Source organism: Barbus barbus (genome assembly GCF_936440315.1).
Source record: "Barbus barbus genome assembly, chromosome: 50".
Lineage (NCBI taxonomy): Eukaryota > Metazoa > Chordata > Actinopteri > Cypriniformes > Cyprinidae > Barbus > Barbus barbus.
The window spans coordinates 11,473,748-12,047,696 of NC_136728.1; the positions used below are offsets into that span (position 1 = coordinate 11,473,748).

The window sequence follows — 573,949 nt, forward strand, 5'->3', positions numbered from 1 at the left end:
TTAAAAATTAGGTTACACAAGTTTTCTTTTAAACATTCAACTCTAACCCACAGGAAAATGTTGTTTTATTTTAGTTTAGTTACTCACGCTTAATAATTTTGATTTACTCTATGTCAGTTAAAATACACATGTGCGAGAACAAACTGAAACGAAAGCAAATGTTTTGGGTTTTCAGTCATAATTAGACGGGTAAACTTTTCTACAACATCTTACGAAATGTAAATATTTTGTCTCAGGCAGAGCGACCAAATGAGAAAGGACACTGTGCGTCTGGCCGCATGACCACTGAAACGTTCTTATCTGATCAACAGACTCGTTGTAAAATATCTAAAGTTCCCTATCAGTCAGTCACGTTCGACGTAACGTCAGTGTGACTGACTAATGGGATCTCGCTCGAGAGCCCAATCATCTTCGAGTGTAAACAAAACAAGCCAATGACAGTTGGCGTGCGTGTTTCGCCACCCCGCCCCGCAGCGCGGGTATAAAAGGAGAGCGCGTGCAAACGCACATCAGCTTTTCGCTTCGGAGCCAAGCCTTTCGGTGCGAGTCTCTGAGAGTGTCTACAGACAGCTACAGTGTTGGTGTTACAGCACGTCAGCGGAGGTTGCGATCCAGTGCTGCTGCTTCTCTGTAGGCGTGCTGCAGCTCTCCAACTGCGGTCACGCCGCTACCTTCCCTGTGCGCTTCAGCACTTTTCTGAAAGAGCAAATTCTAAAAGAGCTCCACGGGCGTCTTTTTAAAGATGGCTTCCCGCTCGTGTGTTTCTGGATGTGGTTGTTTCCTGGCTTCATCTGATGGTCATGATCGCTGTGTCTCGTGCTTGGGCTTTCAGCATGCTGACGCAGTGCTCGTGGATGACTCATGTTCTCATTGCGGGAACATGACCATTGCAACGCTGCGCTCCAGATACCTCCTCGTCAAGCGGGGGGTATCCCCCTTGCCGTGCCCCGTTCTAGCTCCTCTGGTTCTCGGAGGGCTACTTCGGCTCATGGTCAGGGTGACTTGAGGATCACAGTGAGAGCTTCCCCGTCGAGTGCGTCTCCGCGGGCCTCTCACTCCTCTAGCGCATCACACCGTCTGGGGTTTCCGGAGCTCCAGCAGATGACAGGATGTCGGTCACTGCATCGGGGGATGAGCTTGGTTCTGGAGATGATGATTCGGCTGCGCTGCCTCCATCAGGAAGAGTGGCGTTGTCCGAGTCAGATCCAGAACTGACTGCTATGCTTTCCCAGGCCGCTGAGTGCATCGGTCTGCACTGGAGGCCTCCTCCTTCTCCCGAACGCTCAAGGCTGGACGATTGGTTCCTGGGGGAGCGGGCCGATCACAGGCTAACGCCTCCGGTTCCATTCTTCCCGGAAGTGCATGAGGAGGTGACTAGGTCTTGGAGGGCACCTTTTTCTGCCCGAAACAGGCCTAGTGCTTTCTTTCCTGCAAGATGGGTTGGAGCGAAGGCTGTCTCCATCCACCCTCAAAGTGTATGTCGCCGCTATTGCCGCACATCACGATGCAGTAGACGGTAAGTCTGTGGGGAAGCACGACTTGGTCGTCAGGTTCCTCAGAGGTACTCTCTTGGGATCTCTCCTCGGTCCTGTTGGCCTTGAAGGAGGAGCCCTTTGAGCCTCTGCAGTTAGTAGAGCTTAAGTTTCTGTCATTGAAGACAGCGCTCCTCACTGCATTGGCCTCGGTCAAGAGGGTAGGGGACCTGCAGGCATTTTCGGTCGGCGATTCGTGCCTAGAATTCGGGCCGGATGACTCTCACGTTGTCCTGAGACCCCAGCCTGGTTATGTGCCCAAAGTTCCCACCACACCCTTCAGGGATCAGGTGGTGAACTTGCAAGCGCTGCCCCGGGAGGAGACAGACCCAGCCATTGCTCTGCTTTGTCCCGTCCGCGCTTTGCGCACTTACGTGGACCGCACGCAGAGCTTCAGGACCTCAGACCAGCTCTTCGGCTGCTTCGGAGGACAGCAGAAGGGGAAGGCTGTCTCCAAACAAAGACTTGCCCACTGGATGGCCGAGGCTATAGTCTTGGCCTATCAGGCCCGGCGCTTACCGTGCCCCCTCGGTGTGAGAGCACACTCTACAAGAGGCATTGCTTCCTCTTGGGCGTTGGTGCGGGGTGCCTCGATAGCAGACATTTGTAGAGCTGCCAGCTGGGCGGCACCTAACACGTTTGTGAGATTTTATAATCTCTGTGTAGAGCCCGTGTCCTCCCGTGTACTTGGCTCAGACGGCCAGTAAAACTGGGACACTGCTCGGTGTCAATCACGCTTGCTGCGCCATTCCACTCTACGGACCGGATACGTGCGCTTTGTTGCTTCTCAGTTCAGTTCCCCGCGGCGAACCCTGTTGAAGTTCCTCCCGCACCCTCGTCCAGCACTCGTGTGTTTGCCCAAGGTCAGCCCTTGTGCTGGGCTAGGTGCCCGTGTGTAGTGATTCCCCTTCGGGTGATCCCACATGTGTATTCTTCCACGGTACGGCTCTCCTCACGGTGAGCCCGTGTCTTCCCTGGCAAAGACCTTCTGCCGTCTCTGCTGTGTGTTGATCTCACCCCAGGCTGGCTGAGTCTACCTCAGGGACTTCCATATGTAGTACTGCCCTTGGCCAGTCCATATGTGTAATTTCCACGTGGTACCTCGTTTACGCAGGATGTGGCTTCCGTAGCGTTCCCCTACTTGTGGTACGCTTTCCCAGTGTTATCCTTACCCACTGTACGGAACAGCAGTGGCTGTCATCTCTGCCTAAGCCCTGTCCTATCTTCCATCCCAACTGGTGTGGGGGGACTTGCCGGCTTCCGCAGGGCACTGGAGGGGGTCAGCAATAGTGGCGTTTTCCATGGGATCCCATTAGTCAGTCACACTGACGTTACGTCGAACGTGACTGACTGATAGGGAACGTCTCGGTTACGTAGTTAACCCTCGTTCCCTGAAGGAGGGAACGGAGACGTAACGTCCCGTCGCCATAGTTGCTGTACCACCGCTGTACGGCCGGGGCACACAGTCTCGGCTCCTCAGCGAAAAACTGATGTGCGTTTGCACGCGCTCTCCTTTTATACCCGCGCTGCGGGGCGGGGTGCGCGTGGCGAAACACGCACGCCAACTGTCATTGGCTTGTTTTGTTTACACTCGAAGATGATTGGGCTCTCAAGCGAGATCCCATTAGTCAGTCACACTGACGTTACGTCTCCGTTCCCTCCTTCAGGGAACGAGGGTTACCTACGTAACCGAGACATTTCTGGGGGTTCAACTCATTTGCAGTCTAATGAGTTTTTGAGGGGATCTGGTGTCGTAAACTTTGTTAGAAGGTGGTTCATTGATCAAAACAGATCATATTCAGATGTTCAACGATCAAAGGACATCCGTGTTAACCATTTTATGACGTGCACCTGCGCGTGTGAACTCTGTCAAAGGTTTAAGCAGAAGTTCACTAACTGGTCAAAGGATGTGTGCCCTATTGAACCTTTTTAGACACATATCTGGTGAAGTTAGGTACAGTTGAGAATTGAGCATTTATAATGTATTTATAATCTATTCGAAAGTGTGGCTTTAAACTGATGTTCAGGATGAGATGAGATGGACAAAGAAGTCAATAACCGCTGTTGGAAAATCTTCTTTAATTTACTTCATTTTACCTAGTTTTGTTATTTCTTTTTTCACTCACATATTTTCAACCCTCAACACAAACATAAACATACACACACACACACACACACACACAAACACTCAACAAATGCACAAAAATAAACATCCACATAAACAACCATACAGTTAAATATTTAGACTTTTATGATGTCTCATACAAACCTTTTTTAAAAACTTTTAGAATCACACTGGGTATCTTTACAAGGCGATGAAAAGCAGCATGATTAAACAATGATTTAACTTTTGCTGTAACAAATAAGTTTTTAGATCTTACAAACCTAAACCATGATCCTCTAGAGCAAGGATTAGAAGCAGTCAAACGATCCTCTGAGTAACGCAAGACACTTACAGAGATTTTTCTTTAGGAATTGGACCTAAATTAGATAGATAAAGAAGGTTGGAATTAGATAGATAAAGAAAACACACACACACAAATCTGATTCTTATCAAATTCTTATTTAAGAAATATTTTCATTTTAATCTAGACTGTAGATAGTATGTGTACTGTAAAAGAACAAATATACATTTCACTTAAAACTTCTCCGTAAATAATTACACCTACAGTTTTAAACATGTTTTAAAAGTTTTAAACACTTTGTGTGTCACTAAAGTAAGTCATGATGTCTATTGTCTTTAAATTAAACTTTAGTTTTATTCTTCAATTTCTTTAAAATAGCCTGATGATAATGCGCCCAAGTGGTTTTCTCACATGAGTAGATAACTCTTTGGATGTCTTTGTGACAAACACATAATTTTTTCCTTCAGAAAAGTTTCGAAACGTATGACTAAACTTTTCCTAATTTGACAGACCTACGTTTCAAATTATTTACCCGAGGCGTTTAACAGCCATGTTGTTTTCTAATGTTCATGGGAACCTTTATTGGTGTAAATTTCTCACCTAGAACACAAAACTTGTACATTTTTTGGATTGTGTATGTTTTTAGTTGAAGACAGCTCTTTGTGATCTGTCATCATAATAGGAATAAATGAAGATCATGAAATTAAGTAACAGTCTTTTCTCTTTGAGATATTTATTTTAGTGCAGCTTTGTGTCTGTCCACGATGTGCAAACAAGTGAAGCATCAACGCAAAAATTAAGTCTTGCTGTTTTAACCTTAAAACATTACAACGGAAACAAATCAAACTATTGCACTGAAAGCTGCACATTCATTCAAGTTTGAACATGTTCAAATTTCCACACTCTTGTAAAAAGCATAGATAAATTTCATCCATAACCTTTCGTACAATCAAGATTCAAATTCACTAAGAAAGAGTATAGCAAGACAAGAAAATGTTTATAATGCAGATAGAATTCAGAAAATCTGTTTCATAAATAATTGTGAAAGTTTGTTAAACAGGGATTTGTAAATGATATTTTTATTACTCCACTGGATTTAGTCATCTTGCTCAGATAGCAGATTACACAATTCACATTTTTTTATTCAAACTCTCTCACGCACACCCACACACATATATAGTATAATAAAACATAAGCACTCACAGATGTTAAGTATGTGTAAAACATATGCAAAGTTCAATATTACTGTTAAAAATAGTAAAATAAAACACAAACACTCACATAAAAACAAACAAACACACACACACACACACTAAAACAAACCCTATACAATTAAACATTTAGACTATTATGATGTGTATTTATGTTTTCATCTCTGCAAGATGATGAAAAGCAGCATGATTAAACAATGATATAACTTTTGCTTTAACAAATAAGTTTTTAGATCTTACAAACCTAAAGCCATGATCCTCTAGAGCAAGGATTAGAAGCAAGCAAACAATCCTCTGAGTAACGCAAGACACTTACAGAGATTTTTCTTTAGGAATTGGACCTAAATTAGACTGAAAATTACTTGTCATAAGGTTGTCTGCAACAAAAGTATAAGGTGCCACAAATGCTTCTCAGAATCTTTACAACAGATTAGACTTTCTTTCTCACTTTAAAAATGGTATTATTAACTGCAGAGTTTAAATGTAATATGGTATTAATATGAAATACATCATCACAAAAACAATACCACTTAGGATATATCTGAGGATGTATAAGTTTGAAATGTTTTTGAATTTTTCATTTGGCAATGAATGTAATTACTGCTTACTGTCACAGAACTGCAACTGATTGAGGCACATTCTATTGAGGCACATGCATCCAAAATGCATGCCATCCACACAGAGCCAAGTGAAGTACCACTGATCTGATTTGGCCTCAAACAGATAATAGCTACATCTTACATGGAATTTTTATTTAAGTGAATATGATTTTGTAGTATTCTTTTTTTCTGTGAACACAATCCCTCCTTTTTTTGTCTATGATGAACTAGGGGACAATGCTGACAAAAATGAAACAACCAAGTCAATATGGACCAAATTATTATTTTTTATTTTCAATAAATCACAATGTAATAGGACAGTTATGTACTGTAGTGGCTATGGCATTTATGCTTTTAGTTATTTAACCACAAAAATAATCTACTCCGTTAAAAGCTTGGAAACAAATAACTAAGTGAGCAGTATGGAAAAAACTGTTCTGAAAAAATGAAGTGTTCTGAATTAGATTACTATCAAGGTTAATAGCCATTTTTAAAAGGATTTCTTCCAAGAATATATATATATATATATATATAGTGTGTGTGTGTGTGTGTGTGTAATATATATATATATATTTTGTTTATTTTTTTTACGGGAGACATACAGTACATAATGTACAGTGCTGGGGGGCCACCAGGAGAAGTTTGAAAATTCAGTCAGTAGATCCCTCAAATAAAATCACTAAATGCTTCATGAGCAGCAGTCAGACGTTCCAGGCGAGACTGTAGGTCTCTGCGCCTTGTACCGACTTCAGAGTCCTCGAACAGGAGCTCGCTCACATTTGCCCCATCCAGTAAACTAAGCATGTCAATAGACAGAAGCTGAGCAGTTTCCTTCAGCAAGAAAAATGTGATCATCATGGGCAGTTGGTCAGATATCCGCTGCGCCACAATCTGAAAGAAAATAAATAAGAGCGTCCACACTTGCAGTTACTCCAGTTCATAGTCTCTGAACAAACATTGATATTTTTTACTGAAAACCCTACCTCATAATACGCCTGCATCATTTCACTGTACTTGCTTTTTATGTCAAAGAAAGGTAACAGATTTTCTGAAAATGTCTCATCGCTAATCTCATTCAAGAACTTCACGTAGATGGGATCTTGAGTGTAGATCATGTTTTCCATTTCAAATTGCTCTGAGATCCTCTGCTCTGCCTTGGCTTGTTGGCTTGACTGAATGTTGTTGAATTTGTTCTATGGAGTAAAAAATTAAAGATGTACACAAGAAAGGGAACTTGCTAAAGGAATATTCTGGGTTTAGTACAAATGAAGTTGAGTCAAAAGCATTTGTGGCATAATGCTGATCACCATGAAAATTAATTCTGACTCATCCGTCCTCATCTTTTTGAAATAATTAGTTTATAGTTGTCTAATTTGTAAGTTGCAGTGGGGAAAAAAACATCCCCTATTTTTCAAATTTTTATGAATAATAATAGTAATTTAGAATTTAACTCACCACAGAAAAACCTAAACTGATTAACTTTTTGTTAGTAGGCCTATATTGTTCTTTTAATTGATTTTTATTTTCAATCAAACCATAACTAAACATTGAAATTGGGCCTATAAAATGTAGGTAACACTATAGTTTAGGGACCAATTCTCACTATTGACTAGTTACTTATTAGCATGCATATTAAAAGCATACTGGCTGTTTATAAGCACATGTTTATACCTTATTCTGCATGACCATATTTTAGATCCCTTAATCCTACCCCATAACTGACTTTTTTTTCTTTTTTCTTTTTTTTTATTATGGATATTTACCTCAGTGATATTTTGAAGTACATGGTAGTTCCGGAAACATTTATAGGACACATCTTTGAATTGCTTCAGGATGATATCTTTAGGAGAAATACATAAATAAAAAAAGACAATTATCACAAGCATCGAAATTCAGATTAACTAACTAATTACTATTATAACTCTTATATACTATATTTAACTTATTACTATTATACTGTTAATAACTATTAAACTGTCATTCAGTTGTGGTCCAGTCATTTGATTTTATAATGGACACCAGAAATATGTGTGATGGTACCTTTTATGATACTGAGTAAATCAATTGCTGGGTGCTTAAGTCTGGCCACATGGCCCTGCAGAACTGATTCAAATCCTCTGTAGTTGCTGAAGCCGAGCAGTTCTCTCCCTCTGTAATTCTGGGCAAACTCTTTCAAACTGTAGACTTGTTTAGGGAAAAAAAAAATGGATTTCTTCTTAAATTAACCGATTTACTGCATTCATATGAGAACTTGGAAAATAACAGTGATATCAAATTTATAGCATGTTTATAATGTTGAAAAATACACTGACAGGATGGCTTTGTATCGTTAAGATGATCGTTCCACTTCTTGAATTCCTCTCGAAGCTGGGCAAACAAATTTTCTGTATTAACTAGCTCCCCTGATGATAAGGACGTGATATTCCCATTGAATCTTGTTAAAATCTGTGATTTAAAAAATTACATGAGCATATTATTGTACATTATAATTATGTAGCATAAGTTTTGTCTCTTAAAAAATACATTTGGATGAGAAAATAACTGACAAAACAGCAACAATACAAGGGAAAAAAATAGATGTGTGCTTGAAAAATGGATGAGATTTGGGACCATCTCTGACACCAAGATATTTTTACGGAAGAAAAATAAGTAAGAATGAGAAAATCAAAACAATCACAGTAGGGTCAACAATTAATCCAGCAGCTTGGACCCCTAATGATAATTCTCAGACGCAAGAAGATGTGATGTCTTGGAGTCCTACTTTAATGAGGAATTGTTTGGCTCCCTTAGGGTCCTGTGGTGGTCCATCCTCAAACTCCTTGAGCTTATTCCTCACATCCCACAATTGCTTTTTTATCTCCTCATCAAGCTGTGGCAGTGATTTCTGACAAAGACAGGTAAAAAAAAAAAAACAGGATTTACTTACAGTCTCTCAATCCATTAAAATGCAGTATATTGAACAACAGGACTGATGTTTAGTGTGAACAGGCCTTTAGTGTGAAATATTTAGAAACTTACTTTAATATGATCAACAAGATTCTGAGTCAGTTTGACAGCAAGACATTTAATAGTTGCTTTATTCTCAATCAAGAGGCCTCTGTAGAAATAAAGAAGGGACTCTTGCAAGGTGATTTAGTATAGCTCGTTAACCAGTATTGATAAGAGTAACTTTTACGGATGTACTCTTCTGAAATACTGATATGATTGAAAACTGGTTTAAATTCAAAACAAATCAACTTGATCCAAACAGCACAATTTTATCTAAACAACAACATTTTTGGGAACAAATATATAAATTATATTCTCTTCAGATTTTAACCTGAAATAGTCATGGTTTTGGAAGAAATCTCTCTCTATTTCTGTTGCCTCCTCCAGGGGAATTTCATCATCAATCTGCTGTTGTCCTCTACACTTCACCACAATGTAACCTTTGCGGAGAGGAATCACTTTGTTGTGGACAATGGCCAGAATGCTCTTCTCTGTTCCCTTGTCTACGAGGTCTGGCTTTGTCAAAATTGCTGTGAGAATGAAAAATAGTTAAATGTTAGAAATATACATACACTCTTAAAAATAAAGGTGCTTAAAAGGTTCTTCAGAGTGATGCCATAGAAGAACCATATTTGGTTCCATAGACAACCATTCAGTCAATGGTTCTTTGAAGAACCATCTCTTTCTTTACTTATATAATCTGAAGAACCTTCTTTGGCCACAAAGAATCTTTTGTGAAACAGAAAGGTTCTTCAGATGTTAAAGGCATCATTATTTTTAAGACTGTAGAGGGGAAAAAAGTGCATTTACTGACACAGGTGCTCATACGGTAATAGCTGTTGTACATTACCAACAGTTCTTTTGCCCTCAGGATCTACTTCTTGTGCCATTTTTAATGCTTCTGTTGTTGCAATGTCAGTGTTACAAGGGACCACTACCATGTTTATAGTCTCTTGCGTCGCAATAAATTTCATGATCAGCTGTTTGATCTACAAGACATGAAGACGTTTTAAAACTGGATAAGTATCAAGCTGTGCATGCAAAATCAGATTAAATGACCCACCTGGTTGCCAATATCCTCTGGTTGTCCTTTTACTGGGACGCGGGCAATTCCAGGTAGATCGATCAGTGTTAGGTCACACACATCTGATGACATGACCTCTAAAGTGATGAGCTCATCACATATTCCTACCCCTTTTCCTGCCAGCTCATTCTGGGCTGTAATAGACATACATTGCATAATTAACTTTGTTTCACATTGTAGTATACTAACTGATGAAAAACGTCCTTTAAAAAGTGCTGACACCTGATGTTAATGACAGTTTTTGGACTTTGAGATCATATGAAAACATGGCAATTATGTTTTACTTAACTGAATTGCAAGAACACAATTGTTTTTATAGCACAAATGACATTACAAGGCACAAAGAGAGAAAATAGAGTGCAAAAAAGTGAATTTCACAATTGCTTTCAAGTCTCAATATAGTGATTATTAGATAGCCCATACCCAGATAGGATGCAGATGTGGGCCACTTAAGGCAATGATACGGCACTGCTGGCCTTCTTATAGCCAGTACAAAATGGATGTAATGGATGCCTGAAGTGGGCCACATGTAAAATAGCAAAAATTACCCAAATGTATCAAATCACCTGTGGTCCTCTGTAGGCAAAGATGTGGTGTTCACGGCAATGTGTAATCTGAATGTGATCCTAAAGTGGCGATGTGGTAAATAGTGAATATGGCCCAAATAGTGCTCACCAAATGTGGGCCACCTTTGGCAAAAATGTGGCGCAATCGACAAAGGCTAATCAGGGTGTAAAGCAAATGTGGTCAACATATGTATCAGCAAATGTGGCCCAGTTATCCTAAACCGTATTTGGGCCAGTTTTGGCACAGTAAGCACTGGTTAATGTGGCTGTGAGCCTAATGTGGCCCAGCTATCCTAAAACATATCTGGGGCAGTTTTGGAAAAGTTATAGCACAGTGAGCACTGGCTAATGTGACTGTGAGCCTAAAGTGGCCCGCATATAAAATGACAAATATTGGCCAAATAATTCATATCAATTTGGGCCACTTTTGGCAAATATAAGGCACAGTCAGCATTGGCTAATCAGTGTGTAAGCCTAACTTGTCCCGCATTTGACATGACAAATATGCCCTATATATTATAAAACAGATGAGGACCACTTCTGGTTTGGATTAAGCACTTGACACTGGCTGATTGAAATGGAAGTTTGAAATTGTAAATATGGCCTAATGGAATTTGGCTACTTTTAGTAGGATGCAACACAGTTAACTGATGCATGGTGATCTGGAGTCTTAAGAAGGCTACATACCCAGAAATGTATTTTTGAAACATGCTTTTAATGGCAGTTTTTTATATGTGTGTACTGTGCAGCATAAAATCAGAAGTGCACTATACTGATAGCTCTTACTGTCATGGTTTCTGTTAATTTGGACTTTGTTTTCCTTTTGCACCATTTCCCTTGTTGTGTTGATTGTATTATTCTATTCAGGTGGGACTAGTGTTACAGAATCAGACTTAAACAGAGAATAAGGTTAATGATAATGGTTTATTTAAGAACGGCAGGGCAAGGTTGACGGAATACAGTGAGTAGAATATCCGATAGGTTGGTGATCGATGAGAGGATGATTCGGTATCTTTCTCTTGACAGAAATACTAGGAGCTTGGAACAGAACACACACCTCACACAGACTGAATAGCAGACTTCTGGAGCAGATCACTGTAGCAGACAGACTGGGGAACACTGGAGAGACAACGCTGGAGAGAACACTGGAGGTAAGTACACAAGGAGGTAAGTAGCAGGAAAATCGCTGTGATATCATAAGCAGTCCACTTCATATGAATGAACAAAAGTTGAAACGACTTCATTGAAACGCCTTCGTAGAAATGAGACCGGACAATGAGGTGTTGTGAGGTGTGTGCTTATGTAGTGGATGGTGATGAGGATCCAATCACGTGCAGGTATGTTCAATCAATGGTTAAGTGAAACCAGGTGAGGGCGTGCGTTGTGATTGGAGAGGGAGAAGGATAAACAGACTCGTAACATTACCTCCCCCTCCCGGAAGGCACTTCCCGTGCTGTAATAGTAACACCGGGGAGGGAGGGTGGGCACCCTGGAGGCTGGTGCAGGGCAGGGACACTGGGGAAGCCTCCAGGGCGGGTCAGGGAAGTCCGGCGGCCATGGTGGATCAGGGGAATCCGGCGACCGTGGCGGATCAGGGGAGTCTGGTAGCCATGGCGGGTTAGGGGACTCCAGCGGCCATGGCGGATCGGGGAGTCTGGTAGCCATGGCGGGTTAGGGGACTCGGGAGGCCACGGCGGGACTGGAGACTCTGGGAGCCATGGTGGGACTATTTTTTTGGGTGATCTGGACCGGGGAACCTTGACACTTGAGGGCGCTCGGGAGGCACGGACACTTGAGGGCGCTCTGGAAGCACGGACTCTTAGGGAACTGGTCCTGGAGAGGAGGGCACTGGAGGGAGCAGATAAGGAGCAGGTACAGGAGAACGCTGACGAGGAGCATGCACAGGAGGAAACAGTTACTGGAGGAACAGTTACTGGAGGAAAAGGAATAGGACTCCACGACATCCCCTCATACTCAACCAATAACCCTAGGGGTACTTGTGAGACAGCCGGCAGGCTTGAGTGTGCCGCGAACAATGGCCTTGGCTTCTCTGCTGAAGGCGGTGGCATAGACTTGTGGACGAGGGAGAGCCATGGATGGCGGCGGACATGAGGGAATCACGGAAGGTGGAGGGCTTGAATGAGACGGATTTGAATGAGGAGCGTCTGATGGGCTGGAATCTGGAGCTGGTGGGTCTTCCCTTTCTCCTACTAGGTATGAGGATCCGGCAATCCATAGAGCGAAGTTCAGATACTGAGACAAACACCAACTGGGATCACCTGACGGCATCATCATCTCCTTTCTACGAATAAACATGCATCCCAGGACATTGTGTGTATGATTTTAACTGTCTTGTATAGTCTCTTGCATTGTATTTTGTTTTATGCATGCTTTATGAGTGAAGTACTAGTTAAATGTAACCCTACCTATATCGTGTCTCCTACCAAATTAATGCTCATTTGATGACGCACACTTTGGTGTACACCAGCTCCTCATAGAATGCCATGTGTGTTTGTAATTTAATCAAAGTATAGACTGCCAGAGCGATTCGAACCATGCTCTCATTAATGGTGCGCGGTGACTTTCTGAAAAGCCCTGCATGGATTAAGGCACGTTAACGAGGATCACAAAACCCAGATGGTCTCTATTAAGCAGGTTAAAGTCTCTTTCTAATTTTATTGTTGTTTGTATTGTCATGATTTAGTGTTTTACATGCTGATGATATTCACACATTGCACATCACACTTCTGTGAACAGAGTAAAAACAATAAAACTACCCATAAATAAAAAGTAATATTTAGGCCTATACATGAAATATATTTAACTTAAATTTTACAGATTAAAAATATGAAAGAAAATGTAAGAAAACTAAAATTAAATAATCCTATGAATTTAATAACACAATATAAGCGCAACAATAATGTTCAGATGCCCATGACAAGCAAAAATTAATAATTCATATTTTATTTCTTTCAGCTGTACATAAACAATTATATGCTACTTAAAAATGTGGTTCTCACATGTTTATGAGCTCTATTGCTGAGAAAGGCCGCAACGTGTTGCCCCGTAACACATTCATTACACATATTATTGGCTTCGGTACATGCTATAACTGAGAATAAAACACGACTGCCCCCTACTGGTAATGTACTTCATGTGCCAGAGAACTTCATTACAGGTCGCATCTTGCCGCGGCAGGTCGTGGGATCCCTTTCCCGTGATGCGCATTTTTTATGGCCACATCTGTTCATATACTTTATGATAGGGTACTGCACCAGTGATAGATTTTGTACCTTTTGAGAGTTTAGTTATTATACTGAGAGTTAGTTATTATCTCAGTTATTATACGGAGAGTTTAGTTATTATAAATATTTTTAAACATTTAGTTTTATATTGGCCTACCACTATTTTACATTATTTCTGAATGTAATGACAAAATGTGATTTACACACTGATGAAATTTATCAGTGTTTATTGGGGTTTTGTCAGACCAGTGTGTTACTCCTGTTGCTGTTGGTTGGTGCTTATTTAGTTTTGTCTGAGAAGTGATGCGATGTAATCTGATGATTATCGGCGTTGGTCAGTGTCTGTCGGTGCAATGTGAATTAGCGTTGGATGTGGCTTATTTTCCAGAAAATACAGTAAAACTGATTTAACTCTATAAACTTATGTGACAGTTTCTTTTGTTAGTGCTAATTTTGTGTTTGTTACATTAATATCACACTTTATTTAGTAGTGTAGATTATTAAACTTTACACATAGTTCCTCAGTCTGTCATGGGTCTCAACCATGTTCATGCATATTAGGCTTCAGTATTTTAACAAGTTTTGAACACTTTCTTCCTACATTTAAAAACCAAAACTGTCTGCAAGCATTTTTACTAACCTGTTTCAACGTGTTTTTGAACTAATGATGAATGCACAAATTCAATTCTCTTATCACGGTAAGATAGAACACCCTTCCAGTCGATGTCTGGTACCTTCTTTATCCTCAGCTCTAGTGGACATCTGGTGACAATTCCTATAGAAAACACAGTTAAGTTAACAATATGAAGAAAATGGCAGAAAAGTATGTGACAAGAACATTATAGTATGCAGGAGCTGGCAAAAGAAATCTAACATTCTATATGAATGAATTGAATTTAAGTGTAAAAACAGTCCACTCTGAGCACTAGATTTTCTCAGTAGTAAATTGGTAGAATTACTATTACTAGTTTTTAGTAGCTAAGCTATTTGATTGAGTAGCAGGTCACTGTGAAACTCTAAAACGTTACACTTTTTTTCTTTTCAGAAAAAGTGAGGTCAATTTCAGGAATAAATTAATTTATTAAATCAATTATTTTCAGCTGGTTTAAATAATTGAAGTCACAAGTTATCACTTTGAGTTTGAATCAGTTCCAGAGTATATCAGTTACGCGGTTCCTCCACACCATGGGCTTTCAGACAAAGCTGTGCTGTAAACTAACTGTGACTTTGCACACTGGACAGTGTGCAGCACCTGACTATAGCTCACCTTCACACTTCAGCATGTCTGTCTATCTGAGATACCTTTTTTTCCTTAAAAACTGCTTTATATTTTTATATCTCTTTTTGGAACGTGCTTACATACATATGCATGTGAACAGCTACAATTTTAATATATTACACATACAAATATGAAGTATATTCAGTAAAGTAAGTTGTTGTTTTTCCCATGTACCACTTTCCTCTGAAGCTTTTCTATAGAGTAGTTTGTAGCTTAATTAGCTAGATTTTTTTAATAGCTTTCTCAACGCTGCTCACCGCTCCCTCTTGGTAATGCAACTCCAGACAGCGCTTCCAACACAGAGCTTTTTCCAGAACTCTGGTCTCCAATCACTACAATAGTCGGCAATGCCAAGTCCTTATGGATGCCAACTGACCGCAGAGTATCAATCAGATCAATGTATGGACGAATGCTCTCATCTAAATGACTGTGAACCTCTCCCTTCATTTCCTGACTGTAAAGATACAAATGTTTATTAAAAAAAACTCACCGATAAGTTATTCACTTTATGTATTTCATTCATACTTTGCCTTTTGTTTGTTTTTATTAAACATTTTTTTTTCTGATTTGTTTTATAAATAATTTTTTGTTTGAATATAAATGACTAACTTTTAAACAAAGAGAAAAAATGTATACTAACCTTCCGCTTTGAGAGCTGTCACTGTATTCATCATCACTTCTTTGATCTGGAGAAGAGAATAAAGAAAATAACCCTGGCCTGGGCATTTTCTGGAAAAAAAGAGGAAAAAATTAAGACAAAGTTAATTCTAAGAATGGACAATGTCCTTATTTTTTATGTCTCTTAAAAATAATAATTTAGTTTTCACAGTGTATGTGTTGATGCCAAAGAGAAATCAAAGAGAGTTGAAAATTGTGTATCACATTGAATTTATAGTGTATCACACCCATGATAATAATGAAATTGAAAGTAGGCACATAATAAGGGTTTTTTTTTTTTTTTTGCATATACTTTACATATACATTTACATTTACAAATAATAACGCAACTTTATAGGAAGTTTGACGAACAGAAAATTTATTTGCATATATGTGGGTTTACCTGATATGCCTGCAGAGCAAGGTCAGTGGCCAGATGCATAAACACAGCCACTATGTTAAAACTGTGCCTTAAAAAGTCTGACCAACTAGTAGCTAAAGAAAATCAGTCTTACTTTTCTCACTCAAATTAGACAAGTCTCTGATTTTATGGAACTGACTGTTTTCGCCCCTCGTTAAAAGCCCAAATTTAACATCCAAATCATGACTGTTCTAATATGCAGTCTACCAGCTTGATAACAGGGCTTCCTTCACACTGTTAGTTTTTGGGATTTACAGGTGTGAGTCTCGAAATGTCCCATTCATTCACACAGCAGTTTATAGTAGCGTCTCGAATAACTGTCTGTATTAGATTAGATTAGATTAGATTCAACTTTATTGTCATTGCACATGTAAGGTACAGGGCAACGAAATGCAGTTAGCATCTATCCAGAAGTGCAATAAGCAGAGGTACAGGATATACAGTGCCTACAATATGTTACATATGTACAGAATATACAGATAAGGCAGTAGTACTATGGACATAATTTACAAGTTTTTAAATACTATCAGTATGATATACAGATGGGTGATATGAACATACTATACAGATGGATTGTGCAGTAAATGTATGTACACTATGAGCAAAAACTATGAAAATAATTACAAATGGATATGAATAAGCTATAAATTAAGATATATAAACACTAGTGCAATGAACATTGAAAGTGCATAGAAATAAAAATGTACAGTACATAGTACTCAGTGTGTAGATTGGTTGTTTTTTTTGTTTAGTTTTTTTAATCGATTTAATGATGGGGAGGGGTGAAGAGTTTGTAGTGGTGTGTGAGGGGGGTATCATTGGGCAGAGTTTAGTAGGGAAACAGCTGTAGGGAAAAAGCTGTTCCTGAGTCTGCTTGTCCTTGTTCGGAGGCTCCTGAAGCGCCTCCCAGAGGGCAGTAAGTTAAACAGTCTATGGTCAGGGTGAGAGGAGTCCTTAAGAATGCCGCGAGCTCGACGTAAACAGCGTTTTCTCTGGACATCCTCAATGGCAGGAAGTGGTGTCCCTGTGATGCGTTGGGCGGTTTTCACCACCCTCTGTAGTGCCTTGCGGTCAGCAGCTGAGCAGTTCCCATTTAATGTTACTTACTCACTTTCCCAGGAAAGCTGTGCTAACTAGTATTTTCCTCCCGCAGGGTGCTGGCAGAGCGGCGGGGAGACTCGTGAAGACGTAAGAGTAGGTTAAACTGTAAATTGTAACTTGTAACACACATAATAATAATAATCCTTATTTGTTTTATAACAATGTTATCTCTAAGGTAAAAATACGTTTGATTTAGTAAATGTCTGTAAGAATATCGGGTGGACTATATTTGTGTCATTTGGTGGTTAATGCTTCATCTAGAGATGATGTGTGTTGGGCAGCTGCGGCAACTTGTTGAATTGTGTTAATTAGGTTTCTTGCTTTAGTAATAGCACTAATTCTCGCTACATGAGATACCCGTCTTTGAGACAATGCCCTGTTATACTGCATTTCTGTGTAATATTTATGGCTTCTATAGCCGTGGCATCATTATAATGGTATTAAGAGGTGGATTAATTCATGTAGGACCCACTCAAGGCCTAGGTGTGAAATGCATGGCCCGCAACTGGTTGGAGCTGAAGTTTGTGGGAAGGCAGATCTCCAGAACCAGGATACAGCACCTCTTGCCTAAGGTTACATTTCATTGTTTTACAAGTTTTACTGTGCAATGCTCAAACGTTTAATAACATACTGCATAAGTGAAGTGTGTCTTCATTCAGCTTGTCGTATTCAAGCGCTTTAAATGTCGGAAAGAATAAAATATCCCATTGGCTGACAATCATATAAACATTCACTGCGCTATACATGCAGTTTGCTGACAATTCTGGAATTTCAGTCAAATATATGCTTATTTCACTGCTTATAAAACATACAATATGCTTTGAATGATCGTTCATATCTAGCCTATGAATACACTACTTTAGCGACAAGACAAAGGGATGTAATTGGTTGTCCCCTCCACCATGTTTAAAGGTTATGCCCCTGACCAACTCTGAAACTCTGGTATCAAAATTATTTCCGAATTTCCCAGTAGTAAATACGACATGAGGGGCCGTTCACGTCCAATTTCCGATTAGGAAACTTGTATTTACGATAATTCCGATAGCATGTGAAGGCAGCATTAGACCAAGGACTAGACAAGGACTAACAAGAGGGTGTGGTAAAGAGGAGGTACTAGAGGAGCACATGGCTGACAAAACAACAACAAAGCCAACATGTGCTGACACACAAGACAAAGACATGAGAAACAAAAGACAAGACAAACGGAGTGTCAGGACAGAACCCTGACAATAAAATGTATACTAGCCTTTTGTTTTGAGAATTATCATTGTCTTCAAAATTTTGATTTCAAGATTGAAAAGAAACCGCATCCTAAAACTGTCCATTTGCTGAAAAAAAAAAAAAACAGATATGTCCTTATTTTAGGTTTCACCTCAACACAGTGTTTGTGGGGATGCTGAAGAGAAATCACAGAGAATGTTTGTCAAGCGCAATTTATAATATATCACACCCATTAAGAGAATGAAAGTAGACAGATTGAACAATTTTGTGGGGTATTGTTATTTGAGCCTGACAATGTTCTGAGGGGAATTGATTTGCATTGAAATTAGCTTACATTTGTGTATGTGGGTGTGCCTAGTACCTCCAGGGTAGGATTGTAAATATCTTTTGTATGAATGACATTTCCTTCAGCAGACAGGAAATTGTGACCAGTCACGCACAGAGGTGTTGCTAGGGATTCTGGGATCTTTGGACAGGTAATTTCTTCAGGTCCCCATGGTTGAAATTGTGTTCTTGTTTTATACACCATATTTACTAAAACTAATATAAAAATAATGCAGTCAGCAGCTAACTGTATTGAATCACACAATGGCCTACCTTTCAGGAAGACTGTATTTGCATCAGTTTATGGGTTAAGGCTTGTGGGTTAGTTCTGCTTCACAAAATATGCTACTCGTGGTAGCACATCCTGGTATTTCCTGGTAGACTAAACATACTACAAGATGTTTGTCCATGTTGCAATTTTCCAACACAACAGTTTTAAATACTGATTGTTTATCTAGTTGAACCAGCTGGCAATTTGTACAAAGTGCATTATTTGTGATTGATCAGAGCGGAGTTCTGATCAATTTAACTTGATAAAATTCATTTAAAAGTAATCTCTGCATCAATATTCGTAGAACTCTTTTTAACCAAAACAAAATCAAGGACCATAACTAACTGTTACATAGTTAAATATAATAATTAAATGAAAATAAAAATGGTTGATTTTTAAAATAATAATTTAATTCATCACAAGTTAAATAATCAGATAGCCCTCTGAAAAATCAACTTTCTTTGTATTATAAATTGATTTGTATTTATTTAGATATTTGCGTGAAGAAGTGAAAATAAGGTATAATGTATGTGTGAAGAGGAAAATAGTTCATGAATTATTTAATGATGAATCAGAACACTTAAGTTTGTTTTGTTATAAGGCTGTAGTCAAGTGCACCTTTGTCGAGTCCAAGACAAGTCCAAGTCAAGTTCGAGTCCAAAGATGTTGGAGTCCAAGTCCAAATAAGAGTCAAAACAGAGAAAGAAAAAAAATTATCTTCAAGACCATTTACTTAATTATTGATAACTTATGTGATGTGAGAGACCATATACAGTATCTTCTATTCTAAGATAATCATTTTGCATTATTATTTGTAATAATAAAAAAGCATGTGCTGAGTAACAACACTGTATGATCAAATTAGGCTATTTTATTTACTTTAGGTATAGCAAGCAAAGTCACATAAGCTGAAGTGCAACTTCACATATTCAGTATTTTTTTATATAGTGTAACAATCACATTCTGGGCTGCCAATGGAAAATGTTACAAATAACAAGCAAGTATTACTCAAAATTTACATGTTCTTATTCTTGAACTTATTACTTGTTCTAAAGCAGGGTGTCCAAACTCAGTTCCAACTTGCCTTTAGCTATTTGTTTTTTTGTTTGTGGACCCGCATGCTTTTGTTTGCTGTTTGCCATATGCCCTGTCCAAATACCCACACTTGCGGTCTTGGCCACTTGAGAATGCATGTATGTAAAAGGAAGTATGTGCGAAAGACTCTCCCAGGTCTTAAAAATGCCATGGTGCAGTGCCCTTAATGCACACTAATGCCTCGTTTCCACTGAGTGGTACGGTACAGTACAGTTCAGTACAGTATGATTCGGTACGGGTAACCCTGATCAGGCTTGCGTTTCCACTGCCAACAGTAGCCTTTACTTGATAGGCGTGGTGTATGCCGGCAAGTAGTGATCGACAATAAAGCGCCACAACAAGCACAACTCTGCCTCTTTTATGTCCGTTTTAATGAACAACAATAGCCATTATAAAAGAATAAGTACAAAGTACAAGAGGCTTATATAAGAGGAAATAAAGACAAAAGCAAACAATTCACAGTCAAACTTTGCTACAAAGTCAGCGCTAAGTTACTACGGTAAAGTTCAAAATAAAGTTAAACTTTGTGTTCAGTCAAAACGATATGACCAGGAACAAATAATAGATTCATGAGACCATGAATGCCTGTTAAATATACCCAAAACGTATTGATTCTCGTTTAATCACTCCAGAGACATCAGAGCCAGCGGCAAATGTCGGAAGGACTAGCCGAGCTTAAGGCTGCTCGAGACGGATACATGAGCACTGAGCGCCCGGTGATCGCCTGGAGCTCCGAAATCGGTATAGCAAATTTTCAAATAGGCGCTATATCTTTATAAATAAACGGGAGATTTGAGTTTTAAACAACTACATTCTCGCCTGAAAAACTCTTAAAACTACATTTCATGACACAATAACAGTAATATTTTGAGCATAACGCGGGTTTTGAGGCAATGACAAAGTCCACAAGAACAGACAAGAACACATATTGAGAAACGGTTAATATCTGTGTGAAAATATTAAAGTATAAAATACACAGTTATACACTGATGTAATAAGCAGAACACAGCAGAGCAAAACAAGTGAAGGAGAAGCTTATCCCCTTATATCAAGCAAAAGTGACGATTCTGGTAAACCAATCAACTTCTGCAGTGAGTTTAGCTCCACCCTTTCGGTACCCTTTGCTGTGCTAGGTACCCCAACAAAAGGGTACCAAAAAAGTGTTACGGTATGGTTCGCTTTTGGTACCATTCACAACTTCTGACAATGGAAACGGACATAATTGCGTACCGTACCGTACCGAAATGAACCGCTCAGTGAAAACGAGCCATAAATCCACACTACCTTGAATACGGCTCTAGAGTGCTGTTTGAGGCTTAGTGTATCCCATCATGCATCATGTTCTGGAAATAAATTGTGGGATTTCTGCTGAGATTTCGCAAGAGGTCACGGAAACCTTTCCAATATAAATTAAATATTAACATAATAATTAGATATTACATATAATTTGGTAGAAAAAAAAGTGTTGCACATTTTATTGGTGCAAAGATGAGTTCAGGCAGGACCACTTTTGCAAGTTACGTTGAGTTTATTGAACACAAGTTATCTTTGGCAGTATGATTCCTTATGGGGGTTCTCGCTACATAATTAGATGCACATATGAGAGGTTTAGCATTAACCCCCCAGAACCATCAGCTTGAGTGATATACAGATGATTAACCTTTTCACAAGTGTGACTGCTCTGTACCGTGTCCAGTGGGGTTCGTTTAACTATGCCCTGGCCCACTTGAAGAGGTGGCTCGTGTGCTGTACGCATGTAGTGTAATCTCTAACCACGGTGGAGCATGGAACAATTAATTTACTATTTTTGTATGCGCTATTGTTATCATTATGACAGCAAAAATCTTTATAACTACTTGGATATCACACTTTTCAATTCATTTAATTTGAGTACATTTAGATTTATAATGGGTCTGGTTCTCATCTTATTGATGAACAGGTAGTGAAGCTGCAAATTCCACCATTAACTTCAGCTGCCTCTAATAATCCTGTGATATCTGTCTGTTAGCGAAAGGACAACCACGCTTGGGCTGTAGTACAAGGCAGCTGTGTCTAGTGTGAGTATGCCCTTAGAACAATTTCATTTTTTTTTCTTTATTATTAGCATTATAGCATTATAGTTATCTTTGTCTTGGGGTAAACACACACATAGAGCTGGTTATTACTCATTTATCCGTGTTTCTTTATATCTCTGATGTGTCAATAGCTCCTGCCCACTAGAAGCTCCACAGATATATTTGCATACCTTGTACCCAAAAGGTTTTGTGTAGCTTTTGAACCTTTTTTCTGAGAGTGAAGACTAATTTTATCAATTAATAGACATCGAATGGAACAAGCAACTGCCTTTGAGTGATTCACTCAAATGATTCCTTCCAAGATACTAATTAATTTAAATTTGGTCTCATAACCATTTTCAACAATTCACGTCATGTTACATTTCTTGTTTGATTTGCAATCTACTCCAATCACTAAAAGTACAACAAATGCAAAAAGAAAAAAAAAAGCCAAGTAAAATAAAAAAATAAAAATAAAAATAATAAGAAGAAATATTAACAGCAGTAATGGCTGCCGAAAAATCAGCTTTGTGATAACAGGAATACATTTTAAAATATATTAAAACAGAAAACCGTTGTTTTTATTGTAATATTTCACTATATTTCTGTTTCTACTGTATTTTTGATAAAAGAAATCATCCTTGCTACGCATAAGAGAATTCAAAATCGTTAACAATTCTTACTTTATTGTTTAAATTGTTTATTGTTTATTCTTACATAGTGTTTAAAATGTACACACTGTGGTCACTGTGGTTTAAACTGATCTTTCAGCTAGTGCCAAAACCGTTGTTGTTGTTATTTTTATTATTATTATTATTATTATTATTATAATTACTTTAAGTTTAAAGTAGAGGGAAATGTTTTACAGGCCTGTAGATTTTAAATAAATCTCTAATGAAACAAGTTATGACAGCCACGGTGTAAATGAATTTCAATATTTCAACGACAAATAGATTTTTTTAATATAGAAGTTTATTTAAAAACTGCATTATGTGCAATGTACATGTCTGCCTACATTTTTTTAAGCTGAGTGTTGATTATTTAATTAAAAATTAACAGTAATTAAATTTAAGTTTGGGCTCTGTTGTTAATTAATGTAAAAAAAGGACTCCCTATTTACAACATAAGCTACAGTAGATTTTCATCCCTAAGAAATGTGTAATTATAGCTAATTTATTTAAAGAAAGAGCTATTTGTTAAGTAAACCACTATTTTTTGTTTTTGTTTGTTTTAAAAAAAAAAAGCAATTTTCTGTTTAGTTTTTCCCCCTGCAGTACCAAATACTGAACCGTGACGGCAAAACCGAACCATCATGTTTGTGTACCATTATTACACCCCTTGTTAATGGTCATATAAAACCATATATGAAAGTAAACAAATTCAAATTGTCTAAACAAAGTTGTGGTAATGAGGATTTTTACTCAAAAATTCATAATGATCATAATTAAGATAATAATTATGATGAGAGAATCAGTTGTAATATTAATCTTCCTTCATGACACTTTATTTTTACAAAAAGTAGACATGTTAGGTCATGACTGAACAACAAATACCAATAAATCACAAATAGAGTCAACTTTACATATTTTCTGATTGCACAACACTCAGAAAAAAAAGGTACAAAAGCTGTCACTGGGGCAGTACCTCTTCAAAAGCTACACATTTGTACCTAAAGAGTCCATATATATTAGTACCCAAAAGGTTTTGTGTAGCTTTTGAATCTTTTTTCTGAGAGTGAATACTAATTTTATAAATTTATTAATAGACATGGAATGAAACAAGCAGCTGTCTTTGAGTGATTCACTCAAATAATTATTTCGAAGGGACTGAATTTGGTCTCATAACCATTTTCAGCAATTCACGTCATGATACATTTCATGTATGATTTGCAATCTACTCTAGTCACTAAAAGTACAACAAATCCAATAAATAAATAGGAAAGGACGTGATGTGTGGCGACCCCTACTCAGAATTTGTGCTTTGTATTTAACCCATCCAAGTGCACACACACAGCAGTGAACAAACACACACACCGTGAACACACACCCGGAGCAGTGGGCAGCCATTTATGCTGCGGCACCCAGGGAGCAGTTGGGGGTTCGGTGCCTTGCTCAAGGGTCTCACCTCAGTCGTGGTAGTGAGGGTGGAGAGAGCGCTGGACATTCACTCCCCCCACCTACAATCCCTGTCGAACCCGTGACCTTTGGTTTATAAGTCAGACTCTCTATCCATTAGGCCACGACTGCCGAATGAAAGAATGAATGAATTAATTTATTAAATTTTGATTAAATAAATTAATCATTGGTAAGCATAAGAGACTTCATTAACAGTGGTCACTGTTGTTTAAACTGGTCTTTCAGCTAGTGCAGAACCCTTCTAAAACCAACCAAAACTTGTCTAACTGTAACACTGAATATGTAACATAATTTTAAAAATAAATAAATAAATAAAATTATAATTATTTAATAATTTAAAAAGTTACAAGTTTAATAACATTGGTTGTGTTTATTATTGTTATTGTTATTATTGTTGTTGTTGTTGTTTTAAGTTAGGAAGTTTCAGTTAGTTGTTGTTGTTGTTGTTATTTTTGTTAGGAAATAGCCAGTATTTAATACGGTGCCACTATTGTTGATGTATTTAGTGTTTCTCTCCTGAGCTGCTCATATAGTTCTGAGTTCTCAGGGTTCAGCTCACTGTTGTGACATCATAATGAAGATTCCGTTCTGGCAGCTCTAAACTGCTGTTCTGACTAATTGTCTTCTGTTGGTGTGTTAGGAGTGAAAAGATCGAAAGCTACTTTCGTGACTTTCTGCAAATATTGACGACGAATACTGAATTCACTTGCAGCATCCAGTGTCCACAATGGCACTGTTTAGCAGTGTATTTAGACACATTTTTGAGCGTTTTGCTCACTTCTTGCGCAGAAGGGAAACACCTTTGAGGGCACAGCAGTGTGCAGCGCAAGAACAGGTGGCACTAGAGAAACTTCCAGAGGCATCGTTGACGAAGGCGGGTGAGAGTGAGGCCTTCGACTTCACTGCCAAAAATAGGAAGTGCAGGAGGAGACGCCGGCAGGTAACTTACCTGAGAAGTACCAGTTTGCACTGAAAAAAAGAAATCAGTTTAGAACCAATTTTCACTATGTAATTACTAGTAAATTTCACAATTAATTACAAACAAACATCAACACATTGAACTAAATGTGAAATTTTGAAAACAGAAAGACTGAAATACTATTATCTTGTATAATGTACTACAATAATCTTTATTCACAAACTTGAAACATCATTTTTACAGTATGGAGAGAAAAAGAAGGTAAATCAGGTGAAGAGAAAGGTGAGAGAGATGAATGAGGGAGGAAGTCATAAAGACAAGGCAGAAAAAAAAAGAGAGACACTTAGCCTTGAAAAGATAAAGGATAGAGGACATGTGCTGCAGAAAAAAAGAGAGTCTGCCAAATTAAGAGAGATGCAGAGTCTAGAAAATTTGATGGAGGGGGGAAGTGAGTATAGAGAGGCTGGAGAAAAGAAAAAGAAGAAAAGAAAACTGAAGGAACGAAAGACCACTGAGCCAACTCCACTTCTTGTGGAGGTCAAACCTCAGCAAACTCTAATCAGTTCTCCAGTGAGATCTTCCTTCTTGATGCCAATAGAAGGAGAACTTCCAGTGTTTCTAAGTGTCTCTGAAGACCTTCCTCTACCAGCTGCTCGCTTCAAGCCCCTGCCACCAGTGACCAAACCACCCATGCATCCTCAAAAGCCAGCTCCTGCACCAGAGGAAGTGTCCCTGCCATGTTCTCCTCTTCAAGTGGATCCTCCCAAACCGTTGGCAGTTCCTCCACGTCCCACAGCAGCACCTGATGAACTGTTTTCCCTCCGACGCTCCCAAGTAAGTCCTCCCAAACAACTGGTGGTTCCTCCGAGCCCCACTCCTGAATTTGATGAAGTTGTTGATCTGCAATGTCCTTCAACTCAAGTATGTCCTCCCAGCCCAGTGAAGCCTCAGCAGTTCACTTCTTCCCTGTTTGAGCCGCCTCCACAACTCATGCTCATCGACATAGAGGATGAGGAGACTGAGTATGTGGAGTACACAGGGAAGACCATTCGGGCCTGTGACTTACCCAAGTCTGAACGCCCCCAACCGCTGGAGGCTGAAATGAAACCGAGAAAGATGATTGCTTGGTTGGAGAGTGACAGCGAGGTGCTGGAGGAAGTGTGGGCGAGTGAAGTGGTGGAGGTCCAGGGATGTGAGGAAGAGAAAGATAACCCTGATGAAATGGGAGACTCCGAGGCCAGAGAAGGGCATTTGGAGGACACCTCTCAGAAAAAGAAGGAGTTGGATAAGCACATGATGAATCTGTTCTGTGTAACCTCTCCTGAAGGTCCCAAAAATGAGACGCAGCACAAAGTGAATGTCCAGGAAGAGCCGAAGAGCAAAAGAAAAGTGCCGCTTTTTCTGCTCATCTGGGCAGAAAAGAAGGCCAAGAAAAAGGAGGAGAAGAAAATAAGGAAGGATAAGGAGCAAAGAGAAAAAGAGTTGCTGCTTGAACGCTACAGGAACGATCCAAAACTGAAGCACTTATTGATCAACAAGCACAACCGCCAGTACTGCTCCTCTGAATGAGGATCATTGTCCCTTCCCAAAACATCCTCTTCACCTTTAACCTACTGCACAATTCTGTGTACAAATAAAAAAAAACTGTGCAAAGATCCATGCAAGTTTCCTGACTATTAACACATAAAAACACATGTTTAGTTTTCAAATATTTAATATGAAAACACGTTTGAAGTGATTTTCAACCATTTTGAATAACCATTTAACTAACCCTATGATGAGAAATATGATGAGAAAAACCTTTGTAATGTTACTCTTCCTTCGTGACACTTTATTGCTCATCTTATTATGTTAGGTCATGACTGAAAAAAAATTCTACTAAATCACAAACACTAGAGTCAACTTTACATACTTTTACAACACTCAGAAAAAAAGACAAAAGCTGTCACTGGTGCAGTACCTCTTTAAAAGCTACACATTTGTACCTAAAGAGTCCATACATATTACGACGATATATAAATGATATAGAAAAGGTTCAATCGATTTACACTTTATATCATCGTCGACATATTGTCATATTGCCATAACAAGCAGTAATGATTAAAGTTTAATGAACACATTTGACTAGTTGATAACCAAAATCTGACCAAAAAAAAACTAACAAGACTGACTACTGCTAATGCTATGTTCCCCTTGCTATGTTTTATTTTTTTTACCTGCTGAGACAGGTATGCTTTTTTCCCACTAAAGCAAGATCACTTTGTGTTAAAGTCATGCACATAGTAGTGCAATAACCATTTCAAGCATTTTGTATAGTTTATACACAGCAAAACAGAGTGTATTTAACTGAAAATCCAGAATCATCAACAAGCTAACTGTAAAAATAGCACTGTGAATGATGATATAGTTGTCAACAAATAGGATGCTACATGTTTTTCAAAATTAAATATCTTAAATATCTACGATTTTGGCTTTAAGATTTTCCCAGGAAACCTGGCGACCTCCACGATTCCTATTCTTTCCAACAGCAAAGCACATACGACATGCTTGTAATCAGGACTTCTGAAACTGGAAATAGGAACGAAGCAGACGAAGGCAGCATTATTCCTTGTTTCCTTACAGGAATCCAGAAAATGTCATTACCCAATTCTAGATGGAGTCATACAGCTGCAGCTCACATGTATGAAAGTGGCATGTTTGAACTAGTTGATACAGGAAATCAGCAGTCTAATAAAAAGGTTGATTGGCAAAAAGTATTCTATGTATTTAAATACAAAATACATATGATTTTTTTTCAAAGGTATTTAAATACAAAATAGTATTTTGTATTTCAAATACGTATTTGAAATACATGTATTTGAAATACTGCCCATCCCTGGTCAGGGGATTCAGAAAAAAAGCAGCATACAAATGTTAAAAAGATTTTACCTTTTAGTAAGTCAAATAAGTATTTGACAATTAGTATTTACAGAAAAACAATAACATTAATTAAAAGAGCTAAAACCTACCCTTATATATGTAAAGGAAAAAAAAGAATTCATGAATTATATTGTTTTATTAAAATGTGCATTGTAGTTGGTGGAGAAGACACTGTAACAAGCTGAAACTTTTATTTTATTTTATTTTTTTTATTCAAAAGCACTTTTGGTACAAGTAAACTATCACTGATGCTTTGTCATTTACAAAATACACTTAGTTCGCACTTATGTTTAAGGGTTTATTATTTCAAATAATTATTCATGATCAAACTGAACCTTAACCTTGAACCTTAAAAAATCTATATGATTCCTCAAGCCCCTCAAACTACACTTTTATTCTTTGATTTTGGTATTTATTTTGCTGCTGACTTTAAAATGCTTTTAGTGATCAAGCATGAGACAAAAATAGAGGCAAATATCTGTCTCAGAGGTATATACTGATGCGTTCTTGTGCCAGGCGCAGTCTCTCCATGCGCTGGTGTAAGTCTGCTCTCTTCCGTCCAGCATCTGTGTCCTCCACGAGCAGCTTCACAACATCAGCTCCATCCCGCAGGTCCATAGAATGAGCCCGCAGCATCACGGCAGCTTCCTTCAGTATGAACAGCAGGATCACCATGGGAATATAGTCGGCCAAACGCTGATACACTATCTGATGGATTGAGAGAACATGTGGGGCATTTTCAGTGCATTCAATACCAAAAACAAAAGCATTTCACATTGAAATCTAGAACGGCGTTAAACCTCGTAGTAGATTATCAGTTTATCAGGTGTCAAGCTCCTGGTGTCAAAAACAGCACAGTTGTGGGGTGAGGTTGCATTCTCTCCCGTATCCAAACTAATGGACTCGAACTCCTGTCGCTTTTCCACAAACTTAAAGTCTACAATTTTCTGGGTAAAAATGGGATCCTGCGTGTACACAAGTTTCTCCATGTTAATGTACTCATGGATTCTCTTCTCCACCTTGCTTTCTTGCTTTGATTGAATGTCGTCAATATGGTTCTAAAGGAATGTACACCAGAAATAATACAATTTTAAATAAAATGTAGACTTTTATTGTCTATTTAATGTAATCAGCAATTGTCAATTTAACCTACCAGTATTATGTTTCTCAGATGAGGGTAGTTTGGGAAACTCAGCTCACACATGACCCTGAACTCCTTCTGCACAATACCTAAGATATTAAATGAAAGCTGTAATTATTATGTAACCCACGTATAATTTAAATGCAAGTTAAAGTCCAAATAGCAACCTCGGATGAGCTTCAAAGTATCCAAAGCAGGTTGTTTAAGGTCTCCAACATGTTTCTTCACCATTGATTCATACACACAGTAGTCACTGAAGGTCACCAGTTCTCTCCCACGATGGGCCTCGTCATATTTTTCTGTCATCTGTTTTACGGACTCTCTGACTAAAGGTTACAAGAGAATAGTGATTTTTTTAATGTAAAAATAAAGCAGTTATCACCCCACTTGACGTTCTAGAAAACCTGTATGTCTTTGTATTAGTGAAGGAGAATTTCTAGCGACTCTTTCTGCAGGTACAACATTACTCCAGTAGGTGGCGACAAGCGAAAACTCTTTATGAGATTATCAACTCAACAGATTCAAAATTAATAATTCTGGAACGAACATAACTGTGTGTTGCTAGTAGCGGTTATGCATTGCAGGAGGTACGATTGGACAGTAATTGGCAATATTAGGCTATACTATTAGGCAATACTCTAAATGTAGCAGAGCAGTCTATACTTTGCGCTTAATTATGCAGGTGTGAAAGGATATGAAGGTAAGTAAATGATGACAGAATGTCATATTTGGGTGAACTGTACCTTTGTCGTGTATAGTACCTTGTGTCCGATCATACCAAGATTATTATGTATCTATATGACTTACATGATGCTTTGGAGCTACTCAGATGACATTCCCATTGCTTGAACACTGGTCGAAGGTACGAATAGAGGTTCCCATCGTCTGAGTCTCCTGTTCTACACAACTCGCTTATCTGGTCACTGAACTCCAAGATTTTCTACACATACAGAGAAACAAAAGTAGGTTCAAGTGTGTACATTTCAGTCAGGCTAGTTTCAGATATTGGGCAATATAAGTAATGAATTACCTTGCTGAGATAAGGCCCCATTCTCTCAAGTTCTAAAGGAGGACCATCAGCATAATTCTTAAGCTCAACTTTCACTTCAGACAAGTGGATATGAATTTGATCTCTTAGAGATGGAAGGGAAGACTGTAAAATAAGGAATAGCTCATGAGTTTAGTGTTTAGGGTAAGTTGCAGAATATTTCATCATGTTTACACTTGCCTTGATATGTGCGACCAGCTCTTTTGTGAGTCTGGTGGAAAGGCAGGGTATTGTGGCCCTCTGCTCTTCAAGAAGATAACTGGTGGAGACAGAAGCACTCTTAAATGTCTTTGAGCATTACATAAAATAGCAAATAATTGAATATGTATAATTTCTACTAGTAATTCACACACCTGAAGTGTGTGTTTTTGGCGAAAAACTCTCTTTCCTGTCTTGTGGCTTCAACCAGAGAAACGTTTTCATTGATGTCACTCTGGCCTCTGCATCGGACAATAGTGTAGCCCTTCTTGAGAGGAACCACTTTACCCTGCAGTACTTGTAAGATGTCGGCCTCTGCTCCTTTATCTACCAGGTCTGGCTTTGTCAATATTGCTGAAGCAGTAAAGAAGTTTTTGAATAGATATGAATGAAATTGCTCTGCACACTCTAATGTGAAAATTAAGATGAAAAGTTATACCTAAAGTCCTTAAGCCATCAGGATCGACACCCTGAGCCATTCTAAGTGCTTCCGTGGTTGCGATGTCGACATTGCAGGGAACAACAACCAAATTAATGGTTTCTTTTTTGGAAATGAATTTCAATATCAAGCGTCGAATCTGCAATTAAGCACACATTATAAACTGTAGCATGCTACATTATTATGCACGTGACATCATGTAGCAGGTGAGTATAAATGTATTATTTTATATTCCATTTTATTAAATGCTTTCATTAAATGTTATTTTAAAATTTCAAATTGAATTACATAATTATTTTGCATTTTTAATTCAGTTTTGTGTAAACAATTTATTTTGCTTTTGCAGAATTTGCACAGAAAGGAACTGAATGCATAAATATATGGGATTATTCACAGTTACCAATTAATCAGGATTTTCTTCTCACCTGGTCTCCAATGTCTTCGGGTTGTCCTTTCACAGGTACTCTTGTTATCCCAGGCAGATCAATCAGCGTGAGGTCACACACATCAGGCGATGAGATCTCCAAACTGATAAGATCATCGCAGATTCCTACTCCATCTCCAGCAAGCATATTCTGTGCTGTAAAAGACAAACACTACACACTTACTCAACCTTCATTTATCATTTAAGTTGCATTTTAACTAATGAGAACTAATAGAACTGTCATTGTTTATCCTGTTATGTATTATAATTATTAGTAATGATATTTAGCTTTATATACAGCCTCACCCCTTCTGACGTAACTTTCAACTTGTTTGGGATCATGAAACGTCTCACGCACTTCATTGTAGGAGATTACAGCAGTCCAGCCGCTCCCATTATTAAGTTTTCTGAGTTTAAGCTCCAGTGGACAGCGGGTTACAATACCTGAATGGACCATATTAAAACATATATATACGTATATATAAATAAATGAATAATGTATTGTAGGTGTACAACGTACCACTCCCACGAGGTAAAGAAACTCCTGATAGTGCCTCTAAAACAGAGCTTTTCCCTGAGCTCTGGTCTCCCACCACTGCAATGGCCGGCAGTGCAAGTTCCTTCTCAATGCCGATCCGCCTCATGAAGTCAATCATCTCAATATAGGGCCGAACCTGTGCTTCCCACTGCTGCAGAAATATTCCAGCAGTCTCGGGACTTAAAAAACACACATTCAGCTGTTAGACTGCATTTCTATAAAATGAGAAGCGTTGATGATTTGTAGGTACATTTTTATCTGATTTGTCAGTTTAAGTGCAGAATATATATTTAAAATTTTAAATTAATAAATCATGGTTTTCCTTACCCATTTTCATCTGAAGAATCGAAATCCAGTATTTCTGGTGAGCTGTCCATGACTGAAATGAAATAAATCTCACAGAATGATCCTAAATTGCTTATTATGTATATAAAAAGTTGATGTATATAAAGTGCTGTCTTTTAGAATGTTTAGATTATAACTCAAGAATTGCGTAAAATATATCGGAATCAATTAAAGCTTGCTCTGAAATCCTCAGACGACAGAATTTCTGGCAAATAAGTGTCAAATGCATACCATGAACCTTAAATAGGTTTTATAATGCTTGTGGTTTTTGGGGGGGGGGGGGGGGGGGGGGGGGTCAGACAACAATACTTAACCATAAGCAGAAATTAGCTTTACAAAAAGGAAGTAGTCAGCACTTGAACTGACCATGAGTTCAGAAAAAAACAAGGGAAGCACAGAATGCAAATATACTGTGATTTTGTCAAAACTTTTATGGGAAGTAGCCGATTTGTATGACCCCTGCATATGTGCGTTTCAATTAGTTTTTCTTTCTTTATTTATTTTTTTATAGCACTTATATCACACTTGGAAAACATTTGTTCTCTTAAAGTCCATTTTTAACAGAACCAGATACCACCATGAGTAAATTAATTAAATATAATCGTTGTGCTGTATATTTACTCTACGATAATATTTAAGAGACCTGAATGAGGAAACAGTGACCATAAAGCTGACTTGAAAAGTCTAAAAAAATATATTATCATTTGTTTAATACAATCATGCAATGCAGTTTCGGTAAATCATTTGCATAAAGAAAAAAAACTCTCCTTTGGTTTATGGGTTGCAGCACAAGTTATTATATAATGTATAATTTATAATAAAAAATACTGTAGATCTACAACCTCAACATATTATATAAAAAGTTTTTTTTTTCTCCATTGTATGACTATCTGTGATTTTAACTTAAGCACCGTATGTTTAGAACACTGTCAGCAAAAAACATGCACAACAAAAATTTCTTTTTTGTTGTTGTTTGTTTTTTTGTTAATAGTGTAAAAATATATAAAGCACAGCTCACACAGACGTCATTTTCAAAACAAGCAGCTTTCTATTGGTCAGTTCTCCGAATCTGCATGACAAACTTGAAGCCTTAGGCAAAATCTGCATAAGGAAATCTTTCACAATCATATGGATTCCTATTGAAACGACCATATTTCGCAGAAAAGCAGTAAATGTGACTGCACCTTTACATTTCTATGTTCAAAATGAGCCTCTCCATGAGCCTTCTGCATTTATAGTTAACCCATTTCATAGTTCTTATGTATTATTTGATTATTTGAATTCATTAAATATATTATGGTAATGTTAATACAATATGGTGTTAAGCAGACTACTCTAGAGAGTGGAATTATTGTAAATTGGGTATTCAATTTGTCACAATTTGTTTCCAATTTTAAAACAAAAGCAATTGTCTGCGAATAAAAGAACTTGAAAAAAAAAACATTTTCCATTAACTCTTGGTCATCCATAAAAAGAAACAAGGGTGAGTTTAAAAATTTTAAGGCACTAAATAAATATGAAAGACAAAAGACTGAAACAATAACTTTAATCTCAATGCATCCAAGGACCTGAAAATAAGGGGGAATAAACTTAACATGAATTATCCATTATGTATTGTACTGAACAACAATGAACTCTAGAACTACAGCACTGAACACATTTCCTCTCCTCAGAAATGTGTCTTGAGATGGGCAACTTAACCTTGAAATGCTTTAATTTAAGTACGTTATTATTTTAAATACCCTCAGAACAAGTAACGCTGACAGTTTTCAGAGATTTCAAAATCTCTCGATTAGTTTTTCGAACAAAAATATTAATCTTTTTCTGTCCTCGGCATATGGGGAGTCTGGTTCAGTGTATCCTGTGCCGTTTGTCCCAAGAGCCTCTCTGTCTCTTTCAAGGGACGCTCTGTCCCGCTCCAATCTCGCTCTGTCCTGTTCCAGCGAGGCTCTTTCCCGGTCAATCGCAGCTCGGTCCTTTTCCAACTGCGCTCTGTCTCTCTCCAGTGCGGTCTTCTCCCTTTCTGCGACGGCCTTCTCGCGCTCCAGCAACACTCGCTCTCTGTCCAGGTCTGCGTGCTCCTTCTCCAGCAGCTGTCGCTCTCGTTTGAGTTTGGCTCTTTCGAAGTGCAGCTCATCTTGAGTCTCTGGAGGGCTTTTTTCCATGGGTCTCCCTCTCACGCTTTCTGATTTGTCCGATGAGGGTCCTCCATCAGCTACCGTCGTTTGAGTATTGACCTCGATTACTGAATGTGTCAGTAATTCTAGAATATCACTCCCCATTTCTACTTGATACATCTTCTTGCTTGGCTGGGCTGCACATTCGGGCTCATCAGCCAGGTTGATCGGTAAGGTCGGTTTAGGAGGGTCGGTGTCAGTGGGATCGCCATCTACGGCCTTCTCCATGAGTCTGAACCACCGCCAGAATTCTGGTTTAACTGTTTCAACGTCCTTCGCGAGAGCTTTTAAAACCTAGGGGTGAAAGGTAGAGAAAACTACATCAGAGGAATTGCAAGTATACATGTTTAATTTCTAAGTAGATTTTTATATTTTCTGAAGAACATAAAGCATGGTGTGCAGCTAAACAAGTAAATAATTATAACTGAAAATAAAGACACAATTCTGTGCCCATCTTACCTTGTATTTGCATTTTAAATTCTCCCACTTTCGTTTTGCTCTTTGAGAAGTAATATTTCCATCCAGGTTGGGTTTTGTTTCTTGTATGAATAGCCTACAAAAACAAAACACACACACACACTTTGTGACTTTCTCTTTGAAAACTGCTCATAAAAAAGGAAATCCTTGGGTTTAAAATGTATCACCCCTAGGGGGCTACATAAAAGTTTGGTTGACACCCATGTCAGTGAAAATTTGAGATGTATTTATTTTACAAAACTCTCATAATGTGCTTCCTTAAGATATTTATTAAATGTTTTCTATTTTTATATTATTAAGTTTATAATTTTAGCTGTATATTTTTATATTATTTTGGAATTAATATTTTAAAACATTAATTTCTAAACACTACTTGGAAATAATTAATTAATTCTACCATTATTTGGCTGTTTATTTCTAATGAGTTTCTCCTTGCCATTGCAACCTTTATCTTACTTGATGGATGCTGTAGTGAAATATTCTCTTTACATCTGCGATATATATATATATATATATATATATATACACAAATTTTTTTTATTTAATTTTTTAATTATTTATTTAATTAAAGTTTTTAAGTGGGGTATAAAATACAGAATTAAATATAACTAAATAGTAACCAAATATTTCAAAATAATATTTTAATAATAAAATAATTTTATACAAACATATACATTTTTATATAAATATATAAATGATAATAAAGCCAGTAATTAAAATAATAATATAATTAGATACCACCATATTTATTGCTAATTTTACATAGTATAAATGGATTATCATATATGAATAATCTGTCATTATATATTAGAAAGGGGGTCAGCATAAATGGGGGTCCCTGGTATTAAAAGTTTGAAATCCCTTGCATTATGAGTTCTAAATGGTAAAACAATAGCAACAACAAAACAATTACCCTTATATAATTGGATACAAACAACATGTAGTGCAGATGTAAAATGAATCACAATGAGTACATACTCCCAGCCATTTCTGCATGTGTTCCTCCAGCCTGAGAATAAATAGCCATGGGCCATGCGCCACCTGATCAGTGTCTCGGTGTCCTTGTGGGACCCTGAAACGGACAGTCCGGCATGAATTCACTGCAGCTTTGGTGCTGATGTAACATGTGATTTTATATATGCAACAAAAAAAACACACCATAAACACTGACAACCGTCAGTCTGAAATAATAGTGACAACTCCTTATTTATTAACCGAAAGCAGCTGCACATCTCAAGTGCATTAAATCCACCGTGAATTATATATAAACTCATAAAAGCGAGAGCGAAAGTTTTGCATGCGTGCTCACAGTGCAGCTTTACACAATGACACTCACACTGTTGCGATGGTTGCGCCATTTCTTAAAGGGAGAGAGGCAGCCAAACTCCTCTTATGAGATATACAGTAATACCATGAATATTATTATCTTTCACTTCTTCAACAACCGTTTGCGTCTCTATTGCAGACAGCACTTCTTCACAGCTTTTCTAGTTTCTAACCAATGATATTAGATCATTTCCCTCTAGCGGTCAGGAGAAAAACAACTCTCAGCTATACTGCATGAAAATGATCTCACTAAAATAAGCATCAATTCATTTTCATTATTATATATCTACAAGTTTTATAAGAAATCGAGTCATTGGAAATGCTGAATCCTCTGAGCCACAACAGGGTTATTATTGTCAACGAAAACAAACAAAAGTATTTTGAAATAAAGCTGAAAAAAAAATACAACACAAACATTAGATTAAAAATATAAACTAAATAAAAATAAAATTACTGGAAATAAATTTAACCTAAATAGTATTTTTTTTTTATATAACTAATAAAAACCACACAAAAGCACATAACACCATTACTAAAAATCTAATTAAAAACTGAAATTAAAAGATCATTCAAAATATGAATAAAAACTAATATAGCATATGAATAATACTAAAATAACAATGATCAAAACATTTCTCCTTTTTTGAATTACACCCATTTAAAAATAGATTTCATTACAAATTTGTATCTGCAATATTTATTGCTTATTTATTATTCAAATATATGATAATAATATACATTTTGTTTGTTTTGTAAACAAAAGTGAAGTTAAGTTTCTCTGGTGCATATTTTTCAGGGTTCATTTGTGAAAGGCACAAATCTAAAACATATATAGACATAACCCATAAAGTCTTGACTACAAAAAGAAGCAAGATTAATAACTACGAGAAAGATACTGTTTGTTGAACACACATTACCTTTTGTGACTCTATATGGGGTAAGCGGTCTCTACAATAGAACCTGTCATTAAACAGCATTTTACTTTTCGGAAAAGTTTAAGTTTCTGAATGACAAAAAGGTGGACCATGAATCTTGTTTTGACATTGTGTGGCACAAATGGTATACTTTACTTACAGACACTGTTATGGTACATCATTTCAGTAATAAAGCAACACACTCCATGTTTCTTTCACCATTTACAAATCAGATTTTTAGTTTAGGGGCCCTTGTGCACTCTCTTAATGTATGTGGAATCCATTATAGACTGTGTGCATTCCACAAATGCATTCGATTTTGGTTTGAAAGGTACAAAATTTCCATTTAAATATATCTTCAGACAATAACCCAAGGATTGTTCAGACAATCCCATTAACTCATCGCAGTATCTGTTTTTCCCTGAGGTTTGCCCTCTTCTCAGACCTGCTTCAGATTTTTTCAATCACCCTTTCTAGTAAGAATATTAATCTTTCTCTGTTCTTTTCGTGTGGACAGTCCAGCCCGTTGCATCCTGAGCTGCTTTTCACGTGATTCGTGATATGCGCCGACCTTCTGGCTCTTTCGAGGGCCACTCTGTCCCTCCCCAAAGCTTCTCTGTCTTTCTGCAGTCGGGCTCTGTCCTGTTCCAAAGACGCTTTGTCTCTGTTAACTGCAGCTTTGTCCTTCTTTACCTGGGCTCTGTCCCGCTGAAGGGCCGCTCTTTCCCGATCGACAAGGGCCCTTTCCCGCTCTAGAAGGGCTTTTTCTCTGTCTAGGCCTCCGAGCTCCTTTTCTAGAAGCTGTCTTTCTCTTTGAAGTTTGGTTCTCATGATGTCCAACGAGTGACTTTCTGTCGTCTGCTTGCCTTTTTGTCTTGCCCTCTTAGCCAGATGTGGTCTGGAGGCCGGCGGCACATTCACCGAAGTTCCTTCCTCTTCCAGGAATTCCAATATTTCCCCTCCGACTTTAATCTGGCGTAGCCTCTTACTAGGATGAGGTGCATTATCATTGTTAGTTTCTGATGTGATCACTTGCTGGCTGATCTTTTCATCAAACTCTTCGCTCAGAGCATCGTCCATGAGATTAAACCATTTCCAGCAGGTGGGGTTCTTCTCCACACCAGTGGGAGGATATTTTGCATCCTTGTAATGAAGTGTGACATGCATTAAACTGTTGAATATGTTCTGTGAAAGTTGCCATTTGAAATACACAATTAGCCGTGAGACCAACCTTATATCTTGCCTTCAGGTTTTCCCACTTTTTGGCAATCTGCTCAGTTGTCATTTTTTCCTCAAGCCCCATTTCTCTGAGTATTGCACTAAAAAAATAAGCAAAATAATAACTTTGAATCTGAACACAGGTTGTGAGAAATCAAGGCAAATTTTAAAATGTCAAGTCTCACCTCCAGGCTGTTTTAGACGAATTTTTCCTCCCGTCAAAAAGCGCTGAGTTGCTCGACCGCAGCTGTATCAGTTTTGTGATATCCTCAGTAGACACTAGTGCACATAAAACAGCCAGTTAGTTAGCTTAACGCTCACATTACTAATTAGTTTCGCGCAAAAACGAACGACTTACTTTTATAGATGAGTTTAGAGCTGGTTGACGCCGAATCCATATTTTATATCACTTCGTAAAACAGATTTCTAGGGCCCTTAATAGTGCACGTTGGGAGTGTGATTCTGTTATCATACCCTCCCAGGGAAAATAGCGCCGTACGAGCACAAGCCTGGACAGGCTGCCTACTAAGTGCCCTTATTTTGAAGGAGTGAATTTGCGTCCTTAAAATGCATATCAAATATTTCTTAAAATACAAATTTGTTTTTTACTTAAACAGAATTATTACGTTTGACTGGAACATTAAACTCAAACGCATTAACGAGATCTTTTAATGGCTACTGACTAGGCTAAAAGACCAAACCAAAGACCAAAGAAAGGTAATTAGCTTTAACTGGGGGCGTGGCTTATTAGACCGAAAGGTGTCGTTAATAAGTACAATAATAATTTTTTGCTCTTCTGTATGTATTATTAAAGGGTCTGAGTGTCATTATTATTTTTGAATTATTGTCCAGATCTAGATTAAAGAATTATATTATTCAAAAACATCTGTAGTTGGTCTATCCCGAACAGCGCTGAGAAAAATAACAGGCTCCGCGAGACAATACGATCACGTGACACGCGTTACTTTTCTCATCGCTTATCAGAACTGAACAATCAGAGTCGTTTTTGATTACTAGATGAGGATTTTAATAATCGTTTAAAAGCTAGATCGCGGCCAAGTTGTTAATAAATTTAGATATTTAAACAGTTATTTTTAGTGTACAAATGTATCACATTAAAACGTCCTGAAATTTGAATACATTCGCGCTTTTCTAAGCAGCAATGCGCCACCTGGAGGAAGACAACTTTGTTTCATTGAAATCATTGAAGCAAACATTGAAACAAACTAACCCATCGGTAACGGTGAAGTCTAAGCCGACAAACATAGAGTATATATATTATAGGTATAAGTTAAATATCCTGGTGTATGAAAAGAATATGCCCAATAAAAACACATACTTGTCACAACTTAGAGGCAGTTCTTGACTACTTGATTTACTAAGGCCTATATGCATAAAATAAATACAACACTCTTAGATAAAATAAACAGCTGCTTTTATCCTACCCAGATCTTCATGCCGCATGTTTGAAATCTCAACTAATTCTTTTGACCTTTACAAGCCTCTGCTAAACTATTAATAATAGAGGGGGCTCCTTCCCTAATGAAGAAACAGTCAACAAGTCCTGTCAGGATGAAGTGTCAATATACAATTCAGCAACTAACTGGATGACAGCGAGGTGGCCCAGTTAATGTTCAGGGCTGCGTTTCTCAAAACATTGTGAGATTTACGTAAGCTTACGATTCTTTTGGGAAACGCAGACCAAGTCTGCCAAGCAGTTATTGCATAAAACTGTCAGATGTATTTAAAAAGCTGGAAAGTGTGGGGGAAGAATGGCAGTCCCTCTGTGTCAAAAAAAAGTGTTGACTGCTTTATACAATACATTTGTCTGTGTCTACTATTATCGTCTTTTTTTTATTAAGTGAAAGTGAACGTGACGTGTGGCCAAGTATAGTGTCCCAAACTCGGAATTTGTGCTCTACATTTAACCCATCCAAGTGCACACAAACACACACACAGCAGTGAGTAGTGAACACGCACCCAGGCAGCCATTTTTGCTGCGGTGCCCAAGGAGCAGTTGGAGGTTTGGTGCCTTGCTCAAGGGTCTCACCTCAGTCATGGTATTGAAGATGGAAGAGAGCGCTGGTCATTCACTCCCCCCACTGACAATCTTTTGGGTTACAAAGCCAACTCTCTAACCATTAGGCCATGACTACCACATTATCGACTGTTTGTGGTCATCCTCCCATCGTCCATACAGCTCGGTATATTCTTCATAAATTGCTTCTCTTTGAGAACTTTCTGCAACACGTTTTACAGTTTACTATTGTAGAAATATTTGTCATTTTAAAAGACTGTAAAATGCAAGAGTAAAAAAGTGTATATTGGTAAAATGGTAAACACCTCTTAATAATTTCCTTACTATACTGTATATGTTGAAAAACTGTAATAAATCTACCAGGGCATGACTTTATTATTTTCTATACTAATATATAAATTAATAATATATCTTAAATTTAAGTTCAGTTCTGTAAAACCATTTATTTATTTATTTTTATTATTATTGTTATTATTTTTTTGCAGTGCAGGCAAACAAATAGAACATTTTGATTTTTCTTTTTCAATAATTAGTTTCCTAAAACTTTTAAAACATCTTTAACATCTGTTCTATAAACTTAAATTAATCTATAGTACATGTTTCATCTATGTGCTTTGTCATAAATTTAGAAACAAACATTGTGGATTTTGCACAAACAGAATGCCATCATTGTTGCAAACAGCCTTCCAAAAATGACAGAACAAGATGACATCAACAATGAACACACACATCAGCATATTTTAATTAATCTTAAAAGGATAGTTCAACAAAAAATAAAAATAAATTACATTTATTCAACCTCATGTCATACCAAACCTGTACAACTTTCTTTCTTATGCTGAACACAAAAGAAGATGTTTTGAAGAATGGTGGTAGTAAAACTGATTCGGGTCCGTTCGACTCCCTTTGTATGATATGTTTGGTTATCATTATTATTCTAAATATCTTCTTTTGTGTTCAGCAGAAGAAAGAAAGTCATACAGGTTTGGAACAAGATGAGGTTGCATATTATGACAGAATTTCATTTCATTTGAGCAATGATTGTTTGGACATATGTATTGTGCAAAGCAATCATCTCCTTTTTTCCACAAATAGACCCTCACACAGAACAACTCTGTTCCATCGGCCGATCTGCTTTATCATATTGATATCCAAATGCATTTTGCATCATCAGTTCAGTCATGCGAAAGGGTATCCTTTGTTGTCCAATGTGGAGCAAGGGGGCTAATCTCTGTGCATATGTCCTTAAAAGCACTGATGCTGTTTGCCTCTTAAATTATTAAGCTTCTTCAGCGGCTTTAAACCATTGAGGGAAGATTAGTGAGGTTATTCTGTGACGGTGTGTTTGTGCTTGTGCGTGTGTGCACATGAAGTGGGTAATGTTGATGTGTGTGTGTGTGTCTTCTCCTTTCTGTTCATGCAAGGATGCTATTTGGTATCTAAATGAGAGCAGTCCAACAGAGGCTGATCGATCCATCTGTGCCAATCAAACCTCTTTCCCGTGTCTTTCAGAATCACATTGGCTGTCACGTCACATTGCATCTGTCACTCAAGCAACCAAACTGACCATTTTGTACCTAAAATCAGCATCTGGATCAGATACAAAAGTGTATTTATCATGTTTGGCTATATAATTAAGATCTTATTAGTGCATGCATGTATTTTTATCCTCAACAGAGAGTTTTTGTCATTTTTGACTGTGTTGTAATTTCCTTATATGTGAATCTGTGTCTCTCTCTAATCCAGCAGTCTGTATCCTGTGTTGGGGAAGAAGAGGGGGTTGTATGTGTCTCTGTAATCTTGCTATGTCTGTGTGGAACTGTGTTGGTTGGTAATCCTGCTGTGTGTGTGTGTGTGCGCTGAAGTGTGTTTCTCCAATGTAATCCTATGACAGCGAGCATTTGTGCACATGAATGGTCGTCAATGTTAAAGCATACATGCCTTGAGCATTTAGCATCATTTTACGTTGTATGGCCGGCTGCACGGGCACACGCTCGACTCCTCATGTGGGCAGGGTTTGACGTCATCAGGCGTCATTGTCGTGCTGAGGTGATATGGGAGGGCAGGATCAGCAAAGACATTTGGCTTGATCTCTAACTTTCCAGAGGCGTGGCTGGGGGAAGGGAACGACTGGTTCGGAATGACGAACTTGATTAGGATAAAGATAGGAAGTTGTCTCAGATCAGCTGTTCCAAATTTTAACCATTATGGAAAAATCCACAAATCTGGTCTCATAGTGTAGATATCTTGGGTTTAATACAAAACAGGTGTTGACAGTGACAGTGTTGTAATCCAGGTTTTAGAAGAGGTCAGTAGTGGGTCCTCTGTTGTGAAATAATTAATTTATTTTGGAATAATTAATAATTTAATAGAATATGTTTATAAGCAATAATTTAAGACACTTAATTGCATGCTATTTACAATTAAATTAAAATGTATTATAGTTTAAATTGATATAAAATGCAATTAGTGCTTTTTGACCCACTAATGTCTAACATTTATTGTCTTTGAAATAAGGTTAAAGTTGTGTGCACTGATAAGCATTGATGGTATGCTTAAATGTCACTTCTATTGAAACTTTTATGTCATGTAAATACACATTTGTAGTGATGAAGTTGCAATTAAGGACATTGAAAGTTTATTTACTTTAAATGTAATATCAAATAACACACTAGTTAAAATTATGATCAAGTACTTTACATGTTCTTTAGTATATTATTAGATTATTAAAACAAAGATTTAAAACTTTACAAAACAACTGTAAAATGTTCAATTTGAAGTGCTGCTTAAGTGTGTTTTAGTCATAAAAGTGTGCTCTCTTGGAAAATAAAAATATTTTAAAGAATTTACTTCCATTTTACAGGCATAAAATAAAATAGAAGTCAAAAATTCTTCAAAATATCTTCTTTTGGGTTCCACAGAACAAGAAAATCAGTTTTGGAACTACAGGAGGATGAGTAAACGATGACAGAATTTTCATTTTTGGGTCGACTATCCCTTTAAGTGGCCTTTTATTTCATTACTAACATTATTTGCAAGTACAGTTTTTACAAATATACTTTTAAGATTTGAAGTGAACTACAAGTGCACATTAAATACAAATAAGCACACTTATTTTTAACAAAGGTTGACATAGCAAATTGGAGGAAGGAGCGGATGCTCAATCGACTCTGGGCTGGAGCAGCAGGTTTAGCGATGGAGCTCGCGTCGCGAGAACGGATAGGCAGCACTATTTATAGCTAATCCTGTTTAAGCGAGGTCATGCTCTCTACCGTCCCTGAGACAGCAGTGGAGTTAAACGCTCGCGTGCCAGCATACGAGAAGCACCGCGTGCGCTTTTAGCTCATCGTACCAAATCAAAAAACACAACACATACACAAATCGCATCCAGGATTTTCTATGCTTATTTTGCCAGTAGTTTCTCTATAAGAGGCAGTAACCACCATAGACTCTGAAGGGGGCGATTATAATATTATAATAACCCATAATTACAGATACCAATTGTCAAACAGTACAGGCCAGGCTGTTCTTTTCCTCACGCTTGTTTTTGGTGTAAGAGTGGTAAAATGAACCATGTTACCAGTATTGACAGTATGCAACAGAATTGACAGTTATGTATGTTTGTGTGTGTTTCTCTGTGTATAACTGACTATTCTGTTATGTGCTGCCAACACAGTTACTCTTAACAGAGATTGACAGTAACAGAATTGACTGACAACTAGAAATCAGCCACAATGATTTTCAGCTATAAGACACATTTACAAAAAAATAAAAAAAATATATATATAGGCCCTATATATTGATATGGCCTGTAACATTCTGTGATCCATGACAATGAATAACATATAATATATATGTAATATATAGCCTATATATAGGCTATTTACACACTCATATAGGCTATATGCATTTCGGTAGCGTCTATCCTGAATCCATAGTTGTTTTTATCTATCTTCATTCAGTCATATATTAGATGTGGCTGTATTAATTTGTGGAGCTAAAGCCTTCAATAAGATAATAATTTGTAAATCTCTATGGCCCTCCTCTTGTTGCTAATAATAATACATCAAGTTTAGCATGGCCCGCTTGTCCATCACACCGACGTATCTTTGCTGGTTGCTGGTGATGACAGCTGTTTCACCTGTACCTGGGACAAGCGCTGGCCAATGGGAGTCTGAGTTAAATCCCGAGCCGTGCCTCTGACGTACACACTCCTAGCGCGCGGTGGGCGGGTCGTTCCGGATCGAGTTGTAGATCCACGGCGCGAGACTATTGATGCCAAGTGGAACTGACGCGCACCGACTCAAAGTGAGTACACATGTATGCAAAGGAAATGTGTTATTATACACTATATAGTGTATAGATTTTATATAGATTTTAATCAAATGGCAAGTCAATACAGATCGAAATTGTTAGGTTTAGTAGCGGAAGCATGCTGTTTAAAGTTATTGTAATAATTTGACATGGGAATCGCGTGATTAAGACTCGTTTTTCAGTTTTCTTTCTTCCTTACATAGTCCTAAATGTTTTACTGTATATTCTTAATGCAAATGAATTATTATTCTTTCCCTTTCCAAATTTCCCCAGACTTTACGCTACGTAGAAAAAAAATGTTTCAGATGAATCTCCGTAGAATATAATATTTTAACTGCGTGCGTCAGTCGAATCTAGTGATTGAGAGTTTTTAGTTTTTCTTGGTAACAAAGCAAGACAGAGATCACATTACTGCACGCAATGCTGTTTGTGTCGTCAAGAGGATTTTGCATTGATGGCACAATACTTCATAACTGCCTTGTAACATGCTTTATGCTTAATTTGTGCTGATTAAATAGACCAGTAGAATGGCATTATGTAGCAACATTGTAGTCAGGGTGCGAATTGAGGAGTTAGTCAAAACAAGAGGTTGATAGGGTCTAAAAACATGTTTCATATATACCTTACTACGTGTATACAAGTTTTTATTTAGATAACCACGAAGTTTAATTACAAGCTAGTCATAGATGCTAATAAGAGCAGAAGCTGCGTTCGGCCAAGAGGTGGTAACCATAGCAACAGTTCGCTGTACAAGCCGTTCTTTATGATTAAACGATGAAATGTATTATTATTTATCTTATAGGTTTACACACACACACACACACATATATATATATATATATATATATATATATATGAGTTGCGCGACAAACATAGACTGTTTAAACATTACTTAAGGTAAATCCTTAAAAACTACTTAAAGACTTTGAATCATTTATTTTGTGAGCTTTTAAAGCACTAATTATTCTTTATTTTGTCCATAAACATGAAGTACACTTCAAGCCAACTGAGACTTTCTATAGCTACAAAGTGCATTATGATAGAGTTAGGCCTGTGTGAAAAAAAAACAGTCTATATTGGTAAGGTGTTACGTAATGTTTGTCATATAACAAAATATAAAACACTAGACATATTAGTGAAAGTCCTAGATATATTTATTTTGTTCTCTAATTATTCCTGCCAAATGTTCACTCATTATCGTTTCTCACTTATACGCTTTATTTAGACAGTCAGTTTCCATATTTGACTTCCAGAGCATCATGCAGCATCACAATGTGACTCGCACTCCTGGTTCACAGCACGAGTAAATATAGATTTTCAGCAACGTTCACAAATTCTTTCTGTTCAGTTTATTTTTGAGAGCATTTACTGTGGCACATTAATGAAAAAGGTGCTGTTTGTAGATATTCTTCTTTGTTCCTCACATAAATGATTGTGTTCATAAAACATCTATAATAGTGACATTCAGGCTGGTCTTTCAGCCTTATTCTTGCGTTTTTTTATAAAATTCCTCTTTTACTGGTACATGTCCATTTGTGATTCAAATAAACGTACCAAATAAAAGCTTTTATATACAGAAGATCAACTCTTGTGCCTCAGGCTTTATCCAGCTGCACTTAGTTCCCTCAGAAGTCTGAATGAACTGAGGGTACTATCTAGGAATGAGTAAATATGTTTGTCTGTGTTCAACGGCGCATACTCTTCCCTACAGCAGCAGTGGCTGTGTGTCTCACTACTGCCACAGATTGACTAATTAGATTAAGCAAGAAGCTTTCCTGAGATAATCATTCAGCAAGCTATTTCCTCTAATGGAGACTGTGCTCCTCAAGACCGTCCACTGAAGGTCAAATCATTTTATGTAGTAAAGGAGAATTTTTGGCATGACGCTTTGTAGTACATACTTTGTGTTGTTTGGAGTAATTGTACGTGATGGCGAGTCGCTCAGGCTCTGAAAGCAGCACCTGACTCTGCTGTTCGAAGGGTTGCGTTTGTCTCGTTGTTCCAGGAATGGACATGTAAAACAAATCTGTAAGTACTTTTCTATCTGTTTTACGATAATGAATTGAGGTAGGTCGACTATTATGGTGTGTTTTAGTTTAGTGCTTCTGTAAAATCATTATTTCAGTCATTTGTTTAGCTCAGAAGTTTTCATCTGTAATGCAGATAACAAGGTAAAGGTAAAACTCCAATAGTTTTGTGAGCAAACATTTAATGATCAAAGAAATAAGAGGTGATTTAGTCATAAAAATGCAAATTTATTCAACATGACACAAACAAAAAATATTTTGTTGTCCATGACTTTGAGAGGGCTCTAGATGTCACTGCCTTTAAATCTAAACATAATATACAATTATAAAAATCCTAGATTTCATTCCTGATTGTGGTGAAAATTATATTTGTGGGGTAATTATAAAACTAAAACTTAAACTAAATGACCATTAGAAATTCTGCCTTTACTGAATAAATGTAAGATGTAGCACTGAAATTACTAGAAATAAACTAAAACTGAAAAAAACCCCCCGAAATACTAATATTTAAAAAAACAAAAGTAAAAAGAACAAATGATCATTTAACTGATAATATATTTAATAACTATTATAAAATATATAAATAATACTAATATAACATTTGCCCATTCAATTACACTTTCTTTTGAATACCCTCTAAAACCTTATTTTCCACTGTTTTTCGAGCACAACTTTCGAGTCATGTCTGTTGACTTTGGCAGGTTTCTCTTCTTGATGAGATGCTGCTTTTATGTAACAGAACTAATTTTATCATGCCGTTCTTTAAGCAGACGTAACGGATCTTTCCACTCAAAGGCCATTACAAAAGCCAACTGTCACTTTGCATACCTGTCAACATCATCTTTAACCAGTGGCATACGGTTTGATGCGACTTCCTTTGTTGATTGACAGTGGTATCACTTGATCTGGCAGTTGTGACAGTACACGAATAATCACATTTTATTTGGCTTCATGTGCTAAAGGATCATATAAGCTGACATGGGAATGATAGAGCATGTAATGAACTTGCTTTTGTTTTGTTTTAGATGTTACTTGGTGCAACCCCGAAGATTTGACCTTCTGTGACTCCAGTCAACCCAAGATGAGAGAAGATACATCAGAAAATCAAATGGAAATGGCATTTGAATTACATCTGGTGTGTCATCAGAAGAACTGCTTTTTGCATCCCTGAGGAATTAAGTCTGGATATTGTCACTGCTTACCTCAGGGGAAGCCACTTCTCCTCCATTTTTTAGTGCACTTCAGCGGAACTATGGCCAAAAACTCATTCCGTGGGTCGAAGTACAAGGCAGACGCCAATCATGATGGAGATTTTGGCTGCACACTCAAAGAACTTCGATCACTCATGGAAATCAGAGGGACAGATGGATTACAAAGGATTCAGGAGTGCTATGGAGATGTTCAGGGACTCTGTTCCAGGTTAAAATCGTCACCAATAGATGGTAAATCATTCATTTGCTACCAATGTTAATGTTAATGCATTAAAAGTCACTTATACTATGCACTGTTCTTTTATCACCAAACTTGGTAAAAGTGGATTTTGCCTGATAGGTCGATAATTTTTCAGATTAGAACCAGTATTAACCAATAAATGGTCAATTTTAAATTTAAATAAATTAAAAATAAAACTAACATTTTAATTGTTAAAAGTGAATTTAGGCACCACAACATTAAAATATACAGTTTAAAAATGTATATTCATTTTAAGATTTTCTTAAGATTACATTTAACAGTGTATAAAATTGTGTGCTTTTAAACATTACCCATAGGTGAGCTTTAGATGACAATAAAGGTAATCTAAATGTAAAAATGGAGGAAATAAGCATGCCCAATTGAATATCCAATATTAAATGATACCAATAAATTACAAAAATCTCTAATATCGGCCAAATACCAAGATGGTACCGATATATTGTGCGTTCCTAGAAAAAAAACATCACTTTCAGTTTTGCTGAGCCTCTGGTCTTATTTAACCAAACGGTTTAGTGACGCTGAGACTGGTTTAGCCTGGTGGTTATAGATCTGAGCTGAGCAAAGGTTGTATGTTCAAACTTCACAGGGGTTGATCCATGACTTGTCAGCATTTCAGCCTTGATCAAGCACTAAACCTCAGGCTCTTCCTGGAAGACTGTCTCTGTAACAAGTGAAGTGTAATCGCTTCAGATAAATGCGTGAGCTAAATTACTAATTAGCAATTAGATGTTTCAGACATCTTTTTCCATGTGCTTTTTCCTTTAGCCATTAGCACTGTAGCTTTCATCAAGGACAATACTTTAGCTTTAAAACACTCTCTCAGAATCTCCCTTTGACAGTGGAGCAATAATGGAGCATATAATGAGGTACATAGTTTGTCTCCATGATCCATTTGAAAGGCCATGTCTTTATGAGAAAGTTTTTCCACTTCATACAATCAGTTGCCAAACTGATAGCATGTCTATTTTTGACCATATTATGAAGGATTTTCATCAAGCAAATATAGTTTACCTGGATATATGTTTTTAATTTTTCAAGTCTAACTCATGTCTTACAGTATATCATTTTGCATTTTCATTAAAGTCACTTTTAAATAAGTTCCATTTGTTTACAATAGTTAACAAAGTAAAAAATACTTCTAAAGAAAAATACTTCTAAAACATTTATTAATCTTAGTCAGTGGTTATTTTAACTAATGCATTATTAAAGTCAAAGCATTAATTCTTTAACTACCGTTAACTAATGGGACCTTTTATTATGAATTGTTAAAGTTATTTTAAACTATTGACATCCCTAATCATTTTAGTTATTATTTCTGTTGTATATGTTTTTCTGAATCATACCAAGTGCCCTGGTTAAGAATGAAAGCTACAATGAATAATATGACCAGTATATTAAAAGGTTTATTACAGTACATCATTTGTTATGTGTCAGTCAGCAGACAAAAGATGTTTAACCACTGGACATTTTTGCCTTTCTTGTCCAGATAATCAAAGTGAGGTCTTGGAATTTACAGTCCATCTTTTTGCTCATTTTACCTATTTATTAATCTCCTACTGTGCTTCTAGTTTAGACCAATCTGTCTTCATATTATTTCAGCAAGCTAAACTCAAGCTCAATCATTTGTCTAACACCATGATCAGCTTATGTTTCCCTTGATAATTCCAGCGAAATATGTTTACACTCTCCACTTGTGATTCTTTCATTTAAGATTTTTATGTGTGTTATAAATACACAATCCATCTGTTATGAAAGAGTCATATCTCTTGTTAAAATCTGACCTTGATTATTGTTTTTCTGTTAAGTCCTATTTACCTTGTCATCCATCTATATTTTCCAGTTTGATATGCATTGGCATATTTAGCTCTGTCATGAGTCATAACAGTCAGTTGTAGTTGTGACAGGTGGGACCAGATCAGTTTACCTCATGTAATCCCACTCACCTTAAACCGAGGCAGGCTCTTCATTGCTCCGCTTCACGCTAATCTCACTGGCCGCTGCTCTGCTGCATGGGGTTTACATTCATTTTTGCCCTTGCAAAAATGAGAAGGAAAAGAGGGATTACACTGTGTTAGTGTTCAGGCTGTGCTCTTGCTTGCATAGGGAGTGGAAATCTTGGTGTTTTTTGGAATCCATTATATTTAAAATGAAAAACAAAACAAAGTACAAACCATCTCCAAATCCAATTCTCAGGCATTTTAAAATATAGCTAGAACAAGTTTGAGGATTGACTTTTTCGCTCAACTTGATCCATCTGTAATTTTTTGAATATGTTAAATCATCAGTATGTTTTCTCTGTACTATTTCAAAATGTGTTTTTAAGTTGCAAACTCAGGTGCAAACTACCTATAGATATGCCTTAAGGATGTTTAGCTCATCTAAACGTCATATGTAATTAAAACATCATCATAGATAATTATTTTAAGAGACCCATCAGAAATCTTTGTACAATCCTGAGGTGTTAAATTATGCTATTAGATATCTTTAATGTAATGGTACATCTTATTTTTCTATGGGGTAATAAAAATGGTATAATATTTTTACAACTAGAACGACAAGGTATTTTGAAATGGGAAAAATGCAAAAAGGCAGTTTTATGACAGTAATCTTCATATTTTTATAATCTATGCCATAATATTTTATGTAATTGTAATGCGATAACTGAAAAATAAATCAAAGTTGTAAATTAAACTAGATAGATTATTGGAGTAATGTTCAAAGAGTTACTTGCTGTTTGTGAAATTTACTAGCAGTTTCTGAGTGAAAATTGTTTCTACACCAAATATTTAAATGTTCATTCTGCTCTTTCTCTCTGTTTAGGGTTAAGTGGTCATTCTGATGACATTGCAAGAAGAAAAGAAGAATTTGGAAAGAATTTTATACCTCCTAAAAAGCCAAAAACATTCCTTCAGCTAGTGTGGGAAGCATTGCAGGATGTGACTCTAATTATTTTGGAAGTTGCAGCCATAATATCCTTAGGCCTTTCCTTCTATAGACCTCCTAATGCCGAGAGAGAACGTGAGTATCATAGGGCTTTTAAGCTCACTATGAATAATATGCCTCTGTTTCTCTTGCTCAGTGGTGCTGCTGAATAACAATGAATTTGAAATTGCAAAATGTCCTGATGGTGACGTAGTGCTACTATGTATTCAGCTCACCCAGGGCCTGAAAAAATATTTTCAGAAATACTTTTACCTGAGCCCTGCTGTGCATTTAGCAGTAAAATCATGTTATTTTGTGTTTGAAATTGCACAGTCCTTCACTTCCTTCCTAAATTTATACCCTGCTTATAATGTACCTCAAATAACCTATTAAGACTTTAGACTCATGCATATTGTTCAAATGTTTGGGGTTGGAAAGATTTTTTTATATCTTTGAAGAAAGTCTCATATGCTCACCAAGGCTGCATTTATTTGATTTGAAAGCGATACTATTGTAAAATGTTATTACCATTTAAAATAACTGTTTTGTATGTAATTTATTCATGTGATGTTAAAGCTGAATTTTTAGCATCATTACTCCGGTCTTCAGTGTCACGTGATCATTCAGAAATCATTCTTATATGCTGATTTGCTGCTCAAAAACATTTCTGATTATTATCAATGTTGACAACAGTTCTGCTGCTTAATATTTTTGTGGAAACCTTTTCAGAATTCTTTGTTGAATGAAAAGTTTAAAAGAATCTTACTGACCCCAAACTTTTAAACAGTAGTGTATGTGTGTGTGTGTGTGTGTGTATATATATATATATATATATATATATATATATATATATATACATATAATTGTATGTATAGTATAAAACGTATACACACAAGTTGCCGTAGTAGCTATTTCTTACAGTGACTTTCTCATGCAGACTGTGGAAGGGCGGCTGGAGGAGTTGAGGACGAGGGTGAGGCAGATGCGGGCTGGATTGAGGGTGCTGCCATCCTCTTGTCTGTCGTCTGCGTGGTTTTTGTCACAGCCTTTAATGACTGGAGCAAAGAAAAGCAATTCCGTGGGCTGCAGAGCCGCATTGAACAAGAGCAGAAGTTCACTGTGCTCCGAGCTGGTCAAGTCATTCAGATTCCTGTGGCCGAAATTGTGGTTGGAGACATTGCACAAGTAAAATATGGTAAAATGATCTCCCTTCTCCCTTAAGATGTACTGATTTTAATATATTAGTCAATTAAAAAAATGCTTACATATTGCTTTAAACTCTATAGAAATCTTTAAAGAATTCTTATGCAGCTTTTGCCATTGAGTGACAGTTTATGAAGACCTCATCTGTCAAGCTTCAAAAATGGACAAAAAAAGGTGCAGGATTTACTTTTTCACTTTTTAAATTTTCAGTTTTCAAAATAATTACAAAGAAAGCAAGTAACACATCACATTAAACATGACATTTTAAAGTAGAAAGACTTACTCAAATAATCTTTTTATTTACAACCAAGTTTTTAATTCTGCATGTGAATGTGTGAGATTAAAGATTCATGGCAAGTCAAGAAATTTACTTTTTTTTAGTCCTTTTAGTTTTTTTTTTTTCCTTTTTGGAGCTTGACAGCCATGGAATGAACTGTTTTTGTATGGAAAAGAGCTGTGCGAAGATAAGAAAAAAATTTATGGGAAAATACAGCGTACAGGTTTGGAAAGACCTCAAAGTGAGTGAATGACAAAATTATCTTTTTTGGCCTAGCTATTCTTTTAAAAAAAAAATGTTAAAATACAATAAAATACAGTTTCTATTTTCATTAGTCTGTTTCTTGTTATTTTGCTTGGCATTTACCAATCGAGCATTTACCGTGCTCGATTAAAAACCTCTCTTTTGGCTTGCGATGCAAACATCTGTCGGTTGTGTCTCAGACGACACCATCTGTCCTTTGCTTTGTACTTGCAGGTGACCTCCTTCCTGCTGACGGTGTACTAATCCAAAGCAACGATCTAAAAATTGACGAGAGCTCCCTCACTGGAGAGTCGGACCATGTCAAAAAAACTGTGGACAAAGACCCCATGCTTCTTTCAGGTTTTGCTCTGCTTTTTTAAGTAACAATAATGGTAACAATCAAAATTTCAAGACTGATACAGTTTTGCGGTTTCAGCATTTACATACAATACCTGGTTACATGCCCATTTTTGTCCTGTTTACTCAGGCACGCATGTGATGGAGGGCTCCGGAAAAATGCTGGTCACAGCAGTGGGGGTGAACTCTCAGACGGGAATCATTTTCACTCTCCTCGGACGCGGAGATGATGATGATGATGAGGATGATGATGACAATGAGGAGAAAAAAGAAGAGAGGGAGAGGAAAAAGAGGGAGAAGGAGGAGAAAAGGCGGGAGAAAGAAGAGAAAAAGAAAGAAAAAGAGAGGAAGAAGAAGGAGAAAAAAGAAAAAAAGAAAAGTATGTTCCTTAAGATGGGTTTCTGAAATGCATTTCCAAAATAACAACTTAAAGGGGACCTATTATGCTCCTTTTTACAAGATGTAAAATAAGTCTCTGATGTCCCCAGAGTGTGTATGTGAAGTTTTAGCTCAAAATACCCGACAGATAATTTTTTATAGCTTGTTAAATTTGCCAATTTTTGGGTAAGAGCCAAAACGCTCTGATTTTCAGTATGTTGCTTTAATACAAATGAGCTGGTGCTCCCGGAGAAGAGAGTGGAGCTTCAAGAGCTCAGAGCTCCCGCATTAGCAGTGCTAGCCTTTGCAAATAAACATTCCACGATTAGTACAAGCCTGTTATCTTTACAGAAAACATACCCTGTTTCAAAGTCAGTTATCTGATTATACTGTGCATAATAAATTCGCGTTTATGAATTACACAGACGGGGAGCACAGCGCGATAAAAATAACAACATAGCTGGTCTCATGGTGCATGGCATGCTATCACAAACTTTATAAGACTCACTCGTGATTATGAGCTCAACAAATTCATGCAATCGACTCACACTGCTTTCATATGCAACTTTTAACTACCACATTCCTATTCACAATCATTCATGAAGACAGCACCAGTGTAAACAGACAGAGACAATGGTAGCTTTAACATCATTAGCCTTACAGAGTGCCAAGAAGCGCTTCCAGAAAGCCAATTTGGAAAACAAACACGTGCTACTTATTTTGTCTGGAGCTAACGTTCGCGCACAAAGTGTTGGTATTGATTCCTATATGTATTGGGGACTTTATCAATTTTTTTCCGGGACATTTCCTTAGACAATGAAACTTGACCACAGTGTCCTCAGCGGCTCAGATGGAGGGAGTTTATGGAGACTCCTATGTTCGTTAGTGCATACCCAAAATACAACACTTGAAAAGCTTCTTTGGCGCTGACATTGTATATCTCTAGCAGCTACAGCAAGTAATCAGTAACGTTAATGGCGGAGGCGGACCGCAGCTTCTCACTCAGGGCTGTGTCTATGCTTATAGGGCAGCGTCACAAATGGACGGGACTTTTTCCCCTCTGTGACGTGAACAGAGGGAGAATCGGAAAATGCTCGTTCTGAGAGCCTGTTTATGATTTTTTTAGATTATAAATAAATTAGTGGGTGGATTTTTACCATTATAGGCTGGTTGTTTTCACACACTGAAGCCACACAACTGTGTTCAAACACCTTATAAAAGTGATTTAAATTTTTTAAGTAACTATTCTGTTCTAACCAAGTTTAGTCCCCCCCTCCAAAATTAAAGTATTAATAAGCAAACTACTTGAAATGCTTTAGCCAGGGACTACATGCATCATTTTAAACCTACATGACTAGAATGCCATAAGAGTCACATCATTTCCAAATTACTTGTCTCTATAGATATCACAAATATCTCATTGATCCATCTCAATTTTCAGCAGCCAAAAAGCCAGATGCAACAGATAAAAAGAAAGGTTTGTATTAGCACACATGCTGTATATGCTGTAACTGTATGTCATAGCATTTCCTTTAGATCGGTGGTTCTCAACTGGGTCAAAAATGGGTCACGTGTCTGTTCTGATGGGTAAAAACCATGCTAATTGCAAATAATAAAATGTAGCTAACCATATAATTGGGCATTGCCTCAAAAGAGACTTGGACCAATACAGTGTTTTGGTGGTAAATCATCTGTCAATTGGATAAATCTATCCAATTGGGGTAGATTTCTTAATTGGGGGGGGTTGTGGTAAATTATTGTTTTCAAGAAAACCATCTAAATTCAACCAAATTTTACATTTTCCCTGTTCAGCCTATGCAGTTTTGTACATTGATGGGTCTATGGAGTTTATTGTTAACAAATTTCAATGATTGATATTAAGGTAATTTTTGGTACTTTTGGTATGACAAAACTAGTTGAGAACCACTGCAGGAACATCACAGGAAATAGCAGTCAGTGACATAGTTCAATCAGTAGTTGCTCTTTTGGCACACATTGTGTGCCTTTCTTTCCTTATGTATTGAGTGTACACGTTGTGAGAATGTCCTGTGAACATATGCTAACTGTGCTCTTCACTCTTTTCATGCTGATTAGCAGTAATGAGATTAGGGCCTTTGGCCTTACAGCTCTGCTTTTTCCTCTTGTCCACATACAAACACACACAGGCAAACACATATTGGCAAATATTGGGCTGTCAGAAATGTTGCAAGCAGAATTCAAATTCATATTGCCCAAATGAACATCAGAATGTAATACACTCCTGTTCAAAAGTATGGGGTCAGTAAGTTGTTTTTTAAATGTTTTTGAAAGTCTCTTATGCTCACAAAGCCTGCATTCATTTGATCAAAAAAATACAGTAAGAACAGTAATATTGTGAAATATTATTACAATTTAAATAAATGTTATATTTTAATATATTTTTAAATGATTTATTTCTATGATGGAAAGCTGAATTTTTAGCAGCCATTACTCTAGTCTTCAATGTCCATGACCCAAAAAGCATTATTATCAATGTTGAAAAACTTAATATTGAACTTTAAAAAATGAACATGCAGTAGTTACCAATGTTGGGGAAAGTTACTTTTAAAAGTAATGCATTCCAATATTGCGTTACTCCCTAAAAAAGTAACGTCTTGGTTACATATGTAACCCTCGTTCCCTGAAGGAGGGAACGGAGACGTCACGTCGGTGACCGACGAATTGGGACCTCGCTTAGAGAGACCAATCCACTTCGAGTGTAACTAAACGAGCCAATGCACATTGGCATGCGATTATTGCATCCAGCTGCTGTTGCTCACAGCGTGAGTATAAGTAGGCAGCAGGTGCAGTGAATATACAGGTTTTTGCTGAGGAGCCGAGCCGGTGACCCGGCCGCTCAGCAGTGGTACAGCAGCCATGGCGACGGGACGTGACGTCTCCGTTCCCTCCTTCAGGCAACGAGGGTTACATACGTAACCGAGACGTTTCCTATCAGTCGGTCACTCAGAGTCACGTCAGTGACCGACGAATTGGGATCCCTACCAAAGGGCCACGGATACTGCCCCTTCCAGTGTCCTGAGGAAGCCTCCTGCGCCCCTATTTTTTGGCACAGGTCAGGGCTTAGCACAGAAGACCAGTTACTGGTTCCTATGGCACTACCCACTCAGTAAGACTGGATAACACTGGGAAACATACCCGTTCCACTTGGAACGGGACGCTGCGGAAGCCCATCCTTCCCGAATGAGGTTCAGAAGCACTTACGCATATGAACAACCGTTTAGGTGCATATGGAAGATTAGAGGATATTGTAGCCTCTTGGACAATGGCAGAACATCTGCCGGGGAAACACGGGCTGTAAGGCTATACCGTGGACTTCACACATATGGGACCCAATTAGGTCTCACATATGGAACCCAGCCCTCTACCGGTTCTCACGGATTCATCGAGTGAGGGCCTGGCATCAGACGCTCCGCCACGTCTGACTGCCGAGGGTATGGAGGACCTTGGGCACATAGCCAGGCCGGGGGCTCAGGATTACCTAGGAGTCAGCCGGCCCAAACTCTAGGCACAAATCGTCGACCGAAAATGCGTGCAGGTCCCCTACCCTCTTGATGGAGGCCAATGCAAGCAGGAGCAGAGTTCATTGAAAGAAACTTCAGCTCAACTGTCTGCAAAGGCTCAAATGGGCCCAGCTGTAGTGCTCTGAGCACTAAAGACAGGTCCCAAGAAGGTATAGAGGGGGGCAGTGGATGATTTAACCTTCTTGCCCTCCTAAGGAACCTGATGACTAAGTCATGCTTACCCACCGACTTCCTTCCAAGGGGTCGTGGTTGGCAGCAATCGCAGCCACATAGACTTTAAGGGTGGAGGGAGACAGCCTTCGCTCCAACCCCTGCTGCAAAAAGGACAGCATGACTCCAATTGGGCACTTCCGGGGGTCTTCTCGGTGAGAAGAACACCACTCGACGAACAGGTTCCACTTCAAGGTGTAAACATGTCTCGTAGACAGTGCTCTCGCTGAAGTGTTGGTGTCAACTACCTCTTGGGGTAGGTCACCTAGAACCTCCGCGTCCCATCCAGATACCAGACATGAAGTTTCCAGAGGTCTGAACGTGGGTGCCACAAGGTGCCCCATCTCTGAGTCAGTAGATCCTTCCTCAGAGGAATCTGCCAAGGAGGTGCCACGAGCAGCACTTGCTCCTCGTCCTCCCTGATCTTGCACAGTGTCTATGCGAGAAGGCTCACAGGGAGTAAAACAACTGGCAATGAGAGGTCCCTAGAGGCGCAAACAGGTCTACCTGAGCGAGTTTGAAACGTCTCCAGATCAGCTGGACCATCTGGGGATGGAGTCTCCACTCTCCGGGGAGCGCAGCTCGTGACAGCTCGTTGGCTGCCCGGTTGAGCAAGCCCGGAATGTGAATGGCACGAAGCGACCTCAGATGCTTCTGAATCCAGAGGAGGAGGTGGCGGGCGAGTTGCGACGGGAGCATAGACCACCTTGTCGGTTGATGTACGCAACGGTCGCAGTGTTGTCCGTGTGGACCAGTATGTGCTTGCCTCGTAAGTGCCTCCATCCGTGTAAACCACAGCATGCCTAGAGACCTTTTCCAGGGGCACCCTCGCCCGAAGAAACGAGAGGTCTGACCAAGGGGTGAGGATTCGGCGGCAGGCCGGTGTGACTTGGACCAGTGCCGCGTTGCCACGCCCACCTAGGGACTCGGCCATGGAGCCAGTGTTGAAGCGGTCTCATATGAAGCAGCCCCAGTGGCGTGACTGCTGCCGCAGCTGCCATATGCCCCAGGAGCCTCTGAAATTGTTTCAGTGGGACCGCTGTCCTGTTCTTGAACGTATTCAAGCAGTTCAACACCGACTGAGCACGTTCCTGCGTGAGGCGTGCTGTCTGATTGACCGAATCCAACTCCATACCGAGAAAAGAGATCCTCTGCGTCGGGGAGAGTTTGCTCGTTGGAGCCAGTGTTGAAGCGGTCTCATATGAAGCAGCCCCAGCGGCGTGACTGCTGCTGCAGCTGCCATATGCCCCAAGAGCCTCTGAAATTGTTTCAGTGGGACCGCTGTCCTGTTCTTGAACGTATTCAAGCAGTTCAACACCGACTGAGCACGTTCCTGCGTGAGGCGTGCTGTCTGATTGACCGAATCCTACTCCATACCGAGAAAAGAGATCCTCTGCGTCGGGGAGAGTTTGCTCTTTTCCCAGTTGACCCGAAGGCCCAACTGGCTGAGGTGTGAGAGCACCAAGTCCCTGTATTCGCACAACTGGTCCTGAGACTGAGCCAATCGTCGAGGTAGTTGAGAATGCAAACGCCCTGTTCTCTCATGGGAACAAGGGCTGCTTCCGCCACTTTCGTGAAGACACGGGGCGACAGGGACAGCCCGAAGCGCAGGACCTTGTACTGATATGCCCGTCCCTCGAACGCAAACCGCAAAAATGGCCTGTGGCGCGGAAGGATCGACACATGGAAGTACGCGTCCTTCAGGTCTATCACTGCAAACCAATCTCGGGGACGGATGCACCCGAAGATGCGTTTCTGCGTGAGCATATTGAATGGAGGCTTGTTTGAAAGGCCCGGTTCAAGATGCGCAGATCCAAGATTGGTCGATCCAAGGACGGGCGGGGCATCCTGCCTACACCCAGCTCATCGGCACCGCTTCTGGAGGCTGCTGCAGATGCGGTGCGGCAGTGGGGATGGACGCAGAGAGCCGCCCTCGGCGACGAGCAGGCTGGGGCGCTGCAGCCGGCGGACGGGTGCAGGCAGCAGCTGCCCGCTGGGGCAGGCAGTGTTGGAACACCTCAGTCTGCTCCTGAGCAGCCGAGAACTGCTGGGCCATGTTCTTGACTGTGTCGCCGAAGAGGCCAGTCTGGGACACAGGGCCCTTGAGAAGCCGAACTTTGTCGGCATCCCCGTGTCGACCAGACACAGCCAGAGGTGACGGTCCTGGACCACAAGTGTGGACATCGCATGACCCAGAGGCCTCGCAATGACCTTCGTCGCTCGTAGCACGAGGGCAGAAGCGGTACAAAGCTCTCAGAACTTCCGGGTCATGACCACCCTCGTGCATGTCCCTCAGTGCTTTTAGCCCGAAGAACCTGCAGTAACGCCTTAGCGTAAGGTGGAGACAGCTTCTCCACAGGCCACATTAGGACAGACCAGACGAGTACCTACAGGCCCAGAAGAATAGGCACGGTTTGCCCTGCTGGGTGGAGACGGTATTAGGACACAACTGCATCGCAACTGACCACTCCACCCGGGGGGACCCCCGTATACCCCCTAGCTACACCACCACCGAGGGTGGTGAGGGGGGAGGAGCTAGCAGGGCAGTTTCTGGCAGTAAAAGTTGCCGTCCACAACCTGGTAAGCTCCCCATGCACCTCCGGAAAGAGAGGCACTGAGGCAGGTTGCTGCGAACCAGCGCAAGCTACCCCCGAGAAACTAGTCGTCCAACCTCGAGGGCTCGGGACACGGTGGAGATCTCCACTCGAGCCCTACCCTCTCAGTAGCCCGGGAAAGCATAGCCGTGATTTCTGGATTCAACTCCAGGATGATCATCTTCCTGCCATGAGAAGATTCCTCATCCACGAACGCCACCTCAACATGTTTACTGCCCAGACACACGAGGCAGCGATCATGACCATCACCTGGCAACCGCATCCAGAAACGCACGGGTGACACGTTGTCTGTAGCAAGACCCAACTCGTCTTTACAGAGACGTAACGTCGAGTTTGCCAGATGCAACGTCGTCTTTAAAAAGACGCACACGTGAATGCTCTTTTAGGGAAAAGCTCTTTTAGCATACTGAAGCTCACAGGGGAGATGGTCGCCTGCAACACAAACAGGGGGTAGTGCAACCTGATGTGTACAATCCACTCGACACAGGAAGAACCACCACCGCTGAAGCGCCGTACCGCCAGCACGAGAGTCTTCCGAAGAGTGTGCTCAACTCGTTGAATTCACTCGTCAGCAGAAGTCAGGAGCAGAACGATGTAACCGCTCGGCTCCGAAGCGAAAAGCTGAATATGTGCTGCACCTGCTGCCTACTTATACTCACGCTGTTATCAGCGGCAGCTGGATACAATAATAGCATGTTTAGTTACACTCGAAGTGGATATGTCTCTCTAAGCGAGATCCCAATTTGATGTGACTCGGAGTGACCGACTGATAGGGAACTAATTACGTTACTTAGCTATTTTTTATGGAAAGTAATGCGTTACGTTACTTTTGCTTTACTTTTTAAATATGAGCAGGGCTTGATTGTTTTTAATACAAGAAGTTCTAATTATAGCAAATGTAAAAGCCCTTTCACACCAAAAAGTGTAATGAATAAACCTCAGGCTGAAGGAAAAGTATATTCACGTCTGTAAAGTAGAACACAGGAGAAGAAGGTTCAACACTCTTCAGCAATAAAAAACAATGAAGCACAATTGTTAGTTTATCTAAAGTAATGATAACTTTAGAACTTTAGAAAAAAACTTTTGCTTATTATTATGGTTGAACTGGATCATCAAAGGTCAGCAGCAAAGATATTGGTTAATAAAATGGGATTAGATACATTTGTGTTGTTTAACATATTTCATTATTGCAGGTTTGCGTCATATTATGAGTTTGCATTTCACTGTTTTAATTCATTTAGATGAATATTAAATCTGTTTTTTGCGAGTGAGATGAATTAATGCACATTCACATTTAGTATAGGACTACAGTATATCAGTCAATAAATGGGGAAAAAAGTAACTGCCGTTACTTTTTTGAAAAAGTAACTCAGATATTTTCTTGTAAGTTAAAAAGTAATAATAATAATAATAATAATAATTCGTTACATTTATATAGCGCTTTTCAAGGCACTCAAAGCGCTTTACATAGTAAGGGGGGTATCTCCTCATCCACCACCAATTTAATTCATAATGCGTTACTTTACTAGTTACTTGAAAAAAGTAATATTATTACGTAACTCGCGTTACTTGTAATGCGTTACCCCCAACACTGGTAGTTACATTAAGAAGATATATTGTAATTTTTATATATCATAATGTAATGAAATTGGGTTGATTTGGTAGTATTAAATCATATTTTGTTGTAAATAAAACCAGCTTTAAAAGCATTTTATGTTACACAGCAAACCATTTTTGGTAGTTTGATAGATGCACAGCCATTGTACAGTACAACATTTATAAAACAGATTATAAGTACATTTAAATTAGATTTATTTTAACGTCACTCTCATTCAGAGAAGGATGGAGGCACAGTGGAGATGGAGCCCCTTAACAGTGATGATGGAACAGAAGAAGAACCGAAAAAAAAAAAGATTCCAAAGAAAGAGAAATCAGTACTTCAAGGGAAGCTCACCAAACTAGCTGTACAAATTGGAAAAGCAGGTAAAAAAATAAAATAAGACATTTTACAGTGTGCAGAACCGATTCATATGTTTGTCCTTGTATCAAAACTCAAAGACAGGCTTTTAAGTGGTTATGTGATGTTCGTGTGTATTTTTTTCCCCAGGGCTCTTCATGTCAGCCCTCACAGTTCTCATTCTTGTAGTGCTCTTTTTGGTGGACACTTTCTGGATCCAGGGGCTTCCCTGGATTAAAGACTGCACTCCTGTCTACATCCAGTTCTTTGTCAAGTTCTTCATCATCGGCGTCACCGTGCTGGTTGTTGCCGTGCCTGAGGGTTTACCGCTTGCTGTCACCATCTCATTGGCCTATTCTGTGAAAGTATGTGGTCTGTCCTTTGCAGAAGTCTCATTATACATTTGTACATACAAAAGTTACAACTGTAGTAAAATCATCAATGTCATTCTCTGTAGAAAATGATGAAGGACAATAACCTGGTGAGACATCTGGACGCTTGCGAGACGATGGGAAATGCCACTGCAATTTGCTCTGATAAAACAGGCACCCTAACCATGAACAGAATGACAGTGGTTCAGGTGTATATTGAAGACAGACACTACAAGAAGGTTCCGGAACCTGATCAGATTCCTGGCAACATCATGAATCTTCTCATCACAGGCATTAGTGTTAACAGTGCATATACTTCAAAAATAATGGTAAGAAAATATATTTTGCATGTACCTTAAAATATACACAGGGTCCAAAAACTGTTACCACAAGAGAAAATGCTTCTAATTTGCATATTTGTTAAATGACAAATTATATTATCAGAATAGAAATTTGAGGGAAGAATTAATATGAATTAACTTGTCCTCATTTAATAGCATCAACACGAGCACCCACAAGTTTCTGTAAAATATGTCACATCACAAATTAGTATAACAGATTAAATATAATACGGTGTCTGTATTTAAAAAAAATCATTTTGTATATATTATGCTATATTTAATTTATTCAATTTATGTTATAACTTGTCTTTATTTCAAATTTAAATTCATGTCTGTTTAAAAAAATAAATAAGATATTATTTATTTAAAGAAATCAATGTGGTTTCAGACATTTGGGCCACACTGCATTTTGGGCCACACTGCATTAAAAATGTATTTATTTATGTGATTTTTGCTCTCTTTTTTGTAATATTAGACTTAGTTCCATGATTTTTATAAATGCCTTTTTCCTGTCTAGCCTGCTGAGAAAGAGGGCGGTCTGCCCCGTCAAGTTGGGAACAAAACTGAATGTGCCTTGCTAGGGTTTACCACTGATTTACGAAAAGATTACCAAGCCATTCGCAATGAATATCCTGAGGAAAAACTGTACAAAGTATACACCTTCAACTCAGTGAGGAAATCCATGAGCACAGTCCTTAAAAATCCAGATGGAAGTTACCGTATGTTCAGCAAAGGAGCGTCAGAAATCCTCCTGAAGAAGTAAGTGCATATTTATTATTTCAGATGATAATGATTTTCTGGTGATTTGCTATTTGCTAGATAATAATCCAGGTGGTATTATTATGATGAGGGATGTTCTCATTCAATTAGTATTTAATTGGTCAAAAACATCTTTATAGTTCAGGTTGAGTCATTTTAGTGCAGTTTTCCTGGAAAAATAGACCATTTAAAAGTTTGAAAACACTAAAGATGCCGTTACATTAGCAAAATGTTGCTGACAAAGAATTCCACTCTCAATAATAATAGTGATGCATGAATCACCATTCACACAGAAGTCACTTTAAAACCAAACTCCTTTCTGTTGGTCATGTGGCAAATTGACATGAAAACTTGAACCCAATGTGAAATGTGCATGGTTCAAAGTTTAAATATGAAGTAAGATTACATACATGTATCATTAATTTTCCAAAAAGTTATAATACTTTCATAATATTTAATATTTCCCCAGGTGCTGTAAAGTCCTTTCAGCCAATGGTGAAGCCAAAGTCTTCAGGCCCATTGATTGGGATGACATAGTGAAGAAGGTGATTGAGCCTATGGCCTCTGAGGGTTTGAGGACCATCTGCCTTGCCTATAGGGACTTCCCTGTTTCAGACGGGGAGCCTGATTGGGATGATGAGGCAGATATATTGACTGGACTTACCTGCATTTGTGTGGTGGGCATTGAGGATCCTGTTCGGCCAGAGGTAACTGCTCACTTGACCGTTAATAACCCTACTATTCCCTCCACTTTACATGGAAAATATGCATTTGACAGTGAAAACAAAGCAAAGACATGCTGAGGTGCTCATTACTGTAAGTCAGCATGTGTTGTTGACACCTAACCCCGGGTGGTATAATCGCCACAGGTCCCCGATGCTATTAAGAAGTGCCAGCAAGCAGGCATCACTGTGCGCATGGTCACAGGGGATAACATTAACACCGCTCGAGCTATTGCAACCAAGTGCGGCATTCTCCATATGGGTGATGACTTCCTGTGCCTTGAAGGCAAAGAGTTCAACAGACGGATACACAATGAACTTGGAGAGGTGAGGGGGTCAAAATAAAAAAATCAGTTTTAATAATTGATCAGTTTTTATTCCTATGAGAGGTTGATATTAAGGCCTCGTCATATTTTCAGATTGAGCAAGAGCGCCTGGACAAGATCTGGCCCAAATTGCGTGTACTTGCGAGATCGTCTCCAACTGATAAGCATACGTTGGTCAAAGGTAATGAGATTTAAACTGGACTGTTGTTAAAATTGTGGTGAATGATGCAGTCTGGCTGCAAATAAAATGTTTTGCTGTCTCTTTAAGGTATAATTGATAGCACCATCGTAGAACAGAGACAAGTAGTTGCTGTCACTGGAGACGGAACCAATGATGGCCCTGCGCTAAAAAAAGCTGACGTTGGATTTGCAATGGTAAGACTTTTTTTTCAGAATTGAAAAACTTACTAGCACATCAGTATAACAGACCTAACAAATCCAAATGAATACTGAATACTGAACAAATTAAAGAAGAAAGAATCTTGCAATCCAAGTTGAAAATTTTATCTGAATAGATCTTGGTCAGTGTAGAGGCATATTTAAATTTTGACTGGAATGAAAATGAGGATGTGATGGATAAAAGCACAGTGATTTCAGTGGATTTGTAATGTACTGTTTATTACTCACCCTCATGTCGTTCCAAACCCGTAAGACCTTTGTTCATCTTCGAAAACACAAATTAAGATATATTTATGAGAATACTTCTTGTGCGCAAAGAGTCAAAAAGTCTTTGTTGCGCGTTCACGAGAGTACCATGATGACGCAATGCATCATGGTACTCTCTTGAACATGCATCAAAAACTGACACGGAAGGGAAGAAATTGTTAAATAAGATCGTTATTTTTGTTTTCTTAGCACAGAAAAAATATTCTCATAGCTTCATAAAAATTAAGCGTATAGCGTTAGTTCTGATATAGTGTTAGAGTCAAGCTTGCATCGGCTGACTCTCAGCTGATCACATCTACCTATAGGAATACGACGCCTATCACGGCATTCCTATATAAGCTCTATTCAGTATTATTCAGCAGCTCAGGAGCAAAATACCCTCCTCCATCCCCAGCTCCTCCTTTTGCCACACTCAGGACTTGGCTTTCTGATATTCCTTGTTGAATCAATCTCCTTTTATCTTGAATAATGTGTTACATTTAAATATCATTAAGTACATTAATGATATCTGCTTTGTTCTGTTTACCCTTGAGGGTTGTTATTGCTGCTCTCCCTGCTCATTCATGGCAGGGTCTTGACAGAATTACGGTTGAACCACTGATGTCACATGGACTATTTTAACAATGTCCTTAGTACCTTTCTGGGCCTTGAACATATCAGTTGCATTGCTGTCTATGCACGGTCAGAAGCTCTTGGATGTCATCAAAAATATCTTAATTTGAGTTCTGGAGATGAATGAAGGTCTTACTGGTTTGTAATGACATGAGGGTGAGTAATTAGTGACAGATTTTTCATTTTTGGACAAACTAACCCTTTAACAACATACTGATAGCATATCGTCTTTAAGAAGAAACGTTCATTAGAATAAAACAGTTTTAAAAGTTGTGAGTTTTGAAATGTACAGTCTAGTACTTGCTGAATCTCTCAACGCCTTGTTTTTAATTGCATAAAATTCAATATGGCATCTATCCTGTAGTTTTCCAAACTAAGCTTTAACATGTTTGGAAAATGAAAGTTAATGAAATTTGACAGTGACATGTCTTGACCTGTTTTTTTAGGGCATTGCTGGTACAGATGTGGCCAAAGAGGCATCAGACATTATCCTGACAGACGATAACTTCAGCAGCATTGTGAAGGCAGTGATGTGGGGGAGGAACGTCTATGACAGTATCTCAAAGTTCCTCCAGTTTCAGCTGACAGTCAATGTAGTGGCTGTCATTGTGGCGTTTACTGGAGCATGTATCACACAGGTCAGACTTCTGCTTCCACTTTCTCCTGTCCTCTTTGCCACTTTGTTCATTCTATTAAACTTTTTGATTTGTCCAATTCTTCACACAGGATTCCCCTCTCAAAGCTGTACAGATGCTGTGGGTGAATTTAATTATGGACACATTTGCATCACTAGCACTGGCAACGGAGCCTCCCACTGAGTCTTTACTGTTGCGCAAACCGTACGGCCGTAACAAGCCTCTCATTTCCCGCACTATGATGAAGAACATCCTCGGACATGCTGTTTATCAGCTTACCATCATCTTCACACTGTTGTTTGCCGGTAAGTACCACCCAAAATATCTAGAGCAGGGTTTACCAAATGGTGGTTTTCGAACCCCTGTGGGTTTGTGAGGGAATTGCAAGTTGATAAACGGAACATGCGCTAGGTTCACTTTATTTACACATTTGCCTAATTTCCAATATTTTTGTGGGTTTTAGCAGTATTCTGCCAAAATTAAAACTCAAGGATTTAAACTGTTTAAAGCATTAAGTTTTGAATGTTTGAAAGTGAAGAATTTGATATAGAAATATTAGTATTGTAACTTGTTGTGTAACCCAGATTTAGAGCATCCAGTCAGAGTACACAGACTATAATTTCTCTGATCTCATTTTTTTCACAGGTGAGCAGATCTTTGACATTGACAGCGGCAGGAACGCTCCTCTTCACGCCCCTCCTTCAGAGCACTACACCATCGTCTTTAACACATTTGTGATGATGCAACTCTTTAACGAAATTAACGCTCGAAAGATCCACGGTGAGAGAAATGTTTTTGAGGGCATCTTCAATAACATGATCTTCTGCTCCATCGTATTCGGGACCTTTGTAATCCAGGTACATCACATTGTAATCTTTATAAACCTGTGTAAATTATCAACAATTGTTCTGAATCCCAACGTGGTTTGGTTTTTTAGATTGTAATCGTGCAGTTTGGAGGGAAGCCTTTCAGCTGTGTAGGTCTCTCTGTTGAGCAGTGGCTGTGGTGTGTCTTCCTTGGCTTTGGCTCTCTTCTCTGGGGGCAGGTAGGCCTTGAAAAGCATTTTAACTGCTGATTACTTTTGAAATTATGCACTGGGTGATGTATTGTTTTCCTCACCTCCGACCCACAGTTGATTTCCACCGTTCCCACAAGTCGCCTGAAGTTCCTGATGACAGCAGGCCATGGCACTCAGAAGGAGGAGATCACTGAAGATGAGCTGGAGGAGATGGAAGACCTGGATGAAATCGACCACGCTGAAATGGAGCTGAGAAGGGGGCAGGTTCTGTGGTGCAGGGGTCTCAACAGAATTCAGACACAGGTACTAAATGAGGTTTCTTTCATTTCATGCCTTAAAGGGTTAGTTCACCCAAAAATGTTGTTCCAAACCCATAAGACCTTCGTTCATTTTCGGAACACAAATTAAGATATTTTTGATGGAATCTGAGAGCTCTCTGACCCTCCAAAGCTAGGATAGTTACACGCTAGACAGCTAGGATATTACCACAATCAATGTACAGAAAGGTAGCAAGGACATCGGTAAAATAGTCTATGTGACATCAGGGGTTCAAATGTAATTTTACAAAGCTACGAGAAAACTTTTTGTGTGCAAAGAAAACAACCCTGTTAAAAAATCCAGCATATGCTGGTTAGGTATGTTTTGAAGCATGGCTTCTGGTTTGAGCTGGTTTAAAGGAACACTCCACTTTTTTGGAAATAGGCTCATTTTACAACTCCCCTTGAGATATACAGTTGAGTTTTACCATTTTTTAATCCATTCAGCCGATCTCTGTGTCTGGCGGTAGCACTTTTAGCTTAGCATAGATCATTGAATCGGATTAGACCATTAGTATTTGGTCATCAAAAATGACTAAAGAGTTTCGATAATTTTCCTATTTAAAACTTGACTCTTCTGTAGTTACATCGTGCACTAAGACCGACGGAAAATGAAAAGTTGTGATTTTCTAGGCTGATATGGCTAGGAACTATATTCTCATTCCGGCGTAATAATCAAGGAAATTTGCTGCCGTACCATGAGTGCAGCAGGTGTAATGATATTACGCAGCGCCTGAAAGTAGTCACCAGCTAGGTAACTAGTTATGATATAGTTGGGGACTGCTTTCAGGTGCTGCGTAATATCATTGTGCCTGCTGCACTCATGGTACGGCAGCAAATTTCCTTGATTATTACGCCGGAATGAGAATATAGTTCCTAGCCATATCAGCCTATAAAATTGCAACTTTTAATTTTCCGTTGGTCTTAGTACACGATGTAACTGCAGAAGACTCAAGCTTTAAATAGGAAAATTATCGAAACTCTTTAGTCATTTTTTGAGGGAGATGCTAATGGTCTAATCCGATTCAACGATCTATGCTAAGCTAAGCTAAAAGTGCTACCGCCAGACCCGGAGATCGGCTGAATGGATTCAAAAACGGTAAAACTCAAATGTTTCACTCTTGAGGAGTTGGAAAATGAGCCTATTTTCAAAAAAAGTGGAGTGTTCCTTTAAGCTGGTCGTGTGCTGGTCCTAAGCTGGTCTTGAGCAGGAGCTAGTGTGGTGGCTTCCGCCTTTTCTATGAAGAATCACTCTTGAAGTCTTGGGGTTTTGATGCCAGAAGAGAGAATTTATTATCATTAGACAATAACGCCGAGAAAACTCTGCAGAGAGATCTCCTGAATATCTGTTTGTATCCTCTTTAAATAGTTTTTCCTCTAGGCGTGTTCAATACATTTCATATGCGTTTTACCTTTTTTGGCTGTGTTTCTAGTCTGCTACTAAGATGCAGACAGGAGACATTAATTTTATGTTCCGTGAAAGTAAGGGCCCCCTCATATATTTTGTGTAATGTCAAAACAGGAAATACAGCCTCACCATATGTCCGCATGCATATACAAGATTATATTAGTAGAATATCTTGATACATAAATAGTTATATTCACTTTGATTATACTTGAACAATTCATATTTTTATCAATAAAACTCTTTGTCACTAGTTGCTTAGGACGAGCTTAGGACTAGCACATGACCAGCTAAGGTGACATTAAAAGTGTCTTTTTGTCTTACCTTTTGCTATTTTTTAAATGTATAGATTTTGTCCCAGACCCAGTTTGTCAATCTTAAAATAAAATATGAATTATAAAAATATGAATGAGTGCATGTTAAACTATAATTTGAACAAAAATTCTAAATGGTAGAATGCCACTGACCTCTGATTTCCATTTGGGTTTGGTGCTTTTTCTTCAGATCCGTGTGGTTAATGCTTTCCGGGAATCCATGTCTCCTTACGAAGGCCTGGAGACGCCAGAGTCTCGCAGTTCAATTCACAATTTCATGAGCCACCCTGAGTTCCGTATTGAGGATTCAGAACCAGCCATCCCTCTCATCGATGACACAGACCCTGAGGAGGACGCACCTACTAAACGAAACAAGACTCCTTCCCCACTGCCTCCAGTTTTATCCCCTAATCAGAACAACAATGCATCTGACAACAGGGGCTTCCATCAGCACAAAGATATAGCCAAAACTATCCTTCCTCCGACTCCTGGAAGCCCACTGCACAGTCTGGAAACCTCTCTATAATCCACTACCACCCTACATCAGATCACGTCAACAACCGTGGACACGTTAAGTACAAAGTCAGGGCTTTTGGGCCTCTGATAGTGAACTGGAAAAGGAGCAAAACTTGTTTTTTTGTTTGTTTGTTTATTTCATTCTTTTCACATTTGGCCTGCACACCTTGAAAGTGTATGGTTTGGGAATGAACGGTGTTGCTCAAATGTTCAAATTCTTTCCTCTTTTATTTTGTTCATTCAAATATTTTGATATAAGGTCTTTTGGCTGTTCATATAGATAAAAATAATGTGGAGTTTTTGGACAAATTATTGTTTTGGATGAAAAAGGTTCACGTAGTTGCTGCTCTGTTTAATTGTGAGCAAACACTTTTTGATGGTGCACTATTTGCCTCTAAATCAGTTTTGATTTAGATTTTTTAGAAAGCTAGAAATCCTTAGATGATGTAAATTAAATGGCAAAAGACATAACACATCAAGATTTTTAAAGAAGTACGGCTGGACGGTAAAAGTCATTGATTACAGGCCTCATATTTTATGAAAAGTAGCTTAACTGCACTCGCAAAAATGACAAGATGTATTAAGGGAATGAAATATTAACTGGTTTACAGTGGTACATTGTGCTCATTTTTGTATTTTTTTCATTTTAAATCAACCAATGATGAAGGCTATGGTAAAATGTTACAGTGTATTTTCTGTTTAGAGTGTTTTATCAGTTTTGATCCACCCCACCTCCTTAAACCACAGGCAAGGACTCAAACACAACACACAAGTCCCCTGAGTTTGTCAAGATGCTGTTTTATGAATTATTGTGATGGTAATATGAAGTATGTTTTATTATTTACAGATATTACTCATTGTGGGGACGTTAATGGTTTTAACAGAATGTTATAGGATTTGTTACAGAAATTTATATGAAATAAACAATACAAGATTAGAAAAAGCAAGTAGGAAAGCAACAGAGAGAATTTGTGGGTAAATGTTATTTCACTGTAGTTTCATTCCCATTTTGGGAATGAATATTTTTTCCAAGAGTTTTTTTTAATTTTTTTTAAAGATTTATTTGTGGCGTTTTATTTAAGGCAATTATTATGATAGGACAGTGAGTAGACAGGAAGCAAAGTGAGAGAGAGGGGGACGGGACAGATGTTTATGGAAAATAATTTTGTAAATATAAATGGTTATTGTGGTTTAATTTACATTTGGAAGTCTTTAAGTTATGTGTATGGTTTTTGACAATAAAATATTCATATTTAGCTTAACTTAATAATTGGTTTTAATTTGAACCTGACCGCGTATATATTCGACAATCTTATTAGATTATAAAATAGAGTACTTAACCATTCATGTGCATTAAAATGATCAGAAATGCTATTTTTTTTATTTTTATTATTATTATTTTTTCTGCGCAACGTCAACACGACGACTGCTGCGTTCCGGAAACGTGCTCCACCAATCCCGTCGCAGCATTCGTGTCACGTGATCTTCGAAATCAGCCTGGCCACTAAATTTGAAATGTAGAAACAGATCGCAAGTTCCAGTTATTTATTGTGAACTGTCAACACTACGATTAATAAATATAACCCAACAGCTCTATCAAACAAACAGTAAGTGTTTTAGGTGGTATTAAATATTTATAGTGTTTTAAGATCAAATTAGAATACAACCGCTCCATGACTTGTATTACGTTTATGTGTTGGTTATTAGACTAAAATGCTCTTTTTATTGAGTATAGTTAGCTTAATTTCGAGTATTTTGAGTTGGGTTAAAAGTACTTGTTGATGTCTCAAATGTGTAATATAAAAACGGAACCACATTAAGTGTAAACTGATGTTAGCAGGACTTTGTTTGTTTTCCTGGCTGAAGATGGCATCTCACACTCACCGTGGTAATCATCTTTTTATTTAATTACATTATCTCTAAACTACCTTTACAAAAAGTACTTCAGTAGTACAATGGTATAGTGATACTAGCAGATTGTAATGCAGTGGTTAACCATGGTAAAAACACTAATATGGTTCATGTCCAAAAGACCAACAACAGTATTGTTTTTTTGGAAGTCTGATTTGGCATATTTAAACATACTTTAATATATTAATTTCATCAGTGTTTTTCTTTGAATTAATTAGTGTCTTTTTACTTCTAGATTTTGTTTCACTGGCTGAGGAGAAATTTGACTTTGATGTTTCATTGTCACCTGCAAGGTTTGTTTTCAGTGTTCAATATGTTCAAGGCAGTGAACATACTAAATTAAAAACATTTTTGTTGAATAACTAAACTTGAAATACAAAAAATTAACTGAAATGACAATGCATGCTTTATTTTACTAAAACTATAATAGAAATCAAGCTAAATAGAACAGAAAACAAAACTAATAAAAATGACAAAAGCGCATAATATTACTAAGACTTGACTTTGATATGATGAACAGATTTAATTTGGTTAAATGGTTTGGTTTGGAATGACATGAGAATGAGTAGATTATGAAAGAATTAAAATTTTAGGCTGAGTATTCCTTTAATGTGTGATATAATGAAAATGTTTTTAATATTTTATGATGATCATGTGGAAATGCTTTCTAATAGCTCTAAAGGGGAGTACGATGTTGAGGATGAGGTTTTTGTGGGTCCGATCCCGATCAGTCATAAAGAGAAATGCATTTCTCATGGAGTGGAGATTCACGGGACGGACAGTATAAGCAGCGGCCCGTCTCTGGGAGAAGAGCCCAGCTGGAGTCCACTTACAGGAGAGAAGTTTGATGAAATCTGCAAAGAAGCTCAGCTACTCGCCAGCCACCTCGAGCAAACCGTCACAGATTCTGTATCTGAGAGCAGCATCGTCTCCTCGAGCCAAGCCGAGGAGACGGAGACGTTTGAGGAGGACTCGACAGCCAAACTGAACATGTTTACCAAGCCAGCTGATGTTCTGAGTCCCATCAAAAGAGAGACCTTTCTTGTGCAGGACAGCCCGATGAAGCAGCTTCCACCTGCCATTAAGAAGCGTATGCTGAAGGCTAACGGGACAGCCGGGTTTGGCAAGCCACTTCTCAGTACATCGAGTCCAGTCAGGCCCACTGTGACACAGTCTAAGATGGCTAATAGAGGCAAAGCCCTTGTGGCTAGTAGTGGGGTGTTACCCAGCAAAGCCACAGCACAAGGGAACTCTCGACTTTCCTCCAGCACAAAACTGCCACCGGCTGCTAAAACTAGGCTTCCTCCTCCCAGCAATGTATGAGAAATTCCCTCTATTTATTTATATAATTGTTAGTGCTTAACATTAAGATTTACTTTGAATGTATCTATGTTTTTCAGGGTACTTTTGGGCTAAAGCGCAGTCCCAGCAGTAGAAACACTAGTAGAGCTGGTTCTTCTGAAGACCTTCTGTCCGATAACACCAGTGTTGCTTCTGATGTCAGTGATTCCTCCTTTAACACTAGTTTACCAGGAAGAAGCAGTATTCCGGCCCGGAGCAAGGTAATAGGAGCTGCCACTGTTGTATCTTATTTTCTTCAAGAACTTTTGATTTACGAAAATAACTGTTGATATATACTGTTATAACTCTTGATAATACAAAAATGCAGTAAAAACAGTAATATTGTGAAATATTACAATTGAGAAAAAACTTTTTCTGATATATTATAAAATGTATTTTATTCCTGTGATGCAAAGCTGAATTTTCAGCAGTCATTATTCCAGTTTTCAGTTTCACATGATCCTTCAGAAGTCATTTCAATTGACTGATTTGGTACTAAAGAAACATTTATTATTATTATATAATAATAAAAAATTAATAATTTATTTGAAAACTTTAAATCTTTTGATCAATTTAAGACATTCTTGTTGAATAAAATTAATTATTTTATTAATTACTGACCCCAAACTGTAGTGTAGGTTGTTATTAAAATGTACAGTAGGATTTTGTCATTTAGTGTAATTTACTACCAAAATAAGAGGATGTACAATATTGTTAATTGATTGATATTATCTTAAAAACTTATATATATATTTATTTTAACATTTTTCTATATCATTCAGACAGAATTACGAGGTCCATCTGGTCTTAAAGCTCCTTCACTTCAGAACTCAAGAGTTGTAGACAGGAGGAGAAACACTTCATCCTCTTCCTCATCTGTGTCCAGCATCAACTCTATCTCTCCAGGAAGTAAAGGTGACCTTTCAGACCTTTGGCATCATAAAATGCTACTTATATTTCATATTTAATACCAGTAATATTTTAATAGCCTTGAAATTTTAGTCTTTAACAAATTTCAAAATGAATATCCGTTTTTCATTTTGTACCTTACATATATTTTTTTTCAAAAGATCTATTATTAGTTGTTTACAAGATCATAAATATGTATTTAAAAAGTTAAATGGTGTTGATTTAGATTTTATTTTGACTTTAAAATGTGTGTGATGTACCTCATAGCTTCTTGGGTATCTTCTGCCATCTGCTGGTAATGTTAACATATCTCAACTCCTCTCACCAGCCAAACTCAATTCCTCCCTGAACTCCAGCACTAACAGCATCGGCGCTCGTTCACACAGCAGCGTGAGCAGGATGCCAAGCTCTGGTCGCAAATCCTCTGTTGTCACCAGAAACCCAGAGCCCCCTGTCAGCAGACGGACCTCCATCTCTACACAGGGGAGGAGGGCGTCTGAACTCCTTCCCAGACCTGTTAAAGCTACACCCCTTAAGAAAACAGGTCCATTACTGCCTCCACAGCTTCAGACCCCTGCGAAAAATACAGTTGAAAAGACCACCTCTACATCCAGCATCCCTGCATCTGCTGCTAAGATGGGAAGTGCTCTCAGAGGAAACCCCAAACTCAAGGTCGCAGTGGTGCCAACACCCACAAACTCCCTGAAGAGAGTTCACAAATCAGAGGGTGAGAAAAACAGTCATGTTAATGAATAGGAACCACTAGGATGAGTGTCTCTAAATCTGTCAAGAAAAAATATACATAGTTAGCATATGGAAAATGAAGCCTCTAAAGATGTTTTGCTTTGAGATTGATTTTTTTTTTCATGATAAAGACATTTTTGTAAACAATTGATCTTTATCATAATAAAAGAAACTTATATAAACTAAGGAAAAATATTTTTAAAAGAAAAAATGTAGAAAAATGAAAACAGTTGTCTAAACTGTCGTCATTTTTATTTCGTTCTTAATACCTCTGTGATGAATTCTTAATTATTTTACTTATGTAATACAGTATTTAAAATTAATGTTTTATACACTTAGTTACGTTAATACTTAAATTACAATTACATGTCATATATAGCATAATATTTATGTTTTTTATTTCTATATTTAGCATAATTATTGTAACATTATTTTAAATATCGTATGGTAGTATTTGTTGCAACACCTTATTTATTCTAATTTGAATGACTACTACAATAATAAAAAAAATAAAAGAAATAAACAATAATTTCATGAAAATAATCTCATGATTAAAAAAATTGTCTAAATGGTTCCATAAAGAGGAATAACTTTTTAAAGCTGACTTGAACGCACTTCTTTTATTTTAATTTTGGAGTGAAATATGATTTAGATTTTTATATATATATATATATATTATATATTAGATTTAATATATTTATATATAAATCTAATATATATATTTATTTATATATATATTATATTTTAGATTTAACCAGGACGTTACTGCATTAAGCCATATTAACTTTTATCGATTTTATAGTATCCTCCTCGCCTGACATCCCTCGTATCATGAAGCCAAAGAAGTTATTGACTGCATGCAGTGTGGAGAGGTAATATTGTAATATATTCTCATAACTTTTCATTTCTTTCGAAGGATTCTCTTAATTTTGACATGTCTTTGCAGTATTCCTGATCATCTAGTCGGTCCTCCATTGGGCCTCCTGACGCCCTCAGCTATGGGCAGCAAACTGCGGAGACCATCAGCTCTTCCCACCCCAGTCAACCGCCGTATCTCTGGCATCCCTTCACTCACTCCCAAGAGTGTGTCACGTCTGAGTAAACCTTCCCAGGTCACAGACCGCTCCTTGAGCTCCAGCCAAGCGGCCACTCATTCAAGGTGGTACTTTTGGCCCTTAAACCGCATCTTAATCTAAACCTAAATCTCTGTTATTCCACAGCTTGTCACAATCTCTTTATGTGTATAAAGTCAAGCTTTGCTTTTACAGCCCTGAAAACATGAAGGAAAGTGAGAGTCAGGAAGAAAAGCAAACTTCAGTGTCCAATGAGGAGACCTGCCCTCCAGCTGACCTCCAACCCTGCTCCCTGGTCTTTAATATGGAGATTGAGCCTGAGGAACCTCCTGCCTGTGAGCCAGCAGTTGTGGAGAATCCCTCTGAGCCACCTTCATGTGCTCCAGAGCCTCCTCAAGTTGGCATCAAACCCCCAGCACTTCCAAGCTCAGTGGACACCCAAAAATACCTGCAGAACTCAGAGAAAAAGGAAGCTAAAGAGGTGAAATAAACTATTTTAATTGATTTTTTATTCCCATGTGTTACAAGAAAGCTGAAAATGTTACAATTGTAGGTTTTGCTTGTGGACGCACCTGCACCAGCACCTCAGCCATCAGAAAAGCTGCTAATTGATCTCTCCAATACCCCAGACCTGATCAAGACTTCCTCTGGAAAGCCTTGGGGAGGACAGGTGACGATATTATATATATATATATATATATAAAAGCTCTACCATTCAAAAGTCTCCAATGCTCACCAAGGCTGCATTTATTTGATCAAAAATACAGGAAAAACGAAAATATTGTAAAATATTGCATTTTAATTTATTTTAATGTTATTAATTTCAGCAGTCATTACAGTCTTCACACAATCCTTCAGAAATCATTCTAAAATGCTTATTTAATGCTCAAGAAACATTAGTTATTATCAGTATTGAACAGTTGTGCAGATTTATATTTTTTGCAAACCATGATACATGTTTTTTCAGGATCTATAGATGAAGGAAGTTAAAAAACAGCACTTATTTGAAATATACAAATATGTTAGAACATTATAAATCACATTTAATCAATCTAATGTGTCCTAAGTGAATATAAATAGTAAAATCTTTTTTAAAATTTTTGACCTCCAACTTTTAAATGGGTAGTGTGCATTCTTATATTGTTTTTATTCTTCAGGTACTTAATGTTTATTTAAATTAATTTGTGCTTGCTGACTTCTTTTCCTCTAGTTAATTGATCTGAGCTCCCCTCTAATAAAGTGGAGTCCAGAGGACAAGAAAGAAAATGATGAGAATGCGGCTCCACTGATCGACTTGTCTTTTTAGAGGACCTGCAAAATTCGCTGTGAGCTGTGGCAAGAAAAAAAATAACTGGAGCATTTCATACTGTTTATTACTGTTGAAATGAATTTAAGAGGGAGCATGGATGCTGCTGTGCTTTAATAGCCTTTGTTTTTATTTGTGTTGTCTGTCTTACATGATTGTATGTAATTATGGTGATCTGCAGTATTTTAGAAATCAAAGTTGTTGTATTTCCCCCAGAAGGTACAAATAAATGTTAAATTCACAACGTCTGCCATTGCTTTTGTTTTTTGGTCACATTTCAGTAAATTTATCTCGCACACACATCCTCCCATACGGTAGGGGCGGTATACATGCACTGTTTTCAGACTTAGCATCTGAAGCATAGAAGAAGACGGCGCCAATAGAGCGGCATGTTCATTTACCAAATTCAATGTTTACTTAGAATTCTAAATTAAAAATGCAGTTTGCGTCATAATTTACCTTGATACATTTGTACATCTCAGCTTGTGATGTAAAAATGTCAACGCTTGTCTTGGACAACGGTGCGTACTTCGCTAAAATCGGGTACAGTAATGAGAAAGTCAGGTACAGTGTTTTTATTATTGTTTAAAACACATTCTGTTATGTGATTTAAGGTCGTTATATTGAGCAATACACTGATTTATTATTATTTTCATTAGTGTTATCCCAAATTGCCAATTCCGTTCGAAGACCTCCAGACTGAAAACGTTCACTGCTAATCAGCTGGATGAAATCAAAGACCCGTCTGGACTCTTCTACATCCTTCCGTTTCAAAAGGTATGGTCTTGATATGAATTATAAACTTCTCTGCAAGCTATGTAAAGCGAATTGTGTCCTAGGTTATCTCTTCTGCATCTATATCAGGGGTATCTTGTAAACTGGGATGTGCAACGCAAAGTCTGGGATCATCTGTTTGGAAAAGAGATGTTTAAGGTAACTTACTTGAATGATTACAAACATACGTTTTCTGTTTCATAAATGTGCAATATGAGATATTGAGTCTGTGCACAATATGTTTGCAGGTGGACTTTGCAGATACCAACATTGTGATAACAGAACCGTACTTCAACTTCAGCTCAATTCAAGAATCCATGAATGAGATTTTATTTGAAGAATATCAGTTCCAGTCAGCACTCAGAATTAATTGTAAGTTTATTGTTTGAAAATTAGTTTCGAACACTACCAGATGATTCTATAAATCTGATGAAATGTCATTTTTCAGCTGGATCCTTGAGTGCTCATCGATACTTCCATGAGAATAACTCTGAGCTGTGTTGTATTGTGGTGGACAGCGGCTTCTCCTTCACGCACATTGTTCCTTATTGCAGAGGAAGAAAGATGAAAGAGGGCATTTGCAGGTGAGTGCTAATTAGCCTAATATAATTCTATACGCACTGAAGATCTTTTTATGAATCTCTTTGCACTTCCTAGGGTAAATGTAGGAGGAAAACTGCTCACCAACCATTTGAAGGAGATCATTTCATACAGGTACGCTTTGCTCCTATTTTAATAAGTAAATTATTTGTCAGTTATAGTAGATTGCTCCTTGAGCTTGTCACAATTTTGTATTAAAGGCAGCTGCATGTGATGGATGAGACTTATGTGATCAATCAGGTCAAGGAAGATGTGTGTTATGTGTCACAAGATTTCTTCAAGGACATGGAGATTGCACAGTAAGTTTGGATAAACTGGATTGCTGTGCATATATACTGTAAATATACATACATGCATCTAAACACAAAATAAATACTTTTATTCAGCCAAGATGCATTAAACTGGTCAAAATTGGCAGTAAAAACATTTATCATTTTACAAAACATTTGTATTTCAAATAAATGCTGTTCTTTTGAACTTTGTATTCATCAAAGAGTTCTGAAAAACATGCATCACAGTTTCCAGTAAAATATTAAGCAGCAGAACTGTTTTCAACATTGATATTAAGAAATGTTTCTTGAACTGCATATTAGAATGATATCTGAAGGACCATATGACACTGAAGATTGGAGTAATGTCTGCTAAAAACAATCACCTTTGCCATCACAGGAATAAATGACATTTTATAATATATTCAAATAAAAACACTTATTTTAAATTGTAATAATATTTCACAATATTACTGTTTTAGTGTATTTTTGAGCAAATAAATGCAGCCTTGTTTAACAAGTTAACTTTTGTTTTGTTCTTAATCTAAGTATAATTAATTCTGGTGATTTCACAGATTGAAAGGAGAAGATAATACAGTTATGAGAGACTATGTGCTGCCGGATTTCAGCTCTATCAAAAAGGGATTTTGCAAGGTAATCAATTGTATAACAGTTTGTAAATGCTGCACCCTATTCTTGTGACTCTCAGAATTATATCATGGTTTGATAATGGCGTAATATGCTTTCGTACTTATCCAGCAATTTTTATTCTTTATGTGCTGTAGCCTAGAGAGGAGATGAATTTTACTGGCAAATATAAATCTGGGGAGCAGATTTTGCGGCTCACCAATGAGAGGTTTGCAGTACCAGAGATGCTCTTTCATCCCTCTGACATTGGCATTCAGGAGATGGGCATACCTGAGGCTTTGGTCTACTCCATTAACAACATGCCGGAAGGTAGGTTGCATCTCATTTGATGTATGTGAAGTTTAAAATGTTAATGCATTAAAAGTACTCCAATATAAGGCTCTTTTTATGTCCAGAGATGCAGCCCCACTTCTACAAGAACATTGTTCTTACTGGCGGTAACACCTTGTTCCCTGGATACAGAGATCGGGTTTACAAAGAAGTCCGGGCACTCGCTCCTGTAGAATATGACGTTTCTGTCGTTCTGCCCCAAAAGTATGTTTTGAAAGAATGATTGACATTTAATATGTTTTTAACAATCTAGACTGAATATTTGTCTTTTGTTTTCAGTCCTATTTGTTACCCATGGGAAGGAGGAAAGTTATTGGCCGAAAACCCTGACTTTGAAGAGATGGTGGTCACACGAGAGGATTATGAGGAAAATGGACACTATGTATGCGAGGAGAAGTTTGATATTTGACCCGCACTGTCATTTTGCACAGAAAATTTGAACCCTGTATGTGTTGAATGAAAACTAAGCTGTACATTGGCATACTGTACAATACACTCAATATTACTCAAGTCAACATACCTTTTGACTTTAAATGTCATCCTTTTGTTTTCCTCCTTTTTTTTTAAATAACTTTTTGTAAATATATAAAATAATGTGAACTGGAGAAATAAAACTACTGTTTTTACTGGGGTTTTGTGTGTGTGTGTTTGTGTGTTTTTTATACTTGTTCTGAATCCAATTAATTAAATGATAAATAATTTAAGTTAAATAATTGATTAGCCTCTTTGGTCATTAATATGCAGCACGTGATCAGCTCACGCGGTGAGTCTCGCGCTCAAAAAAAAACAGCGGGAAACCGCTTCAGAGGCGCGATTTCAAACCGTCGGTCAAAAGTTGTTGGTTCTTGTTCTTAAATTACGATATTTGACCATTTCTCTATATACTTGAAAGTGAATAACATAGTGAAAGTCATTACATTTCGGATAGTTTTCTAGACTCGTGATTGGCCTCTCTATCCTCAGGTAAGTTAACCTACAGATGATTCCGTCCAGAACAAATAACCTTACCATAAAAGAAGAATATTTCTTTATGAAAGTATATATTTTATTTTTTTTAGCTTTTTTTCTGAATAAAAGACACATGGTATCTGGTTTCAATAATTTTTACACGTGTTTTAATTATTTAAAAATAATCTGAACGAAATCATGAGACTGATAAATTGTTGCTGTTTATATTTAAATAGACCAGACTGCAGCGAAACACTCATACAGCGAGATGGCAGCTTCCGGGAGAAAACAGAACAAGAAGCCCAAACACGCTGACGGCTCCACAGACCTGAATGCCTTTGACTTCGACACTCTGGAGGAAAAGAAAGGAAGTTTGTCCGACGATGATACCAGAGATGGTGCGTCTGTGTATTTTATCATGCCCATTACAAAAACGCATATTTGTTTGTACCATAGTAAAGTGATGGCATTAGAGACCATACCATGATATTTACATGGTATTCCAAGGTAATTAGAAATATGAATTTATTAACAGGGTGCTTAAAAATATTGAAGAATTATAGTGGAATTACATAAGTATATATCATTTGCAAATGATTATTTAATAATAATAGTCTATATAACAAGTGATGTAGCTGTGAGCTTGTTTGTATATTGTTCTCATTTTGTTACATTACATTAGAAATCGAAATTGTTTTTGTTGTGATTTGTTTTTTTTTAATTCTGTGTTTTTATTGTTGTGATTTTTTTTTAAATGACTATTTCACTTCCTTTTATGTAAAGCACTTTTTTGCTATATAAATAAACTTGCCTTGCCTAGAAACTCCAATCATTGACAAGCTGACCAAGAAAAGATCTGCAGATACGTTTGAAGATGATGATCTTAACGCAGGTGTGGGGTAAGTACTGAAATATATACTCCTGGCTGAATTTATGAAGTACTTTCTCTGAAAATAAAAATCATTTGTTGTCCTTTATTTCAGGAATGAGGTTCAATCTATGCTGGAAAGATTTGGTGGTAAGTGAAGTTCACCACTGACGCTTCAATAATAATATTAGCCCATGTTTATGAATAAATGTTTGCTAAATGAATATAACCGGCTTTGAAATACTGTTTGATACTCATAAACAATGACTGAATGGCTGTTTAGCGGACATCAGCAAGGCCATGCAGACCAAAAAGAAACGCTTGGAGGTTCTCACCAAAAACTCCTTAAAGGGCAGCACTCAGAAACTGGAGCAAATGTGGAAAACTCAGCAGAATCAGAGGTGAATGAATGCACCGTATGGAAAATGACACGTTTTTCCTTTGATGTTCAAACACATAAACATTTTATATTCTTTGCAGGCAGAAACTGACACAAGATTATTCTCAGCAAGTTGTCTCTGTGCTTCAGCAGTGGGAGACCGGCGTTCAGAAATCTGAGGAGCAGGAGGAGAAGTTGAATGTAAGTGACGGGCGTAGAAAAATGTAGTGAAAAGTTGTAAAAGTTGAAACATGTCATTTTGGGCCATGGCATCACACTAAGGGAGAGGAAATATTATAAGGATTAAGGGTCTCGTGAAAAATATAATGCAGCTTTTCAGGATATCTAGCAGCCATTTAAAGATATTTGATGTAAACGTCTCACATTTTGCCTTTGAACTCCCTAATTTCTGTTTTCACAGAATTTGTTTCGCCAGCAGCAGAAGCTCTTCCAGCAGGCGAGGGTTGTGCAAAACCAGAAAATGAAAACCATCAAAGACCTGTATGAGCAGTTTGTCAAGGTCACAGATGCCGTCACCACTTTAATGATTTGAAATTGAAGCGAGACCTTTTTTTCATCATTTGGCTGACCAACTTTAATTTGTGTGCAGAACATGGAGGAGATGGAGAAAAGCCATGAAGCCTTCCTGCAGGGCACCCAGATGGAGCTGAGAAAGGAGATGGCCCTGCTGCAGAAGAAGATAATGATGGACACGGTGAGTGCTTCAACAAAAAGAGTTCACACAGTTTAGACTCTGGATGTTACAAATAGCCTTTCAGTGTGAAATGTGACGTATGCTGCATTTTCAAGACAGGTTTGGGTTAGTTATTGGAGCCCATTTATGATAAAGTGAAGGAATTTCCGTAAATAGTTCTGAAAACAATTTTACACAAATTGCATATTCAGATCAATGTATGAATTGATGTAAGAATTGATTTATGATAATTGCGCATTTATTTTTACAGCAACAACAGGAGATGGCCACTGTTCGGAAGTCCCTCCAATCCATGCTGTTCTGAAAACATCTTTGTGTTCTCACGTCAACACTGAAGAAGACTTAACCTTATGTTCTAAAAGGAAGGTTTCTTTAATTAAAAAAAGAATGTAGAAGTTGTCTCTGTATTTTTATTCTCCATCAGTTTGTCCATTTTAATCCATAAATGTATAATAATAATAATATGTAAATAATTGTATTCCTGTGTCAAGATTAAAGATCCCATAAATAAATTTTTTTTTTGTGTGTTAAAATATGTCGTTGACCGTTTGGCAGGGACATACCAAAGGTCTGTTGTTGTTGTTGTTGTTATTATTTTGCATTCATTTAGTTTTTCTGTACTTTTGCTTGCTAGTTAATAGCGGATGGCATTAGAGGATGGGATTTAATCAATATAGAGAGCATTTGATCGGACAAAAACCTGTGTAGTACAAGATGGGTCATCAATATTTTTTATAACTTTTCCCAGAAAAGACAGATTGTATATTTAAAAGAAAAAAATAAGCCTTTAAGTCTGAGATTTTTTCTTTTAAATTAGTATTTTTTTAGAAGGCTCCTATGTTAGGTTTCAGTAATTTCACTTTAATGGCAAAGAAAAGGTTACTAATCAGTTATTGAATGCCTTATTTTCAAAAATGTCCAATGATATTTTTATAGGAGCCTGATAAAAATCATTTGAAAAAAATTTCAGACGGATTTAGAGTTTTTTTTGCATCTCTCTCTCTCTCTCTCTCTCTCTCTATATATATATATATATATATATATATATGACTTTAAAAACAAAGTATAAATAAAAAACCTTTGACAGAAGTAAACAAGGCTATTTCTTCACGTGAGAGTAAATAAAAATATGAAATGTCAGGGTCCTTTAAATGCAAACCTAACGATTCTTGTGCCGGAAGTGGCGTAACCGGAAGACAAACCGAAAGTTCTATGGCGGTGTTTTCCATTGTGACTTCGCTATTCGCTGATGCGGTATCCAAGCGAAGATTTTTGCTTTTCGCTGTGGTATGTTTCGTATAGATGGTGAGTAAAGTTAGCCTATTTCAGTTCCACAATAAAAACACTGAGTTTTTGTAAACTATGACCATTTAGGCGATCTTAATATAATGTGGCTTGCTAACCGTTCACCGACGTCTTCGTTTAAACGTCGAATCCAACCGATCAGTTTCACACCTCAGTACTGTTGTTATCTCAAACTTACGCGGAGGATCGCTAATAACATTAACATTGTTTCACTAGCAAAAACTGTGCGTTTTAACATCAATAAGATATGAAGTATAAAATATTTACATTTAAAGGGAGCGTAATTATGCAGCCTCACCGTCTTAATGCGTTTAAAGAGGCCGTTATGTATCTTCCTGCATTGTTTTTTCCTGTTCCCAGACTCATCTGCACACAACGTATCAGCTATAGCCAAAGTATATTCTCATAAAGCCATAATCGAAGAGATGGATGACATCCAGGAGAGCTCAGAGCCCGGCAGTCCTCTGTACAGTCCCTGTTTGGAGCCAGACACACCAGGTTCCCTGAATAATGCCTGTCTGTTGAATGACAGTGACCCCCTGTTTGAAGACCGTGGACACTTTCATGAATTCTCTTCCACTTTTGTTCCCGAAACCCCTAGGTACCATTTCTTTTGTAAATATTCATATGAATTATTTGAGTTTTTGCTTTGTAGTAGACCAGTGGTTCCCAACCACGTTCCTGGAGGCCCACACAACACTGCACATTTTGCATCTCTCCTTTGTCTGACGCATCCAATTCAGGTCTTGGAGTCTCTACTAATGAGCTGATGATCTATGGGGAAGTCGTGGCCTAATGGTTAGAGAGTCGGACTTGTAATCCGAAGGTTGCGGGTTCGAGTCTCCGGCCGGCAGGAATTGTAGGTGGGGGGAGTGAAAGTACAGCGCTCTCTCCACCCTCAATACCCCGACTGAGGTGCCCTTGAGCATGGCACCGAACCCCCAACTGCTCCCCGGGCGCTGCAGCATAAATCCGGGTGTATGTTCACGGTGTGTGTGTGTTCACTGCTGTGTGTGTGCACGTTGGATGGGTTAAATGCAGAGCACGAATTCCGAGTATGGGTCACCATACTTGGCTGAATGTCACTTCACTCACTCATCTGAATCAGGTGTGTTTGATTAAGGTGACATGGAAAACATGCAGTGTTTGGGCGTCCAGGAACGTGGTTGGGAACCACTGTATTCATAATAATGAGCAATGACAAGAATTTGTCCTCACTTTACAGCCCCCTGACTCACAGAAGAAAACGGCATTCCCAGAAAGATGTGGTAAGAGACAAAGGGCAGAGTGGCATAAAATAATACAACTCTATTTCTGTATTATGCATACAGTATTAGCCATATACACTCACCTAAAGGATTATAAGGAACACCATACTAATACTGGGTTTGACCCCCTTTCGCCTTCAGAACTGCCTTAATTCTACGTGGCATTGATTCAACAAGGTGCTGAAAGCATTCTTTAGAAATGTTGGCCCATATTGATAGGATAGCATCTTGCAGTTGATGGAGATTTGTGGGATGCACATCCAGGGCACGAAGCTCCCGTTCCACCACATCCCAAAAATGCTCTATTGGGTTGAGATCTGGTGACTGTGGGGGCCATTTTAGTACAGTGAACTCATTGTCATGTTCAAGAAACCAATTTGAAATGATTTGAGCTTTGTGACATGGTGCATTATCCTGCTGGAAGTAGCCATCAGAGGATGGGTACATGGCAGTCATAAAGGGATGGACATGGTCAGAAACAATGCTCAGGTAGGCCGTGGCATTTAAACGATGCCCAATTGGCACTAAGGGGCCTAAAGTGTGCCAAGAAAACATCCCCCACACCATTACACCACCACCACCAGCCTGCACAGTGGTAACAAGGCATGATGGATCCATGTTCTCATTCTGTTTACGCCAAATTCTGACTCTACCATCTGAATGTCTCAACAGAAATCGAGACTCATCAGACCAGGCAACATTTTTCCAGTCTTCAACCGTCCAATTTTGGTGAGCTCATGCAAATTGTAGCCTCTTTTTCCTATTTGTAGTGGAGATGAGTGGTACCCGGTGGGGTCTTCTGCTGTTGTAGCCCATCCGCCTCAAGGTTGTGCGTGTTGTGGCTTCACAAATGCTTTGCTGCATACCTCGGTTGTAACGAGTGATTATTTCAGTCAAAGTTGCTCTTCTATCAGCTTGAATCAGTCGGCCCATTCTCCTCTGACCTCTAGCATCAACAAGGCATTTTCGCCCACAGGACTGCCGCATACTGGATGTTTTTCCCTTTTCACACCATTCTTTGTAAACATTCTTTGTAAAAAAAATGGTTGTGCGTGAAAATCCCAGTAACTGAGCAGATTGTGAAATACTCAGACCGGCCGTCTGGCACCAACAACCATGCCACGCTCAAAATTGCTTAAATCACCTTTCTTTCCCATTCTGACATTCAGTTTGGAGTTCAGCAGATTGTCTTGACCAGGACCACACCCCTAAATGCATTGAAGCAACTGCCATGTGATTGGTTGATTAGATAATTGCATTAATGAGAAATTTAACTGGTGTTCCTAATAATCCTTTAGGTGAGTGTATGTATGGGTAGTTGACAAATAATTAAAAATAATCACACAGTTTCACAATTAAAAAAGCAAAATGATAATTGCATGTATTATATAAAAATACAAATTGCAATAAAAGAATGCAAAAGAACAAATTTGTTATGTAAAATACAAAACCATAAAGATGCAAAATAATAATTTTATGTTTTATTTAAAACATAATTAGTTGTTTATTAATGAAATAATATTTTACAATTATAAATGCAAAATAACAATTTTATTATATTTAAATGCAAAATAATCATTTGTATTATTATTTTTCATTATTTTATTCCTAATTACACATGTAATATGTAAACAATGTAATGACTGCAATCTGAAATTATGTAATTAGTAGTACATATTGCAGTATACTTTTTTTTTTTTCAATTAGTAGACAGTATGCTAACTGCACTCCATAGTATGCCTATTTTAGAAGATATTCAGTCTTTTTGGAATTGTATTCATAAATGTTTTTATGCTTGGTTTAGGCAACATCATCCTGTACAGATAGAGGAAAATGGGACAGACGTGAACACATTCCAGGTTACCTCAGCACCACTCCAAGCTCCCAGAGAACAATGAAGCGGCGCAGGCTGGAGGACTCAAGTGCAAGCATGCTGTGTGAACACACTACCGTTACACCGAGAGCACATGGATTTGTAACGGCCTCGTCTCTTTTACCATCTGATTTTACATGGTTGGAGTCTCCACGTCCAACAACCTCCTCTGCTTCTCATGTTTCTGCATTTTCCAAGCCCTCGTCCTCAGCTGGGTCTTCCACGCCTGCACTGGATCAAACTAGTCATCCAGCATATTTAAATGAGCTGCTAGTAATGGGTCACCCCTCTAAGCAAAAGACACTAAACACCAGCAATGGAAGGGAACAGAGGTCCAAAAAGACCATTTATAGCAAGACCAAATCTAAAGCCTCTAAAAGTACATCAGCACATTCTTCTTTACACGCTATAGAGCATGAAGCTTCACTGCTGGAAGCAGGTATGGATAACCAGGATCCACGAGTATATAGAAGTAGTTAATGAAAATGTACACACCTTCAGACCAGCCAAGGTCTAGATGAGTGAGTTTGTTCATCTGAACAGATTTGGAGAAATTTAGCATTCCATCACTTGCTAACCAATGGATCCTCTGCAGTGAATGGGTGCCGTCAGAATTAGTCCAAACAGCTAATTAAAACATCACGGTAATCCATCTTGTAAAGTTAATATCTGCGTATTTGTAATAAACAAATCCATCATTAAAGTTTTCATTTTAAACTGTCGGTTTTCACTTAGCTTTTAACTTTAAACCGTCATTTACGGCTAACTTACGACTGCTATCGATAAAATTTCTCCAAATCTGTTCTGATGAAGAAACAAGTTCATCTGCATCTTGGATGGCCTGAGAGTGAGTACATTTTTGGGTGAACGATGTCTTTAAATGTCAGAAGGATATTGCTCAATGTCTTTTCTATAATTGTTTTTTTTTTTTGCTTTTTTTTTTTTTTATAGCAAAGAGAATGCAAGAACCGGCCAGTTCACTTGTATGTCCGATACCAGAAGATATTGTCATCATAGAGGATGACGTTGATGATGTTGCGGTGGAGAGCATGGTTCGTTCAGTCCAGATGACTGAGGATGAAGCCTATGCCAGAAGCCTTCAGGTATGAAGCTTCACTCTCCTGATCCTTATCGAGAAACAATAGAGAAGTGACTAACTCTGATATGCTGGTGTTTGCAGGAACAGTTTGATATGGAAGAGCGAATGGAGCGGCAGAGGCTACAGAACAGATCGCCAAGCAGAAACAACCACAACCACATGGTCAGTTTGGGGCTTGGCTTTATTTGCATTGCTGTTTTTCTTTGGAGCACTGATTGATGGTGTAGTGATCATACTCAAACAAAACTTGATGGTTACTTGCAGGTTGATCCGTATGTTGGCTTGGGCTGGATTTCTCCTTGGGCCTCAATGATCAACTCTGCATCTTTCTCACACAGACCCTCTGAGCTTTCAGAGCTGCAGCAGGTCATCCTTGGAGAGCAACCCCGTAAGTCACCATACATGAGCCAATCTCTGTCTTGATGATTTAATTTGAGCAGGTTTTAAAATCATATTAGTATTAATTATGTGTATGAAATATTAATTATAATAAATATTAATTGGTTTGTAGATATTGTTTATCATTATAATATGCTATATATGTATATATACATTTTTAAAAGAATACTAGATATTATACAACATATTCTATAGTATAATTGAAATTACAATATGTAATTTTTATATATTATAAAATAATAATAATACATTTTATTTGTAGTGCGCCTTACACTCAAGGCACTACAACATGGTAAAAAACATAACAATAAAATAGAAATATAACACATTACTCCAAATCACAATAAATCACCAAAAAAAAAGAAAATATATATATATTATATAATAAAGAAGTATTTTATGCTCACCAAGACTGTATATATTTAATCAAAAGCTATAATATTGTGAAATATTATTTAAAATTATATTTTAATATGTAAATAATTAATGTGATGGAAAAGCTGAATTTTCAGCAGCCATTACTCCAGTCAATAGTGTAAGGTGATCCTTTCAAGAACCATGTCTTATTATTAATATGGTAGCACTTTATTTTAGTGCTGTTACGCATGTGCATACTATGTACTTATTATAGTAATTACAATAACTAGGTACTAACCCTGAACTTACCCCTAAACCTAACCCTACCACACATACTTACCTTATATTACCAGTATTTTCTTAGGTAGGTACACTGTAAGTACATGGAAGTACACGTACTGTAAAATAAAGTGCAACCATTAATATTGAAAACAGTTCTGCTGCTCATTATTTTTTGTGAAAACTGAAATGTTGTGAAATGAAAATGAAATGTATTGAAATTTGAATTGTTCTGTCATTGTGTATGTAAGCGAGACCAAAGACCAATTTTCAGCCAAGGCTGAACAATAAAGTAACTACAGTTGCATGCGAAAGTTTGGGAACCCCTTGCAGAATTTGTGAAAATGTGAATAATTTTAACTAAATGAGAGAGATCATACAAAATGCATGTTATTTTTATTTAGTGCTGTCCTGAGTAAGATATTTTCAATAAAAGATGTTTACATATAGTCCACAAGACAAAAAAAATAGCTGAAATTATTAAAATAACCACATTCAAAAGTTTGGGAACCCTTGGTTCTTAATACTGTGTGTGGTTACCTGGATGATCTACGATGATTTGTGATGGTTGTTCATGAGTCCCTTGTTTGTTGTGAACAGTTAAACTGAGCACTGTTCTTCAGAAAAATCCTCCAGGTCCTGCAGAATCTTCAGTTTTCCAGCATCTTTTGCATAATTGAACCCTTTCCAGCAGTAACTGTATGATTTTGAGATCCACCTTTTCATGCTGAGGATGATTGAGGGACTCAAACACAACAATTAAAAAAGGTTCAAACATCCACTGATGCTCCTGAAGGAAACACGATGCATTAAGAGCAGGGGGTGAAAACTTTTGAATTTGAAGATCAAGGTAAATTGTACTTCATTTGTCTTCCGTGAAACATGCAAGTAGCTTCTGTTGCTTCCGAAGGGCAGAACTAAATGGAAAAAAAAAATTATTTCTACAAAATAAGAAAAATTTGGACATATTCATTCTGTTCAAAAGTTTTCACCCCCGGCTCTTAATGCATCGTGTTTCCTTCTGGAGCATCAGTGAATGTTTGAACCTTTTTTAATTGTTGTGTTTGAGTCCCTCAATCATCCTCAGAGTGAAAAGGAAAACTGAAGATTCTGCAGGACCTGGAGGATTTTTCTGAAGAACAGTGCTCAGTTTAACTGTTCAGAACAAACAAGGGACTCATGAACAACCATCACAAAACAAAAACACAGTCGTAGATCATCCAGGTAACCACACACAGTATTAAGAACCAAGGGTTCCCAAACTTTTGAATGTGGTTATTTTAATAATTTCAGATATTTTTTTGTCTTGTGGACTATATGTAAACATCTTTTATCGAAAATATATTACTCAGGACAGTACTAAATAAAAAATAACATGCATTTTGTATGATCTCTCTTATTTTGTTAAAATTATTCACATTTTCACAGATTCTGCAAGGGTTTCCCAAACTTTCGCATGCAACTGTAACTAAATATTTTTTCTGGATGCTTGGCATAAAAAAAGCATTTATTTGAAATAAAAAGTCCTTTCTAACTATTAGAGATGCACCGATTGCAATTTTCTTGGCCGATTCCGATTTTTGCCGATTCCGATTTTCTTTCTAAGAACTATAATTGGCAGCATATACAAACAAAAATATATGCAAATTTCAACAAAAAATTATTTACATAATAAAATAAATTATTAATCATTACAATTCCCCCAATCTGGACTAATTTACAGTTTTTCTCTCACTTAAACAACTCTCAAAATAAAGTACTCTGTGACTGGAAAAAGGAAGAAATGGTTAACTTAAAATGAGTTGCTTTATGTAACAAAACAGATGTCATTTCCCACTGTTTATAAATGGTCATTTCTCTCCCCTAACCTTATTAAATGTCAGCTTTCACATCAAATTCTTACTTTGTTTCAGTTCATTCAGTTAGCATAATAAGAAACTGTAGAGTTGTTACCATTCAAATGAAATGAATATTAACAAACTCTCTTTCCACTGCTGAGGAAATAGAAGCTGCATCTGAAGTGGTATTAGATGTATTTACACAGACCGTTTGATGAAGCTGAGGTGCCATAAATGCATTTACACTGCAAAATTTCAAATGCATAAATAATTTTATAAGATTAATGTTTTACATATTTTTATACAAATAAATGTTGAAAAAATGCAATGATACTTTTAAATATGACTAAACCACCAGTAGATGGCGGCAAATGTCTGTTTTAATGAGGGAGTCATTTATTCATTCATTCAAACGGCTGATTCATTCAGATACGAGGCAATTGACTGTCCTTATGAATGGGTCACTGAATCATTGACTCGATTCGTTCAAAAACGTGGATTCATTCAGTAACGAAACACCGCTGTGTGTTGCTCGGAGACTATTGTATAAAATCAGTGTCACATTGCAATCGGGGTGATATTGTTATTCGGGGAAACATCATGGCCGGCTAATGTTGCTTACCTAAATCATATATTGTAAATTTTTTTTTTTTTTTTCTACCGCAATATGCATCTATAAATTTCTGTGAGTTACTTTGTGTGTGCTGTCTCTCTCACACACTCACTCAGGCTGTGCAAGCCTCATCTGGCACAACATAAATACATTATCAGTCGCTGTTTACACGGAATGCAATTAAAATTAGAATCATTCTCACGCAAAACTACGTGTTTACACGCGACTGTGAGTGTGCACGTGGCTGTGACGCCACTGGCAATAAAAGGATCGGCAAGACGTGAGACTGACCGGCCGGTCATGCGAAAAATCGTCCGAGTCCGATCACTCAATCGGTGCATCTCTACTAACTATATAAACGTCTTTGTCACGTTTGCATCCTTGCTTGAATACAAGTATTCATTTATTTAAAAAAAAAAAAAAACCTATACTGCATTAAAAAAAAAAACCTTACTTTAGAAAAATACTTTTTTCATATTTTGATCGAACAGGCAGACAACAGGGCCGCCGTCAAACCGGCAGAACTCGCAATTCCCGTCGCAGACAAGCTTCTCACTTGCAGATGGACATGTTTGATGACAGCCAGGGAAATAATTATGAGGTTTGAATTATGCTAATACACAGAAATCAAATTCTTGTCTACATTTATAAAATGTTGTCTTATCTCTGATCTCTTATCTCTGTTGTCTTATCTCTGATTTTGTTGCTTTGTCAGGCTCTCTTAGCATTCGAGGAGCAACAAGGTGCTGTAGTAGCCAAGAACACTCTGACAAAGGCCGAGATCGAACGGCTACCCATAAAAACGTACGATCCCGCACACGGCGAAGGAAAGACAGAGTAAGTCACAGAACTGGATGCAGCATAAAAGATTTCCCATAATGCAATAGTTTAATCATACTCTCTTTACAGTTGCCAGATCTGTTTCAGTGAATACAAAGCTGGTGAACGACTCAGGATCCTTCCATGTCTCCACGATTACCACGTCAAATGCATCGACCGCTGGCTAAAGGTCTAGCTTGTTCTAACAACATAATCCCATAATTCAGTTGCTTTTTACTAATCGTTTTCTGCGTTTGTTACAGGAGAACGCCACATGTCCCATCTGCAGAGCGGATATATCAGAGTGTGGTGGTTTTTCTTGAGCACACAACTTCAGGAATCAGTATCTACCTCACAGCTGGTTATGTTACACCATTTGACTTTTAAACAGTCTTACTTTGATTGTTATTAAATGCTTTTTAAATGCAAAATATTGTCTGATGTTTGAGCCAGCATAAAGCACTGCCATGCGCTGTTATATTTAGAAAGATCCTTCTAAAATATATCAGACACCACTGTATCACCAGTGGCAACAAAACTGGTAGCAATAGCGGAACTTTTTTTTTTGTTTGTTTGTTTCGTTTTTAAATTTCAAATAAAATCACTTTATATATATATATATATATATATATATATATATATATATATATATATATATATATATATACCCCCCCTTTTTATTATAATAAAGGTAAAACGTGTAATTAGGATAATATATGTGGCTGTTACAGTCATTCTATCGCTGTTGTTTATGTAAATATCAAGCAGCGTGTAGCATGTGATTTTTATTCACTCGGTTTCGTAATATCGCTTCTTCAAGGCTCTGTACTTCCGGAGGTAATAGAGCGCCTCGAGCTCTTTCACCACGAATTCTCCTCGGTTGATGAGCTCTTTGATCTTCTCAGGGTCGCTCACATCTTTATTCTTGGCAAACGCAGCCCTCAGTCTGTCTCTGAAATAGTCGGCTCCTTTCGGATACTCCCGTCCAAGAAACAGCAACTTCAAGCAGAAGAATCAGAAGAGTAGACAGGATTATGAATTTCTAATGCCTGGAGTCAAAAAAAAATTTTTCCGCCTCCATACTTTAATGTGTTTATCCTCTTAATATAAATGCAGACTGATTTAATATAGTTAGTTGATATTAGGCAGATTGTATTAAGGCTGTCAATTTTAAGTCCAATTAATACTTTTCGGTCTTGGTTTATTTATTTTTTACAAAAAAAAAAGAAAAGAGTAACATGCCTCAGCAGATCAAACCAATATTTTTGTCAACTGGCACTTGACATTTTTGTACAATAATTGGTACAATTAAGATATATATATATATATATATAATTAATTTGACATAACTCAAAACTTTGAAAATTACAAGAAGGGTTTGCTACAGTCAAGAAGAAAAAAGTAGATTAGTGAATATGTATAATTGTACATTTTGTTTTCATGGCATTGAAAAGCAGAAGGGGGCAGTGTACTACAGTTTTGTACAGCTGCACTACCTCTGCTCGGAGTGGGTTGGCCATTTCCGTGATTCCTCTGATCTCAGCCAAACACTTCAGACGACTTGTTACCTCAGCCAATGTTTTTCCAAAGCGGACGGCCATAAAAAAAACAGCTTGTTTCTAGGCTACATAATGATAAGCTTTAAGATGTATTGCCGAAAAACAAAAATGCAAGCTTTGTTTTTCTACTTACTTGCTAATGTCTCATATTGCCCTTTGGACGCAATGAAAACAATCAGGAGTATAACTTCTGTCGTCGAATGCACAAAGTCAAAATAAAAGTCCTCAACTGTTTAACTGAAAAAGTCGATACACTAGCTGGTTACAAATGCTATGTTATTGCCATTACATAAATATAATAAGTCTTCCAGGTGAAAACAGACTAAACGCAAATATCTTATGCCATGGTTGTAGTAAAACAGAAAGAAAACAAAACAGCTACATATGAATGCAGAAATAATTTATTGAGGCCAGTCCAGAGGAAGAAACCTTATAATCGCGGATTAGGAGCACAGTGTACATATTATGGTTTTGAGTTAGTCATTTGCTTTTTCTTGCCAAATGTGCTGCCAAGAACATATGAAACTTATTCAAAATGTATTAAATGTATTAAAGCACTTGCATTCAAATAATCTCCAATACACACCTTTTTAAGCTGCAAAATACATAAATCTACCTACTCTTACACATCATCACCGGTGTCCTTTCATTTTTGGCAAGTGGTTTGCAAAAATAATCTGGACAAAAGAGGAGCACAATCCATAGTGGCACAATTCACACTGAAATGTTTCTTCACTGCAACATTCATGCATTACACATCCTAAGTGCCAATACATGCGACTTTTCTGTAAACTAGTTAGGATATACAAAACATGTCTTGGAAAAAAAAAATACAAAGTGTGTTCTCTTCTTTGCTATTTGATTTTAAGGCATAGAAATCTTACAAAAACACTCTTTACAACCTGAAACAGATACAAAAGTGTGTGCCAATATGACAAATGGAGAAGCAGACAGTGAGCGGTGGTCTGCAGAGTGAAGGCACTTGTAGAAACGTGAGCTTCTCTCTGTCCTCTCTGATTCTGGGCAGTATTCCCGGACTGACACAATGGGAGACACAATCTATGGATGTCTTTAATAATGGGCTCGTAGTCGTTTGTTTTCCTCTCTCAGTCTTTCTATTTCCTCAATCAGGGAGTCGTTCACGGAGTATTTCTCAATCAGGCCGTGGATTTCATTCTGGAAAAGATGAGTGGCATGATTAAAAGGGCGTAATAATTGTTTTTTGTTTTGCTTTTTAATTCTGGATTTGGTCTGTAAAAGAGACAAATATACCAGCTGAATATAGAACTGTCGAACCATCTCCACCTGTAGATTGATAATGTCTCTATGACAAGTGTCCCTGAGGAAACAACAAAAACAGTCATTAATGACTAAATGACTCCAAAGAGTATCTAAATATGAATATCTAGTTTAATTAGTAACAATATATATGTGTATACACATACAAATATAGTGTTATTTAAGCATCATTGAGATAATACTGTAGATTTCATTAGTAATTTAAATTAGGTTTTTCACATTTTTTTAAGTTTTAATTTTTGCTGTGTTTTCATCATCTTTTGTCTTTTAATGTTTACTAATTTTTATTTCAGTTTAGGTGTTTTAGTTTAAGTTAAACTAAATGAAAACAAGAAATGATTCCTTGACATCTAACTGAAATACAATAACTTTTAAATGTGTTTTTGTTGTTAACTATAATAACCCTACTGTTTAATATATACACTACTGTTTAATAGTTAGGGGTCAGTCATTTTTCCTTTTAATAAATTACTAGTTGTATTCAGAAAGGAAGCATTAAATTGATCAAAAGTGACTAAGATATTTATCTTACAAAATATTTAGATTTCAAATAATTGCTGTTGTTTTGAACTTTCTAGTAGCACTGTTTCTACAAAAATTGTAAGCATCATAACTGTTTTAACATTGATAGTAATACAAAATGAGCATCAAATCAACATATTAGAGTGATCTCTGAAGGATCATGTGACACTGAAGATTGGAGTAATGATGCTGAAAATTCAGCTTTGCATCATGGGAATAAATTACATTTTAAAATATATAAAAATTCAAAACAGTTTAAATCAGTGATCTCTAGATTGCTCTTAATTGGTGTTAACTCACCTGAAGTCCTCCAGTGCCTCATGGATCATATTACGGACAAAGCTCATCTGAATGGAGGTGAGTGGAGCTCCACGGCCCTCGGCTCCAGATTCGACTGCCGCCGTTGGAGCTTTAGATCAAAACATCCGTCACTCACTGTGTCCCATTAAAGCGATTTATAATCTAATCGTGGCCCATTCAAACAAACCTGGTGCAGCTGCAGGAGGAGCTCTGTTGACCGGCGAATCATAGGTGAGCTGGGTGGGCAGATCTCTCCTCTGACCGGGCACAGGGGTGTTGTATGTGTTCACAGACTGAACACATGCGCTCTGAGCAGCAGGGGGTGTGCTTGTGACATCATACTCCTGCCGGAGGCCGTTATTCTTCTCCACCTGTTGATAATTAAAAAAATTAAATCTATAAATGCAAAAACATATCGGATGATAAATAAAGCGACCTTGTTTAGACCTTGTTGCCATTCTGTACATCAGTCTGTTGTGGTGGGATAGTGATGGGGTCCTCCTCTTTGATTGGTGGAGGAGTCTGGACCACAGACGGACTGTAGCAGCGACTGCCTGGAGTGCCCAATGGGGTCTTCCTCTGGCACGACCCACCAGGGAAATGAGGTAGATATTCAGAGTCTAGTAACACAGGAAATGCTAATGTTGGTAAAATTAAATGAAACCTTGTTTTGTTGTTCTTATTATGCTCATTACTTTTGATTAAAATACAGTTTGTACAAACTTGCCTTTTTTTCCACTTGATGCATCATCACTCAGTCTGTGCCCTTTGTAATCTAAAGAGATAATTAGCAAACAATTAGTGGATAGATAGATAGATAATTTATATTATAAATATATTTAATATATAAAAATAACAATTTTCTGAAACATATACATGCACGTGTGTGTGTGTGTATATATATATATATATATATATATATATATATATATATATATATATACACTGTATAAAATATACACAGTACACATACATATATTATGTAAACAAAAACATTTATTTTGGATGCAGTAGACAATAGCACATTAAATTGATCAAAAGGGACAGAGAAGATTTCTATAATGTTATAAAATACTTCTGTTTCAAATAAATGCTATTCTTTTGAAGGATCGTTGAAAATAGGTATCACAATTTTCACAAAAATATTACTCAACTGATTTCGACATTATAATATGTCATATATCATGTTTCTTGAGCAGCAAATCAGCATATTAGAATGATTTCTGAAGGATCATGTGACACTGAAGACTGGAGGAATGATGCTGAAAATTCAGCTTTAATCACATGAATAAAGTAAATTTTTTAATATATTCAAACAGAAAACAGTTATTTTAAACTAATAATATTTCACAATATTAATGTTTTTACTGTATTTTTAATTGGTGAGCATAAGAGACTTCAGAAACATTAAAAAATCCAAACTTTGGAAGAGTAGTTGTAGAGGGCAAAGCTGTGAAAGAGTGGTTGGAAATGTTTCCTCACCATCTCGTACAGGTGAAAAGATGTCCAAGCTGTTTCGGCCGACTCTGAAGCGGTCTGTGGTGTGCTGGCCTTCCCCTTCCCTCGAGAACACATCTATACTGCCTCCTAAAAACAAGAGAGGAATGCGAAGCAAACATTTAGCCATGTAATTAATATGCAACAATCATAATCTCTTGAACATAATGGAGCATAATAAAAAACTCACCATTTCTTGAAGTTGGAGTATCACCAAAACCATGTGTTTTGAAACCTGAAGAGAGGATGGAAAAGCCCAGAAAGGGACCATAAAAATGAGAAGACAGATGATGATAAAGAAAAAAATGGGCAATACAGTGATAAAAATGCAAAAGAAGCAACATCAGGGATTTCACCATCATTAAGAGGGGAGAAAATATCCAAGTTTAGGCTGTTCCGACCGATGTTGCTAAATTTCTCCATATTCGGCAGCTGGTCTTGGCTGTGCTGACCCTCCGCCTCACGGGTGAACACCTCTCCAGCAGCACCTACAAAAACAAAACATTCGCTACCTATAAAACCATTACGAAAGCTATAAACAGAGCTTTAAATGCTAACCAAATATGACTAAATAAGCAGTGTTGGGTGTAACGCGTTACTGTAATTAAATTACTTATCCACTGAAAAAGTAAAGTAAGGGATTACTGTTCATTTTTAGGTCATTTAATTACAGTTACTTATAAAGTACTTGCGTTACATACAGTAAATAATTTCTAAAATCAATATTGAATTTGAAATCTAAATTTACCATCTAAAGATAAAATTGAATGCAGCGGCTTTAATCCTCCGCGCGCCAGCGCGTTTACTTTCATATTTTCCTGATTCACAGAGAAACCTTAAATACTCAAGATACATAAGACTAAAATCAATAGAATCTAAAAAGCTTGAAGTGTCTACTTTTAAATGAAAGAATATGTAATCCCTATGAAAGTAACGCGAGACCAGTCTTTCCCGTATCTGAAAGCTTGAAGCTTCTACTTTTAAATGAACGAATTCAATTTGAAAACGAATGTTATCTGATTATGTCATCCGTATGAAACTGAGGTACAGTCTTTCCTGTATCTGAGCTCATTATATACAGTCACCTGTGCGCAAATGCCCTCACTAAGATAAAAAAAGAAAAAATCATGATTCATCTAATTTTCATCATTTTTGAAAGAAGATCTACTACGAGGAATTTACCTCATACAAACAGCGCAATCTGACATGGCTTTATTCAGCAGAGAAGAGGGGGGGCGAGGGTATTATGGGATGAGGGGATGAAATAATGGATGAAACGCATTTGTCCGTGGTTTGCTCTTGAATCGCGCCCGCGGAAAGTGCTCAAGAAACAGTATCTCTTCCGCGGCTCGGTAAGCTTTCAACTCGTTTTTTTTTTTTTTTTTTATTAAGTAAGAGCAAGAGACTACGACATTCACATTACATGATTTGGCTGATATTTACCTAGAGAGCGTGATTAGCACACCGCATTAAAATAAATGATTGTTCATGTTTTCATAACCGCTGGCCAAAATCAAAAACAAAACTAAAATTAAAACATTTTTGAGAGCAAAAGGGCCCCCTGGTGTTTCGGGGGCCCTATGCAGCTTGCGTATTCTGCGTATAGGGAGGATCGGCTCTGATTTCTGTAATTTATTCTTACTTACATTAGTTAACGTGTTATTGTTACATAAACCTGTAAGGATTTTACTATTTGATTTTACTATTTTCCTGAACATCTTGCCAAACTGAAATGTATTGTTTAACTTTTAAGCTTTTTTGTTATTCTTATATTTTGCAGAGTATTTCTATTTGTTAACCAAAGAAGCTTACATTTTTTATTAAAAAAACTAAGTATTACAGTTGTTTTAAAGCTAAAAGGCTAAACTATTCTATGTTTGACTCAAATTGAAAGAATAAAGAGTTTAATTTCTATTAAGATTTATATGGATTTTAAGATGTAGCCTAATTAGCTATTTGAATAATTAAGTTACTTGTTGAGTAACTAAGTTACTTTTCAGACAGAGTAATTAGTAAAGTAATTTAAATACAATATTGATGAAGTAATTAGTAACTGTAATTAATTACTTTTTAAAAGTAACTTGCCCAACACTGTAAATAAGGAATAAAACCTTCTATAGCTATAAAAAGGAAGGAGGACCTGTGACTTGGGCTTGTCCATCACCAGGAAATTCAGAGCCAGGCACACTGGGTGGGACTGTAGATGTTGGAGTGGAGGGTCCCGTCTGCTGACCGCCCAGTTTTACTGAGATCCTCTTATTTGATTGAGAAGACTTGCTGGATGTTTTAGTGGACTGTGGAAACAGGGCTGGCTTTTTTATATCAACGAAAACCAGAGTCAATTTCAATAATCTTGAATGGTTGAATGTAGGGGCAACATTTTTAAAACCATCAGATGTTACAAAAATGGTAAAATTAATAAATAAAAATAATAATATACAATAAAAAATAATAAATTGAATAAGAATCACAAAACATTAAAATTTATTTAATAATTTCATATAAAATGCATGTTGCTGCATCTTTAATCATAATTTAAATAATTATTCCTAGAACCTGTTTTTAAAACTATATCAGACATTACAAAACTTATAAATAAGTTAAATAAAATTATTAATAATAAAAAAAATAGAATAATTAAATATTAAAATATAAAATAATTTTACACTAATTAAAATAATAATTCAAAGTAATTACATAAAATAAAATATAAAACATACTGCATGTTACCAATCAATCAATTAAAATATATTCTTAATCTGAACATTTTGAATAATGAATAATTCCTAATAGATTTTTTAACTACATCAGATGTCACATTTACAATAAGTAAATAAATACATACAATTTAAGGAGATAATACAATTTAAAATAAAAAGAAAACAATTAAAATATAATTAATTAAAATGACATTTCTAATTTCATATAGAAGCACTGCATGTTACATGCTTTAATCAATTAAAATACATTCTGAATCTGAACAATTTGCAGCATTTCTAAGCAATCTCAAAGTTACCAAAACATTTTAAGAAATAAACAATAAAAATAAACAAATGTTTGTATGATTTTTTTATCCCCACATTTTGACTGATAAAGAAATGAGTCAGTTTAACAAAAAAACACTACCTCACATGAAACCGAGGGTGGTTCTGTAGAAATGTGCTCATGTACAAACAACACAGACAGCTGTACCTTTAACTTGGAGGTGGAGTTCTGGAAGCGAATGCAGGTCACTGACGTCTTGTGAGCTGTGGTGATTTTGACCGGTGCGTTGAGGTTTCTCAAATCGTACATATAAATTCTGCCCTGCGTTGAGCCCACAACCATTCCAGCTCCATCTGGAGTAAAATCAATGGCTGTGAGTGGAGACTCCACCTGCTTATTACGAAACACCCTGTGGGGACAAGCACACATATTAAACTGATTAACAAAACTGCTTCGAAATCAAACTCCAAACTGCATATTAAATGTGATGTTTTCTCTTACATTTTGCTGGAGGTGTCATAACAGACGATCTTCTTATCCAGGCCCACAGTGATGAAGAGCAAATCATTGGCTGGAGAGAAGGCCAGCCCTGAACACGGGGCTTTGTGCGTCCCCTCGAACAAATGCAGCTCCTTTTGAGTGTTAGCATCCCAGAGAGCCACAGAGCCACTGTCAGACACCGTTCCCAGCAGAGACCTCTTCACCAGCGAGTACCTCAGATCATGGATGGGCTGAAGAGACATCACATGTTATATTTTATATTAGGGCTACCTGATTCAGCAAAATGAAACAAAGTCTCTGTGCAGTTTTCCACCAAAATAAAATCTAGATGGTTAGATCTAGACTCAATTTCTTTATTTTACAGTGAAATATTACAATAGTAATATTTCCAATTTATAAAAAACTGAACTGTGGACAATTAAAATATACAGTTTAGTTCAGTTCACTCACTATATTTTGCAAGGCTAAAAAAAAATGTCAAACTCACCACATTTGGCCCATGACCGAAGGGTTTGCTGGACAGGTTGGTTGTGATACTGTGGAGGATGATTTCTCCACTAGTGGATCCAGATGCTATGTAGCTATCGCCTCCGTTAAAAGACACACATGTCACTTCCTCCTTGTGGTCCTACACAGAAAGAGACATTGATTAGGTTGCGGCTGTTTTGGGATATTTTTGTGGTTGTATTTTAGCTCCAAAGAAGAACATACTTCCAACAAACTTCCCACTGAATGTCCTGTCAAACAACTGTCAAATAAGCAATCTACATACATGAAAATAATTTTTAACCGTGTGCTACCTTAAGGCTTCGGTGCAACCTTTTTGTCTTTAGGTCCCAGATATTAACCGTGTTATCCAGTCCTCCGCTGACCATGAACTGTGATGTGGAGTTCAGACTGACACGGGTTTGCTTTTTCTACAAACAAAAGTCCATTATAAGGCATACATAACCTAGATATATTTAGATAGGATATAAGATATCCAGGTCCTCAGCTCACCCCTTCACCCAGCTCCATCACTGGAACTGGAGATGACTTGAGACTGGACACCACCAGCTTGTCTCCTATACTGCTGGCACTGACCAGGTACTGATCTGAACACTGTCAAGGAAAACACCTACAACAATAAATCAACTAAATCTGCGGTCCCACTTTATATCAGGTGGCCTTAACCACTACGTACTTGCATTTAAATTAATCATTTGATACAATGCACTTATTGTGTACACACGTTTTTACATTGTACTTAAATTAAAACAAATACCTGCATGTAATTACATCTGTTGGTTACAGTGTTTACTTCCTTTTTATTTATATATATTTTTAAATGTTTCTTTATGTGTGAAAATAGTGTAACAGGATTACAGAATCAAGTAGTTGTCATATAAAGTATAAGTAGGTTTATTTTACACATTTATCATTATCTATTTAAAAAATCTTAAATATCAGAACAAATAAAAATGATATATATCTGCTTTATATCGGCCTCCCTGCTCTCTAAAATATCAGCATCGGCTGTCAAAAAACAATATTGGTCGACCACTACTCATACCCCACCTCAATAGTGTTTTACAATAAAATACGAACACAATAAGTACATTGTACTTATTTTTAAATGTAAGTGCATAGTAGTTAAGGCCACTGAATATAAAGTGGGACGAAACCTGCTATAATTAATGTAAATAAATATGCACCAACTCAGGGGGTTTCCATCTTTTAGATGCCACAGACTCCTAAATATAATCTTCCTCACGAAAGGGACCCCATCCTACAATTTAAAAGGCAGCTAGATATTTTCATTTTTAATTTAGAATAATTTCAATTGGAATATAAGCGGATTTAAAAGATGCAGTTTCTATTAAGTAACATTATGTTTTCTGTTCTATTCACTATAATACTGTATTATGTCTTATTTATTTAGTATTTCTTTTCATCTAATTTATGTTATTTAATTCATTTAATATAAATGTATTTTATGTTTAAACCTAATTATCCATTTATTTCAATATAATTTTTATTCATTTACTTTTTAAACAATTACATTAATATTTTTTATTTTATTTTAATATAATATGTAATTTAAATCTTATTTATTTATATTTTATTCTTATTTATTTTAACACTGTTTTTCGACACTTTTCTCCAGAGTCAGAGAAACTGCACACTTCGCTTTGCTAAACATGGTGTCCATGGGAATATCTCTTCTAAAAGATGATACACACACACTATAAAGTCATATGTATATGCATATCATATATATGACCCTGGACCACAAAACCAGTCATAAGGGTAATTTTTTCAAAATAAATAAGCTTTCCATTGATGTATGGTTTGTTAGAATAGGACAATATTTAGCCGAGATACAACTATTTGAAAATCTGGAATCTAAGGGTGCAAAAAAAAGAAAATTGCCTTTAAACCTGTCCAAATGAAGTTCTTAGCAGTGCATATTACAAATCAAAAATTAGGTTTTGATATATTTACAGTAGGAAATTTACTAAATATCTTCATGGAACATCCTAATGATTTTTGGCATTAAAAAATCAATCATTTTGACCCATACAATGTATTTTTGGCTATTGCTACAAATATACCCCAGTGACTTAAGAGTGGTTTTGTGCTCCAGGGTCACATATATGCATACTGGCATCCCTGTGAGACATGTGAAAGATGCTCAGAATCCTAGTGGAAATGGGTTAGAATGATTTGACAGTGCTAGAGGATACTGCTGCTGCTCCAGCACACTTGAGCCACTGGGTGTGTGGTACTGTGAGGGTTGAACTGCTCCAGCACCGTCATGGAGGTCGAGTCCCAGATCTTCAGACAGTCACCTGACGACACCAGCCGCGTGACGTCCTCCATAGCAACGGCTGCCAGGAGACAAAAGATGGACAGCTGTCAGGCGCGCGACCCACTGTTTTCCACTGTTGACAAGAATCCTGAATGCTTGTACAGGAATAACAGTTACATATAATCGTATATTATTGCACTTTAAAGCATTATTATGTCACTTTTATGATTAGCAATTAATGAATCATTTCTTATAGCCACCAATTTATATTTACATGGTGTTATTCGTAGTCTGAATTTTTATTTACAGTCTGAATTATGCCTTTACAACTCTTAAAATATCCACTAAGTTACATGCAAGTTAGCCAACAAGCAATGCAGCTAATTCATGCAATCTTCTTTAACTTCAGAGCATAATCAAATTCTGTTACATAAAAGCTACTTTAACCGCTAATTCTGATCAATAGCATTTGGAATAAATCCGTAACCCTCGTTTAAAGACGTTTACACTCCAATTCGCACTTATTTGTTGCTGTTCGTGATGTTGTGCTAACAGTTTCTGCATTCATCAGCTGATTAGCAACAGCTAGCTACTTACCCTTGGTTTAGACTATAAAAGTGCGGAAAACTGAAGGATATACTGGTAAAAAGGTCACAATATATCCACGCTGGTTGAATAAATGAGTCCTTTTATTTGAAAGTAAAACTTTGTCATGTCAATAAAGTTTGAACATCCGTGGCTCCAGTAAAGAACCGCCACTACGGCGCGCCGCTGGGCTCAAAAACAGAAAGCGTTCGGAATTACAGCAACGCTAGTGTGGGGAGGGCAAATGCAAGTCATTGCCTTTATGTGTCAAAGTTTGCATTTATAAACACGTCTGATAAGGATTATGCGTTCAAACGCGTTTGTAGTGCTGTTAAAGTCAAGGAAATAAAAGGTATTTTGCAATAAGACCAACAGAACACTGGCTAGAAGATTTTAATGCAGTGCACGTTTGGATTTAAGGAAAGACAAATAAAAAACAAAATCACTCCTGAGAAGTAATTTAATGTTTTTGAGTGCCATTTAAAAAAAAGTAAAATAACCAATCAGTGTATGACTATATTGCATTAAAATTATCATGTGACCCTGGACCACAAAACCAGTCATAAGGGTAAATTTTTTAAAATTGAGATTTATACATATGAATATAACTAAATCAGCTTTCCATTGATGTATGGTTTGTTAGGATATGACAATATTTTTCAACTATTTGAAAATCTGAGGGTGCAAAAAAATCTAAATACTGAGAAAATCCCCTTTAAAATTGACCAAATTAAGGTCTTAATGCATTTTACGAATCAAAAATTAACTTTTGATATATTTACAGTAAGAAATGTACAAAATATCTTCATGGAACACGATCTTTACTTAATATCCTAATGATTTTTGGTAGAAAATAAAATTAGATGATTTTGACCCACACAATGTAATGTTGGCTATTGCTACAAATATACCTGTGCTACTTATGACTGGTTTTGTGGTTCAGGGTTACATTCATAGTGCACATATAAGATAAAGGATACTTAAGACTTTAATATAGCAGCATATTTATTTAAAATTATAAGATTCATAAAAAATAATCAGATAAGGAACACTAGGCAGGATACATGATTTTGCATAGTGATAATATAGATAAATATAAAGCAAGGGCTCAGAAGTCCTTCACATATTAACCTTTATCAAATTATCAAAGTTTCTGAATCCCCAAAATCTGGCACAGTTCATGTTGTCCAGCTCCAGGGCCTTCCCGCCGTCACTATGGCAGCGGTACAAGGACTTTGACGTAGTTCATGGGAAATAAGCCAGCCTCCCCTCTGATCATACCCTCACACCAGTTCTCGTCGATCTGGCTGGTCAGAATGATGATGTCTCCCTCTTTAAAGCCCAGCTCTCCCTGGTTTTCTGGCTGGAAACTGTAAAGTGCCTGACAGCAAGGCTGGTCCAAAGGGGGGCCGCTATCATCTAGCACACAAGAAGAAAAATACATTTTATTTATACAGCTTTTTTCCAAGGTTAAGGTCACTTTTAAGAAAAAAAATCTAAAAACTTACTGTTGCTGGTTGGCTTGTCTGTTGTTTGAACTTTAATGGTGACTTTGTCAGGAGGGTGAACCACAACCGGTGCATCTGGTAAAGAAAGATTGAAAGACATTAGTAGCAAAGCAAGCTGGGGTACTTCCAGCTACCTTATAAAATAGCTGAGAGTTTGTGCATCACATTTAAAATGACTTACATTTTTCACTCAAAGCTTCAGTAACCTCAGTATCTGTAGTGCATAATACAGCATTTCAGCTAGCAGAGAATTCAGAAACCTTTGTAAACAGTTTCTGTTTAATGTAATCAAATGACTTAATATCACACCTGATGACTGACCGGATGAGCATGTGGAAAATCCATAAATATCCGTGTAGCACAATGTGCTCGCAACTGATTTAGATGCAAATTCCCTTTTGGGTTGATTGCTTGCATCTGTTATCCTGCATAGAGTGAAAAATAAGCAGGCACATTAAATGAAACCAAGGTAAGTATAGAAAATAAGTACAGCTGAAATCATGATTCTAACCTGCTCTGCAAACTACTCCTGAGATTTTCTAGAATCTGGTGTGACTGGCGGTGATAGTCCATTACTGCTTCTAAAAGCCCTGAGAGGTGTTGCATCCGTTGTACCTAAAATGTCAAACAATCAAACAATTTATTTATGTCTGGAAAAATGTTAATTATATATATATGAATATACACACTAACTTACATCTCTCTCTAGGAGATTAAACATGCTTCTCTCAGCCAGGTCTTTGGATTCTTCAAATTTTTCGAATGCTTTCTTAATTTCAGAGTCTGCAATCTTTCCTTTACGTCTTTTCTTGTAATCAAAATCTAGACGGCGACCTTCAAGTTTTCTCAGATGATACTGATAACCAGAACAAGAAGAAAAGCTATGTTTGTCTTCATTCACAACAAAATGCATGCTATTTTCACTTTAAATGCTCAGAATACATTTAAAATCCTAAAATCACAACATTACACTAATGATTTCACGCTGAGTATTAAATGCAAAACGACAGATAATCTGAACATTAGTAAATCTGTTTTTATCATCAAAATCACAGTATATCAAACCCATTTACTCCATACAGACTGACCGCAATTTCCTTCAGCTCTTTGTGCTGCAGGGACTGCAGAGGATCAATGAAAGTTCGTTTCGCTCGGACATCCATGCAGTCTTTTGCCTGGGCTACTTGTTTTAACGCCTCTCCCATTTCAAGCAGTGCAAAACCTATAATTGCAGTAAACCTCAAAACTGGTATTTTGGCATTTTTAAAGCAGTAAAAAATAACCATTGTGTTTCATTTGTCTTAAACATACCAAAGCCAGACTCAACTCCAAGCTCATTGCCATAGTGCAGCATGCAATCTCCCAGAATGCCCTCTGTCTGAGGATATCCCACAGACTTCACCTGCCCACGGATTTTGGACACTGTACTGAGCATGCTGAGCTTTGCTCTGTATGCTTGAAGAAGAAAAAAGAAAAATATAATCAATGAAATATAACAACAATAAATTAAATATTGTAACACATTATAATATACACATTATAATATAAATAGCATATATTGTAAATCTTATAATAAGTAAATATTATTAAATATAATACCTGGGTTTGGCTGAAGATATCCTATAGTTTTTGGAACAAGGTCGAGAATCAGTTTGTGGGTAATATCAGTTTTCTACAATAAAACAATCAATAAAAAAAAACAAAAAATACTTTTTGATGCATTGAGATCTTTAAAATGTCTAATCTTTTTTCTTTATTTGGCTGAGATTGATATTTATACCCTCTCCATGTTGAGGAATTCCTCATCCAGTTTTGTTCCTTCAACTCCATTGATCTTTTCCTTTAGCAACTGGAGGATAGTCAAAGAGAAAGAAAATATCACCTATTGTTGAGTGGGCTTGACAAAAAAAAGTTTATGCAATAAGTTGATCTGATTCAATATACAGTTCAAATGAACATTTGACTATTTTGACCAGTTATATTCTTCATAAGATATACAATATTAACAGCAATACAAACAGTGATCATAATTACCTTAATTGTTTAATTGAAATCATACACAATGATATGATAATGAGTGGCTGAGCCGATCACAACACAATCCAATGTCTACAACATTTCCAAACAAAACCCGGAAATCCACAAGCCAAGCCGTTTTTAACACACTGTGATGACTGAGCATCTGTTTCCAGTGGTTCATAAGCCAAACTGTTTATGAAGGTCAGTCGTTTGGCCAATGCGTCCAAAACACTAAGAGGATTCAGACCGCCATGAATGAATCGAAAGAATGTGACCTTGAAAACTTTTTAATAAACATACTTTGGTGGCTTGGGGACCTAGAAACTTTCACTAATACAAAACCTCCAGGAGTCAATGACCAAGCTTTATTATAAATTCCAAGAGATTTTATTATCCACAATAAACTAGATTTGAAGAAAAACAATAGCAGATAGTAAGTGGACTTTGGATCCAAGAAACAGGCAACACCCATGTTTCCCATGTCCGTGTCTCACGTAGTTTTCATTTTGGCACAATCAGCCTTCAAACCTCTGCAGTAACTCAACACTTATTCAGAAACACAAGGTGAGAAGAAGGACACGTCTGATTACATAATTTGGGTGCTGAGAAGCACAGTTCTAGTGTGGATCTACAGCACTTAAACCTTTACTATTTAAACAATTTACACAATCTAATGCCCTGTAATTTTTTAGCTTGGCAATTCATCATTAACTGGGCCACCATATCAGGTCACACACGGTTGGCTGCAGTTGCTCTAGAAAAGTCTGATTAATGCCCGAGAATCGGTTCTTTTGAACACATTTCAAAGAATCGGTTCAAAGAAACAGATTCGGTTATTCTTTACATAATGAGGTAATTGTGTCATCGCGTGGTTCATGTCACGGCACATATCGCTAACACGATGAACGATATAATTTTAAGGGTGTTTATTAATTTAATTTAAAATATGTCCCAGTTTGTTGCTGCCATTCAGTTTGATTAATTTACAACGGAAATATAAATTTACTTTATAGTTTACATCTCTGAAAACGTTTTGTATTTTTTAATAAAATGCTCTTCTTTAAAACCAGCTGTTTTGTATGTGTCAAGTAGTAAAACAATATTTTGTACTTTTTATCTCTTCTCGATACAGTTCTTGGTTCAATGAATCGATGAATTGTACACTTGAGAACCACCCGGACCGATTCACCGATTGGTTCAACTGATTCACTGAAAGGATTCGACTCAAAAGAACCGTTCATTCCCGAATCCGCACATTGCCATTACATCCACGCAGCCAACAAACGCAGTATGTCATAAAAGTAAAACAACTCTTTAAAAGGGCGATTTAAAGCGCAGTTATGTTTATGTGCTGTTAGTAGGCTATCATTTTAGAGAAATGACTCGATCACTTGAAATAAATCTTGTTTGCATTGTCGCACAAAATCAAGCTTCGTATTACCTGACTTGCTTTGTGAAACTGTTTCTTCAGTCCGGCCACTGACATCCTTATCCGCGTTCGTCCTCAAAGGTTTCACGGGATGGTTGAGTCTGTGTACTATCTCCACATTGTTCTCCACCCTCTTCCGTCCGTCGCAATGTATACTGTTATTTTGCACATTGGGACATTGCCCAGATTTGATTGGTGGGGCTGTGCTGAGATCCTGCAGCTATGACGGTCCTGAGGTCATTCATCGGTGCAGGCGTGTGTCTACTGCAACAATGTGATGCAGAGAACAGGGTTTGAAGATGTAGGGCAGCCTACATAAAGACTTATATTCTGAAAGTTTCCATAAATAACAAGCCTATAGGAAGTTATCACGTTTTCTACTCCAGGATTGTTTTTTTTCTCTGGATGTTTTTTGAAAGTTAGTTCCTGTTTAGGCACATATGTTAAAGTCTTGATTACAAATTAGCTTCTGTACATTAAAGATACAGTTTATCGAATACAAAATGACGAATAGTGGGGCAAGTTGTCACAACTGGCATTAAACAGCACATTTTCAGCTAAATTTAAGCTGTAAAAAGTATGAAACAAAACGATATTTAAAAAGCACAAATGTAAATGATAATGTACAAAAATGAATAATGATAATGTTTTTCATCTAAAAAATATTGTAATTATTAAATTATTAAAAACACCAAGTCATTAAACATTTTTACATATTTTCAAAAAAGTCTCTTACGCTCACCAAGGTTGCATTTATTTAATAAAAAAACAACAACAACAACAGCTGAAACAGCAATATTGTGAAATTTACCGTTTACAATAAATCTTTTCTATTCAAATATATTTTAAAATGTAATTAATTCCTGTAATGGCAAAACGGAATTTAAAGCAGCCATCAACAAGGATGCATAAAATTGTGCAAAAGTGACAGTAAAGACGTTTATAATGTTACAAAAGATTTATATTTCAATGCTGTTCGTTTGAACTTTCTATTCGTCAAAGAATCCTGAAAAAAACCACAAATCCACAGTTTTCAACATCGATAAAACGTGACAACTTGCCCCACTCTGACATATATGACCCTGGACCACAAAACCAGTCTTAAGTCGCTGGGGTATATTTGTAGCAATAGCCAAACATACATTGTATGGGTCAAAATGATCGATTTTTCTTTTAATGCCAAAAATCATTAGGATATTAATTAAAGATCATGTTCCATGAAGATATTTAGTAAATTTCCTACCGTAAATATATTAAAACTTCATTTTTGATTAGCAGCATGCATTGCTAACTTAATTTGGATGGGTTTAAAGGCGATTTTCTCAGTATTTAGATTTGTTTGCACCCTCAGATTCCAGATTTTCAAATAGTTGTATCTCAGCCAAATATTCTACATGTGTAAATCTCAATTTGGAAAAATCTACACTTATGACTGGTTTTGTGGTCCAGGGTCACATTTATGAAAATATCCTTGTCCTGAAAACACAATTCAATTGCATTCAGTTGTTTACTCAACAACTACAGCAAAAATAAGATAGCATTGGATTTGAGCAGATTCATTCATAATGTTTGAGTGTTGAATCAGTAAACACATGCTGTTGAAGTATTTATTGAGAAAACAAGGTTTCAATCTCTTTCAGTAATTCTCAATAAGCAGTGAGTGGTTGTCTGGGACTGTTGCCAGCAGAATACAACTAATGTTTTAGAGACCTCCTCTTCATTCTAAATATAATCCATCTACTTGTATCTTGAATGCAAATATCAAATCTAAATTAATACACCAATGAGTTATTAGTATTTGATCATAAACTCTCTTCATAATCTGTGTATTTCCTCAGAAACTGGATGGCAGGGTCTTGATTGCATCTCATGGCCTCCTGTAAGGCCATGTTTCCCCACCTGCGAACATCAACATGGCACATTAGTCCTGTTGGCTGGTTTATACTGTAACTTGTGTAGTAATAGTCATATCATACATGACTCACCTGTCCTTGAGTGTGCAGTTTGCACCTGCGTTCTCCACCAGGAACTTGATGACATCCAGACGGCCCTCAGAGGCTGCGACGTGCAGCGCTGACCGTCCATCATAATCCACAGCATTCACATCTGCTCCTGACAGAAGGTACCTATAAAAGAGGAATTAACTCTAGTTTCACTGTTTTCAGTATAATTCACCATGCAGGTTCAGAGGTCATTTATACACAGATGGAAAACAAACTTAATTCAAATACTACAATGATATTTTGGCAATCAAAATCAATTATATTTTGCATAAAGAAAACTATAAATAATTGTCATTTCTGTGATATTTTTGTGTAAATTTAAATTAAACAAACTTTAAAGGCAGAGCAAGAAATATTACCATAATATCTAAATACTTTATACTGTTTGAATATAATTAAATATATTATTTAATACAAATTATAACTCTCTCACCCTCTCTTTCTATATATATATATATATATATATATATATATATATATATATATATTCTTATATTACTTAAATGTATAAGATTTGTTTTCATTATGTTAATACATAATATTTGTATATAATTGCATATAATGTTTTTATTTAATTATGTTTTAATATAAAAAATTTATATAGTATTTTTCAAATACAATACTTGTGTCTGAGGTCTATATGTTATTATAGACATCCTACCTGCGCAGAGATACTATGTCCCCTCTGTAAGCAGCCAAAAGTACATTCATAATTTGGTATCCCTGTAATTCAAGAAAGAAATAGCATCAGGAATTGTATATGCATTTAATATTATATATATATATATATATATATATATATATATATATATATATATATATATATATATATATATATATATATATATATATATATATATATATATATATATATATATATATATATATATATATATATATAAATAAATAAAAGATAAACCAGACCTCTGACTCCACTTTCCACTGCCTGTAACACAGCACCTGTCTGAATGGAGTCCTAATGTCAAAACTGTGCAGCTGGAAGGTTGAAACCAGCTCCTTTGACAAAACAGATAATTATTATATAATATAATTTTTAGGCTTCAGGTTTGTCAGCTTGCTAGCCAGAAGCAGGTGGTACCAGTGGGAGGGGCATTCTTCTACTAGAGACTATTTGATTGGACATAAACTTATAGTACAGGATAAGTCATTCATTTTTGGTCTGACAATGCAAATTTAAAATGCATTTGCTTTCTAAAAGTTAATATTTATCTAAATGAAAGAGTGCACTAGCATTTAGACAATATAAGCTAAGGAACCTGGACTAAAAGCCACAAAATTCCAATTTTGATTTAGCACTGAAGTATACTGATCCGTTTCCATACCTCACAGAAATGGACACCTCTCCATGAATTTCCATTGCAGTCCAGTCCAGGAGACCAGCACATGAGTCCCAGAACTCCAGGTACCACGATCAGCACGACACCAGACTGACTGGACTTACCAGGAACAGATGTCTGCATTGTAGAATGATATTGAAAACAATGATATTATCCAGCCTTAATTATTCTGCTTTAAATCCTCATGCACATTTAAAATGGGTACATCTGCATTATTATCCAGGAATTAAAGAGACAATAAAGCATTCTGGACTGTGTCCATTAGAGGGCAGTAGGGGAATACATAATTCTTTCAGACATTGTTAATTCATGGACACATCCACTGCTATTCATTACTGACAATTGTTACCATTATTGCGAATTAACGTTGCAGGGTAGAGGCCATTTTAATTAGTTACATGAAAGTGAGAGCAAATTTAATTGCTTCAAAAGTCCTGTTAGAGATGTGGGAGTGAATTTAAACTGAAGATATGTGGAAATTAAACACAACTGATGTTAAACCTAGCAATATATCTCACAAATATTATTCATTATTTACCAGCTTAGTCACAAACTCACCTTAAAATGAAACATTCTGGAATAATCATTCATTCCAGCCACCTGCATCACAGAAAGCGTGCTGCGGACAGCGTGGGGTGACATCACTTGGTCACCTGACAGGGGGCACAGTCCCCCGTTAGCTAGGGTTGCAGCCAGTGCAGCGCCAGACTCGCAGGTGACTTCTGTCGATAAACACTGAGACGTATGCAAAATTAAAATTCAATCATGCATTCTTTCTTATCAAGAATATAATACATAAAGCTGAATACCTGTAACAACAAATCCAGTGTAGAATTGATTCCCACACCTTCAGGAAAGCACTGGAATGATTTAGTTCAAAACAGATGAGTTTAAAAGACCCTTTGTGATGTGGAAACAAAATTGATCTTTAAGGGAATTATCTTGGACTTACTTTCTTCTCTTGTAAGTAAAATGAAAGCGCGTGGAGATGGATGATGTCTTTTCGCAGGTTTTGATAACTGCAATGGCAGTGCGACAGTTACAATTAACGCTAACAAATAAACACTGAATAGCACAAAAAAATCTATTTCTCATGAAAATACCTGGTGCAGTTTAGGTTTGCATGCTCCTTGTTACACAGTCTTCTGATGATATTCAAAACCTGTGTTAGAATGGTTTGCTTTAAGATTGCTTTTATGCCTTATTTTTTCATCAAATGTAGCTGGTTAATGTAAAATTTAAGCTTACAGACTCATACTTTTCTTCTTCATCAGTGACTGGTCTGGTTGCCAGCTGTTTTATGACAAAAACAGTCAATAAAAGTGCATTTTTGTTTTTACATTTTTAAACAAGACACATTGTTACCTGTAATAAAGAAGTGCAGATAATGGCTCCTGTCTCAACCAGCGGACTATGAGGCACACCTGCAAACAAGTTTGCTGTTTTTAAGCATTGCTAAGCCAAAAGTCTTTGGCTGTTCTTCAGTGCAAAACTGAACATAAATCAAAGAAATGGACTATATGAACTGACTGAACTTACCTTGCTTGGTCAGAGTAAACGGAGACTCGTATTTGGAATATTCCTCCACCCCTACAAATCTGTGCACATAGTTGGATCCTTGCTGGTCCACCGCTAAACCATATATGAGAGGCCAAGAAATCTCTCCCAGAATGCAAGGTTCAGCCCAGTCTCCAAAGGAAAGTCTAAAGCCCAAAAAACAACAGCATCTCATTAAAATTCAACAGGCAAAGTGAATTGATAATTTGGAAATAACACTAAATTTGAGTATTAAAATTGAATTACAGTTATAATTGTAGTACCTTTTTAAAAATTTGTACATAATATAATATAATAACAATCAAATATAGCTTAACATTTACTTTTAATTATAGCTTTGTTTAAGATAAATTCAACCAAGTTAAGATCTCAGTTACAGTAAAAACAGAAATATTGTGAAATATTATTACAATTTAAAAGAACTATTTTAATATATTTAAAAATGTAATTTAATCCTGTGATGGCGAAACTGAATAATCATTCTAATACGCTGTTTTAGTGCTCAAAAACATTTCTTAAAATTAAGAGGAAATAAGACAAATATATATATTTTTTTATTTACAAATATATAAATATATACATTTTTCTTAAATTTTTCTAATTCTTATTCAACATATGTCATCATGTTTTCACAAAAAAATGTTTGAGATTAAACAATAATTGCCAGACGCCCCGCAGTGCCACTCTGGACCCCCTAAGGGATGCAAAGACCCCCTGTTGAAGACCTCTTATCAAATCAATTGAATTGGACTGTTGTGTGGTACCTCTGTCCATCCACGGTACACACTGAAATGCCCCATTTTGTGGCGCTCTCTCTTACATCTTTCTCCTGTTCAGAAATGCACAGGAAATGAGTCATATTGTGATATTTTTCATGAAACAATCAATTAGAAAATAACCTGTGCTACTTTAAGGCTTCTTCGCATGTCTTTTTCACTAGACTGTTATATAAAAAGAACAACAACAGCAGCAGCAGCAGCGGAAACGGATTTGACGCACCTTCACAGAGGAGAGTTGTTTGCATTTAATAAACAGCTTTTGTGTTTCCTCTGTGAATGTAGAGAAATCTGGAATGACAAATCTTCCCTGCAATGCCTTCAGGATGAAAGACACAAAGCCAGTCACGCACCTGCAAGATGTTCACAAATTAAGCAAATTAGAAGCATAATAGATTAAGGTATTTAGTCTTTATATTTAAGTTGCTTTAAATTGGACTATTGGTATCAAGATTCTGTCTGGCCTATGAAAAGTGCTCCTGTCAACAGTTCCATCTGCTTCCTGTAATTTCTGCATCAGGCTGTAACAGTCTTTAATCCGTGGGTCTGTTCGGATGATTCCTGAGCTCCACAGGACCTGCCAAAATACAGACAGATATGGCATCCTGCACTACTGAATATTAGCCAATATTAAAGCAATAATTCACCCAAAAATTAAAAATTGCTGAAAATGTACTCACCCTCAGGCCATCCAAGATATAGATAATTTAGTTTCTTCACCGGAACAGATTTAGAGAAATGTATTATTACACTCACCAGTGAATTGCTCTGCAGTGAATAGGTGCCGTCAGAATGAGAGTCCAAACAGCTGATAAAAACATCACATTGATCCACAAGTAATCCACATGACCCCAGTCCATCAATTAACGTCTTGTGAAACAAAAAGCAGAATGTTTATAATAAACATCAAGACAATAAAGACATTTTGCTTCTGGCTAAAATACTATCTATCCATAACATTGTTTTCTCCAGTGAAAAAGTAATCTCGTCTGAATCAGGAGAGAAATATGCACAGATCAATCACCATTTACAAGCAAAAATAGTTCAAAACAGTTTTAAACAAATACGTCATTTGTGATGTGAGATGTCAACAGAGACAGAACTTTTAAAGCTGGAGGAAGTTCTGTTATGGATTATGGATATTTTGGCCAAAAGCAGTTTAAAGTTATAAAACACAGCTTGTCACTTCACAAGACGTGTTTTTATCAGCTGTTTGGACTCTCATTCTGACGGCACCCATTCACTGGTGAGCAAGTGATGTAATGCTACATTTCTCCAAATCTGTTCCGATGAAGAAACAAACTCATCTACTTCTCAGATGGCCTGAGGGTGAGTCAATTTTTGGCAAATTTGAATTTTCAGGTGAATTATTTCTTTAACGATGCTTTCTATGTACCTCAAAAAACTGATTGCAGTTGACTCTTCCTCCAGAGGCAAAACTATCAAAGAGCACATCAGCAGCCCTTTTAAAAAAACAATTTGTAGAGTATGTCAGTATACATATAGCTTGTAGCTCTTGAAGCAAGTTAAGCGAATGCTGCATTGTGCATTTGAGACTCACACTTTTTTCTTAAAATGACCTTGATTCGTCTCTGGGCGGCCCAAGTGTTGCCATGCTTGGCTGGCATAAAGTTTATTCTGCTCTGGTACTGTCTGTTTTGTGCCTCCATTGCTTATAAAAGATGGCATGCCTAGGGAAAAGAGTAGGAATTTCATTAGAGCAGAAAATGAAAACTAGACTAGCATTTCCTGAAGAGAAAAAAAAAAACAGTTCTTACTAGACAACTAAATTTTATACACTACCATTCAAATGTCTGGTGTCTGTTTTTGAAAGAAGTGTCACATGATCCTTCAGAAATCATTCTAATATGTTAATTTTGTGCTCAAGAAACATTATTATTATCAGTGTTGAGAACAGTTCTGCTGCTTAATATTTTTGTGGAAACCATGATAGATTTCTTTTTAATATTCTTTGATAAAAAAAGAGAGTCCAAAAGGACAGCATCTGTTTGAAATAGAAATATTTAGTAAAAAGAAAATCAACATCTTTACTGTCACTTTTGACCAAGTGAATGCTTTCTTTCTGAGTAAAAGTATTCATTTCTGCACTGCACTGCACTGACCCCAAACTTTTGAACATTAGTGTAGATCAAATATTCTATTAAAAAGGCGGGATCAAATTATATCATATGCTCATGTAATATAATGTCATATATATAATTTAAGGTACATTGACATAGTTACTTAATTAATAAGAGCTACACACACAAAATTAACACATACACACTGTACAGTGTTAAGGTAGCAATTAAATGCTTAAATACATGCAAGGCAGACAAGATCAATCACAATTTATTACGCTAACAGATGTATAAAAGTAGATCGATCACAATACTTTGCTGTAGAATCCCATAGTATTCCAATGTCAATTAAAAAGTGAATGAGAGATTTTCAGAGAGAAAAATGAAGCTGAAATGATCTGCAAATAACATTTGAATGGAGTTCATACACTAAGCCCAATTATTCTGCAGACATTTAGTACTTAAGGTTAGAGGTGTAAAACAAACCAACCAGAATGTTTGATGAATATTAATACACTGCTGCCTCGTGAGAGCCGTAATAATTCGAACAAAAGGAAGCAAGAGTACAAAGCTACATAAAAGCAAAAGAGAATTAATAGGAGGTACAAACATGTGCCGCTGGAGATAAGTGCGCATATTGTTTTATTTTGCTCTTTTACCTGTAGAGCCTGGAGAGACGTAATTGACTGGCCTCTGGGATGGAAAGGTATTTCTTGGCACAGGGTGAGGAATGTTCCCTGCAGCTTTTGTTTCCTAGTAACATTAAAAACATGTATTGAGAGCTTGGCTGTGCAAAATTAACTATATATAGACTATTATATTTTAATTATATATATCATCGAGCAAACAGTCTGTGCTTTATTTTTCGAGTGAGAACTCTTTTATGCAGACCTAGACATAATGATGCATGCTTAGCTTATCTAAGTGTTTTACACCTTTTGAAGCCTGATGAAATACAACATAATGCTGGTGCCAGACACATCTTTGAAGTCTAAATAATTGCAGGTGTTTAGGGCTGCGGGCAAACATATTGACATATTGCTCTCTCGTGTCAGCATGTTAGCCTCCAGCAGTAACAACGTCTGCAGGGCTGGGATTTTATTACAGGTGAAGTACATGCTAACTTATTGTCTTTGAACAGACATGCGACACTAAGCAGCAGAGACAATGTCTTTAATGTATTCAGGGTTTTATTTATTTTAAAGCAGAACAGCAGGGTAATGGAAGTGAATGGGGCTGATTTGTAACCTTTTTGTATTTCGGTGTACTTCAAATATTAAGAGTGTATATATTTTTTAAATATTTACTTGCAGATAATATGATATTAATGAAATAAAAGGCCATTTGCACCTTCATGAAAAGTGCACTTTCAAACAATATCAAATTTATTTTAAAGTACATTTGAACTCATATTTCAATCATTTTGGTTGTGCTTTAAAGAAGTACACTTATTTTGATTGACTAACAGAATAATGCACATGTAAAGTAAATTATCATTTTAATTGTGGAGTGTTATTTGATAATATATTCTAAATTGCATTACAAATTGATTTCAATACATGACATACAATTTTCAAATGAAATAACCATAAATGCTTCTCAGTTAACAATATTTCAAACACAGAATAACTAATAGTGAAATTACTTATTAAGATGTACTTATATCCTACTTAAGTGGGTTAAAAAAGCACCCAATTCAGCTAACTGAAGCTAAAAATCCAAATAAATGTACATTTTATAATTTAAATTTAAATTATAAATTCAATTAAATAAAGTAAACTATAATACGTTTTCAATTAGCATGCAATTAAGTGTCCAAAAACATCAGATTCCGTTTTTATTTCCGTAATAATAACTCTTTTTAAGAGTAAGCTTTGTTCTTTTTTTCCCCACAAGGGTTAGGATATGCATGTTAACTTTATTTAGTGTAAAATAAAATAGTTTTTCTGTACAAAGTTATTAAATTTTACATGACAATGCAACTGCATGAACTATCTGTAAAAATTCTATGAATAGTTTTACATCTCAAGAATAAGAATTAATAGTGTGTTTAAAAAAATGCTTTAAAAAGCCTTGGCCAAAAAGTACACCGTAAGTGTCTAACTGCCTTTTTTTAAAGAAAAGAAGAAAAAGAGATGAGTCACATCATTTTTTGGTGGTAATAAACAGTCTACCATTTCATTTGTATTGAACCTGGAATAATCCTTTAAATCACAACATCTCTTTTGCAAATGTCAGTTGAATGGCGAGTCTCATTTTAGACACATTAGCACAGGTGTATTGAAATGCCCCTCGCCTCAGTCTTTTTAATAATGCTGGTCATAGTTTTACGCCTCCAGGTTTGTTTTATATTTTATGCGTGGGTGTGGTTATGCAGGACTCAGCGTGTACCTTAGACGCAGTAAACTTCACAGGGTCTGCGTTCCTGTTGGTGAGGGCATCTGTCATCTCTCCATTCTCTGAATGAGTGGGGGCTAATGAATAAAACCCAAGATGAGAAAAATCCTCCTTTGCTGAATCTTGAGAGAGGTTTAAAGATTAAGATTAGTGCTTATTTGTGAGTGCAAGATTTAAAAAGGATTTTCGAAGTTGAAAACCACTAAGCATTGCCTCAGCAAAGAATGTATATGAGGCTATTTTAGAATCTAGGACACCGAGTTTCTTGCGAGTTTAAGACATTGTTTGTGTTGTGTTGTCTGCTCGGTCCAAAACCCAGGCAAATCCCACACAATAACATTTTCTGAAACCTAAAACATATGAAACCATGCTGCTGTGGATAAGGGACAGAATGTAATCTGTCTATTTTTACTCTTCATCTTCCATCCAAAAGAACAATAAATCTTAAAGGCATACAGTAGTTAACCAAAATGAAAATCATGTAATCCCAAACCTGTATGACTTTTATTCCACAGGACAAACACAAAAAGATATTTAGAAAATGTTGCTTTATTTTTTGGTCTATACAATGAAAGTCCATGTGTTGTTGTGGACCCCATTCAGTTTCATCGTATGGACAAAAACAGCTTATTTTGTATTCCATAGAAGAAAAATTCATACATGTTTGGAACTACACAAGGGTGAATTATTTTCATTTTTAGTTGAACATCCTCATCTCACGAAGTTGATTTTGTGCCCAGATATGGTGGTTCATGCCAGACGAAGTTATGCAGACTGTACTTCTATCCCTTGGGGTGAAACTTGAAAGTAAGTTAATTATGTTTCTTTTAAAGGAAACCCACATAACATAAATATGGTTTACAATACAATGTGAATGTGGTTTATAACAGTCTAAGCAGTTTTACTCTATGCCACAAGTCTTTGGGTTCCTCACTTGGGGAATAGTTCACCCAAACATTTGCTGATAATTTACTCATCCTCAAGCCATACAAGGTGTAGTTGAGTTTGTTTCTTCATGTGTACAGATTTGGTGAAATGTAGAACTACATCACTTGCTCACCAATGGATCCTCTGCAGTGAATGGGTGCCGTCAGAATGAGAATCCAAACAGCTGATAAAAACATCTCAGTAATCCACAAATAATCCACACATCTCCAGTACATCAATTAGCATCCCATCAATTAATCATATATATATATATATATGTGAAAATCTGGAATCTGAGGGTGCAAAAAAAAAAAAATCGAAATATTGAATCACCTTTAAAGTTGTCCAAATGTATGCATATTACTAATCAAAATGTAAGTTTTGATATATTTATGGTAGGAAATTTACAAAATATCTTTACTTAATATCCTAATGATTTTTGGCATAAAAGAAAAATCGATAATTTTGACCCATACAATGTATTGATGGCTATTGCTACAAGTATACCTGTGCGACTTGTGATTGGATCTGTGGTCCAGAGTCATATATAAAGACATTATTATGGATTATTGACTCATTTTGGCCAGAAGAGATGATTAAAAGTTAAAGCGCCTTTATGAATTTGTTTATTGCAACTTTTCACTTTAATTGATGTACTGGAGTTGAGTGGATTACTTGTGGATTATTGTGGTTTTTATCAGCTGTTTGGTCATTCTGATGGCACCCATTCACTGCAGAGGATCCATTAGTGAGCAAGTGATGGAATGCTACATTTCTCCAAATCTGTTCCCATAAAGAAACAAACTCATCTATATCTTGAATGGCCTGAGGGTGAGTACATTTTCAGCAAATTTTCATATTTGAGTGAACTATTCTTTTAAACTGCTGCTATGTAACTAATTTCAAAATAAATCTCTATATTATTATATATATATATATTTTTTTTTAATGTTTAAAACGTTTTAAAAATGGTTGTTAAATCAAATTTACATTCATGTCAGTGAAAGAGGAAGCTATAACAAAGATTCTAAAGCTTTATATAGCATTATATGTGTTTGTCAGCCACACTAAAACCAATATATGCCACATCACTCCTCCCCAGAACACACCCACTGCCTTTGCACATTTTTATGGCCCAGATGTTGACCACAAGCATGCTTAAATGAGAGCGTCTACAGATCTGCCCCATTCATTTGGCCTATTTAAGCAGCACTCTCACACCGATCTTGGAGTTTTCCTATAAAGCTGATGGGAATTTGGGATTTGGGCGGTGACCCATGATCAATGATCAGAATACCCACAGCTAATGCGACACTCACAGACGGGGTCACTGTTAATGGAAACACCAAGTTCACAGCCACACATCTACGACACTCTTGCAGTGTTTTGTTTTTGTACCTCTTGTGTCGTCCTCCTTATTTGGCTCCAGCAGTTTATTACCGTCTAGGCCTCCGTAGCGCTTTCTCCATTTACGTCTGAGAGAAGGTGTTCTCTGAAAACTAGAAAAACCTTTTTGTTTTTACTATCTGCTCATATGGGTTTCTTGAGAAAGCATGTATACGTTTAATTTCAAATATGCATTAAAAGAGATAGAAGTGCAAGTTTTTTGACAGCTTGCCATAATAGATACCAGTAAACAGTAAATAGATACCAGTATTGTTTTGTGTGTGTGTGATTTTGTGTATCCACTGCAATGAGACCTTGGGATCAAAGCAAGTGTATCGGTGTACAGACAAGTCTAGTCATGAAAAGCAGTTCAACTGTGAGAAACATCTGTGTGAGTTCTGACACAGCTATCAATTGTCAGCTCAACTCAAAGCTGTGCCCAAGTGCTTGATGAGAGAATATATTCTGCATTTTATTTTAGTTTAATTAGTTAAAGAGAGCAGTGTGCAGGGCTAAACTATCAGAAAAGACTGATTCAAGGTTTAGACTTTATGCATTTAAAACTGACTTTCCTTATGTTGGAGAGTTAAAACAGTTCTTACCACAGATAGGGATTTTCCTCTGCTTCTTGGCTTAAGTTGCTCTCCATGATGAAACTTCCCTTTATACTTTGGTAGTCAACTAGGCGTTTTAACAAATCCAAATGGTGTGTTTGTCTGGCATCTGGAGACAAAGATGAGTCTTTTTTTGCCAGCTGTGCACACAGTGAGACAAAGTTTTTGAGGCAGTCTCAGTGTGAACAACCAGTTTTTAGCTGGATGAAAATAGGAGGAATTTAACTGCATCTTGGAGGAGGGATCTCTATTCTGGAAAGGAATACCTTGTAAATAAAAGGAAACCAAATAGGCAAGAAAAAAATAGTAAGTACTAGACAACTACTGCTACTACTGGTGTTAATAATAATAATAATAATAATAATAATACAATCACTATTGCTAATAATAATTATTTATTTAAAAATATCTTTAAAACAATTATTTTAGTAAATAATAACAATTTCATTTTTAAAAATGCAACTAAAATAACAAATACTTTTCTTCTTTTTCTTCTTATTACTATTACTACTACTACAGTTACAAAAATATTAATATAATTAAATTCACCAACATTATTAATTATTATCATTATTATTATTAAAGTGTATAATACAACTAAATTCACTACTACCAAATTATTAATTAATTAATTAATGTGTTGTTTTTAATAATACTTGTAAATATTACATGTAATACATAATCATCTTCTAATAATTATTATTACAACTAAAATCACCACCAGCACTACTAGTTCTTTATTTATTATTTTATAATATTAAAATATTAATAATTTAAAATGCTATCTATCTATCTATCTATCTATCTATCTATCTATCTATCTATCTAATAATTAAACTACAATCCTACTAATAATAGTTTTTATTTTATTATTTTTAGGTTTAGGTTTATTATTATTTTTCATTATTATAATTATTAGGTCAGTTAAGTTAGTATTTAATAATTATATGATGATGATAACTTATGCGGAGTAATAATATACATGCCATCAAATGAAATATCAGATCAAACATTGCCACAAAAGGGGGGGGGGGGGGGGGGGGGGGGGTCAACATTAGCCTTATTCAAGCGTATTTTCCCCACTCGGTTTCTGTTCTGCGCATCTAGCGCGCATATTTGACGCTCTTAACGTGTTTACATTTGTTGTCCTGCGCGTGTCCGATGTAAACTGTTGTCACAAGTAACTCATGCTGCTCACTAAAGATACTTGAATAATGCTTATGTCTTCTAGCTAATGCATTCCCAAATTCTCAGTTTTGTACGATTATCTTTATTTCCACTCAGCATTGTGCAGTCGGTGGCGGAAAATCCCACTTTACAGCTCTGTCTCTAATAGTGTTTACTCACAATACAACAACATGCCTAAAAAGGACAAGACGGTAGGGCTCATTACATATTACAATGAATGTTTTATGAATATTGATATTTGTTAATGCATGTAGCCTATATAGCAGTAAGTCATAGCACCTAAATATGAGTCAAGTGTTAGCTTTAATTCTGGTAACGTTACACTGATGTTCTGAGTGGCATTAACCTGTAACAATGTGAAATCCTATTATCTTTTAGAGCAAAAGCAACCCAAAACCACCGGAGACACCGCCAGGCCCGGTTACTAAAGTTAAAGACGGGACAATTGCAATTGCAATCCATGCTAAACCCGGGGCCAAACAAAACGCAATCACTGGTTGAGTATTATAAATATATGAAGAAACAAACTTAGCTTTTATCTATGAGTCCGTGCACCATAAGCGCTGTTTTGTGACAGATGTGTCTGAGGAGGCGGTGGGGGTCGCCATTGCTGCACCGCCGACAGACGGAGAGGCCAACGCCGAGCTGCTGCGATACTTATCCAAAGTCCTGGAGCTGAAGAAGAGCGAAGTATCGTTAGATAAGGTCAGCAGCCATAAACGCCAGCTATGGTGTATTTAAATGTTTTCTGCCCACTACAATGATATAATAAACAGTATGGTTTCAATGGCTCCATAGGGCTCCAAATCCAGAGAAAAGGTTATCAGGGTGACTGCAGCTGTCAGCGAGGAAGAAATCTTGAAGAAACTGAGGACAGAAGCTAGTGGTTGATACTGAAGTAGATTGTTTGTTTTGAGCCACATGTTCCTGGATAACAAGGGGGAAAAAATCAACCATTTGCATCTTAAAACCATGCAATATTATATCTAGATTTTGTCAAATAAAAAGCAGTTTTATTTTTATGTATTACCAGTTTTTAATTATTTTGTGTTTAATGAAGATGTCATGAGGAACATTTTTGTAAGGATCTTTTAAATGCATCTTTTAAAGGATCTTTTAATATGGCTCAACGATTTTAACTATTTTTTTCCACTAGTTCAGATTTGACATGCCTTGCCAACACTGCACCATTTTTTTTCACATTTTATTTTTGACTACATACAAGATTTGTCACAAAATACATATTTAAAATTTTTGATAGTTTAAAGTTATCATATATTTATTAATTTATTTATTTGCGAAGGCACTGAATTCAAGATAATTATCCTGCTCCTGCCTTTTATTTAAAGAAGTGCCTGAGGTTCAGTGACAAATGTGTTCATTAGGAGAACCTAATGAGTATGGTTATCAGACATTGTCTATTAAGCTAAGAACCTATCAATGAATATTAAAGATTTTTAGAGTCTCAATATCAGCATTTGTATTCAGTTTAAAATCTTGGTATCACTGGGACATCAAGAATGTATCCCTAGTCATTTTTGAATCATGAATGATTTATATAACACAAAAGCATTTTACAATCACACATACATATTAGTGCAAACCAGACTCTTTGTGCATTTATATTAGCTGTGATTTTCACACCATGCATGAAAAGCAAGCAAAGAAAGTGTTTAAAAGTAATTGTAAAATTAGAAAGGATTAGAAATGAAACTTATTCTTTTGTTTTTGATGATTTACTTAAGTACATTACAAAGTAAAGATGCAAATACTATTTATTTCTTTTCCTTAAGTGACATTTTGAGGCACCCCTGCCATTAGGAGAGGAAAAGCCATGAGGACTGACACATGCTTACATTTAATCACGCAGCCGTAGCTCTGCATCCTCCTACGTTCATTATTCTAGCAATATAACCTTTCCATAAATGGAAACCTCTGGTTATTTGCCTGTTCCCAGAGCTCCTTCTGTAATAAACTGATATTGCATAGGCCTTGTGAAATGAAAACAAATGATTTTCATCTAAAAATGTATCGACTTGTTGAATTAAAAATTAGTTGTCAGAGATATCCAATTTTACTATACCTTACACTTGTTATACTATAAAACAACATTAGTAGGTCTTATTTTAAAATTAATTTGGAACTTCTGTTTTGTGAATTACCGGAAAGGGTTACTGAGACCTGAATGATCAAATTCTGCTCATCAGCTACTATCCATATTTTATATATGATATAATCTTATAAACTGGTTGAACTCCACAGGTTGTTTCGATTTAGATTTTTACATTTACTCCTACAAGTGGCTCAAGGATTTTTCTTTCTTGTACAACTATAAGCTTGATTAAACCAATTTATGTTGTCATTAGCGCAGTCATGAAGACATATCTTGTTATTACGGGACTGTGCAGATGATTTATGCCCTGTGGATGGTAAAATCCTACCAGTAATTGAGGACAAACGTCTCTTTTAGAGCTAAATGAAGATGAGTGGGAGGAGAAGACATGTTGGCCCTTCCTCTACTGAAGTCATATTTCACAAAGCTGCCTTTCTGAAAGCCATAGAGCCACACAATATGTCATGATTTAAACACTGTTCTGTTAATGGGATGAGTATCTATTAAAGTCATTGTGACACATGTTAATTGCAGGATTACTTCATTTAACAGCTGCCCTCAGCTATTAGCTGTGGCTTTTTCATGTAAATCTGTGGGAGTCATTGAAATTACGAATTTATATCACATTTTTTAATGCTACTGATCCGACGGCAAGCTCTCATCTTTGACTTCAAATGCGGCCCTCTGCTGGAAGTGCAGGAAATATATTCAAATATGCTCGTAAATAAACACCTTAGCTTAACAACACAATCTTTCGCTAGCAGCTACACTGTACTGCATAAATCTATGAATCAGATTTACATATAAATCAAAGTCTCAGTGTTTACCATGAATATTACTTTAATCTTTCTTTGCAGATATCAAAACTGGTGACTTATTACTCATGCTCAGCCAGATCCGTCTCTCCCGCTAGAGTTATGTTTACAGTATAACTGAGGCGAATGATATTTCAGATCAGCCTATAGCACATGAAACACCTCAAGCCTTTAAGACCAACTCATTGATGTATTGAACTGAGACCATTGTATATCTAGAAGATTAGTTTAATATTGAATGATGCATTTTTAATTACCCAAGAGGCCACAGTGACAACAACACATCTCCCTTCCGGGACGAGGCAACATCCTGCTTTTATTGTTAATAATGACACTACTCGGATATGAAGCGAATCCTAGAGGTCTCTGCATGCAGTAAAAAGGTATGATCTGCTAAGTTGCATTTTGAAGAAATGTTTACAGAATGAATATTTTGAGGATTCAGGGTCATCCCATGAACATTCATTTTATTTTTTACAATTTAGGCTATTTTTCATCCATCCTAATTTGTTCTATTGTTTGGTTGGTTGGTTATTTATTTATTTATTTTCGTTTTTCAAGCCACTTGTTCTACTGTTGGATTGTGGGTATATTTAAATACATAAATACACCCTGCAGATAGTGGGGCAAGTTTATTTATTTATTTGTTTTATTTATTAAATTATTTTATTTTTTATCAATCCATTTTCCAAACCGTTTGTCCTATAGTGTCGCAGGTTTATTTTATTTTATTTTATTATTTTCCAAACCACATGTCCTATGTATAGGATCGTGGGTTTATTTATCTATTTTATACCATTTTAAGACCAAATCCAGTATTTGTAACACCATATTATTTGTAATATTCCTTGTAACACCAAAGATTTAAATATAATCATAATATTATGTGGCATTTAATATTTAGAAACAAAATAGAATTGAACTTAATTCATACTGAATACTTAATAATTTCTAGAAATTAAGTAAATAATTAAACACAAATATGCCACAAATTTCAAAATAAAATAAAAATACTTAATATTTCAAACTTAATGAATGAAAATGCATAATTTGTGATGATAACATGAATGGTGATTAAAAAACACAAGGTTAATGCACTTAAACATAAATATACTTAAAATCTGAACATGAACAATTTGGGGATCCCTTGTTTTGTAAACAGAGAAGTACATGAAATATTCTCAAATTTCAACCCCAATCAAGCGGTTTTCCATGGTTGCTCTGTTGTCCTGTATTAGAGCAGATTCCCCTCCCTACAGATGCCATCAGCATTTTAATTGAGTATTGGGTTTTTTCTTCACACACCCACATAGAATATACCAACCAGCAGCTGTATACGGCCCATCTGAACATGTACATCCAGATCACGTGACATTATTCACTGGTGATATGGGAGTAGGGAATGAATCAAGAGGAGATAATGAGGCCTGGTCTCTCCCACACAGGAAAAGAGAGACCTCTACAGGGATTCATCTTCAAAGAATGGGTATGTGCTCTCATTTTCACACACACAAACTCATATCCTTGCATAGTTACTTGGGCCCTTGTAATTAAACACTTTCTTGCCTGGATGCACACCCATACGTATTAAATTAAGCTTAAACGGAAATAACAAACAGATTTTGAGCACACATTCCCACACAAACCCCTTCACGAGTTAAAAGTCGACGAATTAAATAAAGAGAAAGTGCGCTAGTTTATTACTCATAATATCTGCAGTATTTTGCCAGCTTTGCAGAGGCTGATGATGTCACATTGCGTCCAAGACCAGCACAAGAAGCTCAGGGATCATTAAAACATGGCCTTTGAAGAGTTTCTCTATGATCTCGTAAGCGTTATTTCTCGTTATTCGCTTCTTTAATCATGGCAATCCTCCAAACACAAATTCCTGCCAAAGTAAATGAGCGCCATTTATTAATGTCTGACAAAGCAGCTTATGAGAAAAACTTCACCGGCTGCTAAAATGATGCTCGCAAACATTCTACTGGCATGAAAAGTAACGCAAAACAAGATGACAGGTTAATTCCTGGGGCACCTATTAAATCGAATTTGCTACTGGCCGCTTGCATTGGGCTGATCTGCCTGTCAGAATGAGGAATTGGGCAGATGTAAGTGACATGGCCTTTAAATTCAGGGGTCTGTAAGCATCAAAGGCTGTTCTACCATCCTGTCTCCTCAGGCCTGAGACATGAGAAACAGCTCTACAGTGGCCAGTAAATACACACAACTGCTGATGGCTAGCAAGGGAATTCGAGAACCTTATGAGTGTTGCCTTGCGTCATTTGTCCTGACTGTTTACATCTGCAATCTAGCAATTCCATTGACATTTGTGTTAATGAGTTTGGCTGTGTGACACTTTTATACACACAGATATACAGCTACAAAGTTTGTTTATAATATAATACACAAGTATTTTGATTGATGACACTTTAAGCAAGTTACATTGTTACGCCAGTAGGTGGCGACACGTGACCATCTTTATGAAAGAGTCCTTTCACATATTGTGTCTTTTGTGCACTCAAGTTTGTTTTATTTCAAATATAGACGCATGGTGAGCGCACACAAATATACCCCTTTTCCACCTAGTTTCAAACCGGGGCTGGGGGCGTGGTTACTGTGACCAACAAGTCGAACAGAAACTTTGGACCGCCATATTTGAAATATAGCAGCTAAACACGAACACGCCGTGTTTGGATGACGATGTAGGGTCGCAAAGCCACGAACATCAATAGCAAAGCATGTCCGCCATTGTTGATAGTGTGTCTATGTTAGGCTTGTTTAGGATGGATCGGCACTGCGTGGACCGGTCGGAGAGAGAGCAACGTGGTTGTTTTTAGACTCAACATGTGAATGGCCCCTTAGGCTAGCATTAAATCTACACATTACCTTAATTCCAAAGTATGCTTCAGTTTTTTTTTACGCATGTGCTAGTGTATTCATACAGTTGAACGCGCAGCCTCGGTCAACACATGTGCTCTAGAAAGCTTCATCTTTGTCCAGCATCTGCTGTATTTATATCCAGACATTATGACCGCTAAAGATGTCTATGTAAATTTGCTCTCTCATAACCTTCTGACCTTCTTCCTTTTGCTATTTTGTTGCTACTTTCTTTAGTTTTTTTGTCCCAGCATAATGTTGCCACCTTGTGGAACAACTGATGCAAAACCAAGTCAATGCGCATGTGTGACCTGTGCATACAAAGTATGCGAGATTACAAAAATCGGATGGTGTGCTTACAGTACGCACATAGTATTCTGGTGACGAAATTTGCATCATTCGCACTGTACGCAGACCCTCATGTACGCGTAAAAACCTAAGTATACTTTGGCCTTAAAAGGGTCCGTGTACGTCATAAGAAGAGTTGGCCTTTACTGTTACTGTTGCCACAGATTTTTGCAACTGTGCATATACTTCGTAAGCTCAGGTCACACATGTGCATTGAATTTCTTTTGTACTAATCAGTTGTTCCACAAGGTGGCACCACTGGCCCGGGCCATAGTTTCATGGTAGAAAAAGAAACTAAGACGGAGACGGAGCGACAAAAGCAACAAATTACCAAAGACTGCAAGTTTGCAACAACAACAGACACCTGCACAAAGGCTGCTCGCATACTGAGTAGGTACTACATATGAATAAGAACTTTGCAAACATTAAAATTTACATTATATATGAATGTGTGAATAAAACAACATGTTGCCATGTTGTCATGTGACTTCAATCGCTTCACTGCCATTTGGACCCATGGCAGGGAGTGAATCATTAAATCATTCACTCAACGATTTGAGTGAATGAATTGAGTGAATGAAAACACTGATTCATTCACACAATGTTCTTCTGTCTTTGTTTGGAACTATTTTCATTTGAAGAACAAAAATAGACAAAAATAACTGGCAATTGTATCTAAAATGTAATTTACTCATTTTGTTAACATATATATTTTTAACTGCTAAATACAAGCAATATCACACTTTCAGATAGTCACCTAATGTTTGCTATCACTGACTGTTAGAAATTGGAGTCCAAGCATGTTGATACAGGAAGCTGAAAGTGCAAGTTTGGAAAAGACCAATTTGAGGTTAGTGACCTCTGAGAGGTTAATTTGATTCTCTCAAGCAGGATGTAATTAGATGTTTAACACTATCAGGATGTGCTCCACCTGATAAGTACCTTGTCTGACTCATTTCTGAGGCAAATTGTTTTGTGTTGTTCCCTTCTGATCAATGAGCAGATCAATGGACGATTTTTTTTCCACAGGGCTTAATTTTGACTGTCACTTTGATAAACGAAACAGTGGAAGTGGAATGCCTGAAGTCCGTGTTTAAAATGGACACAAAGACCAATCTGTGCCTGTCACTTTCTGATTATCTTACATGATTATGTTAAATGCACGATTAAGAAACCGTTTTGATCTACCTTTCTGCAACAGTGGATATGATGCACTAACGAATTAATAGCTTGTGAAACATTTAACATGCTTCGTTGAACTTCTGTATGACTGGGCTGATTCAAAACAAACTTGTAACCAGTTTAACAAAGTATAAAGTATAACAGCCAGTTGTTTATCAACAAGAAACAAATCATAAACGGAACAGCACTTGCTATACGAATGGAAAAAATCATTGAAAATGCGTTAATTGGAGTAAAGAGAAGGTCGTTTTTTATAGTTTTGCTTACGTTTGTTCAGGACAGACTGTTTGCTACAGGAATAGCCTATGCAATAAGCACAACTGATGTGCAAGAGTAAGACAAGTTGTTATTTAAATGGGATGCGTAATATCCTCTTCAAATCAGGGATACACCGAGAATATGCAAAACGGAATGCTTACAAATGGACAGTGTGATACAGATATAGATATAGACCTAGCCAGGGTAGCTCCATTTTGAATTTTTGACAGGAATGAAAACGAGCGTGTGACAGAGAATTAGACAGCGTTCAGTGGATCGTATTGTGTAACAACATATCGTAAGTTCAGGTAAATAAACGTCTTTCCCAAATGAAATAATAATAAGCAGTCAAAAACTCCACAACATTTTTTTACTCCATAATAGCTTTGAAAGTTGTGAGTTACTTCATCTAGGATCTTTACACAATGAGTGTCGTTTTTATCCACATTTATATCATTCGGTTAAAATCAATATGGCGTCTAACCTGAAAGGTCTATGGCTTAACCATTTAAGCGAGAAAAACCTAATTTTATCCTTTAAGTGTTGATGCTTGAACAATATTCTAAACAACCAATCGTTTCAATCATGTTGTGTGTCACCTGTTGAAGATAATAGGCTGTAACCATGAATTTAGCTGTCTTTAAGGCTACTGTTCTCAGTGCATGAAGTAGGCTACAGAGAGACTGATAGGTTAATTATGGGGAAAAGCATGGTATGTCAAACACTGCAGGGGTTATGGGACTGGGGATGAAGTTTGGGAGGTTGAGGAGGCACATGGGGTTTTTGGAAGACATGCAGACGTGGGCAGACATAAGCGGATCCCAACGAGACAAATGGGAAACAAATCATGCCCCATAGCGAAGACCGAATATGGCAGTGGAACAAGGGTAAGATTTTAAACCCCTTAACTCAACACTCACTGCAGTGCTAAAAATAGCTGAAGGTTTGTGCATTGCACTTGCTGTGAAAACACCCTGTTTCCAAGGCCTTAGGCAAATGTCACTGGCAGACTTCGATTTGTGTGATTTTAATCTGAATAGCTGGTTGATGGATGACGACCATCCTTATGATCATAAACTGGCGAGTTTAGAATGGTTTTCAGCTGTGATTTGTGAAAGATTTTGTCTTGTACCAGTGAGCTGGACAATTGCTACTTGTAGTTAAACCCAGTTAAATGCTTGCCGGCGTAGCTAAGAGAATGAGTGTATTTAGTAGACCATCCAAAAATGTTTTATATCAGCCACAAAGAATCATTTTGTACATTCAAATATCTGATTCTTCAATCTAAGCTTGTCTGGTGGATATATTTTTTCAATGGGGGTTCAGGAAGATTTACACACGAAAATGGTTTTCAATCACCCATAACCTCTATTTCCGATCCAGTCCTGTTTGGAAAGAAGAATGAGTTTGCTCACCACACTGTTTGATTTATGAAATCATTGACAGGGGTTATGGGCTACATCTTTCCAGTTAGTCTATTCCCACAGCATATTATTTGGTGCCATCCATTGTCATTTTGTGAATGGGAACTGTGCAACAAATAAAATATGGAAGTGAACATTTTTTCCCTGTTAACATACCTGAGTCTGTGTTTTTTAAGCCTTGTCAGAGTGGCATGGGCACAGGAGACTGGCTGAATTTTTCTAAAAACACTTGGTGTGTTTGCCATTGATCGGTTATGTTTTGATACAGATATGGACTAAAGAGAGTGAGTCATATGCCTCACGCCCATTGTTAAAGGGTCCTGTTGGGAAATTAAAAAACATCACCTTTGGATAGAACTCTTGTGCGAGTTAATCTCCGGGATATAGCTGACAGGGAATTTATTTTATTTCCACAACACCCTAACTGTGAGACATATTCTCCAAATTCATGGTTAATGTAAATGTTGTCAGGCAGAAATGGTTTGATCTGCTGATACACAAATAGCCTATCTAATTCAACCTCAAAATAATTTCCTCTACATATGACGTCACAGACGGGTAAAAATATTAGCCTATTACATCTACCCAAGAAAAAAAAAAAGTCTTCCAATGGAAAACTTTTTTTTAATTTTAAATAAAAAAATCCCTATTTACATTCCAGTGAGGCTTATATGAGTCTAGACGTGCTTAAGTAGTGAAGTGTCTACACTTTCAGAGTGCAGATGGCTCTTGGCCCCTTACAATTAAACACATAAATGAGAAAACGATTAACCATTTCCCAAAATCTCTAATAAGCAAACTTCCTCTTCACATTACCACTCTTAAAATATTAGAATGTTCAAGTGCTCGTTTGAAGTTTCTAGGAGCTTTAAGGATTGAAATGCAAAATAAATCAAATAATAGACATTTAATTTATGCAACCATATAATTTCCCCCACATTTTATGCACGAGGTTCAAATATAGTCAGATACATCTGGTATAATTACTGTAACACCAGGAGCCCCTTTCTATTATGTCCCTGCTGTGTATGTGAAGCATATTTAAAGTCAAGCATCTGTATTTATGTTCTGGTGTTTTAAAATTATTGCTGAACACTGTATATAGCACACACAATACAGACAGACAGACAAGATAGACAGACAAGATAGATAGATAGATAGATAGATAGATAGATAGATAGATAGATAGATAGATAGATAGATAGATAGATAGATAGATAGATAGATAGATAGATAGATAGATTATAAGAATTATATATATTTTAATAGACATATATTTACTAAGTCTTATGCAATCAGATTTAAGCAGCCATGCATGTTTTCCAAAGAGCTCCAAAATGTTCAAAAGCTTCTCTTATACAATCAACAGAGCCTGCAGTATTTGCTTCTCACAACTGAATCAAAACACATAGACGGATGTGTCCTTGTTGAAGTTAAAAAAATATATAACATTCCGGGGGCAACATTAACGCATTTGATGACTTCTCTCCAGCGCATTTACGCAATGAATGATCGCGCTTACGTGCGAACGAAATCAATGTTAAAGGCGGGGCGACACTCGATCACATAAATGAATGCAGTTTGGAGCACATATAAGGGTGCAAGGCTGTCGAGATGGTTATTTGAGCCAAAACTTTGCATAGAGACGTATAACAGCGTTGCGCGTTCAGGTGCCAAAGCTCCTTAAATTCAGGACCATGGAGAGCTCCAGTCTGAAGACGCGCATGGCTGTGTGCGCGCTGCTGCTCTGCTTGTTGACCGGAGCCAAAGCGAACGAGTCAGAGCCGGAGATAGAGGTGGAACTGGACACAAGAGCCATCAGAGACTTCTACCCCAAAGACCCAAACCTGACAAGTGAAAAACAGCTTGTGAGTAATGCATCTTTTGCTGCGCAATAGACATTAGGCTATACACAAAAGTCCCAGAACTTTTGAAAGTTTTTGCTTGATTTTTGTGTGAATTGTTCTGTTGCCTTATTTTGGAGTGATTTGGTTTGAAAAAGAGATTGAAAGGAAACATCTTTCCAAATGTTTTGTCAAACCAGCTCGGGGCTCTGCAAGAAGTTCTGGAAAAGCTGCAGACGAAACGAATTCCACCTTGGGAGAAGAAATTTGGTCAAGTTCCCATGGTATATATTTATATTATACATTTTAACTTTGCGTATAAGTGCGCGTTGCTTGTGCTGGCGACATTGACATTGCGCAATTGCATGGATATGTGTCTTGGCTTTTTTTTTTTTTTGCTTATCATTTACATGTAATAGTCAAATATCTCCTAATTTATTTATTTATTTATCAAGAAATAGTATTTGTTAGATGGAAATTCTTACTTGTTTAATGATCCATTACGTGTCTCCAACCATTAGCCTTAAACAAGTGCGCTTTTACGCACTAACGCATATGCTGCAATGGCAAAAGTAACACGATCTCTCCTGTTTTCTCTTTCCAGTGTGATTTGGGGGAGCAGTGCGCGATCAGAAAAGGCTCTCGAATCGGCAAGATGTGCGACTGTCCGCGCGGGGCTTTCTGCAACTTTTTCTTGTTAAAGTGTTTGTGATGGAAACACACAATTCTGAATGGATTGTAACGGGATTGAGTCCATATACATTATATATCACAGATAACTACAGTTTTATTTATATTAATATTTTTTTAAGTGAAGAGACTGAAGACACTGAAGCAAAGTTGTAAAGAAATTGTTCTTCAAATATTTCCGTTATTTAAACATGTGATACTGTCATATTTAATGTTAATCTGCTGTTTTGTGCATTAAAGTGCAATATAACTTGTTTTGTAAAGTTGTTTGTGTATCAGTTATTGTTATATTTGCATTATACGAATAATAGAATTGTGTTTTTGACAACAATTATTTTAAAGACTTTAAAATATAAAATTACTGATTAAGGATGATTCCAAATTAGTTGGAAAGTTTCCATGAAAGTAAAGCTAATTAATTAATGAAAAATAAGAATAAATAAACTCACAGCCTATCACTGAATGTGATCCATGCGCTCTGTATAATTAGTTAAATCATGAATTTTTGCATTGTTAAACTTCTGAACAGCTGTGTTTTATAGCTGGATAAAAATGTCCAGAATAAGACAGTTTATCACCCCTTTATAGCTGGATTTGCCTGCAGAACATTAATGACGTTACATGTTTATATTCTGTAAAATAAATAAATAAACAAACAAATAAACTAAAAAAATAACATCCCATCCCTCATTAGTCACTGTCAGTCCCCTAAATAAACTGTGAATTGCATTGTGCAAAAATCTATTTCCTCACCTTTTCTACAGCATTTATTACTGTATTATATTATATTATATTAGTGTTATTATATTATTTTATAGTAGTGGACCATGAAATTAATATTATATTATATTAGTATAGTAGTATATTATATTAGTATTTATAAATACTAATATAATACTATTATATTAGTATTTATTTATTCACCATATTTACCATAATTAAACGACACAAAATGCTGCAGGTCCACTGTAGAAACACAAAATTGTGTGGTAAAAAGAAAAAGTTAATAACATTCAATTCATCTATCCTTTGCCTGTAAGTGCTGTATTGATTTCCTCTTTCTCTTTTTGGAATCAATTACTTGCCACTAGCTTCAAACCAAAGCTAAACGAGGTTCTGACAAATGTGGCATATGTTGAGACGTCACTTTGTTACTTTGCTTTAGCGTAGAGCGCTCTTAGCCTTAACAGTCAGAATAAGATTGTTCTGATCACAGCCTTCAAAGTGAATCCAAAATATGAAGCAAAAAGGGGAACATAAGTTTGTTAAAAAGAGCAAAAAAGCTCAACTTCTGAATTCGATATTCTCTCTGACTGGTCAAATGATGCTAAAATTGCCTCTCTTACAGATGATATGTCAATGATCACAATTAACATAAGATGAATGGATGGCTTTACAGAAAAAAGCTGTAAATCTATCTTTGAAGCGTCTTTCTTTGGCTCAGCCACCAGGAACTGTTTCAGACAGACAATTTGGTGTTGATGGTTATTTGTTAAGATGTGTTATGCTCATCACTGGCTACATCCGTCCTCACCTTCCTTAAGGTGCTTATGTGTGCCTTTAGACTTATTGCTCGGCTTTGTCACTGATGCCACATATGTATGCTGCCCCTCAAAACCTCTTTTGCAGATCAATATTTCATCATTTGTTTGGACTAAAAAGGAGTGTGATGTTGCCCCCTAGAGACATAAAAGTAAAGTAGAGCCAGGCTTTATATGGCTGTGAAAAGCTGAAGGCCGGCAGTGCTGAATTACTTGGACCATGAATGGATTTCTGCTGCCGTCATTGTGGAGGATTGAAAATGTTCATAGCTGTAATCACTTGGTGATTGTGAGGTTGACTGAATGGCCACTTAATCAGGACAGTAACTGGTAGGAGATGATGCCTCTTGAGTTAAACTGACATTGGCAGAGCTTTAATTATTTGCTAAGTACTAATAAGGTTCTACTTCAGAAAGAGCAAATTTGATCTGAGAGCCAATATGGTTTGATAGCTCTGTGAAAGTTCAGTAAAACCTAATATATAGTAAGAACTTAACATAAATATATGTAAAATATATTCAAAAATATATTTAAAATTCTTTAGAAGTTTAAAAATACATTTGTATATATATATATATATATATATATATATATATATATATATATATATATATATATATTTGAAATTATATATTTTATATTTTTTATTTTAGAATATAATAAATATAATATAAAAATAATTACAATTATTTAAATGTTTAATTAAAAAATAAAGTAGAAAAAACAATATAAAATACATTTAAAACACTGTTTTAAAAAAATTAAATAAAATAATAAAATAAAATAGGATTCAGCAACATGTGCTACTGTATTTTGGGTGACACATTATTACCCATAATTTTATTAATTCTTAGGAACTTGTTTTTTATTTGGACCTCAAGCACAACCTTCACACTTTGCTAATTTCTTTCTGCTTCCGTTCTGTGTGAGCCTTTCTAGTGACTGATAATATAATATAGCTTGATATAAATTATATTAATCGCATCCAAATGTTTTTACACAATACATATGTCTACTGTGTACATTTACTTTGTATATATAAAAGACACACACATACAGTATATATTTTGAAAATATTTACATGTTTATATTTATATTAATATAAATTATATTATATAAAAATATATTTAATATATAAATATAACATATTTTACTTAAATATATACATGCATGTGTTTGTATTTATATATACATAATAAATATACACAGTACAAATACATATAATATGTTAAAAACTTTTATTTTTGATGCAATTAATCGTTTGACAGCACTACAATAAATATGATAAAAAAAGTAAAACAACAAATAAAATATGTAATAAAATGACCATTTATAATATAAATAATATAAAAATTACATGAAAATATATCAATAATATATGACAATTTATTATGTAAATAATTATATTTTTATACAAATTTCCTTCTGCTTGCATCGGTTGAAGCTTTCTATTGACTATACAATATTGCAGCTTGCAGCCCAAAATTTCAGAAATTTATATAAATATCTATAATATTATAATAAATATTGTAAAAAGTTAAAATAATCATTAATCATAAATATATTAAATAAATATTTATATTTTATTTGAAATAAATTAATACATTTGAACTTAATCATTATATGAAAATAAATATTCAAGAAATTAAATTATTATTAATATTTTACTCGTGTCGAGATTCAAGTTTTGACCTTAAGCACAACCTTCAGACGACTGACCTTGCTAATTCTTTTTGCTTGCATTCTGGGTGAGCCTTTCTCATGACTATCTAATATGGCAGCTTGCAGCTAAAAATACCAGCATCACCTGATGGATCAGAGACTAGGACTGCAATGTCATCCTACCTGCTGTCTGGATTTGTGAGGTATTTCCTATACAGCTTATGTGAAAATTTTCCAGATCCATTTCAGCTCCTCGGCTCAGCATTTAAGTTGGGCAGTTACTGGCCAAGCAGCAAAATTTTGACTTCTCAGTCAAAGTGTCTGTACTTTAAATCCCAAAGGTGCTGAGGATCTGAGGAATCAGACAACAATTAGAGAGTTTTTGAGGTTGCAATATTGTTCAGTAACTGCTTTGTCCAATGCATTTATACCTGATATCTGATATGTTGTGTTTAGTCCGTTCATTTTTAAGTGCTCTCTAAATGACAAACAACAAATACAATTACAATCGACCCTTTCGTTATTATTTGAAATATATATATATTCAGAAATGTTAGTACTGCACTTGTCCATAATGTCCAGCAGAGGGCAGTATGAGCTCATTTCTATGAGACTGACAGACTGCTGACTCACTGTAAAATCCAGCTCATGGCCAGAGGGTTGGACCTTCAGAGGGAAAGCCCAAGATTTATTTATTATTTTATTTATTTATTTTTATATCATCTCCCTCCTTTTTCTCTCTGTTTTAAATCTTTGGTTGCCTTACACTAACAAAATTTGTAAAATTTCTGATCTAGGCAGATTTAAGGATGTAGGAAAAATGCATATAGTATATTTTTTAACCATCTTAAAAATATATTTTTTATGTAATTTAATGCTTCTCATAATCTTACAGTATTATGAGATTGGATGCAGTCAGTCTATCTATCTGTCTATCTATCTGTCTGTCTGTCTGTCTGTCTGTCTGTCTATCTATCTATCTATCTATCTGTCTGTCTGTCTGTCTGTCTGTCTATCTATCATCTGTCTGTCTGTCTATCTATCTATCTATCTATCTATCTATCTATCTATCTATCTATCTATCTATCTATCTATCTATCTATCTATCGTCTGTCTGTCTATCTATCTATCGTCTGTCTGTCTATCATCGTCTGTCTGTCTATCTATCTATCGTCTATCTATCTATCTATCTATCTATCTATCTATCTATCTATCTATCTATCTATCTATCCATCTATCTATCTATCTATCGTCTGTCTGTCTGTCTGTCTGTCTGTCTGTCTGTCTGTCTGTCTATCTATCTATCGTCTATCTATCTATCTATCTATCTATCTATCTATCTATCTATCTATCTATCTATCTATCTATCTATCTATCTATCTATCTATCATCTGTCTGTCTGTCTGTCTATCTATCTATCTATCGTCTGTCTGTCTGTCTATCTATCGTCTGTCAATCTATCTATCTATCGTCTGTCTGTCTGTCTGTCTATCTATCTATCTATCGTCTGTCTGTCTATCTATCTATCTATCTATCTATCTATCTATCTATCTATCTATCTATCTATCTATTGTCTGTCTGTCTGTCTGTCTGTTTGTCAACCACCTATCGTAATGGACAGGAATACCAATAGAATCTTTTTAAATAGGCTAACTATTAATTATCATAAATTATTTGTTTACAACAGTTGAATTCCAGAGGAATATTCACGTGGCTACTTTTACTGCACATGTCGAGGTACTGTTGAAACCACAGCCCGTTACATTCGAGTTAATAATGTTGCGTCGTATTTGCATCGCGGCGCTATTTTTTTTTTTGGCGTCGAGCTGTGACATCACACAGCTGCATGGTCTTTTAGCCAATAAGACGCAGGTAAACAGCGCCTAATTTCGCATAGTTTGAGCAGAAGCCCTCGCTGTCTTAACTTTGCAGCAGGGCAGGTGGCAGCAGTTGTCATGGAGATAACTGCAGGCCCAGCGTCGACGCGCGGGGTTGTTTCCATGGAGATCCCGCTGAGAGGTGCGCTGGCAGCGGTGGAGGAGGACGAGGAGCGCGAGCAGACGAGCACCGAAGAGCGGCTCCAGTCGACCTCCCGCCAGGGAAACTTCTACATGCTCATCGTGATCGGAGAGATCGCGACAGAGCACCAGCTGCACACCGCCAGACAGCACATAGAGCGCGGTGAGCCTCATTTGACACGTTCAATAAATACAGCTTATGGTTTTATTTTATTTTATTTTTTTAAATCAAATTATTTTGTTGAATGAATGTTTATTATTCACAATGAATTGTGACAGATAACCTACCAAATTTATTCTTATACCTATTTAAATAAGGTGTGATGGTATTACATGGTATTATATTGTCAAAAAATCACAGAGATGTCTTGCATACTTCATCTTAACTTCATTCAACGCAAGTTAACACCTATTTAGGCTGCATACTGTGCTGCGGTGGGCGTGGTCATTTAATTTCTGACGTACTTCAGTCCTAAACAAACGACGTTGCTAATGTTAATTTCCAAATGATTACCAATGATATAATTTGCTTAATATACATTATTCGGTAACTTCTACACATCGTCTGTCATGTGTACTTCTTTGGAGCGTTATATGATCTGATCAGACCATTGCATACTAGCTCCAGCAGCAGCAGCACACTGCGGCGACCTCGCCTGACTGCACGGAGCACTGCGCCATGAATTGGGCATTTCTGGATGAAATTGATGAAGCTGCAGTTTTGATGGTCTGTAAGGACAGGGATCTTGAGATATTGTTGTTGAAAATGTTGTTTATTTACCACTATATTTTGGGCAGGTGTTTAAACTTACTATAGGCCGGTGATTAATTATGGCAGTAGGAGTGTCCCCAGTGTTTATTTTTCTTTCAAGCATAAAATAGTCAAGGAAAATGTGCACACAGTCTCAGAAAAAAAGGTACAAAGCTGTCAATGTACATATTTTTTACTCATAATACCAGTAATACATATTAGCACTTTAATTTGTACCCAAAGTGTATATATTTAGCTTTTGTGTCTACGGGTTACCTTTACCTGTTATTCAATAGAAGCATCAAAGCAGCATCTAACATTTAAGCCTATGTGTAATAAACAGTTAAAAAATGAGCCCTTTAGCCCTTAACTTATGCCACAAAATGTCTTAAAAATATATAAATCTTTCATAGACGTTGTTTGCAGAGTTGTTAATTAAAATGTCTTTGTATCTTTTTAGCTTGTTACAGTAATTCGATGAATTCTAATGTATTTTATGGTTTCAACAATATTGTATTTTATTTTAATAATTAAATTAAAAGTGGCAGGGAAGTTCAAATATAGTTATCACTTGTACTTTGGTTTAAAAGCAGTAAATAAATATAACATTTTAATTTAAGTGGTTTTTATTTTTTTTAAGTGCACAAATCAACTAGTTTACAGGAAAGCTTATTACATTTTCAAGTACAAAGTTAAGTGTTTTCATATTTCAGAAAAGAAAATAGTTCTGGTTCATTTTTATTGTAACTTCTTGGTTTAGTACTCTAAAACATGTTTGTTTTTTTGTTTTTTTATCTGCCAACTTTTTCTTCTCATAAAAGTTGGTTTGCTGAATGAACATTTCTACTGGCATTTTGTCTTTAACTGTAAAACATAATAAATCAGAGCTGCCAGCTGCACAAACCTGAGAAACAGCCAAATTAGAACATAATATTCAGGGTCTACTAAACTTGTTATGCTACTCACATTCAGTACATTTACAATCCTGACATGCTCACTCTGCAGCATTCTCTAATGTTTGAACGTCTAGAAATCTGAGGATTATCCCATTCCTCCTGACAGACTCTTAATCAGAAATTAGCATATCGATGAGAATAAAATCAATACTGTAAGGAATGTCTTGTGTTTCTATAGGCTGTGTAAGTCTTATTCTGAGAAAACAGAAGTATCGGCTCATCTCTGCGGTCATTACCTGTTTTAAATCCCAATGACACAGCATTTCTGAGTGCAGTGTTTGCTAGATTTACACTTCATCTACAAAGCAAAACAGAATCTGAGGAAAATAGGCCTTCATCTCTATCATCTCTTTCTATAAGAATAGAGGAGGAAGGACACAGCTGAGGAGAGTTAAGAGGCATAGAGATTTAATTTCATTCCCTAATTCTCCAATTTGGACTTTGAAGTTCAGCGCAGTAGGAGCTTAAAACACATCTAAAATTTTGGGACCTTATGTAACAGTTAATGAATATTCTGAGCACAACACACTAAAGCTCATGTTTAAAACTATATGGCAGATGTCTGAGACCAACCTAAAAACTGGGGTTGAAAAATTACAGTTTAAATATAAACTAAAGGTTTATTTAAAAAAAAAAAAAAAAAAACTTTGAGGCATTAATTAATGTAGATATTCTTCTTATTATTATCACAATTACGTTCTTACAATTATAGATCAAAATATTAATATGAATAAAGTAGCACATTTTTCAAAACGTTTTTACTCAAATTGTTATATTACATCATAATACTAAGTAATATAAAATATTAAGCAATATAATTGCAGTTAATAAAATGGTATGATATACGTACATTGATATACACTATATATGAAAAGAGGCAATTTGTGAAATTTTGAACTCAGCTTTTCACACAAATTGCTATCACATTTAAATACTAAGTAATAGTACAAAATTAAGTAATATAATTTGTAAATAATGAAATAGTATATGTTAATATATGCTATACATACAAAAAGAGGCCATTTTAAACTCAGCTTTACACAAATTTATACATTTTTATAATATAATATAAAATATAATATAATATAATGAAAAAACATGATATACAGTATATGAAAAAAGAGGAAATGAGCTAAAGCTCATTATGTGAAATGAGGGTGTGAATGAACATTGTGTACACATATAAAGTTCAGGTACTTTGCTCATATTGATCATATCACATGTCTCTCTGTACCTGCAGGTATTCGTTCCTGGGACATCAGTGTGTCCGAATGTGAGCTGGACCAACAACTACAGCTTTTCATAACCAGACATTCCGCCCAATTCTCAGCCGAGGTCAGAGGTCAGTCCGATTGAAAGGATGACATCTTGATCCTGCAGTAGAGTTGAATGCAAATGAAGTCAGAAGTTTAAATGAAAATATACTGTATAAAAAGATAAAGCTCAAGCTAAATGAACAATAAGACATAAAATTCCATTTATTTCCCAGTATGCCACACATAAATAAATAATTTCAGTTGGAGTCAAGCTGTTCATAAGGCCAGCCCAAGGTCACACTGCGGTGATCTTGCTTACAGCGAGCTCTCCCATAACACACACGATATGCAGCTAATGCAGCACTGAGAATCTCTCCACGGGGAGTCCAGCATGTGTGTTTGCATGGGTCCTGCTTCCTCTGTACTGCCTGGCACAGTGGTAATCAAAGAGCTGTGTCAGGAGGAGAGGAGCTGCAGAGCCAGTGCTTGACTGCTGCAGTGTGTGTGCTGGGCGGGACGGACCTTGATCTGTGTAGTGTGTTGAGCTGAGGCAGAATCATAAAGGCTCCAATGTGTCTCGGTGTAAGACAGGCCGTTTTATAAAAGTTATAAGCTGTTTTTCAAAGACTAGAATGCTATTTATTTCCTAACTGCTGAGAAAGTGCTTTACTACCCATTTTAAACCCTAATCTGCTGTCAGAAGAGGTGAATGATACAGTAGCTGGAGACACATTTCATGTAAATGGCAATGCAATTTAGCGTAGAGTGCTTTTGTTTTGAATATATATAGGCACGGGACTGCATATGATCACTGATTATGTTCAAACCAACAGTAACTGCGAATGTCATAATGCTTTCATATAACAACAGAGCACTGCAGAGATGATGTATTCCTGTAAGCCAAAACCCTTCAAAAGATCATTTTAGCATTTCTGGGTGCATCATTCTGAAGTCAGTGGGGTTTTTTGAACGTTTGTTTTTGTTAAATGAGTGAAATAAGGTTTGTGGTTAACACAATCTCAAAATATTTTCACATTTATTATATGACAAAATACATTACCTTGTCAATTTTACTTATCCTGAAAAAGGCGGTTGTTAACAAGTGGCTAAATGGGAAAACAGTTGGTATTGGGAAATATTAAACTTCAACACACCAAACAGGAAACCTCATCTACTCACTAGCTTTCACAGTCTCATTGTGTTTTTAATTGCTTTCATTAATTACTCACCCTCATGTCGTTCCAAACCCGTAAGACCTTCGTTCATCTTCGGAACACAAATTAAGATATTTTTGATGAAATCCGAGAGCTTTCTGACCTTTTGAACTTTTGTTGGTCACAGAGCTTATTTTCTACAATAATCCAAAAACCAATAGAAAAAATCCTTTTGAGTTTTTGTCAAGGATACCAGGATGATGCTAAAGTCCGGGTTGGCCTACAAAGATACATCGTCACTATAGTACTCTACTCTGAACAAGAAGTTAACATTGAGTGAATTACATTTTAGAGACAATATTGTCAGTTGCTTTATCTCTTTTTGTTTCGCCAACAAAAATACTTCAGAATGAAGCCATAAGAGAACTATTGCGTATCTTCTAGCAACAAACAACAGTAGTATTTTTTTAATGAAACAGCTGAGTGAACAATTCAGTGACTCATTCATAAAAACTAAGGCTGCAAATTGAAATCGCATGCTTCCCTATTAATATAGTAGGCGAAGTAACAGTATGTGAACAGAGTAGACTGTATTCAAACAATAGGCAGAAAGTCCCACTACTACTTTCAGCGAGATTCTTATGTGTGGATCCGATGAACACTTTACTGTCCTATTAAGCCACAGGAGAGAATTTGTAAATGGCAAAAAAGCAATGCAGCTGACGCTGGTAGGTCATATGACAATGACAACATGACCAATGTAGTATGTCTGGATTAAATTCATACTACATACAATAATAGAACAAACCTTTTATTGGCCACAAAGTAATTACTATTTAAAAAAATACTTTCGGATGCAGGCAATGCTTTGTTTTGTTCCTGAATGAATTAGTGTTTGAACAAACTGTTTAAAAATTCCGATTTTATGACTCACTCACAAAAAACAGTTCCTTATTGATTGGTGTCACAATGTAACCTGCACAAAGTTGCCAGTGTTTTGCGACAGTATGTGAGTTTTTTGTGTGTTAATATTATTGCAAGCCTGGCAGAAAAAAAACCCAAGTTCAAAAGCTTATAAAAGTAGCACATCTCTCCTACTTTACTTGAAATATCATACCTGTCTTTCAGTGCAGTTCACCCAAAAAATAAAATTCTGTCCACCCTCGTGTCATTCCAAACCCATAAGACCTTCGTTCATCTTCAGAACATAAATTTAAATATTTTTGATGAAATCCGAGAGCTCCATAGACAGCAACGCAACAGACAAAAGTATTGAAATGTAATTCTTGTACCTTCATAAAATTAAGGTTGAACCACTGATGTCACATGGACTATTTTAATGATATCCTTACTACCTTTCTTGGTCTTGAACGTGTCAGTTGCATTGCTGTCTATGCAGGGTCAGAAAACTCTCAGATTTCATCAAAAATACCTTAATTTGTGTTCAGAAGATGAATGAAGGTCTTACTGGTTTGGAATGACATGAGGGTGAGTAATTAATGAGAGAATTTTCATTTTTGTGGTGAACTATCCCTTTAACACGATATGGGCCTAGTAATACTAGGGTTAGAACAAAAGAGCACTAATAGACTGCAGTGACAGAAAATGGATGGAATAAAGCTTGGGAGGTGGAGTTATGCCCTCTGACCCTGCTGAAGGGCGTGATGTGTGCTTAGATCAGATTGTGATGACTGGTCTGTGGGGTGATACAAGGTTAACAACCACTAAAAGGTTGATGTCTCAGATTGTGCTTTTCTATGGCTCAAGGCCTGAGGCTCCCGGGCTGATGGTGCAAATGGGACCACAGTATCGATTCAACCGTATCATATTCCGCATGCACCTTAGCATAGATCAATGACATTCAAACTAAGAGGAATTCAGCAGTTGTCCTAGGGCACAAATAGATGTGTTTCTATTCTAATTGGAAACAAAATGATAAAGTATTGGCTAAAATAATTGATTTGTCTAGGACTGGTGGATGTTTTGTTACTTGTTTCAGCCATATAAGCACTTGAACTTGAATTCTTTTTTTATTAATAAGGATATACTGGAAGGGTTTTTATGGTGTTCTCGGTCCTTCCCTTACAAATCTCCTTTATCAATATAAAATGATGAACTGCTGCCATCTAATGGAGATTATGAGTAATGCAGAAAATGTAAAAAGAGGTAAAACAACAGATGGAAAGAGACAGATTTCTATCTATCTATCTATCTATCTATCTATCTATCTATCTATCTATCTATCTATCTATCTATCTATCTATCTATCTATCTATCTATCTATCTATCTATCTATCTATCTTTTAAATAATTCAATAATATTTCAACCGTTTTGTAATGGTAGACACTCCTTGCATCCACATCCTCTAACTTCTCATCTGTTTTGGTAAGTATCAGTTATAATACCTGATTATATCCTCACAGCTCTTGGGTGTGAACTAAACTGAGGGTTACTCAGCAGTTTGAAGCCCTTTGAGAACTGAGCTGCTCCTTTGTGCTTTTCCTGTTAACGAACTGCAAGTGGCTAAAAGATACAGCTGAGCCATTCCTATTATGCAGCACATTTTCATGTCCCCATCATATATATGTCAGAATATATTAGATAAAATATTAAACTCACTCATTTTAAAGATGGAAATCATATGTATCATTATATTAACTACAATTTTAAAAACCTGGGGTCAATAATATTTGTAGAAATTAATACTTGTTCACATTAAATTTAAGTGACAGTAAATTTTTTGCAATTTCTTTCAAATAAATGTTGTTCTTTTGAACTTTCTATTCATCTTCTTGGATAGAATCCTGAAAAAACAAGATAAGCAGCACAACTGTTTTCAACATTGATAATAATAGCAAATGTTTCTTAAGCATCAAATCAGCACATTTGAATGATCTCTAAAGTATCATGTGACATTGAAGACTGGAGTAATAATGCTTAAAATTCAGCTTTGCATCACAGGAATAAATTACATTTTAAAATATATTAATAGAGAAAACAGTTATTTTAAATTGTAAAAATATTTCACAATTTTACTGTATTTTTGATCAAATAAAAAAATCTTTGGTGAGTGTAAAAACAATGTCAATCCCTCCCATTGTGCTAACTTCATATATAGAAAGAGACAGCGAAATAGAAAGTTAGCCCATTAGTAGAGATTGTCATTGGTGTTAAGTTTCTCAGCTTGACCAGAGCATATTCATATCTTCAAAAGGTAAGTTCAAAAGTGCTGTGTAACAGGACTCATCCCTCCAGTGTCTGACAAACAAAGAAACAAGGCATGAACAATATCCCAGACGATCTAAAATCAAAAACATCAAGTGTATCACAACAGGAATGACCTCGATCAGTCAGCTTTAGCTGCAGCTGGTGGAGAGGAAACGGCATGATTAGTGTTTTCATTTTTACTGAGTCACTCAACCTCCTCTCTTCTTCTACTATGTTTCCATGGTGACCTGCATCTTGGCATGAGTCAAGGTGAGCGTCGATGTGAGGGGCTAATGAGTGCACTTTGTGAGGAGAGAAGTATATGTGCACATTGTAGCGACTGTTGTTACCCAATTAATATGACACTATATGGACTTAAGATATCTTAATGTATTTTAAGGAATGTCTTGAGCAGGAATAGCGGCCTGCAATAAAATGAATTGTTTGTACTTTGGTAATATCAGATACTGGCATAATTGGCTTTTTATTAAACTGTGACCACCACTGCATTAGCTGCTGACAGGCTTCATCCCCTCAAATATCCTATTAAGAGAGAGCGAATGAGACGTTTCGACCACCGTTCTGCTCTATGAGTCAGCGGTTGAGAAGACTGATTGTCTGCAGGCGGGAAGGTAATGGTCTGGAGGAAAATGTTCTGATATTTCCAGTCCCGTCTGAGTCACATGTTCCCCACAAGTCTACAAGAAAACTGTGCGCTAGCATTCCCATTCATCACTAAGGCAGTTTTTATCTGGCGTAGGTGAAATATGTGAAGTAACCAGTCAAACCATGCCCTCTTTACCTTGTCTATCACTTCTATGAATGTCCTAGCTAACAGCACCTTGCTAGCACTAACCAGAATCTGACCCAGACATTCCCTCTCATGGTGTCTGACACTATTATCAGTTAGAGACCCCAAACGTATTTTAAGAGTCTTATTTTGCTTACGTTGCTGATGTAAATTTAGAACACATAGACAAAATCTTTGCTTTAGCTGTTTAAAAGGAAGAAAAAGGAGTCATTTTCTTTAATGGGATCACTGGGAGTGCACAAGGGTCCTTATGTACAAGTTTATGCCAGCCATTTGACTCTTTCCTTTTTCTCTCAGGATGCACACAAAGGAAATTGGTACCCTAGAGATGAAGCCTCAAGCAGGACCTATTTATAATACAAGCACTGAGCCATAATTATGAATTTCCCTGATGCTGAGGGGGAAGTGAACGATCACATGATTTTCAGACAGACTGATAATTAAGGCCCAAAGCCAAAACTTCATACCTCTGAAAATTCATACATAAGTATAAGCTTATGTATGAAAGCCCCGTTTCTGCCACTGAATAAAAAATAAAAAAAAATATTGCGACTTTTGCAATTCTGATTTTTTTCTCTCACAATTGCGAGTTTATATCTCACAATTATGACTTTTTAACTCGCAATTGCGAGTTTGTATCATGCAATTATGAGAAAAAAAAATCAGAATTGTGAGAAAAAAAGTCGCAATTACCTTTTTAATTTTTTATTCAAACGGGCTTCCATACTTATGTGTGTATGTGTAAGATTTGTTTTTTAAATTTAGAAATGAATACTTTTTAGAGAAATTAATATGTTTATTCAGTAAGGATGCAATGAATTGATCACATGTGACTGTAAAGATAACAATGTTACAGAAGATGCCTCATGCCACACAAATGCTGAATTTTAGGTGATGAAATAAAGCAGAATACTAGCATTCACTGTAAAAAATGATCGTGATTTTAACGGTAAAAAACTGTGAAAATGCTACGGTAAAAACCTGTTACATGGTTAACGGAAAGTTCCTGTAAAATTTACAGGGAAAAACCGTAAACGGACGTTCCCAGAATTCCCTGCATTCCATTTCAAATTCTGTTTGAATTTGACGTTTTTTTCTTTGAAATAACTGTTTCTTCTTAGTTTTTTCTTATCGGTTATGTTTATTAGGGTTGTATGTTACATCTAATGTTGCTAAATTAATGTTTATAGCATATTTCAGTTTAATGAGTCTCACCATGATGGTGTTTAGTGCTTGTGTGAATGACACTGTGCACCTTCTGTATATTCTATTGTTTAAAAGTTGCTTGTGATGGGCTTTGGCTCATCATATGACTTTCTCATCACCACCTGCATTTGGTGGTTATCAGTGTATTTCAAAGGAACAAAACAGATTTCAGTACTTTAATAGGTTGGTATATTAAGACTATATCAGTTAAAGAAATTACGGTATTTAACTGTAAATTTAAGTTAAAACTGTAAAACCTAAAACGTTGCTACCGTATTTTTTATGGTAGAATTCTGGTAACCACAGCTGCCAGTTTTTTTCCGTAAATTTTACGGATTTTTTTTTACAGTGTTCAGTATAAAAAGTGCTCAGGAAAGGGCTGCTGCTCTTGACACCAGCAAAAGATAAAGTTCATACACATACATCGTTACTTTAAGGGAATAAGGTGGAATTCAAGAGGTAAATATATCCACTAAATATTATTCCTCTCTGAAAATTAATTTATCCAGTTCTGGGCTGTACAATATTTGTAAGCGCTGGAACAAACACAATAGCCTCAGTTGTTTGAGCATTCTTCTGCAGGCTTTTGTTTTCGACTGATACAAAAGGCCAGTGAGACGTTCATGGCTACGCACAGACACTGAAATGAGGAACAAAACAAACACTCAAGCTGATTAAACATTATCATTTGTGTTTTGACTTGGAAACGTTTTTGCAGTTTTATGCATTTTTTAATATTTGATTAAAGGTGATACAATTAACATTTTTTTGTGAAAATGTTTATGTGACCACAAACCATAAGTGAAGTGAGATACTGGTACAGTTTGGTAGCTAGCCTTGGCTTTGGAAACAATCACGGGTTTTGGTTAATATGGAAGAGTTTATATATTCAGATTATGTATCATAGTATATATCATTCATATATCATTCTACTACCTTTCAAAAGTTTGAGATCAGTAAGAATTTTTAAAGATATTAGTATTAGATATTATTCAGCAATGATGCATTAAACTGCTCAAAAGTGACAGAAAATGTTTATAATTTTACAAAAGATTTATGTTTCAAATTGAGTTAAGTTTTCAAAATTAAGTTTTCAACATTGAGAATAATAATAAGTGTTTCTTGAGTAGCAAATAAGCATATTAGAATGATTTCTGAAGGATCGTGTGACACTGGAGACTGAAAATTAAGCTTTTCCATGAGCAGAATAAATTATATCTTGAAATATTTTCAAATGATATCAAGTTGTTTTAAATTGTAATAATATTTCAAAATATTACTGTTTTACTATATTTTGAATATTCAAAAGTATATTTTCAAATAAATGCAGCATAAATTACCTCCAAAAACATGAAAAAATTTGCTGAAAGTTTTGAATGGTAGTATATATACTGTATTTAAATTACTGACCATATATATTTTTTGTGGTTCAAAAAATGTGGTTCATAAAGACATATTATAGTGTTTTAGAGCCATTCATTCATGCAATTTGTGCTGACATCCTGAACAGCGGCGGGAAGTCAGTCATGCATAATTGAGGCTGCTCAATAATTTATGATTTGTATATTGATAACACTGCAGATTCTGTTTGAGTCAAAGCACTAAACCGGAGCATAAAAAATACCTGGCACTGATTTTAGCATTACTTCATCTGTATGTTGTTTTTAATGAATCATTAGATGTATGCATTGGTAATGACAATACGTTTTCCAGGGCATTTTAACAGCATTTAATCATTAATTAAATTACATGAATGAATGAATTACTCAGAGGGAATGTGAGAGAGAATATCATTAGTTTGCTCTATTCATTTCACAATCACAACCCATATGAATGAGAAATAAAATGAAACATTGAATCTTCATAAATTGAGCCTTTGCTGATTATCTGTGCTGATCTGACTGTGAATTATGTCTGGAAAGCATATAAAAAAAATCAAGATTGCTCCACAGAGGGGGAAATTGAAAATATGGCCTGTCTGGCAGAATGGGCACAGCAGAAAAAAAACACTGAACCAAAATTCAATTCTCTCATCATGCCATAAAGCCATGCAGTGCCTGCAGCAACCTTATTCAGGTCAAGCACTCATTCAGTAAGGCTGTAATAAACTATAAAAAACAAGAAATTATATGACATTTCTGGGTGAAAAAGAGTCTAAATGTATGGCAGAACTTGACTGAATCCATTTTCGAATGTGATAGTAGTCTTATAACAGGTGGTTGAAATGGAGGGGCTGAAAATAAGAGGGCTTGGTAAAAGAGAGTAGGCTTCATTTGATTTCCTATTGACTTTTTGACAAATCTTCTTGACCTAAAAAGTGGCATTTATACAAATCGAAAACAGATCATTTTTAAAAGTTGAGTGTCACATTTTTTACAACGCTGTGTCATGAGACCCTTAAAAATGCCAACACAGGTCAAATATGTCTGTCTAGCTTTACACAAGTTAAGCAGTCTTTTAGGCACCTTTCGCACAGATGCTTGGCAGTGGAACAAAAAAAGTTTTAAAAGTTAAAGGGGTCATATGACAATGCTAAAATAACATTATTTTGTGTTTGTAATGCAGTGTTTACACCATTTAAAGTAAAAAAAATAACATTTTCCGCAGACCGTACATTATTGTTGCTCCTCTCGGCCCCGCCTTTCTGAAATGTGTCGATTTTTACAAAGCTCATCGTTCTGAACAGCGCGATGTGCTCTGATTGGCCAGCTATCCAGTGCGTTGTGATTGGCCGAATATCTCAAACATGTGACGGAAATGTTACGCCCCTTACCATATTTGGAAACACACAGCGTCTCCACGACATGGCGGCAGCGGAAACAATACTACAGTGAGAATAAAAGTTACGCTGCCTTTGTTTGTGTATACATTTGGGCGGTGTTATGCAAATTGTCCAACACAGTGACGTAGATTTGTGGGGGCGTGTTTGAATGAGGTGTTTTAGGAAGGCGTGGACAAGTCTTAACTTTTATATAGAATATCTCTTTGGGTTTGAGACTTAAGTCTTTGCAACTTTATGGATCTTATATATGCACAAACAGCTTTTAACACTCCAAAGACAAAGGAAAACCTGAAATTGCATCATATGACCCCTTTAAACTTCTTTTAACTTTAGTGTTGCAATTTTAGTATGCAATGTCATCATGCACCAAAAGACGCTAGCGCAGCAGTCAAATATGTCCGACTTGTGCATTTACATAGAAGAACAATGGGAATCTTTCTGTGTCAACACCCCCTTATTTTATATTGAGCGGGCTGTCTCTTAATGGATGGCACCATATTTACATCACATGACTGGGTGGAATGCGCAACGGACCAAATTTACATTATATAGCGCTTTCAGGCTTTATATAGTGCTTGAGGGAGGTCGGTGCAATGCAGCTGCATCACAAACTACCAATAAAACAGAAAAAAAAATCAGTGAGACTGAATCCAAGAATGTCGATTGTATGCATGAATTGATACAAAATACAAGACACACAGCTAAACTTAGTGATAAAGCATATAGCATAATAGAAAAAAAACACTGCTGTTGGAATGAATAGGTACCAGCTGCATTAAATGTATACTAAAAACTCACCTGTATCAGTGCATTACTCACCTATTTAGTTTAGTATAAGAATGGATGCCAGTTGTTTATAATGGGCCTGTAGGGGTAAATTGCATATAACATGCGATAGGCCTATATAATGTAATATAATATTAGACATGAAAGGGTTACTTGTGGTGCATTGAAAGTATCACTAACTCCCCCTCCTCCCCGCCTAACCCCTCTTCTTCAGACAGTAGCTGCATCTGTAGTTTAATTGGCGGGTGGCTGCAGCCAGAGTTGCTGCAACCATCCCGCTCTCCTCGAGAACCCGAATCTGCCAACCCACACACACTCTCCGGCCACTCCCACATACACACACAGCAGTGACTGCGCTCCAGAACACCCATCAGTCGCGAGACACACGACGCTCTGTTAAAGTGGCCCGCTTCTGCATACGGTATGTATCACTTTCTGTCATGCTGACTACAGAGACAGCGTTCTAGCGTGCGATGCGGTCTCTGGCGCGACTCTACGCAGTGTCGCAGTGGTCCGGACGAAGAGTCTTGCAATGCAAACAGTCAATGACACTTTGCTTTATGAGACTGACGTCGCGGAGGGTGCGTATCCTTATTTGACCGCATATTTGTCTTCTTGACGTTATTATTATTAATGACTTTGGTCGCGTAGCTACTCGTGGCTTATGGGGCGCGAGACATACGCATTATGATGAGTTTCAGTCGCGATACCTAAAGACGAAAGAATTAGGTAATTAAATGTCCAGACAGTCGTTTAAATCTACCTGTAATTGCGACATATGTCTGGGGGACAGTGTGTACGATCAACACCTTCCCGTGCTTTATCCAGACTAACCGGATTAATTTAGGTGATGGACTGACGTTGGCGGAGAGGTCGCGCGGACGGGCTAACTTTATATGTTGCCTTGAATTTTATTTTATTTATTTTTTATTATTTAACAGGTTGTGAAATTATTTGTGCGTTTGACAGTAGCTATTTGAAGTGGTCTTGTTATTTTATTATTTTGTGCTTGTGCTAAATGACCACGAGAAGTCATTATTTGCTGCATGACGCACTTTTACAGCGAGTTATTTTAGGGAGGCTGTCTTAAGATGCTAAACGTGTACGTCTTTGGAGAAATATATTATGCACAGAAGTTGTGAGGTATGATCTGAAGTTGGTGAAATTATTTGAACGATTTTGGTTCATTAACGATTCTTTTAGTAGCTACTTCTGTAAGAGAAAAATTTGGACAAAAGAGATTTAATTAGATTTACATCTCCACAAAATATTCTTATGAAAGATATTGAAACTTAGGTTTCGCAGATATTTTAGATGAATTAAACGCAATAAAATATATATTAAAAAAATTAAATGTGGTAACATTTCAGTTAATTCCAAAAAATATCACAAATGCCATTAAAACGTAGCCTAGGGGACAGACAGCAAATGCACTGTCTTATTATCCCTACTAAATATTACATAACACAGGTGCTCTCATTAGTTCATGATGACATTACATTTCTAGTTATAAAGTAAAACCTGCGGTTTATTAATGAGTCATTTGAATACAATAACCGCTCCGACTGACGTTTCTTTTTAATTTACCACTGTAGGTTTTGATTCATTAAAGTACCGTTTCAAATGATTCATTCGTTTGAGAATCAGAAAACAATGGTCGTCGCGCGATATGTTCACTAAAAAGAACCGACTCAAGATTTTCTGATTAATGAGTCATATAGTTCTTCAACAGTCTATGATTTACTTTAAAGAGCCAGGTCATAAGGACTGCTGTATGAATTGATTCAGTAAAAAGAGCCGACTCAAAAGAGGCATTCGTTTGAGAATCAGACTGCACTAGTCACACTGTTTTTTTTTTAAATTTACTAATAAGAACTGATTTGAGTCATTCGTTCTGGTAGGCCTATAGGACTACACTGTTCACACATCCATTCGGCAATCGGACTGCACTAGTCCTGCTGTCTGTTTTTGATTGACTAAAAAGAGCCGACTCAAAAGACTCATTCGTTCTACAATAAAATTACAACCAAAATAATGGAAAATATTGTCTCTGTCTCAAAATCTAGTAAGATGCCTTCCCCGACAGCATTCCACTAAACTTATAATGCTGCCCGAGTAAGCAGTTCAGTTCATATTTTAAAAAAAAAAACAGTTTTGAGTCATCTCTACCATTTTTTTATTTTTAAAAAGTAATTCCACTAAGTTCAGACTATTATTTGCTGTAATTCAACAATATACAATTGTACAAACTCTTGAGACATTTATAAACATTTAGCAATCAATTAAGATGCCCCAAAATGCTGTCTGGCTTGTCAGTGAGTTTTTACAGCCACTGATTCGTCTGCTGCTCCGTGACTCAGCGTTGCTGTCTGTGACTCCTTTTCTCTTTCCCCTTCTCTCTCTTTCTGTTTGCAATACGTTTTTGCATCTGGCTGCGAAGGACCATTCACGAAAAACAATGACTAAATGGATGACTCACTCCATGTTTGAATATCATTGTGGAGGCCAATTAAACCCACAAAACGACTCTTTTGCTTCATTCGGCACAGCTGACATTTGAGTCGTAAAACTGTTTTACTCTGAATTTATCGATATCATAGGAGTACAAAAACATCAATGAACCAAATAAGACCTGCTTGAACTAAATTATCTACGTACTCTAATTGATATCATAAATGATACATTGATATCATGTTAACTTTTAAGGAGATACTGGGGACTATTTTAAGTACATTTGTTTGTCATCTCAGTGCTGAAATGATTCAGTAGTTCCTTAGTTCTCGTTTCTGATGCAACTGTCTGGGTGGGATTTTTACATAGAGAAACACCCACTGACAGCATTAGCTGCTGAGTCATTGTCCCATTGGTACTGGTAGTAGCCTAAAGCAAAGTATGGTTTAGTAGACCTGCTTTACTTTGAGTGTCTTTATTATAATATGAGATGAAAGTTCCTTCAAAATACAGAATCTTATTTAATTGCCCTTGTTTTGTGGCAGTGTGCTTGGTTATAGGCTTTAGAGAGATTCTTTATTAAGCTTTCATGATATCATTGATGCAAGGCTCAATGTTAGGACACTGAAGGGCACGTCCATCTGCCACAGAGTAAAAATGGGCCATTGAAGACATTAACGACAAGGGCGACTAGGCTTTACCAAAGTGACTCATGCTTTGTTCCGTTTGATATTGGAAAATGCTGAGAATGGAACAGCCATTTTCGTCCCACAGTTTCCATGGACAACATAAATGAATGGTCCAACAAAATATTAGCAACTCAACTTTGGACTTATTGGATAATCCTTCCGGATTTAGGAACGGTCATTTGAGACAAACAACCTCTCATTGGTGGATTACTCAGCGGAAAGGGACACAATTTAAGTGGCAGGTGCCCGTTTATGGATTGTAGCACTTTTAATTACAAATGAATCTCTTAGACAGGCATGCAGGTTTGTCTGTCTGTGTCCTCAAACATTTGATCAGAATGATTGCTTTGCTGTGGTCAAAACAAACCGTTAAATTGTAATTTACTTGTTTACTCTGTCAGCTCATCAACCGATTTAAATGTATACCGGTAGAACTCTATATAACAGCTCATGGCAACTGCTCATTAAGTTTGTATTAAAGCAGCTTTCAATATTGGGAGAATTTGAGCGGTCTTGATGAAAGAGTGGTTGACCTGCACAAAAGCGCAGACTTGTTGTGATCGAGTTAAATGAGTTGAAAAAGAGATGTGATGTCACAAGCTCTTGGTGTGAACTGCTCACGGTCAATGCAAGGTGATATGATGTTATACTCTCACATTTGCTCCAAGCTCACCCTTTGGTGAGACATTTCAGTCTTTAATTCAGTGTTTTGAAGGCCGTTTGTGTTGGTGGGTATGTGGGTGAGTGCGCAAACGGCCATCATCCTTGGGAGCTTGCAAATTCATTGTGGGAGGATCACCCTCTCTATCCTTTGTAGTGTTGCAGTGAGAATTCCTCCACTGCTGTTGAATCACTTTGGTCAAATTTGGCCTGTGTAAATTGTGGCTTGTTCTGGTTTAAGATCTTTTACCTCATTGTATGTTAATCATACACTGTAAAAAGATTGCTGTAAATTTTACAGTAACTTACTGGCAGCTGGATGCCAGTAAGTTACTGTAAAAACGGTTACATTATTATTACTGTAATTGTGTTTACAGTATTATAATGGCTTTACTGTATTTTCAATTAGAGTATTATTACCATATTTTCATTTACAGTATTATTACCGTATTTTCATTTACAGTATCAGTGCTGTAGTGTTTATTTTCATGTAGTTTAAAAAAAAAATACCTGTAAAAAACAATCAAATTGTGGTACAGTACTGTAATCCACGATTTTTACCACCCCTACCCCATAAAAATCACAATAACTCATGAGCATTAGTTCTGATATTATTTTTAATTGTTGAAAAAATTAGACTCAGCTGTTTTCAACATAATAATAATAATAATAGTTTTTTGAGCAGCAAATCAGAATATTAGAATGATTTCTAAAGGATCAAGTGACACTGAAGACTGGAGTAATTAAAAAATTCAGCTTTGATGACAGGAATAAATAAAATTTTTAAAATAAATTTCATTATGCTTGTGTGTCCGTTAACTTCGGCTAACTGACATTATTAACTTACCAGTTGATGCTATCATTGATGGCATTCACAAGGAAAGGCTCCAAAATACACATTGCAGACGAAATCTAGGCTAGAAACTTGAAAAGAACAAACAAAAGAAGTTCATGAAAATACTGTTTAAAATCTCAACTGAAACAGCGTTGTTGACTACGCACTTTACCTCAGTAACGTTATTTAATTTTAGTTCGTTGTTAAGGTTAAGTAATGGCTTGCCAGATTAACTAACTTGCATTAAAGGGAAGCAGAACCTACAAGCGTGTTTCTCGGTTTAACTAAGGTTTATTTCGACTAATATAGGTGGCCTTAATTTACTCACCATGTTATCACCATTATGACTGCGTTACGTTAATCCGGCCGTCAGTCAGATAAAAAGGCCCCAACTCCAGAGTCCACTATTTATACTCTTTTCTACATGCTTTCATAAGCACTCCTCTATATTGCAGTTAAAACCTGTTATTAACATCTCAGCATGTGTATTTTTCCATCACTTGGTATGTACTCATGACATTTCTTTTATTTGAACTGCTTGCCCACTATTGTGCTATAGGTATATATTATATCTTTGCACAATTATCAGGATTAAAAGATGCACTTATCAAGCTTCTAGTTTCTTTGTTGTTCTTTTGTTTCTGCCTATTAAAATGCCAAATTTATGTGGCCATATTACGTATAGAATAAGAAGTCTTTGTGGCAGCTTCAGCAGTACGTTGTTGTGAAATGCTGCAGTGTTGTGGAGTCTCGTCACTGTTGGAAAAACATCCAGCCCTTATTCAGGACCACAAAGATGTGGTTTCAAATGCTAATGAATGGGCTGTGTGGTGGCATGATCTCATAGTTGGCTCAGGTTTAGGTTGGAGTTTTCTGGACCCCAAGGAAACCGTGGTACAGCACCAAAAATCTTCTCGTACCCTTTTTCTTGCTTTAAAACTTGCTTCCTCTGCAGCCCACATCTTGCCTAATGTGCTGGAGTAATGAGTACCGAAAATTCAGCTTGGGCATCAAATGAGTAAATTACATTTTAATATACATTTAAACAGAAAACAGTTATTTTAAATGATTAAAAACAACCTATTTTTGAAGTGCTTATTACACATTTTATATTGGTTTTGATTTTACTGATTGGCCCTAATTCTATATTTTATATGTACATAAATACTTATTAAATATTTCATTAGGCAAAATTGATTGCATAAGCAGCTTCACTTATGTCTTTTATCCATTTATAGACTGCCATCTGTAACGATTAACCGTGAGCCGGTTGAAAATCGATTCAAATGTGTGACGATTGAAATCGTTTGAGATGCTAAACAATTCGTGATTCAATTAGGGATAACATTAGGAGTTTATATGAATGTATGTATATGAGGGGAACTTACTGTCTTTAGAAAAGTTTAGATGGTATTTTTTCTTTTCATCTTGCCTCAGTATAATGCATATTAAAGTTCATAAGTGCAGCGCTGCTTTGTTTACAGCGGAAACCAAGGAACCGCTTTAAGCGCCACCTGCTGGCAGAGAGTGAATCTGGGTCTCATTCAGCTCGTCTGCCGTTTCTGTTTCATGCAGGTATTTTTTATGTATAGTTTTGCAAAACTGAAGTCAGACCATTCTGTTTTTGCTTCAAATTTCGAAATTATACAATCTAATTTTTTTTGTTTTAGATTAAAAACTGTTCATGTTGCATGTATGCAGCATCTTTGTTTGGATCATGATTAGAAATGCAGCGGTTGCCTCTAATTTTAAATGGAAAGAGCACAGAAAAAGCCTTATTTTGTTTATATGAAGAGATTTCTTTTATTTGTGTTATTTGATTTGGGGCTTGTTTTAAAATTTAAATTTAGTTTTGTTATTTACATTTACATTATATTTACATTTTATTTAGCAGATGCTTTTATCCAAATCGACTTACAAATATGGACAATAGAAGCAATCAAAACCAACAAAAGAGCAATAATATATTGTATATTATTATAGTGTTCTATTTTGGTTTCACTAAGAAACGTGCATCATTTTGTCCAAGCAACAATAAAAGGACACATTTAATTTATAATTTGTCTTAAATCTCATTGTTAAAAAAAAAAAATCGTGAGTTGAGTGAATCGTTACATCCCTATTATTAGACATTACTATTTTTGAGTTCTGTGAACCAGTATTGCCAGTATAATAATTGAAATCTGAAACGGTCCATGCAAATGAGGCATAACATAGGCACAACATGCACTCCTGCTGGGTCACTGTGCCACTGCCACACCCTTTACCCAGGTGGCTGTCTGAGATTCAGTGACACATCCGTGATAAAAGAGGCTTTAATATGCTTACCAGCAGAATCATTCAGCATTGCCAAATCACAGGACTAGGATTACCAGAAGAAACTAGGGCATTCGTTTCTTGTGTAGATGCAACAAGGAGCGTCAGACTCCAAAGAAATATTGGGCAGCTTGTGCTAGTCTTGTTTTAGGGCTGTATAGAGCACTTAAATCACATACAGTGGCAGAAATTGCTCATCTGCAGGAATGATGGTGCCTAGCAGTGTAATTTATAATAATTTCTGATTATTAATGGATTTTTCAAGTTTCCCATTATACTTCTCTCAACCACAGGACTGGACTAAGAATGGATTGATGACACATTTATGGGATTATAATATGCCCTTCAAAAGTAACATTAATTCCCTCCGTTCTGAAAAGCTAGTTAGCTACAGTAGTTAGATAACAACAAACACCCGTGGTGCTTTATGTTTAATGAAAGTACAGCAAGCTACAGCAAGACGTGCCGTTCACAAGGTTATTTGCTCCCAAAAGTGAACAAGACAGTGGCATGAGTGACAGTTTTAGATGCTCGGATGAGGCGATTCTGTTCCCAAACTTCCACGGGCCTCAATCTCTTGGGTGACCATATCTAGAGCAAAATATCTGGAGCAGCGCGAATGCTTGGTCTGTCTTCTACCATAGCACTGTTTGAGCTTATTTTAATGGAGTGCTCTCATTTTTAGAGTTCATGAGCAGATATTTATATCAATCGGGTCAGGTGAGGTAGGACTGAATCTCTACACCGAGACCTTCTTGAAAATGACAGTGTTTTATGATGCTAATGCGATTAAGATTTTTGGGCTATATAATTTATGTCATTAAGTAATAATCAGCAGTTATGAAGTTGTTCTTTAATGGATTCACTGGATACCTTGGACTTTTGGACTACTGTTACAATGCTACATTCTTTCCCATTCTTCAGTGACTATGGAAAAGTGCCAAAGGGAGTAGTGGAAACTGGAAGCTGGCTGAACACACCGCTCTGCAAAACCATCTGTTTATTTAAAATGGCAAAGTAGTGTGGTGGTGTTTAAATCCATTTGAGGTCATCAGTATGCTAATCTACTTCCAAATGTTAACAAATTTCACTTTTGGCAGATATAAACATTTTAAAAAATGTACAGTCTTTCTTTTCCAGAGAAAAAAAATGTATGACTCATCCTGCATACCCAGTCAAATACTCTCTAGAATGAGAATGTCCCACCCCCCCAATGCCATATGCGAGTAGCAAATCATGGTTCATGGTTCTGTTGTAGCTAAAGCCTAATTGTCTATTTTTTAAAAGTAATGAACCTTTTGGTACATCCTGCCAAAGATTCCTGTTTGAATACTAAACATGTCAATACAGGAATTAAATTGTGCTTTTGTTAAGATAATCCTAGTACAAACGCTACTGAATAAATCTATTGTTGTTAAAGGGTCTTCTGTAATTATTTTTTATTTATTTTAATAATTAAATCAATTTAACTTTTTTAATGAATTTATTTAAAATTGTAAATCAGGCCTATATTTTATCCCTGATTTTTTTTTGTCCAGCTAATTCTGTCAAATGTGTAATTTTTTATCACTTACATTTGTTTATCCTTTTCATCAGACAACAAAGAGCAAACAATGCATTCATTACAAGGCCAATAGACCCATGTAGCTCTGAGCATTGTGCCTAAGGCAGAGCAACTGCAGTGCCTGAGACTCTCATACCGCCCTCATTTCTTTGTACTTTGTCACTTGGCAAAGGGCAGCCGGGTCGGAGCTACTAGTTTCCGTGGCAGCCCGTATTATTTGCATTCAGTGCGTCCTGGTGAAATTTGTCTCACCATTCTTCACATATGCTGTACTTTCACTTCTGTACTTCCTTCTCATACCATCTGGCTGATAGAAGCAAGGCTGGGCTTAGGCCAGCTTGGTCCAAACCCCAGTCGTGCTGCGTTCAGCAGCTCTTTGCTTATCCCACTAATTCCTCAATGCACCCTGCTCTTATAACACTCTTTATACAACTGAAAACACAGGATAAATGTGTTTGGACTTTTGTGTCATGTGATTTTTCCTTATTAGCTTCGCATGGATATCCTCTTATTGTAATTTACACTTAAAACCCTAAACCCTTTACTTATGACTGTAATCCAAACGTCCATGATGTCTCATTAACAGGATTCTTGCAGGACTGTCCATGAAATACATTGCACTAAGGTTGACATTTAGCTGTGGATATGCTGCTCTGTACATCTTGGGAGTCCTTTTCTAAATGAATGAATATTGATGTGAGTGAAAGCTATGCCTTTCAGTGTTACTCCTGCTGCAGGGACATTCATTTTGATTAACATTAATCAATCACTCGACTGCTATGTTTGACTTTCAAATGAACAAATCAATACAGTGTTGTTAAGGAACATGCTTTAAAAGATTAAGCTCTGGCTGCTGTGTTGGGCTGCAAGTTATGATTTAGCCTTTAGCCCTATTCATGAATAAGTTTTCTGGCATATTGGCATATAGTTTTGGGGAGCAACTAACTAAACTTTCCTAGTAAAGTAGCAAACCTTTTCTAGTGAAGCTACTTCCAGTGAATATTGTATTTTGAATGTCATATTGAATTGCACATGCAAATTCATCACTAAGTGAGCTCTATCTCAAATGTAGTAATGGAAAGCCTGATTTGTTCTACAGAATCATTTCATCCTAAACAACTTTCTGGCATATGTAGCGCTGGAAGGTGTGGTATATTGTAATAAATTGGTTCGTCCTGAAGTGCGATTCATTTTAGTGAATCAGTTCATCTTAAAGTGATTTATTCAGGTGAAGCATTTTGTTCACACAGTAAATGAACAGAATCAAAAAAAGATTCTCTAAGTTAAGTTCCTTCATGGCATTTCAGACTTCTTTATAGCAGAATATTTAGTTTATTACTATGTTTTTGATTCAGTTATGTAACTAGGCAATATTCTTATTTTATGCATTAGGACCTGTATTTATTGTAAATTTATTAAATCAAATTTGATGTTATCACCCAATTATTTATCCATTCATTCAAACTTTCATTGTTTTGTGTGAGAAAAGAACAGCTGACACTGTACAAAAAAGTACAAATGACAATTGTTTATTTCATTTTATATCATTGTACAGTTATATATTTTTTAAAAAGATTTTACCCTCTGAAGTAGCTGTATTGAATTAGAAGTTTTGCAAACTACTATTAAAAAATAATAGCTTGAATATAGTTTAATTACTTCAAATTATTAATATTCAAATTACTAGTAGCTTAACACTTTTTGAAAAGCTAATAGAAAGCACAGATATTTCTCTTAAGGGATTTGTAGTAGATTAATATGTTTACAGTTTTTCTAATGCTTAAGCCTCAGATGCTCATTTCTTTTGCTTTCTTTTGAGTTTCTTTCGTTACAGGATGACCTTTAACTAGTGTGTATCTCCATGCTGCATCTGTTTTAGATGAGATTTTCAAATAATGAATAGGCTCAATGAGTCTAGTCACAATAATAACTTGTAACTTAATATCAACAAGAAAAAACGTATGTATCCCTTCCAGGTCAAAGGACTCTGCACCACAAAAGTGATGTTCTTGAAACGGTTGTATTAGTGAACCCATCAGAAGATACTGTTATCTCTGAGGTAAGTTATTTAAAGAAAATCTCTGGACAAGCTGCTATAGGTTTCTAATAAAGATAAATAATAGATTTGATGTTAGACTGAATAACCTTGTCTAAGTATATCCTTGCTGCAAACAGACCGACTCTAATAGTCTAATGTGTTTTAAATGTCCTCTTTGTCTCTTATTATGTCCTAGATCCATTGTCTTGTATCTGACCCAGCTGTGCACAAGCTGCTGGTCCTGAGTGGGCAGAGTTCTGACCAAGGTGACCTGGTTCTCCAAACTGGAGTGTTCAGTCATCAAACCTTCTCACGTGTGTTTGCTGATCCTGGGGTAGGTTTAGATAATATAATTGTATTCACATTGATATGAAATATTTATGCATATTGTGACTAATTTTGGACTTGTTTTTTCTCTTACGTAGGTCAGTAATTTGCTGGTTAAATCCGGCTCTGGACAGCGGGCATCACTGACTGTGTCTTGCCGTGGTGAGGCAGGCTGGAGCTCTGTGGGGCAACAGCAACGCATTAGGGAGTTGCTGAATTATAAGCTGAATCCAGAGCCCATACTCCCTAAGATGGAGGGGGTCACTGAGTTTACCGAATACATATCTGAGACTGTGGATGTACCATCCCCATTTGATCTTCTTGAGCCTCCAACCTCTGGAGGATTCCTAAAGCTGTCAAAGCCTTGCTGCTACATTTTTCCTGGTGGACGGGGGGATTCTGCGCTTTTTGCCGTCAATGGTTTTAACATTCTGATTGACGGTGGCTCTGACAGAAGGTCATGCTTCTGGAAGCTTGTCAGACATTTAGATCGTATTGATTCTATCCTTCTTACCCATATTGGTGCTGATAATCTTCCTGGGATCAATGGACTCCTTCAGAGGAAGGTTGCAGAACAGGAGGAAGAACAGTCTCAAGGCTCAACCACCTACAGTGATTGGATGAAAAACCTTATATCACCCGAGCTCGGAGTTGTGTTCTTCAACGTACCTGATAAGCTTCGCACATCAGAATCGAATTTGAAAGTCAAGCGAAGCATTGAGGAAGCTTCTCTTACATTGCAATACCTCAACAAGCTAGGAATTAAGCCTGAGCCTCTCTTTCGTGTGGTTAGTAATACCATCGAGCCCATCACTCTTTTTCACAAGATGGGTGTGGGCAGGTTAGACATGTTTGTCCTGAACCCTGTGAAGGACAGTAAGGAAATGCAGTTCCTCATGCAGAAGTGGGCAGGTAACAGCAAGGCCAAGACAGGGATAGTGCTTCCCAATGGAAAAGAGGGAGAAATATCTGTACCATATTTGACATCTATTACTGCTCTCGTTGTATGGCTCCCTGCCAACCCTACAGAAAAAATTATCAGAGTTTTGTTTCCAGGAAATGCACCGCAGAACAAAATCCTTGAAGGGCTTGAAAAGTTGAAGCACCTTGATTTCTTGCGGTATCCGGTAGCCACCCAAAAAGACATAAATTCTGGCGTTTCACCTTCAACGCTAAAACAAACAAAGTTAAAGCAAAGAACTGACAGCAAAGAAAGTCTCAAATCATCTCCCAAGACTCAAGCACCAGCTAAGCCTTTTAAGAAAGAAACCGATGAACATGAGGATGTATCCATTGTCGACATAAAGAGTGACTCTGTCAATGTGAACAAGATTGAGAAAAAAGAAGAAAAGAAGCACACCAAGCCACTGAAACCAAAAGCAGATATGGCAGAAAAGAAAAAATTATTGAAGGAGAAATCACTGAAAAAACACCCCAAGGAAAGGGTGTCTAAAATGGATGAAAAGAAAGACAAAGAAAAGAGGGAAGTTAAAAAAGAAAAACGTGAAATTAAAAAAGATGATGGTGTGAAAAAAGATGAGAAAAAGTTTAAAACCAAAGACACTTCAAAACCAGAACTGAGAAAAATAACTAAACCTGACCTGAAACCATTTACACCAGAGGTCAGAAAGACCCTCCACAAGGCCAAAACCCAAGGGAAACCCAAAACAATAAAGAGCAAACCTACAACTGCCAAGGTAAAGAGTGCAGAGATTGTGGCCGAACCAGTGGCTGAGAAGATTGAGCCTGAGAAACCTGAAAAAGGGACAGGAGAAGTAATATCTGCTCCATCTACTCCAGAAGATTTAACGAAAGACTTTAATGAAATGAGACCCACTGAAACGACAGATCAATCTGAAGCTCCTAAAAGTGCCCTTACTGTCTCTGAATTACCAGCTAAAAGAGACGATGAAACTTCAAATGTTGCAGAGGAGGGAGAACAAGATCATGTTACAGAAACCGATATTGTGGAACAAAAAACTACAGAGAAAGAAGCAGCACCATCAGCAGAAATCCAAGAAGTGCCATCAGCAGAAGTGAAAAAACAACAGGATGAGACCCAAACATCAGAATTAGAGAAATTTGAGGATGAAGGTGCTGCAATTGAAGATGAAGATGAGGAGGAGGTTGAGATACAGCCTGTTAAGAAGAAGACAGAGGAGGAGGAGGAGGAAGACATGGGAATAGGAGATGAAGAGGATGAAGGGGCAACAAAGGAAACCAAAGATTTAGAGGGCGTGGACAGAAAGCATGAACTGGAGGAAATGGAGAAGCAAAAACAAGTGGAGGAAAGAAAGACTGAAGCTGAAGAGGAGCAGTTTGAAGAAGAGGATGTGATTGAAAAAGCTGAGCTGGAGGAGGCAGAGGATTTGGATGCCATTGCAGATGAAGAAATAAAGGATTTCTCTGCTGAGAAAGTCAAGGAAGAAGAGGATGCATACTTGTCAAACGTTGGAGGTGTTACAGCTGGCATTACCTCTACAGCCCAAGGAGCTGCAGCAGCAGAAAACTTATCATACATTCAGGATGAAACCATCCCTGGTTACTCTGAGACTGAACAGACCATCTCAGATGAGGAGATCCATGAAGAAGCAGAGGACAGGATACCACACCTTCAATATGAGGTTGGTAGCTATGATGTCTCCGTCCCAGACCAACCAGGCTCCTTTGATGCCATCCATGGAATGAGAGAAATGCAAGCTGCTGTAACGGGCAATGGAACAAGCAAAGTATTGATTGGTGCACAGGAGCCACCTATTTCAATCTACACCAGCATACTTGCAGCACCACTAGCTGAAGAAGAACATGTTTCTTCAGCAACGTCTATAACAGAGTATGACAAACTGTCTTCTTTACCCACTTCTGTTGCAGAAGATCAGTCAGTGGCATCCATCACAGCACCTCAGACTGAAGACACTGGAAAAAGTTCCCTTGTCTTGGATACCGTTCAACCGGTTACCCAGACTGAGGCCACCCAAGGAAAAGACTACGTACATTCAGCTGGAACCATCTCACCAACATCCTCCTTAGAGGAAGACAAGTGTTTCAAATCATCTCCCTCTGATGAATCTCCACCACTTCCCTTAGAAGGCAAAACTGAGGGAATTGAGATGGCTGTCCATTACGGTGATGAAGAGGAGGATGAATATGAGGATCAAACACCAAATGTTGACATTTCACTTGGACAGTTACAAGAAGCATATGCCTCACCTGATAAACTTGAACACAAGGAGAAAGAAATGGACAAACCCAAAAGTCCTGTGCCTTTAGTTCCTGATACTTCATCTGATGAAAAATCCTCACCACCTGAGATGAAGACGGCATCAGTATCACCTTCTAGGGAGGACTCATCTTTTGAAGTACAAGCAATACTCTCCTCCCCATCGCACAGTGTTTCTAAGCTTCCTGTTACTGAAGCTAGTGTTTTTCCAGATGTGGAAGACCGCTGCATTAGCCCTGATGACAGCACTGTAAAAATGGCTTCTCCTACACATTCTGGACCACCTAGTGTGTCTCACTCTCCCCTCAGAATGTCACCTGTGGAAGGGAAGGATAAAGTTCTCCTTAAAGAGACTCATCAAGAACCAGGAGTGCCAGTTAGCCCCACTAAAATTGAACCTGAAAAGGAGAGTTTAAAACAAAAACCTGGTATTTTAGATGAGAAAGAAATACCTCAAGCAGAGGAGGAAGAAAAGGATAGAATCCAGGGAGCAACCTCTGCACCGTCCCCACTTGTTGATGACTTACCAGCTAAAAAAGAAAGTCTACCAGTTCTACCATCAAAAGAAATAAGTGATACAAAGGTAATGCCTGATTCAAGTGTTGAAAAGAAGGGCGAAGTTGAAGAGGACTTAAAAGAGAGCAGCAAGGCTGTAATTCTTGAGGATAAAGATACCAAATTATCTGATGATCATGACGGTGAAGAAACTTGTGATTTAAAATCGCCTACAGACAAAGAAGAGAAAAGAGAGGAGAAAGAAAAGGAGGGTGAGAGAGATGATACTGAAGGGAAACATAAGGAGGAAGACCAATTATTAAAGTATGCAGAGGTTACAGATAAAGGTGATGTAACATCAGAACCAGAAAAAGCACCATTGCCATCTGAAGAGGATTTTGATAAGAAAAATGCAAATGAAGAGCTTCAAGAAAAGAGTTTTCCAACAGTTCTGGAAAGTTCTGAGATAGAAAAACAGGAGAAAGAAGAAGAAGAAATTCAGTCAGATAAAGCCAAAATATCTTCTAAATTGGACAAGGAATCCAAAGAGAAAGATCTGACTGATATATCTTGTCAGTCCATAGAAAGCCCAGATATCAAAGCAGAAACATCAACATCTCCTGAAGTAGCCAAAGCATATATGGAGACACGAGACACTGTAGAGATGGATGTGACAACTAAACCGGAAAAGACCTCTGAGCAGAAATCTGAATCAACTGATATTACACCTGAACACATGGCTTTGGAGGAAACGGATTCATCTGTCTGTATAAGCCCATTTAAGGAAGACATAGATGGCCTCAAATCTCAAATACAACAGTTAAGTGAAAAAACAGATGAAGAAAAGGTAGAAAGTAAAAGTGAGGCTGGACTAACATATGAGAAAATGATTTCAGCTACCAAAGAACACGAAGACTCTAGGGATACAAATGTAGAGAAAGTAAAATCTGTGATGCCAGAGCAAATTTCCCTCTCAAAACCAGATGTTCAATCTACAGAGATGCATATAGAAGTGTCCATTATAGAGAAGGATATGTCTGCTAAAGATGATCAAGGATCTAAAGGGATGTCAGCACAAGAGATGAAACCTCATACATTAGAGGCAACTCTAAGTGAGACCGAAATTACTAGTAAACAAGATGAAGACTTAAAGGAGAAACTATTGGAAGAAACTCAAATCACACAACATTTAGAAAAAGCAGATGTATCATACAAAGAAGAGATTCAAATAACACATTCCGTCATTTCACAGAACACAGATGAAACTAGCCAAGATTTGGAAACTGTAGAGGACACTAAATCCAAAACACAAATTTCCATTTCAGACAAAATGGATTCCTTACCAATATTAGACCAAGAGCCTAAAGACAAACAACCAGAATTGAGCCAAGGTCAAGATTTGCTGTCTGAATCTGAGAAATTAGATTTGTCCTCTAAAGATGATCAGGACCAGAGAAACAAAGAGTTTGTGAAGCTAACTAGCAAACCAGATGAAGAGTCTACAGAATGTCAGACTTATGAAAAAAGAGATCTGCATACTATCTCTAAATCTGATTTTGATTCTGAAGTGAAGAGCGGACCCCAGACAATAACACCAGAGAAAGAAGATGTGCAAGCTAAAGCTGATGAAATAAGCAAAGGCATATTTGTCAAATCTGAACAACCAGTTGAGTTTGAAGACATTTCACTAAAACCGTATGAATCTAAAGATAAGTGTGTGGAGGATATTCAACTTCAGATATCTACACATCAGTCAGTATCTGAGAGTGCCGCTGCTAAAAACGACCAACAGTATGAAGAAAAACACACTGCAGAAAAACAAACTGAAGAACCTCAACCAAGCATGGCGAAAGATGTGCCATCTGACACAAAACAAGAACTTAAGGCAATATCTGTGGAAGAAAAGCCAGAACAGATTCCAACAGAATCAAAAACTGTGGATTCAAAATCAGAACACGATACTTTAGACACACTGAAGAAAACAGATCTTCCCATTGCAGAAGACAAAACAACTGATTCAAAAGTAAGCATAGAGCCTGAGGAGAAATTAATGAAAGACGACGCATCAAAACTGGTGTCAGATGAATTAGACAGCAAAATGGACTTGGGAGCCAAACCGAAATCTTTGGTAGAATCTTCAGAACAAATGTTTGAGACCTCAGATCTGAGTTGTAAAGAAAAAGTGGAATTGAAAGATGAACCTAAAGGAGATATCAAACAAGACACGCCATTACATGAAACAGATACGTTCCCATCGTCAGACATTGGATTTAAATTAAATTTAGATTATAAAGAAAAATTCATTGAAGAAGCCTCTTCAACTGTGGAGAAAACAAAAGACAAGTCAACCTTTGAATCTACATTTCCAACCAAGTTTTCAGATGAAGATGAAAGTACTGAGGAGGATGAAGGAGATGCTATTTGTATGGGAGGGGCTGGTTCAAGACCATTATCAGTGGAACCTTGGAAGTATGAAGAACCAAAGGCAAGCAGTTCTGAGACCAGCATGAAAAAAGAGGAAATTGTGGCCCATTTAGAAAAAAAAGAGTTGACTAGAGATTCCAGTGGAACATCACCTGAACCAGAGAAGGAGTGTAAGATGGATACCACATCACTTACACCTTCTACTACAGATACAAGTACTAAAGCTGTCTCCGAGACTCTAACTGAGAGCAAACCAACAAGTATCACACTGCCCAGCTCTGACAGTCAGGCAAATGTTGAGGATGACAAACATGAATCATTACACTCTTCAAAGGAAGCTGTAAAACTTGAGAAGGAGGCTGAGAGGGAAAGGGAAGGAGAACGAGAGATTGCCTCTCCAGGGTTTGAGTCACTCTCTGATTTTCAAAAGACTGGCAGTGCTGATGAGAAATGTGCTGAAAAGTCTGATACTGAGAAAATGAAATCTGATGACAAGATGACTTATGAAGTGGAAAAAGAAAGCTATGAAGCCTCTAAATATGAGCCATATGAAAAGCCTGTTTCAAAAGAGACTGAGAGAGGAAGAGAGGAAGAGGACCAGTACCCTAGTCTGGATAGAGATTTAGATGACAACAGAAAAACAAGTCAGGCCACTTTTCTTGGAGCTGCTTGTTCAGTAGAGGAACAAAGTGATGAAGAGCCAGTGTCTTTCAGCAAGGTTGATTACCAGACCTCACCAAGTATTCACAGCAGCCACAGTGCCTACTCAGAGCAAGACAATAAGGAGCGATACCAAGAAGAAGAACTGGTTAGAGAAGAGAGACCAGATCTTTTTGTCGACAATAATCTTACATATGACAGCAAAGCCACTTCAGCAGCAGGTTCAAGCTTGTTTGCCTCTAGTGATTTGCAAGACAAATCAGAGAAATTGGAGCGAGAAGAAAAGGAGAAGGAGAAGGAGAAGGAGGACACGCATTCTCCTCTTCAAGGAAAAGATGATGGAAGTCATGTTAAATTGCCAGATAAAGAGCCATGTACATCTGCTTCCAGCCTTTCAAAACCTGATACACAAGAGAAAGACCATAAAACAGAAGAAACATTGGCAACACCTCATTCAGAGGACCTGGACAAGACCAAAACCCATGTGACTGAAGCTTCCCCTCCACAAGGGCTTCTTACATCCTCACAAGATAAAAATCTTCAGAGTCTAACAACATCAACATCTGCTTCTGATGAGAAAAAAATGGAGAGTCCAATCTCAAGTGAAGGTAACAAAGATAAAAACAAACTGGATTCAGTTGAAAGCCAAAGTGACCCGTTTTCTTCTGGTCGATACTCGCCACCTGAAAAGGATATGCTTCCTGCTAGGTTACCACTTGAAGATCCCAGCACCGCCACTCCTGGTTCTTCGGGTCAGTCCATGAAAGTTGATGACAACGTTCTTGCACTTGAGTGCACTGGAAAAACAGATTCTCTTTCCAGCAAGTCATTGATTGTGAGTGCAGAGACAGATGAATGCTTGGTCAGAAGCCAAAAAATATTAGCAGAAGAAGAGGATGACTATGAGGAGGAGGAAGAGGAAGATGCAAGTGACCTGGATATTGAAAAGGGTGCCAGAGAGATGTCTGAAAAAGAATCCAAAGTAGCATTTGATACCATGACTCTCTCTAAACCACTTGAATCAAAACAAGAAGATACTACTGGTTCCTTAGCATCTGGTGCATCTGCAGAAAATCTACAGACAGATACAACTGGTGATTCATCCACAATAAAGTCCCCCACAACAGAGCCTTTATCAGTACCTGCAGAGCACAAGGATATAATCAGCAAGGAGGATGAACTGTCCAAGAAAAAAGATACCTGTTCAGTCCAATATGACATACCCAAACCCAGCGATGACAAACATGAGACACAGAAAACGTCTGATAAAAAGCCTGAATTGACTGAATCCCAAGCTGTTGCTCAATCAGCCATGTCTGATGCAACTTACTCATCATCTTCCTCCTTTAGTTACTCTTCCTCAACGTCTGCCTCATATTCAACTGGTCAACATCTTGGAGAAGGCCTAGAAACATTGATTAATATTCCTAGTGTCCAGCTACGATCAGATGGAGACAGTATATCATATGAATACTCATCGCTAAAAGAGGAAGAGTCGCCCATTATGGATTTACCATATTTAAAAAAAGATGAATACATGGAAGTCACAGACCGACTTACACCTGCTACAACTACAGCGGAATCAATATCTAGTCTTGCCAGGTTTTCTCCTCTCAGTCCCTTGGAGGAATCCAAATCGTTTCTTCAAGATCAAACATCATCAGCAGAGGAAAAGTCAGAGGACGATATGTCAAGCATCATATCTGACAGGGATCATGTCTCTCTTCCTAAACATGTAGCAGAGCCACGTTCCACAAAATTACCCGAATCAGCAACTTCTGAGCATGCAGCTCACCCAACTGAGGTGGCATCAGCGGCATCTCTTAAGTTTGACATTGCACCTTTGGAGAAGGCTGACTCTACAGACAAACAGTCACAGGAAAAATCCTCTGATGGTGAGCCTGAGGATAGCAAAAGCAATTTTGAGGAAGGAACCTTACCATGTAGAATTGAATGTGAAAGGTCTTCAGCTACTGAAAAATTAAGTACAGCATCTGTACCAGAGCAACCTGCTGATGTAACCACAATATTACATTCATTTGATCTGCAAACCACAGATGGACCAACAGAAATGACTAGTTCTCAAAAGGTGCCAGTCACAACATGTGGGCCTCTCAGTACTAACACACAAAGTGAACAAAGTATGAAGCAAGAAGGGGCAGAGAAGTCTGAGGAAATTAAAGACTTGCCTGGAAAAGTACAGGAGGGGGTTGAAATTAAAGAAGCAAAAGTTAGCAAAATTGAATATGAAGAGGAGCGTGAGACAGATAAGAAAGAAGGAGTAAAACATAAAGCAATGGAGGAAGAACAGATACAACCCGAAAAGACCATCAAAGTGAAGTCAGAAAAGATGGGAGAGAGCCTAGATGATGGCAAGAAGTCAGAGCAGCAGAGCAATAGTGAAGGGAAAACTGAGCAGTCAAAAGTAAAAAAAGAGGTAGAACAAGTTGAAACAATTGTAGAAAAGGAATGTAAAGAAAAAATGGAAGAGAAGAAAGAGCAAACAGAAGAAAAGATGATGGAAAAAGAGAGCAAAAAATCAGATACAGTTGAGACCAGCCAGCATAGTGCCTTTGCGTCCACAATGCAGCATGAAGATGTATGTCTAAAGGCTCCACCTGGCTATGGAGAAGATGTTTATGAGGGTACAAAGGAGGAAAAGAGGGATGAAGAGGAGGAAGTGAAGTATGATTCAAAAGAACGTCCACCAACTCCACAATCAGGAGCACAGGGTTGTTATCCTGAGGTCTCCAAGAAGTCAGATGAGGAATTAACTCGACCCTCTGATCTTGGTATGGAGGCCATGTCCTCACATTCACCTTTGCTCTTCAAACACCGCAAAGGAGATATCTCTCCATCCTTCATTAATCCAAGCCTACAGGAACTATCGAGTGAGGACGGAGAGGAAGATGCCAGAAGCCATCATTCAAGGGATGATGATGGTGATGAGCATGAGCAGCACTCTGTCAAAAGGAGATCTCACAAGCAGCAGCATCATCATCCCCACAGTCACCATGAAGATGGTAAAGAGGGATCGCACAGCATCCCGAGTGGTACATCGACTGGGCATGGCATTATGCTAGCAGGGGAGGAAACTCCTCCTACATCTTTGAGCGAGTCACTACCATCTCAGTCTGACTCAGATGTTCCTCCAGAGACTGAGGAATGTCCTTCAATTACAGCAGAAGGGAACCTTGATTCTGATGAAGATGCAGAACATCTACCTGTGGACAAAATGTCTGCAGCTGGCGGCAGTGGAGGAAGTCATCATTCCTCCTCCCCGAAGAGTCACGATCCCCCGCCCATTCCAATGAAAGACCCTCTTCCTTACCCTCCACACCCTGATGTGTGCATGGTGGACCCAGAGGCTCTTCTTAATGGCCAGACCCACACTGAACGACCAGTGAAGAAAGACCTAAAAACAAATAGAGGCTTGAGGAAGACACTTGGAAAGTCTGCATCGCCAGGGCGTAAAGGAGATACAAAAAGCAGGAGATCTACTACCCCTGTGAAGCAGACATCCAAAGACTCCTCACCTCATGATCTTAAAAGAAAAGATTCAGAGAAGACTTTTCGTTTGTCCAAAATGTCTGAGACACAGGGATCCAGGGGAGACATCTACAACACAGGAAGAGGACTGGTCAATGGTGTTAAGAGTAATGCAGGTACAAACATGCATGACACATTAGTAACATATCGGTTATTGAGTAATGTTAAGAGATTTTAATAATTTATCAGTCAATATTGGATATTTAACTGTGCATGTTAATATACCGATCCACCTTTTTCTTGGTGTAAAAATGGGCGTGGACATTTGTAAATTTTATGGGTCTGGCTTCTGGTTTCATCAGCGTCCAGCTATTTTTAGCTGTACAAAGCAGTTCATTTTGCTGCTTGATATTGAAAATAGGTGTCTTACCATAATGTATCGTCTTAATTATGAACACACTGGTTTGTAGTTTAAACAGTTTTACCGTTTACTGCACGTTGTTATTCTTCTCGTTATTTCCCTATAGCGGCTAATGAACCAAAAGTCTTGCCCATAGGCTTACTTCCACGTTGAAGAAAAAGGTGGATATTTACATTTACATTATCTCCACTGTCATGTAACACTCACTCAAATTAACGCTTCAAAAACTCTATTTAATGCTGCTAAAATGAACATCCATTTTTCATACTGTACATTATAATGTTATGATACCTAAATTCACTTGTAGCATTTAAAATAACTGATTTTTGTTTTTAGTGCTTTTTAATTAGTGTTTTTAATTTATTTAGACAAACTAGTGCAGATTTTTTATCTTGTCCATTTATCGGCAATCAACCATAGCATGGAAGAAATATCAGTAAAAGCCAGACAAATATCTCAACTGTACAGCAATGGTTCTTCATTAAACCGCACATGCATATAATCAATGGTATATTCTTTTAGGCTCCAACCTGAAATCAAGTGCTGGAACTCCACCTGGACCACCCATCTACGTCGATCTAGCTTACATTCCCAATCACTGCAGTGCTAAAAATGTTGATCAAGAATTCTTTAAGCGAGTGCGAGCAGCATACTATGTCGTCAGTGGAAATGACCCAGGCAGTGGTGAACCCAGCCGTGCAGTTCTAGATGCACTCCTAGAAGGGAAAGCACAATGGGGCACTAATCTACAGGTATGATTTGACTTTACACTAAAATGAAATATATGGATGTGTTTGTATGTTTGTTGTAGGGATCCCCTAAAACAGGGGCTTTCAAACTGGTGTCTAGGGACACAAGTGGGTACTAGGATTTAATTTTTTTTTTTCTGGGCTGTCAAAGTTAAAGTGCACTCTCAAGATATTAATTAAGCATGTTGTTTAATGTAAGGATCGAAAACCCCTGTCCTAAGGTCTTACTTGAAAGCAAAAACTGCAATTCATAGTTAACCTGACCATTTTCTTCTCATCCAGGTCACTTTAATCCCTACACATGACACAGAGGTAACTCGGGACTGGTATCAGCAGACCCATGAGAAACAGCAGGACCTGAATATAATGGTCTTGGCCAGCAGCAGCACAGTGGTCATGCAGGATGAATCTTTCCCAGCCTGCAAAATAGAATTTTGAATTGGTTTTCTATTTAGAGCTTTCCATTCATTCCTCATTCATTTCTAATCTTTTAGGTTTAGATGGGTTACTCTACCCACAGCCTTCCATCCGCTGCCATTTATAGTTTGTATTCTAATCCTCAAAAATTCAACAAAATCCTAGTGCTGTCAAAGGACTTCATTATATGCTTTGGTCCTGAATCTATTGTACATTTTTGATTGCATCTGCAAGGCTTTGGCAGAAAACTGAATGTTCACTAGCTAGCTGCTATGAAATAATAATATATTGTTCAAGTAGGCTAAAGTTGCATTGCAAATTGAGTTCTCACACTCTTTAACATAACTTAAGAGAGACCAAGATTTTATCCTGCCTGTAATTTGAATTCGAAGCACAAAAAATGCCCTCTGTGAATTGGTTAATACATCATCTGATTAATGTTTCACATCCTTTATCATCAAATTTAGCAGACATACCACATATAGACACAGCTGCCTGGGAGAACATACTTTAAACATAAGGTCACAAGGCCTTAGAGCAAACAACCTCTGAGAACAGACTCAAAAAAAAGTTCAGAGTAGCTGTCTTGTGAGCTACGGTTACAATGAGGTTAAACAAGTCTCCCCATGAGATCACATACCAGCAGATGAGTGAAAAAGAAATAACTGTACTCTAAATTGCTAATCCAAAAAGGATTTGTGCCAAATCTCAATTCTTCCAAATGCCGATTTACAATATCAAACATAATCCAAGATTTGTGTCCCTTAGGTGACAAAGATGGATCATTCTCTATTCAAACATCGAAGCAGTCCAGCGTTTTATCTCAATAATGTGATAGTAGTGAAGACTGTACATGTATATGTAAATGGTTTTAAGAGTAAAGCAAAGTACATGGCATCTTTACAAACTACTAACCCACTGATATGACAGATTCTGAGTGACTAAGCTTTAATATGATCATGTGACTCAGGATATAGAAGGCAAAAGGTTACTGAAAGAATAAGAGTTTTGTGTTATTTCAGTATTGCAAGTACTGTACTAAAGCATGCTGCTCTCTAGCTTGGATTCAACTTTGTTAGTATATTAATCTAGTGATCTGTTTTGGGGATCTGTTGGGGTCCAGATCTCTTCAAAAGCAAACTAATTACGAGCAGCTTGAATACCATCTGCCCATTAACTGAGTAGACCACCATTAGAGTTGCAAATTACATGATTGAGAAGCTGAGATTCTCTGGCTCACAAGCACTTTAGGTTTAACTTGTTTGAACGGAAACTGGTGGAAATTACACTATATATCAAAATGTAGCAGTAGAGACATTTGTTATAGAGAGACTAATCAACAGAATTGAATATTTGTTTCACTGTTGCTGTGAGAGACCGTGAGGGTTACCCTCATGTGCCTTTTGTGTGTTGTTTGACAAAGATATTACATACTTATACACACACGCAACAATATGTCTACTAAAATTTATTTTGGATTAACTGAAATGAGAAATTCTTAGTAGCCTTACTTCTATAGGTTTACGCTGTTAAAGTTTAAATTGACTGAGAAGTGTGAGTATTATCAAACAGCAGGCGTTTATAATAATTACATTATGTTGCACCAAGTACAATTGCACTTTTCTAGAATGAAGTCAGTTTGGTAGACAGGCATCATCATGTAAATAATTAAGTAACATTTTAATTTATTTGAAGGAAAAAAAATATATATAAAAAAATTTCAATTAAAATGACTGATCAATATTTGTTTCTTGGTCTGGCGATGTGGACAATAACTACTTTAGCTAGTTGTTATCTAAATTAAATTGTATGGTGGTCTGTTATTGAGAACAAATACTCTTAAAGTAGAAGAACAGGAATAGTTTAAGGTACAATTTTGACTTTTGTTGCTAGTATTAATACATTAATTGGCATTTTTATGGCTTACATCTTTACAAATAGGAAAAATATGAATTCAACCTAACCTGAAGTTATATCAGTTACAAAACAAGCTAACAATTAGTGTTTCTGCTTGCACTGGAGGCAAGAAAAACTCATTAGAAATCGGTCTTTGGCTTGATTTGACAGTGGCTCTACATTTTCAGTTACATTGTGAACAGTATCTTCAATAGCAAAACATCAAGGCCTCATTGGTAAATGCACAATTGTTTGGTCTTTGAAAGGCAGCAGTGCTATCATCCGTCCTGTTAGAAAACAAGCTCTAAAACACTGCACCCCTAACCCTAATCCAGTATTTTCGCAGTGAGTGGATAGTTTTTAGTCTGTCTTGATTTTTATTTCTATTTTTTTTATGTAAAATCAATATTAAGCATTGCAGTAGACTTAATTTTGTGTTAGATTTAAGTTCTCTCAGAGAAGTTGTCTTTGAGATGGTCAAATGACAGGGTCTTTGTTTACTTTTACTTGCTGAGCACGCACAGGTTTGCAATGGTGGTCAAAGCCTAAAGAAAGAAGCTGTAGGGCCTCAAAAAGCCTTGAAGATTACATTAGTTTATTGGTTAGATACACAATTATTCGCAAAAATCACACCCAATTCCGCCGGTGTATGCAAACCCACACTGAGACCAAATTCTTTCAGTTTTTGCTAGAAGGATTGTTAAAATGGGCTGAATCTGTACTGTACGTCGTATGGTGTGGATATATTTTCTTATTTGAAAACGAGTGTTTTATTTCAAATACCTGGCCTTAGTAACAAGTACTACATGGTCTTGTTGATTAGCTGTGATTTCTTTACACAAAATTAGTTTTGTGTTAAAGATGAATGCACTAACTTGAAATAATATTTTTGAATGTAAAAGTTGCTTTGCTGGATGCTGCTTGAACAAAGAACTAGCAAAATATGCACATGGAACAGTGAACCTCAGAAAATGGGTCACAGAAAGAACTGGTTAGAATCGGGAGTGACTCATGACAAAATATTACATGTTCAGCTGTTGCTGATTTTAGTACAGATACATAACTCTCTTGAAAATAAAATTCAAAAACTTTGGTTTGCAGAGGGCTGTTTCACAACTACCATACTGAAAACGGAATACACTAGACGTGAGGTTTCCTCCTTTACACTGAAAAAAGCCTAAATAGAAATGAAAACAAATGGCATAACCTGTACATAAATCAAAATAGCTGACGTGGTCACTTATGTGAAATGCTTTCTTTTAAGAAAGTTCTATGGTCATTGTAATTCTAATTTCCTAAAGGTAAAAAAAAAAAAGACTGCTTAAAGTACCTCCACAAATCTCTATTAGTTTCTTATCAGATTCATTCTACATCAAAAGCATCATCATGTGATGGATTCATTTGGCCATGTCATGTATACGTATCCATCTTTGCATGTGACCTTATTAGTTATACTCCTGAATGTAATCGTTTAATAATCAGAATTAAAACTATTTTAAGATGATATATTTGAAGCTAATTGTCTTTATGGTACTGAAATATGCATATATTATTGGGCTTGGCTTCTGTTTGCCCTAAGATGTTGTCAAGAAGATGCTGTGATATTTCCTCGTTCTTTGGCGCTGTATGAATCTTAGTTCTCTTCTTCTTTAGTGCAATATTCAACATTCTGTCTTTAAAAGCTCAATGCAAAAGTAGATTTCTGCTGATTTACTGTAAAGGGAACCATCCTGGTGATCATCAATAAAAAACATCAAAATTTGGAAAACTCTTTCTGCGTGGATCTCTTTATTATTTCACTTTATAATATTTTCCACTTAAACTTGTGGAACTGTTTCAGCACAGTTGGTTCATATTTTTTTCCATGTTGATTTTCATAAAAGGTTTTAATTCCTCCGTTAAACCTGAATATTTCTTATATATATATATTTGAAATAATGCTAAGAGATGGCTTCAATGAAAGCATATACATTGATTAACAACACTGGAGCACACAACAGTTCTCTCTTGATAGGTTTAAAAGTTATTGTTAAAAAATAAAAGTTAATGTTTAATCACTACCGGCGCTACTTTTCTCTTTTGTATCGTGCCGAGCACGTGCTTTTCGCCGTAGATTTGTCATACTTATTTCTTAGTCTCAGTTATTGATTATATTGAAAATTACTTTAGCGGACTGATTATTAATAGTTGACTCCGTATTAATATTACTGTAATGTAACATTACAGTGTTCGACTCATTGTTTTGTACAATGGACTATTTTTGTTAGCGGAAGCTTTGATAATGCAAGTTAAAAACAACTAATTATATCAGTAACTTAAATGTCTCTTTTTTTAACCATCTGAGGACCGAATCTTTCGTGTGTTTTTTTCTGAGGAAATCTATGGCATTACCGTCGATAGAGGTTTGAACCCAACAGTCGTTTGAACAGTTTCTTCTCCTCTCAGTGACATTACTTCACACTAAATGAGCGTCCACAACAACCCATACCTCTTCCAAAATCTGACAGGAGCTAAAGTGCTTGTTAGCCTCTAGTCTCTCTGAGCAGCGGCCGATTCTTAATTCGCCAGCTCACCGTCTCGGAGCACTGGGCTTCTTGTTGCTATGACGATGTCTTTTATTACCAGCAGGTGATATTTTAGGGCAAAGAGGTGGGAGCAATTTATGATAGTGTCTATTCAATTTGATTAATGATCTTGGTAACCTGTCAGAATTTATATCGCGCATAAATTGCAAAATGAATTATGCAGCTACTATGCAATTAAAACTAGGCAAAGCGAATATTCATAATATAATTCACTTCAAAGGCCCGATTTTGCATTATATTTCACTATATCACTCCATCAGGTCCCTGTGGGAAAATATACGCTGGACGTTTGGCATATTTGTCCCCACATGAATGAAAATGAGCTAACAGAGCACAGTATGACTTCATCTTTAGCTCGCGGGTTGCCTGAGATGACTCGCTGTCTTCACGCGCGTTCAGTCACTCTGCGGATGAGAATCCGTCACTATGGCAACACAGCAGCACAGCTGAGGGCAAAGCATGAGTCATCATTATTGTTTTGCATCACACTCTTTGAGACTCTCGCACCACAGATTGAATTTCAAAACCTCAATTAAGTCGGAGAAAACAACAAATCACGCCAGGTATAAGTCACTGATTTGGTGGATGCCTTTCATTCCTAAAAAATATGACAAAGACACATTTAAAGCTATTTTATTAAGTAATACAAGTCTAAAATTAAATATACTTTCAACTTTACAGAATAAACACAACAGCAGATTGCAAACAGCTGAACATTCTTGAAAGGTCTATTGCAGCTCATTTTATGGGATGGGCCCTGCTCAAAATAAAAATTCTGTCATTTACTCATCTTCAGGTTGCTCCAAACCTGTTTGAGTTTCTTCTGTTTAGCACAAAAGAAGATATTTTGAAGAATGCGGGTAACCAAACATTTTACGGTAGCCATTCACTTCCATGGTTTGGAAAAAAAAATACTATGCAAGTCAATGGGTGCCATCAACTGTTTGGTTAACAACATTCTTCAAAATATTTTTTATATTTAACAGAAGAAAAATTGATACGGGTTCTGAATGACATGAGGGTGAGTAAATGATGACAGAATATTCATTTTTGGGTGAACTATCCCTTGAATCATTCTCAAACAATACCTTTGCATTTCACATAATACAAATACAGCAATTTTTATGTAAATCTAAAAACAAAATCGCATGATCTAAAAAAAAAAATCAAAATAATTCTAATATACACAAACTAAAAAAAAATAGTGGCACAATTAAAATTACACGATTGGATCTGAATGATTAAATCTATTTTTTTGTGGACTTATATGCTTCTTTGAGTTGCATTACTCTGTAGGGTGAAAAAAAAGATGCACAGAAAATTACTATTGTCTGTAATGTCTCTGTCTCTCTGCCGCTGAATCTGGGATTATAATTACTATCTAACTCCACCGGAGCGCAGAAGAACAGTGGAAGAGCTAATTACTGGTTTCAGAGCTGTATTTGCTGACAGATCAAACTATCAGCTGAATCTCAGCCAAAGAGGCTCTGTATTGTTCAGGCAGAAGGGCAGATAGTACAATATTAGCAGCTTCCAAGAAGATAACTAGGACTGTATCAATCTTAACCTCAATCCTTTAAAACAGACACTGTGAAACTGATCTAAGAGTAAAAAATGTTTCTACTCGCTGTTGAAACTGAAGTTGGATGAGGGCTCTGTTACAGATGGAGACGAGGGCCCGGCACTGGATACGGTACTGGGAGGGCTGCTGGCGTCTGCACATACAAACACACACAGAGTTAAAAGTCCTTGTCTTTCAGAATTTTTTTCATTTGTAGTTTTTGTCCTTTAAAAAAAAAAATCCTTTAATTTAAATCCTTTAAATTTAATAAATGTCATAATCATTCATTTAATCAAATTTATTTTAAATGAAATGGCATCTAATTTTAGTTGGAAAAAAATATATTTTTTAGTTTAGACATTTATGCACTACTGTTCAAAAGTCTAGGATCTGTAACATTTTTTAAAATGTTTTTGCTTATATGCTCACCAACGCTGCATTTATTTGGTCACAAATACAGTAAAAATAAGAATAGTGTCCAATATTATAATTATTCTATTTTCATATATTTTCAAATCTAATTTATTATGATGGCAAATCTGAATGTTCAGCATCAGTACTCCAGTTTTCAGTGTCATGTGATCCTTCAGAAATTCTAATATGCTCATTTTGTGCTTAAGAAATATTTCTTATTATTATCAATCTTGAAAACATCTGATACACTTTTTATGTATTTTTGATGAATAGAAAGTTCAAAAGAACAGCATTTATTTAAAATATTTTATGCAACATTATAAATGTCTTTACAGTCACTTTTGATCAATGTAATGCATCCTTACAAAAAAAGTATTAATTTAAAAAAGAACATTTTTGAACAGTAGTATATATAACGTTTTAAATATTAATTTACAGTAATCATCCTTTATCCTAACACAACACTGGCTCAACCAATCGCGTGATTTTGGGGTGGGGCTTCAGTATCTGAATAACCAATAGCAATTCCAATTGGTACCGCTTGTGTCACAGTAATCGATCACAGCACTTGAAATTAATCTTTAAAAAACATAATATAAAGTCAACCAAACTAGAACCTGTTGGCAGATTCTGAGTATTTGTTTCATAAATTATCATTTCACATGACCACATTTATATAACCAATATCCTGCTGTATTGTCCTACATAAAGAGCCTCATGGAACTAATGTTACATAACCAAAAACAGAACAATAACACTATTAATCTGAAAGATACTTTTGTCTTCCAGCATGTTCCTGGCCCCACTTTCACAAACAATGATATTATAGTAAATGGGTTACAAAGAGGCAGACAACGCAGTGACTAACGCAACCTAGATTTTTACTGAAAGCTGCTCCTAAAGCCACAGACTGAACATAAATCACTAAACTCTCAGGGGAAACTGCGGCATTAAAAGCCAACAGTAATCATCTAAATGGCAGAGCTAAAAACTAGAATAGACCTGACAACTTAACTAAATGTTGCACCAAATAAGAGGTTTCAAGTCTCGTCCAGTAAGAGTGACCATTTAAAGTGCCCACAAAAGTACCTTATCCTAATGAAAAAAGGTACTATGACAGTTATAAGATGAAAATATCATGTCAAACACTCGCCAAACAATTAACTAAGTACACCTGTTCAACTGCTCCTTAATACAAATATGTAATCAGCCAATCTCATGGCAGCAATTCAATACATTTAGGCATGCAGACATGGTCAAGATGATCTGCTGAAGTTCAAACAGACCATTAGAAAGGTGATTTGAGTGACTTGGAACATGGCACAGTTGTTGGTACTAGACAGGCTGGTTTGAGTATTTCTCAAACTGCTGATCTATTGGGATTTTCACACACAAACAACCATCTCTAGGATTTAACTTTGTTACTGACCATGTCCTTTATGACCACAGTGTATCAATCCTGTGATGGCTACTTTCAGCAGATGTGTCATGTCACAAAAACTCAAATTGTATCAAACTGGTTTCTTGAACATGACAATGAGTTCACTACACTCATATGGCCTCCAAAGTCACCAATCCAACAGAGCATGTTTGGGATACAGTGGAAGGGGAGACTCGCATCATGGATGTGTAGGCGACAAATCTGGAGCAAATGCATGATGCTATCATGTCATTATGGACAAAAATCACTCTGGAATGTTTAAACAACTTGTTGAATCTATGCCATGGAGAATTAAGGCAGTTCTGAAGGCAAAAGAAGGTCCAAGCAAGGTGTACCTACTGTAATAAAGTGGGTGTATATGATGGTAAAATGAAGTATACTCACACCAGAGAGTCTGTGAAGCTGCTTGGTTCCGGACCGGGGTTGATATTGGCATCTCCAGATTATCAACATCTATGGATGGCTGGGAGTGTGACTCAAACATGGCAGACAGGGCTAAAGAGAGAGAAAAAAAAAAAAAGAATATACACTCATAAAAAAAAAAGAAAAAAAAAGTGTTTTCTCACAGAAGAATCATTTTTGGTTTCCCCAAACAATCTTTAAGTGGACTGTTGTTTAAAACCATTTTTAGTGTGAAGAACATCTTAAAAATCGAAAGAACCTTTTTCCACCAATAAAAAAACGTTTGTGGACTTGAAAGGTACTATGGATGTTAAAGGTTCTTTATGGAACACTAAGGCCTATTTTAAATGTAAGTGGCAATTCGGACAATTTAAGCAGTTTATAGCTATACATTGGTGTTTGCTGTCAGTTCAGTGTAAATAATTATAACTAAGTGTGTGATTAATATCCTAATGTAAAATAGATTTCATGACAATCAAGAACGTCAAAGTATTCATTCACTTACATTTGAGCCTCTTGAATTGTGTCTCGCTTCCGTTCTTACACAACGTGGTGAGGAACTCGTCCACCTGCTTAAGGGACAGCGAGTTGTGCAGTGTCTCCAGTGGATAGATGGAGGGCACCAAGGAGCAACCTTCAAACCCTGCACCAACACATGGTCCAAAACATAAACTTTTTCAGTGGCAGCCATCATTACAGATATCCCATGAACACACACTGAGCTCTTGTACGGAGTATGAAGCCAACCTCTTGTGACCTACAAGCACTGCATGGCCAAACAAACACCACCCAACACCATTTCGCCAATCTCAAAGATGGAACAACAGCACCATGATGCAACTGGAATCGCAATGTTCCATGTTGGCTTGTGACACATCTTTACAATTAATTTGATGAAAATGAACAAGTTCTAGAACTTCAGTCCACTAACAAAGTGTTTTGCATTTTGTTTGCAAGGCATTAGTAGTTTAACGCAGAGAATTAGGACGGACTGCTGCAGACTAATAAACCAATTAGAAGCTTTACATGTTTAACTAACCAATAAAAAGATTAGAGAAACTGTCATTTAAAAAATAAAACAAGTGCAATGCTGGAGAAACACACTTTAATGACCCCAGTACATTGAAATGGATTTAATTACTTCTTCGGCTGCTAATGTCTTTAGGTTAGAGATAATGGAACTAGATGATAGAGAAAATGTGTAAATGGAAGTGGTATGCTTCCCAGTTTAATAATGAAAAAAAAGAACAGTTACTCAGAAGCAGTTTAATTCATCACTTTATAAGATATGAAAGATTTGCATATTGTTAAAATAATCTTTCTTTCTTTATCTCACAAGCCGGGTGCACTGTAGTCTTTTACAATAGTTGGTAATCAGATTGAACTGTGTGGCCTTGTGTAACTTGAGAACTTAGTTAGTGAGTTGAATTTTCTGAACGAATCAGTCCTGATTTATGAACAAATCATTTTGAGTTTCAAAAGAGCAATAACAATATACAGTTTGGATAATGTTATTCATTTAACTCTACTGAAATCAAGTGTGCCAGGCTGCTTGTTTTGCATAGCAAATATAGTCATGCAGTTTGTACACACCATATGGCAGGCAATAAAAATGCAATTCAAATACAAAACCTTTGAATGATTTAAGGGCACAAGCAATGTTTGATGCACATTCATGTTCCTTACAGGTTACACAAATATTGTTTTATATTCTATTGAGAAGTTTGGATTTTTTATGCTTATTAAGTGTATTAATATTCAAAATAACTTCAAAAATGTATATTTTGTATTATATATATTTTTTTATTTATTTATTTTTTTTTTTGCTATATTTTTATATTTTGTATTTTAATATATAATTAATTTTATTTTACATTAATTTATTTCTTATTATTGTTGTTATTATGTGGAAAACAGTTATGCTGCTTAATATTTCAAAAGAACAGCAATTATTTGAAATCAAATTTTATATTGAACATCAATAATCTGGTTTCCACAGATTTATAAAAGCAATATGCCACTAGAGGTCACTGATTTGATTGTTACATAGATTTTTACCATGGTTAAGAGGGTATTAGGGCACAAAGCATGAGAACACTCAGTAATGGTGGTAAAATAAATGTAACTACGGGCCTCTTGTACATAATGTTCTGTCTTGGGAAATGGTAACATTTCGCCAATCAAGTTACTCTAATAAACATGTAAAAATCTGCAAGAGCATTATACTTACTCTATGTAGACGTCAACATAAGCAAGTGATCTTCACATTCACCAAGCCATATGTACAGGCATGCGGTAAGAAAAGAGGAACAGAGGTTATGAGATGCTATATAGCACAAAGAAAGAAACGTGATTGAGTGAAGAAGAGCAAGAAGTCAGATAAAAGAGAAGAGCAGATAACTGTAACGCTTTGGTATAAGCTGAAGCATCACACACTTTGCATGTGTACATCAAAAATGAGGTAATAAGACTCGAAAGTAGGGGAAGGACTGAGCAAGTGACAAGAGTGCTGACCAGAGAGGCATTCTGGGGGTTTCTGGCCAGCACGGAGCAGGCGGTGGTGGTAGGAGCAGCAGTGTAGGTGATGGAGCCCAGCTAATAGCTTTACCCACTGATGCTCATGTAAGAGCGCTACAGGAGAGAGAGAATGATGACGACAGAAAGGACTGAATGGATGCAAGAGGTGAAGGTTAACAACAGAGAGGGATAACAAATGTCCAGGGACAGCAATTGTGGGAAAACAGAGGAAAGACAGAAAGGAAAGAGTAATAAGTAAAGTACTATCAATTAACTATCAACTATCAAAGAAAGAAAGAAATACTGTAAAGCAGAGGAGAAGAAAGAAGGTAAGGAGTAGTGTTCTTTTTTTAAAGTATTAATTTGTAAAAAGTAAATAAGTACATATACTTTTATTTACTACCATTTAAAAAACAGGAATTAAAGTACTATTTATTTATAATTTGTGATTTTATTAATAAAAATGTCACTTTTTATGAAAATATATCACTATTGCTTTGTTAATTATACTGTTAATTATTGAGGATGGGGAGTCAGATTGATAAGCAGGATAATTCAAATCCACTGAGAAACAGGAGGAAAACACTGAGTTACAGGAGGCAGAGTAGGAGGACAGGAGGGAGAGGAATGAGGTAAGCAAAGATGTGGCAGAGATGGAGGAGGGATGGTGTGGGCTGTAGGGATTCGGGAGGGAACTAAACACTGCAGGTTGAGGGGGAACAAAGGGATGACAGAGATGGAGGAGGAGGAGGAGGAAGGAGAGGCCACTGCAGCACACAGCAATCCTCTGCCTTAACCCCTGCTGAGATGTTTTTGCCAGTGACTCAGCAACATACAATTAATGAGCTGAAATTAATGTTTTTGGTTTTGTCAGGACCTACAACTATTTTCAGAGGCAACTAGAGTGCAATTAGAGTCCCTGTAAGAAGCCAACTCTCCGAACAGAGCCTAAAGATTGAGCAAAGCTCTTTGCATCATCAACCAACGTTCAAATTATGCTATTTGTATTTGAATTAAACATTTGAATAGATTAGGTTTCACAGAGCATGCAAACACTCCTGAAGTTTCATAACATAGTGAGTCATTCATACAAAGTCAGCTATAACAAGCAGCAATAATCTTGCACTGAAGCTATTTTCTCATGCGCTTCTGTTAATTAATTTTTAAAGAGCATAAATATTTTACTGCATAATGCACAATATCATCTAACCAATATAGTGTAGGTATATCTGTTTTAGACTGAAAAATTCTAATTAATAATAGAAATAATCATTTGTAATTAAAACAGCAGTTTTTAGCTTGAAAAGGCAGCCCATTGAAACAAACAGTGATTAAATAATAAATAACCAAATTAATAATTAATAAAATTATGGACATAAATAGTGCAAAATGCAACGGATGTAAAACCGCAATAATTAATAATAATTATACAAACATTAATTATATAAAATTACAAAGTTAATAACATCAACCATGCAAAATGCTATTGATTTGTTATATTTGATAATTAAATGGCATAATTAATAATAAATAAAATAAGTAACGTCAATAATGCAAAAATGCTATTGATGCAAAATTACAATAATTATACAAATAATTAAATATGTTACAATATTAATAATAAATTAAATAATTGACATCAACAGTGCAAAACACATACTTGGTTTAAGGGGTGAAGATGTTTTTATTTTTCAATAAAACAGCAGGCTGCATCTGTTTTCTGAGTTTACTAACTAGATTTTAATGACTTGATTAACTTGGTCTGTACTGTACATTTTTTCCTCATGATCTGCAGCTTAAATGGGTCAGCCCAACATTTTTTTCACTTTAAATCGGATTTAGAAATTGGATAAAAATGGTTTTTAAACAGTAGGCCAACAAGTTCAACCGCATCATGTATTAGAGCCTGCGATTCTACAACAAATGTAAAACCTAGTCCTGATGCACTGCTAATGCCATTTCAGTGGGAAAAGAGAATTTATTTATTTGTGCTGACAGCATGTAAATCTTCCTGGTCTTGACAAATATGCTTAATGGCTGGAAAAATGACTGACACATGTTGATAGGAAACACATGGTTAGTCTGTCTGAAGGGTTTTGAGACTCGTGGCAAAAATGAGTTTCCATCAAGCAGTGTTAAATAGTCAAATGAAATAAGCAGAGTTGTATCACTTCAACTCTTCCCTATGCTGTACGGTGTGGAGAAAAACACTTCAACCTCACCAAAACCGGTCTGAACTCAAATCCCTACAGAGACGCCCACATTCGACAAAGCCTTGTGCTAAACATATGCATCATTTTATCAGCAACAGACTTGCTTCATGAGCAAACTTGTGAATGTGAATATAATGATCATAAATGTCTCTCAAAAGTCTCAAAATGTAAGACCAAAAACAAAGTCAAACACTTGGTAAATACTAACTGAAGCTGACACATATTTCAACAATAAATAAGATAATGCAAATATAAAGCACTGCATACATAAACAAGTTTGTTTAAATAAAAAAAAAACATAATTCTCATAAATTTCATTTCAATCAAGATAATGATTAAAGTACAAACAGATGTTAACCCTCACCCCATTAGCATCTAGAAATTCTATTCTTTAAAACAAAACACATTGACTTGAGAAGTAAAACTGCACATGATATTAAAAGCATCAATTAAAACAACTGCAGTGTTATTTTAGTATCACTGAGATGAATGAATCAGCTTTTTAAAAATATTTTTCATTTTTATATATATATGGAGAGAGAGAGTTTTTATTTATATATTTATTATTATTATTTATTTTAGTATAATCAAACTAAACGAAATTGAAATGAAAAATATTGCCATAGCTGAAATCATTTTTTTATGGTTTTAATTCTAGTAATTAATAAATAAATAAAAACTAATTCTCTGAAAAGTCTTAATATCATGCAGATTTTCCTCCTCAAATAAATATTTATATAATTATTAATTCTTCAATATTGATTAAGACTATTATTTCTTTTGCAATGAAGACGTAATACATATGCCATGTGATCATTAAAGCAGTAATGGTGGTGGAAGGGTTAACCATTTCTAAATCAAGTGGATCTACATGAAAGGTGTTCACACATTTTTCCACACAAACAGCAATATATCCAGAGTGATATATTCGGTGCACAACCCATGCATCTAGCCAATCAGAAGGCGAAATTAATTAAGATGGGTGTGTCTTGTGAATTTATATGAAAAAGGTGAAGAAAAGCCTTCCCGATTTACAAATTAAATGAAACAAAGAAAAATCACAAACGGTGCTAAATTACGAAGACTAGCAACAGCAGAGGGCATGCAGGAGAGTGCCAACAAAAAAACACGGACTCAAAAACGCCAAACATACCATTAGTCGGATGCCTGGCATATGACACAGAAAATCTCTTTACTGCCGGCATAGAGAGCAGCTCTGAGGAGATAAAAGAGGCATTCGGCATTACTCGTGTCACTGTGCCCTCGTCAGCTTTCGCTTTTACTCAAAACCACCAGCATTTTTAATCCTGCCACCATCATGCAATCTTCCTGTTCCTCGTAAAACCATCTATAACACGCAGGTTAAAGTAACAGTGGGGCCAGATGTTGCCCTTGAATGTGGAGATTGAGTAACAGAAAAAACAAAAACAACAGATGTCACAACAAACTACCCAGAATTCTCTGTGCTACAACATTCTTTTGGATGCAGCATGACATGGCAATATTTTGGGTGCTATTTCAAATGTCTTATGCGAGGTAATCCTCTATATCTCAGAGACACAGCAACACCATGTGGACAAAACTATTAATGCTGCTAAGAAAGTGAGGAGTGAACATTCATTTCAATTAGTGCTATTAATAATAATAAAAATAAATATAATAAAACAAGAATACTAATAATAAATAATTCATTTCAAATAATGTATTTAATCCTAACGGGGACTGAGAAAATGCATTGAAATTGGAGTGCAATTTCCAATAAATGTTTTGAAAATAACCATAATATCAGTTAGAGATTGTGGTAAAAGCAATAATTTGTGTTGCCATGGATATTATCCATCGCAAACACATCAGAAGCGTCATAGGACACTAAAATGTTTCCCTTTTGCATAAAAAAGCTTGCAAATTTGTGCAATTTAGCAAATTATGAAACAAATGTTTACATGCACATGCAGCATACAAATATGCAGTTTTAAGGTAGCAAAGGTGACAAATGATTAGTTATAACATTATTCGGTAACTGTGGAAACCTAATTTTCCTACGAGAGACACGGAAAAACAGCTAGACGCAAATAGTTTAGGAACAGCTCCTGCTGTGTTGTATGCTGGGACGTTTGTGATAATTTGAATCTTCAGGTCAAAAGTGGCTGAGGTACATTATAACCCTGTGCGTGTGTGTGTGTGTTTGGGACATACCGATTTGAGAAGACACACTCCTGATCGAGGAGGGTTTTTTGCGGGGAACTCGTGCTAGGTCTCTCAGGTTGGGGAAGGAGGCGCTGAAGAGGCCCGCACACTGGGCGCCTGCGTGTGGGAGGGAGACCGTGGGGTGGAGTGGTGGGGAGGGAGGGAGGGAGGGGGAGGCGATGGTTAGTAATGGTTAGTTTTCACAAGTGAACATGCAGCTCCACATTTGAAGAAGTTATCAGGATAGTTCACCCAAAAATTAATTGATCTATTCTAAAACATTTCTGAATTAAAAAAAAAAAAAAAATATATATATATATATATATATATATATATATATATATATTTTTTTTTTTTTTTTTTTTTTAAAGCATAAAGTAAAAAAATACCACCTGTAACACAAATGTTTTGTTTTTTTAAAGAACATGCAATTTAGTGCAATCTTTAATATATATTTTTCAGAATATTATTAAAATATTGTTTAAATATTACAAATTTTACTATAAATACTTTTTCACTTTATTTTATATTTTTATAATGCTCTTTTTATATTAATAAGTATAATATGTAAATAAATATTATATTATTTTAAATATATTATATAATAACTGTTAAAATATTATAAAATAAACATTTATAATTATAAAATTATCAAATAAAATGGCCAAGATGAAGTCTAAATGCAAATGTAGGAAAAACTTCCATTTTAAATGATTATTAAAACATAAAATTGTCTTAAATTAATAATTCATAATAGGAATAAAATATTTACCCTAAAAAATAACTACTAGGCTAACTTTGAAATTTTCTTATAATTACGTACTTAAATGGAAATGTTTGTTAAAAATCCAATAAGTTTTACAGAACCATATTATACCAAAACGAATGCAGATAACTTTGTACAAGCATTTTAAAATAGATTTTTAAAAAGATTTTGTCTTCTTGGACACTCATTTTTCACTGACCCATTTTTGACATTCATTTTTGGCTGAACTATTCCTTTAAGCTCTATTCCAAGCATATAGAGGCACTTTTTTTTTTTATAGAAAACCCAGTTAAACTACTGGTGCTCAGCTGGGAACATAAATATATTGCCAGTGCAGGTGGGTGAAACACTTGACAAATGTAATTTAAGGACTGCAGCTCTATAAGAACAAAAGCATATCACTTACTGCAACCACTAGAGGGTAGTACTGAAAAAAACAGCACTTGTTTACAAGCTCAAATGAAAGACATGCCAAATGTAACATGCACTTAGTTAAAAAATAGTGATATGCAAATCATGCTTTAAAGGTTTAGTGAAGTGCAAACAGCATTAGCCACAATCTCTAAACATTATTCAACGTCGAGCCTACGAAACACTGCCTTGTCAGCTTGTAAATGTTCTTTGAAGATAGAAATAGTATGGACAAGAATAGCAGAGAAGGTCCTGCCAGCAGCCATATTTAGACCACTACTGGCAGCATGGATGCATTTCCGACGCACGTGATTTAAATAAACTTGAGCAAGGTCCTTGAACTGTGTCATTGGTGCTAAACAGAAACAAGCGTGTTTAACAGTCAACCGGGACGGGTCACTTAAGAGGTTTTTCCAATGAGACCAATGACAGGAGAGATGTGCTACATGAAAACAACACAAGTGAAATGTAATTCCCACCTAGCCCGCTGGGTTTGATCTCAGGTGACTGACGAGAAGATGATGGGAAGATGCGATACGCCAGTCCTCGAGAAGAAGTGTTGCTCTCTGAAAGAGCCTGCAAAGAGAGGAAAACAAAATCATATGGACGAACATAAAAAGAAACAACAATAGACATTTACACAAAACAGCATTGCTAATTGTTTTAGCACAAACATTCCTTCTTTAAATTCAAAATAAATTCAGCTTGTTATTAAGTTTTTAAATTATACCCCTCTATGATGACCCCTGTGAAGGAATATAAATGTTATATATTTTTAAATATACACAACAGTTCAAAGATTCAAACATGATCCTTCAGAAATCGTAATATGATGATTTGGTGCTGAAGAAACATTTCTTAATGCTGAAAACAGTTGTGCTGCTTAATATTTTTGTTGAAACCAGGATACATTTTTTCAGGATTTTTTCAATTTAAGTAGAAAGGCAAAAATAAGTTTATTGTATATAAGTTTTTTGTAACATTATAATTGTCATTACAGTCACGTTTGATCAATTTAAGGTTTTTAAGTTTTACTCAAAAGTATTAATTAAAAAAATATGTATTACAGAGCTCAAACATTTGAAATTGTTATACTATGTGAGAAAATATTACTTTATGTTCTATTATCAATATTTTTGTAATGAAACATAACACTGTTTCCAAAATTAAATAATTGCATTTTATACTGTCATTAAGGCAAATTGTTAAAATGTCATCCAAAACATTTTATCAGTATCTTAATTTGACAACACTTTGCTTAAAGCCTTTATGTATAACGCATTATAATTATTCATAATAAGCATTGTAATGCACGATATCTTGTCGTAAATTATTATAACCAAATTTAAAATGCATTATGTAACAATGAATTGATAAGTGTTATAATGTATTAACTGTGGTTACAATTATTCATGATATTGTACAACGCATTATAAGGTTTGAAAACTACTTTTATAATGCATTACACAATGGCTTTAAGTAAAGTATTACCCGTTACATGTTAATTTTCTTCTCAAATTTTCACAGAATGCCATCTCATGAAATTAGACTATATGGTCTTCACAAAATTATTCACAAAACTCACTGCTATTTGCTATTATTACCACACAGTTAAATGAATTTCATTTAAAATAAATGTGTGTGTCCATTTTTTTATTATGGCAGCAGTTCATCAAATAAAGAAAATTAAAGCCTACTAGAAGAGCCTATAATAGAGTACTGTACCTCCATAGATCCAGCCTTTCGGCCTCGTATGAGTGGCGACTTCCTCTGAATGCTGATTGGCTCAGTCAGCACAGCTCTGTCGGTCTCGTCTTGGGAAAGGTCTTCAAGACTGCCTGGGTCTGTCTGCTTCTCGTGGTTCTGTTACATGTGAAATGGAAGTGTTGGAAGTGGTCCAGCATGCAATATTTCTTAGAAAGTTGTACATAAAATCCAAGGTTGAGCAGAGGAATGTGGTCCGAAATAAATATAGATGTATAATTTATGGGGCGACTGAAACGCATACCTCGGAAGAGGCAGGCCGGAAGCCAAAACCCATTGGTGCATTATCCTCATCCTTGCACCCCTTCACTCCCGGGCTAAAGTGCAACTCTACGTGAAAACGTTCCTCTGAGGAGGGGTCCTACAGACACAAATGTCAGCATATAAAAGCAGCAACGAAATTGAGTACAAAGAGCTGACGCCACATCTCATACCTTGTTATTGTCCTCGTACAGCATTATAACAATCTGTGTCATATAGTTGAGTTCGGTTACAGCGCCGAGGTAGTCCATAGCCTGCTTCCACTGTTCATCTTTTTGCTCCTAAACAGATACGGATAAGATAAAACAAGTAGTAACCTGCATTACACATGATGCGGGGCATCATGTGCATGTTTGATGTTTGTTTACTCACGTCTAACAGGCCTCCGTAGCGAAAGATGTTAAGCAGGGAGTGTACGTGGCTCTCGCTGGTGAAATACAGCCGGGTTCGAACATGTCGACCCGGAGACATCACGCCCCGGGAGTACCTGAACCACCAGGAGGGATGAAATACACAACATGATCACTCACAGGTTCTGAGTCTGCTGAGCTTCTACAACAATGTGAAATTGTATAATACGATAGCTGAAGTACATACTGCATGGTTTTTATGGAAAAGTGGAAACTTTTAAGTATGCATTAAGACAGACTAGTGATGTCAAAAGTCAACAGAAATTTTAAAACGGTCTATGATGGCAGTACTATTAAATCAACAATAAATAAAATATAAATAAAATAATATATAAATATACAATATAAAAAATATAAATAAACAATATATAATTATTTTTACAAATACAATTTTTTTTTTTAATGTTGGAACATTTGTTTATGTTTGCTAAAGTTTGTTTTGCTATTTTAAATACTATTGTCAACAACAACAAAAAAGTGTGAAAAATGTTCATTTCATTGAAAAAACCTGTATGGATTTTAGTGCAAGCAAAATGGACTACATTTTGACAAAGATTTTCATTAAAATACAATAACTATGCCTAAAACCAAAAGAAATCTTTAAACATCAAAACTTTAAAAAAAAAATATACAATACAAATTTATACATTTTTCAAAATGTTGAAAACTTTTGGTCTGGTCTAGTTATTTGACAAATCAACAACAAAAAATAAAAATGCTGACAAAATGTTATGCTATTTTAGTGCAGAAGTAAAATTGACTACATTTAATAAACATTAACATAGATTACATTTATAATTATTTAATAAATATGGCATAATAAACATTTATCAAAATACAATAACTGACAAAAAAAAAAAACAATATCAATATCAACCATATTGAAAATAAATCAATCTATAAATAATTATACAGTTTTCAAAATGCTGACAAATTTGGTTGGGTAAAGTTTAGATTGCTGAAGTCTGAAAAACATATTACATATTAATTTTTACATATTACTGCCAACAAAAAACAAAAATGTTATTTTTACTGACAAAAACGGTTCACCATTTAGTGCAAGTAAAATGGATATCAATTAATAAATATGACATGACAAAGCTTTTCATCAAAGCACTATGGCCAATAAATAAATAAATACATAAATAAATAAAAGGTAAAAGTTGAGCACAAGGGGTCTTGAGTAAAAAACAAAAAAGCATGCATGGATGCTGAAGTGGAGTGTACTAATAGTAATTTAACACACTATACAGGATGTACAGTATTATATGCAAAATGTGATTTAACTTTCACTCTGTCAAAGAGTTAGGCACTGTACCCCGGTACAGAGACTCACAGTGGATGCAGCTTGTTGACAGCCTCGTCCTCATGTGTTCTCTGAAGATCCAGCTGAATCTTCTTGACCAGAGGCAGGCAGTAGGCACTGGCGATATCCAGCTTCTCTGCTTTAGTGATTCCATACTCCTGAAAGACAGCGTGTATGCAGCTAACAGCAAGATGAACGAGAATAAATTAACACTATTTGCAGCGTTTATCGATTCCTCTACCTGTGGGATAATGATGTCTGCAAGTGCTCTGGACAGACGGAAAAGCTCCAGCGTGTCCTCCAGACCCAAAGAAGAATTGTGTTGGGTGTCGTATTTCACACAGTCATATATGTCTGGGATCTTACTGATGTCATAGCGGCCGTTCTTCGTGCGGAAGTCACGCTCCAGTTTGGACCAGCGTTGCAGCATGAGCTCCAAAGTCTCACTGTGGTATAGCTGCAGATCTGTGAAAAAATAAAAAAATAAAAATTATTTTACTATTCAAAACTACAGCAAGTAAGAAGCCAAAGAAGAGGGCAAACCTGCAGATTTGGGGTCTTCCAGCCTTTTACAGATTTGACAAGTAAGGCTTTTAATGAGTGTGTGAACTCGGTCACAAGTACTGACTGGATTGACAATTACCCCCATAGAGTTCACCAAAGATGGGCTGCTTGTTGGAGCCAACTTAAAGAGACAGGACAAATTGAAGACTAGTTTAGTTAGACTGAGATTTTGAGCCATTTTTAAATAAGCAGTTGTAACTTGCTTCACCTTGCTGTAGTCCTCCTCATTGAACTCTTTGTTCTTCTGCATGATCTCATGTAATCGAGCTTTGACTCTCTGCTGGCAGTCAGTGAGAGAGTCGCTGTCGCTGTCCAGCAGTCCATTCATGTTGGCACTCTTCACCATCTGAACGAGGATTGGAGTCAACTCTCCTTCCAGTGCTAACAGACCCTGATTACGGCCACACGTAAAATTTAAATTAATGTGTGAAATAATCACTGGGGGGGCAACAAAAAATCTAATTTAAACTTGGATAAAATAAATACGATTTTTAAAAAATTTTTAAATGTAAGATGCACCAAAAAAATAGATCATTTACATGTAATATAACATTTGAGTAAACAAATTTTAAAAACAAACCAAACATTAAAACTAAAATAACATGCCATTTTAGCATACAAATAACAAACAAGCAAAACAACACAATTTTGAGTGCCACTGTAACTCTATTGTGGTTTATATCAATCCCATCTAAAAGCATTATGTAATACCAACATACCCAGCAGACAAAACCCAACAAACCTTTGCAAAAGCTGCCGCAGTCATCTGCACACGGCCCTCATCTGATGCATAAATTTTGAGGTCATGGCGGTAAGTGCTGTGTAAACGGAGAAGGCCACAACCAGGGAAGCCGGCATAATCGCCTGCAAAATCAAAGAGAAACAGTCTTTGAAATAACAGCAATTACAAGACCAGAGCTGCAGATTCATTTGCATGTCCTGGAGCCATAGGAATGAATGAGCCTGAGTATACACACACATTCACATTACAAAACCACCATTTCCAAACCTACATAATGTGCTTTACAACCAACTGGCTGAAGATTTTCTCCACAAAAATAAAAAATCCATGCATTTCAATGCATCCACACTGTTGAAAGCATCCGGCAATATGGGTTTAGGTGCTTCTCACATGAGTGTTGCATTGCACTGTGTAGCAAACAGAACTGATTTAAGATTCCAGAACGGCCATTTTAGAGAACAGATGAGTCCCCTAAAACAAACCGACATTCACATAGGACGCATTCTTGTGGTCCATCGTTCTTTTTGTCCATGTAATCAAGTGTCAAATGGAGATATTTAGCTATTACGATGCAAGTAAAAAATTAAAAAAATGTTTTAACAATTTTGAGATGTACAGTGTACTTCATGAAGCTGGTTATTAATGCAAGACCATGTCTTGCATTATACTATTAAATACTATATACATAAAAAATTATTTAAAAGTCATAAATTATGACAAAATATCACAATAATAATGCAATAATTATGAAAAAAAGTTGAAATTGAGACAAAAAGTCATTTATGAGATAAAAAAAGCTAATTACATATTAAATCAATTTAATTATAATCTCAAACTTTAAGTTATGTCTTAATTATGATTTTTAAATCATAATTTAGACTTTGTCATAATTATGCTTTACAGTAGTATGTAAGTTTGACTTTTGAATCCCTTAAATATGACGTTTAATGCCCAAAGCATGTTTTTTTATTTTCTTATGTGGTGTTAACTGTCTTTCATAAAAAAAAGTTTAAACTATCTGAAAGATCTGGATGACACGGTCTTATTCCACCTATTTAGACAAGATATTGGACTGACATGCTTTGATATTGATGTAACAGATTGCTGAAATGATGGCACAGTAGTTAAATAAAGGTTTTTAAAGAAATCTCCAGAGAAATCTGTAGAAAATAAAACAATTTCAAACTCTCTACGCCGACAAAAATAAACTTACCAAAAAACAAAAAAAAAAAAACTCATGAACTATGATATTTTATCCTAGTATGTCAAAGTATGACCAATGTCCATATTATGGAATGTTCCACACAAAGCCGTGGCAAAAGCAAAGCATGGAATGTTCCTGTGGCGTCTTGTTTAGATTAGCTTAATGAGATGGATGTTAAGGAATTAAATTGAATGGGGCAGATGATGCATTAACCCAATATCAAGACCACGCACAATTCCAAAATCTCTTCTTACCACAGTCAATAGGGGACTCACAGCCAAGGGACCTGCAGCTGTCTAGTTAACAATTCAGGGTAAAAGAACACCACATTAACCAGCATTGTAAGATGCTGCTGACTCAGTCTGATGAGAGAAAATAGCTTGGTCTTTGTAAGTCTGTGAACTCTGACATTAATGAGTTACACTCAATTATTTACAGCTTGCAAATATGAACTCAAACTCGAGGTCAGGGGGGAAGTGATAGAACTACACAGGAAAGAATTCACAGCATGACTAAGAAGTTTTTGTAAGTGAGTATTGAAAGTTAAAGGTGCTACTTGAGGTAAAGAAATTATTCATTCCTCCCCGAGTCCTGCCCCTACATGCTTTTGTATGCCAAGCCCACTGAAAAAGCAGGTGGAACAGGTTTCCTGCCCAAAGCTATGAGCTTTGAAAAACTGAATCATTGCCCCACTACCTAAAAACTAGGGATGCAACGATACCATTTTTTCAGAACCAATCCGATCCGATGCTGAAAATTCTGAGTATCGGCCGATACCGATCTGATTCGATACCAGTGCAATTTTCTTTAAATCAATGTAGAATTTCTATACCTCTGTGTGCTGATCTGATCATCACTCTTTTGAGTGTTAAACACAATACACCAAATATAGACAACTTCATTTTAATGAAAAATAAATGAAAAAATATATAAATCATAATCTATGACAAAAAATACTATTATAAACTAGGTTAGTGGATAATTCAGCAGCAAAAGATACTCTAGTCTATAAGAATCATGGGTGCTCAATTTGATCAAATCTAAACTAGTGAAACAACATTATTTAGTGAGGAACAAATAAAAGTTAATAAGTAGAACTAAATCTGGTAAAATGTTACACATTGCTCTTTGTATTCAAGATTCAAGAGTTTTATTTGTCACATACACAATTATACAGAGTATAACCAGCAGTGAAATGTAGGTACCGCAATTATTGCAAAATACATTCATGAAAAAGTAAATATATTTATATAAATATACAGTGGGGCAAATAAGTATTTGATACACTGCCAATTTTTCAAGTTTTCCCACTTACAAAGAATGGAGAGATCTGTAATTTTCATCCTAGGTACACCTCAACTGTGAGAGACAGAATATTTTTAAAAATCCAGAAAATCACATTGTATGATTTTTGAATAATTAATTTCCATTTTATTGCATGAAATAAGTATTTGATACAATAGAAAAATAGAACTTAATATTTGGTACAGAAGCCTTTGTTTACAATTACAGAGGTCAGACGTTTCCTGTAGTTCTTGACCAGGTTTGCACACACTTCAGCAGGGATTTTGGCCCACTCCTCCATACAGGTTTTCTCCAGATCTTTCAGGTTTTGGGGCTGTCACTGGGCAACACAGAGTTTCAGCTCCCTCCATAGATTTTCTATTGGGTTCAGGTCTGGAGACTGGCTAGGCCACTCCAGGACCTTGAAATGCTTCTTACGGAGCCACTCCTTAGTTGCCCTTGCTGTGTGTTTGGGGTCATTGTCATGCTGGAAGACCCAGCCATGACCCATCTTCAATGCTCTTACAGAGGGAAGGAGGTTGTTGCCCAAAATCTTGCGATACATGGCCCCATTCAGCCTCGCCTCAATACAGTGCAGTCGTCTTGTCCCCTTTGCAGAAAAGCACCCCCAAAGCATGATGTTTCCACCCCCATGCTTCACGGTGTTGGGATGGTGTTCTTGGGATTGTACTCATTCTTCTTCTTCCTCCAAACACGGCGAGTGGAGTTTATACCAAAAAGTTCTATTTTGGTCTCATTTGACCACATGACCTTCTCCCATGCCTCTTCTGGATCATCCTAATGGTCTTTGGCAAACTTCAGACGGGCCTGGACATGTGCTGGCTTGAGCAGGGGGACCATGCGCGCGCTGCAGGATTTTAATCCATGACGGTGTAGTGTGTTTCTAATGGTAACCGCTGAGACTGTGGTCCCAGCTCTCTTCAGGTCATTGACCAGGTCCTCCCGTGTAGTTCTAGGCTGATCCCTCACCTTTCTCAGGATCATTGATACTCCACGAGGCTAGATCTTGCATGAAGCCCCAGTCCGAGGGAGATAGACAGTCATCTTGAATTTCTTCCATTTTCTAATACTTGCGCCAACAATTGTTGCCTTCTCACCAAGCTGTTTGCCTATTGTCCTGTAGCCCATCCCAGCCTTGTGCAGATCTACAATTTTGTCCCTAGTGTCCTTAGACAGCTCTTTGGTCTTGCCCATAGTGGAGAGGTTGGAGTCTGATTGATTGAGTGTGTGAATTCTTGCTGGTTGGTAGGTGATAAAATATTTATTTCATGCAATAAAATGGAAGTTAATTATTTAAAAATCATACAATGTGATTTTCTGGATTTGCACAGCATAGAAAAGTTCAAAGCACAAGGGCAAGAAATTTTGATGCGTGGTGTATTGTATCTTTGCAATAGTTTGAGCCTTTTAACAGTTTTAAATTTCAGTTACTGTGAGCTCTTGAAGAGAGTTTCATCGTTTTGACGGTCGTAACCGAACGTTGAATGCTGAATGGAGGATGACAGACTTTACGTGAACTTGAATTTAATGACTTAAATATTCATCTGTACCTCACATTAAACTATGAAACCGCTTCAGAACAGTTGAAATATAGTGCACGGAAACTTGATGGTGCTTTATAATGTTTTTATTGCTTTTGTGGGGTTTAACAATAACACAGAATAGTATACGCACAATATCAGATTTGGATCGATCTCATCTGACTGATAATGAGTATCGGATCGATGCATCCCTACTAAAAACAGACACAATATATTGGCAAAGCATCCAATTTATCAAGATCTCATGCAAAGGGAGCAAACAACTGTTCCTTTAAACAACTTAGGCTGGATTGACGAAAAGTTTCTTGAGGCAAAAATTAAAGGAAGAGCAAGCATACTTTGTTGGAATTCTTCAAATTTTAAAATTTTTATAATATTAATATCTCAATATATCTTCAATAATTAGTACTATTTGTATAAGTTTAAGTACACACATATTTTGGGGATTTAGAGCAGAGGCTATTCTGACTATAAGAGGATATTTTAATAAATTTTTAAAGTTAGAGTTTTTGTCACAATTGCAAGATATACACACTTTTTTCTCAGAATTGTGATATAAACTCAGAATTGAGAGTTATAAAGTCAGAATAGCAAGTTAAAAACAAAGCGAATACAAGTCTGTATCTTGCAATTCTTAGTTTATCTCGCAATTCTGATTTTTCTCTCAGAATTGTAAGAATAAACTCACAAATTGTAAGAATATCTCACAATTCTGACTACTCGCAATTGCATCATTATATGAGAAAAAAGTCAGAATTGTGAGTTTATTATCTCGCAACTCTGACTTCATTTCTCAGAATTGCAAAATAAAAAGTCGCAATTACCTTTTTTAGTGGCAGTAACTGGCTTTCATAGCTTTCTTACTGTTATGCACAAAATTATTTACAAAATACTTTTTAGGGCCACTATATTTCTAATCAGTTTATTAGAACAGCTTTCTGGTGCAAGTATAGAGTTATACCTTGTCCTCCAGGGTACATGCAACGAAAGGCTCGTCCAAGCTCCTCAGCCTGAACTCTACCCGCCGGCGTCAGCTCACCACCCCACTTCAGCACCAGCAGTAGAGACGGACCCTCCTTCAGAGCGTCTGCCATAGACACAGAGGGGTCAAAAGTGATGCAACAGCTATTTTAAATCAACATATATACATACTGTACACATACCTTCCTCCTCACTGGATGCTTTGGGCTGCCCATTTGGCAGGTAGGTCAGCTGAACCTTCCTGTTGATCCCTGAGAAATGGCCATACCTGAAAGACAATACACGGGGCGGGGAACATAAACATACCACCCCCTCTTAATAAGCATTCTCCCACTGAACAACACAGACAGCACGCATCAGACATAGCACTGGGCTCAAACCACTAGCAGGTGCTCTGTGGCCTCCATGTTTCTGGAAACATGTATCTGAGTGACCTTCCCAAACTGGCAGGGGTTAATCTGTGCCGTCCCAGGACTGTCTCTACTGGAATGACAGGCTTTGGGAGGAATAAAACGTGGCATCTGCAACAGTGTCACGTTTTTAAGTTACACAATACAGCAGGAGAGGTGGGGAATTCTGGAGAGTTGGTCTCCATAAATTTATTGAAAAATGTTTCAAAATATATTTTATATAAAGTAGGTTCAGTTCAATTTTTTTTTTATTTTTTTTTTTACAAAACATAATTTTAATATTGGCCAATTATCCCAAGTCATAATATCAAAATAATTATCGGCTCATTAATATTGGCCAGATTTGAAATATCAGTGTTACTAATTACTAATACATATCACTAATTTGATGCAACTTGGTCTAAATCCGGTCTAAAGGTGGTTCTTTATCTCACTGGCCAGAAACGGACTCTGGGGTGAATTTTCTCTGCTGCATTATGTTTAATCAAAGCAATGCACTTCCCCAAGCACCTGTTTCCTAGTTAATCCATGACCCTGAACAACCGATAATGTGTTGATTAGGTGCCTCTGTGAGGTGAGGGGGTCTGGAGGAAGTGAGGGATCGTGAGAGATTAGAAACACTATCAAAATGGCATGCAGATGCCACACAGAATTGCAAAAGGGATTCATCTCCAAGGTACGGTCAATTTTGGAGCCCTCATTAAAGTGTCAGTAATTTGAACAAGATCTTGGGTTAATGAGGGTTATGATCCACTGTGCCTGCTTTCTAAAGAGATATGAGGGTGCGCACTGATTATCATTCAGGCTGGATTCCCTTTGGAGAGAACGGCCAAGACACAAAGAGGGACACAGAGAGAGGAAAAGAGAGACAAAAGGAACGAAGTTAAGAAACTCATCCATATGAGGTCATCTAAGGAGGCAAATGAGGTCACACTAAAGTCAGTTATATACATTCAGTTGTTCATGAAATATCAGGTTTCTCCTGAAATACGCATCCATGCTTAAGACTAGAAGATATGATACCAATGTAAGTTTTGGCTATGCGTGTCATGTTAACAACAAAATAAAGTCTGATTAGGCTTGCCCTGATTCCCAAGAAGGTCAGCAAACTGTACAAACTGATTTTTCTTTGTGATTTTGCCTAAAACGCTAAACTCTGAAGATACTAAAACTCTCAATTTAAAACCTAAATTTCACTGGTACTACTAGGGAGATGCAAAATATCGGTACCATATTTGTTTTTTACATTTATCGGTAGAGGTCAACATTGGACATTTCATTGTACATGCTCATTTCCACTATTTTTCCTTTTTTACCTTTAATAAATAAAGTTAATCTTTAAAAAAAAAACTCTAATAATTGAAAAAAAAAAAAAAAAAAAAACATTGTTAAATGTAATCTTCAGCCAAACTCAAAATGAATATCCATTCATATTGTACATTATAATGTGGTAATACCTTCTATTTTTAAACATTTCAAAACAGTCGAGAATTTTAATATTTACCATTTATCGGGTATTGACCATAAAATAAACAATTAATTATCAAGCAAAATTTACATCTGAGAATAAAAAATATATATATATTTTTCCATGTACGTCAAACTTGTCACTTGTAACTTTTTAAAATATTTTTTTAATGATTTAAAATATTATTTATTTACATTATTATTATTTTATAAGATTATTTTGTGGGAGAGAGAGAGAGAGGGGGTGGAATCAGGATAATAATAATAATAATATTATTATTATTTATTATTATAAATTATATATTTATTTTAATCATTTTATATTATTAAAAAATAATATTTTTTAATTTGCCATTTTAATTTTTAAAGTAATCAATAATTAATTATATTCTAGTTACTCCGTTTTGGCTAAACTGATAAACTATGTGTAGAAAACATTCAAGCACATTCCATGAGGGCCTATTGATAATTATAGTGAAGCTAATAAATCAATTATAGTGAAGCTAATCAAATACAATACGTGTATGGAAATTATTATACTTTCAGTAAGACCTTGTGCCCGAAGATGTGAAAAGAGAAGTGAGAATTTTCAGTTGACAGAAGGAATCCAACATGTTTTACAAATGATTGTGTGTACACAGTAGCTTTCCATAAACTCACAGTGTTGGAAATGGAGAGTTTTGGTACTACTGAACTTTTGAACAGTTTACTTACATCTCCAGAACCGTCTTCAGTTGTTCTAGTTTGGATTTCTTCTCCTCAATCTCACAATCATTATGTAGGACCAGTTCTGCCAACAGCTGACGAGCAATATCCAGCACTTCCTGTAAAACATCAAATAAAGTGTTCAGGTTTTTATAATGATGTACAAATCAAAACTGCACATTGTCACAGATAAGATCAAATAGGTCAAAACTTAAGCCAACTGTCCACATGGTTACACAAAACCCAACAGATGCATGACACGCCGATGAGTCTCAAGGCTGCAGCATTCCAGACATTACACTATAGGGCCTATGTTTCTTAAAAAAGACAGTTCAATCCTGTTTGACCTTTGACCCTGTAGCGCAAATTCCTGGCCTTATACAAAGTAAATCATTAGTCTGGAGGCCAGCCTGTTATGAAACTGAATTATGATGTTGGTTCTTGCATCTACAGAACAAGTAGCACTTGTCATAAAAATAAATTAACAGCATAGATCACTTGTACTTCAAAACAGACCCACCTGGAGCTGTTTTGGTCTCTTCAGCTTGAGTTTTCCGGACTTATTTCCACCATATTTCTCAAACAATTCAAAAAACCTGAGATAAATGGAATCAGACATAAACAGCAGATAAAATACTTCAACCATAGATACAACTTTGACCAGAAGTGAGTCCTTTAAATGATCATTCAGTTCAATTCGGTTTAATTCATGTTGTTTAATGTATGTTTACTTGAGTTTTTAATTATTTAATTTACGTTACAAAATATAAGCATTCAGATTAAAAGTGATAACAATATGTAGCTGCAGTGTGGAATTAGAATTTGTCACTTACAGGGCGTTCCTGACCTCCATTTTCATCTTCTGTTTGGGCGTACGGTCGCCATGGCGAATTACAGCAATAACACAACGGAGCTCCATCCTTCAGACAAGAGATGACATGTTCAAAAGCAACAACACACATAGTGAGCATTTAATTCTACCTCATCAGAATGCACAATAAACAGCTTTGAGACAAAAATATATCCTTAGGACAAGAATGGTACACCCACATGGTTCCTGAGGTAGTCGGGACGATAGGGATGTCCTCTGCTTCCATGGGGATCGACCAGGGAATGTGGAGCTGAGGAGCCAGCTCTCGCATCACCATGTTCCTGAAGGAAAGAAATCAAATGTGAGGTAAAATATCTAGAAATTACCACATAAGACAGGAATGAATACATCTGTGCTGAATAATGACACGATTGCCTTCTATAGAGCTGCTTTGTAGTTGAGCTGAGTTCACTTGATAACTTTGCACCCTGTTAAAGAAGTAAACAGAATCAAAACTGGACTAAACTGAACTGGATAATGACACTATTGTCTTTTTAGAGCAGCTTTAGAGCAGAAATTGTATTAGTTTCATAACTGAAGAACTTTGTAACATTAATACTATTATTTTTTTATTACTGCTAAGCTGATTTAAAACGACCTGAACTGCATAAAGCGCTATATTAAAAAAACTGGTCTTCACAGGCTCAAGCTGGTCTTAGCTCCCAGCCTGCCAAGTATTTAGCAGGTTTAGCTTGGTCAGCTGAAAAGTGGCCAAAACCACTCTAAAACCAGTCAACCGATCAGCCTTAACAGGCTGGGAGACCAGTAAACCAGTTTAGACTGGTAACAGATTCGATTTTTTTTTAAAGATGCGTTTTAAGTTCAAAGCTTAGATCAAAGAGAAATAAAATAAAAAAATAAAACTGAGTGTTAGTTTAATGTATGTGTTGAATTTTAGAGAAATGGCAAAATTATTTGACATTATACTAAAAAAAAAAAAAAGTCAATTTCACAAATAATTACAAAAAAACAGCAAGTAACAAATTCATTTAAATATGACATTTTGTATAAAGTATAAAGTCAAAAATCTTAATTTTATTTACAAATTGGGGGGGGGGGGGGGGGGGGGTACAGTGTATGCATTTATGTAGTTGTAAAATGTAAAAATTGTGTGACGACAACAGCCTCACCTACCCCAGGACTTTGGCACAATCATCATAGTACTTCATGGAGTTCTTTACAAAGCTGAAGCCATTAACGTCACAAACGAAAGAGTGACCATTTGCTCGGAGGAGGTCAAAACCACAGACTGTTTGCTGGTTTGGAAAGACATTGAGACAAAAAAATATTTTCATTATCATTCATAACCTGCAGCTACTGACAAAACATTGTGTTGTCCTTTTGCGAGACTCACCTTAAATGCAAGACACACTTTTCTGGCCACAAGCTTCTCCATTGCGGTGAGCATCACAGGATAGCGGATCTCCTTCCCCTCACTGTCTCTCTCCACTTTCCCATCCAGAGCAGGAGACTTACGGGCTTCAGCATGAGCATAATCAGGTCCGACTGTGTAAACCTACAACATCCATCAGGAATGAACAAACTACCTGGCCACCACAAACAGTAGTGTCTTGGCATGAAATACATGTTTACCTTAACATCAGTGCCATCTGTGGGCATGAACTCCTCGTAGATGTAAGATCCAGTCTTACGAACAGTACTTTCAGGAGAATACACACTGCTCCGACTGCCGATCTACAGAAAGGACGATTTGAGCTCACCAAACAAATTACAAATGAGTTATTTGTTATTAGCAGTTATCAGTACTGTACCTTTCTGAAGAGACGCTGGCTGCCGCCGCCGGCAGAGGTTGGGTAATAGATGTAGACATTGTGGTCCTCGGCAGAGACGGGCTTCTCCACAAAGGGTTTGTGAAACACTTCCCCGTTCACTTCCACATGGTCCTCGCTCTCCACCAGGTTGCATTCTGATGTCGCAAAGTCAAAATGTCAATCTTTCGCAATAAAGAGAGCATTTATGTACCCACTATGAGGAACTTAAAAGGCACAGTTCAACCAAAAAAATAAAACAGCATACAGGTTTGAAACGACACAAGGGAAAGTATATTAGGGCTAAGATGTGGGGAAAATGTTTTATTGCGATTTCTCAGATAAAAATTGCAATAGCGATTTAAAGCTCTAGGTTCACTCTGCTTGTTTGCAGGGCTACACAATTTAAATGATAATTGTTGTAGTCATTATTACTATTACTAAATAAAAATATTAAACAAAATAAGAAATATTACTACTACAAAAATGAGTATTCAATAACAATAGTAATAATAATACATTACTATATTACTACTAATAACTATTAATAATAGTTGCATTTTATAGTACAGCAGCTGTAAAATGAAAACATTAATATGTGTCTTAATTTCTTTATTTTTAAATGTTAAAACATGCATATTTTCATGAAAACCGCAAGGAGCCATTAAAGCTTTTCTTTTACTGAACACTTTTGTAGCCAGGTTGTAAGCGCTCCTCATTACAAGTCTGGGAATATAGTTGGTTATTATCATTAACTATTGATTAAATGATTGACAAAATGAAAATCATTAACAAAAATGAAATCAAATAAAACATAAAAACACTTATTTACAACTTTTATTTCAGCAAGTTGCCAAGGCAACCACTGCAACATTTCTAATTTTCTTTAAGATGAAGTACTAAAATAATTAAAACTAAATAAAATGACAAAAACACAACAAAATAACTAAAACTTTCATTACAATTAAAAAAAAAAAAATAAATCTAAAATTAAAATCTAATTTAAAAATATTAACAAAACAATAATAGCATATCAAAGCTACTAAAATAAGCCACTCTGAGACACTGAAAACATGGGATCATGAGCTGCACGCTTGCAAATGAACAGTGCCATGCTACACTCTGAAGCATGTAGAAAAATTATTCTAAATTATGACCAAGGAAATAATCTTTACCTTCTGGTCTATCGGGGTCCCTGTTTAACACTACATAGCGTGGAAGGTCAATGCCCTCTTCCTGTAGAATCCTGTATACTTCCCTCCTAAAGCCATGAGAATATACTGTATGTCCCAGTCAACTCTCATAACCATGTTTACTTGTCAAGAATATTTCAGAGAATGATTTACCGCACCTGTCTTGAATGAAATACTGCATATTGAGGTCGTTGATGAGGAGGGGGTTTCTTAGTTTGGCGTAACTTACTGCTTTGTCAAGGGGAAATCCTTCAAGATGAGAAAAAATATTGTATCCATTCGCATTAGTCAGCAACCAATTTTCGGGGTGTCAGTTTTTAAATGTTTTTTTTTTTTTTTTATTATTTAAAAAAAATCTCTTGTGCTTACTGAGGCTGCATTTATTTGTTCAAAAAATTTTGAAAAATTACTACAATTCAAAATAAATGTTTTCTTTTCTATTAGATTTTTAATTGTAATTCATTTCTGTTTTGAAGGCAGCATTAATAATACTGAGATAATATGGCACATCAAGATTTCAAGCTGACTGCGTGAGAAAATGTGTGATGTCAGATACCTTTGGAATGGAAGGAAATGAGGCAGTCACACAACGGCCACTTCTCCACCGGTTCATGGAGTATAACCTCCTCTGGAAAAATGACCACAGTGATGTACTCAAACTTACAGAGCCTCTCCAGAATCTCAGTCATTGGTTTGGATTTCGATTTCTTCATCATGGAGCAGATCCCCACCACAATCTGACGCTCTGACTAATAGAAGAAGATATCAAATGAGCATCAGTTACAAATTAATAAAAAAAAAAGAAAAAAAAAGCTCATTCATCCATGAACAATTTTCTGTACCTGATCCTCATCCTCCTCCTCCTCCCCATACTGTCCTGAGATGTTCCTCATGTCTGTGTCATCCAGCTCTCTGCTTTCACCACCCTCACTTCCAATCAGGAACCGGGGAAGCTCGCTATTGCACATCCCCGGTCCGCTTGACTTCGACATTTCTGTCGAGTCTCTGTCAAACAGCCAAATTCCCACCACACCATCTCGTGCTGAAGCTCAGTGGTGGAAACATTAGATAGACGAGGTGCGTAATCCAGTTAGATGAGGGTCCAGAAGTGGCTTAATGCCAAGGTTGTCTTAGAAAATGACGGTGTGTTTAATCCTTAAAGATTTGGTGTCATCCTTCCAAAACCAGGGACATGTTGTGAGTTAATCCTGATAAATTTCTCACAAAATCCATCTTACCTGCAATAAACAGTCAATAGACAATGTGAGAAATTAATACTTGGTAAGTACTCATTAAATTGATCAAAAGTGACAGTACAGACATTTATAAGATTTCAAATGCTGTCCTTTCAAACTTTCAATTGATTAAAGAGTATTGCTGATATATAAATATTGTTTCTTCAGCAGCAAATCAGCATATTAGAATGATTTCTGAAGGATCATGTTCATGTGAAGACTGGAGCAATGATGCTGAAAATTCAGCTTTCCCACCACAAGAATAAATTATATTTTAAAATATATTTTAAATACAGTAAATAGAAATACAAGTTATTTTTAAATTGCAACAATATTACACAAAATCACAGTTTGTACTGTATTTTTGAACTTCTTTATTAGAAATAAATAAATAACCTATAACAAACATTTGAACCGTAATGTTAATAAACAAATGTTAATTTCCAAAGCATGACTAGCATATGCTCAATTGACATTAACAATGATTAATAGTTGCTGAAAAATTGCTGTTCATTTTTTAATGTTAGCTATTGCATTAACTATGTTATGTTTGTTTATATATATCCATTTATAACCTTACTCTAGAGTGCTTACACATTTTTTGTACAACATTTGTTCATTTTCCAGATGTTTTAAAATAATGCAAATAATACTAATAAAAATTCTACAACATTTAAACAAGTCTTACAGTTAAGCTTGGCCTACATTTTCCATTTCCATGTCATGCCATATCTTCCAATATGCTGACTGCTAGGGAAAGCATGCAGAGTTGGATATGCTGTTCCATATCACATTTCCATACTCATGCTGATACAGGTCATGCTAGCTATGCCTCTAAACAAACACTGCACTGCTGCTTAATCCAAACTACCCCGGGGCTACTTTTTTACACAATCTAAACTCCCATCAAGCCACCCAGCTATAGAATCAATGTGTTCATCCAATATGTTTCACGGTCTGTAAGAATAATACAAACTGTTTGCATGTAATCATAGCCACTGGCCCCTGGCAGAGGTGAATCTGGGGGAGGGGTGAGACTTGGATCAAATGCCGAGGTCTACGGCTTCCAGAGATAACTCATCACGCTGTGGATGTGTTGACAGGGAACATTAAGTTGAGAGGAAGCTGTCTACAGCGACCCAGGGTCAAGAAAAAACACACACATGGATAAACAAACTAATAAATAAATGCTACAATCACTTACAAAAAGCCACAAAGCAACCAGAGTCCAATATTATTGAAAGATAAGAATATATACATCTTTCGAGGGATTTTTGAACATCTTAACTCGCACTTATCAGAAACGCATTGCCTTCTTCTGCAAGGCCTCTCCTGTGTTGTGCAATCTTGATTTTGTGTTAAGCAAACATGTCAAAGTACGTATGTCCAAGTATGTAATATTCATCAAGCACTATGTATATGTCTATATGTGTTTATTCATTTTTCAGCCTTAAGTGGACAGATTTCATTATGTTTGTCTATACGGCCTTGTGAAAGGTAAAGTCATTTCTGGAACTGCAAAAAAAAAAAGCTTATCTGCTATTGGTCGAAAAAAAAGATAGCTCCTCCCTAAACTCACGCCATTGGTTGAGCCGACACTGCTGGGCTGGAACTTTAGTGGCATTTTCTGATTCTCAATTTCAAACCTGAAAGCATTTCTTTATTCTGTGTGAGGTAAAAGAAAGAGATTTAGATTTTTTTATTTATATATATATATTTTTTTTAACTGTTTTTGTCCATACAATAAAGGCCAATGGGGTCCAAAGTTGTGTGATCCCACTGACTTTCACTGTATGTGCAAAAATAGATTTTCCACAGAAGTCAACTTTACCATTTTAAATTGACCATGACAACTGAATAGTGACAACATTTTTGGGTGAACTTGTCTCTGTTTCCAAATCAGAGCAATGGAGAGCCAATTTCCATCTGACATCATAGGAAACAAATCAGAGTCCAGTACATATCAGCAAAATGCCAACATGATCCTGTGATGATGAATCTAGCAGTCCAGCAGCTACCAACGGAGAGAGCCAACGACCTTTGAGATCATATCCTGTGAAGTGCTTTTATTATGATTGGGAGGACTGCCACTATTTAACAGGTTATTTCTGTCAAAAATGATTATCATTAAGATAAAGAGGATAAGAGCAGCACTGCAACAACCCTGCGATTGGATACAAATGACAGAACGTGATTATATGATTTATTGAGCTAATATAAAGTTATTTTCTAGAGGAAATAAAATATTTTATTTATTTAATTATTAATTGATTTCATTTATTTACTCATTTCTGTTTTTTGTTAACAAAAATATGCCAAATGTAAAAGGTTGTAGCAAATTAAATTAAATTTCGCAACATTTTGAAAAATTTAATTGAACGTTTAAAAAAATGTTTTAGTTTTTAAACAACATGATAAATGCCAAAGACTTTAGCAAACCAAACCAAATTTTACAACATTGTGAAAAATAAGTTGATTTATTTAAATATCCCATTCTTTTGGTGAGCATTCTTGTTTTTGTTTCATTTTTGGTCAAAAACCTTAGCAAATCAAAGTCATTTTTCAACATTTTGAAAATTGTAATTTATGTATGTATTTAAAGTTAATTGCAATAAAGAGCAAGTATTGAAGTGAATGCTTTACAGTAACTATTAATAATTGCACAATAATTAATAATGTGCATCTGTAAATAACTCACCAAACCTTCATCTGTACACCAGACACATTCACAGTTCTGTCTATGAACATTTTTATTTTCTGTATATTTTTATTACTACTTTTATTTATAATTTATTGTCTATTCTCTTTATTATTAGTGTTTTTATAACCTTAATTATATGTCTATCTGCCCTATGTATGTACTTTCTGTACTGGAAGCTCCTAACACCAAGACAAATGCCTTGTGTGTGTGTGTAAAGCTCTTTCTAATTCTGATTCTGAGACAAACAAAAGAGCTTCCAGTTGCAGAATATGAAGCATGCTAAACTGCCGAACTGGTCCCAAAACAGTAAATAACTAGAAAGTTAATAATCACCAGTCTATAGTAAAAATCATTACTATACCACTAAACTGCTAAATATATATTTTTTAAATGTTGACGGTAGAATCAAACTAGGAATATATGGTCCAGCCTGTCCACTGAAAAGAAAAGGAAAAAAGAAAAAGTTTTTCCATCAATTACACACCCTCAAGTCAAACTCAGTAAGACTCTTTCTTCTGTGGAGACGAGAATAGAATTATGTTCAATATCCCACAAAAGAAAGTGAGTCATACAGGAAGCAATTCTCTCTCTCTTTCTTTTTCCCTTTAAATAGTTCTTTGGACCTCAACTTTTAGAGTTGCAAACATTTTAGGTTTCAAAAGCATGCAACTGGCACATACCAACCTCACAAACTAACCATAATGGGCAAACATGTCATGCAAGCACAGCATGATCTACAGAAAGTGTGTCAGACTGTGGAGAGTCAGATCTACAGCTGTCAGACTGATGGCTGCATTTTAACACTGCCTTAAAAGTAGTCACTAGAGCCCAAATGCCAGGCTGCTGGATGATGGACCACCTGGAAGAAGCACTGCACTTCATAACTAACAGCTCTTATGCATCTTTTTCCATTCTATAAAACACAATTTTGAGCTGCAGACAGAAGGTGGTATATTATATTGCGCAAAACAGTATGAATACATCATCCTCCTCTCATCAGGCGATCCAGGTGACTCGAGTCAAACAAACCATCACTCAACCGAACTAACTCTACAAACACACACTTTACGAAGCAATAAATGATACACAGAAATGACTGCGACATGTCACGGTCCATACTGCTGGATACTCACTCGTTGAATTAAATCTGTCACTCGGTCTCGGACAGAGTTTGACTTCCTCATCTGCTGTCAGAGTGAAACTGCTGCTCTGCGTGAACTTACCTTCACTAAACACTTGACCAGCGCTGCTGTCTTTCGTGATCCATGACACGGAAACTACACACAGAGGACTGCCACCTACAGGTCGGGCGAAACAACACAGCCTCACTTTTTTTTTTTTTTTTTTTTAATGAAGAGTTTATTGTTTATTAACGTCTAAAAGAACATCTCAATCTAAATCAAATGTGTTTTATGTTTTACATTATATTTTATACATCGGTCTATATAGTGAGAACATGGAGCACATAGTCACACAAGGAGTAAAAACACATCCAAGAATATGCAATTTGGTGTATTTGTTATTTATATGGCCAAATAGAAGGATGAAATTCTGCGCTTGTAATGTAAATGAAAGAGATTTTTATAACACTATTAGCAGACTACTTAATGAAAATGCATATAAATATCAGTTGTCACTCTATATATCTCATGATATGATGATAACTAAATGCTTACTATAATGCAGTGCAATACAATGATGATTAAAAGATATACAAATAAACATTCTTCATATCATATTGATGCTTAGGCTACATTTTTTTAAAAATAAATGGATAATCAAATATAATAGCCTTAAAGGGACCGTTCACCCAAAAACATTTACTCACCCTCAAGTTATTCCAAACCTGAATGAGTGTCTTTTTTCTGTTAAACTCAAAAGAAGATATTTTGGAGAATATGGGTAACCAAACAGTTGATGGTCCCCATTGACTTCCACAGTATGGAAAAAAAATACTATTGAAGTCAGAGGGTATCATGAACTTTTTGAGGGTTGAAACAACCTGAGGGTGAGAAAATGACGACATGATTTTTATTTTTCCTTGCTAATAAATTATCAAATATTACTTTATTTATTATCAAGTATAAACTATCAATCAGAAAACAGAAGGCATGTAAGCAGATTGTGTACAACAGGTTTTTCATTCAGTTATGATAATGTTGATAATTCAGAGGCCTTGGAAATTAATGGATCACATTTGATACAGTAGGCTTTATACAGTAGATTAATATTGTGAACTATTATGTGAACTTTTAAGTGTTCAGAAGAGTAAAATATTATGTTGACAGGTCGGTCACACCCTTAAAATTACCATGATATACTCCAATTATGGATTTTACAATAAAACTGAGCTACTATTAGGCACCATTCTCATAAAATGTATCATAACTATTGTATTTTCTCATGAAAAATTACAGTTACACCGGTGCATGGTGAATTGGCCTTATACAAAAAGTATTAGGTTTTATTCTATGCCCAGTTTGTTTTTTGTAAACCAATGTTTATCTGATATGAATCTGTTATAAATATACACAATACACATGGGAGGCTGTTCTGTACTGGAATATAATATTACAGTGTTCAGATTAATAGGGAAAACCTCTGCAACCTCACACACTCCGTCATCTGGCTTGTGATTATGTAATAGTGCCCAGACTGAGAGAGCAGTTCTGGCTCCACTGAGGTGCTTGAAGTCTCCCCAGAGTCCCAAGATTGTAAAAGGCCACGGTCTCTGATGGAAAAATATGAAATGAAATGGTCAATGAAATATGGACTCATGTGATAGAAACACAAGTCTTTATAATGTTTTTCAAAATAAACTTTGCTCAAAAATTATAATAAAGGCTGAAAATAGAGAAAATAGACTAATTATTGTTTGACCTTAAAGTAATTAAAAACATGCATCAAACAAGTAATGCAATTTACATTTACACGTAATGCGGGATATTTAACTATACAATGAGATAAAAAGTATGCAAACTATGCAATTATGCAAATTATGACTCTATAGTACTTCAATAATAGTTATTTTAATAGCTGTAATATGCAAAAGTACAATATGCAAATTACTTTGGTGTGCTACCATAAGAATAAATCTCCATATCATCTACATATTATTTATAATAATGCATTTAAATAAACAATTAAATAAACACAAAACGAATAAAACATCAACAACAGTAAAATAATAATCAATTAATAAAATAACTGTGCAAATCTTAAGCAATTAGCTCAGGAAATAATTTTATTAAAAAAATATGGAAACTTAATGGAAACTTTTGCTGCATAAATGTCACTGCATACATTTAAATGAATACATGAGTTTAAAAAAATCACCTCTCTGTAACCCGTCAGTTGGTCACTGAGTGCTTATATACAGCAGTAGGGGTCTGTGGCTGTGACATCTCCATAATGCCTCCATTCATTTAAATGAAGCCCAGTAAAAAAGACTGCTTCCCCCCCTCAACAGACGCCGAAAAGCTGTGTCAATACCTTGTTGAGCAGGCCAAATGGGAAGTGAGTCAAAGCAAGTTTGTTCAAATCCAGGCCCTGCGTCATATTGGGGCGAGTGATGAGAGTTTGGGTTCGAGACCTGCGCTGGGGTCAAAGAGGACAATCAGTTATGTGTGACTCACTACAGCACGTATACAAAACTGATCACATGTCATTCGGTTCACCGCAAAATACAGAGAAAAAAATCTGTGTTGAAACGTACGTTTATTTCCAATCAACACACACAATAATGAATCGTTTTAAATATGACCTCGTTTTTTAGGCTTGAGATGTCAAGAACAAGGATGACTATGAATCAACAATTACATGGTCTCTAAACATTTCATAGGTAGAAAGGCCAAATTAAGACATGAAGCAGACATCAAATATATTTTTGTGCACTATGAATCATGTTTCCATTTGTCATTTGCCAGAAGCTAAATGTGAAGATAGGCCAGCTCAAAAACACTGGCACTAAGACTGACCAAAGAGGAAGAATTAATCATAAAGAAGTCTGACAAATTTTTAGGTAATATTACCATTTGTGACATTATTCAAATTTGACCAATTTAGGGGCTATTAGTGCACTTCATCTCTTACACTGTGTTCTTTATGTCAGCATTTCGCAACCTTTTTTTGAGTGCTGGACCTCTATCATATGTCAAGCGATCATCAAGGAACATCTTGATCATCAAAATGACTGGCTTTAAATTTGTTACCTCAAAGAAAACATTACTGTTTTCCATTCCATCCACATGCTGGTCTGAAAAATAAGCAATCTAGCACGTTCACTCTGATGAATACGTGTTTCTTGTTTTCATTTTAGAGAGGAACTTGAGCAAACATTGCGATTTGCAGGGCTCCTGCTGTGAACAATGAAATACTGTGTCATGACGGTCTGAATGACATCTCTTTTAAAGGTCAGATTATCTTCAAGTTATGTTCTGATTCATTGTTGTTATTTTACATTATTACATCTTGTACATATCTTAATAAATGTGACCCTGGACCACAAAACCAGTCATAAGGGTCCATTTTTCGAAATTGAGATGTATACATCATCTGAAAGCTGAATAAATAAGCTTTCCATTGATGTATGGTATGTTAGGATAAGACAATATTTGGACAAAATACAGCTTTTTGAAAATCTGGAATCTGAAGGTGCAAAAAAAGGAAAATATTGAGAAAATCGCCTTTAAAGTTGTCCAAATGAAGTCCTTAGCAATACATATTACTAATCAAAAATTAAGTTTTGATATATTTACAGTAGGAAATTTATAAAATATCTTCATGGAACATGATCTTTATTTAATATCCTAATGATTTTTGGCATAAAAGAAAAATCAATCATTTTGACCCATACAATGTATTTTTGGCTATTGCTACAAATATACCCCAGCGACTTAAGATGAAATGTTGAAAACAATCTTTGCTGCTCAATATTTTTGTGGAAATCACGATATATTTTTTCAAGATTTTTTGATAAATAGAAAATATTTAATTATTTATTTATTATTATTTAATTATTATTATTATTATTATTGTTGTGATTATTATTATGATTATGTCTTTACTGTCACTTTTGATCAATTTAAGGTGTCCTTTCTGAATAAAATTATTCATTTTCCAAATGTTTGAATGCTAGTGTATCACAGTTTAGACAAATACTAATTTTACAATATTACAGTTTTTACTCTTTTTTTTTTCTTTTTTTTATCAAATAAGCCTCTGTGTGGAGCATAAAAGATTGAATATAAAATATTTCTTTTAACAACATTAAAAACCTTAACTATTACAAACATTTGACCTGCAGTCTACACAAGTAATTTCCCTTTTACATAGAATTATTAAACAACAATTACATTTAAGAGCATTTAAACCTGCAGTACAACACATATACTATTGATATTTCGATGATGTCATTGCTTTACCGGTTCATAACTGTTAACTAGTACCCAGGGACGTGTAAAATCCTGGCCCTAATGAACCCCATCCTCCACCTCATTCAAAATCCTCACTGATGTATGTATGTTATAAGGGTCAGCTTTTCACCGTTAAGTGCAGACAATACCTGCAATTCACTGACTTCTTAGTATATTTTGAAATACACCTCAATGGTCACTCGTAAGACTTCGAAGGTTGTTAGTTTGATTCATAATGTACACACGAGACTTGAGCAACAATGTGCTAGTATGAGAATTAACAAGCACAGCTTGTGTGACCAGACACAATATGTTTTCGTTTGAGCCGTCCATGGTTTTCCTGGTAAATCAATTTCTGTTTTACACACATGGTTTATAGTTCACACATGTGAATATATTGCAGGTTTTGTTTGTGTTGCATGTGTAACGAGGTGTACCGGCTCATTGGAGGTCCCTACTCAAGACATTGTAGATATTGCTTTAGAAAGTAATGTTTACTAGAACAATCTAAATGGTTAAGTCTGCAGAAAAGGACTTAACCATTTGAATTGACACATTGACACATTGAATTGAAAAACATTGAAAAACATTCAATGTGTAACAAGATAATTTTTATGTAACTTGTACTGAATCTCTGCTCTGGTAAATGTCTGAAATGTTGGCCGTTGCAGAGTTTTCTCTTACATAATTAGCCAGTCTTATCACACGTCCTGTGACACATTCCTTGCACAGAAGTGACTGGGATCATGGGTTTAAAACAATAAAATTTCACATTTCCTGACCATATTTAACCTAAGTATGGGTGATGGATTCCATTCCATTGTTTTACCGAATTTACGCTCTATAGCAGGCAAGTTGAGTTGCGTGGCCAAGATAATCAACTTGTTTGGGTAAAGGATATTAACTGCCTACTGGGCAAAGCAAGTTTCTTCACCTACTGTATAAGGACAGGAGAGTCTTAAAGGTGTATCTCACACTTCAAAAACGTGCGGAAAAGCAGCTTCTGTTGGTGAGTCATCACTATAAAGTTTGAACTGTGAAATTCCAGCACCATCAGACATAGACTGATATTTGGTTGAGAGATTCTTGCAAGATTCACCAGTGTCTCTAAATATACCACACCAAAGGCCCACAATAGAGCTATAAAACCTGTACTAAAGAGGAAACTGAAGCACAGGCCGATATTTCCACCCACATAACTGACAACTGATGCACAACAGATGATGAAGACTGATAAACTATGCACATTTCATGATATTCACTACTTTGATTGTAAACAAACATGAAGTAATAAAGCAATGACCCCTATGACCTCTTCTGGTTTCTTGTAGAGTTGAATTAAAAACCTAATTAAAAAGACCTTGGTAGAAAATCTTAGTGATCTAAAATACTGGTATTATGGGTAAGGGGAAAGTGGGGTGGGGGTTGCTTGGTACCATTTTCATTTTTTGTTGATTATCTCTGATGAAACAAACAAAGACAAACCAACTAGCTTCAAAAGAAAATGAAATGAAAATGAAAAACCAAGACAGATTCAATGACAAGAAATTTTACCTAGTTTTTATATACATATATTTTATACAAAACAAATATCTATTAATTATCATTGATCTAAATATCTCTCTAAATACTTTATTTAAATACTTTAAAAACATGTTTAGCTGAGGGGAAGGTGTTCATTTTTATCAAAGCAAAAATGCCCATAAAAATCAAAAAGTTAGCCTCACCTTGACACACCTTGAGCTTTTAATGTATTTATAGAATCAATGATTGTGGGTAAAGAGGGCAAAAACATTACATTTGTGTGACAGCACCTTATTACAACTCATGTGTCAATCAACCCCTGCAACCTATCAACCCCAGTCTACCTTAAAATTATGATTTGAACATTCAAAATGCCACTCAGTGGCACTCAATAGTCCCCACTCCCACCTCTCTGCCTCCCTCTGCCCTTTTCTGTCTCTCTCTCCCACTCACTTTTCTAAACTTGTTCCCAATTTGAATTAGATCCCTTTCTGCTCCTGACTCACACAGGGAAGGCAAGTAGTCTAAAAACACAGGATTTTAGAAATTTCCCAGCCGACAGATTAATGCAAGGCACAAGGACATTACAAAAAGCAAACAAGAAGGGACACTACTAGTTTGGTAAGTTTTTTAATTTATTTATTTTAGTTAATTATAATATTGCTTGAAAGCTATTAAATACATTTATACATACAGTATACACATATATATATATATAAAATACATAAGGCATAATACATACATATATATATATGCATCATATGTTTAATTTATTCATTTGTCTATTAAAGTTGAGAATTTTGCAATTTTGATGGTTACATGTCTAGCAACTTGTTATATTAATATTATTATTTTCTATAAATTCTATTATTTTATTAATATTAATATTCAGTATTTATAAAGCATGCTAATAAAATAATTAGTGGAATTAGTGATTGAATATTCAACATTCAAATTAAACTGGATGAATGGATAGATTTTATTAATATATAACCAATATTATACTGGCATGCTTGCCTTTTAATTTTAGGTAGCATCTATTCTTTTCTCATTTTGGGGAAAGTAATTAAATTGAAGTTTGAGTAACATGGGTGTTTGAGTAAGTAAATTGTTTCTTTCTGTATACAATTTCAGGGCAAGATGAATGTTGCAGGTTTATTAATTTGCATTTTAAATATGAGTTATTTTCTATCTTTTCATCTTGGATGTAAAAATCTCCTGATAAGGCTAGGCAAGGTGTGTCATAGGTAAAGATATCTTTCCAAAATGATTGCAAGTGTGCATACGAGTCGTGATCTGTGATCAAATGCATGCCTACAGATTACATGTAGTATGTCCATGATTAACATACTTTCACCGTACCATATTACAGTATTAGAGTTACCTGCCACTCTGTGTGTTGAATGTGGACAGTGTTCTGGTCCTGTGGCTCTCTTGGGGTTTTGGTGATTTAGGGCCTCCTGTGGAATACAGCAGAGTGTTTACATTGGCTTTAATGCAGGTCTGCGTTCATGAGCACAGACCACAGCAGGAACAGATCTCTGCTTATTGGCCTGTGCCTGATGGGAAGAGAACATACCACACTGGCTGAATGGAGATACTGTGGAAGTCCTCTCTCCACCCCTGCTTGACAAGACCAGAATATAGCTGTAGACATCATAAACAGCATCTGAAAGGCATATGTGACTGGTCATTTTAAAGAAGGCGGGACACAGTTCACAAGAAGTTAGCCAGTAGGCAGATATACTTTATAAAGAAAGCATTTGTATTCATATTCATAAAATGCAGTTGTTCATTTTGGTTGTAAAAAGAAATTGGCATCATTTATTTTCTGGACTAATGTAATCTTGTCTTCATGAGAGACTCACCTCAGACAGCTGTTAACATATTTCCATCTATCAAGTATATGTTGAATGTGGCGCTTCTCACCACACACAAACTATTTGCATGTGTGTTGGTGTGTGTGTGATTTAAAAAACGTTTTCTGCACAGAATCTATTAAAAACAGAATAAACAGTATTACATATTAAAATACGTGTACTGTTTTTCTCTGAGCGCAGTGAAAGCATGTTTAAGCACTCATTTACTTGTATAGGAAGTGGTCTTTTGTTCTTACTTCTGATCCTACTGGCATATAAACCAGTAAAACAGAAGTAAGTAAGGCATTAGAGGTGGGAGATAAAAAGCTACTTCAGGGCTGTGCCAGGATGGAGGTCTCCTACAGTCACTCAGTGCATTTAAAACAGCTTGATTCAGAAAACCTGAGCAACAGCCAAGAGGGAAAAATCTAAGCAAAGTAGTGAATGATGCACTGTGCTCATTATCAAACTGAACTTTAGAATTTATAAATCATACAGGGAAAATAGATTTATTTGGGGAAAAAAAAGATTTTTTTCCCAAGCAGATTTCACTGTAACCATTGATTAAAATTCAATTTACCAAGGCCAGGACATTTCCTGTGGCTCAAACAGTGAACTATTCTTCTTTAGAGAGAGACAGGGAGAAAGAGAGTGTACGTGTGAACATTTAAATGGGAGAGTGAATTAATGACGTCATGTTTCCAATCTATTCCAAATTTCCACCAGCAGTACAGTAACTCAGTCAGACCGTGTAAAGCCTCAGAAACAGGGAGAAACTCCCTTTGGAATGACTTGAGTGATTTGCTCAGTCCGGTGTCACCTACATGTCACACCTTTAGGGGTACAACAGCTTGTTACTGGGCCAATAGTCTTAAAGGGACATCTGTGTTGTACTCTAAGTTTCTAACAGGGGTATTAGAAACAAAGCTGTGCCTTTAACGGTACTATCCCTGTGACAATTCTTAAAAGTATAACTTTTGCTGTTTTTTTTCTGACAGCCTTTCTGACGGTTTTAGCTGCTTAGGCTTTAGTTCAGTGCATTATTGTTGAATATTAGTCAAATGTGTGTGATGCTATTTATATAATAATGTAAAGCATCCACTCTTTTTCTAAGGTGAAACATGTCTTTGATTTGGCTCCTGCTGTATACATACACCCATGCCATTTCTGGCATGATTTTGTTTGGAGACATGGCTGGTAGGTGAACTTCTTAGATTGCTAAGATTTACTGCTTTTAAGTGAAAGAGAATTTCAAAATAAAATTAGGCAATGTTTTACAGATCAGGACAGCCCCATTAGTGTGAGTATCCCTGTGGAACCACCACTGCGTCCCCTATTGGGGGGAAGCATGATTATACCTTGCTACTTCCAGGACAACACTGTCCAAGACCCTGGAGCCCCAACCACTGGACCACTACCCCACCGTATTAAGTGGAGCTACATCTACAAGGGCAGAATATCTCTTATTCTCGTTGCCAGTGGGGGTGTGGTGCAGGTTGAGACAGACTACGTGGACCGGGTTCATATGGTAAACTACCCCATGGTGCCAACTGATGCCACCATTGAGATCTCAGAACTCCAGTCCAGTGACTCAGGCACCTACCGCTGTGAGGTCATGCAGGGGATTGAAGATAACTATGATTCTGTTGAAATGCAAGTCCAAGGTAATGCACTTTCAAACTGTTCAGACACAAAAAAGCACATTTATTAAACATATAAATAACTGAAAGTGAGAATTAAATAAGTGGGTCTAATCTTTATAGGCATTGTGTTTCACTACCGAGCAATATCTACCCGATATACCTTGACATTTGAGATGGCAAAGGAAGCCTGCATCCAGAACAGTGCTGTTATTGCAACTCCCGCACAGTTGCAAGCTGCCTATGATGATGGATACCATCAATGTGATGCTGGTTGGCTTTCAGACCAAACTGTGAGGTAATGCGAAAAATATCAATATCTAATAACAACATAAATAAAAACCACTCACAAACATGGGTGGTCACGAGTAGGTGTAAAAGACGCAGTGAATACAATGGAAACAATACTAATATATTTAATAAACATTTAGTTAAGTTATAACTATAATAAGATTCTATGCAATTCTCCATAGGTATCCCATTCATGAGCCAAGGGAGCCTTGCTATGGAGACAAAGAAAATTTCCCAGGGGTACGAACATATGGAGTCAGAGACATCAATGAGACCTATGACGTGTACTGTTTTGCAGAGAAAATGTCAGGTACCTCAGGCAGTGTTTCCAAGCTGAAATGTAACTAGTTGGTGCATTTTTGCTGTGTTTTTACTTTATGGATTCTAATCATCACCCAGGCAGTGTGTTCTACTCTATGTCTGTGGAGAAGTTCACCTTTGCTGAGTCTGAAGACCAGTGTGCAAAGTTGGGAGCCCAACTGGCAACCACAGGGCAACTCTACCTAGCATGGAAGGCTGGTATGGATGTGTGCAATGCTGGCTGGCTAGCAGACAGGAGTGTGAGGTACCCCATTAACATAGCTCGACCCCAGTGTGGTGGGGGGCTTTTGGGAGTGCGAACAGTTTACCTGTTTCCAAATCAGACTGGTTATCCATACCCAGACTCCCGCTATGATGCAATCTGTTATGCAGGTAAGCACAGAGAATGTAATTCATATTTGAGCTGTTTTGTGCTTTGTTTGCTAAATCACTTCACATTTACACACCTCAGAATAATCATATCATAATGTCACTAAAGGAACAGAAACACAAAAAGAAAAAACTTATTTACTCACCATTTTATTGTTCCAAACTTCGGCATTCAAGGAGGTCTGTGTCCTCTTATGATTCAAAAGACCGTCAATTCTCACAAACTTTGTTCATTCTTTTTCAGAAAAAGAAGATAAGGTCTCAACAAAGACCTCACCATTTCCTAAAATATACACTACCATGGATTCCATGTTCAGTGTGGCTACAGTCACCTCAAGCCCTTCAGACTATACTGAAGAGGTGACCACAAAAGGGGAGGTCCGTGGCCAGCTGGTGACAGATGAGCCTCTTAACAGCACAAGCATAGAAAGTCCTCTACCTTTACCTCCCAACATAACTGAGGTTGAGGAGGACATTATTAATGTGGCCACGGCTCTGCCTTACTTGAGATATGAGATTCCCTTGGACAATGTCACTGCTGGTAAGTAAACTAAACTGGATCCAGTGTATGATATCAAACCACATCAAATTAGTAGTGTAAACACCCAAACACCACTGAAGGTAACTGAGCCAAAGTAATTGAGCAAAAACAAGGATCTGCAAGAGTTACAGGGACAAAATCAAAAGTGTCTTAACTGATTTTCAAAGCAGATGTTAATACCATCTGCAAACAGTAGAGTTTAAATATGGCCAAAACTTTCCTCGCCCTAGAAACTAAGGGAGTGGTATTCCACTATCGCGCTGACTCCAGACCAAGCTATGCTTACACCTTTGAGGAAGCACAAGTGGCATGTCAGAAACTGGGAGCAGTCATAGCCACCCCTGAGCTTCTTCAGACGGCTTATGAAGCTGGCCTTCATCAATGCAGTGCAGGTTGGCTACAGGACCAGACAGTCAGGTAAGCTTATTTTTTACAAAGTGCTGCCCTATATGTTCCTAACTGCATTTGTTTCTGTTGAATTAACTGGAATCCTGGATTAAATATTGTTGACACCTTATTTAGCATTCAACACCGTTTTCAGATATCCAATTGTGCATCCTCAAAAGAAGTGCTCTGGAGATCAGAAGGACCTCCCTGGCATACGCTCTTACAATGTTAGGCCTGCACATGAGCAGTATGATGTGTACTGTTATATGGACCAGATAAAGGGTGAGTAAAGGTTAATTCATAACATAAAAATTAACACCTTTTTTTTATCCTCTATGATCTCACTGTTCAGTCTCTATCCTTTAGGGGAGATCTTCCATGTGAGCTCATTAGCAGGCTTCACTTACTATGAAGCTGTTGCACATTGCAGAAAACTGGGTTCTACTCTTGCTTCAACTGGAGAACTTTACGCCTCATGGAATCAGGGTTTCCATAAGTGCAGTCCAGGCTGGCTGTCTGATCGCAGTGTCCGCTATCCTGTCCGCAACCCAGGCTTTGGTTGTGGTGAAAACAAGACAGGAGTGCACACTATTTATGCTCAACCAAACCAGACAGGCTTCCCAAACCCATACTCCAGATATGATGCATATTGCATCAAAGGTATAGCAGCTTTTAAGCCTGTATGTATGAGTTTGCAATGAAAGGCAAGACTAGGTGTTGATCTTGGAGATTCTTGTTTATTTTTCAGCAAATCTGTCTATGCTGCTTGATGAAGATATGTTGAACATTACAAAGATGGGGAAGGATCTTAACATGACAGACATAACAGAGCTGCTGAGACCTGGTCTGAGATATGTTGGATATCGCCACTTGCTACTGCTAATCTTTACTACATTATTGTCTTATTTAAGTATGCTAACACTTTGTGATGTGTGTTACAGTTCGTCCAATTGTCCCTCCCTTGCTTGTGGACCTGTCTGGATCTGGATCTGGATCGGGTTCAGGCTCAGCATCAGGTGATCCTGATTCAAGTTCTGGGTACATGTCAGGGAGTGGCATATCCAGTGGTTCTGGCCAAAGTGGTGGTGGATCAGGTCACCTTGTGAGGTACCAAGAAGGTGCAGATACACTCATGTGGCAGACTTCTGCCTCAGGCAGCTCTATGGAGGCAAGAGAAGGTAGTGGCAGTGGCAGTGGCAGTGGTGTTATCATTACTTCAGTATCATCAGGGGACCAAGAATCTGGAGAGGAATCTGGACTCTTTTATGAACAAAGTGGAGCTAGAGGCCTTCCATCAGGACTTGGCAGTGGATCTAGCGGTTCAGGAACAAGTGAATTCTTCAGTGGTGTGGAATCAAGCCTTCCATCGGGGATTGGCAGTGGAATTAGCGGTTCAGGAACAAGTGGATTCTTCAGTGGTGAGGAATCAAGCCTTCCATCGGGGCTTGGCAGTGGAATTAGCGGTTCAGGAACAAGTGGGTTCTTCAGTGGTGAGGAATTGAGTGGGTCAGGCTTCTCTGGCATATCATTTATAAACTCAGAAATGATAGATCTGACTGCAAATCCTTCTGGAGAACAGGAATTGTCTGGTGTTTCTCCATTTGAATTGACTGATGTTAGTGGTTTTGCCTCTGCTTCTGGCTCTGCGATTGGATCTGGCACCATCATTGACTTTGCATCTGGCTCTGCCATTGGCTTTGGATCTGGCTCTACTACTGGAGTTTCGGGTTATACCAGTCATCCCTCAGGTGAGGTATCTGGCCCCATACAGAGTCAGGATGGAAAGATTGTCATTCTAATGGACGATGAGGTCGAGTTGACGTTTAGTCCTACAATCAGAACAGAACAGGGTCGTGGATCAGTGGAGATCAGTGGAGAGGGCAGTAGTCAAGAACATTATGCTGAGGACCTCTCCATATCTCTTTCTAATAGTACTTCATATGAAGATTATTGGAGTGTCAATGAAACTGTTGATCTTCTACCAGAAACACATAAGCAACTTAATGTCATCACTGAGGCATTTGATGTGACTGATCAGTCACCACTGAACACAACACCACCCACCACTTCTATACTCATTACTTCACCTTCAGCTTTACTACAAACACCAAAAGCTATGGAGGAGCCTTCTGTAACTGATGGTAAAAACTGAGCAAAACTATAATTTTTATGTTATTTAAATGGTGTACAACAACATACTTTTTAACATTTTTAATTAAGATGAAAATGTCTTTAGCAGCTTCTGCTAACCCCTGCGATCCAAACCCCTGTGGTCAAGGTTTATGCTCTCTACAAGGTGGCATTGCAGTATGTCAGTGTCATTTAGGATTCAGCGGGGAAAACTGCTCAACACGTAAGTGAAAAGTCATGGAGCATTTTAACAAACATATCACGTTATGCATTTATTGTGACTTAAGGACAGTTTTAACCACCTTTGTCTTGCTGCCTTGTTACTTCCTACTGGCAAGTAAAGGAATAAAAAAGTGAACTTCACAGGGTTTTCTATTGTCTTGCATGAAATTATAAATCGTAGGGTACATTTATGAATGATGATTTTCTAGACAATTTGAAAGGAATATTTTTTACCAAGTGAAGTATACAGACACACCCTGTTCAGTACGTAGGGAGCCTGTCAGTCTTGCTAGTCTTCTATAACTAGCCACACTTAAAGAACACATAATAAAAACTAGTAAAATTCATTGTCTCCTCTGTGTTGTCAGCAGTACAGGGATGTGCTGAGGGGTGGATAGAGTTCATGGGCAGCTGTTATATCCATTTTGATGAGCGTGAGACCTGGACCAGTGCTGAGCAGCACTGTCAAGAACTAAACTCTCACCTGGTTAGCATATCCTCCCAACAAGAACAAGAGTTTGTAAAAAGTGAGTTTGATCTGAATTAATCTGAATTAAAGACATGTACCTGCTTGTTGATCTAAATGAAAGTGCTTATACATTTCTAAACGACCTAGATCAAGCTCGTGACTATCAATGGCTTGGACTAAATGACAAGGATGTGCAAAATCAGTTTCGCTGGACAGATGGAAGCCCTTTGGTGAGAACACCTTCCTCTGAGATTCTTTCCAAATTGAGCGACGACTGTGTTCTGAGGCATTTGCAGTATAACACAGTCTCATCCCAACTCGTCACATATTGACGCTTGGTTTTTGCGTCGCTTTTTGACGCTCAAGGTACCCCTTTCGCGTCACTTTTCGACGTGAAGGGAAGGTAATTTTTTTAAATAGTAAACACTTAGCGTATATTAATCATTTTTTTAAAAATTATGCCAGTACTTGCATCTGCCTCCTATATCTTGCGTTTTCTTCACAGATGGTAGGTTTAGGGGCAGGGTTGGGTAAGTCACTATTTTGACTGTTTACATTCAAAAATCACACCCCTACATATATGCAATAATGGCAACCTTATTATGACGATAAAATTCCCAATAGCGCGTTAGCATATCGACGCCGAAAAATGACGCTTCCCTTCACGTCGAAAAATGACGCTAAAGGGGTACCTTGAGCGTCAAAAAGCGACGCCAAATCCAAAGCGTCAATATGTGACGACTTGGGATGAGACCGGGTTGTGCAGTAAGTCGCCGTTTCAACCAGTGCTACTTTCTCTGCAGGAATATGAAAACTGGAGACCCAATCAGCCAGATAATTACTTCAACACTAGAGAAGACTGTGTTGTAATGATATGGCATGAGGGTGGCCAGTGGAATGATGTACCCTGCAACTATCATCTTCCTTTTACTTGCAAGAGTGGACCTGGTAAGAAGAGGTGACAGACATTAACTTCAGCACCAAGCCCGCCCTACCCAATTAGCTAAATGATATATTAGCCTATCACAATAGCTATTTAATAATACTTTTGTGTAATTACACACGTGGTCAGAATTGTTGGTACCCTTGGTAAATATGATCAAAGAAGGCTGTGAAAATGAATCTGCATTGTTAATACTTTTGATCTTTTATTTAAATAAATTCACAAAAATCTATCTTTTATTGGAGAATAAGAATTTAAAATGGGGGGAAATAGCATTATGAAATAAATGTTTTTCTCTATTACACATTGGCCACAATTAACGGTACCCTTTTATTCAATACTTTTTGAAAACTCCATTTGCCAGTTTAACAGCTCTAAATTTTCTCCCATAATACCTGATGCGGTTAGAGAACACCTGACAAGAGATCAGAGACCATTTCTTCACTCCAGATCCTTTAGATTCCCATCCCATCCCATTCCCAACTCATTTTCTACAGGGTTCAGGACAGAGGACTGGAATGGTCATAGTAGAAACTTGGTTTTGTGCTCAGTGACCCATTTTTGTGTTATTTTTTAGGTTTGTGTTTGAATTATTGTATGGTTGGAAGATCAAAAAATGGCCCATAAGATTTCAAATAGAGTCAGTCACTTATTGATTTTTTTTTATCTGTTGGTATTTGATAGAATCCATGATGCCATGTATCTAAACAAGATGTCCAGGACCTCCAGTATAAATATAGGCCCACAACATCAAAAATACAGCAGTATATTTCATTGTACGCATGGGGTACTTTTTATCCTTGTGTTCACCAAACCCATCTTGAGTGTTTGCTGCTAAAAAGCTCATTTTTTTGTTTCATCTGACCATAGAAGCCAGACCATTTGAAGTTCCAGTCGTGTCTGATAACTGAATATGCTGGAGTTTGCTTTTGGATGAGTTAGGATAATTTTTCTTTAAACTCTCCCGAACAACATGTGGTGATGTAGGGGCTGTTTGACTATTTTTTGGGGTTTTCTGACCCCGATACTCAACTATTTTCTGCAATTCTCCAGCTGTGGTCCTTGGAGAGTCTTTAGCCACTCAAATTCTCCTCCTCAACGTGCATTAGGACGATATAGACACACATCCTCTTCCAGGCAGATTCATGATATTTTCTGTTGATTGGAAATTCTTAATTATTGCCCTGATGGTGGAAATGGGAATTTTCACTGCTCTAGCTCTTATCTTAAAGCCACTTCACTAATTTGTAAAGCTCAATTATCTTTTGCTGCACATCAGAAATATATTCTTTGGATTTTCTCACTGTGATGGATGATTAAGGGAATTTGGACTTTGTTTTCCCTCCTCTTTATATTTCCGTGAAACAGGAATTCTGACCACGTGTGTATCAATGGACCATGAATACTATAAACTTAAAGGAACTTATTTTTTCTTGTTTTAATAGCAAGAGAAATGTTTTTGCCGTTTTACTCTTTTTTACTGTAGTCACATGTTCATCGCCTCCTGAAGTGAAGAATGCTAGGATGTTAGGTAACAGCAAAGATCGCTACCCAGTTAATTCCATCATTCGATACCAGTGTGACAGTGGATTCACACAGCGCCACCTTTCAGTGGTACGTTGCTTACCTGACGGTCAGTGGGATGAGCCTAAAGTGGAATGCATAGGAGGTAAGTATACACCACACACACTAGATGACAAAGTTACTATGTTATGCTCTGTAGTGTAAAGTTCCAACAACAAAAGTATTTGTGTTACCTCCCTCAATAGGCAAAACAATCAACAGGCTACGGAAAAGATCCCTCAAGACACGTCCCAAAGCAGTCACTAGTCGAACATGGAGGAAAGTCCTCTAAACAAGACAAAAAAACCCCCACCTCAAAACATCCAGAGGACTGTTATTAATAAAGATCATCTGTACAGAAGCCTTGTTTACCCAAAAAATCTCAAAGACAAGGGAATAACTTATGTAATGACAAACTTTACTTAGTCCGTCTGGCTGATTGGTTTACAAGTGCTACTCAGAGCTCTGTTTTGTGGAAAAGAAAGATATCTGGGTTTATTTAAATAGGATTTTATTCCTCCTGTTTACGTAACTTCTGGGCCACAGGAGATTATCTAATCTAAAAAGAATAGACTAAATTTCACAGAGCCCCCCTTGAGTTTTCACTTTAATTATTACATAATCACCACTTAGTCCCTAAAATAAAAGCAAAGCATAGGAATTTACTTTACCATTAGTGCAGGTCTTAAAAGGTTTCCTCCAGGCCACAAAGTAACACTAATGGTTACCTGTGTGAACAACATTTTCCCACTTTCTCTCTAACAATTTGCACAATCCAAAACTGTGATGTGGCTATGTATGTTCAGAATGGAAGACAAGCTTACTACTTAGTGAATATGGCACAGTTTGCTGCCTACAATGAAAAAAAATTGAAAGGGTAGGCACTGACATGACCATCACATGACCTATTACTCAGCATATGAGCGACGACGACAAAATTTGCATACTCTGCACAGTATACATACTACATACTGCAGCAATAGTACAGGTAGTGTAGAATTATGCAAAATAAACATAGCCTTTACACTCCCCAATTTCGCCCCTATTTCATGCTTAATGTACTACACTGATGATTGGAAAATGCACATTTTTGAATATGTAGAAACACAATAACAGTATCGGGACATTTTTTTGTTTTTAGTATTGTCGCATACCGTTTGCATTTGAATGTAAGTGTTTGTATCGAGCTCCATAATTACCTTAGCTTAACTTTTCATACATTTACATGTGGCAACATTGGCCTTGCATTCCTTTTTATTTTATACAATTTCAAAGGAGGACACAAGGGGTTGTGGGCAATATTAGCCCAAAGAGCACAGATAAACCTGGCATACTATTTAGGGTAGACAGTATGCGATGTGAACATCTGTGCATTAGATAGCACAGAAGTAATACTGTCTGAGTACCTCTGGGGAACAATAAAGTTCAGAACAAGACAAAAGGCTTTAATGACCACAGCTGGACATAATTACATTACAAGTACATTAGCATTTCAAATTCTTTAATTAAGATGTGTCCTTTTATGTGTTTTGTTGTTTGTTGTAGATTAAATGTCAAGTTGTATTTCTGTGAAACTGTGAAAGATAAATTCCCCAGCTTTTTGCTTCTGATTCTAGGTCAACTTGCAATAGTATACAAATGTTTACTCAGATTAGAAAGATTTATTAATTCACAAGTTCATATGATTCGGCTTGGCCTCCATAACAGATTTAAGCTCTAATATTGCCTATAGAGACAAACGTAAATTTTTAAATGAGACAGGATTTTTTAAATTGCCTAAAAGAGTTTAAAAGTCCATACTAATAAGTCAACACACATGGTGTGTGCCACAATGTTGATTGACAGAGTCAATTGTTTCCAATAGAGCAATTTCTCATTCATTTTGCACTCGTCACTGTCAGCTCTACACTGAGCTCATATCTGTCTTAATAGTGCCCCTAAAATAAACAGACTAAACGTGTGAATAAAGTCTCTTTTTTTCCCTTTTAATAGCAGAGAGTGGTATTAAAGCTGAAATGTGTCATTTATTTGCCACTAGCATCAACTGGATTGCAATATAATGGCTGTTTTCAAAAATCTTTTCCAAACATTCTCTCCCTCTGCCATTAGTCAAACAAACAGACAGTCCAGCCCACAATGTGTGCTATTGGATGATTCAATGTTGCTGTTGTCGGGCTGATGGGGATGCTTAAACACACAGAGCCACACTTTTCTGGGAAATACACCTACCAGCGACTGACTTGTCGTTCTTTCTGCATATTAAACTGGGATGGAAAACATTTTAGCATAAAAAAACACGCACTTCACATTTAAGTGGTTGTATGGTGAGTTTGTGTGAGAGAAAGAGAAATGTTGAGATAATAGCCATGTTGCCATATCACCCTGCAGCCCAAGACCGGTTGCCCACTGAAGCTAAGCAGGGTTGAGCCTGGTCAGTACCTGGAAGGGAGACCTCCGGTGAAAACTAGGTTGCTGTTGGAAGAGGTGTTAGTGAGGCTAGCAGGGGGTGCTCACCCTGTGGTATGTGTGGGTCCTAACGCCCCAGTATAGTGACGGGGACACTATACTGCCAAAAAGCACCATCTTTCGGATGAGACGTTAAACCCGAGGTCCTTACTCTCTGTGGTCATTGAAAATCCCATGGCACTTCTCGTAAAGAGTAGGGGTGTAACCCCGGTGTCCTGGCCAAATTCCCTCTACTGGCCCTTGTCTATCATGGCCTCCTAATAATCCCCATACACTTGATTGGCTCTATGACTCTCTCTCCTCTCCACCTGTGTGTGGTGAGCGCACTGGCGCTGTTGTAGTGTGGCTGCCGTCGCATCATCCAAGTGGATGCTGCACACTGGTGGTGGTTGAAGAGAGACCCCCCCACATGACTGTAAAGCGCTTTGGGTGTACAGCAATACACAATAAAGCGCTATATAAATGCATCATTCATTCATAAACCTATGCTTGGAACTTAGCCTCTATTTAGTAAATATATAAACAGTAATTCTACCCAACATTATCATAAGGATTATGTTTAATGTTTACTCCATTCAGGGTTCCCACAAATTGACCAATGTATTTCCATAACTTCTCCATGAGATTTTCAATAATTTGTGAATAGATACAGATTTTATGGAGACTGAACAAACAATATCAACAATATCAACAAATTTGCATGACTTCTCTATTATTATTTTTATACACTTTCATTCATTTTCAGTATGCTTCCATGCCTGAAAAAAAAATCCCAAATTTAGAAAATGTTACATTTTCGTGCTGTACATTGTGCACCAAAATTGTGTTTAGACAAGTACATCATTGCTTTTGATAGAATATATCAAATCAAGTGGCATTTGCAATAAATGATGCATGATTCATTTAAATGTCCAAATGCATTTTGTGGCCACTGCATAGAAGTATTTACACTGTATACACATAGCGCCTTTAATATAATACATACATGGTAGTAGCAAACAAATATTGTTGAGAGACGGGTCAAAAAAGGAAAGTTCATGTGGACATGAGCCAACATTACTCCACATCCAACACCTCGATTATACAGAAAAAAAACAGTGCCTATTTCATGACATTTTCTCAAGGGAAAAGAAAAAAACCCTAAAAGCTCATGAATATACCTCTCTTACCCAACACTGTGCATCTTTATGAGCAGTTAGCAGAGTGAAAAAGCCAGACTGAGGAACACTGCTGGCTTTTCATGTGCTACTCCTCCCCCGCCTTCCATCCATGTTTGGGAAGCAGGTGTAAATAAAGGTACAACTTTGACGCCAAGGGATCATGAAATCCTGTGGAAAGGGTGGGGTAATCATAATTGGCTTAATGCTAAAGAGAAACTTGTTGAGTTGCTCTTGAACCGTGTGTGTGTTGTTTTACTTCTTTGACGCGGGGCGGTGGGATTTCACTGACTCACTTCGGCGTGCCTTCTGCTAGTCAGGATAAGAAACTTACCTGAATGTCATGCTTATCTACGGGGACAAGGCTGACTTGTTCCAAAACATAAATATACGCACTGATTTACTGAGTTGTCTGAACATTTGAAATGACTAAACACGTACAGAATAATTTATTTAGGAAAAAATATTTATTGACATGAAATTTGGCTTTTTGGATGACGACGTCTCCGATAATTGTAAAAATTCATGCATAAGATGGCACCGACTAACTGATTATTTGCATTAAAATGCTACATAATACAAGCAATCAGATCATAAAAGTGTTTAAAGAATCACCCACCACCAATTTCAGGATTTAGGCCTAAAACATAGTAGAACTGTACATGCTATATAAAAAGTGATGACCACACGAAGTTAGTTTTAACCTTCATTTTGTTTTAAGATGTAAATATCCAAGTTAGCACTCAAAATTTAATTTTTCCAACAGAACATTTTAGGCATCTTTACACAGTTGTTCTGTGCCTGCTCAAAATTGTGTGTAAGACATAATGCTGCATAAAACTAAAGTAGGCTCTGACCTACCTCAGCTCTTAATACCAAACATACAAGTGTATTTGCTGTGTAAATGCATTTATGCCACCTCTGAGCAGCATTAAACTGTGTAAATGCCACTTCAGAAGCACCTCTGTGCCACCTTTGCAGTGTAAATTTGGTAGGAATTCCATGACATTTCAAATCAAATCAAGACACAATACAAACACATTATTATGATTTGAATATCAGTAGTGTAGAAAAAGAAGTACTGGTTTTCACAAAAGTTTTTATACATTTAAAATGAATTGTATATTTTACCAGCGGACTTTGTAACAATACACGCCATGTTTTAAATGCTTCGGAAGGAAGCCAAAGCTGCGCACCCCTGGTTCTGATGTACCACAGTTCATCCTGGGTTGCATGATTGGGTAACGTACACTACCGTCAGCCAACCAGCCTGAATCACACTGGTCCAATCCCACAAACCTCCAGGCTGCATATAACTGGCCAACTTTAGCAATACGACCTCCATCGCTCTGACAGGCCTCCACCGCCTCTGTGAAATTTAGTTTGATGTGATGTTGCAGGAAGTAGACCTCTCCTGACATTGAAGAAAGACAAAGTAACTTGTCACATCATATTTGGCTACTTAAAACTTAAAAATAAACACGACAACCTCAGAAATGAATGCCAATAATTGACCCAAGGTATCAAAATACAACTGGCATATCAAGGCAAACAGCTTTAAAACATATGCATGACTGATGAAAACAAGGAAGAAGGCCATTTTATAATTAATCCTTGTTGGCAGGTTCACCCAACTTGTCATCCTCAACTGGTATTTTTAAAATAGGAACATTTTCCAGAATGAGCAATTGCAGCCACATGTACTGTATCCTGTAATCCTGAAAGTCATCTTTGTCCGATTTAAAAATGTAAAACACCTGTTAAAAGCACAACTATGGAAATTTTAATTGTTTGTCTGACAAAATTTCACAGAAACCAATCAGCATAAACCAGGACTAGATGAAGTTAGATTAGGATATATAAAAACTCCACTAAATATATACAAACATTATTACCTCTAATGGACGAAGTGAAGCAGAAGGCATCAAACCGGTCCAGACTTTTGTCCCGAATGCCATAGCTCCGTACACCAGGTGCCAGTTCGGTGCCACCACAAGCATCTCGTGGCTCTACGACGGGATATTGTGCCGTCCCATCCATGAGCCACCCAGCATTACACCAATCCAGCCCTTCCTCCCAAGCAGCGTAGAGCTGTTCAAAGGTAGCCAGGTGCGCATCCTGCTTCTCACATGCCTCCTTAGCCTCATGAAAGTTCATCAGATACCGCCCCCTAGCGGAGTAATAGGGGAATACCACACCTGTGGAGCACATGAGCACAATGCACCACAGCAAAATTTTGTTGAAAATAGGCTCATTTTACAACTCCACTAGAGTTAAACAGTTGAGTTTTACTGTTTTTGAATCCATTCAGCCGATCTCCTAGTCTGGCGCTCGTGAATTTCAATACTTTCTCTCACAAGTTTTATCAGTGGGTAATTGTATATAAAATTGTGGGCATCAGGGATTACGCCTGGCATTGAAGCTGCTTTTGAATGCACGATAGCTTTTTAGTTTCACTTTCGAGATTCGCCATGGCATGTACTGTTTAAACTATGGAGCGGCAGTACTTAACACACATCTGCAAACCATTCGTCAACAACCAACAGTCACTGATATTTAATGCTGTTGAATGTTTCGTTTGCACTTTATCAGAACTACCTCCTATCTACTGAATAGCAAGATGCTAAAATTGTGTTTAAAGAAAACTTATCAAAAAGGATCACATAATTTTGTGTTTTATGTTATGTTGCAGGGCCTGCCATCTTGTCTTTTTAGCTTGTTGTTTCTAATTGCACTTTAACCCCAAGGGAGAAATCCAGATCAAATCCCAGAAAGGAATATCACAACAAAATGAAGTTAAAACTTGTTTTGAACCATTTCTTTGTCATCGGCAGATTGATTTTAAGTAGGGAGAAAAAAATCGATTTAAATCGTAAATCGGATTTTTGATAAAATCAATCGGGGATTTTTTTCTTAGACCATATCGCCCAGTCCTATTTTGAATAACTGTGACTGTGTGTATATGATATATCCAAAAATATAATATTACACCAATTATAAGGTGTTTGCAAGAGATGTGTTTGTGATATTTTGAATTCAGTGCTTCATTTTACATTTTGTGTGTGCAATTCTTGGATTTGTGTGTAAAGTTTTGAAAGAAAAAGAGGCAAAGTTTGGAAATTGATGTAAGCTGTTGAAAAAACTAAGTTAGACAATAAATCGATAACAAACATTTTATATAAATTCCATATAAAATACTATATTAAGGGGAGACACTGCATTGTTTTTCATGCACCTGTCAATTTTGAGATTTTGGGCATTTTGGTTTTTCATTAAGTGTTTTTTCAGACTAGTGGAAAGAATACATCCTAAAGACACTGTTAAGTGTTTCTTTTATAGCATTTTATCTATTTATGTCAATAGATTTCAATTACAATACATATTTTTAAAGCCCGTTTTCTCAAAATGAGTTTTTTCTCTTACACTGAGCCATAAATCTCCACTTTAGCAGCACTTCCACACACCAAACTTTACATTTTTATTCCTGTCTACATCCTGAAGGTTTTCAGAGGGATTTGCTTGATTATATAGATTTCAATCCCCCAAAATTGTGAAAATATAGTGTTTTCTGTCTGTATTTTCTGAATTATAGTGTCAAAATGAGAAACCCAAAATTCATGTAAAAACTTTTGACTAATATGTCAAAACAAAATTAAACAAGAATTTTGAAACTGACTTCATTCAGTGTCTAGATTTTTGTACTAGAAATTTAGGCCTATGCAAATTAGTGCATATTTCATTATATAATGCCTCATTTGCATATTTAAACCTAACATTTTAGAAAACTTAATTACAACTACAATTATCAATGTAATCAATCAGGTATGAAAGGCGACAACTATTAGTTCATTTTTTTTTTTTACCCTATTCACCTGCAGTGTCTCCCCTTAATACAATATATAGCCTAATTGATAATACAATACCCTACTAGCTACATCTTGCATAAAATAATACAATTATAGTGTTTCGGTAGCTTTAAAACACTTTCTTTAGGATCTGTGACGCACCTCGAAACTTCAGCTGCACTGTCACACTCTCGTCCTCGAGACCATCAATAATTTCACACCGGTAACGGCCGGTATCGTCGGATTGTAGCGGGTTGATAACGAGAGACGCATCGCCCGGGATGCTTCGGCGGAGCCGCACTCGTCCTTTGAAGTCTCCGTAACTCCGGTGGCGTGTGCCGATGGCCACCATGACATCCCGCTCCTGTCCCTCGCCGCTCACCGGCTGCCAGAGCCACTTGACGCGCGTCCTGCGCGGCGCGTTGAGCGCGGGCTCGTAGTGGTAATGACACGGCAGTGTGGCGTTACTCCCCTGGACAGCCGACACTAGAGCTTCAGGAGACTCGACGTGAAGACGGATCTTGTGGAAGTAGACTAAAAAGAAACATTAAGTAAGTGAATAACTCTTCAAACAGAGTAAAGCTATTACCTATTGTAGGCTATGTTTGTTTGTTATATGCAAAAGTGAGTAGCTTTGAAATGTTTGATGGATTTCTGATGGAGTTCACATGTTTGTGATGTCTCAACCATCCTAACATATTAAAACTATATTATTACCAGTGTTGGGAAGGAATTACTTTGGAAATGTAGTACCCGAGAAAAAAAATATTTTTTCTTCATGTCTTTAAATTGTTTAGAGCATTTAGAATAATGTAAAAATAATAATAATATTTAATTCATAAGTTATGCTATGTCCTCGCTTGAGGACATCGGGACTCGGTTTCTTTGAAAAACTAAAAAGACATGAATGAACATGCATGGGCAAAAACAATTGATTTTTAAAATCACCAATACATTTTTAGTTTAAGAATTTTTTTTTTTTTTACCAACTTTGTATAAAAGATGATTCTCAACTAAGTTATAACAGAATGATTCAAATGATTCAAATAACAGAATGACAGATTTAAATGATAATTACAAAATATTATCATATTTCCATAAGTGTGTCACTAAATTAATTTCAGACATTTTTGAAGACCAAGGAGAGGGAGTGGTTATGGTGAAACATCCAATAATTTGGTATATCTGTAAAGCCCTGAATGTGCTCTGTACAGGGCATCCAGACTTAAAACTGTGGCATGTATAGTCTCAGAGAAATTCACTAAAATATAATTTCCTCGTATGAGGCCGCAGGGTCTTAAGAGGTTAAGTTACAGATTACAAGTTACCTTATTTAAAATGTAATAAGTAGTGTAACTATTTCAATTACTTTTTTAATGTAGCCTAACTGATTACATTTGTTTGCTTTTTGATTACTTTTCTAAAATTATAATGTTTTTAACATTTAATGTTCATCATTTTCAAACATTTAAATCGGGCATGGTAAACATTACAGTACTCAACACTCAAAATCCTTCATCACTTGAATTAAGATTATAATAATTTAATTTTAAAAGCACAGCCACCACAAAATCAGAATTTAGTCACACTTCTTTTGAATTTAAGATTGTTCCGAGGTTAAATACAGATTTAAAATCAACAAGATATAGTTTAATAGTAATGCATTTTTTAATGTTTTTACATCAAATCGTTGTATAGCATTGACTGGTAGCACTGGCATCTAACAATGCCTTGGAAAAAACAGCTGATCTTAAAAAATAAAGCATACACATAAACCCAAATAGGAAATGAAATCTGTGTTCTGTGTCCTAAACTCCTGAAACATTGGTGTCTCATATTTTAGCGCAGTCACTGCAATTTATGAAAGAAATCAGTTAAATCTTTATGTGGGTGAGTGTGTGTGAATATATTCAGATGTAACCCCCTTTGTAATCGTTAACATTTTTATAACTGTAATTTTCTCCTTAACTGTAACTGATTACAATTACATTTATGTTGTAATTCAATTACATAATTTTGTTACAAGTAACTAGTCCTCAACACCGATTATTACTATAAATATATATAATTATAATTCCCACTGAGATCATAACATAATTTTAAACAATTAAAAAAAATGTACATTTTATATCAATTTTATTCTATGGTAAGTGACAAAAGTTTGAATTTTGTTTAATTCTATGTTGGCTACACGTGTCATACTAGGCTATATCAGCAAACTAGCTTTTGTTTGCTGGTTTTTTACAGAAGTCAACATTTGAAGAGGATCAAAATCTTTCATCAAAGTGAACCTAAAACCAAAATGTGCTCTTGTCTTGGGACAGCTTTGATGAACTTTTTTGATCCGCTTCAAATGTCGACTACTGTATTTTGCACACATGAAATCGTGAAATTATTAGGCTAACTTACTCTCCCCATTGCCATTTCCATTTCCATGAACTATGTCCTGATAATAATAGCCATTGGAGAATCGCTGTTCAAGGCTTCCGAGGACCAGGTGCATTAAAAGCACCAGCAGATGGCGTAAAATCCACATATTCACGATGATTCCCTGTATCCCACAGCTTTCCAGCAGAAACCTTCAAATTTGAAGACAACCCAAGATGAGTAAAAATCAGCAAGGAGTTCAGCAAACAAATATAACGCAACATATATTTAGCTTTTAGCACTTTTGAAGTCTGATTTATTAAAAAAAAAAAAATAGTTTGACTTGCTCGCCATAAACGAGATAGGCTTATCATCACATAGCCTGTTACTTTACAAGAACTGCATTCACTTGCTGGTTAAACGAGTGCAGAAGCGAAAGTCAAAAAGATACAACTAGCTCTACAATTAAGCCTCATAAAAAGTAGTTTTACGACAATAGTAAAACGTAAGTAATAAAAAGTTACACAAAAACACAGATTTAAAGTCGCAAACGCGTTTGTTGTAGTCAACTAGTTAATTGCAGCACGCAAAGAGTCTGCTAATATGCGCATTTATTAAATAATAAAAGCATTTTCGCAACTTACCAATGTAAAATACTTTCTCAGGCTGCGTTTGCTACAACTACTGAGTTCATCGTCCGAGGTGAGGAATAATAGCGCTCTCTCTCTCTCTCTCTCTCTCTCGCTCTCTCTCTCTCTCTCTCTCGCTGTAATAATATTGTGGGACCGTGAGGTGAAGTCACTCAGGCATCTCTTTTGAAGTCCTCCAGCTCGCGAACAATAATAATTGTGGGGTCTACAAAGCAGTCGAGAGCTGCCGTCCATCACCACGGTATAATTTTACAACATAAGGTGTGTGTTGATAATTTCCCAAAACTGAAACTGGAGCTTGTGTTCACGGTGCCAGCGAGAATATATTCCACCCAGGTCTCTTGTTACGAGGGTTTGTCACAAAAAACAACAACAATTCTTAATGGCCTCAGAGGCTGCCTGGCCTAATAACACAGTTGGTAATAATAGATTGTCACATACCTATTTTTCTTTTACATTCCGAATGCACCGAGTGTTATAAATTATGTCCTTTTAGGTAGAAAACAAACCCTAAAATCTATACAATTAAATATTTCTTAATAGTATGATCGGATATTTTCACAGGCGTTAAAATAAAACAAAAAATTAGCACTGCATATGAAATTACACACCAGAAACATGACTTGACCTTTGACCGAGGTCTCAAAAAAGATTACAATGGGAAAGTCAGCGGTTGAAATTCCTCTTCTCCTCAGCAAAAACCCCCAAAGTGTGCTAATTTTCCAAAGTCAATAGCAGAGGAAAGTAGCCATATAGCCTTGCAGATGTGAAATTTTCCTCTTACTCGTGACCACCAGGGATTCAAACGTTTGTTGTTCTCTGTCAGCACACCTCTGTGCAGCATATCTTTTATCTCCCTCTTCCAAAATTCTGACCTTTTCTCCCTGTTATTTAGCGATACAGTTGATGTACATTCTAAATCGCTATATTTAAAGAGGAAAAGAGTGTTAGGTGGCCTTTGGAGGGACCAGGATGTTGTACTGACAGAATCATTCAGTAGTATGACCCCAAACTGTGCCACCCTTTCTCTTTCACATTTATTTTTGTTCAGCGAATTCTCTCAGGCAAAATCCAGTCATTTCAATAGAAATCGACACATGGAGGCATTTTTCACATCGTGTTCAAGTGGAATTCAAGTGAATTCACCATGTTGACCAACAGAACGCTGCTTGGTTTGAAAGTAACTTCTATGTGAGCTGTTCTTCATACATCATGGACACTTTAAAAGACGAGAGTGAGCACATTTACATCGCCTCTCTCACAGATGCTCACAACATTAGCAACGCATTTGAAGATCCCCGTCAATTAGTCCCCACAGCCAAGATGAAAGCCGTCGCCTTAGGCAAGGAACACAGAGACCCTTTGAATAGCTGTGGGCTTCACAGAAGATTTTGGCAGCTGTTATTTGGAAGAACATTGTACTCTAATTGTTTGCCCAAAATGAATAGGTCTAAAATGGCTGGATGTAAATGTTTTAGATTCTCCTGACGCACATGTCAGCTTTAGTTACTAAAAAAATCTCTTTATTTTAAAAAGTTATTGGAAAATGATCAATTTTTAAGATTTTAAATATAGCACGCAAATAAAGGAATGAAAATGAATACATTTTAAAAGTCATACTTTCATAAAGGTAAATTAACACAATATAGACAATGTATCATTCAAGAGTTTGGAGTCAGTAAGATATTTTAATGTTTTTGAAAGATGTCTCTTCTGCTTGCCAGAAGAATTTGTATTTAATTTTTTAATATTTAGAATTTTTTTTAATGTAATTTATTCCTGTGATGGTAAAGCATCATTACTCCAGGCTTCAGTGTCACATGATCATTCATAAGTTAATATGCTGATTTGCTGCTCAAGAAACATTTATCATCAATATTTAATGGAATATTTTATTTTGGAAACTGATACGAGTCTTTCAGGATTCTTTGATTAATAGAAAGTTCAAAATAACAGCATTTAACTGAAATCGAAATCTTTACTTAACTTTTGTTGAATTTAATGCATGCTTCATGAATAAAAAAATTAAAATAAGAAACAAAAAAAAAGGTACTTATCCCAAACAGCAGTGAATCTATATAACATGTTTTTTTTACAGATACAGTATGTGAGAGACACAAATGACACTCACTGTGTAGAATCCGTGGCATATTTTTATTACATTTTTTAAAGGGTGTTTCTTTGAGATTGTGTTCCCTATGAATAACTGCTCTGAAAGGGCTTGAACAATATATGTAAGTGCTTCCAAACATCATCTTCTGAATGACTGTATGCGTGTAAATGAATAGAATTCAGCCACACAGTTTTGTGGGTTTTTGATTTATTTTTGTTGGCAGGTTCCATCAAAAAAGCTCGCAGTGAAACTCTAGTAATACTTCTGTTTATACTGATGATTTTGACAGTGAGGGTGAATTTTTAAAATGTTGACCCAGTTTACAACCCCTCATAAACTAGTCAAGCAATGAGGCGAACAAGGCGAGATTTCCTTTGTAGAGATGTTATTAGAAAGCAAAGATTGTTGGCTCCTGACAAAATATTTGCCACAATACCTCATCCAAAATAGCCTTGTTTTTCCAGAAAAGAATCCTTCCTGGCTTTGCCCATCGGGTGCTGCTGTTTTCCTGCCATTCTTTAGACTATCACTTGATTCTCTCCTGCCTTCCTGCTTTGAGCCTCTAGAGCCTGTATATTAGTGTGTCCCAGTCAATCTGAACTAAAGGGAGTTTGTATTTAGGGACTATTTGGCAAAGGTACAGAATAAATCAATACACACATGAATAATAATATAATAAAATTTCAATATACACACTTATATAAAATAAAATATTAAAATAATTAAATTAATTTTTAAAATATATTTCGTTATGTTATTTTATACTATTATTAGGGTACAAATAAATACATAAACATACACATAATACAATAATACAATTCTATTTTTCAATTATTTTATATTATATTCATTATACTATTATTATTACTGATATCATCATTATTAATAATAATTCTGTTATGATAAATGCATCATTATCATCAAATATAATATTATTTAATATGAAAAACATTCATATTTTATATTTAATTTGTGACTTTTTTGTGGTTAATAGAAGACTTGAGAATGTTGATGAATTTTTTTTTTTTTTTAATAATAGCATATTATGGAGGTTTCATAAGACACAACATGCTCGATAGTCCATAAGTATCTATTATATTCTTTATTTGTTTCTACAGTTGAAATCATGAGGAAAATATTTCAAGAAATACTAAGGAAATGCATCTAGTCTAAACAATCTGAACACAAGAAGAGTGCTACAGTATGAGGCATTAAAAAAATTACAAAAGACAAAATGTTTAAGAGCACACTGAAAAGAAATAACAATGTCAATGTGTCTTTACTGCAATGAAAACAACTCTGAGAAAAATCAAATGCTAACATCAGTACAGAATCCATACCCAAGAAAATCAAAACGCATGCAGCCTAAATACAGAAATCATGCTGGATTATTAGAATATTCTTCAGTGTTTGTTACCTTGAATACCACTTCAATTCTTCTCTGAAAATCTCTCAGAGAAATACTGCCCATATATTTTCTTCTAAAGCTCTATTAATATTAATTCATATTAATACTCGTATCATATTGCACAAGCCCAAAATTGTAAATTTATTCGAGTGGATGGGTTGGGGTGGGTCACAATGCATCATTTTGAAAACATTATGTAGATTGGATGGTCATATCAGAGATTCAGTGCCACCGTAAAAATTATGCTAAATTAGATTTGCACCCATCCTGAATCTCATTATGCAACCAAGCTTGTGACAGGGTATGTCAAAGCTTATAATGCAAGTGTGGCCACATTAAAAAAAAATATTACACATTTTCTGACATCATAAGAAAAAACATGAGACCACTTTGGCTTTTAAGTATTTTTGTACCATAAAAAGGTGGTTTATTACAGAATTATGCTGGAATAAAATTAAAGAAATAAAATTCAGTAGCACACTGCAAATGATCGAACTGCACCTGAGATCCGCGGCCATTCAAATTAAACAAAAGTGATCAAATAATAATAAATGATTGACTGTCACATTTTATATTTAGGTTTGGTGAGGCGGTAAAAAATGCATTAGCCTATTTAAAAAAAAAAAAAAAAAAAAAAAAACTGTAATTGACTTAAATCAAATATTTTATACAAGAAACATCTGATTAAATGGCTACTTTCATTACATAATATACAAATTAGCATAAAGCACAACCATATTTTGTGACTTCATCACTTGCTAATTTAAACTACTTCATAAGATAAGATATAAAACAGCTTGAGTGCATTTACAACCAACCTAAAACACTGATTCCTGTGTAAATAAATAAATTGCGACTTATTTGGTATGTACAGTCTTTTTTCCAATTGATTGTAATTGAGTTTGAGTCTTATTTGACAGAAAAAGAAATAAAATTGTTACAACTCAAAGTTATAAAAACTTGAGCTATTTTCTAATATGGTCATCTAGGGGTAAATTAACATTAATATATATATTAGCATTGACTTCATCTTCAAATGGCCACTGCATCAGACAACCGTTAGTACAAAATATTTAATGCTAAACACGTCACGCTGTGGATTTGAGCTCATTTGCTGCTGTCTGCTGTACAGGGTGGTGTGTAGGGTGGTGCTGTGTCCCCAGCTGTGCAGGGTGGTGTGACGATGGTGCCCTCTGTTGCTAAGAGTGAGGCAGTGCAGGCGTGGTTGAGGGAAGAAGGAATGGAGGGAAGTATAAAAGAGGAGAAGGAGAGAGAGAGAGAGAGAGAGAGAGAGATGGAGAGGGAGGAGTTCTACTCATCGCAGCCCAGCAGCTCCATTCGCAGGGTAATGCGTTCATGCCACACCCACGGCAGGATGCGGACGAATCGTGCGTAGAAGGGGGGCTCGAACACGTTCTTTTTGTGCACGTTGTTGTTGCTGTTGCCAGGGAAAATCTGCAGGTGAAGCAGAAGGAAATAAAGATGGGGTGAGACAAGGACGTGACAGACAGATCGGGGGGAAAAAAGCAGCATGTACACAAGATGTGCGGCCAGTGTTGTGGCCAGTAGAAAAGATAAGAGGGAAGCTCGGAATCTGTTAAACGAAAATTCTGTCATCGTCATGTCGTTCCAAACCTGAGAGACTTACTTTCGTCTGTGGAATGCAAAAGATGAGGTTTTGAGGAATGTTTCAACATTTTTATCCATTTAAAAACCCTGCATTTCCTCAAAATATCTTCTTTTATGTTCCAAAGAAGGAAGGATAGTCATACAGGTTTGGAATGACATGAGGGTGAATAAACTGACAGAATTTTCATTTTTACGAGAACTATCGCTTTAAGTTTTATAATTATTGACATATTGAATTGATCAGCACACTGATATAGACTTCACAGTTCCATATTGACATACTGAATTTTACAGATCCTAAAAGTAGACCAATGCTGAGCACATAAACATCATAGAGTTGTTTAATTTTAGTAGTTATATGCTATTATAGTATTTATTCATGGCTTGAAATAGCTTTCATTTTAATATTTTCAGTTTTCCATTTGTAAATAATTTAGTGCTTTTTACATTTTTATTAGTTTTTTCCTTCTATGTAGCTTTATTTATTCATTTTTACTTTTAGTAATTTTAGTACTTCAAATTAAACTTATTTTATTTCAGTTATTTCAATCAAGGCAACATTTCTTAAATTTTATTTCTTACATTTCCTTTTTCCCCCAAATCTTTCAATATTTATATTTTATTTGAGTTTAGCTTTATTTTAATTAACAAAAACAATTTTTAATAGTTTAGATTTACAACACTGAAAACTGGCACTAAAACATACAAAAACATAGTATGAAACATAATATTTAATCAATATTTAATTACTTGTATTATAATTGGTTCATTCGATTCAATGTTTCCAGCCAATCGGATTTACATACTCGTTACTGTTTACCTATATAACCAGGACTTATTCAATTAATACTATGTTTGTGTGCTATGTAGGTCCTCATCTTAGCCCACCTCCTCCCCAGCACCACCTGTCTAGAGCTGCTACGGTTGATCTTGCTCTCTCTAGCAGCAGCATGTTTGCTAAAAGCAAGCAAGTCTGCTAAATGCTCGGATAATAAACTTCAGATCTATTCCACCAAAACCAAACCTATTTACACTAATAAATCTATCCCGAGAGTTATCTTGACTAAAATTATGTTATGTAAGTTTTTCCATCTTATACTTATATTCAATCTTATACTATTACTTATTTAGTTTTATTTAATAACCAAACACTGATCACAGCCACTAAAACATAAAACAAAAATGTCAATTAAATCAACGAAGATTTTCAACCCATTCTGTTGACTTAAATTGAGGAATTAAATCATGGTTAAAAACCAACCTTATCTGTTTTTGTCTTGTCGTCTTTGAGTATGGTCCAGTACTTGCCGTCATCACTGTGAGCCACTTTAAAGGCGGACACAAACTGCACGTTGCCAAAGTCTTTGGCCCCTTGCGTGATGATCCCTGTGATGCGCTTTGGTCTGAGCAGATCCACCTAAAAGGAGGAAGAAAAAAAAACAACTCAGCAAGTGGTCTTACATCAAAAAACATTTAGCATTTAGTTCTAATGATCTGTGTTATGACAGATTCATTACTGGCCTCCAGATAATTGCGTACTTGTAAGAGGATTGCTGTTTGTAATTTATAGCCTCTCAAGACAGTGCAGATTGAAAATTAGGGCGATCTGACTCTGTTCAGCCTCTGAAAGGTCATCCAATGTGTAAATGTGCTAGGATCCCAAAGCAATGATCAAGAATGAATTCATTTCCGATGCAAACACTGCCAGGCGTTAACAAAAAGGAAGACACTCAAACTCAACTTGGACAGCATCCAGGCAGTACTCCAGCTTAATAAAAATGACTTTGTTTAAAGTTGGAGTGATATATACACTTTTGTTCAAAAGTTTGAGGTTAGTAAAAAAAAATAATAATAAATTAAAGAAATTAATTTATCACAGACATTAAACTGATCAAAAGTTACAGTAAAAACATTTATAATGTTTTTACATTTATAAAGGATTTCTACTTTAAATATACAGTATGCCACTTTTGTATCAACTTTTGCAAATGTATCATGATTTCCCCAAAACTATTAAGCAGCACGACTGTTTTTAACCCTGATATGAATAAAATGAAATGTTCTTGTGCACCAATCTAGCAAATCAGAATGATTTCTGAAGGATCGTGTGACACTGAAAACTGGAGTAATGATGCTGAAAATTCAGCTTTGCATCAAAGAAATAAATTACATTTTAAAATATAATCAAATAGAAAAGAGTTATTATAAATGTTAATAATATTCCACAATATTATTGCCTTTGCATTGCCTCTTTCACTTCACAGCCTTACAAGTTTGTCATCTAACCTGCAGCCACTCGGAGCGGGTATTGATAGCTGCTGTCCAAGCGTTGGTCTTGCCCTGCTTGTCTAGACGAGCGTAATGCGGGTGCCAGGTGAACGACTCGATCCCCCAGGTGCGGAAAGTGCTGGAAGCTGTCATCTGCCTGTCATCGATCAGCCGTGACTTGATACCTAGCGGCTCGGAGCAACCTGTCGTGTTCAAATACACTGTGAAGTGAGACAACAGAAAGAGGGAGGGGACGGGACAGGAAGTGGCAGAGAGATGGATGGGAAGCGTGTCAGCACAAGTGGCACAAACCACATCAGCGCTGAGCAAGTTTCATGCAGGTGAGCAGCAAGAAGCTGTATGTGATGGGGTGTGTGTGAAGTGCATGCGGCCGAGAGCCGGCGGTGTGTGAAGCGTGCTGTGATAGACAGCCTGAGAGACACAGATGGAACAGTGAATGAAACATTGACATCTGCACCGTTTCAATGATTAGAAATTAGACTTTCATGTAGGGATGCAAGATATAACATATATATATATATATATATATATATATGATATATATATGTTTTTTTACATAATATAATATAAAATTGGCCAATTACATAATTTATACATTCATTTTAGTTTTATAATTCATTATGCAGTTATTAATTTATTAAATTGTATACATTTTTAAAAATTTATTTTATATTATAAATAAATATTATCATTTTAAAATAAATTGTAATTATTCACTAATCATGTTTATTTATCAATGTAAATTATTGGCCAAAACATGAAAATAATTATCAGTTTATCGTATCAGCCAAAATATTCTAATATATCAGTGCATCCCTACTTTTACGATATGAGAATAATATAATATAATATATTTTAAACAAATAAATCAAGAAAAGACTTGATCTTTCTTAAAACAAGAACGAAATGTACCAAGCACATACCACACAAATTAACCAGTATTATTCATCATCACTATACGCAGCTCAAAAGTGTCAAATGTGCTAAATAAGTCAAATGTCTGAGAGGTTTCTGCTCAGAACGATTACTGGCTAGAGTCCCGGTTTAGGAAGATATGACTTTATTCTTTCACCCAAACAGGCTGCAGTCCTTAACTTCACCACAAACGAAGACGAGCAGGAAATTGTGATGCTGCTTGCTCACTTTTTCTTCCATAAATCCACAGCAGTATTACCATATTCTAGTGGAGTTGTTTTGTCTTTTGGCTTCCATAAATCTATTCTTAAGAATGTATAAACATGCAAAAATATCATTGGGACTTTACCGTTGAGTTCACAGCCCACCAGCTCCAGTCTCAGTGTACATGCTTTACGGCACACAACAGGAATGATTCGTATGTACTGAGCTATGATTGGAGGGTCAAACAAATTAGTCTTTGTCCCATCGTTGTCCATATTACCAACAAAGATCTGGAGAACAGAAATGTATACATTCATTAGTTATTTAATTTTTTTTATACAATAACAAGTTATGAAACATTTGACAAATATAAATAAATAATATGTATATATATGTGTATATATATATATATATATATATATATATATATATATATATATATATATTTATTTGCCATTATGTCCTTGTCCCAGACCCAAAATTTTAATCTTAAACCATGAAAATCCTATTCTAAAAACACAAATTACTACTACTTTTAAAATTATGATGATCCAAACAAACAGTGAAATAATCAGAAACTCTTTTATAATATTTAAGAGAAAATTATTTATATAAATTTTTTAACAACTTCATCTGACCAAAACTGCTCACAGTTAAACAAACTAAAACAGTCACAAAAAAACAAAAAAAACAAAAAAAAACAACAACCTTAAATAAAGAGAAAAATGAGTGAATCATCACCACATCTTTGCTCTGGCCCTCAGGTCTGTACATGGTGAAGGTTCTCCCATCCAAACTGGACGCCACATTGAAGACTTTGATGAACTCGGCTGTGCCCATGCGACTGGCACCCTGGGTAATGATGCCAGTGAGACGCATCTTCCTCTGCAGGTTGATCTATTATTAAATAAGTCATTAAAAGAGTCATTTCTGCGTCAACACAAATAATATTTGAACTCCAAATATGTATTTAACCAGTAAACCGAACAGACTTGTTTACCTCGATCCAGGGGTTCTTGTCGTGTGTCGCAGAGGTCCAAGCATTAACGAGTCCCTTGTTATTCAGTCGGGCCAATTCGGGCCCCCAGCGCTGCAGTCCCAGAATACCGTAGTACACAGAAGAGGCAGAAATCTGAGACTCGGCGATGCCTCCTCCTTCCATTCCCAGCAGAGAGATGCATCCTGGGAACCAGAGCCAGACTTTAGCATATATTCAAGTACTCAGGCTTACTGTGCGACAGACAGATGGATAAACAGTGTGATGGCCGCATTCACAGGAAAGACGTAGCCATTGTGTGCTGAATGAAGTCACCAAATGGAAAGCGAAATATGTGGAGGGGAAAAAGTGAAAAACAGTTTGTGGGCATGTGTGTACTGGCAGTGTCCTACTTACGCAGATTGCAGTGCTTTCCCACATAGGGTGAGGGACATTTACAGGTGAAATCGCCATCAAGATCTCGACAGGTGCCTCCATTCTGACAGGGCTGGCCGGCACAGTCATTCACATCTGCGGGAATCATAAGGCTTCTGTAAAACTCATCAAAACTGGTCTGGACAAGCAAAACCGTTGTCAAAAATAAAGCGGTTGTCAAAAATTCTTTGTGACCTCTAGGTGGCAACATGCAACTTCTACAATGGTCTGAGGTACTTGAAGATAAAATATAAAAGATCAAATTCTTTGCTTCAAAAGATAAAATTATCTAATATATATATATATATTTATTCAGCAAAATGGTTTCCAAATGAAGTTTGTAACATGAAATATCCTTTAAAGTCACCTAAATTTATTTATGCATCGGCCATAATAGACATAAACACATTCTTATTGCTTGAATAGTTTTTTTAGTTCTGTTTCGAAACATCTCCAAATAGAACTCTTTATTAAATAAATAAATATTTCTACATTTTATTTACATGTATTAAATACAAATATCTTTATTAAAGCACAAAAACTCTAAACATCTCTCATATGAATATCACTAAATTGTATAACAATTAAACCAAGTGGCATTCATTTGAAAGATGTTTTTTAAATGTTCAGATTTTAAATGATAAAATATTAAACATCAATAACATTTTGTAATGCATAAATGTAATAACATATGTAATACAATGTCATTACAAATTTTAATGCAGGCACTAAAGTGTTCTCTTATTGTCAATATTACGGCATATAAAAGTCAAATAAAATCTCAAAAAAGCAACAAGAAAACATGCAGGTGAGGTGGTAAAAAACTTGCAAGTTTTTATATATATATATATATATAAAATTAAAACATTTTGTTTTAAATGGTATTCATTTGTCCAAATACAGTATTTAATTTTTACTGTAAAGTATGTATTCCTATAGTGACGACTCACTACTCAGTATGAACTACATGTGCACTGATTTCATACAATCCCAGCTGTATCATTTGGTTTTGACAGCTACGCAAACAACTGATCATGTTTTTTTCTTCATGTTAGCAGTCTTGGAAAATTGCTGTTCCGAGAAATGTTTGCTCATCGAGTTAGAGATGTATCACTCAGTTAACTACAATAATGTTGTCCAGGATGTGGGTATAAAATTAAGGCCAGAAATACTTGTCATAAGGTTTTCAATTTACAATGGTTACGATGGCGACCCAGAATTAAGGGCACATAAAGGGAACCCACATATGACACAGCATAATCTCTGCACGACTGGATCTTTACAGTCATTCATTAAGAGGATGTAGAAGCCTGAAGCAGACCTGCTGAAGTTTCTAATCCACTTATGAGCAACAGATCACCAACATGCTTCAAACGCAAGTGTGTCAGAATCATTAAAAGGTCAACATGATGCAGAGCAAGGGTGTATAATGACCCTCATGTGCCTGAAGGGCAATACATGTTATGGGGGTTGGGCATTAAATGGAGAGAAAAAAGACAGAAAGTCACTCTGCAATGGAACATTCCAGCAAAGCTGAAGGAAATCAGTGGGATTATCTGGTGTGTGCAGATGGAGCGTGACTGGGTGTGACCGGTCACAGTGGTCCAGTGCCAACGCAGTGCTCAGACATACTGAAACACTTCCAAACCTCCAGAGGTCAGCGAGCAATACTTCTCTATTAGTGTTATGAGCGGTCACTTTGTGCTGGACTGACCTAAAATGACTGCTGGAGGAACTGGAGCTTCAAGCTGCATTTTTTTGCATAACCCATGTATCCTCTATATTAATAAGATAAAGATTAGTACATTGATTTGTTTGGTTTTACCACAGAACATCACTAAATTCCGGTGGCCATGTAAGTGCACAATACAACAAAATGTCCACAACGCAAATGGAAACAAGCCGCATCAATATTTAATTAAATTAAATTATTAATTAAATTGGTCCTGTGTTGTGGCGATTTTGTTGTGTTGTGAACTACTGGGCCACCGTACTAAATAGTTCCCGAAAGTATGTCAACTACCCAGATGCTAACTGCTAATGTTAAAACTATACAATGGGTTAAACCACTAACAAACTAATTAACATTATTAGGAGTCAGATATCCAAAAGCATTTAATGTCAACCTCCCAAATGCTAACTGCTAATGCTAACATTAACCACTCTACAATGCGTTTAGCATAACACTAAAGCTAATAAGCATCTTTTAGAAGTCTGGTTCAAGATTCAAGATTTTTTTTTATTCGTCACATACACAATTATACAGAGTATAACCAGCAGTGAAATGTAAGTCAGGTCCGCTCCAAGGACAGTGCAATTATATAGAATACAAATATTAAGAAAAGAAAAGTAGAAAAAAATAAAAGAATGAAATAAAATAAAATAAAAGATAAAAAAATATATAAATATAAATGTGCAGGTCATTATGTTGTTGACATAAATAGTAATATAACAGGAATGTGCAAAAGAATGTGCAAAAACGTTGTACAGGGTATTTAAAGCAGCAATATGAGGTAGAAAAATTATGAATAGCTTATAGCTATATTGATATTTACATGGGGTCAAGTGATGTTATGACAGAGTTTAGCAGCCTGATGACCTGGGGGAAGAAGCTCCTTCTAAGTCTCTCAGTTTTTGCCATCAGACTACGGAAGATCTTACCAGATGGAAGCAGAGTGAATAGACGGTTACCAGGGTGATTTGAGTCCTTGATGATTTTGACAGCTCTATTTTTGCAGCGTTTGAGGTAGATGCCCTGCAGAGAGGGGAGAGCAGACCCTGAGATGCGCTCAGCTAAGCGCACAACTCTCTGTAGAGCTTTGCAGTCCTGATTGGAGCTGTTTCCATACCACACTGAGATGCACTGAGTCAATACACTATAGTCCCTGAATAGAAAGTTTTCAGGATTGCTGGTGAGACCCTGAATTTCTTCAGCTGTCGCAGATGGTACAGTCTTTGCCTGGCTTTCTTAACCTGTGTTTGGATGTGTGTAGTCCAAGTCAAGTTCTCGGAGATGTTCACACCGAGGTACTTGAAGCTGCTCACCCTCTCCACAGGGGTCCCACTGATCATAAGAGGAGTGTAGGGCTGCTGCTGTCTCTTCCTAAAGTCCATGATCAGCTCTTTAGTTTTGCTCACGTTCAGAGAGAGACAGTTGTCCTGGCACCATGATGTGAGTCTCTCTACCTCATCCAAGTATGCGGACTCATCATTGTTGGAGATGAGGCCCAGAACCACAGTATCATCAGCGAATTTGATAATAGATGTGGAGCTGTGAGAGGACACGCAGTCATGCGTGTAGAGAGAGTAGAGCAGGGGACTCGGGACACAGCCCTGTGGGGCTCCTACATTCAGGGTGATGGAGTTTGAGGTGAACTGGCCAACTTTCACCACTTGAGGTCTGCCGGTGAGGAAGTCTTGAATCCAGTCACAGAGCGAGGAATTTCGGCCGAGGTCTGTGAGTTTAGAAGCCAGCTTGATGGGGACTATAGTGTTGAAAGCTGAGCTATAGTCAATGAATAGCAGCCTTACATAATTCCCATTGTTGCTGTCCAAGTGTGTGAGGGAAGAGTGGAGGACGTGAGAGATGGCATCGTCCGTAGATCTGTTTGGGCGATAGGCAAACTGAAGAGGGTCCAAAGTATCAGGTATGGAGGAGCAAATGTGGCGCTTTACAAGTCTCTCAAAAACCTTCATGACTATAGAAGTGAGGGCAACTGGGCGATAGTCATTCAGGCAAGAGGGTTTATTGTTCTTAGGCACAGGGATTATGACAGATTTTTTTGAATGAGGTGGGAACCACGGAGGTAGCAAGGGACTCAATTAAAAATAGAAGTGAACAAACCAGCGAGCTGATCGGCGCAGGACCTCAGAACACGGCCGGTTATCCCATCAGGTCCGGCTGCTTTCCTGACGTTCACTTTCTTTAGCGCCCTCCGAACCTCATCCTCCGACACGGTGATAACAGGATCATCGCTGCTCTGCCTGCTGCTTCCTGACGCGCTGCCGCCGTTGCAATCGAAGCGGCCGTAGAAGATGTTTAACTCGTCGGCCAGCAACGGATCTGCTCTCACCTCCGTGGTGGATTTGTTTCCGAAGGCACAGGTGGTCCTCAGTCCCTGCCACATCCGTCGAGAGTCATTGAGCTGGAAATGAGACTCAATTCTCTCTCTGTATCTGTGTTTGGCAGCTCTTACTGCACGTCGGAGAGCATAGCACGATGCTTTGTACTCGCTCATATTCCCAGTCAGAAGAGCCTCATTGTAAGCGGCAATTGTTCTGTCCACCCACGGTTTCTGATTGGAGAATGTCCTTATCGTTATTGTTTCTGTAGCTTGCTCGGTTAGCGTGTTTACAAAGCTTAATGCTACATCAGTGAACTCGCTGACGTCAGAAGAACTCACCTGGAACATGTCCCAGTCGACGTCATCAAGAGCATAGCTTCTGAGTGGGAGGACCAGCGCGTCACTACTCTCTGCACCGGAGGATCCTGAACGAGCCTTTGTTTATATTCCTGGTGTGAGGAAAATGGCGGCATGGTCCGATTTGCCAAAAGCCGGTAGTGAGCGGGCTTTGTAGGCATTCTTGAACTGAGTGTAGCAATGATCCAGTGTGTTTGGTCCTCTAGCTGGACAGTATACATGTTGAAAGTTCGGCATGACCTGCCTGAGGTTGGCTTTGTTAAAGTCTCCCGCGATGATAAAGGCAGCGTCAGGATATTTGTTAATGTAGCCGCTGAGCACATCGTGAAGCTTAGACAAAGCCAAGCCGGTGTCTGCCTGTGGTGGAAAGTACACAGCAGTAACTATAATCGATGAAAACTCCCGGGGCAGATAAAATGGGCAGCAAATAATGGAAAGATGTTCCAGATGAGGTGAGCAAGAACGCGACAGAATGGAGATATTCCTGGGATCACACCATTTCTTGTTAATCATGAAACACACTCCTCCGCCCCTGGATTTACCGGCCTCTGCTGTTCTGTCCGTCCGAAAAACAGAGAAGTTATCACTCGGCATTACAGCAGTGTCCGGGATCAAGGACGAAAGCCAAGTTTCGGACAAACAAAGGATGTTACAGTCCCTTATGTCCCGTTGGAAACTAATCCTGGCTCTAAGATCGTCCATTTTATTATCCAAGGATTGGACATTTGCAAGCAGAATGCTCGGAAGAGGAGGACTGTGAGCCCTTTTCCTGAGTCTATCTCAAATCCCAGCGCGTTTCCCGTGGTGTTTCTTGATCCTTCGCCTCGGGGGGTTATTGTTTATCTCCGCGTTCCGAAGAATCTCCAGAGGCCATGCTGGATTCGTGGCTAAAGTGTCCTGGAACAGGTTAGTGTAGCGGTTCCCAATGTCCAAAAGTGTTTCTTTGTTATAGGTGATCAGTGCCGATGTGAGATGTGTAAAAAGAGAAAGTAAAACCAAGTAAAAAAGTAAATAAAAACTTGAAAAAAATCTTGAACAAAGACCAGCTTTCCAAAAGCATTTAAAATGTCAACTACCTAAATGCTGACAACATCATTATGAACTCTACAATGTGTTTAACTGCTAACATGCTAATTAGCTACTTTTCTAAGGAGTTTTATATAGTTGAATGGCTTTTAATATTTAGCCAGTTGAACTATAGGAGGCTATAGATGGGGTTTAGCACTGAACCAAATACTAGCATTAAGATTTGAGACACCTTGGCCCGGTTTCACAGATGGGACTTAGCTTAAGCCAGAACTAGGCCTTAGTTAAATTAAGATATTTAAGTAGCTTTTATAAAAATGCCTTGGCATTTGGCACTGATATATTTTAAGATAAGTCAGAGCAAAATATTTTCAAGTTGAGACAGCTCAAACAAGCATTTTAGACTGGGACTAGCTTAAGCCTGGTCTGTGAAACCGGGGGCTTAAGTTGCAATTTAGTATTTAAAATATACGAACTTTAAATTTAATATAATAAGACACTGCAGTTATATTATAATCAAGTACTTTCAACAGAAATGCATACATTTCTTCAAAAGCACATCAAAAGATTAAAACAATGACTTAAAACTTTAGAAAGTATTACAAAGTGCACTTTTTAGAAGTGTACTTTAGTGTGTAAAGAAACAGTCATGAAAGTAGCTACTCTCTTTAAGTCCATTTAAATGGGCTTTTATTTCATTAATATCATTTTATCTGAAAGTACAGTTTAAAAAAAAAAACATGCTTTTAAAATTACACTACAAATCCACATTCAATACATTAAAGCACACTTCTTTTTCACAAGGGCATTTCAACTTCCCATTTCAAGCATGGCAACTCAGAATAATACTGTAAAATGCTAGCGGTTATTCCTAATGTAGCGGATCAATGCTGCCCACTGAGAAGCAATTCAACACAGTAGTGCATTGTATTACTCTGAGAACGTCAATATCTAGCTACATAATGTGAAATGCAATATTATGTCAGTTGCAACATCATCCAAATCAATAAAATGCAAGGTCAGAAGGTCTTCACTTCCACATGTGACAGTGAAATTGGGGCATCCAAGAGAAAAAAAACTGAAGCATGCTGGGAAGGAACAAAAGAAAGCTTTTACGACTTGCTGATTCTATATTGTCTTGAAATACAGCAGCTACACACAAGACAAGACTGGGTCAAAAGAGTCTATATACATATTACACTTTCTTTTGTCTTTTTATCTGTTTGTGAAGATGGCTGCACCATATGTATTTTTTCATATCAGCCTATTGTCGTATAATCTAATCGTTACTCGCTTGTCACTAAACAGGTAAAAACAAAACTAAGTGTTATTTGATTGCTTTCTATGTTCGTCATACTGTCCCTTCCTGTCTAAGTGGGCAAATCTTGACCAAAATAAGGTGCAATTTGGACATTTTGCGAAATAATGTCTCTAACTAAGAAGTTGATCTGAACATTGACATGTTAGTACAGTCAAGGAAATGACACAACAAAAACATTAATAAGATGATAATTTAGTCAAATCCAATGTTAGTCCTTTTTGTTATTTTATTTTATTTTTATCAGCCATGATCAATGGAACATGTTACGGTTAACTAAAATTATAACTATTTATATAGTTTTCATTAATTAAAAACCTTAAAATAAATATAAATATTTAAACTTAAAAAAAAAAAAGACAATTAGAAATGGTGCCTTGGCAACTGAAATAATGTAATTACTAAAACAGTAAATAAAAATATGTATAAAAACCCAAATATAATATAACCAAATCATTAATTAAATTTAAATACATAATTTAAACAAACTAAAATGAAAACTGAAAATATAAAAATAAAAGCTAATTTAAAATATGAATAAATACCATAATAGTATATAAATACCACACTGCTGTGGACCAGTTTGAGAAATGCTTTGTGCTTAAGCCCTAACAAGCCATTAAAATCCCTTGACTGCTATGCTGAGAAGGATTAGTGAGAAAAAAGGAAAATAAACACAAGTTGAGAAGAATACAGCAATTAGAGGTGAGAAATTCGAGTGCGAAAACTAGATCTTATTCACTGGAAAATAAGAAAATTACACCGTAGTGGCAAAAGGGTAGCACCAATTTAGCTAGCTAGTTTTAGATGCAGGAGTCAAGCACTTCGTTAACTCTTCAACTTGCTTGCAGACACACAAGAGAGGCTCTGATTCTGCATTTAAACCCTCCAGCAGGTTTCTATTTCAATCAGCTCAGCTAATGTGACCAGTGCTCCACTGCGTAAAAGCTTTTGACACAGATTTCACGGCCTCTTGCGGGGCTTTCAGACCAATTTCATGCTGTCAGTGAAACATTTCTGACAGCTGAGAGCCGAGGATATGTGCGGACTTCATTTACTTTGCCGCCTCCACTTGCATTTTACCCCAGCAACAGGGCTAGTGTGCGACAGCGTGGGTGTGCTACGCTATAGTCATATTTTAATTTGTGCTGCCACTATGTTTGGCACAAACTACGCAGTTTGCGTACTGCACAATCTTTGCCATCATCCGAGCATGATTTAGACATCTCCCTGAGGGATTAAGAAGCTTCTAATCAGTCAATTTAACGTCATTGCCGTTCTAATCTAGCAACATTCCCAGCCACACTGAAGATGAGCCCGCATGCTTAACTAAACGCAGTCAAAATATCATAATCCTGCTATCAAGCACAGGAAAGCTGGCACCAAAGCCATAATGTCCACCGTAATCAGAGCCTCTGTGGTGAACTAAACAATCAATCCTGTCTTAAATGTATAGCATGGAAAAGCAGCATTAAATTATGGAGGGATTTCTGGCTTTTTTTTCTCTTCTTGCAGATTAATGCCTTGCCTGTGAAAGAACAAATTTACTTTGTCAAATCTGTGAAATAAAAAAAGAACTCCTCAAAATAATAAATACAATAGGGTTGCAAATGAAAATGAGAGAATAATAATCAAGCAAATGTATCCCCATTTACTTTCTTAAAGGAAAGGTTCACGCAAAAAAAATAAAAATAAAAATCTGTCATTTACTCACCCTCATGTTGCTCTAAACCTGTATAAATGTATTTCTTTTGTGGAAGACAAAAAAAAAAGATATTTTGAAGAATGATGGTAACAGGTTTTTATTCATTTAAATAAAAATAATGCATTTTTTAAGGCAAATTTTAAATTGTATTTAAATTTCAAATTGGCCAAATCCATTTGTCAATTAAGTTATGATTTTTTTATTTTTTTTATTTACTTTTTGGAGTTTGTCAATCCTAGTAAATTGCATTTGTATGGGAAACAGCAACATGAACATTGTGCTTATTGTATAATTTTGTGTTCCAAAAAAAAAAAAAAGTCATACAGGTTTTGAAAGACATGACGGTGAAGTGAGTGAACTATCACTTTAATACATGATTTAGATCATATTGCGAGTGTTTCATCAGTGCAAATTATTCCAAAGAATCGTCTTTCTTGATAAATTTCACTAAGCCCTTGTTTTTAAACCCTGCCTCTCCTATTATTAAATACTGCTTCCAAAAATCAAGTTCAACACCATGTATTCTGCACTGAATATGTCCAGTTATGGAATTAAATTGTTGTGGATGCATGTCATGGATGAATGGAGCATTTTAGCATCATGCTAATGTAATTTATCTAAATTGTGGTACTATGTGAGGGGCCATGGAGTCATGGCTTGGCTGTTTGTTGTCAGGGTTTGTGCGGAGGCCTGCTCGCCCCTCAGGCAACAGCAGACGACAGCAGAGACTAGAGCGGTTGCATCTGTTAAGATAGCAGAGATTTGACCATCTGCCCTCATTACATCCGGAGAGCTCCTGGAATTGACGTAGACCATAGTACTTGGTGAAATAATTAGTCATGCATTTCTGAAGAGAACAGCTGCATGTGATATATTAGCCTTGCTGTGCAAAAAAAATTTAAAACAATCTATTTTTTCTCTCTTCTAATAAAAACTTTCTGCAATACAGTATCTAATTTGTCCTTGCATGGGAGCCAGACAAAGTTCATAAGAAATATAAAAGCTAAATAAAACTTAAAATGTGTCAACCAGCATGCAACATTGAAGTTGCTAATGCAAATTAGTCATGTTGACCAACAGAAAACTGCTTTCACTAATCTGAACACATTTTCAACAGCACTTCTATTCAGTAAATCTGACTGAATCCAGATTATTTAGGCAGTTTATAGCTACAATTTGCCTGGTTCTGTTCTGTGAGAATTAATTACCAATTGGATTCAGATGTGATCTCCATCCTAATGTAAATTTGATTTTACAGCAGTTGAGTTTTTCATAATTCTCAATGGTGTCTCCTGATAAGCACTTATATGTTTGGCCGGATAAAAGCGACTCACTGTTCTGGCAGTGGATTCCATCAAAGCCTATTGAACACTTGCAGACATATTCACTGAAGACATCTCCTCTTCGGGAGTTGGCGACGATTTCACAGAAGCCATCATTTTTACAAGGGTTAGGGTTGCAGGGCCCTGAAAACAAAGGTCATGGGAGAAATGATAAGCCTTAGCTGAAATGCATACAAGTAACCTTTGCACATATATGTTCACATATATCTACATAAATAACGGATAAGGCTGTTACCAAAATCGGTCTCGTTGCAGGTGGGTCCAGTGAATCCTTCAGCACAAATACATTTAAAGGGATCTTTTCCTGCTTCAGTCACACAGGTTCCTCCATTCAAGCACACATTTACTTCACAGATGTCAGCTGAGAAAAGACAAAGATAGTGGATTTGATATTTCATCCATTATTGACATAACTTTCAATAAAACCCTTATTCATTAAACATATACAGAATTACTTTTTATATATATATATATATATATATATATATATATATATATATAGTCATTCAAATCCATACAACATGAATTTATAAAGGATTACAGAGAAATTATTCATCTTGTGTTTCATGAATAATGCTCATTTGGGTTAAATTCACTGCCATCAGCAGTATTTTCCGATGGGACGCTTCTGATGGTTTAGAATTATGTTTCTTTTAAAAAGGGAAGTGAAAAAGACAATGGGTTCACTGTTTGGTCATGTTTTTATTAGGGTTGGACAAAGTGAACACGACCCAAATTGCTGACGAGGCCACAGCATTACAGACATTTCTAGAAGTTTCTTTGCAGTCCTGTGTGTGGTCTATATAAAAATTGTTTGTGAGGGTCAGGAATGTTTACGTGGGACAGCAATGGACTGAGGAAAAAAGTATGGAAATGCAAATAGAAATTTAGCAGAATAAAAATAATAAATTAAATGTAATGTTTAATAAACTGAGTAAAGAACCTCCTATGATAATAAAATAAATAAATAAAAAGCAAAACAAAAATGGCAGAATTTTCATTTTTTGCTGCATTAGGCTAAAGAAAATTGCACCGCTTACATTTTTATGTATATGCTGAAATGGACACCAAAAAACAACAACATTCAACTTCAGTTTTTGGAGCTGTTACTATCTTTAACTATTCATTTTAGCCTGACACATATAGGCCTTGAATTTGCAGAGTTACAACTTTCCACAATCTGTGCTGGCTTCCCACAACTCTGTGTAAATGACACCTCTGTGAGAGACTTCCTGCGCATCGTTGTGTCCTCCCCTGGCGCCAATCCAAAATACCACAACGGAGATACTCAGCAGAGTTTATTCGAGGTGAGCAGCATTCGAAATGATAATTAGCCCATGTTTCAAGCAGCTCCACTGCAGGTTTCAACTGTGTGAACTTGTTTCGCACCAAGACATAATTTGGTGAGCAATCTCCTCTAATTGTGACAAAAGGCAACAGCCTTCATGCTCAGGGCTGAAGCTTCTGGGATAACGATAAAGCCCTGGCCTACATAAACAGAAGTCTTCTTATCCAAACGATTGCAATGTTTATCTTTGGAATGGAATGCATCCTCCTTTTCACGCTATACCAGAAGGCTGAAAACACAATTCCTTTCAATCTTCAAGGAAACTAATTTTAGTTCTTGGGAAAAAAAATAAAAAATTCCCTTGGAATTGCTTTTAATATAACAAGCCAGGTGCAAAATGTTTAGCAACTCAGATCAACCCATCCATCACAGATAAGCACCGAAAACTCCATGGGGAACAGAAACCGTCTATGGACAGCATGAAGGATTCTTGCTGAACAGTTCTGACAAAATTGACAAGAAGTTGAGAACTGAAAGTAATTCATTGTGGCTTAATAACTTTGAACACAACTCATTTCTAGTCACAATTCTGCTTTTGTTTCCAAAGAAATGGAATTCTGAACAGAAAGTGTTGCTGTCCTTCTGCATGGAATGTCTTTTTTTGAAGTCCTGACATGGGCTGACATTTTGTATCTAACTGGATAAATTACCAAAAATGAAAATTGTGCCATCATTTACTCACCCTCATGTCATTCCAAACCCATGTGATTTTCTTTCTTGTGTGCAAAATAAAACATTTTGCAGAATGTTCAAGCTGCTCTTTTCCACACAATGAAACTGAAATTTAAATCAAGCTCCAAACAAATAAATACATTTTATGGAAAATTTAAAAGAAAAAGCATTGCATTTAAAAGAATATATATTTTAAATGTATTAATTTATTGCTTTAACTAAATTCTAAATATGAATTACATTGTTTATTACATTGTTTTAAATGTGTATTTATGTCAAAAATGTTTTTTTTTATTGTTATATTTAACTACATTTTAAAACATGAATTTTAACGGTTGTAAATGTCCTTTAATTTGTCAGTTTAAAAAGTCCTTTTGGGAAGAAAACAAATACAGGTTGAGGAATGTTTGAGGTAAACTATTGCTTAATTATGCCTGAGATTACATGCATGTAAACTAAACAGGGTGGATAATAATTAATGTCAGGGATCATGATGTATCACCTAACACTTACTACCTCTACTAAACCTAGTTCAACTGTCAGAGAACTTAATGTTGGCCTAATACGTTCTGGAAGGCCATTAGACAGAACTGAACACATCAGCTGAACGTAAAGCTGTTTGATGAAGTGAAACATTTGATCAGCGTCTCATCAGCTGAGCTGGTCTTTTGATCAGCAAAACGTCTGAAAAGGGAGTGAGAGCAGATTATTCCCACAGGCTTTTGGATAGATGGCTTTAGGCACTATAGCATGTCACATGGTCTTTCTCGGAGTTAAACGTGTAAAGGCAGGCAACTGTGGGAGTGTTCACTGCTCTCTCACAAATGAGGCACGCAAACAGGGACAAAGAAAGCAGAAATGAAGTTTGGCCAGGCAACTGTGACCCTGAAAAAACAAGCGGCAGTGCTGAGCCAACTCACAAAATGAGTAATAACCAAGGTGCAATTGACCCAATCCCAGTATGGTCAAAACACTCTTACTGTGACTGCACTCATATTAAAAATGTGCAGCCTTAAAGGGAAACACCTAAAAATAAGAATTTTGAAATAACACCAGTGGAACCAAAGGCTGGCCTGTTACAATATTTTTGCAATTGAGTTTGGTGATACTAGCGGCACAAAAATGACAAACTTCAGCTTTAAATTTTAAAGTAAGCAGTCCAATAATAAACACATTTGATGTGCTACTATTATGGTTGCTTTGCCAGAAAAATACTACATTTTTTAACTTAAAGAACCAAAATGAACAGTTTGAAGCTGAAAATAACAGAAGAGCTCAAAACCATAAAACCACTCGCTCCTTCATTTCATATATCTGGGACATCACTTGAGTCATTTCAAAAAGAAGCATGACCTGATCTGCAATCTTATGAGTACAATAATAACGACATAACTAATAACGTTTAAAAAGTAGGGAAGGGCTTTAGAAATGAGTCATCGGCATGAGGAGTCATTCAGCTACAATCTGCTGAGCGGATCACGCACACTTGGCCAACAAAAGAACCCTTGACTGTCATATTAAGAACAGGTGCAAAACAAAAACAACAGACTGGAGGACAACCAAAACACTGCACATGTGCATGTGAGAGCACGCAAACGCAACACACCTACACACCGAATCCCAGTTTGATTATAGGGGATTCAAGAAAAGATAGGAAATGCAACTGTACTAAGTATGCAGTGCACTCAATGTAGGCTAAAGACATTTATAGGTTGGATAATGGTAGTTTAGTGACATTGTAAAGTCTTAAAATGGTCATGTATGGGTATTCAAAATTTCCTTGATTTTTTTTTTTTTAAAACAACTCAAAAAAACATCCTTCCCACAAAAAAGATTTATTGAAGATATGCTGCCAATATTTATTTTCATATTATTGCTGATAACCTATGTACGGACAATATTAAATTTACAGTATTTTTTATAAACCTTACAAATTTAAGGTTATAACACAACCTTAAAATTTACAGTATGAAAAAAATTATGAAATTGGTTTTGAGATTTGCACATTAAACAGTGTTATTACATTATTATTGGCAGTAGTTTTAAAGATTATTTGAGGGTTAGATGATGGCACGGGTAATCTAAATGTTATAAAAGTGAAAATTAATATTAAATAATACATAATAATATATATACTATGTTGTAATAATAAAAATGTGCCTACAAGACACAGCAGCACAAAAGAGCTCATTTTGACTCTTCGCCAATCTCCAACATTATAAGTAGTGCTGTCAAATGATTAATCGTGATTAAAAGATTTACATAATATATGTATGTGTACTGTGTTTGTTTATTATGTATATATAAATGCATTCATTATACATTTATATTATTTTATATTATATATAAATATATTTAATTTATAAACATAACATTTTTCTTCACACTCATACATTATGTAAACAAAAACTTTTATTTTGGACGCGATTAATCGTTTGACAGCACTAATTATAACTGGGCTTAAAATTAACAATTTAAGAAAAAAGAATTAAGAAAAAAAATTCCATGACTCTTTAATTGTACCTCTAATTATTTCGGATGTATTCTTGTAAGCATTATGGATATTTTGTGTTTCTGATTAAGAAACAAGTTATTTATCTCAATTTAATGCTGTATATTGAGCAGCGGACGATGTAAACCACACAAGATACATACACTATTGTGCAGAATCGTGGGTGATTCGCCTCGCCTTTTCGCATCACACTCAGTGTGGAAAGGCCTTAAGACTTGGCACTGATAAAATATGTATAAAACATCCAAGTAATGTAACAGAACCTTTTAAGTTGTTAAAAATAGGTGATCTGTGTCTAGGGACTGATTTCTGTTACAACCTCTGTATATATTTAGACTCCTAAAGTTTTAGTTTACCTTTTAATACTACCATGGAACTTACTTTAAGGCTTATGGCTTCACACTTTATGCGAAAGGTGTCCAGGATGTGTTACTCCACATTATGCTGGTGTGAATATGCATGTGTGTAGGTGTGTGTTAATGTACAGTGTGTTTTCTCAGCTTTGCGGTCATTCGCACATCATTTAAGATGACTTCATACAGCACTGGGGAACTCGGTGTTCCAAACCTCACATTCCTGCGTCACTGAATCCCACGTTAAAACTCCCAGAACAGCTCAATGCACTGAGCCGTGTGGCTTGCACCTCTTAATGACCAAGCAAATTATCCATAAAGATATGGTGCGCACATAAGAAACGTACTGTTCTTTGACCAATAAACTGCTTTGTTTTAGTAAACGGTCAGTGACCTTGCATCTTCAGGTGAGATTTCTGTAAACTAAAGACATTTCTCGAAAACACCACAGCCATCTGCTCTTAAAAATAACCCACAAAGACTAAAAATACGCTCTGACGTACAGAGAAAAAAGCCATTCTCTAAGGCAACGCAAATAGGCTTATAATTAATCTTACTTGGAAATGCTATAATGCAAAGCATAATATTTTGGTATGCTTTTACACAGATTCAAAATGGACATAACTCCAGTGCAGTGTATTTGTTCTAAAACTGGTAACAAGCTTTCTGACAAGTGTTGGAATATGCGATTTTAAAAATTCAATACAGCAGATTGGAAAATGGAGCATGAGACCAAGATGGAGCGAAATGAGAAATGCCATGTTGCTCTGCCTATGAATGAAACATTGATTAGGGCTTATTGAAAATTAATCACAGGAGAAGCAGTCTCATTGGACTGCTATTAAGAGTGGAGTCAGTACAAATGAGCCCATCCCCGGAGGGGAAGACCCTGCCGCCAGATGGCATGGGCCACGCGACAGCTTTTGAATGGCTCGCAAACACATTCTTGCAAAAGAGAGCGAGTGAAAAGCGGGAGGCTGTGTAGTCGCTATAATTAGCGTACTCTCAGTCAGCTGACCTGAGATGCCTGTGTTGTGTTGATAAAAGTCTGCATTTGCTGATTTAAAGCAGTTTTTGCTAGATTTTGATGGATGAGTGCTGATCTTAGATCAACTTGAGAGTGCAGCTTCTATCCAAAGCGGTTTACCTTCTCAATCCGATAAGCGAGACAAACAATTCTCAACTTTTAAAGGGATAGTTCACTCAAAAAAGAAAAGTTTGTCATCATTTAATCATCCTCATATTGTTCCAGACGTGTATGATTTCTTTCTTCCGTCAAACGCAAAAGGAGATTTTAGGCAGAATGTTGACGCTGTTCTCTTTCAAACACAATGAATGGTGATCAGCAGCTGTCAAGCTCCAAAATTCACCTAAAGCCATCAAAAAATAGTCCATACGACTATATACCAAGTCTTTTGAGGCCATAATATAGATTTGTGTGAGGAACAGACTGATATCCAAGTCATTATTTAAAGACAATCTTCTTTGTAGATCTCAGATCTCATTATTTTAATATGCATTCAAATTCCATGCCCTGTGAACTGCTACTACACTCTTAAAAATAAAGGTGCTTCAAAAGGTTCTTCACAGTAATGCCATAGAAGAACCATTCAGTCAAAGGTTCTTTAAAGAACCATCTCTTTCTTACCTTTTTATAATCTAAAGAACCTTCTTTTGCCATAAAGCACCTTTTGTGAAACAGAAAGGTTCTTCAGATGTTAGTACTAATGATGGATGGCACCAAGTTTGACAAGCTTTTCCTTACTTAAAGCTTAAAGAATATATATTGCAAAAGTCATACAGACCCATTTTATGGTGCTCTTTGTCCTGCATGGTCACCATTCACTTTCAATGAACAGAAAATGAGCAGCTACTAAATATCTGCTTTTGAGCTCCATGGAAGAAAGAAATCACACAGGTGTTGGAAAATCATGGAATAAATAATGTGCAAAATTCTCTTTTCTTGATTAACTATTTGTTTAACATCACAGAGTGATGAAAAAGATCAAGGTGACAACTGTACCATTTGAAAACTTCACGGAAAATGCTTTAACATGGAAAACTCTCTGGAACACAACCACAAACCAATCAAAAAGCAGTCAATATTACAGTAATGAAACTGCAGGAAAGAGGACAAATTTTCCAAAAGTTTGCGCAAACCTGTCCTGCTGCACTGGTCATTAGTGGCAGGAAGTGTCCTGGCCTCGTTGGGTTCCGCTACATTTTAAAGTGGCCACATTCACTGGAAGTGACTCAGTGATTTGGTCACTTGAGCCACACCTACAGACTGGAGCCAGATCATGACCTGAGGCTCAACGGCAGATGGGGAAGTGTGTTCTTAAACAAGTAACAACATCCGGGGAGGCTAAAATAATTAATAGGGCCAATTAAATAGTGAATACTGAAATCTAGACATTAAAAAGCAACAACACTTGGAGTACAAAAAATGTCATATCTCTCTTTGTTTGTTCAGGGTATATTAAGGAAATTAATTTAGATATGCTGTCAAAAAAATCTTAATATGAGTAGCAAAGGAATGTAATAGGTGCTCAAATGGTCTTCCACATCTGACCATGCAGCTATAAAAGTCTGCCCAAGCCTTCAGGTCACTGGTAATGGATTGAAATCAGGACATTATGTTTTGTATAGACAACAAAAGGACAAAGCAGAGAGCCCAAGGCATTAAACGAAAGTACAGACACGAATAATATACGTTTTGGTCTAAGAGAGACATCAACTAGATGACCACAGGGACTATTCATAAAGTGAAGCCGCCAAGACTTGTTTACAAGACGATAGTGTGAGGATGGACACTAAACGTCATTCATTCATTAGGCTAAATTTATGAAAGTAAAAACACAGGCTATATTACACACACACAAAAAAGTATTAAGAAAAGAAGCTGTTTAGTGTCTTGACATTTAACATCAAACTAATAAGGACCGTAGACTTTAACTTGCTTTGTTTATTAATGTAGTTTGCCATGCTGTTTCTCAACGCACAGACGAAAACAAAAACACTTACCGCTCGCAGTGGAGACTGAAACAGCAAGAAGACACGCCGCAAAAAGTGGCAAACTAACAAACAAGCTTGAGAAAGTTCTCATGGTTCTTCGGTGAACTTCTCGTCGGTCTCAGGAGTCGTTCGGTGTGAATCCGTTCGCCGTTATGACTACAGACAAGATTAGAGGCGAGAGAGGGACAATATGTGCGCTCCCACGTGTAGCGCTGCTCTCAGCCAATGACATCCTGTTTTTAAAATATGGCCCCGCCCATGACCCCCGCCCCTAGGGTAGTCATTAGTGCGAATAACGGTGCGCTGCATGATTGACTTGATACAGTAAACAAAACAGCTCGGTTTACAAAATGAGAAAACATTTGGTGGTTTCAGGGATTTAGCTGTGTTTACTTATGCTTATGTCGTTTCAAACCTGCTTAACTTTCTTTCTTCTGTGAAATACAAATACCTAGCTAAAAAAACACCAACAGAGAGCATTGCCAAAACCTTATTTTTGCGGTTCTCAAAACCAAACTGGAACAAATAAGAACCTTATAGGAACTTTCTGTGTTTAACAGTAGCCTATTAGTCACCGTTCTCTTACTAGGCCTATATCTTTTTTATATAATGAAAGTGAATGAGGCTGTTTTTCTGATCCACTGTGGTGAATAAAGTATGATGGAATCTTCAGAATCTCTAAGGAGCTGATTTTTCTGAATGCATCATTAAGGCTTCTGTAGATGTTGGAAGTGTTCATTTAAAGATTTTGAAGATAATGTTTTTTTCATAACAGTAGTCAGTAGGCCTAATGGAAAGCGAGATAAAGCAGATTGTTGTAAGAAACAAATGCTGCATTCTTGCAAAAGCATAACTGAACTTTGTAAGGTCAAGATAGTGGGTGGATTGCTCTAGCTTAGATGCATAATGCGGGTCGATGCAAAGTGTGGGTGATGATCAACTGGTGATCATGTTTTTTTTTTTTTTTGTAGTATCTTGTGCTTTTGTGTATATGCAGCAAAATGCAAAGCTGCTGGACAATGTAAACTGGAGGATCCAGTAAATTTTAAAGATTGAAAGAAAAATGGTAGGCTATTATAGCTATTAGTTAACCCCAAACTTGAAAGGACTTCACAAAGTCAAAACATTTTAGGAGAAGACCAATTGTTCATGCACCACTAGATTCCATTTTATGCATAATGAAAAATAGCTTATTAATGTCTCTCTTGGCTCTGTTGCTGGGGCCCTTAAGAGCTCGTGTCTAAATGCTCCTCTACAGACACTTTAGCCAGTCCCACTTGATTTGATTGAATATAAAGTGAGGTTGATTTTCCTCCAGCGGAGCCACTAATCTCTAATAACATAATGGATGTCGGCTGTGGGGAAATCATGGAGCTGGATTTTAAACATCAGACGTTTAAGATCCTGGTTGTCTCACAAAATATCCATCTTATTTATCGTCACTTAGAGTGACTAACTAAGTTTCATTTATGGCACTTACGGGAAATAATACAATCATTTATAAGGGGGATCAAATCAGTTGTGCATTACAGAGTGCATTTACTTGGAATTTGCTGTGTAATTGTTATATTGAGTCCTCGAGTTGTTCTTGGACTGCTGGGCCACTGCTGTTGTCACTTGTACATCTGCTCTCTCCAGTTCTCTGAATTTCTGTGAGAACATACCACTCTGACGAAAGCACTTGTAATACATGGAAACTGTAAACAACTTGCTCCATGGAGCAGTGTGTGTTTTTAGTTGTATCCTGCCATCTTGTGGAAATTATCAATCAGCACACTGTTCATATTCATATGAAGCTCTATCTATCTATCTATCTATCTATCTATCTATCTATCTATCTATCTATCTATCTATCTATCTATCTATCTATCTATCTATCTATCTATCTATCTATCTATCTATCTATCATGTTTTCCTCTGTTTTAAGTATTTGATTTCTGGGAGATAAGATATATAAAGACGTTTAAAGGGATCGTTATTTATCATAGGATAATGTTATTTTTTCTTATTTAGCCTAATCATTCATTAATTCCTACTTATTTACTGATTTATTTGTATTAAGCATGTGTTTTATACATTTTAGCTATGGGTGGTTAAAAGGAATTTATATACAACATGTGCAGTAAACATGTTTAAAGGAATAACATTATTTATCATTTAATTTAGGAGAATCTATTTATTTATTCATTTGCTTGCTTGCTTTAGCATTTTAGTTTTGGGAGATAAATTAAATAGGTAAACAAACCAGTAGAGATGTTTAAAAGAATAATATATAATTTAATCAAGAAATGTCTTCTATTCTGTCAGACAATGCAAAACAAAGGTGATAGAAGTTGATCACGTTTCTTCATACATTTCCAATTAGCCTAAAAGTTCACTTTTACCTCAAATGTTTAAGTAATCGACCTTGTGATGCTTTAAGCGACCTTGAGATTTGTGCAAAGGCTTTATAAATATAAAGCAACTTCTTTTTCTTAAGTAGGCTACAGTTAGGCTACTTGTTGAACATTTTTGTAAAATTTCACTTATGTTTTAGGCCTAATATTTTGACTTTTCCTTTAGAGAAAATGTATCCCAGTGTCCATATTTATCCGTACTTTTTGTTCACTTCAGGTAACAGCGATTGAATGACAGTAGACGCTATCGTAATTCTAGCGCACAGTGATAGTGCTGGAACCGAATGAACTCCAATGGCACTGTAGGCGCGGATGTAGAGGACACGGATGAAGACGCGCTCCAGTTGCTGGGTGTAAACTGAATGACTTTGCTCTATGAATGTTGTTTGTAGTCGTCAGATGTCTTTGAGCAACGTTACAGTGAAGATGTCAAGAGCAGCGGCACAGAGGAGTCACTGGACAACTTTGAAGACAAGGTATGGTTTGTTATTTTATGCATGCTAAGAATTCGATGTTATAGTTGTATTCTGTTATAGCATAACGCACAAGCAATATGTAAATTGCTCAACGCGTCCTGAATTGTCTTATAACCAGTGCAACAAAATACGCATACAGCAACTTCATATTGAATAATGAAATTCAAAAATATTCTAAGCATGTGTGATTAACTCTGTTGACAGAGTCACTGTAAACTGTACTCACTAAACGCAGACAGATGAACCCCCTGTAGTCTAACTGTTGCATGATGCAGGATACCCTGACTGGATGATACATCTGAGTAAGTGAAGTGCCTCCCTGTTTTTCTGCTGGACTGAACATTGACAATCGGAAGCTGCTCTGTAACCCAGCACATTTTTTTTTTTTGAGTCAAGGTGTGATATGAATTTATTAGCATTCTATGTGCAATGTTTATGTCCTTTGTATTTGTCATTTATCTTATCTTTATATGTTTAGCATATTTTTTAAAGTTTAATTGTGTGCCAATTTACTCTTTTCTATTCTACTAGATGTCTGCACAGGTGTGTGTATATAGGTCAATGATAAGTAATGTCCGATATTATGAAAAGGAGGAATATTATTTAGTTTAAGACACATGTGGCACATTCTTAGATACTGTATGTAATCTTTGTATCCATGTTTGAAAAACATTTATAATATTTTCCATCAAAAACCAAATGACGGCATTCACTATTTTAAAAAGTTTTACACATATAATTTTATGAATGAATGAATGAATGATGCATTTATATAGCGCTTTATTGTGTATTGCCGTACACCCAAAGCGCTTTACAATCATGTGGGGGGGTCTCTCCTCAACCACCACCAGTGTGCAGCATCCACTTGGATGATGCGACGGCAGCCACACTACAACAGCGCCAGTGCGCTCACCACACACCAGCTACAGGTGGAGAGGAGAGAGAGTTATAGAGCCAATCAAGTGTATGGGGATTATTAGGAATAAATATTGAGGGGTTATTTCTTAGGCTTATTGTAACATAAAATTATATTTGAAATATGTGCTATTCTACAGTCCACTTATGTATATATTCATGTAAGTTCTTATAAGTTGAAATACTACTATATTTTCTTTTATTATTTTTTTTCCTCAAATCAGGTATTTGTAAACTAATCCATCATGAGTGCCCAAATGGAGGCAGATGTCCGCAGCACATCTCCTGAGATGCCGGCCATGTTTGATGGCATGAAGCTGGCTGCTGTAGCCACGGTGCTGTATGTCATAGTGCGGAGCCTCAACCTGAAGTGTCCCACGGTGGCCCCTGACATCACCTGTCAAGACACCCCTCTCAATCGTTTCCTGCTCAAGTCTTGCCCCATTCTAATCAAAGAGTGAGTGCTGCTGCCTAGAAGGATTTCTTGTCATCTCATCGCAGTCTTCTCACACATTGCATCTTTCTTAGATGACAATGTACGATTTGCTGTAGAATGACTAGAAGAATCCATGAGTAAATTTTTAGTTAAATAAATATTTGGATACACTTAATAACTATTATGCAACCTGCCCATGTCTCCAGGTACATCCCTCCCTTGTTATGGGGGAAGAGTGGACATCTCCAGACTGCTCTTTATGGGAAGATGGGAAGAGTAAAGTCCCCTAAACCTTGTGGGCTGCGTAAGTACCTGCCTATGCCAGATGGAGCCACTGCCACCTTTGACCTGTTTGAGCCACAAAGCGTCCACAGTACAGGAGGTGAGCCTGGGTTTCTGAATAGCAAAGGGTATTTTTGAGCCCAAAGGGGAAATCTTGATCTAAAAATATACACAGAGCTATCATATGGCTTAAAAAGACTGGACTATTACTCACAAATAAACCTTTTATGCTGTATTCTTGCATTTTTAGAACTTCACAGCTTGTCATTCTCAATCCACTTATGGTGTTTATTATTAAGACTATTCCTTTGGAGAGGCAAAGGTGTTGCTCGTATTTTCTCTAGAGTTTATCTGTCTCTGTCCCATCACAGATGACATCACCATGGTGATCTGTCCTGGGATCGGTAACCATAGTGAGAAGCATTATATACGGACCTTTGTGGATTATTCACAGAAACAAGGCTACAGGTGCGCCGTTCTCAACCATCTTGGAGCACTACCAGACATCGAGCTGACTTCCCCGAGGATGTTCACCTACGGTAAGCCACGAGCGGCAAGCATGCTTTTAGTTATGAAACAAGCATACTTGTGAAAAACAACCAGGCAATTAGTTACAATTTCTTTATAATATGATGAGTTTTTTTGTAAAAAAAAAATTAAAAAATAAATAAAAATAGTAATAATAATAATAAAATATATATATAGAATATATTTTAGAATTTAAAATTATAATTTATATAAACTTATCTTTCTATAGAAAATGTACAGCAACCACTGAATGCTAATTTCTATTATGTTTAACAATGTTTTTTTATGTAACACTGTGTTAAAGGTTGTACCTGGGAGTTTTCAGCCATGGTGAGCTACATTAAACGCACATTCCCACAAACTCAGCTCATCGTGGTGGGCTTCAGTCTGGGAGGGAACATCGCCTGCAAGTACCTGGGTGAGAATCCAGCCAATCAGGGGCGAGTGCTGTGCTGCGTCAGCGTCTGCCAGGGATACAGTGCTCTGAGGTTAGAAACTATTTTTAACTTATGCACTTAATATACAATTTTAAATATGTAATTTTGACAACTTGGTTTTCTGTTTTATTGTTTTTCTTTAGGGCTCAGGAGACATTTCTACAGTGGGATCAGTGCAGGAGACTATACAACTTCCTCATGGCGGACAACATGAAAAAAATCATTCTGTCTCACAGGTAAGTCCTTAATTATGTGAAATATCTGACTCTGATTGATCAATGTTAATGGCAACTAAACTGTATGATTGACACTTGACAATTTCTTTATATGCCTAATTATCCTTATGTGATACTGAGTCAAGTAAATCTGTCCTGTAGGGCAAGTTTACTTGGTATTAACTCTAGCAATGTGGAGGCTGCCGACCTCAGCCGTCTGTATACAGCCACTTCACTCATGCAGATTGATGACAACATTATGAGGTACTTTAAAAGCTTTCATAAGACACTTCTGAGTGCATCTTATGTTCTCTTAATGATTCTTTAAAAAAATGTATGTCTCTTATTAGGAAGTTTCATGGACACAACTCCCTAAAGGAGTACTATGAGAAGGAAAGCTGTGTGCATTATATTCACAATGTAAGTAACAATGTTAAAAGCAGTTATATTAAGACTGTTCTTTTGAAAACCATAATCTTATATGTCTCTCATATTAGATCAGCGTTCCTCTCCTCTTGATGAACTCTTCAGATGATCCATTAGTCCACCAGTCACTGCTGACAATACCTCGCACACTAGCAGGTATTTATATATTAGATTTTTACTATTCTGTCTAATTCTTTCCATTTTTATCCATCTTTAGCAAGAAGAGTTGATGGATGTGTCAAGTGGCTTATAACAAGCAAAAAATAATCCATTAAACATAAAGGACCTACCAAAGGTGTGTAAAAAAAAAGGTGACGCGTATGGCCTAATAGTGCTTTAATGGCCCATTAAGACTCTCAGCCCCGCCGTGTTTCTAAGATCCTGCATTGGACACCGGTGCTGAATTTTTCAGTGCCATCTGATCTTTCCCTCTGTGATTATTTATCAGATTACTGCCGTCAGCTTCTTCCTTCAGCCTCAGGTGAAAGATCCAACAAAGAACCCCTATTAACAAGCCTAACTGCCTCACACTAAGGAAATATGGGACACCTAATCTTCTTGCGCTTCAACAGAACTTTAAAGTTGATGCATTTTTAAAGAGGCCACGACAGATGACTTGGCAGCCTTGCATATGAATTTGTATGGATTATTTAGACTTCTGAGTATATGTCTAATTGATATTTAATGCTGTTAATTAATAATACTTATAAGGTGCATTTATAATAGGATTGAGAACCGATTCTTATTCTGGTTCAGTTAAAAATAAAACAGGGTGATGTGAATCAAATACGGTTTTAAAGTACTCTGACAAAGTTTCCTGCACTGCAGTAGCACCACAATCCGATTCTCAAATGAATCCTCTCACAAACCGCTTTTTTTAGTAAATTGAAAGCATATTTCACAACCAGTGAAGTCCGATTCCTGAACAAATGGCTCTCACAAGCTGATTCTGTCTTAGTGAATCAAAAACATATTACATGACCAGTGTAGATAGATTCCTGAACAAATGCCTCGTGTGAATCAGTTATTTTTAGTGAATCAAAGACAAATTGCATGACCAATATAGTCCAATTCCTGAACAAATGCCTGTGAATCAAAATTATACTGCACAACCAGTAGTTAGTTCCTGAATGAATGCCTCGTGTGAGCCGATAGTGAATCAAAAGCATATTGTGCTACCTGTGTAGTCTGATTCCTCAACATATGCCTCTTGTGAATCAGTGCCTTTTAGTGGATCAAAGCATATTGTGCAGTGCAACAAATGTAGTTTAATTTATAACGAATGCCTCTTGTAAATCGGTTCTTTTTAGTGAATCAAAATGATCTTGTGCAACCAATTTAGTCTGATTACTGAACAAATGCTTCTCGTGAGTCGCTTCTTTTTAGTGAATCAAAGGCATAATAAAGTAGTCTGATTTCTGAGTGAATGCCTCTCATGAGTCGGCTTTCTTTTTAGTGAATCAAAAGGGTCTTGCGCAACTAAAGTATAGTCTGATTTCTGAACGAATACCTCTCCTGAGTCGCATATTTTAAGTAAATCAAAAGGGTCTTGCGCAACCAAAGTAGTCTGATTTCTCAACGAATGCCTCTCGTGAGTTGCTTCAGTTTAGTGAATCAAAAGGATCTTGCGCAACCAACCACCAGTCCAATTCCCAAACAAATGCCTCTTGTAGCGCTTATGTATTAAATCGAATGCATATTGTGCAATGAGTGTTCTCAGATTCATGAACAAATGCATATTGTCCAGTTTCTGAAAGAATGAATTTCATGAGTCAGTTCTTTTTATCGAATCAAAAACATGCATAACGACCAGCAAGTGTAGTCCAATTCCTAAAATAATGACTCTTATGAGTCAGTACTTTGTGAATCAAAAACATGCATCTAGAATGAATGGCTTCCTCTAAAAAGATTGTATGAAGACATTAAAATAGCTTTCAATGTGATAAATCTGTATTGTTTCTCCACAGAAAAGAAGCAAAATGTGATCTTCGCTCTGACACTACATGGAGGTCATCTCGGCTTCTTTGAAGGCGCTGTTCTTTTTCCTCAACCTCTTTCCTGGATGGACAAAGTCGTAGTCAGTTTTGCCAATGCTATCTGCCAGTGGGAGAAACACAGGCCGCAGTGCCAGTAGGAAAAATAATGCCTTATGCAACACTAAACATAACACTTTATGATGTTCTTGTTTGTTCTGAGTTGAGGTTAGATGGTTTCTAAAGGTCTGACTCACTAGAGTTTGCTCTGACCTTCAAGCAGGATAAAAAGCACATATGGTAATATATGGTAATATATTACCATATGTGCACATATATAAAAGCACATATGGTAATATTTTATGAATCCCAATATATGGGATTCATAAAATGTTTTTGAAAAAGGTTATAGTGAACCTTGAGAAAAAAAACATACTTGGTAAGAGATGTTAAAGAGGTGAAGACTAATAATAACTGTTGTAACTAACACCAAGTTCACCAGCTGTCATTTACGTAGATATTTCTATACTATGATGTCAGCGTATCTCAAATAAAAACTCATCAAATCACCTTTGAAATGTGAAAATTTTGATTAGTTTAGAAATTGTTCATATTTAGTGATGAAAGTTCAATAGAATTTGAAACTGTGCACTTACATTTGCTTTAGAATAGTCTGTCAGGTTGCCTTATGTTTTATTGACACTTTATTCCGTGGTACTTTTAATTGTATCTTTTTATTGCTGCTATTTTCATTGAATGTATTTAATAAATAGTTTCCTGTAGATGGAAACAATAATCTGACAACGTCTCCCATTTATTGGCGTCTTTTAAAACAATCTCTCTGTCATTCTTTATTATACAAGACAAATAAACATGGCAAATTATTTGCTTTTAATTTAACATTTAACCAAAATAAGAACAATGACAGTGTTTTATTGCACTCTAGAAGTGGTTTAGCTTTTTCACATTACGTCTTGAATTTTCATTGAATAATAACCTGTTAAAAACCCTTCTTGACAGTATCTAACAAATGGAATCAGACAATATCTAATCCTAACATGTTTGTTTATATTTTAGTATTCTGACAACTTTTATTTTATTTCAATTTATATTCATTATTATTTTAAATTACATACAACAGAGATGTCTGGACTCTGTCATCTGTTCCAGAAGAATATCTATTTTTTGGGTTAAATCTGGAAATGGGGCCCTGCCTGTGATTAGCAAGGAATGTCATGCAATCCAATAGAACGCAGTGTCACAGGAAACTAAACTAGACTTTTCCAGTACGATGGCTGTTTGGCATGGGAAAATTTCTATGCTGCTGGGTTCACTCTCAAAAAAACAAACACGTTCAATCAATCTGTAATGCAATACAACTAAACTAACACACGGTCACTTTCTTGTGCGGCGACAGATAAAAAGTGCTTAGTCAAAGAGATGTGCTGCTGTGGCCTTGCCGTCGTATTTGCCACCTTTCCCATCGAAGTCTGAAGGTAGGATTTCAGCATCAAACTCCTTGAAGTAGTTCTCCAGCTCATCACCGTGGACAAACACCTTCAAAGACACAGGAAGTCAAAACCACTTTCTCATCCATCAAAAATAAAATGTTTCATCATCTTGTTTTCCACAAATTATGTCCAACACAATTTACCCTTTCCAAAAGTTTGCTCTTCATGAGGGGTTTGACCACATTGTAGGTGGTGGTGAAGTACCAGGGCTGGTGGATAAAGTGCACGGCTTTGAAACGTGCAGGGAAAGAGTCCTGCCAAACACAAGAACAAGCAACAAGTAAGATGTGGAAAGATGAACATTTATGTGTTATTAATAGATTTATAGACTTCAAAGGTTGATATGCTAACTAACTAATCTTCAAATGATGCAAAATCTAATTTATTTCATATTCATTTCTTTATTTCTTATTTTTGCCACTTTGGCTTTTATTGTGACAGGACAATTTAATCAGGAAGTGAAGAAGGAGAGAGCCTGCGATCTGGGACTAGAACTCGGGACGTCGGTAGAAACGTCGCTGCATGTCAGCATGCTGCCCACAAGGCTATTGGAGCCGACTTACATTCATTGCTTTGTTATTAAACTTTTATTGTAGGTAAGTATTACTGAATGCAGCTTTAAGAACTAATACAGAGAGCTGTCTAAAAGATAAAAGCTAATGCATCACCTGCAACATGTCCACCATTTTCTTCAGCTCTGTGGGCTTGATGCCAGACGCCTGCTGCATTGTGAAACCTTTAAAGTTTTCAATGATGCAAAACCCATTGATCTGAGTCTCTTCATTTTCCAGAAGCTTCTCCAGGATCACACAATAGGCTCTGAGGATCTGGAACATACACAATGTCAATACACGTAACAGACTTTTCGTTTTTTAATGCATTCTTGCTGATTAAAAGTATTAATTTCTTCAAAAAACTGACCTTAACCTTTTTTGCTCTGTAGTGTATATTTTAATACAATAAAAAATTTAAAAGAGAAAAGGACGCTAATCAATATACAAACTTAATACAAAGTTATTATTGAAAAAAAATCACCTCATCAAAAGTGATCTCCTCATAATCCCAGTTCTCAATGTTGAAGAGCAGCACCACGCGGCCGTATTTATCTCTGCTCGACAGGATCCCTGGGTAACCGGCCTCAATGGTGCTGCGGACAGCCTCTGGGGTTAAGTTTTCAAAGAGTTCAGGGTAGTCCCGCCTGAAGCGCACATAACCTTTGGGACAATAAAAACAATAGTAGTGTCTCAGGGCGAGCATCATTCCGGTGGTAGCAATTGTAAAAATAAAAACCCTTTAGCAAATCTATTTACCCTTCATGAGTTCATAGGCCCTGTTAACTTCATATTTTCTGGCACGGATGAACCTCACCAGCACAGTATCGGGTTTTTCCCCAAAAGTGTCCAGAACACCTTTAGCGAGGTCGTCTCCAGAATCCGCCTTCTCTTTCATAATACCTCTGAGTTCCTTTACAGCTGACACTCGCTTCTCATCCGTTTCATTTAGCTCATCTTTAGCCTACAACATCACAAGTTAAAATACTCATAAAAACACAATTTCTGTGTAAAGTAACAGTTTTTTAGACAGTCAGAATGTGCAGTGAAGCCTGCTAACGTGATAGGAGATGCTATTGTGTAGCAGTTACTGGATTTTTTATATTTCTCAAAAAATATTGTGTGAACCTTGCCACAGTGATGCTATAGATGGCTGCTAGGTTGTTACAAGGGTGTTTATTTTGTGTGGTCACTGGTTAAATGAGCGATATCAAACGAGTAGCAGTGTGATATGGCTGTATATCTGATACGGCTGTGGTTCGGCCATATGGAAATCACAACGTGCCGATATACAGCCATATTGTACTTCTACGTACTCCATACAAAAGATGGAGTCTTTAAAAACCCTCTTTTGTGCAGAACTTTACTGCTGACTCACTCATAAAAACATTTCTCTTGTCGTCATCTAATGACAGAACAATGTAACTAATCACCATCACAAACACATATACCGTTTCCCATTACTAAATACTAATTAAATATACTATTATTTATATGAATGTTATTTATTGAATAATAAAATTTTATAAACAACAACAACAACAACAGCCATCATAAAAGTTGCTAGACAATTCAGTCAAAAGTACAAAGGCAGAAGGCACTGAAGTTACATAAAACATAACGTGATGAGATTTTGCCAAAACTCAGCCAAAACTATTTGCTCTGGAACAAATAATAGATTAATGAAACCAAAGACTGCCCATGAGATTTACCCAAAACATCATATCTCATGTTTAACCACTATAGAGACATCAGAGCCAGCGGTAAATTACAGAAGATTCCCTGGAGTTCACATCTCCTAAAATATTGAAGCAAATTTTCAAATAGACGTTATCTTTATTAACAAACAGCATATTTGAAGTCTAAACAAGTACCTCAACAAAAAACACTTAAAACTACATTCCGTGATACAAAAACAGTATTATTTTAAAAAATGATAGTGGCTTTGGGTATCTACTATGACACTTGCTGTGAGAAGTAACGCAATCGGAGTCATACAAACGGTGAAATGGTTGGAGTTCTGTTATCACTAGAATATCACACTCCTCTCAGCCAATCAAATTCGAGGACCAGAAAGAACTGTTGTATAAAATGAAACAATAGCGATGCTTAACTTAGTAAACAGCGCTAATATTGAATTAGCTGTAGTTCATTCATTTAGACTGCTAAAATGTGCTTTGTTCAGTCTAAATGTGTATATATTATACTTTCTAAAGACTTCACACCTTCTGCACCGTGTGGTCGGGTATTTGGGCACAGGGTCCGAACAATGGCCCGTGATCTTTGACCGTGAGGTGCTCCAGCTTAGCTCTAAGGGCCTGTTCCTCCTCGGACACCATCCGGAATGTTCCACTCTATAAAAAGTTATGGAGAAAGAATAATGAAAACATCCTAATCCTGAGTTTAAGCAAACACTTTAGTTTAGTAGCCCTAATCAATGGAAGCTAGTGTGGGCCAGTGCTAAGCTCACTCACATGAACTGCGTAAAGCCTAGTAAACCCAGTCTGAGATTGGGGATAAGCTGCTAATGTACGTAGCTCTATCCCTAAACACTAAGATCCGCCTTGTTCTTAAAACATTTTTTCACCAAATGAGTAATGGTTTGGAGGAACCTGGGTGAGATCACATGTTGGGTGACATAACAGGGTCTTAAGACTTCAGTGGGAAATACTTAGTTTCAATAATGGAAAATTCTGATCAAATAATTTAGTCAGTAAGCAAATGCAACACTGAATAAGGTTTTAAAGTTTATAAAGACAAAAAAAAATTACTTACAACAACAGCCATTGCTTCAGATGCTCAGTGCAATTTTCTGTGGAAAGAGTGATAATGATCACAAGGAAAATGCTTCGACTCCAACAAAAAACAAAACAAAGGCTTTTCATGACATACAGGCATAATGGTTTTTCTGAACCATGAGAAATTATACAAATTTAATGACTTGGTAAAACATTTTATCATAATAAATATACTTAGCATTTAAGTCAACTGGTTGTCTAAATATAAAATATTAATATCAATTAGAAACCATCGCTGAAAGCAGGGGTTTTCAAACATTTTGATGCTCAGGTCCCCAATTGATGATGATTTCCCTTACTTTTATTTTATAAAATGTTATATGCACAAACACCCAATTATATTATACTGACAAAGACAAAATTAAGCATGATATAGTAAAGAAAACATGTATTAAATTAAATTAAAATTTTTAATTAAATTAAATAAGTTTAAATTGTATTGTCATCAAACTTTTTTTGTGCTTTTACCCACTATTACAGTAATAAAATACTAAAATAATAAGCCAATAAAATAAAATAAATAAAAATATATATTTTTTCAAATTTAAAAATATAAAAATATATTTAAAAAATCTTATTTTCTTATTTTGTAGTCAATATTCTAGTTGATTAATATGGCTTCTGACCATGATTTCTGACCAGTCTTTAGAAAGCAGATAAGACAATCTTCATTTTGCATCTCAATGTATCTTGACTTAAGGAAGTTTTGATATTTGTACTGGAAAATAACACTAAAATACCGAGCAAGTAAATTCATTTTTGCAGTGCTTGCAACATTTAATGCCATGACTTGAATTTAAGATTTTCTGTTCCTTTCCAAGGCCTTAATTTGTGAAAAAGTTAAGTGACTTTTTAGAACCCCAGGTAATAAAATGCCAAAATAATAATAAAAAAATGAAACATTACCAATAAAATAAGGCCAATGAAATAACATGAATTAAAATAAAATAGAAATACTCCTAAAATACACTGTGTCCACCTGGGAGTGCCCAAAGTCCAATTTTAAGAGCAGATTACTGAAGGGTAATCTGAGACATTAGGTTATATAATTGGGACATTTCTTGCATTCCAGCAGGGTTGTTATGTGATAGTCTCCATTAGTCCAAAATTCATAACTCAAAATTGCACCAACTGCAAAAGTTGAAAGGAAAGAATCTCCCAGATTAATTTAATTAATTCTACTTTATTACAACCACCAACAATTTCAAAGAATAGAGAATTATCCATCATCATATTTTAAGTTTCCAAAACTTGAGCAACGTATAAATGACATAAAAAAAATCCCACGCTCTATCCGAGAAAACGACACTTACCCGACACAATGAGGTGCTGCTCAAGCCCCCAGAACTGAGTGAGGTGATGAACAGCAGGCTGCAATAATTTGTAGTGTGACCTGTGATGGATTAACAACGTCATATGGATTATGCAGAGCAGATTTGATGTTAATCAGCCAAAAACATTGAGAAAAGGAGCAAAGAGAACATTGACTAATAGCCTGCAGCCAATAGCATCATGGCTCTCATATTTTAATCAAGAGGAACCTTCCCTGACCCCAAACACACTGTGAGATAAAAAAAAAAAAACAGAGATTATGAGAGTGTGTCAGACATATTAGCAGTTAATAATATTAGAGGTTAAATGTGAGGTTTATCTCATCTTATCCACTGACCAATAAGATTTGACTGGATTCCAGCACCAGTGAAAAATATGTGCTGGCAACGTGAATTGTTTCTGGAAATAGATCTTGAACACAAAGCTGCGTTCAAATGCCAAGATACAGATGTAGGCATTTTCATTAGAATTACGTTATAAAATAATTATCCGACATAAATAATGCATCAATTTAAAACATCAAAACTTTTAGAAACTCTACATATTAATAGCTAATCAGACTTTTTTTTTTTTACCATAAATACTGTATATGTACAATTTTCTTTACAAATCTTGTAACAAATAATGTAAAAATATGAGAAATGTATAAACTATACATATATTCAGCTTTTGACATTTAGAAATAAAATAATATATTGCAAATAGTTTTGCAAAAACCAAAATACTAGTTTGTCGAAGCTTTTTTTGCATATTTCTAGAGAGAATTCTCTGTATTTGGAAGGATATTTATAGTTAAAATCCTATACAAATGAATTATGTAAGTGAATTAAAAAACTTTCAAAAAAACATTTGTACAATTAACAATACTCTAATAATGGCTAGATAAAAATATTCTAATAATTATTTTAAAAAAACTAAATATTTAAATATAATAAAAATGTATTAGTTTAGGCCATACACATCACAAAAATCTCAAGACAGTACTCAAAATTCAGTTTTAGTTGTAAACAGCCAGTGGTTTGCAGCCAGAATAATCGAATTCCACCCTCAAACGTCTCTGCAATGTTTCCCACTGATACATTGATCGGTGGGGTGGCCATAATCCCGTAAAGCAGGATTTAGCCTTTGAATGCGAGGGTCTGTATTACCAAAGCAGTGATTGCAGCACAATGGTCGTCTCTGTGCTACCAGAGCTGCTCAGCGTTTTTACGTCTGTTGGGTAAAGGCATACAGTAGCTGACAGACAATAAATTTGATGACTCATTATGCAGGTATATTGTTTCAGCCAAGACTTGAAGTCCTGAAAATATAACCATTGTATGAGCAAAGAAAAGAGTGAAAGCAGTTTCACAAAGGCCACTGGGGTCCAGAGAGGCATAACATGGGTTGGACCCAAATGTAGGCCTATTAACTGATAATTGAGGTGATGTAGTTTCACCTATTCTTTCTTCTGTTGAGCAAAACAGAAGATATTTTTGAAGAATGTTGGTAACCAAATAGTGACCATTGACTTCCACTAGTGGTGGGCGATAAACCAGCAGAAATTCTGGACTATCGTCTCTATGACGGTTATACGCTCATGTGACGTTGCTGTGCTACATGGTCATGAAAACATATCGTTTGCACATGTTTTAAGCATTGCTGTCTAAAAACAATTGATTTTAAGCCATTGAAATGCAATCATTAGTGAAAGAGAACTTATTTCGCTTTATGCACATGGTGTCAGAGGCGCACACGCATGTGAACAGAGCGCGAGAGTATTTATCAGTTATTTTTGCCTCTTTAGAGGCCTTGAACAGTTAAATACACACACTTGTGCGTTAAAATGTCTGTTTATGCAAGTATCCTTACAAACAGTAATTTAGGTATTAAGTGAAAACAAACAGCTCAGAAAGAAGACGTGTAAACATATATAAAATCTGGACAGCTCTTAAAGTTACAGCAGTCTAACAACAGAGGCAGAATCTCTCACTGCTCTTGACTAAATCACATTGCAACTTTAAAAAGTAGACATGCATTTCATTTACACAGTGAAGAATATGCAGTGTTTACATTTTATTACTTTATACGGTCACATTTCTTATTCATTTGTTCTAATGTAGTTTTTTTGTCCTATTGCTTGTAAATAGTTTCTTATTCTTATGCCATCGCTGTTTATTTGTCTTCAGTAAGCTTGAGGTTTTTTTAAGCTAATAAAAGTTAATATTAGTTTGTGATATTGACTCTGGTAACAAGAATTATGAAATATCTATCAAAATTTTGAGCTTACAAAAACCATAAAGCAAAAACAACTAAATTGGGATATGTATATATATATATATATATATATATATATATATATATATATATATATATCACTGCCATGAGATAAAAAAATACTCATATCGTGATAAAAGATTTTGGTCATATCGCCCATCCCATTCCATAATATGGGGAAAAATACTACAACGAAGTAAATGGCTACCGTCAACTGTTTAGTTAGCAACATTTTTTCAAATATCTTTTGTTCAACATAAGATATTCATACAGGTTTGGAACAATATGAGGGTAAATAAATGACAATTTTAATTTTTATGTGAACTATCCCTTTAAGGTACAGTCAAATGTACTATGGTTCAGTGAATTTTTTCGGTTAAATCAAGTCATTTCAACAGTATCAGTATTGTGTTCAAATTTGACCATTTTTTTTTTTTATTTCACTACCTACCTTGAAAGAAATGCTATAAATTAATGTTTGAGATAATTTTTTCCATAATCTTTATTTAAACAGTTGGTATTTAAAGTTTTCACGTGACAGTACTTTTGGATGAACAGCATTGTCAGTATGACAACATATCAGTGGTTAGGGCTAACTAGCAGCATAATGTCATTAACATTACACAATAATAACACTGATCATACAAATGAAAACTCACAATGGAGTTATTCCCTAAAATACAGTTTGTGTAAATTTAGAAACCTGTTATTAACTTTAATATTTTAAATACCTTAATAAACAGTCAAAGTTTAAGTTATTTAAATAAACTTTTCAAGTGCAAATTACAACATTACCATGTATTTCCTTATTGACTGTTAACATGTTTAGAAAGGTCTGAGGTTTAAATAACATTAACCAACAAAGACGGATCCTAGCATTGAGGTTGGCATCATTATCCTAACTCTTGGTCTTAGGAGCTGCAGTCCATTACGCTTTCTGGCCAGTATTGGTCCTGCATGTAGTGCTCAAGGTTGTTGTTGTGGTTTGAGGTATGGTCGGTGTTCGAATCCTGGGACAGGATGTCCTTTTCCCACTGGTCCTCTACCAGTTTATACAGGTCCATGGCAGCACAAGCGTCCTCTACAGAGCAGTGACCCATTCTTCCAGACTAAAAGAAATATCCAGTATGTAAACATCAAGCAGCAAGTAAAGAGAAAACAGTGTTTCCCACAGGATTTTGTGAGACTTGTGGCGGCAGGTGACGTCATATTTATGACGTCATTGCGTCAAGTTTGCGTTCAGACGAGTTTTGTCAGTTCAGATCTGATACTCCATAAACTCACATACTGAAGTACAACTGAATGCCCAATAAAGCCGTTCACATGATATTTTCTGTTGTAATACATAAAACAAGTATAAATAGTAAACACGACCCATTAAAGGGATAGTTCACCCAAAAATGAAAATTGTGTCATCGTTTACTCACCCTCAAGTAGTTCCAAACCTGTCTTTGTTCTGCTGAACACAAAGGAAGATATTCTGAAGAATGTGGGAAACAGAGCACTTCTGGGGCACCATTGACTTAAATTAGTATTTTTTTCTTCTTCTATGGAAGTCAATGGTGCCCCAGAACAGCCTGGTTACAAACTTTCTTCGAAATATCTTCGTGTTCGGCAGAACAAAGACATTCATACAGGTTTGGAACTACTTGAAGGTGAGTAAACGATGACAGAATGTTAATTTTTGGGTGAACTATCCCTTTAATACTACATGTTAACCAGGAATCACTCTCACTATACTCCTTAAATCCGGATTTATAATCGCGACATCGTCTGATAAAATCAATATACATCTAACTTACACCTAAAAAAAAAAGCAACTATATGCGGTGGTTTTGGCTATATTACTGTTTTGTCTCTCATTCAGCACACTGCCTGCGTCTGAGTAACAAACTATGCGCATATTAACAGACGAATTATGTTCATATTTAAAAGTGCAAACAGTCAGTAAGTGACAGGTGCTTGGAAACACTGTTTTGTAAATGATTTATTGACGATTTTGCTGCGTTACGGCCAACAGAAAGTGCTGCGGTCCGCCCAGGTAAAGTCTATGTGTGGGAAACACTGACATACATACACCAAGTTTGATGTTCCAACTTTATCTCATGAAAAAACCTGATCTGCTACCCAATCTTACCTGTATGATCCTATTGAGAAGATTCCGAGACAGTTTCTTCAAAGAGACACTGCATCTAGTGGAGGCGTTATACAACCCTCGCAGCAATCTGCAGGAACAGGTATCCCTAATCATTTGTGGTGGGACGGAGATGTCAAGAACCTGGAAATCATTAAATAAGGCATGGCCCACAATAATCTTCCCTGTGAGGATGTTGACAATCTAAAAAAAGACAAAAAGCACAGTGTTATAGCTAACAGTAATTTATGGTCTTCAACTATAAAATTGTTAAAAAGTTAACATAATGAAAATACAAATAGAATATTATCTAAATCAAACACTGAATATAATAAAGATAACAGAAAAAAGATCATGCAAATTCGCTTAAATTTATTTTAAAAACTATAATTGATCAAACTATCATTTATGTTACAGTAAATTATATAAAAATGAACAGAAACGAAAAATTTATTTTAAAAAGTAGAATGTACCATACTTAAAAATAATTATATATTTTTTAAAATGTACTATTATGTGTTAATCATTTAATTTAAATGAATCAATATTCACAAAAACTTCAGCTTAAATAATATTAAATAAATAGCCTATATTTTTGGTTAAAAATAATAATAATGTATTTAAAAATAAATAATTTTGACTGGAGAGTAAAAATATTGGCAGGGCAAGTAAACAGCTGAACTAATGGCTTGGCTGTACCGGCAGGGGAAAAATTCCTTATTGTCCAAAACTACTACACAGTATCAAATTAAGGAGGCGCATATACAGTGCCCTCCACTAATATTGGCACCCTTGATTAATAGGAGCAAAGGCGGCTGTGAAAATAAATCTGCATTGCTTATCCTTTTGATCTTTCATTCAAAAAATTCACAAAATTCTAACCGATCCTTGAAGTAAAACAATTTGAAGTGGGGAGAAAATTTCAGGATGAAATTTTTCTCCAATGAATGTTAGCCACAATTATTGGCACCCCTAGAAATTCTTATGAGTAAAATATCTCTGAAGTATATTCCCATTCATATTCCCATTTTAAAGTACACCAGTGTGACTAGGAGCATGAAATTGTCCAGCCATGACTTCCTGTTCCACAGGATTATAAATATGAGGAATACAAAGGCCAAATTCCCTTAATCATCCATTACAAGGAGTAAAGAACAAGATTGTTGAGCATCACAAAATAGAAAGTGGCTATAACAAACCCACCAGATGAGATAAAAACAAAAGTACCCCGTGTCCACGGTTAAATATACTGCTGGATCTTTAATGTCGTGGGCCTGTTTTTCTGCCAGAGGTCCAGAACATCTTGTTCATATGCATCATGGATTCTATCAAATACCAACAGATAAAAAAATCAAAACCTGACTGCCTCTGTTAGAAATCTTACAATGGGCTGTGTTTGGATCTTCCACCAGGACAACAATCCGAAACAAACACAAAAATGGGTCACTGAGCACAAAATGAATCTTTTACCATGGCTGTCCCTGTCCTCTGACCTGAACCCTACAGAAAATGAGTGGGGAGAACTGAAGAGAAATAGCACTAACATGGAGCTGTGAATCTGAAGGATCTGGAGAGATTCTGTATGAAGAAAATGGTCTCTGATCTCTTGTCAGGTGTTCTCCAAACTCTTCAGGCATTATAGGACAAAACTCAGAGCTGTTACCCTGGGAAAAGGACGTTACAACGATTGGGTGCCTATAATTGTAGCCATCACGAACTACAGAAAGCATTTATTTCACAATGAAATTTCCCCCCCACTTTAAATTGTTTTACTTCAATGATAGGTTGGAATTTTGTTAATTTTTTGAATGAAAGATCAAAAGGATAAACAATGCAGATTTATTTTCACAGCCGTCTTTGCTCATATTTACCAAGGGTGCCAATATTAGTGGAGGGCACTGTAAATCCACCTGAACAGAAACTTATATACAGTGAGCGCAGTTATATATAGCGCCTCCTCACCTCATTCTGAGCGTCTTCAAAAGCCACTGCCTGTTGTAAATGATGTTTCCTAATGCCACTCCATCTTGTGCGGTAGTTTGTGACTGGATGCCGGGGTAAAATATATTTATCATACACAACACTACCATAATAATTTACTATACTACAGCGTGCCACTTCACTACACTTGCCCCCAGGTCCAGTGCCAACCATTTCACAGTCCATAGCTACAAGGTTAGAGTGGTCTATTGCCACACATGGCGAACTCCTGCCACTAGTGGGAGGACTGGATTCAGACGAAAAGCCACTGTCCACCTCCCAGCTATCACCGAGAGGTAATGCAGACTCCGCTTTAGCAGTCAGTGCATGAGGAGTTATTCTGGGCCTTTTGAATTGCACATGATTTGACTGTTCAGATACAGAATCCAAAACATCTCTGTGTTTAACACACTCCGTCTTGCTTTCCAAAAGCTCTTCTGACTTTCTTTTCTTTCCTCTTTTTTGTTCAACTGACACTGCATGGAATTCAGTTGTGGATTTTTTCAGTTTATTCTTTTTCCTTTGTCTTTTAACTTGATGAGAAATAGTGCTCGTTTCTTTGTTGGTGGCTGACAAGGTATTTCGGTCCACACCATTACTGGTGGAGTATCTCCAAGGTGAATCAGACATTATGTCACCACGTAGCTTTACATCTGTCAAAAAAGAAGATTCATTTGTCAATCAAAGTTACAGTATCTGTGTCCTTATAGAGCTAAATGACAAATAATATCCAAGATACAATGTGAAAAAATAAGACAGTTTGCAAGTTACTAAATTACGATACATGAACAAAGTTATCTCTATACTTGACTACATAATCCATTAAGGAAAGGAGACAGTCTGAAAGAGCCAATTATTTACCGCTTTTTATATTTAAATTGTGATCGTGACCATTCAGTACAGTCACTTAGCACTGGCTAACGTTAGCTAACTTAGCCATTCAGCAAAGAAACAATAACATAATCTTTTATGTTAAGTCGCGTTTTACATTTAATGACAACACAACCCTAAATAATATTACATTGGAAAACATTCCAGCAAAAACGCTTATTAGCGTTGTAATACTTAAATAATTTTACATATTAGCTTATACCTCTGCGTACACGTGGATCCGTTGAGAAGCAGGGCTACGAGAACATGCCGAGACAAGCCCCAAATCCCGCGATCTGATTGGCCGGTCTGTTTTTACAGTATTGCACTCTGATTGGTCAAAACAAATGCCAGCGCAGGGGTTCTTGGTTGAAAATATTGATGTACAGTACTGTTGTTTTGTTGCTGTGTAAATCAATGTGTGGGCTGCGGAATTACGATAGAGACCGGTTTTATGAATGGAAGCCAACTGATTTAGTAGCTGAATAAACTGCTAAGAGATAAATAGCAATACAATCTGAAGGAATTTGACAGCTAGCAAGATATTAAGTTCAGGCATAAGCAATAGATTTACAGTCTAGATACAAAATTCATCAAAAAGGTTATGTTTTTTTATTTCACTATATTAATGCGATTTTGTAATGAATTTTAACATATAGAACTCTGTTTTAAGTGTTTGTAGTCTAATTGTGTCTGGCATTTTATTAATTAATTTAAATCAGTTTGATCATGATGATCTGTATGTTGTACATCTTTAATCTGAATCATCTGTAACATTGTGCTTGTTTATCTCTTTTATTCCCAGAGGCACATCAGAGCTTTTCTTGATCAACAGGAAATCAAGGTATTTTTTCACTTTGAGGTCCCTGATGACAACAATAAATATTATTAACAGGAATGATCATCCAAACATGAAAATTCTGTGAAATATTCACTATAAAACCTGTATGACTTTCTTTCTACCAAGTGATTCAAAATGAAAAATTATAAATAAAATATTGATTGATCTTCTTATGTTGCCATTCGAATAGCCCTGCTCGTGATCACAGCAAGAACTCCACATAGATGCAGTGTGTTCTCAGTCTTCAAAGTTTATTGGAGATAGACACATTTATATACTGTGGTTCTCACATGATATACAATTCAAGGAAATATTACCCTCTGATTTATAAAGTAGTTTGCTGTAAAAGGTCACACAGCATATGGACAACTTTGTTCCTGAGCAAAGCAGATATGAAATAACAGTATACAGTTCACTTAGTGGTCATCTAAAGCCCTTTTATTTTCAGGATCTGGAGCTTATTAGCTTTAAGAAACATGAAATTATCATGAACTATTCTTCAAAATCTGCAGAAAGAAAGTCATACAGGATGGATGGAGCATCATGAGAGTGCCTGCATATTATCATGCAAAACAAGTGGCTCTCTTGTCCCCACTAGATGGCCTTGTCCTTCTACAAACCACAACTGTTCACTTACACTGATTGGATGGACATGGGCCAACCTCCCGAAATCACTACTAATCCTCTTAGTGACAACAAAACTCTTACTCGCCCAATCCGCTGCATCTCTCCAGTGTGCCCACCCTTTTCTCCTCTCTCCATTTCCCCTCCCCACGTTTATGAACCCACTGTGTGGAGAGATTGTAATCCAAGTGGATTACACTGTAAATTGGGTGATGGAGGATTGGATGCTCTGGAAGTGAATCTCAGCTGCAGCAGTGTGCTTGCCATTTGCTTGATTTATATATTATAATTGGGATTATTTCATGCCAAGAATCATGGAACTTTGGAGAACATCTTTCAGGTGTGATGTTTTGTGGATGATGTGATGGAGAGCACATATTGATATCATGTTCACCTGAGTTCAACACGAAGAAAGAAGGACCTAATGATAACATTAAGTGGATTACTTGGATTATCGGTATCATCCTGAATATGAGAAGCGTTGATTACTCCATGCAGCTCAATGAGAGTTTGAGAAGTTTCTGGAAGATCTGAGCATGACTAGGAGTTCACTGACGTGGATCATCAGGCCCTTCATGAACTTTTCGATGTGCAAGCACCTCAGTTGATGAGGTGCTCGGAAGGGTTGTAAGAGACGTTTGAAACCATTTAGGCCAGCATGAATGGAAGTGAGTGGAATGGACGTTGGATTTTCGGCATCCAAATGGAGTAGTGGATTCTCAGGACCTTCTTCTCATGACAGATGTGGCTCTTAAGGATAGATGTCAGCATCATGTATAACATCAGAGGGTCTTCTTGGGTCACATGCTTCATGGTCTACACAGGCTGGCTGTGTATCTTTACACATGCTCAAATGAAGATTCCACCAGAAACGTAAGATTGACTTTCATTTCAGTTGTTTAGCACCTTCATTTTCAGGTACCACTGGTTTGATTTTCTCTGCTGATGTTTTTTGTTTCCTATGTGTTACTGTTCTGTATTATTCAGCCAATGGTTTTGGTAGATGCTTGTAAAACAAGACAGACTATTTCAGGGTCTAATTTGTACTGTTGCGACTTCAGTTCCGTGCATATTAGAAATTCAAATGAGACAGGAAGAGAAATTGCTCTGAGAGTTGTGTGATCATTTTTAGTAATTCCCTGATTCCCTGAGTTTGTTGAGGTGTAAAATTCAGTTCTCACGAGGCTTGGAAGTCATTCAGTGCAATAGCAGATGGCAGACACTTCTCGACATACGTAAGCAGCAGTGAAAAAAATATTTTAAGGTGGAAACGGAAAGATAATTTGGTGATATAGCCATAATTCTTTCATAAATTACCAATACCGAAAAAATATATTTATATAATTATTATATTACTATAAATATACACAAAATAATTAAATAATCGCTAATAAAATATTTGAAAAAAAAATTCTAATGCTTTTTTAAAAGGGATAATTCACCCAAAATTGATAATTCTGTCATCATTTACTCACCTTCATATTTTTTCAAACCTGACCTTTCGTCTTCTGTGGAACACAAAAGAAGATATTTTAAAATATGTTGGTAACCAAACCATTGTGGTGACCACTGAATTCCATTGAATGGAAGATGTATTGAATTGAATTTGGGTATTCCTTTAATGTTGTCACAATTCTGGCCCTACAATACCAAACCATGTCAGATTTGTTTCATGAACTTCTTTGGTTATTTTTTCCTGACATTGTCATCTAGCAGGTTAATGTTCTGGCCTGAAGTGGTACTGCTTGAGCAGATACTCTCATACCATTAATAATGCCTTCTGGAGACCAGCCAGAGACACAAGCTAGTTCACAGATGGCCATACAGGCCAGGTTCTGTGCACACAGGAAAATCACAGGATTTGAACCCTTCCAAGAGTGCCACTACTAACATTATTCTCATGCATTATAATTTGACTTTTATTACGTGTACAAGTCCCTGCTGAGCATGCCAAGCATATTTCATAGCTTTGGGAGTGCATCTGTGTTTTAGGGATTTATTGCTAAAAACAGTTTTATCTTGGCCTTAATCCTTATATTTATTTTTAGATTTTTAGCTTTATATAACTACAACAATTCAAGGACAAATTGTTCTGTTGTAACACCAGTCCATTTTAAAAACTCACCAAGGCTGCATTTAATAAAAAAATGCAGTATAAAGCAGTAATATTATGAAATATTATTGCAGTTGCAAATAAGTTTTCTATTTCAATATATTTTAAAATGTAATTTATTTTTGTAATAATAAAGCAAAAATCATTCTAATATGCTGATTTGCTGCTCAAGAAACATTTATTTTTCAAAAATTTTAAATAATTTTTTGAAGAAGAATGTGTTACTTTTTCAGGGTTCTTAAATTCTAGAGAACAGCATTTAAAATATAAATCTTTTAAAACATTATAAATGATTTAATGTTAATTTTGATCAATTTAATGTGTCCTTGCTAAATAAAAGTATTATTATTATTATTATTAAATCTTACTGATCCCAAACCTAAATATATTATACAGCACAACATTACAGTATAATTTTATTCTTAAATTTTGCTTATATGGGGAAAAAATATCTCTCTGCTTCATTGTCTGTTGATTTGTTGTTGGCTTCCCAGGGATTTCCCTTGCTGTAATAGTATCAGAGTCCTCAACATTGCCAAACTATTAACATAATTCCTCAGCCTCCCTGATGATCCCAGACTCCTTCAGGTCAACTGAGATGCTTCAACATAAGACTGATGACAGACTCAGTTCAGCCTTAAGACAGACTGACCTAGAACTCACATCTTATTACGACAAAGTGCTGACAGGACTCTTTATATTTGTTATTTTGTGCATTGTACATCAAGAATGACAGGGATGTTTCATTATATACAGTATATTTGTGGTCTTTATATCATTTACAGTGACCTCATATGTACTTTTTTGATGGTTTGTGTTTAGATAGGCTTTCGTTTTTCCACAATCACTGTCAATGGTCAGAGATCAATAGATTACTTGGAATCCTATGAAGTGATTATAGGCCACCTGCAGACTAAGACAACTATATTTATAGACTGGCAGCTAGGGGGTTTATTTAAAGTAAATGTAAACATTTTTAAAATAATTTATTGAGTTTATCAGGGTAATTTCAAACATTCAAATAAAATATTGGTTGTGTACACTAATTTGAAGGACACAGTTGGTGCTGATTGACCTTTTTTGTAATTCTAGGGTTCAAAAATGGGCCATCACCATTTCAGAGCAAATCAATGCAATTGCATCAAAATACTCAGGCGCTGCGCTATTACAAAAGGTAAATATCAATAAAAAAATGTACATTTTCCTAGACGTTTTTAGTTATGATGACTGTTTTTGGATGCTTTATTTCATTTAGGAAAACTGTTTGCATATATTACTAATAAAATTATTCCAGAAAAGCAAAATGCTAAAACTGTTCTCTCTGTATGTCTAGAAACTCAAAGATGTTGAGCCCATCATTAGAATAGAGGATGTAGATGGACCACGATTAGTGCTGGAATTTGCAGATGAAATCGAAAGAATGCTTGGCAGCAAGATGAAATCTGTGAAGGTCGGTCTAAAGTGCTCATTTTTATATTGTCCTTATTTTTTAGACTGATGTTATTTTATGAGGAGCTTTGGTTTTAACTTAGAAAATGAGTTCTCTTTCTCTTTGGCCACAGAGGCTCGCAGACACAGCTGAGGATGCTGACCTGTATCATGAGTATAATTCATCTTTACAGGTAACAAAATTGGAATTTGGTATTTAAAAAAATAAAATCTGCAAAAAATGTAATTTATTAAATTCAAATATCATTTAAACAAATAGTTCATAAAAAATAATATTATATTACATATTAAATATTAAATATATAAATAGGCAAATATTGTCTATTTATGCTATATATATTTTTTTTTTGTCAGTTTGACTACTTTAATGCATTATTGGTGAATACTATGGATGAAGAGGGAAATTTCATTGAACTTGGAGGTGAATTTCCATTGGAAGAGAATGAACATTTCAACAAGCTTTCAGTCAACACTTTAATGAGCGACATCCAAGTTCCCACTAATGTCTACAACAAAGGTAAGGTAGAAATAATGAGAATCACCATGGGCTTTGTATCTGACTTAAACAGGATGTTTCAGCAATTCAAAAACACACTTTGTTATTTTGCATCTTAATTAAATCAAATAAACTGTGGACACAATAAATCTGTCAAGTTCTGTCATAAAACTCTGTGGTGCAGTTTGATAGCTTCTAGCTCAATCTGACATAATGACATGGGTATTCACAAGGCGCAGTGTGCTTTGGAAACTCTCCACCTTCCCCAGCTCCACCTGTATAGATCTGCTACAGGGTGATTTAATGTATGTTATATAGGGGGGTTATTGGATATGTGTTATATGTGCACCAGCAGTATTTCTTACATGCTTACAGCAGCATGTCTGTGGATGTATTTGCAGTAGCAAGTCTCGGTACTCGCTCTGCCGCAGGAGCAGCAGCGAAGCAGATCTATTCCACCAAGACCAAACACATTAACATTGTCATGTACATTACCATGCTAAACTCTCCGAGAGTTGTCATGACAGAACTCAAATTACAAGGTCAGTCTATATAAGTCAGTCTATATTATAAAACTTAAAACACTTGATGGCGACTACTTATTTGAGTGCTTTATATGAGGGTTGCATTTTCACGGGGTGAATTAAATTAGAATCTTAACAATTTTGTGCAAATACAACATTTAAACTTTAAGAAATAATATCAAACGTCTTCATTTGCAGATCCAGACATTCTTAATGGAGTGTACATGTCAGAAGCCTTGAACGATGTCTTCATCAGTAACTTCCAGAAGGATCCCACGCTCACTTGGCAATATTTTGGCAGCTCATCTGGCTTCTTCAGACTCTATCCAGGTTTGATCAAATCTATTTCATCAACATTTTTTAGTATTGCTCAGTCCTACAACTTGAAAGAGAAAAACTGGACTGTACGTTCTTAAATCTGCATTGTCAATGTAAAAGATATTTAGTTTTGCTTATCTTTGTGCTTTTCAGGAATTAAATGGACCCCTGATTCTAACGGCGTAGTTTCTTTCGACAGCAGAAACAGAAATTGGTGAGACAAATTAAAGCATTTGACCTAAAACCCTAATAGCTTTTGTTATCCTGCGTGTCTAAGTGCTTGGCAATGTAGTGAAGTTGATTCAGTCATATGAAATAAAAATTTATGGCAGTTGACTTGGATACATCAAGGTCTTTTCCTGACACGGTGTGCAGTGCAGGATTATCTGTGTGGATGCCACCCAAATGTCTGCTTGTGGCTATGGTAACACAGCCAGTTAGGCCCTGATCTCACCAAAAGACTTTAATCTCATTCTTAAGTGGTTAGCAGTTCAACGGCCAGGTTAGTAGGACTGACACAGGCTCCATATGTGACTGTTTATATAGAAGCAAGTGAATCTGAATAAACACACCTGTAAGAAACACTGTCCGTTTGAAACAAGAAGATTGGATTTACACTGGTGTTACGTTTTTTTACTTTCTTGACTGTCTTGCCCTAAAGAAAATCATGTTTCCATGTTTTAGACTTTCGGCCATACTTGATATAGGTTACAGTAAAACTGAATATTTATGTGTTTGCATTAAAATGCTTAAAATTTATTTGATTTTAAAGATATGATAACCCATCATTTCAAGCATACTATTTTTTTTTTTTTTTTACCAGAGAGATGTTTAATGTCATACCAAAAAAAAAGTTTATATGTAAAAAATTTACTGTTTTAAAAATGTAAAAATATACTGTTTTAGTTAAACAAAATATTTTATAATAATACAGACTAATAAGAAATAGGCATATTATATATCTATATATCCATGGTATCTCTATGTTGTTTCACTAAATAAACACAAGCTTAGAATCATATTTAATGTAGAATGAATTAATTAAATTCATTATTTTTAAATTATTTGGTTTTTAGAAATATTTTATTAATATTTGTACAAAATCAGAATTTTATACAAAAGTATTATGTAGAAACATTTTCTTATATATTTTAACTGAAATATTTTAACATTTTAAGGACCTCTATTAACCTTCTTAAGTGATTATTTAAACTCTCTGATCAATGTTTTGAATCAGTGAAATGTACTGATTCACGGAATTGATTCAAACTTACCTATTCATACACATTTTTGTACTGATTTTTAAATTATAGAACACTTCTGTACCTTAACACTCTCATGCAATACTCATATTAACTGTAGTCATAATAATCAAATAGAAAAACACATTAAAATCATTGCAGAGTCCACAGTGTTGCTTAATTTCATATGTATTGGCAGAAAGATCATCACAAATATATTGTGAATGTTTGACATAATGTCCAAATTGGTAACTCCTAGAATAACTTATCATTCAGTATTATTATAAAGCCTTTAGCATAGCCCTCCATAAAAAACCCAATTTAGAGGTGTCCTGGGTCATTTTCTAAGAAAATCCTCTCTCTCGGTCACAGGTATATCCAGGCTGCCACCTCTCCTAAGGACATCGTGATTGTAGTTGATGTCAGCGGCAGCATGAAGGGTCTTAAAATGACCATTGCCAAACACACTATCAACACTATCCTGGACACGCTCGGGGAAAACGACTTTGTCAATGTTATTGCAGTAAGGGCACGCTTTGTTTTCCATTTAGCATCACTTTATGGTTTGATCAGCATTGTAAAATATGTTTTTGCACCTCCTTTCTTTAGTACACTGATTATGTCCGCTACGTAGAGCCCTGTTTTAAGGGAACGTTGGTGCAGGCAGACTTGGACAACCGCGAGGTAAGTCGATTATCCACTTCACTTGAGCCTGAGGAACTAAGCCAATGACTCCAATCGGCACTGCAGGATACCAGCTCTCTACCATTCCCTCATATGCACTCACGTACGCCTCGTACACGTTTTTACACATTTACACATGTCTTTCTTTTCGTGTTTCTTTTTTCATTTTGTACATTTACATTACGATTTTATTTATTATCTTTATTATTTATGTTAGCGTTTTTTTACATGTCTCTGAATTATTCAGTTATTATTTAGGTCTGCAAAATTATTTTGCATTATCTACTGCCTTTATTTCATGTGATTTGATTTATTTAAATTACGTTTATTTAATTTATTTATTCAAATGTTAAGTGTGTATTTTTCCACCAAATAGATTTGTAAAAATTATAATTGATTTCAAACTGAACACTTCTTCCATCTTCCATCGGATGGAAAAACAGGTAGTCCCACTCACCCCATTAAAACAATAAAAAAATATAAAATTATAAATAAAAATTTAAGGAAATATAAATAAATATAACAAAATAAAAATAAAATATTAAAATACCATAACAAATTTAGAAGATATAATTCAAAAGTCATCAAATTAGCAAGTAAATACACTTTCTGAGCCAATGTTGCAATGTCAGACTGATTTTTAGACTTTTTTTTTTTAATCAACATGTGAATCGTTTACTTATAGCTGGTCATAGTCACTTAAAGAGAAAATATAGATAAAATTATAATAAAAATATAAATCTAAAATTCTAAAATAACCTTATAACAAAACATTACAACAAATTTAGAAGTATACAACTTTATTTATTTTAAATTGTCTTGAAATTATACACTTCTTGAGCCAATGTTTGCGATGCCAGGCTGGTTTTGATGGAAACACAGAATTACAATTTTTAGACTTTTTTGGAAAATCAACATTTTAAAGATTTACATATAGTTGATTATATAGAGAAAATATAAATAAATAATAACATTAATAAAATATACAAAAGAATAAATAACATATGTAAAAAAAAATAAAGAATATAAATGAAATGTAAAAAATTATAGCAAATTTTAAATAAAAACAATCTAAAAAATAAATAAATAAATCACAAACTTCCCCTAAGTAAACACAGTTCCCCGGTTTTTAGTGAATCCTGACACAAACTTCGCTTTTTTCAGGAATGCTAGGCTGTAGCTGTGACACTAGGCAGGGACGTTTGGCCCATCCACATTCTGCTTTAGCTTTTAGTCATGTGATGGACTAGTGGCTGAGTGATTTGATCTAATGTGCAGCTCTTTTGCTTGTAATGTATCAGAGAGCAAGTAGGGACGCACTCTAATCTCTGGAATTACCGTCGGTTACAGAATTATAGAGCGATCGGATAGTGAAAGGACTGATGGCAGCACGTTTTATCTTTCAGATCACTCTCATAATACTGTTTTTAGACAGTTTTCTACATGATGCAAATGCAGTAGGCCTCATATTTAAATTGCATTTATAATGACATGAATTAAGTAATTTTAATTGAATAATTACATGGCAAGCTGATTAATTTCCCAAATCAATCACAATTATTCACACATATCAATGTTTGCTAAGAAAAGACTCCAAGTGAAGATCATTCAAAGACTTTAAATTCCTGAATAATCATTCACTGTACCCTTGGGTTTTATTATACAACTTATTCTACAATTGTACATCTCTAAGTATCTTCAAAATAAAGATGATGTAGAACATATAGGACACTTGGACAGGTCTGCGCAGCCACAGACTGGTACTTAATAAAGGGTGATGGGTCAGCAGAGCTTGTAATGATAATTCAGGTCGAAGTCACTCAGAATCTGCTCAATGTGCTGACACAGATCCTCTAAGAAACACTCTGAAAGACAGCATCACCATGACATCTCTGTCCCACCTGCTCAGATGGCCAACTTGATCCTGAAATTTGTCCCATTTTTGTTCATTGTGTAATTGTACTTTTAAAAAAAGACACGAAAAGATTGTTTTAATGAGATATTTCAAGCAATAAAATTTGCTAAATAATTAAATTAAGAAATCAATAATAATATTTTGATATTTTAAATTTGTACTTTTCTATATTATTTTCTATTTTTTACTCCTGTTTTATACCATTTATGTCAGTGTTATTTTAGTATTATTTATATGCTATTATAGTATTTATTAATATTTTCAAGTAGCTTTTATTTTTATTTTATTTATTATATTATTTTATTTTATTTAAAGTTTTTTATCTAACATTTATTTTTCAGCTTCATTTCAAGTAAAGAACAACACTTGTATAGGAAAAACTAATGACATATTAAATGGATATTTTGGGGGATTTTCCTTTGCCATGTGAAATAAAATCATCTTTTTACATTTTATTGATATATTTTCATTTTTTCCCCCATCCCACCTCTCTTTTCAGCATTTCAAGCTGCTTGTTGAAGAACTCCATGTGAAAGGAGAGGCTAAAGTAAAAAAAGCCATGAAGGAGTCGTTCCGCATCCTCGCTGACGTCAGTATCATTCACACAAATATACAAAACTCTGCATATGGTGCCAACCCTCTGCATGTCCTCCATGTTCCTCTTCCTGTCCCCTAGGCCAGAGCAAATGGTCAGGGCAGCCTATGTAACCAAGCAATTATGCTGATCACAGACGGAGCCATGGAAGATTTCCAATCAGTGTTTGAAGAGTTCAACTGGCCTGACAAGAAGGTAACACACAATCTGCTCGCTCTACAGGGAATGGAGGGCATAACGTATGACGTACTATAAAATCTGCATAATGCTCTGTTAAATTGTTGGAGAACCTTCTGGAAAAATGCCTTGTTAATTGTACATTTTTCTTTCATGAACAGATTATAAGACAATTTGACTTGACTGAACATGAATGTATGGATATATTATAGTTCAGTAACAAAATGTAATGGTTTCAGGTACGAGTTTTCACTTACCTTATTGGCAGAGATATGACCTTCTCAGAAAACGTCAAATGGATTGCCTGCAACAATAAGGGTATGTATTTACTCTCCCACGTGCCACCAAACCCGTATTTCTTTCTTGCTTCTGTAGAACAAATTATTGCACCATTCAAGCCTCAGGAAATGACACAAAGGCATCATAAAAGTATTATTTTCCATATAACTTTCGCTGTATTTCATATCTTCTGAAAACTTCTAATAGTTTTTGTGAGGAACAGATATTTAAGTCGTCAATCTTCCCTCCAGTGAGCTTTTAATTACTACAACTGGATCACCGAAACACTGAGGTGAACTCGAGAAATAGATCAATTTGTTTCAGTAGGTTGTGTTGCTATTGAATCGTCCAGTTAATGAATGTTTCATTAATTGAATCTTTAATGCACCATTCAGATCAGATAATTCTGGTGTTGTGAACCAGATCAATTTATTCATTGAAAAACGTGATTCATTCAGATTAATTCCTGATTTGTTCTCTAAGGGAAAGATTTTCAGTGAGTAATGGGTTAAATTGTGGTTCGTTGTCTCATGACTTTAGGAGACTTGGAATATGGTAAATAAAGTCATATGGACCACTTTTATGTGCTTTTTGAAAGCTTGAAAGCTCCAGTTCATCGAGCTCTTCAGTTTGCTACTGGCATATTTTCACAAATCTTATACCCGTATTTGATATTTGCAGGTTATTATACTCACATCTCTACACTGGCTGATGTACAGGAGAACGTCATGGAGTATCTTCATGTTCTGAGTCGACCGATGGTCATCAACCACGACCATGACATAATCTGGACCGAGGCGTATATGGACAGTGTGGTGAGTGTAGGATTCTGACTTTTCAGAAGAACTGAACTCATAACATCCACTACTCATTTCCAACTGTGCTCATTTGAAAGCATTTTAATGTGATTTGTTGTGCTGATTCTGTACTAATGGGATTCTTTTCCATTAATCGCCATAATCATGTCTATCATACAGCTTCCGAACACTAAGGAGGTAACTCTTAGAAACAGAAAAACACTCACCACTGTACTTTAGCATGTATAAATAGACTTTAGATATTTAGCCTGTGCTCAGAGTGTAATGTAGTTGTAGTGTAGGACTTCTTGGTGTAGGACTCCCCCTGCTGTTTATCATCATTTATCACATTTGTGCTGGACATGATGGAGCTTTCATTAATAAAAATCAACATGAAATGTAGTTTTCAACCCATTTTACTGCCATAATTTGATGCATTTCTAAGTGAAACATGAAATAATGCACAGGACAAATTTATTTTATTCATCTGAAATAGTTTTGATCTGGAAAAGTGATCTAGGTGAGACTAGTAACGTGCATTTTATGAAAGTAAATAGGGTTCATTTCGATTTCATGTTGATTTTAACTCTGTACTTCTGCAGTTAAAGTGTAAGATACTAAATCCCTCATGTCTCCTGTAGCTGTTCAAAAGCAAAGCTCACAGTCTTCTGCTCATGACGTCAGTGGCCATGCCAGTGTTCAGCAAGAAGAAAGAAACACTTTCTCATGGCATTCTGCTGGGAGTGGTGGGAACTGATGTTCCCTTACTGGAGGTCATGAAACTTGCCCCGCGATATAAGGTAAAAAAGAAAAAACATCACTAAAGGTTTGCCAATTTTAGCTTGAAGCGTTCATATTTTCTCATAATGTCTTTATACTATAAATGACATTTGTAATTTAGGTTAAATGGTTGTTGGGACAAACTATGTATTTTTATAAATATAGAACATATCCATGTTACATTTTGGATTAATACAGTATATTTGTAGACCATAAAATATTTTAGAATTTTATACTAAATATATATTTTAGAAGTAATATTTTCATGACAATTAAACGCATTTTCATTCCAAATTCTCAATATCATCAGTATCTTCAAATTTATATTTTAATGTTTATATATATATATATATATATATATTATATAACTGGAACTTTCTATCTGAAACTTTGTTTAACGAGCACTTCCTGTGTTTATTTGCCTCTTTATGATGAATCGCTTGTTGTATTCCACAATTGTAAGTCACTTTGGATAAAAGTGCCTGCTATATGAATAAGTGTAAATATAAAATAAATCAGCTTAAATGAAAGGCAGTATACAACAAATGCTACCTTGAAGTATAAATATTTTGCACTTTAACCATATTAATTTGTAATCAAACATTATTACACAGAAAACATTATTACTTCTTTCTTGGTCAATTTATTATAAAAATCTGACTGTGCATAAATATATAATCAGACTCATTTCAACTTTAAATACTTTTAATTTCAGACATTTAATGAACATAGCTACAAATACTATGACAATATCAACAAAAATATGAAGTGATGAATGCTAGTGATTTTATCTTTTAGCTTGGAGCACATGGTTATGCCTTCCTCATCACAAACAATGGATACATACTGGCACATCCTGATTTAAGACCACTGGTGAGTCCATCTGAATCTTCTTACTCTCTCAATCACTCAAACATCTGCTCCTCTAGATAGACTTAACATATAATGAACTGATATTGATTTGTCATCCCTCTTGCTGTTTTTTCTCTATTTTTGTAACAGTACAGTGATGGGAAGAAGTTGAAACCCAAGCCCAACTACAACAGTGTGGATCTGTCAGAGGCTGAGTGGGAGGACACTGAGGACAGTGTGAGTAGTCTACATACAGTTCCTGTAAGCATCCCCACTGTTTTAAGGTGCAGAAAAATCGTAATGATGTCCTGCCCTGTCTGTGCAGTTGAGAACAGCCATGGTGAAGGGAGAAACTGGCACTCTGACTTTAGATGTGAGAGCAGCTGTGGATAAAGGGGTGAGTATGTTTGCATCAGCCATCTTTTATGTTAAAAACGTTAATTTACTTGAACTACTCCTTTTGGGTGAATTGTACAAGTCCTGACAAGAATGTGTCCATTCCCCCCATATTCGCATTACATATTGCATTACCGTAATCATAAAGTGTTTTTATTTTTCCTCTAATTGCCCATATCATCTTATTCATGCAAAACTAGTTTGCTAAAATATAGCTTGTTCACTAAAATGTGACCTGGACATGTTCTTGACAGGTTTCGTAAGATTCATCCTTTTAATAAAATGTGTAACATAAAGTGATAATCATAATTCTAATGCCATAACTAATGCCTTTGTGACTGTATTTTCTATTTTATTTTATTCCCCAGAAAAGGCCTTTGTTCCTCAAAAATGATTATTTCTACACAACCATCAATGAAACTCCATTTAGGTTTGATAAGCTTCTCACATTCTGAAAATATTATCTTCATACTTACTGCACATGTTGAAGTAGCTTATTGAAAAACTGTATAGTATTTTACCCTTCTCTTTAGATATTTTCAGAAACAATACCTTCAGCTGACCTTCTTATGATGTCTTTAATGCATATTTTTGATGTGCTTTCAGCTTTGGGATGGTGCTTACAAGAGGTCATGGGCAGTACATGTTCTTTGGGAATGTTTCTGTGGAGGAGGGTGAGTTCACCATATGATTTATAGCTCATGTGATATACAGGTGGTGAAAATGATGCAGTACACTTCAATAAGATTTAAAAATAAGGAAATTAATACTTATATTCAGCAAGGACACAGGTTAAAATAGACAGTAAATATGTTTGTAATGTTACACAAAAATTCAATTTTAAATAAATGCTGTTCTTTTTACATTTCTATTCTTTAAAGCATCCTGAAAAATTTGATCAATGTTTCCACACACAAAACAAATATTATGCTTCACAATTGTTTTCAACATTAATAATAATAATGTTTTTGAGCAGCAAATCAGCATATTAGAATGTTATTTAAAGGATCATGTGACACTGATTACTAGAGTAATAAAAACAGGTCTTTTAAATTGTAATATTTCACAGTTTTACTGCATTTTTGAACAAATAATGGATTAGTTTAAGAGACTTATATAAATTTATCTCATTTTTACCAATAATAAATATGGAAATGTTGATATTTATCACTCTTTGTTTAAATAATCATAGATCACAAATGTAATAATTTACTTTTATGATGGATTTTTTTCTGTTTGCAACAAGGGTAAAACGATAAAATTGATACATGATGAGAAAGTAGCCACAGAGATTTTAAAAAGTTTCCTTCATATACGAAGAAGAAAAATGGTTTAATAAAAATCAGCCCCGGGGAAATAAAAGTGCCTGATGTTGAAGGAACACCCATTTAAGAAATTGTCAACACACACGCACTCACACACACAACAGATAATGAGCTGCCGCATAGCTACTCATCTTTTTCTCCTTTCTTTAGGTCTTCATGACCTTCAGCAGCCGGACCTCACTATAGCAGATGAATGGTAAGTACTGTCAAACAAAAATCACCGTCAGGACAACAGGTCCCTAAAAACTTAGCTCTATGTCTTGATAAGTTGAACTATGGTCTTTGATTTACCCACTCAGGACGTATTGTGAGACCGATATTGATCCACACCACCGTAAGCTCACTCAGCTCCAGGCTGTGGTCCGATACCTGACTGGGAAAGAGCCGGACTTGGAGTGTGAGTTTTACATTTTTCTGTAGTATTTTCTATGCAGATGACAAATACTTTAAAACAGGAAGTTATGTTCATCCCCTGATTTTAACATGTTTATTGCACTGTGGCTAGTTTGGCTAATGTTCAAAGTTCAAAGGCACATAGTTATAAATAACCGTTTGCTATTCTTAAAGTAAAGGTTTTATTGTTGCATCAGGTGATGAGATACTTCTTCAGCAAGTTCTTTTCGATGCAGTGGTAACAGCACCACTGGAGGCCTATTGGACAGCGCTAACGCTATCCGCCCCTGGGTAAGAGACTTTATTTAATCTCTGTATGTTGTGCATTAAACAAAGCCAGACTTTTTGTGTGTCCCTCTTTTATTTTAAAGAATATTTTGGGGGAAAAAGGAGTCAGTGTTTATAGTCATTCTTTCTTTGCTTTTATCTCCTTATAGTGTAGATGAAGGCATGGAGTCGGCTTTCCTGGGAACCCGATCTGGGCTAATGCGTGTGATCAGATATGCAGGAAGTGAGAAACGTGTTGGAAAGTGAGTGAACCATTAAAAAAAAAAAATAATAATTAATAATAATAATAATAATAATATAGATAATAATAATAAAAATAAATTATAATAAAAAATAAAATAGATAATAATAATAAAAATAAATTATAAGAAAACATATATATATACATGCAAAAAAATCTAAATTGATTAGAAATATATTTGTAATTATAATTTATTATTTATTTATTTGTGTGTATATATAATGAATGTTAGTCACTGAACATGGATCACTGGACCAGCTAAAATACATTTTTAGCGTGATTTGAGAGAAAAAAACATTTGTTACCATTATCAAATTTTATTTCTCATTTGAAATATGTTATTGAAACAATATTTTCTAAACAAACTGAGAGATTTTGGTCTTTCCTCAAATTTCCTGATACTTTGACCTCATAGGAAGTTCTTGACCCCTGTGGACAAAAAGAACCTCTTCACAGTGGACCACTTTCCCATTTGGTATCGCCTGGCAGCTGAAAACAAACCTGGTCAATTCTTCTTCTATGTCCCGCATGATGATATAAACAAAGGTACTTAAAAAGTCATTGTTAAATGGATTTGTTGCAATGTCACAGTTTATCAGCTACAGTAACCTATGACCAACAGGGAAGAACACTTTTGTGGCGGTAACATCTGTGACGGTTACTGAAGGGAAAAGGACTGCTATTGCTGGAGGTAAGATATCTGTCTGTCATTGTTTTATATGTTCAAATCTGATTTTACATTCAACATATCATTTTGTGATCATTCAGCACATTAATAATTATTCAAAATGGAGTAGGTTCCAAAAGTTTGAGACCATATTAGAATTTGTTGGGCTGATATTAAATGTTTGATTGTTTAAAAACACTAATAATTTAATAACACTGTTAAATATAATCTTTAGCCAATCTGAAAATGAATATCCATTTTCACATTGTGCAAAATAATGCCTTGTTGAATTTAAAATGATTGATTTTAGTTTTTAGCATATTATTTTTTATTTATTGTGGCCAAATAGTTCTGAAATTTAATGACATGAAAATAATAACGTATTTACCATAATTATCTACCTGAATGATAATACTGGTGCATATAAGGTATACATACATTACATACATATTAAACAGATATATATTTAAAATATTATTCTATTTCGAAATTTTAGAAAAATATACTAATATGCTAATTAACAACTGAATCATTGCACCTATAAGAAATCAAACACAAAGGTGAGAATTCATAGGAAAATATAAAAGTTTACATAAAATCATATTCACTATTTTCTTTTTATGTTCCTTAAATCTACTTAACAGCTATAGAGTAGTTGAATATATTTGTCTTTTTGAGCCAGTTTGTGGGAGCTGTAATTGCTCCTGAACTACATCGGGCCATTTGCTCTCCAACTCCCAAACAAACATTTATATCATTTACATTTATATTTTACATCAATGGTAAACTATAGCTTCCAGTAGGTTGCTCATGCGCTTTAAACACACACTTCTGGAGGAAATGCCATCCACTCTACGCACTCTGTGGCTTCTTCTCCCTTTCCGATAGTCGGCATCAGATCCTCCTTTTCATCCTGCTCTGGTTCCTTTGCCACCATCAGCGGTTGTTGCTGCTGTCTGTTTCCCTCTGTCAGCTGCTGCTGTTCGTAAGCCATCAGCATTGCGTAGATGCAGCCATAGGTGGCTGTTACCACCATCATCACACACACCACTCCACACACCACCCCAGCTACCACCACCGTGGCAGTCGCTCGACGCACACTCACAGGCCAGTAGCGCTGGCGCATGCAGTCTCCGGTCGACCCGGCTGGTACCTGGTGGCCCTCAGCCGCAGATGGGTTCCTGGTCTCCAGATAGAGGGGGTAACAGTGTCTGAACATCTCCATAGGGATACTGCGAAGATCCTTACCATGCAAATTAGCAGGAAAGGAGCAGTTGGCGGAATCTATGCTGCCACCTATGGAATGATAAAAGAGAAAGACATATAACTTTTTCAAAATTGAAATGCAATTTAAGTTATTAAAATAAAAATAAAAAAGTGAAATGTATTGGTCTATGTTAAATATGTAGTTAGAGAATCTTTAAATTTCTAATATTAATCTAAATATATGAAAATTCTTACAAATATCCATAAGCCGATAAGTCATTTATTGTTTTGGCCATTAAATGATAAATGGTCAGTAATAAATTCTATATTATTTTGTCTAAATAATAAAATTAAAACAATCAGTGTAAAAAAATAATAAAAAAAGATTAATTTATATATTATTAATTCATAATTTATTTTGTTTAATTTGAATACACACACACATTTATGTATTATATTATGTTATATTATATTATTATGATTAATTTAATGGATTTAATGTTAGTCACTGAACATTGATGCTTTGACCATCTTAAAAAAAACTGTAAAAAATCGTTTTAAATGCTACAAGTGAATTTAGACATCACAACATTATAATTAACACATCACAGCATTTTAATTTACACTAGCAAATCTCAAAATGAATACCCATATTTCGTAAAGATTGCAATTAAGAGTGTTATTGAATTATTGGTGTTTTGTGAGCGTTAAATCATGGCAAAGGTAATCTAAATGTAAAAAAATAGAGTAAATGAGCTTGCAAATTAAAGTCATCCGGTGAAACAAAACACTTCTTTCTGGTAATATATGGCTGTTTTCTCTAATCATTCAGTCTGCTTAAACCCTGTCCCTTTATTAAAATCGACTGCATCTCACATTCAGATCTGTCTCCTTTCAGTTAATAACTGATGCTTAGAACCTCTTCTCTCTACAATTTTTTGATAATTAACTTAATTTTCATTTACATCACAATACATTTGATATAGTAGTTTCTGTTGCTACTTTCATTACATTGTGACTTTAAATCTCTCTAAATCAGCCGATACCTGATATAATGGTACTGATATATTGTGCATAACTAATTACCAGCAGTGATAAATGACCTATCTCACCTGTATATACAATCCATTCCAGCCAATGCTTGAGAGGAATTAAATTGCAGTTGCAATTCCATGGGTTTCCCTCAAGCAGAAGTTGCTGTAGAGCAGTTACTGGCTCAAGTGAAGTCCGCTGCAGAGTTCTCAGTTTGTTGCCAATAAACGAGAGCCACACTAGGTTCTGGAGCCCATCCAGCAGGTGTGTGGGCATGGAGCTGAGACTGTTAAAGGAAAGATCTAGACGCCTAAGCTCAGTCAGGCCTTTGAACTGATCTGGATTCAGTTCCTTAAGCCTGTTCTCTCTTAGAACCAGTTCTGTTAGGCTGCTGAGGCCAGAGAACAAGTTAACGGGGAGCCTCACAAGGAGGTTTTCAGAGAGATCCAGGACCTCCAGGTTGTTCAAGTCGGAGAAGCTTGAAGGGAAGACACTGGAGAGAAGGTTTCTGGAGAGGTCTAGATGAAGCAGGCTGCTGAGATTGGAAAAACACCCAAGGTTGATGCTGGAGAGAAGGTTTCTGGAGAGGTCTAGCTGTAGCACGCCAATAAAATTGGAAAAACTCCCTGGTTCCACAGTGGTGAAGTTGTTATTTGAGAGGTTGAGGTAACTTGTGTCAAAGGGAACCTGGTCCAGGATGGAGTCCAGGGAAGTCAGTTGGTTAAGGTCACTGCAGTCTGTGAGGTTTACATTGCAGGAACAGCCTGATGGACAACTTGTAGATGTTCCACAAGAGCTCAGAATAGTCATAAAGAGACCTGAGAAAACTAGAGAAAATGGAGAGGGTTAGGAAATTGAGAGAGTTGAGAAGGTTGAGGATGTTGTAATAGGTTAAGGATCTTACTTATAATGTTCATTCTGGACCGCATTGTCCTCCAAACCCTGTTGTAACAGTTCCTGATCAAACCTTTGGAGGAGCATCCACTGGTCTACACCAAATGAATGCCTTCCTTCTCCATCATGATGAATCCACCAGCAAATTTGTTGAATTCACTTGGAATTGCTGTAGTTGCAAAAAAGCTGCTAACAAACAAAGCAAACACAGTTAAAAGAATGATTAAAGAAGGAAGGGTGCTATGATGCATGTTCTGCTGGTGGTACAGATAATATGCACAACATTACTAATAAGCTGACTACAGTTAAAATGTTCAATGAAAGCCCCGTGAAGGCTGAACATATATTACATCATGAGGTCTAAACAGCACAGACCTAAAATTGATTTGAGTCTTCAGAAGGCATAGAAATAGTGAAAGAGAGTACTTTGTATAAAAGCTGCCCAGAGGCACATTGCTTGTTGTGAGAGAAAAAAGCCAAGTGAAAAACTAGAGGCATTGTGAGGTTACTTACAAAGTGTATTTTCAGCAGCTTAAACTACTCGTATTTCTTTTTAAATATTTTATATTATTAGGTTAAAGAGATAAATAAAATAAAAAATTATCATATATACATATACTATATATATATATATATATATACTCTATTTTTTTTCAATTATTATAGTCTCTATTATGTGTATATATATCATACCAGCATTGCTCTTTTTCCTTTTTGCCCATCACATTTGTTGCATTAAACTATCAAGGATTAAACCGTCCACACCATTAGATAATAAATCAGAGCTGAGAACAGCATCCGCTTTATCAGTGAAAAGAGGATCAAATTGTGCGTGCTGGAATATGCACTTCTCGTAATACATTAAATTGAATTAAATCTGTTTACAGATGTTTCTGATAAAAATGTAATGTTCTATAGATCTAGAATAGAAATAAAACCCTAAAGAAAATTATTAAAAGCATAGATTTAAGAATTAAATGGTATGAATTTATATTAAACTAAAATTCTTGTAAAGGCAATTATTCTGTCTAACAAAGTCCTAAATATTGAACGAGCACAAACAACGACCACTACTTTCTAATCAGTGAGAAATGATAATGATTGCACTAAAAGCAAATCAGACCTGAAACATACCTTCCAGCAGTCCTCATCTAGGGGTCCTCATGATTACTCTTCTCAAGACAGAGTGAGCGAATCCACAGAAAATGAAAGAAACAAGAAGATCTGGCAGCTCACAGCTTGAAAAGTCCAGAGTGTGTATAAGCGTGGGTCACATCGCTAAGTAGGACTAACATTAGAACAGTCTGTGCCTGCCTGCACGTCCAGAGAGAGAGAGATGGATGGACTGAGGAGGGGGCAGAAGAGATAACGCATCAGCTGATACAGCTCAGAAAATGGTAGCCTCTTCAGTTTTTTCATGACCCTTTGCTATAGCTTATGATGTTGAACATATAAGGATTAATCGTGTGATATACAGCATCAACAGATCTTGTCAAGCAAAACATTAATACAGGGTTCTTATGCTCATGGAAAACCTGGAAATATCAGGGAATATTAAAATGAAGATTTCCAGAGATGGAAGAGTCTTGGAAATTGATAGAAATATTTATTTATTTAGTTTTGATAAGATCTAAAATATTTACTTGATTTGAAATTGTGAGTACAGTCTCAATAAAAGATTTTTGTCCAAAATATGTATATATTTTGTAATGCTCAGCACAGAAAAATATTTAAATGACTAGAAATGTGAATTAAATCTCTATAATATTATATAAAAAATATCCAGTAATCACAAACAACTGAAAAATTAGTGAATAAAATCATAAAATATTTTTGGAAGTTGTCATTTTGTTACGATTATGTGTTATGATCAGCTCTAAAATATTTAATTTCACCAGAAATTGTCTATAAAAGGATTTTAAAGTTGCTCGAAACATTATTGTAAATATTTATGGATGTTTTTATCCAAAATATATATTTTTTTGTAATGCTCTGCACAAAAATACTTAATTGACTGGAAATAAAAATGCAACCTCTATAAAATGTTTTCTGAAAAAGGTTTTCTGATTTTCTTCCATGTGCAGCTATTGGAATGCAAGCATCCCTGGACCTGCTGGAGAAAGTGTTCCTGTCTATTGCCAAACAAGTGAGTTTTACCTCAAAAATATTCATATTACATATTTGTTTTATTTATTATTATTTATGTCCTGCAAGAAAATGTGTACATTTTATGTACATTTCCTTCAACCCAAAAACACTATACAATGCAATGAGTAATTCAAAATGAAACATATGTAAAAAATCTATACAGAAAATTCCTTCATATTAACGCAGTACACTGAGCTGTATTTTACAGATTATCTTGAGTGTGTGTAGTCTAGAGGGAGACTCTGAGACAAACATCTAGCAATATTAAGTATTGTGGTCCTGAAGGTCTTCGATTAACGGTGTGTATCTGTTCCTGTCCGCCTCACACTGACAAATGAGCAAATGGTGTTTGTCACTGGAGATTTCTGAGCGTACATGTACATGCTCACGTCTGCAGACCTCCAAGCAATTTATCAAGATGCTTGTTACTTACCAAACACTTTTTTTTATTCAGTGCAACTTGCCATATGACTTATGGTCCCCCTCTGGGGTTTAAACCTAGGACCTTTCAATCACCACCCCTGTTTCACACAAGGACCGTTTACTTGTAGTTTTTCTCATCTCGTGCAACACACACAAACAATTCTTCAAAACATTTAACCTTTTCCTAATTATTTTCTTATTCTTCCCTTATTTCCTCTTGTCAGCCGAATAACACAGATGTAAGTATTGCATTGTTATTTCTAAGGCACGTTCAACTAATATGGTCCACTTTGGTGTCCCATTACATTTTAGGCCATAATTTGTACCCCATTCATAGTATTGTAATTTCACATCTGTACTGTAGTGTTTGCTCAGTATAATTTATTTAATAAAATGTTCTTGTCCATTTACTAAAGCCCTTGCGGTTGTCTTCTTCCTCTTTGCAGTGCAGTGATGTGGACGGTATATGTCCTCTCAGCTGTGAGAGCATTGTGAGTGAAGCTAATTGACTCTTTTTTGTGTTATCTTTATGTAATCTATGAATCGTTGTTCTGAATCAGTTTACACAAACCGATTCACTAGAATGAAGTCTGATCCAGTTCAGCAAGGGAGATTGTCAATTCTAATCTGTCTCTGTTTTTCACAGGATGTGAACTGCTACCTTGTTGACAATAATGGCTTCACACTGGTCTCAAAGGAAAAAGGAGATGTGAGTATTTCAAACAGTTCATTGAACACACATTCACCTTTTGTGACAACATGCCCCAACAGCATTTATTCGCTGAAGAGAAGCTGGAAGTTGTTGACTTGTGTTAGTTGACAGCCCTAGCTGCACGTTTCCAGTGCCCAGGGGGTTTGGTGTGAAGGGCAGGTGACGAGATGAGGACTCGATAATATACCACAAGCGAATAAATGGGGTTTCAAATGAGACAGTGATTGAGAGAATGAGAATGGACCTGGTGAAACAAGATTAACTGGGAAAGGTTGCCATAGCTTTTGGGCTTTTATTTATAGGACAGTAAAGTGCATACAGAAAATAGGAGCGTCAAAATGGAGAATGACGCCTTTTATGCAAATGAATATGATGCTTGCACACACAGAAGGCTACTTGATTTAAAAGTAATTTCTGTGGCAGCTGTGCTTCATACTGTACACTATTGACAATACACAATGGAATAATCAATGTGTCCATACCTTTACATACATTCTGAGTAGCGCATAACTAAGTTCAAGTTTATCAAAAGAAAAAAAAAAACTTCCTGAAAATGTGCTCACCCTCAGGGCATTCAAGAAAGAGATGAGTTTGTTTCTTCATTGGAACAGATTTGGAGAAATTTAGCATTACATCACTTGCTCACCAATGGATCCTCTGCAGTGAATGGGTGCCATCAGAATGAGAGTCCAAACAGCTCATAAAAACATCACAGTAATCCACACGACTCCAGGCCATCAGTTAACATTTTATGAAGTGAAAGGCTCTAGGTTTGTAATCATTTGTGTTTGTAAATCCATTAAAGGTGCCATAGAATGCATTTGATACAGTATTTTAAATTGTTCTCTGATATCTACACAGAAGGTATGTGGCTTAGGTAAGGGCAAAAAATCTCCAGAAACGATTTTACATGTCCATTTACAACCCTAGGATTTCTGCCTAGAATGAAACGGTCTGTTATTGGCTTATTTGGCAGGGTCATGAATAATAATGAGCTCTGCTCTGATTGGCTGTTTCACAGTACGGCTCATCAGCAAGAAGGAAGCACAGGGAGGAAAATATATATTTAAATACTTTCTCTCGCAGTTATATCGTCGGGTAATTATACTGTATATAAAACGCGGGCATCAGGGAGCCGTTATTAATATGCGAGGCATTGAAACTGCTTTTGAACGATCCATCGATCGCGTTATAGTTCACTTTCAAGAGACGCGATCACACAAACTATGTTTACATTATGGAGCAACAGTACTTACCACACATTTCACAAGATCAGATGCTTGTCAGTGGTGCTCAGGATCTGTAAGTCATTCGCCATCATCCTCATCTCTCCTTACTGAGAGTGAAATCGTATGTACTGTAACAGGCTACCGCTAGCAAGGAGCTAACCATGTCCCTTTAGTGGCTCGCGTTATTTGCTTTCTGTGCCTTTCTGAATACAGACACCAACCCATCCCTGCACTTCACACCCCCTGCACGGCCTGGAACATAACATTTATTGTGTTATTTTCGCTGTTGTCCGCGCTTGTTTATTTACAATACCTGCAGAGCTTCTGATGGTTCGGCCGGCTTAGAACAAGGACGGGTTTATGCAAATGTTGGGGGCGTAGTGATCCCGACTGTTGCGTCACAGTCGGTGTTATGTTCTGATTCGCCTGTTTTTCAGTGGTCTTTTTTAATCACGAGATTTACATATGAAGGAGAAAACTATGGTGTTTGAGGCTCACTGTATGTCATTTCCATGTACAGAACTGTTATTATTTAAATATGCCAGGGTAAAGACAGTTTTTCATTCTATGGCACCTTTAAAGGAACACTCCACTTTTTTTGAAAATAGGCTAATTTTACAACTCTCCTAGAGTTAAACAGATGAGTTTTACCGTTTTTGAATCCATTCAGCCGATCTTCGGGTCTGGCGGTAGCACTTTTAGCTTAGTTTAGCATAGATCATTGAATCTGATTAGACCGTTAGCATCTCACTCAAAAATCACCAACGAGTTTTGATATTTTTCCTATTTAAAACTTGACTCTTCTGTTGTTACATCATGTACTAAGAAAATGAAAAGTTGCGATTTTTCTGGGCCGATATGGTTAGGAACTATACTCTCATTCTGGCGTAATAATCAAGGAACTTTGCTGCCATACCATGATATTACGCAGTGCCTGAAAATATTCCCCAGTAATATCATAACTAGTTACCTAGCAGCACTGCGCAATATCATTGCACATCAGGAGAAGAATATAGGTGGATCAAGCATCATTTACAATCAAAACAGTACAAAACAGTTTTAAACTAATATGTAGGTAGATTTTGATGTTAGGGACAACAGGGGTGGACTTTTTCACTGGAGTAGGCATTATTATGGATTATGGACTTTATTTTGTATTTTGGGCAGAAGTGAAATTTTAATGTTAAAATGTTTTAATGATGGATTTGTTTCTCACAAACACGCAGCTTTTCGCTTCACAAAATGTTAATGGATCGACTGGAGTCGTGTGGTTTTCTTTTGGATTATTGTGATGTTTTTATCAGCTGTTTGGACTCTAATTCTGACGGCACCCATTCACTGGTGAGCAAGTGATGTAATGCTAAATTTCTCCAGATCTTTTCTGATGAAGAAACAAACTCATATAATTCTACAAGAGTACATTTTCAGAAAGTTTTCATTTTTTTGGTAAACTGTTCCTTTAATTCACTGTTCAACTTTATCTTATTATGGTAAATTTATTTTTAAAAACCATATACATTTTTCTTCTAAAACATTGTTTAGTGCATTGTTGCACAGTATGTTTTAATTAAATCATTATGATAAATATCATGATTATTGTTGACTTGTGTAATAGATTAATTGTGTATTAGTGTATTTTGTTGCATATCCATCTCTATAGGCTGACAATGGTCTCATACCATAACCACAGCTGTTTGTAGCAACACATGCACTGTAGCTATGTGAGCAGTAGCCAGGAGATTAATATTTATGGAGTCTAATCCCAGATTGCCGTGGGGCAAACAGGGCAGATTGAGGCATCTGTTTGCACATCTGGATCACTGTCTGTCTATGAGCATGAAGGTGTGTGTGTGTGCATGTGTTTATTCATCATGGGATTCAGAAATTATTTCATATTGTGTCATACTGTATATCTAAACCTGAATAATCCTTCTCTGTATGCATTAGTCGCTGTGCCTCTGTGTCATTTCACACAGGTTGGTAAATTCTTCGGGGAAATAGACGGATCCGTCATGGCCCAGTTATTAAAATCTGGCCTGTTTAAAAGGTAACTGGATTCCTCAGAGACTGTTATATAAAAAAACAAAGTTTTTTTCTTTGGTGAATTATTCATTTATAGTTTGGTGGTACTTTCAAAATTTGAACATGAAATAATGCTGTATATTGTTCGACAGGGTGACGCTGTATGACTACCAGGCCATGTGTAAGAACAGCCATCATCATTATAGTGGAGCTCGACCACTGCTCAGCGTATGTACACCTTAGCATCTATTAGAGAGAAACTTTTCTTGATAGAGCATAATGCAGTCTATATTGTGCTGACACAGTTGACAATCCACCTCTGTTCACCTCACAGCCTTTCTATGGTCTGCTGGCATTAGTAAAGTGGTTCTTCTCACATTTTGTGATGTAAGTGCTGTTTGAGGTTGTGAAACCAGGGGGAACATGAGCTATTTTATTCATTTAAGATGTAATTAGATTTGCCAGTAATAATTTGTCCTCAATTTTAAACTTACAGGTTTCTTTTGGAGTTCAACATCTGCGGTCTTTGGCATAATGACTATATTGTGGAGGGTAAGTTAGGAAGTTAAGAAGGATGTAATGTTTTTGTTTTTGTTCAAACCCAGACAAGTAAACCTCATCTCCATCTCAATTATAATTTGTATCATTTAATGTATCATTTTATGTAGTGTCTGCCTCTCTCATTTCTTCATTCTCCATTTCCATTGTTGTTCATCATTTTGCTGTAATTGTTTCTCATTGACACTGTTCAGCTAAAGCTGGGTTTCATGCATGTAAGTATCCACATGTGTACATGAGCACATGTCCTTCATCTAGTGTGTGCCTTTCTATAGCCAGGATCCAAATTAGAAAATTAGAGCCTAATCATTTATAGCTAATGAAACGACTTAGTCATCTGTAGTGACCCTTAGCACAGATCTAGGTTTTCTATGAATTTCTAGACAAAATATTTGTCTAGTCTGAAGGTTTAGAAGATCCTGATTTATTATCACAATGAAATTAGCACAACACAACGTAAAGCAAAAGACGCAACACAACGGAAACAAGCCTAAAAACAACTAAATTAGCGCAACACAATGAAATTAGCACAACACAACGGAAAAAAGGTGCAACACAACAGAAACAACTTGCAACACAGCGAAATTAGCACAACGCAATGGAAATAAGCCTAAACACAATGAAATTTACACGACACAATGGAAACAAGCCGCAACAACAAAATTAGCACAACACATTGAAATTAGTCCTATACGTTGTGTTATCGTGGTTTTGTTGTGTTGTGCACTACTGGACCACCATATTAATCAGAGATTATTAAACCGTTGTGCTAATACAATGTATTGCTAACAAAGTGATGACTGCTTTACTGACCTAGACCTGTCCAGTGGCTTTCAAATGAACTTGAACTCAACTCAGATCAAGAATGAACTCAGTGAAAGGCCTCTAAATTTGATCAAAACATTAACATTAAGGCAGACAAATATATATATATATATATATATATATATATATATATATAAACAGTCTTTACAAAGAAAAATATAATATTAGCACATTTGTTCCCCAATTTAATTTGACTTTTTATATATATTATTTCCAATATTATGTTTAAAACCCAAGCTTAAAAACCTCTGGGCTACAGACAGCTGAAGCTGTTTTCTATCGGTTCTAATGAAAATCTTGTCCTCTCCAGCACACAGACAGAAGAAGGTGGAACTAATGCAGCCTTGTAACACAGAGTATCCCGGCTTCATGTACGACACTTCCATCAGAGAGACCAACAGCATCATCAAATGTGGCCGTTGTCAGAAGTAAGTCCATCAGTCAGATTGTCCTCTGATTGGTGGATTTGTGCCAGTAACAATTTGTCAATGTCTCTCTCTTTCTCTGTCATGTTTCAGGATGTTTGTCCTACAGCAGGTTCCTAACAGTAACCTGGTCATGCTGGTGGTCCAGGCCGACTGCGACTGCTCCCGACAGTACGCTCCCATTACACTCGCACCCAGAGAGGTCAAATATATCCTTCCATGATGATGAGTTTCTTGTCTTTAAAATGTGGTTTGGTTAAACCTTGTGAAACTGAGGTCTTCTTAACTCCTTTGAACATAACGCCACGGTTAAGTGCAACAGGATGAAATCTCAGAAGATTCGCAGACGGCCAGAGTCTTGTCACGCATACCATCCTCATGTAAGCCACCACAATCATATAGTGCATGAACAAGTATATTAATAATATTAAATTAAATGACTTTTTTGTTCTTGCAGGAAAATGCCAAGGATTGTGGTGGAGCATGTGGGATAGCAGTATCTCTCACTCTCTACTTTATATGTTTGGCCACTTCATTGACTCTCCACTGAATAATAAAATATGCTTCTGCCATGAGCGCTATCCAACAGTGAACCCAAGGACCACAAAACAGAACACTTGTGATGGTCAACTATGGATCTCTAGCATCAGGAATTCAACCAATAACAGGTTTATACTACGTAGTATTCGTTATTATGATTTAAAGGGATAGTTCACCCAATGAAAGTGGAATGACACGAGGGTGAGTAAATGATGACAGAATTATACTTTTTTTTTTTTTATTTGCATCATACACAGTAGTTCTGCCCCCTATTGGACTGAATATGACACTGCACATATTTTTCTCAGTGGGAGCTACAGCAAGAGATATAATCTTAGATTGTCTCGTGTGACTTGATGTTATACATCAGATCTGCTATTCTCTTAATTTTTTATAATATGTTTAGGATTACGATGAATGTTTCTAAGCAAATATAGAGCAGTGGCAACTAAACTGCTCTTTATTTTCATGATGGTTACTACTTAATGTTTTTCATTGAGCCACATTTTCAGAAACTCTGTTATGAAAAACATTTCATATGTTGTGTGAGAAAGATACAGTTTATTAATTTTTTTAAACTTATATATGTGTGTATTTTAGTGTCTGTAAGCTTATTGATCCGAGATGAATATTCTTCATGGCTTGACAGTGGTTGAGAAATGTTCTACGTGAATACAGAATATCGTGAATTATGATGGATTTACTTGGTGTTTGTATGATTAAAAATACAGAAAGTGTGAAAAAAAATGTATTTGAACGTTTTGTTGAAATTCGTTTATATAAAAAATGTATATACCACTTATACTATTAATATAGTATAATAGAATTAGTGAACTCTATAAGCCCACTTATTTTATTTTTAATATTTTTATTCATTTATTTTACACACACACACACACACACAGTACATACAAACACACTGATTTATTTTTAATTGTTTTATCATTTAATTTTTTTTAACTCTGTAAGACCACTTAATTTATTTTTAAATTGTTTATTATATATATTATATTATATATAATAAAAGTGTCTGCTAAATGCATAAATGTAAATATTTTAAATTGTAATTGTTTATATATATATATATATATATATATATATATATATATATACACACACACACACACACACACACACAGCCAGTCAAAAGTATGTGATCAATGTTTTTAAAGAAGTTTCTTCTGCTCATCAAGGCTGTGTCTATTTGAACAAAAATACAGAAAAATCGGTTATTTTGTGAAATAAAAGTTTTCTATTTTAATATACTTTAAAATATAATTTATTTCTGTGATCAAATCAGAATTTTCAGCATCATTACTCCAGCCTTCAGTGTCACATGATCGTTCAGAAATCATTCTAATAAGCTGATTTATAATCAGTGTTGGAAACCATTGTGCTGCTTCATATTTTTTTGGGGACCTGTGATTTAAAAAAAAAAAAATTTTAGGATTCCCTGATTAATAAAAAGTTAAAAAGAACTGCATTTATTTAAAAAAGAAATTTTGTGTTACAATATACAGTGCTATGCAGAGGTTTGGGGTCAGTGCATTTTTTCTTCTTTTTTTTTAAAGAAATTAACTTTTATTCAGGAGGGATGTGTTAAATGAATAAATGTCATAGTAAAGACTTATATTGTTAGAAAATATTTCTATTTTGAACAAATGCTGCTCTTTTTAACTTTGTATTTATCAAAGAAAAAGTATCACGTTCCTCAAAAATATATGAAGTAGCACAACAGTTTCAACACTCATAATAAATCAGCATATTAGAAGGATTTCTAAAGGATCATGTGACACTGAAGACTGGAGTAATGATGCTGCGTAACGATGCTGTGTAACTGCATCACAGAAATAAATTATATTTTAAAGTATATTAAAATAGGAAACCAATATTAGAAATTGCAATGAGATTTCTGTATTTTTGATCGGATAAATAAAGCCTCGATGACCAGAAGGGAGAGACTCCCTTAAAAAACATTACAAATCTTACCGATCCAAAATTTTGAGTAACGTTTTTACATACAGACTTTTTACTTTTTTTTTTTTTCAGTTTTGAATTAATTATATATATTGACTTGATTAATAATATATATATATATATATATATATATATATGTGTGTGTGTATATGTATGTATGTGTATATATATATATATATATATATATGTATAATTTTTTAATATTTTAATTTTGTATTAACTATATGTTGTCTTTTGCTTAAAATATACATATATATATATAAAAAACACTTGAAACACAAAGACAGCACAATAAAGGCCAGGAACATTATTTATTGAACACTGACTATTCTGACAAATAAATATGACAACAAGAGCACTGATGTCCGATATATTCCCCTCTGAAGTGAAGTGCCAATAACTTTAAAATGGGCGACTGATTCCTAACATATCTTTTTGGTTTTCGACAATTTTCCTTTTTTAGCATGTTTTAGCAAAACTGAGAAATTAGCCAACATTCATTGCATTACTTTGCAGCTCGAAATGGAATCGTATGAATATCCTTTATCACAAGTACAAAGTGACAGAAACGCTTCTTTGTTCTAAAATGGAACTCGCAGTATCACAGGAACCGGATTCCAGCCCCAAACTGCACTCCATCACATATCCTGAGACACAAAACGCATCAGTACATTACAAATTAATAACAGTAGAAGAATAACACAAGCACATTAAACGTGTAATCACATATGTATTTGTTACTGATTGTGTGAGTGTCTGTGAGGGTCTACCTGTCTCCACTCTGGACACCCATGGGAATGCAATAGTTGAGCTCCAGCCGAGCGATGTTCCCTAGACGCAACACAATACCCGCTCCATAAGACCAGCGGATACATTCGGCCAGCTTGCTCAGGTGTGCCCTGGGTCCTTCCCCTATTGGATGATTTCAATTATAGCAACAAATGCAAGTAAAAACATTGAGAAAAATAAAACCATTGCAGCTTTCTTTTTCTCACCATAGTTGAGGTTACACAGGTTTCCGGCGTTGAGAAAGAAATGTGTCCTGAAAAGGTCTCCGAAGCCACCTCTACCAGGCCTGAATGGGAGAGGGGTGTACAGATGAACCCCTCCAGCCCAATACGCCTCCCCACCGAGGTAATCGCCTGTCATCAAAGTGAGAAAACAAACTTTAGTCGTGAATATTGAGATATTGAGCTTCACTGACAGAGTCAGAATCAGTTACCTTCACTCTGAGGGCCAATGCTGTACATGCTGAAGCCCCTCACACTGGTCGGACCACCCAAATAGAACCTAAACACACGTTTAAATACAAAAACAGCATTACTTTGGGTGTTTGTGTTTTTACCAATGAGAGGGAATTCACTAACCTGTCAGCGATACAGGAGGGTTTGTCTCCAAGAGGCAGCAACATACCTCCCCACAGAGAGGTAGAGAGCACCTACAAAGAGAGGAAAATAAGCAAACAGAGCCCTCTAAGACTAAGAATGTTAAAGAATATTATCGTTAAAATAAAATTAAAATAAAATTTAACTTATTTTCAGTGCAGAAAGTGTAATTTTTTTTAATTAATGTTTATTATTTAAATTTTTTATTAATAATTATGGACTCTTGTTATCCAGAATTAGTTGCCAAGGAAACATTTCTAATTATTATTTTTTTTTAATTGGTTGAATGATTAAAATGACTAAAACTAAAGAAAGTGCCTAAAACATCAACAAACTATGTTGTTATTAACTAAAACTATGACTACTAAAAACATTTATGTTAATTGTAAAAATGTTAACTGAAATAAAATTAAATATTAAAAATCTATATATATTTTCAGTTAGTTGCCATTTCTAATTTGAGCTTATTTCAAGTTGGAGTACCACAACTACTAAAATGTAAATAAGTACTATAATAGTACATTAATGATACTAAAATAACACCACAATAAAGAAACATAAGCAATAGTTTCCTACCGAGTCCCAGAACAGAGTCTTGTTGAGCTGAATTTCAAAGTCTTCCTTCAGAAAACTGACATCTCCTCCAGTGTAACCTGCCAGTTCCTAACAGATGATCAAAATTAAGTAAATAATGACAATATTGGATAAACTATTTCTTACAAGGTCAACAATTGATTCAAACAAACCTGGTTGATCTTCAATAAGGCACCTTTTCTTGGAAGAATGGTAGAATTGCGTGTGTCGATGACCATTGCGTGCTGTGAGGAAAATATCATATATTTAAAATCAGATATCAATGATTGAAATAAAAAGTTTCAGAGAAGAAACATACGGAAAGTGAGGACTTCAGGGAATGGCCACTCTCCTCCCTGATAGCGAAGGAGGCCGTACGAGCCAAACAGCCCAGCTCTCTCCACACACCCTCCCACTTCAAAGTGTGATTTGTCCTCCAGATGGGGAACTGGTGATTATAGACCAAACAATGGACAAATAAATTAGATAATATCTTACACATATAGTAAAACTTTTAACATTATAAAAATAAATCCTTTACACTGAACTCTGTGGAGAACCCTCGGTCCGTTTCTCTGAGTGAGCTCCATGGGAACTGGCCTGTGACTTTATACAAGTTAATGGCGAAGCTGAAAGAGTGAGTGGGTGTCAACAGCAAACGTAGGAAAACCGGTTCACAAAACTCCCAAACCACCACTGAAACCTGATTACTATAAATCTAGTAATCACAGCTATACTATACATTTAAAAATTCAGTCATTATTTCAAAAGGTTGATGAATTTTTGGGTAAAGTTTGGGTAGGACATATAGACAAGATACATTTTAAATGTTTACAGTATTTAGTAAAGTAACTTGTGTTTTTTTAATCCTTAATGAAGATTATGTTAAGTTTGTTTACTATTATTTACTTTAATGACTAACTTGACAATGACTGATTTAGCCAACATGACATTTCTAACAAATCAAAATGTAATTTTTAAATAGAAATCTTCACCACTAGGCCAAGAAACATACTTGCGCTCAAAGTGTCCAGGCTGGGGCTTGAAGAATGACAGGCCATATGAGGTTTCCTTAGTCCCATAAGAGAACTGGAAGGTCAGCTTCTCTGCACGGCCAAAAACATTGGGCAATTTCAGACCCAGCACCTGAAATGAGAACCAGAACAACACTTCTATAAATAATTCCGGTTTGTCAATGTAGACACACGGCCAACAGTAACGATGCAGGAGTCAGTAGCTCACCATGCTTCCCTCGTTGTTCCCAACCATGGTGTTGTAACTTCCCGTCATTCTTCTCAGCTCCTTCACATCGAATGTCACATCTAGTCCATTCGGCAGTGCATCAGCACCTAATGTTTTGAGAGGAATTCAGACTTTGATGCATCACTTTGATTATTGGTTATTTACCACTGGTTGTTTGCTTATTTGTCATACCTTCAGCAGTGTCAATGACAACTTCCACATGTCTGAATATCCCCAGACGCAAAAGTCTCTGTCTGGCCTCATGGGACTTCTTCATTACCTGTAATATAATTATAAAAAAAAAGTTTAATAGTTTAAATCTAGTAAAAAATACAGAATACAATTTTAATAGTGTAATTTATCCACAAGCAGCATCTATCTAAAGTGATACTCACATCAATCAAGTTTTTGGCACGGAAAACTTCTGCAATCTCATATGTTAAAATGTCTTCCTTTGTTCTTCCAAGACCATCGATGTGCACATGTTGTACTATAACCTAAACAATTGAAATGCATGTGAAAAGGTACAAAACCACATTTATATACAAAACAGTGGATAGAATAATCACATAAAATCCATCTCACGTCTTTATTTTCAAGAACCTCCTGTTTCTCTTCATGCTCTGGTTCTCCCAGGTCCATGTCATCTGCTTGAACCCCCAGCTCAGGTCCTTGCATAGGAAGGGGGTCCAGACTCTGGGTCAACAGATATGTAGAAGTGAGTTATTGTGTTTTTAGACCTATTATGTTATTATATTAAGCATGCTAAGTATTGTATGACAGCACTAACGTTAGTTTTGTTAATGACAAATGCTGTAAACATTTGCCATTAACTTTAACAGTAAAAAGTCTGTTAAAGTGAGAGTGAGTGTTTATATGTGCAAAGATTATTTATTATTTTATCGACCGTTACTCTGGATTAACTTGGAGTACTAAACGTCTTCCTGAACTCGGCCTCTGTTCAGAGGTCATTCCTTTAGCTTCTCCGACAACTCTGGAAAAATGCGCTTACCCTGGCATGCACGGTCCCCATGTTTAAAAGACGTTTTGCATTCAAATGTCCCCAATGTATAATAAACACAGTTCAGTTTAATACAGAACAATCCGCGGTCTGTCTCTCTCTGACACACTACAACAATCTCCCGGTGGGCGCCATGACACTTGGTAACCACGCCCATCGGGAATTATGATTGGTGGAGAAGGACAGAACAACTACGTCATGCTCGTCACTATTTTCCTTAACAAATATGGAGACAAATTGCACTTTATGTTAAATTCCATACGAAACTCTTTATACTTTGGTACGGTCGTTTTAAAAAAAATGTTTTGTGAGTTTATTCGCTTTTTTTAGTAGAATAATGTGTACAACCTGATTACTGGTTGGTTAAGCGTTCCAGGAGGCGGAGCCAATTCCTGATTGACAGCCAGTTGCCAGACCATATCCATGGGAACAGCAAAGCGTCCTCGACTGGCTACAGAGGTGTTGTGCTCAAGTTTTTAATTTGAACAACGACAGTGTAAATACGAATATAACACAAGAATGCGTCCGAGGTCCGCTGTGGAGAGCTGGGTTAGTATGAAGACACTTTACTAATATCATTTCTGAATGAAAAATTGCCAGGTTGAACTGCCAAGGAAATAGGATCTCTTAGGACGGTACTGGTCCTTTAAATCTTAATAAAAACTTTCTAATGGTTTAAAATAAGTTTGTATAACTTTGTATACTGGAGACTAACATTATTATATATTAAAATAAATATTATGATTTTATTATAATTTATAATAAAAATGACAGGAAACAATCAATACTGTATTTCAAAACAGCTGTTTAACTAAAAATATTATATTGGTTACATTCAGGTGTCACCTTCCGCACAGATGCCTCAAATCTCAAGCCATATAGATCTGAGGCCTATAACACAAGGGCTCGCCATCATCCCCAGGGCTAAGAGTGCATCTCGGATCTCCTCAGGAGATTTCTCAAGGAGGAACACAATCAAGTCTGACTCTGGTGTGGTCTATGCTGTGTATTTTCTTGGTAATGATGGAAAAGCATGTTGTTGAGGAGATTTTTTATTTTATTACTTCTTCTTTACAGCCTCTTCTGTGCAGTCGGTGGCAGATGAGAATCTTTCTTTAGTGGACATTGAGAACCTACTCGTGGAGAGAGTCAAGGACAAAAAAGAGGACTTGAAGGCTGCTTTTGAAGCCTTTGACCTGGAAGGCAACAAAGCTGTCACCAAAGGAGAGTTCAGACGTGTAATCGAGGGGTTTCTTGTTCCACTCACTGAATCTCAGTTTGAGGGTCTGTTGGCAAAGGTGTGTTCATTTAGAATTACAAAAGTCACCCACTTCCTTCAGTGCACTTACTGTGATGTTATATTGTGGTACTTAAGCTGTGATTTTTTTGTCCATATATGTTTAACATTTTCATTCATTCAAACTTCATTAAAATATCTTTACTAGATTGACTTGAGAGAAAATGGAACAATTTCTTACATGGACTTTCTCAGAAGATACTGCAAAATGTCATCTGCTGTGGGCAGGTAATGTATATTTTTGTAGATGTTTTCTCAATTATTAGATTTCCTTCACACATAAACTCCATTTTTAAAAGTTTGGGGTTACTAAGATAAAAGAATTATCTTATGCTCACCCAAGCTATTCGATCAAACATACTGTAAAACTAACAATAATGTGAAATATTACAACTGTTTTCTGTTTCATTATATTTTAAATCTATTTTTTTCCTGTGATGCAAAGCGGAATTTTCAGCAGCCAATATTCCATTGTTACATGATCCTTGAGAGATCATTCTAATATTCTGATTTTGTGCTCAAAAATAATTTCATATAATTATCAAGGTTAAATCAGGGACCATGGCACATTTAAAAACTTTTGTAATATTGTAAAAGTTTTTCACTGTCACTTCTCAGCCATTTCATGTGTCCTTGCTGAATTAAAGTAATCATTTCTTTAAACATATATATCTAACGGACCTCAAAGTTTCGAACAGTGTATAATATTTCTTCATATAAACAATATCTAATTTCTTTACAGAATCCCATGCAGGAGTGGAGGTTACAGAAACTTGTCACTTGGAGAACTACAGTGTCGTCTGAAAGATAAGGTGTGTAGAGTATAGCATGGTATGAATATTATATAAATACTTACCTGTTGATGTTAGTGTGTAATATCCATGATTCTCACCATTTCAGATTGGAGGCAATTTGAAAAACATCACCAGGGCTTTTCGGCTGTTTGACCACAACAGCGATGGGCAGATACAGCAACATGAGCTGCGTAAAGTCCTAGAGGGATACTGTTTTCCCATGAGTCAGCTGGAATTCCACAGGTCCCAGTTTTTCAATTTAATCAAACTCTCCTGGAGTATTATTGTTTTCCCCTGAATGCTATGTTTTTTGTTTGCATGTCTTCTCTTTTAGACTATGGTCACATTACAGCGTGAATAATTCTGACACAATATCCTACAAGGAGTTTCTTGAGAAGCTTGGTGTTGACTGTGAAAACTATAGAAAAATTGCACCAGATTCTATTCAACTGGGTAAAGTTATATGAAATAAATTATGCAATATGATAAGACAGTAATAAAATAATTATTTATGTTGGCATCAAAATACATGAATAATTAAATCAGTTATATATTCTGATTTACACCTGCTTTCAGCACTGAATTGGGACGCTGTCAGTCGTGCTACAACAAGACCTAAAAGTAAGACAAGCGTAAGGGCTTTCTCAAGCAAATCCAGGGACAACATGGATGAAGTCCAGACCAGGTTTTTGAGCAAAGTGAGTATGACAGAGATAATCTTTTATCTAAAATATATGAGAATTTTATGAAAAAACTTTTCTATTTTGACTTGCAGATAAAGAAGAATTATAGCCTTGTTGAAAAAGCTCTGCAGGCATTTGACGTCACAGACAGTGGGTTTGTCTCTGAAGAGGATCTCAGATCTGTCCTCAGTAATTTCCTCTTCCCCATGGATGATAACATCTTCAGGGAGGTATTGAACAGGTATGAGATATTAACATATCGTTTATGTACCTCCCTGAAAGCAATTCTGAAATTCATCTAGTGTTGATTTATTGTCACAGATTTGGAGTGAGCAGCACACAACCTGTGCAATGGAGAATATTTCTTGGATTGTTCAAAGACGACATAGCTGTACAGTAAGTTGGCCATAAAGTTTTTGTTAGTATCCTATAAAAAAACATTTTAATATATTGAAGGATTCTGTGCATGCAGACATATCTTTGATTATGAATTTATTTTTAATGCCTCAATCAGGAAAGATTCTGTTCCAGCAACTCCAGACACATGCAGTATTGAAACAATCCTACTAAACTTACGTCAACATGTTCTTGATAATCAGCCTCCTCTGACAGAAGCCTTTCTGGACTTTGATAAAGTAAGTTTTGAGATTAGCTAATAAAAAGCTGTAAATTATGCACTTCAAATCACAGCTATTCATAATAATGATAACTGTTTCTGTAGAACAGAGCAGGGTTTATTAGTAGAGATGAACTATGCAGGGCTCTGGAGAGCCTGAACTTCCATCTCAGCGATGAGCAGTTCACTGCTCTTGCTGTATTCTTGGATGTGGAACATACAGATGCCATAAATTACCAACAATTCCTGGACTTCCTCCATCAACAAAGACCAGTTATGGTATTATTACCTTTGCAGTACTGTAATATCCATGGTCACATTTTACCTTAAAAAAAAGAAAAAAAAAAGAAATATTACATTCACTACAAGTAAATAAACTTTATTTTTAGGACCTTTAAGATTTTTTTGTATTGTGACATTATTTTCAGGACAATCAAGCTCATTTGACCTATTTCTCATTACTGCTATTTGCAAATTGTGATTGCTGAAAAAAGTACATTTTGTAAAAAATTAAATAAATAAAAATTGCAACAAAACATATTACAATATAAATTATATATTACAATAGTACAAATCATTACAAAATAATTAGAAAGACAAAACCATGATTAGAAGTTTCCAAAACTGTACTTTTGTTTATTTATTCAAAATATTACTTATTTTTTCCTGACAGGTTTTGCATATATATGGGTTATTTGCAAATTTAAAATGATTCAACGTATAAAAACTTTTTTGTGAATTTATTTCAGGAGACACTAAAGCTCAATAAAAAGGTTTCAGATCAGTTAAACACATTGCCACCCACAGCAACAACAACACTGAATGCTGTAAGTAACCTTCACAGTTTTTTATTTTTACAATTTTACAGTATTCCTTATCTATTTTTTCTTTTGTATATTAAACTGCAAAATTCAGTCTTAGAAAATATATCTAAGATTTATAAAAAATTAATCTATGAATCACTTATCAATCCTATTTCTATCACGCACTTGATTTTGTCTCTCTACAGGTGGAACAGATTCTAAAGGAGAAGCTTTCTGAGAACTATGACATGCTGATCGAATCTATCACCAACACAACCCAAAACCAGAGTGACACCATCCCCCCAGAAGACCTTTGGAGATTGATCCGACAGCATGGACTACCGCTGTCTGAGAGCCACTACAGCAAGTGAGTCTCACTTCTCTGCCCCCGCAGCCTTACCTCTGGATACTGACTAATTCCCTCTGTTTTCTCTAAAAGGCTTTGTGAACCATTTTTGGAAGGTGGAAATGTGAACTACAAGCTATTTTTGAAGAGCTTGGGTGTTTCAGAGAAGATTGAGGGCGACCGCAGAATCATTGAAAGGTTTGTACGATCAGTAATAAGCATGCCCTAATGAGGAATCACGCATGATAAATGTTTTTTTGATAAAATACAGAGAGGAAAAGGCACATGATGCCTCCATATTGAATTTAAAAGCACAAGCAGTAAAGGATGTTGTCCTGAGGAAACTCAAGGACAGGCTTCAGAGACGTGGGATGTCCCTTCAGGACTATCTGATGTCCAAAAGGAAAAGCATGACAGCACTTACTCTGAGAGATTTCTGTAAGGTACGATATGACTTCAGGTCAGAAAGTCATAACTATAATTCTGATAATGTGAAGGCAACATTCAATCAATGTCTTAAGCATTCAGTTCTTTACATTGATTCATGTCACTCTTGCTTTTAGATTCTGGATGATTGTGGTATTGTCCTGGAAGGACCCCAGTTTCAGATGCTTATTGAGTCTCTTGGTTTTAATTTGGGTTCGATTTCTGTTACTGACTTTGTGGCCAAATATAAAGGTTTGATTTTTCTCAACACACAATCTGTTTTTTTAACACAAACATATGGCACAAAACCTAATTGATCAATATCTCTTCAACACAGAAGTAACAAAACCAGAAAAGGGTGAAGATAGACAGACAAAAGATGTACAAACTTCTACTCTTTTGACTGCAGAGGACTGTCTTGCTCAACTTAAAAAGAGGATCAAGGAATATCATGGGGTATCAAAGCAAAAGATTATTTTTAATTATTTACTAATATACTACTAAAAAGTGTCTAAATACATTGTAGGCCACTCTATTTTTTAAGGCTCTAAATGCATAAAAACAACACTTCTTCAAACGTCTTTACCTCGCTCTTGTTTGCAGGATGCTCTGACTGCTTTCCGTCTCATGGACAAGAACCGAGATGGTGTGGTGAATCGCATTGACTTCAGAGCTCTGTTTGACAGCCTGATGTTTGTAACCAAAGAGAAGGAGTATCAGAGATTGCTTGACCTGTTGGGCCTTACACCTGGCTGCACACTCAACTATGCTGAGTTCTACAACAAAGTTAACTCTAGCAGCAAGATGAAATCACATCACCATGATAACACCTCGTAAAAACCACTCCTCTGCAAATAATATTTATATTTATCTTAGCTGTTTTTGTAACAGAAATCTTTTTTTTCAGACGAGATGGATATCCTGACACTGCATGTGGCCAAGTTCATGACTATTTGTCAGCCATTGCACAGAAAAGACCTTCAGAGCTCTCAAAGGTAATCTACATCCAGGTCACTTGGTCACTTTTTTGGCTCCTGGTCACTGTTTTGATGCTGTATGGCAGTTGTCTTGAACGTACACTGACACTTAGTGGCCTGGATGTAGCATAATGCAAAAATACAGCTTTCAGTTACCAGTATTGGAGTAGAAATGCATCATTAGCAGGCAGCCATGTTTATAGCAAGATGTGTTTATGTTTTATTAAGATAAACTGAAAAGTATTTGACCGGTCGTGATCTCAAAATGGTGGCTTCCATGAGGAGACCCGCTACATATACAAACGTTTTAATGAGGAATTAAACATACTTTTTACATAACAATTGTGTTGGCAGGCCTTTTCTCAGTTGGGTGATGATGTTAAAAGCATCATGACCAAAAATGGTCTAAAGCAGCTGCTTTTTAAATACTACATGCCCGTCACACCAAATGAGTTTGAAAAACTCTGGGACAGGTAAGCAACACTGATATTTCAATGAGTGTATGTGTTCCTCATTTGATAGTTGATCCAGAATCAGAATTAGTATGGTGTTAAGTAAAATTTACATGACACTTGCAAAATATGCTAAATGTTAATAATTTTAACAAAATAAGAGGGATTATGAATATTGCATGTTATTGTTTATTTAATACTGTCCCGAATAAGCTATTTCACATAACAGATGTTTCCATATTCTCCACAAGACAAAATAATAACTGAATTTATAAAATGATCCTGTTCAAAAGTTTACATACCCTTGAATCTTAATAATCTGTGTTGTTTCCTGGATGATCCAAATAACTGTTTTTATGTGTTGTGATAGTTGTTCATGAGTCCCTCGTTGGTCCTGAGCAGTTCAACTGCCTGCCGTTCTTCAGAAAAATCCTCCAGCTCCTGCACATTCTTTGGTTGAACTGCTCAGGACCAACAAGGGACTTATAGACAGCTATTACAAAACAGAAAGACATTCAGGTCGTGGATCATTCAGGAAACGACACACTGTATTAAGATTCAATGTAAACTTTTGAATGGGGTCATTTTTATAAATTCAGTTATTAGTTTGTCTTGTGGAGAATATATAAACATCTTTTATGTGAAATCTTATTCAGGACAGTATTAAATAAACAATTTCATGCAATTTTCATGATCCCTATTATTTTGATAAAATTATTAACGTTTTGCATTATTCTGCAAGGGGTATGTACATTTATGAGCACAACTGTATACCTGGCAAGCATTCAGAATTTTCAAATGTCTGATATCTGCTGTAAATAAAACTAAAAACACTTTTTTTTCACAGATTTGATGAAGAGGGGAAGGGCTTTGTCACTCAGACCGAGTTTTTAAGAAAGCTTAAAATCAGGTCAGATGAAGACAGCCAATCAGACGCTTTACAAGAACAGCTCACAGAGAGGGCGATTTCCTCACCTGACCTGGAAGTTATGCTACAAAATCTTAGGTGAAAATGATTTCTGTATCAAATGACAAATGTAATAGTGGATGAAAATATTCTCCTCATGCATACAGTGTTACATGGACCTATCTGTGTTTGAAGGAAGTGGATTGAGAATAAATTTGAGCGTGTGAGTGGAAGCCTCGTGCTTCTGGATAAAAACAAAGATGGTCACGTGACCGTGACGGATCTGCACTCTCTCCTGCACAGACATGGATTTCGACTAAGAGAACAACAGCTCACACATCTATTGAACCTGTAACTCTCTATATCAGACAAGTTAATTTACTCAAAATATGGTGAGTGTTATGAGCTACTGCATTGTTTTTACTATTTAATTTGTGTTTTTCAGCCTTGGCTTTGACAGCAGTCTGAAGGAGGTGCCATACCTTGACTTTCTAAAGCATCTCGCTGGACGTCCAGTTTCCAGCTGGTCTGCAGTCGAGCCTCCTCAAGGTCCGACTGTGGGTTCTCCAGAACCAGTGGAGGATATAGAGGAGCTGAGCCCAGAAAAAACAATACAAAGGGTCAAGGAGCTGGTTACTTCTTCCTCAGATACTCTCTACAAGGTACTGACTGTTTATATACAATATATTAATATTGCTACAGAGATGATTTAACCTGAAATGTGCTGCAATAACAGAGCTGTGTAAAGTATTTTGTAAACACTAATGTACCAAAAGTGATAGTTTTTTTTTTTTTTAAGAAATTAATACTTTTATTTAGCAAGGAAAACATTCAAAATCATACCAACCCCAAACTGCTGCTGTGCTTTATTTTTCAGGCCTTCTCTGCATTTGATAAGACTGGAGATGGTGTGATACCACAAACAGAGTTTCGACAAGTGCTGGACCATTTCTGTATGTGTCTCTCAGAAGTCCAGTTCAGGAAGTTGCTGTCTGAGCTGAGAATAAACGAAGGGGAGGAGATTATGGTTGACTGGAAAGAATTCCTCCATGTCTTCAACCTCCACAAACAAGAGGTCAGAAGTTTTTTATGGTTGAGTTTGTACTTTTTTCACAATATGATGTTGTCATAATTTAGAATGGTCTAAGTTGCATATGGTGTATAATAAAACGTTATTTATTTCTTTAACTCTAACAGACGGCAGATGAATGGCTGAAGAAAATCCATAAGATGCGCTTTCCTAATCAGCCCCGACCTTTAGTCATCAATGACATTTTGAGGCGTGTACAGGAGGTTGTGTCAGCCCGCATGTACACTATAACAAAGGAAATGGTTGACCTCGACTACGCCAATATAAACACAATCTCCAAAACTGACTTTAAGACCATTTGTGATCGTCACTTCATGAGGCTCACCGACGAACAGGTAATTTCCAGTTCCACATGAGCTTCTTTAATAGTTCCTTCAATAGCTTGAAAAACAACCAACTCTTTCAGTTTCAAGACCTGTGGAAAATGCTACCAGTTAATGGCTTTGGAAATCTGGAATATCGAGAATTCCTGAAAAAGTTCAGTGGAGAACAGCAAAGCCTGGGAAAGGTTGCTAAATCATTACCAGGTTCAGCAAGAGCAACGCTGGAGAAACCAACATCCCTCAGACGCCCCAAAACAGCACCCTGTGCCTTTAGGCGCTCTGCGGTACATTTACTTCAAATGCTAATATTGGTTCACTTCTTCTCTTTGCATTGGATTTTACATGTCCTCTAATGTCTAATGTGGACCCGTGTCCACAGTTATCAGTGTCAGAGCAGCTTCAGAGGCCCTCCACTGCGAGCAGAAGGTCCACGCCACTGCTGAACTGTGAGGATGTGGAGATGAAGGTAGGTTCCAAGATCCAGGACTGCTGGAGGCACATCCAGAGGAGATGCAGGCAGGCGGACCCTGAGAGGACCGGAGAGATAGATGTGGATATATTCCTAGGTACATTGTTGAGGCCAGATATCTGTCCATTTAAAAGTCACAGCACCTTTCAACTATATAAAAAGTCAAAACTAGGGAATTTTCCAAGCTTGGAAAAGTAATTGAGATTAATAAAACGTCATGAATGAATGAATGAATGAATGAATGATGCATTTATATAGCGCTTTATTGTGTATTGCTGTACACCCAAAGCGCTTTACAATCATGTGGGGGGGGATCTCTCCTCAACCACCACCAGTGTGCAGCATCCACTTGGATGATGCGACAGCAGCCACAGGACAACGGCGCCAGTGTCATGGACATTTCTGTAGTGAATCTAATTTTTCTAGCTATGCTCAGATCTAAAATATTCTAGCTCTGACTTCACAAACCAAATAGTTCCTTCAAATCAGTTCTTATTTTATATTTCTATATTCCATTTTATATTTTCATAATTATAAATAACACAATATAAAATAATATTATATATATATATATATATAAATGTAAATGTTCTGTTTTATCTTTTACATAATTTATAATATATATTTATAATATAAAATTAAAAATTATGAATAACATTGCATGATATATATTATATAATTATTGTAAATCTATAATAGTTATTAATTATAAAATTATGTATTTTAAAAACATGGGAAAGTCAAGGAATTATTTGTCTGAATTATATTATTTTCTGAAAGATTTATTAGCAAATGGGTCTGAATTATAATGATTTTTAAATAATATAATATACAGTATAATTGTTATATATTTTAATATAACAATATAAAATGATCTATTATAAATTCTGTTATAATCCATATATAATTCATGGAATTTTGTTCTGAATAAATTATTAGCAAAATTAGCACTCTGAATGACAGTATTATGATTTTTATAGAAATAATATAAAATACAACATAATGTAATATATATTTTCTATATTTTTTATATTTGAGACAATTTTATTTTATAAGTAATTTAAGGTATAATCTCTCTCTCTCTCTCTCTCTCTCTCTCTCTCTCTCTATATATATATATATATATATATATATATATAAACCATTTTTCTCAGTAAATATATTTCTAAAGATGCTGTTGACATAAAATTTTAACCTGATGATGATAACAACCCAAGTAATCCATACATACAAGGAAAACAAATAAGTTCAGAAATACTTTTGCCCTGTGTAATTCCATTTTATTACACATAACTTAATTTCTGAACTCGTTTGTTTTGTTTTCTTTGTATGTATGGATTACTTGGGTTGTTATCGACATCTGGTGAAAATTTCATGTCAAACAAATGATAAGAAAAATCATGGAATTTCAGTGGCCAGAAAGTGGAGAGCTAATCATAATGTATTGCAAATGACAATGGAAACATCACATATTCCTGTTTTTTTTGTGTGTGTGTGTGTGCAGTAATTGTAGTTCCTTACATTAATTATTATATTTGTACACAAATTGTGACATTGTTGTTTGGAAATAGTGAATTTAAATTGATGTTGTGCAGACATACTCCAGGGTCTCCATATTGAGCTGAATCCACTTGAGTTTGAGCAGCTGGCTGTCAAATATGACATCAAAAATAGTGGACGTCTCTCTTACCCGGACTTCCTGCGGCACTTTGTGCTGATGTTCAGTCCTCAGGTCAACACTTCATCCCACAGACTCAAACTGCAGCTCCCCAGGACACCAGTGAGTTCACTAGAATTACTGCCTGCTGTCATTCTAAACAGACCGGTATAGTTGATGAATTGTGAATATACTCAAGCAGCATTTTCTGACTTTGTCCTTCAGATGAGTCCAGGCCCACTTAGTAGCCAGTGTGTTGAAGCCATGCTGAGAATCTCCAGGCCTATCCAGCTCTTCTGGAAGCAAATGAGGCAAAAATGCATCGCCTTTGACAAAGAGCGCACTGGAAAGATCTCTCTTCAGGACTTCAGAAAGGTACAAAGCACTGTTTTATACTTAACACTTTCAGTTCATGTCTTGTCTTTAATCATGCAACATTTTGCATGATTTTTTTTAGGTTCTGAGACAATACAGCGTGAATCTGTCAGAGGAGGACTTCTTTCATTTCACCTCTTTTTTTGACAAGAACCTCACTGGAAGGATTTCATACAATGATTTTCTGCGCATTTTCCTTAAATGAGTGCAGATTCATCTGTTTATTAGTTTGGAGTATCATATTGCACTGCTTCAGCAACACTGATGTCACAGTTTTTTTAAATAAAAAAATAAACCGATTATTCTAATCCTTAATTTATGTTGTTTTTATCTATACAGCAAGAGAATGTCTATAATAGGATTTTATGTAATTTTAATAACAATTTGAAATTATATATTATACCTTTCACATTTTATATATAATTCAATTATATAAATCATATGATATTCAGTCGTATTTTCTTACTGAAAAAAAAATGTGTTATTAGTAAGTTATTATTTGGACTAACCAGTATGTAATGGTTTTTTGGCAGTGTGTTTTGCTCACAAACATAAAATGTACTTTCAAAGCACAATCAAGGATTTTAAGATTTTACAACAAAAAAAAAATCACTCAATGATCGCAGCAATGTCTGTTTTTCCAGTACATGACCCCTGTGATTGCAACACACTGTTTTTCAATAGTAGAACGTTGCCAGATACTATCAGTGCTAATGACTGACCTTCATTTGGACTCACTGTAAGTTATTGCACTTGCACTGCATAACCTCAGGGATTCGTATGTTGAAGAATATGCAGGAATCTGCTAAAGATTGAAATATCTCTTTTGCTGGCTGTGGATTTCTGGTGGCTTATACTGTGGTGTCTATAGCTGTTTATTTGAACGGGCCCCGTTTCTTCTTAAGGGGGTGAAGAAGATTTGTGGGGCTTCATCTGGTGCTCTCATGGGTGCAATACTAGCATGCCAAATGTCTCCAGGTATGTTTCAGCAATTATTTCTAGTTTAAAAACTTCACACAAGTTGTAGAAGACAACAAAAAAGGTGCATTGAAGGCATTTGTCATGAATCCAAAAGACAAATCTTTCACATTCACAATTAAATGATAGCAAATAGTAGTTTTAAAATCTAAACATATTTCAGAAGACTCACTGAAGATAGAAAACCCCCTATTTAATTCATTTGGATGACTATTATATTGGTGATCCTAAAGGAAATTCCATTTTAAAGCCAAATGCTGTGAAAATTTGCTGGAAATGTCTCGGAAAGGCACCCTGGGTGCTCTGCATCCCTCCCTCGACCTGCTGAAGATAGTATGAAACTTCCTAAATCGTGACCTGCCCGATGATGCCCACCTACTCGCCAATGGACGGCTGTTTGTGTCACTCACACGAGTGTCAGATGGGACAAATGTGTCGGTGTCTGAGTTTGACAATAAAGAAGATATCATTCAGGTGAACTCAACTGGCTTTTGCGTCCTGCATGATGAATAGATAAGTGTTAATGAGGGTTTATGAGTCTACAGGCTCTGATTTGTAGCTGCTTTTATCCACTGTACTGTGGTGTGATACCTCCAAGCTTTCATGGAATAGTATGTAGCCGTTAGACTGTATTTTTTGTGATACAATCGCAATAATTGTCCGTTTTTCAATTAAATGTGCTCTTACTAATATTGTATTAGTTTTATAGATATGAGAAAAAAATTATCTTTTCCAGTATTTGGTAAGGCTACCATGAGGGAGAATGAAAAAATAAGATATCCTCTCCTAGTGAAGCTGGTTTACTGTCTAATGTGGTGCATTTTGCCAGTGGAGATGGCATACATAATTCTCTTAAGGTATTCTGTATATGTAAAAAATGAGTAAAATGTAACATAAAAGTCTTATAATTGCATGCTAAGACCCTGACTGTTTTTAGGCTTGATGAGTGCGCTCCAGAAATGTGGTCATATCTGCTGTGGATGTGGCAGATGTTAATGAGAACGATTGGACAAATATTGAATAAAGCTTTCTCAACAAGGTGAAAATATCTAGAAAGAATTACATATCTAAATAATCCAAATCCAAGTGTGATGTCCCTAAACAAGAGTTCTGCCTTCAGTTACTTATGCATACAGAAATATCCAACTCTTCACCAACTCCCTTCAACTTCAAACCCAACTCACTGACCAGCACCACCTCTTGTTCCTCCTCCTTACATACACTGTGTAATTACTTTGAATAAAAAGGTTTCAATAACCTTTCAAATCTTGATTTTTATGTAATCACATCACTTACTTAAATTGCCTATAAATTAAAGATTTCAGATCATTTACAAAATGAATGTCAGATGAATTCTTGTGTTTAGTGCTTATGTATAATCTCCTTAAAAATATACTATAATTGAACATTTTCTACCACTTTACAAGCTTTTCTCACTAAAATATAACATATGATACTAATGACTAATATAGAAATAAATGTACAAGCAGAAATTAGCATAACTGTATTTTAATGAACCAAAAAGATAATCATGTTTACAGAAAGGGTAAAATAGCACCAAATAAAAACATGTGAATAAATCCATAAATTATGGCATGTTCAGGATTAGTTGACTTATATAAACAGTCGTACTTTATTGTATATTACAGTACTGAAGGCAGAGAGGTTGTTGTGTACATTTGTTTAAAAAGTGATGCTGATGCTTCCTCATGAGGAACACATTTAAAGACATTTCCAATGTACAGTCACCAGTAATTGTGACTTTGTCTTGCAGTGGCTCCATAAGAGTCCTTCCAACATGTAAAAAGACCTCATTTGTCACATTATGATAGTAACAAAACATTATTTAAATGTTATCCTCACAAGATTTTGCAATATGATCTTTAAAATGTGCACTTTAAAAAGATTTGGGTAGTTACACTTAAAATATTACCACAAAAGCAAACATAATACGTCCCATCTAAAATATCAAATGAAATAATAGTGAGCGCTCCTTATGAACAAATCAAGTATCAGTCCCTGATATCACATAATGCAATAAACCAGTGCTCAGAACCTCGTACACTAAACTACCCAAAATAACGTCAATGACTCTAAACCAATAAAGTAAAAGATGAGTATATTCTCCAGTTCCATAGAAATGCTAATTCCTAAAAGGTCTAATTGAAATTCATAGTAAAAACTGTTCTTTTTTTTTTTTTAATAAAGAGGCATTTGAGATCTCAAAGGCCCGCAAATTGAAGTTCAGAGGTACAGATCCTTTAAAAGCACAGCAGCCATTGGATTCTCCTTGTGCTGTTGGGTCACCTTGCATGATACTGTGATTCCTCAAATCGGTCCTGAAATTATAACGTAACAGACTTTCACAGCAATGTACAGGAGAAAGAAACCAATGCCCCAAAGACTTCTGGATTCGACTGAGAAGATAAGAGGCACAGCATCTCTGGAAGAGCACAAGAACCGACAGACTTCGTCTGAAGTCCCTCAGAACGGTCCTTCCTCATACACCCCAGCTTTGGGCTTGAGAGGAGCTGCCGATGTCTGGGATCTGATCGGCAAAAGACTGCGTCATCCACTGACCGTCCTGAACCTGGCCAGCCGCGTTTGGATTCGTAGGCGCCTTCTCCACTGTGTCAGCTGGAGGTATGAACACAAAAATTGATTTTAAACGTCTAAAGACCCCTTTCACTTTCATTGTATGGTCAAAAAGATATCTTCTTTTGTGTTCAACGGAGGAAAGATGGTACCAACCTTTCTCCTCAGGTGTGGAGAAGTTACAAAATCCATTGCTTTGGCCTCCTTCAGGTCCAGGTTCTCCATACACTCCTCCGAAAGCTGCTTCATAACCAGGATCATACTGCTCTTCCTTGATGGCCATCCTCTTAGCATCCTCTGTAAGACAGAAGGAAGATAAAGTGGTCAAGTACAGTTCATAATTGTGTACATCAGGAGGGCGATCATAAACGTCTGCTTGTACCTTTGGCCAAGCCGAGATCAAACGAGTAGTTCACTTCTTCTACCTCCTTGGGCTTCGCAATACCCTTCAGCTGATCTCGGAGCTCTCTCAGCTTGATGTAAAAATGCACTTTGTCCTGAGCACGAGGAAACTGAGCACAGCGGGCGCTGGAGGAGGGCATCAGGTACAACGCCTACAGAAAACCGTAATATACACCATATGAGTCATATCGGACCAAATTTAGCTTTTTTTTTATTGCAGTGAACCAAAAAATGGTTTCTGACCGTCTCAGAGTCAGGAATCCTGTGTGGCTGTAGGCCAAATTCAAGTGTTTTGGGCTTCTTCCCAAATATCTCCCTACAGAACATTTCATATATACCTAAAACAAAAGTAATTGTTAAATGCACGCCTTCATATCAGTTTGTATTCTGTATTTGTGTTTGAATACTTACATTTTCCATTAAAAACTGCTATGAGTGGCTTGAATTTCTTTATCTTTTCCACTAAGATTTTACCACCTTCTCGAAGCTCCTTGCTGCAGAAGGTGAGAAGCAAAACAGTTTAGAAGAGAGGAAACTCACTACTTCCAGTAAAGAATGGCAGTAGAGTGACAATCTACCACACCTAGAGAGATCTTTGCTTCCTGGTGTCGCTCTCTCTACCATGTTTGTGAAGCCGATGCCATATTTCTCAGGCAAACTCTCATCATCCATGTGATTTAGCAGCTTTTCTGTGAATCCCGACAGGAACAGACACTTCCCTAAAAGATTGACAAGAGTAAAAGTTTTGGTTTAGATGGTATATGCGTGTGTACTGTGTGTATATATATATATATATATATATATATATATATATATATATATATACACATGATTTATTATATAAATATATATTACATATTTCTTAAATATAAACGTGTGTGCATTTATATATGCATATGAATATATACAGTACACACATAATGTAAACAAAAACTTATTTTGGATGTGAATAATCGATTTGACAGCCCTACAATATATTTATAACAGCAATTATACGAATAAAATAACAATAAAATCTCTTTTACATTAAAGCATAATATAACAATAGAAATGTTAAAGTTAAAAATGAGTAGAATTGAAGTCTACTTACAAAAATGGTTTCCTGGTCCAGGGAACCATCTTCCAATGAAGGCCGCCATCAACCCTGGATTAATTCCGATCTGTATCATAAATATAAGAGTCATTTCAGTCATTTGGGTTCAGTGCCATCTTTGGTTTAACATTCTTCATTGTTAAAAGGCAACTTCAGAGAAAAGCCATAAAAACGTACAATGACATAGTCCAGATTGGGGGTAAGAATGTCAGGCAGTGTTTTCTTCATGACTTCCTCCTCCGACATGCCCTTAAAGCGATCGACTTTCCTCCTGACTTTCTTAAAGGTTTCATCAATCTTCTCCTGTCCTTCAGCTGGCGGGGCCTCTTTATCCTCTTTGGCTTTCTTGGGTTTAGGTCCCGGTTTGGCTTTAGGTTCGCCTTTGGCTTTAGGTTCTTTGCTCGCTGCCCTTCCTCGCTTTCCTTTAGCAGGTGCTTAAACAGGGAGAAAACACTTTGACTAAAAGCTACATGAGAGAATGTAGTCTGCAGAGCTCAGTTCTAATGTTTGAAAACACACAGTCCTGGATAAATACCTTTCTGTGCAGCCGCAGGCTCCAGTTGGGCGGCATCCTCTGGGTGTACAGGCATCTGCTGCATGCCTACATCTTCTCTGGGTCCCTCCATCATAAAACCAGCATTGCCATTAGCCATGTGAGGATACTGAGCCTGAAGGGCCTGAAGATGTTGCTGAGCTGACTGAACCCTAGTTCAGAAATAAAACAGGGACTGACTGAGTTGTCAGTCCAACTTAGACTTCTGTAAAAAAAGGTCTATCTTAAAAGCAAATATTTATTAAGATGCAAAATAGAGGTTGTTAATCAGTTTGACCAATATTCTGTACCGATGTAGTGAAGACATGATTAACCCAACACTGTGCATTTAACAGAAAACAATGGTGTTTACAGGTAAAGTAACTTATTTATTGTATTGTTTGCATAATTACTCCTTAACTCAAGAAATTCATTTAACAATTAGATAATACAAAAAGATTAAAATACATTTGCAACTATTTAGATCACATATTTACCTTTGCATAAATATAATGAGATTATAATAATATTATTAATGGTGTATTAACTATAGTTCATTATAAAACTATATTTTATAACTACTATAATATTTTTAAAATAAAAATGTAAAACTAAAATAAACAAAAATAGTTTAGAAATAATTTTAACATATCAGTTAACAGACACTTAAGTCTTATCGAACAAGAAACACTTAAAAGTTAACAGTTAGACAACACAAAACAATGAAAATACATTTGCAAACATTTTTAATTTCAAAACTTTGCGTAAATATAATGGTGTATATAATAATGTGATTTATTAATTATAGTTAATAGACCATAATTGAGTTTATAACTATAAAAACGTCTAATTTTGTTTAAATAGAAAATGTATAAAATGAAAATAAACATTACAAATTGTGGTTTTTAGATTTCAAAAAAATTTTAAATGTATGAAATCAAAATACTAGTTTAATAACTAAAAAACATTTATACCTGTCCGTTAACAGAAACTTAAATCTTATTCAGCAGAAAACACTTAATATTTAACAGTCAGTCAACATAAGACAAAGATGAAAATACATTCACAACCATGTAGAGCTTATATAATGCCATAATAATACTAATGATGTATTATATAATTAATTAAGCAACAATATATTTCATAATGGCTATAAAGTCTGTAATATTTTAAAATAAATGTATAAAATGAAAATACTCAGTTTAATAACTAGAAATAAATTACACATCAGTTAACTGACACTTCAACATAATAAATGCATCCCCTTTACATTGGAGATTGTCTTATGTAAAGCAGGTGCAACTTCCAGAAAGAGCTACCGAGTTAAACTATATCATCTGAGAAGTAAAGTCTTTAATGCAACCCTGCAAAAAGAACATATTAATAATTGCAGGAACACTTCAGTTTTCAAAACAAAATAGTGGCAAAACCAAGGCAGTTTGTTCTTCATGAAAGCCGGCCAATAACTTTATTGTTGCTTGTTTCGTGCATGACTGGTTAGTAGCATTCAAAAACAGACTAAAATGCTGAATGTTATTATAACAGCATAAGAAAATCAGTGGGATCGTAATTAATCTAGGCGCCAGTTGACGACATATGGGGACACTCACCATTGTTGGAGGTATTCCGAGGGGGCATGAGGCAAAGATCCATAGAGCCTTTCATCCATCTCTACAGGATTTACTTAAATAAATTAATATTTGTGTTCATTTCAACAGCAATTTCAAGTGCTATTCTCACAGGGCAATATTTATTACCAGCCCTTTAACTTATAGCTTACTTATAGATTATTTTATAGTTTTATAATAAATAGGTTCAAGTATACATAAATGCATTCCTAAATTTAGAGAATATCAATGTTTTAATGGTTTAAATGTATAAACCAGATCAGAAAAGTTTGTGTGTGCTGGATTTTAAGCACACTCCACGTAATCATCCAACACATCTCACTCTTACTATATTTGACACAACCAGTACTTTAAACTGCAGTACTGACCAAACTAATCAAAATGTAGTAATAACATGTTAATTCAGCAGGACAAATACAGGTGAACGGCTAAGATCCTTTGTTTTACATGAACATAAAAACCATATGTGATACTGTTAGCATGTTCGGCTAATACTGGCCTAGAGTGCCAATTCATTGAGCACACAATGAATGATGGTCGCTAGCTAACTGTGCAGAGTTCTTCTATCGGCATAAAATGCATTTATATAGTGTAATTAATCAAATTAAGCTTTATTTGTTAAATGAATACATACCGTTGTGATATGATTAGAACGATAGTCCACTGAAATGTAGAGTTTTATCGTTTTAGGAACAAAACCGGTGAAAGCAACAAAGACAACACCAGCAGCGAGAAATCAATTTGACAGTGGAGCATACCAAAAGCACCAGTATTAGGGGAGTTTTGGGCACAGCATGTCTGTTTCTTCCGTTAAATTTAAAAGGAAAAACAAAGAAATCAGAAATGAAGTTTCATTATTACGTATCTAAAATGTAAAAACTAAAAACCTACGGCAGGCTATTAGTTTTATCTTAATTTCAGTATGGAGATGAAAAACTGCACCCCTCTAAAGTTAATAGTATGACCTGCGTCTCCTGTGACATTTAAACGCTTCAAAGCGTGCTTCCTATTGGTTGCGCTTCAATAAATAAGAAATGCCTGTTTCCCGTTTAGCGAATGTCAAAATAAAGATCTTAAAAACATAGTTCGGTTGTGGCGACTTGCACCTTGCAAAACATATTTCTTCATTGATTTCTCAACAATGGAAGATTATTGTCGCTGCTTTTATTTCAGACGTATTAGAAAGATTTGTCATTTTAATTTTAATTGTGACAATAATTAATACACGTGGCTTTTATTTGGCCCTTGAACGGTTCCATTAGTAATACATACATATAAAAAATAAAACACAACTTACAAAATGACATATATAGTACATAGTTCTCACAGCAAAAATGAAGCTGGATTATGATGTAACAGGTATAAATGGTACTAAACAGTTATACACACTGATTGCAAAATAACAAAACACAATTCTAAAAAGTCTAAAAATAGCATTCAAAATGAGGTAAATTGAGTGATCTGTATTTAATAAGCACCATAACATGGGACTGAGCATGCCATCTGCAATACTACCATAAATCCATGCACTGGGGACATGCACAGTGATAAACCTCTTCCAGAGTCCAGCCATGGTTTCCATTAGGAATTTGTTGCACTGAAATACTCATAAGAAAAAAAAAGTGAATGTGAAATAATTCCAATATCACGACAACACATAACTTCAGCTAATGGGAATACACATTACCAATCAAAAGTTTGGGCAAGATTTCTTTTTTTTTTTTTAAAAAAAAAGGAAGTCTCTTATGCTCACCAAGGCTGCACTTATTTGACCCACAATACAGTAAAAACAGTAATATTGTGAAATATTATTACAATTTAAAATACCTGTTTTCTATTTGAATATATTTTAAAATGTAATTTATTCCAAAGCTGAATTTTTAGCATCGTTACTCCAGTCTTCAGTGTCACATGATCCTTCAGAAATCATTCTAATACGAAGATTTGCTGCCCAAGTAATATTTTGAATGCAGACAAGTGAAAAAACAGTGCTGCTTAACATTATTTGTGTTCAAATGAACAGTATTTGTTTGAAATGCATACTTGCTGAATAGAAGTAATAATTTCTTTAAGAAAAAAAATCTTACTAACCCCAAACCTTTGAACGGTAGTTTATGACTGAAGTTTCCTTAAAAGGATAAAAATAGAGGCACAAAATTAACAAATTAAGAAAGTCTCACGTTTCATCTTCATTCACACTTTCACACACTGAAATCACATACATTACATAATTCAGGTAACAACTCAGAATCAATCACTCAGAAACAGGTAAAACACATTAAACTATTAAATAAAACAATTTTTAAAAATGTTTAGTTGGTCCTTCTCAGTACACACAGTGTAGACAACAGTCTTTGTGCGATAACTACTTTTCTCAGGCTGTTCAGTTGCTGTTGCTACATCTGATGTCTGGAATCTGGTCTGCAAACGGCTGCATTGTCCACCAGTTGTCCGATACCTGGTCTAAAGAATTTTGACTATTATTACAAGCACCTGACACAAAATTGTTCACATTCGTTCCGTACACAATATTTATATACCCGTGTCTGTAGAAGGATGGACCCCAAATGCTTGCTGTGGGTGCTGTTGTGATCCATGGGCACAGGTCTCCTCATATCCAGGGTCATGCTGCTCTTCTTTGATTGCCAGTCTTTTGGCATCCTCTAGAACAAACAATGATAAAGGACATTGGTTAACAACTTAAAGTTCTTTTTTGAACAACACAAAAACTGTTCTCAATTGTGAAACTCTTTACCTTTGGCCAGAGTGAGATCAAATTTGTAATTTGTCTCTTCAATCTCTTGAGTCCTCACCACTCCCTTCATTTGATCCCTGAGCTCCTTTAACTTGATGAAGAAGTGCACTTTGTCCTGAGCACGAGGAAACTGGGCACAGCGTGGGCTTGATGATGGCATCAGATAGCAAACCTGGACAATAGAAGCTCATATCTAATCAATATGCAACTATAAACAGGAACATTAATCTATCACGAAAGAAGCTCGTACCGTCTCTGTTTCTGGCACTTTGTAAGGCTGCAATCCGAACTCTAAGTTCTTAGCCTTTACTCCAAAAATCTCCTTGCAAAACGTTTCGTAAATACCTGAAATATCGAACAGGATTAACTTACATCATGAATAAAAGTTTAGACTTAAATCAATAGCAAACCGACGACTTACATTTTCCATTGAACACAGCGATTAAAGGTCTGTACTTCTGGAGCTTCTCCAAAAGTTGGTGGCCACCTTCACGGATCTCTTTGCTGCAAACCAACACTCAAGATATTCAAATGCATTCACATCAAGCATCTTCTTGGGCATAAAGCTAATTTTTAAGGTGCGGTCCCATTAGCAAGATGTTGGAGAAATTTGCATTGTTTCAGACTTTCCAAAAAGGTCCATTCTCTATTGTCAATAGTTTATCAAAGTATGAAGCTTTGCTCGCACAGAAGTCACTTTCAAACCAAGTTGCTTGAATATGTTGCGAAACCTGCTTGGGGAAATCTTTCACCCTCGCTTTGTTTTCTTTCACCCAAATTTCATTTGCAAAATTTGTCTGAACGACCATGAATGTGCCCTCATCTTTTACATGAATAATGTAAATGTTCAAGTCTTACTTTGATAGGTCTTTACTCCCAGGTGTAGTCCTCTCCACCATATTGGTGAAACCAATGCCATACCGTTCAGGAAGCATCTGATCATGCATGTGGTTGAGCTGTTCATCGGTCAGACCAGACAGAAATAAGCACTTCCCTATCAGACGTTCAACAAACAATCAAAAGACAAGCATAAGTATATAAACATCCTTTACAAACAAGAATCAGCTGAATAATACATACAAAAATGGTTCCCAGGATTTGGATAATGCCTTCCCTTGAAGGCTGACAAAAGTCCAGGATTGATGCCGATCTGTAAAATTAGCAATGGATTTATACAAACAAACTAAAATGTCTCTCACACACACACACACACACACATATATATATATATATATATATATATATATATATATATATATATATATATATATATAGAGAGAGAGAGAGAGAGAGAGAGAGAGAGAGAGATACATACATACAGTATCTCACAGAAGTGAGTACACCCCTCAAATTTTTGTAAATATTTTATTATATCTTTTCATGTGACAACACTGAAGAAATGACACTTTGCTACAATGTAAAGTAGTGAGTGTACAGCTTGTATAACAGTGTAAATTTGCTGTCCCCTCAAAATAACTCAACACACAGCCATTAATGTCTAAACCGCTGGCCACAAAAGTGAGTACACCCCTAAGTTAAAATGTCCAAATTGGGCCCAAAGTGTCAATATTTTGTGTGGCCACCATTATTTTCCAGCACTGCCTTAACTCTCTTGGGCATGGAGTTCACCAGAGCTTCACAGGTTTCCACTGGAGTCCTCTTCCACTGCTCCATGACAACATCACAGAACTGGTGGATGTTAGAGACTTTGCGCTCCTCCACCTTCCGTTTGAGGATGCCCCACAGATGCTTAATAGGGTTTAGGTCTGGAGACATGCTTGGCCAGTCCATCATCTTTATCCTCAGCTTCTTTAGCAAGGCAGTGGTCGTCTTGGAGGTGTGTTTGGAGTCGTTATCATGTTGGAATACTGCCCTGCAGCCCAGTCTCTGCTTCAGTGTGTCACAGTACATGTTGGCATTCATGGTTCCCTCAATGAACTGTAGCTCCCTAGTGCCAGCAGCATTCATGCAGCCTCATGCCACACACGCTGAACCAAATAAGTTTATCTTGGTCTCATCAGACCACAGGACATGGTTCCAGTAATCCATGTCCTTAGTCTGCTTGTCTTCAGCAAACTGTTTGCGGGCTTTCTTTTGCATCATCTTTAGAAGAGGGTTCCTTCTGGGACGACAGCCATGCAGACCAATTTGATGCAGTGTGCGGCGTATGGTCTGAGCACTGACAGGCTGACCCCCCACCCCTTCGACCTCTGCAGCAATGCTGACAGCACTCATACGTCTATTTCCCAAACACAACCTCTGGATATGACGCTGAGCACGTGCACTCAACTTCTTTGGTCGACCATGGCGAGGCCTGTGTTTAGTGGAACCTGTCCTGTTAAACCGCTGTATGGTCTTGGCCCCCGTGCTGCAGCTCAGTTTCAGGGTCTTGGCAATATTCTTATAGCCTACACATACAAAAATGTGAGGGGTGTACTCACTACTGTGTATATATAGATATGAATATATACACACACACACACACACACACATTACATACAGTGGAACATTTTTTTTGATCCCCTGAAAATTTTGTACGTTTGCCCACTGACCAATAAATGATCAGTCTATAATTTTAATGGTAGATTTATTTGAACAGAGAGAGACAGAATAACAACAAAAAAAATCCAGAAAAACGCATTTAAAATAAGTTATAAATTGAATTGCACTTTAATGAGTCAAATAAATATTTGACCCCTTCACAAAACATGACTTAGTACTTTGTGGCAAAACCCTTGTTGGCAATCACAGAGGTCAGATGTTTCTTGTAGCTGGCCACCAGGTTTGCACACATCTCAGGAGGGATTTTGTCCCAGATTTGTTGCAGATCTTCTTCAAGTCATTAAGGTTTCGAGGCTGAAGTTTGGCAACTCAAACCTTCAGCTCCCTCCACAGATTTTCAATGGGATTAAGGTCTGGAGACTGGGTAGGCCACTCCAGGACCTTAATGTGCTTCTTCTTGAGCCACGCCATCGTTGCCTTGGCCGTGTGTTCATTGTCATGCTGGAATACCCATCCATGACACATTTTCAATGCCCTGGTTGGTTTCAATGCCCTGGTCCTGACGGTACATGGCCCCGTCCATCGTCCCTTTGATGCGGTGCAGTTGTCCTGTCCCCTTAGCAGAAAAACACCCCCAAAGCATAATGTTTCCACCTCCATGTTTGACAGTGGGGATGCTGTTCTTGGGGTCATAGGCAGCATTCCTCCTCCTCCTCTAAACATGGCGAGTTGAGTCGATGCCAAAGAGCTGGATTTTGGTCTCATCTGACCACAACACTTTCACCCAGTTCTCCTCTGAATCATTGGCAAACTTCAGACGGGCCTGTACATGTGCTTTCTTGAGCAGGGGGACCTTGCGGGCGCTGCAGGATTTCAGTCCTTCGCGGCGTAGTGCGTTACCAATTGTTTTCTTGGTGACTATGGTCCCAGCTGCCTTGACATCATTGACAAGATCATCCCGTGTAGTTCTGGGCTGATTCCTCACCGTTCTCATGATCATTGAAACTCCACGAGGTGAGATCTTGCATGGAGCCCCAGTCCGAGGGAGACTGACAGTTATTTTGTGTTTCTTCTATTTGTGAATAATCTCACCAACTGTTGTCACCTTCTCACCAAGCTGCTTGGCGATGGCCTTGTAGCCCATTCCTGCCTCGTGGAGGTCTACAATCTTGTCCCTGACATCCTTGGACAGCTCTTTGGTCTTGGCCATGATGGAGAGTTTGGAACCTGATTGATTGATTGTTTCTGTGGAAAGGTGTCTTTTATACAGGTGACAAACTGAGATTGGGAGATTAAACAGCTCCTTACCTGTTTAAAAGACACCGGGGAGCCAGAAATATTGCTGATTGATAGGGGATCAAATACTTATTTGACTCATTAAAATGCAAATCAATTTATAGCTTTTTTAAAATGCATTTTTCTGGATTTTTCGTTGTTGTTATTCTGTCTTTCATTGTTCAAATAAACCTACCATTAAAATTATAGACTGATAATTTCTTTGTCAAAAATTATTTCCCCACTGTACACACAGTAGATAGATAGATAGATAGATAGATAGATAGATAGATATAATTGTATAGATTATAAATATACACTTTTTGATAATTTACCCACACAAACACACACACACACATATTATATATATATATATATATATATATATATATATATATATATATATATATATATATATATATATATATATATATATATATATATATATATATATATATAAATAAATAAATGTCATACAATAAATGTATACAAACAAATATAGATTAATTTAGATTAATAAATTATAATAATAATAAATTAATTTTAAATAAATATTTTGATTAATACTAAGATTGCTATTAGAATACATTAAAACAGACCAATATGAAACAGAAACTTACAATCAGCATGTCAAGATTATGTGTGATGACATCTGGCAGCTTTCTAGCCATGACTTCCTCCACTGACATCCCATTAAACCGATTTAACGTCCTCTTCGCTTTCTTGGCAGACTCTTCAGCTTCCGTCTTCTCCTTTCCTTCACCTTTTGGAGGCCTTCCCCTTTTCTTTCCTTTTGCTGGAGTCGTCGGAGGGACTGCAAACCAGATGTTTAATAAATTGAGCTGCAGAAACGTCCCAGTTAAAATACACTGTGAGGATGGAAAATGTTGTACCTGGTGGTTGGGCAGAGAGTTGATGAGGCTGCTGAGGTTGATCCAGATATAGATCTTGATGCACTGAAAGATCAGTCATGATTTTGTCCTCCACAGGTCTCTCGGCGTATTGGGTGGCATTAACCATCTGGTGATACTGCGGCACCTGCTCTGCCTGGTACTGCTGAGGACTGGTTTGATACCTGAGAAAACAAAATGACAAAAACAAAGACACTGCACTTACTCCAAAACCTATGGCAATAATCTGATCTTTTTACACATTTACCATACACCATCATATCCCATTTTGATAGCATTTGTTGGAATCACAGTATACACATCACTAATTTATTTAAAACATATAAGAAAGCAACTCTTTTGGGTTCTTTTGGGGCTGGGCAAACTCACCAATACTGAAGATAATCCATAGGAGCCGTCAGAGATGAATACTGCCTTTCTTCCATCTTAATTGGTGGTCTTACTTTAATAGATTAATATTCATGTTTATGTTACTGATATGCCAGCTGGTAAACCACACCTCCCTTTGTTTAATCTCTTCTGTTACGATCCTATTTTCATTATGCTTAGCTTATCAATTAAACGTCACAGGATAATATAAAATACTCAGTTTATCTAAAAACATACACATTTCAAAGCCTGTTCAGCCACTGTTATGAGCAGTAATGTAGGATGCAGATAACTAGCTCGTTACACTCAATAAACTAAGAGCTGTGTGTGGACCATTGACGGAATACAAACATTAAAATCACTCGTTTCTTCAAATACAGATATCATTTTCTGCGTTAGGATTATGAATCTTACCTGCCATATATATTCCTCAGACCTTTTCTGGCACATTTGAGTATTTAGTGCAGAAAAGTAAAAGCTAAATGATGCTGCACATGATGAATGAAGCCGGTGTAAGTAAAAATGTCAACAAAGGTAAAGGCTAAATCCAAAATAAAAGTCCTTGATGCATGGTAAAACGATACAGTTACATAGGATTCGAAGCTTTTTTTAAATCTAATTATTATAGATGACGATTTGAAAATTAACATAATAAAACATCAATACGAGCAATCATTCGTGCCCAATTTAAATCCATACTTTTAAACATTATACAATATATTAATATTTTATACATTATACAAGCATTAGTTTTCTAATGGCTGGCTTCATATTGTTGGACTCGACCATTATTTACTAAGGAGGGGTCGTATTTTCCTCTTCATACATTTTTATATAAAACGCATCTTATGGGGTGCTTGAAATTACCAGTGTTCAATTACATGTAGAACAAAGTATTAATTTAATCAATTTAATAATTGTATTATTACTTTGAGCAATTAGGTCAAACCCTCCATTTGAGAACTCCCTATGATAAAAGTGATTTACAAGACTTCTGAACATGTGAGACATGTAACAAGAACCTTTACTGCTGAATGTCGTGCAACAAAACCTGTAATGTTATTTCGATTATAACACAACAAGGTTAGTATATATCTCTCCAGATTGTATCCTGCTTAATGTGGGAATTATAATACTGTTTTTATGTAATAGCACATACACTTCATTTGCTGCTACGTTTAAGATTGCTAGCTGTGATGAAATGACCTTATAGCAAAAAGTGATTAAATTGACTGATAAAATACTTATCTATGTCACATGAAATGCTTAAGTGTTCATTATTAAATTTTTTCATATGCATTTAATTAAGCTTTGATTGACTTGTATGAAACGGTGTATTTAGACTGGCTTTATTGATTTAAGCATGAAAATAATAATGTTTTTTGTTATTATTGTCATTGTAATCTAATTTTATAAATAATCTAATAATATTTTATATTCTTTCTATTTAAATATTAACAGAGCAATTACAATATATTTTTTTCTGTGTTTAGGTAAAAATTCTATCAATTGGCAGAACATTTGTCAGGCAGCTGACTTTTAAGGATGCCAGCAGGTGTATCGTGGCCAAGATATGTAAGGATGTTTGCAGCCAGTGTGTTGTCAATGTTTGCCGGAGCACAGGCTGTGCATCAGTATTACCGTCCTGATTTAGTAAGTTTCAAAATTAGATTTTGATTGATTGATTAAACAACTTACACCAATGAATTGCTCTCAATAAGTCCAGAAATGTGCATTTTGAAAGCAAATTGGGTACATTTTGATTTCATGATGACTGTAAACATTAAGTACAGTACTAACAATGTTTTTTCTAACATTATAGACCATTCCGGAGGTCCCACCAAAGCCTGGAGAACTGCAAACAGAACTTCTTGGCTTAAAAGAAAGAGTCTCAGAAACAATGGCCCGTTGATTTGTTTTCCGCATGTGTGTAGATGCACATATAGATATTAAAAATGATTTTTTCAAAGCCTAACTAAACTGATGCGTTTTTTTTTATTCTGTGAATAAAGCTATTTATACAAACTTGTACTGCTTTCATTTGTCATACATTTCTTTGCAACTCAATGCTCTGTAACAGTTATTTAGTTTTGTGTTATTATAGCCTAATTCAGACTTTCTCTAACCATTTCAGATCTTTTATAGGGGGAAATTTTGTTAAAAACATAACACTTCTCTGAATTATTTAAATAGTGGGTATTTTTGTTACTCCGGACTTTTATTATGAAATTAGCCTGCAAGTATGTGTATATTTGAGCCTGTATTGTGGAGAATGTATAGCTGCAGCACTCGTCTGTCAAACAGAAGGCAGCTCTCGTGCGGGGAAACATGCCGACCTTGTCCTTGCCACTTTCAAACCTGCCCAGAATTCAGGAGGGTTTTAAGAGACTCATTGCGCACTTTAACTATTTGCACACTAGAAGAGGGATATGGACGGTCAACACGCCGTGGATCTCGAAGTCTGCTCTCGTGTCCCGGAGAAGAGAGGTTCCTGTGGGACAGCTGACAGCACGGAACATGTGCACCAGCTCCAGTGGCGACAAGACCAGCTGGCTCTGGTCTATTTACAAAGAAACCAAACAGCAAACGAAAGGTTAGTTCAGATGCATGCTCTTGACTTGCCTGATTCCTCTTAAGACGCTATCTGTCAAAGGGCAAAAAACGTTTTAGATTTTGTACTATATTGACCATCTATGTATGCTTTTATTTTTATATTATCCTAGCATTAACTCTATTATATAGGCTGTAAGTGATTTTATATTAAAGTGATATATCTGTCGTGACTTGACATCATGCTGTTGTAAGACTTAATGACAACATATTATGTACTTGAGAACCATTTTTTTAATAATACGTTTTTATTTACATTTATAATCGTTTGTAATGTGTACCTGCATAAAAATATAAAATTTGGACTACAAAATCAAGTCATTAGTCATTATTATATTAACATACTATTGTAGTATTTATCAAATCATTTTCAAATACTCCTTTTTTTATTTTTACATTTTAATTTCTAGTTAAGGTTTTGGTGATGTTATATGATTTTTATTATCATTTTTAAATGTCTACGTAGCTTGAATGCATTTTTATTTCTGTTTCAAATTAAGCTATTTTAGTATTTCAACAACAACTTACATTATTTCAGTTAGTTGCAGAAGGCAGCATTTCTAATTATCATTAGTTTATCATTTATATTTTGATCTGTTATTACCATTTTATTTTATTGCAGCTTTATTTTAATATTTTCATTCATTTAATTAATACAAATATTTGAAATAGTTTTTGTTTCAAGAAACAATAATACTAGTCATTACATGAAAATATTCAAAGATTTACTTTTCATAATTAATGTCTCATTACAGGTTAATCAGTAATTATTTTAGTTCCTTTTTAAATTGTTATATTTATTAAAACTTAGCAAACATAATAAAAATGTGAATTTAAAGGGTCAGTATTTATTAACACACTTATTTTTTATGTCCACTACAGATTTGATTCCTGTGATATCAAAAAACTTTGTGAACCCAGACACCATCTTTGCTAATAATCAGATGAGTCTGCAGGACATTGAGATCTATGGCTTTGACTATGATTACACACTGGCGTTCTACTCCAGTCACCTTCACACACTCATATTCAACATCGCTCGAGACATCCTCATCGACGAGCACAGGGTGAGTGACCCAACACTTCATTTATGAATATATAATAGGCCTATTGTTAAATTTCATAGGAGTTACTAAGTGGCACAGAAATTACACACTTTGTTTTAGCAAATTTTCTGAATATCTTGCCTATTTCTGTCCACATAACAGTATCCAGAGGGACTGAGGGAATATGATTATATACCGAATTTTGTGATTCGTGGTCTGCACTATGATGTTCAAAAGGTACGTGTCCAGTCCTGATCTACTGTAGATGAAAATTTTATAAGTAACTTTGATAACCTGTCAATCTCATCTGGTTACTAGGCCTTACTGATGAAAATTGATGCCTTTCATTATATACAGCTGGGTACGGTGTACAGGTAGAGTGCAACAAACATCTACTATGATATTTTTACTATTTTTATACATTATTATTAAAGGGATAGTTCTCAACCTCATGTCGTTCCAAACCCATAAGACCTCTGTTTATCTTTGGAACACAAATTAAGATATTTTTGATGAAATCCAAGAGCTTTCTGTCCCTGCATAGTCAGCAATGCAACTGACACATACAAGGCCCAGAAACATAGTAAGGACATTGTTAAAATAGTCCATGTGACATCAGTGGTTCAACTGTAATTCTATGAAGCTATGAGAATATTTTCACGTTTTTGTGCACAAAAAGTATTCACGCAGCTTCATAACATTACAGTTTATTTTAACAGTGTCCTTACTACCTTTCTGGGTCTTGAACATGTCAGTTGCATTGCTGTCTATGCAGGGTCAGAAAGCACTCGGATTTCATCAAAAATATCTTAATTTGTGTTCCAAAGATGAACGAAGGTCTTACGGGTTTAGAATGACATGAGGGTGAGTAAATAATAAAATAATTTAAATTTTTTTTGGGGGGTGAACTATCCCCTTAATCTCAGGATTGATTCACTTATTGTTATTTGAATGTTTCTGTAGGGGTCTTAACCCTGTGCCAGAAAAGGAGGTCATTGCGATGTACGAGGGCTCCCATGTTCCCCTCGAGATCATGAGTGACTTCTATGGCAAGGTCTGTAAGCTTGGGGTCTTTTGCTTGTCAAGAGTTTTCTTCGATTTCCTAAAAATGTACATTGACATTACCGTAATTTAGTCTAAATTTAGCAGGAAAAATAGTAGCATTGTTGCAAGCACGGCTCAGAACACCGAATTTACTTTCAAATCCAGCAGCTTTCTGTTGGTCAATGAAGCGAATTCGCATGACCACCTTGAATGCATTGCAAAATTCACAATCGCGTGGATTCCTGGATTTCAAAACAAAAATTTTCTGAACAGTAGTAAATATGACCTCCTTTAACACAGCTCTTTCAATCTCTCTATACAGAGCTCTCACGGCCACACCATGAAGCAGTTCATGGATATCTTCTCCCTGCCAGAAATGACGCTGCTGTCATGCGTTAATGACTACTTCATGAAGCACAACATTGACTATGAGCCTGTTCATCTTTATAAAGACGTCAAGGTACGTTTGTTCCTCAAAACGTGTCATGTATCAGAGCAGGACTCACCTTACGATTCAGAAATCAAGATTTCCTTCACCAATATCAGTTTGTAAGGAAACCGAGTGAGTGCTGTCATATTTAGGGTAACGCAGATGTCAGAAAGCACAGGATCGCTTGAGCACACATTTTAGATAAATATGGCTCCTGAAGGTGCTATTTAAGTTCGTAGTGAGCAGCGTAGAAAGGAACAGTCTAATTTTAGTGGAACCGTTTGGATGCACCATCTGTGCCACGTGCCTGGAGAAAAGCAGGCTTACAGATGGTCTAATGTCTTTTACTGGGTCTGAAGATCAGTGTAATTAATAAAAGGCGCTCACCATTGCTCTTACGTTCAGTCCTGCCTGTAATTATGAATTAACAAGTCTCAAAGGACATATGACTGTCCCCAGATGAAATGAGCTTTCACAGGAGGTGTCTGGCTTTGTGTGTTGTTTCAGTGCAGAACATTGTTACGTTGGATGTGATATTCTGCATCTGGTCTGTTTCTCCATTCCCAGGAGGCCATAGGAGACGTCCACATCAGAGGGATTATGTATCGAGCGGTAGAGGCTGATATCGGTAATTTTCAGAGTTCTTACCTGGACCTGCATAAAAACCTCATTATAGCAATATATCTGCTTGAGAGATCTGAACAAATCAAAGTTTAACATGACATAGAATTATTATTGTGATTAATAAATAATAATTATCTACTGTAACAAACCATATAAAATGATATAATATTGATCTGCAGTTTGTTTTATAATAATAATTGCATTTATGCTTAATCTATTTTATTATTAATAATAAAGTATGATGTTACAGTTTGAATATATTACATAGGTTTAAATTGTAATAATACTAATAAATATGTACTGCAATATGTAGTATAAAATGTCAAATTTGTATGCAATAAATGTAATGTAAAACATAATATTTATATTTAATCTATTTTATCATTAAGAATTATTATTATTTAATATGATGTATGTGTGTGGACACCCCCCCCCCCCCCCCTTTGTAATTAGTGAATCACACAATTTCAATATTCTTGTAACACCTTGTTTTTTTCCTTTCTGCAGAGAAGTATATCTGTTACGGTGAACAGACACATGCGGTTTTACAGAAGCTATCTAAGAACGGAAAGAAGATGTTTTTGATTACGAACAGCCCTTTTGATTTTGTGTAAGTGCAAACAAGATACTAAATTCAAAAGTCAAAATAAACATCAATGTACAGGAAAAATGCATATCACATGACATGAGCCATTCTGACTAACTGCTCGTATGAATTGCACTTTTCAAATATAATGTCTTTCAATTCCTTTATTTAGAGATCGAGGCATGAACTACATGGTTGGTAAAGACTGGCGGGACCTGTTCGATATTGTCATAGTGCAGGCTGACAAGCCAGGCTTTTTCAATGACAGGAGGAAGTAAGTTCCTAAAACCCAGAGAAAGCACCACCTAAACCTGGCAGCGTTGAATCGCTCCTAAATCAATGTCATTCTGACATAATTACAGCCTCCCTCACAGATTCCTTTGTTTAAATCATGACAAATTACCTTTGAGGAAGTATTTACTATTTAGGCGTGCCAGCTTTTTTGAATCTAAAAAGTATGTGTATTTGTGTGGGTTTTTCTGGTTTCTGAAGACCATTCAGACGAGTTACTGATAAAGGTGTGTTGCTATGGGACAGAATTCACCACCTTAAGAAAGGGCAGATCTATAAACAGGTAATATTTCATTCCCCGCTGTTTAGCTGCGAACTGTTTCTATTCAGTAAATATGCTTGAATCTGATCTGTTCACTTTATCTGTTGCCAGGGAAACCTGTATGAGTTTTTGCGGCTTACAGGCTGGAGGGGCTCAAAGGTTTTGTACTTCGGAGATCACATTTACAGCGACCTTGCCGTAAGTATCATATTCTGTCGTTTTCTGCATGTGCACAAACCTACTGCTTTTTGTTTTGATAATAATATACACATATTATTCAAAGATATCAGACAATGATTAGATTATGCAAATGTTGATGTAATGAAAATGTCATGATGTGTGTAGGACCTGACCCTGAAACACGGTTGGAGAACAGGAGCTATCATTCCCGAGCTGCGTAAAGAGATAAAAATCATGAATACTGAGGAGTACGTCCACACCATGACCTGGCTGCAGGCCCTGACCGGATTGCTGGAACAAATGCAGGTCAGACCACCAGGGAGCGCTCTAAATAACAAAATAGCACCACAATTCGCTACTATTTTAACCGTTTAAAATTTGCTATTATTTGAAGCGTAATCTCAATGTAAAAAAAAACAGACATGAACATGCAAATATCCAGTATTGACCAATAAATCTCTAATATTGGCTGATAATAAGCTACCAATATAACGTGTTATTGTTTTTTTTTTTTTACTTGAATGATACCGCCCAACTGAAATGAACTGCATCATGTGTCATTTCCATTTCCGTATTTTCATGTCCATATGTCCTTTCCACTTGGCTAGTTTTGGGCTAGTTATGAAGCTGTATTTGTCTTCATGTTGCAGGTGCACCAGGACCCTGCCTCACAGATGGTGATTCAGCAGTGGATCAATGAAAGGGAGGAGATGAGGTAATCCTAAATATTATAATATTATCTGTAATATATATATATATATATATATATATATATATATATATATATATATATATATATATATATTTTTTTTTTTTTACGAAGATAACTTGTATATATTTTTAATTTAAAAAATTATATTTATTCTACAAATAGGCCAGTACTATTTTAAACATTGCCCTAACTGAAATAAAACAAGTTTAGAATTTTTTTTAAATATTCTATTTTATTTCTGTTAACGTTTATTTTATTTCAAGTAATAGAAGTTTTTATGGTATTAGTTTTAGTTATGGCGATTTTCCACTGCAGGATTATTCACGTGTCATTATAGTTGCTCTGCCTCTACTGCCGTGACTCCTGAAAAACGTTTTCACTCCATCAAGCTCTTGCTGGATCCATTTTTTGGTTGTTAAAAAAAGATGCGCTCATTCAAAACACTTGTGTTCGATCCTTCGCTGGCTGTGCTGATTTAAATCCATCGCTGGCTGTGCGGATCGTGTCGCAAGTTCAATGACGCACGTTTTGGTAACGGTACGGTTCGCTTGGAACCTCAACCGAGGTGGTACTAAAAAAAAGTACCAGGTACCGTACCCAGTGGAAAACCTCCCAAAAGTGAACCGTACCGAACCATGCAGTGGAAAAGCGCTATTAGTTCTCCCCAAAATGAAAATTCTGTCATTTAATTACTTACCCTCATGTCGTTCCAAACCCGTACGACCTTCGTTCATCTTTAGGACACAAATTAAGATATTTTTTATGAAATCCGAGAGCTTTCTGACGCTTCATTGACAGCAACGCAACTGACATGTTCAAGGCCCAGAAACATAGTAAGGACATTGTTGAAATAGTCCATGTGACATCAGTGGTTCAACCGTAATGTTATGAAGCTACAAGAATACTAAGTTGTGCGCAAAGAAAACAAAAAATAAAACTTCATTCACTGAGTAATTAATGGCAGAATTTTCATTTTTGGGTGAACTATCTCTTTGACTAAAACAACCTTGACACACACGCACCTTTGGGGGGTCATTATAGATAAACCTGAAATTGTATACAGTAGACTATATTGTTGGTATAGAGAAAATGTTATACTGTAGATGAACTTAGGTTCTTCAGGTATTTTGAGTTGTATTTTATTCAAAATGTCACGTTTTTGTATCCAATTATTAAAAACAATTTGTTTCCAAAAGGTTACGGACCAAAGACATCTTCAACGCCCAGTTTGGTAGTCTTTTCCGCACGTACCACAACCCGACGTACTTCTCACGCCGTCTCTCCCGCTTCGCCGACATCTACATGGCGTCCCTCAGCTGTCTGCTGAACTACGACTTCCAGCACACCTTCTACCCCAGACGCACACCCCTGCAGCACGAGTCTCCCATCTGGCCCGAGCAGACCAGCACCGGAGCCCTGAACATCCCCTTCCAGAGCCACAGGACAACCACCGGATCCGAGTAGAGTGGCCACACAAGACACTTGCTTTAACAGCTGCACTTACGTTACATCACTTTAATCAAATTCAGCTCTAGTTTTAAAGACGTGTGGGTGAGTCACTTCATATAACTTCTGTGCTGTAGTACATGCAATCTGTGGATACCTTATTTTTGATACCATGTAAAACACTCTACATGGACGAGAGGGTACTTAAGGAACTTTGTGGTGTTTTAATGTGCCTCGTAGTTTAGGGGAGATTTTATTTTTGTAGTTTGTAGCCTTTCTTTCATCACTGGCCTTCATGAATCTTATTGATAGAATAAGGGAGAGAATACTTGACACTCAAGAAAGTGAATGTACATATGAAGGGGTTAAAAGTTGATTTTGAGCTGAACCTGGTTTCAAGAAGCTAATGAAGAACAACTTTTGTTAGAACCAAAAGGTAACCTCTCAGGAAGGCAGATGGACACTATATTCATTTTGAAATGATCATAAAAAAAAAAAAGTGTTTAATGTTTTAAAAAGCCTTACATACTGTGTTTAGCAATGTATGATGATGATGATGATGATGATGATAATGTACAATAAGCTTCAAAAGTTTGAAACCACTATTGATTTTTTTCTCATATTAAGCAGTTTAACTGTTTTCAAAATAAGCGTTTTTGTTTTGTTTTTTAGAATCAAATCAGCATATGTGACCCTGGAGCACAAAACCAGTCTTAAGTCTATATATATTAGGATAAGGTATATTTGTAGCAATAGCCAAAAAAACCTTGTATGGGTCAAAATTATTGATTTTTACTTTATGCCAAAAATCATTAGGATATTAAGTAAAGATCATGTTCAATGAAGATATTTTGTAAATTTCCTACTGTAAATATATCAAAACTTCATTTTTGATTAGTAATATACATTAAGAACTTCATTTGGACTAATTTAAAGGTGATTTTCTCGATATTTAGATTCTTTGCACCCTTAGATTCCAGATTTTCAAATAGTTGTATCGCGCCAAATATTGCCCTATCATAATAAACCATACATCAATGGAAAGGTTATTTATTCAGCTTTCATATGATGTATAGATAATTATAAAAAATTTACGCTAATGACTGGTTTTGTGATCCAGGGTCACATATTAGAATTATTTATTTTTTCCCAAAAAATTAGAATATCGTGAAAAAGTAAAAAAAGAAATTCTTGTAATTTTTTTTTTTTTAAAAGTGAAACTTTCATATATTCTAGATTCATTTACATGTAAAGTAAAACATTTCAAAAGTTTTTTTTTTTGTTTTAATTTTGTTGATTAGAGCTTACACCTCATGAAAGTCTAAAATCCAGTATCTCAAAATATTAGAATATTTACATTTGAGTGTCATTAAGTGACCTTCCCTACAGTATAAATTCTGGGTATCTCTTGTTCTTTGAAACCACAATAATGGAGAAGACTGCTGACTTGGCAATGATCCAGAAGATGAACATTGACACCCTCCACAAAGAGTGTAAGTCACAGAGGGTCATTACTGAAAGGTGTGGCTGTTTACAGAGTGCTGTATCAAAGCATATTAAATGCAAAGTTGACTGGAAGGAAGAAATTGGATAGGAAAAGGTGCACAAGCAACCGGGATGACCGCAAGCTTGAGAATACTGTCAAGCAAAGCTGATTCAAACACTTGGGAGAGCTTCACAAGGAGTGGACTGAAGCAGGAGTCAGTGCATCAAGAGTCACCACGCTCAGACGTCTTCAGGAAAAGGGCTACCAAGCCACTTCTGAAACAGAAACATCGTCAGAAGCATCTTACCTGGACTGTGGAGAAAAAAAACTGGACTGTTGCTCAGTGATCCAAAGTCCTCTTTTCAGATAAAAGTAAATTTTGCATTTCATTTGCAAATCAAGGTCTGGAGTCTAGAGGAAGACTGGAGAGGCACAGAATCCAAGCTGCTTGAAGTCCAGTGTGAAGTTTCCGAAGTTAGTGATGATTTGGGGTGCCGTGACGTCTGCTGGTGTTGGTCCATTGTGTTTCTTCAAGTCCAAAGTCAATGCAGCCGTCTACCAGGAGATTTTGGAGCACTTTATGCTTCCATCTGCTGACAAGCTTTATGGAGATGCTGATTTCCTTTTCCAGCAGGACTTTAGCACCTGCTCACACTGCCAAAAGCACTTCCAAGTGGTTTGCTGACCATGATATTATTGTACTTGATTGGCCAGCCAACATGCCTGACCTGATTCCCATATGGAATCTATGAGATATTTTCAAGTGAAATATGAGAAACAGTCAATCCAACAATCCAAAGGAGCTGAAGGCTCAATAGTGCCTCAGCAGAGCCACAGGCTGATCGCTTCCATGCTACACCTCACTGATGCTGGAGTTTGTGCTAAAGGAGACCCAACCAAGTATTGAATGCATAAATTAACGTATTTTTTAAAATAACTTTACATAACTTGAATTTTTCTGTTTTCAAAATATTTGAATATTCTGAGATACTGGATTTTTTACTTTCATGAGCTGTAAGCTCTAATCATCAAAATTAAAACAAAAAAACTTTTGAAATCTTTTACTTTACATGTAATGAATCTAGAATATATGAAAGTTTCACTTTTTGAAATGTTACAAGAAAAAAATGAACTTTTTCACGATATTCTAATTTTTTGAGATGCACCTGTACATTTGACAATTTATTAAATTAGAAATCAGTTTTGAATAATACAGTATTTCATATTACGTTTTCACAGTATTTTTATTAAAAAAATGCAGCCTTGGTGAGCATAAGAGACTTATAGGAACATTAAAAAATCTTACCGACCTCAATCTTTTAAACTGTTGTTCTTATTACAAATTATATTATGCAATTTTATTACAATTCTATTATATATTTTTTTTATTACAAATTAATTATACAGTATAAAAATTAGAGTGAAAAGTTGATCTGAAAAATAAATGTGAATTTGACATCAAGTATTTTAATTGTCATTATTTAATGTTTTCAAAATCCTAAAAATGTCTAGGTTTCAATTTGATTTTGAATCTCAAATTTTCATTGTGGTTTCAGATTTTTGGTCCCTACCGTATGTTTTCATCGAATGTCGACATTGTGTAACTGTTTAGAAATCAACATTATAGCTGAACATGTATAGTTGCTGTCAAATGAGAGTTTGTGTGACTCTTACATTGAGCGAGTTTATTGTACTACATTTTATTTCATGATTGCCTGTATAGGGCATTTCTGCTTACATGATAAATATATATTTTTGACCTTCTTTTTTTTGTTTGTTTCAGTATACTGAACTTGGTATTGTATGAACATTTGCATCATGTTTTGAAGACACCAGTATTGAATGGATTTTGCTTTGTTGAAATTGAGAATGCACAATAGGTTTTTTTTTTTGTTTTTTTTTGTCTGCCTAGCTTTTTTTTTTTTTGATACTTAAGGAAGGACTTCTGTGATACTTTTTTGCCTTTGTCTTTTATTCGACATTGTTCAAATGGCTTTGTGTATTTTATTTTCGATATTTATTATAAATGTAATCAAACTGATAATTATTTTGTTTTTTTCTCAACAATTAATATCCGTATATAATTGTCTTAGAACAAAATCCCAGCAGGCTGCTTTGAAAAATAAGATAAGCCAGCAAAGAGTAATTTGACAAATGGCCTTTAACAATTGAGCAGATGCTTCAGATTACAGTCTGCCTGTATAAAGCAAAACTCAGGTTTTAGCTGTAGCCAGTATCTGAATCCCTTCATTTAAATCTGATAACATGATGGTCTGATCAGCTTTGAACAAAACGCCCTGCCGCCCAGACTTCATCTTCAGCCATGGAGAGCATCACTACGATGGATATGACCATGACGGTGCAACCTACTATATTTCCACGTGTGGGCTACAGCATACTTTCATACCTCATGTTTATAAACACAATACTTTCTGTGTTTAATAACTCGTTGGTGATTGCTGTGATGCTTAAGAACGTGCATTTTCTCAACGCGATGAACGTCTTCATTCTCAGTCTGGCCGTGTCAGATCTCATGATTGCCACCTGCGGCTCTGCCATCGTCACCATCACAAATTACCAAGGATCTTTCTTTTTAGGGGATGCATTCTGTATTTTTCAAGGTTTTGCTGTGAACTATTTTGGTGAGTACTGATTCAAAGGGATCATGGTTATTTTTTTGTTTTTTTAATGTTATATGATGTGTCCCAAAATATGTTGATTCTCTTTCGAAAGACCCCCTATAAAATGGTACACTATATTGCTAAAAGTATTGGGTCACCCCCTTCTAATGAACATGTTTGACTACTTTAGTCATTTCTATGAGTACAAATCTTAATGTTTAAGCATATAATGATATTCTAGGGAATTGTGTGCTTCTAATTTTATGGCAACAGTTTGGACAGGACCCTTTTCCATGCTAACATGACAGTGCCTCTGTGTATAAGGCACGGTTCAAAAAGACATGATTGATTCAGTCAGTGTGGAAGAACTTGACTGGTCTGCAGAAAGCCAAGTCCTGATCTCAGCTGAACACCTCTGGTGTGACTTTAAATGCAGACCTTGAGCCAAAAACTCACCAATTTTTTTTAATACAAGAAGTATTTAATACAACCTTTAAAAATGTAATGTTAAAAATATTAAATATTTAATACTAAAATATAATATTAATAAATATATATTTTTTACTTTTATGTTAAGGCTATTATTTTGATATTAATTAGCTGCTTTGTTTATATTATCTCTACTAATAAAATAAATACTCTACTAGTAAAACCTGTAAAATATAGTAAAATGTTTTCAGAGTGACCAGTTTTTAAGCTGAATGAAACTGACAACATTTTTTGTGACTTTATAATCTTGAAACTCTTAACTACTGCTGTACAGGCAAGGCAAAGCACTAAAACATACCTTTTAGACAAACATTAATGTCTTTCTTTCTAGGCCTGGTGTCTCTGTGCACTCTCACTTTGCTGGCATACGAGCGGTATAACGTGGTCTGCAAACCCATGGCAGGCTTCAAGCTGAGTGTCCGCAGGAGCTGCCAGGGGCTGCTGTTCGTCTGGCTCTATTGCCTCTTCTGGGCCGTTGCTCCTCTGCTGGGCTGGAGCTCGTACGGGCCAGAGGGCATCCAGACGTCCTGCTCTTTAGGCTGGGAGGAGAGATCCTGGAGCAACTACAGTTACCTCATCTTCTACACGCTCTTGTGCTTCATACTGCCCACTGCTGTCATTGTGTACTGCTACAGCAATGTCCTCGTGTCCATGAGGAAGGTAGGTGACTCGTTCTTACTGCTGACAAATAATAAAGACTCGTTTGTTGTATCCATGCAAATGACATTGCATAATTTCAGATCAACAAAAGCGTTGAACTTCAAGGAGGGAAGAACTGTCTTGAGGAAAATGAGCATGCTGTACGGATGGTCCTGGCCATGATCATTGCCTTCTTCATCTGCTGGCTGCCTTACACCGCCATCTCTGTGGTTGTAGTTGTGGATCCAGAGATCTACATCCCGCCTCTGGTGGCCACCATGCCAATGTACTTCGCCAAGACCAGCCCCGTCTACAATCCCATCATCTACTTCCTTACTAACAAACAGGTCTGTTTACTGTGTCTTCTGACAGAGTGTATTTATGTTTGTTTACAGCAGAGTATATTAGTGCAATGAAATGCTAGTATTTCTCTGAAATATGTGTGTCCAGTTTCAAGAGTTGTCTCTGGAAATCCTGTCCTGTGGGCGATACATCCCTCGTCATACTGGTGGTCTAATGATGTGCTCAATGCAGAGAAGCCAAAGCAGGATTAATCCGGTCTGATCTGAGGTTTGTCAGTGTGAATCATTCTGTGTTACTGCTTGTATTACTTATGTTACTTATTTATATTACTTACGAGTTAGTGGTACATTTTTTTCTCTAAGAAATGAATCCTTATTCAGCAAGAACACACTACATTACATTTATAAGGTTACAACGGATTTATATTTCAAATAAATAGCTCTTTTGAACATCCTGTTCATGAAATTATCATGATTTCCACAAAAATATTAAACAGCAAAACTGTCTTCAACATTAATAATAAGAAGAAATGTTTCTTGAGCAAGAAAATCAGTATATTGGAATGATTTCTGAAGGATCATGTGACAACTGGCGTAATGCTGCTGAAAATTTTACAGGCTTTACCATCACATGAATAAATTGTTTATTTTAAATTATAATCTTTCATAATATCACTGTTTTTATTTTTGAACAAATGTAGCCTTGGTTTGAAAAACATTTAAAAATATTTCTAACCCTAAACGTTTATTGTACAGACAATATTATTTTTTAAAATGTATCTGTAGGCAAAATATTAGATAGTAAGTAAAGTTTATTTATATAGCACATTTATCTCAGGAAAGCTGGCCAAAGTGCTGATCAGGATCTGAGGGTTAAAACATAAAACAAGCTAGACAAACCATAAAACAATAAAAACATAGATGAAATCAATTAGAATGCCTGGGAGAAAAGAGATGTTTTCAACATCGTTTTAAAAGTTATAATAGAAGCTGCAAGGCAGATGTCCAGTGGGAGTTGATTCTAAAGACGGGGGGCGGCAACTGAAAAAGCTATTGGATAACCATGTCCCCAAGGCAGGCCAATAAAGGTTCGATGGATTTGCCTGCTTTCAATGGTAGGTACAGCTGGATATCATCAGCGTATAAGTGAAATTAAACATTATGCCTCCTAATAATATCTCCCAATGGTCACATACAGTATATATATAAAAATAGTAGACCTAAAATGGATCCTTGAGGTACTCCACAGATAATAGGTGCAATAGATATTTAATTGTTCATGGATGCCATTTTTAAATTTAGATATTTCCCTCAATTTAATAGTTCATACATTATCTTTAAAAACACTATTAACACTATTAAAATTTAATCTTTAGAAAATCTCAAAATGAATATCCATTTATCATATTGTCATTTTAATATACACCATTTATCGGTTACGTATCATAACACAACAATCCCATATAGGCCTAATATACCTAAAAGAATGAACAGTTACAAAATCACGTTTAAAATGAATTAAAACCATTTTACACATATTTCAAAACAATATTAAATTATGAATGCAGAGCAGTAACCTGACAAAATAAAAAGTGGGCATCTTAATCCCAGATTTAGGCATCTTGCGTGGAGAGTAAAACCTTTCCCAAATTAATCTCCTCAAAATAAGATTACCGATTGCTATGATTAAACACAGCCTTAATCAAAGATCAGTTCTAATTATTACTATTACTATTCTGTTATTCAAAATAAAGCCTTTTAAAAATGAGAATGAACCTTTTTTTTTCATTTAAATTAGAATTTGAGATTTTGTTGAAATAAATAATCTCAGTGGCAGAAATAAAGGGAAAATCATTAAAATCACCCCTTGTGCTGTAACTGGCATTGTTCCGGTCTGGAGATGACAACTACGAACTAGCAAATTGGCTAAAACGAAAACGCATCCCCGCTGACCATGAGCCCTGCAGGGTGTTAATTGAAAAACGCAAACAAATGGAGAACCATAGTGATGATGAGGGTTAAAATAAAGGGGTTTATTACTACAGGCTCTCCAAAAGCAGAAGACCAGATATGGAGTGAAAGGTGCGACTTTATTCCTAAATCAATATGGAATTAGCCGCTAATTGACTGGAGATGAGAAGTAATTTCACCATTGTTCGGGGACAAGTCAACAGCACATGGCAATACAATACAGAAGTTGCATTTGTAGCTGCCAATTGTCTGGTTTTGCTGGTCACTTTGCACATAGGAATTCTCGCAAACTAGTTCGTAGCTTCGGCCGTGCACCACCAGAAGTTGCTCCAGACGTCCAACAACACTCTCCTGGTGAATCTGGCCGTTATTGACATCTTGCGATAGTGATAATTTAAAACCGAATGAAAAAGAGTCATATGTAGAGAATCCACTGGATTTGCATCCAACATCTGAGGAACATACCACAACATTTGGGACTGATATAAACACGCCAGAGCTTGCCACTGAAATATCCAGAGAAACCAAAGTCACCTTTATAGATGAACTTTCCAGTGAAGCACTGGAAAAATAGAAGTTATCGGGGAGCCAAACGACCACCAACCTACTTCAGAAGAAAGTTCTTCTCCATCAAATAACGAAGAAAGTACCCACCAAGATGCTGATGGAGAAGTTTAGATCAACCAGTGAGGAGGGTGGTGTGGAACCAAACGTCCAGCAAGATGTTGCTGCAGAAAGTTCTCAGTCATCACTAAAAAGAGAAGATGGTGAGGAAGACCCAAATGACCAAGATAATCCTTCAGAAACATTTCCGCCATCAGCTGCTGAAAAAGATGGCACTGTTGAGTCAAGCACTTCACAAGATACTACTGAAGAAACTTCTCCAACATCAGGAAATGGAGGAGAAGGTGTTGAAGAGCAAAGCGCTTCTCAAGAAACAGCTGCTCCGCAGGAGGACGGGGAGGAGGTGGCGGGTGCAGTCTGTATCTCTCGCCCAAAGAGAACGAGGAAACGCCAAGAAGCGCAAACTGGCCAAACGCTCCGGATACATCATCTTCACCTTCCTCATATTTTGGATCCCGCTGATTGTGACAGTTGTTTTAAATCACTTCTTTTACCAAAACGACAATCTAAAAGTAAGTTTCAAGCAAATATTTTACTGATTTGTAACACAATTTAACATAGGCTACGCTTAAGGAGAAAACTGGTTAAATGCCTCGTTCAACCAGATTGGAAAAAGCATTCACATTTCACACCGCAAATAAATAAAAAATGAAATAAATAATAAAAATTGATTTCAAACTAAAGAATAAAACATATGGTAATAATAGTTTCGTAACATATTACATTTATTTAATGAGATAGCCTATTTAAAAGGAGACTTAAAGTCTCGTGTATGAAGTAGGCTAAATGTAGTATCTTGTTTCAAGAATAGATTAATTTTACATTAATAAAAGCTTTATAAAAATAATAGATTTTAAACATTTGTTTGCAGTGCATTGGCCATATAGGCTAATATTGCCAAGTCTAATGGTTTTCATACAACAGCTAAAGTTACTAATGTCTTGGCATCTGTATTTAATGTGTTTCAGATGGAGGTTTTTCGGGAGCTGGAGATTTTAACAGTGTCTTTGGTCTGCATGACATCCCTCACCAACCCAATCATCTACGCTGCAGTCAACCCTCAGTTCCACACAGAGTTTCACCATCTGAAGACCAAATGGAAAGCGTTCATAGTTGCTATATTAACTTGTGGGGACATCAGAGCTGAGATCCCATTATGCCAAACACTACATCTGATCAGTTTATGTGGTGTTGTCATATACTTTTGGCTACAAATTGAATTAGATGATGATGAATTAGATGCTGTCTATCTTAAGAAATGCATACTGCTAATAGAATGAAACCGATGTTACGAATAATGTTTGTAAACAGCTGCATTTTGGTACCTTTGGAATAGTGTATTCCATTCCATTATATTTTCTAAGACAATCTTAAGCCTTGACCTTTGAAAAAAATAAAAATTGAGCATTTATTTGATTTTATTTCCAGATTATATGACGAAATATTACTTAATTATATGACTAATAACATTCAAAATACATACTTTTTAATCATGTATAATCTGATACAGCAATGAGAAAGAAAAAAAAAATTTGTTTGTCTATTTCATATTAATTGATCAGATTTATCCTAAATTTCATATACAAATATTTAATATTTCAATCAGAAAAAAAGTCTTTATTAAAATAGTTATAGCTCAAATATACTTTTTAGACAGCTGTTTACTCACAAAGTCATATTTTAATATAGACTGTGAGAAACAAACAGGTCAGTGCAACAGATGAAATTGTTCACTGTACAAATAACGTCTTCAAACAGTGGCATCTATATTGAGACTTCAACTGCATGATTTCAAGAACATGAAGCTCAAGTAATGATGAACCATCAGAGACCGTACCAACACATCTAGAAACACACACTTTTTGCAAAATACCCATTATGTTTCACAATAAAATAGCTTTAACTATTAATTCTGTACAATACAAAATACATCATTGTGCGTCATGTTTTTAGTAAAATAATAAATCATATCATCACAAGCAGTCTTTTTTTCTTATACTTGACAAAGTGCCAAATCATGTCCACTTCTTGTTGAACAAAACAGAAAAGAATGGTTATTGACGTACCAAAGGATAAAATGTGATAAATAGTAGTCTAAAACACAAAGTCTAATGTTAATCAGAAACGGTAAACAATGTTTCATAATGTAAATCACACATTGACTGCTTTGAGCTGAAATGTCTTTCTCTCAACAACCAGCAGGAGACGGAGCAAAAAAGTACAATGCCAGCAGGATGAAATACACCACCACCAGAGCAGTACCTGTTCACACAAACACATACAAAACAAAGTGTTTGAACACTTTATAAACATCAGTCAAATCAATCTGATCAATCTATCTATATATCTATCAACAATTTCAAGCTAGCAAGAGGTCCCGATAAAACAAATATTAAATTTAATGCATCCTTGCTTAAAGCTGCAGTCCGCAAGTTTTGCCTCTTTGTTGTTTGTTGTCATCTCTATTTGAAACCTGTAATTGCAGTTATTTGCGCAATTATGTTCTTTACCTGGGTTGTGCACTGGGACGGCTCTTCAGCGTGGATGAATCTAATGTTTTGAGGAGTATGTATGTGTGGCTGTCAGTCACCACACTGTGGAAACTGTACTTCAGATTCAAGCCTACATCTTGGAAGGATGACCCAAATAAGAATTTTCACAGAAAAATGTAATCTGAACAAGTAACAAGTCTGCCACGTTTGTTCTGACTGAGGAAAAAAGCCTTACCATAAATTGCACTACCTATGGTGATTAAATCTAATGATCGCTTAGCTCATATCATGTCAAACTGTGCAAATTATTATTACCATTACACTTTGTTCTCAAATTGTTAATGTTAACAACATCTGGTTTGCTGGACTACGTGTATTTAGTGAGTATTAGCGTGTATGTTTACAGATGTGACGTAATGATGCTCAAATTTCCCGTGAATTCCTACCAGTACCACTCAAATTAGAAAACATTATTATAAGCTTATGCTTCGAATCAGCTAAAGTAAGAAGATAGTTTTGAACACGGGCTTATATATTAGGTACTTGCTTAAAAATGAATTTTGGATCATTTTAAATAAAAAAAAGTTACGGACTGCAGCTTTAACATATATTTGATTAAACTACTGATCCCAAACGTTTGAATAGTGTTGTAGTTTTTGAGCATTTTGTCATGAAGTGTCAGTGCTTGATGACGTAATTTTAGGTAAGGTTACTAACCCCTAGTTTAGATAATATTTAGCTTTTACCTTGAAAATAATCAGACTTTCCATCCATAAAAATATAATTCACAACAATGACACTAAAGATGCTGGCCCACAGGTGCAGGTCGCTGAAGATGAGTACAAAGCCAACATCCTGTCACAGAAAGATTGTAAGGTAAACACATTAATACAGCTGTCACTGAGTATCTGTAGTATGTCTGCATCAAAAAAGGCATATCCAAAACCACTCACATAGAAGATGTTGAATAAAACCAGGATGGGGATCTGAATCATGCACACCTGCACTGCAATGCAGCTTCCAACCTCGAAACTGTGAAAAAATGACAAAATGCGTGTGTTTCAGTAGGAAACACCCGATGAAATAAACCTGTGGTTGAATAAATGAGACAAAAATTGTTGTCCATTATTATGTCCTGATGCCCAAAGTGTTAAAGACAAACCAACCTCAAACTGATTGTATTCTGAAGAGCAAACTGCACTCCATTGACAATTTCTGGGATTTCAGGGACCATGGCCAAAAGAGTCACACCTATGAAATACTGAGATGAAGAGTAGGGTCAGATCATACATTCAGAAATACATTAGTATTGATCTGCACAACTGATTTACTGCATTATCAACCTGAGATATAGATGAGTTGCTGAGAATGGGCTGGATGTGTTCGGTGGTCAGGTCGGCACACGCAGACATCAGCACTGTGGCAACGATGAGAATAAGCAAAGCTCTCCATCGGGACCAGTGCACTGACGCTTCGAGATGACCTGCCATGTGCACACACAAACACACACACACACAAGCTGTGTTTTATTTAATGGTGGCGACCTCAAAATTGACTTCTATTATTCTTAAATGAATCTTATTCTAATCACTACACCCTAACAGACAACTTTGGGCTGATATACATGGAAAAAAGCATTATTTTTGTGATGACCATGTGTCTGTTCAAAGTATGTAACACACTCACCCATTCCATCACCAACATGAATGTCGTAGATGTGTGAATGTGTTTTAAGAGTAAAGATGAGGCCGATGATATAAGAAACGGGCAGTAGAATGGAAATGGTGTACACTAGAGGCCTGAAAAAAAATTACACGTCAACAGCCACGACAAAAATACATTAATTATATTTGATTAATATAAAAAATATTATTAATAATAAAACATAATTATTATATTTACAATTTTTAATAATAAGCCTCTAAAGACAGTTGAGAACTGTGAGTATTGAGTATACAAAATAAAAGTGTTCACACACTGAACTTACTGAATGTGACTGTGAAACAGGCTGTAGCTGTTTTCACTCTAGTGAACCAGAAAGAAAAAACGACTATAGAAATGTGCAGAAAATGGCTTGATGTTTCTCTTTCGTGCGTCATGTTTTCACGTTTACATGATGCTTGTTTGTAATCTCACCAGGTCGTAGTGGCAGTTTTTGCACACGAAGGATCCGCTGCTGTTGGTCCCTGTAGAGTTGGTGCAGTCCTCACACACCAGATTCCCATAGGCTTTGGAGAAGAGCGTAGGGGCAAACACTCCTGCAGACGCCACAGGAGACCATTATGGAGATAAAATAGTCTCAAAATGTACTTATTTACAAAATATGACCCAAATTCAAAAATGAAATGATATAAACAGCATTTGATAAACTCGTAATCTAATTCATGTTCACAAAATGTGATTTGTAAATGCACAACTAAATTTATAAATCTTATTTTCTGAATGTAAATTTGTTGGTGTACTTGCAAATCATATTTGATGAATTTGGATTAGGTTATGAGTTTGTGAATTGCTGTGCAAATATACTATATAAACCTGCTTACACACTTGTGAATTATGTTTTGCATACACAGTAATGCTGAGACTTTATGTGAAATAATGTATTTTCACAATATCTTTGTACCAGTCATTGTATTTGAACATATCATGAATGTTAAATAGTTTACGCATTTATCATTTGTAAGTACAAGCACTTTAAGACTATTTCCGGTCCATAGAAAATAAATAATGATGATCGACTGTAATGCAATCTTTTGGTAATCCATTTCAGAAAATAATGTATTTTCACAAGATTTTGGCATCAGGCATTTTTTTATTAAAATTGAACATTTGTGATTATTAATTAGCTTATGCATTTGTAAATTATATTTTGTAAATGCATTAATTTTAAGAATATTTTAGTTCCATTAAAAATTAATAATGACGATCAACTGTGTGTTTTGGTAATCTGTTTCATTAAATAATGAATTTTCACAATTTATTTCTACCAGGAATTATGCAACACAACATCAAAATCAACTCTATTTGCCTTCTATAATAATCTTTATAATACATCAATTAAATTATGTAAATTATTTAATAAAATAGATTATATTATACTATATAATATTACATTATACATAAAATAAATTCCCACCCTACACTTTCCTACTTAATGAGTTTCACTCAAAGATTGTCACATTATTTAAGTTAAATGTGTTTACAGTGTCCTTTCACATTGTCTTTAATTACTACAGCAGGAGAGAAGCGCAATAACAAGCTAATTTTTGCCACCTCATAGCACATGACGTCTTACCCCCTATTGATATGAAGAGCAGAGAGGAGCTGACCCCTGCTGAGCGACTGTTGAATCTCTGCTCCCTGTGCCTGAACCCTCCGATTATCATACAGATCCCCTGAGAGACACACGCACACAAATATAACGGCCATGCATTGCACACTTGGCAGATTTAAGATCCTCTGTTGTGTAACAGATCTCATACTGGTATGAAGAGGATGCAGCCCAGCAGGGTTCCAGTAAGAGCCGCCTTCACGATCTCCTGCAGGCACTTATTCCCCTGGTGATGACCTCTGAGCAATGCTGTGATGTAAAAGGTCAACTCTGTGATGGAGCCGAACGTAGCGTTCACCACGGCCCCGACAGCAAAGTTACTCTGAGCAGAAATACTGAGAATAGAGATGACAGCATTGTTGCTGTCAAAAGTATTTGTGAGGTTCCGGTGTTGTTCTGGTGTAACTGCTCACCTTGCAATGCCCATGCCGATGTAATACGAGAGAGGAATAATGGAGCTGACTGCTGTGGCAAACTTGACTTCAGAGCTGACAAACTGGTTTGATTTGTCCACGTAACCAATCACTAGTGATACTATAACTAATGGTAAGAGATCTATAGTGACTCCATGTAAGGAAAATGCCAAAAATATGTTTTACAATTATATATTGTAATCACAGAAAAAATGCCACAAATGTAACGTAATGTGAAAGTTTTGTTCTGAGTATCTGAACTGGACCAGTCCACCAGGAAGCCACAAGAAAAAATATTTGAGATAAGTTAATTAAAATAATGCAACTTAATTCCCAGCAATGTACAACTTCAAAAATATGGGATAAGTAAGTTAAGTAAGTTTAAATAAGTACGTTTTAAGAAATTACTAAAAGAGTGATTACAAAATCTTACTGACCCCAAACTTTGGAACATTGTTGTGGATGTAGTATAAAACGTAAACTGGTGACAAATTTCTGAATATCAGTATTAAAAGATTTAGAGGTTTGTAGTATGATGTTGAGGATACTGACAGCAAAAACATTGATTCCATCCACTGTGTATTTATAGTAGTAGAGGTTCACTGCACGGTAGCAGCACAAAATGACTCGGCCTTCATGCTCGTGAGCCTAAAAGAAAAAATCATTTTAAAATCATCAACATTAAAATGTGTGAATTTGCAAATATAATGCATAGTCATAATTTATATTAATTGACAGATGGCAAAACCCCATTGAACTTTATAATCATAGTATAGTGGCACCTCTGTAGCTTGGCTGATGTGAACGTGTTCGGGGGGCATGAGCAGGATGGTATGTAGGGTCTTTGCGCTCATCTTGGCCACAGGGATGGTGAAAACCAGCAGCCAGGAGACCAGACACAATACAGAGTGTGTTACGACCAGCAGAGGGTAACCCACCAACAGCCATGAGTATGTGCTCATACGCCGCTGAAATCAAATGAGCAATTACCGTACAAAAAACTAACAGGAAGAAGACAAAAATGCTAGCCCTAGTGAACCAGGAGGTAATATTCATTACTCCAGTCTTCAGTGTCACATGATCCTTCAGAAATCATTCTAATATACTAATCTTTTATCAAGTACACATCTATATAAAATACGTTTTTACTATTAGTGTCTCACTCTCACTATAATTATATATATTCATACTCCTCACCCAGTAGTGGGCATCCTGTGGACTTCCTGTGGTCTCTTCTATAGTCTCCTCCACAGGTGTGGGCAGCAGGAGAGTAGAGGAAGACTTTCTGTCCTCATCTGCCTCCAGAGTGGCATTATCCTGAAGGATCTTCACACTGTACACTGGCACAGAGACACAGGCCTGAAAACAACAACATCTTGTTCAATATCCTTCCAAACCACAAAGCATCCATGAACAGGCATGTGATTAAAGCAGTATTTGCCAGATTTTCACAGAGCAGGCAAATGTAAAACCAGTTCAAAGGGACATAGTGTGTGTAGAGCTGCCACAAGACTGATGCAAAGATCATTTTTCATATCAGAATTTGGATATGAAAAGAAACACAACCTTTTCGATCAATTTTCCAAATGGCCACATAAAATAGCAGGACAACCTCCAACAGAGTTTTGCTGAAACAAAAAAGTGGCACATTTGTGATCCCGAGAGAGATACTAAACTGTATCAATACTTATTTAGACAAATTCTTACCATAGGGGATACCAAAAACTGTAAGGAACATTAGGAGTCCAACGAAAACATAAACCAGCGAGATCCACCAGCCGAAGAGAAACACGTAGAGAATGTTTCCACAAGTGAACAATGAACGTACTGAAACCCAAGAGTAAAAGAGACTGATATTATTACAGTAAAGGGGAACAAATTAAAGTAATGCCATTTTTCTATTTATTGGATTTTCTTTATTTTTGTACAATAAAACATCACCATTATAATGCAGTACAAGATGATCTAGATTTATGCTTAAAATAAATAAATAATAATAATTTGTTTGATTGCAATATATACAGTACCAACATGAAATAGTTTGAAAAGTTTTGATTCTTTATTAATAACAATTATATGATTAAAAATGTATATTTAATAAATAAATGTAATTAATAATAATAATTAAAATATTATAATACTTCCATTTATGTTATTTCAAAGTTTAACTACTTAATTCTCCACATTTTCAAATAATAGTAATAAAAAATGAGTAGGCGTGTACAAACATTTGACTGATTCTATACATGTACTACAGCAGGAAATGAGATAAGTTTGGTCTAACCTGAGTAGGGTTTAATAACGTTTAGTTCAGAGTATAGCTCCTTCACAATGTCCGACCTGTCCTGAAAGGGACGCTCTGTCACATGACTCTTCCACTTCCTGAATCCGAACTTAAATAAAGAGAACAGAGCAACATCAGCATCAGCAGTAGGCAAAATGAAACTGGACATACGTGCTCAGTGCACATTTACCTTATAATTATTTGCAAGTTTTTGGGCCTCTACTTCATTTTCAGCACTTATGGTGGTCTTGCACGGGTTCTCATCCCATATTTCTTCACCAAAGCTGCATGCTGTTAAGAAGTTGGAAGCAAGGACAAAAAAGGGGTAGTGGCAACAAGCACAGAAAAAAAAACACCCTTGCTTTTATGCAAAGTGCATGGGGTCTCACTTCTCTGTGGGTGTTTTGGTGTGTAGGAGCCACTTGTTTGCAGCAAACAGGAGTGAGTGTGAGCATCGCTGGCTTCTGAGTGAACGTGAGCTACACAAACCCTGTTACAGCATGAACCAGGCTGATGAACCCCATCATGGTCCTCTGGAGAATCTGACGAATGAGATGAAATCACGATTTATTATTAAGCATTTGCATCAATTTAGTGTTATTTCATATATTTTTCAAAATATTTTCATTTGAATTCCTTAGAATCGGCAGCATATATCTGTTAATTGTGGGGGAAAAAACACATTAACATTAATTTAATGCTAAAAAAAAGGTAAATAAAACAATCATAAACATGGTTCAAATATGGCTTCTATGTAATAAATTGAATTTATTATAAATATCTCCAACTGGTTACTGTGTATTAGATACATACACATTGGTTTATTAGTAGTTACATAACTGTCATTTTTAAGTTTAATTTGTGTGAAATATGCATCAAGTGAAGTATAATAGTTTATGTTTAAACTGTAATCCAAACAAATGGAAATATTACATGCAATTACAGAAAATCTTAAACATTAGGCCTTCTTTTTTGTTAAATGTTTTTCTTGTTTGTGCTTTATTTCTTGGATATATATATTATGTAATGCAATTATATGAATGCATTTTTAAGTGTGACAAATATTAAATATAAACGTTAAAATCTACAGTATTTTCAATAACTGCTGTACGCAGAATTTAAATGCATTTTGCAACTCCGTTTGTATTCAGATCTAGCCAAAGATATTACATCTGCCGACAGGAAATTCTTGAATAGTTATTGGGGAAGTGTAGACTGATGCGGTCTCAAAGTTTCAGAACAATTTAACAACAGAAACCGGTCTTGACTGCAAATGCATTAGAAGAAATCATTTAGAGAGATCCTGATTCATTTATATCCAGGATAAATCACAACACACCAAAAAATCCATTAATGTGAAATACAACAGACAGCCATTCATGTCACGGGAATTTATGATCATGTTACATCGATTGTTGCATATCAAAAGTCCGAAGTAATTGGAGCAAAGGTGTAACTGTCTGTTGTAATAAAATAACGCACTGCACTGTTGACAATACAAGCCAGTGAATTATTTTTAGTCCTTCAGTTTACATACAATGGCCTTACTTTGTAGTATTGTTTACCTTGCTTGTCTGAGTCGAGTTTTCTTCTTCGCGGCTCTACATTCGTTGTCATTTCAGCACATTCTCTTCTGTCATTCCACTTCAGTCTCGAATGACACTTCTTCAGTAATCAGCCTCGTGTGATTCAAACGCACTTACGCCGAGCCACCGTGTTGCCAGATCTCGCTAAATATGTAAGCGAACTGGACTGACAAAACAAATCCCAAATAAGACAATTTCCCCACTAAAAAAGGTACAATAAGTCACTCTTGTTGGCGATTTTCAGAACACTCTTACACGATCTGAATGCGTCCTACTTTTTTATGGTATGGAGTCAAATAAACCTAAAAAACGCAATATTAAGTCGCTTAAAATAAGCGGACATGGCAACCACGTAAGGCTAATGGGAAATGTAGTTCTGAAACTCACTCTATGAACGTTTTCATTCAAAGCAAATTTTAAGTCTTCACAACTCAAATTCAATAAACAAAGGTTATTAAAATGTAAATATTTATTTTGAGTTACTTTCACAAACCTGGCATAAAAGCCAGAAAGCATTCCAAAATGAAATCATAGCATATATTAACCACTGTTTTATAATTGCCTTATAACATAAAACAGTATTTCTTAAATAATGCATCGCTGGCCATGTCGATATCATCATCAAGCATCAGAAAACAGTCACAGTACAATCAATGCACACATTCTGTAAAAATAAGGTTCCTGGGTAATTACTACATAAGCATAACCTGAATAACTTTTTTAGTAGTAAACTTCACTTGTATTATGCAGCACTGAAGAAACACTTATTTTTCAAAGCCTTTCACATGTCTAAACCCATGCAGAGATGTTATAAGAGTCCTTTCCACCACTAGTCTGGATATCCAAAGCACTTAGTGTGGTCAGAAAAAATATCTGCACTCACTTGGCAAGAAAATGTTTGGCAGTGGAGATGTTCTCAAAGGTTCTCAAACAAGGTCAGTGGTGTTCACAAATGTCTGAACAAAAATCGCTCAAAACACCTGAGGGGGTCATTTCTTGTCCACTTTCCAACATTTTGAGAGGATACCAATGACCTACCAAGTGGACCACCTGCTACCAGTAGATATAAACACTGTTCCAGCAAGGATTTAAAGCTACAGTAGGTTGTTAGTGCAGAGCGCTAATGTTTAAGTAGGTAAACAAGCTTCTACACATTGAAGAACAGGTATATTTGGTAAAAAAATGTTCTGTAAGAGGTTATGTGAGGAGTCTGGCCACCTGTGACTTCACCTCCTCATCTGGATGGGACAGCAGCAGGGGCAGTTTACGGTGCAGCTGAGAGGAGCTGTCCAGCAGAACACAGTACAGAGAGTCCTGCCTCCTCCTCAGAGCTTCAGCCACCTGTGCAGAGGGTCTCCACGCACGCAGATTCCCCGCAAAAAATAACAGGCGGAGAAGAACAGATGTGCTTGTGCAGCCGTCAAACAACACAATCAGGGACGCTGGAGCCTGTGAATAGATTTACAAGTAAATGGAGGAGTTTGTGTCAATATATAACAGCTCTTTAAACTAAGAGAAGAAATAAATTAGGGCTGCACGATGAATCAAAATATAACCAGAACCACAACATGGCTTTGTGTGATTATCAAATAATAAATATATTCTTTTTCAGAGCGCTAGCTGGAGTTTACCACCAAAATAAATCAAATTAAGATATAATTTGTAAGGCTTCACAATTTTTTTTATATCAGCATATAAAAATTGTGTATCAGAATAAAATAAAATAATAAAATAATTTCACAGTGAAACATTACAATATATTATTACTACAATAATAATACAATATAATACTTAATTAAAATGTTAAAATAATATTTTATTTTACTTTATTTTCATGTTGACAATTATTATTAAATAAAATGATAGACATAAAATATTACTAATAACAAATGTTACTTTAAATAGAATAATAGACTAAATAAGAAACATTACTATTACAATGTTTTAATGTGAAATACAGCAAATTAGTATTTAGGAGAATATAATAAAACATAATATATATAATTTATTTTATTTTCATGTTGATATACAAATTCATTAAAATCTGGACAAATTGTAAAGCCCTACAAACAAGCACAGCACACCCTTTTTTATAAATAATCATTTTAAACTTCAAATGCAATTTTTATCTGAAGAAAAAGTCACAATAATATTCTTTCCCCAAATCAAATTGTGCAGCCCTTTAAAATTGAAGAAATTAAGACATATTAACACATAATTTGTAGGGCTTCACAACTTGGTAAAAAATGTGTATATCACCACATAAATAAATTAAAATTATGATTATCAGCATTTTTACATTTTCCTAAATACTAATTTCTAATACTAATAAATTTAAATTTTTGTTTTATTCACAGGAAAATACTGTAATAGTAATATTTTTATTTAATTAATTATTGTATTTAATCATAACTGTAACTGTATAATAATATTAATAATAATAATAAAAAAAGAGTAATAATATTAGTTATAATTTTATTTTACCGTCATGCTGACATACCAATTTTTGGCCAAATTATGAAGCCCTACAAACAAGCACAGCATTTTATTTAATAATCATGTTTTAAATAGTAACTGCAATTTCTATTTGAAGAAATATTACAATAATATTTATTCCTCAAATCGTGTAGCACTAAACTAAATCATGACCACAGAGTGGCCTTAAAATAGACATAAGCATCAACAGCAGGCAATGAGAAAAACTAGGACAGCTAGCAACCAAGGCGATTATTTATAGATGTATCTATTTATAATCATATTGTGTTGGTATGACAGAATAGTCACCGAAACCATCTGCACTGGATCTCACTTACAAAACAGTGAAAGCATTACAGCAGAAACCATAAAAGACATGCTAGTTCACCTGAGCTTGCACAATATCATCCATCAGATCTGGATTGGAGGACAGATTTACTAGGACCTTTAGGACTTGGATCTGCAGGAACAGATCAAATCTTCAATATATCTGATTGTGTAAACATATCAAATCAAAATGTTACTCGAAAATCACCTGTAGGACTTCATTGCTCACTACGAGTAGCGATAGGAGGAGGGTAATAGAATTCTTCATCAGATGCTGGTGATTATCAGTGACTGACAGATTAGTGAGTAATCTGAGCGCTGCCAGCTGAAGGTCAGAGTTCATCGGTGACATCTCAATCATCTGCATCACTGACGGGACATATATCTGACCAACAACAACAGAAACCTTAGAGTAAGCATATTTATCCATGGGAGAGCGAATGAAAAACACATTCAAAATGGTGCCATTTTAGTATTATTTATATATTATTATAGTATTTATTAATATTCTGAATTAGCGTTTTTTAACATTTCTAATTTTCATTCAACGTTTTTAAATTGAAGTTAATATTTAAACCTTATTTTATTTCAAGTACTGGTCAGAGAGCTCTCAGAATTCATCAAAAAATATCTTAATTTGTGTTCCGAAGATGAACGGAGGTCTTACGGGTTTGAAACGACATGAGGGTGAGACCTTTTTGGGTGAACTATCCCTTTAAGTTAACAACACTAATCTGAAACCAGGGTATTATAGTGAATTAAAACTAAAACCATAATAAAAATAATTTTTGTTACTTGAAATGAAATAAATATTAACTGAAATAAAATAAAATATAAAAAAATAACTTATTTTAAGGTAGTTCTCAAGGCAATATATCTCATTTGTTTAGTTTAACTTGAAGTGCTAAAATAATAAACTCAATAACTCATTTATTAATAAACAAAAAAAATAAAACAATCTAAAAAGTAAATAACACAATTGTCACGTATCCTGTGGGTGTGCCCTGGTTGGCCACCAGGTGTACACACTGAGACAATTAGGGAATAACAAGGAGGGCGGGGTCAAACAATCAACCGGGGAACACATGGAACAATCACAACACAACCCCATGTGCTCAGACAAGACAGTGACATCTGGTGGCCAACCAGGGCACACCCACAGGATACGTGACAACAATACCTTCAGCTGCTCTTGATTGCGGACATTCATGCTTAAGTTGTTCAGAGCATTTAGAGTCTGAACACGAATCTCAGGTGAAGGGTCTGAGAGGAAGCCTGCTATGATGTGAAGACCTCCGAACTCTCGCAGAAGATCCTAAAGAAGAAAAGCCAAACATTATTTCAAATATGATGCCTCATTTGCATCTGTTTACTCTTCTTCAAGTCAAAATGTATTAAAGTAAGTCTAGAAGACAGAACATCAGACCTGGTTTACTGTGAAGGCAGCAGCATTTCCTAACGTTACGAGAACTTTCCTCCGCTCTTCTGGGTTTGGGCTGCTCTGCAGAAGAGAGAGAAGCATACTTAGATGTCGAGGCTCCAGGCTGGCAGCAGATTTTGAGAAAATATCACCTTATGAGAAGACAAAAACACAAAGGAAGGTTTGTATGAAGGAGACATCTACTTCTGCGTCTAAATCAAGAAAATAAGACAATAAAATGAGTTGATACACTGCACTGCACTGCAAAACAAACCCTTCAAACGTACACAGAGCTGTAAGTTAGCAAGACTTTATATAACACATCCAACCATTTCAATGTCACTTACTAGATTCAGTGTCCGCAGAAGGATCACTCTTACTGACAACTTTAAATCCGGACACTTTGGCCATCAAGCTCCCAGGCTGAATAGTCACAGACTTTTTTCTGTTTACTCCAGCATCTCCTGCGCGACCAAATACTAGTTTATAAATGCCATATGAGGCTCCGGCTCCTGCTACAATCCCCAGCAGAGCCTTCATGCTGCCGAGGCGGGGTAGGACACTGTCGTCTCCCATTCTGCGATAGGCGCAGATTTCATAGATACACGTTAACACATGGTCCTTGTCCGGCAGGATAAATACAGATACAAATAGCTCCTGATCATCATCACAAGCATATATCTATGATCACAAGTGTTTCCTCTGCACGTTGCCGCCGCCTATTGCATCAATGGACGACCAAAACGTTTCGCCGAGTTAATTGTTCCGTTGAGCGTTCATGAACGATTTGGTGTTTTTGAACAAATTACATTTCTATAATTATTGAATAAATAAAAATGTGAATATTATTTGTTTATTTAAAATCTACCCATCTATCCATAAACACACAGTCTATAGCTACACACAGCTTACTGTGTATTTTGCTATTAATTCTGATATAATATTATCCTGACCAGACACATGAGTAGGTTATCAAGTGTAAATATCGACAGAAGCTGCAGGTGTATCACATTTTTGTTGCATTGACTCCAGGAAATCATTCAACTAGCACTTCACCTGGAGCTAGATATTGTTTTTATGATGACTTCTTTGCACGATTCAGATCCAATAATACGAGACTACATGATTAAACATTCACTTCCTCAGATTTGGGTGAATTTCATAACATCTAATTAGGCTACTTCATGAAATATCCATTTAAGGAGATATGTAACTGCAAGTATATTGTGCATAAACTATTGTAAATGTTTTAAAATTTAGAGGATTTTTAGATTTAGATGAATTAATGCTACATTTTAAAGATTTATTATTTATTTTGCATTTAAACCAGGCTTTACTTGCTGGGTTATGCATCTCATGCCCTGAAGATCCTTTGCACTTTATAGAGGAGAAGATCCTATCTATCCTTGAAGATCATGATTTTGAGATCTGCTGGTATGTGTGCTTCCGTTAAATTTTTTGACATGGCTCTCTAATGTAAAATCTAGCAGTAAACGTAGTTTTAATACAGTAAATAGCATCTCTAAAATGTAAATTGTTTCTGAATTCAGGCACACATTTATTGACAAATACAAATAGATCTCCTCATTGGCAGGAGGCATTGTGTATGATATATTTGGAAACCCAGAAGACAGCTTGGTAAAACTCTCATTCAGAGTGAATTAGGGTTGTTTCATCAAACCTCCATCTGCTAAAACGCAGCCTGCATGTAATTCAAAGCTGGAATATTTAGAAAATCCAGCTATTCTATTTATTTAAACACTTTTGTTTTCTATTAATATTCTAACATATAAAGGCATTATATATATTTAATCCAACTTGTGCGGTTGCACACTGGTGCAGGAGTCGAGTTTTAGACGCATCAGTAAATTTACTTTAATCAACTTCAAAAATTCCTACATCTTTGATGTAATCAAAAATATGATAAGGATCTTGCTTGTGTTTTTTTTTTTTGTTAAAGGTCAATGCAGAAATCTTCAAGAACTCAATCTCAGTGAATGCCCACATCTTAATGCAAGTAGAATACAAACACACTGTGTTTAAGTTTTACTGCTTTTGTTTTTAAAAGAAAATCAACCTAACATTGTGTTTGTAAACACAATGACAGGATGAAAATATGAAGATGATTTTAGAGGGATGGTGCTCTCTCCTCAATCTTAATCTGGCCTTCATATTTCTAATGCCATAAGAGTCCTGTCAAGGTACAAACTTCTTACGTTTCTCAGTTCCTCATACTGTACACAACCATAATGAGAGAAATACTATATTTTTATGATGCTTTTGGCATTGATTGTTGTTGTAAAGATGCTGTCTAACGCTGCGGTCTCTGAGTCTGGCATACTCCACAAGTTTCTCTGATAAAGGCCTGCAGTATCTGACCACAAGAAAAGGCTGCCACAGACTCAATTATCTGGACCTCTCTGGATGTTCTCAGGTGTTGACATGTATAGCATATGAAAACTAGCAATATTAGCTAATATTTTATCTAATGTGTAGGTGAATATATTAATATATAGTAAAATAGTACTTCTATAGCCACAAAATGGTAGTAGATACTGTACCAGGTACTCTGTTGGTGCTCAGATTAAGGATTGCTAAAATGATTTGCATTAAATGTGACCGTTTTATTTTCTGCTGTATGTTGCTGAGGCTTGCAGTTCACTTCAACAGATTGTGTTAGACAATCTACCCACCCTGACTGACATCTGTGTGCAGGTATATGTGTTATTATATGTATTATGTACATTAACATCTATCAGACACTAAGTTTAAACTAAATATCTTAACTGACGCTATATTTTGTTTTTCCAGATGACAGACACAGCAGTGAAGTACCTGACAAGAGTTGGTTACTTCCTGAGGGAGCTGGATGTGAGTGGCTGTCCTCTCCTGACTGACTGCACGCCTTCCTTTCTACTGTGTAGCTGTCCTCAGCTGCGGTCCATCAGCATGCTCTACTGCAAGAACATCTCCAAGTATGATTCAGTGTTTGCCCTACACTTACTAATGATGTCCTTGACCTGAATAAATTAGTGCCAACACAAATACACTAACTAGTACAGTGCATATTTATATTCATGTTGGAGATATTGTAGATATAGTTGATATAGTGTTGATTTGTACTTGTCTCTTCTCAGACAGGCCACTCTGAAACTGCAGCACTGTGTGAAACACTGGAAACACAGTAACGATGACACCCCCTACAGTCTGGACTAACTACTACAGCTCAACCAGATCTGGACCAACTAGAGAAACAAAGACAGGAGGATGAGGACATTACAAACTGACATTACCTACACTGTGGAAAATATTTACATATTATGTAATTTATCGGATTTCAAAAGAAATCACTTTTTAACCTTTTTTGCATACAAGTATGAATCTTTAGTTACAAAATATTGAAAAGTATATTTTTCAATATTATAGCTCTGAGGGGGCTGACAAAAATGTTCAGAATTACTTTACCAAACCAAAGTTTTGTCAAGTTTTTGGCATTGAAATCTTTTTGGCATTGGCTATGAAAGAGGAAATGTTTAATTAGAATGGAAATTCATGTAAACTAGAAAATATAGGAAGCTTCATATATAGAAATGGACTGGAACTATGACATATAACTATAACCCAATTTCACAAGAAATGAAAAATAAGGCATCAGTTTGAAATACCAAACTTTGTAATCAGGATTGAATGCTGTATTATTTTGTACTCTTTTACTATTGTTTGGGTATTTTTTATATGACTGGATACTAAGAAATACTGGATACTGTGCAACATTTATTTTAATTAAATATGTATATTACATTTTCAAATTGAATCACAAAATAAAAATAAAACAGGTAAAAAAAAAACAATGTGCATGGTAAAAGTTTCAGATGAGCTGGCATTGTTTGAACTTTGTTGCTGTGAGGAGGTGGAATTGCCCATTGCTTTGTATAGCAAAGATGTAGTTGTCTGTTTTTAATTTTTCTTTTAATATTTAATTTGAAGTATAAAGCATGTCATCTGCATTTTTGTAATTTGTGTAAATTAGGAGTTGAATTTTGGGCTAGCTTCTGATTAGATTAACCAGTATGAAAATATAATTCTGTCTCCATCAGAATTGACACACAGAGCTATTCAAATACTGTGAAACAATAAAAAGATCTTGTGATATCTTTGTATGCTCTTCTGGTGAGTTTGAGCACTATGTACACAACTGATGTGATCTGAACTGAAACGCTTGCTGTAGGTTATCAGTTGCTTATTTAAAAATAGTTTTAACTGAATATACTACTGAAGATTTGAGTGTATAGGCACTGAAGAGACTTCAGTTTTTATCAAATATTTTCCTTACTAGTGAAAGTTGTTTGTTTTCATTCACATTCAAACTTTGCATGGCGTATTGTTAGTTTTTGGTTGTCCTGTAGGATAATTTTCTACACGTTGATCATGAAAAATGACCAAAACTAACTATCTATCTATCTATCTATCTATCTATCTATCTATCTATCTATCTATCTATCTATCTATCTATCTATCTATCTATCTATCTATCTATCTATCTATCTATCTATCTATCTATCTATCTATCTATCTATCTATCTATACTTAGTAAAATATAGGGTGTTCTGGGTGTTTGGCCAGTGCAAAGTCTTTTGCTTTTGAGGAAATAACTGCTGGTTTTTGTAGTCTTTTTGAGCCTTTGGAGTTTGTTCTTGTTTTGTTTTCAATATTCGTACACATTGAAATCAAACCAAAATTCAGTCATTCTTGAGAAGTGGGACAAAACCCGGTGCAAAATTGAAAAAATAAGACCTTGTACTCAGACAAATGAAACTACATTTATATATCTCATATGTACTAAGTTACTGAGCTATGCTTTGATACAACCATCCAACTTTTCACTTATTTTAACAAAATGTGCTTTTTACCTTGGATTGTGTAATATCATTTCAAATTTATCTTTAACAGCATTCAAGTTGTTTTTAACATTTCAAAACACATTCTCATGTTAGCAGACAGATTACACTATCACATGTGACCAACAACTCCTCAACAAATATAAAATATCATAATCAAAAATGATCAAAATATTCATCTGACGGAGGTGATGAAAACCTGAATTTGTAGTCATTTTATCTATCAAATACATTGAATCGATTAATTACTGTATTAAAGCAAACACAACAAACAGTATGTTATTGTTTATAAAGCTATTATTCAAGAGTCAGATTTAAGTATTTTGATATGTGACCCTGGACCACAAAACCAGTCAAGTTGTTGGGATATATTTGTAGCAATAGCCAAAAATGTATTGTATGGGTCAAAATTATCGATTTTTCTTTTATGCCAAAAATCATTAGGATATTAATTAAAGATCATGTTCCATGAAGATATTTTGTTAATTTCTTACCGTAAATATATCAAAACCTCATTTTTGATTAGTAATATGCATTGCAAAGATCATCATTTGGACATTGGCGATTTTCTCAGTATTTAGATTTTTTTGCACCCTCAGATTCCAGATTTTCAAATATAGTTATATCTCAGCCAAATATTGTCCAATCCTAACAAACCATACATCATTGGAAAGCTTATTTATTTATTTTCAGCAATCTCAATTTCGATAAATTGACACTTAAGACTGGTTTTGTGGCCCAGGGTCACAAATATTATTGGAACACAAAATCTGACGGTGGTGACATCTGACAGTGTTGGCAAATTTGGCATTTCTTTCACAAAACAAATGGGAGTTCATGTAGTAGCCATTTTGTTTTTTTCTGCTGATGCTAGATGCTAACAGAACCTGCTTCAGGAGAATAAAATGATATAAATATTTCAAATAATTTCTTCAGAAATTGGAAGATGGTGTGGACATATCATGGTTGTGACCAGGAAATATTAACAGTAGGATTTAAAATATTCTAAAACTATAAAACTTAGCAGAGTCTGACACTGATGTACTCTGCAGAGAAGGATTGTGTCAAGAGGGTCCTTTAGAGTGACAGCTGCCCCTGATAGTCCCTGATTTTATTACATTTTAATGAATGTCTGACGGTGTTGACGAAAAGTGGGGACACAACTTTGAAACCTTATGAAACATGCATGTGTCACTGAAAAACAACCTTGCTTTGATATGAGACATTATTAAGTGTTACTTTTGATAAAACAAGTCTTTTTCATCATTAAAAAAAACTTAGTTTTTTGTTATAGCATATGAATGATTGAACCCTTCTCTATGGACACACTGTTTTAGATGTAGTGAGAAGACAATAAGTGTATGTGAGATTTCACATAATAATGATAAAATTCAATTGAAGGGGATAATTGTGTTAAATATATTAATCCCCATAACATTTACAGTTGAAAATATTTTGAAATATTTTTTTTTAAAACCTGATAGGAGTTACAATTGCTGGACATGTCAAGCATGCAGTAAAGTGCATTTGCATATAATACGTCATTGAAAAGTAGGCACTATAACAAACTGCTGTCTTTCCCACAGCTGCCACTCATGGTTTTGCTGCCAAACCAGGTCTAGTATTAGAGAAATAAAACAAAATACAATAAGAGAGCGAGAAAGGAATAAAATATGATTCTGGAAAATGGAAGATGAATATGCAAATGACATTCTGCAGGATAAAACTACCAGACATCCATGATCCTTACTGGCGGTGAAGAGCGATTCTAAGTGACGATGTGGAGGTTAACATGTATGGCCATGCTCGTATGCGTTAAAGGTAGGCTCTTACAGGCAGGGGTGTAAAATACAGCCTACAGTATATGCCATGCCTGTAAACAAAAAAGAGAGCCCTGATGAATGGTTTTAGCTGGATGCTATACTGTTGTTTGAGTTACCTAGATAGACAGAGATGCCATAGTGTAAATATTTAGTGTTAAATATTTGTGTAGTGTTGGGGGCCTGTTGTAATCTTTACCACCTTGTATATTCTATTGCAGATTATCTTTCTCATTTGAATAGTAAGAGCCCCTTCTATGGATGTCTACAAAGAATGACACAAAAACTAATAAGTGCTTTAATAGAAACACTAATGTGATCTGGTTCTGCTCCTTCTGTCTCGGGCAGGGGCCCTTTCCGAACTCGGTCCTGGAGGGCCAGTGTCCTGCAGAGTTTAGCTCCAACTTGCCTCAACGCACCTGCATGGAAGCTTCTAGTATGCCTAGTAAGACCTTGATTAGCTGCTTCAGGTGTGTTTAATTAGGGTTGGAGCTAAACTCTGCAGGACACGGCCCTCCAGGACCGAGTTTGGACACCCCTTGGGTGTTGGGTGTCACTGTGAACAATTTCTCCCGCTCTTTCAGTTTGTGGCTGTGCCCATCTATACCCCCGTGTTGTGGGTGGTAGGGATGCGAATGAGGGGGCCTGGCCATGGATGGTCAGTCTTCACAGCCCCAAATATAAAGGCCATTTTTGTGGAGGTTCCCTCATCAGCAGTGAATGGGTGTTGTCTGCAGCTCACTGTTTTGCTAGGTTAGAAGCACATAATCACGCATTTTCCCACAGATATTAAACACTGCTCTTGTAATATTGTTGTTTTCTTCATTCAGTGTCAACACGTTCAGCGTCTTTGTGTATTTGGGAAGGACGACACAGCAGGGCGATCATGGGCATGAAATCAACAGAAGTGTCAACACGCTCCTCATTCACCCGTCCTACAACAGCGACACCTACAACAATGACATCGCTCTTCTGCGTCTGTCCTCTTCAGTCAACTTCACTAACTATATTAGACCTGTGTGTTTAGCTGCGGAAAACAGCGACTTCCCTTCCGGCACCAGCAGCTGGATCACAGGCTGGGGACAAACTGCCTCTGGAGGTAACCTGTACACAAATCACACACACATATCTGCTAACATCACAAACTGATGACTGGGTTTGTGTGTCCAGTGATTTTGTCTTATCCCGGGACTCTGCAGGAGACTGTGGTTCCATTGGTAATTAATTCTGAATGTAATAATCTGCTGGGTGCCAACCTCATTACAGACAACATGTTGTGTGCTGGTTTACTACAGGGAGGAAAAGACACCTGCCAGGTACAACAACCAATCAGATTATTACTACTCATCTAAATGTGCTTATGTACACTACACACATCAGGAAGTTACTCTCTCCGTAGGGGGACTCTGGTGGTCCAATGGTGAGTCAGCAGTGTTCAGTGTGGGTTCAGTCTGGTATCATCAGTAGGGGTCATGACTGTGGTCAGCCCAGTGAACCTGGTGTGTACACCCGTGTGTCACAGTATCAGCAATGGATCACCACCTCCATCGGCCAAAATCTCCCAGGATTCGTCATCTTTAACCCCCAAATCTCATGTTCTTCTGCCAGCCAAGGTAAAACCTGTTTAGCCTTAAAGCTGTACACACAACCTACAGGATATTAGACACATTACATACATTTCTTATGTTTTGTTACATGCATTTGTGCTTTGTTTTTTTATCTCTGCAGGTTGAGGTATAGTCGTATAAGACATGCTTATTCATACTTTCAAGAACTTCAATGCCAGTAACCAGTTCTACTATTAAAAAGCCCTGTCATAGAACTTCACTCATGGATATGGTCATCACAAACTGCACAAATTCAACATTTGTTGAACAGGCACCATTTTCTACAGGACTGACCATAGCAGTTGGGTGTAACTAACAAGACTAATTGTGAACAAAAAGCAGTATTTTTCTCATCTTCTCTCAGTTAAACACTGTTTTAACTTTTTCTTCATTTTGTATATAATTTTGCAAATATTAAGCAGAGATCTTATACATACAAGCCCTGAATATAGAAATGTCAAATTAAATTTCTATCACAAAAAAAATCTTTGAGCACACACTGGTCAAAATTTGTTGAAATAATTAATTCAGCAAAGATGCATCACATTTATCAAGTGACAGTAAAGACCATTAAAATATTATAAAATATTTCTATTTCAAATAAATTCTGTTCTTTTCAACAGAAAAACAAATCATGGTTTCCGTAAAAATACTAAGCAGCTGACCTGTTTTCAACACTGACAATAATAAAAACTGTTTCTTGAGCAGCATATTAGAATGATTTCTGAAGGATCATGTCACTGAAGACAGACTGGAGTAATGATTTTGCATCACAGAAATAAATGACATTTTAAAATAGATTCTAATAGAAAAAAGTTGTTTTAAATTGTAATGATATTTTACAATATTACAATTTTCACTGCATTTTTGATTATTAGGTGTATGTATTCTGTAATACACATATTGAATGTTGCAATGCGTGTGGAAGTTTTTACCAAAATTAAAAAGTGCTTTAAAATGGCATGGTTTATTTATTTTGTACAGTTGTTTCAATGCATTCTATTAATCAACTAATCTGATATACTGTAACATCTCTCAGGCTGTTCCAGTATAAATCTCCTGTGTAAAACCAGCAACGAGGTTCTGTCAGTTTTGTAGTTGGTCCCAGGTGCGTCTGTGCAGGTTTTAACTCTGAGCTCCGAGTCTGAGGGTCTCAAACCAGCTCTGGGTTCTCAGGTTGACAGCACCTTTTTCAGCAGTGGCTTTAATCCATCGTTCTTCATGAACGCCGCCATGCAAATTCACTAAAGTGAATACACATACAATGTAATGAACACAGAGAATATGTTAGATAATGTGGTTTAAATAGTCAAATTTTCATGATTGTGTTTAAGGATAAGATGTAGACTTGCAACCGAACAAAAAAGTATCAGGCAGTTAAAAGACATCCATTGGGTCTGGCTTCTACTCACCTGTGACTGTTGTCTTCCCATCAGCTGAAGTACGTTCAGTCTCTTGACATGAGCTAACTATCTCTGAGCTAATGCTAACAGAGGTTCTGGACAAGTGCACTGCTGCTTTCATAGTGGACGGCACACGCACACACACACAGCACCTGGATCAATGATAAATAAAAGTAGTTTAAAACAAGGTTCAAGTTCTTAGAAATGTACTCAAATTCTGATTCTGATTATACCTTGTTGACTGTGAAGTTCTGCGCTTCCATCTTGGCCTACGTATGCATCAATGTTTCCAGCAGCAGTAAACACCTTCAGGGCACCACTTGAGCTGTCTGTGAAGCAGGAAAGACATCTTTAGAGCACTAAATGAGTGACTAAATAAGCTACTGTCAATTCAAATTGCTCACTTACCAATGACAATATTTCCTGTTTTACTTTGTACAAGAGCTTCACCTGTAAAACAACAACAATGATACAATGTCCTAACTGCACATCAGGTTTGTAAAATGAGCCATTACGTCCCGTCCCCTCACCATGCACATGGCCAATCTGGATGTTCCCGGAGGAAGTAGACACTGAGGTCGATTCACCATAAATGGCCTTCACTTTCAGATCCCCATGTTCTGTGGAGAGATTCATGGTGGTTCCCTGAATTTTCTTAATATCGACATTCTAGAAAACGAAAACTGTGATTTAATAACAGTTTAACAGAATATGCACTTATGCAAGTCATAAACTACTTACACTATCCAAAGATGTGCTGATATTAACATTCCCATGTATGGTCTGAAGTCCAGTGATATTTCCTCGTGTGGACTGAACTTGAACCTCATGACCCAAAACAAAATCAAAGTTAAACACAAGATGATAATCCATTTATAGCAAAAAAAATTATATTTAGGTCTTTATGCCGTAATCAGGGGTTTTCAATATTTTATATACCACAGAACCTTGAGCATCCTAACATTTCAAAGGCAACTATATATTTTAATGTATAAAGACCCAATTTATACTTTTACAAATTATATATGTGTGTAAAATAATGTTTTTATTATGCCACTTAATATAGTAATGTTTTGTAATGTATATTCATTATTCAAGTTTATTTTATTTTAATTAATTTCTTTTAAGCTTTTTTTGTTTTTTTTAATTGACTGCCTAGTACTCCTTTGCGGTCCCTAGTTGGAAAACCCCTGCATTAAATTATTAAAAAGCAAATGCATCATCTTGACAGACTTAAGGACACAGTGCCCTCTCTCTGTGTGAACATGGCAGAGGTCACTCTCCATTTTCTGGATCTTCACACTGCCTTTGTCTTTAGTCTTAATGTGGAGATCTGGAGGAACGGACAGGGACTAAAAGGATGCACATGTATTCCTATGAATTGAAGTATACTTATTACATTACCTTAACTTACTCTAAGTAGAGATTACCTAGTAAAAGCCATTCATTTTTTAAATATTATAATTGTATAATATTAATAAAGTAAACTATCAATAATATATTATTTAATAATAATACAATATTATATAAATATATGATTTAGTAGTACCTTTACAAGCCTGAATACAGATCCTTACCACATTTGATAGGTGCTGTCAGTTCAACAGTGACATTGCTATCCACCTCATCTCCCAAAATGTTGAGTTCATTGCTTTGATCATCATAATGAACATGAAACCCGTCCACATTAGCAGTTTGACTCGCATCTGTCATGTGCACACTAATAAATGCCCGATCTGCCTCAGGAAAAGCAAGTGGATATATTTTATGGATATATTACAGCCTAAATGACATTTGACCTTTGTGAAAGGATTAACTAACAATTCCCATTGCTTTATATGTTTATTTAAGTCTTTAGGAGTTGCAGGAGCATCTGAAAAGGCTCGGAGAACCTGAGAGATCAAAGCACTGCTGAAGAGTCTTGAACATCTCTGCACTGAACCCACACACACACCGTGTCTAATCGCACAAGTAAACATTCCTTAAGCTTCACTTAGTGTGCACTAAGACTAAACTACATAAGTGGGCCTTAGAACAAAATGCTAAACGCTACTTGCAATAGTAAACGCCGTGTAGAAATGTTTACATCACGAGGACGAATGCAGCGCACAGCAATGACAGCAAACCGGAACAGGTTCAGAGCGCGAGTGGAATTGTGGGAAGTGTAGTTCATCAACCGTAAAATGAAGTCCACTCCTTGATACTGATTGTGAAGATACATCATTCATATTTAAATAAAGTGTGACTGTCGTCTGTATGTTTAAAGAAAGAAAACTTAAATTTAAAATGACATTTGTGCCTTAATTTGAATTAATAATATCAACAAAAACAACAACAGTACTGATATCAAATTTAGAGTTAACATTATAAAATGGAGAGTTACGAATAAATGTTGATGACCCAGCTAATATTATCACAATTTTAGTTATAGTTTTTAGTTTAATTTGACTTAATTTTGTTTTCATAACACATAATGCCTAAGTATGAACTTATAATTCAAGATTAAATTAGCGACAAATTTATGATAGCTAGCTACTATTGTTGTGTGCCATGTTGCAAACTTTCCATTGACATCTAATGTTGTAATTCTGAGCTAACGATATTCTCTATAGGCCTACACTAACTCTGTCTAAAAATGAAGCCTAACAACCCTCAAAGAACCTTTTTACATTTTTAGATGCTATTATTCATTGTTTATTAAGCCTGTTTCTTATGTGAACCATTGTCTGGTCCCCAAAATTAAAAGCTGTTTTCACGTTTTACTATCTTTGTGTGGACATTTGGTCTCCAAAATATAGGCAAAAAAACGTGACCCAACCTGTTTTATTAATATTGAGAGGTAGTAGCACTAGAGAATGTACTACTATGTTGTAAGTGGCTCATAACTGTCACGTCATGAAGATTTTAAACTCCCAGTGCTGGTTGTTTTGGAGCTGAGCAGACAGAACGTCACACTGTTTGAAGTGTTTGTAATACACTACCTCACTGCTTGTGTAACTAGTCTTAATTCCTTCAGTGAAGGCCCTAGGGAATGTATTTTTACTGAAAGTGATTCATAAACCTGAATCAATGGGCCAGTCAAAAAGTAGTTGCTCTCCTGGCCAGCTATTGTTTTAGTTACACAGGCGAATGCTATAACTCGTCCAGTAGGTGGAACTCTAGTCATTCCACATAAAGCAAGGTCACAGGTTTACAATAGCGCCTTTTGACAACAAATAACAGCGTGTCATATCCTCCTCCACATTAGCTGATGAATGAGTGTTGAGTTATGAGGGATTTAGTATTTGTCCTCAAGTTAGGACATGCAGCCAAGTTCAGAATCTAATAAAGCTACAGTGAGGCTACACATGGTTTTTGTATTGCAGCCAAATTGTTCTAAACTGAGGTATAGCCATGCTGTAATACTAATCAACACTTTGCAGACTAGTAAAAAGAGTTAACATCTATGAGAGGATGTGTATTGTATGTGGTATCTGTAAATCATAATATTGAATTCATTTAGCTGCACTACTCTCTTTCAGACAGGTAGTGTTACGCTTCTTTTCAAAAAGAGACCATAAGAGGAAATTAAAAAGCCTGTCTAGACGCCCGCGGTTGAGGGTCGAGTCAAGAGCATTGAGGGTTATCAGAAGGTCATGGTCAAAGTTCACACAGAGCCGATGAAATGGCGACATCAGAGAGGACAACATTTGCTAGATACAGCACACAGAGAGTACATTCATATATGACACACATAATAAAACTTTATTATCATGACTGGAACGACAGAAATATTGTCATTTGTACCATTTCTGAGTTGGAGCTCCATATAGAAATCTCAAGAAGACAGTCTTGACAGGTTCAAAGAAAAGAAAGGTTTCATAAATGGTGAAACCTAAACCGTGATATAAAGCAAATCAAGAGTCAGCCTGTTTTTTGATAATTTGTAACAATAACACTAGAACTTCACTCACATAGGGATACAATTAAATGTTGATTGACCTCATTTAACTGGTATACCAAACTGTCTGTATTGTACTGTGTTCAGAGGCTACATATACATGTATCACACAGCAAGTCAGACAATAAGGATAGACAAACTAATTATTTACATCATACAGTAGTCTGTTATGGCAAGTCACATTCATAGTCATCTTCACTACATAGAAACATACAGGCCCACATTGAATCTGCGTCTGCTGTTCACTAAGTCTCACACATTATTTCTCACTCTATATAGTATATTTTGTGCGCATATGCAGAATTACATATATATGCATGTGTGTGTGTGTGTAATTTGTATTTTATCTATCTATCTATCTATCTATCTATCTATCTATCTATCTAAATACATACTTTTAATAATTCAAATATATATTATATACAAAAAGCAGGTACTGTATTTATAATATCTCTATAGATATCTGCATGTGTATCATATGCACTCAATCAGTGTTGAAGATGTGAAAAAGCGGCGCAGATTCTATGTGAGCCTTGTAGTAGTATGTTCACTTTGACACTAAACATAAGCAGATTATATAAAAATATAGAACTACGGAAAGAAATCTTGTCAGAAAGAATCAAATGGCCAGGACAGAAAACAATCATCTGAACAGAAGTAAAGAAACAGGAATCAGATCTGTCTGAATCGGACACACCGGCCTCACAAGAACATTGACAGATTCAAAGTTCCTCAAAACATCATCAAACATCAGACGAGTCCAGTGTTCTCCTGAAAACTTCATTATGCTGCGCTCAGTTCATAGTATGAAGGCATGCACAACATTTTATTACACTTTTCACAGAAAATAAATTGGTCAACATATGTTCAGGTCATGTCGGAGAACACAAGTTGAGACATCTTGAAGTCGCTTCAAAGCCTCTGCCAATAGCATGAATGAATCAGATGGTCACAAACTGCAAGAATCATCAAAATGCAACCCTACAGATGAAATGTTAATGGGATGCCAACGGCAGTGGAGTCACAATCTCTGTCCCAGGAGATCAGGACCATCTCATGCTCGACTGGAGAACCTTAACTCCACAGGTCACGGCTCATCATAATCTATTTACAGCGATTAAGGGAGTGTCCGTGCCTTTTAAGTCTTTCACAGTGTCTTTGGGCCGCTTTTTTCCTCCTTTAATGATGAAAGCCGCCCCTGGCAGCCAGTCCAGTGTCTTTCATGAACAGCAATGGCTTTTTTGTTCTCCTGTCTCTCCCTCCCTCTGTCTGGTGTCTTTGTCTTTCAGGTGCAGCAGTCACGGTCCAGGTTACTCTGAGAGGAGATGAGAGAGGGGTAGGGTGTCATCTTATCGATGTTGACGTAGGTGGTGTTAAGGAGGATGTAGTGCTCGCCGCTGAAGCTGGAGAAGATGGCGGCGATGCGGGACACAAGCTCTGAGAAGGTGGGCCGGCGCTCGGGTTTAGGGTGCCAACACTCAATCATGACATTATATCTACAAAGAAAAGAGAAAAACGTAAGGAAAATCTAAATTCTTAACAAAAGTCCTTGGTCTTACTGTGAAGGATTCATCTGCACACATTTTTTTAAACCAAAAACGTTTTCATATGTCATGAATTATTTCATGTTCATGGCACAAATAGAAGCAAAATACTTTAACATTAGGGGTTCATTTATACAATTAGCAAACAATATTAATAATGTTCTTTCTACAATCCAATCAAATCCCACTAGATATAACGAAGCCCCACCCTGCATTAATATAAACAGAATATTCTTTGTTTCAGTTTAAAATGTGCATTTAAAAATGAGTTAAATATATATATATATTCTTTCGTTGTTATATTTAACTAATATTTTAAATGTGAATTAAACCGTTTTTAAATGTCTTTATTTGGCAATTTAATTTTTTCATTTTACTGGTACATTTAATTTTTTATATATTTTTCAAAGAAGTCTCTTATGGTCACCAAGACTGCAATTATTTGACAAAAAATACAGTAAAAACAGTAATTATTACAATGTAACACTGTTTTCTTCCTTAATATATTTTAAGGTATTTAAATACTTAAGTATTTACTATTCACTTTTGATCAATTTAAAGCAAATTCTTTGCTGCATAAAAGTATAATAATTTAATAATAATAATAATTTTAATTAAAATTTGTATATTTGTAAATTATATTAAATGTATTAAAATAAAATTAATTTTATTAAAAAACTTACTGACTCCAAACTTTTGAACATTAATGTAGTTTTAAGTATTTCTATTTATTTGTCAGTTCATTTTGATTCATTTTGAGCTAAGAATCACAAGTAGTGTAAGTGCAAGTTCTACTTCTCCACTTTCCATCCCAGCTGTTTGCTTTGGCAGTTCAAGACACCTTTGCCTTGAAATTTATAACCATCGGTGCAAACTTTCATCGTATTTCAGAACAACTTTCCATTGTTTGTCCTGCAATAGTCTGCTGAGCAGAGGCACGAAGACCTGGGAGGACTGGCTCTTTGTGCCGTCCATGAAGGAAGGGAGTGATGACCCACATATCTCTATTCAGAGCCGCGGCTGGATATTAGACGGCAGTGTGTGAAGAATGTTTGGAGGTTGACTCATATCATACAGGCAGGGTGGGGAGACGATGTGTGCCGAGCTCAGGTAGTCATGCAGAGCTGAGTTGGCCAAGAGTTTTGATGAACTACTACTGCTTGACTGAATTTGCGGGTGGTTAACAATGGCTCTCTGTTTTATGCTCGTGTTGACGCACTCCCCCCTTTGGAGTGCCGTACGGTGGTCATAATGAAGGACCAAGTGTGTGTCATATGGGTGTGTGTGTGTGTGCACTTACAGTGCGTCCGGGCAGAACTCGGGCTGTAACAGTCTTCGCCCTTGCAGGAGGAAGATAGTGATGTCGAAGGAGTTCACATCGGAGTAAGGCGGGGCGCCCCGGGTCATGAGTTCCCACAGCAACACGCCGAACGACCACTGCGTGAAGATCAAATTCAAAACAGTGAGTTATGAGGAGGGCAAGCGAGCACCTATCAAAACAAGTGAACTTTGGGTGGCTCCAACACTATCATTTGTTGGAGGCCAACAAAAAGGGAAACAAAGCACAGGAAAGCTGAACTCATAAATCCACTTAATGGAACAGTCAGGTCAGCATTTGGGAAATGTTGAGAAATTATTTTCCCCAGAAGTGGCCACGTGTAGACATCAATTTTATTTGAAATGCAGGTAGGTTAGAAAACAGGAGGTGAGTCACGACACACCTTGAGCCCTAACATGTGTGTGCATGTATAAGTCAGTGTGATAGAGAAACATTCTGCACAAATCTTGTCAAAGTGACCCCGAGACCACAAGTTGTTTAAAGACTGGATAGGTTAGTTTTTGAAATATTGCCATCAGAAGAACTGGACCAGACTAAAATATAAACTTCATTGTACTGCAGTAAGCTACCTACATAGTCAGCATTTTTGGGATCATGAATGCACTGTGATTTGATTTAGTGCATATGATTATGAGTTTTATTTGAACACTTAAGCATACTTTTGATAACCAAAAATATTAGCTTTGTTCATTTAAACTGCTTATAAAGTCCAAAAATATTCAATTTGGTTATTTAAACACCTTACTTTTGAAACAGCATAACATTTTTATTGTCAATTTTTTTATCCGTTAATCTTCAGAACACAAATTAAGATATTTTTGATGAAATCCGAGAGCTTTCTGACCCTGCATAGACAATAATGCAACTGACACGTTCAAGGCCGAGAAAGGTAGTAAGGACACTGTGTCCATGTAATGGGATGTCCTTGCACACATAAAAGTATTCTCGTAGCTTAATAAAATTACAGTTGAACTGATGATGTCACATGGACTATTTTAACAATGTCCTTACTACCTTTCTGGGCCTTGAACATCATAGTTACATTGCAGTGGGTCAGAAAGCTGTCATATTGTATCAACAATATCTTAATTTGTGTTCTGAAAATGTACATTTACATTTATGCATTTAGCAGACGCTTTTATCCAAAGCGACTTACACTGCATTCAAGTTACAGTTTTTACATTTTATCAGCTCTTGCTTTCCCTGGGAATCAAACCCATGACCTTTGCGTTGCTAGCGCCATGCTCTACTGTTTGAGCTACAGGAAAGTTGTATGTACCTGTCTTAAAGGTTTGGAGTGACATGAGAGTGAGTAATTAATGACAGAAGTTTCATTTTTGGGTGAACTATCCCTTTAAGGATGCACTACAAACTGAGACTGTGATTGAGATACTCACCACATCAGATTTGGTGGTGAATTTATGTGTCTGCAGACTTTCTAATGCCATCCATTTGACGGGCAGCTTGACACCATGTTTGTTGTGCACGCTGTAGTATTCTTTATCATACACATCTCTGGCCAGGCCAAAATCAGCCACTTTTACTGTGTAGCTCTCATCCAACCTGAAAGAGATATTCCAAATATTTATATTATGTTAAAAAATGTAAATATTTGATCTAAGTCATTCATTTAAGAATATAAACACCCTAATGAAAGTCACATGCCCCTAAAAACATTTAATTTAGGGCACAAGTGTTCCTGAACAAACAAAATTAGTGCCCTGAACATACTGCATGATAATTCAAAACACTGTTGGTAATTTGTTGAAAAACTCACATGCAGTTTCTGGCCGCAAGGTCTCTGTGTACAAACTTCTTGCTGGCGAGATATTCCATTCCTTTAGCCACCTGCAGCCCGAAACCCATCAAGTCCTTCACTGTGGGGTTCTGTGGGAACGAAAACAAGCACTCCATTTAAAAACAATAACGATAAAAACAACACAAGGCACTGCCACCTGTTTAATTTCATTTTTATTAAGTTTTTAATAGCTATGGAGCTACAGTCACTGAAGTTGAATGGAAAGACATTAAGGGCCAGATTTACTAAACAGGTCAAATTAGCGCCAGAGCACAATTCCAAAACAACGCTGATGGGTGTGGAAATCTCTGCGGGGGATTTACTGAGAATAAGCAAATTAAAAAACACAGATGCAACATCTCATTTACATATCGACCAACGCAATATACCAAGTGCAGCACAAACTAGCGTAGTCACAAATAAGCAGAGCCGATGCTCACGGTGCAGATGATCTGCTTACGACACACTTTTTTTGGGCGTTAAATAATGGTGCAAAAACCAGTAATTTGATGAGCACAAACTTTAGTAAATCGCGTTGCGTGATTCATTTTAATACTCTCCTTCCATAAATTTTGCATCTGAAAGGAAAACTCCTACATATGCATATTCAATAAGTTCTGGTACAAAAATAACTGTGTCCACGCTTTTTTTTGCGCTAATTCATTACTGCGCATCTTTAGTAAAACCTGACAGTACTATTTTAATTCCTAAAGATGGTTTGCGCTGGTACAAGCTGTAGAAAATCTGGCCCAATGATGCTGCCACCACATACATGAGCTTCATCTCTGATGAAGTTGCGCAGATCTCCGTGCTTCATGTAAGGCAACACGACGAGAGGCGAGCCTTCGCTGGGCAGGCAGATTCCCAGCAGAGAGAGCACATTGGGATGGCTGAAGTCTTTCATGATGATGCCCTCCTTCAGGAACTGGGACACCTCCTCTATATCGGTGATTCCTGCCACATAAATGCACAATAACAGAAGTTCAAAGATCACCACAGTGGTTTTTGGTATCACCCCGAGTTTAGATTTACACATGCAAAATTACTCTTTTAAAATCTATCCTGCTATACGTTTTCTGCGTTAGCAATAAACCTGCCAAATTGTCAGTGAACCATTCACCACGACTTATAAATTATCCCCAACACTATCAAATGTTTTATCACACACGGCCTCATATTTCAGCCGGGAGGTTTCGGAGCGGAGACTTAATCCGCTGTGACATGACCACACCGTTACTAGCGGAGCTCTGAGATTCTGTTGGTCCTGCCATTTTAGCTGCGCCTCCCTTAATCTTGTTGGTGGAGCTTTCACATTTTGAGGAGATTAAACAGATGAGAAAGAGAGGCTTATGGATACACATAAAAGAAAAGGCCTGTGTACATGTCTTACAGTAGACTGATCCTGAGCGATGAAGCATCCTATGCTACACTGACTGCTGTCAGAGTAGTTTAGGATCCTCAAAAGACCAAAACCGATCTGGGAACAGCCCTACAGTAGTCAATAAATTCTTCATTATTTATTCATTATTCATTCAACAATTTTATGATTCTTTGTTGTAATTAACATTTTAATGCACCAGGGTTATTATATTTTACCCAAACCACAGAAACAAAATAAAATAAACTTTTTAAATATATATTTTATTTCTGCTAGTTTTATTTATTTTGCCTTGATGTACTAAAATAACTTGAACTGAATCTGAAATGAAATGAATTAAAAACTATATAGAAATTTTTCAAAAGCAAGAAAAATACAGAAAATGTACATTTCAAAAATATGAATAAAAACTGAAATGCACAACTAAAACACCCCTTTGTCAAAAAGATTATGTAAAACATGATACATTGAGAGTCAAGTTAAACAGCAGTTCCTGTTGAAAACTGAGACAGGAAAACAAAGCTCGGGTCATAAATCTAAAAGCTCTCAGTAACATGACGTGATTAGAGGCATCTCTAATGCGATATGGCTGCATTCATCATCATCATCTTCATCATAAGGCCCTATTAAAACAGCCTCAACAGTCATATGTCATATTTCAGTAAAGAGATGTCAAACTGTGTTCAGAATGGATTCATAATTTATGGGTGGAATAATTATGTTGACTAGAGGGGATCCTAAATGTATTTTAACATTTTCTGTAGGATTTAATAGTTTCAATGATTTTTAGGCAGTTAGAGCCACTCAGTACTACGTTATAGCAGTTTTACCATGTTTAAGTGGTGTAAGGCAAAGAAAAAAGAGAGAAGTCCGCACACTGAAAATAGCTTCTCCAAATGAATTTAATAACAGCAACGTTTCGACCCTCAGGTCTTCATCAGGCTCAGTGGTGTTAGGCACCATAGAGAACCCAAAACCCTCACGAATACGGTTGAATGTGGTTCATCCAGTCAGATTTTAGAGCTTCAGCTCTCTGTGCTTGCAACTGTACCACCTCAACACTCATGTTGTCAAACTCACGGTTTAAGGACTTGATGGCGCAGTGCTGCTTCTGGCCATCTGGTTCGAGCAGGGTTCCATGGAACACGCAGCCAAAGTGCCCTGGTGCACACAAAGACAGGAAAAGATGCAGAGATTATTAGCACATCAATCTATCAAAGCGCTTTATGCCAGAGCGGAGTGTGGGCATAGCAGGTGCATATCACATCAAGTCCACAAGCATGAACAATGGAGTGTGAATATATTGTGCTGGGACTACAATTGATATGTTGCCCTCAAACTTTCTCTCTCTGAGTCTCCTTGTCTCACACAGTATGACACTTTTTAATCACAGGAAGTGACATAAGTATGAAGTTCATTTAAGTTCAAATCAGTACCATTTTCCACTGTACGTTTGCTTTTTTGGAAACGTCGCAAGCCAGACTCAAACTCGCACTTCTGGTTATACATTACCCTTCAAATGTTATTAAAATGACAGTAAAGACATTTATAATAATTTCTATTTATAAATGCTGTTTTTTCTGTCCTGCTATAGTTTGAAAATTAAAAAAAAAATTGAAATCTAATTCTTCTTTCCAATCTCCAAGATCTGAGGTACAGTAATTTGCATCTGTAGCACAAATATTGTGCAATGAGTTGCACGGCAAAGTTGAATAATTAGTGCTTTATTGAAATCTGACCCTAAGTATAAGCTACAATAATAGTGATACTGTATACAAAACAGACACATAAAAATTAATTGTGAGAATACTGTGAAATATGAACTCAAACAAGGCGTCTGGAGTACGGCGTGGTGTGTAACTGAAAGATTAACCAATTACAAGTGTCTGGGCAGGGTATTCTCTCTAATGAGGGCATGGAGAATAGAGGGCAAGAGAGAGTCGGGGTGTTGTGTTAAAATAATAGAGCGTGGAGTGCTGTAATCTCTCTCCAGCTCTGCTATCATGTCTTCCCAGATGGCAGCAGAGTCCGATTACCAGCACGGAGCCCTGAGACGGCCCAACAATGAGCCTGGAATTTAACACGGGAACAAATCACCACACATGCCACCCCGAGCACCCCAACATACTCACATACACGCACAGCCTCTTCCTCTCGCTCTATAAATCGCATTGTGTCACATGCACAAACATAGGCATGCACACACACACACACAGGACTAGGTTTTCCCACAGGGGTGGTGAGTTTTAGGAGTATTGTGCAGCGGTTGGGGAGGACTGGAGACAGTGAATCTGATACACACGTTCACACCCCCACTTCTGTTGTACAATGAGAAGACAGGCAATTTAACGTTCAAATGTCCAACCTGCCGGGCTGATTATCACCGTTTAACCTGTTAACTTTAACTACGTCTGAAACTGATTCCCTCTGCTAAATCCCTCATTTAAGATATTGGATTTCTTGTAATGCAGTTTTTTGGCAAATCTTTGTTGCCAAATATGTTTGCAAGTCACAGTAACAGTACAAAGAGACTATATTTTTGGGTCAATGACAAATAAGAGTGTCCAAGATAAAGGAAAAATATTTTTTTTTAACTAAGACTCATTCATGACACGGAATAGCTGACCTCTTTATAATATTTAGTCTTATGTTATTTTTTCTTAATGGTGGTTGCACCACATGACTTTTTTTTGTTGCATTTATATCACACTGACAATCTTTAATTAGACCCCTAAAAAGATGATTTTTGAAAATTAATAAATTAATCATAGTATTTATGGGTGTTAAAAGTTTTTTTTTTTTTCAAAGTCATTTTTTGTATGATTCCAAATAAAGTATGGTAATGCTCGTGCTTGATAAGATACACAAACACCTTTATTTTTTAAAGTAAACTGTTTAACAATCTTTAAGATTCTAAGATTCTCTTTTTAAAATTAATACTTAATAATTGATCATTAATAATTTATTCAGCAAGGATGCATTTCATTTATCAAAAGTGACAGTAAAGACATTTATAATGTTACACATTTTTTTTAATTTCAAATTAATGCTGTTCTTTTGACTTTTTTAGAATCCCCAAAAATGTATCATGGCATTCACAAAAATATGAAGCAGCACAACTGTTTTCAAAATTGATAATAATAATAATAATAATAATAATATTTATACACACACACACACACACACACACTATTCTTTTTTTTTTTGGCCCACCAAATCAGCATATTAGAATGATTTCTGAAGGATCATGTGACACTGAAGACTGGAGACTAAAAAATATATTAAAACAGAAAACCATTGTTTTGTAATAATATTTATAGGGGTGACCCCGAATAGTGACGATTTGATGCATCGATAGGAGAAGCCTGATTCGACTACCAATCTCACAGACGAATATTCACTGAGGTGTTATGATCATGCCATTTTGGCTAGCCTTTTGGGGTGCTCAAATGTCTGATTTCACATAGAACTACATAAGTTAATATACAGCCTATTAAGATAATGCTGTAAATAAGAATCTGAAAAGAAAGAATCTTTAAATAAATATTTTAACTTGCATGAATAAATCCAACCACCCCTATAGATTTAAGTTTCACTTTCCATAATCTGTGACCGACAGAGGAGCATTTTGGCGGCAGGGATTTAAATCTTTAACAAGACTCAAATTGACACAGGCAGAGTAAAAGACTGGATTTTTCGATCAGGTACAGTACAAGTAATTTCAAAATATTTCAGCAGGTTTATATATATCATGTATATATTATTTATCTTGTATAAGATGCATTTGGTTGAGTTACGCTGCACTAAGCGCTTGTAGTACTACGGTGATTATCTCTGCAGTGTGCAGGGCTGTACAAACAACAATGCAGAATATTAATAACTATGACTGGGACTGTCATATACATAACATTATATAATGAGAACACTATTATAATAAAACGCTGTGATTTTTTAGTTTAGTTGCCGTGTTTCTGCACGTTGTTACATGAAGAAGGCGTCCACAAAAGGAGTTAATTCAGAGCCGTGCGGACACGTTCACTTCTGCATTTGGTGCATTTTGTGCAGATGGCCTATAACTCGTAATCTTAACGTTATGTTGTATAGATAACAAAGCATTTTCTAAATCAGATAAAGGAGTTAAATCCCATTGATTTAAAAACCTGCTATCAAATGCTTATTTCTACTGGTCATCTTCAGCTTGCACAGCTTAAAACAGAAATGCAGAACATTAATAACTACTGTCATATACATAATGTTATAATGAGAGCACTATTGTAATAAATTTTGTGAATTCTTAGGGTTTCGCTGATGTTTACTATTAACTATCTTTTAATCAAAACTTAAAACATTTTCCCTGTGTGTTAACGTCAGTAATTATGACTGTCGAATGTCTGACTTGACTCTTGGTAATGTATTTTGCCCTCGCCCCTAAACATATGATTCGACTGTCAGTCCACTATCGGCAAGATTCGAAAATTCTGATTCGACTATGAAAATCCTTACTCGGGGACACACCTAAATATTTTACAATATTATTGTTTTTGTTATATTTCTAATCAAATAAATGCAGCCTTGGTGAGCAAAAGATACTTTTTTCAAAAACATAAAATCTTTCCCAACTCAAAATTTTGAACAGTAGTGCATGTCATGAAAATGACCAGATTTCTATGTCCCCTCACCTCTCCCAATGATCTCATTCACATGTAACAGCAGATCTTCCCGGGCGATGACCACGTGCTGCACTTCCTTCAGCAGCTCTGGATGGAGGCTGCCCAGATCTATGGGTGCATTAGAGGGCAACAGTGGAGACGCCAGGTCCCCTTCCATCGGCCCGAGCATAGGGGACAGATCCACATGGGCATGAGCGTAGAGATGAGGCCGGCAGGACTCGGTCTGAGACAGAGGCAAGTTTTGGTCTGCAAGGCAATGGGGTCGAGAGTTCAAAAGTCAATGACTTGTTCTCTGAGGCCTGGGGTCACAAAGCAGGGAAAGTCTGGGAGGCAGAGTCATTACACCAACTACAAAGAGCTGAGGAAATTCTAAACCCAGCTATACAGATGAGAGGGATTTTTTTTCGTCTTTTCAGACAAAAAAAAAAAGGAGGCAGAGGCAAAGCAAGAGAGCATGCAATGTCTTCAGAGAGAGAGCGGAGGGTAAGGTCAGAAAGCGTATGTATTTGGAGAACTGGAAAAAAAGTTGCCTGTCAGCAATGATCTAAGACCAGAGAAAAAGAGTAAAGCTGGTCTGAGATCAGCAGTGAAGGCAAACCTCCACCAGCAGTGTGTTTTGAGCGAGAGGCAGCGAAGCGTGAGAACATACCCTCAAGCAAAGTGGTTCTATAGTCCACCGACTCGTGAGAGACCATTTCATTAGTCGGACTGACACTCCTCGCGTTTGCCAACATGTCCAAGTGCGGAATGTGAGCCCGGCCGTCATACCAAACCATAGCCTTAGCTAAATCTACAACCAGAGAGAGACAGAGGGTGAGAGAGAGACCAAGGACAGGTGAGAGAAAAAAAGGGACAGATCGCTCCACCACGGACTTCAGCAGTGTCAACTCCCACAAACAACCCAGAAACAGCTCTCTTTCTTTATCTCACGCTCTCATTCCATTCAAATTCATTTAAATAACCGTCAGCAAGTTCAATGCTGGAATCACTACAGTGACCTCTGAATATAAAGCAAGCTATGCTATTACTGCATAATAATAATAACCACAATAATTTTCTTAATCTGTATTGTTGATGTCCAGTTGTCGTCTACTTCATTCATAAAAATACATAAACATCCTTAAAGCAAGATAAATTTTAAACTGCAAACTTGTTTTCAGAGAATAAAACATTCATGCACAAAATTTAGCCTAAATAAATAAATAAATTTGTTGTTGTTGTAGGGCAGACATCCAAAACTGATTTGACTTATAAAGTCTTACAGTTTTTTTGGTTTTTTTTTTACATAAATGCTCTTTAGTTATACAAATTATGTGGAAGATCTGTGAGCAAAGTGTCGCAAATTTAACTTGAAAAGTCGCCGGAGACATCAAAGGCTGCTACGAGCTTATATAAAGCACACATACATTAAAGGCTGCAGAAGAAAACACAAAGTCACATACCATCAATATGCTTCTTCCTTTTGATCCAAACAAAGACTGCGATCAGGAGCAGTAGAAGGATGGACACACACACTCCTCCAGTGATCAGTATCCTGTAGTCCTGGTCTTGAGCCAATACCACACGACCCAGGATCACAGATGATGTGGCCTGCTTCCACTACAATGGATAGACAAATTACTTCATGTTATTTTCAGTAAATATCAGTGACCATATAGTATCTAATTTTGTAATTATATAGATTTTTTTAATATAATTATTTTGGCAAATATTTTAAATACATATTATACCAAAAAAATAATATTTTTAAGCATCCTCTTTCAGTACATTTTTTAGCATCTGTCGGCATAACTGGCACAAATATTAGCCAAATGTTAGAAGAAAATATTATCACAGATAAAGACAAGCACACATGCAAAAATACAAGCAGGGAATCTCCATGCCATCACATCTGCGGCACATTTGCTTCAGATTTCATACACGGCAAAGTGTTTACATTTGAACCTCCAACATCACAACAATCCATCTAGAAACATCCTCAGGGAACGTTTACGCTCAGAGAGAGGGCTTCACTGGTCATAAAGCAGCATGGCAAAATGAAACACACACATCCACTGCGGGCAGGAGGGGAAATTGGATCAGAGATAGAGCCTCTCTTATGTGGCGCAGTATTATTGAGTTTGGACTGAGATGAGTTTTACCGCACCGTATTGTGATGGGGTCAGATTAGAGCATCGTGTCACACGCACCCTGTCCGTCTCTCCCCGACAGATAAGCACTTTATGCTGAGGCCAACGTTTCCTTGATCTTTGCACCAATCATATCAGACTGTCTGGGGCCAGAATGGGGGCCAGAAACGTTTTTTAATGCTCTTGTTGAGCTAATGGTGACCAGAAAGGAAATACAAGGACGGCATCTTATCAGGTGGAGCCTGATATATAAAAATTACAATATGAACACCTCTGAGGAAATTAAACTAATCTCCAATAGGAATATGTGTTCAGGAGCTAATCTGGAAACTATTGTGATTTGGCAACCCAGAGGCCTTTGCTAAGATCAGAAATAGCTCATGTTTGGTACTTTGAGAGTCTGCTGGAACAAGCAGGGCAGAGCTGGCTGGCTGATGAGTGGCTCTTATGCAGGCCGGTCTGGACTGGAGTGGTCTGAAGTAGAGGAGAGAATGAAAGAGTCTCGTACCTCCACCTCCAGCTCTTTGGTGGCAGACTGGAGCTCCATGGGTACAGTGCATTCGAGCATGCTGCCCACCAAAGTGACGCTCTCACAGGTCCGGTTCGAAACTCTCAGCACCTTGCCATTTTTCACAGCCTCCTGATTCACAGGGGGGACCTGTAGGGGGAAATGAGAGAAACAGAAAGGTTTAAATTGCTGTCATTAAATTGCCCCATGACTGAGTGTGTATATGGGGCGTATAGTTTGTGCAGCATCTACCGCTCTAAACCCAGCCAGTTCTGGTGTACGGAGCAGAGCAGAAGGCAATAAAGACAGCGATCGCATTCCTCACATGACAGCCTGGGCTTTACAGATTGGACACACTCCACTCCTGCACCTGTTACCATACAGCACCGGCCAGCCTGAGATCCAATGCGAACAGGCGCACATACACTTATACTAAAGACCCAGCTCCCTGAGGAGATCACAGCCAATCACAAAAAGCAAATGATCACTACTTAAAAATGTGAGGTTTGTTTTAGATAATCAGCAACCGCCAGAATTGTGATATATAAAGTGGGCATGACACATTCAGGCACATGTTTAAAAAGCAATGATAATCTCCAGAAAAAAATGAATGTAATTATTATAATATAATTATATATATATACAGTGCCCTCCAAAAGTTTGGAAATGCCATAGAAAAGTGGGGCTTTGGACAATATTGGCATGAATCCGTTTTAATTTGTGATAATTTTGCACTGATAAGGGACAACACAAACTACGAAAACATATTTTATTACATAAACAGTTTATACATAGAAAAAATGAAAATATCATCAAAATATCCACCATTAGCAGCTATTACAGCTCTGCATAATCTGGGCATCTGAGCTGTCAGTTTATTCAAACATTGACTTTGATTTGGCAATCAATTTTTGAAGCTACAGTATTAAGGTGTGCTGAGCCAAAAATCTTTTTAAAAACCCAGGCCAAGTAACCAGGCATCACAGCTGGCAAAGGGGCATGTCTGATTTTGACATGTATATTTTGCCATTATTATGTTTTATTGCTGGTCTTCAATGATAATGTCAAGTTACTTTAATGTATTTGCACCAAAAAATGATAAGGATTTATGCTGATATCGTCCAAAACCACACTTTGCCAGGGATGTTTCCAAACTTTTGGAGGGCAGCGTACTTAAAAATGACCACATAAAAAGCAAACTTCCAGGTAAACTCTCCATTGGCACCAGTAACACTCACAATCTCTGACATTTTGATAAACCCCTTGAGCGTCAGCAGTGCTGCCAAGTGCAATTTTATTTCCCTAAAGAAGGCCTTAAGTATCAAGCTGCAAAATCTAAACAAACAGACTGCATGGGAATGAAAGTACATGATCTGAGTGATAGGGCAGTTTAATGACAATTAAGCTAAACTGAGCCTGCTGTTGTGCCCATTATTGAATATATAGTGGCTTTAAATGAGACTGAGCAGTACACAACGCTTAGTGTGTATGTGTGTGCGTATCTGAGTCCCGAGAGGGGTACAGAGAGATTTGATGCTGAGGTCTCGCATGGGAAGAAAAAGCAGAATCTCACGCGACCCCTTTCACCCCTCCTCTTCACAACAGCTGCGTTTGACTATTGAGTGGCGGTTTCAGGAAAAAAGGCTACTCTTATATTTCATTGTTAAAAATGCTGGGTTTTTTTCACCAGCCTACCCTCACCAGGGCAAAGGATCTCACAGTCAATGTGTCAGAGGCTGTAACCTTCAGGGGACAAGAACAATGTGAAAGATTGAGGTGCACGATGGGAAACCAACTAAACTTCCTGTTTTGTTTCCTTCCAACTAAATGAGCAATATGAATTACTCTGTGTATGTGTGTCGCACCTTAATCTCCAGAATGCTCTTGTTGCCTCTCGGTGTAAGTGTGGGCTCCTCAAACTCCTCGAACTTGGGGTCTTCAACATACAGTAGGTCATACTGATCAGTGGAGAAACCATCCAACACGAAGGTCATTTTTGTGGCAACTGGAGGCAGAACACTGAGGCCTTTCAGGGAGGGTGTGATACAAAGGATATTTCGCTTATCCTCATCATGACTGCAGGTCTAGACAAAGAAAAAGACAAACACAAATATTAGCCATCTCTGTCATTAAAATTGTGCCAAGTCAATGCTGAGGCATGTTAGATTCTTTTGTGTAGCCAAATCACTCGATCTTTTGTTTGTTTAGGAGCACAGCATCTTCATGTGTAAGATTTACACAAGGCTTTAGTATTTAAGTTTTCTCAGAGGTCAGGAGTGATTACAATTACATGACTGACTGAGTATATTTAAGTTCAGAGGCTTTCTGATATTTAATGAAAATTACAGCTTTTGAATACTTTAAAAGCCTTCATTTGAAATGTGAAGCAATAAAAAAATCATGCACTACACCTTCACTACTGTTCAAAAGTTTGTGGTCAGTAAAATTTTATAGGTTTTTGAAAGAAGTCTCTTTTGTTCACTGCATTTGGCTCTTCAGGAAAGTTTAAAGGAATAGCATTTATTTGAAATAGAAATCTTTTGTAACATCCTTACTGTCACTGTTGATCACTTTAAAGTGAACTTGCGGAATAAAAGTATTAATTTATAGACCCCAAACCTTTAAACAGTGTATATAACCTTTTCAAACCAGATGTGAGACGCATCATCTTGCATAGCATACATCACAAATTTTAAGGCCAGTGGACAAGGAGTCTTTGTGAGACTGAAGATCTGACTAAGTGCAATTATGCATGAGCTCCAACCCAAAGACTTCACATGCCAGCTGTGGCTCCAGCCCTGCCAGATCTTGCCACACACTTTTCATTCCACATTATAACACCACCACAACTGCCCATTTTACGGCACGCCTGTCATTTGCACGTCACCGCTGTTTAATTAGCTGTCCTCAAGTGAACGTTCCACTTCATAAAGCATAACCCAAGAGCAAGAGACACATTCAAATTGTTCGATGCCATTATTTATGAACATAAGGCATCTGAGTTGCTCTGCTCCAAGACTTCTATCCAGCAAACCTGGGTCTCCCTCTGCACACTTGGCAGGTTAACAATGCTCTAGAGTCTAAAAACAACTTAAAGTCATTCTGACTTCATATAAGTGAGTTAAATCCCGAGTACAGTTTAGGTCACAGTAAATATTTTCAATCTCATAAAAGCGATTGATGTTTCATCTTGCCAAAAAGGCAATAAAGGCCATGACCCGGGAGCTTGCATAAAGATCAGATTCTGAAACAAATTTAGAGAGAATGCATGAAGATAAATAACTTTTTAACCAAAAACTGATTGCTATTACTCACTGTTCACTGTAGGCAATATCTTCCCTGTCATCATCTTCCCTTCACTCATGCACTGTGTTGCGCAATATTCCAGATGGGAAGCAAAAATACAGCTCCTAAGCATCATCGCTGAGAACAGCAAACTATGAAAAAGTCCATGCAAATGAACACACATCTTGTTTATTTGACTAGCAACTCTTTGCATATTTAGAGATCTGAGGACTCATCCGCTGAGACTAGTCAAATAGTTGTAAAGCAGTTTGGCTTGGTGTGCTCCTCAACAAACACAACGTTTAATTGTTTAGAATGGATCAAGTATCTCAAAGGGCTTAAAGGGGGGTTGGATAACAGCTGCTAAAGAAAGCAGCCAAAGGATGATGGGAGACACTGAAAACACTTCAAATTGGTGTTTAGGGAATAGATATTCTCATTGGGAGTTAAAGTGATGTTTTATTGCAGGATTTGGATGGGAAATTCTCTTATAGGTGTTCAGCTCTGATATAACCGTCATTGATGGTTTCTTTGTGAACTTTTAAAGGGGGTAAAGATAAGGAAGGAATGGGAACTTTCAGGATATTATGAGGCAAAATGGAGTAAGGTGTCAGTAAGAGCATACGAAGATGAGAAAACCTGACTTTGGTTTGCATTAAGAGGGATCTGGCATGAAAATGACCACCTTTGAATCCCCAAAACAGGTGTTGTTCTTGCTAGAAACCCCACTGTGGTGTCTGGAGCATGTTAGAGTCCTGTTAACACCCCTCACTTCCTATAGGCAAGTCTAGGACAAAGTAAAACTTGAACATGACCCTTGGTTAGAAACATCTAGAAATCTTTGCCAAGAAGATGCCATGCCCCTAAACAAATAAAATCCCTCTCAGGTTCGCTCCTGGACAGTGCCAATCGCCAGCGACAAGCTGCAGCCTGTAAAAATGCTTTTCATGTTGGTGGGAAAGGCGAGATCGGCTGATCCCCAGATTTAGCAGAGATCTCAGAAGTAGATATTCAAGAATGCTCTTGAGATTTCATCCATTTTTCCTGAGCCACCACAATTTGCCTTGGTTCTTAACGCTCCTTCATTTGGCCTGCAGAGCTTGATTGCAATAGGAACTGAAATGCAACTGATGGAAGGATTCACAGTGTCCTCGAGAAATTGAGATCAGTGTCCGCTTTTCTTTCATTTCAGGCCTGTCAGCAGCTAGACGGTGAATGCAGCCCGCAAGAAACCTGAGCTACTGACCGCGTTTCTGTTTCCGCCATCGTTGATCGAACCACAGTGCAACAGATGACAGCTCAACTCGGGTTACACAGCCGTAGTCTATGTGATTGAGAAAAAAGCTGACAGAAGACAGGAAGTATGCTTTCCACAATGCTCCCCAATAAAAGTGAGAGGGAAAAAACAATAAACCTTCTGTGCTTCACAAATTAGGACAAGAATATTTTCCGACCCCCAATGCTTATAAAGAAGAATTTACAGGCTGACAGCTGCGGGACCATCTTAAATCATTTGAAAGGATAGCCTGCGTTTCAAGCAGTCTCTGCTCAAAAGGTGGAAATATTTATCTTTCAAATGAGCTCAAAATCACTGACAAATTTAATGTGCATTATTTAAAATGGCCTACTTGATATTAAGTACAAAATCTTCGATCTTTGAGACAAATCAGTGAGATATTTACATTCAGTACCCTGATGTTTGAGGAGGGAAACTGTGGGTTGAGTGGAAGTGAAGAGGTACAATCAAAATGAAGATGTGAGTAAGTACGAGCCCCGTTTTGGGCTATGACGGGACTTGTATGCTTAAGATTAGATAGCATTGTTCACATGCACTGTACCACTGCACGACCACACTCCACCCCCACAGAAATCAGATAAGGGGAAACTGTGTGTAAATTAGTATTTGTCTGGTCCCATTGAGAGAGGAGCAGATCAGGTCAACCACAGCTCTCAGGAGATGAGGTGTGGAAGTATTTCACAGATGAAGAAACTTGGATAGGCAAAAAATGAGATACATTACAATTTAAAAACTAGAAATGAAAGTGTTGCCAAATAGATTAAAAAATTAAAAATTAGATGCATATATAAAACAAAATTTATACAAATTTTAAATAATTCAGACTATAAAATATACTAGAAAAATGTGGATTTTCAAATGAAGAAACTGATAGATGAACAATAGCACTCAATATATATAAAATAAATTACATTTAAAATCAAAAACTTTTGATGTGTTTACAAATGGATCAAGAAACTTGAGTAAAAAAAGACTAGTTAAATAAACCTAATTTTAAAAATTTTTAAATCCTTTTTTTGTTAAAGTTATAATCACATCGAGAAATGTGATTTTTCCATTTCCTCTTCACAACTGCAATTCTGAAACATTGCTTCCTTTATTTCTCATATCTGCTTTTGTGTTCAGTGGGGTTAATGATAATAGCATGCCTGTGACATGGTAGGGGAGGTATTTAATGTCTCGACACTCTGTGTGGGCCATCTAAACTCACCACTTGGAAGACTTTGCCCTCTGTGGCGGCAGTGAGAACCATCTGAGGTTGGAGGGCTGAGTGGAGGTAGAAACCATTGACTGTCACCGTGCTTCCTCCGCTGTGGACACCCATGCACAAAACAGAAGAACTTGCTGTTAAATGCACATTGATTCACTTTTCCAGTTTAACCCCAACTTCAACTACATTAAAAGTAGCTAAATCTTGGCTGCAGGGCTGACCTGATAAAGGAATGCTTGGGCTGGACGCTGGAGATGTGTGGGTTCTCGTTGTAGGTGAAGCTGACAGGAGCTTCACGAATCACTCCATCAATGTGCAGCTGAACCTTATGTTGGGACGGTGATGGCTGAGGTGGTGTCCGACATGTCAACATTGTGGCAGAAATACTGCAGAAAAGCACACAGAAAATCAAACATACAGAAAATGGTTTAAATAGACACATACATGTATACGTGACAGTGATGATTTGCTCATGATCTCTCACAAATCTCTCTTTTTCACTTCCATTTTTTGGAAAAATGCCTATGATGCTTTACAAATCTACTAAAAGTCAGAAAATGTTAAAGAAAAATTTTGATGAATAAACTTGTATAGACAAAAAAAGGAATACATTACACACATATATATATATATATATATATATATATATTAGGGCCGGGACTCGATTAAAAAAATTAATCTAATTAATTAGAGGCTTTGTAATTAATTAATAATTAATTGTAATTAATCGCATTTTAATCGCATATAAATATTTGACCTGAGAACAGTGAGAAGTACGTTTTTTTTATATGGATTTTTAAATTTCCCATCCACAGGGCCAACCAAAGCGGTCTCATCAGCTTCTTTGTCCATGTTCACTGTGGTTTGTTTTTGGCTGTTTCTCAATATGCGTTCTTCAGCGATCTTGCGTCCTTGTGTTCTCGTTCTACGTCATCATTAACCGTCGAAGTTCAGTTCCAATTTTCAAGAACGCAAGTATAGAGGATGCATGAAAGTGCCCGGATATGTTCTTGAAACTGAGGATGCATCGAGTGCAGACTTGAGAGAATCGAGCCGTTAGAAATCACAGAAAACGCTGTGGGTGGCCGGTGTACGGAAGCCTGTAAGCTTTAAAGTCGCTCTCACAAATACTTAACGGCTCTTCAAGTTGAAAGTAAACATTTATCGTTTTGTTTTGGTTCATTTTAATAAAGTTATAAGACCCGGAGAAAGTCTGCATTTTTATTGGCATATTAAAATGAATCTTAACAGTAAAACATATAACGCTGTAAAATAAAACAATACAATTATATGAAAGTAATATCTATAATAGTATGAAATGTTTTAATAAGTTATGACATTTTGTAATATTTATTGTTCATTGGTCGCTGTTTATGCTGAGACTATGCGGTCAGTTAAGCAAGAACTCAGTACATCTCAGTTCTCATAAGTGTGCGTTCTGTGTTCTCGCGTCCTTCCGAGTAGAGGGACCCAACGCAAATCTCGCGGGAGCGGGCGGTTTGAATTTTGGTGCGGGCGGGAATGGGCGGCAAAAAAAAAACACTGCGGGATCGGGAGGTAGCCTAGCGACATGATGTCATTGTCAACAAAATCAAAGTACTTGAAGTCTAAAGAAACGCGCGGTAGCCTAAGCGTTTTAGATGTCCCCGATAGCCCAGGCTATATTCATCTTCCCTACCAGTGCGTCAGAATACATGCAGGTCAGGGACAGAAACAAACATGAATCTATTTAATAATAGCAATACAATACGTTTTGTTTTTCCTGCGGGACGGGAGAAGACACAAAATCAATGCATCTCTATTATCGTGCGGGAATAAATTCTCAGAGTTTTGCGGGTGCGGGCGGGAGTGGACATACATACTGCGGGAGCGGGTGGGAGTGTAACACACACGTTGCGGGAGCGGGCGGTAATGGTCAGAAATTCGGCGGGAGCGGGATGAAGAAAACAGTCCCGCGCAGGGCTCTACTTCCGAGTTCGTTCTTCCAAGGAAGCTTGGCAAGACCGGTCTCCACTGCAGTATAATCGGTCCGCCGAAACTCATCCAGTGAGAAACGTTCCGCGGTGCAAAAATAAGTGCGATTAAAATGCGTTAAAAAAATTTAACGCGTTATTTTTGTGTAATTAATTAATCTAAATTAACGCGTTAAAGTCCCGGCCCTAATATATATATAAATATATATTATATATATATTAAATTAACTCTAAACTACAAATTCAAGAAAAAATATACATAAAATTAATTTAAAAATACAATTTAAAGAAAAACAGTTGAAGTGTTTTCAAATGGAAAGATGAAAACTGAGACAACAAATACTGTATTATATATGTGTGATATATATATATATATATATATATATATATATATATATTACACACACACAAAGAAAAATGTTGAAGAGTTTCTAAATCAATTAAGACATTTGGAAGAATTAAAATTCTCTCATTAATTACTCACTCTCATGTTGTTCCAAACCCCTTTGTTCATCTTCAGGCTAAAATTTTTGAAAACATTTTATTTATTTTTTAGCTTTCTGACTCTGCATAGACAGCAATGCAACATGTTCAAGGCCCAGAAAGGTAGTAAGGACATCATTAAAATGGTCCATGTGACATCAGTGGTTTATTGGTACTCTTGTGAACGCATGGCTAAGACTGACACGGAAGAAATTGTTGTTGTTATTGTTGTCATTAAAAGTCGTTATTTTTGTTTTCTTAGTACACAAAAAGTTCTTGTAGCTTCATAAATGTAAGGTAGAACCATTGCTGTCACATGGAATAATTTAATGATGTCCTTACTACCTTACAGAGCCTTGAACGTGGTTGAGTTGCTGTCTATGCAGGGTTAGAAAGCTCTTGGATTTCATCAAAAATATCGTAATTTGTGTTCTGAAGATGTACGAAGGTCTTATTGGTTTGGAATGACATGAGGGTGGGTAATTAATAACAAAATTTTCATTTTTGGATGAACTATCCCTTTAATAGAAACTCCTAATAGATTTGTAGACATACAAACCTCTGCAGCACACAGGTAGCATTGCCCATGGTAACCAGTTGCATATTTCCACTATCCAGGAATGAGCCTGTGATAGTAAGCACTGTTCCACCAGATTTGGGTCCAAACTCTGGGAAGATCTCTGTGATAACTGGATTCTAGACAGATAAAATGATGTGTTAGTGAAATAAAACTATAGCACACGTTGAAAATCTTTGACCGAAATCACATCCATCATATTTGTATGAATTTTTATTTTTATTTTTTTTGCATCATGCTAGGTAGTCCCAACCAGAGTTGCTCTAACATCCTGCTCTAAAGTCTACATATCTTTACAATACACCTTACAAAAACATGCTAATTGGTTGATATTTTGTGACTTTATGGAAGAATTTCCCTTACAGTATGGACAGAAAATGCACTTGGCACTGATTACGACACCGTGCAACTCTAACCCAACTGGGAAGGGGGAAAATAGAATAGAATAACATCCTTGTGCACAGTGAAAACCGCCAATACTGGAAGAAAGTCAAAAATACATTACTCGAATGTGTGTTTAAACACTTATACTGAGGATTTGTGAGGATTCTTACCACAAATGAGAAACCGTCTTTCTGGCCCTGTTCTTTGCCACTGCGCACCCTGACCACAGAGTCAGCGCTGGATGCGTTCACATGATCTAGTCTGCAGACCAACCTGACATACAACACAAAGACATAAACATCTCCCGCCACAAAAACAGTGAACAAGACATGGTTGTAAACCAGTGGAGTAAGCAGGCTATTAGTCTACGCTAATTTAATGATAACCATACTACTCGGCAGAAACTACACAGGAGCTATTCTCCAAGGGAATTTCTCCATTCCTCTCACAATAGGAGGGCTGTAGGGTGGTATGTCCGGGGGCACAAAATCTCATGGGTTTTGTGTCTTAATGGTACGAAAGTTTGACATGGAAGGCCAAGATGCACAATAGAGCACTTTTGCAGACCAATTTAATGTTTTGCAGGGTTGCAACACGAGTACTATGTCGAGAATGTGACCTAGCGTGTTTCTGAAGTTGTATTTACACAGAGTGCAAGAGGATTCGCTTAAATTCAAGTATAACATTTATCTATTTCTTTATTAACTTACCGATTATTGCTGCTGTCTTTCCTTTCCAATTTACACTTTGTTCCAGCAACCACCACGTCAATCAGCTTGGTATCAAAGCGATCTTTCTTATTGAAACCAAAGTTTTTGCCACAGATTGTCATGTTGGTGTGGCCTCCAAGTGGAGCAGAGGAAGGAGAAATCTACAAAAAGAAAGAAGAAGCTGTGAGGTCAAACTGTGACAATACGTTTCTTTCGGTGTCTAAACCTCCTGCTGCGTTTCTTTATGCCAAGCATGTTCTCCGCTCATGAGGTTGGTAACCACTGACAATAATTTGTTTTGGGTGTATGGACACTGAAGGCAGGGGGTCTTCCAGTAAATGGTGACAGAGACAAAAACTGAGAACAAAACAACCTTTCTGTTTTCCTTTGCGTTTTATTCTCTTGGGTTAAAAGTGCCCTTTATGTTGAGCCACCAGCTGAGTACTTTAAAGGTGAAGTGTGTCATTTTTTTCTGTGGCAAAATAGTTCACGTAACCCAGCTTAACATGCTCAGAAAACTGTAAGTAAGCCATTTATAGGTTAATTTAATAAAAATAAATCAAATAAATAAATAAATAAAAAACATTTATTTATATATTCATATTAAAATTTATTTATTTAAGTTACTTAAAGCTGTCTATTTGTCGCCATCTCTGTTTGAAACCTGCAATTGCAGTTATTTGCAGAATTATTCTCTTTGCGTGGGTTGTGCACCGGCACAGCTTCTCAACGCGGATGAATATAATGTTTTGATGTGTGGCTGACAGTCGCTACACTGGTGTGGATACTGTACTTAGGAAATCACAGATTCTAAACTATGTCTAGGAATATATGACCCAAATCAGAATTTTCATGGGATATTGTCATCTGAACATGTAAGTAACAAGTCTGCCACTTTTGTTCTGACCAACTGAGGAAAAAAGCAGTACCATAAATCGCGCTACCAATGGTGATTAAATCTAACGAAAGGTTAGATAAAAATGTGATTTTTTTTTATAAAAATTAGAAAAATAAATAAATTTAAATAAAATAAATTAAATATTTAATAAAATTAAATACATTTTATTATTAATTTATTCATAATAAGTATGTACAATGTGTTTTCTGAGTGTCTTGTTTCTGAGATGTTAGTTCTTTATTGATAAGCAGATGGTGTTGCTTTGAACACATGGAGGACAAGGCCTCATTTTGGCTCGGAGTTAATAATTAAGTGTTCAGAGCACCACTTATCATAAGCAAATAGATCTTACACAAATACAAATATAGTTCTGGCTGCTCTGCAGCAATGCACGGATTTAGAGAAGGCACAGAAGGGCAAACGAATCCTTTCTGATATTTAGAATCAATTTACGTCTTTAAAAGAAGCCAAGAGGTCCTTGAAATCCATGCTTATCCCTGAAAATACTACAAAACAGGCAAAATCAATGGAGGTCAGAGTTTTGTATGTGCACTCTGTACTTAGAAAGCACTTATTCTATTAGCTAAGTGCTATTAGCTTCTTTAAAACCATGGTAATGTTGTTTGTGATGGGCCGGGGTGGTTACCGTGGTGATAAGGAGGGGGCAAGAGTCCTGGATCCAATGGGAGGGGGAGCACCGAGGAGCCCTCGTGCAGTGATCACTGGTCTTGCACCATCCGCAGCCCATGAAGGCTGGAGCCAGAAGACAGGAGGTACAAGTCCACAGCTGTTCACATCCAGGCCCTCTCAGAGGAACCTTAGAGACCTGAGGAACATTTTAAACTACATTTAGCAGATGATTTTATGCAAAGCAACTTGTTGACAACATTTTTCAGAGGAGGTGACTTACTGATGCATCTTTGTTTCTCTATTGCAGTCATACCCTGTTTACTATATCAGTTAGTCTTAAATCACCAGCGTGTCTATCTATTCACAAGTCATTTTCCTGAAAATGTTTGACCCGTTTCCCAAAGACATTTTTAAGAATGGCTTTGTCGTTCACCTTGTTTCCTGTTACCAACAATAAGGAGCCGTCTTGACGCTGTGGAGACAGCAGAGCCATCTCAGAGGACACAGGGAGAGCGTCCAAGCGGAAATCCACGTGCGGCTCTGTCTTGCCAAAGCGGGAAACCACCACCTGCGGAGGATGCCAGCAAAAATGGGTGGCCTTTCACATCAAAAGCCTAAACGGTAAATGCAGGACCTTAATAGAGAATGTGTATGGTTACAAAAAGACCTCAACAGCATGTTTATCGTTTACTGGAATAAGTCTGCATTCCACATTGATGATTAAATGCTGCTATTGAATGATTTAAACCTTGTGGTTCTGGTGTAAGCTATTTATAGAGGACACAATTTGGATCAGGTCAACAGCAGGTCACATGACATTGGTCTAATTTGTCTTAAAAGTTTTTTTTTCCATATAAAGAAGTCCTATTTAAGGACCATTAAGATATTTTGCAGTATAACCTTATTTTCATGACAAAAAAAAAAATATTTTATCAATGAATCCAGTAATGGATTAAAAAAAAAAAGTAAAATAAAAAAAAAAAAAAAAAAAAAAAAATTTGGGGGTAAAATACCACTTCCAAAAACCTCAGATTATACAAGATCTTATTCCTGAAAAACAAACATTGTGCATGAGCTGGAGTTGGTGCAAAGCCATTATTATTTTCCTTCCAGGTTATAAAACATTAAATTACAGATCATGTCTGGAACTTTCCTTGGGAAAGAGGAAGCATCAAAGGAGGGTGCAATCCAGAGGCAGTCTTTGTATGGGGACAGCCTCTGCTTTGCCATGGATACTGTAATAACCAGTTTCTCTGCCTTTCAGGGTAAAAGATGACAGATTGAACTGCGATGACTGCGGTTGATGTCAAGGAGTGGGAACAGACAAAAGCTTAGGCCCTAGGGCAAGTGCAGACGCAAAGACCACCGTCTATCTGGCATGTTGGGAGGTGTCAGAACAGTGGCTCCATCCACACACCTGGACTAACATTTATCATGGTTACATTGCAATTACAGGCCTCCCAGACAGCCTATGTCTGAATAGCGCTTGTGCTCCATTAGCGATCAGTGGATCACATCATTAATAGCCCTGGGCTTTGAGCATGGGGCATCTGGTTGTAGAGAGTATGTCATTACTGTGGTTTCAGTGATTTTAGGATGGTGTGCGTGACATATCTCCATCTCACTCAATACAGTGCACTAATGTGACTCCTTTTGTGGTCTGTTTTAAAAGCCCAATCTTTAGATTAGTAACATATCAGATCGGACTGTAGAAAGTGTCAATGTTCAGTTGCTACCTTAAGGAGCCATTTCTTTTTTTTATCTTTCACTGGAGCAATACATGTAGCCAGGGTAATTCACAATACTGTTATTACATGAATAAAAGCAGTTGATTTAGGTATAATTTTTTTGCATTACCTGATAATATACAATGTAGTCCATGAAGTAGTACAGATTTACAGGAACAAGTTTCCAAAACCTCCTACGGTGGGGGAGGGAAATTCCTTGTCACATATATCTTTTACAGCCATTAAAATATAGCCTGCTATACATAAACATATTTAATTTAATATTTATTTTTACTTAATATTGTAAGTAATAGCAATTTCTGTTCTATGTAATTTTTTTATTTATTTAACATTGTTAATACATTGTAAATTATTTATATAATATATAAAATATAAATACTAATATAATATAATAAAAATAGCTAATTATATTTATTTAAAAAATTTAAATATAATTATTCTGTGCTTTGGTGCTGCACAAATACAATGTGCTACATTCATGATTCCAAAACATGAACTCACAGCTAAACCTTGGCGAGTTTCACGTGGACCAGAAAGTTTCCAATAGCGTTAAGCCATAAAAGGATTTCGAGTCCCAGAAGCGACCAAGCTAAGCCAGGCTTAATTAAGCCGGGCATGGCAGAAAATGGCTACAAATGGACCTGCTATTGAAGAAGGAATGTTACGCACTCTGGGGAAAAATACACACCGCAAAGCCCTAATAACCGTGTGAATTATAGTTCATTGTGTGAGTAGGAAGTCCTACTCACAAACACAAGGCAAGGTGCTGAGTTTTTCTCACCGAGAGTGTGGCAGAGTGGGAGCACTTCCTCATACAGAATAAGGATCACAGGGACTGTTACTGCCCTGCGTCCCCCCTCTTCCCAAACTTTTAAAAAGCTTGTGGGGCTCTTGAAACTTTCATTCACACAATTACCCACTACTCACTTGCATTCCATATTTTATTCAACATCATCAGTCTCTCTCACAATCTTTTTTTGCATTCTCATTGTCAAGGCCTCTTAAACACTCACCCACTCTCTTTGTCTTTGAAAAAACTCTCTCTCGAATGGGACAGCTGGACTAGCACTCACCCCTTACCAGGCCTCCCTCCACATCCAGACAAAAGAGACGAGAAAAGTTGAGAGGAAAAAATTTAAAAAAGGAAGAGAGAAAGAGAGGGAACGACAGCTGCAGCCGTTCCAAGAAAATGCCATGCGAGGACGTGTCATCGAAGCCCAGTGCTTACTATTAACGTACCATTCGGTTGCTCCGCCACGCTTCCGTGCAGCTGTCACCCTTTCTCTTGCCACTCATTTCTCAAAATTTTCTCTATCTAACACTTCCGTGAGCAAATAGTCTAATTTTTGGTGCTCAAGCTGGACAGATTCAACATTTGGGTCAGGCCACTCCTGCACAACAAACATGTTGAGAAAACATTGATAGGCAAAGTTTCACCTTGTGTGCTTTTAGATAGGAGAGCTGGTACAGTGCTGCTCAGAGGTCAAAGGTGACTCAAATGCAAACAGGAAAAAAACACATTTCCCAACCTGCCACTGGCACCTGCATTTTCCTTCATTCAGAGCTGTTTTCACTAGTCACGTACTTACATCCTGTCTATTTACATGCACAATAAAACAGGGAAATAGTGTTGGCAAAAACAGGACTTAATATTCAGATTTAATTTTAGATTCTGCAAATGCTTCACCATTTCTTTTCCCAGAACGAGGTCAGCCACATTTCTTCTAGCATTATGGCATATACTAAACTTATAAATTCAATGCAAATACTGACTTGCTAATCCAGATATTATGCAAGTTTAGCTTTAATAGTGAATAAATAAAATGAATGTCTCACCTGGATGACGCGGCCCCCAGCTGTACCTAGGCTGACCACAGTGTGGTTTTGGATGGGCACCACGGCTATGGAAGTGAGAAGAACGTTCCGGAAGCGTCCATTGAAGTAGTCCCGACGTGGATTGGTGCTTGTAACCTCTAGCCTGTAGCCTTTTTCGTGTTTGCCACAGCTGAAGGAATCTCCTGCAAAGCTCTGGTAACAAAAACAGAAACACATTGACAAGTTAGACAAGTGGTATTCTACCTGGCAACAAGCAGAAGCTCTCAATAGCCTATTGGTGCAGATGAATTCTGCAGCATTGCCATTTTTCCAGAGGACTAGCCTCCACCATGCCAAATGCAATTTGTGGGTCAGATGCTTGTGCAAAAGAGTGACTTAGGCCCCACACAGTAAATCTCCATCTAAGCTCGGCATCTACTGTTTCATCCTGGCCAATGCAGTTGCGTGTTTTCTCCCATGGTGCTTGGATCATCCTTGCCGCATTCTGACGGCTGTGCTCACAGATGGCAGGAATTCATGGGAAACTGTGAGGAACGTTGGGCTTGCTGTTGCTCTGTTAGAGCGCCGATTGAGGCCAGCTTTGTTTGGCTGGGATCTCTACAACCTGTGGAGTTTTGGAAGTTGCAGAGAGGCTGTATGGTCCTGGAGATATTAAAGAGGCCATATTCATAACACTTCTGTAGCATTTAAATCTTTCCACCTGAATTACACTTATAATGCCGAAAAACATTGAGAATTAGGTTATGAAACTAAGAATATATCTATTTTTGCAACTGTACCTTTAAGACTGCATTGTTTATGTGCTGTATAGTACGATGATCTCTGTTATGATTGGCTTGTACCTGCATAGTTTGCACAGTCATTCATCAGGTCAGGCCAAGTTGATGAAACCAAATAGGCACTGAGGGAAGGAGCTTTGTGTTGTGAATATTAGATAATCTATCAACTTATTATTTAAAAAAAAAAAAGAAAAAGCCTTTTTTCCCCTGACATGCTCCTTTAAGAAAACTATACTTACATTTTGACTAAAGGCATAGCTCAACTTTTAAAGATAAACCTGTCATAATTTATTAACTTTCAAATCATTTCAAACTTGCGTTTTGTTCTTCTGTGGAAGAAGAAAGGAGAATTTTTAAAGACAATCTTGTTTGCTTTCAATGTAATGAAAGCGAATGGGCCAAGCTGCACAATTAAGAAGTTATCATTTAACCAAGCTTTGCATGAGAGATGGACCACATTTGAAGTCATTCCTCCTTGATAGTTTGGGGTTATAAGATTTTTGAATGTTTTTGAAAGAAGTCTCTTATGCTCACCAAGGCTGCATTTATTTACACCGAAATACATCCATGCTGAATAAATTATTTATTTTAAAAATAAACGTTTGAACAGTAGTGTAGATCAATCCAGTAGACTATTTGTGAAAAAAAATAATTTAGACTGTATCAACCGATTAATTAAAATTCTGACTCAAAAGAATGATTCATTCTTCTCTCATGAGCTCTCAAGAATATTTATTTGATTTTCAAAAGTAATGTTTTAAATTCCAGTTCCTTATAAAATGAGGTCTTGGAAAATAGCGCAAAAGACAGGGACTATATTCATGATACACAGACAGCTTGACAATTCATTTTCATTACATTGAAAAGATCAGTAAGTGAGTAAATGTAATGTATCAAGAGCTGATAAAATGTAAAAACTGTAACTTGAATGTAAGTCGCTTTGGATAAAAGCGTCTGCTAAATGCATAAATGTAAATGTAAATGTGAGTGAATGAGTGAGTGAGTGAGTAAATAATACGATTAAAACGGACAATTAAAAGGATAGTGCACCCAAAATGAACATTCTATTATCATTCACTTACTTTCATGTAGTTCCAAAGCTGTATGACATTCTTTATTCTGTGGAACACAAAAGAAGATAATGTGTCCACAATGGTCACCAAAACTGTTTGGTTACTATTAACGTTCTTCGAAACATCTTTTTTGTGTTCTGCAGAAGCAAAAATGTCATACAGGTTTGGAATGACATGAGGGTGAGCAAACAATGACCAAATTAAAATTGTAGGTGAACTATTCCTGTAATTAACAGTTTATCCAAGTTAGAGATTACCTCAAAGTAACCTGAAAAGAAACGGGGCACTTGAGGCCTACACAGTGGTCAAGCTCAAAGGGTCACAGACCCTAGTATGAAAGTAAAGAAGTCATTAATAATTAATGAAACCAGACCCTGGCACCACAGGCCATGACTAAAATGTTGGAGTACAGAGAACAGGCGGTTAATGATTAACACCGTGCTCACTCAAACTCTTCTCAGATGGTGTTTTGTTACACTGTATGGTGAAGGCGCCCTGACAAAAACACTAAAAAGACAGGCATAAAAAGGACACTCCATCCTGTGCCAGTAAAGTTCTCACTCTTTCTACCGCTCTTTCACTGGCGATGTGAGTAAGATGCATGAGTCAGTGGCATGACTGCGGTTGCAGCTTCATTTTGAGGGCATGTCTCAAAGGGCTGCTTTGAAGATGTGGAGAACAATACAGGTAGATGATAAATCAGGCCGAACGAGTGCTGGGCCCTGCTCTCATTACAGGGCCGAGCAGGATGGCTCAGAGGCACAGAATCGGTATACAGGTGAAAAAGCCAGCTAAAACGAGGGGGATTACAGGCCAGTTTATCTCAACCCCTGAAGGCAGAGGAGGACTTCTGCCTATTGAGGGAGCAACAAAACAAGAGAGAGTGAGACACATGTAGCATGAAGCGGCCAGGGAAATCATCCAAATGTGTACAAGCCTGCCTTTGATGTGTCTTCAGCAGGGCACGTTTGCTTTGCCGGGTTATATAAGCCCACCACGATCCATCATAATGGCCGAGCTGCCATATATTTCAATAGGACTTGTGTAAGAAAGCACCGTGGTTTGGAATTGAATCGGGTGGGGACCTATCAGCAGCTGAGCACAGCCCTAAGAGCCTGTTTTAGAGGAAGAGAAAAAGGGTTTGTGGGATTATTTTCATAGTAAATAAACATCACGTTTCACTGTGTGTTTGAAAAGGAAGACATTCCACTACTTAGCTCATGGTATTGCAAGGATCAAGGGTAGAAATTGAAAAACCTAGACAGTGTTTTGACAAGCTTCGGTTGCTCTGATCCTGAGGCTCCTGCAACCATCGAGTGCCTAGAAGGGTTGTTGGATCTTCGTTCTCATCATTTCTTGCTTCATTTATTAAAAGGAATATTCAGGGTTCAACACAAGTTAAACTCAATCAACATGTGTGGCATAAAGTTTATAGAGTGCTACAAGGAAGACGTATTTTCATAGGCCAACCCTGAAGTCAGCATTACCCCTGTTCCATCAACAAACAGCCCGTAGGACTTTTCCATTGGCTTTTGGATTATTGGAGAAAATATGATCTGTGATTCTCATATACTTAATTTATCAAGACAATCTTCAGAAATAAACACAATTTATGAATTTTGAAGCCTAACAACTGACAGAAGTAAAAGTTAGGCTATAAATGAAATACATCACGATCACTTCAACATCACCACTACTCAGCTTCCGACAACTCTTTTAATCTTTATTTAAAATCTAAAATTGTAAAGTTTGTGTTAGAATAGTTTGTAAGAGCACAATTCTAAACACAATGAGACTGTAAAAGTGGACAACTGAGTAAATGAGTTTTTCTGTTTGGCACAATGGTGTTTAATGTCCCCGACAACCTCTTTAGTCCCATTTAGCCACTTCTCAGCAGCTGCTAAAATTAACAAGTGGGTATTATTGCTGTATTTTATGAAAACGTGAAAATATCTTGCCTGCCTTTGTTTTTTATTTTGTACTGTTCTCTGAAGTCCACTTATAATGTTATCAAGATTTTTACACCAAAAAATGTTGAATTTATAAGGTTATTTTCCGTCTTGCTTTTAACCCCCCTTATTGGAATGCTGTTTGAATATGCGTAGCGGATTGTAGACTTGTGTGGTGTGACATTACTGTTGGATCTAATATAGTTGGCACAGCATCGTCTTTTAATTTCAATCTTTCTGAAAATGCCGTGTTGATTTGTGCCTTGTTTGTAAACGAATCCGCAGTAAAATGAAGTGAACAAAAGACCAAGTTCTTACTGACGCGGTCTGGAACTTCATTAAAAATAAAGTTCATCCACGCTTTCCTAACACCAGGATCAGAAGGAATGCAATGCAAAGACTGTTCTTCCACAACTTGGCACTGAACAGCGTCTTGTTGTGTTTGGAGTCACCTTTATCATTTGGTTTTTAGACCTGTGTTTGTTCTCTTGTTATTCACACTACATGCGTGAATCGGTGGGCGGGGCTAAACAGGCAGTGATGTAGAAGCAGATGATGATCTTCTTCTGTGGAAGCGGTGTTCAGCCACACTAATACATCATGGAGTAGAACATTTCAAAACATTTCGTTTTGGCTGATTGGCTTCAATGTAAGCTGTTTTAGGCTAACAAGAAAGTTTTGAGTTCTTAAACTTACAGGATGTTTTTATAGCACAATGGCCTCTTATATGTGAAAAGATCATGGGAATTTTGGTTTCTCAGTTCATGACCCCTTTAAGCTTGTGTCAACCATAGACTTTATATCATACATTTAACCCCAAAAACCCCATTAAAAAACACTGAATTTAGGACAGTGGAACCAGACGTGCAAAAGTGCTCATTTTAGGGTTTTAGGACTCATTCCTGCAGCACTCTATATTGATTAACTTGCCCCAAGCTTTCTTTTAAAAACATATAGAGATTACAGGAACACACTTACAGCAAGAGTAAATAGTAAATAACAAAACTAAAATTTTATAAAAGGACTTAAATTCTTTGATTAAATTTTGAATATTATTCAACCTGTAAAACTGTCTAAATAAACATTTAGTTAGCAAGTGATTTTATCACATGGTGTTAAAATATCGTTAAATTCATATTGTTTGCATCTCGTGCCTATACTATTGAAATGGTGAGTATTTTAACATTAATGCATAGGTCCCCATTCACTTTTCACTGTAAGCTTTAAAGAAAAGCAGGAGCAAATTCGTATTTTTTTTTTTTTATATTATGCCACAAGTGCTGTCAGTTGAAGTTAACCTGTACTGAACCCGGAATATTACTTCATAGTTGAGTATTTTAAGTATTATTTCAAAGAATGCAGAAAAATATCCCACAAAAACATCCCGCAAGAATGGCAGGGCCAGTGCGTAGCTCCTCTTTGACACATTAAGCAGCTCTCATTGTGTGCAGCACAATGCTGAAGTGATAGAGTTACTATGCCCCACCTTTGGTGCTTTACAGTTTTGTGGCCTTTGGCGTCACCTCCAAAAGGCTTGATATGAGTGAAAGGAGATCTGTACTACCAAATGTCACCTTCACAGACTTTCTGTTAACCCTCTGGCCCCGGTACAGTTGCGACCACTTACAGCGTACGTGAAGATTTCTGGAACATCATTGCTCCACGCTGCCACCCTTCAGCTGCTCCTTGACAAAAATAATGTGACCTTTGACCTCACAAAGTTTTCACTGTTGTATATGTTTATATGCATGTGTGTACGATTGCGGTGTGCCCCACCTGTGCATTTAAATGGCACGTTGCAAAGCAACCCGATTCTTGTGTTTATGTGCCTTTCTTGGATTACTAGGTCATGAAGGTCAGTAGTCTGGGGAGAATTAGAGAAGTTGACAATAATGTGGGATTAGAGGCTGGCAGTCACCATGCAGTCCTGGTGCCTGGCTGCTGGTGTGTTAATACCTGTGGATGTCTGTGAAGAACACGGCAAACGCTAAATAGCCTGTTGTAGGGCTGCACAATACATGAAAATTAAATTGATATGGCCTAATGCAATAATCAAATTGTGAAAGCAGATATTTAATTAGATAAACATATACTGCCAGTTTCAGACTGTTCTCATTTACATGCATGTAGCTCATGATGTGAAGTTTCAAAATTTCAGAAGGAATTAGTTAATTTAGCTTGTCTTGAGCTGCATGTGTGTAAATGAACACAGTGCTGCGTTTCACTCTGATACCGACAGAGCGTATATTTATTAAAATGAAAACGTGATGGGTTAACATTCAAAAATTAAGAAATTAAGCTGTAAATATCAGTATTGTAATTTTACAGTTGTACTATAAATAAAATCTTATTGTTCTATTAAATATTTAAATATTAATTTTACAGTATTCTACCATTCTTCTTATTTTGTATTTTGATTTTTTTTATTTATTAATAATAACAATCAAAATAAAATCAACAAAATAACCCAATCATTCTAGATTTTTTTTTTTTTTTTTTTTCAAACTTTGGTTGGTGAAAATGTCTGTGCTTTTTTATATCTCAATATATACGGCAGAAACTCTAAATATCTTCATATCATTTCTGTCAGTATCAGGCAGTTTGGCTTGGTTTTTAAAAGCTGTTGTCCGAGAATTTGCCTGTTGTTATCATACTAATTGAAGATCCTGTAGACTCCTATTCAAGTCTTTTTCTTGTTTTCAGTTTTATTCTCATGTTGCTTTGCCTCACATTCTTCTTTTTGGTGTTATCTTGTCTTGTTACTCAATTTTCGCTTCTTTTTACCTCTCAACGTGCTCTCTCAATGCAGCAGTCAAGTGATCTGTCAGCAGGGGACTTTGTTCCTCACTCAGGTTTCCAACTGGGAAACAATACACGGCCCAGTACAACCGCTTGTATGTTTGCTAAAAAATTAATCGGTTGATTCAACTGCTCATGGTTAAATCCCTGCTCATCTAGTGAACTTGTGTTGAACTTGTTGCTGCATGTTACAAGACGCAATTCGCTTAAAAAGCACCATGATTAATACGCCTGAACCAAACTAGTGAGACAAAATATATTTCGGCATAAGTCATTAATCAAACTGAAATCATGATTAAAATACCATTAATCAAAGAGATTTGTTAAAACAACAGGACATCATACTTGATTATTTTTCATCGTTCCTTTGCAGTTAATGAGCCATGCAGGACAGATCGGCAAAACGCTAAACAATTTACACTAGCAAAAATAGCAACAAGCTAAATATAAGCGAGAGAGAGACCTATCATTCTACTGACATACACTATGGAAGTACTTATGAACCATGCTCATCCATTCAATTACATAAACAGACATAAGCAAACGGGGGATAATTTAGTGTGGAGTCCATTCTGGATGCCGGGAGGTCTGTCATTATTTACCCATGCAGCATGGATCAATTCAAAGCATTAGCGGAAACGCCCATTAATTACAGCAGACAAGATGAGTACGGTCAAAACATCTCTCTCTGCCACAGTCCACAAACATGCTGGAATAAAAACCTCCACCCTTACGCAAGGAGCATGGATCTGATAAAAGGGTAAAGAGCACGGCTTTAAAACCATGAAGAGCTGAGACCCTTTAAAAGATCAAATCCAGCCCTTTATGGAAGAAAAGAGAGGCAGAAAATTAAAATGCCTGGTTTGCAGTTGGCCAGAATAATCAATTCCAATCTTGACTGTAAAGGCTTGGCAGGGCCTGCTTTTCTGTGATGATCTTACGTTTTTTTCACATGTCAGAGGGAGCAAAATGTGCCCCTCACTGGACAGATCAGACGCAAGAGTTTTATTTTGGGAGCTATTAAAAAAGAGTTTCGAAGATTCTCTGTTCCTAATTTCAGCTAATTTATTTCCACGCATGACATTCTGTGAAGAACTTTGTTCCAAAGAAATGCTCTCAAACTCATAAAAAGCTGAGAATGAACATGTGTTAAACCCATCTTGACACATTTAGTATGCTAATGCTGTTAGAACAATAGGAAGAGGCTATTTGATGATAATCTATTGTTTCAAGAGGCATAGTGTCTTGAAAGGCATTAACGCACGGTTAAATGGCCTCTTATCAGAAGTTGGCATGAGCTGTCTTTCCTGTAGTTGACACTAAGTGGCAGATATGATGAAATCCTTATGTCAATGTGGGCTTTTGCAAAAACACAGCCTACGCTTCACGTTCGGAGCAAAGATCAAGGATTTTACTCTCAAAATGCCCTCTTTCTGCCAGAAAAACACAACTAACGTGATAAGAGCATGAATAGCAGCAAATTCTGTCCTTCGTATTTCTCAGCACTATGATTCAAAGCAAGCAGGTGGCATCTCTTTTATGACACACAATTTCACTGCCAGTCAGCTATTATACTAAGTGTGTAAAACCATGCAACAAATGGAAAACAAACAATTGAGCGTGGCAGCAATATGTAAAGCATGACGACATGGTAGAACAATACATCATCTTTTGGTAAACCACTAGAAGCTGGCATGTATTTTTATTGCCTTTTTTGTGCAGATACCTTCAGGGATTACGGTCACTCTAATACATTAATAAAACACATCTGTTTTGAAGTCTCAAGGAGGAGAAGGGGGGCACTGACCCACCTCTGACCACAGGCAGGGGAGACGGATTTGTTAAATACAATAGTGAGAGGTGATAACTCTCTACGCAGCCTTTGAATATTACATAAATAGAATACTGCCTTTAACAACGATCTCTTATGACATGCTTTACACTAGGAGAACCAAATGATTTTCATGAAATTTAGTTCCATTAACGGATCACAAATTTATTTTCTGCTGGTGCTTTTCATCAAAATAAAAAAAATCAGCATGGCCACTGTAGGCCAATTCCCAAATGAATCATTCTTATAAACTGTGAATCAAAAACTTAACAGAATGGTTTAGGCCTAGTCCAATTCCTGCATGATTCTCTAACAAGTATCGGCTTAGGCCTAGTCCAATTCCTGCATGATTATCTAACAAGTATCGGCTTAGGCCTAGTCCAATTCCTGCATGATTCTCTAACAAGTATCAGCTCATAGTAATCACAACACAAAACAGGACCTGAATGAATGCATTTTTCTTTAGAATCAAAAACATACAGAATGATTCATGAAGTCTAGTTCCTTAATGACAAGAACCAGCTAATAAGAATCATAAGAAAAACATGCAATGCAAAACATGCAAAATTACAAGATGGCGCCGCTGATGGCAGCTATTGTGCGTTGCTCTCCAGTGTTTGTACTGTTTTTGTTTGTTTTTCCTGTTTTTTGTTTTTCAAATAAGATCAGTTTTACCAGGGATGACCTGCTGAACATTCGGCAGAACACACAATTTAGATTTTTCGGACGTTTTGCTGGACATTGTAGTTGGCGGAGCCGTAGCTCTGGTCAAACGCTACAGGAGGCGCAGGCGGGGAAAGAGAGCTGGCGCACTTGTGAAGCTCAGACAGCGTGGATTTCGAACGGCGTTGCCTAGCATCCATCTGACGAATCTCCGCTCTCTACCCAACAAAACGGACAAACTCCTTCTGCTCTCCCGGACAAACAAGGATTTTTCTAACTCTGCTGCCCTGTGTTTCACAGAAACCTGGCTAAATGGCGACATACCAGACAGCGCGATTTATCTGCCCAATTTCACACTGATCAGAGCAGATCGCGATGCAGAATCAACGGGGAAATCGCGCAGCGGCGGGACGTGCTTTTACATCGAGAGGTGGTGTACAGATGTAACTGTGTTAAAGAAGATGTGCTGTTCAGCTCTAGAAACGCTCTTCATTAACTGCAAGCCGTTCTATTCGCCGCGGGAGTTCTGCTCGTTCATTCTCGTGAGTATTTACATTCCACCGCAAGCGCACGTGAGCACAGCTCTACAGAAACTCGCTGATCTGATCACAGACACAGAACAACAACACCCAGACTCTGTTTTAATCATTCTCGGGGACTTTAATAAAGCAAATCTCTCCCGCGAACTGCCAAAATACAGACAGCACATCACATGTCCCACCAGAGACAGTAATATATTGGATCACTGTTACACAACAATAAAGGACGCATATCACTCGGTTCCACGAGCAGCTTTAGGACTCTCTGATCACTGTTTGGTTCATCTTATTCCGACCTACAGGCAGAAACTTAAATCTGCCAAGCCTGTGTTAAGATCTGTTAAAAGATGGACTAATGAAACAGAGTGGGACTTACAAGCCTGTTTCTCTCTCACTGATTGGTCTGTTTTTGAAGCCGCTGCCATCGATCTGGACGAGCTCACAGAGACTGTATGTATCATCTTATACCAGTTTCTGTGAGGATATGTGCATTCCTAACAGGACTCATCTAATCTACAACAATGACAAACCATGGTTCACTGCAAAACTCAGACAGCTCCGTCAGGCCAAAGAAGATGCTTACAGAAAGGGGGATACAGTCTTGTACAAACAGGCCAAATACACACTGGAAAAGGAGATCAGAGTGGCAAAGAGGAATTATTCTGACAAGGTAAGGAAAAAAATATCTTCCAGTGATCCTGGTTCAGTGTGGAAAGGCATGAAGGATATTACAAGTTACAAGACACCATCCCCCAGCACTGTGGAGAATCAACACCTGGCAGACGACTTAAACGAGTTTTATTGTCGTTTTGAAAAAACACCCCACACCCGCCCTGAACACCTCTCCACGCAACCATTAACACCTCCAGCAACCCTCCTCTCCCCCACACCTACAATTCAAATCAGCGAAGAAGATGTGTGCCAGGTCTTCATAAAGAAAAGAAGGAAAGCACCAGGCCCAGACGGTGTGTCACCAGCCTGTCTGAAATCCTGTGCTGACCAGCTGGCCCTCATCTTCACACAGATCTTCAACAGATCACTGGAGCTGTGTGAAGTCCCCTCATGCTTCAAACGCTCCACCATCATCCCTGTCCCAAAGAAACCCAAAATTACTGGACTTAATGACTACAGACCTGTGGCTCTAACGTCTGTAGCCATGTAATTTGAAAGACAGAGCAAACAGGTCTGTAGATGATGCAGTCAACATGGGACTGCACTTCATCCAGCAGCATCTGGACAGACCAGGGACTTATGTGAGGATCCTGTTTGTGGACTTCAGCTCCGCTTTTAACACCATCATCACGGAAACCCTTCAAAATAAACTAACCCAGCTCTCAGTCCCCACCTCTGTCTGTCAGTGGATCAACAGCTTCCTGACAGACAGACAGCAGTTAGTAAAGCTTGGTAAATTCACATCCGGCACTCGTACCATCAACACTGGAGCTCCTCAGGGCTGCGAACTCTCCCCACTGCTCTTCTCCCTCTACACCAATGACTGCACCTCTAAAGACCCCTCTGTCAAGCTCCTGAAGTTTGCAGACGACACCACACTGATCGGCCTCATCCAGGACGGTGACGAGTCTGCTTACAGACAGGAGGTTAAGGAGCTGGCTGTCTGGTGCAGTCTTAACATCCTTGAGCTTAATATGCTCAAAACTGTGGAGATGATCATGGACTTCATCATGAATGATCAAACCCCCCTGCTCTCCCCCCACTCACCATCATGAACAGCACTGTGACTGCAGTGGAGGCATTCAGATTCCTGGGCACCACCATCTCTCAGGACCTGAAGTATGATATTCACATAGACTACATTGTCAGAAAGGCCCAGCAGAGGTTGTACTTTCTTCGCCAGCTGAGGAAGTTCAATCTGCCACAGGAGCTGCTGAAACAATTCTACTCTGCCATCATTGAATCCATCCTCTGCACTTCAATAACTGTCTGGTTCAGCTCAGCTACCAAATCTGACCTCAGAAGACTACGGAGGGTAGTCCGGACTGCTGAGCGAATCATTGGTACAACCCTCCCCACTCTCCAAGAACTGTACTTATCAGGAGTGAGCAAAAGGGCTGGTAAAATCACTCTGGACCCCTCACATCCAGCACACTCCCTCTTTGAACTGCTGCCGTCTGGTCGACGCTACAGAGCTCTGAGCACCAGAACGACCAGACACAGGAACAGTTTCTTCCCTCAGGCAATCCATCTCATGAACACTCAACAATAAATGTGGAACACACAACTATAATACATTATCCATTCACCACACTCACTTATTTTATTTTTATTTTCTCATTTCTAATTTGCACATACTTGACCTGTACATACATAGTTGTCTATATTATATTGTGTTTTTGCTGCTTCGTACATTGCCTATTTGGATATTTGTATTCAAGAGTTTTTATTTGTCACATACACAATTATACAATTATTACACAATTATATTATTCTTTTATTATCTGTGTCCTGTCCTGTTGCTGTCTTTCTGTTGCATTGTGGAGCTTCTCTCACTACAACAAATTCCTTGTATGTGTAAACATACTTGGCAAATAAAGCTCATTCTGATTCTGATTCAATGGGACCAAAGAAGTCTTATTCCCAAGTGAATGAGTCAGATCTTTTCAGTGAATCAAAATACTTTCAGCATGAATCAGTCAGCAGTTACATATTTAACCTGAATCTTTTACTGTTACTAAATGATGGTTCATATGATAATGAATATGATATATGATAGTCATTGGTATTTTGTTAATTTAGTAAATAAATTAATTTTAAAAAACACTGAACGTGAGAAGCCAATAAAAAGTCTGTGTACATGCACATTGAGAAAAGTTATTAAACTTCTGATTTATTGAAATATGAAATGATCATTTGATGACAGAACACTGCAGTAAGCATTGAATTACATTTTTTCAACGGTGTCCCTCAATTGTTCTAAAAAAATGGTAATAAAACCCATTAATGAAAAGGAATCATTATTTGAATCTGAACAAGAATCATAAAATTCCTTTTGATTCCCATCCCTACTCACACTGCTACAAACCCTGCATGACTGACACCTGAAGTCCACTCCATTAGCTGACCAAACACTGGGTGTCAGGCCCCACAAAACTCACAAGTGAGGTATCAGGTAAAAGCTTGCTGTCTTTTCACACGATCACACAGGCTGTGTCTACTGAGGGATAAGCTTGAGAATATCTGATTGACGTGCTGAATGAGGTGGAAGGGCAGCCGCAGATAAGCTCTTATTTGCGGTGCATTGTTGAGTTCTCAGCAGGTGATAAAGTAGAATAGTTCCTGGCCAATCCAATCCGTTCCATTACTTAAGCACACATTCATTCAAGCCTGCATCCCACAGAACCATTGTGTCGGCATTAGCACCAGGGCAGTATAGCGTAATGGTTCTTTTGACCTAGTGGGGGAGGTCGAGTCCTAGCAAACCCCGAAAAGTTTATTTGTGGTCCCCGCTGTGTAAGCCAAAACAATTAGAGCTCTTTGAACCGCACCAAACAATTAGTCTGGATCAGTCAATTCTGGTAGTTTAGTGCTGAGCGCTGATTGAATATCCAACCTGGCCGGGCTCATTAAATGCTTCAGCGGGTATTTGATTTACACCTGGTCAAGATGTCTTTAACCTTACATGGACGTTTCAGAATTGAGCTCTTTGATGAAACTTCGTGCTCACAGACCCGGAGAGATGGAAATTACCGGAGGGAGTAAAAAAATGAGTAAGTGAAGGTATGGTGGATGCCAGAGATGAATCAGCATGCCTCTGGGCCACTGACTCATCAGCCTCAACAAAGCAATCTCTCTCTTCACCTGACATTTACACATGTTTCTGAATTATGCCCAGAGAGCACCGACAAGTTTTTCAAACCTGAAGGCTGTGTTAAATATGGGCCAGTCACAAAGAAAAAGCTGTAGTGCAATAAACCTGGAGTAAACAGTAGAGTATTAGCCAATCGTATGTTTGTTTGCATGCATGTGAAGTTCCTCTCGAATAACAGATTGTGAGCGCAGGCATTTATCAGTTGTGTGCTTAACTGCTTTATGAGAGTATTTAAGACACACAGGCACATCAGAGCAGAAAAACTTTAGCTTCTTGGAAGTGAGTTATTTCAAAAAGAACAGTAATATAACATTTTAATATATTTTATAATATAATAACATTATAAAATTTATAAATGAAGATATGTAAATATGATACTCATTAAATCTAGAAAAATATATATTAAATATGCAATAATACAAGTACTAAATATTACAAATAAATAAATATGAATATGTATAAATACGAATATAATATATATATATATATATATATATAGAAAAATAATATATATATATATATATATATATATTATATCCGGTCTCCTCTAGCTAACATTATATATATATATATATATATATATATATATATATATATATATATATATAACAATTAAAAAAAGAAATTAAATAAACATTTATACACACATTTTTTAACTTCTATTTATACCTTTATATTATTATATTGTTATATTTTACTTTTATATTATATTTGAGTTATATATTTTATATTATATCATGAATTAAATGTTTAATATAATTTAAATAATTGTATATAATTTTTTAAAAAGTACACATTTTTACACATACATTCTATAATAGTTTATTCATATCATTAAATTAATGTTAATTGTATTATTCTACAATATTAATATAATATTAAGTAGATTTTTTAACTTGAGAAAAGTTAAGGACAGATAAAAGTCAGATACATTCCCACAGGTGCTCTTATCCCCAGATGTAGATGAGATGAACAGTTCACACCTGGATGCCAGCTGTCCGGTCTCCTCTAGCTAACATTATGGTCCAAAGTCACGCAGGTTTCCTGCCAGGGCAAGGCTGCCAACATGAGCTCACTGCAGGGGTTTGACATTTTGAGAGAGCACACAGCTGCACATCTCCACCAGCCCCCTGGTCAGAGCTGTTTGTCTGTGACGTGTACGTGCCTGTGTTTTTGTGCTTTGGCCAGAAATGATTCAGGGTGACTTAATTCCTCAGTACAAACCTCAACTCACCCACATAAAATACATTTCTTATACACGCATATATACACATAGAAACGAAACCGTGCAGGTAGCTTATCGCCACTTCTCAGACAGGATACAACAAGTACTGTCTTTCAGCATGATTTTGCACCTCCCAGAGCTGAGACCGTGGCCTATAAATGATCTAGGTTTTGCCGATTTTGCGCAAACACATCTTGCATAAGCAGGCAGCAGCATGTACGCTTTTTATACGTGCTAAGTACAGTGTATTAGCGTGTCACCCTGTCGTAACATGACCAAAACACACTATAATGCAAAAGATTGAGCGAGGTACAGAGAGCTAAAACTATCTTATTTACATTGATATTTGCTTATTCACAGTCAGAAAGATGTGGGAAAAAGTGCACAAAGTAAGTTAAAATCAATGCACTGCCTATTCGCTTTTCCTTACAATTCCTTACGACTTGCCATCTCAAAGCATGTTCATTTAGCCACAGTGGCAGTAATAATTAAAATGGCTGTCGATCAAAACTCCCTCTTCGGGAATTATATTACAGGCGGCAATCAATCAAGCTTCAGATTCAATTTTAAAGTAATCAGCATTTGCCAGTTGTTCCCCTGATCAATTGTAATCTAATGATAATTTTGACCTTAAATGTGGCTGTTTGTTATTGCCGGTCTCAAGTGTCCCCCTCCCCTCTGCGCTTTCAAGACAGGGGGCGCTGGGTTTGTTGGGGTGGTTCCAACTCAGATATATCCATTATTCCAAACAATAAGGACTATATTTCTGTCTGTTTTATTAACGAATATTGCTGAGCTAGAGCAGACTGGCCAATCGATAATTTTAAGGGCTTGGGTAAAGTCGGAAAGCTGTGGTGTCTTTTTCTCGAAGGGTAAGAGTCTATTACGGACTTTGGCGATTTATCTGATATGATATTCAAATAACTTTGGCTCCACATTAACAAATAAAACAGGAAAGCAAGGCTAAATTCAATCAAAACAGAAGCACAGTGTCAGATGCCCAATGTTTCCACATCAAGGCAGGAGATGTTGGAGTCCGGTTTGTGGAGTGGGTTGTCTAAGAGCAAAAACAAGATAATGGGATCAATTTATCATGCCTTTTTACAATGTAATTGTTTTATGACACTGCGTCAATTGCCCCTTTTAAGGGATGATAAGACAGACTCTGCATAACATATGCTACTAGTATCATAATTCTCAACGATGGCACCATGATTTGCCGTCTGCCATAGACACACACCCAAAACAAACAAACGCAGACATTCACACACTTATGGACAAAAACCATATTGAAAACAGGCACACATCCCTTTCAAAAGATGTTCAGACCTTTCAAACATTTCTTCGAAGACGCCTAGGGAAATATCTTCCAACTGACTTGTTGCTTTAAAAGCCATTTAAGCTATTGTACGTCCACTTAATGAAAACTGATAGAAACGCAGCTGACTATGAACAGATGTTTGGATCAAGGATCCACAGAACAAAAATATTTAAAATGTCTTGAGTGCTTTAGCCTGCAGATCTTCTGCTCTAATAAATGACTGAGTACATTTTGTGAGTTTGGCCAGATAAAGTTCAGGGCACTGAAACAACCACACCAGACTGGAGAGCTGTGTGACTCTGAGAAGAGGCCAGCCACTCCGGTCTGGCCCATATGAACTGCTAAAGCGACCAGTACAAAGACTGTTAGAGACAGTTGAAGAACACCTGCTGAGTAGTGATCTGGGCTTCCCCGCTATATGGACAAGCAAACAGAAAAGTGTAGAGAATAGGCATAATGAGTAAAACTTGTCAAACAAGCCTGATTCACATGCAAATCCAGGTTTCCTATCAAAGAAAATTACACAGCTGTCTGCAAATGGATACAGCTACACATCAATATAATTACCAAATACTTGTATATATTAGCTGATAGTTATGCAATAAAAATTGAGTGAACAAGAAAAACATGGGTCATGATAAGGATTAACAGATTAATCATGATCCTTATTTGAATCTAAGACACTGAGTTTTTGACTCAAGAGTGCTCAAGAGTTTATCGATTTTTTTTTACACACTGACAATGTAATGGTTTTACACAATAAATAACATTTAAAATTGACCTCATTTCACAGAGCAGAGAGTTCTGACTTAGAGTTTGGATTATTATATCTGTTAAATAAGCACCATAGCTGAACTGCACAGTCCCTCTTGTTCATTTTTAAAATAAATATACTAAATAAATGTTTTTCATAATGTAGGTTACATGATTTTTTTACGTAGGTTACAGAATCAGCTGACAGAACTCAGAAACTGACAGAAACTCCTTTCATATGCAAGCAAAAGGAACATTTAAACTGAATTATATTAAAATGAATCAGAATCAAACTGAATCCAAATCTGATTTGATCTGATCTGAATGAATATTTTTCAATTAATTAAGTGCATCATCCGGGTATCTGAAGTGCACTCTTTATGGAATTTTCAGTAAACACACTATTTATATAAAAAAAAAAAAAACACTACACAATTCGGGACACACCTTAAATTTGTATTCATACCCAGCCTTATCTTTAAGTTCGTTTCACAGCTTTGGACAATTTTTCCCAGTCACCTACTGTGCGCCACGCTATCCAGCTTTAGTAGTTCTCAGTATACTTTGCCTTTACGTATTCAAATCATGTGTCTTTCTATGCAGATCTGAGCGATGCATGACTATGTTGTGTAATGAACTCTGGGAAGTAATAGCCCTGCATTATCGATGGGCCCTCAGGGAGTCGTCAGCAGTTGAATTTGTAATTTATTGATCAGCATGATTTACCGATTGATCCAACAAATGGTGATGGATAAGTAAAAAAGATGAGGAGGGTCAGTGATTTATGATGGCCAAGCAATTGGGCTGACAAGAAGTCACATTTGTTCTTGGGCAACATTTTGAAAGGGTCAGCAAATATCCCGATAGCTAAAACTGACTGGAGAAAATGTATGATTTGGTTGAAACCTCTCACCTGGTTGAAGTTTTTCTCCTCTGATCCTGGAAAGTGACTAAGCTTCCTTGTGTATCCCTTCTGCATGAAATCTCTGAAGAAGTTATTGATGTCTGTGATGGAGATAAGGCAAACAGCAGAGCTGGCTGTGGGCTCCGGTGAATTGGGTTTGCTCCGGGCAAAGGCAGCAAACAGCACGTCCTCTCCTTCTTTCAGGCCCATCTCCTGCTGAAAGTCATAGCCGACTTTTGCCACATGTGCAGCCTGGAGAACATTGAAAACCACCTGAGCTGAGCGCTTCTTTCTTCTTCGCTCAGAGTAAATACACTCAAAGGGCATTTCAACGTAGCGCAAGATCTCAGGATCTGAAGAGCACATGCGTACGATCCTCGTGTGGAAGGCATTTGAGCTGCCACCTTCTCGTTGGACGGTGAGAAAATACACATATGGGCCGCTCTGGAAGGAGTAGACATAGTGCAGTGGGTAGTTCCCACGCAGCCCTGGGGCCAAGTCCATGTAGGATTGTTCGGAAAAGAACTCAAAGCCGTCTTGAGTCTCTCGCATCTTCCTAACGGAGATGGTGTGGTGGAGACGTGGGACGGTCGACTCAAGAGGCTCAGAGTTTGCCACGAAGAACCTCACGACGCCGCTGCTCATCACGTTTAGGATCTGAGTGCCTAAAGGGCCTGCCAGGCAGTCTGGGCAACCGTGGCTGCTGTCTTTCTTCCTCTTTGAATACATGCAACTAATTTCTGCATCCAGAGGTCCATCCTCTAACAGGTAACGATGGCAGACGCCGTTCCCAACCGAACCACAGCTGAAGAGCTCAAGATCATAGAAAGTCTCCATCAACAGGGCCATATTGGTGTTGTTCTTGTTGAGGGGTTTGTTTCTGCAACCACTGCATGGATCTGGTGCACTGCAGTCATGACCCTCATGGACAGGTCCGGTATTATACTCGTGTATCTTCTTGAGGTCTTTCGACAGAGCGTACAGCTTGTTGATGGCACCCACATACACAGTTCCATTGAATTCCAACAACTTCTGGATGGGAGTGTCAGACACAAAGTGAGGGAGGTCATAGGTCACAGAGAGGTCCAGTTTGGAGCTTTCTATTGGTTCCTCACATTGACTATTCAAGCCCCACCACAGCGTCTGAAGGATTAGGAGGATGGAAGTGGCTTCAGAATAGTGAATTCTCATCTTTGTTCTTCTGCAGAGTAATAAGACAACATTTATTTAGCATATTAACCATGTAAATCCTTTATTATTATAGAATGGTCAGAATTTTTGTCTTTTTCAAATGGAAGAGTTTATTGAATCTTTAGATAATATTTTAATTATTTAAAAAAAATCTACAAATAAAGGTTGCATAAGCGCCATCATATTTCATATATCATGCTTTTATGGTTCACATGGTGAGAATATGGGGCTCATACTTGGGGAGGAAAAAACATGAATTTTATTCAGATGCCCAAACAAAAATGAGCAAAAATATGCAATTTGATGAAGCTGCTGTTATTTATATAAACAAAAAGTAAGATTTCTGAAAGGAACTCTAAGAAATTCTTGAAACTGTAAATCAATTAGCTCATAATGTAAATCCAGTAAATGTTCATCTTGAAATTTTACTAAATCAATGTTTTTCTTACATGTACATAATGAAAAGTTACACAATGCAGGACATGTATCATGACCTGAAATAGGACGTTTTTGAATTACTTGTATGCAACATCTTCATCATCAAATTTGCATATCGAATATGATATTGTAGGATTTATGGACTTAAAGCATATTTATAAGACTTCTGATTCTATACACAGAACCCATTAGTGCACAAAACACAAAGATACAAATCTTTTATAAACCAAGACAAGCTACTCAGAACAAATGACACTTGTAAAACACAGCCATACGCACTGCAACAACAATGATATCACTAGTTTCCTTGCATTGTAGAAGCCTCAATAATTCACCACTCACTGTGCATGACAAAGCCATGGATAAAAGAAAGAGGGCAACTCTAAACGGTCCTCGTGCCTCTGACTTAGACAGCACTTTTGTGGCGATGTACCAGAAGAGGCGAATCATCAAAGAGTCAGCCTACACTGAGTGCACTGCGGTGACAAGTCTAACTTTAGACAGCGTTCTCAAGGGAGTGGTTGATAAACTCAATTAAGCCTGGTAGGCTGCGGATGCCAGAGAAGTGATTTATTGTTGGTGTACTTAAACGCTACTCCTCTAGGAGGTCGCTTTTAAGGTTGAGAGGGAGAGAGCGGCAGAGCTAGAGAATATGGGATTCACCCTTACTGTTATCTAAGCAATTGAAGTGCACTGAGCAGCACTATAGGTCACTGCAAACAATGAGAGAGACTGTTGCACTTGCTGTCATTCTAGAAGGATTCAGTAATTGTATTTTGCTGTTTAGCTACATACAGCAGCTCCTCTTTAAAACACCTGATAAACAGGCTTTCACATTGCCTTTCATTTTCATTACATGCACTTCTAAAGGTAAACACTTCAGTAAAGCAACAAAAACACTTGGCACACTAAGGGTCCTCACTCATAGTCCTTAAAAACTGTTTTCTTGGATGTCCCTGGAACATACCTCAGGAAAAAAAATGTTTATTATTTAACACTGGGATTCACATACATTTCCATATTGTTCTTATATAAATAAAATGCATTTGCTTTACAATTTCACACTTTGGGTCTCTTGTGAAATTGAGCATGTAAAATGAGCATTTAAAGTGAGTTTTATGCCAAGTTTAAGTCTCTGCAGACCTTTTTTCCATATCTTTCTCAGAAATTAAGCCCACTCACTTACTGTCAAATCTCTCAAATAGATGTTTCCCAAGAAAAAAATACCTTTACAGGCCCACATTTCCAAACATTACGTTACTAAAATGGACAAAAAAGCATACAAACGCTTTTCTTACCTGAGTTTCATGGAATCCTATACAATGATTCATACTGTCAACAGCTAAACTCACAGCTTCCTCATATTTCCATGAAAACACCTCAACTAACATTCTTAGCAAAAACAAAAAAACAAATATGCTTATGTTTATAGTGTAGATATATAAAAAGTAAGCTAGTGCAGTGGAATAGTTCGAAACAACTCAATTTTTGGTAACAATTTCCCAAAGGAATAACCTGAACCTAAGTGTTATCACACTCTAAACGCTCAGAAATAAATCAAACGCTCACTCACCTGTAAAATAAAGACACCTGTCGGAGACAGAAAGGGAAAATAATCACATCTTTTAAGGGTCCGTTTCGCTGGAGACGCGCGCGATGTTTCTGGCGGATGCCGGCAGTCTCGAGATGCGACGGGGAGTTTCTGTGCGCTTTCTGCTAAAAAAGTTGCCGTTCCTCTCTCTCTCTCCCGGTGTTCACTCAGCGAGAGAATGTGCAGTCGGGTGACTCACGCTCGAAATGGGTCACATCAGTTTAAATGGCTTGTTGTTGTACTCTCCGCAAACGCTGCGGGTCGTTACTGCACGGTGCGCGTGCCTTTGGATGGAACGGGTCTCTCAGGTGAGCGCAGAAAGATCTGTGGCAGACAGTTACGTCACTGGCGGTGGAGGAACGGAGTTCGATGATTGGCTGCTGATATTTTACATATACTTATTATTGGTGAAGTTCCATAAACATCAAATAAAAGTGTTAAAGTCTGTAAACATTTTTAATGTTTTCTATATTTTCGGGTTTTCTCTCTCTCTCTCTCTCTCTCTCTGTCTCTCTTTGATATTAAAGTAGCCCTTGGCTTTATCTATAAATCTTTAAAGCAGTAAATATATAATAAAATAAATAATCATCAAATAAAATGACTCCAATTTTGTATTATTTTGCACGTGGTTTTAAACAATACTGTAGCATTTTGCTGAAATGTAAGTAAAAGTGAAAACCTCCTACCTATTACGTTTTAGTTTATTATCCCTTTTCAGAGGTTTTTATTTTATTTTAAGCAAAATCAGTTATATATTTTTTTAAATATGATATAATACAATTATTAATTATAAATACAAAATCCAACATAAATATAAATAATAACATATTTTGTGATTGAACATAAAAAGTTTTTATTAAATTGACTGAAATTAATATTAATGATAACGTGAAGAAGAGAAAGAAGAATTAATATTCTCATATTACTTCCGTTCTTCATTTAGCCTAATTAATTCACCAAACCCTGCATTTGATGCCAGGATGAATAAATAGGTAATCATTTTCTGCTTGTAATTTTGATTTATAGTGTCATTAATCACCCTAATGACCAAACTGGTTAATTGCTCGTACACTTATTGCATTGTGTAGCATTAAATTCAAATAGCTACATCGATCTTCCATCAGTGACTAATTGAGCTCAAAACATCAATAATTACATGCAACGACTCAATACTCCGCATTCAGAGGCTTTATGAAGTGTACCTCACCACACTGGTTTGCGTTTCAAGATGTAGGTTATCATGGCTATTTATAAGCTTTATTGTAGCGTGAAGGTTGTGGTTGGGCAAATATGCTGCTAATTGTCATATTGCTTCTCAAAAAGCAGTTGGAAGGAAGTTTACTGCTGTGGTCAACTTTACACTGCCTACCGGTAATCACTAAACCCGAAGTGTGAAGTTCTGAACCTATGACTTTCTCTTCAGCTATGCAGGATCTTCATCCACCACCTGCCATGGTATGTTACTCATTTGAAAGATATTTAAAGTGTCCTAACGCCACCTAGTGGTGACCTACCCACTCTAAATTAGTCTCAGCTTTTATTTATGACTTTAAAGTCAATAAAATCCAGGTTAGTGCTGACCTGGTCACTCTCCTACTGTAAAACCTCATTGACTAATGATCACTTAAACCTGCCACGGTTCATTTGGAAAAGGGCTCTGAACTGTTGTGCACATCAGCTGCTGTAATTTAACTATCCTCTTGACATCAATATATGTAGTGAAGAATGACTGCTGACATGCAGGGATTGATGATTTATTGCATTTTATGATTTTTAATGCCTTAAAGTAATACACAGATGACTTTTCTGTCACACTTTAGATCTGAATTAAATGTAAAAAAAATAAAAACAAAATAAGACAGTTTCTCTTGCAAAAAGCAACCTGGATTTATATTTCTCCACCCTGGGCTGTCTTAAAACTATAATATATTGCGAATTGGATTTGATAGTGTTATTTCAGGAAAGGGTAAACACAGAGCTGCATTGTAAAAACTTTACTTTTAGAGATACACAAACCAGTTGTACAGCACTTAAGCTGATTAGTTCACCCAGCTGGCATTGTTTTCCTCTGGGTCACATGACCGCTCACAAGTCCATTTCAGATTCATTTCATAATCATAATAATATTGATTTTAAAACCTGGTCTGTGATAGACAACATAACAGGCTTTGTGATGTATTCAAATCTAATAACCTCTTTTTTTGTTGTTGTTGTTGAATGCAATTAAGTTTTGGGTCCCTTGTGAAAAAGTACAAAAGTACACACATTTATTTATATATATATATATGTATGTGTGTGCTGTTTTTATTTATTTCCTTCATTCACTCAGCATAGTTGGTCATTTATCCCAGGAGGGACATGTCTTGCTTTCTTTATATTTTTACAAACAGCGTTAGTCACTAAAATCACTCCTTTGTTCATTCAGTAGGTCATTGTCCTGAAAACCTTTGAAAAACAAACCAATTTCACCTCCAGATTCAATAAACACAGTTATCTCAAAAAGACAGCACAGACAAATACATTTATTTCCTTTAAAACAATTGAAATTTGGACAAAAATTGAAGGCATTTCCTTGATTAAAATTTTCCATGCAGCTGAATATATAGTGCGACAGGAGGTACACAGTTTTTTTTAGTGTTTGTTTCTACAGTGATGATGATTCAACTGAGCTGCCAGTGGAAATGTACACCTGATGGTGGTGGATAGTGTGTGTCATTGCTGTTCAAACAGCTGGGATTCGACTGAATTTGACTGGGTTTGTGCTTTCATTGTAAGAGTTGAGATATCTGCAGAAAAAAGTGAAGGTCTATGATACACAATGTTTTGTGTATATTCAACACAGACGATATTCTGACGATAACAACATCTGAAGGAAACAGGTGTTGTGATGCCCATGGGCCTATAGAGGAAAATGATCAGTCTCCTAAACTCTAAATCTTTTGTGTTATTCGCTAAAGTAGGTTTTACTGGGTGTAGGCCTAATAGTGATATTAAAGTAACAGCTTGTATTAAATGACATATTAAATGCACGTAATGGAACATTGAATTAATTTAATGACTCCCTGCTGCTTCAAATGGACACAATGAATAACTGAAAAGACATAATGGTTGTTATTGTCTTTATTTAGCGTATTTAGGTGATTGTTATTATCCACAGCGCCCGCAGGGGGTGCTAATATTCATTTGAAGCATTAAACAGATTTAAATATAGGCAATTTTCCTATCAAATGTAGGCTATCCTGCAAGGTGTTCACATTATTTATGTGTAAAAATGAAAGTAAATATTTTCAGATGATGTTTTTCACGTCTTTATTGTGCTTATGATATATATATGAAGCCATAGGTCAGAGTTATTATAGTCAACTAAAACTAAATCCATAAAAACAGAAATATACAAAAGCTTATTTTATTTCACTGAGTCGCCAAGGCAGTATTTCTCATTTCCATTTAGTTTAACTTTATACATATATATATCACACACACACACAAAACTAGTAACAATGTCAAAATGACAACAAAATTACTAAAATTGAAACTAAAAAAGAAAATGAAAACTGAAAATCTAAAATAAAAAATACTAAATAATAAAACTATAATAGTATCTCAATGATGCTGCTAAAATATAACATTGATCTAAGCTACTTATATTAATAAAATAATAAAAAAAAAATTTCATTAGAGGATCCACGAGCAGCTGAAATTATTTACAAAAGAAAAATAAATGTTTTGATGTTCAATACACAGTCCAAATACTCCCTATAGGAGAATGAATAAACATTGTGATTCATTTCTCTCCACTTTATTTCAGTAACCATGAGCTTATTTCTGGCTGCTCTTTAAATACTGCATTATTAATTGCTGTGGGTTCAAGGACTGTGCCTTTTTGTGAACACAAATAAAGTAAGTCTTAAAATGACCACACAGAGGTTAAAGCAGCCCAAAAGGGCTTTAAACAAAGTCCTAAAAGCCATTTAATCAAATACTCTTTTATTACCAGAAAGCAAAGGCTATTTCTGAATTTGCAGCAGTGTGTCACAAATAAAGATGTTGAACAAACCAGACAAATAAAATCACTCTGATTTATATTACATTTTCTTTAATGTGCACAGCATTATGTGAATTTACAGTCAAAGCAAGGAAAGAGAATTTCAGTTTTCATATAAAAATATGAATAAAAATACGATCTCAACTACAGAGGCAGACTCTTTGAAGCAAATGCGTTGCAGTAAATACTAAGACAGCAGGTAGACAAAGAGGTGTCCGAATCGAAGCAAGTAGACAAAAGGTGAGAGAAGTGAGCTTAATATCAGTACAAAATACTATATACCCCACATAAGCAGCAGTCTCTGATGCTGGAAATGTTAAGTTTGCTGCCAGTCCTTGCCAGTGTGTGTGTGTTTGTGTGTGTGTGTGACAGTGAATAAACAGAAAAGCAGTTTTGTTTACGGGATGAAACGCCAAACCAAATGATGTCACTTCGTTCTGCAGAAACAACATAAAAAAAAGAAGCAAAAAACAAGTTCTTCATCTTCAAAGACTGCAAATAAAGTTTAAGCAAATGTTAAGGCTGTGATAATGTGCTTAAAAAGTTCAATCTTCACGACCTGCTGGAAAACCTCGCTAGGTTGTTGTCCTATAGTTGCTAGCTTCATGTGACGTCTCTCTCTGGAAGATGTAAAGATATTCTCTGCCACTCAAAAAGCTGTTGCCATGATGGCCGGTTCGAAGCGTTACATGTCAGGGCCAGGAACAGTCTCTTTGTTAGTATATGCTGAGCTGACAAAGGGTTCAGTGAGGGCACCTCTTTTGCCCCGTGTTTGGGCCGTCCACCATATTCAGTGGCAACATGCAGTTTGACGGGCAGTCTTGACATCAGCAGGGCTCCGCCTACTTTTTTTTTTTTCTCTCTAAAAATCTAAAAGTTTCCCCCAAGCCCTTTCCCAAAATCAAACATAAAACTTTTGGATTACATAAACCCCAGTGATGGCACCAAAGGGCGATAGTACCCAAATAGAAGGATGAACATAGCAAAACTATTAGAATCTACTATATATTGTTTACACACCACAATGGAACTATTTTGGGACAGCTGAGTGGACGTGTCAATGAACGAAAGGGGACAAAAAAAAAAGAAAGAAATTTCACAGCCTTGTTCCAGCAGGCAAATCTTAAAGTTATAGTTCACACCAAAATGAAAATTCAATCATAATTTACTCAACCTCATATCTTTCCAAATGCATATATACCTATGACTTTTCTGTTGAATACAAAGTAGAAAGTTTGAAAGTTTCAAAATTTTGCGGCTGAAATCCAGCTATTTCAAATGGAATATATGCGATTAACTGGGAATTCCGCAAAAGATTTCGCCCCGAAACGGTTTTCCCAATAAATTCAAGTTGGTCACGTAGATTTGCCGCATTGATCAACAGAAAGCTGCTTGGGTTCATGCGTACATCACAACACTATTGACAATAAACAGTGCATGCGTTTTTATCAAAGTTTTGTGACTGTGACTGCATCTCAAAAATAACATTTTTATCTATTTTATACTTTGTTTATATTTATATTTTTTATACATATATATCCTATTTAAAGGAATAGTTCACCCAATAATGAACATTTTTCATCATTTACTCACCCTCATTTCGTTCCAAACCTGTATAAGTTTCTTTCTTATGCTGAACACAAAAGAAGATATTTTGAAAAATTCTGAGGAACCAAACAGTTGTTGGTCCTCACTGACTTCCATAGTAGGGAAAGAAATACTATGGAAGTCAATGGGGGCCATCAGCTGTTTGATAACCAGCAAGAAACGACATGAGGTTGAGTAAAGGATGACAAAGTTTTCAGTTTTGGGTGAACAATCCCTTTAATGTTAGTGACTACTGTCAAACTTCAAAAAAGGACAAAAACACCAAAAAAAAAGCACCATTAAAGTACCATAAAAGTGGTTAATGACTAATCCTCTATATTTCTTATCACATGACTACGGTAGACTTGTGCACAAAGATCACTTTTATGGTGGTTTCAGAGCGACGATCATGGAATGACACGAGGGTAAGTAAATAACAGAATTTGCATTTTTGCATTAACTTCTCCTTTAAAAGTCAGGCTGAAACGGTATTCCTACGGTGATAAATGCTAACAAATGACAAAAAATGAGCATTTTTAACACACATCCCCTATACCCCAAGGACTCCAAAGCTGAGAGAAGACAAAGCTCATAAACCGAACAGAGATGAAGAGGAGAGTCTTATCTAAGCGCCACCTAAATACAGTGCAACCCTCCATCTCTGTTCACTTTTTCTTTGCCCTCTTTTTTAGAGAGGTTACATTTGTTTTATCTTCCTGCATCGGACATTGGTCTCCATTCCCCCACCCCACCCAATCCCTCTGGCTCTTTTCCTTCTCCCTGTCCTTACACCACCTTGGTGGTGGTGATCCGGACACTGCTGAAGCACTTTCCCATGGCTTCGAAGAGTGGGTCGCAGAAGGTGTGCACACAGATGGAGTAGACTCGACTGACACAATGGATCTCGATTAGGTAGCTCTTCACGCAAGGCACCACTGCCCAGATGTGGATGAAGGAGAGGATTGCGAAGAAGATGCCCCATATCAGGGCGAGCGGGATGCCCACCAGGGCCGTCAGCAGCCTGTAGCACCAGTATTTGGTTACTGTGAAGGTGGTGAAGCTCGCTTTCCACACTCCGTCAAAGCTGTAGGTGCCGGGAGGCTCGGCGATCACGTCCTCAAAGTCCACCTGGAGATGAAAGGGATTTCAGCATTATATAATTTTTGTATCGGAATTGTAAAATTTTGTATTGTATAATCAAAATAAAACAATTTTAAATTTTTGGGTTTACAACTAACCCATATTTTACATTATCATGATCAAAACGTTTTCTGAACATTCTCAATCTACTGCATGTCTTCTGCCTCCTGGTGGATTATCCATAATCTTCAGGAAGGAAAAAGACTTTTAATAATATTTAAAAAAAATATCTGCTGCTGTGCTGCAATAATTATATTTTTGCTTGGGAGTCTTTGCTTATTCAAGAATAACTTTTAACTTATTATTGTCATTTCAAAATATATTAATAAATATTTCATACATTATTTACAGAAATAAATGTGTATATATAATAAAAAATTTATATAACTGCAGACATACAGCTGCATTTATTGTTTATAATATTTATAATTTAAATGTTAAATTATTATATTTTATTTATAATTTTGTATATTATTGTTTATAATCTATCTATCTCTTAAAAATAAAATTTAAATATTAAAATATACATTTATTAAGATATATTAAAATATACACATGTATGTATTTATGATTTTATCTGTCTTTCGCCAAATGATTTGTCCTATGAGGGGTCATGGGTATACTGAAGCCCATTCATTTAAATGATTAATTAATTTTTTTATTTAATTATTAATTATATTAATGATTCAATTATTCTATATATTTTTTTGTGATCAATAAATGAACAAAAACCAGAGTATTTCTGTTCTCATCCATATCAAGCAGACTGACATTAAGAAAAGCAGCATGACTCTTCGTCCTCCCCTCCAGCCTCCTCTCCACATTCCTCACAGACAGCATCTTTACATTGTCCAGCAGCCCACTCTGCTTCACTCAGACCGGTACCACCCAGTTCATGCCCAAGTCACCTTGCTCTAAACCTCCAGTATCTACCGGAGACCGGATCAGATAGTGCCTGACACCAAACACTAACATTTACAAAAGACGTGTATATATAAATCTCATTTAATAAGCCCTGCAAAGCTTGGTTTAGATGTTCCTAGAGCTGGCAAACCTCACACCATCCCAGTACAGCAGTACATTTGCTTTTCAGTGCAGATGTGATTATTTCAGTTGATTATACAGGGAAAAAGCACACACAAACACACCCCATCCTTCACAGTCACACGTCAAAGTCAAGTATAAGCTAATATTTATTTAACAACTCCTTTTTGAGCAAGATAGTCACCAAAACATAGCTGAATTTCTTCTAATCAAAAGAAAGCAGTGTTATTTATGGTGATCTTTCAACTCAATATGAATTTTTTCCCCATTCTTAAAAGACCAGTTTAGACTTTTTATGCATAGTCTTGTTGTTCAATAGGAAACAATGTGGCTTATCCAGCACAATCTAATAAAGCTTGTTGACTAATAAAGGCTTGCTGTTTAAGTTAGTTAAGAAGTCATCTCTGGACGAAAAGGTAGAGTGTTTGTAAGAGTAAAATGATAAATTACTACTTGTTCAAGGGCTTGAAACCATCATGACTCAAGTTGGCAAAGAAACGCTAAATTATAGAGTCTTATATAAGCCTGTCCTCCCCGTTCATTTATCTACAGTATATCCCAATTGGCTGAACACATAGTTTCCATTAGTTGAATATTACAGTTCTTGAGCTGACTGCACAGTGTTGTCTGATAACACCCTCACTGTACTGACAGAAGTATCAACTTGCATTCTTCAAACTTGGTGGCTTGTGATTATATGACCTGTCCACATAGTTCATAAATCACCCGTGTGCACTGCATAGTTTATGGAGGAGTACGAGTGCCACTTAAAAATGAAATCAACGTCAATTTAGTCATTTAAAAATAACTACATAAATCACTTTTCAAACTGACAAATAAGCAGATATAGTTAAAACGGTTTATTTAATAACGTCTAAAAATGCAATAAAACATACCAAAACATAAGTAACCATATTAAAACATGTACAAAAAAATCTATTTGTAATATATATATAAAAAATAAATTATATTTAAAAATGAAAAGTAGAAATGAAAAATGAAAATAATGGAAATTAAAAATAATGAAAAATAATAATGTAAATAAGTAACTCATTTTTAAAAATGCACCTATATTTAACAATAAAATGAAAAATATATTAAGATAAAATGTAAATAAATAGATCAATTAAAAATGACAAATAAACAGGCCTTTAAAACAGTTTAATTTATTAATATTTAAAAATGGAGCTATTTAAAAACTAAATTTGTTTATAAAATAAAATAAATAATTAATTTTTCAAACTGACAAACACATTTCAAACTGTTTATTTAAATAATGTTTAAAAATACAGCTATTTTAACAATAAATAAAATAAAAATGTAAATCATATTTAAAAATGCAGCTATATTTAACAATATGATTTTTTTTTTTAATAAAATAAAAAGTTCATTATCTTATTTTAAAATTGCTCTCCAAATACAGTACACATCAAATATTTTGTACTTGGAGAGGGGAAAGTTGCTTAAAATAATGTCATTGTTAAGGTAGGGCTTTTAATTAATAAACAATTATAGCAACATTATTATTTTTTTCTCAATCCTCGATTACCATGGCAACAGTCTGTGACTCATTTCAAATTGCAAATTCATATGCAGTGACCCACCAAAAAAAAACAAACACCAAAGCCATATGTATTTTCTCTGGAAAGTTTTCCTCTATTAGTCAGCCAGAAATCATAGTAGCTGTGCAAAAATGACATACTACAAGTATAATGTCACCCATTAGGGATGTCTACGTGGGGGTCATCTCGTCGCGTGACCCAGCCCTAGACTGTGCTCTGGCTGGATTCCTACGTGGAATCCTGCTCCAGCGTGCTATTAAAAGAATGCACTTTTATGAGAGGAAAATATTCTGTTCCAAGGGAAAGCTACACATGTGTTTCTGCACACAAGGGCCTTTGATGTAGATGTCTGTGGGAGTGCGTTTAGACCACGAGTGCATCATGATCCAGAGGAACGCCCCATGTTTGTGTGTGTGTGTGTATGGAGAATTTGTGAAAATGGAGATGGGAATTCCCTGCTACACTCTCCTACGCAAGACCACTGCGAGCGCTCAACCCCTTTTAAGGACAAAATAAAAGGACTGTGTGCGCCAAATGAGTTCGACTTGTGACATCAATCCTTAGCAAACATCAAATTATAAGCAGAAAACTTGCTTTCAGTGTGATCTGGATTCAATTTTCAGTCAAATCATAGGAAGCATTCAGTTGCATGTCCCCTCGGGGATGTGACTCAGTGTCATGTTGAGGAGGAAGGGAGAAAGACGCGGAATAAAAGGGATGGGAAAAAGGCAGAGATGGATGCAAGGGGATCGTTTTTGAAAGCCGTGCTTATTTCTGTATCATCAGGTGACCTGTTGACTTTTCTTTATGAGAAAGTTTCTATGCAAGGCATCGCCCCACGCCCAGGAAAATTTTCACGAAGAATGTTAGGTGTACAGCTTTTGCTCAAAAACAGGAAACTCTTAATTTTCCTCTGTAAAAAAAAGGCCTTACTTTGACAGCTCGTTACAGCATGGGAGTTACCAATGCAACACGTCCTTCAAAATGAGAACAGCGTGTCGGATTTCACAAACTCATGCCACAGTCCCAGCATTTCACATTGCGAAGACAGCTGCTCCAGTGATAATTGCTTCCACCCTGTTGGGAAATCCAGCTTAAGCTGGTAGCTGTGGAACAGCTGGTTTCTAGCTGGTCTAAGATGGTTGACCAGCTACCCTGCTCTAAAAACCAGTTTGACCAGTTGGTTCAAGATGGTCTATGACGTTGTACCAGCTAAAGTAGGAACACCAGCACTCCAGAATCCAATGATAGGGACCAGGTGAGAGCGGATGCAATTGTGTTTAAGGTTTTACAAGTAAAATAATGGATTTTAATTCAAAAGAACTTGAAACCACCATTGTATCGGTGTTCAAAGACAGCTGCTGCTTGCAGTAATTGTTTCCAGTGCCACCATGACAAACTGACCACTGACTCACCACTTAGGCTAAGTTATGAAGCTAAACTTTCTGTTGAGTTATAATGAGAAACTAAAAGATTTTTTGTAGCAGTATGCATAAATTCTAATGTTCTCCAAACATGTTTCTAACAATACATAAAATTTAATAATTATAATATTTATGTAATAATAATAACACAAACAGTTATTCATAAATTACATTGAGTAATTTGTATAAAATATATACTAAAACAATTATGAATAAAAATTCGCGTGCAGGTACACTATTGCGTGCACTTACAAATTAATCCATCCAAGTCTTTTATTGTTATTAAAGTGACTTGCCAAGAAAGAAAAAGTTGCATATAGCAGAAAAGGTTCGTTGAATGACTTACCTTCACCACATCGTCATTTAAATGCTTTGGGTCCCGGTTGACCAGGTCAATTTCCTTGGTGTGGACATCCCGAAGTGTCTTTTCGTTGATGCTGTCGTTATCCATTTCTTTATTATTTGGTTTGTAAATGTTCCCCTGTTTCCTGATGAACGGTGAGTGAGCGTAGTCCTGCGGTTCCAAAGAAAACAGAAAATGAAGTTCATGAGTGTGGAGGGGAGACTCAGCACTGCCCTGGCATGGGATGGTTTTAAGCGGATAGAAAAGAAGCACCACACCCCTCTGGAATACAGAGGAGTGACCCGCCGCACGGGGGCGCCATTTAACCCTGTGCGCGTGCTCTTCTCTTATTCCGCAGCAGAAATAGCAATAAAATACGCTTACAATTTAAAATATTTACCTGTTAGAAGGTGCTTAAAATATGTTAGTTATTCTGAACTTAAAAAAGAGAAGTAATTGCATTGCGCTTCGACAACATTATACTGGATTAGTGAACGGTTCATATTTTAGCTAATATTATTAATAGCTAATACTATGCCAAAGTGTGCATGAAGTAAACAACGGAGGGAGACGTCAAATACGTGCGAGAAAAAGATAAGACTTCAAATTAGCCAACATGAGCGAAAAAAAAGGCAGTTGTAGAGCAAGTGCCAAGACACCGCCTTCATGTGTTGATAATCCCCTAAAAGTGTTAGAGTAATAAGTAGCCAACTCAGCTAAAAGTATATTGCATAAATGACTCAATAAAGTCTGAATTGACATCATAAATACAAGATTTCGGAGGTAAAATAGGTGTCACTCTCACCTCTTCAGGTGCCCCGTCCTTGTATCCGCTAGTCATGCTGTCCCGTGCCTGAAGTGCGTTCAGATGAGTGTGTGGAAACAAAACAATCAGTACAGAGGAAGCAGTGTGGGAGGCGTGGGGATACTGCTTACAGTGGGGAGTCCTTTCCCTTAAAACAGCCTTCTTTTCTGCATACTAAAGTCCAATAAAGCTTTTATCTATCGAGTCGTGTTTTATCTCTCCCGGAGTCTCTCTTAGTCAATGAGGACTAGCTGTGTGTTCAATGAATGAGACTGAAACCCTCCATTAGCCTGCCACTCATAGAGCTATGCAGTATTAGTGGTTGGATATTCTGACATGATTTTTCCCAAATGGAAGGCATATTTGGGCACTGTACCAACTTCTCCTGAACGAATTGCATGTACACTACCAGAAACATCCACTCGTTTTTCATCACCACAATTTTCCACTGTAATGTTACTGTAATGGTAAGTCATCACAATTAAGCAACAAAATGGAGGATGTAGGCTATATGAGGATTGTGTAGTGACCAAAATTACATGTTAAATCAATCAAACAGCCAGTATCTCTTGAGGTGCATCTTGAAATGGTTTTAAAAAGTATTAAGTTATTAACTTATTAGCTGCTTTCTGTTCAACTTAACCAAGAAAAGTTTTGCGTCTGTATGGAAATTCATACATAACTTGAGGAGTATAAACCTGAAATGTGACTATTTGGTCGGTTTGCATACCAAAATCAATGTACCTCAAGGCAAGACTTGCACTTTGTTTGGAATGTTTTCAGCAACAATAGGCCAACACTGCAGTCTTGTTTTTCTCATATTTTTCCAAGTTTACGAGGCTTTCGTTTACTTCACTTATCTATATTTATTTTAGTGTGCATTTGCTGTACCTAACAAGTATTTGTGTATCTAGGTCAGGTCCTGGCAAAGTGAGGGATGTGACAGGCAATGCAAAATATGCAAAAACTACAACAGAGGTAAGGTCACTCTCACTGTATCTCAGGTAAAATGCAACACTTTTTATAGTAAACCTATTATTCTACAAACTCAATATGCACAATGAAACATTTAATAAAATCTAGCTGTTAAGAGTAGAAAATTCTTCTACAATCCTACAAAAACATACACTTTATGCAGGTACACCGTTATCCTCGGGCATATCTGCTGCATTGAACATGTCACCCAGAGGACTTTTCTCATTGGCACAAGACGCTAAATCTTGTCAGGTTAGCATTCCATGTGCCACAGACTGATCTATGTGGTATGGTCTCTGAGCAAAGAAAACAATCCAACCTTTAACTTCCAAAAATAATTTTATTTCCTGAACTGAGAGACATTTAGTTCTGTCTTTCATAAGCTGAGCTGTGTTCAGCATGTTTGCTACATGACATCATTCAACAGGAGCGAGTAAACGACACCTGAGCCTCTCATGTTCCATTGCACAGTCAAATATTCCATTTACTCTACGGAGCCAATAACAAAGCACAATCAATGGCAAACAGCATGTCAAATGTGGCTTTGCAAGTCAAACTAATCACCATTTGGGTGTTTTTTTATCATTATAAAAATAAATCATTAATACAGAAACAAATGAGTTATATTTGTATAGAAACGCTCTTTATAATATAGGAATGTACCATAAATAGTTTATACATTGAAATGCCATCAAATCATTTAATTTACTCTTCTTGATAAATCATCTCCAAACAATATAAATATTAACTCAGAAATCGCACAACACTACAGCCCTATTGGAAGTAGTTGCATCATTTTTTAAAGTAATAGTTCATCCTTAAATGAACATTTGTTGACACTTTACTCACTCTCAGGCAGAGATGTAAATGAGTTTCTTCTTCCAAACTAATTTTGAGAAATTTAGCGTTACTACTTGCTCATTAATGGATCCTCTGTAGTGAATGGGTGCCGTCAGAATGAGAGTCTAAACAGCTGATAAAAACATCACAATAATACACAAAACTTCAGTCTTTCAATTAATATCTTGTAAAGCAAAAAGCTGCGTGTTTGTAATAATTCCTTTTTTTTCACTGAAGCAGCAATACTATGGATGATGGTCTCATACTTTAGCCCGGAAGCAACTGTTTGAAGGTAAAAAATGTCTTAATAATGAATTTGTTTATTACAAACACACAACTTTTTACTTAACAAGAAGTTAATTGATGGTCTGGAGTCGGGTGGATTGCTTGTGGATAATTGAGATGTTTTTATCAGCTGTTTGGATTCTCATTCTGACGGCACCCATTCACTGCAGAGGATCTATTGGTGAGCAAGTGATGCAATGCTAAATTTCTCCAAATAATTTCTCACGAAGAAGCAAATTCATCTACATCTTGGACAGCCTGGGGGTGATTTAGTTTTCAGCAAATATTCACTTTTGGGTTAACTATTCCTTGAAGGCTAAAATCTAAATAATTTCATTATAATCTGCATCATATATAACACAAAAGCTTAATTAGACTTACATAACAGTACTGAAAAAGCATGTAAAGCACTGACACCGCCCATTACGAGGCTGACACGTCAGAGCCGAAACAATGGAATGAATATTGCAACTGTGCATTGCAATGAAAGAAAACTTATTTCTCTTCTCTGTGCTTCAGAAGTCAAGGATAAATGATCCTTCAGCTAATAACCCTCCAAAAAGTGGCCAAAAGAGAATCTGCAACACTTCTATGCGGAGTTAGATTTGCTCAGTTTTGCACAGTCTTGACATTGATGGATGACAAGCACCGTCCAATGCTGAAGAAGAACGGTCCTATAAACATGTCCATTAGGCTGGTCCAGATCACGTGGATGGAGGGCAGTGTCATCATGCAGCCCTGGATCACTGGCATCACCACCCTGCAGAGGGAAAACAGCTCATCATCATGTGTGCTGATATATAAGACTTGCATAATCATATCAAGATGAAAGTGTTCCTCTTTCTTTGTTCTGGGCTTAAAATATAGCCTGGAACACATGTGAAGCATCAACCTTCATATCAGATGGTTCCAATAATCATCACCTTTGATAGTGTTAACAGTCAGCACATATGCAAGATCTGTCAGTCAGCATGACTGGCCCATAACAAATTTAACAAGCATCACTCATGTCTGTAACACCTTACATTTGCAAAATTATTGCAATGCAATTGCTTAGATGTTCTAGGTGGTTGCTATGGTACTCTGGCTAAATGCATTAGTAAAAACAGCCCATTTCCAAGTCTTTATGATAATTACTTTCTTTTTTTCACTTGTTTTAGCATCTACCAGGCTAAAATTCTAAATACAGATATTTTGTATAGTAAAAAAATGCAACTGATTTTAACAAGCCACAGAATTTGTCACCCAATATAGCACCTTAGACTTCAAAATATTCATCAAGTAGACTTCTCTTCTCCTTTTGAGCTACACTGACATCTTGACATTAGATCTTATCTGGCTAATTTGTCAAGTCTACTCATTCCTAAACTAATGGGGTCACTATGCTACTGCAGAGCTGTTAAGTTTACAAACATCCACATGTACTAATATTTCACCTAAGGAACACTGACCCTGAAAATGCTCCTGATTTAAACTACACAAGGGTCAAGTGCCAAGTTTCTGCTTGCATGTGTCAAACCGCTAAGAGGCCGGAGAAAAACACTTGACTAGAATGCTAACAATCCAGTGTGAGTTTTGTGCGGATTTTTCCACCGTGGAAATGCAGGCCCACCTGTGCTCTGCAAAACCAATATGCAAGACTTTCTCTGTGGTATTTTTTTTTCAATGCCAGTCTTTATCTAAATGGGTAGCGGCCAAGGCAAATATTCTGCAATTGGGCTGTGGAAAATACAACAGAGAACCAACAGCCTTCCCCAACAAGAAGCCTTTTCATACCAAATATGTATACAGCTGAGGATCCCGAAAACAATCCCTGCAATGAATGCCATGGGAATGGCCAGAAACGTGGTGAGGATCCGGTAGAAGATGAATTTCACCAGCTCAAACACAGCGTGACTGCCGATCCACACTCTGTCAAAGCTGTGCGTGGAAATGGGCTCAGCAATGATGTCTTCAAAACCAACCTGTGAAATCAAACACGAAATTAAAAATCAATAGTAAACAAACTCTTTAGACTATCAGATCAGCCCACAAGTATAGAAAGAGAGTAAGTACCAAATTTATATTTGAACTACACCCTTACAGTCCAATAAAGTCTGTTTTATTTATTTTTTACATGTATTACTATTGTTTTGTTTCTTTTGAACAAGAAACACATTAACCTGACAATTTAATCTGAAACGTAAATTATTAATAATAACATACCTGCAGCCGAATCACACCTGTGCTGATATTCAATGTAACAGTCCTGTGTGTGTGATATTAGGTATTTAATTTATTATATTTTGGCATTATCGTTTATATTTTAACTACTGGCACCTTATATGCATTTTCTTCAGTCAGTGTTTTTTCCTTTGTGTGTCTGTGTGGATTAATTCAGTAATGTATGCAAAACAATTATGCCAAAAAAGTACTCGAAATTGAATTGAAAAGAAAAGATTATCGCGCATGTGCAATTACACTTATACAAATAAAACAAATTCACTCCGAAAACGCATAAATATGCACGTGCGCGAAAGCATTTGTCAACATACCGAAAGACACTAATATGAGCACGTTGTTAGCGCTTATATCGCTCATGCTTGGTCAGTTTTAGACGCAGGTATTTACAAATAAATGATAGTATGTAAGTGAAAAGTCTCGCGTTGTCACCTACCTTTAGGTGCGCGTTAATATCTTTAGGATCTCTGCCCGGGACTTCAGAATACACGGTCGGTTTTTTCCCAAGTATAGGTTCAATCGATCTATTGAATTCATCCTCATCCATAATGACACTGGTTTCCATTTTTTCTTTTTCAAGCCCCATGTTTTTGTTTTGGAGTTGCGCGGCGCGCACTGCTGTGTGTTGCGCCTGCTGTACGCGCACTGTGCGCGCTTAGGGCAGGACGCGTCCACGCCCCTCACGCGCAGACAAACACACAACGGCACTCAATTCACTGCTCCGAACAAATGTGGACCAACGATAAGAAACATTTTAGGGATAAATCTCTGTCTAGCTGTCCTTATCTCGACAAACTGTTTATTGAAACGGAACTCAAGGAATGTTATCAGATTGTTATTGTTATTTCCTCTATAGACTATGGGGTGGACCTAGTTAGAGGATTCAAATATTTTTCTCAGGGGTTCCCTCACATTTTACACATTCATTCATTAATTCATTCATTAGTTTATTAATACAAAATGTTACAATTTTTAAAACTTCAAGCCATGGCTAAAGGTTGATCTTCCACAGTCAGTTGATTGCTTTTCATGAACCATTAAGCTTCACTGGCTTCTTTGAAGAGTGTTTTTATTCTTTTTTTTTTACTATAAAAAGAAGATTCTTTACATACAGTAATGGTTCTATTTAGAACCAAGTAGTCCTGAAATGGTTCTTTTTGTTTGAGCATATAGGGATCTTTATTCTTGCCTTTTTGCTTTTTGAATCTGTAACTTTCAAAAATCCTATTTTTTTTTTTATTTATTATCCATATTGTTAGAGTTTTCAATTATTACTTGGGTTTAACATAAACAGCGAGGGTGTTGTATTTCTTAGAACCCTTACTACTTGAGAAGGCAGTAGCCTATTTTTCATCTTTCGGACACAGTCGATGACTGTTAGTAGATAATTTGCCTGTCTTAACTTCAGACAAAAGGCCACTCTCTGATACTCTCTTGATCTTTGCCTTCCTATTTGACTTTTTAAAGGGACAGTTCACCCAAAAATGAAAATGTCATTAAAAACCGAACTTTCTTTGTGTAAAATTCAAGGGTGATTCAACTGCCTTATATCATAATGGAAAAATCGTCATTAAAATAATTGCATTCTTGAAAAGAAAACCATATTATTAGTTTAGCAACATCTTTTATTTTTTTCATATGTAAAATCATATTAGCATTTTATATTAAAAATGTAAAAACAATACTTTAAACAAATTGCTTTGTTTTTATTTTTTTATTTTTTTTACTTTTTGCCCACCAAATCAATGTAATGTAGTGCAACCAACAAAGCAGAAAAAAACATGAATTAACATAAAAAAACAAAAACATTTAAAACCATTTAAAAAATTAAAATATATATATTAAAACATATATACAACACAGGTGTTTTTTCACGAATCAGCTTTCTTTTGGAGGAACACCAAAAAAGACGTTTAGCAAAATGTCCAAGCTGTTCTTTTCCACAATGAAAGTGGATGGTGACCAGCCTGGGCTGCGTTTCCCAAAAGCATCATAACCCTAAATTGATCGTAGCTCCATTGGTGGCAATGGGTCTACGATGTACTTAGACTTATGATGCTTTTGGGAAACACAGCCCTGGTCATTCTGCTAAACATCTTCTCTTGAATAGCACTGCAGATTTGATAATTCTTACCAAATGTCTGAACATAATGATGATCTCTATAACAAGAAGGAATGAAGGGAGTTCCACTGGAGCTGATACACACGTAAACAACAAACTCATTGTGTTGTAACAGTCGGGAGGAAAAAGGGGAGAGGCTGAGGCAGCTCATAACAGCGGAGCAAAAGCACAACAGTGGGAGTGAAAAGCACATTCTACCCACCAGGACATGCACAATACAGGCCATAATCCCTATGGATAAAAACACAGCTGATTTCCAACAGCACAGCAAAGGTGCCAAGACCTTTCCCTTTGCGTGTGTTTGAAGTGGTGATCAAACGTTGTCAGCATCATGAATGATCTCTACATTGATGTGCTACTATATATATTTTTCTCTGATTTAAATTGTGAAACGGAGCGATCAGACTTAACTGCTAAACTCTTCATTCAAGGTATCAAGTACTGTAATCTGTGATGAAGGGTTTAGCAGGCGAGTCTGATTGATCTATTCTGGTGCAATTTTACCATTGTAATAACTTAAGTTCACAAGTTCAACAGTCTTTCCCTTGAGGATACATTTTATATATATATATATATATATATATATGTACACTGCCCTCCAAAAGTTTGGAAACACCCCAACCTTCCTAAACCTTTCAACAAGACAATGACCCCAAGCACACTTCCAAGCTGTGCATATCCTATTTGATTTGGAGAGGAAACAGTCAGCTGGCATCATGAACAGTTATCACATCATGGCCTCCCCAATCACCCGACCTCAACCCAATTCAGCTACTATGGGAGGAACTGGACCGTGATGTCCGTAAGAAGTGTCCAACCAGTGTGAATCATCTTTGGGCAATCCTTTGGGAGGCTTGGAGTAATATACAGTATCAAGTCAATGTTTGAATAAACTGACAGCTCAGATGCCCAGATTATGCAGAGCTGTAATAGCTGCTAATGGTGGATACTTTGATGAATCGAAAAGTTAAGTTTTTTTCTATGTATAAACTTTATGTAATAAAATGTTTTCATAGTTTGTGTTGTCCCCTATCAGTGCAAAATTATCACAAATTAAAAAGGATTCATGCTAATATTGTACAAAACCCCACTTTTCTTGGGCACATATATATATAGAAAGTTTGGAAACACCCTAGAAAAGTGGGGCTTTGGACAATATATATATATACTGTATATATATATATAATTTTTGAGGGGAGCATAAAGTCAAGAATGAGAAGGTAATACAGCTGCCCTGATATCATAATGAAAAAGACTCATTTAAATAATTACATTAACCAATCTTTACTTTTTAGGTAAAAAATATATTAAATATTATTATATATTAACAAATACATTAAAAATGTTCCAAAAAATATATGTCATTTCTTATATATATATATATATATATATATATACAAACTTTGTGTCATGTGGTGCACCCAAAATGTAGGGTAAAATAAATAAAACAGGAAAAATCATTGCGCTGTAGAGAGCACTGTAGATCCTCATGACTATGTTTCAGATTCAATAATCTCTTAAAATATCACATAATTTAATGTTTTAAAAACAAGGCAATGCTAGTTTAGACAGTAAAATGTCATGTGGTGCAACTCTCCAGGAAATGTTATGATATTTATAAATAGATAAATATATAAAATAATGATTAAAATGTGTACACTCACATATACTCAGGGTGTAAGAAAAACCTACAGTACAAACAGTGCTGAAGATTCTTGATGAATTAACCAAAGGTCACATTCCATGGTCCTGTGATCTAATTCTACCTGCTGAAAAACAATGATATGAGCACAATGATATCAGATGGGACTTCCTGACAGTCACCTCATCTGCTAAAGCTCTCAGGTCTGTGAATACCGGCACATCATAATAAACCGTGACATGCAGTAATCGTGAGAATCAGCCCATAGCAATCCTACTCTATTGTCATCAGCCTGCAAGTCTGGGACATCCCATTTTCATAAGCAGTAGAGTACAATTGCTTGGTACAAAAGTTTAGTGTGAATATTACAGAAACAATATTCCTGGCTATTACTTGTAGAGTAAACAGGGTTTTGCTGGTCATGAGTATATGGTTAACTGAGGTCGCTTTTCCTTTCTTGTACTAGACTGCTATTTTTTTTCTGGTGCAAAGGACTAACAATAGCTTACTGGCAGAGAATTGGTAATCAAAACAGGAGATTTCAATTAAAGTCCTCAGCAGAAGGAAACAAAAGTTCAGGAACGGCACGCGCTTTACATCATAGCACTTATAAAAGTCTTTGCTTTAACATTGCATAACTCTTTCAGACATAAAAGCGGCCTTTGTTTTACCACTGACTGCTTATAAAGACCGAACTTAAATCAACTTAAGGAAATGAAAGTAGACCAGAGAGAATACATCAGCCTTCATGCTCTCTGCCAGCATGTACCTTTGTCTATACAGATCAAATTTAGTGCATTGTAACTTTTCCAAACACAATAAACCTGTCAAAAACAACCAATCTCTTCATCTGTACCAACGTTGCTCGGTGTTTGTGAACACCACTGGCTGAAGGTGTGGTGAACACACTGGGGATCCGCCCAGAGCCCGAGGTCGTGTTAGTCGATGGAGTATATGCGCTTTGCGGGAAGAGGTAAATAAGTTTTTCCATTTGAACTAACTATGGAGCAACTTTTGCCGTGGTGCTGCATGAACAAGCCCGAGTCCTTACAAGCTTCGATCCTCCAGCTCTGACACAGTTACCCAGTCACACACGGCGGGATATTTATCTCCATCACATGACAGACCCCTCAAACCATTTTCCAGCATAGTTTAGATCAGGTAGATGAGTGTATCAGATCCTGCATACCGGTGCTGTTACTCAACAGCTTCAGGTGTGCTTTTTCCCTTTATTTTGAGCCAAGTCTGGAAATGCTGACCGATGATCTTGCTTCATGCATGTCTATTAAGTTTATAAGTTGCCCTAGTGATAAACATGGTATCAATTCAAAGGTTTAAGCTTCTAGATGATTTATACTTTGCAGTAAGTTTTTATGTCACCTCATGAAAACACAGTGCAAGACAGTGTTTTTATACACTGGGCTCACAATTTTAAGAAATCACATTAGTTGTTTATCACTTTATCATGTTTGGTAGAATATAGGAGTGTATTTTAAGTCCCAAATCATTTTTAACATATATTTTAATGTTAAATATTAACATGTATTTCTTATTTAAAGTGTAAAAGTAAAACTTAAAAATGTACAAAATTAATAAAAATGTCCTATTATTTAATTGTTTATTACAAATCTTTTCTTGTGAATATTCTTTTTAATTGTAATCACTGCATGTTTTTTTCAAAGTGTGTCCTCAATGTCAATTTCCATATTGTTACCTCATGTCCGAATATACCCATTTTCTTACTGTATAATATGAAAAATAATTAGTCCAGAATGAGTATGTCTGAATATGCAGCATTCTTGAACACTGGATGTAGCTTGGCTTATATCAGGTCACATGACGATTCCAATATGGCAACATCCTCCTCCAGGAAGTGACATAATTTCTGTATAAAATCACAACAATCTAAAAGTAAATAAAACTTGCGCAGTTAAATTAATTGCACACTAATCCCATTAAATATAATTTAAGAAACTTTAAATATTTTTTATTAAATAAATTTGATAATATAGTTTTAATCTTTACACACACACATAGCCTACTTATATATCATATTATTATCTATATATAATTGTAATCTATTTAAAGATGCGTCAATCCTTTAATCTGTTCCTATTTTTAGGGGATGACTAAAACAGACAGTCCTCACTATTCATGTTCATTCATGCATGGCTAATATACATTATGTCACTGTCATATTCAGGCCAGAAAATGGCAAACAAGTTTAAAAAACCCTTTCTTTATTAAATGTAAGATTGAATATGTACAGTGTATGCTTATAATAGTAGCCAGATCTGGGAAGTACCTGATTAGATGTAATCTGGATTACGTAATCAGATTCCAAAAATCAAGTACTCGTAATTAGAGTATATTACATTTTATAATGCTCAAAATCAGATTACAGTTACTTTTTATGGATTCCATATTCACACAGTGGCAGTAAATAATTATAATCCCCCCTAATTCTTCTTTTAAATGGTTTCCTAAAAGTTTTTGTCAGCCAAAACTACAGTTTTCATCATGTAATGTGTAATCAGTAATGGACTGCAATTTGTAAGTAATCTACCCAGCTCTGAATAGTAAGTATGTATAAGTATCTTGCATATATATTAATTTAGTAGCTAATTCACCAATGCAGAATGAAAGTGTCCTGGTTTCAACTCTGCCCTCATGAACTTATTTCAACTTCCACTGGTCTACATTGCACCATTTCTAAAAAGGCACTGATTGCAACAAACAAAAGAGAGTGATAAGCACTCAATGTGCCGGAACAGTTCACTGTTAGTCTTTTTAGTGGCAAAAGCATTTATCAGAAACTACAATTACTTAATAGGTCCTTTTGGTTCAGCAGATTTCACATACTTCCAAACCTACACTCTTAAAAAATAAAGGCGCTTCACGATGCCATAGAAGAAGCTTTTTGTCTAAATGGTTCCATAAAGAACCTTTAACACCTGAAGAACCTTTTTGTTTCACAAGGTTCTTCAGATTATAAAAAGGTAAGGAAGAGATGATTCTTTAAAGAACCTTTGCCTGAATGGTTCTTTGTGGAACCAAAAATGGTTCTTCTATGGCATCGCCTTTAGAACCTTTTCAGTACCCTTATTTTTAAGAGTGTGTAATGCTAAAATTTATGACAGAAGTTGACTGAGCAGAGATTAAAGCACGATAAACTTCCATTCATATAATAAATGTACTATATACATATTATAGAGTACTAAATGTTTTTAGTATATAAAAATACTAAACATACAATCCTAAAACATGCATTTGCTACATGCTAATAATACATCAAATTATGTTATTCAAGCTTTACAGTTTTTGTCAGTTAGCTATGTGTAAGTAAGAGACATTTGAACCAGGTGACACTGAAAACGCTCACCTGATGGATACTGGAGTAGCTGTGCGGTCCAAAGCAAACATGATGTCAACTGCCACTGCTCTAGTAGTTTTCCAAACTTGTTTACACTGAAATACGAGGACTGCTATTGAATGGGCTACCTGAATTAGATAAAAACCATGTTGGCAAGGGAAACCCCAAACTTAGCAACAGCAATTTTTTTACAGCAACACTTCACCCTGATCCTGTGCCAAAAGGGTGTGGGCTGAAAAGAACCCAATTAGAAAGAGAAAAGCCCTTTTGTTTTGTTTTGTTTTTTTTCTCTAGTGATTTTCATCATGAGTTGAGGGCTGTTAGCATGTTGCTAATGGGCTCTGAAGTAGTCAAACAGGCAACTTCTCATCTAGGGTTCCCCAAAGTGGAATTCCCAAGTTAAATTTAGTCTTTAATTACACCTCTCTCCTGCTCTCGTTCTTTCTGACCACACTATCAGCTCACACAGAGTTTTCCTTCTCTTTCCTTCCAAGCTACAGTGTTGAAACAGTTCTGCTGAGGCTATTTTAGGTCTCTGCTGCCTCCTTTCCACCTTGCTCCACAAACACCAACTCTGGGATCCCGATGAGAGGTTAATTGTCTAATTCTGCAGTCTACATGAGAGTGTGTATTCTAAATCCATCGATCTATCATTATAGACATCAGTACACAAGAAAAACTGAGCTAAGTACACTGTACGGCTTTCACAGCGCTCTCTGAAACTGTGAACCCTGCAGGCTGAATTCCAAGCTCAGTGTCATCAAACCTTTGTCTTTTCATGGACAAACAGTGTGTGAAACCAAATACCCGGCTATCGGACCACACACTTCCCGCGGTATGAATGCGAACTGGATTAAGCGAGTGTGCGCGGGTGGGTGGAGTGTCCCGAGGAGTTCAAAGGAAGCTCCGGTCATGAACACACAATAATGAGAGCAGCGCTTACCCTGCTCGCTTGATTGAGGGTGTAATGAGTATTTGAAAACAGATGTGTGAGAGATCACTGCTCTTCGCTATCCCAATATTAGCACAAACAATGTGGAGACAAAAGACAAAGGGCGTGGTCATGAGGAAGCTGACTTTCCATCTGGAGATCTTGAGGAATGTGAGCTTCTTAAGACTTCTTTTGGCTTGCAAAAGCTTATCTAAGTTTGAAAAAGGTTTCATAGTTGGCACTTTGTTATCAAACTGGCATATGTCTTTGAATGTGTTCCAAAGGCCATGCTAATGCTAAGTCATTTAGCCTAGTAATGCTAGCTATTTTCAGTCATGCAAGTACAACCTAATTAAATGGAGAAATATTAAGGGCTAAAAAACAGCTTGTCAAAATCACATTTTTAATCATATATTTCAAAATCTGACCCAGAGGGGATCATAAATAATGTATCATACCATCAAATAATGCTAAGAAACCGTATATTCAGGTTGGTTCAGTCGATAGTCTCTTTTTATATGGCTAAAACACAAATCATTTTAGAATTAAGAAGATTAGAAGATAAATGGTTTACAGCAGTAATTTGATATTGTTTTATGATTTAATGTTACTTTTCTTGTAATTTAGACATATTACATGAACAGAGTGTCTATTTAAACTAAATCTGTTGTATAGTATAATAACAATAGTATAATACAATAGCATAATAACAGCTCAAGTGGCGTAGATGGTAAAGTGTGTGTCAGTCATTTTTGACTCGACTGTGACCCAGGTTCGAATCCCGAACTTTTTAATCTCCATTTTCAAATTTCATATCACATCAGAAAGGCATTTATTTTCAATAAAAATGAAGGAAATAATCAAAAAGTTGAAAATAAAGTAACAGGTAGGGTTAGGGTAGGTGAAGGGAGGGCTTATATTGTCCCAATAAGGTGGCATCCAGTTAATAATTTGAATTAAAATTGACACAATACGTTATTGTATACTGTTTTATAATGTACTACAATACTGAGGTGCAGATAATTGACATTATTCGCATCAAGTAGTACAAACAGCAGAAAATACTGCTATTTTAACAGTGTAAATAGAATATATAGCTATTTGTACTTAGTGTTGCGTCTATCGCTAAGAAAATATGCCATTTTCACTTAGTGTAAATAGCCACTTCCTTAAATAAAACAACTCTGTCTCTCTTTTTAATTAAGAGGCATTGTCAGTGTCAAAGATGAATTTCTGTTTGATGAAACTCTGAATACACAATAAAGTTTAAAGTGTATATATAATATGAAATATTATATGTTTATATTATTATACTATGCAATTATAATTATTATAATATTAAATAATGTAATTATAAATTCAATTATTCTAAATGGTTTTATATTCATACGATCATTCATAACTATAATTAATAATAATAATACATAGATTAAAGGTTATCATCATCTTAATTAACTGGTTTATTATTGAATAAATGTTGAATAGGTGTTCTCATATGCAGCATATTTTTATTTTACCTAAAGAAAAAAAAAACACTTATTACAGTGTACTTGTGTATTGCATAATGAAATGAAACATACTGAAATGTGCTTAATGACATTATTTAGTCACCAAGAATAACAGTGACCATATTCTGTTTATGTAAATGTTTGAAGGGTTTTGTGGGTGTGTGGTTAAAATGGCGCTGCTGTGTCTTAACAAGTTTAATGGAAAATCACATCCGCTTGTACAAAGGCAAGGAGGCAAATGCCTCGGGCTGCCTTATTATGAAGGCAAAAAAAAAACCTTTCAGTGTGCTCAATTAACCGAAAAGTGTTGTAAAAATTTACTTCAATTGAAAAGATTACACAGTCATTTCACACTAAAAACTGTTAAAGGGTTAAACTGTGCATGTCCTGTTCAGACTGATATGGGAATATAATTAATCATATAGTGGGAATATGCAAAACTACATATTTTCATATATTCAATGAATTAATGGACTGAAGTGAGTTTGTTGTAATCTTATTTTAGTCAAATGTCTCCAGAGCTCTTAAACTTGATGGCGAACTCTGCAAGCTAAACATGAAGGTCTGCAGGGACTTTCAACCGTGGAATTATAAACACACAGTACTTTTACTTTTTTTTCTGCACTGACGGCAGGAGCATGTCCATATCAGCAGCTCAGCTGAGTTAAACGTTTCCACCACAACCATGTAAGGAGTGTTTAGGGAACTTTAGGATCCTAGCTTGATCAGAGACACTGTAAGGGAGGAGATGGACCACTTGAAAAAAAAATGAATGGGAAAATCACAACAAATATAGCAGCTGTAAGAGTGGAAGCCCCGCCTTTCAGTTAAAGAGCCAATGATCTTTTTAAAAGAGTTTATTTTAGAACACACATTAGCTTTAGCTCTAACTGCTAGCCTGAAAATACACTATCTTAGTATGATCTGAGCTACATTACTGATGATATTATAATATTTATGACATTTTTAAGACTTAAAGTAGAAACTTTTACGTCACTCGCCTTCCAAAATGGCCGCTGAGGTAACTGATTTGCCTTAAAGGGACTGGTACATTGCCAGCCTTCTGTACTGATGTTGAGTTTGAAAGTGCTTATGTTTCACCTTTGATGTTATATCACCTTTGAAACACAAATGTTCCTCAAAACCGCTGCCAAATATCTGTGTATTTGTTCATAATTTCCTTGCAGACGTCTCCAGTCAGATGTGCTGCCATCCAGCAGGGGTAGGCTGGGCGAATCTGTGATTGATTTGTTTTCAAGCCTACAGTTATCCGCTCATCATACTGTGGAGAAAAGTGGGGGTTCAGTTGCTATGGCATCATCATACTGTACATGTTTAAAGGCGTGCACTTAATTTGCACTTTCATTCTCACGAGTATCCCAGAGGAAATATGTGACCAATGCGGATTCAAAAGCAGGGCAACTGCAATGCCAGCAAGTCCTCTGAAGCATCTGTGATCTGTTAAGACGACACAGACATAACAAGACGGTCATTCAATTGTGATTTATTTGGAAATTAATCCAGTTTCACTGGATCTGGACTCCATTTGTTGTAGAATGATTTACATTTCTAGGAATAATATGGTTTTGTTATGAACAGATGGTCTGGGCATCAGAAAATAGAAAGTGCTACATATATTTTATATATGTATGTATATTACATGTATAATGCATGAATTTAATAATAATAGTAATAATAATTATATATATATATATATATATATATATATATATATATATATATATATATATTACATATTTAACAAATTTCTTGTTACTGTTTGTTCTATTTTTGAATCAGCAAAAATCATTATATTTATGGCAATTATATGCATAACAGCCCTAGTAATAACTTAACAGTAAAAAAATAAACTAAATCTATTTTAATTATTATAAAACTGGAGAATCAATGTCTACTTAATAAAGTAAATATTTTATGGCAACTCTTTTATTTTAAATGACAGTCCATGCATTTTTCTGTAATAAATAAAAAAAACTAAATATATTTGAATTGTTTATACATCTAAAATTATTACAAAACTGAAGATACAATGTTAACTTAATAAAGTAAATATTTTATGCCAATCATTTTATTTTAATGACAGTACTAGCATTGAACACTAATTAAAAACAAAAAAAAAAGGTTTATACCTATAACATATAATATTGTGCATACAATGCCAACTAAAAAAGCTAATATTTTCCATATAATATGTAAATGATTTCTTTAGTATAATGACAAAATAAAAGCATATTGCATTATGAATACATCTCATTCATAACGTAAGGGGGTCTCTGTCTCTCTCACCGAACCTGATATGGGAGTCTCTCTCTCAGTGCTCATACAGGAAGTTGTGTACAGTAGATAACAGAGAAAACAGGAGGAGGGGGCCAAACTTCTTCCTGAAACGGGACGGCCGTAATTAGCAGAGACCGGGGAATAGCATTTGTTTTCCTTGTGCAGCTGAACATGAAATTAAAGCTTTATCTGGAGGTAACAGACCATTGGTCCCGGGGGTCAAACTCATGGAAGTGGACTCACACGAGTGGATCACAAAAAAAAAAAAAAAATAAACTCTATAGAATGTCTATTTTACAGTTTACATGTAGTGAAGTAATTTTAAGCCATAATATGCTCATCTTACTAAGCCATTTTCAGTTTAAACTCTGATGTCTCTTATTTTCACTCATTATGTTCCTGTAATTGCAGTTCGTGCTGCATAGTATCCCTCTATTGATACCTCTATCACTCAGTCTACACCAAAGAGGGAGTCCCGAGGAGTTGTAAGGCTATATAAAGCCCTTTGCCGCAAAACTCCACCAGTTTTTGCCCATAGACTTCCCACAATCAAGCTGCCAAGCCGACACACATTTTCCTGGCCGGAGTTCAGGAAAGTGCTGCTCCGAGCTGAAGGATGGAATCTTCAGACTGCCTTTGCCTGGATACAATAAAAAACACACAAACACAGGGCCGGGTGATTCAGAGCGATGTAGACAGTACCTTCTTTATCAGTAAAGGGTTCACCCGGTGGATACGTCCCTTATCAGACCTCTGTTCTCATTAGCACCAGATACAAGCCATTATAAACACACTGTCTGACATGTGACGAGCCTTAAGTGTTCTTCAAGTTCAATCTTTACATCCATAATTTCTAATGCCAACATACTACAAACCACAAGGGAAAATGTGTTTAATTTTGTATCCCTCATTTAAGTTCAGTGAGTCATACTTTCCTCATAACGCAACATTCCTGTCTCTCACAAATGATACAGAGGGCTCTGCTCAAATAAATGCTGCCATTTCACTTCAAAGTTCTATGCGGATGACAAAGATTAAAGGAACTTGCCCTGGACCAAAACCGTATCATAAATAGGAACCCAGATGGTTGTATAAACTAAGGCACTAACTAAATTCTAGATGAATGACAGAAGTGTCATAATTGATACAGTTAGTCCAAAATCAAATAGGGTCCAGGTCACCTTAGGGGTCTGTTGAAAAACGGACTAAATTTTTTACGTTTTTTTATTTTATTTTACAAAATGTACTTCTTATGGTTGTCAAAGATAATAAAATATGCAAATAAATAAATACAAAATCAAAAAACAATTTTAAACATCTACCAAATATGACATTATTATTACTGTTTTGATCTGTTATCTTAAACATTGACAACCCTTTTAATAGTAATAAATAAAAAATTACAAAATAAAATTGACCAAAAAATTAGTTTTAGTATTATGACATTGAAAAAGCATATATATATATATATATATATATATATATATATATATATATATACACACACTTTTTAATTTTATGTATAATATTATCTGTAATATTTATATTTGTTTAAGATTATGTTTCAGTAACTCTCATCAGCAATAAACTCCTCAGCATTATTATTATCTAGCTACTTGTTTTGAACCTTGTCAGTGCCGATAGCCTAGCCTAGCATAGTCTAGACATATATCACAACTGCCCTCACGGCGACACGAGTTTGATTCCCCTTGCTTGGTCTTTTGCCGATCCCGCCCCCCTCTCTCCACCCAATACTTCCCTGTCAACACTCCACTGTCCGATCTAATAATAAAAGGTATAACAGCCCCCCAATATATATATAATATATATATATATATTAAAAAAACTTTAAAAACCTCTAACACTCTCTATTATTTATATTCTATCTACTTTTTATTTCTCTTATATATATAAATATATATATAATGTGTGTGTGTGTGTATTAAAAAAAACTTGCGTATATTGTGTAGACTAACCGGGACTTGTCACAACACTTACATATTGTTGCTCTTTTTTAGTTTGTTTGCTTCTATTGTCTTCATTTGTAGGTTGCTTTGGATAAGTGTCTGCTAAATTATTAAATGTAAATGTACAGATACATTTTGCTTCCATAGCCCAATTTTTGTAACCTTTGTTGTACTAATCTGACCCGATATTCTTTCACAATACATCCCTTTTCCAGACAGGGTATTTTACAAAACTTGTAGATGCTGTGGAAAAATGAGTGGATGTAACCAAAAACGTAGTAATACAAACCCGTGCAGAACTCCAAACCCGAACTGTGGCAGAGAGGGAACTCCCTGGCTGAGTGTTTATGGCCAGGCCCATCCAGGAACCCAACGTGAGGAACATTCTGTCAACACACTCCACAATACACAGCTCCAGTTCCCACAACGTTGCCATGACAGCAAAGAGCCCATTACATAATGCTGCGGTGACCCACTCTTTCCTGCAACGGACTCCAGGCAGGATGTGTTGGAGTTGTGATGAATGTGAGCTCTCTGTGAGATTTTCCCTGATGCGCCACATGCATAAACGAATCTGAGATCATGAGATTACAGGAAAAGATTAGGTATCCGAGTAAAATTAGTGGGGAAATAATGCCATTAAAGTGATAATTCATAGTTGAATTTCTTTATGTTTTTGTCCATAAATGGGGTCCAAATCTTTGTGCTTGAGGAAAGCAGACTTGTGGTCTGGTTCTAACATGAGTTTCTCTCAAACGACTTTGTTCCTTGCAGAAGCACATGTGTTTGACATTAAAATTGGGAGACGATAAAGCGATACAGTTTAGGGCAGACATCAGGAACAAAAGGAGGAACAGATGTAAGGTAGGAACACAGAGTGACGTCAGCTGGCTAAAATTATCCGAGGACATCCCTGCTCGCCACGTGGGTCGACTGTGTGGGAGAACTCTTCTTCTGGAGTGGGGAACACCTCCTGTCCGTGGAAGCCCATACAAATGGGACAGAGAGGATAAATCTTCCCCCCAAGGCCTTAGACACACCCTCATCCTCTGGCTCGCATTGTCCTCCAGCTCACAGTAGCTTGAGGAAACGACTGCAACTCTTTTTGGACAGGAGATGTGAAAACGGTTCCTTTGAGAGATGTCCACTTTTCCATGTGGCTCTGGCCGAGAGCTTCCGACTATTGACGCAGCTCATCTTTGCTTCTTACACAATGTGTTTATCAGGTAAAACAGCAGATGGGAAGATGGTTGAGGGATGTTTCAATGAGGCATAGCAGACATAAGAGGTGTCATTAATCTTCTTCAACTTGATGCGGATGGAAGGAATATACCTGAACGGGAAAAGACCAAAGATTATATTATAAAATGTAAAATTGTATCATAAATGTATCATAAATACTTCAAAACTATCCATTTACGATCGTGCCATAGCCTTTAGACTACATCATGACTGCGTGAATACGCAATGTGGTTACAATATCTAGTTGTCAACAAATGCAAGTTTTTGTATTTTGTTTATAACCGTTTATAATTGGTTTGTGCAAAGATCCTCAGACTTCAAAAGCAACACTGTTTCATTCCCAAAAACCCAACCCATATGTAGGCTATGGGCGAAGTATTCCCAATTTAAATTCCAAATCACTTTTTATGTGTAATAATCATTTTCAGCATTACAAATTTGTAACATTAAAAGAATAAAGCCATGTTTCAAGAATGAAGCCTTAGGCCTATTAGGACTTAATCTCATAATAGGTTTATAACTGCATTCTTGAATTCGCACTTCGCGCTGCTGCTTCTCTTGAACTGAGGCGCTACAGTGATCTGTTACTCCAAAAACAGTGCCAAAATGGCATTTATTGTTTGACTTTTGTAATAAAATGGACAGAGTTTGAAATATGAGACTTTGGGCCAGATTTAGCTATACTAGCTCAAATTAGCATTAGTGCACAATTCCATAAAAGTGTTGATGGGAGAGGAAAATTCTACATGTGATTTACTGACAATGCGCACATTAAAGAACATTAAAGAACACAGACGCAGCCAGATCATTTCCATAATGACCAGCGCAATCCACCAAGAGCAGCGCAAATGACCCCCTGCTTTAAGACATGCTTTTTTGGGGCGTTAAATAATGGTGCAAATACCAGTGAATTGACGAGCACAAACATTAGTAAATCGCGTTGCATGATTTATTTTAATACTCTCCTCCCATAAATTATTTGTCTAAAAGGGAAATTCCTAAAAATGCATATTCAGTAATGTCAGGCACAAAATAACTGTGTACACACCTTTTCAGTGCTAATTCTTTACTGCACGTCTTTAGTAAATCCTGACAGTGCTATTTTAATGCCAAAAGACGATTTGGGGTGGTGCAAGCCGTTATTAAATCTGGCCCTTTGTTGCACAAGTAACAATCACAAGTAACAAAGCTTATTGCGATTTATTGTATGGAAAGCGCGCTACAATGTTCTGTTCATAAACTGAAAACAGGATAGATCGATTGCTGAGATTTAAGAATCAATATCATTGTGTAAAAATGAGGTATTGATTAAAATCGAGAATCACTATTTTTTTTTACCCAGCCCTAAGAAAATACTGAGGGGCATCAACATGACCTTACTCTTAATCGGCATGTAAACACATTCACTTCTTAAACACACAGTCAAGGTTTTTTACACTGTAAACCAATGTAAAAAAAAAGAAAGAAAAGATACTGGTGCTCTGCATAGCAAGACTATTTGCATTAAATGTGAATATGAGAAGACTGCACCTGAGGGGAATAGGTGCGGCGTGTACAGAAAAAGACAGTGAGTCACTTTAAGCACATTATACATGAAGCTGCTGCCCAAGCATGGCACAGAATATACCTGGCATTCTCTTTTTTTAACAAAACAGGTTCAAATTATTTTAAATTATTACATTTTTATGCATTTATTTATTTTTTATGACTGACATATTTCTCTTGTCAGCTGACTGTTTATTTAAGAGGGCCAGGTCTGGTGGAATTTTGGAAATGCAGACACATGATATGAAAACAACAGGGCACGCACCAGCTGGATACATTGACATGAATCAGAGTTTGTTTTCAAACCAAGCATCAGCATAGCAATATCATCTGGAAGATATTAAAAAAAGTTTTATCAGGGCGTGTCGCTATCTTTTCAGCCTCCCACATTTTCTCACTCATTCTGTTTCTCTTATACAACACACACACATTCTTCCCAAACAGATGAGCTGTGAACAGAACACAGAGGTGTGTCTGAAGCAGCTAACCGCAACCATTATTCAGTGGAAGCAGTGCTGAGGGACACTTGGGAATTCACAAATATGTCATTCCTCCTCTGTCTCCTTGGAGTTCATTGTGAGTTGCTAAATTTATTGCATGGAAAGACCCCAAATGTTTGGCATAAAATGGGGTCTTAGCCATTGATATGTCTGTTTGAAAGATAACCAGCTTTGACTGAACTCTGGAGGCCAAGAAGATGGAGCATCTTGGGTTATGTGGGAGAAATACCTGAATTTTAAAGGAATAGTTCACGCAAAAATGAAAACTCTGGCATCATTTATTCATGCTCGAGTCATTCCAAACCCGTATGACATGCTTTCTTACGTGGAACACAAAGGATCATTTGAAAAATGCTTCAGGGTTTTTTTTTTCTTCATACAATGAATGTCAATTCATTCAGAAAAATCTAACCATTTGAGCGGTAATGTACCAGTAACAGTGTAGGGAAGAATCTCATTGAAAAAGCCCTGCCCTGGCACACCCCTCAGTCCACAGATGCCTACAGGGTGCATAACCTACGTGAGGGCGGGCACACAGATATAAGTGGGAGCTAAATGAGTTTATCCTCCCTAAAGCAAAGACGGAGGGGAGAGGAATTTTCCAGAAATGGTGTGAAAGGCCCATGTGTGACTTCAGTTTAGACTGCAGCAACTAAAGAGAGAAACAGACAGAAAGAGGGAGGGAAGAGGAGAGAAAAAATAAAAAAGAGAAAGAAGAGCAAGATTAGCTAATGAAATTGGGTAAAGCATGGCTTGCTCAATATATTGTCATTAGAGAGAAAATGAACCCACCCATACTGTCTGGGAGAGAGGTGAGGTTGGGAAACTTCTTCCACATGATGCAGGATTCTCCTCAGATGCCGAAATCATGACCAAGAAGTCATTTAGAAGTCAAAAAGAAGTTGGTTTTCCATATACAATGTATAAAAAAGATGGACCTTAAAAAAAAAGAAGATAGATATTTAAAAGATATTTTATGTGGTCAGTGGGGTTCATAATGGTTTTTTGTTTTGTTTTGTATGGACCAAAAAGGTGTACGTATGAGATCTGAAATCTGCAACATTTGCTCACTGGATATTTTAGCCAACCATCTATCTGGACTAACCTGTCCCTAACCTTAAACTATCATTAAAACCTGAAATTAAGGTAGCTGTTGCATTTCTGCAAAAATACAAATGTGATATCACATAAATAACCTAAAATTACAGTAGTTTCCTCGCACTATTAGATCATTTAGCCACTGCAAGAAACAAGCTGCTGGTGGATCTCTAAGCATTTCACCCAGTGCCCGGTGAACCCACTTCACATAACTGTTAATATTTCCACACTGTTGCCGTTTACCAAAGTGTTAGCATGGCAAAGGGAATAAACTGGTGCTGTTGCTTGAGGAGGTGTTTATAAACAGTATCTTCTTTATTTCAGTGCTATCAGATTTATGATCTGAAACCAAGAGATGAGTCTGCGGCAAAACACTCTATGCTCATTAGAATATAAGACAGGGACCTTCTTACATGTGTATGAATGTAAATGCTGTTGTGCTTTGATCTGCACAACAACATGGCTGCAAGACAACAGTCTTGTGATGAGGGAAGTTGACTGTGTTAGCATGACAAAAATCTTTCAAGAAACTCAAGAGAAGTTACAGCCTGCTGAAAGCAGGTTTTCTCATTCTCACATTAACTCTAGCACAACATTTTCTAGAAAACAATATAATAAAGGATTTATTCTATCTAAAAAGAGAAGGCTGATCCAGACCGGGCTAAAATGCCTCATTAAAATAGGCCCCCACATGTCTATGTCACGATGTGGAAATATTTGCGTAATGCTGCCCAAATGTTCGCGCATAGAAAGGCGGCATGGTTTCAGTAACCACAGTAGTGTTGATGCAGCCATGTCAGGGAGACGTTGTGTGTTTCTATGCGAAAGTAAAAGCATTTTATTTGGCCTTCCGAAAGTAGATGTAATTAGAAATCATTGATTAAGACAGTCCACCCAAATGTTCAAATTTGTGCAACACATTTTATGGACGACAGTTTTGTGAACCAAGGAGAGTACAAGGCTGGCTATGCACAAAGGCTATTAAAAAAAAAGGGTCAATTCCAACTTTGCTATGACAATCTGGCGCTTCTGAATCAGTGACTGTAAGTAAGTTTTGTTATTAGTCCAAGTATTTGCTACTGACTGTTCAAATGAGGAGTTTTGTTGTGTGTGTGTGAGGGGAACAGGGTAACATCACAGCGGAGTGTACAGCCCATCAGAAATCGTCTTAACCATACCTTGTGTACTGCAGATACATACGAGCATCATCACTGTGTCTGTCACGTGACTCTGTCCAAGAGGTTTTCACGGAGGACCCAAGACCCGAGGACCCGGGACCTGTACGGGTTTGGGTCTATATTTTAAATTGTCAGCCGGGTCCGGGTCGGGTCCCAATCTATTACTTCGGGTCCCGGGTCTGTTTAACATTGTATGTAATACCCGAGTCGATCGGAGAATACTGCACCCGCCAGTGATCAGTGTCAGTCAGCATGCATAACTTAAAGTTTGTAAAATTGAGAAAAGTGTGAGTGGGAAATAAGGTACAAAAAAAAAAAAAAACACGTGTTACCTCAGCCGCCATGAAGCAGAACGCTGGCGGAGTTAATGTAGTACTGCAAGCGGACAGTGATCATGGATTCCTTCAGGAGTGATGTGAAAAAAAAAAAAGAAACAAAACTGAAGAGACGCACCTGTTATTGAACACGCATGCAGTAGTGAAATAATTGCTCCGAGTCTTTATTACAACCAGCAAAAAGTTATTGTAGTTATTGACTCGAGATGAAAAAAAAACCCCAAAAACTGCGAAGTTAGTTAGCATTAGTCATCTGTCACCGACAGTAACAGCAAGTAGACTTTTAAAGCTAGAATAATGAGTGGATTAAGAAGGCTCTCTCCGTCGATAAGAGAGAGGAACAACCTAACATGGATGGAAATTTATTGGCAAGGAGGATTGTAGCCATTGCAGTCAGGGAGAAGGCTAACGGTTAAGGGATTTTTTTTCCCCCGCAAATTGTTTATTGACTTAATAGCTGTTTGCTGTGTGATTGGGTGTCGGGTCTGTGTCTTCCCAGCCGGGTTCGGGTCCAACTTTCGAGTAATGGTCGGGTCAGCGTCGGGTCCGGGTAGTACATTAAAGGCATTTCTCGGGTCTGCAAGGGTTCGGGTACCACTTTCAAATAAAATACGGGTCCGGGTTGGTTCCGTGCAGCACATTTACGGGTCTCTTCGGGTTCGGATATGAATTTTTGGCCCCTTGAAGACCTCTACTCTGTTCCCTTTTCGGGCTTGAACTAATGGTAAAACTAACTTGAAAGCTGAAGCTCACAATTATGGTAAGGGGCGTTACATTTCCGACGCATGCTTGTGGTGTTCGGCTTGTGGTGTTTGTGGTGTTCGGCCAATCACAATGCACTTGGTCAGTTGGCCAATCAGAGCAGACTGTACTTGTCGGAAAGAGGGACTTTGTAGAAAATTATGCGTTTGAGAGAAGGGGGGCATAGATAGAGGAACTACAATAATGTACAGCATTTGAAAAATAATGTTTTTTTTTTAACATTAAAGCTTGCCAACATATTCTGTTACACCAAATACACAAAATAATGATATTTAAAACAGCATTGTATGACCCCTTTAAGTTTTTATACTAATGGTTGCATTTTTTACTGCCTTTAAGATTGTGCTGGTTTTTTACAGAAACACACACAAAAAAAAAGCAAAGCAGAACAAAACAAAGCAAAGCAAAACAAAAAAACTTAAACTTTAATGCCATTAACTCAAAATCTACAAAGTTTAACAAGAACAAAAAAACAAGCAAACAAAACAACTGTACTGCCTTTAACTTAAAATCATGCTGGTATTAACAAAAAGGAAAAAAACAAAGACAAAAAACAAACAACAACAAAAAAAAACTGTCTACTTTACTGTCTAAAAATTAGATTTTTAATTCTAAAAGTTAAAAAGGTAGCATTAACAAAAACAAAACAAAACATACATATAAACAAATACAAATATTGATAAAACAAAATACCATACAAAATAAAATAAAATAGAAAGGTAAAGAACTGAATAGAAATTTTGGTTTTGGGGTGAAATATGACCGAAACATGTTCTTTGTGAGTTTCCCCTAGGGATGCAACGATACCATTTTTTCAGAACCGAACCGATCCGATCCGATCCTGAAAATTCAGAGTATGCCGATACCGATCCAATCCGATACCAGCGCAGTTGGTATGTGTGTCTGTGTGTGTTACTCTTTTGTGTTAAACACAATCTACTACATATAGATAACTTCATTTTAATGAAAAATAACAAATGAAAAAATATATAATCATAATCTATGACAAAAATACTATTATAAACTTGGTTTATAATACAGCAAAAGATACTCTAGAAAAATCATGGGGGCACAATAATTTTATAAAACCTAGTGAAACATTTTTATTTACAAATAAAAGTGAATAAGTGTAGGACTAAATCTGGTGAAATTATACACATTGCTCTTTGAATTGTTGTAAAATACATTCATGAAAAAACAAGCAAATACATTTATATATAAATATATAGGCTACTATAAAATTAAAAGACATTTCTTTTAAATCTATAGCACAGTAATGAAGGCGGCAACATATGATAGATAGGACAGAACAAGAAAGACTGTTAATAATCTTTCATTGCGCAAAAGTATTATAATAAGTAAGGCTCCAATATAGAGCAGCAGACAGCGCTTATGCGCATCCCGTGCGCCGAATGATGCGCTTGAAGCGACACGGAGTCCGCATAGAAACGTTCAAAGTACAAAGGGAAGAGATATTGATGCATAGTGTATTAAATCTGTGCGTAAGTTTATTAAGCCTTTTCTTTTAACAGTTTTAAACCTCAGTAACTGTGCGCTCTTGAAGAGAGTTTGACTGTAGTAACCGGACGCGACACGCAGTTTACCTGAACTTGAATTTAAAGACTTAAATATTAATCTGTACTTAAGATTAAACTATGGAACAGCTTCAGAACACTTGAAATATAGTGCACGAAAACTTTATTGTGCTTTATAATGTTTTTGTGCCTTTCGTGGGGCTCAGCAATAACACAGAATAATATACGCACAATATCGGATTTGGATCGGTCTCGTCTGACCGAGACCCGATCCACAGAAAATGACCGTATTGGAGCCGATACCGATACTGAGTATCGGATCGATGCATCCCTAGTTTCACCCAGTTCTTTCAGTTCTTCACATTATCATATATAAACACAGGAGGTTTCTGTGAGTGTGAAGATGCAAAACAGGATAGCAAATATTGCACAAACACTGCATATGATTTTGTTTAAGCTATTAGCATAACCTGCCTGATCACCTTACACTGCGAGTCCCAGCGAGCGTGCAAACACTCCAGCCGAAATGATTGCCCCATACATTTCTGCATTTACTCCATTACCTCAGACTCTAAGAATTCCAGAGCCACAGACTTATCAGTACAGCATGTTTGTGAAGACATTAGGACATGCTGTTACCAATTCATTCCATGGAATAAATGCCATTCAGTTTCAGAGAACTGAATGAGGAAAATATAAAGACTGTTTTGTATAGACTTTAACATCATTGAGACCTGGCAAACCAAAGTAATCATAAGAGCAGAAACAATAGGATTCGGTTTATTTTCACAAAGCCGACATGAATGCCTCTGACGTCGGGTTCGTATACAGAAAAGAAACTGTAAATCATGAGTGCATATTGCTGCTTTTACACTATCTTATCCCTCTAATTCACTACAGCTCAAATCCTCAGTGTTTCAAGGCAAAGGAGGTGCAAATAAGTAACATCCAAAAAAACTCTGTGACAGTTCGTATTGTTCATGATACTTGGCTCGAAAGTTACAGTGATACAAAGACCGGCATTCCATGAGGTGCATTCTTTCAGCAAGCATGGACCAGCTCTCTAGTGAATCAGTCTCAGGGGAAGGGAAATGATTGTGTTGTGTAATGCCAAAACAAGCCAAGCACAGCCATGAAGTAATGCTAAAGGTTTATACTCTCACAAGCTTGTTAGCAATCAAGCAGTAAGCAGGCCAAATCGATGAAAATACCTTTTGAGGAAAAGGTTACACTGAACTGGACAGTTTTGGGAAAAACCTAACCTAACAGGACTGACGTTATATAAAGATTGTGTAGAGGTTGTGTAAATGCACAAATCTAAATGTGTGCACGTTTTGCACACTTGATATTAAAGGTACGGTAGGCGATTTCAGAGTGGCTAGCAATAGTAATCTAGCTTTGAATGTATAAGATCCCACCCTCCTTGCATAATCACTCTCCAAAGCCACACCTCCTCCAAAACACATGACTGCACACAGGCTAACCAGCGACAGCGAGGCTAACTGTTATCATTATAGTTGTGCTGTGGTCTATTTTTGAAACTCTATTTTGAACAAGCCTTTAATCGGCTCTTTTTGTATATGAAGAGTTCATATATTTTTTTTATTTTTTTTTTTTTTTGCGCATTCAAAGTAATATCAATCAAACTGCAGCTGGGTTGTTTTGATTAAGTAATAATAACTTAAACAAGTACAGGTAATTTACAAAATTAAAGTTCATTGAAAGTTTTTTTTTTTTTTTTTTACATATAGTTTGTTTCGTGGGTTTCGTGAAAACGTTTCAGCTTTTATTTTCCTTTTATCGCCCTAATATCACAGGTTCATCATCAAAATTATCCATCCTCGATCACATTTAGACAGCTTTGACGAAACTCCTCTCAGCTAGCATGTCTTTTCAAAATGAAAGCAGCTTTGTCACCTGACCTGAAAGCGAGCTGATTAGCTAAAATGGACTTATCGGCTTCTGTTCAAAAACAACAAGGGCGCTTGTCGGCTTCTGCAGTAAAACGTGAACTCGCGATGTCTTGAAAGTGGACAATACCGGCTGTTTTTTGACAAAACGTGTTTAGGTTTCAAATCGCGCTATATGTGGAGAATAATGCACGGCAATCAGCTTGTTTTTTTTTTTAAAGTGGCATTTATCGGTTTTTGCAAATGAACTCTTCATATAAAGAGCAACGTCAGCAAACATATTAAAATCCTGAATTAACTTATGCTTAGCTAATATCCATGAGGTGGACACTTTTTTTTTTTTTTAATATTGCTTAGGCTGGAAAGCAGCTCTGAAAATAAATGTTATGACAGATGTGGGTGCTACAAGGGTCAAAGGTTAAAAGTTAAAGGCTAAGAATTGGGCTAATCCTGACATTTCTGTGTCACTAATGTACCTGCAGCACGGGAATGGAGAGAAGATAAAGCATTTTTATCTCTGTTTAACCTTCCCACCTTTACAAATCCCCCTTATTTAAACCACATTAAAGTAAAGTAAACCCTTTCGCTGCAAAAAGATTATAGAAAAAAGAAGCTCTTGATTTTCATGCCCATACAAGGTAGTCACACATTCCTGCTGGAGACGTTTATTAGCCCTTCAAATTTTTCTCCAATAGCTTACTAAATCCAGAGCACAGCTTTTAAGACTTCTTATCTCTCTATAGTAAAAGCATATTAAGTGAGGAGTTTCATACTTATGTATAAGACAAGAAAATAGTATTGCAGAGAATGCATTGCATAACTTGGTATGCTTTTGGTTATGCAGTGCCATTGGCTCTTCAATGATTGTAAGATACAGTGAGAGAGCAAGAAACTCACTTACATGCTGCTTTTTTGGACTCTTTTCACCAAGCAAGGAAAACTACAATAGTCAACATTTGAAGTGGATCAAAAAAGTTCAAAGTTGTCCTAAGACAAGAACCCATTTTGTTTTAGGTTTTAGGACAACTTTGATGCAAGATTTTGATCCACTTCAAATGTTGACTAGTGCATAGAGTGGATGATTAAAACATGCAAAACAACCTATAACTTGTTACTTTAAGTATGTTTTATCTAAAAAAAAGAGTGGTAGAACTAAACAATTGAGTTGTGTGAGAAGAATGAAACAATAGAGGATCTACTGAAGGAGTTAACCAGATGTTTTTTGGCATTCATGTCAAAACCTTATGCCATTTTCACTTTTCTTGGTCAAACAACAGTGTGTGTCTGAGGGGCTGAGCACTGACGGATTGTTTGCCTCTGCTTGTACATTTTTCCAAGGTGAAGTAGGGCAAATGAGACAGTGTACAAAGGCAGGAAACTGAGGCAGTTGCTAGGCTATGCAAACTAAACCTGGAGAGCCCATGGTTAATGGGGCCCGTGAAATCTGTGTCAAACACTGTTGAATAATAAACATAAGGACCAGCAGTAACACAATGCAGCAAGAATGTACTGGAATAATCGTTATCATCTTTCATTGTTCTGTAGATTCTCTGCATTCTTGACTTAAGCAGTGAAGTCCACTTATGTACTTTGTAAATACTTCATCTTTGATCCATCTATCTTGACTTAAATAGTTTAAAGATTTGTTTGAACGGAACACCTTTTAAGGTCTCACGTGGACCAAACGCAATCAATTTGGGAACGACTACCACTGCTTTTCTAAACACAGTGGCCCAAAAAGTATTTACACTTACGACAGGTTTTAAATGGCATAGAAATAGCAAGCATAATGACATAAACAAATTAAGACATTTACTCAAGAACTTCTGAGCAGTTTCAATGAGTAACATAAAAACAAGTAGCTAAAACTGAGCAAATTGCGACAAAAGTGCTGTGGATGATTTTGGGTCCCACTGACTTCCATAGTATGGACAAAAACATGGAAGTCAGTGACACCCAAAATGGTTTCGAAACATTCCTCGAAATATATTCTTTGTGATCCACAGAAGAAAGAAATGCATGCAGATTTGGAACGAGTAAACGATTTTTGGGTGATCTATTAGTTTTAACTGTGGCGTAAGTTTCCAAATAATTTTACAATACACGGTGTTCAAATTGGATGTGCCACAATATTAATGTATGGTTTGACATGTAATTCTGTAGTTCTAATATAATTCTAAAAGTTAACTCAAATGTCCAAAAACACCTTACAGATTGAAAACATACAAAAGAAAGTGATCTCATCCTAATCCACTCTGCTTAAAACATTTTTGTGCTACCCAAAATAAATAGCCATTGTGCCAAAGAAAAACACTCCCAGTGAAAAATAAGTTGCACTAATGTCTTAAATGGTCTTAGAGGAATCTGGATACCACACGGCTCTTCAGCTATGTTTGGGGAGAGCTACAGTGTCTTTGGGTGGGGCTTCTCAATATTGCTGCCCTAGAGAGAAAAAGAGATAAACAGACCGGGAGAGAAATAGATAGAGTAAGAACATCAAACAATAGTCTAATAAACCAAAGTTGGGTGTGGAGAGCTCTTTTAATATCATATTTGAGCTGACACACAATGAAAAAGGCAGGAAATAAAGGAGTGTACGAGATAGACAAAAGCACAAAAGAGTGCCGAAAGAAACCAAAGCCAACCGCAGATATGATTTAAAGACCATTTGGGCTGTGCCAGGGATTTGCTTTATTTGCTTGCCCAAAGTTGGTATGAACATGCCCAGATGACAGAGTACACCTGAAACCCTGGATGAAACTGATCTCATCTGCTTCAAATCAGCCCACCATATGCTAAAACAGCAGGGCTGGGTTAAAAATATTGATTTGAATTGATTCTCATTTTGATGAACCAATATCGATTCTTAAATCCCCAAGAATCGTAAATGCTGTTTTCGGTTGATCAAAACTTACTAAACATAACTGTAACATGCCTCCCATCCAATAAATCACAACATGCTTTGTTTTTTGTTACTTTTGACACACAAAAAAACTCTCAACCTTCAAATTCTGTCAATTTTATTGCGAATTCTAACCAATAAATACAGTTTTGGCGCTCTTTAGTGTGGTGTAGCCGCATGGGTTCAAACATGCATATGAATATGATCATCAGAAAGTAGGCTATGTTGAAAGATAGAATACAACTTATCGAAATGTATCTGATGTAGTCCCTCAATCAGTATTTCAACCGTGGGTAGACATAAAAATACAGCTTGTAAAAAATGTCACATGCGTAGGCCTGCCTTTGAAAAGCCATTTACCTCAGAAAAGCCACTCAACGACCATTGTTCACTTTTTCCTTTAATAGAGGACTATGGTAAGTACCAACATGCATGGTTACCTGTATAGTTTAGAGCATTAGTTGAGAGATTTCCTTCAGAAAAAACTGTATCTGATATAAATGTATCGATATCGAATCGCGATTTGAAAAATCGAATCTTGTGAATAATTTCGTGAAAATCATTAAATTTGTGTGAATACCCATCCCTGAAAAAATTAATAATAATAAAAAAATAAAACACAATCTATTTGGAAAGCCGTTGAGCAGTTCTCAATATTCAGGAGTTAAATGTTTAGAGTTGTGGTCATTTGAAGGTTTTATAGCAGAGTAAACCTCACCGAGGTGACTAGAAATGAGTGTCTGTTTTTTTCTGTACTGGCAGGCAGCCAGCACATCAGTTCTGCTTCCGTCACTGTTATGTGTCAAATTCTTTCTTGTTCTCTCTTTTTTAAGGAGGAATGTTGCTGAAGAAGCTTATCAGTCAGTCAGACAGCTGACATTTATCTTGCATTCTGACTCGGCCTCCCCTCAGTATTTACATTCCTATCACACTTACCTGGAGCATCTGGACGAGTCCCATGCCGTTGGATCATTTCTAAACAAAGTACAACGAAAAGTCACAGAACTTGCCAAATAAGGCTTAGACAACTTTTCTTTGACAATATTGTTGCCATAGAATCAGTCAAAACCTTAACCACACACTTCCCAAAAGGGAAATTGATAAGAATGCTCAAATAAGCCCTAGGCTAAACCCCAAACCTGAGGTGCGTTGCAAAAACAACTATGGCAAGTTCCGTCGTTACCAATAGCGTTCAATGGCACTAACCACCATAGTTAGCTAACAATGCTTTTGGGAAACGCACCCCAGGTTGACAAAAATGTGTCGTATGCTACCATACTCAGGAAAATCAAAGTGAGCAGCTTGCCATTAACGAGCATCAGTTGCACTGCTATAAACAAAATAATGAAGGCTGGTGCTGTGCAACAACATATAGAATGTGAAAGAGCGCCTCTTGCAGGAGCTAGAAGCTAGAAGAAACAGATGTTCATATTAACAATATAATCTATTTTTGTAAATAAAACATGTAAATCCTCTGTAAAATTAAAATATTTGTATAGACAGATACCCTAAAAAAAAAAAAATTATATATATATACATTTTTATAATAAATAAATATATATATATATATATATATATATATATATATATTAAACTCCAAATAAAAGTTTAATATATATTTTAAACTTTTATTTGGAGTAGGCTACTACTTGTGTACAATGCACATTTCTTAATATTAAGCCTAAAATGTGTTTTAATGTCACCATTGATGAGTATTGTATGATCTTTGAATAATATTGGCCTTTAAAGTGCAATATACTTAAAGTGTACCTCAAGTATACTTGCAATAGTCCCACTTTAGCTCAATCAAGTGTACTTCAGTATATCTTTAGTAGGACTTGCACTACTTCTGCACAATTAAAATGCATTAAGCACAAAATCAGTTATTCCAATTCAGTAGACTTTAAGGATACCAGTTTACCAAAATTACAATTGCAGGGTATTTTAATTAAGTACATACAAATGTAAATGTTTTTTTTTTTTTTTTTACATAGCATGAAATAAATTTATTTCAAATACATTTTAGTATATTTATTTTTCACTAGTGTGTATACATATATCTACGCATCTATCTGTTTGACTATCTACAATTCTATCTGACAATCTAGTCCGTTTATCTGTCCATCTATTCATCTATCTGATTTATGTGGCCATGTGCCCTGTTATAATGTGCCAACACCAGATTATTTTACAATAATATGGTTTATATTACACTACACAATGAACCAGTTTAGTTTATACATGCTTATCAAGCAACATTTTCTCAGCTAAAGGCCAGATAAACATGACCAAGATGATGAAGGGGGTCTGGCAAAACAAACGCTTTAAAACTCAAGATGAAGACACCACTGCATATTTAGCCAGAATATATATAAGCAGATGCCTGATATTCATATTTTTCCATACTGTCATTTCTCAAATGCCTGTAACAAACAATCTCAACAGTTTTGTTGGTAATTCCAGGATCCTATTTGTCACATTTCTGCGGTCACCCGTAGGATCCACCAGTGATTTGGATCCCTGTCCTGTCTTGACTCTTCATGCCTGTGCTATAGTTTCGCTAAACAGAAGCAACGCTTCGCCCCGGGGAGCTACAAATCAACAATCATCTCTCTCACGCCGTTAGTGCTCACGGGGAAAACAAGTGCTAGGGAGGCAAGTGTGTAAGTAAGTGTGCTTCGTGTTTGGCAAGGGAAAGAATCATGTAAATAAATTCCTGTGCGAGGGGCTGACACTGAAGGAAAGAATTCCCTCCTGGAAAACTCCACCCTAGTGTGGCGTGAGGTGAGGGGAGGTGAAACTGCCGAGCCCCTCGTGTGACTGCGGACAGTTACGATGGGAGGAAATGACAGTATAGTCTTAAGTTCACTGCCATTAGAAACAATGGAACCGGGCTTCCTTGAATTGTGTCCAGTTTCCACAGCTAAATGTAAGACAACACGCGGAGGACTAACGTTTCCCTAAAAGTGCTGGCCAGGATTGGACTTTTCAATGGTGTGAAACGGTCAAGACATTAACACAAGCGTAACACCTGTCCTTTGAGATCCCAAACTTGTACGTCATAATATATTTGGATACATAGTTGACCCACTTCACATGGGAAAAAAAAATCTATTCATATTACTGCAAAACATTTATTGGATTACAAAGTGAAAGCTATGGGGGAAAAAATAAAGTGCAGACATAAGAAATAAAGGCAAAAAATGAGAGTAAAATGTATTTTTCAGTAGCCGAAGAACAAAAGCCATCATAGTTTATTCTGTTTATTAATAGTAAATCATTAATAATAAAGAATCACATTGACAACAAAATTTCCCAAAAATGAGGACTTGGAACAACATTAAGATTAGTTATACAAATACATTAATTTGTCAAAATAAAATGGCAGAAATTATTTGTACTGCATTAGGGAGAAACTTGCTTGGGGTGCTCGAAGCACTTTTCCAAAAAACAATCCTAGATGTTCCTTCAGGAGGCCATGATCTTCTTCTTGCACTCCATGGAGCACAGCAGCATGCCCTGCATGGCCATGAAGCGCTGGCCCATAAGGCACTTGGAGCAGCAGGAGCACTGGAAGCACTGGGGTTCGGCGTGCCAGTGGTGCTCTCCGAACGACACACGCTGAGCCTCAGGCTCGATGGGGTTCTGACAGGCCGCACAGCACTGTGGACGCAGAGGTATACAGATCAATTCACAGGAAGTAGCAAAACAAATCCGTTTGTTTGACTCTCTCACAAACGATTGCACTTGTTACAGGCACAATTAACCCAGTGAAATATTTAAAAAATCTGCTCTATTTGAATATCTGAACTTCCCTTCCTGAGCCGATGAGTCATAAGAGCTGTGTGTCATAGTTCAGGCAGTCGCTAAGAGAGATCGGTGGTGTCCGATATCACACGACTCCATTAAGAGCACTTCCACCCTCGCTGTCCTCTGATTATCATGTCACTGGCACTTCCTAAATCTCCTTCACCTGCTCCTGAACCAATATGGCTGACGAACACATGCCGAGCCTGTTAGGTTTAATAGCCCAGGCTTAGCAGGAATTCACTTCCATTTAGGTGTGACATGAATGATACTTGGACAACGTGAGGGGATGTAAAATCTAGCTGCTAAATGTTTTGCTTGTTTGCAGTGCCCGAGCAGCATAAAATAGTTATGAAATATGTTGCGTTGCAGGTGCTGATACAGTAATCCTAGAATGCATTAATGCGCATGGGAATTACAAGAAATATACAGTATTTGCAATCAAAATGTTTGAGTACACAGCAGGATGAGAATCTAAATGTGCATGCATATCAAAAATCATGGTTACAATATTATTAACCTATTAATTTCTGAGGAATATTAAAAGAAATATTCAATAGAAAAAAAATGCTCCTGAAAGTAGTTGTGCAAACAAAACAAAAAACTTTTTTGTATTTAAGACTTTATATCTTATGACTAATTTGCATAATTATAACTTTACCTCTTGAACATATGAATTTATATCTAAATAAATATTACAAATGTATTTCACAAAATTACTTTATATATCATAATTTTGACCTTAATTCTTGTAATAATGAATTTATATAATAAAGTAACTTTTGCATACAGACCTCATTTCTCATTATGCAAAAATTATGTAAATACTCATCACAATATGAGTTTATATCTTATACATATGCGCGCACACACACACACACGTGCATGCTGACTTGACTTGTATTTATGACATATTTAATTTCTGTAACAATACAATTATAATAAAACAAAACACGTTTCTTGTATTTATAACCTTATCTCTCATAATTAAAATATTTTGCATAATTGTGATTTTACTTCCTGTATTTATGACTTTATATGATTACAACTTTATTTCTCACGTTTCTCTTAATATGACAACATCTCAATGCAACAAATACTTGTACTTATGACATTATATATCTTCTTGTATTCATATCATTATAGAACTCATTTTTATGCTATTATTTCTCACAATATGGCTTAATAACAAAACAAAACACAAAAGAGTTTTTAAAGAGACCTGTTTTTACAAAGCCCCGGCCTAAATATATAACAGTCACCGTAATGTTTGTATAGAGCAGAGAGACAGAGAAGGAGAGAAATGAAGGAATCTCTTTACCACAGCGTGGTTCTTCATGTAGCAGGGTTTGCAAACAGGCTTCTCATTCTCCATGACGTAGGTCTCTCCAGCCAGCACACAGTCACACTCAAAACAGCAGAAGTGCTTCAGGTGCCAATTGTGGCCCTCAGCCTGGGTGTACTCATTACTGAAGATGAGCTGGAGACCACACACACACACACACACTTCCCCCTCAGTATTGTGCTTTGAACCATATGGTATGTTAAAAACAATTTAACAACAGTCGACAGAATTGCATTCATTAGTTTACTAAGACTGTTTGAGATTTTAACAAAATATATGGTGAGGTCATCAGAGATGACACTGAAATTCATTTAAACCTGGAAATAATCAAAGTTTTAAGGTTTTCAAACAAGTAGAGATCTAGGTCACTAATCAAATGTAAGCAAATTTGTGACATTGACCATGTGAACTACTTTGCCTCCACTCACCTCATCGCAACCTGCACATCGAGGCTTTTCGCTGTCTCCATAATGGCGGCCACAGTACAGCTGACCCTTCTTCCAGAAATAGATCATGTCCACCAGTAGCTCAGAGCAGGTACAGCACACAAAGCACGCCGGGTGCCAGAGTTTATCGTAGCCTGCCCGCTCTGCGTACACCGCCGGCTCACCCTTCTTCATGGGCAGCTGGCAGCGGTGACATGACTGTGGGCAGAGATCCGGTGATGAGTTCAGCTTGGCAGAAACATTAGTGAAGATTGAAAGGGGGAAAACACTGTGAGGACAGGTTGGTTTTAATGAACGAGACCAGAGACCGTTTACTTTAGCAATTCATCTGCCCAGGTGAAGTAAGACTAAGCAAACATGAATAGGAAATAATGGAAATAAAAAAAAACCTGTAAAGTTTAGGGAATACATCCAAGATTCAAATTTCTTTATATCATATACAGTTTAACTATTTCTTGCTTCTAATTCTGATTTCATGTCTTACAATATGACTATATCTCATAGATACTTTATTCTGTATTTCTCAGAATATGACTTTATATCTTATAATTACAACTTTATTTCTTGTATTTATAGTGTATGACTTTACTACATATTTTACGGCTTTATATCTCATAACATTTTTATAACTTTATGTCTCACAATATGATTTTAAATCCCATAATTACGACTTTATTTATCATGTTTATACCTTTATTTCTCTCAAAATGACTTTATCTCTCATAATTATGACTTTCTGGTATTTATGACTTTATATCTCAACACAACTTTTGCATAATGACTTTACTTCTCACACATTATCGCATTATTTCTCAAATTATGACTTTCATAAAATCCAATTATTTTGCGTATTTATGACTACTTATCAAATTTATGTCTTTACATGCCATAATGTGACTATTTCTCATAATTGATTTGTTGTATTTATGATGTCATATGTCACCATGAGATTATTTCACATAATTAAGACCATTTCTCGTATTTATGCAATGACCTATTTTTGGAATATGATTGGAAAGCTGCAGCAGAGGGCAAGATTTTCATTGAATAACAAAAATGTTGGTTTGTTCATCTGAAAGCTGTAGTTAGATGAAAGACGAGTTAAAATATAATAAACAAATTTTATGCATCACATTTATTATGCTTTTCGGAGCTTAACAAATGTGATTGCTACGACATGTTCTAAGGAAAAGAGCTGGTAAAGATGATTTCAATTCTCCTTTTGTGTTCCAGGGAAAAAGACTGGACAGGTTTAGAACAACATGAGGGTGAGTAAACAATGACCCAATGTTCATTTTTGGGGTAAACAATCTCTTTAAAAAAGGCAAAAGCATTAGGCTGATGACTCCATCATGAGATTTCAAATGCTTACAATAGATTTTGGAAAAATCCACCAGAGCTTGAACATAACCACAGGGACTAAGTGTGGTAATTTATGAAGATCTCTGGAAGAACATAACGTTCATTCCAACTGCCTGACTAACACGGGCTTGGCAGAATCTGAACTGCTCTTATGTTAATCAAGTGAATCCGGAGATAAGTGCTGGAGAACGATTCGACTCTACTCCCGTAGCGCACATGTGGTGGAAATACAGTAAATACTGCTGCTCAACAGATCCAAAGCGGATTTTTCCATTAATAGATGGTGACATTTAAATGCCTATAAATTAGATTGAGAGTCATTTAGATGTAAAGGGATAATGAGAACAGAAAGGTTACAAAAGCTATTTGTATGTAATAAAAAATGTATCCATGACAATCAACTTTCACAAACGGAGTTGCATTTAGCATAACATGCTTGTAGGAATGGCATACTTACATAGTTACCAATAGGTCCAGTGGGGGACATCCCAGCAGCCCCTGGGGCGCCAACTTTTCCCATCGTAGCAATAGCATCACCTTTATCTCCTGGAGTCCCTGTTGTTCCAGCACCAGGTTTCCCTCCTGCCCCGAGGCCTTGAGGACCCTTTTCCCCGGCCATACCTGCCTGTTGTCCCATCTCCTCAGGCAGGGTGATGTCGCCTACGCCCAATGCCTCGTCCTTGTACTTGCGAACATACTGCTGCATTTGCTTAACCTCACCGGGCGAGAGTTCGTGGCAGCGCTCGGGGTCTTGGTCGTGATCGGGAAGCTGTTTGGCCATCTGTTTCTTACGGTAATCTGCTCCCGCTGTACCAGCGATGGGCCGCTGCTCAGGAGGCAGAAGCTCCATGTATCGCAGAGCCTGAGAGGACACATGTGATGTTGTTTGGTTAATATGAAATTAGAGATGTGGAACCCATTTAACTTTTGTAATGTGGTGTATTTTTGAGTGAAAAATAAAATGACATTATTGTATGGAATTGGAGTGACAAGACATTTAGTAAATTAGTAGTTTTTCATTCTTGGGGAAGTATTCTTTGCATTTTTTTTTTTTTTTAATATTCTAAGAGAAATGTTATATTTATTTTATGATAACTGAATTAATAAATATTAGTGCGGTCAAAATTAGCGTGTTAATGCAGGTGATTCAATTTTTCAGTTTAACAGTTGACGCAGGGGCGGGGCTAGGGTGGCCACCTCATTTACAACGGCTGCTGAGGTCTCTTTTTTCTTGCATTTATTTAGACGCAGAGCATCCTTAAGACTACATTATATAGGAGACTTTTTAGATGCGCACTCCAACTTCACCTCAGCGACAGGCACTATTGAAACGAGCGTGGAAAAGGTACAGGTGACGAGGCAGCTTCAGTAGAACAACAGTGAAATGCGATCAGATGAGATGTTGTCAGGCGATATGTCAGTAAAAATTAATTTTCCTGTCCTGTCAGCTGTTATACTGTGCTTGTAACATGTGCTCTTCAATTGCACGCACAAATACAGTGGCTCGCACTGTAGCCTGTATCATTTCATATTAAAGCGCGAATGAAACTACGAGCATGTGTGTCAGATCCACATCACGTTCAGCAGCGGCAGCTCTTAAAGTAACAGCAGCCAAATAACCTAAATAACCCAGCTGCTGTGATGTCTGTTAATCAAAGAAAAAAAAAAAAGACCAAATCAATAACTTTTGTTCCTGGTCCATCAATATTCAGTTACATATAGATGAATCTATATTTAATTTAGAATTTTGTGTTTGATAACTTTATTAAATTTTTGTATATTTCCTGCTTGCTGAAGATCGGGGTTTATGTGAAGATTGTTTTAAGTTCACTTACTGTAAATTAGAAATCGTTATTTTTTTAAGTCTAATAAATGTTAATATTGATAGCTCTCATTTATACTGTAATGTTGAATGGCTATAGTCAATAGATAAATATTTGGGGAAAAAAATTATTTTCCTAGACAGCAGTAGGATTGGTATCAGTGATGCTTGCCTTCAGTCATAAAAAGGTGCCATTAAATAAATATAAAAAATATACTGTTTATGTTGTTTCTACATTAATGAAGACTGAATGTGAAATTATTGCAGTATAAAAGTATATTTAAAAACTTTAAATGTTAGGTGGTATTAGTGATTAATTTCAGAAAAAATTTGCAATTAATTATTTTTTTAAACGATTGACAGCACTATATTATAATACCAAAAAAAATCTTTATTTAAAATGTTATAATTAAAAATAATAATTAAAATTGTTATGTATAGTTTTGCAACAGATTTTTTATAAAAAAAAAAAAACATTTATACAGGCCTACATTAAAAAAAAAAAAAAAAGAACTCATGCACTTTATTTTATTTTTTGATGCAGAAATGCAAAAAAAATTATATTTTGCAAAGTAGTTTTTAATAATTCAATCTCTTAGCATAACTGCTAAAGGCTCAAGTTTTTCCTCATTTTAATTATCGACTAAATTAATAAATGCAAATTTTTTCCCTAATATTTAGCTGTTAGATCATTTATTTTAAAAAATAGGAGTCTCAAAAAATTAAGTGGAGAACAGTGACCTCTAGTGAACCCGAGTATCACAGTACAATTTGCCCTCAAGCATACATTCCAAAAAAAGAAATATATATATATATATATATATATATACACACACTTAAATATAACAAAATATATAATATAACATAATATACCAAGCTTTGGTTGATCCCAGGTGGAGCCCATTCATAGGTAACGGACTTAACAACATCCGTTTTGGCAGGCACTGGGGTAGGGGATGGAACAACAGTAGTGGCAGCAACAGGGCCTTTAGTTGGGGTGGCAGCAGACGAAACCGCACTATGGCCTGGCCCTGATGCAGCAGTGCGGCCTGTTGCTGAGGCAGAAGTGGAGCCTGTTCCTGGGGCAGCAGTAGGGCCCGTTGCAGGGGAAGCAGGGGAGTGAACTGCAGCAGCAGGTGGGGAATAAGGAGGCTGGGCACTGGGAGCAGAGATCTGGCTGGAGCCGGGGATAAAGCTGGTAGCAGGAACAGGAGTAGCAGTGCTGACGGTGGAGGCCGGGATGCAGATGGTGACTTGGTTGCCTCTATAAGATGGGACGCCATCTCTCTTCAGCTTGGCTATAAGGCCTGTGTACTTGGTGTCCTCAAAAAGCTTCCCCACCTTCTTATTCTCCTCAGTCTCGAGCTGCACGTCATGGTCCTCAACGCCGCACTTGCAATTTCGACAAATCTTTCTGTTAAAAGAGAAGACAGAATTTTTTGGGGGGGTGAATACCTGTGGAAACAATTTAAACCATACACTACCATTCAAAAACGTGTGCTCATTTAGATTTTTTAAAAACAAATACTTTTATTCAGCAAGGACGTAAATTGATCAAAAGTAACACTAAAGACATTTATATTGTTAGAAAGGATTTCTATTTCAAATAAATGCTGTTCTTTTGAACTTCATATTCATCAACAAATCCTAAAAATGACAGTTTCTGCAAAAATACTGTATTAAACAGCATAACCGTTTTCAACATGAAATAATGTCACGATATTACTGTTTTTACTGTATTTCTAATCAAATAAATGCAGCATAAGAAACAGATCCCAAACTTATGAACTGTAGTGTATGAAGAACTAAACCGAACAGCAGCATACTGAGAAAAAAGGCTCGTGTTAACGTATTTATTGTATTTTAAAAGCTCAAGTGATTGAGAGAGAATGAAAGGAGCATATTTTTACTGTAGGATGAGCTGTCTCTCTGAGTAATGTCTGTTTTGTTAAGGTAAGAGTCTGATAACATTATTTTGGATCGCTGTGCACATGTCAAGTTAAGGCATGCACAGATATTCTGTAATTACTTGGAAAAAGAACGGCATGGGCTACATACTAAATCACTTTCGGCATGATTTTTTTAGCATTTCTATAACATATATAATTAAATCATACTAAAAAAAACGTGTTGCATTGAGAGCTGTAAAAATTTAGAGATAAAGAGGACTCTTTCTGTACAGCAAGATAAAGTATGTTGTTTATCTGCAAGTTGACTTCATGGTTTATATGGGGCATTGCATGAAAAAGTGGAAAAATATATGTTTTCTGGTTATGCTGTTGCTGTCATTGTCAACGCAGGCTCAGTAAGAGGTTAGAAAATGGTCATGAAAACTAAATGATGACTTTTTAGTATAAGAAACCTTGACTAACATTATAAGTGAAGAAAATAAAATGCTATAAAAGTAGAATGTGGCCCCTTTAAAGACACTTTGGCCTGTTTAACATATCAATAAGAGCCAAGGAGTAAGAAAGATGGTGTTTGGGAAATGCTACAACATAAATCGTAGCCACAAATCCAAAGAGGCTTTATCTTCACCCAAAAGAAATGTTTCAGCATGTCAGTGATCCAAAGCATCAAAGCACAGATGTTTTTATCCAAAGCCATTTACAAAAGAATGACTTTGAATTAAAGATGAGGCACAGGAAGTCTGAGTCTAAGCCTGTTTGAGTCACAACACAACATGGAAACTCATGGAAGCTTATTTTAGCCACAGAATAAAACTTAAAATAAAAAATAAAAAGTCTGTCATTTTTTAAAACTTTTAATTCAGACTTTTTTTTTCACAATTGTGACTTTCTACCTCACAATTCAGTTTTTTTCCCCTCACAATTCTGCATTAACATCACACAATTTTGACCTTTTTTCTCTGAATTCTTAGTTTGCATCTCACAATATAGACTCTTCTCTCGCAATTCTGTTTCTGTCACAGTTAAAAAATTTAAATACAGGTAATTTTGACTATCACAACTGTGAGTTTATGTCTTACAATTCTGTCTTTTTCCTCACAATTGCAAGTTTATATATCACAATTATAACACACAATTCTCTTAATTTTTTTTTATTTATATTTATATTTTTCGTGGTGGAAATAAGCTTCCATAGAAACCCTACCAAGACCTGACTAATTCTGTTCAGCACTGGATGGCTAGTTGCCCTTCCCTGCTGCATAGAAACAAACACAAAGATGAAGTCTCTGGCTCTGCATCCAATGACCTGTATCAACATTGATATCTTTTCATTCAAAGAATTCCTGAAACTCCATGAGAGTGATTGGGAATGGCAGTGATGGAGCTCTGGCACAGGCATCTTGGCACCTGTGGTTCTCACTTCAGGAAAACCAACAGAGTGCATCTAATGGCCAGAGCTCTCCTAGTGTGACAGCTTTTTGCCAGATAGATACGGTATTGCATGTTGGTGAGTTTGACAAAATGATGATGGATAAAAAAAGTCAAATCAATGATGACCCAATATGATTAGATACATTTTTCGCAATGAAAACCACATGCATGAATAATAACATTGCAAAAATATGTAGGAAGGAAGCAAGCACAAACCGCCAGAAGTGTAGCTCAAAGCCTTCACATTTGTCCTTGCATTTCAGACAGGCAGCTCCAGCTCCAATCTCATGGCCCAGGGTTATCTGGCAAAACAACAGGAGACGTTTCCCGAGTCACAAACACATATCAAACAAAAGTATTAGTCAAATAATTAGAAATTGTAAAAAAGCATATATGCATTTATTTTATTTAAATTAAACGGTGACCCCTCTGGCCCTTTCCTACTGGTTTCAAAAATAACAAATAGCGAGGGAAAGGAGGTGCTGTGTCTTTGGAAAATGTTAATTATTAACTTTATACATATATACAAGACATTTTTCTCTAAAGAAATTAATAATTTCATTCAGCATTTATCAAATAAATGCTCTTCTTTTAAAAACTGTCTATTCATCAAAAAACTGAAAAAAATTAATCATGGTTTCCACAATATATTAAGCATCACAACATCAATCAGCATATTAGAATGACTTCTGAAGAGACACAAATGACTGGACTAATGATGCTGAAAATGTAGCTTTGCCATCATTGAAATATATGACTTTTATTTGTAATAATATTTCACATTATTACCGTTTTACTGTATATTTTGTTCTGTCTTGTTGAGCATATAGGACTTCAAAAACATTGAATTTTCTAGCAATACATATTAAATAAAAGTCTAAATAAACAGCCTAAATAAATAAACTATGCCAAAATGGGTAAAAAGAGTTGTGAATTTAGCATGTATTAAGCTAGTCAACTGTTGGGACAAAATGTTTCATTTCTTTTTTAATGATTAATTTATTCTCTAACATGTCTACTAGATCTCACAAGAGATTTGCATTTCCAGTTCACAACTTAAAAGACGTTTGTGATTCTAATAATTTATAAAACAAGCAAATAAATAAAAAAAAGACACCAACATGTAGCAGGGTCATGAAAAATGCTCTCTAAACTCTTGTATGTATTCCTTTACTAATTTAGCCAAATCCAACAAAGGTGAAGTTGCATTTCTTCTGGGGTCTGCTTTTTATAAGACAAGCAGGCAAGATACATTAAAAGGCGGATTCATAAGAAAGTTTTTTTTTTTAAGAGTTCTCCTCAGTTACATGATCATGTGCTTCTTGAAACTTCATAGAACGTACTATTTGGGACAACAAAACTACAGGCCTTACAAAATGCTCTTTAGTTTGAAGCAGGACATAATTTCCATAATTAAAGGAAGGAGAAGAATGCCTCTCATACTACTCTTCCATTTCTACAAGAAATTTCAAGTGCAATATATATTTGAGAAACATCTGAAATCAGTCTACCTCACTAGATATTATAATATTTATTTTACAAAGCTTATTCTTGTCTCAGCAGTTCTCATCAGCTCCTCAGCTGGAAGACGCCTTATAAGGTCAAGTATTTATTAAGATGGAGAACGCCTGGGGGGCTTAGCACATATTCTGTGTTAAAGAAGAACATTTTTCTGCTTAAAAATCAAGACCTGAGGAGTTACTGTTTAACAGCGAGACGATGGGGCCCACAGTGGCATTTAGGTCCATAAACCTGTACCTAATATTCATACTGTACCTACCTACACTAGCTCCTGAGAACACAGAGTGCAAATCTCGATTAATGCTTTTAAAAACATCTATTTGGCAGAGATTTAGCAAATTAAAAAAATATTATTGCATCAGCTAAAGTTGCTTTAAACATTAGAAATGTTAATGTTTGTTAACCATTTCCTTGACAAACTCTTCAACTCTTACTACATTATTTTTTGCAATTGTATGCAAATGTGGAAATGTTATGTAATATTAATTTCTTTTAAAGGGATATTGTTTGAAAGATTGTTGGATGCTCTTTTCCATGCAATGAAAATGAATGATGACTGCAACTTTCCAGCTCCAAAAAGGATGCAAAATTGCCGTAAAATAGCATTAATGTAATCTATAATACATTATATTTAACTTTTCTGCCATACAATAGGTTGAAATAACATGTTATTAATTTGCCGAAACTGTAGTGAGAAGCTAACTGTTATGATTAGATCATCGAGACTGCGAGCTTAACCTGAGAACTGCATCAAGATTTGTGAATAAATCATTAATATTGGTTTGTGAATCTGATTCAAATAAATCTGATTGTCAAGATTTTAAGTCAAAAATGACTTAAATTTCATTCAGTCCATTCATCACAGTGCACAAGTCATATGGACTACTTATATGGAACATGAAAGTATATCCTTTTTGAGGCTTGACATCTTCAGTCATCATTCATTGTCTTTGAAGAACTTCAAAATATCTTTTGTGTTTCACAGAAGAATAACGTTATACAGGTTTGGAGCGACATGAGGGTGAGTAAACGATAACATTTTCATTTTGGGTTGAACTAAAACTTTAAGCTGTAGAGGAACTTCACATCTTTACATCACCTCTTGCAAAAACCCACTTTTTTCTTTTACTGTGTGTCAAAACATGTTTTATCACCACTAAACTTATAATTGAATTACTGCAATAAGTGATGAAAGAAACCCTCTTGCTGCAGTGACAACCATATAAGATAAGTGAATGAATCTATGGAAATAAACATAATATTCATAACTTCCAACTTGCTTACAGTTTGGAAAAGGAAAATCTATAGGTTCTGTTAACTAAAACCTATCAAATAAAGAAGAACCAGAATCTTCCTTTTATGTTTTACTTCCTATTAATGACCACTTCCTATTTCTCACTAAATGTAAACAAGTTTTTTAATCAATCGGCCTCGAATGTGAGAGTTGTAATGGCAAATGTTTCGCCATGTATAACAATGGCAGTGGCTTTACCTTTAAGGGCGTTGCCGAATGTTTCAGCAACTAATCTTTTGGATCATGACCAGTTCAATAAGCGTACCTTTTTAACTTCTTTCTCGATCTCCATTCTTGTCGAGCTTGTTTCGATGTGATAACCAGCGCTGACTCTAATCCCACCGGCAACTTTCCCTAACGAGTCACTTTTGTTGAACGGGACTCCCACCTCTGTCCCTCTGGCTCACATTCACTCACGCTGAAAGACTTCCGCTCATTGTCAATGTGCGCTGTTTAGCCAATAGGAGCAGAGATGTAGATTTGAACTACCAATCAGAGCCATGTATGACATGACGGATTTTTTTAATGACACTTGTTTTATATAATTATTTAAAATATGTATTATTCATTTGAATAATTAATTATCATTATTTGAATATAATTAATATAATTAATTATTAAATTAGTAATTGAAATGGAATATTTTTGTGTTTTGTATTATATATATAATTTTATATATATATATATATATGTGTGTGTGTGTGTGTGTGTGTGTGTGTGTATTATTAAATTATTTTAAATTATTAATTATATTTATATGTTTGTGTACATCATGTTTTGTCACAAACACAAAAATATAAACATAATTAATAATTTATTATAATTCAATAATCATTTATTCATACATGCATACATATACATACATATATTATATATACATATATATATATATATATACATACATACATACACACACACACACACACACACATACATACACAAATTAATAATACATTTGAAATTATTACAACAAATAAATCTCATTTAAAAATTAAACATTTTAAACATGCTTACATTTTACAGTTAAGGGTGAACTATAATACTATTCGATTAGCCACGTCTCTTAAAATATTTAATATTGTAATTTAGATACATAATATTGTTATCTTACTGGACATTTTTAATTTAAAGTATTTCATTTTATATCATAGCGTTTCTTCGTTCATAATTGTGTGTGTGTGTAAGAAATTGTTCAATAAAATAATGTTATGTATTAAAATAAAATTCAAATATTAATTAAAAGTTATTAATTAAAGGTTATGTTCATTTTATTTTTCACTCAAATTATCAGGATGTATGTTAATATATTTTGTAATAAAAAAGCATTACATTTTCACCTGTGAGGCCTTAGGAATCTGTATATACAGTATATTAATTTGTTTAACATGCTTTTTCTTGTTCGACATAAAAAATACACATCCTAACAGGTCAGAGCAAGTCATCATAAGTGCATATTATGGGGTGGAGGGCAGGAAACAGCCGTACTCTGACAGAACTGATACGCTGGCCTCATACAGGAAGCTGTGGCTTATTCAGTGTTTGTGTTGGTTTTGGAAAGGGTGTGGTGATATAAGACTTTAAATTCTGACATACTAAATTCTGCTTTTCTGCCTCTCTTTTAGAGGTTTATTAAAGATTTGTGCAGACTAAGCCTGCTTGAAATCCTTGCTTCAGTCATTTTGTTGAGTTGATGTGGACATGAAGCACTAACAGCATGGCCACTGCTTCATTGTCATGACTAACTATACTGTCACCAGCCATAATGATACTGTTGTCTGAATATACTCAGAAGCTGGGTGTGTTTCCTGTCTTGTCTTGTGTAATTACACAGTCACTTCTTTTTTTTTTAGCTCTGTTTCATCTAGATTACAAAAGTGTTTTTCAGTGCATTAGGGTGAGGTGTAGGTTTGATCTAATAGCCTTTAGTTCTACCACTAAGCAGCAACATCATATTTTTCACCAAAGTTCCATGCACTAAATTGCATCACACTCCCTAAAAATTCAGATGAAAAACAGCTGCATTGTTCTCATCCATCAGACTCAGTGGCAGTGTTACACAAGTTTACCAAAGCAGCAGGCCTGTCTGAGCTGATTTAATGTCAAAACTATACTTGGTACAAGCATTTCCTGCTATTCCATTCCACACAGCAAGATCTTGTTTTGCAAAGAGATATAAATGCATAAACTATGTAAATGTTTATTTTCATGGTTTTGTAATAACCATTCTAACTGTTTATTCAGACATATGGGGGTTTGACTAACAGTACCATAGCTGTGGCTAAACTAGCAATGTTGTGTGAAAGGATGAGTTTGTTTGGTGATGTTTAATCACCATTTAGGTGTAACTTTCCTGTCAAATTATAACTTATTATGAGGTTTTGCAGATGAGAAAACTGCAGTAGTAGTAAATGATTACCATGGTTTGGTCATCTTGACCTGCATAATAATATCTGATAACAAATGCATGAATGTCATCAACATATTCTGTCCATCAGCAGATAGATAGATAGATAGATAGATAGATAGATAGATGATAGATAGATAGATAGATAGATAGATAGATAGATAGATAGATAGATAGATAGATTGATAGATAGATAGATAGATGATAGATAGATAGATAGATAGATAGATAGATAGATAGATAGATAGATAGATAGATAGATAGATAGATAGATAGATAGATAGATAGATAGATAGATAATATATTTATAAATATATTTATATAAAAAATACAAAGTCAGAAAATATATTCCAAAAGCATTTTGCACTTGACTAATGACTGATCTTTCTGTCCCCTCTGTGCCCACAAAAGTGTATAATTTAATATGTTTATTTATAAAATCGAATAAAACCAATTAATTTAGCATAATTGCTCCAACATGGTCTATACAGTTGGACCTTATTGTTAATTTGGTCTTGTTTTTACTATCTTTCTATCTAGTCAATACACCGTATGCTGCTAGGAGAAACAGCTGCATTGCTCTCATTTGTCAAACTTCAGCATTAGTATTGTATAATATTGTGGGACCCACAGCAGCAGGCTTGCCAAACCATTACTACCTCAAATACAAGGTCACAGCCACCAGGGCCGTATAGGGCAGTATATAAAGGATGACTCTAGCTAGATGAAGGGGCTACTGGTGCTGACTGCTCTGTTTGTGGCCGTGTTTGGCAAAAATAACTTTGAGGGGTGAGCTGACAAATCTTGTTTACAATCTTCCTAGGTTAAAAAAAGAGAATATATATAAATGGTTATGCACCAAAAAAGATAAAAGTGGTGTAGCATTTTACATGAGTTTGAGGGAGGAAGCTGTGGTTTATTCAGCCCTCAGTGTTCAGGAGGAAGGTCATCATGGTGATAGCTACAGTGATAAAATATAAAGTGAGATTTTTAATGCTGATTGCTTTACTTTATAAGAAAGGAATACTATTTTTAACTGCTCTGTTTGTGGCCCATTGAGTCTTAAATGGACATTTTATCCAAAAAAATATCATTTGCGCACCTTCATGTTGTTCCAAAAAAAAGTTGTTGTTTTCAAAAATGTCAGTGTTTTTGTCTCTGCAATGAATGCCTTTCATTGTATGGATAAAATATCTTAATTTGTGATGAAAATTTAAATAAAGCCACATGTCTTAAGAAGTGTTCCTGCATATGTTTTGATGTATCTAGAGACCAAGTTCTTCGGATCACTGCAAAAGATGAGGCACAGATCTCTCTCCTGAAGGAGCTTTCTGAACAGGAACACATCAAGTTTCACATCAAAACCGATCTACTTATTTATGTTTCTCATATGCAGCCACAGCCATATCACCCTGTAGCCCAAGACCGAGGTCCTGACTCTCTGTGGTCATTAAAAATCCCAGGATGTCTTTCGAAAAGAGTAGAGGTGTGACCATCCTGGCCAAATTTCCCATTGGCCTCTGACCATCATGGCCTCCTAATCATCCCCTTACATTGATTGGCTTCATCACTCTGTCTCCTCTCCACCAGTAAGCTGGTGTGTGGTGGGCGTTCTGGCGCACTATGGCTGCCGTCGCATCATCCAGGTGGATGCTGCACACTGGTGGTGGACGAGGAGACACCACCCCTCACAATGTAGAGCGCTTTGAGTGCTTAGAAAAAGCAGAAAAGCGCTATATAAATGTAATGAATTATTATTATTATTATTATTATATGCATTTGGCATATAAACATTGTACTTTGTGAACATCTGATTTACTTGTTTCTGTCTGTGTTCAGTTGGACTTCTGGAAGAAGCCTGTTCATGAATCCTTGCCTGTGGATGTCCATGTCCCGTTTCACAGCCTACAGGCAGTCAGGGCATTCCTGGGATACAATCAGATCCAGTATAATGTCATGATTATGGATGTCCAGGTGGGACTATTAATTCAACTTTTTGATTGCTATGATTATAATAGCTTGGAGAGGATCATCATACGACACATTCTTTGGAAACACCAGGAAACCTTTTTGTCAATCGGGCCACTTTTGATCTAAAATATTTCCTTGAAGTACCCCGTGGGATTTTAAGTTAATGTTTCAAAAACTGACACTTGTTCAAGGTTCTCTAGTGTTGGTTAATGGTCATATATGGATTCTGATATGACATGCAGGTAAACAAATAAAAAATATATATATATATATATATATATATATTTTTTTTTTTTTTTATTATTATATTTCCATCAACTCAGAAACCCCACAGGTTCGCGAACCCTGGTTTGGGAAAACTTGGGTTACACCACAATTAATATTTGATCATATTCAATATATAATTTGGGTAATAACAAAATGTAAAGTAGATTTTTTTTTACATTTTTCATTCTTCTTTCTCTGTAAGGATTTGCTGGATGATGAAGAACGTGAGATTGTACCTTTCCAAGAAGTACCAATGACTTAGTCTACACCAACTACCATGATCTGAGCTCTGTAAGTTCCGCACAACTTTAATTATATGAGTGCATTGCAAGACTTGTTGGATGTGACTATGTTGTTTCATGTTTTTCAGAATTTTACTATTTTGTATATTTTAAACTATTTTACACACATAATACAAACAGTCATTTGATAACAATGTTTCTCTCAGATTAACTCTTTCATGGACATGCTTGTGGCAGAGAACAGCAATCTCGTTAGCAAAATTGTGATTGGTCAGAGCTACGAGAACCGCACCTTGAATGCACCCAGGGCCAGAGCATTGAAAATGTGGCATGGATGGGTATTCCAGCATGACAATGACCCAAAACCTTAGCACATTAAGGTCCTGGAGTGGCCTAGCCAGTCTCCAGACCTTAATCCCATAGAAAATCTGTGGAGGGAGCTGAAGGTTCGAGTTGCCAAACGTCAGCCTCAAAACCTTAAAGACTTGGAGAGGATCTGCAAAGAGGAGTGGGACAAAATCCCTCCTGAGATGTGTGCAAACCTGGTGGCCAACTACAAGAAACGTCTGACCTCTGTGATTGCCAACAAGGGTTTTGCCACAAAGTACTAAGTCATGTTTTGCAAAGGGGTCAAATACTCATTTGAGTCATTAAAGTGCAATTCAATTTATAACTTATTTTAAATGCATTTTTCTGGATTTTTTTGTTGTTATTCTGTCTCTCTCTGTTCAAATAAATCTACCATTAAAATTATAGACTGATCATTTATTTGTCAGTGGGCAAACGTACAAAATTAGCAGGGGATCAAATAATTGTTTCCCCAATGTATATTGCATAATTATAACACTATACATTTAATGGTAAAAAATAACTCTGTACTCTTGCAACATTGTCTCCCAGACCTCTTCACATTTACATGTCTGACACCTATTGGATAATTAGAAAGTTGGCCCATTTATTATGCAGTTATGTAATGTAATGTGTAACTTTATTATGTAATGAACAGAAAGCAGGACAGATTTTTTTATTCTTCAACATTAGAAAAACTTGTACTACACTATAATCGTAAAAAGAACATTGAGCTGTCACTGCTCTTTACATTCCTCATTCACTTTACATTCCTCCAAAAGATCTGAAAGCCTAAAAAGTTTATTTTCAACAGGAGCCCGATCAGTTAAGTCGTCTGATTCATGAATATGTCGCTACAGCAAAAGTACGTGGAGTATTTAACCACTCATAAGAGGCTGTTAATGAGTAATAGATCATTTCACATGCAAAGGGGGTGTTTTTTGCACACCCACAAAAAAAAGTTAAAATATTTGACTGTTTTTGGTAAAAAATTATAAAATAAATAAATAATAATAGATTAAAAATAAAAATAAGATGTAAGATGATAAGAAATTCACTATAGCATTGTATGTTGAAATTCAGGGAAAACTGATTAAAAAAAAATTTCTTTCAAAACCTTATTGACATATATTGTTGCTCTTAATGATTCAGCTTATTCAGTTTTTGTCAAATAAAAAAAAAAGTTACAGCAAATATGTAATAATAATCCAGCCATAATGTAACTCCATGGCAGCTATAAATTCATAAGTGCTTCTACTGGAACTTATGGCATACTGTGCAAACATTACTGATTTGTGAATCATTTTAAACTCATTCTGACTGGCGCTTACAAAACAATCAATTCACTCGTAATTTCTACAAAAATTTACATCAGCAATGTTCGTAAATCATCAAAAAACATTATAGAAAACAAATGAGTACGTTTGCATAAAAGAGAAGATTTAAAAAAGTGAGCTCTAGTGACTGTGGACTGAATTTCCAGTTTAGCTCCTCATTTGACAGGGAATTATGATATGAGGACTTGAATTACTGTAGATACAGCAACTTGTTTTCTTCTCAATAAACCCTGAGTGGCTATATTAAGTAACAGGCGAGAGAACAGATGCAATGTTCTCATCCCTTAAATTCCATCATCAGTTTTTATTAGGTTATGAGAACCAAAGCAGCTGACCCGTGACCTGTTAGGTCAGTCATAATCACTATGTTAATATATAAAGGTGGTAGCTAACTGTGAAGAAACTCTACTTCAAGCAGCAAGATGAGGGGGTTACTGGTTCTAACCGCTCTTTTTGTGGCCGTGTTTGGCAAAGTGACTTTTGAGGGGTGAGTTCACAAATCTTATGTCTCTATAGCTCATAATCTCTGCTTTCAAATTCTCACATTCACATATAAACACGTGTTGGAATAGTTACTTATGTCCTATGACATACTGACAGCTGACAAAAAACTGTGACACCTTAATTTGGCTGTTATTCTTTTTGCTATCTAAAACATACATTTTAGATGAAAATTTACATTTGCAAAATAGGCCTACTGAATGTTTAGAATATTATCAATAAGTATTAATGTCTCTACAGAGACCAGGTTCTTCGGATCACTGCAAAAGATGCAGAGCAGATCGCTCTCCTGAAAGAACTCCCTGAAGAGAGACTCGAGGTAAAGCCCATTTATCATGTTTCAGATCATCAGTGTTTCAGATTTGTTGGGATTATATTATATATACTTCATATTATAATATATGATATAAAATATATCTTACATTTTGCTCTGTGTTCAGCTGGACTTCTGGATGCCGCCCTCTCGTGCATCCTTGCCTGTGGATGTTCATGTCCCGTTTCACAGCCTACAGGCAGTCAGGGCGTTCCTGGCGTACAATCAGATCCAGTATCACGTCATGATTGAGAATGTCCAGGTGGGACTATATCAGCACTGTGTTTTGGGGGGGGGGGGGGGGGGGGGGTGAAAATGAATGAAACATTTAATCATATTTAGTTGCATATAACACCAAATAAGTATTTATCAGGAATAATTACAAAATGTTAAGTTGAAAATATTTATTTGATGGCTTTCTGTACCAAAAGGATCTGTTGGATGGTGAGGAACGTGAGATGGTGAAATATCGTTCCTTTCCAAAAAGCACCGATGACTTTGTCTACACCACCTACCATGATCTGAACTCTGTGAGTGGTACAACTTTATTTCAATATTAGTACAAGACATTGAACTTTCAACATCAGCCTTTTAAAATAAACTATGTTGAATTGTGCTTTAAAATGGTTTGCATCAAATGTGTTTCTGACTAGAGTTTAGTGTGTTGTTTATAAACTTACACAGCCATTCTCAATCAACTGATCTTCACCGTGTTTCTCTCAGATCAACTCTTTCATGGACATGCTTGTGGCAGAGAACAGTAATTTGGTCAGCAAAATTGAGATTGGTAAGAGCTACGAGGGCCGCTCCTTGGACGTCCTGAAGGTAGGTCACGACTCATGATCAATAACAGTCTCATGGTTTTCTTTAAGCATGCTTACTTTCTACTTGGAAACTATTTTTATTTTTGGCCCTTAATTATACTTCAGTGTTAGTGGAAATTAATTATTAAATCCCAATTTGCATACTATCTATAATACATAATATGCCATATTAGTGTGTCCCAAATCATAGTATGCTGATAGTTGTATATAAAAAAATAGCTTCAGTAGCTAATTTTGCATACAAGCTACTATTCCGATTATGCCACAATTCTAATAAATTAAAAAGATAGTTCACCAAAAAATGAGAATTACCCCATGATTTATTCACCCTCAAGCCATCCTAAATGTCCTGACTCTTCCAAGCTTTATAATGGCATTGAATGGCTGTTGAGATTTTGAAGTCCAATAAATTGCATTCATTCATCATAAAAAGTTCTCCACATGGCTCTGGGGGTAAATAAAGGCCTTTTAAAGAGAATCAATGCATTTGTATAAGAAAAATATCCATATTTAAAACTTTATAAACCGTAATCTCTAGTTTCCGCTAACTGCCGTACACGAGTTCATGAGAGAGTGGCGTTTCAGTGGATGATGGTGGCAGTGATGAATGTGAAAGCGCAGAGGAGAGAGCAAAACAAAACACCAGACACAAATTAGAAATACAAATAGAGGATTTGTAAAAAATATAAGCCAAGAGGATTTCGATATAAGCCAAGATGAGACTGGTTTTCCTTTGCTTTAAACAAAACTTGGTTCTCACGAGACTAGCTTAGGCTATTATGCAATTTAAAGGTCAGAATAAATTAATATTTCCATTGGTTCAATATGACTAACATCCTGTCATTCAGTTCAGCACTGGAGCGAACCGTCCAGGTATCTGGATCGACACTGGCATCCACTCCCGAGAATGGATTACACCGGCCAGCGCAATCTGGTCTGCCAAAAAGGTCAACTGAAATTATGAAACACAATCTACTCAATCTTCTACCACAAAAATACTGGTCAACAACTTTCCCACTTGTGTTTTCTATTGCATAGATCGTGACCGATTATGGACGTGACCCTGTCCTCACTGACATCCTTAACAACTATGATATCTTCTTGGAGATCATCGCCAATCCTGATGGTTTCGCATACACCCACAGCAAAGTGAGTCTGATGCTTGGAAGACTTCACATTGAAAGCTAATCTCAATTTTAATAAAATTTGCCCTCTTTCTTGTGTAATCCAATTGTTTGGTTAAGGACCGCATGTGGCGTAAAACCAGAAAGCCAAATCCTGGCTCCAGCTGTGTTGGCGTTGACCCCAACAGGAACTGGGAAGTTAGCTTTGGAGGTGAGATTTAGCTTTGTTTGTGATATTGGGATTCTGAAGTGTTTATATTGTACATCCCAATGATATGTAATTTTTTTTCCTCTACAGGGTCTGGTGCCAGCAGCAACCCATGCTCTCAGACCTACCATGGTCCCAGCGCTCATTCTGAGCCTGAGGTCAAGGCCATTGTGGACTTCGTGAAATCTCACGGCAAACTCAAGGCCTTTGTGTCCATCCACAGCTATTCCCAGATGCTCCTCTATCCATATGGATACACAAGCACTCCTGCAAAGGACCAGGCTGAACTGGTATGCATGTGGAAACATGTTGATCTGGATACGGTTACCATGATAGATCTGTTCAAATGTAATAATTCTTTATTGTCTCTTCAGCATGAACTCGCCAGAAAGGCCATCTCTGAACTCCAGTCTTTACATAACACTGCCTACACATATGGCGACGTCATTACTACCATCTGTAAGTACATTTACAATTAACCTGAAGCTCTAATTTTGTCAATATTACAGTGTGTATCAGAATGACTATTATTTATGATAATCTCATTACTAACTCTGCTCTCAGACCAAGCTGATGGAATCACTATTGACTGGACCTATGAACAGGGCATCAAGTACTCCTACACCTTTGAGCTGAGAGACACTGGCCGCTATGGTTTCCTCCTGCCAGCCAATCAGATCGTCCCCACGGCTGAGGAGACCTGGTTGGCCCTGATGGCCATCATGGAGCACACCAAAAATAATCCATATTAAACATAACAATGCTTCTGAGCCAAACTTCATAAAAGAGTGTTAATAAAAGACACTTAATCAATGGATAATGTACAGTGAATGGATCAATATGGCAAAAAAGGGTTAGGCCTATTGCCATAATGATTCTCAGATTGTAGATTATCCAGTTTATTACATTGCCTCTTGACTAATAAATGAATAGGCCTACAGAAACATTTATAGGAGTTAAAAAGTTGTTTTATAATCTCACCTGTATTTTCTCTTAAAGCTTCTGCTAAAAATATTTTCATACAATGTGCAAAACATAAGGCTTAGCAACCACGAACACTACAACACTATAAAGTAAATAGAGTCCTCGGAGGCTCTTTTCTCTTCAGTTGCAAGTTGGATATAAAATATAGCTTAGTAACAATATGGCACTGATACAGTACAGTAATATTAATCTCAAAGTCCTCTGTGACTATTTCCACTACAACTGAGAAAGTAGCGAAATAAAAGTAACGCTGGTTAATATTACGGAATAGTGCAACTGACCAATCAATATCGAGTATTACATGTAGTGTAAGACAGAGGTCTTCAACCCTGTTCCTGGGGACCCACTATCCTGAAGAGTTTAGCTACAACCATAATCAAACACACCTGAAGCGGCCAATCAAACTCCTCTAGACTGCTTGAAAATTGTAAGCAGGCAGGTGTGCTGAAGCCGGTTGGAAATAAACTTTCCAGGAGAGTGGGTCCCTAAGAGCAGGATTGAAGACCTCTGGTGTAGGATATCTGAAGGTCCTAATTTAGGTGCCAGTTGCATAAATATAGTAGCTACAAGCAGTTAATCAATGGGAACTCTTACTTTTCAGTTCAAATAACCTACATTTTTGGAATTTATTTGTTTTGAAGAAAAAACAAAAAAGTTTTGCCAGCTGAATAATTGGTATGTTGTTAAACATCTGTACAATCCATTGCACGCACTGTACTTGTATCCCTTACACAGCTTTGTTTTCATCCCTGTCAAAAATTACATATGTCGCTCTGTACATAGGCCTACATGAGAAATAGACTGTTCTTAAAAAATCACTTAGGTGTCATTTGGGTCTACAATATAAAATTGACTTTATTCAGCCTTCAATAAAAATGAAACAAACTAGGTAGTTTTCATTGAATAGATTAACATTAAATTACTTAATTGGTCAATAAAACAAAGTCTACAATAGAACAGGGATAACTGATTTCAGTCAATAAGCACATAAACACGGACAACTAAGGCCAAACCAAGCACCTTCTACCACTTCATGTACACATTCCATATACAATGACAGCAATAAATGCACTTTAAGTTCCTTCATCAGGCTCTGCAACAGACAAAGCAAAGTTTCACACAGAAACATCATCTTCATTAATGCCCGCAATAACATCTACAATTCATAACATTCAAATCACAGTTCAGTAGATGCCGATTATGAAGGAAAATTCTCCACTGGCTCGGAGAGCATTAACCATTAAAATAAACGCACCGAACAAACAGAGAAGCTCTGGCTTTAAGGCAAGATCAGCACATCTATAATATTTCTAAAGCACTGCGGCATACATACTGTACCTACTGAGCAAGTAAACCTACAGAATGCTCAATGAACAAATCACGTCATAGCACAGTTAAAGCAATTTTTAAAAAAGTCCTTCCACTAAGACCTGCTTACTTACATAGAAGAAACTACATATGCATTAAAAGGGATGAGATGTCAAACCCTAGACATCTTGTACCATCATTATAATATAAACGGCAAATGATGCCAAAAAAATTGACAGTGGCAAATTAGAAACAGATTTAGATATTAAACATGTAGTTTGGATTTGAAGTCTGCAGTGCAAAGATATGTGAATAAACTAAAATAATAATAAAACAGTGCCATTTGTGTGTACCACCAGAACCAAGAAATGTTCAGCTTCTCCCAGTGTAGTTCTGAGAATGTGCGTGTGGCATAATAAGAGTGAACTTAAAAAAAAAAACCCAGTAGATTAGAGTGTCCATGTTCACAGGAATCCTGCAAAAGTAAAATTTAAAAGCTTTATTTGCATTAGAGTGAAGATGACAATGATGAAGGAGAAACTGAGGGTTATTTCCAAGGTCGACTACTCCGTGAACGAGCACTTTCTGATCCTGCTATGGATGAGCCCTGTCGACTGCTCTGAACTGTAGACGCTTTGGAGCGAGCGCTGCTAGTGGACATTCTGCTGCTGAGACGACCTAAGATGGGGAGAAAAGTAATAATCACAATAGTGAACAGTAAAAAAAAAAAAATACACATTATTAAAAACTGACCATTTATAATATTTGATAATCATGGCAGCAAATCAGCATTTTAGAATGATTTCCAAAGGACCATGTGACACTAAAGACTGGAGTAATGGCTGCTGAAAATTCAGCTTTGCCATCACTGAAATAAATGACCTTTTAAAATACATTCAAATAGAAAACAGTTCTTTTAAACTCCAATCATTTTTCACAATATTACTGTTACATATATGCAGCCCTTATGAGCATAAGATATAACATATATTACATTTATTGTATGTAAGCGTGGCTCAAAGAATGAAATGAAACATGTTCCTATTGAATCATTTTCCAAGAAATCATACTGAGATGGCTGTGATTGCATTTAGATATCTACTGGTAAACTGTTTGTAATGCAGTGAAAATGATTTGTTGGTTTGATCAGATTTGAAATGATGACTCACTGCTGGGCTCACTGGGTATGTAGACTTCCTCTAGGTAATGCTGGATTTTGCTGAGGTCTTCTGAGGTGAACCGCCACTTTTTTTCTGCTGGCTGTGACGTCTGCTGTGGAACCGATCGCTTACGACCTCCAGGTCCCGAGGGTGACGGCAGACAGGAGATGTGAATGGAGCCAGTTGCCATTCCCTCAGGGAACTTCTGAGCAACCACTTTTAAACCTTTTTGAGAAAGGAAAAGAGAAGTTAATGACATCAGGGTATCTCATACTGACAGGATGAACCCACATGCATGTATTAGAGATCCCTGAGACTTCAATGATCTATTTATAAATATATTAAACTGAAAAGGAAATTCTTATTTTCCCCTCACAGATTTTTTTCATGATGGACTTCTGATTGCTATCAGTCTTTTGTCTGAACTCACCCCCTGACAACATGAAGAGATTCTCGAAGCCTCTCTCGCACATGGTGGTGGCGGCTTGACTTGCTATCCTCTCATCCTCATCATACAATATTATGATCTTTCCAGATGCATTTTTCTGCATAGTTGTAAAAGATTGTAACACTAGCAGTGGGCATGAGTACATAAGAAATACAGCTGAAGTCAAACGTTTACATATACCTTGCAGACTCTACAAAATGTTGATTATTTGACCAAAATAAGAGGGATCATACAAAATGCATGCTATTGTTTATTTAGTGCTGACCTGAATGAGATATTTCACATAAAAGATGTTTACATATAGTCCACAAGAGAAAATAATCATTCAGGTAACAACACAGTATTAAGAATCAAGTGTATATAAACTTTAGAACAGGGTCACTTTTATACATTTATTTTTATATAGTATTTTCTCTTATGGACTATATGTAAACATATTTTATGTGAAATATCTCATTCAGGTCAGTACTAAATAAACAATAGCATGCATTTTGTATGATCCCTCTTATTTTGGTCAAATAATCAACATGTAAACTTTTGACTTCAACTGTAAATCATTAATCATAAAAACACAGTAACAGTGTGACTTAATTTTTTTTTTTCAACATTTGATTTTTACAATTTCAAGAGACTGTTTCAATGCCATCTATTAATGAATACATAAATATTTTATTAATTCATTGTTCATGTATGAAATAAATTATTCATTTATTTCTTCACATATATTATTCAAGCAAAAAAGAAAAAGAAATATGCTACAAACTGCATTTCATACATGCAAAATAAATAAATAAAATTATATATTTAAAAAATATTATTTACTTATGCGCTAATGTTTATTACATGTGCAGTATAGGTTTGCAATATGATGCAATAGAGAACAAACATTTTCAAATTCACATTTCAGGAATAAAAGGATACATAATCGAGAACTTCTTTTGTGTAGGGGTTCATTGTCCTTGATAAGGTCGCAATGGGGTAACTATATGCTGTAAGCGAGATACAATTATTAACAGATAACATTAATATTAATGATTTTAATGTCTTTTATTCTTTGAGCAAAGTTTCCAGGTAAGTTTCCTACCACTGATAATATGGCACTGGTCATACTGTTCTCTGTCCCGCACATCCAGCAACAGATATGGGCAGTCAGAGTAGGGGCACTCTGTGATGTTGGAGGTAGACACTGGAGAGTTTTGGATGCTCTTCTGTCTGTTCTTGTCCAGATCCATTTCTCCCACGCCACTGATGACACTATGAATGAGCCCAGAGATTCTCAGTTACACCGAGTGAGGACAGTCAGGGGTTCTCACTGTTACAGGCTAGATCTCATTGTTTTCCCCCCACAGGGTCTCTGAGGACGGAGTCTGATTGCACTGACTGCCCCTAAACAAGCTCAACGGAGCTTGAGGCCATGAGAAAGCAGCCCAGCCAATCAGAGCTCTTGTGAGCGCACAATAGAGGAAATGTTAGAGGGGGCATCAGTTAGATGCATAAAATGATATTCTGATGTGGCTGGTTGAATTAAAGAGATAGCTTTATGTGATTGTTACAAACACAAAGGTGATTCGGCTACCTTTGGAGTGTAGATCTAGGAGAAAGTGCAGTGTCGCCGGATTCATCATTGTTGATACTCTGTGGGGGAAGAAGCGTTGGCTGGGGGGAGCCATTCGTCTGATCAGAGAGACGGTCGAGGCCCGGTGATGCAGAGAATATTGAAACATCATCTGAAATCATATACAAAAAATGAAAACAACCACAAATGATTGTCAGGGAGTTTCTATGCATTTGCTAAAGTATGGAGCCCCTAAGGCAACATGGTGATGGAAAAAAAAAGCACTATACATTTTCCACCCATCTCGCAATATTTTTGCATGTCCCAGATAAATTTTTAGTTCAATTGCAAACTTTTAAACTTTTGTGTTCCCCTGATGACCTGTATTTGCTCACAGAACTTTAGCTTTCTCTCACAAAAGTATTTCGTTACACCAAGAAACTTTGTGATCACTTGCAAAATTATTGCTTTCTCCCAAACTTTTTCTTTGTTCACAAAATAATATAATAATAATGATGTCAGCAAAAACTACTAATAAAAAAAAATCGAGTCACATAAAAGAGAAATGAAACTCTACCTTCTAATCCCATCATTTCATCTTCAATGTTGTCATTCTGATTTGACACTGAAGCAACTTGGATTACCTGGGAAAAAAAGATATAAGACATATAAAAAACAAAAGCATATATTCAGGAATATATTAAAATACACCACTGTTCAAAGATTTTTTTGTGAAATTAAAACTTTTATTCAGCAATGAATGACACAGTAAAGGCATTTATACTGTTTATTTCAAATGAATGAAATTAAACTTTTCCACAAAAATATTAAGCAGCACAACTCTTTTCAGCATTGATAATAAGAAGAAATGTTTCTTGAGCAGCAAATGAGCATATTTGAATGATTTCTGAAGGATTAGGTGACAAATGGCTGCTGAAAATTAATCTTCGCCATGACAAGAGCAAATTACATATTAAATTAAATTTAAAAAAAGAAAACAGTAATTTTAAATTGTAGTAATATTTCACAAAAATACTGTTTTTACTATACTACAACTGAAAGTAAACAGCATGCTCTATTTAATTTATTTTTCACATACCAACTGTGCAAATGTAGTCACTTTCAGTCTTTTAAAAAGCTCGTCCTTCCTATATCTGTAGTCTGAAAAACAAAAACACATAATAAGCATGCATTTCAAATTATACAGAGCTGTTGCACAGAATTTAACAACAATTTTGATGCAATTTACCTGGATCCTGAGTGTTACCATTGCTATCTTCATTTAAAGACAAATCATTTAAATTCACTCCCAATATATAAAACTCCATTTTAATACCAGTTAAACTTGCTTTTAACATGCCAATTGCTGCTACAAACTGAGCCGAGCTCTGCCAGCATCTCTTTATATCTTTGGCAAGAAGTCCATAGTCCAGCCTCACCACCAAACCCACTGTAAGATGCCAAGTGACACCGCTGGATGAGGTTATACATCTCAGTTTCACTACAGACAGCCTCAACAGAGGAATTACTGTAATCTACAGAACAATTACCATCCTCTGCTCATGTACCAAAAGAAGGAAGGATTGCTTATCCTTGAGAAATCACAAGGAACCTGTAACAAGATGACCAATGTGGGCAAAGGAGACTTTCTCTCCTTATCAAGTAAGTTAATATCAGTAGGACAAGCATATCTGGAGACAAAATAGCTGAAACAAGTCATTAAGTGCCTGTTCACACAAGATGCATTTTTGTGTCACTCTGCACTGTTTTGTAATTATTTTTTTAAAATGTAAATACGCCATTGTGATGCATTAGTTAGAATCACCCTTTACTTCTAAGTAAATGCACCATGACATTTTTTTATGTATCAAAGATATTTCTCCACTATAATATGTATAATTATTTAATGTATAACTTACTTTTCCTTGCCTCCTCTAGTCTCTCCATGTACTTTGTCAGGCTGGAGCCTAAAAAATAAACTGGGTTAATCATCACATATTTTTTCATATACACAAAGGATAATCAAATATGTTTATGATTTCACAAAAAAAGTGAATACCTGTATCAAGTCGTGTTTTTACATGTTGATATTTTGGATTCTGAGGAATCCTCTTCTTTAAATACTGAGGGAAAAGAAGCATCCATTTCAAGAAAACAATTTACAGATAATGTTAAATGCATTGTATAAATGTGATAAATGTTAATGAATGTGATTCTCATCACATTCTGAGAATCAGTGTTTATGAAAGCCACTGTAAGATCTAATGACATCCATTAGATTAGACAGAAGGTTAATTTATTGATAAACATTGTTACGAATGAATACAACACGAAAGCATCAGCAGTAAACTGGTGTTGATGGACAGATGTATGTATGTGATGGCAACAGAGGAGCAACACCGGTGTCACATTCCCTTTAAACCGCAGCTCTCCATGTCAAACATTCATGAGCTAGCTTTTAAAATATTAAAAACATAACATGTTGTTCAAATTGCATTTTGCATAAAAATAAACCCACTGACCTTTGAGTCGCCAATCCCCTGCTTCACCGACATCTTCCAGCAGCTGAGCTTCGGCGGCTAACGTTAGCTTCCAAAATCAAAACTCAAAGCTTCGCCTCTTTGAGCGACGCCTTCACGGATTGGTCGGTTGATTTGAGGATCCAATCAACGACTGCGTTCTTATTATCTCAATGTTGAGTTCTACGAGTTTACCGTTTGGATTGTTGCTAAGCAACGGCGTTGTTTCCAATGCTGTTTTATTCTATGGTTACAACTCTGCAGTGACAGAGAGCCGTTGGCCGTTTTTATTTATTACAAGCTTTTGCAGATCGATATGTTTTTTGTTTGTTTGTTTTTTCAAATAATTTCTCTGAAGACATTATTTGTAATATTTGGCTGGGATATGCAACTCGCTGACTATACAGACAGTATAATCTTCGCAAGACAAGCTTGCAAATTTTAGATTTAATCCCAACACGCCTTCTGTTGCTTTAGGAGGATGGGGTACATTAGCGTTTTCCTTTGACTACATTAACTCAGACGTTTATATGTCTAAATTAGTATTTATCAGTCCAAATAGGGGTGTATACTTATAAATATTTAGACACAAACGGGATTTTGGGTTAATTTCTCGCCATTCTGTTGACCTATCCGCTCTGACTCGATGATTCTGAGCGGGATTTGTTTGGTCTGGGTAAAACGCGGCTTGTTTGACAGATGGGAAGTGGCTCAATATGAACGAGTTTCACTTATTTACTTCTAAATCCAAGACCAAACTGTACCAAATTCAGAAACTTTTTTGACTTTTATCGGAATAATGGCGTCTGTAATGGTAAGAAGACTTAACAGAAACATTTTAAAATGCGGATATGGGCATTTTAGTTAGTTAATGGTTTAATTAGCTCTGTGCACACTGTGCTGGAAAGTTTCGTGTTTATGTTTGTATATTTGGATACATTTTTTGGTTATATTTGTTCGAATTCGAAATTGACCTCGAGGAATTGACCAAAAACAATACAATTAACTATCACTAACAAAAACGTGCTATGAAATTAGCGTAGTTTTAGACATGGTACTACCATCATGGTGTTTTGGACATGTACCGTGGTATTACCATCGTTTGTTGGACATGTACCACGTTAATACCATGATTTTATTTTTAGAAAATACACCATTGTGTTACATCAAGATAAGATGGGGTCCAAAAGGCTGATTCCAGACTGGATTTATAAAAACTTTTTTATGAATGCTTATACAGTATATGTTTATATATATATATATATATATATATATATATATATGTGTGTGTGTGTGTGTGTGTGTGTGAGAGAGAGAAATATAACGTTTTAATGATATAGGAAATGTAAAAATATTGTAAAGAAAAATGTTTTATGTATATTCACTCACATTATGCTAAAATATAATTTGCACTGGAAAAAAAGCTTGTCTATAAAAAATAAAAAAAATCAATAAAAGTAACATTTAAATTTTGTCAGACTTTTGGAATAAATGTTTATGATGGCTTTTTTTTCAGGAGGATCCTACGCTTGAGAGACATTTTAAAGGTCACAAAGATGTTGTTTCCTGTGCCGACTTCAGCCCCAATAATAAACAGCTTGGTATGTCATATTTGTCTTCTTTTTTCTCGTCCGAGAACATCCTAGTTTATCCACTTGCAACTTCTCTTGCAGCTACTGGATCCTGTGACAAGAACCTTATGATCTGGAACCTCACTCCTAAAGCCAGAGCGTTCAGGTTTGTGGGTCACACAGATATCATTACAGGTGTCCATTTTTCTCCAAGTGGTTCCTTGGTGGCATCTTCATCCAGAGATCAAACGGTTCGACTGTGGACGCCCAGCATGTGAGTGAGAACAGATGCCCACTTTCGAGTTTCAGTGTATTATTTGTATCTAAATGCATTACCCTATATGCGCGTTGCAGAAAAGGCGAGTCGACTGTGTTCAAAGCCCACACAGCGAGTGTTCGAAGCGTTCAGTTCTCCAGTGATGGCCAAAGGCTGGTCACGGCTTCAGATGACAAATCTGTGAAAGTGTGGGGTGTCGAACGGAAGAAATTCCTCTACTCTCTCAACCGGCACACCAACTGGGTGCGCTGTGCACGGTATAACATTATGCGTGTAACCTTTCTGGTTTGTCACATTAAGTGGGATTTCTCTCATTGTCACTTGGTCTGTCCCTGTCAGGTTTTCACCAGATGGTCGTCTTGTTGCTTCCTGTGGTGATGACAGGACGGTTCGCCTCTGGGATATATCCTCACGTCAGTGCATTAACATTTTCACAGACTACGGAGGGTGAGAATTGTTTGTTCCCAGAATCTTTGTTTTTTGGTTTCAAGTTAACTGATATTTCAAATTGTCTGTTTAGGTCAGCAACATTTGTGGACTTCAATTCCAGTGGCACGTGCATTGCATCATCAGGAGCGGACAATACATTAAAAATCTGGGATATTCGCACAAACAAGTTAATACAACATTACATAGGTAGTAGAAATGAGTTTTTCACATCATACATGGTTATTTATTTTTAATAGAGTCAAGGACTAGTCTTGTTTTCAAGCATTTTACTTGAATTTATCTTGTAGTTCATAGTGCAGGGGTCAACTGCTTTTCCTTTCATCCATCCGGAAACTATCTCATCAGTGGTTCAAGTGACAGTACAATGAAGATCTTGGACCTCCTGGAGGGGAGACTCATTTACACCCTTCACGGCCACAAGGTGTCTCTCTCTTGCTAATAATTAATAATTTGAATCCCAACTGGAACAATTATGCCTTGTTTCCACTGAGTGGTACGGTACATTACAGTTCAGTACAGTACGATTCGGTACGGGTAACCCTGATCAGGTTTGCGTTTCCACTGCCAACAGTACCCTTTACTTGATAGGTGTGGTGTATGCTAGGTACCCCAACGAAAGGGTTCCAAAAAAGTGGTACAGTTCGCTATTTTGGTACCATTCACAACTTCTGACAATGGAAACGGACATAATTGCGTACGGTACGGTACTGTACCAAACCGTACCGCTCAGTGGAAACGAGCCATTAGGAATTCATCCAAAAGATCGAGGCATTAGGAATTCACCCCCCCCCCCCCCCCCCCCCCCCCCCCCCTCATGTCATTTCAAAAAAACATCTTGCTTTTTCAGTAGGACACAAAGGAGAATTAAATATATATATAAATGTACACAGGTTTTGCCAAACAGCTAACATTATGATTTTGTTTCCAATTTTTCAATTAATTAATTTTATTTTAATTGTTTTTTAACATCCCACTCTTATAGGAAAAGCCCTAAAATATCTTTTTTCCCCCTGCTCCCAGGGTCCAGTGCTGGCTGTGGCGTTTTCTAGAGACGGAGGTCTGTTTGCTTCAGGAGGTGCTGATTCTCAGGTAATCGTGACCTAATGATTGTTTTACCAAACAATCGCTACCAGGCTGATGTCACTCATGCTTGTGATGGTCTGGGTTTCAGGTTCTGATGTGGAAGACCAACTTTGATTCGCTGAATTACAGAGATCTGTTGAGCAGGCACAGCAAACGAGTCACTCCAGATCCCCTTCCACACCTGATGGACATTTACCCTCGATCATCTCACCGACACAGTGCTCAGAATGGCACAGTAGAGGTCAGTGGCCACAGCTGCACTGCTACTACAATACCCATGTGTTTCACAAACAGTGCTGATTTTCCCTTCGGGGGTCGGTCGGTACAGCGTCAATGCTGTAGATCAATCCAGTACTTTTCAGTTGGTGTTTTAGCTCTGTGACGTGCACACTACATTCATGTTTGTATTAATCACTTGTTTGACGTCAATACTCTCATTTCCTTAGATTAATCCCATTGTTGCTGATACTCAGTCTGGTGACCCTCAGGTGGTTGAAGTGGGCCGTGTTCTTTTCTCCACAGCGGTAAGATCTTAACTCTGACAGGAACTAATTAATGTAATCAGAACTGTTTCAGTCCAAGCACTAGGGGGAGATATAGGCTTGCAAATGTTGAGCCCTCACTGAACAGTGTGCTGTCACTGCAGTCACTGACATTTTTTTTTTTTTATAATCACTCCTTGCCACATCTGTATTTATCAGTATTTTTAACATTATTATGGTTTTGTCTACTCTATCCACTTCTGTTCTCTGGCAAATGTTATTCGCTTTCTAATACAGTGGGGTTTAAAAATCGGAGACCACATTAAAAATCTGGCATGCTGCCATGAAAGGAAAAGGAAGACAAAATCTTTAGAAATGATTCAATTTGTGTTAATTTTCCACTATGGTTTTCACTCAAATTCCTATTCTTATGTATAATTTGTAATGAAAATAAATGTATATTGAATGTAATTATGAAATTATTGTCAGTATTAATTGTTTTCCCTCAAATTGATATTTTGATGCTATCATTTGTAATGAAAAATTAAATGTTTATATTAAATATAATTATTAATTTAAGTTTTTTTTTTTTTGTTAAACTTCTAATACTATAATTTGTTATTAATAAAAAAGTAATAATATATCATATAAATATATTCAGTTAAAAAATGCAAAACGGAAGCATTTGCGCTTGTGGCCTCAGATTTTTGAACCCAACTGTATAATTATAGTGAATAAGGCACATGATTACTACATTATTACTATTAGCAGGTTTTCAGAAAAACAATCTGTGTTCCTTGTTCTGATCCGAATTATGGGAATGTCCTCATGCTTCCGTGCAAAATGCTGTGCTTTCTGCTTTACAAGCAGATTGAGGAAATGCTGCGAGACGGCACACAACAGACTGTGTGTGCCTCGCGTGTTTACAGGAAGTCTCTTTCTCTGGCCCATTCTCTCCCCCCTCTTTTTTTATTTTTATTTTTTTTGAGTGCACTAATTCTGGCTGTGTAGAGTAGCTCGAGCGTGAAAGTAAAAACACACCGAGCACCCACACGTGCCTAAAGCTGGGCTCTGATGTGACCTCACTTTGCCGCTGGAGCCATAGACTAATAATAGACTCCTCCACACTGTGACTTCAGCTCTCTCCCTCTCTTCCATTTGTCCCTTTTGTCTGCACACACTGTACTGCATAGAGAAAACAATTGTCCAGCTTGGATGCCTGCACACTCATTGACTAGTTGATTAGTTCTGCCACTAGACTCACTGGATATATGTTGACTAGTTGTTGATCATGTGACTTCAGTTGCACTTGTTCTGTGTTAAGTCCCAGCTAGTGTTGCTATGGCTCTTTAACCACATTCATGTTTTTGCAAATCGTATCTGGATTTGATTCACAAGCTTCAAATTCAGTTCCGATTTAAATTCAGTTTGATCAGATTCTGTATAATTGGGTGTATTTCAGTTATTATGATGAGATATGAAAAACATTTGCTCTCTGCTAATGCGGTAAATTACACAGGATAGAGTTTGGGACTATTTTGAACCAGTCTTTTTAAACTAGTCATTAAAGGAATCAGCTCATAGTAGTCATTTGTTTGTGAATCAAACTATATTGGGTGAACCACCTCTTGCCAAAAACAAAAAAAGGCTGCTGAAGCTGCATGGCACATGGTGAGTCATTCACATAAGGTAAACATTAACTCACTGACTATGACAAGTCGACTAGTAAAAATTAGCCATAGTGCACATGTTCTCTCTTTCCATTCACACTTAACAACATTGGCTCAGTCCAGTCCAGGATACCCTTCTGAATCTGACCTGTCAAGGCACATTTACAGAGAAACCCTGTCATTATCTGGCCCTGAGCATCCCACAGTCCCTTAGGGCAGAGTTTCCTCATTCTGCTTCCCTGCCTTTCGTGCGTGGGAGCAGAGACAGGAGGAAGTGGACGGCAAAGAGAAGTATGACCCGTGGCGCCTTTTTGTGTGACGCTTCCTGCCATCACTTCCTCTTGACTGACTCTCTCTGGATTCCTTTCGGTTTGAGAGTGTGTGTGTGTGTGTGTGCAGTGATGCGGTCTTTAATTGGTGGAACTCTTCAGCATTTTCGTCCTTGTTGACTCCCTGATGCATTACTTCTGCCATGCATAGGCAACATGAGAAATTCCAGAGGCATCTGAATAGCAACGAAAGGACCACGACCCAAATGATCCGAGAGCACTCAACTCACTGACAAGTATTAGCGTGCGTCAAAGAACTCCTAGGTCTGGTGGATAGTTGCGTGAATTCTTTTGTATCCCACTTCTACTGCTTTTCAACAGTTCATGCAAACGTTCTACTATCAATAAAAGCTGAAAATAAAATAAAATGCATAATATTACATGTTTCTATTAAAAAAATTATAATAATTATATATCAATATATTTATACCTTTTCTCACTTGTATCGTCATGTTTGTTTCTTTGAAGATTCGTACATTGAGTTAGTTGCAATTCAGTTACAAAAATGAATCACAATATATTGAATCTTGTATCACATTGTGAGGTAGTTGTTGATAATTGATGTATAGGATATTCAAAATATTAGAAATATTTTTAACAAAAATATCTACAGTACATCTTCATTATTGTAATCATTAGTAAAAAAAATAGCAAAATTAGCTTACTGCTACTAATACTACTATAATAATAGTTTTGTTCTATATAGTATTTTAATTAAGTACAATACAGAATTAATAATTTTTTTTATTATGAATAATTGTAATTTTTATGACATGCCATATTATCAGTAAAATAATTCTTCAGGTGCTAAAACAAAAGTAAAATCATTTGCACTCTATATATGGTAAAATTTAATTATTCAGGAAGCTCCACAAGGATGAATTATCACTTTTTTTTTTGTACAATATAAATTGGTACCACTTTATATTATGCCATGTACAAAAAATGAGTTGTTTGGTACAATGTATTCATTTTGTATTGCAAAACATTTAGATGTATTGACAGAAATTATATATAGATGTAATTGCATACAGGTATTTTTTTTTTATAAAAGTACAATGTAAAACATGTACGTAAACGATAATTGCATTAAATCAAATGATTAATTTAAATGTTAGTACATAGTAGTTAAAAACATAATATAATGTGGGTCCTATAAACAAAGTGTGTGGAAAGTGTATGCATGCATACATGCATGTGTATATATATAAATATAGATATATGTACATATAGATATAGATATATATGTATATATACATAGATAGAGATACTGTATGTGTGTGTGTGTGTGTGTATATAATATATATATACCACATGTATATCTGAATTTGTGCACATTTAAAATGAGCTTTTACACTGTAAAAAATCTAAAGTTGAGAAAACTTAAAAGTTTAAGGCAACCAGCTTCAGCAGATTTGTGAGTTTCCTCAACTTATTTTTGTATGAGTATGAGTTTGCTCAACTTTTTGTTGAATAAACTGAATACAAGAAGTTGAGAACTCAAAAATCTGCTGAGTTTTCTCAACTTTTGATTTTTGTACTGTGAGAATTAAAATTGATTAGCAGGTGAACTAATCAAGATGAAACCTAATACTGCTGAACTGTTTTTATTTAATATTCTATAGATGATTAAATTATACATGCAACTCAGTGTGTGCATGTTTGTTTGAGGGTCTGTAAATGTGTGCGCACCACCTGGTATTGCGTTTCTGAAGGTTGCTTGTAGGGGTGACAGACAGGAAACAGGCAAAGAGCCTCTTCCTCTGTTGTAAAGAGCAGGAGATTGGGTGGCCGCGAGGTTTGGATACCAGCTTGAAGTCCTGCCACCGGCTCCGGTGACAAGACGTGACATGATGGAAGTAAATCGCTAAAGATAGAATGGCCCAGGGGAAGGTTCACTTTCCACCGGGAGAGCTTTGAGAAAGATAGCCTTACACGGAGAGAGAGTGACTTAACATCCTCAAGCAAAAAAACAAGAGCCGTCAGCAGGAAGCGCTCATTGATTTGAATCGCATTGCATTGGAAGACATCCGATGCATTGTTTGTGCGTTTACGAGCTGTTTGTTCTACCTATACGGTGAAGCATACATCACACCTTGTCATTGCTGAAATGTAGGTGGTAAAGTGTGGAAATATGTGTTATGTAACCGCAGTCGTGTTATCGCAAATTTCCTGTTGTTATGTGGGCAGCATGGGCACTGGCGTTATCGCACTTTTTCTGGATTCTCCTGAAAGTGCAGATAATATAAAAGGTCAATGCAAAAGTCTCATCCGGCCCATAATCCCCAGCACTGACCCAGGGACCTCAGACGGGGACTCTGGCAGACAAACAGGTGCTCGCACATCAAAGACACAGGAACCCGGGCAGGTTCATCACTTATTCAGTGTAGGGTGCACCCAGAACTCAGTGTGTCCGCCTTAATATTTCATCTGGTTTCTCACCCATTGTGTCCGTCTGCCTCTCTTCCTTTCTTTTTTCTCCATTAAATGTTGTTTTTCGTCCATCCCTTTCATCTTATTCATTCATCTGTTTTATCTGTGAGTTCCACCAAAGGCTATTGACCCCTGTTCTAGAATAGAGCCGTTCCATCCTTTGAGTCACACTGACACTTTAACTTAATGGCTGATCTCACTTCCTCTGTTAAAGCAGATGGTTCCTAAACAGTCCAGACCTCATCTTAAGTACCTGTCAAAACGGAGTACTGTCACATTAAGTGTAGAGTTGAAAGGACCTTATCTGAATCTTGCTTAGAGTCTGTTTTTCCTCTCTCACCTGACATTTTTTTTTTCCCTCTCTCTCTCTCCATGAGCTCTCTCAAGGGTATATGGTGGCCCGGAGGAGCACAGCTTAAAATACGCTGACAGTCCGTTGACATTGATTCTAAAAATAGTGGGCCTGTACTATTGCAGGTAACAGGGACACCTCAAAGGCAAACGGTGAGCTGCTGTCCTGCATTTCACTCACTGTGCTGTCCATCTACACCATGTCTTCCATTCAGATATTATTTACAGCAGAGCTGTAACATTCTAATTGTATAAGATTTTTTTAAATTTAAATATAAGATTTTTTGCTTTATTTTGTTTTTAATTAATATTATTTATTTTCATTTAACTGAATACACTTTTAAAAATCTTTAATTTTTTATTATTTTTTAATTTATTTACTCCAAATGTTTGTAAATGATGATTAGTAGTACTTTTCAGTGGGGAAAAAAAGAAGTTTTCTTTGTTTTCCCTATCATTCCAATAGTTGGGGTTTTTAAAATGTTTTTGAAAAGAAGTCTCTTGTTCACCAAGGCTGCATTTATTTGATCCAAAATACAGTGAAAACAGTAGTATTATTACAATTTAAACATACTTTTCTATTTTAATATCATTTGTGTTTTTTATTATAAATGTTTATCAGTTTATTACTAATATCAATGTTGAAAATAGTTTTGCTTTAATATGTTCATGCTAAACCTTGATTTTTTTTTTTTTTTTTTTTTTTTTTTTTCAGGATTCAAAAAGAACAGTATTTTTTTTAAAACAGACATTTGTTTACTTACTGAATGGAAGTATTAATTCCTTTTAAAAATCCAAAATGATCCCAGACTTTTGAAATGTAGTGTATTTTGGCTTTGTTTTATTTTTTTATTTATTTTATTTAATTTTCAAAACAACGCTCTTATGACTTTTCAGTTATGAAAAATATATAAAAAATTCATTGTTTATTTTATAAAATAAAATTATACACATTTAAATCTAACAGTTATGAGATTTCAAGAAATTTAAAAGCACACTAGAAACGGTTATATATCATATTTCAGCATTTTTACAGGGACATGCAAAGTTTATAAAATTTCTTGAGACAGCATTGAACCACTGCAATGAAAGAACAGATTAACTGCTCAATACTTTTGAATACCTACTCAATCCTTTATGATACCAATTATACACTTCTCAAAACAACAGGTTTGTGCATTATGAGCACTTTTATGCAGTAAAGTGTTTGTTTGTGTACATGCTATTTAACACCACAGCTACAGTATGGCCTCTTCAGAGCTGTGGAACCTCTGTGAAAACATAGCAATTAAAAACACAGGTCATCCCTCCATGACCCTGTGCTTTAATAGAGAGGTGCTGCATGCATGGTTTCGTGATTTATTCTGATGCTCCATTTTACTGTCGCTTTCCTCTTCACTTGTATGAGTTATTTTTAACGTAGCATGAATGGAAGGTGGAAGCGCCTCTGTGAACTGCGTAGGATGAGCTATCAAAACATCGCTTTTCACTGATGGAAAAAAATGAGCTAATTTTTCTAAGCTCAAAAACAGCTATGAAAACTAAACAAAAAATCTACCTACACAAACTGGAAAAATAGAGCTCAGGCTTAGATAAAACAAAAAATTTTCTCGCTTGGCATGAGTGTTTGAAATGAACAGGGGTAAGAAAACAAATCGGCTTCCTCTGAGTGAGAGTACAGGAGGGTCATGGGCTCCGGAGGTACAGCTGAAACTCAACGCTGGTCAGGGTTAGAGGGTAAGTTGCATCCCCCCGGCCCACCTGTTAGGAAGTCATTCATTTCTATTCCTAAACCAGCGTTCTCTCCCATCTCGTTCACTCCATCTCACTCTTCCTGATTCAAATGTTTCCCTTCTTCTCCCAAAGCTCTTGTAGTGTTGTAGTCTTTTTGTTTTGTATTGCTTTCTCTTCTGGGTCATTGTAAAAATATGGTAACAAACACAACACTCCTATAACTTTCCAGTTAGGAAAAATATTTAACATTTTCAAGAAACCTTATTAAAACATAGACAAACTTAAAAAAAAAAAAAAAAAAACTTTTTATAAAAGTACCTAGTCTATAATACGAGGGTGAGTAATGAATGACAGAATTTTTATTTTTGGGTGAACTGTCTCTTTAAAACAGTATTTTTAATTTGCCAGGTGTCTAAAGAAATATATCTTCCCCTTCATTTGACATACCACTTTCCTGTTTTTATGTTGTTTTGTGGTTTTTTTTTTTTTTTTGTTCTTTTTTTATTTGCCATTTGTTTTGATTGTTTTTTTTTTTTTTTAAAACAAACAAAATAATACAATGTCTTTAATTTGCCAGGTGCCTGAAAAACACATTGTTCCCTTCATTTTTTTTTGTTTTATTTGTGATTTTTGATTTGTGTTGTGTTTTGTTTTTCATTTCATTTTGTTTCATTTTTTTAACATTTTCATTTTAAAGATTTTTACAATTTTATCACATTTAAATAGTGTTGTTTTTGGCAGCCTGTTTTAATTTTAGTTTTAGTCGAGTCTTTGTGTGAAGCTGTCATTTTAGTTTTTATTAGTTTTAGTCACGTTCATACTCTTTAGTCTAGTCAAGTTTCAGTCAACTAAATGTCTGAGCATTTTAGTCTTATTTTAGTCAGAATTATCCATGACTATTTTCGTCTAGTTTTAGTCAACGAAAACTGATGACATTTAGTCTAGTTTTAGTCAATGAAAATTGCATTTTAGTCTCTTTTTAGTAATGCAGTTCTATTTAACCCAGTCAATATAGTATAAGTACCTAGTAGCAGTGGCATACCGTGGGGTTTTAGTCAGGGCCTTCAGTAAGCAACTGTAAACTACATCTTACACATCTCTGTTACAGCTAACGCAGCTATATGCATATTATGCCGCACACAGGCTCTCAACAAACAATGACGGCTGATCAACTAATTTAATAGTAGGCTAGATTGGGGTGAGTTAAATGCACAGTAAATTTCCCTACATGGTCAGTAAAAGTAATCCGCCAATACACGGGTCACTGTGCACATTCATGTCACTCTAAAATGACGACGCAACCAAAGCAGCAAAACTGTATAAACTCTGGACATCCACACACCACACCACAGTAATATCAACACACCACCTACACCTCCAGAACAATGTGCATGATACAATACTCATCAAATAATAAAGCACTCACCTGTCACTTGTAAATAAAGTCCATGGGTCTGTCATTCCATGCCCCTTTACTCGGATTTAAAAGTAAACAGCCAACAACATAACTTGTGCTCGGTGTTAGCTGTTAGCCACTCATAGTTGCAATCTTTGAAATGACGCATAAAACCTTTGCTGGCCTTTGTTAGCGAATTCACTTTGGGTGTAGGTCTTCCTTTCTCAGTTATTGTCTTTTGTCTGCAAAAGAGCGCCTTGAAGATTTTTAGTAGATCGCCAATAAGATCTGGGGAAGTCGTGGCCTAATGGTTAGAGAGTCGGACTCGTAATCGAAAGGTTGCGGGTTCGAGTCCCCGGCCGGCAGGGATTGTAGGTGGGGGGAGTGAATGTACAGCGCTCTCTCCACCCTCAATACCACGACTGAGGTGCCCTTGAGCAAGGCACCGAACCCCCAATTGCTCCCCGGGCACCGCAGCATGGCTGCCCACTGCTCCGGGTGTGTGTTCACGGTGTGTGTGTGTGTGTGTGTGTGCATTTGTTCACTACTCACTGCTGTGTGTGTGCACTTGGATGGGTTAAACGCAGAGCACCAATTTCGAGTATGGGTCACCATACTTGACAATACGTCACGACTTTACTTATCTGGTGTAGGCGCCGATGACTGCAGCTGTCATTTTCTTTTCGTTTACTTTCATGTTCGTACCTTGGAAATACCTGACTAAAGGGGCGGTCTAATGCTGGGGGTGGCACTGGGCACGTAGCTGGACCCAGAGGGCGGGCTGTCATTGAAAGTCAAAATTTGATTGGCTGATGATTCTGTCACTGCACTTTATTCTGTCAGGATATTCCAGTTCAACCTCAACTAAACTAATCATAGGAAATTTAGTGGACATTACACAAATGAAAATGATACCTAAATAATCAATAAAATTTTTTTTCACATAATTTTATTTTTTTATAGGGCCAGCAGAGAATGCCCTGCTTCCCCTGACGGCCCACCACTGCACTAGTAGTATAGACGAAACCAAAATTTTCTTTTAGCCAAACCCATTTCAAACAAGGTTATCTTATTATATTATTGTTACCTTATAGACTTAAGAATACATCCATTCCAGGCAAGGAAGACGCTCTGATTTGAATTTACAACATTTATTTTACCAACCAAACATGTTAACATGTTTGTTGTCGTCTTCTAAATAATGCCGCGAGTGGGGCTTGAGGAAGTGACGTCGCCTGCGTCTGTGCAGTGCAACCTGATGCAGCCCCAGAAGTGAGACACAGGAAACAGAAATACTGCAAAATAATAATAACGCAACTAAACGAGACGAAATAACGTTATAACATTTCATTTCGTCTTGTTTTGGTCAACGAAAATGAAGAGACATTTTAGCAGTTTTTATGTTGTAAACCACATTTAGTCTCGTTTTTATTCGTCAACAATAGACGAGACGTCAACACGTCAACTCGTTTTCGTCACGTGATAAAGGTTCATTGACGATGATATTTAGTCATAATTTTCGTTGACGGAAGCAACACTAGATGAAAACTGACCTGAACTGAATACGTAAGCATTTTTAAAGTCAGAAATCCATTATTTTTTTGAGAATGACCTTTATGCACTTACCTTCTTTCTATACAACATTTTACACTCTGTTCCTGTTTGTTTTTCCTGAAGTCTTTCACCATGGCCCTCCCTGCCTCTTCTTCTCACACCAACCCTTTCCGACTCTGTTTTCCTTTCTCTTTTACGCAAACACCACACGCACGTCGACAGCACCACTGTTGCCTGTTTGGTGTCAGCTGGCCTCAGCAGCTCACAATGAAACACGCGGGGAATGTCCGTGACCCTTTGAACCTCAACCCCTCTTGTCCAGCTCTCCCTGCCGCCCATTCCTCCTCTTCTTTAAGCCCCAACTTCCACCTCCAGCCACAGACCCGTGAGGGCTGTCAGGTGCCTCTCAGCCGACCCATCCGGGCCTTACAGGCTTAACCCTGCACAAGTCACAGCATTCTTCCTTGCCTCTGGGAAATGTGTTAGCATTACTCATTCTCTGCCCCCTCTAACCCCTCACACCTACTCCCTTGAAGATGAGGGTAAGTTTTCGGTTGAACTGGGCCATGGGGGCTTTGACGGGAGCTTTGAAAAGAGGCAAGGCCCAGCTGAAGTGCACTTAACCATAAAGCTCCACATTCCTCACAGGGCCTCCTCGTGCGAGAACAGTGACTACGCCAACCACATTATTCACGTCTATCTCAAACACTCTCCAAATATGCAGTGTTAAGAGATTGAGGTCAGTGCAGTCCTTATCTTAAAGTGCATTTAAGTCTGTTTACACATGACCTTTTAACCCTTCAAACACTGCTTTAAATGCATTTCCTTGGCGCGATGTTCCATTTTCGCAAGCTGATTTTAATGCAACCCGTAATTGTAAAAGGATTTTATAAAAAAAAGTCGTTTTTTTTTGTTGTCCGCCAAAATCTAGCGAAGTTGAACCATTTTTAAAGATGAAAACCAATGAAATCCTGCAGTGGCTTCCGAGTTATATGGTAGCATTCCTGTCGTCTTGCTGGCTCGCAATTAGCGACAAGCTCATTGTGTGTCGCAATTTCCCACAGCTACTTTGCAGTCAATTTGGTATTACCAAGTTCGAAAGCAGATTATCCAGCATTTGTGTAGCAAAGGGGTTTAGCTTAAATTAAATACCACACAGTGACCCTCTTGTTTCCGTGCATTTGTGAATTTACCTAGATTGCTTTCTGATGTTTGTAAGTGACTTGTTTTGCTGTTTTTAAGCCTGATAGCAAGCAGTAATTCAAAAGGAATTACACCAGTTTACAAAAAAAATTAAAAGCTCTAAAATGTGATGTGAAGTTTAGCCTGGTGCACAGGAAGGGATTAATGTATTTTTGTTGCTTTCAAGTAATTCATAAAATGTATATTTTTCAGCGTTTGTATGCTAACCATCTTGTTCATACTTGACGATTAAAGGGACAGTTCATCAAAACATGAAAATTCTGTAATTTATTACTCATTCTTATATCGTTTCAAACCTGTAAGACCTTCGTTCATCTTCAGAACACAGATTAGGATATTTTTGATGAAATCCGAGAGTTTTCTGACCCTGCATAGACAGCAACGTAACTGACACGTTCAGGGCCCAGAAAGGTTGTAAGGACATCATTAAAACAGTCCTTGTGACATCAGTGGTTCAACCATAATTTTATGAAGCTACGAGAATGCTTTTTGTGTTAAAAAAAACAAACAAAAAATGACTTTATTCAACAATTTCTTCCCATGGACTATTTTAACAATGTCCTTACTACCTTTCTGGGCCTTGAATGTGGTAGTTGCGTTGGTGTTTATGCAGGGTCAGAGAGCTCTCTGATTTTATCAAAATATCTTATTTTGTGTTCTGAAGATGAATGAAGGTCTTACAGATTTGGAACGACATGAGGGTGAGTAAATAATGACAGAATTTTCATTTTTGGGTGAACTTTCCCTTTAAGAATGAATTGCAGTCATTCATCGCTAAGACATACCATGATCTTAGGAATCCATAATATAATGGGTCCATTTCAGTTATCAAATTCTATTAGAGATTTAAAAAAAAAAAAATTGATATTGGATATTCAATTGTACTAGCTCATTTTCTCTATTTTTAGAGTTTAAATACCCCAAATAAATCGAGTGAATATTTTTGAGTAAATGTTATCTTTAGCAATTTAAAAAATTCATATCTATTTTTCAAACTGTTCATTGTAATGTTATGAAGCCTCATTTGTAGCATTTGAAATGATTAATTGTATTTTTATCTATTTATTTTCAATTTATTTGGACAAAATAGTACAGAATTTGTATATTTTGTCATTTTCAATATTGAAAAGTGTACCTTTACTTTGGGTTAACACTTAATGAATATTCCACTGCGCTAGCAGCCCAAATTCTGAGGTATTTTGCATATATGAGACTTATTTTATTGACATATGATGGTTATATGATGTGTGCGATGACGAGGCAGGTTATTGGGTGCCAGTGTGGGGCCTCTTTTCCATCAGGCCCGGAAGCTAAATCACCATTAGCACAGAACTAAGAGAAACCTCCACAACCTGAGAAATGACCCAAGGTCAGAATCTCTCCATCTATCTGCTCTATTGAACTTTTTGCCCAAATCATTGTTTAGAAACCTTTAGACAGCCCTGGAATGGTACCAACTGGCAATTTTTTTGTATGTCATATAGGTTTCCTTGTCATGGTTTGTTTATTATATGCTGTATCATATAAAGTAGAAAATACAGTTATTGGGAGAAAAAATATGTAGATACATATTTTCCCCAATATCTGGATTTTTACATCTAGTAAGATGCCCGATTCTGAAAAGCTGAACCTATTTTACTATTTACAGTTTCGAAACATACAAAATGATTGGATAATTTAACATAACTACCAGCGACTCCAATTTCTAATACCTTTTTATCTTCCTGACTCGTGACATGCTTCCAGACCTCGAGTTAGCATATTCAGACACTACAGCCATCTGAAATCTCATTATCCCTTCTTCATTGGGCATTGCATGATTGTATTTTTAGAAACCTGCACCGCTGCTGGGGGGAAAATTGGTTGCTTGCTTCACCTCCGCTTCCCTCACATCTCTCATGAAGACTGCATTCATCCCACTCGCTCTGCCACTTTCTCTTTGTGCTATTTACGGACTACCTCATGTGAGGGCAATGAGTTAGGAAACACGCTTAACAAGCGCTTCGCTGATGTTCCTGATTTTGCATGGATCAATCGGATTAGCCAGAATCAAATTACAGGATGTGCATCCCTAGAATTGACTGGCACGGTGGAAGTCATATGTCCTGCAATGTTCTCTCTGTGTTTTGGAGAGTTGACACTGCCCTCGTTTTCTTACTTTTGCTCAGCCAGATGTGTTGAGGCTTAACTTGGGAGTACTCACTGTATATTATACATAATGGAGGGTTTACATCTTGCAGGCAACTGCATGAAGTATAGACACGGGTAATCATTACTACTAAAATCTGGCTAGACAAACTATATGCTTTCAAATTAAAACTCTATCTATGTTATAGAGATGGGTAGGATGGTCAACTAGTCATCCAACAACATTGTGGGCGTGAGGTCTGAGGCTGAGACTAGCCCTGGCCCAACAGGCCATCTGTATTGATGCCATGTGTCTATCACTATGTTTGTATCAGTGCATCACCCCATCGTGAAAAAACAGGTGTTGTGGAGTATTGTTGGGGTTAAAAAGGGGTCATCAGGCCAAGTGATCACCTCAAGTAAGTGAAGCCATTATGGAGGTCACTCAGCAGGAGTCCTTGTTGAATCAGATACCACAGAAAGAACTGCTTTGAATTTGAAATTACCGTATTGCTGAACCCACTTTGGTTTCGGGGAAGTCCTCTGCTGCAACCCCTTTTAACACTGGAATCTTTTATTGACTTACTGTAAATAGCCTTGTGTTTCGGTTGAACCGCAGTATTGGGTCTCCGCTGCCTGACCACCTTCAGTATTACCACAAATGTAAACAGTGGCACTTACTTTAGGTTGCAGAGTGAAGATCTGCTTGACCTCATCCTAACCTTCAAGGAGGTGATGGAAGAATTGTGGAGGAATTGTGTAGGTGACTCTCTCATGTTTACTTACCCAAGCGCGTCTGCATTTTTTCCAGGCCACTGTTGGAAACATCTGTCTCCCCTCTTTCCCATCATTCTCTTGACCTGCATTGACCCCGTCAAGGCAGTAGTGGGTCAGGTGTCAGGCACAACGCTCATTCTGGACATGCCACACCATTTTCACTTCCTGATTTTTATTATTTTTTTCTCCTAACTGATTTGCGTCATTCTAGTACATGGAGGCATAGGGAAGGAGATGCCAGTGTTTTTTTGTCTAGGGATAAAATTTGCCACTAGTTTCACACCGGTATTGTTGTTATTATTCCAGCTAATATTAAAATAATAATATTATTATTATTATGATCTTTACTACTAATTGTATTAATAACAACAAAACAATATATAAATATTAACAATATATAATACTTAAAATATATCATTATTACTACTGCTAATAATAATTGTATTAATATCAATAATACTATATAAATAACAATATCATACTTAAAATATATTATCATTATTCCAGCTAATAATCCTATTGTTGTATTATTATTATTATTATTATTAGTAGTAGTAGTAGTAGTAGTAGTAGTAGTAGTAGTAGTAGTAGTAGTATCTCTACTAATAATTATATTAATAATAACAGCAATAGTGTATAAATATTAACAATATATGGTACTTCAAATATATTATTATTATTATTATTACTACTACTGCTAATAATAATTATATTATCAGTAATAATATATCATACTTCTTGTATTTAATATATTGTTATTATATATTATATATTCCATCTACTAAATCAAATAATAATAATAATAAAATATGTACATCTTCATTTAAAAACATTATTTCAATTAAAAAATAAATTATTTTTATTTTATTTATTTTATTTTAAATTGTATAAAAAAACATTTGTTGTTAAAGATATTTTGAGATTTATTAAAGATCACATTTAACATTGATTAACTTATTACTGTTTAGAGATTAACTTTAAGGGTTTATTAGATGACAGCAAATAATTGATTAAATGAGTAAGTAATTTAAAAAGTGGGGAAATTCTTAAAAAAAAAAAAAAATTAACAACAAAAAAGTAGCATTCTTAAAGTAATTTATATTGGTTGTTAACAGATTCTGAATGTAATATTATTGTCTGAACATTCACATTTGACCAATAGCAATTGTTACCATTAGATTTTTAAGTCTGTATAATCCGAATTGGTCATTTAGTCTTTTTTTTATTATGAATAAATGTAATTTCCTTTGTTCATCTGCTTTATTTGAAACTAAGATGTGACTCTTTAGCTTTTAATGTAATATTAATGGAGTACAAAGGCCTTTTGAGTCCAAACGTTTTATCAGACTTCTCAAAATCTGTTGGGTTTGGACTAATAGGTTTTCAGAAGAATCAAATCATGGGAACTTACAAAGAAAAAGACCAATACAGGCGTGATTTTTCTGCGTTTAGCCTAATCGGCTTGAACTAGAATGAAAAGCGTTTACTGTCTGTTGTTCTCGCTCATGCTGCTTGAGCAACACCTTGCATCAGCTTACAGCCAGACAAATAACCTTTGTGGAAGTCTGAGCTATAGTGAGATGGCATGAGATCTTACTGGATGCTAGAGGCCCTCGATTGATCACAGAAAGCAATGTCTATAGGAGAATATCCTAGATTTTCCATTTATACTGGAATTTTAATATCATTATTTGACTCGTACATGGCAAACAACACCCACCAACACCACGCAACAAGTGGAAGAGTGCACCTGTAGTTTTACATTTTAAATTTAAATTGCAGAGGTCATACCTATTTAGAGTAACAGGAAGCTCTTCTCAGTAATCTACCGCCTCTGACACTGGCTCAAATGAGAGGAAGCGCAGGGGAGCCTTGATATTCTGCTTTATGTGGTTGATATTCTGCGGCCTTTTCACATGGTGACACTATTCCGAGACTCGTCGCCGCCGATATCATCTCATCAATGGCTCATTTCTCCAGCATCCACACACTGTGCCTCTGGAGACACATGCTGTATTAATTTCCAATGAGTTTAAATATTGCACGTATGCTTAGGTAATAGAGAAATACCCAAATAAGCTTAAAATTTTGGGATGTATAATATATCTGTAGGATATTATTATTGAAAAGTATTAGAGATTTATTTTGAATTTATTATTTTGACATTTATCATTATCTGTCTATATTGGGTATTTAATTGTTCATGCTCATTTCCTTTATTTTTACATTTCAATTTCCTTTGCCAGCATCTAACAGCAGTTAATCTCTTTAATTGATTTCTTTAATTAATGTTTAAAAATTTAATTATTCTTTAATAATTTATTAATGCTGTTAATGTCGTCTTTAACCAGTCACAAAATATTAAATATAATCTCAAATTGAATATCAAAATATTAAATGGTTAATGTTTTGCAATTTTAATGTAAAAAAAATTATAGTAATAATAGTTAATAGTTCTCAATTTAAAATGCTAAAGAATCTATTTAATTTAATTTAATATATCAGTTATCTGCCATAAAATAATTATCAGCTTCAGTGATGGCCAGAAATTTAATTTTGGTCCATCCATTGGGTAAAATAATCAATTTTAATATTGGTAAAAATCAGTATAGAACCAAATAAAAGTTTATTTATCCACTGTATTCTTCCCGTAAAAATGGACGTGGCCATTTGTAAATTTTGTGGTTCTTGCTTTTGGTCTCATTTGCTTCCATCGATTTTTAGCTGTACAAAACCACTCGGTTTGCTGCTTGATACTGCAAATTGGTGTGTATTACCATATTATTTTAGTGTATTATCTTAATTATGAACACAATGGTTTGTAATGCAAACAGATTTACCGTTTACTCCACGTTGTTATTCTTCACGTTATTTCCCTACAGTGGATAATGAACCATAAATCTTGCCCATAGGCTTAATTCCACATTTAGGAATAATAAGGTAGATAAGCAAAATTTCTTTTAAGATGGCGTCATTATCTTTGTTTGTTTTTTTTACATTTTTGCTTTTACTTTGATAGGACAGTTGAGTAACGACAGGAAGTGAAGTGGGAGAGTCAGTGGGGGGCGGGATCGGGAAAGGTCCACGAGCTGGGACTCTAACTCAGGACTCCCGTAGCGCAACGATGCTATATGTCAGCGCGCTGCCCACAAGCCTATTGGCGCCAATGGCTTCACCATCTTAAACTTGTTTGTTGGTGATTCTGAGATTGCTTCTTTGCAAAAGATTCACACAGTTCTATAACTTGGCTAAAATTACATATCTGAGAAGAAAGTGTCATTTAAAACTGATATGTTTGAATCAGAATTTTGTAACCGTGTTTCTAAGTGGGTAATAGGAGCAGGTTGAACCGTACTCCAGCTCCTGTTGCTCTCAGGCTGATTTGACGTGAAGGTTCTGTCTGTCCGGTTTAGGGAGTAATGGTGGAGTTGAGAGGCAGCATGCTGAGGCTGAGGCTCCCTGGCGGAGCTTGGTGAAGGGCAGAGGCTCAGCTGGACCCTGCACCACCTGCTGCTGTAGCTGTCAGTCAAACGGCTGAACTTTCACTCTGGCCGCTCTATTTGCTGCAGTGCTGAGAGCTTGTAAGTATGGATTAGTGAGAGACTTTATGCTCCACTTCAATTCAGAAAAATGATTCAAAATAAGGGAGACTTGTATGTTTTCTTTTTTTCTTTTTTGATCCACTGATTTGCAGATTAAATACAACAGTTGGTATTCATTACTAGCTCATAGTTAGGGCGTTTTATGTTCTGACCGGTTCTGCTTATTTGTTTTGTGTATTAAGCACTGTAATGCAGAAATGATTTTCTTCCATGCCAGCTGAGTGCGTCATTTGGCATGTGTTGCAGAGAGGGGTAAATATTTTAAAAAACTGCCTAATTCTTTGAAAGCTGATTTAAAATAGGTTAATGATACGAAAAGACGCAGAGCAGTCTCCTGCGAGGGACATAGCCCGCCTGCCAGTATTACACTCAGCAGGGAGCAGAAAAACAAGCAGGCGAGAAAGTGCAAGAACAGTTTTTATAGTCCATAGTAAATATGAAAATTACATATTTATCAAGAGAATTTGTTTTCCCTTTCTGAATATCATTCTTTTTTTATATTAATATTTTTTGAAGGAAATATATAATGAGGAATTATATTTTATACATAAAATTGTGTTTATGAATATTTTTATTACTTAATTTATTAATTTAATATAACATTTCTCAATGTAATTTTTTTTCTCTCGGAATGTAATAAATATTATATTATTCAAAATGTATATTTATTCCAGGTCATTTTAATACATATTTTTTTAATATTCATATTTTATATTTATAGTTTCTCATATAAATGCTTATATTTTACATTTATTTTAATATTTAATGATGAAATATTATTTAATTTTAAAATATAATTTAAAATAAATATATAATATCAAATATATAAATAAAAATGTTTATGTATAATTGTTTCAGTTTTATTTATTTACATATTATTTATCAAATAGTGGTAGATGGCAGGATGGTAAAGATATTTATTGGCCATAATTTGAACAACAGCTATAATATTCCTATGACAGAAAATAAAGATGAGGCTCAGGTCAGATCATTTACAGATTTAAAGCATACTTGGAGCTGCTCTCCATTATGTACTTGGATTGAGAGAATATCCGCAGCATTTCAAAGCAGGTCTTTTGACACCAGCAAATCTCCAGTAATTGCCACACCACTTTTCAATTATCGAGTGCACCTTAAACACCAGGGCTACCGCCACTCAGCTTCTGTTCCCTTCCCAACCTACTTCCCATTTTAGCGTTCAGCATTCTACTTCGCAGCAGTAGTTCTTGTGAGTTCACATCTGACAGCAATTGAGGTGTCACCAACTCATCTCATTTCAGCACCATCACATCTTGTCTTTGTGAACTGTGGTTCGTGCCTTACTAATCACAATGTTCTGTTGTAGCTAATATGCATTTGGATCAGTCTGGAGTCCACGGCTTTGGACCAGGCAATTTCCCACAATGTCCCATTCTTAAATGGAAAATCCACAGTATTCTGGCTCTGCCTTAGCTGCAGCTGTGCACAGCCGACGTTGAGCAAGAGAGTTAAAAATTAAAGCAGAAGTGGCTGATGGAGAGAGAGGAAGAAAGAGAAGAGGAGGCGGTGAGATCGGAAACAGAAGTGCTGACTGCACCTTAAAATAAGTGGAAGTTCAGTGAGGATGGTGACAGGGTGGGACAAAAGGACAAAAATAAAAAATATTATGAATTACACATGCATTTGTTACTTTTATTAGAATAATGATTCATTTGCATATTGTGCTATTAGCTGTGTTTTTAGACACCACGATAAAAATACTTCAAATTTGTTGCTTCAATATTGTTGTCATTTTTAATAATTAGTTAAAATATATTTAAAAAAATTAAATAAAATAGTTTAATCTGCGCCAATAGCCACGTGGGCAGCGCACTGTCATATAGCGCCGTTGTGCTACCGGCATCCCGAGTTCGAAGCCCGGGCTCAAGGTCCTTTCCCGATCCCGCCCCCCCTCTTTGTCTCCCACTTCACTTTCTATCATCTCTATACTGTCCTGTCATAATCAAGGCAAAAACAAAAAATAAATCCAAAAATAAATAAATTTAAAAAGTGTTTTTAATGCTTATTTTTTATTTTTATATAAGTTATTTTAAGTTACATTTAAATATGGTAGATTGGCTACATAGGAGCTACATAGAACATAGGAGCATATTTTGTCATAACCAGGCCATATTAAACAGTGTTGGCCATTTTCATCGTTTCATCGTAATATTTGACAATTAGCCTCTGGCTACTGACAACCTTAGTCCCACTCTCTTTTCACACATTTTATGAGATTTTTACATGACAGCGCCATTACCACCATTAGAGCTCCCACTTTCACTTATGTTTGCACAATGTGCCACATGTACAGCACACCGCCTTTTTGTCAAACATTTTTACAGCATGGTAGGACATCATGTTCTCATTTAACCTTGTGCAAGTGTTTTCTTATCTTTTTTCTCCCACGCATAAAACAGCGTTTGATTGTGAGGCCACAAAAAGCAGAAAAGAGGATGTGAACTCTCTCTCTCGGTGTGAACAGTTTGCCGATGAGGGTTGGATCCAACACGTCTCAATGAGGTGTCAGTTGGCTGCGTGATATCTCCTGCTGATAGCAAAGCTTTTACAGGCAGTGGGCTGTTGACCCTGGTGTTAATCATTGGCTGTAAGATCAGTAGGGTTGAGCATTAAAGCCAAGATAAGCATGGTGCTCATTGGACAGCTAGTGTTTTTTTAATTGTTTTAGTGCAGTTCTGAATTTCCAATACTGTTGGACTTTGGCTCTTTCTTTTTTTCGCCCCTTGCTTATGCAGTCTGGCAGATATGTGATATGGTTATATCAGCATGTGTTTGCTTATATAACCTATATTTTTGTCATTTTTATATTTTTATAACCTATACTAAATTCTCTGAGTATAGTCGTAAATGTTGGTGAATGACCTTATGTAAGGTCAAAACGTTATTGGCTGTGTAATATTGTTTGTTTTTTTTGCCACCATTTGGCCAGTTTTATTGATAATGAGAGAGGACAGGAAATGATGAGGAGGAAAACGGTATAACACAGGCGTTATTTTTTCACTGAGGTGATATGGCCCCTATATAATAAATTACAATAAATTATCAATTTTAAATTAAATTGATGTCAAATTTAAATTATGCTGTGTGTTTATTTTTTTTCTTCTATTGTATAATTGTTTTATTTGAGATTTTATGAGAAAAATCTCTCAAAACAATAAATGTATACTTTTTAAATCAGATATGTCATGTATAATTTCTATGTAATTGTGTCAGTTTTAAGTCATTAAAATAATTCACATTTTATATATCAATTTTAATTTTATTTTCTGATTGCATTTTATTTGAGATTGCTCTGCCTTGGTTATCATGACTTCCTTATTTCCAATTCCTCTAACTTCTAGGCAGATAGCAAAAGATAGACGTGGCGACAGTCCGTGCAACTCTTGTGGCATTTTTCCAAGTCTTCTTAAGCCATACAGTAGCTTTGAGTGAGACAGACTATAAATTGTTAAATTGTTGATAAAAAGTATAAATTGTTAATAACTTTTCTTCGAATCCAGATAACTGTAAACTTTTGCGAACAGATTTATTCAGTGAGTTGAATTCGAGATCTGAATCAGACTGTTTAGTGAACTAATCATTCGGACTCAAGCTCACCATACCTCTGTCTGTTTTCCCCATTCCTGCATGACCCACATCCACAGTGCTCTTAGCCAGCGGAAGGCAGTAATAATCAATTACCCACAGGGAGAACTGTGACATCAGTTACTCAAAGACAGCCAAATTTAATTTCCTGCCCTCCATCCGCTGCGTAATGCCATGTTAATGGTTTCCTGTTCTGAAACATTACGGTTGCCACAATGAGCATCAATTTGTATCTGCTACGAGCAGCACCAAAGTGAGCTGACCTGAGCCAAACACACACTTTGCTCTTCCATGGATTATATTTAGGCTGTAGAGTTTAAACTTTATGCTGCCTTTGTGGCTTTCTGCTTTTTCTTCTGCTTATTCTCTTTATTACGTTGATTATGTAGCATTATTGCAATGTTATGTTTTCTATGACAATTAGTATTTTCTGCCAGCTTTTTAGATCCCGAAACACCACTGTCCGATTCATGAAGTAATAAGTCTTTTAAGGTAGCAAAACATTAGTAAGTTTCATTCTGAATAATTAATCAATCGAAAATAAGGCTAATTGTAGCATTTAGCATGTAGACTATTAACTAGAGATGTTGGACTATTGTCTCTATCATAGTTACATGCTCACTTGACGTTGCTGTGATACGTGGTCACGGAAATTAATCATTTACATGTGTTTTTAAGCATTGTGTTTAAGCCGTTGAAACGCAATCTGCAGCGAAAGAGAACTAATTTTGCTATATGCGCGTGCTGTAAGAGAGACATGCACATGAAGACGGTGCTAATATTTTTTGAGTTATTTTTGCCGTTTTTTAGGCCTTGAACCGTTAAATACACACACTTGTGTCAAAATGCCTGTCTTTCCAAGTTATCTTCGAAAACACAGTACTTTTAGGTCTTTTGATATCATTGATATTTCGATATCAAAAAGTCCTCATTTAAAGCAAAAATAATTATTGGGATGTTGTTGTTGTTTAAATAAAATTACTCATAAGATTTTGGTCATATTGCCCACCCCTAGCTTGTACTGTTCCCAGCTACTTTGTGTAAAGGATCATTTATAGCTTAGCTAGCTTCATTTTCTGAGTTTGCCCAACACTGAGGCCGACTATGTGTCATGCAAAGTCTGTTTTTAAGATCTATATTTTTATCCACTCCTTTTTATCCAGTGGCATTTTACCCGAGGATAGTAAACGAATTTCTGTTTGTGTCTTTATGGCAAATTAAAATAGTGCATAAACTGCACCTTCAAGACTTAACCTTCAGTTTTCTCGCAGTGACTCATCTTTGCCTGCTCCGAGGGGCTAAATTTCCACCTACACATCCTCAGTTGACACCACCACCACCTACAACGCAGCCTGTATGTTTAACCTTGCCTGCATTTCAGGCAACAGGGCGCAAACAGTAACAAAGAAGGAGCCACATCCCAGACAAAACAAGCGTTTCGGGCGGCATGCAACAAACTTCGGTCGCTCTCGCAAGGTTATTTAATGCTGAATTTTTCCATCACGACTCTACCGAGCACCGTGAGTCACAGTCACAGGCTCTTGAGTGTAAAATGAATGGAGGTGTTTGAATGCTGTAGAACGTGCTAGATAGGGAAATGATGGATGTGGTTTCCAAGAACTCGCTTTACTGTACTTTTCATATTCTTTATTATGAAGATATTATCTTATGATAATAATAAAAGTGGTTATATATTTATATTTATATATATATATATATATATATATATATATATATATATATATATATATATATATATATATATATATATATATATATATATATATATATATATATATATATATATATATATATATATATATATATATATATATATATATATATATATATATAACCACTTTTATTATTATCAGTAATAATTATTTGTTTACCAATTTAAAGAGTGTTAAGAGAGTTTATTAGGTTATTGATGTTCTTTTGATGTTAACAACTGCCTTTCTTCACGTCAACGTCACCCAACCTTCTTGATGCCCAATCACCACAAGGACATGCCCTCCATTATATCTGATAAACTTGTATGTCCTATAGCGGTTATTTTCACTTTCCATACATTTTGGTTTTGTGATTCCTTCAACCTGATTTTGGAGCGCTTGGAAACATTTAGGTGTGTGCGCAAATGCGCCTGATGACTCATCCAGTCTGTGGGATCTGAAACTGTGCCTCCGATAGGAATTGGGTCAGAACGCAGCATTCGTTGTCCTTCTGACCGTTTTTGTAGAGGGATCCCCCTTTTCTTCAAACAAGGCCTTTAGATTTGAGTTCCACCAGTCGAATTCATGCTTTCAATTCTAATTGAATGAATTACAAAGAATCCCCTAATGATATTACATCATTCTGTCTGATTGTTTTTAAATCCATTGTTTTTATTCGAGATTGATGAAGCAGGTTCGTCAGTGCAGCCTGGTTTGCATAAGCGAGTTATATCATATCCTGTGGACTTGACATTTAGAGGTTTCAGGTCACTGGCAGTATCTACACTCATTGTGAACGCAGAGCGGATGAGAGGGTACTGACAGAGATCTGCAGGTTTTATTGCAGTGTTTGGTTGTGTGTTGTTCTCAATGAGGGCGTACACTTCAGTCACCATCGAAATGTGACATAACCACTTAGTCACAGAGCTGGTTATAAAATGCTGCAGTTTTGTGGTATCTCTGAAAACGGATATTTATCTACCCTGAAGCCAACGTGTGGGCGAGTGAAGAGTGGTTTGATACGAGAACAGACGGAGAGGGAAAAAGGAAGCGTCTGCTTCCCCTACCATAGCGTGCGGGAGCCATCTCTGATATTCCAGTCTTTCAGTACGGCTTTGTGTTTTCTATCTTTTCATCTGGAAGACTAACCAAACAGCTCTGCTTTTGAAGCCCAGGGTCAGGGTTTGCGTGTACACGCGTGTGTGTGTTCATCTCGGAAGTGTGTGTTCCTCATTTAAGGACAAAGACCCGTTTCAAAGCCCATTTCCTGAGCACCGATGCACACCAAAGCAAAAGCGAGTCCTCTTTGGGCTTCACCCGTCACCTGGCCTCCTGTGTGAAGCTCATGGTGCTGCAGACAGCTGTGGTCTCGGTCCCCTGACAGGATGTGGCCTACATTCAGAAGTGACAAGTGTTGGTTTCACTTTTCCACATGTCCAGCCAGCATGAGGGGTCAAATACACCGTATCATAAAGAAGTGTCAGAGTTGGCTTGCAAAAATAGCCGGCATCGTAATAATTGAAATAGGACATGTGCAAATATGATAACATGACATAGCGGTGCAGTGATTTTAAACTATGATGGACTATCCAGACTGTAATGCAAAAGACTTATCATTCACTGGCTTAAGTGTGTGCGTGCACGCGTGTGTGTGTGTGTGTGTGTGTGTGAATGTATTTGTGTATATATACACTGTAAAAAGTGATGTTGACTTAACTTTAAAAAAAAATTGAGGAAACCTGTTGCCTTAAAATTAAGCAAATTATAATAATAAAAAAAAGTTAAGTGAACTTGACATTGACAATTTTTTATTAATTGTAAATAATTTGTATTGAGCATTAAGAGAGTGTTTTAGGTTTAAAAAATAATTAAATTTAAAATAATACAGTCTTTTAATATCTTTAATATTATCCTCTTTTAAAATAAGACTTTATTAATTATCTGCTAAATCAGCATAGGAAAAAATATTAACTTGACTGAAAAACAGCATTTTAGGCAATGGTTTTGAATATGAAATATGATTGCCTTTCTTAAAAAAGTTGCTTCAGAGTCTAAGTTGAATCTTAAATATTTAACAGTCTTATTGAGGCACATTTCAGGTTCTGTTTCGGATTCACAGATTATCTCACAAATTGTGCTAGTGAAATGGTGAAATAAGTGGGTTTAGCTCTCATTTCCTTCCCAACTTAGTGCAGGAAGCGGACATGTGCACGCTAATATGAAACTTAATCCGTCCCGCGACTGGAGCCAGATACTAGCTTAAACCCCATTAGCCAGCCTTTAGCAGATACTTAACACGGCAGAAACCAGCCTCTGTTAAAGAGTACTAAAAATGACTTGGGGGTATGAAAAGGCTAGCAGGTCAAAGAGCCAGTGCCTCCTTTGATATCAATAAACATTTCCTTGTATAAGACGGCTCACTTTAATGATATTACATGGCATTCTGTGACAAGGAAAATCTTCTGTCACAAGACTAGATCAGTCAGTGGTTTAGTGGCAGTAAGAGGAGGCCTATGGTTTTTAAAAATAAAAACGAACCATTTTTGGACTTTCAGTGCCTATCCTTGAGGACAAGCTTGTGTTACATCAAATGAAAGACGATTTGACATTTCTCTCACCGGCACGGACACATCGTTCTAATATTAGCGCTAATGAGGAGCCAATATTGTTGTGAGGAGACCGTTGAGAAGGTGTCTTCCCATTTCTTAATGAGTATCCGACCAGACACGAATTCAGCGGCTGCTCTGATCTTGTCAAGTATCCAGTCATTATGCTCCATTTCCCAGGTGTTCAATGAAGAACAGTGATATTTCAAAGAGTTGTTGGGGGGTTTTGGTGTTGTTGAGGGAGCTCATAAATATTCCCAATGGCCCAGTGAAGTACCTGCTTAGCGGCCAGCAAGCCTGTTGACATAAATTATATCAGCGCTGGCATAAAGACCCTCAGTTTTGGCCTCGGAGCTGAATGAATATGTACGAAATGTAATGACCCACCTGTGCCCACTTCAAATTTCAGACTGCAACACTGTTTTTGACTGAACACAACAGTTGTTAATAAAGGTGCACGCTCTCTTCACATATCGCTTGCACTGCCACCAAGGGAACAGAATGAGTGTAACTCTTTGCGAGCAACCACAGGTACGCTGTTGTCATGGCAACTGGTGAAGCAATCTGGGAGAGGTCACTCATTCACCCTGCAACACAGACTAGTTTCTTTCCCAACCAGAGCTCATTGAGTAAGAAACATTTGGCCAAATCTTACCTTTCTGCTTTGATATAGCAGCGTTATGTGCGCTTATGACAAAACAAAGCTCTAACATTAGGGCTGTTAAAGTTTACCTCTGATTTTACCTAGAAAGCCCTAAAAAAATCATATAAGTAATATTCTTATGCAATAAACCAATGTGGTCTGTCTCCATACTATACTACTACTACTTGAGTCTTTTGAACGGGTCACAAACATACTAGATGCACTTCCATTACAGATTTGCGCAAAACTTTAGCAATATTTCATAAATGTCGATAAAAAAACTATTGCGAAATGGCGACTGGTATAAACACAAGCAGTGACTAGAGTGGTCGTCGTGTTGGAGCCGTAATGCACTGCAGACGTGTGCAGTGTAAATAAGGAGTTACGACATATGCTGTTAAATAAGCATTAATGGAAAAGAAAGCCCCTTATACTCAAGAGCGGCCATGTATTAGGTGTTTCTTGGAGGTGATAGTACATTAAAGAATGATCATGTGACTTTCACGTACGCCAAGTGAGTTAGTTAGGGAAGTCGTGGCCTAATGGTTAGAGAGTCAGACTCGTAATCCAAAGGTTGCGAGTTTGAGTCTCAGGCCGGCAGGAATTGTAGGTGGGCGGAGTGAATGTACAGCGCTCTCTCCACCCTCAATACCACGACTGAGGTGCCCTTGAGCAAGGCACCGAACCCCCAACTGCTCCCCGGGCGCCGCAGCATAAATGGCTGCCCACTGCTCCGCGTGTGTGTTCACTGCTGTGTGTGTGCACTTTGGATGGGTTAAATGCAGAGCACGAATTCCGAGTATGGGTCACCATACTTGGCCGTATGTCACGTCACTGTCACTTTCACTATTTAGTTGTAAATAAAAGACGGTTTCCATTGCAGTTTTACGATTTCAATTTGCGCAATTTGAAAGGAACTGGAAAAGCAGCTGCTGACATTTTTGCGAAATATTCTTTTTTCGAATTGCCTGAAAACAACCTCATGCGATCTTATAAACTTTTTTGCTGTATATTGGAGTTTATACAAAATTGACGTGTTTCCATTTGGCGTATTTTCAATTTTCAATTTCAGTTTGCACAATTTGAAGGGCAATGGAAACACAACTACTGACTTGTTGTTCATATGACAGTTTGTAGTTAAAGATGTACATTAGTAGTTTTGCCAGGAACATTTTATTTAAAATAATACAACTGTTTTAATTTAATTTAATTTAATTTAATTTAATTGTTTTTGTTTTTACTTTTACTTTTTACTTTTGATGAAGTAATTATTTATAAAAAATATTAGAAAAAGGCTTAATATACCGTTAAGGCTAGTTATTAGATTGCATTTTTGTCATCTAAAAGTGTCTTAAATTTATTTGAAATTTTAATTATCTCATTATTTGCCAATGAAAGTGCATTATTTTCCAAGTCAGCGTTAAGTGAAAAATCGCCCTATTTTCTAAACACATGTTATTGTGAACAATTTATCCATACAATGAAATCGAAGTATTTTTTCTTTAAATAATAAAATAATTGTTGGAATCGGCATGTAATTAAAATGCACCCTATCTTTGTAATTGCATGATCTTTTTGTGAAAAATTAATCCATGCATGTTTTATTTTTAAAAAATGACCTCGAAATTTTCAATCAAAATATCATAACTCAATATTCTGGTGAAAACAGTAAGATTCTTTCTTCACATTCATCTGCCTTTATTTTTGAGTGCAACGGCCTCATCTCACAACACAATCAACTACCAGTGGCATCCAGACCCCACCTATGCTTTTTCTTTATGATAATCCACTGCACTCAGATGAACATCAGTATACAGAACAAAAGATTTGTCACTACTTCCATTTTATCATAACTTTACTGGAACTATTAAGTGGGATCGATCGTACGAGTCTTAGCCAGAACTTTTATGTTCCCATCCGTAGTTAGTCCCAAAGATGTGAGATTTCCTGGTTTGAACCTTAACATCATAAAAACACGTAGATTCTCACCTTCCAGTGATTTTTACAAATGACATGCCACTGCTACTAGCACAGACAATATTTTCCAAGTGCTGTTTTCCACAATGTTAAAGAATACACGGAAGAAGATACAAGATTTGGAGCATAGCGTGAGCTAGGTCTAAGCATGAAGCGTGTAAATGAGGCTAGCAGATGTTGCCCAGATGTGGCTGGTGGGTGCCGGAGGACCCCAGAACGGTCCCTTCCACACACTGACAGCTTTGTTCACCTCCTCCCCTCCCTTCCTAGGCCGTGATGCTGTCTCTCAGCCCTGCGCTTTGAAGTCAGGATGCTGCACAGGAAGTAAGGGGCTGCAATCGATTTTCTTCCTGCATTAGGGCAGGAATGTATGACCCTCCCCTCCTCCTCATCATTTTGTGTCTCTGTTCTGGAGCTGGTCAGGATTTTGGTTGTATGCATGATCGGGTCAGAGGCCCATGTACTAATTCCATGTTTCCATGAAATGTAATTCAATCTCAGGACACCTAAAGCGCACTGCCCATGAGGCTATCGCCGCCAACAATACACTGAAATATTGACAAGTGAAAATATTCAGCTGATACTGCAAAAAAAAAAAAAAAAAAAATTCAAGTTTTGGAGGGCCGAAGTCATTGACCAAAGTTAAAGGTAAAACTTTGGTAAAATTGAGGTTTTTGTGTTTCTGTAAAAAAATAAATAAATCATTTTTGTGCATTACTAAATACAATGAAAGTAAATGGAGACCAATGTTTTTGAGCTCCAAAAACCACAAAAAGTACGCTAAAAGTAGTCGTTAAAAGTCTTGTGAAGCCAAAAAAAAGCTTTGAGCGAGGATCAGGCCAAAAATGTTACCTATTTTTAGGTGTTGATTGTTAAAAGAGCACCTGGTACATTCTGCTAAACATCTCTTTTTGTGTTCCACAGAAGAGAGAACGTCATACAGATTTGGACTATCATGAGTAAATCATAACCAGTCTTTTAATTTTGGTTCTCTCTTTCCTTAGGATGTAAGTAGCCATGACAGTGCAACAAGCGGCAGAGATCGGCCCATCTCAGGTCCAGGTCGAACTCGTATGCGACACCGAGAAGAGGAGGATGAAGGCCAAGAAGAAAGGTTTGCTGGTGGCATGACAGCATCTAGAGAGGAGCACTCAGGTATCCCATCAAGCCTTACTAGCACTCTGGAGAACATTGTGCAACAGTTGGACATCCTGACCCAGGTGAACCACTTTAAGTCATCTTAGTCCTGTTTTTCTAGGTCTACAGAGAAAATCAGATTAGATGTAGTTTGTTTTTCTGTCATTTCATTCTGGAATTTCAAGTCAGGGTGAAAGATTTCCATGCAGATTTCACAAATTAACTGCATTGATAGTGATTTCTGTGTGAGCTGTGCTTTGCTACACTATTGACAATAAACAAAGGACTTTTTTTGGCCATGAAATATGAACTTTAACTGTTGGTTCTCTTCTCTCAGACCGTTGCTGTCCTCGAGGAGCGTCTTACACTGACCGAAGACAAACTGAGGACATGCTTGGACAACCAGGTCCTGCTTCTGCAACAGACACAGCAAGTGGAAGTATCAGACGAGGAAGCCGAGGGACCATCTATGTGAAGGATACCCAACCCCGGTGGTCCTCACTTCAGTGGTAACTTCCTCTGGCCTGCAGGAGGGGACACGCCAAATCCCTTTTTTTTTCATTTTAGCTTAAAGACATCCAGCTGTGTCATTCCGAATGAGAACATTGGACTTAACAATGCAAAAAAAAAAAAAAGGACACAAGATGAAAAGACACAAAGCAGGATGAGGGAGGGGCTGGAGGGGATTTGAGGGATCATACAGCATTCTCACCCAAAAAAAAGTCTTGGTAAGAGGACAGCTGCAGCTAAGACAACATCCCAGTCATGTTTTGACAGCAGCAAGCAAGACATATCAGGAAAGAGACAACAGAACAGACAAACATGCATAGATTTTTACAGTATCCAGATTGGGTTGTGTCTGCTGCATCACATGTATTATGTAAATATAGACCACTATGAATGAATTACAGTCTCTGGTGTGATCAAGTCCCAGGCAGCATGAATGGTTTGTTCATGTGCATGTAAGGCCGAGTAAGTGTCCTCAGAGACACTTGCAGCCTTGTTTACTCTTTCTCAATCAGCCGCAGCCTTGTGGCTTTCCTCTGGGTGGAGGTCAGACGGAAGCAGGGAGCCAATCGACAGAAGGGCCCAGCGGTTCTTGTTTGCTTTTTTGCATACCACATCTTTCTGTGTGTGGCAGCTCTGCTAAACTCTTCCAGACAGTCTTACATAAAAACAATGTATCCAAACGGCGGTGAAAAAAAATAATTTAGACCAGTTTCCCAAAGGAAAAAAAAGATGTGGCTGACACGCTTTATAAAGTATAACGTTGAGGTTTAGTGATGTCCATTACAGTAGACAGATGATTAAAAGCCATTGTTAGCCTTTAAGATTGTGATGTTAAAAACCACTCTGGTTGATTACATATATGCTTTTTAATTTTCACAATATGTTTCAAATTATATATAAAGAATTTGTCATAAACACAACAAAAAAATTCCAGCATGTGACTGTTGTTGTTGATACAAATTACAACCATACTTCTCTAACCACTTCCTGTGTAGCACAGAGTCTGGTACAGAGAGCAGGTGTGCTTGTGACATCTCTGTGCATAACACAAGCCCCTTGTCTCTGGTGGGGCACCAAAAAAGGGCTAGAGCAACCAACTCAGGAATGAAGAACAAAGAGAAGATAATAGAAACTTATGCATGTGTGCCTGTGTAAAAGCAGTTGTGTGAGGTTGCCTGCTTGTGTTTATGGATTTGTGCACATGCAGGTTCGTGCAAGACCCACATATGGTAAAGTGGTTGCTTGCTTTCGAGGCAAGGGAAGGTAAACATTATCTTTAGCTCCCCCACAGACATCAGAGGACTAGTTCTTCCTCCTGTTAGCCAGGCCTGGTTGGCATTGAATCAGAGCACTTTGAGGAAATTCCCTCTGACCTTTTGTTCAAGGAAAAGAAAAAAAAGATAAAAATGGAGTAATGGAAAAGAGCTCGATCGTATGGTTTCCGCAATGCCACCTGCACAAAAGAAGCTTGCTCCATTTTTTTATTTAGGGGAACGTCAGTTGAGAGGCTTTCCCTTTCAACAAATCTAGATAGGAGCGGAAAGTTTAAAGATAGGTATACACCTGTTGTGGGTCGGAGACCTTACTGAAGTGGAAGTTTCCGAACTGGTGAGAGAAACCCTGGTTTGAGCAATGCTGGGTTAGAGAAAACATTAAAACTCTTGGAAATCTGCTTGGCCAATCGAATTCAGGGACCAGCATTATCTGCTGTTTTAAAGCATTTTGGTCTTTAAGGCTGATTCACTCATTTTATTATAGTTATAAATCTCTCATGCTCTTATCATGAAATCTGTCTTGCGTCACAACCTTTAAAACACTCGTTCCGATTCTAATCTGTGTTTTTAAAGCACCGTCACACCTGGTTTTATTTTTTGTTTTTTTTAAAGGGGGGTGTTTTCCAAAGCCAGATGGCTTCACCCCCTTCTTGATTATTTTTGGCTAGAACCTAAACTAGTTCCAACCTCTTGAGATATTGATATTGAGATTTGAAATGGTTATTGTATTCTAAAATGACTTAAAACAAAACTTCAAAACAACAGACAGAAACAAAAATCAAAAGAATCTATCTGTCTGTCTGTCTGTGTAAGTAATAATACTTAAGATCTAAATCAATATTAGAGTGTTGTACCTTAATCTGATTTTATAATTATATTTCTAATAATTATCTTTGAATAATTAAAAACCTGTGGAGAAATTCTATGCATGATAAAAAATGAACACATTCATAGCGCTCGCTGTTATGAATAACTGGGTATTTGCACTATTTTTATCACAGCTGATGGAATCTTGTAGGCGTTTGCAAAAGAGTTGAGTCTGAAAATTTGCAATGGAAATTAGGACAAAATAATGAATGAAAAACAATGGCTTGGGTTAACACACACTGTTAAAGTGTCAAAATCTCCTTAAAAAGAGAGGTATTTTAAAAGGTGTGATGGGCTAATTAGCCCCCACCCAGCTACTTTCCTCCTTTGCTTTTTCAAAAAGTCTTTCCTGCTAATCGAAAACCCCCTGTGCTCTCATCTCAAACTGTTTTTTTAAGCCCAATGCCTTTTGAAGTCACACATTTGCACGGCCTGTAGCAAATCCTTTGACCCCAAGTGTGTTTTAGTTTTCTTTGATTAAATCGCACAAGGAACCTGATGGGTTTTCTGAAGAGAGATGTCAAGTTCAAAGGACACAGGTGTGTTGATTACAACAGCTGCACTTAATAAAATCTCAGGAACATAAAAAGAGAAGTGTTTTTATTTCACACCAAATAGGTTTTGTTGTTGTTGTGTTTTACATTTAAGTGGTTAGTAAAGATGTTTTACACATTATTTCTGTCTTTTAGCTTTTTAAAAGATGTTTTGTCTCAATAGGTCTTTTTATTCACCCAGAAATGCCATGTGGGAGGAAGTCATTGGTGTTGGTGAGTTTTTATGCCATTTGTTGTGAATTTCCAAATATTGTTTCTCATAAAAAAGGAGTCAAACATTGATTCTGTCTCTACAATTTCCTCTCACATCTCAAACTACACTATATTCTTTGTTATGCTTACATTTCACAAAGTCTAGAAAAGGGCCCTTTTCCTGTAAAGTCTCACGAGCTTCCGGTTTTCATAGATATCTGTTTTTTTCTTTCTCGTGTCCATTCAGCTGGAGGAGGAAATGTGGGAACAGGCTGTCCTTGCTGCTGATAAGGACGTACGGAACTTCCCACCTTCCACAAATGGGACCGGTCCTTAAACTGGAAAGAGGTGCTGCCAGGGGTCATTGCAAAAGCAACAACATCCGTCCTGTCTCCCCACAACCTGTTTGAGAAATCTGACCTCGTCAAAGCGTATTTTCTTTGTACTGTAGAAGCGAAAAAAAAAGGAACAGAACTTCCTGTGGGAAAAATATATATATATTTTTTTTAATTGTAGACCTATACATGTGATCTCATTAGCAATCGTAAGCATAGACACTAAAACGCACATTATTGACATATTGACAGTATTTAAAACCGAAGCATTTTAGATTCATAGAATATTATATTTATGGAAATAATAAGCTGATTTTATTGTTTATTAATATGTGACTTCTGGTATACTATACTATCCACCGTTTTCTTGCCGTAAAAATGTGCGCAGCCATTTGTCAATTCTATGGGTCTAGCTTCCGGTCTCATCCACATCCAGCTATTTGTAGCTATACAAAACAGTTCATTTTGCTGCTTGATATTGAAAATCGGTGTGTCTTATCATATCATTTGAATGTATTATCTTATGTAATTATTAAAATGTAGTTTCATTTTATTTAAAATGAATCTGTCAAATAAACTGAACACTGAGTGTGGCTACAGAGACACACCACACATTTGTGCCATTACGTGTGTGTGTGTGTGTGTGTTCTTGTGTGCTTGTGTTCTGTTCTAGTGTCCATGTGCCTGCTCAGTCATGTGCCACTCGAGCATCCAGACTCCATCTCCATATCTCAATCCTGATGGCTTTTCCTTAAGCAAGACTTTCAGCCTATTCCCTTGATGCCTCCTCACAGAGAGCTAGCAGGTGGAGACATCTGTGTAATCTTCCTTCTCTACACCCGCTCTTGTTTTTTGAGTTTGAGTCTAGCCGGGTGGAGTGGGTCTGAATGAACCAGTGTTTGTCAATTCATCCTGGAGGAGTGTATGTGACGGTGAGACTCATTGTCCTCTGTGGCTCAGCCTTCCATCTGGCCTGATTGGATTGGCTGCTTGACAGAGTTTCACTTTAGCTTGAGAAAGTTAGGTTAAGTTAGGTTTCTGCTCTGAGCTCCCTGAGCCTTTCATGCTTTGAAGAGCAGTCTGCTGCAAGCATCAACACCCATTTTGGGGTTTTATTAACTTTTTAATGTTTCTGTGAGTGAATTCCATGAATATAGAAATTATATTTTGAATAATAAAATAATATTTTTAGGATTATTAAGAATTTGTGACATTGCCAGCAAATCTAAATAGTTATTGTTGTAATACAGTAACAAACAAATATATGTATGTATTTTTATGTTTGTTTGCATGTGTATAGATAGATTTACATAACATTTAAAATATAGATACATTGTTTAATTTAAAATTATTAAAATACAATGTACTTTAGAATTATATTTAATATATTTTTCTCTCATTTTCATATGTACTCATTTTTCATATATACTCAAAATAATGTCATAATAAAGAAAATTCTCAAAAAATAAGCTTTATTTTCTTTGTGAAATATAATTAATAAAATTTTAATCAATTTTATTATCAATTTAATTGGAATAATATTTACGTTATAATATTTGTAACGTATATTATAAATATGATTTAAATGATAAAGATATATTTTCTAAATTAATTCATAATTTAAGTAAATGAATATAACTATCAATAAAAAATACATTTAAATATAATTTAAAATAAACTAATTTATTATTATTATTTAAATATAATTGATTTTTCTTTTTATTTTTGGGGTGAAATATGACTATTTCTTGACAGTCTTTGTGAAACTCACTCCTCTAGTATATTAAAATTATATAATGTTTAGTCACATTTTCATTTAGTTTGTGTGACATAAATTTAATAAATTTTATTTAATCAATTTTAATATAAAAATGTTATACTGTTATAATATTTCGTAATATATATTATAAAAGTAAAGTAAATGATAAAGATATTATATTTAATTGATTTCATAATGAATAAATATACATAAATTCATAAGTAAATATATAAGTAATTAAGTAAATATATAAGCAAATGCATTTAAATATAATTTTAAATTAAACTCATTTTAGTATTATTATTTAAATATAATTTCTTTTGTTTTTGGAGTGAATATGACGTTAATATTTTTTGACAAACTTTGTGAAACTCCCTCTATTAGTATATTAAAATTATATAATTTTTTAGTCACAACACTAATCCTTGTTAGGTGTAGCTGAAATCTTCATAATTTGTTTTCGTTCTCTCCCAATTGGTCACATTCCTTCAAATGAATCAGACTCTTCTTTCATAAATTGCTCTGCAATTGTCTTAACCTACCGCATGTTATTAGATGCGGCATAATACTTCAAGTAGCATTATGCAACGACTGTGTGTCTCGGTTACCTCATTTTGTATGACACGTAGTAGGATAATACATGCTTAGACCATTTATGTCATGTCTTCTTCCTGTCTGTAAGCCTTTATGTAAGCGAATGGTCACCATCCATCCCACACTGATGTGCAGGTGTGTTATGGGAAGGCCCTGCTAAACCTAAAAAGTGCCAACAAAGCAGTGCCCTAGAGAACAGAGCGCTTTGTGTCTCCTTGTCTGTAATCCTCTCCAGGTGCTCCCTGCCATTCTCAACTCTTCTAATCACTCGGCTTGTCTCCGGCTGAGGGGGGTGGTACCTGCCAAATGCTGTTTTTGTTTTTTTGTTTTAGATTAGCTGCTTCCCTAAGTCCTGACCCTCGGCCAGATGTCCCAAACCCATCTGTCACTGAATGGAGGCTGAGAGGATAGAGAGGAGGACAAGAAAAGAGGATGAGCTAGTGAAAAGCTAGGAAGTAATTGCATCTGGTGTAAACCCTCTCAGCGCTAGTCATAGTGTTTTGTTGCTGTAGCAAGGGGCTACATGCTAATGTCCTGCTGTTCGCCATGTTATGATTTGGTTCATTGAAAAAGTAAAACCAAATGGTTGCGTTAATGTAGCAGTAATTGTTAGCAGTGATTTGTAGGGAAAAGGGACATTGCTAAGTCCATAACTCTTCTTGTTACGGACTTAGCAATTAGCATCAACTTGCTTTCTATGGGTTGTTCTTGTATACTTTTCAAGCACGTTTTTGTGTATAATTTGAACAGAAGTGCTGAGTGTTGAGAGTAACTTTGTTTAGCTACATAGCAAGCTAAGCAAAGTTTAGCTACATTAGCGACTAGCAGCTTGGTTACATTTCTTAGTAGTTCAGTAGCTAGTTCAGTGTGAATATTTATCAACCATATTGTTTTTGTGTCTGGGTCTTATTAAATATTAAATTATATTGTATGAGATAGATATTTCCCCTTACTTAGCTTTTGTAGCACTGTTGTTGACAGCACATATGGAATAAACTCACTTGAAAAATCAAAAGTGGGAGACTCTCCTTTTAATCTGGTTTTTATGTAAGAGAAACAATTGGGATATCAAAGATATCTCGTTAGTGATTTTTGTGCTTTCTATAAGCTTTCTAGTTTGTGCTTTCACTAGCATTTGTCTGCAGTGATCTGTTGTGGAAGTGGCTGTCACATTTTGTCAGGTGAGCTTGTGTTTGTGCCAAAGGTAGTTTTGTGTTAAGCAGGTTAAGAAGCATTTCCTAATCTCTTAAAATGCTGTTGCGCACGAGACCATCCTGGCAGCCTGCCTGGATGATGGGATGACAGTGTTTCGTACGCAAACCTTCATCCAACAAGCTGGCAAGAGTGCGTCACGCTGAGGTGGGCAGCATGCTCTTTGTCTCAGGCCTGTCTCGCCACCGTCATCTCAAGTTTTTTTTTATTTTATTTTTTTATGTCTGTTCATATGGTTGAGCTCTTTAAAATAGCTTTTGTGGTTGATTTATCATGTGTGGTGCTGGTGCATCATGCTAGCTGAGCTACTGTTAAATATGCTAAGTTAAATCACCACTGCATCTAAAATTGTTTCTTGCTCAAGTAGCCTAACTCATTATTGAAATAATCTAATTGTTGAACAAGAGCTACATGAACAAATTGGGACTGCTTGTGTAAGTTTTGTTAGCATTAACATAACATTGCTGAAGCCAGGCAAGGGTTTTGGAAGTTAGCATAGTGGTACGTATATTATGCCACATATTGCTGTGCAAATCCTAGCATGCTAACAAGTCTTAAGTGTTGTAAACAAAAAACAATAATAATAATAAACTTATATTTGACATGCTAATATGTGCCAATGCTAGCTAAGCTATTAAACTCGAGATTCATTCAGTTGAGATGGTTTAAAATTACTAAACTCTTGGGTTGATGTTGAGGATGTTATGTTAATTTTGTTATGTAGTGTTATATTTGGCATGTTAATATGTGCTATTGCTAACTAGTAGTTAACTGCAAGAGATTCAGCCTAGTTTCCAATTCTTTAACTTTATTGGGTTAATGCTGAGAATGTTACGCTTAGTGTGCTATGTTGTCATTTTGGGAGTTAGCATTATGCTAGTTAGCCTATATTATGTTGTATATTGCTGTGTAATTGTTAGCATGGTAACAAGTCTCAAGTCTCCTCATTCTTGTGCTTCCCACCTACAATTGACATTATATGTGGTTAAAAAAAGTTACTTTAAGCATGTTAATACATGCTACACATAGTTAAGCTAGTAGTTAACCGCAAGAGATTGTCAGCCTAAATGCCTAAACATGATTGGGTTCATGCTGAGAGTGTTATGCTTAATGTTTTATCTTGTCATTTTGGGAGTTAGCATTATGCTAGTCACCCTATATTATGCTGTATATTGGTGTGCTAATGAAACACACACTCATGGCAATAAGTTACTATTTTACGACTACTTTCTAATTCTCATTTGTATGTTTTCTTTTACAATCTGTTTATGGCCCACTGACGATTAAATTAAGGCGGGGTGGACCTTTATGCTTACATTTGTTTTTCTATACATCATAGTGTTTTTGTACATTGGGTTTATTTAGTGTCATGTTTCTACTACACAAATGGTATTTGAGTTTCATCTAATGTTAAAGAAATGCATTTCCAATGTGTGGATCCACTTTTTTTTTTTGGATCATGTATTAGAAGCAAAGAATGTGTGAGTTGCGTTTCCTGCTAGATTTGCTGAAGTGAAAATACAAAGACAACCTGCAATATCTCACCCTTTTTCCTTTCGCACACTTTTGCAGGTTGTGAAAATGAGAAGGTGGAAATGATTCAGTTGCATCTGCTCTTTTCCTCATGTTAAACGTACATTCGCCAGACCATGACAGCTTTAATACACTCGCATGCTGACAGTGATTTTGACGAGCGGCACGGACATCCGCAGCTGATTGGGGCTCACCCGACCTCAGCCTCTGTAATTATCGCAGCTTCTGTTTTCCCTCAAGTGCGCTGACTGTCTGCTAGCATCCAGAAGCTCTCGAGTGAGCACTGTACTCCTACACATTTCAAAATAAAGCTTGTTTATTGGCATCTATGGTTCCATGAGGAACCTTTAACATCTTTGCAAACTTTCCATTGCACAAAGGGTTCTTTATAGTGGAAAAAGGTTCCTAAAATTGTTCTTTTAAGAACTGTTTACTGACAGGTTATTTAGGGAACCAAAAATGCTGCTTCTACTACAGCATCACTGCGAAAACCACCCTTTGGAACCATTTTTTTGTGTATAACATCGATGCCATAGAAAAGTGATACTCAAATCTGGCTCTCGAGATCCACTTTCCTGCTGATTTTAGCTCCAACCCTGATCAAACTCACCTACCTGTGATTTTCTAATGATCCTGAAGACATTGATTAGCATCCTCAAATGTCTTTGATTAGGTGTAGAGCTAAAATCTGCAGGAAAGTGGATCTCGTAAGTCAGATTTGAGGATCCCTTACCTAGAAGAACCATTGGATTCCACAAAGAACCTTTTTAGAGTGAAAAAAAAACAACAACAAACATACAGATTCCATACATAAAAAGGTTCTTCATGGACCCAATAAAGAACCTTTATTTTTAATTATGGTTCTCTTACGGCAAATGTCCAAATAATTACCAATTTAAACTCAACTTAGAAGTGAATAATACAGTTTGGGATGGGACAGCCAAGTGTAAACTCAACTGAAAGATTCAACACTCTTGTATTTAGGTTGAGGGCTTGTTTAGTCTGGCCATTAAATATGGGCAGACCAGCGTGCCAGACCGAGAACGCAAGGAGTGCCACCCTCTCCGTTTGCATTAACCCTTAATGTGCTTTTCTACTTTCTAAACCAAATGGGACTGCAGCCCCTTAATATTTTCTGATCATTTGTCTCAATTGCCCGTGAGAAAGTTCAAGTGGCACTTGAGTAATTGTTTCAGGCCGTCTTGATCTGGCTAAATGAAATATCTGATTTTCTCCAAAGAGGGGAAACAATGTTCCCATTGAGACGACGAAACTGCCCATAACCTTGTGGGTGGTCCTGGAGCAAAGTACCTCAGATATTATTATGTAGCAGGACTGCTTTTTGGATCCTCACACCTTCGTATAGCGTGACCTTTGTGAGAGACTCCCCTCAAAGAGGGATAAAAGAGATGCTGTGAATATGCTAGTGGGGTGGCGTACCACTCGAGCTCCCAGCCTATCGACCGTCTCCAGCGGCTCTATCCAGAATAACTCTGGTGTCTTGCTTGAGGAACTGTTTAAACTTTTCGAGGGCTGACGCAACGCTTTGGGTCTGACTTACCTGGCTAAAAATGGGCATGTGCTGGACGAACACTCAGCCTTGGTGGGTGGTCTGGCCTTGTGAGCCGCTTTCCGAGCTTTTAAGTCTTTGTGAAGCAAGGCTGAATTTGAATCCTGCCACTTTTGTGTAATTCTCGTCACAGATGTGAGAGAACCCTCATTGAGACCCGAGATTCATTTTGACACGGTTTCAACAAATTAAACAGCAAGAGTTCAGATTTATAACATCCATCTTACATGAACTAAGTACAAATACCTCCCGAAATACCATATAAAATTTGCACTTTATTATTTATAGTATTATATACAATTTTATTGTACTTATTACATTATTATTTATAAAGAACCTTATAAAGAACTTTTTTGTTACCTAGCTTGACAAAGGTTTTGAGGTGAAATGACCCTGAGTAAAAATGTTTCATATATGACATATAATATTAAATAAAGTAATATTTTACACAAATTTTCAATTTATTATAAAATATTTTTTTAAAGATTTAATTTTTTTAAAAACACTTCAATTGAGTTGTTTCAAGAAATGAAAATGTAGTGCAGCTGAAATATGCAAATAAAAAATGCAACACACATGTAATTTTTTTCCGAAATATATATCTGTAAATAAAAAAGTTTGCATATTGAAATATTATTTCTTATATGTCACAAACAATGGGGTCTATAATATGTGAACTTTCCATATATCTCAATGGCAGTTGCTTGGGTGGTGCAAGTCTTGGTCCGTGCCATATTTTTAATAGTACTAGATTTTTATACAAAAAAAATTGCAGTCATTATAGCGTATGGCATTCGTGCAAGAGAACAAAGCGCCGAGGTGCAAATATACTGGAAGTTAAAGGACAGAATAAACACATTCCACTATTACTCTGCCATTTGCCTTTCCATTACATCTCAGCACAGACCAGTGGGTCGCTGCTGGGACTTGCAAGAGGATATAAAGTGTTCCCCTCTCAGCCAGCACTGTAATTACACGCCATCAGCTCCTCAGTTGCCATACAAACACATAATAACCTTCATCCTGCTCTCCTTCAATTACCCTCCCCTCTCTCCGCTATTACCCAGGATACCCCGGGGCCTCCTGTCTGCCTCTGTTTACAAATTCCTGTCATATTTCAGGATCTGCAGGACCTCTGTTAAAGGGGTTGAGGAAAACAGCTGGGTCTGGAATGACGCCTTGCAGAAGGGTCTTTCTCAACAGCTCTCGGCCGCTCCGATTCATTCATCAAGAATGTGTTGAAATAAGAACATTCTCTCTGGCTGTGGAGGGAGGGATGACTGGAGAGAATGTGTTTATGGGTGTTTCTTCAACTTTAGGAACTTTTACTTCCCAGGGGTTGATTTTTATGAAAACTAGCAGTTTTCAACTTTTTTTTTTTTTTTTTTTTTATATCAAGGTCGCATTAAAACTTGCTCAATGCTTTTATTGATTATTTGCTACTCTCTAAAACATACTGGGTTAAAAACAACCCAGCGCTGGGTGAAACAAACCCTCAAAAGGTGAAAATGTATTAATAAGCAATTTAAAAAATGTTTATTATTCAATTATTATTTATTCAACTCATTAATAAATGTTCATGTTTTGAACATATTAATAAAAGTTCATTTAAAGCAAGAAATGTATAGTTGAGTTAAATCTCAATCAATCAAACAACCAGTGCCTTTAATTGAAGAAACACTGCAATTTTCTAAAAGTGATATTTCAGAGTTCATGAGCTCGAAGGGTGTTAAGTGACAAATGTGGAAACACTGGTGAAAATGAACCATCACAGTGGGCTTTTGTGTTCCAAGGTGGTCCGACAACATGCCCTGCAGGGTGATAATGGATTTATAGATGAATATAATCCTGATCGATAATGTATCATGGACATCTTTACATTCCTATGACTGAATCTCCATATGTATGCATGAAATCACATGAATAATGTACTGGAACTTAATGGCTTGTTGTTGACTTCAAAACATTGGTTCTCAGTTTCATCTGAACAACTTCTCATCAGCACTTCCTGATTGTATGGCTGATGTTGGAGGGCCCACCGGAGCTGTTTGTTTACTGCGGTTCTCTGGAGTGACCCTCATGGCTCTGCTTCCTGTTTTGATCCACTAAAACCAACCCAGCCTTGAAACCTCTATTAGATTCCCAGGAGTGTCCTTTAATGTGTCCCTCCTCTTAGCCTAAGGCAAACCCATGTTATTGTCCTACTAAGAGCACAAACAAGTCTTATTCAAATAGGCAGACTGCTATTAGACGCTGTTGCATTAAGAGGTGCCTCACATAGGTGTAGGATGATTTATTGACAAGGATAAAGGAAATTGTATTAAATTAGGCAATATTGTGAATATTGTGATGGTTTTCATGAGATTTGTATTGTTATTTGTACAGTTATATAATAGATAGTTATGTTTTAGACTATATATAATACATTATATAAATGTATTTCTGCTGAGAACAGCAACTTCACCTCAGCCGTTGTTTTACTTAATATTTAAATACTCACTTTAATGACTTTTGTCACCTGCTTTTAACCTCTCAAACGGCTTTATTTACACACATTATCAGCAGTTCTGCTGTTTGTGAAAGTGCACCATCCCCCCAGCAGAAATCAGCACACAAAGAGCTCCAATAGTAAGTCAACAGTGAGAGAGGAAGTAAACATCACGGGAGCAGGAAGCCGCACTGTATCATAGGTGAAGGGGGAGGTGAGGGCAGCAGTTAGTTTAAGAAAAGAGAAACCCTGGTGATTCACAACACAATCAGATTGACCTTTCATCCCATTAGCTGCTGTCAGGGATGATGGGGGGTCAGCAGAGACCCTGATGCAGGACAGAGACCCGGCCCGATGGAGCCGCGGATAAAAGCGGAGCCGGCATTGTCTAAACCTCACTAACTAGTGGGCCTGGTGAGCGGCAAAAACTTACAAAACATCCAGTCCCACCCAGGAACTGAGAAAGGGGGGGGTCAAAGAACTGTCAATTCTCTCCCCTGAACCTACACGCTATCATAAAAAATATCCCAATGTATTTGAAAGTATTTGGATACAAACAATGAAATTCATACGTGACTGCACATGGTCTGTGGCATTTGGCTAAAGGAAACTACCTGCAACGTTCAGGACTTTTGGATGTTCCTATACCACAGAGCTGTTTTATGCTGTGTTTGCTTCAGACACACGAGATATCATCGCACTGTGATAATAGCAGGAAGAACTGAGCTGTTATCAGTTTACAGGCCTGTTGCTGGAGCCGGATGACCTGCGTGTGTCTGTTTAAAGGAGAGTCAAACTTTAACTGAGTCTCAGCATATATTACTTGTTGGTTTTGCATAAATGACTCTAATAAAAACACGTTTTAAAAGGCACAATTTGTTGGCGACAAACTCGACAGATTGATGTGTTACAATGAGGTGGCAAAGCTAATAATTTATCGGAAATTTTCAAAATAAGTGTTCAAGTCAGTTTTATTCTATCAGTTGTACAGACATTCCATAAGAACATATGAGTGAAAAAAATTATTTTGGATTCATTTATGAAAGATTCTGAGGTATACCTTTACGTTTGATAAAACCTGCCTCTTCCATTTTAGTACAAAATATTATGTTCTTGATAAGTTTTTTTTTGTATGCAGTAGCCATTTTGCTGATCAGTGCTAGAAAATATTTTGATTATAGTTATTATTGTATTTATTTTATTACATATATTTCATTTATGTATTTTTTTTTTATCGAATTATTATTAAATTATATGTGATGAAATATTCCTTGCTTCCTTTTTGTCTTTATAATGTCATTATAAAAATAAAATAAAAAAGTTTTATTATTACTATTATCATATTTATTTTATTACATTTGTCATTTTTTTAATTTTGTTAAAATATAATTGATATTTAATTATATATGTCTGCCACTAACAATTCTTTTTTTTTTTTTTTTTTTTTACAAAATATTATTTTCATTATACTTTTTTATGCAGCCATTTGATTTTTGTGTGCTATGTATTATTATTATTATTGATCATTACAATTTTTTTTTCTGACAAGTGAAAAATCAATGGCTTATAAGTTTTCATATTGTGGAAAGTGAAGGGAACATGTCTCTGAAGACAAAAGCTCATCCAGATGCAGTATCTTCAGGCAGTAAAGCAGCCAAAATTACAATGAGAATACAATTCAGCCTTCCCAGAAGGATCTCCACAAGCTACAGGATAATGGCCATTATCTACTGTGTGGTGTTTCATATGTTAAGTGGGGTGAAACTGAACACACCTTTGGCCCATGTGACCGCTGTGCATGTGAATGATGACAGAGAGCCTTGACAGACAGTTAAAGAGCAATTCACTGCCAAATGACACAGGAGACAGGATGTCTGACAACATGTTAATCAGCTCACCCTAATCTGGCCTGCTACATTCATTCTGAACACATATTCCATTAGTATCACTGTTTTGATTCCAGAGGTTCATTTATAGCAACACCATAGGCCATGCCTGATATTTTTCTCCGTCTCTCTCTCTAAACTCGCCTACTTTATGCAAATTGAATAACATTTTCGATCTTCAGCGTTTCTGAGCACCAGAGACCTGCCCTGACCTTTTAAACGAACACTAGGCTTCAGTTTATCAGCATGCAATTCAAATGAACCTCGTTCTGCTGAAACCGATAGCAATTATAAAATTGTGGGTAATGACATGTAAAAGTATTATCAAAGACATCTGGTTTAATGCAGCTGTTGAAGGATTTGTGAGTGATATTTCAAAGCTTGCACACGTGCTGTCTCGACACACAAGATGACACGAGCTTCAGTGTAGGAAATGACTGCAGGAGGCGAGGAGAAACTCACAATTGGCGTCTGGTGTTAAACTATTTTGATGGCTCATTAATGTGTTTATTGGGCGATCGTTTAGCACGCTGCCCACCTTCATTGATTCGGATTGAGCGATCGATCAACGGAATAATCAGAGGAGAATACGCGAGTTTTGCCTTATCTAATCGTGTTTCATATTGTTAATAACTTGAAAGAAAAGAAACACTACAATAAAAACCGTTATAGGCTATAATGTGTGTTTTTATCAGTTCTGCACATTAGGGGTGTTTATGCAATTTAATTAATGAATGCATTATTTTGTATTAAGCCTGGGGTTTTGTCTGGCACAGCTGTAATTTTTCATACCATAAATTCATTTTTGAATGTTTATTTTATTGCATAGCCTATATATTTATCTGAATTCACCCTATTAGTTTTAGTTAGTGAAACTAGTATTTGTGTGTTGATCTTTTTTGGATATTAATTAAAAAAAATCCAGTAGGCTAGCTATTGTTTCACGTGGTCTTTAATAATGTTCTCAAAACATGGAACGTCTTTTTCCTGAAATGTTTTAGTTTGACAGTCAGTCGTGTATATTTGTTTCAGAATGTTTGAAAATTCTAAAGTAACGTTCCCATGATACTTGCAAAATGATTAAATAGAATGCTCCCTTAACGTTCGAATAACCAGAAAAGGTTTTTAAAACACTTAACAGGCAACTTATTTTTGTTAGCTGGGTTCAACCGTCTGCAGCAGCAGCGGGACGAAACTGAAATGCGGCTAAACGGAGTTCAAGTGTGTAACCTGAGCATGAGGTATATTGACCCCTCACCAAACACACTCGCACTCCTTCTTCCTTCCCGCGCAGTGCTTCTCTACTGTTTGTTTGCACTCCGCTGATCCGGAGCGGAAATTCCTTTCCGTTTTTGTGAATGACAAACTTATTAACAATTCATCAACACAGTCTGTTCCATCCGGCCCCGTTTCCAAGGCGACGCTTGATCGGCGCCTCCTGATTGGCTGGTCGACATAATGTATCCATTGAAACACCTCGCGCTTGTATCCATTCACTAGCTCGCGGTGACAGAGAGCGCATCTAGGACTAGAGCGATAGAGGACGCAGCGTTGCTTTCTCCGGGTTAAATCTCGAAGGGAAATAAAGCTACGAAGCTTTTTGCTTTCGCGACGCGTCTGCGATCGATATTCGACTGGATATCTAGATCGATTCGTGTGAAAATCGACGGCGAGAGAAGAGAGGTTATATAACAAGACAACGTCAGTGGCTCGCGCACTCACTGGCTAGTGTGAGTCATTGATAAATGCACACAGTTGCATGAATGGGCTGGAAGTAGAGCGAGTCTGCGCTTGACTCTCGAAGCAAAACCCGTGGATTTTAATCACCTCGACGGCGCACAAGAGACTTGGACTTGAGAATCTCAATGCTCCAGGCCTGAAACGTCCACGGCCTCTTGTAGCGCGTCTTCTCCGCAGTTTAAGGTCTCACGGTACCGTACCGTTTCACTAATGCTTGATAAGTTCAAACCCGTGCAGCTCGATTCGGTCATGGCCATAAGCAAGACGGTAGAGTGGCTGAAGGAGCAGCTGGAGACGCGCAGGGACTGTTTGCTCGTTATGGACTGCCGAGCGCAAGTGCTCTACGAATCGTCGCACGTCGAAACGGCCATTAACGTGGCCATCCCGAGCCTCATGCTCCGGCGACTCAAGAAGGGCAACCTGCCCATCAAGTCTCTGCTTTCCAACGGGGAAGACAGGGAGAGGTTCGCGCGGAGGTGCAAGACGGACACTATCGTGTTGTACGACGAGTACAGCCGCGAGTGGAATGAAAACATCGACGGCGGCTCTGTGTTGGGTTTACTGCTGAGGAGAATGAAGGACGAGGGCTACAAGGCTTTCTATCTTGAGGGTACGTTCACTTGCACCGCGTTTTGGGAATTTACGTGCTGTATTTTTGGGGTTTACTGCAACTAAAAATGTTTTTCAATTTCACTTGTAACCATTCATTAGATAACTTACTTATAATACAGTATCTATTTATTTAGTCACTTGTACTTATTATTCATTAACACACATTTTTATCTATTTCATTTTTAATAGTAACACATTTTATCTTTTACATTTGCAAATTTGTGGTTTATACTTCCAGCTAGTATGTGCTCCAAATGAAATGTACGTTACTAGTGATTGTTTATTAGAAACTAGTTATGATATACAAGCAAATATCTCCGTATACTAGTCACGTTTTTTATTTTACTGGTTACAGTTGCATTTTGACTTCCTTTGAATGGCTTCTTTATAGTAGAATTAAAATTAGTACTAGTCATATTGAAAGCATGACTAGTAACAATAGGAATTCACACTAGTGTACACTAAATACATAATCGAATGTATTTAGAACTGGAACTGGAATGTAAATAATCAAGTAGTTACTAGTAAACAAAGAGTACTAGTATCTAATGAATGGATTTTTGTGAAACAAAAAATATGCTAGTCATTATTTGTCATTTAAAAAATGGGTACTCATAAAAATATATGGTTAGCTTTAAGGCATGAATTTTAAATGTATTTCTGACTTGAACTTCACAGGTGGCTTCAGCAAATTTCAGGCTGAATTTCCCACAATGTGTGAGACGAACCTCGACGGTTCCTCTAGCAGCAGTTCACCGACATCCCAGGTCCTGGGTCTCGGAGGGCTCCGGATAAGCTCTGACTCCTCAGACATCGAGTCGGACATCGACCGAGACCCAAGCAGTGCCACCGATTCGGACGGCAGCCCTCTTTCCAACCCCCAGCCCTCGTTCCCCGTGGAGATCCTCCCGCATCTGTATCTGGGCTGCGCGAAAGACTCCACAAACCTGGATATCCTGGAGGAGTTTGGCATCAAGTACATCTTGAACGTGACCCCTAATCTTCCTAACATGTTCGAGAATGCCGGGGAGTTCAAGTACAAGCAGATTCCCATCTCGGATCACTGGAGCCAAAATCTCTCACAGTTTTTCCCAGAAGCCATCAGCTTTATTGGTAAGCAAACACAATTATTGTTGCTATAATTTGCTTTTCAGTCCCAGTTTTGATTAAACCTACCGGGTCTTTCAGTGTGTTGAAACCAAAAGGATGGCACCGTTTTTTATTGTTTGCATAGTAACATATCCTGCGGTTGTGCAATTGTGACACAAAGGCTTATGATGAAACGGGAGACAGAGGGGGGAGGCGGTAATTTGAGCTCAACAGGAAGGAAGCAAGCAGCATTGAAAGTAATCTAGGACAGAGCAATGTTTCGCCACACAATGAGGACCATTTACAGGGCAGTGTTGACATCCTGTTAGACTTGACAGGGCACTGCCATGACTTCTACATTTACACGCCCAAATGGTACCATTGTCGAGTAACCTGGCAAGCGGAAGGATCATTTGATTAACCTTAATAGCCCATTTCCACGTCACGTTCCCTGAGAAAATGGGCGAGTTGTTTTCTCTCAGCCTGCAGTCATGCACTAGAAATCCTGCTGAATGAGGCCCCTTTTGTCAATGCTGGGACTGTAATGAATTCTGACAACCGAGCTTATGTACAATTGCATATTCATAAGTCAGTTAACTAACCGTCTCGTATTTTTCTCCCCACAGATGAGGCCCGCGGACAGAAGTGTGGCGTTCTCGTTCACTGCCTGGCTGGTATCAGCCGTTCGGTCACCGTAACAGTGGCGTACCTCATGCAGAAGCTCAACCTGTCCATGAACGATGCGTATGACATAGTCAAAATGAAGAAGTCCAACATCTCGCCCAATTTTAACTTCATGGGCCAACTTTTGGACTTTGAGCGCACGTTGGGACTCAAGAGCCCTTGCGACAACCGAGTAGCGGCTCCGACCCAACCGTTGTACTTCACCACGCCGACCAATCACAACGTTTTCCAGTT

General features: G+C 36.5%; 44 protein-coding genes and 2 pseudogenes across 89 annotated transcripts in view; 22 read left to right on the forward strand and 24 right to left on the reverse strand.

The window, feature by feature from the left end:
- Positions 1–6,413: 6,413 nt before the first annotated feature.
- Positions 6,414–16,008, reverse strand: LOC306868355 (interferon-induced GTP-binding protein Mx3-like; the record flags this gene model as incomplete). Its single annotated transcript, XM_079414459.1, has 14 exons — positions 6,414–6,638; positions 6,731–6,940; positions 7,511–7,587; positions 7,788–7,924; positions 8,056–8,192; positions 8,509–8,631; positions 8,766–8,844; positions 9,067–9,265; positions 9,586–9,724; positions 9,799–9,953; positions 14,271–14,405; positions 15,167–15,363; positions 15,550–15,638; positions 15,970–16,008. The coding sequence occupies 14 exons, from the start codon at positions 16,006–16,008 to the stop codon at positions 6,414–6,416; spliced, it is 1,941 nt and encodes a 646-aa protein (XP_079270585.1).
- An 8,787-nt stretch (positions 16,009–24,795) lies between these two features.
- LOC306868233 (uncharacterized protein) lies at positions 24,796–26,765 on the forward strand. Its single transcript, XM_079414320.1, has 2 exons — positions 24,796–25,128; positions 25,351–26,765. Exons 1-2 carry the CDS (start codon positions 24,916–24,918, stop codon positions 26,674–26,676), a joined length of 1,539 nt encoding a protein of 512 aa, XP_079270446.1. The 5' UTR covers positions 24,796–24,915; the 3' UTR covers positions 26,677–26,765.
- Positions 26,766–28,240: 1,475 nt separating this feature from the next.
- On the reverse strand, positions 28,241–32,191 carry mxh (myxovirus (influenza virus) resistance H; the record flags this gene model as incomplete). Its single annotated transcript, XM_079414204.1, has 13 exons — positions 28,241–28,734; positions 28,827–29,084; positions 29,180–29,256; positions 29,335–29,493; positions 29,975–30,107; positions 30,198–30,314; positions 30,390–30,474; positions 30,569–30,767; positions 30,853–30,991; positions 31,278–31,432; positions 31,583–31,720; positions 31,797–31,993; positions 32,142–32,191. 13 exons carry the CDS (start codon positions 32,189–32,191, stop codon positions 28,510–28,512), a joined length of 1,932 nt encoding a protein of 643 aa, XP_079270330.1. The 3' UTR covers positions 28,241–28,509.
- A 388-nt stretch (positions 32,192–32,579) lies between these two features.
- On the reverse strand, positions 32,580–36,316 carry LOC306868157 (uncharacterized protein). 2 transcript variants are annotated; one of them, XM_079414207.1, is made up of 4 exons: positions 36,150–36,316; positions 35,792–35,885; positions 34,796–34,889; positions 32,580–34,630 (listed from the first exon to the last, which is right to left on the reverse strand). In XM_079414207.1, exons 1-4 carry the CDS (start codon positions 36,169–36,171, stop codon positions 33,938–33,940), a joined length of 903 nt encoding a protein of 300 aa, XP_079270333.1. In that variant the 5' UTR covers positions 36,172–36,316; the 3' UTR covers positions 32,580–33,937. The 2 variants fall into 2 exon arrangements, with proteins under 2 accessions (XP_079270333.1, XP_079270334.1); XM_079414208.1 differs by having other exon boundaries at positions 33,192–34,630; positions 35,972–36,316.
- Positions 36,008–38,980, reverse strand: LOC306868156 (uncharacterized protein). The gene is made up of 4 exons (XM_079414206.1): positions 38,630–38,980; positions 38,457–38,550; positions 38,285–38,372; positions 36,008–38,196 (listed from the first exon to the last, which is right to left on the reverse strand). The coding sequence occupies exons 1-4, from the start codon at positions 38,667–38,669 to the stop codon at positions 37,504–37,506; spliced, it is 915 nt and encodes a 304-aa protein (XP_079270332.1). The 5' UTR covers positions 38,670–38,980; the 3' UTR covers positions 36,008–37,503.
- A 5,579-nt stretch (positions 38,981–44,559) lies between these two features.
- LOC306868422 (plasma membrane calcium-transporting ATPase 1-like) lies at positions 44,560–71,112 on the forward strand. Of its 2 annotated transcripts, none has more exons than XM_079414574.1 (21): positions 44,560–44,617; positions 47,676–48,092; positions 50,944–51,141; positions 51,983–52,240; positions 53,003–53,128; positions 53,256–53,504; positions 54,945–54,980; positions 61,725–61,871; positions 61,996–62,210; positions 62,303–62,545; positions 63,075–63,316; positions 63,786–64,023; positions 64,186–64,365; positions 64,458–64,545; positions 64,633–64,739; positions 66,089–66,280; positions 66,369–66,582; positions 66,923–67,134; positions 67,215–67,322; positions 67,410–67,598; positions 69,522–71,112. In XM_079414574.1, the coding sequence occupies exons 2-21, from the start codon at positions 47,903–47,905 to the stop codon at positions 69,855–69,857; spliced, it is 3,768 nt and encodes a 1,255-aa protein (XP_079270700.1). In that variant the 5' UTR covers positions 44,560–44,617; positions 47,676–47,902; the 3' UTR covers positions 69,858–71,112. The 2 variants fall into 2 exon arrangements, with proteins under 2 accessions (XP_079270700.1, XP_079270701.1); XM_079414575.1 differs by lacking the exon at positions 44,560–44,617 and adding an exon at positions 46,410–46,651.
- Positions 71,113–71,334: 222 nt separating this feature from the next.
- LOC306868226 (G2 and S phase-expressed protein 1-like) lies at positions 71,335–77,379 on the forward strand. 3 transcript variants are annotated; one of them, XM_079414310.1, is made up of 12 exons: positions 71,335–71,454; positions 71,685–71,735; positions 71,994–72,051; positions 72,433–73,075; positions 73,159–73,320; positions 73,882–74,014; positions 74,337–74,735; positions 75,555–75,624; positions 75,699–75,911; positions 76,021–76,306; positions 76,379–76,495; positions 77,036–77,379. In XM_079414310.1, the coding sequence occupies exons 2-12, from the start codon at positions 71,714–71,716 to the stop codon at positions 77,129–77,131; spliced, it is 2,199 nt and encodes a 732-aa protein (XP_079270436.1). In that variant the 5' UTR covers positions 71,335–71,454; positions 71,685–71,713; the 3' UTR covers positions 77,132–77,379. The 3 variants fall into 3 exon arrangements, 2 of the variants coding, with proteins under 2 accessions (XP_079270436.1, XP_079270435.1); XR_013784091.1 differs by having other exon boundaries at positions 71,342–71,454; positions 76,407–76,495; positions 77,036–77,373; XM_079414309.1 differs by having other exon boundaries at positions 71,342–71,454; positions 71,688–71,735.
- An 85-nt stretch (positions 77,380–77,464) lies between these two features.
- On the forward strand, positions 77,465–80,383 carry LOC306868228 (actin-related protein 6). Of its 2 annotated transcripts, XM_079414313.1 has the most exons (12): positions 77,474–77,518; positions 77,614–77,695; positions 77,791–77,908; positions 77,996–78,064; positions 78,154–78,277; positions 78,354–78,489; positions 78,563–78,619; positions 78,706–78,804; positions 79,350–79,428; positions 79,560–79,731; positions 79,818–79,956; positions 80,032–80,383. In XM_079414313.1, exons 2-12 carry the CDS (start codon positions 77,628–77,630, stop codon positions 80,159–80,161), a joined length of 1,191 nt encoding a protein of 396 aa, XP_079270439.1. In that variant the 5' UTR covers positions 77,474–77,518; positions 77,614–77,627; the 3' UTR covers positions 80,162–80,383. The 2 variants fall into 2 exon arrangements, with proteins under 2 accessions (XP_079270438.1, XP_079270439.1); XM_079414312.1 differs by having other exon boundaries at positions 77,465–77,695.
- A 114-nt stretch (positions 80,384–80,497) lies between these two features.
- Positions 80,498–83,748, forward strand: LOC306868230 (synaptonemal complex protein 3-like). 2 transcript variants are annotated; one of them, XM_079414315.1, is made up of 9 exons: positions 80,498–80,715; positions 80,937–81,098; positions 81,521–81,599; positions 81,684–81,718; positions 81,852–81,969; positions 82,049–82,148; positions 82,369–82,467; positions 82,558–82,662; positions 82,913–83,748. In XM_079414315.1, the coding sequence occupies exons 2-9, from the start codon at positions 80,969–80,971 to the stop codon at positions 82,964–82,966; spliced, it is 720 nt and encodes a 239-aa protein (XP_079270441.1). In that variant the 5' UTR covers positions 80,498–80,715; positions 80,937–80,968; the 3' UTR covers positions 82,967–83,748. The 2 variants fall into 2 exon arrangements, with proteins under 2 accessions (XP_079270441.1, XP_079270442.1); XM_079414316.1 differs by having other exon boundaries at positions 80,544–80,715; positions 82,369–82,448.
- Positions 83,749–83,833: 85 nt separating this feature from the next.
- Positions 83,834–93,187, forward strand: LOC306868231 (uncharacterized protein). Its single transcript, XM_079414317.1, has 11 exons — positions 83,834–83,967; positions 84,328–84,568; positions 85,193–85,235; positions 87,040–87,547; positions 88,060–88,211; positions 88,289–88,369; positions 88,472–88,595; positions 92,185–92,294; positions 92,409–92,530; positions 92,603–92,702; positions 92,776–93,187. The coding sequence occupies exons 1-11, from the start codon at positions 83,952–83,954 to the stop codon at positions 92,833–92,835; spliced, it is 1,557 nt and encodes a 518-aa protein (XP_079270443.1). The 5' UTR covers positions 83,834–83,951; the 3' UTR covers positions 92,836–93,187.
- Positions 93,188–93,301: 114 nt separating this feature from the next.
- LOC306868232 (LYR motif-containing protein 5B-like) lies at positions 93,302–94,243 on the reverse strand (the record flags this gene model as incomplete). Of its 2 annotated transcripts, XM_079414319.1 has the most annotated exons (3): positions 94,205–94,243; positions 93,988–94,136; positions 93,302–93,511 (listed from the first exon to the last, which is right to left on the reverse strand). In XM_079414319.1, the coding sequence occupies exons 2-3, from the start codon at positions 94,111–94,113 to the stop codon at positions 93,302–93,304; spliced, it is 336 nt and encodes a 111-aa protein (XP_079270445.1). In that variant the 5' UTR covers positions 94,114–94,136; positions 94,205–94,243. The 2 variants fall into 2 exon arrangements, with proteins under 2 accessions (XP_079270445.1, XP_079270444.1); XM_079414318.1 differs by having other exon boundaries at positions 93,988–94,236.
- Positions 94,244–94,451: 208 nt separating this feature from the next.
- Positions 94,452–104,784, reverse strand: LOC306868029 (protein NEDD1-like). Of its 4 annotated transcripts, none has more exons than XM_079414006.1 (17): positions 104,564–104,784; positions 103,902–104,045; positions 102,175–102,269; positions 101,976–102,092; positions 101,663–101,803; positions 101,176–101,405; positions 100,882–101,083; positions 99,830–99,983; positions 98,046–98,177; positions 97,880–97,924; positions 97,675–97,779; positions 96,920–96,967; positions 96,640–96,812; positions 96,380–96,563; positions 96,193–96,301; positions 95,344–95,410; positions 94,452–95,247 (listed from the first exon to the last, which is right to left on the reverse strand). In XM_079414006.1, the coding sequence occupies exons 2-17, from the start codon at positions 104,035–104,037 to the stop codon at positions 95,143–95,145; spliced, it is 2,043 nt and encodes a 680-aa protein (XP_079270132.1). In that variant the 5' UTR covers positions 104,038–104,045; positions 104,564–104,784; the 3' UTR covers positions 94,452–95,142. The 4 variants fall into 4 exon arrangements, with proteins under 4 accessions (XP_079270132.1, XP_079270133.1, XP_079270130.1 ...); XM_079414007.1 differs by having other exon boundaries at positions 103,902–104,121; XM_079414004.1 differs by having other exon boundaries at positions 99,830–100,001; positions 104,564–104,751.
- A 144-nt stretch (positions 104,785–104,928) lies between these two features.
- On the reverse strand, positions 104,929–109,731 carry LOC306868030 (endophilin-A3-like). 4 transcript variants are annotated; one of them, XM_079414008.1, is made up of 11 exons: positions 109,520–109,731; positions 107,840–107,908; positions 107,659–107,731; positions 107,371–107,514; positions 107,148–107,281; positions 106,757–106,915; positions 106,571–106,674; positions 106,369–106,484; positions 106,241–106,273; positions 106,060–106,134; positions 104,929–105,970 (listed from the first exon to the last, which is right to left on the reverse strand). In XM_079414008.1, exons 1-11 carry the CDS (start codon positions 109,562–109,564, stop codon positions 105,765–105,767), a joined length of 1,158 nt encoding a protein of 385 aa, XP_079270134.1. In that variant the 5' UTR covers positions 109,565–109,731; the 3' UTR covers positions 104,929–105,764. The 4 variants fall into 4 exon arrangements, with proteins under 4 accessions (XP_079270134.1, XP_079270135.1, XP_079270137.1 ...); XM_079414009.1 differs by having other exon boundaries at positions 104,935–105,970; positions 106,381–106,484; XM_079414011.1 differs by having other exon boundaries at positions 104,935–105,970; positions 107,659–107,679; positions 109,520–109,687.
- A 519-nt stretch (positions 109,732–110,250) lies between these two features.
- On the reverse strand, positions 110,251–124,643 carry LOC306868543 (glutaminase liver isoform, mitochondrial-like). Of its 13 annotated transcripts, none has more exons than XM_079414775.1 (22): positions 124,328–124,640; positions 122,595–122,715; positions 122,005–122,105; positions 119,674–119,756; positions 117,942–118,035; positions 116,763–116,892; positions 116,598–116,664; positions 115,666–115,778; positions 115,425–115,554; positions 115,190–115,254; positions 114,408–114,571; positions 114,234–114,292; positions 114,117–114,161; positions 113,972–114,030; positions 113,821–113,887; positions 113,678–113,728; positions 113,427–113,603; positions 112,854–112,985; positions 112,435–112,527; positions 112,172–112,233; positions 111,493–111,633; positions 110,251–111,406 (listed from the first exon to the last, which is right to left on the reverse strand). In XM_079414775.1, the coding sequence occupies exons 1-22, from the start codon at positions 124,350–124,352 to the stop codon at positions 111,310–111,312; spliced, it is 2,076 nt and encodes a 691-aa protein (XP_079270901.1). In that variant the 5' UTR covers positions 124,353–124,640; the 3' UTR covers positions 110,251–111,309. The 13 variants fall into 13 exon arrangements, with proteins under 13 accessions (XP_079270901.1, XP_079270898.1, XP_079270900.1 ...); XM_079414772.1 differs by having other exon boundaries at positions 119,674–119,801; XM_079414774.1 differs by having other exon boundaries at positions 122,595–122,746; positions 124,328–124,421.
- LOC306868545 (UPF0235 protein C15orf40 homolog) lies at positions 123,728–126,432 on the forward strand. Of its 3 annotated transcripts, none has more exons than XM_079414778.1 (5): positions 123,728–123,786; positions 123,891–123,985; positions 124,173–124,290; positions 124,372–124,499; positions 126,265–126,432. In XM_079414778.1, exons 2-5 carry the CDS (start codon positions 123,965–123,967, stop codon positions 126,268–126,270), a joined length of 273 nt encoding a protein of 90 aa, XP_079270904.1. In that variant the 5' UTR covers positions 123,728–123,786; positions 123,891–123,964; the 3' UTR covers positions 126,271–126,432. The 3 variants fall into 3 exon arrangements, with proteins under 3 accessions (XP_079270904.1, XP_079270905.1, XP_079270903.1); XM_079414779.1 differs by having other exon boundaries at positions 125,588–126,430; XM_079414777.1 differs by lacking the exon at positions 126,265–126,432 and adding an exon at positions 124,593–124,800 and having other exon boundaries at positions 123,737–123,985.
- An 8,076-nt stretch (positions 126,433–134,508) lies between these two features.
- Positions 134,509–135,367, forward strand: LOC306867942 (cocaine- and amphetamine-regulated transcript protein-like; the record flags this gene model as incomplete). Its single annotated transcript, XM_079413896.1, has 3 exons — positions 134,509–134,679; positions 134,856–134,939; positions 135,260–135,367. The coding sequence occupies 3 exons, from the start codon at positions 134,509–134,511 to the stop codon at positions 135,365–135,367; spliced, it is 363 nt and encodes a 120-aa protein (XP_079270022.1).
- A 4,983-nt stretch (positions 135,368–140,350) lies between these two features.
- On the forward strand, positions 140,351–177,923 carry LOC306868541 (uncharacterized protein). Its single transcript, XM_079414761.1, has 7 exons — positions 140,351–140,729; positions 143,514–143,615; positions 163,968–164,050; positions 164,226–164,363; positions 164,455–174,820; positions 175,588–175,817; positions 176,097–177,923. The coding sequence occupies exons 1-7, from the start codon at positions 140,504–140,506 to the stop codon at positions 176,250–176,252; spliced, it is 11,301 nt and encodes a 3,766-aa protein (XP_079270887.1). The 5' UTR covers positions 140,351–140,503; the 3' UTR covers positions 176,253–177,923.
- Positions 177,924–181,329: 3,406 nt separating this feature from the next.
- Positions 181,330–214,311, reverse strand: LOC306868285 (inositol hexakisphosphate and diphosphoinositol-pentakisphosphate kinase 1-like). 3 transcript variants are annotated; one of them, XM_079414397.1, is made up of 29 exons: positions 214,187–214,311; positions 209,960–210,355; positions 209,674–209,866; positions 209,276–209,366; positions 209,100–209,185; positions 207,928–208,082; positions 207,749–207,850; positions 207,510–207,671; positions 207,290–207,411; positions 206,335–206,436; positions 206,118–206,204; positions 205,805–205,880; positions 205,294–205,403; positions 202,885–202,970; positions 202,683–202,808; positions 197,672–197,793; positions 197,138–197,320; positions 196,909–197,050; positions 196,607–196,830; positions 196,396–196,523; positions 195,022–195,136; positions 194,823–194,930; positions 194,633–194,749; positions 194,350–194,487; positions 193,104–193,200; positions 190,414–190,476; positions 185,036–185,173; positions 184,513–184,623; positions 181,330–182,427 (listed from the first exon to the last, which is right to left on the reverse strand). In XM_079414397.1, the coding sequence occupies exons 2-29, from the start codon at positions 210,107–210,109 to the stop codon at positions 182,333–182,335; spliced, it is 3,429 nt and encodes a 1,142-aa protein (XP_079270523.1). In that variant the 5' UTR covers positions 210,110–210,355; positions 214,187–214,311; the 3' UTR covers positions 181,330–182,332. The 3 variants fall into 3 exon arrangements, with proteins under 3 accessions (XP_079270523.1, XP_079270522.1, XP_079270524.1); XM_079414396.1 differs by lacking the exon at positions 190,414–190,476 and adding an exon at positions 191,457–191,564; XM_079414398.1 differs by lacking the exon at positions 190,414–190,476.
- A 6,184-nt stretch (positions 214,312–220,495) lies between these two features.
- Positions 220,496–232,719, forward strand: LOC306868219 (aggrecan core protein-like). 2 transcript variants are annotated; one of them, XM_079414300.1, is made up of 18 exons: positions 220,496–220,612; positions 222,965–223,047; positions 223,131–223,514; positions 223,614–223,788; positions 223,964–224,091; positions 224,181–224,474; positions 224,716–225,012; positions 225,243–225,429; positions 225,554–225,681; positions 225,766–226,059; positions 226,148–226,243; positions 226,341–227,540; positions 227,636–227,752; positions 228,123–228,278; positions 228,368–228,450; positions 229,024–229,168; positions 230,650–230,832; positions 230,933–232,719. In XM_079414300.1, the coding sequence occupies exons 2-18, from the start codon at positions 222,972–222,974 to the stop codon at positions 231,016–231,018; spliced, it is 4,029 nt and encodes a 1,342-aa protein (XP_079270426.1). In that variant the 5' UTR covers positions 220,496–220,612; positions 222,965–222,971; the 3' UTR covers positions 231,019–232,719. The 2 variants fall into 2 exon arrangements, with proteins under 2 accessions (XP_079270426.1, XP_079270427.1); XM_079414301.1 differs by having other exon boundaries at positions 227,639–227,752.
- Positions 232,720–233,736: 1,017 nt separating this feature from the next.
- Positions 233,737–241,924, reverse strand: LOC306868220 (hyaluronan and proteoglycan link protein 3-like). 2 transcript variants are annotated; one of them, XM_079414303.1, is made up of 5 exons: positions 241,653–241,924; positions 240,604–240,773; positions 238,357–238,728; positions 236,245–236,547; positions 233,737–235,763 (listed from the first exon to the last, which is right to left on the reverse strand). In XM_079414303.1, the coding sequence occupies exons 2-5, from the start codon at positions 240,728–240,730 to the stop codon at positions 235,477–235,479; spliced, it is 1,089 nt and encodes a 362-aa protein (XP_079270429.1). In that variant the 5' UTR covers positions 240,731–240,773; positions 241,653–241,924; the 3' UTR covers positions 233,737–235,476. The 2 variants fall into 2 exon arrangements, with proteins under 2 accessions (XP_079270429.1, XP_079270428.1); XM_079414302.1 differs by having other exon boundaries at positions 241,206–241,732.
- Positions 241,925–244,404: 2,480 nt separating this feature from the next.
- LOC306868445 (lactadherin-like) lies at positions 244,405–269,107 on the reverse strand. 4 transcript variants are annotated; one of them, XM_079414612.1, is made up of 10 exons: positions 268,903–269,107; positions 261,229–261,354; positions 260,985–261,116; positions 251,163–251,276; positions 250,770–250,951; positions 250,511–250,666; positions 249,915–250,059; positions 248,648–248,832; positions 247,623–247,778; positions 244,405–246,187 (listed from the first exon to the last, which is right to left on the reverse strand). In XM_079414612.1, the coding sequence occupies exons 1-10, from the start codon at positions 268,982–268,984 to the stop codon at positions 246,044–246,046; spliced, it is 1,422 nt and encodes a 473-aa protein (XP_079270738.1). In that variant the 5' UTR covers positions 268,985–269,107; the 3' UTR covers positions 244,405–246,043. The 4 variants fall into 4 exon arrangements, with proteins under 4 accessions (XP_079270738.1, XP_079270736.1, XP_079270735.1 ...); XM_079414610.1 differs by having other exon boundaries at positions 250,478–250,666; positions 268,903–269,053; XM_079414609.1 differs by having other exon boundaries at positions 244,412–246,187; positions 248,648–248,850; positions 250,478–250,666; positions 268,903–269,097.
- A 2,508-nt stretch (positions 269,108–271,615) lies between these two features.
- On the forward strand, positions 271,616–277,777 carry LOC306868063 (monoacylglycerol lipase ABHD2-like). 6 transcript variants are annotated; one of them, XR_013784082.1, is made up of 11 exons: positions 271,636–271,765; positions 271,970–272,067; positions 272,905–273,137; positions 273,323–273,498; positions 273,770–273,937; positions 274,231–274,414; positions 274,507–274,599; positions 274,741–274,842; positions 274,929–274,998; positions 275,076–275,299; positions 276,972–277,777. XR_013784082.1 is itself a non-coding variant. In XM_079414053.1 (11 exons), exons 3-11 carry the CDS (start codon positions 272,926–272,928, stop codon positions 277,136–277,138), a joined length of 1,257 nt encoding a protein of 418 aa, XP_079270179.1. In that variant the 5' UTR covers positions 271,636–271,765; positions 271,970–272,067; positions 272,905–272,925; the 3' UTR covers positions 277,139–277,777. The 6 variants fall into 6 exon arrangements, 3 of the variants coding, with proteins under 3 accessions (XP_079270179.1, XP_079270180.1, XP_079270181.1); XM_079414053.1 differs by having other exon boundaries at positions 275,076–275,160; XR_013784083.1 differs by having other exon boundaries at positions 271,639–271,765; positions 272,041–272,161.
- LOC306868065 (retinaldehyde-binding protein 1-like) lies at positions 276,772–283,195 on the reverse strand. Its single transcript, XM_079414057.1, has 8 exons — positions 283,151–283,195; positions 281,815–281,851; positions 281,265–281,393; positions 279,799–280,003; positions 279,524–279,702; positions 279,157–279,315; positions 278,632–278,742; positions 276,772–278,534 (listed from the first exon to the last, which is right to left on the reverse strand). The coding sequence occupies exons 2-8, from the start codon at positions 281,824–281,826 to the stop codon at positions 278,406–278,408; spliced, it is 924 nt and encodes a 307-aa protein (XP_079270183.1). The 5' UTR covers positions 281,827–281,851; positions 283,151–283,195; the 3' UTR covers positions 276,772–278,405.
- A 2,517-nt stretch (positions 283,196–285,712) lies between these two features.
- LOC306868224 (apoptosis-enhancing nuclease-like) lies at positions 285,713–290,929 on the reverse strand. Its single transcript, XM_079414307.1, has 4 exons — positions 290,633–290,929; positions 289,522–290,192; positions 287,563–287,763; positions 285,713–286,534 (listed from the first exon to the last, which is right to left on the reverse strand). Exons 2-4 carry the CDS (start codon positions 290,167–290,169, stop codon positions 286,337–286,339), a joined length of 1,047 nt encoding a protein of 348 aa, XP_079270433.1. The 5' UTR covers positions 290,170–290,192; positions 290,633–290,929; the 3' UTR covers positions 285,713–286,336.
- Positions 290,930–292,037: 1,108 nt separating this feature from the next.
- Positions 292,038–320,157, forward strand: LOC306868366 (voltage-dependent calcium channel subunit alpha-2/delta-4-like). Of its 3 annotated transcripts, XM_079414465.1 has the most exons (39): positions 292,070–292,747; positions 295,080–295,161; positions 295,321–295,437; positions 295,550–295,609; positions 295,791–295,953; positions 296,334–296,474; positions 296,655–296,786; positions 296,928–296,988; positions 298,388–298,538; positions 298,625–298,699; positions 301,114–301,203; positions 301,291–301,404; positions 301,626–301,704; positions 302,347–302,480; positions 302,643–302,660; positions 303,104–303,262; positions 304,041–304,115; positions 304,245–304,331; positions 304,420–304,491; positions 304,859–304,920; positions 305,097–305,164; positions 305,966–306,011; positions 306,115–306,212; positions 306,406–306,499; positions 306,646–306,738; positions 307,153–307,283; positions 307,360–307,428; positions 312,621–312,682; positions 313,554–313,598; positions 313,754–313,816; positions 317,025–317,095; positions 317,223–317,298; positions 317,405–317,457; positions 317,567–317,622; positions 317,823–317,843; positions 318,764–318,881; positions 318,972–319,087; positions 319,176–319,258; positions 319,336–320,157. In XM_079414465.1, the coding sequence occupies exons 1-39, from the start codon at positions 292,617–292,619 to the stop codon at positions 319,426–319,428; spliced, it is 3,459 nt and encodes a 1,152-aa protein (XP_079270591.1). In that variant the 5' UTR covers positions 292,070–292,616; the 3' UTR covers positions 319,429–320,157. The 3 variants fall into 3 exon arrangements, with proteins under 3 accessions (XP_079270592.1, XP_079270593.1, XP_079270591.1); XM_079414466.1 differs by lacking the exon at positions 296,334–296,474 and having other exon boundaries at positions 292,038–292,747; XM_079414467.1 differs by lacking the exons at positions 296,334–296,474; positions 302,643–302,660; positions 317,823–317,843 and having other exon boundaries at positions 292,038–292,747.
- LOC306868368 (uncharacterized protein) lies at positions 307,041–311,812 on the reverse strand. Its single transcript, XM_079414469.1, has 4 exons — positions 311,671–311,812; positions 310,547–310,722; positions 309,723–310,469; positions 307,041–308,700 (listed from the first exon to the last, which is right to left on the reverse strand). Exons 2-4 carry the CDS (start codon positions 310,569–310,571, stop codon positions 308,222–308,224), a joined length of 1,251 nt encoding a protein of 416 aa, XP_079270595.1. The 5' UTR covers positions 310,572–310,722; positions 311,671–311,812; the 3' UTR covers positions 307,041–308,221.
- Positions 320,158–321,677: 1,520 nt separating the features above from the next.
- LOC306868579 (sorting and assembly machinery component 50 homolog A) lies at positions 321,678–325,774 on the reverse strand. Its single transcript, XM_079414831.1, has 15 exons — positions 325,608–325,774; positions 325,181–325,291; positions 324,991–325,092; positions 324,788–324,875; positions 324,596–324,702; positions 324,369–324,499; positions 323,895–323,982; positions 323,673–323,801; positions 323,527–323,598; positions 323,357–323,443; positions 322,763–322,833; positions 322,618–322,685; positions 322,391–322,537; positions 322,166–322,307; positions 321,678–322,042 (listed from the first exon to the last, which is right to left on the reverse strand). The coding sequence occupies exons 1-15, from the start codon at positions 325,626–325,628 to the stop codon at positions 321,997–321,999; spliced, it is 1,410 nt and encodes a 469-aa protein (XP_079270957.1). The 5' UTR covers positions 325,629–325,774; the 3' UTR covers positions 321,678–321,996.
- Positions 325,775–326,473: 699 nt separating this feature from the next.
- On the forward strand, positions 326,474–338,721 carry efcab6 (EF-hand calcium binding domain 6; the record flags this gene model as incomplete). Its single annotated transcript, XM_079414461.1, has 29 exons — positions 326,474–326,606; positions 326,694–326,914; positions 327,062–327,141; positions 327,656–327,725; positions 327,814–327,950; positions 328,042–328,160; positions 328,284–328,405; positions 328,483–328,631; positions 328,712–328,786; positions 328,905–329,025; positions 329,112–329,285; positions 330,016–330,176; positions 330,249–330,353; positions 330,427–330,598; positions 330,719–330,833; positions 330,919–331,037; positions 331,185–331,414; positions 331,489–331,576; positions 331,913–332,031; positions 332,858–333,016; positions 333,113–333,268; positions 333,363–333,579; positions 333,795–333,992; positions 334,115–334,342; positions 334,414–334,614; positions 334,710–334,896; positions 336,395–336,579; positions 336,682–336,831; positions 336,914–338,721. The coding sequence occupies 29 exons, from the start codon at positions 326,474–326,476 to the stop codon at positions 337,034–337,036; spliced, it is 4,314 nt and encodes a 1,437-aa protein (XP_079270587.1). The 3' UTR covers positions 337,037–338,721.
- LOC306868362 (patatin-like phospholipase domain-containing protein 2) lies at positions 337,612–338,435 on the forward strand (annotated as a pseudogene). Its single transcript has 3 exons — positions 337,612–337,809; positions 338,060–338,283; positions 338,355–338,435. The product of its transcript is annotated as a patatin-like phospholipase domain-containing protein 2 (transcript).
- A 583-nt stretch (positions 338,722–339,304) lies between the features above and the next one.
- Positions 339,305–352,395, reverse strand: LOC306868363 (uncharacterized protein). The gene is made up of 21 exons (XM_079414463.1): positions 352,286–352,395; positions 351,872–351,944; positions 351,485–351,666; positions 351,212–351,405; positions 347,895–347,964; positions 347,673–347,808; positions 347,236–347,318; positions 347,065–347,159; positions 346,815–346,986; positions 346,600–346,722; positions 346,451–346,522; positions 344,042–344,114; positions 342,435–342,604; positions 342,077–342,333; positions 341,897–341,966; positions 341,390–341,525; positions 341,218–341,300; positions 341,050–341,144; positions 340,787–340,958; positions 340,561–340,701; positions 339,305–340,446 (listed from the first exon to the last, which is right to left on the reverse strand). The coding sequence occupies exons 1-21, from the start codon at positions 352,290–352,292 to the stop codon at positions 340,310–340,312; spliced, it is 2,541 nt and encodes an 846-aa protein (XP_079270589.1). The 5' UTR covers positions 352,293–352,395; the 3' UTR covers positions 339,305–340,309.
- A 465-nt stretch (positions 352,396–352,860) lies between these two features.
- LOC306868159 (ubiquinol-cytochrome-c reductase complex assembly factor 6-like) lies at positions 352,861–353,830 on the forward strand. The gene is made up of 3 exons (XM_079414210.1): positions 352,861–352,954; positions 353,365–353,524; positions 353,694–353,830. The coding sequence occupies exons 2-3, from the start codon at positions 353,417–353,419 to the stop codon at positions 353,781–353,783; spliced, it is 198 nt and encodes a 65-aa protein (XP_079270336.1). The 5' UTR covers positions 352,861–352,954; positions 353,365–353,416; the 3' UTR covers positions 353,784–353,830.
- A 287-nt stretch (positions 353,831–354,117) lies between these two features.
- Positions 354,118–361,589, forward strand: LOC306868144 (5'-nucleotidase domain-containing protein 3-like). Its single transcript, XM_079414191.1, has 14 exons — positions 354,118–354,464; positions 355,364–355,548; positions 355,690–355,764; positions 355,846–355,901; positions 356,491–356,581; positions 356,894–357,031; positions 357,569–357,629; positions 358,133–358,235; positions 358,384–358,485; positions 358,704–358,785; positions 358,876–358,962; positions 359,110–359,250; positions 359,595–359,659; positions 360,853–361,589. Exons 1-14 carry the CDS (start codon positions 354,200–354,202, stop codon positions 361,118–361,120), a joined length of 1,719 nt encoding a protein of 572 aa, XP_079270317.1. The 5' UTR covers positions 354,118–354,199; the 3' UTR covers positions 361,121–361,589.
- Positions 361,590–364,911: 3,322 nt separating this feature from the next.
- Positions 364,912–366,901, forward strand: LOC306868498 (pinopsin-like; the record flags this gene model as incomplete). The annotated part of the gene is made up of 4 exons (XM_079414698.1): positions 364,912–365,230; positions 366,030–366,358; positions 366,439–366,684; positions 366,788–366,901. 4 exons carry the CDS (start codon positions 364,912–364,914, stop codon positions 366,899–366,901), a joined length of 1,008 nt encoding a protein of 335 aa, XP_079270824.1.
- A 1,629-nt stretch (positions 366,902–368,530) lies between these two features.
- LOC306868500 (uncharacterized protein) lies at positions 368,531–371,217 on the forward strand. Its single transcript, XM_079414700.1, has 2 exons — positions 368,531–369,746; positions 370,203–371,217. The coding sequence occupies exons 1-2, from the start codon at positions 369,375–369,377 to the stop codon at positions 370,512–370,514; spliced, it is 684 nt and encodes a 227-aa protein (XP_079270826.1). The 5' UTR covers positions 368,531–369,374; the 3' UTR covers positions 370,515–371,217.
- On the reverse strand, positions 370,623–379,445 carry LOC306868499 (uncharacterized protein). Its single transcript, XM_079414699.1, has 20 exons — positions 379,320–379,445; positions 378,144–378,296; positions 377,945–378,045; positions 377,755–377,863; positions 377,178–377,297; positions 377,037–377,098; positions 376,668–376,829; positions 376,253–376,438; positions 376,019–376,118; positions 375,471–375,612; positions 375,209–375,392; positions 375,022–375,121; positions 373,863–373,984; positions 373,714–373,751; positions 373,413–373,525; positions 373,070–373,209; positions 372,893–372,987; positions 372,680–372,758; positions 372,473–372,581; positions 370,623–371,496 (listed from the first exon to the last, which is right to left on the reverse strand). Exons 1-20 carry the CDS (start codon positions 379,369–379,371, stop codon positions 371,423–371,425), a joined length of 2,241 nt encoding a protein of 746 aa, XP_079270825.1. The 5' UTR covers positions 379,372–379,445; the 3' UTR covers positions 370,623–371,422.
- Positions 379,446–379,791: 346 nt separating this feature from the next.
- LOC306868205 (armadillo repeat-containing protein 10-like) lies at positions 379,792–384,298 on the reverse strand. Its single transcript, XM_079414286.1, has 6 exons — positions 383,910–384,298; positions 383,569–383,714; positions 383,323–383,457; positions 382,351–382,527; positions 382,204–382,275; positions 379,792–380,789 (listed from the first exon to the last, which is right to left on the reverse strand). Exons 1-6 carry the CDS (start codon positions 384,136–384,138, stop codon positions 380,538–380,540), a joined length of 1,011 nt encoding a protein of 336 aa, XP_079270412.1. The 5' UTR covers positions 384,139–384,298; the 3' UTR covers positions 379,792–380,537.
- A 5,705-nt stretch (positions 384,299–390,003) lies between these two features.
- Positions 390,004–392,848, forward strand: LOC306868595 (prostasin). The gene is made up of 6 exons (XM_079414848.1): positions 390,004–390,281; positions 390,865–391,033; positions 391,111–391,379; positions 391,451–391,596; positions 391,680–391,893; positions 392,009–392,848. Exons 1-6 carry the CDS (start codon positions 390,239–390,241, stop codon positions 392,011–392,013), a joined length of 846 nt encoding a protein of 281 aa, XP_079270974.1. The 5' UTR covers positions 390,004–390,238; the 3' UTR covers positions 392,014–392,848.
- Positions 392,849–392,932: 84 nt separating this feature from the next.
- Positions 392,933–395,367, reverse strand: LOC306868596 (protein FAM185A-like; annotated as a pseudogene). Its single transcript, XR_013786132.1, has 8 exons — positions 394,868–395,367; positions 394,520–394,623; positions 394,032–394,130; positions 393,821–393,959; positions 393,699–393,740; positions 393,524–393,619; positions 393,300–393,442; positions 392,933–393,131 (listed from the first exon to the last, which is right to left on the reverse strand). The product of XR_013786132.1 is annotated as a protein FAM185A-like (transcript).
- Positions 395,368–397,013: 1,646 nt separating this feature from the next.
- LOC306868462 (hepatocyte growth factor receptor-like) lies at positions 397,014–446,784 on the reverse strand. Its single transcript, XM_079414638.1, has 21 exons — positions 446,492–446,784; positions 443,299–444,490; positions 425,628–425,819; positions 422,477–422,611; positions 422,060–422,239; positions 420,516–420,676; positions 419,976–420,078; positions 419,404–419,540; positions 416,610–416,774; positions 416,389–416,488; positions 412,462–412,680; positions 410,597–410,746; positions 409,402–409,558; positions 408,609–408,749; positions 407,969–408,205; positions 404,370–404,450; positions 402,684–402,865; positions 401,891–402,000; positions 401,511–401,676; positions 400,075–400,211; positions 397,014–398,726 (listed from the first exon to the last, which is right to left on the reverse strand). Exons 2-21 carry the CDS (start codon positions 444,478–444,480, stop codon positions 398,516–398,518), a joined length of 4,146 nt encoding a protein of 1,381 aa, XP_079270764.1. The 5' UTR covers positions 444,481–444,490; positions 446,492–446,784; the 3' UTR covers positions 397,014–398,515.
- Positions 446,785–450,585: 3,801 nt separating this feature from the next.
- Positions 450,586–458,546, reverse strand: LOC306868548 (caveolin-1-like). Its single transcript, XM_079414781.1, has 3 exons — positions 458,460–458,546; positions 457,658–457,825; positions 450,586–453,269 (listed from the first exon to the last, which is right to left on the reverse strand). The coding sequence occupies exons 1-3, from the start codon at positions 458,493–458,495 to the stop codon at positions 452,928–452,930; spliced, it is 546 nt and encodes a 181-aa protein (XP_079270907.1). The 5' UTR covers positions 458,496–458,546; the 3' UTR covers positions 450,586–452,927.
- A 1,211-nt stretch (positions 458,547–459,757) lies between these two features.
- On the reverse strand, positions 459,758–463,467 carry LOC306868148 (caveolin-2-like). Of its 2 annotated transcripts, XR_013784086.1 has the most exons (4): positions 463,216–463,467; positions 462,336–462,523; positions 460,725–461,319; positions 459,758–460,367 (listed from the first exon to the last, which is right to left on the reverse strand). XR_013784086.1 is itself a non-coding variant. In XM_079414196.1 (3 exons), exons 1-3 carry the CDS (start codon positions 463,363–463,365, stop codon positions 461,169–461,171), a joined length of 489 nt encoding a protein of 162 aa, XP_079270322.1. In that variant the 5' UTR covers positions 463,366–463,461; the 3' UTR covers positions 459,758–461,168. The 2 variants fall into 2 exon arrangements, 1 of the variants encoding a protein (XP_079270322.1); XM_079414196.1 differs by having other exon boundaries at positions 459,758–461,319; positions 463,216–463,461.
- Positions 463,468–491,548: 28,081 nt separating this feature from the next.
- Positions 491,549–505,011, reverse strand: LOC306868570 (testin-like). Its single transcript, XM_079414819.1, has 7 exons — positions 504,831–505,011; positions 501,967–502,052; positions 499,283–499,823; positions 497,045–497,449; positions 495,208–495,423; positions 494,756–494,914; positions 491,549–493,290 (listed from the first exon to the last, which is right to left on the reverse strand). Exons 1-7 carry the CDS (start codon positions 504,855–504,857, stop codon positions 493,096–493,098), a joined length of 1,629 nt encoding a protein of 542 aa, XP_079270945.1. The 5' UTR covers positions 504,858–505,011; the 3' UTR covers positions 491,549–493,095.
- A 6,545-nt stretch (positions 505,012–511,556) lies between these two features.
- LOC306867937 (carboxypeptidase A1-like) lies at positions 511,557–514,915 on the forward strand (the record flags this gene model as incomplete). The annotated part of the gene is made up of 11 exons (XM_079413890.1): positions 511,557–511,621; positions 511,876–511,954; positions 512,076–512,210; positions 512,380–512,478; positions 512,672–512,773; positions 513,621–513,719; positions 513,811–513,921; positions 514,017–514,107; positions 514,195–514,394; positions 514,479–514,563; positions 514,669–514,915. 11 exons carry the CDS (start codon positions 511,557–511,559, stop codon positions 514,854–514,856), a joined length of 1,254 nt encoding a protein of 417 aa, XP_079270016.1. The 3' UTR covers positions 514,857–514,915.
- A 771-nt stretch (positions 514,916–515,686) lies between these two features.
- Positions 515,687–522,177, reverse strand: LOC306868051 (centrosomal protein of 41 kDa). Of its 2 annotated transcripts, none has more exons than XM_079414040.1 (11): positions 522,082–522,177; positions 521,619–521,682; positions 521,479–521,526; positions 520,659–520,720; positions 520,137–520,203; positions 519,581–519,731; positions 519,089–519,258; positions 518,926–518,993; positions 517,987–518,101; positions 517,566–517,781; positions 515,687–517,074 (listed from the first exon to the last, which is right to left on the reverse strand). In XM_079414040.1, the coding sequence occupies exons 1-11, from the start codon at positions 522,112–522,114 to the stop codon at positions 516,944–516,946; spliced, it is 1,125 nt and encodes a 374-aa protein (XP_079270166.1). In that variant the 5' UTR covers positions 522,115–522,177; the 3' UTR covers positions 515,687–516,943. The 2 variants fall into 2 exon arrangements, with proteins under 2 accessions (XP_079270166.1, XP_079270167.1); XM_079414041.1 differs by having other exon boundaries at positions 515,921–517,074; positions 517,578–517,781; positions 522,082–522,171.
- Positions 522,178–522,299: 122 nt separating this feature from the next.
- LOC306868215 (POC1 centriolar protein homolog B) lies at positions 522,300–556,712 on the forward strand. Its single transcript, XM_079414295.1, has 12 exons — positions 522,300–522,892; positions 523,595–523,679; positions 523,752–523,923; positions 524,004–524,183; positions 524,266–524,373; positions 524,447–524,562; positions 524,664–524,797; positions 525,397–525,465; positions 525,548–525,700; positions 525,906–525,983; positions 554,684–554,899; positions 555,154–556,712. Exons 1-12 carry the CDS (start codon positions 522,878–522,880, stop codon positions 555,289–555,291), a joined length of 1,464 nt encoding a protein of 487 aa, XP_079270421.1. The 5' UTR covers positions 522,300–522,877; the 3' UTR covers positions 555,292–556,712.
- Positions 556,713–571,085: 14,373 nt separating this feature from the next.
- The window catches only part of LOC306868571 (dual specificity protein phosphatase 6-like), a 4,212-nt gene continuing 1,348 nt past the window's right edge, over positions 571,086–573,949 (forward strand). The window contains exons 1-3 of the mRNA XM_079414820.1: positions 571,086–571,940; positions 572,621–573,055; positions 573,658–573,949. The exon at positions 573,658–573,949 is cut by the window's right edge and continues 1,348 nt beyond it. Coding sequence (XP_079270946.1) covers positions 571,541–571,940; positions 572,621–573,055; positions 573,658–573,949 — 1,127 coding nt within the window. The 5' untranslated portion in view covers positions 571,086–571,540. The remainder of the gene's footprint in view (positions 571,941–572,620; positions 573,056–573,657) is intronic.

Bases quoted from the DNA above. Each gene is read 5' to 3' on its own strand.
- LOC306868233 (XM_079414320.1), top strand. From the start codon at position 24,916: ATGGCACTGTTTAGCAGTGTATTTAGACACATTTTTGAGCGTTTTGCT. The intron at 25,129-25,350 runs GTAACTTACCTG...TCATTTTTACAG, and splicing joins GCAGGAGGAGACGCCGGCAG to TATGGAGAGAAAAAGAAGGT.
- LOC306868157 (XM_079414207.1), bottom strand. From the start codon at position 36,171: ATGGCGCAACCATCGCAACAGT. The intron at 35,886-36,149 runs GTGAGTGTCATT...TGTCCGTTTCAG, and splicing joins GGCGCAACCATCGCAACAGT to GGTCCCACAAGGACACCGAG. The intron at 34,631-34,795 runs GTAAGATGGGCA...TTTCACCCCTAG, and splicing joins ATTTAAAATGCAAATACAAG to GTTTTAAAAGCTCTCGCGAA.
- LOC306868156 (XM_079414206.1), bottom strand. From the start codon at position 38,669: ATGGATTCGGCGTCAACCAGCTCTAAACTCATCTATAAAA. The intron at 38,373-38,456 runs GTGAGACTTGAC...TTATTTTTTTAG, and splicing joins TCGTCTAAAACAGCCTGGAG to TGCAATACTCAGAGAAATGG. The intron at 38,197-38,284 runs GTTGGTCTCACG...CTTCATTACAAG, and splicing joins ACCTGAAGGCAAGATATAAG to GATGCAAAATATCCTCCCAC.
- LOC306868422 (XM_079414574.1), top strand. From the start codon at position 47,903: ATGGCCAAAAACTCATTCCGTGGGTCGAAGTACAAGGCAGACGCCAAT. The intron at 52,241-53,002 runs GTAAAATGATCT...TTGTACTTGCAG, and splicing joins CATTGCACAAGTAAAATATG to GTGACCTCCTTCCTGCTGAC. The intron at 64,366-64,457 runs GTGAGGGGGTCA...TCATATTTTCAG, and splicing joins TACACAATGAACTTGGAGAG to ATTGAGCAAGAGCGCCTGGA.
- LOC306868226 (XM_079414310.1), top strand. From the start codon at position 71,714: ATGGCATCTCACACTCACCGTG. The intron at 72,052-72,432 runs GTTTGTTTTCAG...GCTTTCTAATAG, and splicing joins GTTTCATTGTCACCTGCAAG to CTCTAAAGGGGAGTACGATG. The intron at 73,076-73,158 runs GTATGAGAAATT...TATGTTTTTCAG, and splicing joins GGCTTCCTCCTCCCAGCAAT to GGTACTTTTGGGCTAAAGCG.
- LOC306868228 (XM_079414312.1), top strand. From the start codon at position 77,628: ATGTCAACGCTTGTCTTGGACAACGGTGCGTACTTCGCTAAAATCGGG. The intron at 78,278-78,353 runs GTAAGTTTATTG...GTCATTTTTCAG, and splicing joins GTCAGCACTCAGAATTAATT to CTGGATCCTTGAGTGCTCAT. The intron at 79,957-80,031 runs GTATGTTTTGAA...TTTTGTTTTCAG, and splicing joins TCTGTCGTTCTGCCCCAAAA to TCCTATTTGTTACCCATGGG.
- LOC306868230 (XM_079414315.1), top strand. From the start codon at position 80,969: ATGGCAGCTTCCGGGAGAAAACAGAACAAGAAGCCCAAACACGCTGAC. The intron at 81,600-81,683 runs GTAAGTACTGAA...CCTTTATTTCAG, and splicing joins GATCTTAACGCAGGTGTGGG to GAATGAGGTTCAATCTATGC. The intron at 82,663-82,912 runs GTGAGTGCTTCA...TTATTTTTACAG, and splicing joins AGAAGATAATGATGGACACG to CAACAACAGGAGATGGCCAC.
- LOC306868231 (XM_079414317.1), top strand. The intron at 87,548-88,059 runs GTATGGATAACC...TTTTTTTTATAG, and splicing joins AGCTTCACTGCTGGAAGCAG to CAAAGAGAATGCAAGAACCG. The intron at 92,703-92,775 runs GTCTAGCTTGTT...CGTTTGTTACAG, and splicing joins GCATCGACCGCTGGCTAAAG to GAGAACGCCACATGTCCCAT.
- LOC306868029 (XM_079414004.1), bottom strand. From the start codon at position 104,037: ATGGAGGACGTCACGCGGCTGGTGTCGTCAGGTGACTGTCTGAAGATC. The intron at 101,084-101,175 runs GTAAGAGAAAAC...TTGTCCCCACAG, and splicing joins TATGACACCTCCAGCAAAAT to GGTGTTTCGTAATAAGCAGG. The intron at 97,925-98,045 runs GTGAAATCCCTG...TCCTCTCTTCAG, and splicing joins TTTCTCCCCTCTTAATGATG to GTTTCAAAACACATGGTTTT.
- LOC306868030 (XM_079414008.1), bottom strand. From the start codon at position 109,564: ATGTCAGTGGCCGGACTGAAGAAACAGTTTCACAAAGCAAGTCAG. The intron at 107,515-107,658 runs GTATTATATTTA...TTCTTCTTCAAG, and splicing joins ATATCTTCAGCCAAACCCAG to CATACAGAGCAAAGCTCAGC. The intron at 107,282-107,370 runs GTATGTTTAAGA...CTGCAATTATAG, and splicing joins TGGAGTTGAGTCTGGCTTTG to GTTTTGCACTGCTTGAAATG.
- LOC306868543 (XM_079414763.1), bottom strand. From the start codon at position 122,641: ATGGAGAGCAACTTAAGCCAAGAAGCAGAGGAAAATCCCTATCTGTG. The intron at 114,162-114,233 runs GTAACAATGTGT...GTCATAAAACAG, and splicing joins TCTGCACTTCTTTATTACAG to CTGGCAACCAGACCAGTCAC. The intron at 114,031-114,116 runs GTAAGCTTAAAT...ATTCTAACACAG, and splicing joins AAGAAGAAAAGTATGAGTCT to GTTTTGAATATCATCAGAAG.
- LOC306868545 (XM_079414777.1), top strand. From the start codon at position 123,965: ATGCCTAAAAAGGACAAGACG. The intron at 124,291-124,371 runs GTTGAGTATTAT...GTTTTGTGACAG, and splicing joins CAAACAAAACGCAATCACTG to ATGTGTCTGAGGAGGCGGTG. The intron at 124,500-124,592 runs GTCAGCAGCCAT...ATGGCTCCATAG, and splicing joins GCGAAGTATCGTTAGATAAG to GGCTCCAAATCCAGAGAAAA.
- LOC306868541 (XM_079414761.1), top strand. From the start codon at position 140,504: ATGGAGATAACTGCAGGCCCAGCGTCGACGCGCGGGGTTGTTTCCATG. The intron at 140,730-143,513 runs GTGAGCCTCATT...CTGTACCTGCAG, and splicing joins CAGACAGCACATAGAGCGCG to GTATTCGTTCCTGGGACATC. The intron at 174,821-175,587 runs GTACAAACATGC...ATATTCTTTTAG, and splicing joins TGGTGTTAAGAGTAATGCAG to GCTCCAACCTGAAATCAAGT.
- LOC306868285 (XM_079414396.1), bottom strand. From the start codon at position 210,109: ATGTCGAAGTCAAGCGGACCGGGGATGTGCAATAGCGAGCTTCCCCGG. The intron at 209,867-209,959 runs GTACAGAAAATT...TTCTTCTATTAG, and splicing joins AGGAGGAGGATGAGGATCAG to TCAGAGCGTCAGATTGTGGT. The intron at 184,624-185,035 runs GTAAGTGAATGA...CTCTCTCTTTAG, and splicing joins ACAATTCAAGAGGCTCAAAT to CCCTGTCTGCCATGTTTGAG.
- LOC306868219 (XM_079414300.1), top strand. From the start codon at position 222,972: ATGTCTTTGATTTGGCTCCTGCTGTATACATACACCCATGCCATTTCT. The intron at 224,475-224,715 runs GTAAGCACAGAG...ATTCTTTTTCAG, and splicing joins TGATGCAATCTGTTATGCAG to AAAAAGAAGATAAGGTCTCA. The intron at 225,430-225,553 runs GTAAGCTTATTT...CACCGTTTTCAG, and splicing joins CTACAGGACCAGACAGTCAG to ATATCCAATTGTGCATCCTC.
- LOC306868220 (XM_079414303.1), bottom strand. From the start codon at position 240,730: ATGTGGATTTTACGCCATCTGCTGGTGCTTTTAATGCACCTGGTCCTC. The intron at 236,548-238,356 runs GTGCGTCACAGA...TGTGCTCCACAG, and splicing joins AGTGCAGCTGAAGTTTCGAG to GTGTGGTATTCCCCTATTAC. The intron at 235,764-236,244 runs GTAATAATGTTT...CTTCAATGTCAG, and splicing joins CTTCACTTCGTCCATTAGAG to GAGAGGTCTACTTCCTGCAA.
- LOC306868445 (XM_079414609.1), bottom strand. From the start codon at position 268,984: ATGAGAACTTTCTCAAGCTTGTTTGTTAGTTTGCCACTTTTTGCGGCG. The intron at 261,355-268,902 runs GTAAGTGTTTTT...GTCTTTTCTCAG, and splicing joins TTCAGTCTCCACTGCGAGCG to CTGACATCTGTGAAGTAAAT. The intron at 261,117-261,228 runs GTAACAGCCTTA...CTTTGTTTTCAG, and splicing joins CTGCAACGAGACCGATTTTG to GGCCCTGCAACCCTAACCCT.
- LOC306868063 (XM_079414053.1), top strand. From the start codon at position 272,926: ATGAGTGCCCAAATGGAGGCAGATGTCCGCAGCACATCTCCTGAGATG. The intron at 273,138-273,322 runs GTGAGTGCTGCT...CCATGTCTCCAG, and splicing joins TGCCCCATTCTAATCAAAGA to GTACATCCCTCCCTTGTTAT. The intron at 274,843-274,928 runs GTACTTTAAAAG...GTCTCTTATTAG, and splicing joins ATTGATGACAACATTATGAG to GAAGTTTCATGGACACAACT.
- LOC306868065 (XM_079414057.1), bottom strand. The intron at 280,004-281,264 runs GTGTGAAGTCTT...GTGATGTTGTAG, and splicing joins CCGACCACACGGTGCAGAAG to GCTAAAGATGAGCTAAATGA. The intron at 278,743-279,156 runs GTGATGCATTAG...TGTGTTTGGCAG, and splicing joins AAATGGTGGACATGTTGCAG to GACTCTTTCCCTGCACGTTT.
- LOC306868224 (XM_079414307.1), bottom strand. From the start codon at position 290,169: ATGTCTGATTCACCTTGGAGATACTCCACCAGTAATGGTGTGGACCGA. The intron at 287,764-289,521 runs GTGAGGAGGCGC...GTCTTTTTTTAG, and splicing joins TTGAAGACGCTCAGAATGAG to ATTGTCAACATCCTCACAGG. The intron at 286,535-287,562 runs GTAAGATTGGGT...TATTTCTTTTAG, and splicing joins TTCTCAATAGGATCATACAG to TCTGGAAGAATGGGTCACTG.
- LOC306868366 (XM_079414465.1), top strand. From the start codon at position 292,617: ATGTGGCTCTTAAGGATAGATGTCAGCATCATGTATAACATCAGAGGG. The intron at 317,096-317,222 runs GTAACTGGATTC...ATTGTTCGACAG, and splicing joins AAATCTGGCCTGTTTAAAAG to GGTGACGCTGTATGACTACC. The intron at 317,458-317,566 runs GTAAGTGCTGTT...TTAAACTTACAG, and splicing joins TTCTTCTCACATTTTGTGAT to GTTTCTTTTGGAGTTCAACA.
- LOC306868368 (XM_079414469.1), bottom strand. From the start codon at position 310,571: ATGCGGTCCAGAATGAACATTATAA. The intron at 310,470-310,546 runs GTAAGATCCTTA...CATTTTCTCTAG, and splicing joins GTCCAGAATGAACATTATAA to TTTTCTCAGGTCTCTTTATG. The intron at 308,701-309,722 runs GTGAGATAGGTC...ATCATTCCATAG, and splicing joins GGAATGGATTGTATATACAG to GTGGCAGCATAGATTCCGCC.
- LOC306868579 (XM_079414831.1), bottom strand. From the start codon at position 325,628: ATGGGGACCGTGCATGCCAGG. The intron at 323,599-323,672 runs GTATGTTTCTTC...TTTTCCTCACAG, and splicing joins CCCTGAAGTCCTCACTTTCC to CACGCAATGGTCATCGACAC. The intron at 322,308-322,390 runs GTGAGAAAAAGA...ATCATCCAATAG, and splicing joins CCTGTGTAACCTCAACTATG to GGGAAGGACCCAGGGCACAC.
- LOC306868363 (XM_079414463.1), bottom strand. The intron at 346,723-346,814 runs GTAAAGAGTTTC...TGTTTGTTCTAG, and splicing joins TGATCTCACTCTGGCCAAAG to AGGATGCCAAAAGACTGGCA. The intron at 344,115-346,450 runs GCAACTGAACAG...AATTTATTTAAG, and splicing joins AGACATCAGATGTAGCAACA to TAAATCCTGTAGAGATGGAT.
- LOC306868159 (XM_079414210.1), top strand. From the start codon at position 353,417: ATGCCAGCAGGTGTATCGTGGCCAAGATATGTAAGGATGTTTGCAGCC. The intron at 353,525-353,693 runs GTAAGTTTCAAA...CTAACATTATAG, and splicing joins AGTATTACCGTCCTGATTTA to ACCATTCCGGAGGTCCCACC.
- LOC306868144 (XM_079414191.1), top strand. From the start codon at position 354,200: ATGCCGACCTTGTCCTTGCCACTTTCAAACCTGCCCAGAATTCAGGAG. The intron at 354,465-355,363 runs GTTAGTTCAGAT...TGTCCACTACAG, and splicing joins AACCAAACAGCAAACGAAAG to ATTTGATTCCTGTGATATCA. The intron at 357,032-357,568 runs GTACGTTTGTTC...CTCCATTCCCAG, and splicing joins ATCTTTATAAAGACGTCAAG to GAGGCCATAGGAGACGTCCA.
- LOC306868500 (XM_079414700.1), top strand. From the start codon at position 369,375: ATGGTGAGGAAGACCCAAATGACCAAGATAATCCTTCAGAAACATTTC. The intron at 369,747-370,202 runs GTAAGTTTCAAG...AATGTGTTTCAG, and splicing joins ACCAAAACGACAATCTAAAA to ATGGAGGTTTTTCGGGAGCT.
- LOC306868499 (XM_079414699.1), bottom strand. From the start codon at position 379,371: ATGACAACGAATGTAGAGCCGCGAAGAAGAAAACTCGACTCAGACAAG. The intron at 372,759-372,892 runs GTTGGTTTGTCT...ATTTTTTCACAG, and splicing joins CAGAATACAATCAGTTTGAG to TTTCGAGGTTGGAAGCTGCA. The intron at 371,497-372,472 runs GTAAAAGCTAAA...TTGTGTGAACAG, and splicing joins AAAGTCTGATTATTTTCAAG to GTACTGCTCTGGTGGTGGTG.
- LOC306868205 (XM_079414286.1), bottom strand. From the start codon at position 384,138: ATGGGAGACGACAGTGTCCTACCCCGCCTCGGCAGCATGAAGGCTCTG. The intron at 383,458-383,568 runs GTCTGATGTTCT...TTTCTTCTTTAG, and splicing joins CTGCCTTCACAGTAAACCAG to GATCTTCTGCGAGAGTTCGG. The intron at 380,790-382,203 runs GTGAACTAGCAT...ATCTATTCACAG, and splicing joins ATGATATTGTGCAAGCTCAG to GCTCCAGCGTCCCTGATTGT.
- LOC306868595 (XM_079414848.1), top strand. From the start codon at position 390,239: ATGTGGAGGTTAACATGTATGGCCATGCTCGTATGCGTTAAAG. The intron at 390,282-390,864 runs GTAGGCTCTTAC...CCGCTCTTTCAG, and splicing joins CATGCTCGTATGCGTTAAAG to TTTGTGGCTGTGCCCATCTA. The intron at 391,034-391,110 runs GTTAGAAGCACA...TTCTTCATTCAG, and splicing joins GCAGCTCACTGTTTTGCTAG to TGTCAACACGTTCAGCGTCT.
- LOC306868462 (XM_079414638.1), bottom strand. From the start codon at position 444,480: ATGAGAATTCACTATTCTGAAGCCACTTCCATCCTCCTAATCCTTCAG. The intron at 422,612-425,627 runs GTGAGACATTCA...CATCCTCCGCAG, and splicing joins CTGGGGGCCGCGTCATCCAG to GTGGTGGTTTCCCGCTTTGG. The intron at 402,001-402,683 runs GTATGTGGTGGC...TCGTTCCCACAG, and splicing joins TCATCAGAGATGAAGCTCAT to AACCCCACAGTGAAGGACTT.
- LOC306868548 (XM_079414781.1), bottom strand. From the start codon at position 458,495: ATGACTAGCGGATACAAGGACGGGGCACCTGAAGAG. The intron at 457,826-458,459 runs GTGAGAGTGACA...TTGGAACCGCAG, and splicing joins AGGACGGGGCACCTGAAGAG to GACTACGCTCACTCACCGTT. The intron at 453,270-457,657 runs GTAAGTCATTCA...TTTCATCTCCAG, and splicing joins TAAATGACGATGTGGTGAAG to GTGGACTTTGAGGACGTGAT.
- LOC306868148 (XM_079414196.1), bottom strand. From the start codon at position 463,365: ATGGGGCTTGAAAAAGAAAAAATGGAAACCAGTGTCATTATGGATGAG. The intron at 462,524-463,215 runs GTAGGTGACAAC...TTGATTTCACAG, and splicing joins ATATTAACGCGCACCTAAAG to GTTGGTTTTGAAGACATCAT. The intron at 461,320-462,335 runs GTATGAAAAGGC...TTCCCTCTGCAG, and splicing joins CTCAGCTGTATACATATTTG to GGTGGTGATGCCAGTGATCC.
- LOC306868570 (XM_079414819.1), bottom strand. From the start codon at position 504,857: ATGGAGATCGAGAAAGAAGTTAAAAAG. The intron at 499,824-501,966 runs GTTTGTGCTTGC...CTCTTTTAACAG, and splicing joins TTTGAGCTACACTTCTGGCG to AAAGATTTGTCGAAATTGCA. The intron at 494,915-495,207 runs GTGAGTGGAGGC...TGTGGTCTCCAG, and splicing joins GATGTGCAGGTTGCGATGAG to CTCATCTTCAGTAATGAGTA.
- LOC306868051 (XM_079414040.1), bottom strand. From the start codon at position 522,114: ATGTCGGTGAAGCAGGGGATTGGCGACTCAAAG. The intron at 520,721-521,478 runs GTAAGTTATACA...TTTGTTTTTCAG, and splicing joins ACTAGAGGAGGCAAGGAAAA to ACTACAGATATAGGAAGGAC. The intron at 520,204-520,658 runs GTATGTGAAAAA...TTTTTTTCCCAG, and splicing joins TGACTACATTTGCACAGTTG to GTAATCCAAGTTGCTTCAGT.
- LOC306868215 (XM_079414295.1), top strand. The intron at 524,563-524,663 runs GTAGTAGAAATG...TTTATCTTGTAG, and splicing joins GTTAATACAACATTACATAG to TTCATAGTGCAGGGGTCAAC. The intron at 525,701-525,905 runs GTCAGTGGCCAC...TCATTTCCTTAG, and splicing joins CTCAGAATGGCACAGTAGAG to ATTAATCCCATTGTTGCTGA.